Raw genomic sequence first — 576,716 nt, 5'->3', positions numbered from 1 at the left:
CAAATGCTAACCCACTGGAAGTGTCACAGTGCCAAGACAATCCACTGAAATTATGCCACTCTGTCAAAGGACAACACACTGGAAATGTATCAAAGAGGCAAAAGTCAATCGACTTAAAATGTGGCACTCTCAATGCACACACACACATTATTTGCCATATAAGTTTCACCTTCCTACCAAATACCTACCAAGTTTGAACTTACACAGTTTCATGTCGATTTCCAGGCTGTGTAACACCCCCTTCTGTAACCCAGTGCTTAATATAAGCATCGGTACTCAGCACTGCTGCAATCACCAAGTCATTAAGCCAACTGCTTAAGGAGCACACGCCACGGGAATTCACAATGAAAGCACCTAGCACTGACCTTCTATAAAAGAGCTCCAGTTCCCTCAAACGAACAGTCAACTTTGAGAACACACCAAACGTGCACATTAAACGTTGAAATGAACACAATACATCGCATATCAAACTGCTGTTTTTAATGAGCTATGTTCTGGTGAAGACATCGCTTCACCTGTATGTAACAACCCAATCTAACGGAAGATTCTGGCATGAAATTATTTAAAAACAACATTAGTTGCAGTGAGGTTTGCAGTTTACCAGTCCTCAGCTATTTGCCTCTTTCTTACATGTGCACAGAGGACTACACAATAAGCACTGTAGTGCTTGTAGGCATAACGCATCCCACTGTAATCTCTGTTTTAAGATGACTCTTCTTATTGACAGGGTCCACTGCACTCTTTATAATCACAAGTGATAACTTTGCACTAGGCTGAAGCAGGTGGTGGTCACAAACTTAATGCTAGAGGAATAATACTGCAGAATATTTCAATAAAATTATACCTTACCATTCCTGAAAACCTGCTCTCTTTACTTTCTAAACAAGAAAAGTCTTGTACTGGGGATGTAGTTAATTTGTAGTTCAAGCAGTTTTATTTGAATCACCACATAACATTACCTCATTGATTTGATTGTATACATTTTACACCAATGTGTGTCTTGACTACTGTTTGAGTAATCTTTTCCTTATGTTAATTTGAGCTGTTTATTCTTTGGTGGTACTTTTGAACACATGGGTGTATGCACAGTTTCCGTAAGGTCTGGACTTCACAGGAATGTCTTTACTTGAAATATTTGCAGTATGTACTTTGTTTTCCCTTTGTATGTGTTGGTGGTGTTTCTTAATGTATATTCTTGCCTTGCAAATGCAAAAAGCAGGACATGCACAATGGTTTAATAAATTGACAAACAAAATTATGTCCCTTATTGTATTTCTTTGCATTGACATATTACGGCTTCTCAAATAGCCATTATTGGAGGATGCATTAGTGTAACACCACTCTCTTTGGGGAGTGGTGTCCAAAAAAGTAGCAGATTAAGTGCTACCTGGTAATTAACCCTTCAAAGCTAGAAATCTATAATCAACTTCTGACACATGATTAATTTGCAATTGGGCAAGTCCTTCATTTCTGGATGGTTTGGGAAAATACAGGACACTTGATAAGTTTGAATATAGATTTCTGGGAAATAAGGTATTCATAGATTCATGTTTTACCACAAAATGACAATAAAATAAAAAACATTATTAGTGTACTGAAAATGTAAAAGCTATAAGAAGATTTTCTAGTCAGAAGTAGCAAAGTGTCATACAATGTTTATTTTTAATGAAAGAATAGAGTAAAAGGGTGTCAATATAATCTCAAAATGTGCTGTATAGTAATTTAACAATATCTCAGAATAACAAGCATTGTAGAAGTATATGAAACCAATATTCTAATTTTAAGAGGCTTCAGTACACGACTGGATGCACTGGACAACTGGACATGCCTTTACATTAAAAAAAAATCCCAAAAGCAAGATCACAACAGCTCAACCTTCAGTTATAATATGGTATAATGTATTTGTAAAGCAAGCAGATTTCCACAAGATAGAAAAAGATAATTTAGAGTTAAACAACTAGAACCTAGCTGATGAATTGCCTCAGCTATTAGAATATCTGCCCTTTTTCCCCCTGACTGGAAAAGAGAATGAATCAATAACAAGTTGCCCAAAATGATATAAAAATGTTGTAAAGAAGCATTTGAATTCAATGTACATTTAAGTTTGAACCATATTGTTGAACAGCAATTTGTAATGTCTACTGGTGGGCTGTGCGAAACCATCTCACACAGAAAGGCTGTGGTGAAATATGGGTCCCAATTTGCAAATTCAGACCTGTTACATATTTTCCACATGATGATGCTGTATGGGAGACATGTATCTTAGATCTTTAATTGGTTATGGGTTAGGACTACCCTTTTTGCAGCATGCTTATAAGAGGTGGGTGCAAGGCATGGGATAGGAGAAACAGAAAGGGCTATGTATTAACAGTTCCATCGGCACAAATTATGTTGCATATCGTTCTTTTCTTGACTGTTTTTGTTATCCAACGGTAAACTCTATAAAGATTTTTTGTTTTTTAAGTAAGTTGGAACGTCATTACATTCAAAATATACATGGAAAAAGGACTCTACATCTGTTGACAAGACTAGCAAAGATTTTGAATGATCATAGTTATACAAAAAAAGAAGTAATAAAGGTTCTTTTTACAATGAGAGTTTGTTTTGTTAACTGACCTAGAAGTACTCAAATACTTTGACCAACGTTTAGTCCACAGTTCCCGTAATCATGGAATGCATAAAGTATTCAATTTTAATCTTAGATTTTGTGAAATCATTGTAAGATAAAATCATAGAATTGTATACCTTTTATGCATTAAGGAATTTGATTGATTTTCTTAACGGTTAGATGTCATGTCAATAAGGCAATACAAACATATATACTTGCAGATCATAAGATTAGAAATACGACATACTATGTAAAAAAGAACTCCAATCATCCAAAAAACATATTAATTTTTGCACTAAAAATGATTACATCCAAGCACCATCCACTCCCTGTAAAATGATATTCTGAGATCCAAAAATACTAGGTTTTACCTAATGCATTTTAAAAGTGCGATGAATCACATATTTCAACAGACTTCAGTTTTCATCAAATAAAGTACAATTCCTTTTAAACAAAAACAACCCACAACAGTGATCCAATAAAAAGAGAATCTTATGATCTATCCAGCTCCCAATTTAGGCTGGAACACTCATCTGTAAAAACCAGTTTCACAAAGATATGTAATTGATCATATATTTAAACAAGATAAGAATTATCCGTGTGCAAAATGCAGTTCCTTTTGTAAAAATAGAGCCACAGTAGTGCAAAATACAATTATATTTTCAAAGAATGGAATTAGACAGGTAGGCATTAACATTGTGCAAAATACCATTCCCTATGTACAGAATGAAACAGTGGCAGTACAATATACAATTGTATTTGTGCAAAAATGCATTTATAGCTGGGGGAACCAAAGGATTACGTCGCATTACAGTATAGGCACAATTTTAGTATATAAACAGGCTACTATGTTCCTTTTCTATACCTCTAATACAATGGGCCACTCCACTCTGCTGACCGTTAATTAACAACAGACACAAATTTCCCAACCACATAGCACAATTATATATTGTTGCACCTTAAAATTAATGTCATTAGATCACTTGTACAGCGAACCTGTAACATTCTAAAAACAAGCATTTACAATGCTATGGTCTCGGCAATATTATGGGTAGAGCTATTGGTATTGCTCATTATTTTTTTATTATTTTTGTATCCCTAAATAAATGGCATTGTCATTTCTATTGGCATTAGCTTTTTTTTTGCATATGTGATACCTATTGCATTAGCAGAGAGAGAGTGAGGTAGTGAGATACAGAGAGAGAGTGAGGTATTGAAATAGAGAGTGAGGTAGTGAGACAGAGTGAGTTAGATAGAGAGTGAGGTAGTGAGATAGAGAGTGAGGTAGATAGAGAGTGAGGTAGTGAGATAGATAGTGAGGTAGATAGAGAGTGAGATAGAGAGAGTGAGGTAGTGAAAGAGTGAGGTAGTGAGGGAGAGGGATTGTGTGAGGTAGTGATATATAAGCATAGAGTGATGTTGTGATGTAGTGAGATAGAGAGAGAGGTAATGAAAGAGAGAGTGAAAGTGAGTTAGTGAGATAGAAAGAGTGAGGTAGTGAGATAGAGAGTGATTGAGGTAGTGAGTGAGAGAGAGTGAAGTTGTGAGGTTGTGAGCTAGAGAGTGAGGTAGTGATGTTTTGAGAGAGAGAAGTTGTGAGATAGTGAGGTAGTGAGATAGAGTGGAGTAGTGAGGTAGAGATAGTTATGTAGTGAGAGAGAGTGAGGTAGTGAAACAGTGATGTAGTGAGGGAGAGGGATGTTGTGAGGTAGTGAGATGTAAGCAGAGTATGTATAGTATGTATATGTTAAAAAAAAATTGTAACATTAGGCACCAATCACTCTCAAGTAAGACCTAAAGAGGCAGCAGCAGCCCTGTGCCGTCGTGTAGGCCATGGCTGTAAATCAGGGTCTATTTTGACATTCTATGTCAGGGCGGAGCGCGCGGCTCGGCCTGCACCGCCGCTGTTCACCCCACGCATGACCTGATCACCCCATAGTCTACTGGCACGCTTGGCTTTTCTGCGGTGTCAGCCATTAGACATGTTATGTTGAGATTTGGAAGTGTCAGAATATAAAAGAAAAAACTGAGACTGGATGAAATGCTCGAGTGGCGAAGTTGACAGTGCGCTCGTAAGTTTTCCGGGGGTTAGGATATTTTACAAAAGTGCCACTGTCCGCGGGAATAAAGGTGGGAACGCAAGTGGGACACAGCCGTCCTCGTATCCTCCCTGGGGCCCGGGTGACGCCGCCACACATACACACGCCATCCACACCCAAGCGCCACCGATCATGCCCACAGGTCACGTGCTCCACTCCCATAGGAGAGAGGCACCAGAGAAGCCCTCAACGGCAGGTGGGAAGGCTGTTAGCAGTGACTGGGGTCAACAAACTTCGAAAGGGGGGGGGAGAATCTTTTTTTCTATGTTGCCCCACGTCTCTGGAACTCGCTCCCCTGTGCCTTACGTAAGTGGCCTAACTTGCTTAAAATCAGAAAACTATTAAAAACAGAGCTTATTAAAGATTGAGCGCCCTCACAACTTCCTCGCTTCTATCCGCTGCTAGCACGTAGATACCCCTGCTGGGGTGATTCCAGCGCTTTATAAATTCCTCATTCATTTTTAGTAGAAGTACCAAGGAAGGAAACGCAGTCTGCTCTATACACCCACTTCAGCAGCAAATCGCTAAAGCTTAGTTATTAAGACGTTTTGCATTGGTTCAATGAATGGTGAGTGAACTGAAAACAATCATTGGTAAAGGCAATAGGTCTCGGTTTAATGATTTAGGAAGCAAGTAGGAGCAGAAAAAGGATGGTCGAAGAAAGCCAATGATTTAAAGGGGCGGATCACAAGCCTGTCCAAAATGCTTACTATACAAACTAACATCTCCTTAAGAAGTCCCAGCTAGTCACTGGTGCCTTTATGAGATTGAAATTATCACTCAAAACGAGCCGACGCTGTATGCCGACCTGGCGATAGTAAACAGAGTTAATGTATTTAAATAGAAGGGCCACTTAATGGTCACTTAAGGGGCCGACAACCTTTCGTCCTTTGTCCCAATGATGTCAAAACCTACATCACCGCGCAAGCGCATGTCACCAACATGGAGTCCCACCTCCTTCACCGTCACGAAGACAGAGCACGATTTACCGGGCCAATACATTATGGGGCATGATCGGGTCGGCTCGCGCGCTATGTACACGTTACACAACTCGATTCGGTGATAAGGGTAACACGCTCACCTCCTGCGCTACAGCCGCTGGCTCCTGCTCCCCGGCTGCCGCCGCTCGTCCTCCTCTTTGTCCTGGGCATGTCCGGCGTGCTGTGCCGTGCCCGGTGCCTGGCAGAGATCAGCCGATAGACGAACACTTTTTACTAAACCATCTTTCGGGTATAAGATTCAAGTCCCCTAACGGTAGAGGCGAGCAACGGCGGGCAGAACAGAAGCGGGACCAGGAGAAGCCGATGAGAGCCTATGAACGAAAACGATGCATCTTCCCTCTGAAAACCTAGGGCTGAAGGCGAGCTAAGCACGCGCGGGGATCTTTATAACCACCGGCTGTGGACGCCATAGGAGAGAGGCGCCAGAGAAGCACTCAACGGCAGACAAGCCCTGGGGTCATGGAGGGCGCGCACGCGACTCCTGCGAAAGTAAGGGGCCAAGCAGCCACCCACCCAGAGAAAGGGAAAGTCGCGGACAGAGATCTAAAATAATTAACAAATGCGTCCGGACGCCGGGACACCACCGCCTTTCTCCGAGGCGAAGCAGAAATGCCTCGGAGAAAGGCAGCGGCATTTCCGGATTCGGGGGCGTGTTTTTCTGTTCTCTCCTCTTGCCATTGGCTGGAGGAGATAATTAGAAAAGTTGCAAAAAACACGCCCCCGAATCCGAAAAGGACGGGGCCTGTTCGGAGTGACGGATCTCTTCTCCAATGGCTGGCCAGCATTCAAGAGGCCAGCCAATGGAGAAGAGGGGAGAAGAGGGGCGGGTTCAAGCCCCTCTTCTCCAAGTCATTATATCTCGCGAGCGAGACTGCGCAGCGCAGCCTTCGCTAGCCGAGGCTTAACCAGTAGCAGCAAAATTCTTCTACTATTGTCAAAGTAAGTGCAAACTAAAAGTAAATGCAAAAAGGTTAATGATGCATTTTGGCAAAAGGTTGCACAATTCTCTTTCTGACCCTGCCTGTCTAGCCAACTTCCATCTTATAAATGCTGGGACCTGCCTAACCATCAGAGCCCACCTCCTTATATAACCGCTTTTTATTTCCCGCAGGTAAGGCTGAATATGCCCCCACAGTGTGACCTCTTTAGATTATACAAATTATTTCTATTACTCAAGTCCTCTATATATGTCTTTCCGGAGCACTCTGACTAAGTGCATTAATGTTTGTTTCTGCCAAACTATAGGCATTTTTTGGAGTTCTACCCCTACTTGAGCATCCAGGGAGACCTTAATATCAAGGAGATTAGCAGCCCATTGCCCAGCATGCTTCTCCTAAGGGAAGGATTTTATCATTTGCTTTAAGGAACCCTCTTCAGCTTTAAGGAGACTAAACCAATAATTCAGGAGCTGCTGTTTGTATTTAAATAGTACTCCAGTAAGACCCAGTTCTAACCTCAGGTCACTATTTATGGCTTCTCTTGGCAGGCCAAGCCATTTTTTCTGAATATTCATTTCGATGGTCTGCACTCTCCTCAAGTATTTTACAGGAAAAACCTTGCAGTCATACAGTAGAAGATTAAAATGTCGAGCATTATAAGTCTCTCTCTGAGAACTTTAATGGACTTGAGGCCCAGTGCTAAGTCCAGCCGGTATAAAGCACCTGTAGTAGCCGTAGGACGCACCACCTGGAGCTCAAAATGAGGCGTAAAGTTGAGGTGATATCTAAAAAGAAGACCAAGATAATGATATTCCTTTACCACCGCTACTGAGAGGTCACTTAGCCACCACTTAAACCTTTTATTCTGAACCCATCTTTAGAAAAGACCATTACTTTAGTTTGATCCGTATTTATTTTCAGATCGTTGGACTTACAATATTCAGCAAAAACTTCTAATTGCCTCTGAAGGCCAACTGGTGTAAGATCCAACAAAACCGTATCATAGGTGTAAAACATTACTGAGATGGCCTAATTTTGGTGGAAAGGTTTGAGCCCGGTTTAATCCTACCATGGCATTCACAATATAAATAGAGAACAGGACATACACCCCTGCCTCAATCTATTAGGGTGGCAATTTTTCTTGACAGTGCTCCATTACCCCCTTTTTCAACCCTGGTCAATGAGCCTTCATGTAGTTAGATAATCAACTTTAATAAACCTGACGAGCACTTCCATTTCCTCATCTCTTTCCAAAGTGGAGGCCTATTTATAGTGTCAAAAGGTGTTGAAAAATCAATGTATGACACATACAGAGGTTGTTTCTTTTTAAAGGCATATTTTTCAGCCAAAAGATTTAATGTTGAAAAAACATCCGTTGTTGAATAGCCTTTACGAAAACATATTTGGACCTTAGGTCGGGTATTAGCATTGCTTACCCAATCTGCTAACAACCCCAAGAGATGTTTCGCATATACATTGCTAGGGATATCCAGCAGTGTAATCATACGGTAACTTAACGGGAGGTCCTGCTCCCCTTTTTATACAGCGGGACCCTAATACTACCTTTGTAGGTTCCCAGTATCTCCTAGCCGCTGATTATTGCCCCAAATACCGGGGCCAGGGCTTGAGCCCACAAACTTGGGTTGAGTTTAATTTTGTCAGAGGGAAGGCAGTCAGGGCCCTAGGCCCTATAGTTTTTTAGGCCTTTCGTGATGGATTTGATACTCCACACTGATGGAGACAGATTGCTCTCCACCGCTCCTGTGTCTGACGTCCCAACCTGCATACTCCTCAATCCTAAAACATTTACCTCTTTAAGTTTATACAGCTCCGATATATAGCTCACCCACGTTTCCTCCGGAACCGGTACTGCAATGTACCGGTGTACAATATTTTTGGCCACCCCCAGAACTCGATTCACTATTTTCCCAAAACCCTTAGTACTTCCCTATATCAGGGAGACGATTTCTATCGTCCATATGCTTTCCAGTCTTCCCAAGCTATTCTTCTAAGCTCTTTCCTATAACTTTTCCAGTGACATTTATAAAATGCCATTATGTTCCTGTTTGGTACAGCTTTGGCTTGTGTTTTAGCAAAACCAGAAGAGACCTTCCTGTCCGACCACACTTTCAGCCTGTTGACACCATATTACTTATGGACGAAAATAGATTCTCACACTCCCACACATGGTGCTCAGGTAGCAAAGTAGACTGATCTTTCAATAATGCCTTAATTCTATTTTTAGTATAAAGTTTTAGTTTACCAGTCCCTACCACTCTACGCTCATTTAGGCAGTGAATTGGTGCACTATTTTGCCAAAGATCTCCTAGATGTGCCTCTGTATGCAGTATAAGAATTCGGGGTTTGTGATCACTGCCTACTAAATCGCCTACTATTAGGTCAGTAACTATACCAAAGCTTTTTGACGAGATCATTACATAATCTATCAATCTAGACACACTTCCATTATCAAAGGTATATTGAGTAGGCTGATCTTCTTCACATCTACCGTTAACAATAGTCAGGTTCGAGCTATCAAGAAACAAACCCAGTTTCACTCACACATCGCCCCAATGGTGCTCAAGAAGCTGACATGGGATACCCAAAACATTATCTTTCACCCATTGGAACTCGTCCGTCGCTGGGTTTTGGGGAATCTTAGCATTAAAATCACCTGTCAACAGAATTAGTACCTTTGCGGAACTTGAGTTTACCTTAGCCATCTGGACTGCCAGCTCCTTTAACTGATTATCCACCCTTTTCTTCAATGGAAAATAGTTGATTAATATTAAATCTGAGCAGCCTTGTGTCCTCCTTTCACCCTGCTTTTCAGATGACAAGCCAAAAATTGAAATTGTCAAGAAATTTGTAAATTCCTGAAATAAGATGCGTCCCTCAATTTAAACTTTTACACCTGGCATTACTGCTAGGCCTCCCTTAAGCTGGCAGAACTTCCCCTTAATTGCTCTAATGGTAAATACCCTATAATCGCTCATCACCACATCATTTACTTCCCAGGTCTCTTGCAATGCAATAATCATAGCATTTCTCTCCTCATTAACAGCCAGCAGAGTCTGAATTCCATTTCAGGCCCACAATGTTCCAAGACAACACGTTAATCCCTATATCATCCGGATCTAGAAAATAGGGGTCTAGAAATCCTCTTTTTAGCATTTATTGTCCACACAATCCATTTCCATGAGTTGTCATACTGGTTTGATGATTTTTACAATTAGAAAAGATCTGCCTTGTTTTGGTCAGATTTCGCAATAAGGATGGTCTCAAACCCAACTAACTCATGGCCCCCAATAAGGGAACATAGTTGGACTGATTAATTGAGGCCTCCGTACTCTCCCCTGTGAATTGACCTGAGTTGAGGACACCTCTGAGGAGACAGGCCTATGGATAAATGAGTCGTAGGTGTCAAAACCTGACCTTCGAAGCTCATCCAATGACTTCATGACTTCATTTGCCACCATTATGGAACAAAAATAGACCCAGGCGACTGGTCATGATGTAGCCACTTCTCTGGCCTTGGGAAAACAACCAAAGAAATGTCTTGGGAAGAAATTTTGGACAACCTTGGAAGTGACTCAAACAGAGATAAAATACATGAATTTATTAAGGGCACATTCCATATCAGCAAACATATCTACCAATTGCAGAATCCACTCTGCTTCCTCATAAGGACTAAGTACAGATCACTTGCCCCGTTTTTGTTCGGCATCAGAACTAAAAGGCTCAGCTCCTACACTTAGGGGTAGTCTGACCTTGCCATTGACAGGCACCAATCTGTCCTCCTGGCCCAACTGCTCAGATTCATATCATGGGCCGTTAGATGCCCCCGCCCCTCATGAAAATTGGGATCAATGATGGAGGGGCTGCCCCCGCCAGGGCCTCAACAGAACCTTCTACTGCTAGTAGAGCCTCTCCTTGCAAAGTCATCATAGGAAATGTAAGCCTTATTTTTCTTTTCTTTTTTAACCTTCACATTTTTCTTTTTCTCTTTCTTATACCTGACTTAATGACAGGTTCCTCTATGTTAATTGACTTTTTACCCTTTTTAGCTTTTTTTAAAATTGGAAAAACAATTACTTTTCCCTGAATTCCTCCCTGAACCTGGCAAGAACAATCTTGTTCTTTAAAAAGGGATTCCAACTGGGATAAGACAACAGACATTTCGCAGTTGTTAAACTTTTTCTAAATTTTTTTTTATTGAGAGTTCATTACACAGTGAAACATATACAAAAGTGTTTATGATATCCATTTTTTTAGTTGACATATATTATCAAACATATAGTATTGATCAATACAGCACACTCCATATATAAAAAGAGGGTAGTGGGGGGCGTGGCTTGGCGCCAACAGCAATGGCCGCCTAAAGGGAAAGCTCCGCCGGAGCCGGGGCTCTAAACCCCCATAACGTCCGTTAAAACTCCGGCTGGGCGGGATCGGAGCGGCGAGCTGCACGTCGGAGGTCGGGCTGAACCCGAAAATCCCTTAAACAGCCGTTAGCCCCGGGCTGGGAGCCCGCGGGAGCCGAGAGGGCGCGGTGCCGGTGGCGTCTCTGAGTGAGCGCGACCAGGAGGATGCCGAGTGGGCGCGATAGTCGCGCGTTGCCCCTGCAGACGGAGAATAGAGGAGGCGGGGAGTACCGGAGCCGCCACACTCTGCCAGGCGTGAATTGCCGAGACTGCGGGCAAGGTGAGGGCTGAACGGCGCCGCGTCGGAGGACCCCAATGGCTGCCTAGGCTGCGGAGTAGGTGGGAGACTTGCGAGGCCCTACGGTGGCAGAGGACCTCGCACACGGTAAATAGCGGTGCCAGAGGCCTGCGTGGGGCGGCTGCTGCGGTCCATAAGCCGGAGTGAAGCACATCTGAGTGTTGCTGAGCGCAACCGGGGCAACGCGTTGCGCATAATACAGCAGGTGGCCTGTGGCGGGGTACTGGGAGGCCCGCGCTCACCCTATGCCGGTTTGAAGGTTCTGGAGGTTATGCACTATGAGAGCAGGGGAGGCACCTAGGCAAACCGTGGAACGGTGGGACTAGAGTGCAGGCTTTTGCGATCCTCCGCCTGTACAACCTGAGGCCCGGACGGCAAGCAACATCGGGGAGGGAGCGAGGCCCTGGTGTGACAGACGCGGCTCACTCAGCGAGCGGCGCGGGCGTAAGTGGCGCACTTCTTGAATCTGTGCTGCGGCGCCCGTGGCTGCTCCATCAGAAGGAAACCTATAAACCTATTGGCAGAGCTCGATGCGTGCACACTTCGGGTGCAGCCGCCTGGTGTCTGTACCGGCTGGAACATGTGTGCATGGGAAAGGAAGGATTGCACTACATCTGGTGGTCATTATTGAACACATCCTAATCTAGGGAGGAAGCCAAGCCTGCTAAAACACGCCTGTAGATGTGAGAGCGAAAGTGAAACCTGGTGGTCAGACTGCGGTAAAACACCTCTCAATCGGACTTGCACGCAGGGACGGGTGGGGTCGCGCCACTGGAGGCACGCAGGTGGCCGACACACCACAACTATGAGACCCAAAAATGGCTCCACGGTTCAATCCAACAAGCTGGACAAATACGCCATTCGCAAACCGACGTCGCAGTCTGACGATGCGCAGGAGGACCGACAAGGGGAGCCCGAGCCGTCTTTGCAATCCATAATGGTGGCCATTAAGGGGCTAGGAACCACCCTTGAAACGAAAATGGATAAAATGTCAATTGAAATGAACCTCATGAGGGTAGACATGAATAAAACAACAGAGCTCTTCACGTGGAAAGGGCACACAGGGCACCGGTCCCTAAACCAAAGCCAGGGGCGGCTCCCAGAACGATCATCGCCAAGATCCTGAATTATAGAGACCGGGATGCTATTCTACAGGCTGCAAGGCTCCATGGGGACGTTCGATACGAGAACGCAACTATCCGGTTTTTCCCGGACTTCACGCTTAAGGTTCAACAGGAGCGGCGGTCATTCGAAGGGGTGAAAGCAACCCTGCGGCAGCGTGGGTTCAAGTATATGATGTTCTTCCCTGCGAAGCTTAAAATTCTGGCCGATGGGAAATCACATTTTTTCACCGGCCCTCAGGAGGTACAGGACTGGCTGGAGGGGAAGTCAGACCAGAGGAAGACCTCAAGGGCCACCGCGAGACGGACGGAGCCCGACAATCGAGAGGAAGTGACACCAGGGGAACATGTCGACCCTGGACTACATACTGCGCGCACTTGGAGATCGCGGTCCAGTAGCCCGGGTCGGACACCACCGTAACAAGACTGGGAAACATAGGACTTCCATACTCCCCTTGGGAGAAGAAACCATAAAACCGTAATGTATAAGTATAGATGTGCTACCCTAAAGTGCAGTAGAAAGTGGGTCCACAGTTTTAAGTAGTGATCACATAATTTGGTATTACCTCTTGGCAGCGCTGGGGAGGTGCATATCTACGCTCCTGGCCTATTGCACATAGCGGTGGGTGGGGTGCGTTCCTTACTAATATGACCAGTGCTGTCGGGGTGTGGGGCCGCTGCTCTTGATCCCGTGTTTTGCAACTATTTCAGTAAAATAGGGGGGGACCTTGGGCGGCTGGGGTCGGCTACTGCCCACTTCCCCAGGACATAGTTGTTCATTCATTGGGGCGATAGGCACTCTGCTGGTTGGGGATGTGGGTAGTTTTGAACCTACGTAGCAGGGTAGCAGGGAAGGGGGGGGGGGGAGGAACATCGGAGTTGGTACAATTGTGGTTTATAATTTGTGGGCTGTTGGTTGTGGGGGGGCGGGAGGAGGGGGGAGTTATTGTTGGTCATGCAACCTTAGAGTGTTCGTAACAGGGTCGGTCGGCATCGTACATGAATGGTCCCTGAAGAGCTGTTTTCCCATCAGACATGCAGTGGGATAAAAGCCTTAAACTTATAAGCTGGAACGTTAATGGGTTGGGTGACAAAATTAAAAGAAGTATTGTGCTGCAACACCTCAAAAGGCACACCCCGGACGCTGCATTACTACAAGAAACACACTTAATCGGCAATACATGTAAAGCACTCAACAGGTGGGGCTACAAAATGGTGACACATGCACGGTTCACGACGGGGTCCAGGGGAGTGGGGATCCTTTTGCGACACACCTTCCCCTTCGATGCTCGGCGAACGTGGGCAGATCCGCTGGGGCGCTTCACGGCGGTCGCGGGGCGGTGGGAGGGACGCACACTCACACTAGTGGTGGCATACATTCCCCCTGGTTTACAAGCCCAATCCTATAAAGACCTCGGCGCCTTTCTACTCGGACTACCTGAGGGACACATCGTGATTGGGGGTGATTTTAACGCCGTTGTATCAGGGGCGCTGGATAGGCATCTGCCACGAGAGATAGGACCGGGGCAGCAGTGGCTACCTAATTTCCTTGAAGCCTTTGGCCTTGTCGACCTCTGGAGGAAGTGACATCCCACTTGCAGAGAGTACACGTTCTTGTCGGGAGCCCACCGTACCCTCGCTAGAATCGACTACATCCTATCTCCCATACAGACAGACATGACCACAGCAGACATTAGGCACTTACCGAGAGGTATCTCTGATCACTCGCCAATATGGGTCCACCTGACGATTGGGGACAAAAGAGTTGGAGGTATAGCACCAATAAATCCCTGGTATCTGAAAGGTCAAGAGACCAGAGACGCAATGGTGAAGGTAATTGAACAATACTTCCTCGACAACGAGGGCACGGTGGATTCCCCTACTACTTTGTGGGAGACATTTAAGATGGTGCTCAGGGGACAGGCCATCTCAGCAGTGGCAGGCAGATGTAAAGATAATGAAAAGCAGTTGACCGATGTCGAATGCGACATCGCTCGGCTGGAGGAGCGAGCTGGGCATGCCCCTGACGAGGACATCTCCCATCAATTGCAAATAAGAGCAGCTGAATATAAAGCAATTGCTACGGACGCTGCAAAAACCCTAGCACATGACAGGGATGGATGGATTTATGACCAAGGTGACAAGGCGGGCAAGCTGATAGCCTGGTTAGATAAAACAGAGAGGGCGCAAAGAGTGGTGCCGGAGCTAAAAAGCACTTCGGGTGTCGTCCTCACTGAACCCCACGACATAGCTAGAGAATTCGCTATACACTTTGAGAGGGTGTACCGGAGAGACTCTGAGTTCACAGAGAGCGACTCCTCAGATTTTTTGGCAGACATTAAGCTGCACACCCTCACTGATCAAGACCGTGAAAAGATGGAGGAGCATCTCACGACGGATGAACTAGCTAGGGCAATAGGGGATCTTAAGGTGGGCAAAGCGCTAGGGCCCAACGGCCTCCCAATAGAGCTGTACAAGCTCAAGCCAGATAAGATAGTGCCTCATTTGAAGGCCATGTACTATGACAGTAAGGATATAGGTAAACTGCCCAGGGATCAGCGCATAGCAACACTGGTCACCATTCCCAAACCAGGGAAGCCGAGAGATGAATGTACATCTTACAGACCAATATCCCTCCTCAATGCAGAACCTAAGATACTGGCCAAACTGTTAGCAAACAGACTCCGGCCTATCATAACTAAGCTAGTACACCCTGACCAATCGGGATTCATACCCCATCGAAATACGGCCCTCAATCTGCGGCGCCTCCATGGAGTTCTGGGGCGCTGCCCCGGAATCCAGGAGGATGCAATAGTGGTCTCGCTGGACGCCACCATGGCATTTGACACCCTTGAATGGGCCTACCTCTTTGCGGTGCTTACAAAGATGGGCTTCGGCCCCAAATTTATAGGGTGGGTACGCCTTCTATATGCTGAACCGTTAGCACAAGTGACGGTCAATAATAAAATGTCGGAAGTGTTCCCACTGGGCAGAGGCACCAGGCAGGGATGTCCTCTGTCGCCGCTATTGTTCGCCCTCTCCCTTGAACCACTCGCAGCATGGATACGAAGTGATATCTCTATCCGTGGACTTCGTTGGACCGAGGGTTGGGAGGATAGAATTTCGCTGTACGCTGACGATATCCTCCTCTATCTTTCATCCCCTGCGCGTTCATTGAGAGTGGTGCTAGATATTTTTGCCAGTTTCGGACGAAACTCAGGTTTCCGAATTAACTGGAGCAAGTCGACGCTCTATGTGCTCCACGGAAACGCTCCCTCCCTTCCTAGAGACTGCACGAAACAGGTAGCGGTAGACGGATTTAGATATCTTGGCATATTTATAACCACCGATGCCAGGACTAGATATGAGCGAAACCTGGCTCCTCCCTTGCAGAGGCTTCGAAGGGATGTGGATGTCTGGAGGAAGTTGCCTCTGTCCCTGCTCGGGAGAGCAGCGCTGTTTAAAATGATGGCATTGCCTAGATTCTTATATGCCCTCCAGAATTACCCTGACTTGGTGCCTCATGTGTTCTTTAAGGAGGTCGAGTCCTTGCAGAGAGAGCTACTGTGGGATGGGAGACCGCGCATAGCACTCGGTAGGCTTACGCTCGGATGGTACGATGGGGGTATTGCCCTACCAGACATCAGAAAATACTATTGGGCAGCGCAGCTGGCTGCAATTAATCAATGCCAATACGGCAGTGGGGATGACCCAGCATACGGAATGGATAGGTGGTTACTGCCTGGTGGCGACTTCACAAGAGCACTTTACTCTAGACCAGCCAGGTTCACGCTCACAGGCCCCACGAAACACGCGGTACAGGTATGGCACGTGAACAATAGAGCTCTGGGATGGGCCAATAAGCTCACGATGGCCACCCCCCTATGGGATACAGAAGGGCTGGGAACTTTGGGGCGAACTAAAGGGTTTGACAAATGGGACCTCATAGGTATTTCGCATATAAGGGACCTTTGGGGGCGGAATGGAGTGGAAACGTTCACTGCACTACAACAGACATACGATATGGCTGAATCAGAGCATTTTCGATATGCGCAGATTAAGCACTCTTTACAGGCCAACATCCCAACAGGTACGGAGCTGCCCGAGGCATCCCCACTCGAGGACAGATTGCTTGACGGGCATTTACCAGAAAAATGCATATCCCTCACATATAAAAAGCTCATTCACCACACCCCTGATCCCCTTACTGCACTTAGAGAGAAATGGGTAAGAGATGGTCTGGAAATTGATGATGAAGAATGGCAGGAAGCACTTTCCTCACCAAAAGAAGTGGCCATATCAGCAAAACTAAAACTGGTACAACTGAAGATTCTACACAGGGTTTACCTCTCAGGGAAGCAACTACTGCTCATGGGCAAAAGCGTTGATGGGCTGTGTAGAAGGAGATGTGGGATGGAGGGTGCGTTCCTACACGTTCTCTGGGAGTGCCCACTAATTCAAGACTACTGGCAGAAAATCCTGAAATGTATGAGCACGGTTTGGGGGGTGCCTTTGCTGCCCGAAGCCAAGAGATGCCTGTAGAACATTTGGGAGCCCACAGACTTAAATGTGAAAGGGAGGATATGGGCCACTCTTGGGCAGATGATCGCTAAGCGCAATATAGCACAGTCATGGGGAGCCACCGACATTGAAGAAATGGAAAGAGGACATGGATTGGTGTATGGTGAGAGAGAAAACAGTCTATGTAGCGCGGGGGTGTCCTAAGACATGGATAGCAATTTGGACTAAATGGAATGTTTATCGGGGGGGACTGTGTGCACCCCCATCTATCCTATCCCCTGATGACCACTGTATGGTGTAAACCTCACTGCATGTACTGTAAATGTAAAATCCATGACGAAAGTAATATACCGATGCCTATAAAGAACCGCTACTATGGTAATGTACGAAACACATATCTGTACAGCATGACCACTGTTTTAAGTTCAATAAACAGAATTATAAAAAAAAAAAGAGGGTATTACTTAAAACTAGATATTAAAAACACATATTGCACATTTCCCAATATGAACTACAGATAACAAAAATAAATAATGACCACTTTGTATTTGATCTTGATTATCTACTGGCTAACATCCTATAGACTTCCAGCGGGTCCTAGACTTTCCATTTGAGCCTGATCGTACGGCATACTGTTCCTCCTATTCTCTGACTTTCTGCAATTTGGACTGCCAGCAGTAAAATGTAGGTATGTTCTCGCTACGCCAATTCTGAAGTATTAGTGATCTCGGCACTAGGGCCATTATATATAGACCTTCCGCTTGTGGAGTACTAACAATTATATTTGGAGAACACCCAAGGGTTGTGATGTATTTATCAATAGCTATTCTAGGCCCTAGCTTATATTTACAATATATCTAAATTTCCTCCCAGAATTGTTTAATCTTTGGACAGCCCCAGACAATGTGAGTACATGTACCCCTCTCTTCTGCGGAACACCGAAAGCATTTATCCTCTATCTGGGGATATATAATATGGAGAAAGGTCGGGGTCCTGTATAGTTACCATTTGGTATAAAATTGCATTTTCCTAAAATTGGCGCCTCTCAGTTTATTTATTAATTCTATTCCTGACTGCCCTTGAGATCTGTAGGCCTTCATTTGCTTGCAATTTATCTTGAGCTTTTTCGTACACCTTCTTTACCTTATGCTCGTTGAGAATTTGTAGCCAACTACTTATTTATCTGCATCTAGATGTTCATAAAAGGGCCCAACTAATTTTGCCCAGAGTGTGACTGGCTCTATATTTTCTAAAAAGGGCTTGATTTGAAGGATAGGCCATTTAATTGTATCTTTAAAACGACTCAAGTCACACTCTATCTCTGCCCATTTTTTCCAAAAATCAATGATAACAAAGTATCCCACATATTTATACCCGTTCTCCTCCCATTCCCCTAAAATATTAGATTGTATCAGGCGCTGTTCTCCGACATAGAGGTGAGCCAGACGTGTGGATCCATTTATCAGAGGTATATCATAATACTTGAACAGTTGGACTTTTTGTTTTAAAAACCCCTGAAAGACCTTATAATATACTTTTGAGGATTTTTCACAAGCCTCATAGTGTTTCAAATTTTATATTCCTTCAAGATTCTTATTAAAAGGAAATTTTCTGTGCAAAGTGGATTGAGCTGGTTAAAAAATCTGTATGTGTTATGTGCAAAATTTGTGTGAGTGTTCTGCACCGAGTGTTGGGAAAGTAAGTTGGTGGTTGTCAACGCCGCAACTGCTTTGCCCGTGATGGCTCAGCTGTTATACCTAAATAAATAGCACTTACCTGATCCGGCCTTCTTGTGTCTTCCCTCGCTATGACACAAATTTGTTGGCGACGAGTGCTGGCCATCAACACGGACCTACGTGCCTCCAGGATTGTGATGAAACCTGCTGGTTTGAAGTGCGAGGACCAGAGTATCCTGGGCGGAGGAGAAAGACGTCTGCACAGTGAATACTATCATCGTACGGCAGAAAGAAGGGGCAAAGAGGTAATTAGAGTTGCTGTGAAGCACTGAAACGCATGAGACGATGTGCGTTTCACCAACGGTAGAGAGGATGACGGCGGCGTGGTGACGCATCGTGGCGTGATCATGGTGAGCGTCAAGGATCGTTGTTGAAACGCATTGGAAAATCCTTTGTTGGAAGGCTCACAGAGATGTGAACAGTCTCCATTGTGACGTAGAGTCTCCATGCGTAGGGAGGCACCGAGAGACGCATTCAGTCTCTATTGTGATGCGTGAAAGGCAGATTCTTTGCTTTTCCATCGTTCTTGTTGAGTGCACGTCACAAAAGCACATTGGAAAAAAACCCAGAAAGGAGGTGATTCTCAAAGGGATTCTTACAGACTCTCTCTTTACAGACATAATTAGTGGGAAGAACTGAACTTTTTGACAATTGTAGAGGAATATATATAAAAAAGGAAAAGACAACAGGAATATTCAACAAAGTATAATTTAAAGAAGATTTACTACGTTTTTGCATATCTAATTTGTCTCTAGTTTCACATTTTCTTATAAAAACATGCAGACTGTATCCCCACCTCCACCTTTTTTGGAAACTCTAGGTGAACCTCCAATTAAATGGAAACAGTGGTTTGACGGGTTTGAGACATATCTTGGTGCTATTGGTGCAATAAGATTTAGAACTGAGAGAACAAAATACCTTTTACTTCATTCTTTAGGGTTTGAGGGAAGGGAAATTTTGAAACATCTTCCTCCACCTGTTCTAGTGGGTGATGAGACTCTCTATGAGTACCAAGATACTGTTAAAAGACTACAAACTAGGTTTGATGTCCAGCCTAGTTTGGTGGTTTTGCGTCACAAGTTTTTTTTGAGAGTCCAAAACAGTGGTGAAGATGTTGACACTTATATGACAGCTTTGAGAAGGTTAGTTTCTGAGCGTCAATTTGAGAATTTTGCGGACCAGCTGGTACGCGACCAGTTCATTTTTCACTGCACGGACAACATGATCAAACAAAAGCTTCTCTCGATGGGTAACCCAATGTTGGAAGAAACTAATAAATTGGCGAAAAGTATTGAGACGTCTCAAATATCTGCTGAGGAGTTAGAGCCAAAACATAGTGAAGCAGTCTCTGCAGTCAAGATAAAAGTTTCAAAAGATATTAAACAAGGTGACAAGTCATGATTCAGTGCTGGTGAGAAACAGAGTTCGTTTTTCAACAAACAGAATATTTGCTTTAGATGTGGCTACAGGGCTCATTATAAATGTAACAAATGTCCGGCAAGGTTAGTCACTTGTAGGATTTGCAATAAACCAGGTCACTTTGCTAAGGTTTGTCAAACTAGTATGGGTAAACAAACCTCATCAGTGAAGTGTGTTCAGGATAAAAATGTGTACGAAGAGGGAGAAGAATCTGTTACAAAAGATCTTAGCGACATGATTTCAGTTGTGCAAGACGAAGTAGTCAAGGTGGGAATTCCTGAACTCTGTGTCGATCCCTACGTTGATATAATAGTTGGTGAAAAAGTCTTGAAGCTTTTAGTAGGCTCTGGAGTGAGAATTTCAATGATCACTCAAGAACTTTTTGACAGAACTTGGCCAACTAGATCTCTGTAGCCTCCTGATCGTAAAGCTATTTCTTATGAGGGAAGGGAAATCAATCTGTCTTGTTACATCGAGGATATCATGGAGTTCAACAGGAGGAAAATTTCCGGAAAAGTTTATGTCGCACACAAGGGATTAAACATGCTCGGCTGGTTTCACCAGGGTCTTTTCGGAATGGTACTTAGACCTGGGACCAGTGAACAAGTAGCTGTGGCAAGGGACAAATTGGATCTTGAAGAAATCATTAATAAATTACCCTAAGTTTTCTCTGGAGAATTAGGGAAAATTATTGATTACCAACATGAGATCATAGTGAAGGATGGTGCGAGACCTATTAAGCACAAACTCAGGAATGTCCCTTTTAGTATTAGGCAAGACTTAGAGAATGAACTGAAGTCCTTGTGTGCAAAGGGGATTATTGAACCAATTAACTCTTCTTTGTGATTGTCTCCCTTAGTTGTTGCCCATAAACAGAGTGGGGAATTGAGGGTGTGTGTTGATCTCCATTGTTTTAACAAGGAAATTAGGGTGGATTCCCATCCACTTCCGAACATTGATGAGCTCTTAGCAGGTCTGAAAAATGCAAAAATCTTTACAAAACTAGATTTAGCATCTGCCTACCACCAGGCTGAACTAGCTCCTGATTCCAGACATCTTACTGCTTTTATTTCACCATTTGGCACCTACCAATATGTCCGTATGCCTTTTGGCCTAGTGTCAGCTACGTCTGTTTTTCAGCGCTTAATGTATGACATGGTTAAGGGGATTGATGGATTATTTGTTTTCCAAGATGATATTTTAGTTTTCACATCTGATAGGTCTACCCATGATATTATACGACGAGAAGTGATGTCTAGATTTCAGTCGAAGGGGGTGGTATTACACAGGGACAAGTGTGTTTTACTCACAGAAGAGGTTGACTATATGGGACACAAGATCACGGGGCAAGGTATTCACCCTGAATCTAGTTTGGTAGATTCTATTGTTAAGGCAAAAGTCCTTTTTAGGGCTTTGTGAATTCTATTCCCATTTTATTCAGGATTTTACAACCAAATTGAACTACGGATTGTCAGTGTGTGTTTGAATGAGTCAAGAAACAGCTTATTTCACCCAAAGTTTTAAAACACTTCCCTGCACAGTGACTGTGGATGCGATTAATGTGGGTGTGGGGGCTATGTTGAGTCAAACTAAAAATGATGAAGTCAGAACAATTGGATTTGCTTCCAGAGTTCTCTCCCCTGCTGAATAGAAGTACTCTGTCATAGAGAAAGAATTGTTAGCTTGTTTGTGGGCAGTGATGAGGTTTCGTAATTTTATTTGGGGAAGAAAGTTTTGTCTCCAGACTGACCACAAGCCATTGGTTTTTATCTAGAGTGGGAGAAACGTCAGAGGTTTTACTCCTCGCTTAGCTATATTGTCGTCTAAATTGCTCCAGTTTGATTTTTCAACTGTGTACATTCCTGGAAAGAAGAATGGGTGTCTCGACTATCTTTCTTGCTCTTCAGACACTGTGGAAGATGAGTTTGTCATTGATGAGGAGGCCAAGGAAGAATTCATTGTTGCTTCTGTTGATATCCCTCAGATGTGTGCCATCACTGAGAATGAGTTGCGTTGTGCTCTTAGCAAAGATGTGTCTTGGATGTATGTCGTTACAACGCACACTTTTACAACGCATGCACTTACAACGCATTTTTTACAACGCAACATCCACTACAACGCATTCCATTACAACGCAGGACACTACAACACATTTTTAAAAACTACCTTTACAATGCATTCCATTACAACGCATACTACCTTTACAACGCATACCATTACAACACATAATATTACATTGGATTTAAGGTAAGTATTGGATAGTATAGGGGTAAAAATTACTATTCTTACTCCAGGGGGTGCAACAGTAGGGTAACAGTAGGGTAAGTGTTGGATAGTATAGGGGTAAAAATTACTATTCTAACTCCAGGGGGTGCAACAGTAGGGCAAGTGTTGGATAGTATAGGGGTAAAAATTACTATTCTAACTCCAGGGGGTGCAACAGTAGGGCAAGTGTTGGATAGTATAGGGGTAAAAATTACTATTCTAACTCCAGGGGGTGCAACAGTAGAGTAAGTGTTGGATAGTATAGGGGTAAAAATTACTATTCTAACTCCAGGGGGTGCAACAGTAGGGTAAGTGTTGGATAGTATAGGGGTAAAAATTACTATTCTAACTCCAGGGGGTGCAACAGTAGGGCAAGTGTTGGATAGTATAGGGGTAAAAATTACTATTCTAACTCCAGGGGGTGCAACAGTAGGGCAAGTGTTGGATAGTATAGGGGTAAAAATTACTATTCTAACTCCAGAGGGTGCAACAGTAGGGCAAGTGTTGGATAGTATATGGGTAAAAATTACTATTCTAACTCCAGGGGGTGCAACAGTAGGGCAAGTGTTGGATAGTATAGGGGTAAAAATTACTATTCTAACTCCAGGTGGTGCAACAGTAGGGTAAGTGTTGGATAGTATAGGGGTAAAAATTACTATTCTAACTCCAGGGGGTGCAACAGTAGGGCAAGTGTTGGATAGTGTAGGGGTTTTAATGTAATATTATGCGTTGTAATAGTATGCGTTGTAAAGGTAGTATGCGTTGTAATGGAATGCGTTGTAAAGGTAGTTTTTAAAAATGCGTTGTAGTGTCCTGCGTTGTAATGGAATGCGTTGTAGTGGATGTTGCGTTGTAAAAAATGCGTTGTAAGTGTAGTGCGTTGTAAAAGTTGCGTTGTAAAGGTTGTTCCCCATGTGTCTTTGATGACTGTTATGAAGTATGTGGAGTCAGGTTGGCCCTAGGAGAGGAACTTCAATTTTGAATTGAAAACATTTGTACAAGTTGCAGACGAATTGTCTATTGAGGACGGTTTGTTGCTTAGGTGTGATAAATTGGTTCCTCCTGTTTGTCTCAGATCTGGTATTATTGTGCGTGCTCATGAAGGACATCTGGGAGCTACTATAACGAAAAAAAGGGTCTGGCTTTCATTTTGGGGGCCTGCAATGGACAGGGAGGTAGATGAAGTGGCCATGTCTTGTGTACTTGATTCCAGCTGTGATAAAACTGCAAAGTTGCGCACTTCTCCTCTCTCTCCCATAGAACTGCCTTCAGCACCATGGGTTAAGTTGGGGCTTGATATTGTTGGTCCTTTTCATGCGCTTGATCCTTCCTCAAGGTTTACTTTAGTCATGATGGACTACTATTCTAAGTGGCCCGAAGTAAGATTTGTAAAGGTGGTGACATAGAAGGTTGTTGTTGAGTTTTTGAATGATGTCTTTTGGAGAGAAGGTTTTCCCAAGTTTCTTGTGACCGACAATGTCACTCAATTTGTTGCTAGTGAAGTTGAAGATTTTCTTCTTTCTAATGGTATTAAACATCTTAAGAGTGCACTTTATCACCCACAGACCTATCGTCTTGTAGAACGTATGAACAGGGTGTTGGGTGAATATATACAGTGGGCCTTGTCCAATAAGTGTGTTGTTGCTAATTCGGTCAGAAGTATGCTTTGGTTCTATCGTACCACTCCTCATTCTTGTACAGGTGTGTCAACTTTTGAGATGTTGCGTGGACGTAGAGCTACCACTACTTCCTCTCCCAGTTGGATGAATAAATGGATTAAAGGTGGAAAGTGGTCAGATGCGTGTATTCGTAAACGGGTTAGTCTTACTCAGGATAAGCAAAAGGAGTACTATGATTCCAGGAAGAATGTCAAGGTGATTGAGTTGTTGGTTGGTTATTGTGTTCAAGTGAAGAAGCCTGTTGATGTCAATCAATCAATCAATCATTTGTAGAGCGCGCTACTCACCTGTGAGGATCTCAAGGCACTAGGGGGGTGGGTAAGCAGCTGCTGGTCGAACAGCCAGGTCTTGAGAAGTCTCCTGAAATTCAGCAGGTCCTGGGTCTGATGCAGGTGGGCGGGGAGGGTGTTCCATGTCTTGGCGGTGAGGTAGGAGAATGATCTGCCGCCGGTGGTCGTTCGGCGGGTGCATGGGACTGTGGCGAGGGCGAGGTCGGCGGAGCGAAGCTGGGGGTTCGGGGTGTAGAAGGACAGTCGTTCATTGAGGTATGCTGGTCCGGCGTAGTGGAGTGCTTTGTGAGAGTGGGTGAGGAGCTTGAAGGTGATCCTCTTGTTGGTTGGGAGCGAATGAAGGTCTCTCAGGTGGGTGGTGATGTGGTGAGGGAGTCCGAGGATGAGGCGTGCGGAGGCGTTTTGTATGTGTTGGAGTCTCTTCTGAAGTGTAGCCGTGGTTCCTGCGTAGAGGGCGTTGCCGTAGTCCAGCCTGCTGCTGACGAGGGCTTAGGTGACCGCCCTTCTGGTTTCGGCGGGGATCCATCTGTAGATCTTGCGGAGCATGCGGAGGGTGTTGAAGTAGGAGGAGGAAACAGTGTTAACTTGCTGGGTCATAGAGAGCGTTGAGTCCAGAATGAACCCCAGGTTGCGTGCGTGGTTGGAGAGTGTCGGGGCAGCTCCCAGCGTGGCCGGCCACCAGGAGTCGTCCCATGCGGAATTGACGCTCCATGCTCATGACATTGATGCATCATCGACACAGCGTCACCTTCCGGAACCGAGGTCTCGCCCCTGCAACCGACGCACCACCTCCTCTGCACAACGCATCATCCCAGAGCATCAAAAGCTCCAATGAACCTACACCTCCTTAAGGAACCAACAGTTCACCTGCATTTGCAAAGGCTCAGCTCCTCGGCGTGACACATTGTCTTTGGTTTCCGACGCATCTAAGGAACTTTAAACGGGTCGGCATGATTTCTGTATCCGGCCTGGCTAGATTGCGGTCGGACTAGACTTTTGCATTTGTCCCCATCAAGCGCAACCAGATAGCCCCAGTTGGTGCTACAGACTTCTAAGCACTGCATTTTGATTTAATCTTTGAAAATTCATATCTTGACTTGTGTATGTTGGATTTGTGCAATTTTGGCCTTGTTTTACTCAGATAAATATTGGCTAGTTTTCTAAACTGGAGTGGAGATTCTTTTGTGGTGTTTTCACTGTGTTATAGTAGGTGTTTGCACAAATACTTTATACAGTGCCTCTTTAGTTTAGGCTGACTGCTCTGAGCCAAGTTACCAGATGGTGAGCACAGGTAAACTTAGTGTGTACTACACTTACCCTGACTAGAGTGTGGGTTCCTACTTGGACAGGATGCAAACCACTGCCAACTAGAGACCCCATTTCTAACATTGATGATCAGCAGTGAGGATAGGACTTGTACTTGTGCAACACGTACAGTGATTGGTGTACACTACTCCCATAGCTCGGACCATTACATACTACCATACTGTTTTGTTTTTTTCCTCTTTTAGCAACCTTTTGAGTTTTTGCAATCATGTCTTAGTCTGGAGAGCCAGCAGCTGTACCTGCAGATTTGGAGTTTGAGTAGGAGAGGTGGGAAATCTGTACGGTGTCGCAGCTCAAAAAGTTCTTCAGGAATTTCAAGTATTCTTTTAAAGGCTTCACTAAAAAGGAGGAGCTACAAAAGGCGGTGCCAAACTGGTTAGCAACCAGGGATGCAGCTGTGCACCCAGATGATGAGAATACTGTTGTGGAGGAGGAGGTACTAAGCTTGCATATGGAATAGCTGGAGGATTCAGCATTGCCTGTGTGGCGGGGGCCTGCCTGAATTGTGGAAGAGCTCAGCCGCGGCCCGTGGAGGGAGTTCCGTGGGGCGGTAAGGCAGGGCGGGGGAGGGGGGTTCTAAAAGCCGGAATATGGATAATTACAGGTAAGTAAACAATTAAATAAATAAAACGAATTTCGTAGCGCGCGCTGCATCGCAAAATGATGCAGCGCGCGCTACGAAATTCGTTTTATTTATTTAATTGTTTACTTACCTGAAATTATCCATATTCCGGTTTTTAGAACCCCCCACCCTGCCCCTCCCCCGCCCCGCCTTACCGCCCCACGGAACTCCCTCCACGGGCCGCGGCTGGAAGAGCTCCCTCCAGAGCTGGCAGCAGTGTTTCTTCTGAAGGTCTGTCCCAAGAGAAGTTGGAGGACAGATGGGGAGCCAGGAAGCTCAGGTTGGGGCTAGCAAAACTCACACTGGAGATTGATTAAAATAAGTTGAATATGGAGGAGAAGGAAATTATTTTAGCTCAAGAGCTGAAGTTGAGAGAGCTGGATTTGAAAGCCAGGAGAGCTAAGTCCAGCACAATTGGTGGCAGTAAAAGTACCATGTCCAGTGCTTAAGGAACGGTCCACATACCCTGAAACTTGCTGCCTAACTTTAAGGAGGGGGAAGACATACACCAGTGGTTCTAGGCATATGAGGTAGCTCCAGAGATGAGCAAGGTCCCTGAGGAGGATTGGGGAACTGGCATCAGAGGCATATTTCTGCTGGTGGAGGGACACTCTACTGGCCCCCGAGGGGAGTGACAGGGAGAGGTGTACCTCTTTGAAAGACGTCCTGGTAAGGAAGTTTCAGGGGCAGTCAGATACTGTCTCACCAGTCTTGGGGGGATGTTGTGGGGTACTCTTTCAAGGCACTGGATGATTGGGTGAAGGGTAGTTTGGTTAAGATATTTGAGGGGCTATACAATTTGATTGCTAGAGATCATATGTTCAGTCACTGTTTTCCAGAGCTACGCCAGCACCTGGTGGAGTGTAAGTTCTCTGACCCAGGGAACCTGCACAGGAGGCAGACCTCTGGACGAGTGCCAGAGGGTCTTGAAAGGTATTTGGGAGTCATCCAAAAAGGAGTGGCTCAGGTTTCCCCCCAATCAAGGGTGGGGGACGTTAAAAGTAGCTCAGACATGTCCCAGTGGAGTGGGATGGGTATAGGGTCTCATGGCCCTTATGAGAGAAGGAAGAGAGTTGGGGATGGACAGAGGCCCAACCCGCCCCATACCCAGTCCCAGAGACTGGATAGTGCCCAGAGTAAACACCAGGGAGGGAACCTGGTCTGTACCATGACACCATCCACTGATGTTTGTCCCATAGTGTCAGGTGAACTTGGAGGTGGCTGCCACAAGAACCCCACCAGTTCTGGTGTCTGGCAGTACCACTCCGCAGAGGATGGCGCAGAAGTACAGATGGAGGGAAAATTGGGGGAAAGACAGTCCCTAGTAGGAAGTCCAGTGGGTCACGGGTTGCCAGCTCTGAAGTCAGAGCACCACATGACTGACCTTGGTGACACCACTTCTGGCCTGGAAGGGCTCCATGCTCTGTCAGATGGACAGGGGTCAGGAGACCATTGCCAAGCAGACTCTTGCACAACACCTACAGTAAGTGTTTCACTTGAGGAGGTAGGTGTACTCTCCTAGAAGTACTGACTTGGCAGGCACATGTTCAGCCTAAGGGTACAGATGCTGGATTTACGGACCACTCTCAGGATACCACCCCTAAACTGGCTGGAGGGAGAGTGGACAAAGGGTGCCAGTCACCTGGGGCTACCACCCCCCAATCTGAGAAACCACAGAGGTCAGACAGCCCTGGATGGCCTGAGGCCTGGCCCTCGACACTGACAGCTGTCAGGGGTCTCTGTTGGTTATTGCCCTCGTGTTTAGAGTTTTCCCTAGGTTGGGGACAGAAGTCAGACCCAAGGAGAGGAATGGGACACATCACACTGTTGGCCATGGTGGTATTGTCTGCCTACTGGGATGCATCTGAGAGAAAAGTAAGGTTAGGTGCTGCACAGATGGGATCCACAGATAGGAAAGGGGTTAGTCCCGTGGGCTCTGAGAGTATAGACAGAGGGAACCCGATGGGTTCAGTGAGGAGTAGAACTGGCAAGAGCCCCAGCTGTTGTGGGCCATTGTCCAGATTCTAGCCAGGAAAGCCCACCAAGGTATTGATTAGTCTTCCATGGCTTTACGCTGGAAGGGGTTGTGTTGGAAAGGGTCTTTTTCGCAGGGTTATCCCCAGAATTTTTGTCTTCCTCCTCCTCTGTTTTTGCCTTAGTTTCTGCTGGTTTTAGGACTCTGGGCACTTTACCACTGCTGACCAGTGCTAAAGTGCACATGCTCTGTGTTTAAAGTGTAATGGCATTTGGTTTCTTCATGATTGGCATATTTGATTTACTAATATGTACTTAGTAAAGTGTACTACATGTGCCCAGGGCCTACAAATCAAACGTTACTAGTGGGCCTGCAGCCTTGATAGTGCCACCCACATGAGAAGCCGTTCAAACCTGTCTCAGGCCTGCCACTTCAGATCCTGTGTGGACAGTTTTAAACTGCCATGTCAACCTGGCAAGTTCACCTACTTGCCAGGCCCAAATCTTCACTTTTACTATATGGACGGAACCCCTAAGGAAGGCCCTAGGTAGCCCCATGGGCAGGGTGCGGTGTATTTAAAAGGTAGAACATGTACATTTGAGTTTTACATGTCCTGGTAGTGAAAAATGGCTAAATTTGTAGTTCACTATAGCAAGGCCTTTCCCTCCCATAGGTTAGCATTGGAGCTGCATTGTAACACTTTACAAGTGTATCTTCCAATTGGGAGCAGATAGAACAGTGGAGTTTGGTGTCTCTGGACTCACAATTTAAAAACACATCTTTTAGGGAAATTGTTTTTCAAATTGCAAGTCTAAAAATGCCGCTTTTAGAAACGTGGGCATATTCTCACTTTAACAATTCTGTGCCTCTGCCTGTCCCTAGAATACACGTCTGGGTTTGATGGCAGGTGGGCTTTGTGAATTCCCTCTAGACGGTCACACACAAAGGGAGTTGAGGTGTGTCCTGCGTAGCTTGATGGCCCATCACCAGGCTGAAGGGTCTTCCTCAGCTAGAGTGGTATGTGGAGTTGATATTTGCACCTGAAGTCAGCTCTGCCTGTCCCCAAACAAAGAGCTCCCTAGCCCCCTGTAGCGTGTCTGGAGTCAGGATCTTGAGCACTACAAAGACCTTTTGTGGTATCTTGACTTGTTGCCATGCATCCTCTCCTTGGTAACCAGTTCCCTGCCGCTCACAGTGTCATGTCATAGAATGTTTATGTATGCTTTGAGAGATCAGTTGGAGAGAGTGGGCTGAGCAGCAGGGCACTGCTCCTGTTGGGGCTTTACATTGACCATCTTACCAACCTGTAACCAAGACTTTTCCCTTACAATAAATCTTCCTAATATTTTCTACATTACCGGCTGCGTGACTTACTGCCCACGAGTGTATACCTTCAATTATTACACAGGCGACGATTTGGAGTAAAAATCTCCAAGTAAAGGGAAATTGAAATGAATCTTAGTCTGCTGAAGTAACTGAGTTAAAGAAATTTAATGCTGAAGGAATTGAAAAGCCCTGGAAGCCCCACCAGTGTCTCGTATCATCTGACAGCCTGCAGTCTGGGGCATTTGACCTTCTTTACATTAATTTATGCTGTTTCATGAACTGATACCAACGAGATTGATGCTGCCTAATACTGATTTATCCAGCACACACTAGATGGTGCCTACTGACAAGCAATGTAGCAGTCGGACAGCCCATATTTAGCCTTGAAAATGCTGTTCTATTTTGCCATTAACGATAATAATAATAATTAATAATTAAGGATACTGACAGTCATTTACAAGAAGCTTATTAACAATATGATCGACCCCTTAACACGGCTCAGAGTTAAATGGGACCACGATGTTGCCGGCTTGAAGGATGAGGAATGGCGAGCTGCGGTGGCTTCCCCCCGTGAGGTGGCCATCTCCTCCAGACTCCGACTGGTTCAGCTAAAAATCCTCCACAAGACGTATCTGTCTAGACCCTCATTGGTTCATATGGGATACGCCCCAGACGGTGGGTGTACGCGGCAGTGCGGCCAAGACGGCACCTTCATTCATACACTTTGGGAATGCGATACAATTCAGAAATTCTGGGAGGGGGTGGTATCAGTGACGGAGGAAGTGATGGGGCGGCAGATACAGTGCAACATAAAACTGATTTTGTTGAACATATGGGACCCCAATGATCTCACAGCCAGAGAGAGGACATGGGTCACATTGGGCTTTATGGTAGCAAAGCGGAATATTGCACGATTGTGGAGGGCTCCGACCTCACCGAACATTGCGGACTGGGTCAAGGACTTGGACTGGTGCATGGTGACTGAAATACCTATTTATGTCTCCTGGGGCTGCCCGAAAAAGTGGTTGCAAAATTGGTTGGCCTTGGAACACCTTCCGGGGAGGGATATGTGAACCACTGGAGGGTCGAGGGGAAGAGGCTATTAATGTTGATTAACGTGTTTTTCCTGATACCAATTATGCTGCAGAGGGGGGAAATGGTCATTGATATGCTATTACATTGGGTGCTAATGTCTACATGGGAACTGCGGTGTCTCTGATATATAATATGCCAATTTTTTCAATAAAAAGAATTTTAAAAAAATAAAAAGGATACTGACAACATTGAAGTTATGTGAACTGGTGTATTCATTTATGCCATGCGTAATTTATTGCCTTAGAGTACATTCTATGCTTGTTTGGGTTTGCTGCATTTGATATTTATGGTATCAGTATGTATTTGAGTGTTGTGATTTTGGTCTTAATTTTCTGTTAGTGTATGTGTTTTTAGTATATTTAAGGCCATGTTGAATTTGTCCTATACTATGCTTAATTGGCAGCTGTGTGCGATTGGGAGTACTCTTCTGTGTGCTGCATGTATCTTATGTAGTATAGGGTTTGAGAGTGCCACCTGGTGTTGCATTGTGATGGGGCATTTGGGTTGCACCCAAACGTTGCATTATGCTGGGGCATTTGTATTGCGCCCACATTTTGCTGATAGTTGCTTGTGATGAGGCATGTGAATTGCGCCTAAACATTTACTTAATGTTGTTTGTGATTGGCCATGTGAGTTGTGCCTAAACATTTGCTTTAAGTTGCTTGTGATGGGCTATGTGAGTTGCGCCTAAACATTTACTTAAAATTTCTTGTAATGGGTCATGTGAGTTGTGCCTAAACATTTGCTTAAAGTTGCTTGTGATGAGCAATGTGAGTAGCACCTAAACTTTTGCTTTTTGTTGCTTATGATGGGGCATATGTGTTGCGCCTGTATGGGCATTTGTGTGCGCAGAAGGGAGGGTGTGTAGGTTAGCATCCCGGTGATTAGTTCCCCTGCTTCTTAGTGTTTTCTTGCTTTGATTATAAATTTGTCTCTGGTTGTAGGACTCCTTGACCATTCATTATGTTCTTCCTTGGTCCTTTTATTTGATGAATTTGTAAATTGAATGTTTACTTCCATCTTATGTCCTCGTGTTTTGTATGATGTGAATTTCCATCATTCCTGTTTTGTTTATTTAATTATTTCCTTTAGAAGGTGAGATGTGTTATCTTGCCTTGTTGCCATGCACCCTCTCCTTGGTAACCAGTTCCCTGCTGCTCAGAGTGTGAGTGTGATGTCATAGAATGTTTATGTATGCTTTGTGCGCTCAGTTGGAGAGAGTGGGCTGAACAGTGGGGTGCTGTTCCTGGTGGGGCTATACATTGATCATCTTATCTACCTGTAACCAGGACTCATCATTTACAATAAATCTTCCTCATATTTTTCTACATTATCATCTACATGTCTCTCTGCCTATGAGTTCATATCTTCGATTGTTACACCTTTCTTTGAAGTCTCCCTACCTCAAAGGCTAAAGCACTGGACCTCTGACACTTTATACTCAGAACACTTCTGGACTGAGGACATTCTGCCAGGAAGAAGACTGGACTTTGCTCTCTGCATCCTGCTTTCTAAGGTTCTACAAGGGCTTGACTGAGCTTGCTTCCTGTTGCTGCAACATAGCTGTGGACACCGTTCGTTGAGTGCATGACACAACGACCTCAACTTCAACGCAGCCCCGACTTTGCCACACCGCCTCCAAAGAACTACTGTTATGTGAGTCTCTATGACCATTTATTGTCTATTAAGTGTAATCTTCCATTAGTTTCCTCGATATAGGACAAAAAGGGTTTTGAGTTATTCCAGTATAACCTTCACAGTTGGACTTGGATAAGTTCGGATAGAGGGAAGGTGGGTCTTTGTACTCTTCTCACTGATGATAAAGAGATTGCCTCTTTCTTACCACCCTTCATAGACAGTGGTGTTTCTAGAAGTGATTCTTAGGGAGGTGAGCAAACAAGGGGCCACAGATAAATCTGTTAGTGCCACCTAAAACAGGCAATCGTGATAATTGTGCACCTTTGCAATACATCATGCAAACTCTTTTAAATATTTGAGTAAACGCACACTCTGTATGATAAATTAATCTGAACAGATTCATAAACTACATGTCCTAATTAAAATTATAGGTTGTATTCCTTCGTACATTTTAGGGGTAAGCATAACTGGTCATGATAATTTACTTGATGATTAGCAATGACTCATTTGTACAGAAGTTCCAGGAGAGTTGGGCAGTGAAGCCGAGAGACAGTTTGTGAATTCTAACCGGTTTACCCTGGCTGGGGGATATTGAGACTCACAGGCAGCGCATCAATGAAGGATAACAGATCAGCTAGAGATTCATGCTTACCTTTACTTGTTGTCCTCCAGTGAAGAGCTAGCAGCACAAGCAGAAACTGCCCCTGGAATAATCCCATCTCTCCCTTCTCCTAGGCTCCGTATCTGCCATCTCTCCCTCCAGGAACTGAACCGCTTCAAGGGCACACCCCTTCAGCCTCTAGCACAACATTTTTCCAATAAGGCCACAGCTCACTCTAATTTCTTTAGGGGGAAGGATTCAGACATCAAATGTACTCCTTCCTTTATCTCTGGTGCCAACGCTACATGCAATCCAACCTTCTGCTTGTCCCAGCATTCTATCTTCTCTCTAGATCCAATGCCCCCAGGAACGTGGAGTGCCATGTCCCTCATACACAATCTGAAAACATGGCAGCCATGTAATAATTAAATTACCTTAAAGCTTCCTGTTTGCTGCTGCATGTAACATTCTTTATTTACTGCCTTTAATTTGACACTGCTGTTTTGTGGCTTGAAGCAGTCCAGTCAGTTTTTGCTCTGCTGCTTGCGGTCTTGAGCTCTGATGCTGGACTGCTCCTCTGATCACCTGAAGGTAGAGAATCAGCAGCAAACTGGAATGGGAGATAGAAATACTGCCAGTGATGGTCTCTCTTCGTGGCACTGGCAGTCTCAGCAGCACTATTGCTAATCCGAGCAGCAGGTAGGGCCACATAAAATGCCTGCCTGCAACTAGCCACTCATCATCACCAGATCTGGCCTATTGGCACTGAGATAGGGGTCTTTTTGCTGGGCAGGCTAGAGCAAAGGCATTTAGGAGCCAAAGTCGCCACATCAACTTCCCAGAATTGTGATCTGGCCTCTGTGCAGTGCACACCCATTTAGCTGCGGCAAGTGTGACAGGCCAGCAATGGCATTTGTTTAATTTCCACAGAGTGGGTGACACCAGTAGGTAGACTGTAACCTACACTGTGAAAGATGCACCGCTTCTGCAGCTTGCTGCCCTCCACCCTCCCCCTTGCCCAGGCAGAGCCAGTGTCTGTTTTAGTGCGCCCAAGTGCATTTAGCTGCTGCAAGCGTGGTTGTCTGGCATGGATGGAGTGGCAGTTTCTCTTTTGTATTTTCCACTTGCCTGTGGTAGGCCACAAGGTGGGGAAGGATATATACAACCGGAGCACCAAACTCATCTGACCCTCCCAGAGCCCTCCCCCAATGACGCCACTGTTCATGAAGCTACTGGGGGTTCAGTCTACTGCTGATGTTCGTCATGTGGAGAGCTCAGAAGAATGAGATGAGATGGCAAGCTTGGATTACTCCCACACACAACTTCTTTCCTCTGAGAGAAGCATAATAGCTTCTCATAGAGCATGTCCTTTTTCATTCCTTCCATGCACAGTAGGTGGTGACTGTGAAAAAGTGCCCTCTTTCTGCATGGTTGCTCCCACGTTTTGCTGAATTCCTTATGTGCTTTGACTGAGTGTGCCCCGGGCTCCTGCTAATCTGGTACCCAAGGCCTATGTTGTTTCCCTAAAAACTGCATTGAAACCTAAACCCAATTGGCATCTCTGGCCACAGGTCAGCCCCTGGTAAATGGTACCACAGGTACCCAGGGCACTGTGACCAGAGAAGGCCTCAAAGGGCTGCAGCACTTATTGTGCCACCCTTAGAGGTCCTGTACCCTTACACTCACACACTGCCTTTGCAGGCTGCATGTCTTGGTGCAGAACAAAGCGAAGATTCGACATGGCACAAATCTCTAGTGTGCCATGCCTACAACCCACTGCCCTGGCATAGACCAGTCACCCCTCTAGCTGGGTGCACTATACCAGTGGTGAGGGTACAGGTGCATGAGCCCTGTACCCCTACTGTGTCTAAGGCCATTCTTAGACGTAAGTGCAGTGCTGCCATTAAGAGTATATGGTGCTGGGAGTTTGTGATTATGAACTCCACAGCATCGTAATGGCTACACTGAAAAATGAGAAGTTTGGTATCAAACGTCTCAGCACATTAAACCCACACTGATGCCAGTGTGGGATTTAATGAAAACTGCACACAGAGGGCATCTTAGAGATGCCCCCTGAAAACTAACCTACCACTAGTGTCCAGGCTGAGTGGCTGCTTTTAGCTGCCACCACCAGACATATTTCTGGACCCCTGGGTCGAGAGCCTGCTGTTCTCTGGGGCCTGAAACAATGCACTTCCTGGGACGAGGTGCCAAGACTCCTCCACCAGGATGGGCAGGGCTCACGAAGGAGAAGCTTCAAAGGTTTGCCGCCTTCGTGAACTTCCCCAGGCCACTTGCTGCTTTCAGTAACTGGTCCCCACTGGTTCTGACCCCCACTTTGGGCGGGAGAACCGGCGGGAAAAACAAGTGAGGAAGAGAGGTGTGTCCACCTCTGCCAACTCCACCCCTCAGGTAGGGGAGGCGAAGTGAAGCACAACGGACTCAGCCAACCAGGGACAGGCTCATGCCTCCCTCCCACTGGAGGATGGCATAATAGGGGGTGTACCCACCCCAGGGAAGGTACCCATTGGTCCCTGCCTTTTACCTACCTGTAACGCCCCTAAATCTAGTATTTAGGGGCACTCCTAAACCTTGCTTCATCAGACGAGAAGAAACTACAAGGAGAAGAAGAAGGACCGAACAGTCGTGCAGCAGCTAACAGGAGGAAGACTCCCTCTGACTTGGCCCCAGCCCTACCGGCCTTTCTCCACCTCAAACCTGCTCCTGCGAAAAACCGGTGTGTCCTGCAGCCAGCAACCTCAACTACCCTGGAGGACCTGCCTGCCTTCAACCCCAAAGACTGTGTCTCCCGTGAAAACCGTATTTGTTCATCTGCAACCTCTGGCTCCGGCCGGACACCTCAAATCCGCCCCACTCTGCACCCGCCGTCCATGGCCCGAGCTCGAGTGGACAAACACCATGAGGAGGTCACCCCGGCAATCCTGACCCGAGATCCTGCGACCCCTGACCTGCCTCAAGCCTCCAGCCGACGCCTGCAGCCTAAATCCGGAAGGTCCCTCCAACCGCGACCCGGAGCTGGTAAGAAGATCCGACCCCAAAAGGCACCCCTGCACCCGACGCCCCACAGACTTGGGTTCCCTAACTAACAGTGCCCAATCAACCCCTAACTTCCCAACTCACCTCTCGAAGTGGTGGTCGCACCCAGAAGACCTTCGCCCCCAAGCCTGCAGTGCTTTTGCAAACCGGAGGTTCCCCATTGCATACAACAGGGCGCCTGAAGTCGAAACAGCACCCTGCACCCTGCAGTGCGGCTGAGGGTGCACCTTTAGCTTTACTTTGTTTCCCCATTTGCCCTGAGCTAAAGTCCAGGAGCTTTTCTCCCACAACCAAGTGGCCTGCTTGCCAGCAGCCACCAACTGGAGGCCCCCATTGGATAACATTGGGCCTCAGCACTCTGCACCTTGCCGCCCTAGTGCCTCTGAGGGTGTAACTAAAGTGCATCCTTGACCCTGGGGGAACCCTGAGTCTACCCCCATAACCTCAACTCCAACTACCAAATACTTACCTCAAAACCGATAACACTATTTTGCTCCTTAGAATAACATTGACTGTTTTTCTTGGAAAAGTTTCTGTGGAGTTTGAAAACCTAAAGAAATTCTTTAAAATTGCACTAACTAACCAAAACTATTTTACTTACCTGTTTACAGGAAATGTCCCAGAGCAGTATCCAGGTATACTACTCTGAGTAAGAAATGTAATCTCAAAAGTAACTTACCTGTAATTTTACTGAAAAGCCCATTCATGTCTATGTACTGTATTTACAAAGTATTGCATTTCTCTGAAGCCATACTGTAAGTCAAAACAAAGTGCATATACAATTTCAATTCAAACTGTTTACAAACTGCATTACTACTGTAAAGTATTTATTGCTTACCTGTGCCAGGCTTGCTTGGTTCTAGAAGTAAAATAACTAAAAGAATATTTTTATACAAAAACAATTGGTCTGAAGTTCAGTCTTTGAGTGTGTGAATTCATTTGCTGACTGACTGTGTACAATAAATGCTTAGCACTGCCCTCTGATACTGCCTTACTGCTCGACCACACTACCTCAAATAGAGAGTGAGGTATCATCTAACTTTACCTCTGCCTACCTTTGGGGATACACTGGACTCTGTGCACACTATACCTCGCTTTGTTATAGTATATACAGAGCCAGCTTCCTAGATTGGTGGATCAGCGGTGGGATATACAACTTTGCATTTGTTGAACTACTTGGTTACCACCTGATCACATGACAGAACTCTTAAATTGGCTTTCAAATTCTGATTTTTCAAATTGGAATTTTTTTTGCAAAATTACTAAAAGTCTTGTTAGGGCCTTGGTTAGGTCCCCTTAGAATGTTAGAGAACTAAAAGTCACTTTAGCTAGGGTTAGAGGGGTTAGAAGTTGTTTTTTTAACAATGTCTCAAAACTAGAACCCAGCTGTTAGTGAAAATAACCACAATGCCATAGAGGACTTGGTTGAGGAGCTTGACCTCACCCCTTACCTACACTTGTCTTTCAAGGAGGTAAGGTCCCTATGTAAAATTAAAAACATAGCCATAGGGTCATATCCCACCAAACGAAAGCCCCAGGAGCTGTTGGCTGGGTATGCTAAGGATCACCCATTTGAAAATTGTGAAGACCAGTCAGATGAGGAAGGAGGGGAAGGGGATGACCTGGTAGATCAGCCCCTTCCACTTCCTTGGGAGAAAAGGGTCCAAGTACCCTTGACTCCAAGAATCAACCTCTCAGTACCTAGATCACACACAGGTGGATCAGGTACAACTGAGGACATTGAGGACAGCCTCAATGAGGAGGACAGCCTTTTAGCAAGGCTGACCAAAAGACTGGATTTAGAGACCAGGTTGCTGGCTCTAGAAAGAGAGAGAGCATAGATGGGCCTAGCACCCGTCCATGGTGGCAGCAATTTACTTAATAAGGATAAAGAGCAATCTTATGATCCTAAACTCCCCAAAGGAATTGTCCCTAGATTTGAAGAGAGTGATGATATCACAAATAGTTCACAGCCTTAAAGAGGGCTTGTGAAATGAGAAAAGTGAAGAAGTCAAACTGGGGGAGCAATCCTTTGGGAAATGTTTTCTGGTAACTGCAGAGACAGACTCCTGACTCTTTCTGGGGCAGATGCTGGGTCTTATGACCTCATGAAGAGAACTCTGATTGAGGGATTTGGACTCACAACTGAGGAATATAGAATTAGATTCAGGGGGGCTCACAAAACCCAAAACCAATCTTGGATTGACTTTGTAGACTACTCAGTTAACGCACTAGATGGTTGGTTAACTGAACACAATGTGCATGATTTCAATGGACTTTAGAACCTGTTTATGAAAGAACATATTTTAAGTAATAAATGCACTAATGAAAAGGTACAACAGCATTTGGTAGACTGAGGTCTAATTTCTCCCCAGGTATTGGGAAAGAAGGCAGACCACTGGGTCAAGACAAGGGTAATACAAACAACCACTGGGGGTGACCAAAAGAAAGGGGTTACAAAACCTCCCCAGTGTAAAGGTGGTGAGAATCCCCAAGATAAAAAGCCTGAGTCTTCTAAAGAGCCAGAAAAACCTGCACAGGGGGAGTCTTCCCAGTCCAATAATAGGTACAGGGGAAAGAACTTTGATCCTTTAAAGGCCTGGAGTCACAACTGTAAGAAGTTGGGACACTTAACTGGAGATGCTGCTTGCCCAAACAAGAAGGCCTCTAGTCCTACTACAGCTACTCCTGGTGTAGCAAGCCTCCAGATGGGATCAACAGTGTGCCAAGAGCATATCGGGTTGCACACTGAAGCAGTTCTAGTTTCAAAAAGGGGAAGTTGAGTTTGCCACTGTAGCTGTGTGCACACCCAACTTACAAAAGTACTTACAATACCCTTGGATTAATGGAACTAGGATAGAAGCTCTGAGGGATACAGGTGCCAGTGTCACTATGGTTTGAGACACACTGGTTTTAGTCACCAATGCTGGCAGTGTTACCACTAACCATGGAATGGCTATGGTGACATTAGACTGGGTGGGGTTACTGGCCTGAAACAGGTAGTGGTCTCTCCAATGCTACCATCTGCATGTCTGCTTGGCATTGACCTGGAAACCTCAGCAGGTTGAACTAAAAACCCATGCAGCAGTGCTGGATATCCCTGAATTGGTGTGTGTAAAAAAAGAGCACAGAGCAGAAAACAGGGTGAAAAAGAAGTGTTGGAGCCTGAAAGCATGGTCCAACCTTCCAAGAGAACAGGTAAGAAGACTGGGTACCCAGCTTCTGTACAGCAAAAGGATCAGGACCCCACTCCTCAGGGAGAGGACTTGGACAACCCAGAGAGAACTGAGCCCATGGAGCTTGACCCTTACCAGGTTGAACTCTTGGACCGAGGGGGACCTGCTAGGGAAGAGCTATGCCTTGGACAGCAGGACTGTCCAAATCTTGGAAGCCTGAGGCAGCAAGCTGCTGCACAGGAAAGGGGAGATGTCAGTGGTACCCACAGAAAATATTAGGAAGAGGGACTGCTGTACACTGAGGCCAGAGAACCCAAACCTGGAGCCACTAGGAGAGTGGCAGTGCCTCAGAAGTACAGGGAGTTTCTCCTAATGTTAGCTCGTGACATCCTTCTAGCTGGACATCTGGGCCAAACCAAGACTTGGGAAAGGCTAGTTAGCCACTTTTACTGCCCCAGATGCTCCAAAAGGTAAAGGAGTTTGTCAGCTCCTGTGTCACCTGTCAAGCCAGTGGCAAGACAGGTGGCCCCTCAAAGCCCCCTCTGATACCACTACCTGTGGTGGGGGTTCCCTTAGAAAGGGTAGGTGTGGACATAGTCGGTCCACTTGAACTTCCCACAGCATCAGGGAACAAATTCATTCTAGTGGTTGTGGACCATGCCACTAGGTACCCTGAGGCAATTCCCCTTAGGACTACTACAGCTCCTACAGTAGCCAAGGCCTCATTGGTGTCTTCAACAAAGTAGGGTTTTCTTAGGAGGTGGTTTCAGACAGAGGTTCCAACTTCATGTCTGCTTACCTAAAACACATGTGGAAAAAGAGTGAAGTTCAGTACAAGTTTGCTACATCCTATCACCCACAAACCAATGGCCTTGTTGAGAGATTCAACAAGACATTGAAAGGCATGATTATGGGGCTACCTGAAAATCTCCAAAGGAGTTGGGATGTCCTCTTACCATGCCTGCTTTTCGCTTACAGAGAGGTGCCACTAAAGGGAGTAGGGTTTTCCCCCGTTGAACTTCTGTTTGGCTATCCTGTGAGCGGACCACTCTGTCTTGTAAAAGAGGGCTGGGAGAAGCCTCTACAAGAACCCAAACAAGATATTGTGGACCATGTGCTTGGCCTAAGGTCCAGAATTGCTGAGTACATGGAAAAGGCATCCTAAAATCTTGAGGCCAGCCAGGAGCTTCAGAAGCACTGGTATGACTAAAGAGCTGTACTGGTTGAATTTCAACCTGGGCAGGGGGTGTGGGATTTGGAGCCAGTGGCCCTTACCCTATCCTACAAAAGAAGAGTGAGGTCACCTACTTGGTTGACCTGGGCACAAGCAGGACACCTGTTAGACCTGGCACCTTGGTGTGTGTCTCTCTTCCATTTTTGCTGTTGCCTCATGTGTTTTTGCTGGTGTTAGATGCTCAAGGCACTGTGCCACTGCTGTCCAGTGCCACAGCGCAAGTGCTCCCCATTGTAAATTGATGTATGAATTAGTGATTCCCTGATTGGTTGGTGGTTTACCTGTGAGACCCTAGTACAGTGCACCAGGAGTGCCCAGGGCTGGTAATCCAAATACTGCTGGTGGGCTTGCAGCACTGGTTGTGTCACCCACAGAAGCAGCCTGTAAAAGTGTGTCTAAGGCCTTCCATTGCAGAGCCTGTGTGCAGTCTGGTACTGTCATACTGACTGGGCAAGTGCACCCACCTGCCAGTCCCCAAACCTTCCCTTTTTTCATGTCAGACACCCCTATGGTAAGCCCAAGGGCAGGGTGCATTGTAAGTACAAGGTAGGACATGCCCTGGTGTGTGTGGCGTGTTCTAATAGTGAATTACAACCATTTTTGTTTTTCACTATTGCAAGGCTACCTGTTCTCCATAGGACAGAATGGGCAGTTTGATTATTACATCTTATAATCCTAACTGACTCAGGGGACATGGTAGAAATTCAAATTTAGTATGCCTGAACTCAGAATGATAAAATACATCTTTTAGTGAAGTTGGTTTTAACATTCTGTGTTTGAAAATACCACTTTTAGAAAGTAGGTATTTTCTTGTCTAACCATTCAGACCTGCCTCTGTTAGGCTGTGTATTCCTTGTCTGGAGTTTGAGTGACAGGGCTGGGAAATTCCAGGAGACAGGGGGAGGTAGCCCAGTGGTGAATACAGAGATCTGCATCTAGATGGGAGGGAGGAGTTGCACCCGGAACCTGAATAGGGCTGTGCCTTCCCTCCACAATGCTGGCTCCACCTCCTGTGGTGCGCATGATGTCTCTGCCCTGCACTCTGAAAGGAAAGAAGGAGTCAGGTAAACAAAGTGCTCCAGGACTGACCAGAACTGGTTTGAACAAGGCAAAGGCCTCTCTGCCTTCAGAGAACAAAGGAAAACTTAGTATAAATATTGGGACCCCAACCCAAGAACTTTAGACCACTTTTGGAAACAAGAAGAAACCTCTGCTGAGGAGAGAAACCAGGAAGAAACTGAGGACAGACTATTCCTGAAACTGGGGGATTGGCCTGCAGGGGTTGCCTACTGCCAAAGAGAGGAGAAAGGAACTTTGTGTGTACCTTTGCTCATCTTGTGAAGGATCTCAAAGGGCTTGGAGAAGAGCTTGCCTCCTGCTGAAGTCTCAGGGACAACAGACTTCAACCACCAGCTCCCCAGAGTTCTTTGGAAGTGCTTGCTGCTGTTTTGGGCCTTCTGAGGGACTGCGTGTCACAAGGAGCTGGAAGCGCGACTCACGGAGAAGAAGCGTGTCGCCATTGCATCCTCTGCCGTCGCATCACTGAACAAGGGTGTCGCCGCTGTAGCTGTCGTATTGCACCGTGTCACGAGAAGCGCCCCGCAACACCAAAGAAGTGTGTCGCCGTCGCAGCCATCGTAGCTGACTCATTGCACCGCATCAAGAGAAGAGTCTCGCATCGAGAAAGAAGCGTGTCACCGTCGCAGCAGCTGCCGTCGCATCTTGGATGACGCCGCTGTAGCTGTCGCATTGCATCGCATCAAGAAAAGCACCTCGCATCCACGGAGAAGCGTGCCGTCGTCGGAACTGCTGCAGTTATCGCATCGAGCGGAAGCGTCTCGCAATGTCGGAGAAGAGTGTCACCGCCAAAGCCGCTGTCGTCACATCACTGAAGAAGGGTGCCGCCGCTGCAGCTGATGCATCGCGTCGAGTCTCCTCGCACCATCGAAGAAGAGAGCCACATCAGGAAGATCTTCACGTCTTTATTTCTTTGCACCAAACTTTCATCGCATCAACATCGTTGCAACACTTTTGTTGCCCTGCGTGTCGCATCTGAAGGTACATTGACTTAAAGTGTCGCATTTAAGAACTAAAGAGACTTAAGCTAACTACTACCATTTTTAAGTAACAGTATTGAGGATTTTTGTTGTTTATGGTCTTGTGGTAAATCTATGTAAAGAATATTTATTTTTGATATAAAACTTTTGTGGTGTCCCTCTGTAGTATTGTCACTTGATTACTGTACGTGTTCACAAATGCTTTACACACTGCCTCTGAAATAAGCCTGTCTGCTCGTGCCAAGCTACCAAGGGGGTGAGCAGGGGTTATTTTAGGAGTGTACCCCCGTACCCTGACTAGAGGCGTGGGTCCCTATTTGTCACAAGTGCATACATGTGCCAACTAGAAACCCCCAAGTCTAACAACACCCAAAAAGGTTATCCATGTAAACCGCCTTAAGCTCTTCCATGACAGGGCTGACATCACCATGCTGATGGTGACTGATGAGGATCAGGAGAAGGAGAGTGAACCTCTCCCTAACCTCCTCTCATAAAGCCCAAAAGATGGGTCAGTAGATGGAGTTGTCTTTTCAGACACCCTCTCTGCCCAACAGCAGACTGATTGCAAGCAAGTCTTGCAGCAGTGTGCAAAGCTCCTTTCCTTGACCCCTGGTCAGACAAACTGGTGTACCCATGATGTGGACACTGGTGACAATTCACCTGTCAAAAACAAAATCTATCGACAGTCTGATCAAGTCAAGGAAAGCATCAGGGCTGAAGTCAGCAAGATGCTGGAGTTAGGGGTTATTGAACCCACTGAGAGCCCCTGGGCCGGCTCAGTGGTTCTAGTCCCCAAATCGCAGCCACAGGGTGGAAAGAGAGAAATTAGGTTTTGTGTGGACTGTAGAGGGCTCAACTCTGTCACCAAGACAGATGCTCACCCTATCCCAAGACCAGACGAGTTGATAGACAAATTGGGTGCAGCAAAATTTCTAAGTACCTTTGACTTAACTGCAGGGTATTGGCAAATTGGCATGGCCCCAGTAGCAAAAGAAAATACAGCATCCACGCCTGATGGCCATTATCAGTTTACTGTTATGCCCTTTGGATTAAAGAATGCCCCTGCCACCTTCCAGAGGTTTGTGAATCAAGTTCTTGCTGGATTGGAGTCCTTTAGTGCAGCTTATCTAGATGATATTGCTGTATTTTGCTCTACCTGGCAGTATCACCTGATCCACCTTGGGAAGGTTTTAAATGCCCTGCAAACTGCAGGCCTAACTATCAAGGCATCCAAATGCCAGATAGGGCAGGGAACTGTGGTGTACTTGGGACACCTTGTTGGTGGATGCCAGGTTCAACCCTTACAGCCCAAGATCCAGACCATCCTGGACTAGACAGCTCCAACAACCCAAACCCAAGTCAGGGCATTCCTTGGCCTGACTGGGCACAACAGGAAGTTTGAGAAGGGATATGGGTCCATTGTGGCTCCCCTCATAGAACTCACCTCCGAGAAGATGCCCAAAAAGGTAAACTGGACAGTTAGTTGTCAAATTGCTTTTGACACCCTGAAAGAGGCTATGTGCTCAGCGCTAAATTCTCAAAGCTCCAGACTATGCCAATCAGTTTATTGTGCAGACTGATGCCTCTGAGCTAGGGAGAGGGGCGTTCCTATCCCAGACCAATGATGAAGGCCAAGACCAACCTGTTTCTTTTATAAGCAGAAGGCTTCTCCCCTGGGAGTAGCATTGGAGTGCCATTGAGAGGTAGGCCTTTGCTGTGGTTTGGTCCCTGAAGAAGCTGAGACCATACTTGTTTGGTACTCACTTCATAGTTCAAACTGATCACAGACCTCTCAGATGACTAATGCAAATGAAAGGTGAAAATCCTAAACTGTTGAGGTGGTCCATCTCCCTACAGGGAATGGTCTTTGTAGTGGAACACAGACCTGGGACTGCCCATGCCAGTGCAGATGGACTTTCCAGGTTCTTCTACTTAGAAAATGAAGACTCTCTAGGGAGAGGGAGTTGTGCGAGAAAGTGCTCTCTTTCTGCATGGTTGCCATCACTTTTTGCTGAATTGCTGATGTGCTTTGAATGAGTGTGCCCTGGGCTCCTGCTAATCAGGTACCCAGGGCCTATGTTCTTTCCCTAAAAACTGCATTGAAGCCTAAACCCAATTGGCATCTCTGGCCACAGGTCAGCCTCTGGTAAATGGTAACACAGGTACCCAGGGCACTGTGACCAGAGAAGGCCTCTAAGGGCTGTAGCAGTTATTGTGCCACTCTTAGAGGTCCAGTACATTTACACTCACACACTGCCTTTGCAGGCTGTGTGTCTTGGTGCAGAACAAAGTGAAGAGTCGACATGACACACAACTCTAGTGTGCCATGCCTACAACCCACTGCCCTGGCATAGATCAGCCACCCCTCTAGCTGGGTGCACTATACCAGTGGTGAGGGTACAGGTGCATGAGCCCTGTACCCCTACAGTGTCTAAGGCCATTCTTAGACGTAAGTGCAATGCTGCCATTAAGAGTATATGGTGCTGGGAGTTTGTCATTACGAACTCCACAGCATCGTAATGGCTACACTGAAAACTGAGAAGTTTGGTATCAAACTTCTCAGCACATTAAACTCACACTGATGCCAGTGTGGGATTTAATGAAAAATGCATACAGAGCGCATCGTAGAGATGCCCCCTGAAAACTAACCTACCACTAGTGTCCAGGCTGAGTGACTGATTTCAGCTGCCACCACCAGACGTGTTTCTGAACCCCTGGGTCAAGAGCCTCCAGCTCTCTGGGGCCTGAAACAATGCACAGCCTGGGACGAGGCTCCAAGCCTCCTTCCACAGGATGGACAGGGTTTGCGAAGGGGAAGGTTCAAAGCCTTGCCACCTTTGTGAGCTTCCCCTGGCCACTTTCTGCTTTCAGCAACTGGTCCCCACTGGTTCTGACCCCCACTTTGGGCAGGAGAACCGGCGGGAAAAACAAGTGAGGAAGAGAAGTGTGCCCACCTCTTCCAACTCCACCCCTCAGGTGGGGGAGGCAAAGTGAAGCACAACTCTCAGTCCCCGCCATCTTGCAGATGGGGGGACTCAGCCAACGAGGGACAGGTTCATGCCCCCCTCCCACTGGATGGTGACATAATAGGGAGTGTACCCACCCCAGGGAAGTGACCCATTGGTCCCTGCCTATTACCTACCTGTAACCCCCTAAATCTAGTATTTATTGGCACTCCTGAACCTTGCTTCCTCAGACGAGAAGAAACTACAAGGAGAAGACGAAGGCCCGAACAGTCGTGCAGCAGCTAACAAGAGGAAGATGCCCACTGACTTGGCCCCAGCCCTACCGGCCTGTCTCCACCTCGAACCTGCTCCTGCGAAATCCCGGTGTGTCCTGCAGCCAGCGACCTCGAAAACCCCGGAGGACCTGCCTGCCTTCAACCCCAAAGACTGTGTTTCCCGTGAACACCGGATTTGTTCATCTGCAACCTCTGGCTGTGGCCGGACACTGCAAATCCATCCCACTCTGCACCCGCTGTACACGGCCCGAGCTTGAGTGTACAAACACCACCAGGAGGTCACCCCGGCGATCCTGACCCGAGATCCGGCGACCCCTGACCTGTGCACACTATACCTCACTTTGGTATAGTATATACAGAGCCAGTTTCCTACAGGGACTGATATATCGCTTCAGTAATGCACTGACAAGAAATAAGTTATATGGGAAATACAAAATGGGTAACCAAAAAGTACCTTATATGAAACAAGATAATGTTTCCAGCAAACACATGTAACACAGAAAAACAGGCATCACAATCAGAATAAAAGGCAGTGAGATTGGAAAAAGTTGGTAGTATGATGAATAGCCATACCTTTAAACAAGCATTGGCAAAGCCAATAGGTCTAGAGTTGACGGCCAGCCTTTTGGCAATTCTTGTTTTGTTTTGGCATGGTTTTTGCAAAAACGTTATGATTCTTGAAGCTTCCGGGCCCTCATTCAATCTAAAAAAAAGCAATGGCCAAAGGAAAAATGTTTTTACTGGTCTCAAAAAAGTACACATTACCATGGTACACGCTGCACTAAAGGGAACTGTCTTGTGTGTGGATATTTTTGAAAGGGCAGCGTGCCATAACACATAATTAAGTTAGTTAATGGCTGAAGTGGGCTAACATTACAGAAACAAAGAAGGAAAGAAAAAGGAAAGAAGACAAAAAAGAACGAAAGGAAGAAAGAAGGAAGTCAAAAAGAAAGAAAGACATAAGGAAAGAAACAAAGGCATAAAAGAAATAAGGGAAGAAAAAGCAAAGAAGGAGAAAGAAAGAAAGAAACAAACAAACAAACAAACAAAAAAAGACAAAAAGAAAGAACAAAGAAAAGAAGGCAAAAAGAAACAAATGAAAGAAAAGGGAAAGAAGGCAAATAAAGAAGAAAGGCAAGGAGGTAAAAAGCAAGAAAGAATTAAAGAAAGAAAGCAAAAATAAAGTAAGAAAGCAAAAACGAAAGACAGAAAAGGGAAAAAAGTAAAGAAGGCAAGAAATAAAGATGAAGGAAGGAAAGGAAAGAAAAATTAAGGAAGGCGCCAAACGAAACGAAAGAAGGAAACAAAAAAGGAAAAGAAGGCAAAAACGAACAATGAAGGCAAGATAGAAAGAAGGAAAGAAAAAAGATAGAAAGGAGGCATAAAGAAAGAAGCAAAAGAAAAAGAAGAAAAAAATAAGGAAATAAAGTAGGAAAGAAGAATGAAGGAATTAAGGGAAACAAGGAAAAAGATCAAAAGAGAATGATTAAAAGAACAAAATAAGTTTAAAAGAATTTTAAAAAAGAAAAAAGGAAGAAAAGAAAAATGGAGGAAGGCAAAAAAAGGAGAAAAGAAAAAATTGAATGAAATGACAAAAAAGAAACAAGGCAAAAAAGAAAGATGGAAAAAAGAAGGCGAAAAGAAAAATAAAGGAAAGAAAAAGGGAAAGAAGATAAAGGAAGGAAGGAAGGAAAGAGGGTTTATAGTATAAAATACTAGATACTAAATCCCAAATTACCCCCACTTAAATTTAAATAAAACAGTTGCAAATGCGCTGCAAAGTAATTACCATAAAGTTTTTCTTTTTTCCTGGGCAAGGTTTATCAGAGAACCACTGGCGAAACTGAGTCCAGGGACACAATATGGCATACTTTGAGATAGCAGCAGTTGACTCTAATAGGAATTTACAACATCTTTAGACGGAGATAGGAACTGATAGAGCTGGAATGGGCCCTATGCTCGCTTCAAATGTGGCCTACAATCACATCAGGCAACAATGAATGACACCATAGGGAAATACTTGTGTGTCAATGTGCACCTAGTGAAGAAGCAAACTGCAGTCACTCAGTGACGTTAACCAGAGGCTTAAGTAAGCTGACCCATTTCTTCATGCTGTAGGGGGCGAAAGCAAAATGGGAATGACACAACAGACCAATGGGTAAAGAGAGGTGGCTGAAAGCCTCTTTAGTTAAGTAGATTATACATATTATTTTAGTAAACTCAAAAGGTCTTGGCTAACGCCATTCTTAAAAACACAACATTGAAAGTTTTCTAAGTTGAAAGAAATAAAAACAAAAATTACCACAACATCATAAATATTGCTTAAACTTTTGTTAATGACGAGGGGAGGGCTTGACAGCGTTGTTGCAAGTTTTTAAAGACGATCATCTTTGAGACGGAATGTAAAGTAGAAAATATATCAAGACCATCAAGCAAACGGATTGGAAGAAGCATAAAAGTTAAAAAATGTCCGGTGCAGCCATCACATTCTGTGAGGAGAAGGTTATTTGAAATATGCTTCTTCGAGAACACTCGGAGAACATTAGGTTCAACAATCTCCACAGACGTAAAGTTGTCTCCCTTTCAATCAGGCTTTAGAGCACCAGGAATAACCAGGTCTATTGGGATGAATGGGGAAGGTATGAAGCAGCAGCTGGGCCAGGGCTGGAATCACCGGGAGGGAGGGCTGGGGCAGAATGCACGAGAGAGTAGGAGCAGATATGCACTGAGGAAGCTTGGGCAGTCTGCTGTCATCTCCGGCATGTGATGTGAAGTCCTGGAGGATGCGTCCCAGCAGTTTGCTACGTGGTATTTGCTAGCCCTCTCTTTTCCTCTTGTCAGAGGTCTGTGCTCTCTGCTTGCACCCATCTAATAACCTCTATTGGCCAATACGAGAGCGAGGGTGAAGCAGCATAATTCCACTTCATTGCCACTGCAGCTTGCTTGGCCAGGAGTAGTGTAAGGTCTGCAGGGCTTTAAGTGGGCCGGGTCTCACCGGGTCTCAGCACCGGCAGTTTTTTCAAGGAGGCCTCGAAACAGATCTCTATCGGGCTCTGTTTTCTGCCCTGGCACAAGCGGTCCGTTTTTCCCCTGTACTACAGTGACAGCAGGCACATCGATGTGCGCTGCTCACACTGCTCACTTACTTCTCACTAGTGGAGAAGTTACGCATGACGTCATGCCAGGTGAGCGTTGTAGGGGAAGGGAAATCCTTTAAAGAGCAATTTCTCTCTGGATTTCCCTTCTCTTTTTGAAACTCAGGAGCAGCAACACTGTCGTGGTGTCACCAGGGCGTTAAGAGAAAGATTTCTCAATATTCTATATCACCAGCCATAGTCACAGATTATTTATTTTATGCAACTAACAACCATTGACAAAGCCAATAGTCCTGACTTGTTGTAGGTATGTAGTTACTTGTTGTATCATATATGTGGATGCAATGACAGAAACAGCAAAATACAAGTCGGGCGGCACACTATGCTAAGCACAGATTTTTTGCTTACCTGTTTTAAGCCACGCCCTTATTTACATTGGCCACGCCCCTTTGAGAGACTCCCCCAGTTTTTTCATCCCACTTAAAGCCCTGAAGGTCTGTGAAACGAGTCCTGGCCTTCCCAGTGTCGGAGCGGGGGTACTGGCCAAGCAGCCACTGACGTATAGTGTCAAGCCGCTCTAAGCCATGGCCTGGGAAATTTCCAGCAGAATTGAGTCCCAGTAGGGCTGCAGTGGCCCGCAGGCCTAGAACATATGGATCACATCTGCGACCAATTCATACAAGGTTTAGATGTCGGGGTGTCAAGTAGGCCCTGTGTAGGATTCAGAATTGTATGTACTTAAAGCAGGAGTTGCGGGGAATATTGTGGGGACCTGCTAGAGTCTTCAGTCACTCCAAGTTGTGGAATGGTTGACCCAAGGAATCTTCTCATCCCTACAGCAAGTGTGTCAACGCCACAAGGGGGGCTCTTGCGAAGGGCCAATACACCCATCTGCCATGAACTATTTAGTATAATGTGTAGAGTAGTGAGTGCAGGGTTGGTGACGGGCCCTGGACGTTCCAGTATGTTGTAGTGCCCCATAGGTCAGGAATTCCTCCCGTGTAATACGCAAAGGTCCTGAAGCTCCTGGATACACTTTAGCCTACCATCTGCAAGAAGGACCCTTGGCCCACCTGGTAGGTCGCTCCCCCTCCGTGCAGCACCGCCTGTGTGTCTGGCCAAGCTGTCGTAGGTAGGTTGGTCTCACTGCATTGCTTGTACTGCCTTTTGCCGACTTGTTGTGTCCGTAACTGCTGTTCTCGGTCCTCCCCCGCTGCCTGAAATTGCTCTGTGCCCGTTTTCTTCCCTCTGTTCCCCTCGCTGTCCCCGTGGTCCTCTGCCCGTTTTGCTTCTGTTCCCTCGCTGCCCCGGTAAAGCTGGGCCCGCCTTGCCTTCTGCTCCATTCGCTGCCCCCGCATTTCAGTAACATTTTTTTGCCTTCTGTAACCCTCGCTGCCCCTCCATTTTTGTGCCTTTTGCCTTTTGTGACCCTCGCCGCCCCTCCATTTTTGTGCCTTTTTGCCTTTTGTGACCCTCGCTGCCCCTCTGTTTTTTGTGCCTTTTGTCTCTGTGCCCTTCGTCTTCCCGCACCGCTCCCGCCGCTGCCTCCCCTGCGGCCCCGCCCCCCTGACTGCCCATTCGCTGCCCCCACCTCCCAGCTGCTCCTCCATCCCACCTCTCCATATATGCCGGCCGCTGCGCGGCCGCGCCGCTGGCACGCCAAAGGCGCGCCTAAGGCAAGCCCGTCTGTGCTGGTCCGCACCTGGACCGCGCCCAGCGCCAGGACCCCTGGCCCCCGCGAACACCACGACGGCCGCCTCCGCTACGACTCCAACACCCTCCACGCACTCAACAACGGACAATCACACACCTGCTGCCTGGCCACCCCGAGGACCCTTCTCCTGCTGAAACTGCAGCTTCACCAGCATCCAACCCTACACAGCTCACAAGAACGCCACCCGCAGGCACCACCACCTCATCAGATCCGCCAAAAGGACCTCCTTCAAAGACCGCCTAGACAACAACGCACACAACAGCAAAGAGCTCTTCAGCATCGTGAAGGAACTCTCCAACCCCAGCTCCAACACCAACGACATCCCACCGTCTCAAGACCTGTGCGACTCGCTGGCCACCTTCTTCCATCGCAAGAGCGCAGACATACACAACAGCTTCAACGCCATCACCACCCCAACAACCGCCAAGTCCCCAGCCCCCACGGCCACCACCCGTACCAACCGCCTGCTGACCTGGACCAACATCAACGACAACGACACCATCAAGCTCATGAACACCGTCCACTCCGTATCCCCGGAAGACCCCTGCCCACACCACATCTTCAACAAAGCCAGCAGCACCATCGCGCCCCACCTCCGGAAAACCATCAACATCTCCTTCGAGACAGCGACTTTCCCGGAGAGCTGGAAGCACGCAGAGATCAACGCCTTACTCAAGAAACCCAAGGCGGACCTCAAGGACCTTAAGAACTTCCGACCCATATCCATGCTCCCGTTCCCAGCGAAGGTCATCGAAAAGGCCGTCAACAAACAACTGACCAGCTTCCTCGAAGAAAACAACATCCTGTGTCCGTCCCAGTCCGGGTTCCGCAGCAACCACAGCACCGAAACTGCCCTGATCACCGCCACCGATGACAACAGAACCCTGCTTGACAACGGAGAAACCGTGGCCCTCATCCTCTTGCACCTGTCAGCCGCCTTTGACACGGTCTGCCGCCACACACTAAGAACACGCCTCCACGACGCCGGAATCCAAGAGAAGGCTTTGGACTGGACCACCTCCTTCCTCTCCGGCAGAACTCAGAGCGTCCGCCTCCCCCTTCCGCTCCGAAGCCACCGAGATCATCTGCGGCGTCCCCCAAGGCTCATCCCTCAGCCCAACGCTGTTCAACGTCTACATGGCACCACTCTCCCACATAGTACGACGACACAACCTCAACATCATCTCCTATGCTGACGACACCCAGCTGATCCTCTCCCTCACCAAAGACCCCAACACCACCAAAACCAACCTCCACGAAGGAATGCAGGCCATCGCCGACTGAATGAGAAACAGCCGATTGAAGCTGAACTCGGACAAGATGGAGGTCCTCATCCTCGGACCCACCCCCTCAGCCTGGGAAGACTCCTGGTGGCTGACTGCTCTAGGAGCACCCCCCACACCCACCGACCACGCACGCAACCTAGGGGTCATCCTCGACTCCACCCTCTCCATGACGAAACAGGTCAACGCCATCTCCTCCTCCTGCTTCAACACCCTCCGCATGCTTCGCGGAGGGTGTTTCCCCACACGAAACGAGAAGGACGGTCACCCAGGCCCTCGTCAGCATTTGACTGGACTACGGCAATGCACTCTACGCAGGAGCCCCGGCCAAACTCCTGAAACGGCTCCAACGCATCCAGAACGCCTCCGCCTGCCTGATCTTCGACATCCCCCGCCGCAGCCACATCACACCCCACCTGAGAGACCTGCACTGGCTTCCATCAAAAAGAGGATAACCTTCAAGCTCCTCACCCACGCACACAAGGCACTCCACAACACCGGACCAGCTTACCTCAACAGCCGACTCAGCCTCTACACCCCCACCCGCCAGCTCTGCTCCACAGACCGCGCCCTCGCCACCGTCCCCCGCATCCAAAGAGTGACCGCCGGCGGCAGATCATTCTCCCACCTCACCGCCAAGACATGGAACACCCTTCCCATCCACCTGCGGCCGACTGAAGACCTCCTAACCTTCAGGAGACTTCTCAAGACCTGGCTCTTCGAACAGTAGCAGCGTCCACCCCCCCTCCAGCGCCTTGAGACCCTCACGGGTATGTATTGCGCTTAATAAATACCATGATAGATTGATTTATTGATTGATAAATATCTTTGGGTCCCAGGTCAAGCTCAAAGTGATTAGCTGAATTTGTTGTGTGGCGAGGTGTATGGTAAATGGGAAGACAAGGGATTTGCCGTAGTTAACTTTAAGGCCTGAGATCTCACCAAAGGCGTTCAGGATTGAAGTGTGTTGAGTTAGGTCTCCATAGCTGTTGTGAAACTAGAGGATGATGTTATCTCTATATAGGGAGATGACGAGTGGCTCGGTTCCAAGAAGAATGCCCCAGGCTCGCAACTCTGCTGCCAGGGACTCCAGCACCAACACAAACAATAATGGGAATTTGGGAAAAAAGGAAAACCCTGTCTTGTGCCCAAATATATGTGATAGGCCACAGATATATGGCAACTCATCCTAGGCTGTGGGGTTGGAATATATGAGTCAGATCCAACCTATGATTTGAAGGCCAAAGAGGTATTCTTGCAGGGGCTCAAAACATTTAGTCCGAGTTAAGTGAGTCAACTGCTTGTTCCAGGTTGAGAGAGAAGTAGGCCACGTTGGGCCAAGCTTGGGGAGCGTGCTCCATAACTGCATATAAACGTTTTATGTTTAATGAGGTGTTACAGCGTGGGATAAAGCTGTTCTGATCATTATGGATCAGCTCAGGTAGAATAGGAAGTAGGCAGTCAACGATTAGTTTGCTGAGAATTTTATAGTCCAGCGCAAGAAGGAAGATCGGTCTGTAAGAAGAGGGAGCGGGGGAGGGGCAAGCCAATTTCAAGATTGGTACTACTAGGGCTTCGTGCAGGGAGTGTAGAATAGAGCCAAGTACCCTTACCGATTGGACCAATTGTAGGAGGCACGGTGGCAGGGAAGCTTTATAGGTCATGTATAACTCAAGGGGTATCATGTCAGGTCCGAGTAATCAGCCTCTTCGGAGAGTTTTGAACGTCTCCTTAATCTTGTGTTCTGTAATGGGGTCCTCTAATTTGGGCTTACAGTATCTTGGGGCCTGGTGGTAGGTGAATGTCTGCTAGGGTCTGGTATTGTGTATCATGCTTCCGTGGGGATCCCCATTGTATAGCTGGGTTAATATGAGCGGAAGGTAGCAATTATGCTGCCTTGTGTGTTGTGTGAGATGCCTTCATGGTCTTGTGTCATGTGTATGGGTGCCCCTTGGCAGTGGGGCGTAACCAGAGTGGCTAGAAACCTACCTGGCCTTTCTAGCTAGGCATAGGTATGGGCTACAAGTGCTGTCCAATTTAGGCAGCAAAGATAGTTAAATCATAGTAGCGTGGATTTATTTATCTCTCTCTAAGTCACCTCTCCACATGGGGTCTGTCATGGCCTTCACCTGCCATGCTCTCAGTGACCCCTCAACCACTTGAAGTTTGTTATTTATTGCTTGTTGGGCTCCTCCAATAGTACGGATACATGCCCCTTGCAAAACTGCTTTGAAAGTCTCCCATTCCACCAGGGTGGAGGTGGCAGAACCTGCTTTGTGTGTAAAGTAGGAAGTAATTGTGTCTTGGATAGTGGACTTGAATGCAGTGTAAGGGGCTGCAGTTTCCACGTCAAGACTGGATCAGGCACTTTCCCACAGTGCATGTCCGCATATAGCGGATTATGTTCGGAAAAGCTTTTACCTGGGTAAAACATGTACTTCGACTACGCTATCAAATCAGTGGAGCACACTATGCAGTCCAAATCAGTATGAAGCTCGTGGGATGGGGTGAAGAAAAGGTATTCCCTGTCACGGGGATGTTGGGCCCAACACATGTGTCAGGGACCAGTGTTGTAGCCATTCAGCTAGGGCTGTGGCATTGCGGGCCTGTCTAGGATGGGATCAATAACACAGTTATAGCCACTCACCACAAGCAACAGGTGTTTGGCCCAGTTGGCTAGTTGTGAAGAGAGGGAGCCTAGATACTAAGGCTGATCAAAATTGGGGGTATAAAGGCAACCCAGTTGCGGCCCATCCAGGGGACACCCCTCAAGAGTCCGTATCAGCCCTCTTTATCAATTTTGGAGTCTTCGACATGGAAGGGAATGCCGTCGCAAACCCAGATCACCTTCAGAGAAAGAGGAGTAAGAGGTATGGAAAATCAGACCAATAGCAGCGCATCCGTTGCCCTCTTTCTGGTCGAGGTAGGTCTCCTGCAGAAACATATAGTGTCCCCCAACGCACCTAAGCTGAAGTGAAGTTGGCTGTGGACCCCATACCCCTGACATAACAGGTTAGGAACCTGTACATTTCTGTCTGTGTTTGGGGCACAGCAGTACAGTGTGGCCAGCCCACACCCCCAGATGGGGGGATCGGGGTTGTGAGTATGTGAGTAGACCCTATGGCGCCTTTAGTAGACTTAAAAATGAAAGGTGATGGGAATTTCACAAATAGATACAACAAAATCCCACTCCTAAAAGGACAGTGGCCAACAGGTATATGGTTCAAATCACCGTGTGGTTGCATGTGCATAAACTCCAAGGTGGCTGATGCAATTTGTTTCTTTTTAGTGAAATCTCCTGAAATAAAAATTGGTCACTGTTAGACAGCATGTTGTTTAAAAAATATTAGATACAGACTTCAAAATAAATGCTCTCTTTGCCCACTTATGAATACAGTTTAAACAATCAAGTTTAAATTGAGGCAAGGACCAGTCAGGGAGATTTCCTTTGTGGTTAACATTAGTGTTTATGTCTCATAATTGATGCGAAACAGATCCCTGCCACTACATTTTCTACATTACATTGCATCATTCCCATTCTCTGTGTTTAAATAGGAACATATCTCAATCTTCAAGTCTTGTAATGGCGACCACAACATTTTTCTTCATGTTGTGGCTGTGAATCAGATAGCCGGGTCCTGCAGGAATCCTGTGAGTCTGATCAATCAGATTACATTTTTTGTTGTTTTCTTCCCCGGGGTAAGGTAGGGATACCTTGACCCCCTAGCTCTTGTGGGGGAGGAGGGGACCTAGAGGGAACCTCCAACGACCAAAAAAGGGGGAGAAATGTTGCCCCGTCGCGATCCCGATGGACCCTGTGCAGCCCCTGTGGTCCAGCAGGAGTCCCAGGACTCAAAAGAAAAAGTTACGGTGATAGGTTGGGCACATATCAGGCCCATGACCAAAGGTGATGGGTTGGTCGCAAACATATAATTAACCCCTTCAGCGCTGTGCTGAAGGGTTCGTGCGCGGGTGGGGCCATGACAGAGCGGTTCCGTCATCCGCACAGCGCAACCGATGCGCATGACGGAACTGCTCCATCATGCGCATCGAAGGGGTTAAATATCATTTAATATATAAAACCATAGAAATTCACTAACAAAATAAAGATTAAATAGGTGGTATACGTGAGGAAGGAAGTTAGATTTTAACTTACATTAAATAAAGCTTAGAAATTCGTTGAAAAACACACTACTATTTAAAAAACAAAATACGAGGGAAAATTTGCCAGTTATACATAAGTGACATAAGTATAACTTGCACTGCTGTGATACACCACTTATGACCTTACATATTACATCACTGATGACATGCAGCAAGCGGACTCCGGGCCCCATAATTGCAAGTGCCAGAGAGGCAGATTCGAGCATTTAATCTGGAGGGGGAGGAGGAGCTAGAACCCCCTGCAGCTCTATAAAGCCCCACTACTAGCCCTCCTGCATGGGAAACCATGGGGAAAGTGTAAGCCTCAATTTCCGTGGCAAACATATAAAAATCATCAATAGATTAGTTTGACCAGGAATCAAAACACAGTTTATTTAGTTCATGTTAAAAACATAAATTCAAAAGTGCGTGGCTTGCCAGCCAAGATGGCGGGCATACCCTGAAGTAGCTCCGTGCCTGAGGCCCACTAATCCGTCACAATCATCCATATTCCAGCTTCATCTCCCTTCACGAGTGCACCCACGGTACAGCAGACAGCAGCGTGCAGAGCCTGGACGGCCGACCATAAGAAACATCGCGGCTGGGGCCCTGCAGGCTGCCGGGACTGCAGCAACGGATAGCGTGACGTGAGGCCATTTTGGAGAGACAAGTGGAAAACTCAGCACAGGAAAGCAGGCTGCAGGCAACAGACGGAAGGTGTTTGCAGACGAGGCCAGGGAGGTGAAGAGTAGCGGGAGGAAGCATGAGATTCCGGCTTCCTTCGACATTTGGGACCCATCCCGCTGCCACACTACACCCTGGCTGCGACAACCTGGGCTGCCGCCACAAGTAGAGATTCTGTGTCTGGCTGTGACCTGATAGGGAGGTGGAGGCCCTCCCAATTGAAACTGCACTGAGTCCCCGGGCTGTATCGAGCCCAGGCCTGCCCCCCAACTATAATTCCCTGCTGCGAGGGCATAAGAGAGAGGGTGCACCCAGCAGGAGGCGACCACGTCCAAGGGCCCGAAGCTGAGTCGCTGCCCAACTCATGGGGCACTGAAGACCCACTAGAATGTGAGGTGACTAGCGTTCCAGAAAGGAGACGGGCAGCTGACGGTACCAGCAGCTAAGGCCCCTCGAGGAGCATAGCAGAGACGGGAGGGCTCCGGGAGCGGCCGGTGGGTGTGTGGTCCTACGCCTGCACTGTTCGGAATACATAGACACCCGACCGGGTACGAGGGCTGATGTCAGTTGGAGTACTGTGCTTAGTGCCTAAGGAGTGACAAAGAGACTGGTCGGGCTGCAATGTGCTGGTGGCTGCCCTTATGGGCGCGCCCATCAAACGCCACCACATGGTGCGACTTGACAGACGCAGCGACAGGAGTTTGCACCCCGATTAAGCACCCCCAGGGGTGCATTGTAGGGCAGGAGCACCCCGGCAGTGGCCTGTGAGGTGCAGTCCTGCATCCACATTGATTGCATAGTGCCGACACCTGGCTGTGTCCGGGGGTTAAGCAGAGCCCAGGGCTGGTTACAGGAGGTGAGAGGGCTACACCTCAAGAGCACAGAGCCTGCAGGAGGGACGCAGAGGCTGGTTGGTGGCTGGAACACGCGGGTACATGTACCTCCCACAGCCCCTGTTAGTTAATCCCGCAAAGTCCTGCCATGAGGAACAGCTCAGTAGGCGCTGATCATTGATTCTTGCAGACCCAGCTAACCTGCACGCCTCTGAACCCCCGCTGGAGTGGCAAGTGAAGCTGTGACTCCGATCCCCCGGCTACAAGGTACCTGGTTACTGTAGGGTTGGTGCCAGTGATCCCAACTGATTCAACAGGCCTCAGCTTACACTGAGCCGTGCTCAGCAGACAAGCAGCAAAATAGGCAGGCAGCCCGCTGGTGCGGGAGCGCCAGTCATGAAGCCATCTCTAGGTTGCCAAGCAACCTGGCCAGGACCAAATGAAAACAAATCACACCGGGCCCTCAACACTGGAATCCAAAATTGACAAAGTACTCAAGGCAGTGGAGCAGATTGGGACTCCGCTTTCCCACACTCGCTCATCCCTGGAGGGTCGTATCGATAAGATCATGTCTGACTTTACATTGCTGCATGCTGCATGCAGATCACCCTAAGCTGGCGGGGCAGGTCACCGAAATGGAGCCAGAACTGGAGGAAGCCCTCCCAGCCCTTAAAACCACATCAGCCAAGGTACGAGATCTCCAACCATCAGGTACGTGCACTGGAGTGCAGAATGGATGACTCAGAGGGCCACTCCCGCCGCAACAATATCCGTGTCGTTGGCCTGCCGGAGAGAGTGAAGGACCGCGACGCAGTGGTGTACACGGAGCAGTGGCTGAGAACCCTGATGCCGACGGATGCGCTCTCTCCCTGTTTCGCAGTGGAAAGGGCCCATAGGGTGCCCTCAGGCCACCCACCACCGGGCACTGGCCCGTGACCCTTCCTGTTCCGACTACTCAATTTCAAAGACCGGGACGCAGTGCTGCAGGAAGTGTGCAAGCTAGAGACAATCAAAGTAGACAATGCAACAGTACTCTTCTTCCCGGACTATGCCCTGGGTGTACAGAGATAATGAGGCACGTTCCCGGCGGTGAAGAGGCGAATGCGAGAACTCGATATCCGTTACTCCCTTCTCTTCTAGGCGCGTCTGTGGGTGATTGCAGAAGGATCCACTCACTTTTACCGCTGACGAGGCCTGGAACTGGATGGAAACAGTGGGACATTACACATCAGCAAGCGTAAAGGCGCGCACAAGTTCGCCCCGAACACCGGGGAGCTAATTGGAGACGGAACCGCAGGAGGGCTGGAAAATCACCCCCACGACGACATCCAATCCCGGCCATGGTGCAGGTGATGCAGGAGAGGCATGCGGCCCTACAGACAGCGGCCACGATGCGGAATCCTGAAGGTGCTGGAGATTCGGATGCCTCTTTGGTGCACTCCCTTAGCGAGGACAGCTCATCTGCGGTGTGGTTGTCTGGTGAAGACAAACAGATACTCCCTACAGTGACTGCTCAAACTGCTGATGACCTAATAAGATGTCTGATGGAAGCACATGTGCGATGCCTTGTCCGGTTAGGCAAATATACACACCGCTGACAGTCACACACAATGCACACACAGCATGGCGATACTTGCACCACTACCCCTCTCCGACCGCGGCCGTAGGCCTCGGCCACGATTGATATACATGCACCATATCAAAAGATGCTTGTCGTAGTGTGAGCACACACACGCGTGGAGACAGGGCCTAGGCACATGCAGGTACTGCCTTCTACACCACCTCAACCCACCACCTGTTCAGCAGCACGGCGCACACAGACGACACTTGTCATTTGGCACAGTACATAGTTTGGGCAGACACACGTTGTCCCTCTGCTCCTTTTAATTTACAAAGCAAAATGCTTATCCTACCGTTAGATGACTCACACGCTGTTGTTGTACTGCAGAAGCCACTTAAAGCACGCCTCCCGCCCGAAATGTATGCATGCTGCCCATGGCTTGATCCTTACATGCTGCGCTATTCGCGCTCACGTCCACTACACACTAACATATCATGCCGTCCACCACCTTGATTACTTGGAACGTTAGAGGAATGCATACGCCAGCGCGCAGGTACGAAACATATGCCTACATAAAACGTCACGCCGGCCACATAGCACTATTGCAGGAAACGCATCTGGCTCAGCCGGAGATCCGTAAACTTCAACATAGGTGGAGGGGCAAAGTATTGGCCACCGGCTATTCCTCATACAGCAGAGGCACCCTTATATGGATCCACCTGGGTACTCCATACATGCCCAAAGAGATTGAAATAGATGTGTATGGGTGCTATGTGCTAAAACGGGGCAAGCTAAATGGGAGGCAGATTGTTCTGGGGTCCATCTATGCCTCTAACACCGACCAAGCAACATTCTGGCAGGCACTTTATAACATATTATCCCGCTGGTGCGACATCTCCTGGCTGCTGGGGGGAGATTTCAACACGGTACTAGACACTGAATTAGACAGGTCCTTCCCACCACTACAGCTTACCACAGTCGCATCTAATGCCTAAGCTTTTGGGTAATGGTTGCGCAACTGGGGTCTCGCCGACGTGTGAAGGGCACTGCATCCACGGGAGCGACTATACTCACATTACTCTTATCCACACAAAATATATGTGCGCATCGACTGGTTTGTGGGAAGCTTGACCTTCATCACTGAGTGTGCTCGGGCAGAGTATTTAGGTCGCACGCACTTGTACCACAATCCTCACGCGGGTCACCCACATGTGGAGGCTACAACCAGCAGCGCTGGAGGACGCCTCCTTCAGGGCCTCTGTAGCCGCTACTATTGAAAATTATAATGAAACAAACGCGGACTTGGTTCTGGATGCTGGCATTGGGTGGGATGCATGCAAAGCAGTAGCCCGAGGTCAGTGCATGGGGCTTAGCTGGAGAATGTGCTGACAACTAGAATAAGAGACAACACTCATCGAGGTCACCAGTCATCCACTTAGAGATAGAGGTAGAAAATGCAACTGGTACCCAGCATGCGCTAGACGAACTGAAGCATGACCATACCAGAGTCATGGAAAGGCAGCGGTGCATAAATTATGCCGCTTATGCAGCACGTACTTATGCGGCGGCAAAATGAGCAGGTAATCTGCTTGCGAGATTCATTACAGAAGAGCATTCACAGTCTCCGGTTCCGGTGCCAAACTGTACAGATCAGCCCTCCGGGTGGCGCCTTTGGGTCTGTACTCTTACCTGCTCCCGCTGCCACATCGGCGGTATCGGCACAACAGACAGCAGAACTAGAGGAGCCGATCACACTCTTGGAGGTGCAGGCAGCCATACAGGCGCTTGCACCTAGGGGGGTGCCCGGCCCTGATGGCTTCCCCGCTGAATACTACAAAGCGCTTTAGCCAACCCTGGCTCTGCGTCTGCTGTCAATGTACCACAGCACGCAGGAGTCGTCTGTCCTCCCGGAGTCACTTCGCAGGTCGCTGCTAGTCTCGCTACCCAAGCCAGATAGGGATCTGGAGCTGCTAGGCTCTTACCAACCACTGGCGCTATTGAACACAGACTACACGGTATTGGCCAATATACTAACATGTAGACTTGGTACCGCAGTTGGTACATGCAGACCAAAATGGCTTTGTACCTGCCCACTGCATGTCACTGAATATAGTGCTTCCGCTGAGTGGCCCATTATTCCAGAGAGTGTTGGACACACTCGGGTTGCCTGGTCCTTCACGACCTGGAGAAGGCGTTTGACACCCTGGAGTGGTACTATTTATCCACTTCACTTAATAAGTACGAGCTGGGGGGAAATTTCCTGGGTCTGGTTAAGCTGCTATATACGCATCCCATCACCAAAATCCAGACGGGTCCCTATGTGTCTCAAGCGGTCCCAATCAAGTGTGGCATCCAGCAGGGGTGTCCGCTCTCCCTGCTGTTATTCTCACTCGCCATCGAGCCGCTGGCCGTGTCTCTCCGCCTAACCAGAGCAAAGTGGGGCAAACCCCTACCCGGCAACCTCACGACATCTATCCCGGCTGAGAGGCCAGATGGCGGGCGAACAGCAGTGACAGAGCCCCGAGATGAACCATGTCTGCGTTGGAGACTCACAGGGGCACAACCGGGAACAGCGAGCACTGGTAGGTGCCAAGGCACGATGGATTGACTCAGGTAAGGGCACCGTTTCGCAGAGAGACTGTCGACTGTGCTGCGGTCCGCACTCCCCTCCCCGCAACTGCCGAGCACAATTAATGGCTCGAGAGACTTGTGGCCCGCAAAGCAATCATAGTAGCCGTATGGATAAATCAACCTTACGGCTTGTAACGGCCCGGCTGTCACCTTTAGTAATTCAGCAACTTCCCGCACAACACACGCGCCGGCCTAGACACAAGATGGAAGCAGGGCAGTTTTGAAGCCAAGAGCTTCACGCAGCAGAAAATCAAACTAGCCCACCACTGCCACGACCACTGCCTGTGATGGCGTCGGACTCTTTAGACCCCCAAGTGCCGCGAGGGAAGAGAAAGCCAATTAGTCTTAAAGAGAGAGTGATAGGGATACAGGAGGTGCCACGCCTGATCCTAAAATGGCAGCAGTTTCTCCCCCTTGTTTCTTTAACATGGCAATACTCTCCTCCTCGGGAGACGAGTGGACACTGGCTATGGCCTCTCGCTGCGCCATTGCTCAACAAACACCCGCCTTCGAGCTAAAGATATTAATGGGTCCATCAGAATGTTACACCATGGTTAGTATTCCTTTGCCTGTCTCCAAGATGGCTGCCACAGTTGTCCCCTCCACGTTATGCACTACTCCAGAACAAAAACTGGACTAAGACCTGTCTTTGAACCTATCCCTCTTACCCACCAGGTCTCAGAACATGTTGATCTTACCTCCGACAATAGAGACCTACCTTTTTTTGCCTGATGCCCGGTGGAGCTATCTGTTAGCTATAGAGGAGATAGGCTGTGGACTTCCCCCTCTGCCGTCACCTACCCACCCGGACTTTGGACAGGCTTTTCCTTTGTCTCTCTTTCATATCTACCTCCTACCCCTTCACCCTACCCCTTACCCCTCTACGCTCCATTCTTCTTGTCTCTTATGCTCTTTATATGTTTTACGTTGAGACCTATCTATTTGGCCGATGCCCTGTGGAGCTATCAGATAGCTATAGAGGAGTTGGGCTGCGGACTTCCCCCTCAGCCCTCACCTACCCAGCCGGACCTTGGACAGACTTTCCCTTTGTCTCTCCATCGTATCTCCCTCCTACCCCTTTTCCCTACCCCTCTCCGCTCTACTCTTCTCCTCTTTCCAGCTACTGACCTTTGCCCTCACCTGTCCTTGCCCTTAGTCCCCACCCTGTTTATCTGTGAACTTTCCCTCGTCAATTGAGACCTAGCTATTTTGACTGATGCCCGATGGAGCTACCTTGTTTAGCTAAAGAGGAGACGGTCCGTGGAATCCCTCCTCGGACATCCCCTACCCAGTCGGTCTTTAGACAGACTTTCTTTAGTCTCTCCTGTCATCTCTTCCCTCATCCTCCCTCTTCACACCTCCCCTTTCCCCCCTCCACTATTTATGTCTCTCCTTTCTCTCCTCTCTCAATGTATTGCTTATTTTATTTTTGGACGTTATGTGTAATCGTTATCATTTTCTGTTACATTGTGGAACCTAATGTAAAGCGCTCTGATACCTTCGGGTCTATCCAGCACTTTATAAAATTCTTTAAATAAATAAAATAGATAAATAAATGAAATCCCTCTGGGCGTCAGCACACACGTGGTTTCTCTGCATGCCGATATGTCCGTGGGTCCTGCTCGCGGTGGAGAGGGCGTTGCTGGAGTTTGCCTCGATGTCTGGGCTGCAGGTAAACTGGGGGAAGTCCTGCCTGTACCCGTTCACCGAGACATCCCCTGATCCAGGTTTGGTACTGGGGGTACACCAGTGCTGTGGCAGAGTTCGGCGTTCCGCTACTTGGGAGTCCGAGTTTATCGCCAATCGGAAGACCTTCTCGAAGGCAAAATTGCACGCGCCTTGACGGCAGTAAGATTGCAGATGTCCTTCTGGCGCACCCTCCCACTCGCCATCATGAGCCCTATTGCACTCCTGTAAATGGTGGTGCTCCCGTGGATGCTCTATCACTTCACAGACCTGCTGATATACATCAGACCCTCGTTTTTTCGCGCTCGGGAGAAAGATCTACGGCAGTTCATTTGGCATGGCGCTGGTAGTAGAGTAGTGCTAGCAAAGCTTTATCTACCTGTTGATCGAGGTGGATTAGCCATCCCCAACATGGAGCACTATTATTTGGCACCGCAACTCGCAACTCCAATGGGTGGCTCGTTTGATCAGTGGCATGCAGCTGGCGGACACTGCGACACAACAATCCGGCCCCAAATTTCAGCCTTATTCCTCCCTGGCAGGAGGGGAGCAGCCCCAATCCAGCTCCTGGCATAGGTTGCATATAAATAATTTCGTCGGAGCCTCAAGCACCCTCCCTGCCCATACTTGGCACACCGAGCCACCATTGTGCAGTCTCAGCTACAGTGCTTGCCCACTGGTGAGTGGCGGGGCTGCAGATCCTGGGAGACCTGTATAAAGACCAGCAATTAGTGCCGTTCCACACGCTAGCTGAAGACAGTTGTCTAATGCAGGGTCAATGCCTGTTATATGCTACACTAATGCGGGCGTTGTGAGTCCTGTGAGGAGACATGGCTGTTGAGCCCACGACTCATCTCACTGTTCAATATCTTCACGAGCTGGGCACTGGCTGACACTTTACCAAATGGTTTGCTGAGTCCCTGCGGACACACTCGGCACAGTCACTGGCGCCACTCAGGCAGCGTTGGGACGCAGACCTGCAGAGGCAATGCACTGACCGCGAGTGGTCGGACATCTTAGAAGGACCTACACATAGCCCGAGGAATGCCCGATTCCGTTTAATACAATACTACATCCTTCAGAGGGCATACATGACACCAGCCAAGATCAACAGATACTTCAATCAAGTGGATGCCTGGTGCCCAAGATATAAATTGATAGATGCAGATCTACTGCACAAGCTGTGGGGCTGCGCAACCCTCACCCCCTATTGGAGTGCGGTCACAACGCACTTAGCCATCTGCACGGGTCACACGGTAGAGTATTCATGGGAAGTTTGCCTACTGGGTCTGTACCGAAGAGCCAAGAAGCATAAAGTAACATCCCGATTCATAGATCTCGGGCTCATTGTAGCCAAACGCCTAATCACTAGGCGCTGGAAATCTTCAGAGCTGCCGAATATAAAATCCTGGCAGCAATCACTAACGTGCTGGTCACAGGCGGAGAGCATGGATTTGCGCCAGGAGGATGCACTGGGTTTATGGACGCTTCCACTGGCAACAACACAATACTACTGGATCTCAGGAGCTCATGGCAAGACGAACTGGAGTTATCCGGGACCTCCGTGTGACACAGATGACTGGCAAGGCCCAGTGGTTCATGCATGCTATGTCAGACACTGATTGGTACCTCGCAAAATAAGGAGTCAGGCTGCCCCACTGACTGTGCTTCTCACGTACACAACCAGGTACATTATATCTATTCACTCAGTCGCGACCAGAATCTCGTACCCACAGCAAGTAGACGAGACGCGACTATAATCACAGCGCGCATTACAGGGGAAGCAAAGGAACACCGAGCCAGGTAGGTGCTATCGCATGAGCCCAAGTGGTACAACACAACTCTGTCCCAGTGCATGCATTCCCCGTTACTTAAAACATTATCATACACGATACATCCTATGCGATGCGCAAACAAGTAAAGCATACATGCTCTTAATATGTAGATTGCTTATGCTATTTGTGTTTTTGTAATATATGCGTAAGTATGCGACTCGAGCAGATGCTTGTTGAATAGCAGCAAAAATTCAATAAACAAATTTAAACAAAAAGAACCCATTAATTTAAAGATACCTTTTCTATGATATAGGAAATCAGTTTGAAACAAGGTACTTCAAGAAATAATAAGGCGCAGTGAAAGTGAAAAGAGTGAATTTGGAGTGCGCAAGTGCTATATAGAAAGCATATATACAAGTGACTAATATAGATACATTTCATATTACATGATACTCTTTATAAGAGTGTTATTATCCAAAATCAATTAAAATAAAGTCGACTATTACAGCTGTCGATGTTTTAAACCCACAAAGAAATTATTTATACAAGGGTCATCATCAGGATAGGAAAATATTACGGAAGCACCTGAAAGTGAAAGAATCTCGTTTCAATCATTTGCACATACATTAGGGAGCTTGTAAATCAATCATTATATTTAGGAACTCTTCAAACATACCCAGAAATTGTGGCAATCAGTAACACAACTGAATTGTGTGGTAAAATGGGGAATAACTCAAAACCATCATCTGTAGAGCATGCCTGTTTCCTGCTAGGCCAATTCTGAAGTGAAATTAACAATTTATTACAATCTCAAGTAAAGCTGGCACAAATATGTGTCCACCAATGCTCAAAAGGACTCATTGAAGTGCAGTAATTAAATGATTGGCAAAAATAAATCAGAGGATTGGTGTGAACATCTTGGCAATGGCTAACACAAAGGAATTGTTTGACAAATTGGGAATTACCACATGTCCACTGTCAGTGGTACATGCAATCTGGTGAAAATCAACAATGTATTACTACTAGGAATCAAAGAACTGGCTCTCATATGTGTCTAAGCCAGAAACAAAGAAACATACCAAATGTAAGCATTTAATTAAATCAGCCCATATATTGTCGTAAGATTGAGTTGCCCACATAATAACTAAGACTACGTGGAAAGGCTTAGACCAAAGCTTTCTAAGCAAAGCAAAAATTAACACAAATTCCTCAACAAAGAGCTTCCCAGACTACCAGTGAGCTATGCCCTCCCCACAGTCCACAATAGATTAGACAACCCATTGGGTGTCTAATTGTCAAGTTGTTGATATTTCAGTAATTTCGCCTTTGACTAAATCGATACACGCAGTTTGGACATATCGATATTTCTTGGAGCACCTTGTTTCCAAATGATTTGCAACATCAAAGAAAAGATATCTTTGAATTCATGTTTTTAAAATGAAATAACTAAACAGTGTTTCGATTCCAAGTCAAACCAACCTTATTTTTTAATTCTTTTTACTTAAAAAAAAAAAGAGCAAACAGACAAAATCCATCACAATAATATAATAATGGATTCTATACAATTAATTAAAGACATAGACATAGTGAAATTCATAAGTTTTCAAAAGCTTCTCATTAATATTATGCAACCCTTGATCATGATTAATGCAATCTGCATATCATTCTAGTCGTGACCATCACATTTCTGCAATTCAATTGGCAACTGTGACAAAAATTCAGCACTGACGTTTTTCTATCCTGGAACATATGTAACCTTATAGATAAAGTCTTGCAAACGCATCGACATTCTTGCAATCCTAGCAGATGCATTGAAAAGTCCTTCTGTAGTCAGAAGTTTAACCAATGGTTTGTGGTCGCTACGTACCTCGCAAGATTTTCCTCACACAAATGAGAGAAAATGCTCCAAAGCCCAAACGCATGATATGGTTTCTTTCTCAATAACAGAGAATTTCTCTTCAGTAGGAAATAAAGCACGAGAATGCTATTATGCTCTCGATACCATCAACATTTATTTGAGATAAGGCACTCCCAAGCCCCTTATTATTAGCATCTATGGTCGCAATGTTATCCAACTCATGATCGAATCCTTTAAGCGCAGGCACTTGAACAATCACTTTCTTAATATCTTCAAATTCCCGTAGGCACTTTTCACTCCATAAAAATCTTAACTCTACTCTTGAGCAATTGCCTAATGCAAAAAGCCTTGCTAGAAAAATCCTTTACAAATTTGGAATAAAATTCTACAAGTCCAAGGAAGGATCTCACTTCCTCTCTATTCTTCGGACTAGGTGCATTTTGAATTGCATCTATTAACGAAGGCTTAGGAGAAACACCATGACCGCTAAGTACATGACCTAAATACGTGATAGACTTCACAGCAAACTTGCACTTCGAATGTTCCACTGTCAAGCCCTTCACTTCCAAAATTCCTAAAACCTCTTCCAAAATCCTATTGTGTTCTTGCCTGTCTTCTCCATTTCCTGGATATCATCCTGGAAACACCTCACGTTCTTACTCTTACCAAATAATTGATACATTAGCCTTTGGAAATTGAGGTAGCAGAGGCTAAACCAAAAGGAAGCCTCTTGTACTGGAAACACCAAAAAGGTGTGATGAATGCCATATATGGTTTACTCACTTCACTTAATGAGATCTGGTGATGAGCAGCAGATAGATCAATGGACGAAAACCATTTGGCATTCTTGACAAGGGATAACATCTCTCAAATTTTAGGAAGGGGAAATTTGTCCACCACGATGTTGTTATTGAGTTGCCTTTAGTCAATGCACAAGCTCAACTTGCCATTACTACCTCTTGCCATGACAATCAGAGAAATCCATTCAGCAGATTCGATGGGTTCGATAATATCTGCTCCAACTAGCCTCTCTAACTGCCCCTCCACATCCTCTCTAAGTAAAACAGGAATATGTCTCACTTAATGTACATTATGGCATGCGTCAGGTTTTAAAACAATGCAATGCTCAAAGTCATAAAGATTGCCAATACTTTTCACTAAAAACTTTGGGAAATGTTCTCAAAATCCCATTGCAAAGCAACTTGCTCTCATTTAAAACTATGACAGGATCAGGGTTATTTGGATTTAGAATTATGTCCAAATTGCCTTGATCTTTCCAGCCTAGAACTGCAGGACCTCTTTTAGCGACAGACAATTTGCCTATTGGCTCTCTGCCTTTTAATCTGAAGGATAACGATCTGTAAGCCACCATGTCAATCTTCTCTCCAGAAAAACCTTCCAGAAGAATATCAGGTTTACCAGTCCGTCACCAAAATGTTTGACAAATAAGGACTTCCATGTTTCCTCATCAATAATGGTATATGAAGAACCAGAGTCCCCATACATTTGCATAGCAACCCCATAATGGACATGGCACATAGGGGCATTTTTCATGTGCATGTCACCATTGTCACTAATGTTTAAAATAAACAATTCTTTGGAATCAAAGTTCTGTGCTTCAATACTATGACCACTTAGACTACGTTTTTTACTTCTGGACTCCTCATGACTCAAACTACTTTCTGCATCATCCACACACTTCACTCTCCTACCCCCCTTCCTCCTTCAAACTTTGGCAAAGTGACCAACCATGCCGCAACTAGAACACTTCTGCTTGATAGCAGGGCAGGATTTACTGGAAGCTAAGTGTGACACACTATCACAGCGGAAACATCTCAAATTCCCTCTTCTGGTGAAGTCTTGGTTCTTTCTTGGACTTGGGCGAACCTTTAGCTTTAATTTTACTAACTACCTCATCCAAAATTTCTCTGGCTTCTTGCTTGAGTAATTTAGCACTGCAGCTACACATTTCAGCCTTCCTAACAATGTTTAAAATATCTTTTAAATCTTTGTCACCATTTATCTATAACCTCTCCTGCATAGCAGGATTTTTCGCATGCATCACTATCTGATCTCTAACAAATTGATCCTGTAAATGATCAAATTTACAATCAGCAGCTATCTTCCTCAGAGCTGACACATACTCATCCACAGTTTCATTCACCTCTTGTTTTCTATGAAAGAATTTGTACCTAACGATACCGATGCACACTTTAGGTGCAAAATAATTATCAAAATTGTTCATAATGGCATCACCACCCCCTAGAGCTTAAGTAATTTCCTCATATGCTTTCAATCCACCAGGACCAACAGAAGGTAATAAAATCATTTTTTCCTTTCTGGTGTCATATATCCGTCTTCATCAATGGTGTATATAAAATCCCAAAAATAAGCCTTCCACTCAGTCCATTTCATGCAAGGATTTCCTCCGGCTGGCCAGAATGTTTGAGGTAGTTGCAGTGAAAAGTTTTGACTAGCTATGTCAGAGCAGTGACAACTGTACCAGGAGAACAAAGATGAAAGAGAAAGGATAAAAAAACAACAACACAGTGTCCTTTCTTCACCTAAGGAAGGACCAGTTCACTGTAAGGATTAAAACAATATGCGCCGAGGAGAGTCTGCAGTGTCCTAACTTAAAGATTTAAACAACCATTTGCAATGCAATAGGTCTCACATTACTGATAGTTTGAGGTATTGGTGTTGCAAATTATAATGCAACGCCAATAGCTCATAGTTTCAATAATGAGACCTAGTGCATTGCAAATGCTTGCGTAGTGAGCCAGGAACCAGCATTGTATGTCTCAGTGCAGTACCGCAAGCTGCTCCTAGAGGTCTCTAGTGTGCAAGGCACCAGCACTGCATGTCTCAGTGCAGTACTGCAAGCTGCTCCTAGAGGTCCCTAGTGAGCAAGGCGCCAGCAGTGCATGTCTAGATGCAGTACCGCAAGCTGCTCCTAGAGGTCCCTAGTGAGCAAGGCACATTAGTGAGCAAGGCACCAGCACTGCATGTCTAGGTGCAGCACCGCAAGCTGCTCCTAGAAGTCCCTAGTGAGCAAGGCACCCGCACTGCATGTCTAAGTGCAGTACCGCAAGCTGCTCCTAGAGGTCCCTAGTGAGCAAGGCACCAGCACTGCATGTCTCGGTGCAGTACCGCAAGCTGGTCCTAGAGGTCCCTAGTGAGCAAGGCACCAGCACTGCATGTCTACAAAGTTGGAGTTATTGGCCTTATAAATGGCAATGTTTATTACCTGTTGCAGGGTGCAGTACCATATGTGGCCAAAAGGGCGCCTCTTTTGGTCTCATATGGTACTGCACCCTGCAGAAGATATGGTAAATCCACCCTACCCATAATGCATTGCATGCAAGACAGTACTACAAGTACATTCAAAGAACTATGTCCATATATACGACTAGTAGCTACGAAAAGTGAAAAAAAAAGATTACATTAATTTCTGATTAGGTTGTACTCTGTGTGGAGCTGATGAAAGGAAATTTATAGACGGTCTCATATAAATGTGAGATGTTCTTGTGAGTGAAGTAATCACTGCCAGCCTAGCTTAGAACCAGGTGTGTGTCCTCCCTGAAGCCTTTTAAGAAAATAGTGTCTTGAGGCTGTAATTACAAACTAGGGAGTAACAACACATGTAATAGGGGTTGTCCTCATGGGAGGTTACAAGAAGAGACAAGGCGGTACTAAGGAGGGACTAATAAGCCTAAGGACCAATGAAAAACCACTATTTACAAAGCACAGGGACAGGAGCCAATTAAAAAGATGGGCGGAAATTGGGCAGAGCTTTATGCCCATATTCTGAATGCAGCATGTGGGTCCCATGCTCACTTTGCCACTGGATTCATGCTAGCCTGGCTGATGAGGGGTGTTACCCCGAAACCGATCCCAGGATGCTTGTTTCCGGTCCAGGGAGGACCTGGCCTGGCAGTTAGGGCTAGACCGTTCCTGTAAGGCACAGGGTCAAGACTGATTTGCATATGACTGGGTCTGAGCTGGGGTGGCAAAATGAACTAAAGAACTATGATGGATTCAACCCAGATCTGTGACTGTAGTTGAGTACTTGAAAAGTTTTAGCGATTTGTTCTTTATCTCCTTGTGTTTGCTTTGTTCACCCCGAGTTGGCAGGGTGTGCCCAGGCGTGGGTCATTTGCTCACTTTGCCACTGGATTGAAGCTAGCCTGGCTGATGAGGGAGGTTACCTCGAAACGGGTCCCAGGGTGATTGTTTTCAGTCCAGGGATGAACTGGCCTGGCAGTTCGGGCTGGACTGGTCCCGTGGGGCACAGGGTCAAGACTGATTTGCATATGGCTGGGTCTGAGCTTGGGTGGCGAAGTAAGCTAAAGAATGATGATGGATTCAACCCAGGTCTGTGACTGGAGATGAGTGTCTGAAAAGTTTCAGCGCTCCATCCATTATCTCCTTCTGTTTGCTTTGTTCACCCTGAGTTGGCAGGGTATGCCCAGACATGGGGCACTTTCTCACTTTGCCCTGATTTTCAGCTAGCCTGGCAGATGAGGGGTTTACCCCCAAACTGGTCCCAGGATGCTAGTTTCCGGTCCAGGGAGGACCTAGCTGGCAGTTCGGGCTGAAATGTTCCCGTGAGGCACAGGGTCAAGACTGATTTGCATATGGCTGTGTCTAAGCTGGGGTGGCGAAATGAGAAAAAGAACGATGATGGATTCAACCCAGATCTGTGACTGGGAGTGAGTGTCTGAAAAGTTTCAGCACTCCATCCATCATTTCCTTGTGTTTGCTTTGTTTGCCCTGAGTTGGCAGGATATGCCCAGACGTGGGATCCTTGCTCACTTTACCACTGGATTCAAGCTAGCCTGGCTGATGAGGGTTATTACCCCGAAACCGGTCCCAGGATGCTTGTTTCCGGTCCAGGAAGGTCCTGGCCTGGCAGTTCGGGCTGGACTGTTCCCGTGAGGCAGAAGGGTCAAGACTGATTTGCATATGGCTGAGTCTGAGCTGGGGTGGCGAAGTGAGCTAAAGAAAAATGATGGATTCAACCCAGATTTGTGACTGGAGGTGAGTTTCTGAAAAATGTCAGCGCTCCATCTATCATCTCCTTGTGTTTGCTTTGTTTGCCCTGTGTTGCCAGGGTATGCTCAGGCGTGGGTCCCTTGCTCACTTTGCCACTGGATTCAAACTAGCCTGGCTGATGAGGGATGTTACCCAGAAAGCGGTCCCAAAATGCTTGTTTCCAGTCCGGGGAGGACCTGACCTGGCAGTTCGGGCTGGACTGTTCCTGTGAGGCACAGGGTCAAGACTGATTTGCATATGGCTGGGTCTGAGCTTGGGTGGCGAAGTAAGCTAAAGAATGATGATGGATTCAACCCAGGTCTGTGACTGGGGATGAGTGTCTGAAATGTTTCAGTGCTCCATCCATTATCTCCTTGTGTTTGCTTTGTTCGCACTGAGTTGGCAGGGTGTGCCCAGGCGTGGGTCATTTGCTCACTTTGCCACTGGATTGAAGCTAGCCTGGCTGATGAGGGGTGTTACCACGAAACGGGTCCCCGGGTACTTGTTTCCAGTACAGGGATGACCTGGCCTGGCAGTTCGGGCTTGACTGGTCCCGTGGGGCACAGGGTCAAGACTGATTTGCATATGGCTGGGTCTGAGCTTGGGTGGCGAAGTAAGCTAAAGAATGATGATGGATTCAACCCAGGTCTGTGACTGGAGATGAGTGTCTGAAAAGTTTCAGCGCTCCATCCATTATCTCCTTGTGCTTGCTTTGTTCACCCTGAGTTGGCAGGGTATGCCCAAACATGGGTCACTTGCTCACATTGCCCTGGTTTTCAGCTAGCTTGGCTGATGAGGGGTTTACCCCCAAACCGGTCCCAGGAGGCTAGTTTCCGGTCTAGGGAGGACCTAGCTGGCAGTTTGGGCTGAAATGATCCCGTGAGGCACAGGGTCAAGACTGATTTGCATATGGCTGGGTCTCAGCTGGGGTGGCGAAATCAGATAAAGAACGATGATGGATTCAACCCAGATCTGTGACTGGGGGTGAGTGTCTGAAACGTTTCAGCTCTCCATCCATCATTTCCTTATGTTTGCTTTGTTTGCCCTGAGTTGGCAGGATATGCCCAGACGTGGGTTCCTTTGCTCACTTTGCCACTGGGTTCAAGCTAGCCTGGCTGATGAGGGGTGTTACCCCGGAACCGGTCCCAGGATGCTTGTTTCCGGTCCGGGGAGGACCTGACATGGCAGTTCGGGCTGGACTGTTCCTGTGAGGCACAGGGTCAAGACTGATTTGCATATGGCTGGGTCTGAGCTTGGGTGGCGAAGTAACCTAAAGAATGATGATGGATTCAACCCAGGTCTGTGACTGGGGATGAGTGTCTGAAAAGTTTCAGCGCTCCATCCATTATCTCCTTGTGTTTGCTTTGTTCGCCCTGAGATGGCAGGGTGTGCCCAGGCGTGGGACATTTGCTCACTTTGCCACTGGATTGAAGCTAGCCTGGCTGATGAAGGGTGTTACCACGAAACCGGTCCCAGGGTGCTTGTTTCCAGTCCAGGGATGACCTGGCCTGGCAGTTCGCGCTGGACTGGTCCCGTAGGGCACAGGGTCAAGACTGATTTGCATATGGCTGGGTCTGAGCTTGGGTGGCGAAGTAAGCTAAAGAATGATGATGGATTTAACCCAGGTCTGTGACTGGAGATGAGTGTCTGAAAAGTTTCAGCGCTCCATCCATTATCTCCTTGTGTTTGCTTTGTTCGCCCTGAGTTGGCAGGGTATGCCCAGACATGGGTCACTTGCTCACTTTGCCCTAGTTTTCAGCTAGCTTGGCTGATGAGGAGTTTACCCCCAAACCGGTCCCAGGATGCTAGTTTCCGGTCCAGGGAGGACCTAGCTGGCAGTTCGGGCTGAAATGTTTCCGTGAGGCACAGGGTCAAGACTGATTTTCATATGGCTGGGTCTCAGCTGGGGTGGAGAAATGAGATAAAGAACGATGATGGATTCAACCCAGATCTGTGACTGGGGGTGAGTGTCTGAAAAGTTTCAGCACTCCATCCATCATTTCCTTGTGTTTGCTTTGTTTGCCCTGAGTTGGCAGGATATGCCCAGACGTGGGTTCCTTGCTCACTTTGCCACTGGATTCAAGCTAGCCTGGCTGATGAGGGGTGTTACCCCGAAACCGGTCCCAGGATGCTTGTTTCCGGTCCAGGAAGGTCCTGGCCTGGCAGTTCGGGCTGGACTGTTCCCGTGGGGCAGAAGGGTCAAGACTGATTTGCAAATGGCTGGGTCTGAGCTGGGGTGGCGAAGTGAGCTAAAGAACGATGATGGATTCAACCCAGATTTGTGACTGGAGGTGAGTTTTTGAAAAATGTCAGCGCTCCGTCTATCATCTCCTTGTGTTTGCTTTGTTTGCCCTGAGTTGGCAGGGTATGCTCAGGCGTGGGTCCCTTGCTCACTTTGCCACTGGATTCAAGCTAGCCTGGCTGATGAGGGATGTTACCCCAAAAGTGGTCCCAAAATGCTTGTTTCCAGTCCAGGGAGGACCTGACCTGGCAGTTCGGGCTGGACTGTTCCTGTGAGGCACAGGGTCAAGACTGATTTGCATATGGCTGGGTCTGAGCTTGGGTGGCGAAGTAAGCTAAAGAATGATGATGGATTCAACACAGGTCTGTGACTGGGGATGAGTGTCTGAAAAGTTTCAGCACTCCATCCATCATTTCCTTGTGTTTGCTTTGTTTGCCCTGAGTTGGCAGGGTAAGCCCGGATGTGGGTGCCTTGCTCACTTTGCCACTGGATTCAAGCTAGCCTGGCTGTTGAGGGGTGTTACCCCAAAACCGGTCCCAGGATGCTTGTATCCAGTCCACGGAGGACGTGGCTGGCAGTTCGGACTAGAATGTTCCCGTGAGGCACAGGGTCAAGACTGATTTGCATATGGCTGGGTCTGAGCTGGGGTGGCGAAGTGAGCTAAAGAACGATGATGGATACAACCTAGATCTGTGACTGGGGGTGAGTGTCTGAAACGTTTCAGCACTCCATCCAACATTTCCTTGTGTTTGCTTTGTTTGCCCTGAGTTGGCAGGGTAAGCCCGGATGTGGGTGCCTTGCTCACTTTGCCACTGGATTCAAGCTAGCCTGGCTGTTGAGGGCTGTTACCCCGAAACTGGTCCCAGGATGCTTGTTTCCGGTCTAGGGAGGACTTGACCTGGCAGTTCGGGCTGGACTGGGCCCGTGAGGCACAGGGTCAAAACTGAGTTGCATATGGCTGGGTGTGAGCTTGAGTGGCGAAGTAAGCTAAAGAATGATGACGGATTCAACCGAGGTCTGTGACTGGGGATAAGTGTCTGAAAAGTTTCAGCGCTCATCCATTATCTCCTTGTGTTTGCCTTGTTTACCCTGAGTTGGCAGGGTATGCCCAGACGTGGGTCCCTTGCTCACTTTTCCACTGGATTCAAGCTAGCCTGGCTGATGAGGGGTGTTACCCCGAAACCGATCCCAGGATGCTTGTTTCCGGTCCAGGGAGGACCTGGCCTGGCAGTTAGGGCTAGACCGTTCCTGTAAGGCACAGGGTCAAGACTGATTTGCATATGACTGGGTCTGAGCTGGGGTGGCAAAATGAACTAAAGAACTATGATGGATTCAACCCAGATCTGTGACTGTAGTTGAGTACTTGAAAAGTTTTAGCGATTTGTTCTTTATCTCCTTGTGTTTGCTTTGTTCACCCCGAGTTGGCAGGGTGTGCCCAGGCGTGGGTCATTTGCTCACTTTGCCACTGGATTGAAGCTAGCCTGGCTGTTGAGGGAGGTTACCTCGAAACGGGTCCCAGGGTGATTGTTTTCAGTCCAGGGATGACCTGGCCTGGCAGTTTGCGCTGGACTGGTCCCGTAGGGCACAGGGTCAAGACTGATTTGCATATGGCTGGGTCTGAGCTTGGGTGGCGAAGTAAGCTAAAGAATGATGATGGATTTAACCCAGGTCTGTGACTGGAGATGAGTGTCTGAAAAGTTTCAGCGCTCCATCCATTATCTCCTTGTGTTTGCTTTGTTCGTCCTGAGTTGGCAGGGTATGCCCAGACATGGGTCACTTGCTCACTTTGCCCTAGTTTTCAGCTAGCTTGGCTGATGAGGAGTTTACCCCCAAACCGGTCCCAGGATGCTAGTTTCCGGTCCAGGGAGGACCTAGCTGGCAGTTCGGGCTGAAATGTTTCCGTGAGGCACAGGGTCAAGACTGATTTTCATATGGCTGGGTCTCAGCTGGGGTGGAGAAATGAGATAAAGAACGATGATGGATTCAACCCAGATCTGTGACTGGGGGTGAGTGTCTGAAAAGTTTCAGCACTCCATCCATCATTTCCTTGTGTTTGCTTTGTTTGCCCTGAGTTGGCAGGATATGCCCAGACGTGGGTTCCTTGCTCACTTTGCCACTGGATTCAAGCTAGCCTGGCTGATGAGGGGTGCTACCCCGAAACCGGTCCCAGGATGCTTGTTTCCGGTCCAGGAAGGTCCTGGCCTGGCAGTTCGGGCTGGACTGTTCCCGTGGGGCAGAAGGGTCAAGACTGATTTGCAAATGGCTGGGTCTGAGCTGGGGTGGCGAAGTGAGCTAAAGAACGATGATGGATTCAACCCAGATTTGTGACTGGAGGTGAGTTTTTGAAAAATGTCAGCGCTCCGTCTATCATCTCCTTGTGTTTGCTTTGTTTGCCCTGAGTTGGCAGGGTATGCTCAGGCGTGGGTCCCTTGCTCACTTTGCCACTGGATTCAAGCTAGCCTGGCTGATGAGGGATGTTACCCCAAAAGTGGTCCCAAAATGCTTGTTTCCAGTCCAGGGAGGACCTGACCTGGCAGTTCGGGCTGGACTGTTCCTGTGAGGCACAGGGTCAAGACTGATTTGCATATGGCTGGGTCTGAGCTTGGGTGGCGAAGTAACCTAAAGAATGATGATGGATTCAACCCAGGTCTGTGACTGGGGATGAGTGTCTGAAAAGTTTCAGCGCTCCATCCATTATCTCCTTGTGTTTGCTTTGTTCGCCCTGAGATGGCAGGGTGTGCCCAGGCGTGGGACATTTGCTCACTTTGCCACTGGATTGAAGCTAGCCTGGCTGATGAAGGGTGTTACCACGAAACCGGTCCCAGGGTGCTTGTTTCCAGTCCAGGGATGACCTGGCCTGGCAGTTCGCGCTGGACTGGTCCCGTAGGGCACAGGGTCAAGACTGATTTGCATATGGCTGGGTCTGAGCTTGGGTGGCGAAGTAAGCTAAAGAATGATGATGGATTTAACCCAGGTCTGTGACTGGAGATGAGTGTCTGAAAAGTTTCAGCGCTCCATCCATTATCTCCTTGTGTTTGCTTTGTTCGCCCTGAGTTGGCAGGGTATGCCCAGACATGGGTCACTTGCTCACTTTGCCCTAGTTTTCAGCTAGCTTGGCTGATGAGGAGTTTACCCCCAAACCGGTCCCAGGATGCTAGTTTCCGGTCCAGGGAGGACCTAGCTGGCAGTTCGGGCTGAAATGTTTCCGTGAGGCACAGGGTCAAGACTGATTTTCATATGGCTGGGTCTCAGCTGGGGTGGAGAAATGAGATAAAGAACGATGATGGATTCAACCCAGATCTGTGACTGGGGGTGAGTGTCTGAAAAGTTTCAGCACTCCATCCATCATTTCCTTGTGTTTGCTTTGTTTGCCCTGAGTTGGCAGGATATGCCCAGACGTGGGTTCCTTGCTCACTTTGCCACTGGATTCAAGCTAGCCTGGCTGATGAGGGGTGTTACCCCGAAACCGGTCCCAGGATGCTTGTTTCCGGTCCAGGAAGGTCCTGGCCTGGCAGTTCGGGCTGGACTGTTCCCGTGGGGCAGAAGGGTCAAGACTGATTTGCAAATGGCTGGGTCTGAGCTGGGGTGGCGAAGTGAGCTAAAGAACGATGATGGATTCAACCCAGATTTGTGACTGGAGGTGAGTTTTTGAAAAATGTCAGCGCTCCGTCTATCATCTCCTTGTGTTTGCTTTGTTTGCCCTGAGTTGGCAGGGTATGCTCAGGCGTGGGTCCCTTGCTCACTTTGCCACTGGATTCAAGCTAGCCTGGCTGATGAGGGATGTTACCCCAAAAGTGGTCCCAAAATGCTTGTTTCCAGTCCAGGGAGGACCTGACCTGGCAGTTCGGGCTGGACTGTTCCTGTGAGGCACAGGGTCAAGACTGATTTGCATATGGCTGGGTCTGAGCTTGGGTGGCGAAGTAACCTAAAGAATGATGATGGATTCAACACAGGTCTGTGACTGGGGATGAGTGTCTGAAAAGTTTCAGCACTCCATCCATCATTTCCTTGTGTTTGCTTTGTTTGCCCTGAGTTGGCAGGGTAAGCCCGGATGTGGGTGCCTTGCTCACTTTGCCACTGGATTCAAGCTAGCCTGGCTGTTGAGGGGTGTTACCCCAAAACCGGTCCCAGGATGCTTGTATCCAGTCCACGGAGGACGTGGCTGGCAGTTCGGACTAGAATGTTCCCGTGAGGCACAGGGTCAAGACTGATTTGCATATGGCTGGGTCTGAGCTGGGGTGGCGAAGTGAGCTAAAGAACGATGATGGATTCAACCTAGATCTGTGACTGGGGGTGAGTGTCTGAAACGTTTCAGCACTCCATCCAACATTTCCTTGTGTTTGCTTTGTTTGCCCTGAGTTGGCAGGGTAAGCCCGGATGTGGGTGCCTTGCTCACTTTGCCACTGGATTCAAGCTAGCCTGGCTGTTGAGGGCTGTTACCCCGAAACTGGTCCCAGGATGCTTGTTTCCGGTCTAGGGAGGACTTGACCTGGCAGTTCGGGCTGGACTGGGCCCGTGAGGCACAGGGTCAAAACTGAGTTGCATATGGCTGGGTGTGAGCTTGAGTGGCGAAGTAAGCTAAAGAATGATGACGGATTCAACCGAGGTCTGTGACTGGGGATAAGTGTCTGAAAAGTTTCAGCGCTCATCCATTATCTCCTTGTGTTTGCCTTGTTTACCCTGAGTTGGCAGGGTATGCCCAGACGTGGGTCCCTTGCTCACTTTTCCACTGGATTCAAGCTAGCCTGGCTGATGAGGGGTGTTACCCCGAAACCGATCCCAGGATGCTTGTTTCCGGTCCAGGGAGGACCTGGCCTGGCAGTTAGGGCTAGACCGTTCCTGTAAGGCACAGGGTCAAGACTGATTTGCATATGACTGGGTCTGAGCTGGGGTGGCAAAATGAACTAAAGAACTATGATGGATTCAACCCAGATCTGTGACTGTAGTTGAGTACTTGAAAAGTTTTAGCGATTTGTTCTTTATCTCCTTGTGTTTGCTTTGTTCACCCCGAGTTGGCAGGGTGTGCCCAGGCGTGGGTCATTTGCTCACTTTGCCACTGGATTGAAGCTAGCCTGGCTGATGAGGGAGGTTACCTCGAAACGGGTCCCAGGGTGATTGTTTTCAGTCCAGGGATGACCTGGCCTGGCAGTTCGGGCTGGACTGGTCCCGTGGGGCACAGGGTCAAGACTGATTTGCATATGGCTGGGTCTGAGCTTGGGTGGCGAAGTAAGCTAAAGAATGATGATGGATTCAACCCAGGTCTGTGACTGGAGATGAGTGTCTGAAAAGTTTCAGCGCTCCATCCATTATCTCCTTGTGTTTGCTTTGTTCACCCTGAGTTGGCAGGGTATGCCCAGACATGGGTCACTTTCTCACTTTGCCCTGATTTTCAGCTAGCCTGGCAGATGAGGGGTTTACCCCCAAACTGGTCCCAGGATGCTAGTTTCCGGTCTAGGGAGGACCTAGCTGGCAGTTTGGGCTGAAATGTTCCCGTGAGGCACAGGGTCAAGACTGATTTGCATATGGCTGGGTCTCAGCTGGGGTGGCGAAATGAGATAAAGAACGATGATGGATTCAACCCAGATCTGTGACTGGGGGTGAGTGTCTGAAACGTTTCAGCACTCCATCCATCATTTCCTTATGTTTGCTTTGTTTGCCCTGAGTTGGCAGGATATGCCCAGACGTGGGTTCCTTTGCTCACTTTGCCACTGGATTCAAGCTAGCCTGGCTGATGAGGGGTGTTACCCCGAAACCGGTCCCAGGATGCTTGTTTCCGGTCCGGGGAGGACCTGACCTGGCAGTTCGGGCTGGACTGTTCCTGTGAGGCACAGGGTCAAGACTGATTTGCATATGGCTGGGTCTGAGCTTGGGTGGCGAAGTAACCTAAAGAATGATGATGGATTCAACCCAGGTCTGTGACTGGGGATGAGTGTCTGAAAAGTTTCAGCGCTCCATCCATTATCTCCTTGTGTTTGCTTTGTTCGCCCTGAGATGGCAGGGTGTGCCAAGGCGTGGGACATTTGCTCACTTTGCCACTGGATTGAAGCTAGCCTGGCTGATGAAGGGTGTTACCACGAAACCGGTCCCAGGGAGCTTGTTTCCAGTCCAGGGATGACCTGGCCTGGCAGTTTGCGCTGGACTGGTCCCGTAGGGCACAGGGTCAAGACTGATTTGCATATGGCTGGGTCTGAGCTTGGGTGGCGAAGTAAGCTAAAGAATGATGATGGATTTAACCCAGGTCTGTGACTGGAGATGAGTGTCTGAAAAGTTTCAGCGCTCCATCCATTATCTCCTTGTGTTTGCTTTGTTCGTCGTGAGTTGGCAGGGTATGCCCAGACATGGGTCACTTGCTCACTTTGCCCTAGTTTTCAGCTAGCTTGGCTGATGAGGAGTTTACCCCCAAACCGGTCCCAGGATGCTAGTTTCCGGTCCAGGGAGGACCTAGCTGGCAGTTCGGGCTGAAATGTTCCCGTGAGGCACAGGGTCAAGACTGATTTTCATATGGCTGGGTCTCAGCTGGGGTGGAGAAATGAGATAAAGAACGATGATGGATTCAACCCAGATCTGTGACTGGGGGTGAGCGTCTGAAAAGTTTCAGCACTCCATCCATCATTTCCTTGTGTTTGCTTTGTTTGCCCTGAGTTGGCAGGATATGCCCAGACGTGGGTTCCTTGCTCACTTTGCCACTGGATTCAAGCTAGCCTGGCTGATGAGGGGTGTTACCCCGAAACCGGTCCCAGGATGCTTGTTTCCGGTCCAGGAAGGTCCTGGCCTGGCAGTTCGGGCTGGACTGTTCCCGTGGGGCAGAAGGGTCAAGACTGATTTGCAAATGGCTGGGTCTGAGCTGGGGTGGCGAAGTGAGCTAAAGAACGATGATGGATTCAACCCAGATTTGTGACTGGAGGTGAGTTTTTGAAAAATGTCAGCGCTCCGTCTATCATCTCCTTGTGTTTGCTTTGTTTGCCCTGAGTTGGCAGGGTATGCTCAGGCGTGGGTCCCTTGCTCACTTTGCCACTGGATTCAAGCTAGCCTGGCTGATGAGGGATGTTACCCCAAAAGTGGTCCCAAAATGCTTGTTTCCAGTCCAGGGAGGACCTGACCTGGCAGTTCGGGGTGGACTGTTCCTGTGAGGCACAGGGTCAAGACTGATTTGCATATGGCTGGGTCTGAGCTTGGGTGGCGAAGTAAGCTAAAGAATGATGATGGATTCAACACAGGTCTGTGACTGGGGATGAGTGTCTGAAAAGTTTCAGCACTCCATCCATCATTTCCTTGTGTTTGCTTTGTTTGCCCTGAGTTGGCAGGGTAAGCCCGGATGTGGGTGCCTTGCTCACTTTGCCACTGGATTCAAGCTAGCCTGGCTGTTGAGGGGTGTTACCCCAAAACCGGTCCCAGGATGCTTGTATCCAGTCCACGGAGGACGTGGCTGGCAGTTCGGACTAGAATGTTCCCGTGAGGCACAGGGTCAAGACTGATTTGCATATGGCTGGGTCTGAGCTGGGGTGGCGAAGTGAGCTAAAGAACGATGATGGATTCAACCTAGATCTGTGACTGGGGGTGAGTGTCTGAAACGTTTCAGCACTCCATCCAACATTTCCTTGTGTTTGCTTTGTTTGCCCTGAGTTGGCAGGGTAAGCCCGGATGTGGGTGCCTTGCTCACTTTGCCACTGGATTCAAGCTAGCCTGGCTGTTGAGGGCTGTTACCCCGAAACTGGTCCCAGGATGCTTGTTTCCGGTCTAGGGAGGACTTGACCTGGCAGTTCGGGCTGGACTGGGCCCGTGAGGCACAGGGTCAAAACTGAGTTGCATATGGCTGGGTGTGAGCTTGAGTGGCGAAGTAAGCTAAAGAATGATGACGGATTCAACCGAGGTCTGTGACTGGGGATAAGTGTCTGAAAAGTTTCAGCGCTCATCCATTATCTCCTTGTGTTTGCCTTGTTTACCCTGAGTTGGCAGGGTATGCCCAGACGTGGGTCCCTTGCTCACTTTTCCACTGGATTCAAGCTAGCCTGGCTGATGAGGGGTGTTACCCTGAAACCGATCCCAGGATGCTTGTTTCCGGTCCAGGGAGGACCTGGCCTGGCAGTTAGGGCTAGACCGTTCCTGTAAGGCACAGGGTCAAGACTGATTTGCATATGACTGGGTCTGAGCTGGGGTGGCAAAATGAACTAAAGAACTATGATGGATTCAACCCAGATCTGTGACTGTAGTTGAGTACTTGAAAAGTTTTAGCGATTTGTTCTTTATCTCCTTGTGTTTGCTTTGTTCACCCCGAGTTGGCAGGGTGTGCCCAGGCGTGGGTCATTTGCTCACTTTGCCACTGGATTGAAGCTAGCCTGGCTGATGAGGGAGGTTACCTCGAAACGGGTCCCAGGGTGATTGTTTTCAGTCCAGGGATGACCTGGCCTGGCAGTTCGGGCTGGACTGGTCCCGTGGGGCACAGGGTCAAGACTGATTTGCATATGGCTGGGTCTGAGCTTGGGTGGCGAAGTAAGCTAAAGAATGATGATGGATTCAACCCAGGTCTGTGACTGGAGATGAGTGTCTGAAAAGTTTCAGCGCTCCATCCATTATCTCCTTCTGTTTGCTTTGTTCACCCTGAGTTGGCAGGGTATGCCGAGACATGGGTCACTTTCTCACTTTGCCCTGATTTTCAGCTAGCCTGGCAGATGAGGGGTTTACCCCCAAACTGGTCCCAGGATGCTAGTTTCCGGTCCAGGGAGGACCTAGCTGGCAGTTCGGGCTGAAATGTTCCCGTGAGGCACAGGGTCAAGACTGATTTGCATATGGCTGTGTCTAAGCTGGGGTGGCGAAATGAGATAAAGAACGATGATGGATTCAACCCAGATCTGTGACTGGGGGTGAGTGTCTGAAAAGTTTCAGCACTCCATCCATCATTTCCTTGTGTTTGCTTTGTTTGCCCTGAGTTGGCAGGATATGCCCAGACGTGGGATCCTTGCTCACTTTGCCACTGGATTCAAGCTAGCCTGGCTGATGAGGGTTATTACCCCGAAACCGGTCCCAGGATGCTTGTTTCCGGTCCAGGAAGGTCCTGGCCTGGCAGTTCGGGCTGGACTGTTCCCGTGAGGCAGAAGGGTCAAGACTGATTTGCATATGGCTGAGTCTGAGCTGGGGTGGCGAAGTGAGCTAAAGAAAAATGATGGATTCAACCCAGATTTGTGACTGGAGGTGAGTTTCTGAAAAATGTCAGCGCTCCGTCTATCATCTCCTTGTGTTTGCTTTGTTTGCCCTGTGTTGCCAGGGTATGCTCAGGCGTGGGTCCCTTGCTCACTTTGCCACTGGATTCAAACTAGCCTGGCTGATGAGGGATGTTACCCAGAAAGCGGTCCCAAAATGCTTGTTTCCAGTCCGGGGAGGACCTGACCTGGCAGTTCGGGCTGGACTGTTCCTGTGAGGCACAGGGTCAAGACTGATTTGCATATGGCTGGGTCTGAGCTTGGGTGGCGAAGTAAGCTAAAGAATGATGATGGATTCAACCCAGGTCTGTGACTGGGGATGAGTGTCTGAAATGTTTCAGCGCTCCATCCATTATCTCCTTGTGTTTGCTTTGTTCGCACTGAGTTGGCAGGGTGTGCCCAGGCGTGGGTCATTTGCTCACTTTGCCACTGGATTGAAGCTAGCCTGGTTGATGAGGGGTGTTACCACGAAACGGGTCCCTGGGTACTTGTTTCCAGTACAGGGATGACCTGGCCTGGCAGTTCGGGCTTGACTGGTCCCGTGGGGCACAGGGTCAAGACTGATTTGCATATGGCTGGGTCTGAGCTTGGGTGGCGAAGTAAGCTAAAGAATGATGATGGATTCAACCCAGGTCTGTGACTGGAGATGAGTGTCTGAAAAGTTTCAGCGCTCCATCCATTATCTCCTTGTGTTTGCTTTGTTCACCCTGAGTTGGCAGGGTATGCCCAAACATGGGTCACTTGCTCACTTTGCCCTGGTTTTCAGCTAGCTTGGCTGATGAGGGGTTTACCCCCAAACCGGTCCCAGGAGGCTAGTTTCCGGTCTAGGGAGGACCTAGCTGGCAGTTTGGGCTGAAATGTTCCCGTGAGGCACAGGGTCAAGACTGATTTGCATATGGCTGGGTCTCAGCTGGGGTGGCGAAATGAGATAAAGAACGATGATGGATTCAACCCAGATCTGTGACTGGGGGTGAGTGTCTGAAACGTTTCAGCACTCCATCCATCATTTCCTTATGTTTGCTTTGTTTGCCCTGAGTTGGCAGGATATGCCCAGACGTGGGTTCCTTTGCTCACTTTGCCACTGGATTCAAGCTAGCCTGGCTGATGAGGGGTGTTACCCCGAAACCGGTCCCAGGATGCTTGTTTCCGGTCCGGGGAGGACCTGACCTGGCAGTTCGGGCTGGACTGTTCCTGTGAGGCACAGGGTCAAGACTGATTTGCATATGGCTGGGTCTGAGCTTGGGTGGCGAAGTAACCTAAAGAATGATGATGGATTCAACCCAGGTCTGTGACTGGGGATGAGTGTCTGAAAAGTTTCAGCGCTCCATCCATTATCTCCTTGTGTTTGCTTTGTTCGCCCTGAGATGGCAGGGTGTGCCAAGGCGTGGGACATTTGCTCACTTTGCCACTGGATTGAAGCTAGCCTGGCTGATGAAGGGTGTTACCACGAAACCGGTCCCAGGGAGCTTGTTTCCAGTCCAGGGATGACCTGGCCTGGCAGTTTGCGCTGGACTGGTCCCGTAGGGCACAGGGTCAAGACTGATTTGCATATGGCTGGGTCTGAGCTTGGGTGGCGAAGTAAGCTAAAGAATGATGATGGATTTAACCCAGGTCTGTGACTGGAGATGAGTGTCTGAAAAGTTTCAGCGCTCCATCCATTATCTCCTTGTGTTTGCTTTGTTCGTCCTGAGTTGGCAGGGTATGCCCAGACATGGGTCACTTGCTCACTTTGCCCTAGTTTTCAGCTAGCTTGGCTGATGAGGAGTTTACCCCCAAACCGGTCCCAGGATGCTAGTTTCCGGTCCAGGGAGGACCTAGCTGGCAGTTCGGGCTGAAATGTTCCCGTGAGGCACAGGGTCAAGACTGATTTTCATATGGCTGGGTCTCAGCTGGGGTGGAGAAATGAGATAAAGAACGATGATGGATTCAACCCAGATCTGTGACTGGGGGTGAGCGTCTGAAAAGTTTCAGCACTCCATCCATCATTTCCTTGTGTTTGCTTTGTTTGCCCTCAGTTGGCAGGATATGCCCAGAAGTGGGTTCCTTGCTCACTTTGCCACTGGATTCAAGCTAGCCTGGCTGATGAGGGGTGTTACCCCGAAACCGGTCCCAGGATGCTTGTTTCCGGTCCAGGAAGGTCCTGGCCTGGCAGTTCGGGCTGGACTGTTCCCGTGGGGCAGAAGGGTCAAGACTGATTTGCAAATGGCTGGGTCTGAGCTGGGGTGGCGAAGTGAGCTAAAGAACGATGATGGATTCAACCCAGATTTGTGACTGGAGGTGAGTTTTTGAAAAATGTCAGCGCTCCGTCTATCATCTCCTTGTGTTTGCTTTGTTTGCCCTGAGTTGGCAGGGTATGCTCAGGCGTGGGTCCCTTGCTCACTTTGCCACTGGATTCAAGCTAGCCTGGCTGATGAGGGATGTTACCCCAAAAGTGGTCCCAAAATGCTTGTTTCCAGTCCAGGGAGGACCTGACCTGGCAGTTCGGGCTGGACTGTTCCTGTGAGGCACAGGGTCAAGACTGATTTGCATATGGCTGGGTCTGAGCTTGGGTGGCAAAGTAAGCTAAAGAATGATGATGGATTCAACACAGGTCTGTGACTGGGGATGAGTGTCTGAAAAGTTTCAGCACTCCATCCATCATTTCCTTGTGTTTGCTTTGTTTGCCCTGAGTTGGCAGGGTAAGCCCGGATGTGGGTGCCTTGCTCACTTTGCCACTGGATTCAAGCTAGCCTGGCTGTTGAGGGGTGTTACCCCAAAACCGGTCCCAGGATGCTTGTATCCAGTCCACGGAGGACGTGGCTGGCAGTTCGGACTAGAATGTTCCCGTGAGGCACAGGGTCAAGACTGATTTGCATATGGCTGGGTCTGAGCTGGGGTGGCGAAGTGAGCTAAAGAACGATGATGGATTCAACCTAGATCTGTGACTGGGGGTGAGTGTCTGAAACGTTTCAGCACTCCATCCATCATTTCCTTGTGTTTGCTTTGTTTGCCCTGAGTTGGCAGGGTAAGCCCGGATGTGGGTGCCTTGCTCACTTTGCCACTGGATTCAAGCTAGCCTGGCTGTTGAGGGCTGTTACCCCGAAACTGGTCCCAGGATGCTTGTTTCCGGTCTAGGGAGGACTTGACCTGGCAGTTCGGGCTGGACTGGGCCCGTGAGGCACAGGGTCAAAACTGAGTTGCATATGGCTGGGTCTGAGCTTGAGTGGCGAAGTAAGCTAAAGAATGATGACGGATTCAACCCAGGTCTGTGACTGGGGATAAGTGTCTGAAAAGTTTCAGCGCTCATCCATTATCTCCTTGTGTTTGCCTTGTTCACCCTGAGTGGGCAGGGTATGCCCAGACGTGGGTCCCTTGCTCACTTTTCCACTGGATTCAAGCTAGCCTGGCTGATGAGGGGTGTTACCCCGAAACCGATCCCAGGATGCTTGTTTCCGGTCCAGGGAGGACCTGGCCTGGCAGTTAGGGCTAGACCGTTCCTGTAAGGCACAGGGTCAAGACTGATTTGCATATGACTGGGTCTGAGCTGGGGTGGCAAAATGAACTAAAGAACTATGATGGATTCAACCCAGATCTGTGACTGTAGTTGAGTACTTGAAAAGTTTTAGCGATTTGTTCTTTATCTCCTTGTGTTTGCTTTGTTCACCCCGAGTTGGCAGGGTGTGCCCAGGCGTGGGTCATTTGCTCACTTTGCCACTGGATTGAAGCTAGCCTGGCTGATGAGGGAGGTTACCTCGAAACGGGTCCCAGGGTGATTGTTTTCAGTCCAGGGATGACCTGGCCTGGCAGTTCGGGCTGGACTGGTCCCGTGGGGCACAGGGTCAAGACTGATTTGCATATGGCTGGGTCTGAGCTTGGGTGGCGAAGTAAGCTAAAGAATGATGATGGATTCAACCCAGGTCTGTGACTGGAGATGAGTGTCTGAAAAGTTTCAGCACTCCATCCATCATTTCCTTGTGTTTGCTTTGTTTGCCCTGAGTTGGCAGGATATGCCCAGATGTGGGATCCTTGCTCACTTTGCCACTGGATTCAAGCTAGCCTGGCTGATGAGGGTTATTACCCCGAAACCGGTCCCAGGATGCTTGTTTCCGGTCCAGGAAGGTCCTGGCCTGGCAGTTCGGGCTGGACTGTTCCCGTGAGGCAGAAGGGTCAAGACTGATTTGCATATGGCTGAGTCTGAGCTGGGGTGGCGAAGTGAGCTAAAGAAAAATGATGGATTCAACCCAGATTTGTGACTGGAGGTGAGTTTCTGAAAAATGTCAGCGCTCCGTCTATCATCTCCTTGTGTTTGCTTTGTTTGCCCTGTGTTGCCAGGGTATGCTCAGGCGTGGGTCCCTTGCTCACTTTGCCACTGGATTCAAACTAGCCTGGCTGATGAGGGATGTTACCCAGAAAGCGGTCCCAAAATGCTTGTTTCCAGTCCGGGGAGGACCTGACCTGGCAGTTCGGGCTGGACTGTTCCTGTGAGGCACAGGGTCAAGACTGATTTGCATATGGCTGGGTCTGAGCTTGGGTGGCGAAGTAAGCTAAAGAATGATGATGGATTCAACCCAGGTCTGTGACTGGGGATGAGTGTCTGAAATGTTTCAGCGCTCCATCCATTATCTCCTTGTGTTTGCTTTGTTCGCACTGAGTTGGCAGGGTGTGCCCAGGCGTGGGTCATTTGCTCACTTTGCCACTGGATTGAAGCTAGCCTGGCTGATGAGGGGTGTTACCACGAAACGGGTCCCCGGGTACTTGTTTCCAGTACAGGGATGACCTGGCCTGGCAGTTCGGGCTTGACTGGTCCCGTGGGGCACAGGGTCAAGACTGATTTGCATATGGCTGGGTCTGAGCTTGGGTGGCGAAGTAAGCTAAAGAATGATGATGGATTCAACCCAGGTCTGTGACTGGAGATGAGTGTCTGAAAAGTTTCAGCGCTCCATCCATTATCTCCTTGTGTTTGCTTTGTTCACCCTGAGTTGGCAGGGTATGCCCAAACATGGGTCACTTGCTCACATTGCCCTGGTTTTCAGCTAGCTTGGCTGATGAGGGGTTTACCCCCAAACCGGTCCCAGGAGGCTAGTTTCCGGTCTAGGGAGGACCTAGTTGGCAGTTTGGGCTGAAATGTTCCCGTGAGGCACAGGGTCAAGACTGATTTGCATATGGCTGGGTCTCAGCTGGGGTGGCGAAATGAGATAAAGAACGATGATGGATTCAACCCAGATCTGTGACTGGGGGTGAGTGTCTGAAACGTTTCAGCACTCCATCCATCATTTCCTTATGTTTGCTTTGTTTGCCCTGAGTTGGCAGGATATGCCCAGACGTGGGTTCCTTTGCTTACTTTGCCACTGGATTCAAGCTAGCCTGGCTGATGAGGGGTGTTACCCCGAAACCGGTCCCAGGATGCTTGTTTCCGGTCCGGGGAGGACCTGACCTGGCAGTTTGGGCTGGACTGTTCCTGTGAGGCACAGGGTCAAGACTGATTTGCATATGGCTGGGTCTGAGCTTGGGTGGCGAAGTAACCTAAAGAATGATGATGGATTCAACCCAGGTCTGTGACTGGGGATGAGTGTCTGAAAAGTTTCAGCGCTCCATCCATTATCTCCTTGTGTTTGCTTTGTTCGCCCTGAGATGGCAGGGTGTGCCCAGGCGTGGGACATTTGCTCACTTTGCCACTGGATTGAAGCTAGCCTGGCTGATGAAGGGTGTTACCACGAAACCGGTCCCAGGGTGCTTGTTTCCAGTACAGGGATGACCTGGCCTGGCAGTTCGGGCTTGACTGGTCCCGTAGGGCACAGGGTCAAGACTGATTTGCATATGGCTGGGTCTGAGCTTGGGTGGCGAAGTAAGCTAAAGAATGATGATGGATTTAACCCAGGTCTGTGACTGGAGATGAGTGTCTGAAAAGTTTCAGCGCTCCATCCATTATCTCCTTGTGTTTGCTTTGTTCGCCCTGAGTTGGCAGGGTATGCCCAGACATGGGTCACTTGTTCACTTTGCCCTAGTTTTCAGCTAGCTTGGCTGATGGGGAGTTTACCCCCAAACCGGTCCCAGGATGCTAGTTTCCGGTCCAGGGAGGACCTAGCTGGCAGTTCGGGCTGAAATGTTCCCGTGAGGCACAGGGTCAAGACTGATTTTCATATGGCTGGGTCTCAGCTGGGGTGGAGAAATGAGATAAAGAACGATGATGGATTCAACCCAGATCTGTGACTGGGGGTGAGTGTCTGAAAAGTTTCAGCACTCCATCCATCATTTCCTTGTGTTTGCTTTGTTTGACCTGAGTTGGCAGGATATGCCCAGACGTGGGTTCCTTGCTCACTTTGCCACTGGATTCAAGCTAGCCTGGCTGATGAGGGGTGTTACCCCGAAACCGGTCCCAGGATGCTTGTTTCCGGTCCAGAAAGGTCCTGGCCTGGCAGTTCGGGCTGGACTGTTCCCGTGGGGCAGAAGGGTCAAGACTGATTTGCAAATGGCTGGGTCTGAGCTGGGGTGGCGAAGTGAGCTAAAGAACGATGATGGATTCAACCCAGATTTGTGACTGGAGGTGAGTTTTTGAAAAATGTCAGCGCTCCGTCTATCATCTCCTTGTGTTTGCTTTGTTTGCCCTGAGTTGGCAGGGTATGCTCAGGCGTGGGTCCCTTGCTCACTTTGCCACTGGATTCAAGCTAGCCTGGCTGATGAGGGATGTTACCCCAAAAGTGGTCCCAAAATGCTTGTTTCCAGTCCAGGGAGGACCTGACCTGGCAGTTCGGGCTGGACTGTTCCTGTGAGGCACAGGGTCAAGACTGATTTGCATATGGCTGGGTCTGAGCTTGGGTGGCGAAGTAACCTAAAGAATGATGATGGATTCAACACAGGTCTGTGACTGGGGATGAGTGTCTGAAAAGTTTCAGCACTCCATCCATCATTTCCTTGTGTTTGCTTTGTTTGCCCTGAGTTGGCAGGGTAAGCCCGGATGTGGGTGCCTTGCTCACTTTGCCACTGGATTCAAGCTAGCCTGGCTGTTGAGGGGTGTTACCCCAAAACCGGTCCCAGGATGCTTGTATCCGGTCCACGGAGGACGTGGCTGGCAGTTCGGACTAGAATGTTCCCGTGAGGCACAGGGTCAAGACTGATTTGCATATGGCTGGGTCTGAGCTGGGGTGGCGAAGTGAGCTAAAGAACGATGATGGATTCAACCTAGATCTGTGACTGGGGGTGAGTGTCTGAAACGTTTCAGCACTCCATCCATCATTTCCTTGTGTTTGCTTTGTTTGCCCTGAGTTGGCAGGGTAAGCCCGGATGTGGGTGCCTTGCTCACTTTGCCACTGGATTCAAGCTAGCCTGGCTGTTGAGGGCTGTTACCCCGAAACTGGTCCCAGGATGCTTGTTTCCGGTCTAGGGAGGACTTGGCCTGGCAGTTCGGGCTGGACTGGGCCCGTGAGGCACAGGGTCAAAACTGAGTTGCATATGGCTGGGTCTGAGCTTGAGTGGCGAAGTAAGCTAAAGAATGATGACGGATTCAACCCAGGTCTGTGACTGGGGATAAGTGTCTGAAAAGTTTCAGCGCTCATCCATTATCTCCTTGTGTTTGCCTTGTTCACCCTGAGTTGGCAGGGTATGCCCAGACGTGGGTCCCTTGCTCACTTTTCCACTGGATTCAAGCTAGCCTGGCTGATGAAGGGTGTTACCCCGAAACCGGTCCCAGGATGCTTGCTTCCGGTCCAGTGAGGACCTGGCTGGCAGTTCGGGCTGGAATGTTCCCGTGAGGCACAGGGTCAAAACTGAGTTGCATATGGCTGGGTCTGAGCTGTGGTGGCGAAGTGAGCTAAAGAACGATGATGGAGTCAACTAAGATCTGTGACTGGGGGTGAGTGACTGAAAAGTTCAGCGCTCCATCCATGATCTCCTTCTGTTTGCCATATCCTGAATACAGCATGTCTTGAAGAGACAACGCATGCACTGCCTAGGCGAGACCTAAAAAATAGGACTGCTTGTGAAGTCAGCCTGTCCCAATTCCATGCGTGCGCGATATCATGCTAAACAGTGATATTACATACTTTATCTGCGTATCACTGCACGTTACCACTGGAACATTAAGGACCCCTGCTGAGGTGTGGGCATCACTGCGTCTCGATTCCTTATATTCAAAATTGAGGTGTGCACATTACTGTGTGTTGTCTGTGAAGCACCCTAAACCACGGCAAGGTGTGCGCGTCACCGCACGTTGCTATTGGTTGTCGCACTGACGAGGGAAGCAACAGATGTAATATCTGTGAATGATGCTCGAAATTGACCACTCAAGATGGCGGCACATAAGGTCACGCTGTGTGACCTCAATCAGGATGAGCGTGCCCCACAATGCACTGCAGAGTACAGCAACCAGAATGAAGGCACCAGAGTTCGGTGGTTAAAAGGTTTCATGGGTCGCGGAGTCAAAAGGTCAGCATGCTAAAGAACTTTACGGTAAGCACGAGCACACGCGACATTTAAACTCCAACTGCTGCATGCACAACGGTGGGATATCACGTAAAGACAGTGCACTGTAATACGACCTGCAAATGGACTCTTGAAGTGTAGAACAGCACTGACGGATGTAGGAGTAGCTTTCAAACAATACTCAAGCATAAAGTCTCAAAGGAGTTATTTGCCCAGTTCTTCTGAATGATCCTCTGCGCAACCTCTTAAAAGGAGGCGCAAATCCGATCCAAATCACGCTTAGGTTAACCAGTGTTTCGCTTGTCACCACTTGTAAAGTCAAGCCGGACACAATTGAAGTAGGACAAGATCCTTTATTTAGCAAGAAACACTGGTATGCAGCGAGAAGGGGAAACCCTTCTACCTTCGTCCATCTCCTAACTTCCACTGTCAGAGATCTAGAATAGAATCTCTGATGTGGACCAGGATCTGGATACCGTGCAGAAAACATGGCACACACAGCAGGCGGGCACCACCCATTGGACTCAAAGGGCTTCAGCCCCCTCCGTCGTGTGTGGCAGCCCAGGGTGAGACAGATTCCCGGGCACACACACAGCCGCACCCGAGCACTTCACAGGTCTTTAAAAGACCATTTGCATGGTAATGAGGCCTCGCTGTTTCACCCCTTCTAAGAGCCCCTGCAACTCCACTCTGCCTATATTGCTTAAAGGTTCAGCCCCCCCGAAATTTTTTCGTAGCCCCCCCCGAAATGTGGCTCTAGTTGCGCCTCTGACACACAGTATAAACAAGAAGTAAACACAGGTGGTAGTGAGGGAATCCGTAGCAGAGGTGGTCATTGGGGGCGCCAACAAACACTGTTGCACTGGGAGCCACCAATGCTAAAGCCGGCCCTGGTTGTCATTGTGATTCTGCAGCCCATCAAGTTTTCCAGGTCCATGCATGATGTGCTGTTCCAGTCCAGGTTTTTCCTTTGAATTCTGGGTCTTGTTTATTCCATTATAGAACAGGACTACAACTCTCAGAATTCAAAGCAAAAAACGGAACAGGAGTAGCAAATCACAAGAGGCAAGGGAAACTTAACAGCTATGATTCTGTGCGAATGTATGTGAAGGGGGAGCACAGTTGTCAAATTACTGTCTATGCAAAAGTTTTTAAAAATGCAGCCCTTACAGGTGGAGGGTGCGTTGTGTGTAATGAAGTGAAGGAGATGCAAGGAAGTGTATCCAGGAGAGAGTAAAAAGAGTATTCTGAAAAGGAAAGAGATGAGGTTGAGATATGCAGAGATTCAGAGGAAAAAAGGCATGCATGTCTAACATAGACGGAACATACAGCAGTGATTGAGAGTCTGAAAACCACTATCCATTCCACATGCCTCACTCAGTATTTTCAATTCACATTCTCACACTTTCATTATTGAAGCATTCCCAATACTATTTACAACATTGATGTTACTTATTTATCTTAAACAGCTAACATTGACAAAGCCAATAGTCCTGGCTGGTTTTAGGTGGAAGTCAGCTGTGCATAGCTGGATGCAATAACAGATAGCTCTCCGAGGATCCACATAACCATTAGGAAGGCACACTATGGGAATCACAGCCATGGCTTTACGTGTTTAAAACCATACAGAAACGCTAACACGAAATCCTGTGCCCATTTACCATTTATAGGCAGCTCAGCTACTACGTAACGGCAACACGCACGTGCTGCAAGTGGGTTTCTCACTATGGCGCGTGCGCCGTAGTTATTGGAAAACACATCTGGCGCCTGCGCTTTACAATCAGAAGCCCAGACACCTACGTTCTCTGGTAACCTTTTAACCCAAGATGGCGGCGCCCGTGGGAGCGATGAGGTTTTGGAAACCAGGTACAGTTCGAAACGTTAAAAGGGGCGGTGCCTAGAAATGGAACGTTTGACGCGGGGAGCGGGTGTATATAGGGGAGGAGAGACAGATGGATATCGGACGCTGCTGTTTTTATTTTTTTTATCAGAAGCGTTGTTGGATTTTTTAGCGCTTTCACTTCTATCAGTTTACTCCGCTGCTTGCTGTTGTTCTTTTTCCTTTTTTTACTCGTTTCTTCTTTTATCTATCGGCCTAGCGCCCCTTTCTCTCTTTGCTTCGCAGCTTCTCTTTTTTTGCTTCTGACGCACGTTCAAATTCTACTTCTCTTTGCAAATGTTTTTCCTTTACACGCCATCTGCGTATCTCAACTCTCCCATTGTCACTTTGTCTGCATATCCTTTCCTCTCGTTTGCCTCCTTCCCCATGTCACCTATTTCCAGTCTCCACTTATCTCTTGTGTTCTCCATTTATATCCCCTCTCCCTTCCTCCTCTTCCCTATCGTCTTCCTCCCCGCTCCTTCCTCTACCTTTCTAAACTCTTTCTTCCATTGCTGCCTAGATTCCAGTTTGCTTATGTGTGACATTTCAATGGTTGAAATGTGCTTATATATTACATTTCTTTGCCTTATGTGTGCCACTGTGATTACAGTTTATCGCAAGCCCAGCTATGCCTGTGTTGCCAATTTCAGAATGACCTGGGCAACTTCAAAACAGTGGAGTGATGGGGAATGTAGCTGGGTACATTGTTGTTTCCGGCGCAAACGACATAACATGCTGGGTCCTGCATGCTTCCCAGGCTGACTTATGAAAATATAAGAAAACAGACAAAGACCAGTCTGACTACAGTGCCATTTTACCAGGGTACAGCTGTCTCTATCAAGCAATGGTGTCACCAGTTGCTGACTTCTGCCATACGTAGCCGCAGTAAAGAAAACCATTACAAGGCTGAGTCAAAAACAGCTATTGTACAGTACGACCAGGATGTTGCTGCCACCTTAGTACAGAGACTCGTTTCCACTTATTTATGGCGGTGCTCCAGACGCCCTGACAGGGTACAGGTTACTGGCAGCACTGTAATAATTGCACGTTGCTCTCTCTCTCTGTACTCCGGCTGCTTGGTGTGGTGCTGCTCATCACCACAACACAACACCCTCAGCTTGGAATCTGTCTGAGAAAGGGAGATTCACTTGTGAAGTGCATTATGCTTCAAGCCAGTGCTTTGTTTTAGGCCAATATCCACCAATGTATAAACACAAACTACCCCCTGAAGGTGGAAGATTCATACTTCGTTATTTCAAGAATACGGTTTAGGCAAAATCCAATCCCATTCCCAAGTTAATTGAAAGCAAACACAGTATTAAAACATATACATACATTATTCACTTTAAAAAAAAATTGTGTTGAGCGTGCTCTTTTTTCAAAGGCATAGTACCACGCTTATTGAACAAAAGTACATATGTTTATTAGGGCCAAGAAAATATTACTCTCCCACTGCCTAACTAGAGCATCAAGATTCCAAAAGTTGAGGGTAGTGTTCTGTGATAGACCAGGTGACCACCCAACTGTTCTTTTTTTATGTCCCTTACAGAGTCCTTTCTTTACATAGGATTTTCTTCAAGTCCATTTGTTCGTAATTGTGGTGGTCAATTCATCGACGTTTCAGTCTCCAGGCATCTCATAAGTACATGAGACCATCCGCAGGACAAGGTGTTGATTATAAAATGCATTAAAGACCCCTAGTATGCAGTATATTGGAGAGTAAATCCTCATGCAGCCAAAGGTAGGACCTAGAATGTCCATAACCTGATTAACCTCCTGCCTTGCACTGCCCTTTGAGTCATAAGGTTTCCCCTGTTACTGTGACAGTTTGTGGGAAGAGAAAGGGAACGAAGACCAAAGAAGGGGAACTGAATAGGCAACTATGCCTTTAATGCCATGTGTCTCCTACCAATCTATCGTGAGCTACCAGGAGCTTGCAGAAACCGTCAGAGTAGCTCTCAGCCTTGCGTTCCTTTTTAACTAAGAACTGCCATAAATAAGTGTTGCGTTTTTCTTTTAAATTTAAGGAAAGGCTATGTTTATTTTATATCATTATCAGGCTGCAGATAGCAGAGCCTGATAATGAGCAGTGCGCCGCTTAGATTTATGACCCATGAGGGTCACAGAGGTTCAGAACTGAAGCACTGAGGTATTTAACTCTTCAATAAAAGTCGTTCTAAACTCAGTATTGGCGCATGAGAACAAAATAATATTTCTGTATACTGTTAAATGAAAGAAAATTAAAATGAAGAGGGAACTTAATGATTAAGTTAACTCTTCAATTTTATTTGATTCCCTTTTCATAGTGTCACATTTACAAACAATAGGCCTCTTGCTCCCAGTGGCTGGTAGACCCAGCGCCATATTTAAAACAAAAAAATACAGTCATTTTCTTTTAAATGGGAGGCATTTTAAAGTGAAGAAAAATGTTGCTATGGAACATTGTCTTAATGTTTTTCCGTACTTTAAATTAAACCAATTTAGTCCTAAAGTTGTATGAAGTATGTTTTTCACTTTAAATTCCTCACATGTAAACAAATGGCTGTATCTTCCTGTTATAAAAATGGCATCCTGTCTACAGGCCACTGGGATTAAGTAATGTGCCTGCTGTTTGTAAAGACACCTTGATGTGGGCGAAAATTAAAATGATGAGTTTTAGGTAATGCATATAAACATACAGTTAACTCTTCAGTTTAAATTTCTCCCCTTTCAAAGTGTCACATTTACACAGAGCAGGCATCTTGTTCCCAGTTGCCGGTAGACACGCTGCATATTTATAACCAGCAAATACTGTCTTTTTAGGTCTCTCCTGGCGATAGCAGCGCCATACGAGTACCTTTTGCAATATATTCTCCCAAAGGCATACATGCACGCGTCGACATGGGCAAAGATGGCAGCTGCCATTTGTCCAAAGCAAACAGCATGCGCGTGTCCGTACGGACTGTGGACAGTCCGACGCCATCTTGTTGTCATAGCAATGAAAATGCCGCTTCGCGTATGCAGCTTGCCGTGGACAGTCCGCCGCTATCTTGCGAAGCTTTCATTGTTTTTTATAACGACTCCCCAAACACTGTACTAAAGAGGCCCTTACAATAAGTGCCTCTTTGTCCCAATATTTCCATCCCGTGTTTCGCTGTAACCAGTGTCATCTACTTCCTGTCCGAGTGTCATTCTATTCCCGTGTCACTGCCACCGATTCCCTGCCCCAGATTCACTTTCCTCGTGCCCATGTCAATATTTAGATACCGACCCAAGTGTCTGTGTTGTCCTTTCTCAGTTTCTATCCTAGAGTATCCATCCCTCCCCATTATCCATGTACCGTGGTGTCCATATGAGGCATATTTCCTAAGTTACGACAATTTTATACAGTGAATGCTACAAACTGGTCTGCCCTGATGTGCTTGAATAATAGATGGTATTGTACCTTACTCGTTTCACAGGCCTCTGAAGAATGAAAGGCTGAGCAGTTTCCGTTGGTATTTGAACTTGCAGTTTAATAGATACTGTTGGCGCGCGGTCTCTGGTACTCATTTATCCTCGTAAAATTAAATGAATGGTAGGTAGCTCTTGCCCATTTGACTTAATGACCTGTTGAGCACCGTGGAGGCCCGCAGTCAGCTGAGAAAACGAGCGCGGCGTGTTTCTGTTAAACTGCCACAGTGGGTATAAATATTGTATTTGTTTGTACATGGATTTTTTTTTACTTGGGATGCAATTTGACTTAGTGACTGTACATTAAAGCCTACATAGCCCGTAAATTTATCTTGGCTCCCAGGCTCTGACAATGAATGCCTCACAAGTTAATAATGCTCTTTATACAGCGCATTCTGCCGTTCCTGAGACCTTAAAGCACTTTACAAATATTTTACAAATAAATATGATGCCACAAATCTCTCCTTTCCCTCCACTGCTGGATAGAAAAATGGATCATAAGAAGGAAATCAAGCATTGGCATATCCAATAGGTCTCGCCTTTGGGACATTATACGTGTTTAGCCATGCAACAGTTGATGTTGCACCAAGGACATTGTACTGGATAACTAAACACTTATAAGGTCCCAAAGGCGAGTCCTATTGGCTATGCCAATGCTTGTATTTCTGTTGTAGGGACAATTCAGAAAGGTGTGGAAGAGTACATATAAGAGTACAACAAAAGTACTGCCCTATGTACTCCAAAGTGCCTTTCAGTCAGTTTTAGGAACACACATAAAATTATTTTAAGTTGAAATCATAGCATGCTTTCGATCTTTTTTCATAAGACACATGAACCAGTTTTTAGGTTTTGGCTCGAAGGCTGCGCTTGCGCAGTCTCGATCCGAGATTTAATGACTTGGAGAAGAGGGGCTTGAACCTGCCCCTCTTCTCCCCTGTTCTCCATTGGCTGGCCTCTTGAATGCTGGCCAGCCATTGGAGAAGAGGTCCGTCATTCCGATTAGGCCCCGTCCTTTTCGGATCGGGGGGCGTGTTTTTTTCAACAAATCTAATTATCACCTCCAGCCAATGGCAAGAGGAGATAAAAGCAAAATACGCCCCCGAATCCGAAAACGCCACTGCGTTTCTCCGAGGCATTTCTGCTCTGCCTCGGAGAAAGGCAGTGGTGTGCTTGCCTTTTGCTCTGCCTTGTTTCCTTTCTACTCTAGTCTTCACCGGTTCTTCTCCCCCCTCAGATCCCTCCTGTCCAGCTTCTCTCCCCTCAGCTCCGCGGCACTGGCACCTCAGTGTACCCCTCTCTCCTTTCCGTTCCTAGGGCTCGGATGCCGCCTGTTCTCCCCCACTACTTTTGGTGTCTTTGGCTTGTGCCCCTCAGGTCTCCCTTCCTTTCAGTCCCTCGGCTTGGCTCCCCTCGGTTAACTTCTCTCCCCTCGGTTCTCCCAGGGCCGGCCTCTCCCACCAGCTCTCCGCGTGCCCGGCCTTTCGCTCCTCTGAGGATCTTCGTGCGCCCGGTGTTTTGCTTTCTGTCCTTTTCCTAAGCCGCCTCCTCCGACCTCCCCGCGTCTTTCTCGGTCGCGCTTTGCCTCGCACTGGCTCCTTCCCTTAAGCTCCTCTCACTCCGGCTCTCTCCCTTAAGCTCCTCTCACTCCGGCTCTCCTCCGCACCCTCGGCCTGTTCTCTCAGCCCTTACTGGTCCCCTTCCTCTCCTCAGCTCCCTTCTGCCTATCCCGCCGCCACCATCTTGTCTGCAGCCATGGGCTAGGATAGTGCGCTAAGCACCGAGAGAGGACGGACCGTTGGCAGGCTCAGTCCCTAGCTACCCCCGCACTTTGAGTTGTTACAGAAGATTTACAGGTCGCGAGGGATATTATGCTTTGTCGCGATCATGGATTTATCCAGAGTGGAACACCACATGGGGTGTCAATGGGGCCAAATGCTCCTTCTGACATAACACATCAGTCTAAAACAAAGCTGCACTGATCAAACCGTGGTAAGCGGAGTCTCAACTCATGCCCAGCCACTGATCTCCCCGCTATCAGTGTGGGATCTCATTCGTTATTCCCTGCCTCTGCACCATGATGCCACCTCTTCACAAAATAATGCGTTACCTGCAACTCTCATATCCTAGGAAATGCTGCCATGCACCCACCGGGGCTCGCGCTAACGAGCTCAACTTGAAGGAACAAGGCCTTCAAAAGCAAGCGAGCAAATGACAGGAGTGCCAAGCGGCATAAATAAATGATATTGCACGAAATAGGCCTTGAAAACGGAGGCCCTTTTAGCGGGAAGCAGTGCGGGTGAGGTGCCAGGCTGCAGACATCAGCATCGGGCCCCCACCCTGGATCTCAGCGCCGCTAGTAAGGCTCAGATGTCGCGCGCAGCGTCACTGCCAACCTCCTCCACGGGCCGCCTTTGAGTTAGGCCGGCCGAGGCCAGGCCGCAGGCAGCCGGGAACAAAGGCTGCCGGGGAGAGATAACAAGCATTTACAATGCAACGGTCTCGGCATTGTTAAAGTTAGAGCTATTGGCATTGCCCATGACATTATTTTAGTTTATGTTTTTGTTTTTAAAACATGTAGAGAAACGGCATTGTTATTTACAATGTCAATAGCTTAATCAGTGTGTGTGTAGGTGGCTCTGTGTGTGGGTGCAAATGCAATAGGTCTCGCATTTGAGAGTGATTAAGCTATTGACATTGTAAATAACAATGCCGTTTCTTTAAATGTTTTAAAAACAAAAACATAAACAAAAATAATGTCATGAGCAATGCCAATAGCTCTAACTTTGCCAATGCCGAGACCATTGCATTGTAAATGCTTGTTAATAATCTTATCAAAAAGATTGTCAGAACAAATCTCTTGCAGCAACTCATCATCATTAGACTTTATTTTGGTTGTAAAAAAACATAAAACTACACATAGCAGCATAAGTTTAAAAACATTGTGAAATAAAAACATTTCACCAAGCAGCATTAAATGAGAAATTAATTTCCAACTAACAAGAAGCTTAGTGGGGCCTCCCGCCAAAACCCTATTATCTAGCAGCTCTTCATATACAAAAGCATAAAAGTCACTTAAAATCACTTAAAAGGAGCCATATGTCCAATTAAAATTAAAGGGTATGATGTGTTAGGCTATTGATAACTCTTTTTCTGAGATGCCATATAGAACGTAGGTAGCTGGCAACCCAGTAAACAGCACAGCTCCTAATATCTGCCCTATATATTCTCAGTGCATGGTGCCCATCGTCAAGCCCGAGGAGGCAGCACAGAGGGAAAATCCAGCGGGCACACTGTTTAGTGTATGCGCCATAGACGAAAAGTAGGTGCTCGTCGTTCTCAACTGACCGAGATCCCATAGGGCAAAGATTGGAGGAGTTAACATTGCTCCTATAAGAAGCGGTAAAAGAAGCAGTTGGTAAAATCCCCATTCTAAATTTAATAGAAAGAGTCCTAGTCAATGACCTATTCACATAGTCCATAAAATCTTCGAAATAGGAACCACATTTAAAAAGACAGGTACTGGTCGGTTAGACTGCCCAAGGGAACAGCAGAAATTTTAGACCCTAGGACAACATTCCAGGAGTGATCTTTAATGAGACTGCGGGGTCATTGTTGTTGGTTGGAGCCAGAATTCAGACAATCCTAGCTTAACCAGCCATAGCTTAACATGGGCTATCCACAGAATCCTAGCGGCCAAGTGGTGAGCTAAGATTTCCATAAGGTACTCTGGATATGACACAAGTTGCTCAGATGACCATAACCTAACCCAAAATAAACAAGCATTGGCATAGCCAATAGGTCTCGCCTTTGGGACCTTATAAGTATTTAGTTATGCAGCAGAATATCCTTGGTGCAACAACATTAACTGTTGCATGGCTAAACACTTATAAGTTCCTAAAGGCGAGACCTATTGGCTATGCCAATGCTTGTTTTTAAATGTGAGAAATTAAAAGTGCAGACATTTCTTCCGTCAAGTGCAGACATTTCTTTCTTATTATGAGCATTTTCGCAGAACATTTTTCTGCACTTTAAATTTCCCCCATTTGAAAAAGAAAATGGTTGTGTTTTTGTGTTGTACGTGTAACGGTGCCACATATGGTGAAAGATATGTCCTGTGCCACAAGTACATATGGCACAGGCTCTTAGTCGCCCATACACATATATTTCATTCATTCACACACGTGTATACATCCCCACAGTCCATGCATTCACTGACGCACATGGCAGACCTATCATAGTTCCCCTTGTCACAGTATTTTGTAAAAACCAAAGAATCGGGCTCCATGGACGTTAGGTTTAAAGTAAATGAAGCTGGGCGAGGGGGTGTCTGGTAACAATGTGCGAGTTACTTTGCCTTCAGTAACACTCACAACTGTTTTCATTGATTAGAAGTAGCTCTCATTACAGAAAAGGTTGGAGACCCCTGCTTTATACCGAGTCATTGGAATGAACCCCATTGAATGTTGCACATACCCATCACCACCAATCTACTGCAGCCCTGGCCTTTTAGCCTTCTCTGCATTATGTCTTTACACCTGTGGAGGGGTCTAGAATGGCTCCTGAAAAGAAAATTGAGACTGATTGTAGTGATTAATTTGCCTGGAGCCTACATCTGAAAGGGCTACAAAATTGTTGGTTCTGCTGAAAACATATGTTTTTCAGGTGGTTATTGGAGAGGTGAAGTGGCTCAAGAACATGTCACATGTTACAAAAACTCACAATAAAATAAGGACTTTTCAGAGGTATGTGGACAGTGAGGGCAGGTCCCAATACAATACCATTCTTTTTGTTGGTATTCTTGCAGAAGTCTGTACTGCCCATCTTAGAACTCGTCATGGACTAAATGCTGATAAAACTGAAGAAACACAGGGGTCTCTTCACTTTTCTTCACCTGGATTTTGCACATACCACCTCTTCTCACCTGGAGTCTAGTCCATGGCAATCATCCAAAGTTTGCTGGTTTACAGTGGCAGAGATGCCATACGCCAAGAGACCAGTCATCCCGATCACATCTCCAATGAAAACTCCAAAATAAAAATGTTTCATAATTTTGCCCGATCCTCACAGAAAAGAAGAAATCCCTTTGACAAGGGTAACACATTGTAATTTCCTGGAACAATAGGGACTACCTTGAGGATAGAAAATGATACAACTTGTAAACTCAATAGCCTGAGAAACTAGGTTAAGGAGGAGGTGCTTCACAGTCTCTGCAGAGACATAGACCAGGTACAGTGCTCCTCTAGGAAACCCACCTGTTAGGAAAGGAGTGTCAAGTTGTGGGACTGAATACATTTGAACTGTTTGACCATGCTGGTTTACCATGTGGCTCCCCAAGAAAAAAGAGTTTGCCTCTCACAGTGTTGTGCAAATGGGAGGATACTCATGGCTTTTATGTGCACATCAGTGGCCAGTTAGCATTGTTAGCATAAAATTACATGTATTTGTAAAGCTCATGTTCACTCCGTTGGGCATTGTGCTGCTGGCTACCTTTTTCATATTTTTAACCAACTCAGTGGTACTCATGTTGTCAGTCTCAGAAGCACTAAGGGCTGTATTGACATTTTGAGATTCTAACCTGAGACTAAGACCGGTTTTTGGAAATGTTGGTGGGTTTTGTATAGATATATGTGTTTGTACGACCCTTCTGAATTGTTAGATGTTGCTCTGGTAATTAGTAAGACTCTGAGATGCTGAATAACTCGATGGCCATGGACTGCTTTTGTAGTCCTGAACGTAACCCTACTAATTTTCTTATTTTTTTACCGGGGTCGAAACATCAACTTGATACTTTCATTTGCATTGTATTAAAGCATTAATGCTGCACTTTATACAAAAGCGCCTTCCTAAGCCAGTCAGGGGGGTGGTTGGAGGGGGGGGGGTTGAAGGTTCTTCGGGAGAGTGTTGTCCTTTGCTGTTTGTCTGTGTGGGAATAGTATTGATATCATCCGTTCTTTGGTTGCAGCCTTTAGCAGTGTGATGGGTGAAGTGAAGTGTGGGATAGACACATGGTTTTCTAGTTATAAAACACTGTTAGATATGGGTAGTTCTGAAGATCTATGTTTAGTAGTGGCTTCTGTTCTGGCAGCGCTGATTGTAGCAGAAAGGTGCCTACTTTTGGTCTTATGATGATGGGTACAGCCTCAGTGGTTGGGGGTGGGTTAGAATAGACATCTCGCTGGATACTTGTGTTATGGTCATCTTGTGTGTTATTGGTAGTAAGAAAGGATGAGAGAATTATTGGTTTGGCAGCTGTAGGGAGGAACTATGAACATGTCTTAGAATGGGGGATGTTCACTTCGATTGATATGTCTAAGGCGGGGGTCTCCAGCCTTTGCTAAAGTGAGAACTACTTCTGATCATTGCAAACCACCATGAGCTACTGCCTAATACAGGGATTTGATAAATGTACACAGAGGACAAATAACATGAACACTGCCCCTAAAGTACCCAGTTTCTACTACAAGGAGCATTCATTATTAATGGCAAAGGAGTTGTATCACAAATGGTTTACATTTGGGGTCCCTAGGGATCAGTTTTGTTCCTTTGCTGTTGAGACATACAAAGAGAGATAGAGAAAGTGAAAGTAAAAGGAGAGAAGAAAAGAGAGAAAGGGAAGAATGAGAGCATGAGGAAAAAGGCAAGAGAGCAAGAAAGGAAAATAAGAAAGAAACAGAGAAAACCAGACAAAGAAATCAAACAAAATAAAGAGGAAACAAATGAGGAAAAATTAAAAATAGGGAAAGGAGTTAAAGAGAGGCAATGAGGCAGAAACAATTAAGAAGAAAACAAAAGAGGAAGAATAAAGAGAAAGTGGAATGAATGAAGAGGGAGGAACAAAGAAAGAATGACCAAGGAAGAAGTAGAAAGAGAGATAAGACGAGCATGACAGAGAAAGAGAAAAGAAAGAAGGCAAGAGAAAAAACCACAATGAGAAAAGGATGCTAAGGAAGGAAAGGAAAAAAGTAGAGAAACAAAGAGAAAGAAAGTAGAACAATAAAGAAAATAAGAATGAAAGGGAAGGAGAGGCACAGTGGAAATGACAATAGTGGAGGAAGAAAGAAGAAAAAGTATAAGAAAGAAAAAGAGAGAGACAGAAGGAATAACAGAGGAGGAACAATGAAGACTGAGAAGGAAGATAAGACTGAAAGAAGAAAAGAAAGAACAAAGCAAAGGAAGAAAAAAGATAAAAGAAAGGAAGTAGAGAAGGAGAGAAATCAAGTAAAAAGGACAGTAAAATAAAGAGAACGAAAGAGGAAAAGAAAGTAAGAAAAACAAGAAGAGCAAAAGGAGAAAGGTAAAGTAGAATAAAGACACAAAGAAAAAAAGAAGATAAAGTAACTGAAAATAGAAAGGAGGGAAAGAAAGAAGTAGGTAAAGAGAGAAAAAGTGAAAAAGATAGGTAAAGAAAGACAGAAAGAAATTAAGGAAGAGAGGTAAAAGAAATTCAGAATGAAAAGGACAAAAGCAAAGAAGAAAGAAGGAAGGAGTAGCAAGAAAGAAAAATAAAGAATTTTTCAGAAAAGTGTATGCTGCATTTTCCTGCAATGTCAGGTTTTGGGAGTTCTCACAGAAACAGACACAGGGGCATATTAATCGACCTTTCACACAGCTCAACGCACCAAGCCACCTTGATGCGCTGTACTGCATGAAAGGGGAAGGGCAAGAATGCGCCAAATTTACCATTATACAGTATGTTCCTGTCCTTTTCTAGAGCTGGCGCACTTTCGGCTGCCTAGCACCAATGCAGGCCCCATTGCGCCATGTTGCAAAGGTGCCTGCGTTGTAGGCAGAATTGTTTTTGTGCCGGAAGGTATACCTTCCTGCTTAAAAACAATCCTGAGAGGCATTTTCCTCTTTCTATGTGTACATACTAAGTGCGAAAAACGAGTAGAAACAAATATATTTCTCCTCGTTACGCTTCACCTGGGGAGGCGTAGCATTTTGTTGGATTCTCAGGTCTACCACTAATGGTAAATCCGGAATGCACTAAAATCAATGGGTGGATGCGTGGGAACACCCACGCTCCACCCATTGAACTCCTCCCTGCCGCAGAGTAATTCAAGGCAGCAATTTGTGCTGCCATGCATTACTCTAGATTTATCAAGCTATGCAGGGCAACGTAAGGTGGATTTGCGTGACTTGGTAAATCTCACTTAGGTACTGTGTCGCCCTAGCGCTCTGTGACGCAAATCCTTGATAAATATGCCCCACAGTGTTTTAAATAGCTGTCTTATCAGGTGGGAAGCAGTATATTATCAAGCCAGCTATAGGGCAATTATTTGTGAGCTACTTAGTGGCAGCCTGCGAGCTACTAGTAACTTGCGATCAACGTGTTGGAGACCCCTAATTTAAGTCATTTAGGTATACGTTTTCTATGCCTGGGCACAGTCCGCACTGCTGCAGTAGACAAATTGACTCATTGCTGGTGACTTTCTGGGTCCAGTGGAGATGGCTATGTTGTTCTGTTTACTTTGGTGACTGGCTGTAAATCTGTTGGGGCATCTGAATGCTCTGTCGGCATACACTGATGGGGGTATGTCAGCAGTGTGCGGAATTATCTTGTAAACAACCACGTTTTTATATCTCACTGAATTTCGGGAGTTCTTGTTTACTACATTGGCTGGCAGGGAATTCCCGAGTCTAGCCATCTTGATTGTGAAGGCAGATTCGCCAGCCGTTTGTCTGTAGTGGGTTATGACAATGTGCGTTGCCTGTCTTGAACGTAGTTTCCTGGTTTGGAGGTATAGTTTGAACCTCCTTTGTATGTAGTAATAGTCTAACAATCAGTAACCTCTCCCATGTTATCTTTATGTTTTCTATCACACTATTTTACATTTCTACACTTGGCTGTGGCCCATTGTGTCATTATGTTTTTTGTCTGCTGTAAATAAATAATTACTTTTCTAGGCCTCTTTTGCCATATTGTTTTGCTACAAAAAACCTTTCAGCAAAAATGCACACACTTGACACCTTTCAGGCAAGTACCATATACTGGACGGAGTACAGCAGATTTCTTTTGAATCATATTATCAGAAAATTTGTGCAAGAATATATCTATAGAGATTTTGGCAACAATACTGACTATCACTTTACAGAAATGAATTAGTCCTTCCTACATAAAGACCAGTTGGGATTAATACTTAGGTGCCCAACAAAAATTAACCTCCGATGAGTACACAACTGGAAGGAGGAAATCCAGGCCAGGTGTGACCATAGGCGATAATTTATTTTGATGCAGAAAAGGCATTTGATGTGGTGCATTAGTCTTTTCTGGTCCTGTATTGCAGAGTTTTGGGCAGGGTTTTCATAGTTGGATTGCTCTCCTCTACCGGTATTTGAGAGCGGTGCTCAGTGTGCATAGGGTGACCTCACGTTTACCTTAAAGAGAGGCACGCAGTAAGGGTGTCTGTTGTTGCTGCTGCTATTTGCCCTTCGTGTGGAATCACCAGCGTATTGTGTCTAAACATTAGAGGTGATTAAGAGATTTTCCATAAACACCAGCCCACACGAGGTAAAAATCTCCCTCTATGCAGACGACATCCTGTGATATGTGGCTCCACTCGGGGGAGACAATACCACTTATTTACTGAATGTTTGGAGACTATAGTAAATACTCGGGGTAAAAAATAAATTGGGAAACATCCATTATATACAAAACTAAAAAGTAGGTCTTTGGGGGCGGGGGGGTGTTTACCCCTAGGTATAAGGTTTTCCGATCTGTGATTTAAGTACCTCCGAATATAAATGACTTTGCGTGCAGAGCTGTTCCTGAAGGATCACCTAGAATCGATATTAAGGGACTTATGGGTTGATGTTGATAGATGGCAGACTCTCCCATTCATGCTACTTAAATGGGCAATGATTTTTAAAATAATTATGCTGCCACACTTATTATATGTTATGCAAAACACATCCTTTCCAATACCGACGGGGACTTTCCTGGACCTGGACAGCGAACTGCGTTCCCTAATATGAGAAGGGGGCACTCCAAGAATTGCATTGAAAATGCGCAATGAAGGGATAGCCCTTCCAGACATCAGAGCGTATTATTGGGTGACTCCGGTCTCTCCAATAAACTTTTGGGTATATGCACCAAGGGATGAACAATCCAATAGGCTGGGGAGATAATATATTCGGGGAGGGGAATTGGTTAAACCTGCTCCCATCTATAAAAGCAACACTGAAGGTTTGAGATGGGGTTACATGATGTTTGTGGTGGGAAAGTAAAATAACCAAAGAAAGACTACTGTTGGTTGAGGTGAAGGTTTTCAAGTGTGCCTTTATACAGTGTGTGTTTACTGAAATTGTCTGCTGATTAGATGCCGGACAGAGATATTTGATTACCCATCTTCACCCTTGAATAGTTTTCAGGCTGCTCAGCCTTGGAGGCAAGTCTCTGGGAGTTAAAGAACCTAAGAACTGGAAGAATGTTTACCTCTTCCTGTGGGCAGATGACAACTAACCGTGTTTAAAAAAACAAAAAAAAAACGAATAACAGAATCCATTTGTGCATCTGGCTAAGAAAAAAGAGGGCGTTTTGTGAAAAAAATGAATGAATGAATGAAAAAAATATTATTAACCTAATTTATCCTCTAGTTCTGTAATCTTCTGAGACCAACAACTATTGGATGTATGAAACATCTGAGTCCTGTGTGCAAATGAGGGCGTAACCATAGGATAATATACTGAATTTTCTGCTGGACTGATTTAAGTTTAGCCATTCGTTATAGGGCGAACATATATCAACATAGACTCGTCAAAACTATGCTTCGAACAGTGAGAGACCTAGAATCTCCTACTATGTTAGAGGGGGTCCTGGCTACCATAAAAATACAGAAAACAGTAAGGCTGCTGCATCTGGTGGCCTACCCCCCGAACTGCAAAAATGACTTATATGTTATATTGCTCCAACAATGACTAAACTCTTTAATTATGTAATGGACTGAACAACACTGGAACCCTGCTCTTAATCAACCATAACTCTTGTATTAAACCCTGAGAATAATGCAGTAAACTGTGTGGGTTATAGGATGATATTATTACTAAAGTGTGACTGTAAGTGTTATGCTGATACAATAAATAAAGTTCTGTACTCCCTAGGACATGATGAAAATGGGTTTATACAAAATAGACAATTCATTATCTTTACATATAGATTAATTGACATAATTGATCTGACAGTAACCAACTCAAAGCCATTTGTTAAATACAACCTAGACAGCGCTAAAGTGTTTAAACAAATTAATTGGGAATTGCTTTTGGCATATTAAAAAATCTTTCAGCTTTCATGCTAAAATAATACAAGCAATATCGTTCTCACATAATTCTCCACCGGCTAGCATTTGCAAAATGGCAATTTGACTGATGTGATGAGATTTAGGATCGCAAGTGGTACAAAGCAAGAATACATCTGGTCTTCAGGCTGATCCAGTTGTTGCATACAACCCTTCACCCAAAGGAGGCAAGATAACTTTGTTACCCCATTCAGTGTTTGAACTACTAAAGTAAGTTAACTAGGCTGATGTTGATGACCTTATAATTTATACATCTGACCCCCTGAACACCGTTCAACAGGGAAATGTGTTGGTTGAGAAATATGGACAGATATCTGGATATGCCAAAAAAACAGCCTAGAGGATTATAGACTTTATCTCGAGTTCAACAGTAAATGAAGTGAGATATTTGGGTATAAAGAGATCTCTGTAGCATTCGCTCTGTTAATCTCAGTATAGCAACCAAGGAGGTTATAGTAAGCAATAAGGAGGCATATGGAAAGTATGAATCCGTCTCCCACAAATTTATGATCCTTCATTTATATAACTTCCTATTCAAGTGTCCCTCTCCAAATCAATTGGACATAAATTGGCAAAACTGATTTTTTTATATAAGGGATAAAGTACCCCATGCTGTCCATTATAAGGATTCTGCAAGTTCCAAAACCATATAGAGGAACAAGGCTGGATCCGGAGTTCCTTTATAAGATTATGGGTAGTCTGAGGTGACTTGCAATATCCTTATCATGTACCCCAGGGAATACTTTATCCCATTTTATACATCGTCACACCATCATCTTTCCACAAACCACATAAAACCTTGGTGTGTTGGTCTTTCATATGAAATAGCGAGCATGTTTGCAAAGATGAAGAATAAAAATAAAACCTCTAATACAAAATTAACCCTTTGGCTGCTAGGCCTTTTCACCCCAGTGCTAGGCCTGTTTTTTGGGTATTTGGGATAGTTCGCTCCTAGGCCTACATAACATTTTTCCACCCAGGCTATCCACGCCAATTTTTTAATTTAAAAATAGTCTTTATTTATCATTTTGTATGCGTACAAATAATATAGCACCCATGTGTATCCAATTACAGTATAAAACAAGCAAAGATACAACCATATGAAAAGGTTTCATAGCATTATAGATTGTTCACTAAAGTGGAAGCGAGCAGTTGGGTACCACACCATTAGTCTTAGAAATCAAAACATGGAGTGTTAGAAGTATACAATAACAGTACAAAATCACTGTCTTAATTCTCTCGCATGCAAGCTTCCACCCGAAACCTCCACAGCAGCATTTACATCCCAGATGTAGGCCATCACACCATATTGATCCTGACTCTCGCTTATTGTCATTATCTCCATTGTCCTTAGACATACAAGTCAATTATGCCTGGTATGTTCCCCATATGTCACGCGGCCGGTTGCATGTCGGTATGAGGGAATTATAAGCATCCGATTGCATGTTGCAGTTTGTCATATCAGTATGCCATTCCGGCACCGTCGGTAAAGGGCCTTTCATCCTTCGCATAGCAATTCTTCATCTTGCCAGGAAGGGATCCAGCGCTACTAGCAGCTGAAATGACTTCGGCACATCACAGTCATAACCTAACAGCACCACCAAAGTTGTTTCAGGCAATGTAATACCTGCAATACCTCGGAGAACTCTAAATACTGCAGTCCAAAAACTGCGGACCCCAGGACAATGCCAAGCTGGATGTGCAAAGCCAGCCTCCCCAATCCCACTTTGCTGACAGCAGGCGTCATCCCGCAATCCATATCTAAACAATCGTGCCCGTGTGCAGTATACCCGGTTAGGATATTTAAAATGCATGAATCTAAGCTGCCCGTTCACAGAGGGAGCCTGGATTACTGAACAGCAATATATACACTGTCTCTCAGTTCTATGCCCAAGTCATCCTACCCTTCCTGACTTGGTTTAGCGAGAACTGGGTCACTACCCCCCTGCCCAAAAGCATACAGTGTCGATATCGCCCGTCTGTGGGGACTGGGTCTGCAGTAGGTACGTGAGAGGGGCCATCTCGGTGGGTTCTGATGCCTCTTCATCTAACTGTGTGTAGTCATTTTCGTGCACAGTAATATTGGTATTTGATAAGTCAGGTTGCGCCAGGTGCTGTCGACTTTATCTGTTCTCATGTACTAGGAGCCCCATCTGTGAAAAAGCCCCACATGCAGTTTATCTCCAGTGCTTGCAACGCCACTATCACTGCCCTATCCCTTCTCAATGGAAACCACCTGCACCATTCTAAGGGTAGTCGTGGGGAGTAAGGCAGTTTAATCTATAGCGCATCTGTGGATTTCTTTAGAAGATATCTTGTGACGCCTATGGGGTCGATAGTATGAAATCTGCGCTGCGGTCTATTGAGTAGGTACTGACATAAAGTCAATAGACTTGCTCCATCTCGTTCCAGATATATGTGTGGCAGTTCTGATGGACCGTGCAGCCAGAAGTATGCAAACCTAGTCTGCGCTGCTCCATAATATGCCTAAAGATCCGGTTCATTAAGCCCTCTTGCCGAATAAGGTAATGTGAGTGTGGCTCACTGAACGCAGGGCTGCTTACCGGCACATGCCAATCGCACCAATAAGGTTCGTATTGAACAAAACAATACCTTTGGCAACAAAAGTGGTATATTGGCGAAAAAGAGTAAGAAGCATGGCAGTACAATCATTTTCATAAGTGCTTTTCGACCTAGAAACGAGACTGGCAGTCTAATCCATCTATTAACCACCTCAGAAAGTCATTGCACGACTCGTCCATAATTTTCTCATATTAATACTTCCGGGTCCAATTTATACGCAAACCCGAGTGCCCGCCAAATCTCACTACCTCCCGCAGAATAGGTGACCAGTTATGCTCCGGTTTGTGGATGGACAACAGTGTATCATCTGCGTAATCAGAAATTATAAGATTATAGTGTGGAAATCAATGCCTCAATGGGCCTGATATTCTCTTGAGGTGCAAGCTAATGTTTCCGCCACCAAAGCATATAGTAGCGGAGAGACATCCCTGACGTGTGCCTCTTTATATAGTAATCGGAGCTGACAGTAAGCCATTTACTCTCACCCGCACCACTGGTTCCTTGTAGGACCTGAACCAGTTTCAAGAAAGTATCCCGACCCCCACACGCCTCAGCACCACCAGTATAAAGTTCCATTCTATGGAATCTAACGCTTTCTCATCGTGCCGGTACGCATGCTTGCATCAATCCGAGACATAGTTCCAAACAGGGTATGAAGGTTGCATTTAAGTAATTGACCCGGGACAAACCCAGACTGTTCCGGACCAACAAGTCCAGGGAGTAAGGGAGTCAGTCTATTGGCCAACATTTTTGCAAAAAGCTTTGTGTCAGTACTAAGTAGTGACAATGGTCTATAGGAGGAGCAGTGATCCGCTGGCTGTCCCGGCTTTAGTAGCATGATCAGCAGTGCCTCACGCATAGTTGGAGGCACAATGCCCCCCCCCCCCCCCCATCTATCTCTTTGAAGAGATTCACTAAGTGTGGAATAAGTTTGTCCTGTTAGGCCTTGTAGAAAGTCACTATGAAGCCATCAGTCCCGGGCGCCTTGCCATTGGGCATAACTCTTAGTGCTGCTGCAATTTTGGTCTGGCGGAGAGGGTCATTAACTGTTCTCTACGAGTATCGGAGAGCCACTTCATCGCCATATGGGACAAATAGTCAGTCACGTGCTGTCCATCATGACCATGTTGCGAGGTGTATATCTCAGTGTGATTTCCATGAAGTCTCTCTGCAACCCATGTAGCACCACACCCTGGCTCCCTTCTTTCATCACGCACCATCAACACTTCATTGTCTTCACAGCAAGGCCGGACCAGGGTTGCCAGGGTAGCACTAGGTCTCTCGTCTTCCCCATATGTCCTGGCAGTAGCGTACTTTCCTAAGTGTGTCACCTCATTCTGGGCCAAGTCATTGTATTCTTCCAATTTTGCTCTGACTTGCGCTAAGGCCTGGGGCTCACCCTTCTCCTGAGATGTACTCTCTAATGCAGCCTACTGATTCTCCAATTACCGCAGCCGGTCTCTAATGGATTGAAGCATGCCCGCGTGCTTTGAAATAGTAATCTCCCCGTATGTAGGCTTTGAAGGCCTCCCAGATTGTGGCCATTTGTGTAACTGAACCTAAGTTAATGCAAAAATATTCACCTATCTCTTGCACTAGTTCTTCCTGAAATACTGCATCAAGTAGTGAATACTGTGTAAAGTGCCAGGTGAAAGTCCTCGGTTGTATATCCTGAATTTTAAGGATCAGACGTACTGGCAAATGATCTGAATACGTTTGAGGTAAATGTTCACATTGGTATATATGAGATAATAAACTGTGGGAAACTAACCAGTTGTCAATACGTGTATGAATGTCATATACAGAGGAGTAATGGATATACTCCCTACCCTGCAAAGAGCGAAAGCACCATGCGTCCACCAGGCCACAGGCCTCGGTGATTGCAGCTATAGTGCACTCTGTATCCAATAGCTGTCTCTGAGGGCCCCTGGAACGATCCAACTCAGGGAACTGAATGCAATTGAAATCACCCACTCCACAACTGTAGGTTATATCCATAGCTAGCTATCTTATTGTGTAGGGAGCTGTAAACCTCGGGTCATCGTAATTAGGACCATAAATCCCTATCAAGAGAACTACAAAATGCTCCTTACAACAGCGAACCACCCCAAATATCCCTCCCAGGTCAACACAAACATCTTGTAGTTTAATACCAGATCCCTGGCTAGCCCACACAAGGAACCCCCCATGCATGTGTGGTAAGCAGCCCAGTATTAGGTGTCAGATGTGTTTCTTGTGGTATAGCCACATCAATCTGGTGACGTTGTAAGTACAAGTCGACCGTACATATCTTTCGATTGTCATTCAGTCCTCCGACATTCCAAGTCAAAAAAACTCAAGTGTAGCCCCATGTTCAGATGGCACATTAGTGCTGAATCTCTCACCACCCTTCTCACAACCCTTTCATACATAGGAAAAGAATTTCACTCAATTTCCGCACATGACAGCATAATAAGGACAACTGGAAACGGTAAAGCCCCCCCATCCCCCTGCCACTCCATGTCTCCCAACTTGTGACACAGTCAAATGTAGCCCACCCATCTTCCCTCCCTGTTCACCAACAATGTACCCCACTTGAAGTTGTTAACAGGCCATCAACTTGATGCACATTCGCAACCATCAAGGAGGTGTTTAAAATCTCCTTTAGCAGTGCCCCCCTCCCAACCCTAATGTGCTATTCGCATACAGGAGGCAGCATCGGTGGCCACTCCTTCTCCTACATCGCCGCCAAGACCTGGAACAACTTTCCCCTCCAGCTCCATATAGCTACCTCACTATCGGACTTCAGAAAGAGACAGAAGACCCGGCTCTTCTGCGTAGCAACAGTGCTTAGATGCCCCTAGGGGTGACAGTGTTGCGCTTTACAAATGCTGTTGATTGATAGATTTTAACAATGCACTATTGTGTATTCTTATGGTTTCTGTATTGCATTGGTTTTTATTAACTATGCAAATAAAATACTTACTTACTCATATCACAAGATGTGTGTCGGGACAGCAGCACACAATGATTAGAAGTAGTAGGTTTTATATACATGCTGTCCATCTACCTGGCAAGGAAAGGTAATCTGCCATACAGGCCAGGACACTTAGGAACTCATTATGATGTCGGTCTGTAAGCCTCTAACTGTTCATCGGAGGCTTACCGACTGACACCGTAGGCTTAGTCTGACCGCCTAATTTCAATGTCGGTGGTCGGCGTGTAAACCAGCTGGTCAATCCAACGGGTTCAAGGAGCCCGTCAGCCAGTCGGATATCCATCATAATCCCTTATGGAAGGCGTTTCGGCCGTCTGGATTATGATGTCGGTTTTCGACAGCCTTTCCATTTTGGGCTTTCCGACATGGTAAGGCTGTCAGAAAGCAAATTTGGGGACCTCTAGCAGGGCCCCCATCCCTCTGCGGCCTACGGTTGTTGGGCTGGGGGCAGCCATAGGGAAACGGGAGTTATCAACCATACCATGTGTGGTTACATTGTAATAAGGTGTTCAGAACCGCCGTCCTACGGTCGGTCAGTTCCCACACCGAGCCGGTGTCAGTCGAAGGCAACTCCAACAAACATCGTAATAGGGCCCTTAGTCTTGTTTAGTGCTCCATACAATGTTTGTGTAACATTGAAGAGTACCTTGCTTCAAAGACTCAGCTGGTATTGTAACATCAACCTACAATGCCTTGCATAGAAATTGGAGACTAACAAAAGATAGCCAGAAGAAATGCAACTTCTTCCTCCTTATACTAAAAGATCAGAGGACTTTTAAACTAAAAACATAAAAGAATTGTTTACTTGCCGACTGGTTATCCAGGAAACATGAAAAATTGTGGCAGTTGTGTAGTTGCCTTGGATACCGCTTCTGAACATGTGGTTCACGTTTCGTGGTAAAAAGTGTAATTTGAGTCATCTTGTAGAAATTTTAAAGGGGGACTTAAAGAACCTGCTACCTTCTCAGACAAAAAAAGGTGGGGAGTGGCAGGAAAGGAAAATACAGATACTGAACAGTACTGGGGAAATCTGGAAGCTGGAAACCTTATGGTGTCTTTCTACCTGGTATTGCAGGTGATTTAGTTCACTAGGCCTGGCAGTACTTGACTGCCTTCAAAATCTTTGTTTCTAGGACAATGGTCCACTCTGGTAAAGACAGAATGATAACATTCTTGATCGGAGCAATCATTTAGATAGTTTGATCTGTACAAACTTTCAACCACTTATAACCATTTTTTCTCATGCAGGCACTGAGGGACCAGGAGTTAGTATCTCTGAAGAGCGACAAAGTGCTGCAGAAGTCTCTGGAACAGCGGTTATCTTTAATCCTCACGCATCCCTCTCTATAGAGCAACAGAGACAAAGGCTGCCAGTTTTCAAGGTATTTATTGTGTCACAGAACATTTATCGTTTATTTCTTACCTTTTTCTTCCAATATCTTTGCTCTACTCATATTCTTGAAAGTCATCCCAGTACTTTGAGAGATTGTTTTTGCTTGAAAGGTTTTTACTGACCTTGTATTCATTAGAATAACTATTATTCCAAGCAAAATGAGAGCCATGCTGTTAGCAGGGCTGTGAGGTTTGAGCAACAGCTTGATAATTTAGCCACAACTTGCACATCTGGAATTTATTTGAAAGGAGGGAGCGCATATTTCTCTTCTTGTTGGTACCTTGCCCTAAAGCCCTCGTGCAGTCGAGTATTTCCTATAATTGCTTAGGTATATGTCACATCACATGTCGCTGATGAAAGGGTACTGTATGCTCTTCTTTTAATGCTGGCTTTCTTCACAATTAAGTGGTTTATTGTTTGAGACCACTGTTATCTGCTTACCATCACATAAGATATATATATATATATATATATATATATATATATATATATATTCACTGAAAAAACCATAGGTTTCACACACGTTATAGTTAGGAATTAGCATTTAAAAAACCTTAGAAATTCAATGAAAAAACCAAAGGTTTCACACATGTTATAGTTAGCTGGACATTTCACTCGTAAAAAACCAATGAAATTCCCCCGTTATAGTTAGTGCAGGCAACTATAACTCACGTGACCGCAATCCTCTGCTGATGCTACTACTGTATTTAGACACTTATTTGCCCATGTCTTCTTCCATTAAATTTTAGCTATACATATATTACAAATATTTCTTTTTCATAAAGACACATATGTCATCAGCAGAGGATTGCGGTCACGTGAGTTATAGTTGCCTGCACTAACTATAACGGGGGAATTTCATTGGTTTTTTACGAGTGAAATGTCCAGCTAACTATAACATGTGTGAAACCTTTGGTTTTTTCATTGAATTTCTAAGGTTTTTTAAATGCTAATTCCTAACTATAACGTGTGTGAAACCTATGGTTTTTGCAGTGAATTTGTACGTTTTTTTAAATGCTAAGTTACTTTACGCAGTTAGTGCCGTGGATGGGCCATGTACGCACGATGCGCTTCGGCGATTTTTCGTAAAAAAAAAAAAATTACATTTTTGACCTTGGGGGAACTGTGGGGACCCAGTAATCAAGGCTAGGTGGTAAGGAGCTGTCTAAACAGTCCCTTTACATGTTTTTTGCCTTTGTTTTTCCTCTACGCTTAAGAGTGCGAGAGAGAAAATGGCGGCCGCCGCTTCCTGGTTTCGACCGATTCGAATGTTTACTAAGATCTAACAGCCAATCAGAATCGCGCTCGCGCACGTCACCGTACGCGTACGGTAAGCGCACCGTAAGCGCACCGTAAGCTGGCTCAGATATATATATTGATTTAAAGGCTATTTTCTCAGAATCTACTGAACAGATTTACACCAAACCTACAAAAGGCACTTCCTTGACCTGTAGACTACCTCTCTGCCAAATTTCAAGGAACTCTGTTCAGCCGTTCGGGCTGTAGCTGTGTCTAAAGGTCCTATCGAAAAATGCATGGGAAAAACGCGTTTTGGGACCCCCCTTTTATCTCAGCCCCCGCTTGACGAATCCCCCCGAGACTTTCAGGGTAGGAGCGGAGCGTAGCGCCCCACCTATTTTGAAAATTTCGCGAGGATTCGTCGACCGGCGCCAAAGTTATTCCAAATAGAATGTTGCGGTTTTCCTATGGAAACGTGGTCCTAACTATAACTACCTACTGGCGACCGCCAGTAGGTAATATATATATATATATATATATATTCACTGAAAAAACCATAGGTTTCACACATGTTATAGTTAGCGGAAATTTTACTGATAAAAAACCAATGAAATTCCCCCGTTATAGTTAGTGCAGGCAACTATAACTCACGCGACCGCAATCCTCTGCTGATGCTAATACTGTATTTAGACACTTATTTGCCCATGTCTTCTTCCATACATTTTTAGCTATACATATATTACAAATATTTTTTTTTCATAAAGACACATATGTCATCAGCAGAAGATTGCGGTCGCGTGAGTTATAGTTGCCTGCACTAACTATAACGGGGGAATTTCATTGGTTTTTTATCAGTAAAATTTCCGCTAACTATAACATGTGTGAAACCTATGGTTTTTTCAGTGAATTTGCAAGGTTTTTTAAATGCTAATTCCTAACTATAACGTGTGTGAAACCTATGGTTTTTTCAGTGAATTTGTACGGTTTTTTAAATGCTAAGTTACTTTACGCCATTCGTGGCGTGCACGCCCACTTAACGCAGTTAGTGCCGTACACGCAAGGTGGGCACGCGGAGGACATATTATGCGCTTCCTTGTGATAGGTAATCTGTTAAATTTAATTTGTAAGTGATGACAATAATACGCCATGCACAGAGGTTTTTTTTTAGCGTAAGCGCACCGTACGCGTACGGTAAGCGTAATCGGCGAAATTTTCAAAAAATAAAAATTTCCCGTTTTTGCCCTTAGGGGATCTTTGAGGACTCAACTAACATGGCTATGTGCATGGGCGCTGTCTAAACAGCCCCTTTATATGTTTTTTGCCTTTGTTTACAGCCCCCCCTCAGAGTGCGAGAGAGAAAATGGCGGCCGCCGCTTCCTGGTTTCGACCGATTCGAATGTTTACTTAGATGTAACAGCCAATCAGAATCGCGCTCGCGCACGCCACCGTACGCGTACGGTAAGCTTACGGTAAGCGTACCGTAAGCTGGCTCAGATATATATATTGATTTAAAGGCTATTTTCTCAGAATCTACTGAACAGATTTACACCAAACCTACAAAAGACACTTCCTTGACCTAGGGACTACCTCTCTGCCAAATTTCTAGTAATTCTGTTCAGCCGTTCGGGCTGTAGCCCTGTCTAAAGGTCCTATGGAAAAATGCATGGGAAAAACGCGTTTTGGGACCCCCCTTTTATCTCAGCCCCCGCTTGACGAATCCCCCCGAGACTTTCAGGGTAGGAGCGGAGCGTAGCGCCCCACCTATTTTGAGAAATTCGCGAGGATTCGTCAACCGGCGCCAAAGTTATTCAAAATAGAATGTTGCGGATTTCCTATGGAAAAGGGGTCCTAACTATAACTACCTACTGGCGACCGCCAGTAGGTAATATATATATATATATATATCTTTTCACTGCTAAGTGTTCTTGCAGAAGAGGAAATGTTGTAAACCTGCTTAATTATTGAGACAAATATTTGTGAATAATTTAGGAAAGCAGTATACCTGGAAGTCATGCTTTAATTTTAACATGGGATAAACATTAAGTCCCTTGACAGTTATAAAACAAATGCATTTTAAGTTGTCAACATCGTAAGCAATACATTTATTATACCTTAATCAACCCACCACTTAAATGTGCCTGCTCACTTACTTCCATTCATTCAACCATGTACCAACCAAGTTCCATCCACCCAAAAACATATCAATCTTTACAGCTACTTGTGTGTGCTTGTGCGCCTGTGTGAGTGTTCTCCTAATTTATGTTTGTTCTGTGTGTTAATGTTTGTCTTTATGTGTTGCTAGTGTACATGGGTATCTGTAATTTGGTCGCGTGTACACATTTACTTGTTATATGTGCATGGGTGCCTGTATCTTCGATAAACTTTGTTTCTTGTTGTCAGTCTGCTTTTGGTCTATGTTTGCATAGGTGTCTGTAGGAATTTTGCAGTGTCTCTATTCATGCTTGCCGGTGTTTACATTGTGTGTGAATGCACTGTACAAATGTCAAACTTTTTGGCTTTTTTAATTCTCATCTAAATTTGTGGTCCTTGATAATCGGTGTCCAACATTTTCATATTTCTCCATTGCTTTATGAGTGTATCATTTTCTAATTCCAGTAACTTATCCTGTTGATTATTTTATTATCCATGAGGCATCTCCCATGAACTCCCTTGCCTTGTGAATGTCACCCTTACTAGCCTTGTGTAAGTGGTGTGAGAACCCCTAGAGAAGTTGGAATTTCTAATTGCCAGACTATTGTCCCCATGTGCCATATACCGTGTTCTACCAGATCTCGGTGGCTGGAACCAGGTGAGGGGAAATACGTTACGTGGACCATCAGACAGAAAGAGCTGCCGCAAGAACAGGGGCAGGAGGGTAATCTCTCTTAATGTGTGGACTCACTATCAGTTTCCTCTGGAACACGCTGAAACTAAGGAAGGCACCATCCCTGTTGTGTTAGTGTCCCCAAACATCCAACCTTCAAATTCTGTGGGGATGTTTCTCCAACACCAAAGATGCATCACACATGAATATGTGACTATGCCACCTTCTTTGCCAGTCTCCATCCTGGAGGAGTAGGATTTGGCAAGAGTATCCCTTGATGTTCATCCTAGTGCTTGTGGTCCATCTCGTCGGGGCTTGATCACACACCGACTCCCTTAGAGATTGTAGAATCCATTGTGAACAGATTGGATTTGTGTCATCATTTGGATTTTGAAACTCTGGATTAGCAGATACTAATTTCCTCCCAGCTATCCTGCAGCTGTAACCTCTGTAGTGTCCTTAGTTCTCAAATCACATTCCTTTTTGGAAGCACTAAGTGCAAATTGAAGGCTAGGAAAGAGTAGGAAAACACCCACTGCCTTCCAGCCTCAGGCTCTGGTGCAGCGCACTCTCAATCATTTGCAACTCTTGGCATTTCAGTACAGCTGTCATTTGCAGAGGTCTAGCCCAAGGCTTTATTTCCATTTATACAAATGACATCTGTCTGTCAGTGGTGAAAGATTAAATGGGCAGTGCTCCACCAGTGACCACAGATATCGGTGACCATGAAGAATTGGATACATCCAGTTGCAGCCACTTACAAGATGTCTGAAGAGCTGGTCATAGAAGTCTCTACCTGAGAGTACACCTATTTAAACCTTGATGGATGCAACTGCTCCCCCAACAAAGCTAGACCTTACCATAAAGCCTTTGACCAAAGAAATTTGGAAAACGTCTGTCTGTGAAGAGGCCATTACAGAGTCATTGGACTACAGGTATTGGGCCCCAAAGGCTGTCATGTCTTTGTGTCTGAGTGGCTCTTTTGTGGTTGTGGATTTCCTCAAGGGAAAAGGGGTGTCCTCATAAATAGACAATGATGCCAAGTGACTGGAGACATGAAGCAAAAAGATGTACTGGTACAAGAGCCTATCCCTCAGCCAAGTGAATGACATTACCATCACAACCAACCACAGGTTCCATATCCGGCAAGTGATAAGCCTCTACATCTCCTTCCCCCCAGGCTTTGCCTAAAAGGAGATTACGTTGATTCTCAACTTCTGCAAAGAGGATGCAGAACAGGAACTACTCTTATCCAGGGACCTCATCTACACACCCATGTGGACCATGAACTTCAGTATGGCTGTACACCAGCAGCCTTGGCCTAAACCTTTGTATCTGGTGCTGTAGGCCCAGAAAAAAGTACTTGATCTTCCTTTTGAAAAGAAGAACTTGTTTAATTCCCATGGCAAATTAGATCCTCCAGCAGTACACCGCTGGCATGGTCACAGCCAAATCGGTAGGAGCCATCAAAATCAAGCTGCTGACACCTTTTTCATTCCAACTGGTAAAGGTCTTGCGCTCTTAAAGCTTGAAAGCGCTTTTATCCCAACAACCTAGCAAGAACCTCCTCTTCTTTTTGAGGAACGCAGCCAAAGAGGAGGATAAGAACCGGACTGCTCTTCAAACTCGATCAAGACCAGGAAGTGCCAGTGGTTTCCTGACTGTCCTGACACACTCATCTGCACTATCACAGCAGTCAAAGGCTGCTCTCCACCGCCACCACCGGCCCCAGATTTTCCACAGAAGCATGGACCACTAATTTGTGAAGAATGACTATGCTGTGCATCGGTCCCCTCAATCTAGGCTACGTCCTTGCCCCAGACTACTTCTCAGGACAGATCTCTTAGAACCAGTTCAAGATGCTGACAGCATAAAAAAGGGTGCTTTTCAGTGGATCTGCAGCATGCTTACGTCCGTGTACGCATCCTACAGGAATATAGGGACCACCTCTGTTTCAGCATGGGAAAGTAGCAAAGCCAGTAAAAAACACTGCTGTTTGGTCTCAGTTCCGCCCCTCATCGCAAATATCTTTACTAGGTTTTCAGCCTTTTTTGTGTGACAGCAAAAGACTCATTGCACCAAGCTGCTACCTTTTCAGGACAATGTCAAAAGAATAAACTGAGTCGGGTTTAGACTTGATATTTGGTTACTCATTCAAAGCTTATGCTCTCTGAGACGATTCAATACATGGGGCAATTCTGTAAGCCTGTCTGGAAGAGGCCTTCTCTCTTTCAGAGAAGAGTACAGTGATCTTCTAAGTAGTAGATCACTTCATGACCAAGCTTGGTTGTACAGGCTTCCTGACCAATAAGAAAGGGGGACCCCTGAAAACTAAAAAAGGCAGGTTGCGCAGGGGAAAGTAAATCGAGCAACCACTAGAAAGGAAGCACCTGCCTATATAGGTGCTTCCTTTCTAGTGGTTGCTCGATGTACAGGCTTCCTGCACAGAGTGGTGTTCAACAACATCCGTGTCAACGCCAGCTGATTCAACATTGGGGATAGCTATTGGACAGTGAGTCACAGTGCGTCTCATTCCACCCATCCTTAGGTCCACTCTTGAAATAGTGGGTGCACACTTCCACCTTCTTGTTGAGATGTCTCTTCTGCTTGCCCCTTCTGCAGTTACTAGTCACCATCAACACTTCAGTGTATGGGAAGAGGGGTCATTGTATGGCAAATGTTGGTTGATGCCTTGTGGGGCAATCCATATTCATCCTGCACAAAGTGTTTTGGAGCTGATGGCAGTCTTCTTAACACTGAAAGCCTTCCTGCCCATGCTAAGAACTAGGATGGTGATGGTCCATACAGACATCACAAAGCAGCAAGAGGGCTTCCTCTTCCTACATCTTTGCTCACTGTCAAGTGACTCTATTGGACTTGGTCTTGCAAAAGGTCTTGTTCTGGGTGTCTCACGCATCTTAGCAATCTACAATATTGGAGCAGGACTCTTGGGCAGGCATAGACTCTCAACACATAGTGGGACATTTTTGAGAAAGCCGTTAACACCATCTTTAAGACTGAGGCCATCTACCATAAATGCTATAGCAGCTTATTTCAACATCAAGTGCAGCCAGTTAGGTTCTTGGATCAGCAGAATGGCCAGGAACTCTAAGCTAAGTAATATTCCAATGTTCGTGTGGGTGTAGTAATTTCTCAGTACTCCTACTACCAGTCTACCCTCCTTAAAGCTGAGGATCCTATTGAAGATCACACCTAACTTGGCATACTTAATCATCCTGTTAGCTTCAGCTTGACTGCACCATGGTATTCCACTGGTATTCAGATCTTTTCCTTCTTTTTCAGAGGAATTACATCCACCTCTCCACAGCAGAGACCTCCTGTCCATAGGGCTTAGGAGAGTACTACCCCTCTCCCTACGTTACTCCGTTTAAGGGCCTTGTTCCTTGGTATCTGATCTTTCAATATCTTGGAGGTCTGTGATGTCCTGCATAAAAGCAAATGTTTGAGATTCTGTTATTAGGTGTTAGGGAAGAGTATTCACCTACTCATAAACTCAGTGGCCAATTTGACATATTTTTCCACCATCGGGTTGAGATACGAGTGCATGTTGACCCGTGCAGGACCTACCGTCTAGCTATTGGAGCCTGCTACTGATGTTCAAGCAATACTACAATAGGCCTGGGAAGATCTTGAGGACCCTGGCTGTCAAATTGCATTCAGCAATCTTAGGTTTTTGCGCAGGAATATTATTCACTTAGGTACCCATCATTCACTCAGAATCAGAGCTTGGCCATAAACACGCTGATGCATTAATCTTTCAAACCAATGACCTAGTTTGAGGTGAAACTTTTTTATGGAAGACTCGTTTCTCAGTGGCCATAACATCAGCTGGGAGGGTACGGAAGGTCACAGCACTTTACAGCATGCAGCCTTTCACAACGTTCAATAGGCATGTTTGTTCTCTGGGCTCATCATTGTTTCATATTGAAAGCACTGTTGGAACCTCATTTGAACTAAGTGATTGATCTGCCAATGTCTTTTCCACTTCCCCACATCTCCTCATCAGATGAGACGTTTCATAATTTGGACGTCAAGCACACTTTACACTTCTACAATGATAGGTAGAAAGATTTCCATTTGTCAGAACAGCTTTTTGTGATCTTTTGAGGGAATGATGCCTGCTGAGCAAATCGCCACAGACAGCTGGGCCACATAACATCATGGTTCACCCATTGCCATGTCCTAGGCAGTGTCAAAACCCCTCCACCAAATGGGCACTTTCCATACGTGTTACAGTGATGTTGGTGGCAATCTACAGGTATGTACCTATTAGGGACGAATGCCAGGCAGCTATGTAAACTACCCACAAATGCATTCCGCTGATGTTATCCTCTTTAGGCTTCTTCCTGTAGCAATGTCAGATTTGCCCAGGAAGTAAACTCTGTCCTGTTTGCCTAGACCTCATAAAACTGCCTCTCTCTATTACTCCTGCTCCAATGCAGTGAAATCAGTTAAGAATGGCAATGAGTAGGTTAAAGATTCCTTTAAGGTGATTGAATTATTTTAGCATCAACTCTCTTTCGCCTTATCAATTCCTATTGCTGAACCCTCAGCCATCTATCAAAAAAACGCACAACAACTGGCTCCTGTATTAAATGAAAGTCATTGTTATGCATGCACAGGGATATAGTGGGCTGTCTATAGTGTTTGCTTGCACATTCACAACTGGTAGCCAATGCTCGATGTTAACAATTACAGAACTGTTTCTGGTCATGCCTTAAGGAGGCAAGGTACCCATAGGTTGCTAATGGGAAAGCGCATAGAGTCTAGGACTAAAAGTCATGGTAATTGTATTCTTCTCCCACCCACTCCTATCCAAGTAGATTCTCAGTCGTAATATGTGACTGTAGATAGTCAAAGATGCGAGATTGGGAAATAAAGGAATGTGGTAGGTTGGTGAGGAAATATGATATATATATATATATATATGTTGAAAATGATAATATGTTAGGTACTCATGTCAGATTGCATATCTAGATTATTGGCTTTTCTCTGTAAATCCTCAAAACATTTGATTATAAAGAAGTTGAACTGAAAAAGCACATCATCATTTCTATCTACCTGTTTTTTCTCATATGTCAACCCCGAACCACCTCACTTCTTGGAGGATCTCCCTTCTTTGATACACCATGAAAGTACTGTAATATTGCATGAGGGTTTTGCATGGTGTGGTTTGAGTTGAAGTTTATGAGTGGTGTAGGTATCCGATGAGTCACTGTGATCTTCCAAAATTCAGGATGTTGACTCGTGCTTCTCAGTTATACTTCGTAAGATCCTTGTGCAGATTCTCTCTGCCTCGCGGTTTGTGGATGGGAAAGAAGGGGAGAGAAAATGCGCAGGAGATGGGGAAGAGGGCTGATGAAGGCGTACTAGAGAGACTTGAAACATTGGAAAGGAGGAATCAAGCAAATGAGGACAACAGAGTAAATTGGGGTTAAGTGGAAGACAGAGAGGACAGAAATGGAGAAAGTGATCTGCATGGATAGAGGAAGAGGAAGTGGGAATGGTGGTTGAAGAGGTGGGATGTGAATGATTGGGAGGTGGAGACAATGACAAAAGAAAAGAGAAGGTGGTTGCTGTAAGGAGAGGAAATGGGTGAGGTGTGTGAATCATGGCAAAAGATGGGAATGCTTAGGAGCAGAGAGGAGGGCATAGTATTAGTGCTAGAGTCTAGTGGCGATTGGGGCAGGGAGATGGGAGAGCTTTAGAAAGAGAGAAAGGAAAATAATGGGGAGAGAACATGGGAAAGATCTAGCAGATGGTCTGTGTGAGGGAGTGAGGAAGGAAAGCACAGGGATGAAGGTGGTGAGAGGTAAGGAAGAAGATAGAGAGGGAAAGATTGAAGACACCAAAGGCAACACATAGTAGGAATACAGGGAAAGGTGAAGTGGAATAGCTACAGCTTTAATGTAATGGGTTCACAGTGAATTACTTCCTTCTTATGTTAAACCCATTATGGCTTTATTTTGGCTTCAGATATAAAAGCATAAAATACTTTAAAATTACAATAATATATATACAATCTTAAAATGATTAAAATATATTACATATAGCAGCAACAAGTATTCATGTGCACCAACCCCTTTGTTAGTACGAGTAGTCTTCAGAAATCTTTACAGGTAAAGAATGTCACTTGCATAGCCCATATAATAATTCAGTGGGGCATTAGTTGACCTTTGGGCAGTGCCATTGCATGTTGCCGATGATGAACAGCAAAGGCAAAAATGAAAAAATGCTTTTTGCTCTTGTCATCATGAATAGTTGATTTTTATAACTCAGCGCATTGCTGACACCTGGTATAATCTTTAGCTCATGTATTAAAGTCCTGATACTTCCAAAGCAGTTGTTCAGCTTTCCAAGGTCAGTAACTGTATCATCATTAAATTTGGTACTAGGAACTCCTGTTACTACCTTGCCTAGAGAAAGCAAAAACATGATACTAAGCTCTGTATGTAACAAGCAAAGTCAATTGATCTTGCCTTTCAAATGATTTAGTCAGCCGTTCAGCTTTGCCAGTGTCTGTAGCTAATGCTAAACAGCCTCCTCAAAAGGAAATGAAGACTTGTTGCTGATGCCTTTCGATATCATGAAAAAAAAAATGTTTTAAATGCCGGCTGCAGCATGATGACGAATTCACCATTCGAGGACCATTTTCTTTTTAAAACTTACTGCTCTAAGATGGCTGACGATTGAAAAAAAATCAACAGGAAAGGAACAAATTGCAGCTCCTTGGTTTTAGAAATTGAGTTGTTGGTTGATTGGATATGAGCCCTAATCGGGCAGCAACCACAATCCTAGTCAGGGTAAGAAGCAGGCAAACCCTAAATCAACCTGTGCTCACCCTCTGGTAGCTTGGCACAGAGCCATCAGGCTTAACTTAGAGGCAATGTGTAAAGTATCTATGCAACACTTCAAACTGTAAAACAGTGAACACACCACACAAAAAGATTCCACTACAAGGTTAGAAAAATAGTACTTAATTTAATAAATAAAATGAGACCAAAATGACAAAAATCCATTTAGTCGAACTTGAGATATGAATTATTAAAGAATAAACTTTAGAATAGTTCTTAGAAGCAATCAGTGTTTACTTTTGATAGCTGGTCTTGCCGGACCAAGACAAAAGTTCAGACTGACCGCAATGGAGCGCGGGCCGGATACACGGACCCAGATAGGCCCGCCAAACAAAGTACATCAATCCTCGCAATGGTGGCGATGCGCGTGTCCTGGTCCGTACAGCAGTGGCGATGCGTTGGCTCCGTTAAGCACAGGCGCTGTGATGCAGATTTCTTGTTGAGGCTGTAGTCAACGGAGACAATGGAGATGCGAAGACATCGAGTAGAACATCGCATAGGGCTGGTTCTAAAGACGATGCATCGGGTCGATTCATGCAGCAAAGGCGACACGCCGATTCTGGTCATGCAATAGGGGGCAAAACGCCAGTGCCGCTCCATGCATTGTGCTGATGCGCTAGTTCTAGAGAGGATGCGTGGGTTTCACTGGAGCAAGCATCTTGGCTCTCACTTCCAAGGGTCTGGGACTGGGACCACTTAACAGGGCAGACTCACAGATGGCAGAGTCCAGGTGCAGCAGCAGAAGAGTTGGAAGTCCCTGAAACCTCAGATCAGGTGGCAAACCAGCTAGCCCTTGGAGGCAATCTGTGTTCAAGTGATGCAAGTCGAGTCCTTCTCACCCAGGCAGGGAAACAGCAGGCATCAGGGCAGCGCAGCAAAGCAGGAGTTTAGCAAAGCAGCAGTCCATCAGAGTGGCAGTCCTTCAGATGCACAGAAGTTCTTCTTCCTGTCAGAGTCTTCACTGGTCCAGACGTGTACTGAAATGGGGGTGTCAGTTCCAGTCTTTATACCCAGTTGTTACTTTGAAGTGGGGGAGACTTGAAAGAGAGAGATTTGAAGTGCACAGAGGTCCTTTCTTCCTGCCCTGTCCCCAGACTCACTACAGAAGGGTATGCAGCCATTTGTGTTGGGACAGAACACAGCCTATTCAGGTGTAAGTGTAAGGCTGTGCCCAGCTCCTTCTTCTCACCCTACCACCTACACCTAAGCTCCCATTGTGTGTGGCTTTCTAGGGCAGTACACCAAGCCCAGCTGTGAATCAGAAAAAGGCAGCAGGCATCAAATGACTAAAGCAAGTAAATGCCAACTGTCTAAAAGTGCTAACGTTTTTAAGTATAGGATTAGCACAGTGTGATCCACACCTAGCTAGATGGGGACAAAGTATTTTGCCACTTCTACAGCAAAGTCTTTAAGCATAGGATTAGCACATTTCCATCCATGCTGAGCTGTAAAATGACAAAAGCCTTTTACCACTGCAGGCACAGTAGTGCAGCGTTTGACTGGTGAAATTCCATCCACGCCAACCTGGAATCAATAAAAACAACCTCTGACATTTGTTTTGCTATCATTATAGCTCTTCAGAGACGGTTAGTTTTGTCCAGGCACAAGAGAGTACTCCGTATAAGTCAAAACCATACCCTTTTATGCAAAAAAGAAGTAGAGAACTCTTGGTAATTCCCAAGTTTAGGTATAGAGCAGCATCTGTATAGAGCACTCTACAAAACCAGTGACAGTATGAATATGCTCATCTCAGATATCTGTTATTTTAGCAAAGTTTTAAAGAATAGGATTAGCATAGTGCCATTCATGCCGAGCTAGAAAGGGGCAAAGCCTTTTCCCATTTATACGGCAAAGTCTTTAAGCATAGCATTAGCACATTGCAATGCATGCCCAGTTGTAACAATGGACTTAGCTAAATCTAAACTAATCAAAATCTAAAGCTAAATGATTAATTTGTGGAAGACAGAAGAAAATTGCTCTGTTCATTTGCATCTGTCTACAGTCCAATGGTTTTTCTCCCACTTTTTGTATACTTAATTAGCATTTTGTATGTAAATGAGAGAAACACACTTTGAGAGTGGCTGAGTTTTATTTCTTTGTTAACATATTTGTCCCTGCTATCACTATATCCCTTAATGTAGAGATTCCTTTTGCCAACCAGACCATAAACTGCATGACATTATTGGCCTTATGCAGGTCTGTCTTCACCATAGAAGGATTTCGATCATCAGACTGTGTCACAGTAAAGAGTTGCTGACTTGTGTCCAGATCTTTAATTATTAATTAATAAAGAAATTAGTTTATTTGTTAGTAGTAGTTATGAGGTGTGGACCTAGCCACTAGGGAAGCAGAATTCTTTACATAAACTAGAAGAATGCTTTTAACTTAGATTTGATTTGAGGGGAGGACTTCAGAGTAATGTTAGTTAGGTGGATACATTTAGACAAATTGGGCATTCAGTTCCTTACTGAAGAATAGGAGTCTCTGGTTCAGTCTAATATGCTCAAGGATATAGAGTTTCAAAACTTGGGGGCTAAGCAGAACAAAGCTTTTTTGGATGTTTTTGCTCTTTTGAATACTCAAATGTTCAGAATTAGTCAGCTTCTGTTGCTGGTGTTTCTGTGGCTTTCTGTGAGTTGTAGTTTGTCATTCAGATAAGAAGGTTTGCAGATTGTTGGGATGGAAAAGTCCTCTGCATTGTAATGGGTGTGTACCACTTTCCTGAGTGTCCAACTGTACTTTTCTAATCTTTGTTGTCCTAGGTAAACCGAGATCATGCGTGTGCGCTATTTCATAGGCCTGTCTCATGGATTGCATTTTTGTTGGAACATGAGGGGTACCCAAAGCGATAGACTTATAGTGGTGGAAGGTTAACAGCTTTGCCAGGAGATAAGCGGCATGAGTGCGGTGTTGGCAGCATACAGTGCAGTAGGTAGTAAACTGTTCCTTTTCTACACTGTATCACTGGAGTGAGGCCTACAGGCTCACTCAGTTTAAAGTTCTGCTGCTGTGTACTTGACTTGCCCTTGGCCTACATCTGTTAGATGTGAAGTGCTGTGCAGGTGCAGAAGTGGTGACTGATGTGGTTGTATGTATGCCTGGGAAGAGTACAATATAGGAATAGAACAGTGCTGTGCAGGGCGTGCATGGTGAGTGCATGCACTGGGTGTATCTGTACTTGTGAGGAGTGCAGTACAGGGAAGATGTAGTGCTATGCAGAGCACGCATAGTGAATGTGTGCCCTCAGTGCAGGTGTGCCTGCAAGTGGCACAATACAGGAAGGCTACATTACTGAGCAGTGCGTGCAGAGTGAATGTGGGTGCTGAGTGTATGTGTGCTTGTGGTGGCACAATATTTGAAGACAACAGTGCTGGACAGTGTGTGTGCTGTGCACATACCCTGAGTGCAAGTGTGGGCCCTGTCTTCCATTTTGGGATACCCAGGCATAAGTGTTGAAGACAGGAGGAGGTTGAGGAATCCCCCCAGACAGATATGTATATGTCTGCATTCTTGTGAGCTGGGTGGAAAACACTGGAAGACGGGGGAGCAATGCTCCCCCTGTACGCTTTAGAGGATGCTCTTTGATTTAGTGAGAGATCACAAGAAAGTGGCCTGAACACATCTCTAGAAGAAGATGGGGCTTATAAGGGAATCAATCAATCAAAATAAGCTTTGTTCTATTTGTTTTGTTAAAATTTTAAAAGCATACAAACACAATACATAATTTTATACAAAGACATTAAAAACAAATAAACTAAAATCACATTATAATCAACAAGTGCAAACAGCATAAAGAGTACAAGTTCGTCTAATCATAGTAAAGTCATTCTAGATAGTCAAGTGCTTCCTGCAATTTATCACCACCCATAAATAATTTGCCATGATACTGCAAATAGGTAAAGTAGGTAAAGATTGCAAAAACTATTATGCAGGATGATGTACAAAATGTTGTTCTCTCAACACAGGTGATATTAAACACTTCCTCAAACTTTATTTGGGTTTAATCCATCACTGTTCTTTAGCCCACTCTGCCACCCCAGTTCAGACATGGCCATATGCAAATCAGTCTGACCCTGTGCCTCATGGGAACAGTCCAGCCCGAACTGCCAAGCCATGTCTTCCCTGGACCGGAAACAAGCTTCCTGGGACCGGTTTCTGGCATTTCAGCCATCTTCAGCCAGGCTTGCTTGAATCCAGTGGCAAAGTGAACAAGGGACTCACGTCTGAGCATACCCTGCCAACTTATGGCGAACAAAGCGGTACAAAAGGGGTTGGTGATGGACGGAGCAAAGGAAAAAGGAAAAACGAGGAGAAGTAAAGTTATTTCTCCCAGTTGCGCCTCCCCAGGGAGGCGTAAGCTTTTGGCACTGCCTCAGATTTACGATTTCTCGTAAATCTGGGGGCAGTGTCAAAAGGCCATGGATGTTGCTGGGAATGCCCCCAGCAACACCCATTGCACGCCCCTTTAACGCAGAACACTGCGTTAAAGGGACTGATATTTATCAGGCAGCATTAAGTCAAAAAAAGTGACTTAGTGCTGCCTGATAAATATCACCCAGGCTTCTGTGCCACAGAACGTCACAAAGAGTGACGTTCCGGTAGCGCAAGGGGCCTCATAAATGAGGCCCTTTGTACTTGTAGTCCTTGCTTACGACAAGCAAGTCTGGCAGTAAATGAGGCACAGTTACTGCCAGCCTTGGTTCTCGTAAGCAACGACTATAAGTAGAAAAGCGCGTGTTTATGACCGCTTGCAAGTTTTTAAAACACATACATACAATGCATTGTCATTTTCAATGCCAATAGCTCAAACTCTCACAAATGCGAGACCTATTGCATTGCAAATGATTGTTTGATTAGTCAGATGGTTAAAATTAAGAGTTGCACTCTTTGGGTAGTTATCACTTAAGGCAATGCTGTGTGATGAAATGAGATACCACAAAGGAATATTTATTAGACAAAACTATACATTAAAAGTACATATGAATGGAACATAAGGATTGCAGAGTTCATTTCAAAAGGTCAGATCAAGTTTCAACAGCAATTCATTTAGTTTGTCACTATATCCATTGTGCATAAAGTTTGATAGATCACAATCATGAGTATCTGTCAAACCACAGATCTTTTTTTATAACAATGGACACAGATGAATATTTGAAATCACCACCCCAAAATATGATTATTTCCTTCCTACTGCCCTTACTAATGGACTGAAGGTCTTGGTCGAACAACTGCCCAAGGAAGGTCAGTACTTCAATCATCAATAAACTGCTGTAAAAACTCACCATCATAAGATGAAAAAAAGGATGACATTTCAATGACAGCATTTTGACACTATAATGTGGTCGCCACAATAGTTATGTAAGGGAAAGGCAAATAGTTAGAAATGTACATATATGGACCACCCTTGGCTCTGCCAGATCTAATAGGTACCACTGGTACATGACAGTTTCAATAGCCATTAACATTTATAGGCTTAAACGACCAAGACTCCTAGGGACATAAAATCTGGAAATTAGTCACAAAGTCCAACCATTCTGGGGTGTTAGCCTTTGCGCGTAGGCCTGCCACATTCCAGAATAAAACCTCAAAAGTCATTTGTGGAGAAATTCCCACAGCAGCTAGACCTGGTGTGAAGCAAGGATCTGAGTTGTTTAAAGATAAGGAAAAAGAAGGACTGGACATTTAGTGAAAGTCATCTGGTTTGGATGATATAACTAATAAGAATGCAGTTTAAAAATGGTAGAATGCACACCAATTTTCATCAACGTACTCAATCTTTTTTATTTTTTATTTCCTTTGTTTTGTCTTTTTTTCCCCACTTGCGTGCTGACTGGATCCGTGCCTCACCTCAAAGCACGTATAACATAGTTCAAAACACTTGCAACGTCGTGACGCTCCAATTCCAATCGCACAGCCGAAAGCAATAATAGCACAATTCCTCTTGTATTTGTATCCATGTTTATTCCAGTTTATCCTTAATTGACCAGATTTCACTTCACAGTACACGATTAGACTGATAAAAGTCCCAATTTTTCAAATGAAACAATTATGTCCATCTGGGCCTTTTACTGCTTCACGTAGGCACATACAATTCATGTTAGGCAGCTCTGATTTGAAAAAAATCCAATGCATTTCGGGCCTTTTTTTTGGCCCTTCGTCAGGGATAGCTGTCAAGTCAAAATAAAGAACCTCTGTTAATGTCTTTCATGGTAACAGCCGTAATGTATTCACAAAAAAACATATTTTCACTCAGTCATGTTCAAATGCTGTAAATCATATTAAAATAACACAATACTTTTTTGAAAATCACTGCATTAGGAAAAATCATTGTTATTACTTCACGCCAAAACTTAGTCATATCTCAACCCTATTGAGTATCCGCTGAACGCGGTAACCTCCCCCACTTTCATCCTCGTTCTCATACCTGCCAAATAAGACAGCGTAACTGATCGGATTCTCAATCGCCCAGTGTGCTCAATGAACTCTAACCACCCTACATCTATCAATCCTCCCACACGCTTTCATCTACAATACAACCTTCCGACATCACTACTTCTACCCCTTCCATCCTAGTTGTAAACCCCTTTACCCAAATCCGTTTTTTTCAGAAAACTCCATACCTTCTCTTCCTCTTTCCTTACTACTGTCTGTACCAACCTCTTCTCTCATCCAACGCGTGTTGCCGAACGGATGTTCAAACGACTGACTCCTCCCCCTCCTTTCTCCTTAAATACTTCCCCCAGCTGGACTACCATCAATCACCTAACCACATGCCTTTCAACTCCCTCCCCCTCCAACTACCTGTACCACAACCCCTTGCGTGTAACTCCCACTCCCTCCATCTTATTTTTAAGTTCCAACCTGTTTATAACTAATAAGAACCCATTGGACCCTGAACCATCATCTCCTTCAAGTACAGAAATCAGCATCAAGTCAATCTACCTCATCTAAGGTAGGTAATCTGGCAAAACGGTTATAGGTAAGGATGGCAAATTGGAATTTAGGGACATACACAGATGAAGGTCTAGCCGGCAATCTTAAACTGCTGGCCAATTTCAGTGGTTAATAGAAATAGCCAAGCCGAAGTACTGATATTTGATGGAAGGGTACAGTTGTGGAACTAGTCCTACACAGAATAGTGTCAAGTAGATGGGATGATTTAAAAGACAAAACAAAACTATCTCCTGGTAACACTTTGCTGCCTGTACCAACCCATTTTACCTGCCTAACCATTTTTATATCTTCAAAGAGAGCCTCTGCTAGGCCTGTTTTGTTGCCCACCCAATTCAGGGATGTATTTCTCAATGAGTCCTAAGATTCAGTTTCTGCTGCTGGCAAAGATAGAACATTGAGGGAGGGTACATGCTGGAAGAAAGAGGTGACCTTGGACACATCCATTCTGCTGGATATGGTGTGTGTTCTGTTGGGGTTCTTTTCAGGTGCATGCATTGGACAGTACCTTCTGAAGCGGGCTTTAAATGAGTCACAAACATAGAGTGGTTATAATAATGAATGCTGCAATGTACTTATCTATTGCCTTGTTAGATTATTTGTTGATGGTTATTTACTTAACATATGTTTTATATGGTATGTATAGTTTATGTATGTGCATAAACCGTAATCATTCTTTACAGTATTAAATATTCTACTGTAGTAGGTATATAATCAGGTGTCTCTGGGGTCTTCCCATTGTAATTACAGGTAACAGAATGTGCTTATTTGTTACACTGCTTGACAGTTAAGCGGTCTCAACAAGCACTGGGCTGACTTTTCACTGTTATCAATGTCACCTCTTAACCCACAAATTGCATGCGAAAATTCTCCACCTGCTATATTTCTTAAAACCTACATTTTAAAATGTACATTCTATCAAACCCTTGTTATTGTAACTTACTTCCATACTTTCTTTTTAAAATATGTTTATGTGCACTACTGTTTCCATTCTTACTGCCTCTTTGTATACAAGTTTCTCTAAATCTCATGCCTAACCATCTTAAGCTCTGTAGGAAACCATAACTATCTTATTGATTCCAGCAAGCAATTGCTTATCACATAGTCCCATTTAAATGATCACACCGGTGTCAATAATTTAACTCAAAGAAACTGGCATGAATGCATGGAATGAGTATGCAAAACTAACCCCAAAAATGAAAGGACTGACCACTAACTTTGGGTTCACGGGTAGCGTGCTTCTCGTTGCAAAACTCTTGACACCTCGTTAGGGATAGTCAGCGAAATATAAATGCAATTTAAACATTGGCCAAAATGATCACATATGGTGTTTCTTCGGGTGTAGATCTAAAACATCAGATTTCCTACCCACCTGTTCCAGGGCTATCTTGTTGCAAGATTGTATATCGGAAAGTGGTGATAAGGTTGTGTTGCAATTCGTATGGTAGACGTTCATGCCTTTTGCAAAAGTTTATGTATGTAGTTGTGATTGTTCCCCCAATTTACAGTTTATACACAGAACGTTAATTTTGCAAGCAGAAAATCAATGGTGGAGGATGGCCCTCCGGGGGGTAAGTAAAAGGTGCAGGAATGGCCTGAGGGGCATCTACTCTGACATTAGGCAGAGGGAGACTGATAGTTGGAATTGAATTAGCCTTCAATTGATCTAGGCAGCTGGCAGCCAAGACGAAATTAGGCTGCTCCCCTAAGAGTGATGAATCAGGCAGTGGCAGTGCCGATGTCCGGTGGGCGAATCAAGCCAAGACTGCACGATGGAGTCCAGGTGAACCGGATTAAGTCTGGCAGGGCCAAATTCCAATAAAACGGGTGGAGTCCGGCGGGGGGACGAGTGAAACGTTTCACGTTTAACTTCGGCTTGGCTGCCAGCATAGATGTGGACTTGATGCCACTAAATAGCACAGCCACCCTCGAGGCTGTGCTCACTTGAGTAACACCAACAGCAGGTCAATACCCATGGTTTCCTGCTTCCGGGTCCCTCATCTAGACTTGCTTCTTCTCTGCCTTAGTGACAACAGAGCACTTTCCATGAAGTTTGAAACCATCGTCCTGATGATGACCTTGATTTAAATAGGTCAAAATGCCGTTGACTTCACAACGTCATTCGCGGCGACCCAAGGGTCAATTGTAAATCATGAAATTGTACCTATAACCTGTAAATACTTTTGTTTGACCCCCGTATTTACTGTTTTTCATTGTTTTCTTCGCTGTCTCACGATGTTCCCTAGTCACTTGTGTCACTGCGTCGTTCACTCACTATTAGACTCTCAGTGCACATTTGGTTGTTATGGTCACTGCAATCTAGTTGTATTATAGTGCTTCTATATGCAAATAACAACCCTTCATCCTCCTTTGGTCTCCCTTGTATCTTTGTCCCGGTGCTATGTGATTGATGCATTTTTTATGAACAGTCCCTTTGTATGATTTACCAGTTGAGACATTGTTCTATTGTTAAAAATACTTTCCCGGTCTCAGCTGGGTTAACAGGTTTACTCCTGTTTCTGGTTACCCTGTGAGGAAGAGGGCAGCCTTAGAAAGAGTGCGGTCCAGTGGGGAGCCTTGCTGAGTGGACCTCTGGTTGCTCTTGTGCAGAACTGAGTCGGGGACCTCCGTATGCCAGGAGAGGGCTGCAGTGAAGAAAGCTATTTAAGAAGATTGCCACAAAGTAAGGGTGGAAGCCTGTGCAGCACCTTTGCGGCTACCCTCTGAGCCAGGAGGCGCCGCTGTGTAAAAGACTGCCTTGGGATGAGGGCCGAAGCCTGTGCTACACCGTAGCGGCTATCCCGTATGCCAGGAGGGGTCTCCGGGGTAAGGACTGCCATGTGGTAAGGGTTAAAGTCTTGTGTTGCTGCGGTGTGGCAAACACATATCCCATGAGGGGCTGCCAGGAATATTTGTGCTGTGTGAATCGGGCGGGAGCCCATGAACTGTGTGCAGCGGTGACCCGTAGGTCCCCAGGATCAATAAGTACTGTAACTGACCCCACACTGTGGACCGATTGAGGACTCCTTGGGACCATTGCCACTTAAGGAGCATCATAATTCCACCCCTCCATCCCCTCCCCCCAAGGGGGAGTATAGAATCTTACCCTGCAGGAGGAGTTTAGAAACACCTCTGATCGCCGCTGGAACACAACCGCATAGGCTGCGGAGAAAGCCTGCTCTTGCTGAGGGCTGCTGCAAAGCCCTTGTACAGCAGACTCACCTAAACAGCACAGGATCTGTGGAGTGCCCATGGACAGGGTACCCTCTTAAGACGCTGCACGCTTACTCCCTAAGACTTGTTACAGGCCAACCAGGCCCTAGGGGTCTCGCTGCTGAAAGCTAAGATACTTTTGACTGTATTCGAAGAGTCAGAGTGGACACTAGAGATAAGACCTATTAGTGAGTCTTCCCTGGATGCGGCCACCAGTGAATGGGGAATAGCCCTAATCATATTATTAGTAACGGGTGGGACAGGGGCTTGACAATGAAACACTAGAGCCCGGCCTCAAGAGGGAAGTGTATTGTTGTCTGTAAACCTTCATTTGAAAGAGAAGAGTTAGAAATAAAATGTAGTTTGGTTATTATAGTATTTGACTGGACATTGATTTATTGCTGTTGCTGTGTGCTTTTTGAGTTATGAGCCGTGTTCACTAATCTATATCCACACCTGCCCCCTGAGTAAGCCTTAGATTAGGTCCTTCACGTCTACCACTGAGAGAGTCAAGTGCAGAAGGGGTACGCGGCTCAGTTTATCCACGCAATCTGTTCCTGACAAGTAGATCTTTTGGAAACGTGTAAGAATTACTGGCATTCATTGTTCACATTTTTCCTAACCATTATGCCTTGTGTTGCATCCGTTTTCCAACCACATATTTGTGGGTTATATTAAATACCAGTCTAGCAAGTTTTCCCCTGTTTATAAAGATAGGAGTCTACTCTATTGGTTAATTTAGGTCACAAATTAGGAAGATTAGAACTTCAGCTACGCTCAGATATCTACGTAACTATGTAAAATACAAAAATCAGAAGTTTTCATGAAATGATATGGTACTGTACATTCTTGTCAGAAATTCTCTTGAAACAACCATGATACGTCTTAAAAGGATGAATTGAGTTTGGCGATAATATAAGTAAAAATTATATACCAGTGAAATTGAAGAAACCGTTCTGGATGTGAATATTTAAAATGCATAAGTTACAGTATCTTGTAAAGTTTCTGCTAAAAGAGTAAGTCTCTTCTGTATGTGACATTGAGACACCCATTTTCTGTGACATACAAAGGAAAGAAGGCTTGGTTTTCTAGTGACGCACATAGACCTTGAAACAAGATAAAAATAGAAACTATTCCACATCAACTTTCATTTGTGCGCTAATCACCCCTCTTTTCTGACATGACTGTCTACTTTGCAGCTCAGGAACCATATCTTGTACTTGGTGGAAAACTTTCAGACTGTTGTGATTGTTGGTGAAACAGGATGTGGAAAGAGCACCCAGATTCCACAGGTGAGCGTAACATTGGAGGAGAACCAATATTCTTGATTGCATTATGGAGTTTTAATATATTGTACATAGAATATGTATGGAGTGTTTAATCTTACAATGTAATTTGACCATGCTGCAAAATCCTTTGGTATATTCATGTGCGAAGATACCCCAGTGACGAAGGGAAGATTTTTGCAAAGGGCACCTCCCTCAGAATCAATTTTAAAAAATACAGCTGCAACAGCTACTCTTACTCCATCTTGTTTTGAGATTCTGCAGATGTGATAATTGCCTCTGAAATGAACATTGGATGTTACATACAATGTTGCGGCCCCCAGGACTATATGTTGGCTTAAAGGGACATACGAGTGATAAACTTCCCTGCCTCCCTGCATTTTTTAAGAAGGGTGGTTAGTTAGAGGGTGCCTAATGAGGGTCGGTTGATTGTAAAATGGAGTGTTGCTGGCGTTTTCTTTGTAAGGAATCTCCTTCTGGATTCAATCAAAGTTGGAAAGATTCAACTGTGTTTTATAGTGTACTCAAATGCAAACTAAGCTTCCTGGCGCAAGCAATGTAGTATATACAGAAATAAAAAATGACCAATTATGTTTTAAAAAAGTAGAAACAAATCGGTGTGCAAAAATGCATTAGTTTTCTCAGTCTCCAGCACACCTACTCCATATGCACATACAGGACACCATACATCCAACTTCTTTTCAATCATGCACTTCAAAAACCATATGCACATGTGAGCACTTTATGGCCTTCAAGGGTATGAAGATATATTTAAATACTACATTACAAAACAACAGTCACAATTCTAAGCCATAAATGAAGCAAATCGCCTGATACAGGTATCATGTATTCCATTCTTGTTTGTTTACATAGTATTGCATATTACATAGTTCTATGTACATAAAGAAATCTGTAACAGTGTGGGCTTCATTGTCTCAACCCTTCAAATGTTAGCAAACTAATTTCCAATCAGGTCACCTAATTTAGTTATTTCATCTGTGAGCCAACATGCCTTATTAATGACCAAACCAAGCTTGTGTAGTTTAGCTTGTATACATCTGAAGTTTTAGTTTTATGAATGCATATTTTCCAACCATACTGAGCTACCTCTAGCAATCTTGATTGATTCCAGGGTATAGGGCTAGGATCTAACACTTCGGATATTAGTGACTCCACACTATTGCGCCCGTTTATATATTTTACTTTATCTAGTCACTGGTCACTTAGTCAGCCTCACAACCTTTGAAGGTGTGTAGCAATGCAGTAGTTTTCAAAATCAGGCATTACCAGCCCTTCCACAGTCATAGACAATTGCAGTTTACACACAGCCACTTTCTACTTGCCCCCACCCCCAGCCAATTCCACTTTATTCCTGTCCCCACCACAAGCCAATTCTAGGAGCATCCTTTTCAAATTATTAAATATTAACAGTTTTACTGGTATGTTCACAAAAAATATAGAATTCTGAGTATGATAATGATTTTGAAAAGTGGCAGCCTGCCCATGGATGACAGGGCAACGTATTCCATAATTGAATGAGTTCCTTCATGCCTATCATTGTTGGCCCAGGTTACCCGCTATAGTGTCTGCATCTTCGTGAAAAACCTTGATTCTCATGTATTAAAAGTATGTAGTGCTCCATTTTATTGACATTGTGGGAAGGGTTTCCTCATCTAGGGTGGGCAGACGCTTTAGACATGATTTGTCGTTTCATTTTAATCCCAAGTGTAATCCAAAGCAATGAGGTTCGAGGTATGAAGTTAAATTGACATTGTTTTTTCTGATTTAAAGGATCTTAGAATCTGATTGCAGTGAGATAACTTGCATGTTGACGTGGAAAGAACCTTATCTTGCCAAATCTTCCCTTTTAATCATTACGGCCCTGGTTTCAATGTCTAGGGCAAACAAAAGAGGCAACAGGGCAACCCTATCTGGTACTCCTTTGTATTCGTCAAGCCTCTGAAATGATCTTGCTGTCCCAGACTTATGTTGCCTGGTCTGCCTATAGCAGCTTTATCTAAGTTCTAAATTTCTTTCCAAATTCCGTCTCTTCCATTAGTATGGACAAGAATTCCTATTCTAAGGCGTCAAACTCCTTTTCCAGGTTATTGATTATGTGATAGTCTTCGTATGTTTGGAAACATATTCCTTCCAAGGATAAAACCTGATTGGTCGGGGTGGATACATCCTGGCAAAATGCTGGATAATCTTTTAGGCAATATTTGTGCAAATATCTTATAATCTAAATTCAATAAAGATAACAGGCAGCATGATCCCATCTCCAAGGGGTCTTTTCTTGGTTTCAGGAGTGTTATTACTGTCACCTCTTTTATAGTCGGCTTCACAGTTCCTGCTTCTTTCATTGCTTGGCACATATCCTGCAGTCACGGACTAGCACACCTTGATAGTTGACATAAGACTCTTGCAGTAGGTCATCAATGCCCAGAGTGTTGCCACTGGCAACATCTTTTACAGCAGTACTCTCTTCTTCAACAGTAAAGGGCTTTTCCGTTTGCTCTTTTGCTCTGGGAATAATTTTACATTTCTTTAGGCATGCCTTAGGCTCATATTACCTTTGCTTTCTATTGAGTGCATTTAACATTGTCTTTACAGTGCTATGTAATGTTCTGGTAAGGGCTAGTTAATGTCGACCTGTGTTTTAGCTTTAGTATTCTCAGGTTTGTGTATTGCAATAAATGGTGTTTGTGTTCTTCCATTAATGGCCAGTCAGCAAGTAATCTCCCTGTTTTACCCCTTTCATTGTGTTTGTTTTGACTATGTGCACCCAGTTGCCATGCAGTCGAAGTCTCTCTAGGGGTTTTCTCTATTATTTTCTCATTTGTGTTGTTTAGGCCCACGTTTCTGCATTTGTTATGTGCAAGACCTTTTAGTGTGCCTTCTAATTTTATCACTTCCATTTCCAATATTTTCTTCACTCAATATGTCATAGCAGCACACATACCCGTTACTATCTCCTTGAATGCCTCTCATTTTGTTAGAGGGCTCCTGACTGTCCCTGCTTGTTCAGAAAAGAATTGTGTGATTACATTTGTAGGTGCGTCTCTATACGGTGCATCAATTAAGTGAGCCAACTATAACCACCACATTGGGATCCTCGCTATGTATCTACCCCATTGCATGGGGAACCTAATGTCCAAACAACTATGCCCATATCAAACTTAACCAAGTGTGTGTAGAATACATCTTGTATCAAAGATGCAAATGAGGTATTGAGTGAGAAGTGTTGCCTTTGATTCCTTTTCAACTGTGCCACTGATCACACCAACTCCAAATAATTGTGTGTGCCATCTCATTTTAGTCCTGCTGCCCCCTAATACTAACTGCCACCTCCATTCACATATTACCAACCCTACTTCTCTTGGGGAATTACCTGGGTAACTAAAACATTGTAGATATTAATCTTATTACCATGTACTGTTGAGAGGTGCACTCCCTGTACATCTGAATCACTACCATATCAGACTGTTGTGTCCATCCTCTTCATCCTCTGATCCTGAGTGTGCAGAATATGTATCTTATTCAAAGTTTTTAGCACAACTATTTGCAGTTATGTATGAGTTTGAAGCTCTAATCATATCTACTTTGGTTGCAGCTTTTTGCTCTGAATCTGATGTCAGTTTAGTTATTTGAGTTTGTTTGGTTCTAGTTCTGCTCTTTGATGTTTTTATGTGTTGTGGACTGGAGTCAGGCAGTGTTTTACAATTGTCATGAGCCCATTTGGTGGCCCATTCCCTTGCTTCTTGGCGCTCAGAAAAAAAATGTGTTTTGCCGCCCATTATGATCATGAAGATATACTTTATTTCAAATTTCTAAGCCTTTATTTTACGTCCAGAAAGGTGCTACGTTTAGCTTGCACAGCTGCCATCTAATTGGGCAAGGGAATTATTTAATGATTACCTATCCACTTTCAGCCCATTGCTCCTCATCATCTATGATAGCACGTCTCAGTGCCGATAATTAAATATATAGACCACTATGGAATGGGGAGGTGCCCCATGAGTGGGGCTGCTGGTACCTGTTGAGCTCTCTCACCAGTGAAGAATTGTGACAGACCGCCTGTTGCTGTCTTGTCCTTCAGCCGGGTCTCATTGAATGTTAACATGTTCAAGCCTTTGGTTCTCTTCAGAATTCCTACAATCCTGATATTATTGCTGAAGAACCTCACTTCCGCATTTTAGACTATGCTCTATGGCATACTTCGCAAAACCAAAGGAAATGATGGACGGAGTGTTGAACATTGCAAGCACTCACCCCCAGTCAACTGATCTGGGTTTAATCCACCACCGTTCTTTAGCCCACTCTGCCACCCCAGTTCAGACATGGCCATATGCAAATCAGTCTGACCCTGTGCCTCATGGGAACAGTCCAGCCCGCACTGCCAAGCCATGTCTTCCCTGGACCGGAAACAAGCTTCCTAGGACCGGTTTCTGGCATTTCAGCCGTCTTCAGCCAGGCTTGCTTGAATCCAGTGGCAAAGTGAACAAGGGACTCACGTCTGAGCATACCCTGCCAACTTATGGCGAACAAAGCAAAACCAAAGGAAATGATGGACGGAGTGTTGAACATTGCAAGCACTCACCCCCAGTCAACTGATCTGGGTTTAATCCACCACCGTTCTTTAGCCCACTCTGCCACCCCAGTTCAGACATGGCCATATGCAAATCACTCTGACCCTGTGCCTCATGGGAACAGTCCAGCCCGAACTGCCAAGCCATGCCTTCCCTGGACTGGAAACAAGCTTCCTAGGACCGGTTTCTGGCATTTCAGCCGTCTTCAGCCAGGCTTGCTTGAATCCAGTGGCAAAGTGAGCAAGGGACTCACGTCTGAGCATACCCTGCCAACTTATGGCGAACAAAGCAAAACCAAAGGAAATGATGGACGGAGTGTTGAACATTGCAAGCACTCACCCCCAGTCAACTGATCTGGGTTTAATCCACCACCGTGCTTTAGCCCACTCTTCCACCCCAGTTCAGACATGGCCATATGCAAATCAGTCTGACCCTGTGCCTCATGGGAACAGTCCAGCCCGAACTTCCAAGCCATGATGGATTAAACCCAGATCAGTTGACTGGGGGTGAGTGCTTGCAATGTTCAACACTCCGTCCATCATTTTCTTTGGTTTTTTGCTTTGTTCGCCATAAGTTGGCAGGGTATGCTCAGACGTGAGTCCCTTGCTCACTTTGCCACTGGATTCAAGCAAGCCTGGCTGAAGACGGCTGAAATGCCAGAAACCGGTCCTAGGAAGCTTGTTTCCGGTCCAGGGAAGACATGGCTTGGCAGTGCGGGCTGGACTGTTCCCATGAGGCACAGGGTCAGGCTGATTTGCATATGGCCATGTCTGAACTGGGGTGGCAGAGTGGGCTAAAGAACAGTGATGGATTAAACCCAGATCAGTTGACTGGGGGTGAGTGCTTGCAATGTTCAACACTCCGTCCATCATTTTCTTTGGTTTTTTGCTTTGTTCGCCATAAGTTGGCAGGGTATGCTCAGACGTGAGTCCCTTGTTCACTTTGCCACTGGATTCAAGCAAGCCTGGCTGAAGACGGCTGAAATGCCAGAAACCGGTCCTAGGAAGCTTGTTTCCGGTCCAGGGAAGACATGGCTTGGCAGGTCGGGCTGGACTGTTCCCATGAGGCACAGGGTCAGGCTGATTTGCATATGGCCATGTCTGAACTGGGTTGGCAGAGTGGGCTAAAGAACGGTGATGGATTAAACCCAGATCAGTTGACTGGGGGCTAGTGCTTGCAATGTTCAACACTCCGTCCATCATTTTCTTTGGTTTTTGCTTTGTTCACCATAAGTTGGCAGGGTATGCTCAGACGTGAGTCCCTTGCTCGCTTTGCCACTGGATTCAAGCAAGCCTGGCTGAAGACGGCTGAAATGCCAGAAACCGGTCCTAGGAAGCTTGTTTCCGGTCCAGGGAAGACATGGCTTGGCAGTTCGGGCTGGACTGTTCCCATGAGGCACAGGGTCAGACTGATTTGCATATGGCCATGTCTGAACTGGGGTGGCAGAGTGGGCTAAAGAACGGTGATGGATTAAACCCAGATCAGTTGACTGGGGGTGAGTGCTTGCAATGTTCAACACTCCGTCCATCATTTTCTTTGGTTTTTGCTATGGCATACTTCTTCATTTGCGTTGCAATCATTTGTTTTTGGATTTCCTTTGTCATAGGTTGTAGCTCTGCCAGAGTTTTTTCTAGTGTTTGAGACTCTCTCTGGCATTTCCTGTTGGTCTGCACCCACAGTAGGCTAAGATATGTGGCAACACCGTTAAGCTTTTGTTCTAACACATTCGTTTCTTGCCTATTCATTCTCTTTTGCCAGTAGATTTATGAAGATGTCATCTACCTTCGAGAGCCTTCTAGATTATGTTGCTCTGTACCTTCCCATTCTTGTGCTCTTGGTATTTCCAGCATTCAAAGTCTCTCGGTTAAGGCTCAGCACAGATTATTTTGTGCCAAGCCCACTAGAGTTCTGGCATGCCCCTTCTCCTATTGTAATCAAGAACTACTCACTGATATCCCTCTTCTATTTATGTCCTGATTTGGGTTTGTTTGTTGCTTCCTCATCTATGTGGTATGGGGCAGACCTCACTCCTCATGGAACAAATCTATGTGTAAATGTGCTCACACCCATATCACATGAATGAGGGCTCTCCGCTACTTTCTCGCTCCTCTGTCAGGGTGCACCCCGATACTGCTTCTGAGGCATAGCTCTTCGCTGCCCTGAGGGTACACCATGACAGTGGGCCTAGACCCGCCTCTTCACTTCTGGATGAACTTTGATACTTGCAGGAACTAGGAACTCTGAAGTGAAGGGTGAAAGAAAACGGATCTGGCTCCTTGTTTAAAGAAATTATTACAATCAGAAAAATACAGGTAGATGCAGCCAAAGTTCTGGCACGGTCGATGGTGTCAGATACAGCCTTGTAGAAAAAGCACCCCTGTTCTAGTCCATAATTCTGGTGTCATCTGAACACTGTTGCAAGAACCAGTTCTATGACTGAGTGGGAGAAAATCAACTTTAATGTCTGCAAGCACCCAGTAGATCCCAACAAATCATGCTGATTGATTATAACTTGGATCTTAATTCCTTTGGCTCTGATTGATCTTATAAAGATAGGTGAAAAATTTGCCAGAGTCTTTTTTTGTTACAGAACTATTGGACATTTTATGCATATTGATACTTCAGCCATAGAATTAAATTGCTGACCTGTTCCACTGTGTTCGTGGAGAGGATAAATGACTAAAGGAAATCAGGCAACTGTGCATGCTGCTGAAAGGGGCTGGGTTTAGAAAAGCATTAAGGTAAATGTTAAGCTATCCTTTTATTTTGGTCAAAGCTATTTGGATAAAATATTTCTAACGGCATGTTGGGCACTCACTATCATTACACCAACAAATAGACTGACTTGAGACAATTAGCAAAAAAACAAATTTAAAACTGTGCAAAAGTGAACTCCGAAAAGAAATTGATGACTTATGTTTCATAAATAAATCATTTCAAAGGAATGTTAATAATAATATGCTCTGCAACATTTTATGAAGAAGGATGTCGTATATATTTCTTAGTGTAGAACTCCTAGTGAAGCAATGCAAAACCTGCCCTGCCAGTCTAAAAGAAGAATAGAGAGGGTGGGACTGGATCAATCTTGGCAACATATTAGAGGTAATGAGAATGTTTGATATGTGTGCAAGAGTGAGCAGGGGTTACGACAGTAACACAGGACCAGAAGATCTTTACACATGAGAGCTTAGCATTTCATTAGAAGAGTGATTTGAAAGTTGGGGGTGAACAGAGAGCCTCATACACTATAGTTTACAAGACGATGCAAAGTACATGCAATGCGAGTATCACCAGATTTGTACAGTTGGTGACACGGATTAAGGCATGCTTACTATGTGTCGTGATCTACAATAGAGTATGTGTGAAGTCTGATCAGATTTGATATGCTTTGTAGTTACTCCCACAACCTTGTGTGCCTCTGCCGGAAAAGAGACCATTAATCTATGTAGGCAAGTCCTCAAAATAACTGAACGAGTTTGCCTTTCATGGTTGCAAAACATCTAAATATTACCTTGTAGTGCTGCTGGGAATTATTGTAGTAAATACTTATTTAACTAAAAGAGGAGAATGCTCAGTAAGGTGGAGTTCTGCCGTGCTTTAGTCCCAATTTTAATAATCAAAATTTGTTTTACAAATTGACTGCTTCATAACTCTGAATTGAACATTAACATATTTTAATAATTACGGATGATTTATTGCCCTTGCGCACCTATCTTCATGCTGATTGGGTATTGAGTGAAGCACTGTTTTGAATTGTATGCCACTCGCCCAGTCTGCCTTTGATGATATATCATAAATATATGGACGATGTCCACGCCTCCACCTAATTATTGACTTGGTGGCCCAGAGTGCAAATAATTGATGTTCTTTGACAGGTGCATGTTGGTAAGTCAGTGAAGCAATATGTAGGTAATTATACCCTTGTCAATAAGGGAACAGCATGCACTTATGTTTATTAACTTAATTTAGATTCTGAAGGAGACTGCAGACTTATGCTGGCCTGCAGGATGATTCTCCCCAAGCAGTAGATGGACACCCATAAAGTTCTTGGATAGCTTATTTCTTCATTTTCAAGCTATCAGGTGGTCGGTGCCCTATAGACCAACAAAATAAATTTTATTTGGTATAGTTGAGTTCGCACGTGTATCAGACAGTCAGTCAAACTCTCTTTATTTCGGTAAAATACCATAAAAGAAGCAAAGATATGAGATAGACATCGCTCATGTCAATAAAGAGACAGGGTAAAACATGGGGTAAGACTTGACATTACAGTTGGAAAATGACAGTCAATAATAAGTTAAAATGCAAGCAACAAAAAGTTAAAACAGGTATCATACAATTGAAACTTACATTAAAAAAAAATACTTTCCAACCACGGAGAGATTAATGTGCTAATCAGGCAAGATCCCCTGTCTAAAGTGCATGTGCATTATAAAAAGGAAAAGCAATCATTAACAGCGGACAATTATAAAAAATCAATTAAAAAAATCAATGATTCCTCACTCTCCATGAATCTTCAGGTCAACAGGACGGTGTCCACCTGTTGGGGAGTCATCAAGACCTTGAAAAGAATCCTTCATTATTTGTCCCCGCAGGCACGTAAACAGACAGTGACTGCCCTTGTAGGCTCTAGGTTAGATTATTGTAATGCACTATACGCAGAGTCCAATAAATATCTTATTCAGCGCCTCCAGCTGGTGCAGAACGCAGCTGCCAGATTTGTTTTGTCTCTTCCTAAGGATGCCTCTGCTACTCTGGCCAGGAAGAATCTACACTGGCTTCCGATTACTTTTAGAATCTCTTTTAAACTTCTCTGCCTTACTTATAGAGCCCTGCAGGCTGGCCCCACAGATGCTCTGGGATCCTTGCTGACCCGCTACATCCCGAGTAGGCATCTCCGGTCCTCAGATTCCAATCAGCTGGCAGTCCCTCGCTTTAAGAAGGTCAGATGGGGGAGTAGAGCTTTTTCTATCGTTGCACCTATACTCTGGAATGATCTCCCTTTGGAGATCAAGTCGCAACCCTCTCTGGCCCTTTTCAGGAAGGCTCTTAAAACTTGGTATTTTATAAAAGCCTACCAGTAAGCTCTTTTAGTTTTTTATTTTATTTTTTAAGTCAGTTTTATCTGGTTAGGCGCCTTGACGCCCTTTGGGCTAAGTTGCGCATTATAAATCCACATTCATTCATTCATTCATAAGATCAATCATCACAGTAGAAACAAGTGAACGGCAATCAAGCGTGTGCATTAGACAAAAAGAAAAAAGGATAGAGGCTGTTCACATCTTCAAGTTAGATGGCCAGAAAAGTGCTTAAATAGACAGGGCATCACTACTGCAGTTCTCAATGGTAGGCCAGGGGGCTGTCTGTGCCCTCCTTCTGATTGCCCATGGGGGACCTAAAACTTTCTCCATTGCGCACACAAAACGTTGTGATGAATCAGATTTCAGTATGCGCATGGCTTCTCTAAAATCTCTGGTGCCAAGTTGCCTGCAAACAGGAGTCAACCGTTTACTCCTAGGTTTAGTGTATACTGTACAGGCAAAGTGAAAATGGCCAAGGGTTTTGTGCAGGCATGGACAACAGGGGCAGCCCTTTTGCTGTGCTCTATTGGCCAACCATGAGTTTGTAAAAGCATTAACTGGTAAGCTGCCATGCCTAAACTGGTAATACAGCTTCCTATCAGCCAGCACTTTAAATATATCAAGGTAGCTTTCAAGAGTGCGGCTGATTTTAAAATCTCTGACTCTTTCAGTCAATCTGAGCTGGGAGCCATCTAGGTATGCTTTAGACTCAACCCAATCCCAATATAATAACTTAATCTGCCATCTATTCAGGGTTGGAGGGCAGGCAGTGCTATGGCTAGAGAGGCCTAAGCATGACATAAAGCTTTTGTCATATTTGATCCAGCCTATATTATTCGCACTGTCTAAAGCACAGACCTCCTCAAAGGCCACAGCATAAGTTTACAACTCTGGGGTGGAGACCATCTGCTGCCAGAACAACAGGGGGCGAAGCTTGCTAAATCACTAATGGGTTTGATGCCCATGTCGAGCAGGAGTGGGCATAGGGGTGTACTTTGCGGGAGAGAGGTCAGGTTACTGAGGAACTTGTTCTCCTTGGTTGTCAAGTCACTTGCTCTTTCAATACCCCAATGCTCAGCTCCATAAAGAGCACTGCTCACGGCCTTCCGGCTATAAATTTTCAAAGCTGGTGCAATAGGCTTAGTGTAAGAGAGGCAGTGCTTCTTACGTAGAGCTCCAGTTACCTGGGAAAACTTGAGATAGGTCGTGTTGAGATGGTTCTTCCAGGCCATATCCTCCGATAATTTAATTCCCAGGAAATCAAAGGAGCTCACTCTCTCTAGTGGAGTACAGCCTAGGAACAATTTTCCCTTAAAGGACTTATGGGGATTCAATAGCATGAGCTTAGTTTTAGATGTATTGATTTCCAGCCCCCTTCTGTTGCAGAAGAGCTTGATTTGATTTAGAAGTTTTTGCAAGCCCATTGGGGTCTTCGGGGCGAGAAGAGTATCGTCTGCGAACAGAAGGGTGGAAATTTTCTGCTTGGCTAAGGAGGGGGCGTACGCAAGGGTGGCTGATAGAAGTTCGACAACACCATTAATATAAAGTGTAAATAGGGTTGAGGCCAGAACTCAGCCTTGACGGACCCCACGCTGTACTCCACTGGGGTCAGTAACCTGTCCCTGGCTACCCCATCTGACCATGGCAAAGTTCTCTTCATGAAGCCTGACAAGAAGTGTGAGAATACTCAGCGGCATACACATATCCCTGAGCACCCGCCATAATTTGTCCCTGGGAACGAATTCAAAGGCAGATTTCAGATCTATGAATGCGATGTATAAGCTCCCTTTGCCCAACAAAACTACCTTCCAATAGATCATAAGGAGACGAAAGACCTGATCGACTGTGCCAGTTTTCCATCCAAAGCCGCTTGGAGGGAAGAGAGAATGTCATTTTCCTCCATCCAATCCGTAATTTTCTCTAATAGCGATCAACAGAGGACTTTCTGGACACAGTCAATCAGGCTGATTGGTCGATAATTGGAAGGGTTAGACCTGTCGCCCTTTTTAAAGATTGGAATCACTTCCGACCCCTTCCAAGATTCTGGGATCCTCCCTCCTCCCGCAATGTCATTGGCCAGGGTCAAGATGTATGTTGCCCAGTTTTCCCTATCAGAGCGGAAGAGACCTCCTGCGATGCCGTCCGGCCCAGGGGCTTTGGCGGGTACAATTGCATCCAGAGAGGTCAATATTTCATCTCTGGTGAATACAAGGTCATATTTATTTATTTATAAAGTTTTATACTACTGGTTCACTATCAAAGTTTTTAGGGATTGAGTACAAGGCTCCAAAGTGATTTTGCCACTCAATAGCTGGAATGTTATTGGCCAGGGGTGGGGACCTTTCATTATTGCCCTTACCCACAAGTGTCCAAAACAAGCAAGATGGATTCCCCAAGTTCTTCCCACCTCCTTTCTTCCTATTCCCTCTTGGCCTTATGTTGTGCCAGTTTGTATTGGTCCCTTAGTTCTCGGATAAGCGGGATATCCTTTCTCCTTAGGGCTAGGGACAGATGTTTTTTCAAGGATCTGCACTCTTTTGAAAACCACACAGTTTTTTTGGTCGATTTCACCTGGTTGGGGCAGGCCTTGAGTGGTGGAACAATGAAATTTGTCACCAGATGGTTAAAAAACGAGGAATGTAGAGCACTGCAGCCAGTTGGTGTGGTCGTATTGTTTGTCTGGGGAAATGACACACCTAGATGGTTTTCAGGATCCCTTTTTAGAGTACTGAGTTTGTGTTCATCCGCCACAATTATGGGCCATTTGAGCCGGCGTTTGTCGTTCGAGGGAGTCACCTCCCTTGCGGCAAAGAGAACGGGAGCAGGCCTATTCATTTCACCCAACTGGTGCTCCATTGTCAGACTCAGAGGGTTGTGGTCACTCTCACATGTCTGAGTTGTCGACATGTCTAATACAATGGGCCATAGCTTAAGGTCCACAAGTATATAGTCTATCCTGCTTGATCCATTTGGCCCAACAAAAGACATTCTCCCTTTTTTATTGGAAATGGTCCTTTTGTTTACAGCCCGAAGCCTGTGTGCCAAAGTTAGGGAAGTCAGCTGGAGGGCTGCTTGTGTCCACTTCTTTAATGGAGGTAACTCCAAAGGAGGAACCAGCCATTTGTTGTCCTCTTTGTTAACTTCGAGGATATCTTCCCTATCAAGGAGCTCGAAAGTTACATTGAAGTCACCTCCAACAATCAAGTTCTAGGCAGCCTGGTTTGTGTCCAGTACCTGTATTAGGGCCTGCAGGGTTGGTGAATTACCTGCTCTGGGCTCCTTGCATAGACATTAAAAATGCAATGCACTTGCCCAGTGTGCCTTTAAGTCTAAGTAGGGAGCTCCTCATGGGCACAGTTTAGTGTGGTATTAATCAAAATGAGGAGCCCTCCAGTAGGGTGGCCATGTTTAGAGGGGATTGCTGGTTTGTGGAAAGTTACAAAACCTTGGATACAAATGGGGCTCAAACTCCAGGTTTCCTGCAGGATGCAAATCTCGTGTGAATTAATAAGCTCGAGCCAGTGTGGGAGATCTGGTTTCCCCTAATGCCCGCCACATTCCATGAAACTATTTTTAGTTTCCTAACATCTATAAGAGTATCATAAATATGATCTCTAATTAGCACCTTAGACTTTAATCTCTAACATAGTGGGGAAGGGTGGAATATGTGTGGTATCTAAGATCTGCTCGTCCTTCTTCAGCCTGGCTTTCTCCAAGAGAGGGTTGAGGCAAATTAGCAGCAAAGCTTGTACTGTGTTTTCCCATTCAATTGCTCTGTCATTATAGGTACCAATTAAGGCATTGTTAATCAAGCAGAGGTTTCTACAATCGTACATTTTTAAGAAGATGAAGAATTCTGAAGTGACTTTGTTGCCCTTCCCTTTTAATACAATTTTGGAATTTACCACTTCCTTTGGTGAGGAATCTCACTTCTCTCCAAGAACCCCCTCCAATCCAGTCTCAAAGCGGCAGATAAAGAACATTTCACAGTTCTGCCATTTGCATTTGACCACATGACCTCCCTTCAGCAGTAGAGTTCTCAAGAAAGAAAAAACATATTATGGAGAACGTTTGGATTTCAGAAATGTGGACTGAAGAATGTAGTGTGACATAGAGTAAACATGTGATGCATGTATGGACTTTGACATGTTTGTGCTTTGTCCTAGCTCAATTGGTGAGCTGGGTAAAATTGGAGACTATTGAAGCGTCTGTACAACTAAGTGGATTAATTATCAAGCCAACTGGAATGAATTGTGAGACTTTCTCTGCCTTCATGTTCATTGTTCTGTGTAGACGATTTGCTAGCAGCTAATGTCTCCTCTCTTGGGGCTTTCACAAGCTTTTGAAGGTTTGGAGTGGTAAAAATTGTCAAATGTTTTTGCTCCCACCAAAGGTATTTTGTGGTGGCCCATCTTGGGGGGATATTTACCTCGGATAGAGACTGTTCTGGATTGGTCTTACGAGTCTGTAGAAACCCTAGGAAGAGCATTGTTGTGCGTTATTCTATATTACTGCGTGAAATACTCTTACTGAGAGACTGGAGGACATTGGCTGGATTACTTTATTGCAGCTGCCTGCCTCTTGCCATCCAGTCTTACCTGGCAACCCCGGACCATTCTCTATTGCAGACAGGTTTTCCAGACTCTTCCAGCAGTCAGGAAGAACTGCGTTTGCTCTCCCAGGTAGTGGCAACCCAGTATGAGATCTCAGCTTGCTTTGGAGTTTGCTATAGGACTATTTATCTCCAAGTTCAAGGCCCTCCTCTTAAAGAGAGGCCAAGACAAGTGAGATTTTTTGTCGGCTCCTTGCAATTCGTGATATCTCCGAGCCATGCTCTATTACTCTGCCATGGTTCTGTCGGGTATAACCACACAATTACTTTGCTTTGCAATAGGATTTGAAGAAAGCTGAATATATCAATCGACAAAAATGTTTAGGTCCTTTTGTCAGCGTCTTAGTAAATGACAGCCGGAATATATCACGGTAAACGTGATATATTCCGTTATAAATGCGCCAACGCCGCGCATTGACGAAAGGTGGCTGAACGGCAGGATTTATTACTGCTCCCACACGTTTACCGTGATATATTCCGGCTGTCATTTACTAAGACGCTGACAAAAGGACCTAAACAACATTCCTTTCAAATTAAGTCTGACGGTGGCTCCACATTCGGCTGAGCTTCATAACCAGCCTTTATCTACCGTTAAGAATCCCATTGGATGAGTGATTCTACTCTACACCGCGCCAATCAAAGGCCCGCCTAGACTGTTTGTTAGGTTGCCATTGTGTAATTTTAGTCCTGATGAAGACCCGCATGACGATCTAGGATCGCATATATAGGGTTGAAACGTCGACAACACTGAGGCCCAGTCCAAGACCTTGTTTCATAAAGAATTTAAGTCATCTCTGGAAACAGTGTCATTGCCTTTCTTTATACTGGTCTGTTTTACTGTGTATATATTTTTTCTATTCACTCTGTATATATTACGCACCAATTGTGTCACTTATGTCACTATGTCACTTGCTCACAAATTCACTCGAATGTTCACAACTTTGGCAGCCTTTTATTGCTAAAAAGAATTATATGGGTGTTAATATAAATGGTGCAATTTATATATAAAGAATATCTAATCACCCAGCAAATCTGACTCTACGCTGGTTTGTGCATTCTCTTTTGTTTTCATGTGTTCTTCTTAAATGTCATTTGTACTTAATTTTTTTTTTTTTTTTTTGTCGATTGATATATTCAGCTTTCTTCAAATCCTATTGCAAAGCAAAGTAATTGTGTGGTTATACCCGACAGAACCATTGTACTTTATATAATCTATACCCAGGTTCTGAGGGACACAGGGTCACCCCATTGTTTATGAAATCTATTACTCTGCCAGTCACGACACTTTCTTGCCTCCTCCTGAAAGTCCTGTTCAGTCATAGCAGTTTTCTCTTTAGTTCTCTGTCAGCTGTCTGCCTCTGGAACGCAAGATCGCTTTGCATTAAACACATTAAAACACAAAATACATTTCCACTGTTGCTGCCTGCTGACCCTCTACAGCTTTGTGTCTTCTTTCTCTCACTCTCCTCGCCTCTCCTGCCCTCCTGGGGATGTTGGTCTCCTCTTTCATTCTAGGGGATTTCTGTCCGCCACTAATCAAACCTTTCATATAATGTCTTGCTTTGAATTTAATTTGATTTATCTAAATCTTATCCTTTTTTCTTTCTGATTATCTGTAGAGCTCAACTGCCTTGTTTTTTTGTCGAACTGAATATATTGTGTCTTGCCTCTTGAACAATACCTCACTCTTTCTCGTTCATGATTTTAATTTTAAAGTTGTTGTTGACTCTTTTATGATTCCTCTCCACATTCATACCGAACCTCTCAATCATACTTGTCTAATCTTTTCACCTTCTTATAGCCCAGGTGACACCCAGGATATTATATTCTTCCTTCAGAACTTCCCTTTTTTCTCTTCTACACTGCCCTTCTTCTGATCACTTTTCCTTTCCACTACTTTATCTGCTTCCATTGTTTCTCCTCAATCTGTTTCTCCTACCCCCCAGTTTTTCTGGGGGCTGAAATTTGGAAAATATCTCTTCTGCCTCACTAGCTTCCGCCACTCTTAGTGCATTACTCTCCATTTCCGGATTCTCCTCCCTCTGTCTGAAGGTGCCTCTTCTTCACTTACTGTCCTAATGACTGTCCTCCCTCCTTGACTCTCTTGCGCCTCTTAAACTTTTTCAACCCACTCGATCTGCTCCTCAACCTTAGCTCACACTTGAACATCCGCCATTATGTACACCTGTTTGTCACTCCCAGCGGCTTTGACCCAAGCATGGCGATTCTGCTCTTTTATCTATGTTTTGTCAGGTCACAGCTAATATACACTTCACCTTAGAGCTGCCAAAGAATCCTTTTTCCAAAACCATATTTCAAAGCAGGCAGATGAGTCTTACAATGTTGCCTGCTCTCCAATGTTAATCAATTCTCTCTAACTTTTCTAACCTGACACATCTTTTCTCATATTCAGCTAATTATTTTGCTATATACTTTCCTTTTAAGATTTCTAATATTCATCCTTGCTTTTTTCCCTTCTTTGTTTCTCTACCTCTTTCTGCCATGATAAGTCCACCTTTAACTTTCCCACTGTCTCAAAATTTTTTTTCTTCCATGACTTGACTCCTCCTGCACCATTTCTGAAGCAGGAGTTCTCTCTATTCTCTCCATAGCTAGGCCTTCAATTTCTTCTTCTGGAATCTTTTTTTCTTCTTTTAAAACTACAGCCGTTGTGCCTCTTCTAAAAATAAAAATAAAAAAAATAAAGAAAGAAACTTCAGACACATTTCTTCACTTTTCTTTTCTTACCAAAAATCTTAAGCATCCTTTTCTCCTGCATCTGACGATTTTTTTCATGCTCTATCCCCCATGTTCTGTTCAGTATGATTACTGGCTTGGCCGCTTCTCAGAAACCGTGCTCTTCTCGGCCTAACACCACAGATTACCCTGCCCGTTTGTCTTGCTTCTGCTCTATATGACTGCTTTTTCTCTGTCTCCTGGAAGGGATCCATGCTTTCTCTTTAGTAACTGCACCTCAAGGTTCCTTGAGGTTCTATTTTTTTGTCCCCTTCTTCTGTTTCTGTACACCATTTTTCTGTCCTCTAACATTTTGTCCTAAGGCTTCGAGTCCCTCATTTATGCTGATGATTTCCAAATATTTTTTCATTTTTCTCTTTCGCAGCTCCTCTTCAGGAGCATGTCTCTCTGCTATCCAGAACTGCATGGCCACTCTTTTCTTTTTAAAGTGAACCTGAGAAAGACTGAGATTCTGCTTTTCCTACTCATTTCACTTCAACGGTGCCTCTAACACATTTCTTCTTTTTCTGATTCTCTTCTTGTAATCTGGATTTCTTTCGCCTTTGCCCTCAGATTGCCCCATTGTCATATCTTTCTGTTTTCAGTTGTTCAGTGTCTGCACTATTATTCTTTCTTCTTTTTTTGTAGCGTCTACTGTCACTCTTGTCCTGTCTCAATTATTACTCTTCTCTGTACGTAGACCTGCCTGTTCTCGTCAGTCTACACAGGACATTTAGATTTGCCTTTTGTTTTCTCTTGTAAATTTTGCCTGTTGTATTATTTTTAAATGCTATCACTTTTTCTGAACCAACATATGTTCTCCTCTGTCCCCTGCATTCTTCTCCGTGCCTATTGTCCACTCCTCGACCTCCTTGTGCTCTTTCATTTTTCCGCTGTTTTGAATTACTGGCTGCCACACTATGAAATCAACTTCCGTTAACCATCAGGGGCCATTTTGTACATAGTGCCCTGGGGGCGCAACAGGTGTTTGAACTCGCTTTGTTCTCCTTCAGAGCACTATGGTATTACAGAAGGAGTTGTAGAAACTTGTGCGTCCCCTTCTTAATACTGATACTTTTGGTGCATGTGTAGTGCAAGAACTATCTTCAGAAGACGTTCTCTCATTTGCATCAGGACACGGGCCCATGCAAAGGATGGACTCACTTTGCCTCTGCTCCGTAATATGAATGCAGGTGAAGAGGCAAATTGGCCTTTAGAAGGCGCTGTGACAAAATGTGGGGAACTGTTAGAGCGCCTCCTGAGGGCAATCCTCTTGAGAAGGCAAATGGGCATTTCATGGACTCTCCATAGTTCCCCTGCAGGCGGCTGCACCTACTCACTGCACCCACTTGCACGGGCATCTCTGTGCCCTTTTTAAAGTGCATGTGGGTTGTTGCCAGCACAGAGAAACGGTGAGTTGTTTTGAAACTGCTGTTCTGTATTACAGTGAATGTGCTGCCCCCAGGGCAGGGCGAGTTTGTGACTGCCCAGAGACCAGCACATTTATCAATTTATCATATTAGGGCACAATTCTCTGTTTGCGCCAAGGCGCGCCTGTTAAAAGGTGTGCCTTGGAGCTAACAGGGAATTATGCCCTGACTGTAATACTGCTCCAGATTAGCTTAAACTTTCTCATGCTCTTAAAGTTATAATTCTTAACACTGGCTGCAGCCTGCCTGATCTGCTTTGTGGTGCAATTCATTGTATTGTTAGATAAAAGCACTGTATTAAATCAATCGAAAAATTAAGTAAATTTGAATACTGATTTAAGAGTCTAACTGATAGAATGTGTTTCTCCTACGGTATCACCTCACCTTACATGTTGTTTATATTGCAGAGCCAGTCTGTACAAACATTGGTCAATAAGTTAAGCACTGTAAAGCCCAGTAACACCTCTTGGCGTACAGCACGCTCTGTAAACAATAAAATCTTTGTATGTTGCTGATAACTAATTTGAACCAAGTTATCTCTTGACACATTTTCTGTTTGTTTGTTGCTTTTGCAGTACCTAGCGGAAGCTGGATGGGCGGCAGAGGGACGAGTGGTGGGTGTCACTCAGCCACGAAGAGTCGCTGCAGTCTCTGTAAGTTCTTAAGACTTCACATAACCCCTTGGACATTATAAGAAGTACACACCACAGCTTTCACTTCTCATAAACCAGTGCTGTCCAACATAAGTCGAGAATAGCCAAATTCATACCTAATTTTTAAGATATTCAGATAGGGCAGATTTACATTAAATTAATTTAAATAGACTAATACAAAATTAACTAGTTTATGTGATGGAAAGTTTCAGTTCTATTAAGGACATGAAGGCGAGGATTATGCTGTCTTTCCCGCACAGTGTGAATGCCAGTTTCCTATCTTGAATATTAAGGAGCCTTTTTTTTTTAAAAGAGTTGACCTGCAAGTGAGTGTGTCTTCATCCTATGGGCAAATTTGGTTTATATATTGCGGCAATCCTGCCGTGAAGACTGCACCACCAACAAAATGGAATATGGGGCCACTGATTTGAACTGTTCTTATCTAGGAGTGGCACTTGCAGGAATACGTAATTAGAAAACTGGCGTCAAACTGCGAGGCCCACTGAAGGGCTAAGAATTATTGTATAATTAAATGGTAAAATGGTGCACACCTACTGAAAGGTAAAAAGTGATAGGGGCACTACATGTCTCAGCATGGTAGTTCATTTTACTTACTTGTGAGGCCCACCTGAGGACCGGACTTATATTCGGCATGCAGACATAAGGGTGCCTCTGAAGTGTTTGTGAAAGCTTTACTGGAGTTTGTGAACAAGGACTGTGAGGGTCTGAAATGCGCCAGGCATGAGAACAGAATCGCAGTGTGAATGCTGGTTTTCTGTCTTGGATATTAAAGAGCCATTTTTGAAAAAAAGTTTTTGGGTGAAAAATCAAGTAAGTTAAAGAACTTTTTAATAAGATTGTTTAATGGAGAGCACTCACCAGTATTTTTTACACTTTTTAAATTTTTCCTCCAATTTTTACATTTTATTGTGGGTGGCCTGGAGTTGCAGTAGGGGCCTATTTTGCATGAACTTTTTAATTTTTTTCTGCGGGAAAAAGTTAGCAAATTTTTGGAGGGATGTGGGTCTGGGTTTAAAGTACTTTTTCTCCCTTTTCCTGTGTGTTGTTCGGAGTGTGAGCAACGGGATATGCAATTTTCGCCTGTTCGGAGAACTCCACGGTATCTCAGAGTTTTTTATGTAACTCTGTGTGATTCTGAAGAGTGAAATTCCACAAGTTCCACCCAGTCCTACTCGTACCACGTTGATGTGGCAATCCTCTGGAGGGGAAGAAATCTCTGAATCGAGTTGTGCTTTTCAGTGACATCTTCTGGAGCCCTGATTTCTGATGGAGGGGGGCTAGGAAATGAGGCGCCCGGTCGAGCGCACCCTGCCACAGCGAGGTCCGATGAAAACCTTGGGATTACAGATCCATTTAATAGTGGCCTGAGCCTTGTCAAGGCAGTTGAATATTGCAACAAATTTTCCTAGCTCTTTCATCAACATGTCGCCCAGCAGGCCCCTTTGTGCCACTGCCCACGTCTCGAAGTTGCAAGATCCCTCAGCTTAGGGTCCACTTTAATAAGGAAGAATCTGCGATACTCAGTGGACAGAGCTCATTCAAAGTGTACGCAGCCTGGGTCACTGTCCCATGTGCACACTTCAGTGTGTATGCCAAAACTATTTGATAAATATACCATACAGACCCCAGAAGACTCCAAGCCAGGCAGGAATCAGCAAACTCCATGATTGGCATGCTGCTCCAATGAAGTTTGACTCAGTTGGAGCAAGCCTATCGCAGAGATAGAGATGCGTGCATTTCCCTGAGAATGCCCACAGCGCCCTCTGCAGGTTGGAGGACATGTCTGCATCCTGCGGCCCTGCGTAGTTGAATCATCGGCTATAGGCCCTGTTACGGAGCAGCTAGTTCTCTCACGGGATCGTAAACTTGTAGGGAGTAAAAGTATACATGCAATAACACCAACAATGTAATGCAGAGGATAAAAACTAGATCTCATGCTGAGACCAGGAGGAACTTACCTGAATGGCTGCAGAGCAGTTAAGAAAGAAGGAGAGTGACAGAGAGGAAGGACTGTGTAGTGTGCCCCTTGTCTTTGCCTGGACTTTCACTGTTTTTTCTTTCTTTCCCTAAGGTTAATGGGAAAGGTAGTTTTAAAGTGTTATAATCTTGGTTGCTTTAAAAAAGCAAAAGCAAAGACAGACCGGGTAATCTGTGTCTCCAGTCCTGACAGAGAATTGTGTTGTTGTGGTCCTTGTTTTCTTTAGTTGTTTACGTTATTGAATTGGTATCTGTATATCTTCACCCTTTGGGTCGAATTGTCTTCAGAAACTAGTAGGAATATTTTTCAAATGTTCAAATTGAAAGATAGTGAGGTTTATAATAAGAGCAGTGAAGAATCATTTTTATAGCTTGTGGGCTCAGTTGTGAGGCTTTGTTGCACTGTTAATTACACTTTATTACTCAGCTAAATGGTATTCTTTTCATTAATCTCCAAAGAAGGTCTAATAGGTATGCGTGTAGTAAAAAATAAAACAAAACATAGCTGTGGGTGGCTATTGTTGAATGATATTGTTCATACTGTTATAATTTTTTGTTAGTTCCAATGTGGTTGTCGCGGTTAGAAGCAACATGTTGGCCATCTTAGTACTATAAACAATGGTTCCCTATGTACAATACCATTCCAAGATGGCTGCCTGGTTTTGAAGCAGTGGCTGTTCAAGATGCAACACATACGCCTCGAATGAGCAGCAAGTGAGGGGCCCAGTAGCAAAGTCTGGGGAGCTGCAGTACGTTGTAAGAATTTATAATAACATTTTAAAAATTAGAAGGGGTGAAATGAATGGAGACCCATAAAATTGGAAATCCAAACGACTGGCCAACCAGCTGTGACACTGAATTGGAATCATTTTGAAGTAGAGGTGCATTTGGTTGGGCAGTTGAGCCAATGGCTAAAGTGGGCGGGCTCTTTATCCCATGCTCTATGGTTTTATGGATGGAAACAGAAGCTTTGATTATGATTTAGGTACTAAATGCAGCATGCTTGAGGTCCAAATACGCTATTTACCACATGCGTAAAATAAGACATGTGGTAAATAACCAGTAACCGGTATGAGAGGTCATTAAAAACCAGCAGAAAATACCACCTTCAAAAACAACCAGTCAAAAGAAGGTGCTAAAAATTCATGAAAGTTTACAGAATGAAAGAAAAGCTGTAAAACAAAATAAAAATGTAACGACCAACACAATAATAAAAAAAACACAGTATATGCATTGTTTGACCTGACAATAATAAAACCGCGCACACACACACACAGCTCCTCCCCCAAATACCCCCCCAGACCCAGATTAACAACCAGGGGCAGGTGAAGTTCTCACAGGTTGAATGCAACATGTCACACTATATCCTGCAGTGCAGCACTGTAAGGACTCTATATGATGTTATGCCAGATCATATTTTCCTGCAACAAACCATGAAGCCTGAGGATAGAATCCAGGCCACCAATCAATGACTTCAAATGGTGCACATGATAAGATCCTGGATTGACCGATAAGGCTGGAACTCATACACATGAGTTAGCTTGAGAAACCAAGGATATTCATGCTCGATATTGCACCATACAAAACATTTTATCTTTAATATTGATATCCTGGAGGCCAACATAGGGATCCACTGCCACTTCCCCTAGCTGGAAATGGTAGAAGTGCTAGGATTAGTTTGCAACAGGCACCACACAGGAGACAGTTGGTTTTGTGTGTGGCATTTCTCCTTCAACGTTCAGAAAAATACTCTGCTAAGTGATAGAGGCTTTGTAGTGAATGATTGAGCAGCATATACAGTTCCACTTGTATACCCACACAGCTAATGCCATCAAAGCAAACATCTGTGCTACAGCAGGATTTCTTGATATCCTACGGTCAATTGGCTGCACTCATGTACACATGGTGACCTCAGGTTGACAGGAACAAGTGTGCTGAAACGGTAAAGCGAATCACACTGTTTATGTTCAAATGCTGTGTGATGTGGACCTGTGTATACTGGTGTGTTGTGTGCGCTGGACGAAACCACAATGTTATGATCTTGACGTGAAGCAAAATTAGTCATACTCTGGTACCACATCACCCAAAAGGTACTGGGCAGACAAACTAATCCTTCCTCATAAAGATTACAGTGCATTATAATTGTTTTAGTCCAATTTCTAAACCTGTCAACAGTACCATTGGGAAGTTGCTAGCCCCTATGGCATGTATCTAGTTAAATGTGATTTTGAATTTGTGTAACAATGATGATTCTCAGGCAAGTCAACTTTTTGACAAAGTGCACTTCCATTACGAATCACATGACTGTTACCTTGGATTCCTCCGACCTCCAGACCTCCTTTCATGTCTTCCACTGCAGACATGTTGAGTATGGTCATAATTGTTTCTTCACACAGCTTGAGGTGAGCTGAGGTGGAGAACTACCACCAGTTGCCATGCCATGCCATTCTTTTGTGTTTGTGCTTGGCAATGTACCCAAGTACCCTGAAGTTCAACGTTTAGAACCTGTTTTTATTGTTCTCAACATCATGTCTATATTTGATTCAGTATTGATTTTGGCCATTATCTCTTACAAGCATGTTTGGTGGCATCTTCAGGATGAGGGCATATTAGACAGTCATGATATCTTACCACTTCTTTGGCGAGGACCACCAGTTTAGGATCCTTAAACTTGCACTTCCTTTTCCTGCCTTGGTCCATAATTGAAGAGTTTGGCAGGTTTCTACTGAGTGATGACTGAGAAATATCAGAGGATGGCAGTTTGGCTTGTTTCAAGGTGCTTTGTCCACACAAAATGAATGTCTGCACACATCCACACAGGAAGGAGTTGTTGGTGTACTTTCGGGGTGTCCTAACATCCTTTTATATGTTGCTCTGGCTGTTTCTGTTCTTTTTTTTTTTTTTTTTCTTTTCACTGAATAATAATCTTTATTGTATAGTAAGATGCAACGTAATATAATTTGGTAATTATTTGTAATTAAGCCATGTAAAGCTGAAATCTTGCAAAGAAACTGTAAGACACGAAACTGCACAAGTCTGTAATATTTCTATGTCTGTACAAAACTTTCCTAAATAAAAAAAAGTAGGTGCTGCAGTGTACTAGGGGCATTTAACAACCAATCCCGAGTACATTTTGTAACTCACACCAGGGACGTACAGGCAAGTTAAATATAGCAATTAAGAGTATGCCGATTCAACCATGTTTTTAGGATGAGCACAGGCACTTTACTACTGGTTAGCCAGGGTAAATATAGAATACAAACTTCTAAAGCCAGCAAAAAAGATAAGGCAAAAATCTGGGGGAACAACACACAAACATTTGTAGTTTCCTAAATTAACACAAGTCATATGTTAACATCACAGTAAAGTAGCTCATAGAGGTTAATATATTTATTATGACTGCTAGATCTACTTTACATTGCATATGACAATGACTCTAAGACAGTTTTGGGCTTAGGAGTGAATGGCTGTATACATGCATTAGTACTGAGCTGACCACAAGTTCAAATTAAAGTAAAATAGTTCAGCGATTTATTTTGCTAAGATTTGTGTTCGCCATGCAGATCACAATTTTGAATCCTGGCAGGACAAACTCAAACTTCAGCCTTGCAAGGTCAGTAAAATGAGTACATTTGGATGTGTAATTCTAAAAGCAGTTTCTTGAATTAAGAGGTAGAACTCAGGAACATGTTGGATTTACTCTGCTATATTCAGTATGAATGCAAACTACAAATGCACAGTGTCTGCTTCACCCCCATTAAAAACATACACAAACAAGGAGTTCTTATATACATTTGTGTTGTGCTCTCTCGTCTTCATATAAAGGAAGAGTTATGTGGTACTCTAAGTATTAGTAGTTCCTCCTGCTCTCACACTCCCTATTAAAATTGTAGTATAAATATATATATATATATTTTTTTTTTCAAAACCTTTATTTGAAACAGTGGTTATGTACAATCATGGGCCTACAACCACAGAGGCCGGCCGCTAATGTGCAGGAAGGAGAGGCAATACAGCGGACAAATGAGCAGCTTGCACCGATTGCGACTAAACTGCCCACACCAAGACTCAATGCTACAAAAAGGCTTTGAGTTAATATTTTACAAAACAAAACACACAAAAACAAAAACAAAACCAGGCATGAAAACTATATGTGCAGGAACTTGCTCTCCCATGGGGGGGGGGGGGGGGGGGGGGGGGACAGCCTCCTATCCGCAGCACTACATGCAGAAGCCAGTTTTGAGCTAGGCGGGAAGCGGGGCAGGGAAGCACACACGTGCCAATTCCAGGCGGGAACAGGAATGTCCGAGCTAGGGGGACAGGGCTTCGTCAGGGGCAATCACCAGGGGGGGCGTGCATATGTCACCACGGTAGGAATTCCACGGACCCCACATCTTATTCCATTTTTTGGGTTTGCCTCTAGCAACATACACGGATTTCTCCCGGAACATGCACCAGTCCATGTTTTCTCTCCACTTCGACACCGTAGGAGACCTACCCGAGCCCCACAGCTGCGCAATGTCTCTTTTAGCTATCATATTACCCAGAGTCACCCAACGCTCCTGGGCCGCGTCACAATCAGTCGGCTCCCACACATTCAACACAAAGCGCCGTGCCTCCGGGAGTAAGGCAACACCAGTGACCTCCTCCATCACTGCATGCACCCTAGCCCAGAACCGGGCAACCACTGGACATTCCCACAAAATATGCAGAAAAGTACCAAGCAGGCCACAGCCACGCCTACATAAACCATCGCTCGAATATCCCAGGCGAAGCAAGCGGGGACCGGTGACGTAGACCCTGTGTAGTATCTTTAACTGCACAAATCTGAGGCGGGCGGGAATGGCCACCTCTCTCGGCGAGGCTACAGCCGCAACCCAATCCTCGTCGTCCAACTCTAGGCCATCTGCGACCCATACTTCTCGCAGGCGGGTGAGGAGGTCAGCGCGAGCATTAATCATCTTTTTGTAAATCAGGGAAATGGTGCTATCGGGCAAGTAACCATCAAGGATACGGTCTTCCAGAGGGGAGGCCTCAGGGATAGCAGCCGGGTCCGGAAAGGCAGAGAGCAGGGCGTGGCGAATCTGCGCGTAGCGAAAAAATTCCCTGTCGCTCAGGCTATATTCGGCCCGAAGGGCATCGAATGTTTTGAAGGTGCCCTTCGCCCAAAGATCCCCGACTCGGCTAATACCAATCGTGTCCCACTTCTCGAACCCCTTTGTGCGCCACAGCCCGCCCAAATCCTCAGAGGCATACAGCGGAGTCGCCCGAGTCAGGCGACCCTTCCAGCCCATAGCGGCAGTGGCGCCGTGCCACGCACGGACAGCGTTGTTCGTGGGGCCCGTGAGTTGAGCACGTCCCTTTTTGGAGTAAAGCATTCGATTGAAATCCCCACCCGGCAACAGTAGCTTATCCATCTCATACGCGGGGTTCAAAGCCGGGCCATACGTCCCATGGTTCACTGCCACCAGCTGGGACGCCCAGTAATACCGTCTGATATCAGGAAGAGCTATGCCACCATCGTACCATGGAAGAGTTAGCTTAGGAAGGGCGATGCGTGGTCTCCCATCCCAGACCAGCTGTCGCTGCAGGCTTTCCACCTCCCGAAAATATCGTGCAGGCACCACGTCCATCGTATTCTGTAGAGCATACAAAAACCGTGGCAGAGACATCATTTTAAATAATGCCGCTCTGCCCAGCGGCGATAACGGAAGCCTCCGCCACCGGACTACGTCCGCCCGAAGCCGCTGAAGCGGCGGCAGCAGGTTCAGAGAATAACGATCCGCTGAACTCAGGGAGACGTGGATGCCCAAATATTTAAATCCAGCCTGAGAGATTTGAATCGGACAGCCGCGAGGGAGAAGAGGGGGATCGCCTACCAACACATACACACAGGACTTAGCCCAATTAATAACAAGCCCAGAATTGCGGCCGAAGGAGGTCAGGACATCGAACATCACCATCAGTGATTTCCGCGGCGAGGTGAGGTAGAGCAAAATGTCATCCGCGTAGAGTGATACGCGATCTTCGAACGTCGGGGTCCACCGGATACCCGACATAGAAGGCTCCCACCTCAGCCATGCCGCTAGGGGTTCTAGCGCAAGAGCGAAAAGAAGTGGGGACAAGGGACAACCCTGGCGGGTGCCCCTCCCGAGCACAAAGGGGGCAGACACCCTACCATTCACCACCACCTGCGCCAACGGCTCCACATACAATAATTTTACCCATTTAATGAATCCGGGTCCAAAACCAAACTTGGCCAGTGCTGCCCAAAGATACGACCACTTCAGCGTGTCGAACGCCATCGTGGCATCCAAGGACGCCAAGACGGTGGGCTCCTGGATACAGTCGACCCTTGCGAGGACTCCATGCAGGCGCCGCAGGTTCAACGCGGTGTTGCGATGCGGAATAAAGCCAGACTGATCCGTATGAACCAGGTCTCCAATGACAGTAATCAGGCGATTCGCCAGGACCTTCGCAAGAATTTTGGGTTCGGCATTCAGGAGTGAGATAGGCCTATACGATGCGCAGCTGTCCCGAGGCTTCCCCTCTTTGTGGAGAACCGCAATAGTTGCAAGCCGTTGGTCCAGTGACAGGGAGCCCTCCCTAAGCGATGCATTAAACATCGCCCGGAGATGAGGCGCCAGTGCCTCAGGGCGAAGCTTGTATAACTCGATCGGCAGACCATTCGGGCCCAGAGCCTTTCCGGAGCGGAGTGCGCGAATTGCCAAGGCTATCTCATCATTTGTCAACGCCGCGTCCATCAAGTCTCTGTCGGAGACGGAGAGGGTTGGCAGCGTGATATCTCGTAACAATAGGCGAGAGTCGTCCTCCGGCCGATCCGAAACCGACGTATAGACGTCACGCAGATGGTCTGCAAAGCAAGTGACTATCTCTCCGGGATCTGTGACCCGCTCACCGTCAGCACGCACAATCACCGGAACCACATGATTCACTCTTTCGCTCCTTTCCAGCCACGCAATCAATTTACCAGCCTTGTCACCCACATCATACAAGCGCCCCTGCTGTTCCCGACTAGCGAGCTGCGCAGCATTCGTGACCAGTGCTCTGTAGTCCGACTGCTTAAGGCTAAGGGCATGAAGTTTCTCCCTCGTGATTCCCCGCCCAAGGTCCCCTTCCATGTTAGTAATGTCTGACTCTAGGCGCGCTACCTCCTCGTTTTTTCGCTTTTTAGCAAGGGAGATCAGGGATAGCGCCTGCCCACGAATCACCACCTTAAAGGCCTCCCACAATGTCAGGGCTGACGCGACGGAACCCTGGTTTTCCGTGAAAAACCGGTCTAGGGACTTCACCAATTGGGCGCGAACTGTGGGGTCACGGAGATACCAGGGGTTAATCGGTGCCACCCTCCCCCCAGCCCCCGCGGCAATGTCCAAACGGAGCAGTACCGGGGAGTGATCTGAGATGCCACGAGCAAGATGTTTAACGTCTCCAATCAGTGGGGCTTGGGCGGCCGGCATCAGTACATAATCCAATCTAGACAGGGAGCCATGGGCCCCAGAGTGAAACGTAAACTGAGCCAACCCCGGGTGCATCGTTCGCCAACAGTCAACCAGTCCCATAGTGTCAATGAAGCCACTCAACCAAGAATGCGCCCCCGGGAGGTCTCTGGGCGGGTGACGATCCTCTCTACTGGACACAACAGAGTTAAAATCCCCACCAACCAGCAACAGGCCCTCAGGGAGCCCAAGCAGTAGGCCTCTCAAATCTGCGTAGGTGGTAGTCTGCAACCCAGGGGGGATGTAAACTGAAACCAAAACTAAAGTTCTACCCTCCCACCGGCCAACCAGCACGACGTAACGCCCCCGGTCATCGTGTTTCACCTCATCAATTTCCAGCTGGAGAGAGGCTCGGACCAGAATGCCTACCCCTCTGGACCCAGTAGTAAAGCCAGAATGGGCCACCAACCGATACCCCCGTCTATTCAAAGCCTGACAAGAGTTGCCCACCAAATGCGTCTCTTGCAAGAAGACGATATCAGGAGAGAGACGTTTCAAATATTGTAACACCACCCCTCGCTTGACACGATCCCCCAAACCATTGACATTCCACGTTAAGACTTGCAGCCCCCTACCCCCCATCCCAACCACAGCGATCCCCCCACCCCCCACGAGAGCAAAAAACAGAACATCGATCACCTGGTTTGAAACTAACCTGAAACAACAACAACCCCCCCGCCCCCACCCCCCCAACTCTCATAACACACCCCCCCACCCTGCACCCCTGCACTAGAACATATAGCCACCCCAACTCGCAGTGTGCCTGTCGCCCCGACATAACCCTAGTCTACGAAAAGAAAGAAAACTCCCCCGGAGGAGGAAGAGTCTCACCATGTACCCCGCAGCCCCCAAACACAGAAGGAAGGGCAATAAAGTCCCATGTATTAGGGCACCCCCGACCAGAGTTAGAGTTCAACACAGGATTGACCAGGGACAATAGTTCAGTAGTTCACGGGTGCTCCGCCGAGCCACCCCCGTCATCCTCAGTCCGCTCATCTCCCCCGCGCCGACGGGGCAATGTATCAATCCATTCCTCCACCGCATCAGGCCGGTCGAAAAAGTGGGTTCGGTCCTCCCATTCAACCCGAAGCTTGGCCGGAAAAAGCATGGCGTACTTCAGGCCCATGTCCCTTAAACACCGTTTCACAGTCAGAAACCCCATGCGCTGTTTTTGGACCATCTGAGTAAAGTCAGGATAAAAGCTAACGTCAACATTCTCATACTTCAGCGGGCCATTGACGCGGGAGGTCTGTAGGATGGAGTCACGGTCCCTAAAGTTGAAGATCCTGGCGATGATGGGACGTGGTGGGGCCCCCGGCTTCGGTCGACCCCCCGGAACTCTGTGGGCCCGCTCCCCCTTGAAATATTTACTGAGACCCTTCGGCGCGAGGTGGTTCAGGATCAAGTCCTCCACAAACAGATCCACCGACCCATCCTCCGACCTCTCCGGCACCCCTACAATGCGCACGTTGTTTCGTCGTGCCCGACCCTCAAAATCCTCCAACCGTTTGACCGAGAAGTCCGTGAGGGCCCGCAGACTGTGTAGCTCCGTCTGCATATCAGTAACATCTTTCGTGAGGCCCGAGGTCGTGAGAGCAAGTGAATTGACCCTGTCGCTGGTTTTCGAAAGGTCTGTTCTGAGTAGGTTGACATCTATTGCGACAGTGTCCAGCTTGTGGGCCAGAGAGTCAAACCGCTGGCCAACCAATTCCTTCATGGCGTCGATGGCACCCAGGACATCGTGAAGTGTCAGCTCCGCCGAGGATGGAGGTCCCTCTCGAGCCACCTCTGTGGGCCCACTCGGACCGGGAGACCCCTTCTGATGGGCATACCGATCCATGTTATTCGTTTGCACATAGCCACCTCTCCGGGTAGCCTTGGGCCTCAGCTTGTCCCCGTCTATTCGGGCCGCCATTCCACGTCAGGGGAAACCCGCCACCGGGTGCCCGTATATTGCAGTGGTTCTCTGGGGGGGGGCACTCCGCACTCAGTGGTAGACAGCTCCCACCACAGATCGCGCCCACCGGCCCCTGGGCTGCTCAGATGTGTAGCTTCCACCGGCACCCGCCCTCCGCGGCACTGAGGAGAGACAAAAGTGAAAGTGAAACCCGGGGTGCACGGGTCAGCACGAAGCTCCGGATCCGTTGTTGTTCAATTGGGGCACGGGGAAGATGCCAACCCGAGCCCGGGGCAGCGCCGCGGAGCAGGCCCCTCTCCCAAAAGTCGAAAAAGTAGACTTCCCAAAGTCCGATTTGGATTTTGAAAACCGGGGTGTCTTCAGCGTAGGTTCGCCCGAAGTATTCCTTCAAAAGGTCAGGATGAAATCCAGGATAATCGTGGGAGGCTGCGTGAGTCTCGGGAGCTCTGTGCCTACGCGTCCATCATGGTTGCGCGCTAGGCTCCTCCCCCCGCTGTTTCTGTTCTTGAGGGATTCCATGTCCACAGTCCAGGAGCTTCCAGTGACTGGAAATGACCTCTTTCTGATGTTTTATGCATGTTCTTTTCATCAGGTGAGGTAATCAACGCATGCGATAAAGAACACATTAGGTATTTACTGCATATGCTAAATAATACACATTGGCCCAGATTACACGGTGGTAGGTATGTATGTAACATAAGACCTATCTATGGGCTTTAACAAGGTATAATTACAAACATTGTTAAAGCCTACTGGGTTTAACTTCTACTTTTCGTAGTAAATATTTCAGGCCTACTGGCTTTGTCATAACATTTCGTACCAGGTCAGACCTGTGGCATCTGATATGACTTTTCCCAATGAACCGGTCAGGCCTTTATCCTTTAAATGTCACCACACAGGGCTACATTGAGCATCATTTCCCAAAAGGCCATGATCGGACATACAGTCATAACATTATAAATATGTAAAAAATAACAGTTGGCAACAATATTCAACTCCTCTTACCCAACATGAATTCTAATGGTCAGATCTTCTACTCCTACGGTCAATGGTGGTAGCCAACAACAGCATACTTGGTCTGTGACCTTCAGTGTAACAAAATACTGGTCTACAGTATTTACCATATTCTAATACCATTGTCCCTTAAAGGCTTTTGGCTTTAACAAATGCTTTTCACAATAAATTAGCCAGCCCTACAACCTTTGTCGCAACTTTTCATAATAAACAGATTTGAAATATGGTGTTGCCCATACTTTTTTTTTTAACCAGTGACGTAACTCAGGACTACAACTTTTGTAAATAGCTTGTCACCATAACTAACTCAGATCTACTGTATTGAGCAAAAGATTTCTCACAAGGCAGCCATTAGGCATACCATCATAATTAAAAATATATTCAAATTTAAATGTTGGCAAAACGTTATACAACCCGCCTAAAAGTCATTAACAAGCATTGTCAGAGTGCAAATCTTCTACTCAGAGGATTTTTCAGTGTGGGCAACTAAAACCAAAACACTTGCCTACTACAGTAATCTTCAGTGGCAACTGGCACAGATTGGGGGTGGGGGAATAGGGGGGGTTAGTAGAAAAAAAAAACGTACCTCCTTGCCGCGTCTCTTTTCTTCATCCCTCCTCGTCATTGCTCTGCTCCAGCCGGTAGCAGGAAGCATCACTGAGCGTTGCGGTTCCGTTCTCAGGCGGGGATTGGGGACCTGGGCCTGTTCTCCACCCAGCAGCCGCTGTGGAGAACATGCAAAGTGCGCATGATGGTTGGGCCTGCCTGATAACAGTGCATACCACTCCCTGTGGGTGGCTGTTATCCCATGGTTTATTATTATTTTATTTTTATTTTCTTTACGCTCCTGGAAGGGGGGGGGTGACGCTCCTCCGTCGTAGCGGAGGAGCCGTCGCTTGTAATCTGTGAGATTATGTGTAACAAATTACTAATCTTTAGTGAACAAACCGTCCATCCTCAATGGTCTGTCTTGGAACACTTTTTGTGTGGGCAGTGTACTGTGAGGCAGATCGCACAGGTATCACATCATCAACAGCTTCAAGCCTTTAAATTTGTGTTTACATGGGCCCGTCCATTCTATTGTCATGCTCAGATTGACAATGGGCCAGTCGGGGACAGGCACAGTTTGAAGTGTACAGTGTGTCTCTGTGGAGGAGAATTAGAGGGGGTGAAATTCTGCCGTAGCCTAGGTGCGCAGTTCAGTGTGTTTTCCTATACGTGCTTGTAAGGTGCAAATGTTGTGAGACCTCCCATACCTCTGCTTCTTAACCTGTGGTCTGGGAACTCCTGGGGATCCGCAAGCCCCACTCAGGGGGTCCACGACTGCTTAGCAAATTAAATTTTTTAAAAACATATTTTATCGGAATTTTCATTTCCTACCACACAACAGTATACATACATTTAATCATCAGTTGTACATGTCATGGTAGTTCCGCAGCGTGTTCGCTACTTAGGTTACAGTAGTTCAGGGTGCTTGTATCATTCACTGTTTATCGTTGGTCATTTCTAAGGATCTCATTCCTAAAAGTGTTGTCCTCCCGACTTCCGTTTAAGAACTGTCCCCCACCCAACTCCTCAACTAACCCCCCCTCCCACCCCCACGCTGCTGTCAACTAAGAAACCTATGGCTCTCTGATGTGTGTGCGTGATCTGGGTCTTCCTCTACTGTGGCCAGGGGTGTTGGGCTGTGTACACCTCTCCAGGGCTACTGGTTCGGCATGTCATTGCGCTCCATGCTACTCATGCTGTCCTCCCCCCCCGGGTCTACTTGGGCCGGACTTACAGGTCGGGACGGTCCCTGAGGTGTGCTAGGCACGGACTCCTGTCCCTCGTTCCTAATGTCATCGAGTAGTGTTCCCCACGCCTGTGCCCTCTCCAGCCTCCCTATTCCTCGTTCTGTATTTCTGAGCAATATTCTGTGTTCACAGCCTGCCCATTTTGCTAATTCGCACTTCCACCTGGTGACCCCAGGGCCCGCTGGAGCCTTCCACCTGCTGGTCAGTTCTCGCTCCGCCAGTATAAAGGCCAAGTCCTGGAACCTCGCAGTCACTTTAGTCTTCGCTGAGTGGGGGAACAGGTTGAGCAACAAGTGGCTTGGCGTGCATGGTACTACCCTTGCTGTGATTCGTGCTGTTCCCGAGTCACTTCCTGCCAATACATGTCTAAGTGTGGGCAACTCTACATCATGTGGATGTAGTTAGCATTTTCTTCTCCACAGCGTGGGCAGCCTACATCATCCCTATGGAAGTATTGGTTAATTCTATCTGGGGTGATGTATGCACGGTGTAAGGTATAGAAACTGATCTGCCGAAATCTCTTGTTACAGGATACTTTAGTGGCCCTCTGAAGTGCATTTTCCCATTCCTTATCTTCCAAAGGGTTTCCCAGGTCTATTTCGCATTTGGTTCTCAGCCCCTCCAGCGGCTTCGTAGAATCCCGCCTAATGGCTCGGTAGAGGCATGAAACCGCTTTGATCACACCACCCGCCAGGCTAATGTATTCGCATGTGGAGTGTGTGGGTGGTTCTGTTGTTCTCCTCCTCCAGTGTCTGCGCATGGCCCCCGTGACAGCCCCATAGAGTAAAAAGTGCCCCTGAGGGATGTTCCAATCCGCGCGAAATTCCTCGAATCTGAGAAGCTCTCCATCCCTATAAAGATCACCTATTTTGGTTACCATTCCTTGTAGCCATTCCTTGAGCACCCTCCATTGCCCCCCATGCGGGAGCGCCTCAAGTAGTGTCACCGGCATCTCTGGTGAATAAGGGTGCTTGGTCTTTGTTTTTTGTAAACATCTGCTCCAGCAGCGCCTCAGCACTTTGTGCTCAGAGGAGCATACCCTTCGCGGTTTAATAGTGCTCATGAGTGTGCTTAGTACGTCCGCTCTATCCGGGGTAAATTGCAGCTGTCTACGGCCCGGGTCGAGACTCCCTGCCACCCACTATGTAAACCTCTGAAGCTGTCCTGGTAGATAGTAATTCTCCATCTCCGGGACTGCCAGGCCACTTTCAGTTGTCGCCCTCGTCAGCTTGGTCAGTGCAACCCGTTGCCTACTAGTCCCCCAGATAAAGGCCGTGATAAGGGAATCAAGGGTTTGGAACCACGCACTGGGAATCCATACGGGCAGTGTGGTGAAGACGTACAGCAATCTGGGAGGGCTATCATTTTTAGTAAGGAGATCCGCCCCGCTACTGATAGGGGCAGGCTCCCCCAGAAGGCCATACTGCCCTTCAATGCGCGTAGGACCCCTCCCACATTTCCTTCTTGGACATCTGCCAGGGTGTGGTACTCTTTCACTCTAAATATCTAAAGCAGCGGGGTTCCCACTTCAGACCATGCAAATCCGCCGGAGGTGGGGTATCCCCTTTTACCGGGAATAGTTGGGGCTTCTGCCAGTTGACGTGCAATCCCGATAGGGCCCGAAACTCGTCCATCATGTCTCTGGCTCCTCTCAGGGCAGTTGTGTCGTTTAAAAATAGTAAGAGGTTGTCCGCGTATAGCGCTATATGATGTGGCTGATCGGCTAGGTGCAGACCCTCATAGTCCGTCCCCATGTGTGCCTTACAGCCCAGTGGCTCTACGGCCAAGGCAAATAAAAGAGGGGAGAGGGGCCATCCCTGCCGTGTGCCCCTCTCCACCCGATATTGTGACGAAATTGTGCGACCCGTGCGGCCTCTCGCCAGTGGGTCTTTGTAGAGAACTTTCACCCATCTGATGAACCCCTGTCCGATCCCCAGCTGTGTCATCACGGCGTACAGGAACTCCCACTCGAGGCTATCAAAAGCTTTTTCTATGTCGATAGCGAATATCGCTCCTCCCGGCACTGCCTCGCCCCCGTGTTCTAAACTGGCGAAAAGTCGCCTAATGTTGAATGTCGTATTTCTGCTGGGAATGAATCCCGCCTGATCTTGGTGGACCAGGGAGGTCATGTGCGGCAGCAGTCTTGTGGCCAATATCTTACTTAGTATTTTAAAATCAAAACTTAGCATCGATAAAGGCCTGTACGCCGTGCATTCCGTTGGGGGTTTATTGGGCTTAAGCAAGGGGACCACCACTGCTTCTCGAGCAGTGCGTGGTAGAATCCCTCTCTCCCAGACCTCAGCATATAAGTCTACTAATCAAGGGGCTAACTCCGGCCGATAGGTAGCGTAGAATTCCTGAGGGAGTCCGTCTGTGCCCCCGCGCCATGGTTTTAGCGGCCGCTCTAATTTCTTGTTCATTGATCTGGCCCCCAGGTCTGCCTCTTCGTCCTTAAGTGTGTGCAAAGGAAGCTCCGCCAAGTAGGCTGTGATCTCTCCTGCTGCTTGGGGTCCGGAGCTTTTGTACAGGTGTATGTGATAGTCTCGAAATCGGGTATTAATCTCTGCTTGGCTATGTAGGGGCTTCCACGTCTGATCGTGAATTGCCACAATATATTATTACCCTGCCTTGATGGATTGGGAAGCCACGCCAACAGTCGCCCCGCCTTATCCCGCTCTGCATGTGTCCTATCTGTGTATGCCTGATAGTCAAAGACACGCAGTCGCTCCTCCTGCACCGCTACAGCCTCTTTAGCGTCTAATAGTTCTTGCCTTAACTCCGGGTGATCTGGGTGTCGTATTTCTAGGTCCCTGAGTACCTTGTCTGCCTTATCTACGTCTGCCGTGAGCTTCTAGCAAATTAACTAATATGAACAGATTAATAAAGTGTAAAAGAAGCAAACTGTAAAACCAATTTATTTTAAATATTCCTTTAATATGAAGGAAATTGAAATTGAAGACTAAACAGTACGTTGATATCTTCAAGTTGAATCATGGGAGCAGTGAAAGTGCACCAAACAGAATATAGTTTGAAGGATGAGGTGCCTGTTGAATTCAGAACAACACATTGAAGTTTTGATTATATTTTATATGTGTTTAAGAATCAAATACAATATTTAATAATTTGTGTATTTGATGAATGCCTGTTTCTGTATTTTGTGTATTGTATTGTGTTCAGATCATTGATATTTCTTAGGTTGGGTCCCGGGCTTCCAGTAATGACTTGGTGGGATCCCCAGATTCCAATAATCATTCAATGGGGTTCCATGGATTTCAATAATGATTAAGTTGGGATCCATAGAAGTCAAAAGGTTGAGAACCAATCATCAAGGTAGTTGTCCAGGAGTGACCCGTGCAGGTAAGAGCGGTGCAGTGGGGTGGAGGGGAGTCGACAGACGACGACAAGAGAAAATGTAATATTTATTTAATTTTCCCTCGTCTGTCAAGTCCCCACCGTTCTTACCTGCACAGGCCGCTCCAACATCTTCATTGAGGTGTAAACTTATCCTGTAATAGTGCTATTTCCAAGGCAGGCCAGTGATATATTTATAAAGTAGTAAGGTGGTTCTAAACAAGGGATGTGTATATTTTCATGAGTTACACGAAATAATTGATTGTATTTACTGTGTGTACCTCTGCTTTCTTTCGTGTTTACTTGGAGCCTGTTCTTTTCTCTCTCTCAATCTGTTTGGTGTCAAATGCTCCCTTTCCTTCTTTACTTTCATCTCCTTTCTACCTCTTCCACGCGTCGTAGCTCCTCCCCTTCTCCTCAGGACTCTGACTATAAATGCATTAATCAAGTATAGAAAGCGATCAATAATGGTTTGTGTCCGTCCTTTTCTCCAGTGCTCCTTCTGCCTTTATTTGAAGTCCGCTCTTCACCCTCTCTCTGCCTGTCTCCATCTCTCTCTGTCAGGTCTCAATTGCCCCCTTGGCCTCTGTACTCCCATTTCCTTTCCAAGTCATCCACATTCACTAGCTAGACTTTGAAGCTGTTATGGTTCCTCTTTTTTGTGTCCCTATCTCATGCGACCCATTTACTGTCCTCTTCACCCACTCTTCATATTTTTATGTGCACACTCTTTTCCTGCTAATCTCTTCAGGCTGTAGAAGCGCCCTTAAGAGCCCATTCCCCCCTCCTCCCACTCCTGTATCTGTATTAGGAATCTCTTCTTTGTCGGACAATTCTCCTTCTCTTTCCCTGTTTTCACCTTCTGTGCCGCCATTTTTTCCAGGGTCGGCAAGTGCTGGGAAGTGGCTGAAATCTGCTCAGAGTGACAGTATACAGGCGATATAATGATAATGTAACTCATTCAGACCTAATAGCAAGAGACTGTAAGCAGAGTCTCACATGCACTGTCTGAACACAATTGATGCCCTCTTTAAACTTCCATTTCCATGAATTTTGCCTGCTGATAGAGCAAATATACAGTTTATGCAAAACAAATCCCTCTGTGGCCATCAATAATAAAATAAATATATATATATATATATATATATTACCTACTGGCGGTCGCCAGTAGGTAGTTATAGTTAGGATCACGTTTCCATAGGAAATCCGCAACATTCTATTTTGAATAACTTTTGCGCCGGTCGACGAATCCTCGCAAATTTTTCAAAATAGGTGGGGCGCTACGCTCCGCTCCTACCCTGAAAGTCTCGGGGGGATTCGTCAAGCGGGGGCTGAGATAAAAGGGGGGTCCCAAAACGCGTTTTTCCCATGCATTTTTCCATAGGACCTTTAGACACAGCTACAGCCCGAACGGCTGAACAGAATTACTTGAAATTTGGCAGAGAGGTAGTCCTCAGGTCAAGGAAGTGCCTTTTGTAGGTTTGGTGTAAATCTGTTCAGTAGATTCTGAGAAAATAGCCTTTAAATCAATATATATATCTGAGCCAGCTTACGGTGCGCTTACGGTGCACTTACCGTACGCGTACGGTGACGTGCGCGAGCGCGATTCTGATTGGCTCTTAGATCTTAGTAAACATTCGAATCGGCCGAAACCAGGAAGCGGCGGCCGCCATTTTCTCTCTCGCACTCTGAGTGGGGCAGCATAAATGAAGCCCAAAAATGTGTAAAGGGGCAGTATATTGAGATAATAATCACCCAGCAGTGATATACGGGCCCCCAAACAACCCCCAAGGCAAAAAAAAAAATTTTTTTTTTTTTTTGAAAAATCGCCGATTACGCTTACCGTACGCGTACGGTAAAAATTTGTTTTAAAAAAAAAATTTATCCACACTCTCCCCACCCCATGTGCAAATGGTGCCCGAAGGGCACTATTTGTGCATGGCATATCAAACAAATGAAAATAATAAACAAAACATTTCACAACGATGCGCATAATATGTCCCCCATGTGCGCACGGTGCGCGAAGCGCATCGTGCGTACATGGCCCATCCCGCATAATGTGGGCACGCGACCGCAATCCTCTGCTGATGACATATGTGTCTTTATGAAAAAAAAATATTTGTAATATATGTATAGCTAAAATTTAATGGAAGAAGACATGGGCAAATAAGTGTCTAAATACAGTATTAGCATCAGCAGAGGATTGCGGTCGCGTGAGTTATAGTTGCCTGCACTAACTATAACGGGGGAATTTCATTGGTTTTTTTATCAGTAAAATGTCCAGCTAACTATAACATGTGTGAAACCTATGGTTTTTTCACTGAATTTGCAAGGTTTTTTAAATTCTAATTCCTAACTATAACGTGTGTGAAACCTATGGTTTTTTCAGTGTATATATATATATATATATATATATACACATATATATATAAATATATATACACATATATATATATAAATATACAGTTTATGCAAAACAAATCCCTCTGTGGCCATCAATAATAAAATAAATATATATATTATCTACTGGCGGTCGCCAGTAGATAGTTATAGTTAGGACCGTGTTTCCATAAGAAATCCGCAACATTCTATTTGGAATAACTTTTGCGTCGATTGACGAATCCTCGCGAAATTTTCAAAATAGGTGGGGCGCTCCGCTCCGCTCCGCTCCGCTCCGCTCCTTCCCTGAAAGTCTCGGGTGATTTCGTCAAGCGGGAGCTGAGAAAAAGGGGGGGTCCCAAAACGCGTTTTCCCCATGCATTTTCCCATAGGACCTTTAGTCCGCGCTACAGCCCGAACGGCTGAACAGAAAACCTTGAAATTTGGCAGAGAGGTAGTCCTCAGGTCAGGGATGTGCCTTTTGCAGGTCTGGTGTAAATCTGTTCAGTATTTTCTGAGAAAATAGCATTTAAAAGCATATATAGATCTATAGGCGTGCACCGTACGCGTACGGTAAGCGCACCCTGCCGTGCGCGAGCGCAATTCTGATTGGTTGTTAGATCTTAGTAAACATTCGAATCGGTCGAAACCAGGAAGTGTCGGCCACCATTTTGTCTCTCGCAGTCCGAGGGAGGTGAAAAATAAAGGTGGAGAACATGAAAAGGGGGCAGGGTGGACAGTTCCTGACCCCTAGCCATTGTCAGGGGGTCCCCAAAGGACCCCCAAGGGCCATAAATGTTTTTAATAATTTTACGAAAAATCGCAGAGTGTGCTTACCGTCTGCGCACGGTAGAAATGGGAAAATTACGCGAACGGCGTAACATGGGCGCACGTTGCGCGAAGTGCACCGTGCGCGCACGGTACGCGCACGGTGAAAAACCTTAAAATAAATAAATAAATAAATAATAAATACATAACTTAGCATTTAAAAAACCGTACAAATTCACTGAAAAAACCATAGGTTTCACACATGTTATAGTTATTTATTTATTTATTTATTTATTTGTGTATTTTATAAAGCGCACAGCTGCCCCAACGGGGCGTCCCGGCGCTGAGAACTTCTGGAAAAAGAAAAGAGGGCAGGGGACCTATCTTAGGAAGAGAAGAGGAAGGTCTTCAGAGATTTGCGAAAGACTGATTCTGATTGGCAGGTGCGTAAAGCTAGCGGGAGCTTGTTCCAAAGCTGAGAGGCACAAAACTCAAAGGTTTTTCCACCTGCACGAACTCGTTTGAATCGCGGGGTGTCGAGAAAAAATAGAGAGTTGGAACGCAATGTCCTAGAGTGGGCATATGGTCGCAGGACGTTTTTCAGATGAGCCGATCCGGTGCCTTTTGAGGCTCGAAAAGCGAGCGTCATGGCTTTAAAGATACTTCTTTTAGCAATGGGTAGCCAGTGCAGTTTGCGGAGAAGTGGAGAGATATGGTGTCTAGCAGGGATTCTCTCCACAAGTCGAGCAGCGGCGTTTTGGACTGTCTGAAGTTTATGACATAAGCCTGCTGTGATACCAAGATAGAGGGCATTGGCATAATCAAGATGGGAGATTATCAATGCCTGGATCACAGTCTTACGGCAGTCCGCGGGTAGATAGTTGATAAGGCGTTTAATGGTCCTGATTTTGGCGAAACAGGAGGCTGCAACTGTTTGTACCTGGTTGCTGAAGCTAAGATGGTTATCCCATCGTACCCCTAGATTTTTCACCGAGTCTTTAGGGATGGGTGCTTGGCTCAGGTCGTCAGGCCACCACAGGCTGGAATCCAAAGGGGATGGTGAATTGAAGAACAGGACCTCCATTTTTCCTGCATTAAGTCGGAGGGAGTTGGCGTCCATCCAACTAGAGATGTCCCTAAGACATGATTTCAGCAGATCAAAGGCAGAGACAGAGGGGGTGTCAAAAGTAAAAAGAAGCTGGATATCGTCAGCATAGGAGGTGGATGTAATCCCGGTCTGAGCGATTAGCTTGGCCAGAGGGGTGAAATAGACATTAAAGAGGAGCGGACTCAGGGAGGAGCCCTGAGGGACTCCCCATTTGAGTGGTCTGGCAAGGGAGGTGTAGGGAGGGGTAAAAACCTGCTGTGTGCGGCCCGAAAGAAAAGATGAGAGCCATCTCAACACGGTACCTCCCACACCCAGGTCCTCAAGCCTTTTCAGCAAGATCTTGTGAGAGACGGTGTCAAATGCTGCTGATAAATCCAACAGCACTAACACCGCCCTCGACCCCTGGTCAAGCGTCCACCTCACCGAGTCCGCCATTTCAATAAGGGCCGACTCCGTGCTGTGACCCGACCTGAAGCCGTGCTGGGAGTCGTGGAGAAGTCCATTGGATTCAATGTAGTTCGCCAACTGAGAGTGCACCAGCTTTTCCAGAATCTTCGCTGGTGCAGGCAGGAGGGAAATGGGTCGGTAGTTGCTGGGTTGGTCTGGATCCAAGTTGGACTTCTTGAGGATAGGGACCAGAGAGGCATGTTTCCATTTAGCAGGAAAACAACCCAGTCTCAGGGAGCTATTCCAGATGTGGTTCAAGTAAGGGTTGAGTAGGGGTGCGAGTTTTTTGTATTGCTTGGCTGGCCAGGGGTCATTGGGTGAGCCTGATTTACATTTAAGTAGCTCTGCCATGGATTCAGCTTCAGAGATGGCTGCAAATTCGGTTAGAGTGGACGATAGAGGCGTAAGAGTAGTGGGTTTTTCTTCCCGTCCTGCTGTATTGAGGGTGGGGAAAAAGGAATAGATAATTTCTATTTTATCCTCAAAAAATTGGGAAAGTTTATCACATAAGGACTGTGAAGCAGGCTGGGTGCGGGTCAGCGCGTTGGGGTCTGTAAAGGATCTAACTATGTTGAAAATCTCCCTTGCACCATTACTGGCGAGCATAATTTTGGAGGCCAGAAAGTGTCGTTTGTGCTCTACAATCAATCTCCGGTATTCTTTAAGGGCCAGTTTGTACGAGATTTTGCTATCCATGGTATAGTTCTGTCTGCAGAGGCGTTCAAGGGATTTGCAGGAGGCCTTTTTCTGCCTGAGCTCGTCAGAATACCAGGGTGCGGAAGGTGCAGCCCTGTAAGTTTTAATGGGTTTAAGGGGGGCTAGAGCATCTAAGGCCTGCCTGACCCATGTGTCCAGGTGGTCGATTTGTAAGTTTGGATCAAGTGACGAGCAGGGTCGAGTATTTTTTAAATATTTCAGGAGCGTTTCCGGGGTAATGCGACTCCAGTTTCGACCAGATGATTTAGGAGTGATAACGGGTCGGATGTGACAAAAGATGTCGATCTCAAAAGGGATAAGGAAGTGGTCCGACCAGATGACCGGGATAGGGGGGGTCACCCGGATAGATGGTAGGTTGGAGCAGATCAGATCCAGAGTATGACCCGCTTTATGTGTGGGTAGGGATATTGATTGGACTAGGTTGCATGCTGCAAGCATAGAAATGAATAGATTACTGTGCGGGCAAGAGTCGTTATCAACATGGAGATTGAAGTCTCCTAAAGCAGTAAAATTAGCGTATCGTGTGCTAAGCTGAATAACATAGTCGGCTAAAGCCGGTAGGTGAGAGGAATTGGAATGTGGGGGGCGGTAGATGAGAATTCCAGAGCAAGAGGAGGAAGGGGAGAGTTGAACAATGAAAGGCATGCCTTCTATACAATCGATTTGATTAAATGGAGGGAGGGTAATCGTCCATTTGGAGTTGTGAATTAAAGCGATGCCACCTCCCGGTGTGCCGTTAGGTCTATTGGCACAGATAATGTTATAACCCTCAGGTAAGGCTAGGGTGATTGCAGGATTTGTAGTGTCGTTCAGCCATGTTTCGGTTAAAAAGAGCAGGTCCCAGTTGTTATCACGGAGGGACTGCCAGATGTCAATGGCATGTTTGCTCAATGATCGACAATTGATCAGCGCAGCTCTGAGGGTCAGGGAGGGCTGAGCTCCAAGGGTGGAAGGAGGGTTCGATGAGTGTATAGTGTTGATGGTATGGTCTAAAGCAGGAAGGGAAAAATTACAGACAGAGCAGGAACAAACCTCACTCCGAGCGTCTGAGGTAGGTAGCGGGCAGGTCCCACATAGGGGGGGTCTCGCAGACATCAGTTCAGTCCGGGAGTATGTTACGGTAGTATGGCTAGTGAATTGGAGAGGGAGACCGGCCCCGGTCGCGTCCTGATCGCGGACGAGCGCAGATGAGCTTGCCTTAAGCGCGCCTTCGCCGCGCCCGCTGCGCTCGTCCGCTGCGCTTCCGGCTCAGGCACATATTAATGGAAAAGAGACAGAGGGAGGGGGCGTGGCCTCGGGGTGGGTGTGTCCCAGTGAGGGCGTGGGGAATGGCGGTCAACGAAGATCGTCAATTTCGCCCTGAGCAGCGCTCGTTGTGCTGTGCGAAGAGGAACCTGCACACTGCAGCGAGATAGCAGAGAAAGTAAGTAAAGTTTTTTTTAAAGCGAAGTTTTCACCAATAGTAAAAATAATGATGTTTAGATCAGTCTGACTACTCCCGGCTGAGCCTCAGGAGGTTCCAGAAATTAACTGAACTCGAACCAAGCAGGCGCGTCGTTTATTAACGCTTTGCAGGGGGCGTGGCCTCGGGGTGGGTGTGTCCCAGTGAGGGCGTGGGGAATGGCGGTCAACGAAGATCGTCAATTTCGCCCTGAGCAGCGCTCGTTGTGCTGTGCGAAGAGGAACCTGCACACTGCAGCGAGATAGCAGAGAAAGTAAGTAAAAAATTTTAAAAGCGAAGTTTTCACCAATAGTAAAATTAATGATGTTTAGATCAGTCTGACTACTCCCGGCTGAGCCTCAGGAGGTTCCAGAAATTAATTAGGAATTAGCATTTAAAAAACCTTGCAAATTCACTTAAAAAACCATAGGTTTCACGCATGTTATAGTTAGCTGGACATTTCCCTCGTAAAAAACAAATGAAATTCCCCCGTTATAGTTAGTAAAGGGAACTATAACTCACGCGACCGCAATCCACTGCTGATGACGTCAGATATTACATCACTGATGACATATGTGTCTTTCTGTAAAATAAATATTTATGAAATATGTATAGCTAAAGGTTAAAGGAAAGAAAAATGGGTAAATAAGTGAATAAATACAGTGATGTAATATCTTACGTCATCAGCAGTGGATTGCGGTCGCGTGAGTTATAGTTCCCTTTACTAACTATAACGGGGGAATTTCATTGGTTTTTTATGAGGGAAATGTCCAGCTAACTATAACATGTGTGAAACCTATGGTTTTTTCACTGAATTTGCAAGGTTTTTTAAATGCTAATTCCTAACTATAACGTGTGTGAAACCTATTGTTTTTTCAGTGAATATATATATATATATATATATATATATATATATATATATTACCTACTGGCGGTCGCCAGTAGGTAGTTATAGTTAGGACCCTGTTTCCATAGGAAATCCGCAACATTCTATTTGGAATAACTTTGGCGCCGGTCGACGAATCCTCGCGAAATTTTCAAAATAGGTGGGGCGCTACGCTCCGCTCCTACCCTGAAAGTCTCGGGGGAATTCGTCAAGCAGGGGCCGAGAAAAAAGGGGGGTCCCAAAACGCGTTTTCCCCATGCATTTTTCCATAGGACCTTTAGACACAGCTACAGCCCGAACGGCTGAACAGAATTACTTGAAATTTGGCAGAGAGGTAGCCATAAGGTCAAGGAAGTGCCTTTTGCAGGTCTGGTGTAAATCTGTTCAGTATTTCCTGAGAAAATAGCATTTAAAAGCATATATATATGTGGGCGGAGCCTAACCACACATCTCATCCTGAGATCTGATTGGCTGTCAGCACTTCATCCAAGAAGTGTTGGCAGCCATCTTGGGACCAATATACATGATAGCACCTCATTAAAAAGCATTGCAGTTAATAGAAGGTTTTAAGACTTTAGTTACATTATAAATCATTTGTTGATGGTACCATACTCATTTTAGGAATTGTGGTATGTTCTAAGGTGATTTCACCATGTGAAAAAGCCTTCTGCTGGGATATCATGATTGAGAGAAAAATATTTTCTCATGCTTTTACCACAGAGGTTTGGAAGGTGATCTATAGGCTAAACTGAGAGCTTATTTTCTGTAAATTCACATTATCTTTCTCAGTCATGTGAGAATGAAGTCTGACATTCTCAGTAAAACATGTACATCCAACAAGGGCAGAGACTGTCAGTTGATTCATTTGTGTTCTACTGCAGCTTCCCAGAGTGTTCCAAAGAACTACTAGAGCGCTAACAGTCCTACTTATGATAAACGTATGGCACACCTGAAGCCATCTTGCTTGGATTAAAGTGGTAACTCTTAAAACATTTAATTTAAAAAGGAACAAAATGAGGGGGTTCATTTTTCCATAAAAAGTATGATTAGTGCTGCAGAAAGAAAAATTAGGGCACATTTTGAGTGACTTCTCAAATCCTCTTCTATTTCATTAAAAAATTCTGACATGCAGACTGAAACATGCACTTTCAATACCAGCAGCAGTTTTCCCTGGTGAGCAGTAGCTTTACTACAGTGATCTAATGAGCAAAAAGAGTGCTAACATTCTGAATTTATGGCAAATGTGTGACACATCTGAATGCCTTCTTGATGGAATCAAAGTAAAAAACTGAAAGTATTTCCTACTGAGGAGACTGCAGTAAATGAGGAAATTAGGAAACTTCATAACAAATAAGTCTCCCAAGATGGCCACCAGAGACAAAAGAGCCCAAATGTAGCCCAAATATCACCCAGATGTAGCCCAAGTATAGCCCAATGACAGAATGTCCCAGAATGTTCTTAAAAACAACTAGAGCGCTTACTGTCTTCATTATGACAAAAGTATGGCACACCTGAAGCCATCTTGATTGGAATAAACTGGTAACACTTAAAACATTTAATTTAAAAAGGAACACAATGAGGAGGTTCATTTTGCCATAGAAATTATGATTAATGCTGAAGAAAGAAAATGAGGGCACATTTTGAGTGACTTCTCAAATCCTCTTCTATTTCATTAAAAAATTCTGACATGCAGACTGAAACATGCACTTTTAATACCAGGAGCAGACTTCCATGGTGCAGTAGTTTTACTACAGTGATCTAATGAGCAACTAGAGTGCTAACATTCAGAATTTATGGCAAATGTGTGACATATCTGAATACCTTCATGATGGAATCAAAGTAAAAAACTGAAAGCATTTCCTACTGAGGAGACTGCAGTACATGAGGAAATTAGGAAACTTCATAACAAATAAATCTCCCAAGATGGCCACCGGAGACAAAAGAGCCCAAATGTAGCCCAAAATCACCCAGATGTAGCCCAAATATAGCCCAATGACAGAAGTGTGCAAAACACTTATTATTTTGTGTTTTTGCAGTGTTATATAGTGCAGACTTGTCAGGTATTGGAGTGTTTTACATGAGCATTGGTTACATCACACAAGAACAAATTCATTTTGGTTGTAGACATGGGGAGACTAAGTGATTTGACCAGAATCACAGAATGTCGAGCTGAAGCAGAAACTGCAACCTGGTTCCCCAGTTGCAAAGTCTGCAGTTCTGGAAGTAACACCACATCCTCTCCCCTAAGTGCAACATTTAATCAAGTGGTCAACTGGATAAAAAAACATAAAGATAACAAATAATTTAAAAGTGCTTTGTCGCTATTTGAAAACTCAGAAAATATGTCCTTATTTTAGTCTTTTAGAGCACTAACCATAATTTTGATGCCAATAAGACCCTCTCATATATGTAATTTCTAAAGGAAATGCTCTAGGTATTACAGTTTTGATTACATCAAGATGATGTCAGGCGTTCCACACTTTTGTAATAAATATAGAATGTTAGCAATCTAGTTGTTCATTAGGATACTGTTGAGAGGCAGAGGCCAGGGGCACGGACTCTGAAAATTGAAGGCAGGTAGGAGGGTGCAAAGGCAACAATTTAACCACACTGAGCAGGCAGGAAGGGCCGTGGAAGCACAACAGACTATGGAGGGCAGTGGAAAGGGGGGCAGGGGCAACAAACCAACAATACAGGACTTGCAAGAGAGGCTGTTGGAGGGAAGATCTATTACGGGTCAAGGAAGCTAGGGGCGGTCCCCAGATCCCCGGGAGCCACCACAGAACTGAGCAGGAGAGTGAGTCAGGGACAAAAGGGGCACCTTAATTTGAGCCGGGGTGCCTAGGAACGCTTGCTCCAAAAATGAAGAAAACAGACATATGAGACATGGAATTGGAGGCAGAATACAATGGCAGTTTAATGAGAAGATGCAACTTCAAAGAAACCGCAGAATAGAGACATAAAGTACAAAATACAGAATCCAGATAATCATACAGCTGTCATAATATTCTCTGTATCTCAATTAATGTACTGACAGAGAGAGAGAGAAAACACATCTATAAATGCATCATGAGAAACAAGTTACACCAAGGAAAATGTTACCTAGGAACACTCACGTTTACTCTTAGAGCAAGCATTCCTGCAATTACAATACAAAATCTTTTAAATGCAAAAGTAAAGAGAACAATGGTTAAACATAACATGACATTTCATATAGGTAAAATAGAATAAGATACTTCAAGCAAAGCAGAGCAAGACATTTTAAGCAAAGGAAGACAAGAGCTCCCAGCTCTTGGGGAAAACCTGCACTGCCTGTTAACCTACATACAGACGGCGAGGTAGTCCGTCGATATCTGTGGGTGCTCCTTTTTATATCATTTTGTGGGCTCCTTTGCACGCTACATCTACCTACGTATGCTACCCAAAAGCTTCGTCTGCAGATTTTACCAGACATTTCGTCATTTACCCACTTAATGCTGACAATGGACTGGGTGAAAAGGTCAGTCTCTCAGGCCAATCGCTTATCGTAAGTTCCATAGAGCAAGCAGAAAATAATGGGTATTGTACGGGAATTCAATATATTCATGTATAAAATCTCCTCAGTTCTCCTAACTTGACGCTCTGCGGTTGCCACTTCCTTAAAAGCGGGAAACCTGCCCAGGAAGCAAGTACCAGTCCAGGATGCAGCCTACTGTATGTCGACAGCTTCAGGGGGATGTTGAACTTTGATACCGAGCACGGAGCACTCGGGTAGGGTGGGGGCTACTAGTTTGGATCAGAAGGCCTCGCAGACCTGCCTTCAGACTGCTATACACTAAAATTGCAGAGCTATGGTCAATTTAACAAAGAGGCCTACATATTGAACAGAAGGGCCTACACAGGGGTTTTATGCTGGCTGAGTGGTAAGGATGTCTCAGGATAATTATATAGCAACACAGGACCCGCTGGTCAATTTAATACGGCCTACAAATGCAGCTGGCAGGGCAAGGACAAGGGTCTCATACTTCAGGTGTGGACAGAACGGGCCAGGGGCCCCCTGTGATACAAAATCTACCCTCCTTCAAGGCTGTGGCAATGTAATAGACCATTGTGGGCAGAAGGAAGAGGCAATGGTAGTACAACCATACATGCCAACAGACCCGATTCAGCCAGGAAACGTCCAATGTTTTTAAGCTCAAATGGGCTTTATTTGATCTGTCTCCTGTCTACAATATCCTCTTTTTCAATGTAACTCAAAGGGGAAAATCAATACCCCAGTTTTTTTTCAAAATCTCCCTCTTACCAAGTTCAAAATGTTCGCAAGTATGGTACATTGGATCATGGAAGGAAATGGGATAGGGACATGGACTTGGATAACAGAGGACAGGAGGGACATGGAGAGGTGCACCAAACTGACCCTGCAGGGCAGGCATCAGGGTTTGCAGCAGCACAATACACCACACAGGGCATGCAGGACGGGAGTGCAGCACAACAATCCATAGAAAGCAAGAGGGAGGGGACAGGACCATGCACATGGACAACAGAGAACAGAGGGGCAAGAGGCAATGGTAGCTAGCTGACCATAATGGACAGACAGGAGAGAAAGCTGCAGCATAACAGACCATAAAGGGCAGGAGGGACGGATCAGGGGCATTACAATGGAACAGACAAGCCAGGAGGGAGGGAGTAGGGCTGGGGGCAAGGGGGCAGGGCAGGAGCAGCAAGATAGCCATGGAGGTCAGGCAGGATGGGCACTAGAAGCAAGACACACCATGAAGAGCAACAGTGAGACTGTGATGGCATACACACAGACCATGGAGGGAAGGTGGGAGGGGGTCAGGGGCAGCTAACTGACCACACAGGGAAGGTGGGAGGGGCCATGGCAGCACAGAAGACCATGCATGGCAAGTGGGAGGGTTAGTGGCAGCACAATGGCTATGATGGGCAAGAAGGAGGGTGGAGGGGCATGCACAAAGGACGATGGAGGATAGAAGGGAGGGTCAGGACCTGTGCACAGACAAGAAAGTTCAGGGGAAGGGACCTCACAACAGACCACACGGGGCAGGCAGGAGGAGCAGTTGCAGCACAACAGACCAGGGAGGGCAGAAGGGTGTGGCAGTACAATGGACCATGTAGGACAGGAGGAAGAGGATAGGGGCATGGCATGTGGACAGGCAGGGTGGAGGTGGCAGGGACAGGTTACAGTCATCTGACAATGCTAGGCAGGTGGGAGGGGAGTGGCAGCTCAACAGAACACTCAGAGTAGATAGGAGTGGCAGGTCCATGGGACATGGTGGGCAAAAAGGATGGAGCAGGGGCATGCACAAAGACATCGGAGGGCAGGGGGAAGGAGAATAGGGGCAGCAAGCTAAGCACAGAGTTTAAGCAGGAGGTCAATGATGGGGCATAGAATTGGGCAATGGAGGGCAGGAGGAGTGGACTGGTACATCATACTAAATTGAGAGCAGTGGCAGCACATCCGACCATGCATGGCAGGAGGGAGGAGGCTAGTCCATGGATTCACACAACAGAGGATAGGGAGGAAGGGGATGGGGCAGCAAGCTAACTGTTCAGAGAAGGCGGGTATTAGGAACTTTATTGTTTTTAAAACATTGTGTCTGTGCGAACTACTTAAAATATGAACAAGTATGCAGCATATTCTCACTTTTATTCAGGAAGAAGAGGACGTTTGTGACTGTGACTCCGGGCTCACTTGGCAGAAACACCCCCTGACCCTCCACCCCCTATCGCAAAATGTAATGCCCGTGAAAAGGGTAGGTGAACACAGTGTTATATAGAACATAGTCCTGAGAGCACGATTGAAAATGAAAACTAGATATAGTGTATGGTATAAACTATGCACCAAAAAGTGTGATATAATATGAACCGGGCGTGAAATATAATATGCAATACATTGTGCGCAATGACAGATTCATTGGAGAGCGCGAGATAGCACAGGCACTAGCGCGTGCTATGCGATATGCGCCTTGGAGTGTAATATGCACAGGGCAGTGTTGTGTAACCTAACTAGTCTCTAAAGTTGTAATATAAAATATGTGCTGGGGAGTGTAACGTTGCATATGCACTGTGACAAAGATATGGATCCCAGATTGTAATATGTATGGCATAGCACTGTGCGTTATAACATAGGCATCGAGAAAGGCACGTTAGATGGGGCAATATAACCCGTGCGAAGACAAGTGTGGCATGACATATTCACGGGGTGGTGTTACAGTGCACATGGGCTAGAGAGTGTCATAGCATATGCACTAGCTAGTGGAATACAACACAGAGGTGTGTGGCACTCGGCAGGCAATGGTGGGTGTAACACAGCATTGGGCTCTGTCAGGAGCACGCTGTGACTCTCAAGTGATGTTCGTCCCCTTTCCAGAGAGTAAAATAAAAAGTATTACACATCCGGCAGTGGATGTGTGTTTTATTAACCGTGAGGGGGGTTTCTTGCATAGTTTTGGTCGAATTTTTGTCGAATCCCTTTTGAATGGCTTGGTGTGCATGTGTATTAAATGTGCCCGTCAATAGCTACCCATGTTTGTATAAATAAACGACAAGGGTGTCTACCAGGATTAGGCACGGTAGGGCATCAGACATGTCAGAGCTTCACTAGTGGTGTAAATACATTCCACGTGGATTCATTGCATGCATAGTCGCCTTTTAATGAATATCACGCAAATCGTCATGGTGATAGGTACGTACGGTTTGTCCAGCATGTCCTAGGTGTGTCTATGAATATATATTTTTTAAAAATAATAAAAAACAGTGGCCGGCCCTGGGGATTGGGGTCAAAAAAATATAATTAGGAGACTGGCCCTGGGGGATGGGGTCATCAGGGCAAACCAAACCAAACAGCCCCCCTTCTTAAAAAACTAAAATAAATAAAAGACTAGCATCGTGCCGGAGGCCATGCCCCCTCCGTGCAGCACTCTGCAAACGCGCCCCCAACAGGCATCTCCAGTATGCGCCAGGGAGCTGCGCTGCAGCCAGGTGTTCTGAGGCCAAGCCCCTTTTTACACCTCTCTGCAACGCAGCTCTGTGGCGCTTACTGGAGGTACCTAGTGGTCTAGTTTGACCCTAGGGACCCTTAGGATTCAAGGGGACTTAATCTCTCAACTTAGAACAGCCACAGGGCGCGTTTACACAGTGGTGAAGGGAGGGGACGGGGCCTGAGGTGACGTGTGCAAACACGCACTATGGCACGTTTTAAATTGGGGATATAATTTCCCTTCAATACTGAGGGCCCCTGGGGGCTAACTAGCCCACCAAGTGCTTCCAGTAAGCGCCACTGAGCTGCATTGCAGAGAGGTGGTCCAGGCCGTGACACTTTTTACACCTCTCTGCAACGCAGCTCTGTGGCACTTACTGGAGGTACCTAGTGGGCTAGTTGGACCCTAGGGACCCTCAGGATTCAAATGAACTTAATCTCCCAACTAAAAATGGACACAGGGCGTGTTTACACAGTGGTGAATGGAGGGGACGGGGCCTGAGTTAACGTGTGCAAAAACGCCCTGTGGCCTGTTTTAAGAGGTAGTTTTAATCCCCATGCCCTATTATATACTAGGGGCTTACAGAGGAGGTCATGCTAATCACAGGGGGACCCCAACGCATAATGTTCCCTAGTGTATGTAGGTGTTTTCACTGTATTCTAAGTGTCTTTTAACATAGCACTGGCTCTAGGACTGGTTAGTCAGACTCAGTTACCACCAGTATCCGTCTGAAAAAGTTGAGGGTACAGGATGATTTTGCAACAAGGCTTCTTTCTGCTCTTCTTTTTGTTCTTTCTGCACGTTATCCTTCTTCCTGCACTTATCTTCGTATTTGAGGACTTCTGTTGCTTCTTTCTGCACTTCTTTTGTTTCTTTCTGTGCATTTTTTCTTCTTTCTTCACATGTCCTATCTCTGTAGGCATAGTTAGAAATTAGCATTTAAAAAACCTTTGAAATTCACAGAAAAAACCATAGGTTTCAGGCACGTTATAGTTAGGAATTAGCATTTAAAAAACCTCAGAAATTCACTGAAAAAACCATAGGTTTCAGGGGTGTTATAGTTAGCTGGACTTTTCACTTGTACAAAACCATTGAAATTCCCCCGTTATAGTTAGTTCAGCTAACTATAACTCGCGCGCCCGCAATGCACTGCTGATGACGTCACATATTACATCACTCATGACATGGTCAGTGACATCACTCATGACATCACTGATGACATCTCAAATGACATCACTGATGACATCACTGATGACATCATCCTTGTGATAGAGTGGCAGACCTCCTCTCACCCTAATATAACCTTTGATACACACATTCAAAAATAGAGACTAAAATTTTCAAAACAATGGACATACCAATACCAGTTACAACAACCTCTTCAGTAATTCTAAGATCCACATACACATCCACTCATTCACCAACAGTCCTATACAGTCACTCATACATGTACTCACTCATCATATGTACTCATACACCTATACATCCTGTTACACAATGCCACTCATCTATAGAGTTACTCACACACATAGTCACTCATGCTAATAAAGAATCAAACATACATTTACTTGCATATACAGTTATACACACACCACCATACTTACTTCTACGGAAACTTACACATACTTAGTCTTTTAAACAATCACTTATAGAAACACATACTTATTCATACAGGAACTCTTTCAATCTCTCACTCTCACATATACTCACATATATACACCAATAGTCACATATACTAGTTTAAAACATATGTAGTTACTCATAAAGACACTATTGAGACAGTCATTCACTCACTAACACACCCATACACACACTCATCCACCCATACAGTCCAGCACACATGCTGTGTTCAACCCATACAAACAGTGAGTCACTCATTCATGCACCTATGCACTACGTAATACCCCCCACCGAACCATGCAGACACTCAGACTGATACTCAAAAAACCAACTAATAACCTATATAGACACCCATGTAGCTACTCACCAACCCATGCAGCCACTTATACACAAAGTGAGAGACTGATACAGATATTTACATATTTAAACATTACTCACTAAGCCATGTATTCACTATGATACACTTAATCAGTCAGTTACACAATCAATTTTTCAAAAACAAATCATCCATTTAGACACTTATATACCCATTTATTCTTCCATCGACCTTGAGATATACATATATAAAACATATTTAATTTTCAAAAAAACACACATTCACTGGATGATGTAATCAGTGATGTCATCAGTGATGTCATTTGAGATGTCATCAGTGATGTCATGAGTGATGTCACTGACCATGTCATGAGTGATGTAATATGTGACGTCATCAGCAGTGCATTGCGGGCGCGCGAGTTATAGTTAGCTGAACTAACTATAACGGGGGAATTTCAATGGTTTTGTACAAGTGAAAAGTCCAGCTAACTATAACACCCCTGAAACCTATGTTTTTTTCAGTGAATATATATATATATATATATATACACATATATATATAAATATATATACACATATATATATATAAATATACAGTTTATGCAAAACAAATCCCTCTGTGGCCATCAATAATAAAATAAATATATATATTATCTACTGGCGGTCGCCAGTAGATAGTTATAGTTAGGACCGTGTTTCCATAAGAAATCCGCAACATTCTATTTGGAATAACTTTTGCGTCGATTGACGAATCCTCGCGAAATTTTCAAAATAGGTGGGGCGCTCCGCTCCGCTCCGCTCCTTCCCTGAAAGTCTCGGGTGATTTCGTCAAGCGGGAGCTGAGAAAAAGGGGGGGTCCCAAAACGCGTTTTCCCCATGCATTTTCCCATAGGACCTTTAGTCCGCGCTACAGCCCGAACGGCTGAACAGAAAACCTTGAAATTTGGCAGAGAGGTAGTCCTCAGGTCAGGGATGTGCCTTTTGCAGGTCTGGTGTAAATCTGTTCAGTATTTTCTGAGAAAATAGCATTTAAAAGCATATATAGATCTATAGGCGTGCACCGTACGCGTACGGTAAGCGCACCCTGCCGTGCGCGAGCGCAATTCTGATTGGTTGTTAGATCTTAGTAAACATTCGAATCGGTCGAAACCAGGAAGTGTCGGCCACCATTTTGTCTCTCGCAGTCCGAGGGAGGTGAAAAATAAAGGTGGAGAACATGAAAAGGGGGCAGGGTGGACAGTTCCTGACCCCCTAGCCATTGTCAGGGGGTCCCCAAAGGACCCCCAAGGGCCATAAATGTTTTTAATAATTTTACGAAAAATCGCAGAGTGTGCTTACCGTCTGCGCACGGTAGAAATGGGAAAATTACGCGAACGGCGTAACATGGGCGCACGTTGCGCGAAGTGCACCGTGCGCGCACGGTACGCGCACGGTGAAAAACCTTAAAATAAATAAATAAATAAATAATAAATACATAACTTAGCATTTAAAAAACCGTACAAATTCACTGAAAAAACCATAGGTTTCACACATGTTATAGTTATTTATTTATTTATTTATTTGTGTATTTTATAAAGCGCACAGCTGCCCCAACGGGGCGTCCCGGCGCTGAGAACTTCTGGAAAAAGAAAAGAGGGCAGGGGACCTATCTTAGGAAGAGAAGAGGAAGGTCTTCAGAGATTTGCGAAAGACTGATTCTGATTGGCAGGTGCGTAAAGCTAGCGGGAGCTTGTTCCAAAGCTGAGAGGCACAAAACTCAAAGGTTTTTCCACCTGCACGAACTCGTTTGAATCGCGGGGTGTCGAGAAAAAATAGAGAGTTGGAACGCAATGTCCTAGAGTGGGCATATGGTCGCAGGACGTTTTTCAGATGAGCCGATCCGGTGCCTTTTGAGGCTCGAAAAGCGAGCGTCATGGCTTTAAAGATACTTCTTTTAGCAATGGGTAGCCAGTGCAGTTTGCGGAGAAGTGGAGAGATATGGTGTCTAGCAGAGATTCTCTCCACAAGTCGAGCAGCGGCGTTTTGGACTGTCTGAAGTTTATGACATAAGCCTGCTGTGATACCAAGATAGAGGGCATTGGCATAATCAAGATGGGAGATTATCAATGCCTGGATCACAGTCTTACGGCAGTCCGCTGGTAGATAGTTGATAAGGCGTTTAATGGTCCTGATTTTGGCGAAACAGGAGGCTGCAACTGTTTGTACCTGGTTGCTGAAGCTAAGATGGTTATCCCATCGTACCCCTAGATTTTTCAGCGAGTCTTTAGGGATGGGTGCTTGGCTCAGGTCGTCAGGCCACCACAGGCTGGAATCCAAAGGGGATGGTGAATTGAAGAACAGGACCTCCGTTTTTCCTGCATTAAGTCGGAGGGAGTTGGCGTCCATCCAACTAGAGCTGTCCCTAAGACATGATTTCAGCGGATCAAAGGCAGAGACAGAGGGGGTGTCAAAAGTAAAAAGAAGCTGGATATCGTCAGCATAGGAGGTGGATGTAATCCCGGTCTGAGCGATTAGCTTGGCCAGAGGGGTGAAATAGACATTAAAGAGGAGCGGACTCAGGGAGGAGCCCTGAGGGACTCCCCATTTGAGTGGTCTGGCAAGGGAGGTGTAGGGAGGGGTAAAAACCTGCTGTGTGCGGCCCGAAAGAAAAGATGAGAGCCATCTCAACACGGTACCTCCCTCACCCAGGTCCTCAAGCCTTTTCAGCAAGATCTTGTGAGAGACGGTGTCAAATGCTGCTGATAAATCCAACAGCACTAACACCGCCCTCGACCCCTGGTCAAGCGTCCACCTCACCGAGTCCGCCATTTCAATAAGGGCCGACTCCGTGCTGTGACCCGACCTGAAGCCGTGCTGGGAGTCGTGGAGAAGTCCATTGGATTCAATGTAGTTCGCCAACTGAGAGTGCACCAGCTTTTCCAGAATCTTCGCTGGTGCAGGCAGGAGGGAAATGGGTCGGTAGTTGCTGGGTTGGTCTGGATCCAAGTTGGACTTCTTGAGGATAGGGACCAGAGAGGCATGTTTCCATTTAGCAGGAAAACAACCCAGTCTCAGGGAGCTATTCCAGATGTGGTTCAAGTAAGGGTTGAGTAGGGGTGCGAGTTTTTTGTATTGCTTGGCTGGCCAGGGGTCATTGGGTGAGCCTGATTTACATTTAAGTAGCTCTGCCATGGATTCAGCTTCAGAGATGGCTGCAAATTCGGTTAGAGTGGACGATAGAGGCGTAAGAGTAGTGGGTTTTTCTTCCCGTCCTGCTGTATTGAGGGTGGGGAAAGAGGAATAGATAATTTCTATTTTATCCTCAAAAAATTGGGAAAGTTTATCACATAAGGACTGTGACGCAGGCTGGGTGCAGGTCAGCGCGTTGGGGTCTGTAAAGGATCTAACTATGTTGAAAATCTCCCTTGCACCATTACTGGCGAGCATAATTTTGGAGGCCAGAAAGTGTCGTTTGTGCTCTACAATCAATCTCCGGTATTCTTTAAGGGCCAGTTTGTACGAGATTTTGCTATCCATGGTATAGTTCTGTCTGCAGAGGCGTTCAAGGGATTTGCAGGAGGCCTTTTTCTGCCTGAGCTCGTCAGAATACCAGGGTGCGGAAGGTGCAGCCCTGTAAGTTTTAATGGGTTTAAGGGGGGCTAGAGCATCTAAGGCCTGCCTGACCCATGTGTCCAGGTGGTCGATTTGTAAGTTTGGATCAAGTGACGAGCAGGGTCGAGTATTTTTTAAATATTTCAGGAGCGTTTCCGGGGTAATGCGACTCCAGTTTCGACCAGATGATTTAGGAGTGATAACGGGTCGGATGTGACAAAAGATGTCGATCTCAAAAGGGATAAGGAAGTGGTCCGACCAGATGACCGGGATAGGGGGGGTCACCCGGATAGATGGTAGGTTGGAGCAGATCAGATCCAGAGTATGACCCACTTTATGTGTGGGTAGGGATATTGATTGGACTAGGTTGCATGCTGCAAGCATAGAAATGAAGAGATTACTGTGCGGGCAAGAGTCGTTATCAACATGGAGATTGAAGTCTCCTAAAGCAGTAAAATTAGCGTATCGTGTGCTAAGCTGAATAACATAGTCGGCTAAAGCCGGTAGGTGAGAGGAATTGGAATGTGGGGGGCGGTAGATGAGAATTCCAGAGCAAGAGGAGGAAGGGGAGAGTTGAACAATGAAAGGCATGCCTTCTATACAATCGATTTGATTAAATGGAGGGAGGGTAATCGTCCATTTGGAGTTGTGAATTAAAGCGATGCCACCTCCCGGTGTGCCGTTAGGTCTATTGGCACAGATAATGTTATAACCCTCAGGTAAGGCTAGGGTGATTGCAGGATTTGTAGTGTCGTTCAGCCATGTTTCGGTTAAAAAGAGCAGGTCCCAGTTGTTATCACGGAGGGACTGCCAGATGTCAATGGCATGTTTGCTCAATGATCGACAATTGATCAGCGCAGCTCTGAGGGTCAGGGAGGGCTGAGCTCCAAGGGTGGAAGGAGGGTTCGATGAGTGTATAGTGTTGATGGTATGGTCTAAAGCAGGAAGGGAAAAATTACAGACAGAGCAGGAACAAACCTCACTCCGAGCGTCTGAGGTAGGTAGCGGGCAGGTCCCACATAGGGGGGGTCTCGCAGACATCAGTTCAGTCCGGGAGTATGTTACGGTAGTATGGCTAGTGAATTGGAGAGGGAGACCGGCCCCGGTCGCGTCCTGATCGCGGACGAGCGCAGACGAGCTTGCCTTAAGCGCGCCTTCGGCGCGCCCGCTGCGCTCGTCCGCTGCGCTTCCGGCTCAGGCACATATTAATGGAAAAGAGACAGAGGGAGGGGGCGTGGCCTCGGGGTGGGTGTGTCCCAGTGAGGGCGTGGGGAATGGCGGTCAACGAAGATCGTCAATTTCGCCCTGAGCAGCGCTCGTTGTGCTGTGCGAAGAGGAACCTGCACACTGCAGCGAGATAGCAGAGAAAGTAAGTAAAGTTTTTTTAAAAGCGAAGTTTTCACCAATAGTAAAAATAATGATGTTTAGATCAGTCTGACTACTCCCGGCTGAGCCTCAGGAGGTTCCAGAAATTAACTGAACTCGAACCAAGCAGGCGCGTCGTTTATTAACGCTTTGCAGGGGGCGTGGCCTCGGGGTGGGTGTGTCCCAGTGAGGGCGTGGGGAATGGCGGTCAACGAAGATCGTCAATTTCGCCCTGAGCAGCGCTCGTTGTGCTGTGCGAAGAGGAACCTGCACACTGCAGCGAGATAGCAGAGAAAGTAAGTAAAAAATTTTAAAAGCGAAGTTTTCACCAATAGTAAAATTAATGATGTTTAGATCAGTCTGACTACTCCCGGCTGAGCCTCAGGAGGTTCCAGAAATTAATTAGGAATTAGCATTTAAAAAACCTTGCAAATTCACTTAAAAAACCATAGGTTTCACGCATGTTATAGTTAGCTGGACATTTCCCTCGTAAAAAACCAATGAAATTCCCCCGTTATAGTTAGTAAAGGGAACTATAACTCACGCGACCGCAATCCACTGTTGATGACGTCAGATATTACATCACTGATGACATATGTGTCTTTCTGTAAAATAAATATTTATGAAATATGTATAGCTAAAGGTTAAAGGAAAGAAAAATGGGTAAATAAGTGAATAAATACAGTGATGTAATATCTTACGTCATCAGCAGTGGATTGCGGTCGCGTGAGTTATAGTTCCCTTTACTAACTATAACGGGGGAATTTCATTGGTTTTTTACGAGGGAAATGTCCAGCTAACTATAACATGCGTGAAACCTATGGTTTTTTAAGTGAATTTGCAAGGTTTTTTAAATGCTAATTCTTAACTATAACATGTGTGAAACCTATGGTTTTTTCAGTGAATATATATATAGATATATATCTATTAAATCCCAATCCTGGCGGTAGCAAAACAGTCAGGCACAGGCACCGTGAAGTAATGGCAAAAAAGTAGAGTTTAATCCAAGCAAAAAGCAAGACGCGTTTCGACGGCAAGCTGCCTTGTTCACTACGTCTAAAACACACTGTTGTGACACATAAGTACGTTTCTGTGCAGTTGTCAGGACAACCTCAGCTATGTCATCATAGACATAAACAACCATAACATTGAATTTCGGCATGACATGGCAAAAACATAAAACAGCTTGACAATTATGCTGGAATTAAATACAAAAGAAAAATAGGAGATACAAGCAAAGGATGTATATATTAATGGCATACATATATCCGCAATAGAAGAAAAATATAGAATAGCGTGAAGGAGTAACAAATAACTGCTCGTATGTCTCAACGTCCAGACCACAGATGTAGACATAGAAGAAACATAGGAGTGCCTAAGGGAGCAAAGAGAGTTTAAAGCTGTCTATAGGTCTAATAGTGGGGTCGGTATAAATAATAGAGACTACCAAGAGACTGTGTGAATAACCCGAAAAAAGAGAGACGGGACTCTGAATGATAATTCCCCACCTAGGTGTCTGGATCACTGGTGTGTGGTTCAAGTGAACGTAGGGGTCAGAGACAGCCACGGGGTGGGAAGGACAAGTTATGCGCAAAACATGTGTAAACATAACGAAACAGAGAGAGTCTGTGAATGTTACTCTACTAATTAGCGGGTAGGTAGAATATAGAGAAGTACCGCCCAAGTGGGCTAAAGGGTAGAAGACCTATTGCGTAGACAGTCATAACCTAGATAACGGGTTGTGATAAAGAGCGCTCCCTAAGGCAAAGGTGAATGAGGTGGAAACAGGACGTAGATAAAGAGAGAAAGAAATATAAAGGAAACAGGAGCGCTGCAAGGAAATTCAAGAACAAAGAGAAACAAAAAGATAATATATAGTACATAATGAGAGGGAAGTGTGGATAGAACGTGACAGAATTACAGAGCGAGGACGGGAGATACAGCGAGAGACAGAATTAAAGGTGTACAGTCAGCGCTTCATCTGCATTCATTCCATTAGGGATTTTGGAATTATACAGAATGATGTAGCGGGATTCCAATCTCCTAAGTGCTAGTTGTCTATTGCCTCCCCTCGGGTTTTTGGGGATGCTATCTACCACATAGAAGGAGAGATCTTCTGCTTTGCCTTTGTGGAATGCATTAATGTGTCTAGCAACGGGATATGTAGGGTCATTGTGTGTAATCGCTCTAAGGTGTTGCAGAATACGCACATGCACCGGGTGGATAGTGCTACCCACATACTTTTTCTCACATGTGCAAGTTAAAACGTATACAGCAAAGTCCGTTTTGCATGTGAGATATATATATATATATAAATATATATATCAACATTTGGGATTTATTTTTGTGTTTAACTTCATTATTTTTACTACTTTAATTTCTTAATGTGCCAGCACACCTTCAGATATTGAAAATATTTCAAGGAGTGTAGAAATACTTAATCTAGTTTATTTCATGCAAAATAGCACATGCTCGTGATCACCATGCAATCAAAATAATTATTTTGGGGTTAAAAATTCAACAAATCAGCTTGCTCCTGGCTGTTACTAATAAGTGTCACATGTACATAGACTATCAAACCCAAGCACCAGATATCAAAGTGCAACACAATCGACACAATTAGCCTTAAACATTGGATTACTCTCAGGAAATGTCTCCATGTACAAGTCCATCAAAATCCATCATTATGTCCATATTCCTTGCTGTTGCTTCTCCTATTAAGTGGTAAAGTGTTTCCAATTCACGAGTGGAAGTGATATCCGTGGAGGTCTTTCTCCAGGCCAATGCAGCCCTGCCAGTTTACGTAACAATAACACTGTGGGAGGGGGCCTTGAAGGGGGTGTGGCATGGCACAGCCCGAAGCATTTTAAATGTATAACCTTCCCCTCCAACACCAAAAAACAAGGCTTCTGATGTTGCCGCCAATGCCCCGTGGAGGTACCACACCCCATAATGCACAGCGACTGCGCAGAACCTCCAGCAATTGTCTGGAAACCCGCTCTCTGCAGGGTTTCCACCTAATTGTGTGTGCACCAATTGATATTGGCTCTTCGCAGGGTGACCTTGTGATTAAAGCCGATATCGTGTGACACACGGTAGCACTGTGTGAGTTGGATGGTCTGCCACTGATGCTTGTCTGGGTATGGTTTAACAAAATCAGGGGTAATCTTTTATTACTGGGAGTTTAGGGAAATTATAGACAATAGATTAAAAATGTCAGTTGCCAGTCTCATGCCTGCCTTGCTGGAATGTGTGGCTTGCTAATCCTGCCTTCTGCATTTCACTTGTTACTGTTGTGCAGTGTGTGACCGGGTGGAGTTTCCTAATACATGCGCGTGCTGTGCTGTGGTGTCAGGTGCCGGAAGAGGAGAATGCCAGACTTCAAGACAAACATGGTTCGAGCATTGAAGTGTAAACACACGTATCATCGGTTCCAGCCTCACCTCTCTCTGAACAGCCTACAAAAATAGTTCTCTTTAAGCCTACAAAATAGCTCTGGCATAATGAAAAAGGCGTTAGGTGCTTCTACAGACGGGAGGTTGCCAAATAGATGGATTTATTCCACCTTCATTGTTGTGTAGAAATTATCACTTGAATAAGTAGAATGTGTTCCGGTGATCTGGTCATCAAAACCTTTTAGGGCTGACGAGGACAGCGCAAAGTATTTATTATGTTTCGGACAATTATAATTTTTTGCACCCAGTGTGTATGAAAAGTCAGATTGTTAAATATCCAACATTATACATTGAAAGCTGGACATAAACTAGCTAATATGAACGAGTGAATTGATTAACTTAAAATGTAATGTAACACAGTCTATTGCTAACACTCACATCCCTTGCACTACACATAAGCCTAATCATCATAACAACAGTGCTCCCACGTATTCGTAGGTAGTAGCACGCCCCGCCCCGTAGAGGGACGGGAAGACCCCGATGATGAAGCATGACACTATGGGATTCATAGTGTGTGAGGGTATTTTAAAAACACATAGTGCTTTCCGTGACATTTCATGGATCACTCCAATTCACCTTACTTACCATTACGTAAATTATAAATTAAAAATTAATACTTAAAAATCACTTTTTTGCACTTCTAGATAGGGTAGAATCACTTTTGTTTATTACATATCAGATAGGAGGTAGGTTCTATCCCAGTACCTCTTCACTCCCTCTCTTTGATTATTTCTTTATTGCTAAAGGACATCTGTCTTTTTACTTGGACCAAGTACCCCACTGTATGACTTGACCCTCTCAATTAAGTGAAGCAGAGCAGTCCAAGGCCTACTCAGGGGAGCTGGTTTCGGCTCGTAACCCCAGCTCACTGGTATGCAACAATAAAACACTCAATAAATCATTGGAGTCTGGAGTCTGTGCTTTTCCTTTAAAAAAGAAAGGTACCCATATTACACACACTATTAAATGCTATGGATTATGTTACAAATATGTACCTCAGATAGGTGGAAATAACTTTGGCACCACCATCATATCACATTACACCCCTAGTGAGTCCTGAATTCTGTAATCACAATACCTCCATCTATACTAAGTCCCACATTACAATATAAAGCCTACTGGCTTTGTCATGGAGCCATCACTTTAATAAAAAACGAACCCACGTTATATTAGACATTGCATTACCCTTTAAGTTAATAAGCAAAGTACCAGTGGTCAAAAGCAGTAATCGTAATTGCAAATGTATTGTCAACATCACCATTTTAAATAAAGCATTTAAAACCAAAACAAGTGTGTCAGAATCTTTGTTTTACCAATATTTAGAATTCGTCTTAATCATAGGACCAGTTGTGCTTAACACAAAGGAAAACCTTTCCCTGGGTCAGGGATTGAATTTCCTGGAAGAGATAGGGTTGGTTCCTTAAAAACATTCACATCACATCATGCAGCACCCTATGATACATGAGCAAATTGTTGGTGTTATCACTACCCCTCCGCGGGGCACTGCAAGAGAGAGGTAGGCAACTTTCAGCCTTAACGACTGGCATTTTGGGTTGGTCTAGACCGGAATCATAAATACTTAATGAGCAGTGTCCCCACTCTCTGTTTTGAAGCAGCCATGTGCCATAGTCTTTTTCTTTTTTTCTTTTTAAATCCTGGGTGTCCTTGCCCATTTCGAAAGAGCTGGAGCTGCATAGAGGCCCACTCCCTCTTGCCCCGCTAGCTCCCCGCCCACATGTGCACCTCTGGTGCAGTGCTTGGGAGCCAGCACATCTTGTGCTGCTCCCTCTGGAGGACTGCTGATTTTCCAGTCCTGCATTCAGCATTAGCGGCACTGTGATGCTGGGTCCGCCGACTCCCACAAGCATGAACATAGTAGGACGGCAACTCACTCAGCTGCTAGGTCCCTGTCCAAAGGGATGGAGCTATCTTTCTGCGCTAGACCCACAGAGAGTTGTGGGCCCTGCAGGCATAGAATAAATGCAGAAGGGGACACTCGCACAACCCCACCCCACGGGAAATGTATCAAAACATCAATGCACTGACCTGTGGGCCCTGACCTACCCTGGGGGTAAATTGAAGGACATCGATTTGAATACTATGTCCTCGATTTATTTCTATTACCATGGGTGAGCAAACTTTTCCCAACTGGTTTCCCGGACCCTGTTGGTCTGATTTTCATCATTTTTGGCTCTTTTTGCTCCTTGTAGCCAGCCCTACCCATTATCATTCTCTTGAGGCATCTTGGCCTCCAAAGGAGCTTTTTGCAGGGACCTGGGTTTTTAAATGCTCCCTCTGCTTAACATGTCCTCTGCTTGACTCCTGGTGCTCTTCTCTTGCAGATGGAGGCTTCTTGCATAACCCTTCCACAGTCAGCCAGAAATACACCCTTCCTACTGCTCTCTATTTGTCATGGACCCTCCTGGCTTTTTGAAGAACACTCATGGGTCATTGGAATTCAGGACCAGTTCACACAAGTCTTCAGGAAAACATCCAGGGTCCCCAGCAGGATCATTCCCTTACTGTTCCTCAGGGAGCATTAGGGGGCGAGCACTACTGGCCCTTGAGAGACCCATCCTAGTACTAGGGTTCAGCTAAGGTCAAGGTACAAAAGTGAAACCTTGCATGGCATCAGGAGTCTTATCCTTCTTTTGCTGTCGTCTCATCTGGTCCAGTGTCTTCTCATCTGTCTCTCACTTGTTATGGGGCATTTAAGTGGAGGTGGAAAGTTCTAGGAGCCAAGCACATCTGGCCAATACTAGAATGACATATCATCACTCCATCTCTGTCCCAAAACTCCTACACAGCATTTTCGGACAAGCCAATATGGAAATATCTGATAGAGACTTCTGTCTGCAGATTCCTTACCACAGAATTATCCCCAGGCATCAGACAAAATCCTGAAACTTTTTCAGCAGCACCTGTGGAAGCCAGTATGTGACTTCATCTAGCTCCACATTGGCATCATCTACGCTTGAAGTGACGTGATATGCCTATATATGCGCCATCCCAGCGTGCTGACATCAGTTCTTTTCTTTCTGCACCAGCCAGCGCATATCCAGAGAGAACTACCTCCAGTCACTTTTTGACTGACTTTTTCTCTACATTTTGTCGTACCCTTTTTTAAGACTTTGTCTTCTGGTGTGCTTCCATGAGAGCCTCAGCTTCACCCCTTGATGACACAGCTGCCTGATCCATTCCCACCAAGACTTCAAAGGCGAGGCCATCATGTGTTGGCTTCAGAGGTCTGGCCATCCTCCGTTGTTCCAGTGTGGCTGGGTCATCCCAGCCCATGTGCAGTGTTACAAGCTAATTAACAGATGCATATTTCCTTCCCGCCCTTTCCTATTCTAGGGTGTGATTCAAACAATCTTAATTGGTCTGTTGCGTGGTGAGGTATTTGTTCCCTCTGCTGGGGAACAGAGTAATTAAGTTGGCCCAGGTAAGAGCCATAAGGTGTTTATTTGGGCTGTTGGTGGCTATAAATACACTCTCTGGTTTATATTTAATGCCCAATTAGGACCTTGCTGAATCCTGTAGGCCAAAGTAGCCTGCAGCTGTAATTTAGAGCGGCTTTCGTCTGTAATGTGTACACAGTGTAAGCACCCTAGACCTTCATTAAGCATTACAGACCACACTGTGAATGCCTACTTACATTATAAAGACAACTCCACGTCAGGTCCAATCCCTAAAGCAGTGGTCTTCAAACTGTGGGGCGCGCCCCCTTGGGGAGGCGTGTAGTCATCTCAACGGGGGCGCCTGTCCACATCCCTCCAGTGACAAGCAGAAGCCCCAGAGCGCACTCACTAGTGGTTTTGATTAGAACATTTTGTAGCATGTTTACTCCATTGTGAATTTTTTGCCTTATTTTTAAAGGCAGATGGGCTTGTACTGAGAATGGCTTGGATTTGTGTAAGGAAGGGCAGTAGCAGCCTTGGAAACTCGTAAGTAGCGAAGGGTGGACAGGAGACTGAGCATTTCTTCTGTCTGGATGGGAGTCAGAGGATGGGGATTGGTTGTGGTTTTAATAAAGACACCCCAGTGGTAGTTTGCAGAAGTGTTTTGGATGGGTATTTGAAGAGGAGTTTTAGATTTGGGTTTGTAGCAGGTTTGGTGGTGCTATGAAAAGGGGTACTGAATGATGTCTTACAAAGTGGGATCTGCGTGGGGCTTGGTAAAGGATGTCTTAATTGTACTTTCTAGAAAGGGGCCAGAGTACTGCTTTTACAGGTGGGATTTGTGTGGTGCTTTTCAGAGAAAGTCAATGTATGGCTTTGCAGAGGGGGTTCATAGTGGACTTTCTAGAGGACGTCTTATTTCGAACTCTGGAGAATGAGTCTGGTTGCCCTGTCATGTACCATGCATGGGTGGTTAGACTAAAGTATTTAAAATGCATTAGTCACTCAATCTTTTGTTATGGTCGGATCATTAAGGGTGTAGTAGGTTAGTGACCTTCATTTGCAGATGTTTTTCAACAGTTCCTAGAACCTTGTAATGCTTCTAATTGCTTAAAAGGGTGTAATTTCTGAGATATAGCTCTTTCCATGCACTCCATTGCTTGTTTTTGTTCATGGGAAAGTAATGTGTTGCACATTTGGTCGTTAAATGTGACTCCTAAGTACACTGAAACCATGGAAATTCAGCATTCAGAAAACGTTGCAGCTGTGGTCTGGGTGTGAATTTCCAGGGCTTTCAGGATAGGGCGTTGTAAGTACAGATCAGAATGGTGCTTTGCAGAGAAAATCTGAATGGGGCTTTGGTAAGAAAACCTGGATGGGGCATTTGCCCAGTGGAAATCCCAATATACTGACGATTTAGTTAGCCTTCTTACCCTTGTCTCAATCTGCTCTGTCATAAATTTGAGGGGGGCCTGACCCCTAAACATTTTTCTCAGAGTCCCTGCTGCAACAGGCTACCTGTGCGCATACACCAACTTGTGCAAGAGGGTAGTTTCATAAGAGCAACCTTCACACTTTAGTGCACATGTGTTCACCTGTAACCAGTATAGAGCCTCTTACTCTAGCTGCACAGCAGTGTCCTCAGCCTAGAAGGCAGACACTGGTCGTCAGCACACACATTCTAATTAACATGAGTTTATTGTGACTGCGAATCAGGTAGTGAGACTTAATCACAGAAAAACTCCATAAACGGGGTACTCAAAAGCAAAAAATCCTCGTGGACTAAATTGGTGAAACCCATTTTCAGGGTGTAAACACCCTGAGAGCCAAAGACGGTCTGTAAGGGTCCATTGAATACTTTGGAAAGAGCCCGCTGAGGCCACTGAATTTGATTAACAGAATTTGATCAACAGTGAGGGAGCGAAAGGAATAAAAGGATCATCCTCCAGTTCCTAAGTAACAAAAGCCCTTATTTAGAGTTTGGCAGTTGAGATTTTCCTGTTACAAAAGTGGTGATTGTCCCATCCGCTGTACTACAAGTACATTTTTGCTTATGGGACGTGTAATATTGCCGTCTGGATTTCTGCCACTCTTTGGCCGAGTATCCTGTTCACCAAACCCGTTCGGAGCGGGGTACCGACGGATAGAGCGGTGCCTCAAAGTCCTGAGCGGATGCCAGGTGAGGCGAGGTGCGTACCCACATTAACTCGGAGGTTCACCACCAGACAATGCCTGTAACTGTTCCAATGTGACACACAGGACTCGATCAGGTTGTATTTGGGTACCAACCATTGAATCAGGTTCATTGTTTATTATCACAAATTTTGTTTTCTATCACGCTTTTTTGCAGTAGCGTTTACATGGTCCTGACGAGAGCTTGGACTTCTTTGTCCACAAGCCGAAACATGTAGACCTAAGATCTGACAGTTATTTGTTTAGGCTGTCAATACTGTTTTTAAAATTGGCACCAGGATAGCGCCAGAATAAATTACATAGTGTCCTGGTAGTCATTTTTAACTTCACTATTTTTGTTTCATCACATTTTTCGCACTGCAAACATCACCCTACCGTTGGTAACAATTTGGCACGGTTGCCTGGGATAACCAGGGTACCATCACAATCCTCATAGTGGTTGGTACTCCGGGGAATGTCCCTAGTTCCCAAATTATGATGAACCACCTCCAGTGGGTGATGGGAACTTAAACCTCAGTGGAGGTTTCCACACACCTGCCTTGGCTACCTCGGATTTTCTCTCTTTTTCTTGCTCTACTAGTATATGTTCTGATCTCTGTATTCTAGACCGACAGTATACCTTTTGAGTAATATATTGGTGGTTCCCTTGACCCTCATACTGCATCTGGGAACAGGTTCATCCTGGTGGTAGTGGACCATGGCACCTGGTACCTAGAGGCAGTTCTACTTAGGAAAGTCATCTCACCTGCAGTGGCAAAGGCCCTACTTGGAATCTTCACCAGGGTGGGTTTTTCTAAGGAGATGATTTCATGATTTCAGATAGTCAAACATAAAGTTAGTAACTCTATCTGAAAGCAGTGTGGGAATAGTGTGATTCTACTTACAAGTTCACCACTCGCCTACCATCCCAAAGGTGATGGTCTAGTTGAGGGATTCAACTAGATCATGAAGGGCATGATAATGTGTTTGCCAGAGAAGCTCTGAAGGAGATGGGATCTACTTCATGCCTACTGTTTTCCCAAAGGGAGGCACCCCAAAAAGTAATGGGCTTCAGCTCTTTGAACACTTGTTTGATCACCTTGTAAGAGGTCCACTGAGATGGAAGAGGCCCATCAAGGAGCCATTACAGGATATGGTGAACTAGGGACTGGGTCTTCGCTCCGGAATGATTGAGCACTGGAGAAAAGCAACCACAAATTTAGAGGCCAGCCAGGAGACTATTAAGCGCTGGCAGGACCAGAAGTCCTCCTTGGTAAAGTTGTCATCTGATCTTCCCTGTGCTTCTGCTTGTGCCTTCATGTCTATTGTCTTGTCTTTCCTGTGGTTCTGGTTCTGCTGCCTGGTCCTCTGATTCTGTGGTACTGTTTTGTTTTGCTCCGTTAACTCTGATCGCTTCATGCCTGCGCTTCTGCTTCTCGGCCATTCGTATATTTTGCACTTATTTTAGACTTCATTTGATCTACATTATGAAACAAAATTCCTATCTGTTTATTAATTACACTCATCGTATTACAAACACGTTTGCATTTGACACCATTTGTAATGATTATTTTTGATTCCAGACAAATGCAAGCGCTGAATATACCACTTAAATTCACGAGAGGGGTGTTTTTTGGCTGTACCACTGTAGTTTTTGGTTGTGGGCAGGTGGAGAGAATGAACTTGGACAAAGATTTAGCTTTTGTTCCCTTTTGGCAAATTAATACGTTTCTGGAGCAGGGCCTGCCATATCTTCGTTTCTGCTTTACTCCTCCCAATCTTCGAGTGGTTGCTGCTCCTAGACTTTTGCATGAATCAGTGTTTCATTAGTGAAAAACATAAGCCCATGCTTCGCTGTACTCCAGTGCTTGTTCTCCAGTGGCAGTCGCTGACTCTCTGTTGGTCCCAGCGTATCCCGAAATCCAGAACTTGTGTCCCCTTGAAAATCAATATTAATCATAAAAATATTCATAAATAAATGTAAGAGCCCATCGGCAGAGCAGTCGAAGGCCAGGTAGGTGGAATACCAAGGATTCCTAGCCTTGATTCTTCCTCATGCCTCTTTCTTCAACCACTCTAGTTTTTTTCATCTTGTTTTTCTACACTTGCCACCGTTTTGCTACATTTCGCTTCCTTCCTCCCTCCCGTTACTGCCTTTTTGTCTCTCTGTTTCTCTGAGAACAAATACTTATGTTGAAAAGCAGTTCCAACTCCCTAAAAATGTAGTGCAGGAACCGCCACGTGCAAGCACCGGCGCAAATTAAGCACTGGCTAAGGGCCACTTATTAAAGGGAGCGAACGCCTGCCATGGACCTTCCTAGAGGGCAAGGACGGACTTGTAGTAGCATTATTCACATTTCAGAGGCCTAGTGGAATCGTTATGGAAAATGTAGTAATTATACAACTATCACGGAATAAAATGAATGAAAAGAATGCTAGGTTAGGTATGTACGTGTTGGCATTTGAAGTTCATGCTCCATTTACTGTTCCGCGGGAACCTGCCCTAGAAGCGTCTTGCTTCAAGGCACGAGTTATGCAATGAGTTTCTGGATGGTTTAGAGTGTAAAGATGCCTATCTTTGATTCTGCGAAGCAAGAGCGAATGCACGACATGGCCGACTGAGAGATCCCTGAAATACGTCCTGAGGCGCATGACTCACTCTAATACTAGAATTCGTGTGGAGAACACCTGCTCCCTGGTCGGTATAAATAAAGTTCAGAAAGGCAGCTTGCCTGTTCCTAGTTTGTGCGCCATACGCCCTTACCCACGCAATTTACAGACAAAAAGAGGACAAACGAGCTTGTCAGACCCAGGTATCTGCTTTCTTTATTTTTGCTGCTAACGAGAATTGTCGTTTCACGCCTTAGGTCTATGGAATGGCAGATTGAGTCTGACACTTTAATGATCCATGAGATGTTTGTTTTCCACAAAACCCCCCTAGGATTTTTTCGTTGTCTCCTTTCTTAGTGTTGTTGCCTGAACCTGTTCCTCTCACATGTATTAAAATACAGGCTACCTGCGGTAGACTGCTGCAGGCGGTGGGGCTGGTGGGAAAGACGTTGAGTGGAGCTGGTGCTCACCACAAGAAAGCATCTGCTGTGAAACAACCCTGGGCTTCTTGCTCTGTAGTCCACCAGCTTCCTTCTGTTGGTGGGAAGACACAGGTAAACGCTGCACAAGAAACAGACCCATATAGTCTTACAAAGCTGGCCATTCAACCGGCCCATATAATCTTACACGACTGGCCATTCAGCAGGCTCATATAGTCTTACACGACTGGCCATTCAGCAGGCCCATATAGTCTTACACGACTGGCCATTCAGCAGGCCCATATAGTCTTACACGACTGGCCATTCAGCAGGCCCATATAGTCTTACACGACTGGCCATTCAGCAGGCCCATATAGTCTTACACGACTGTCCATTCAACAGGCCTATATAGTCTTACACGACTGGCCATTCAACAGGCCCATATAGTCTTACACGACTGGCCATCCAGCAGGCCCATATAGTCTTACACGACTGGCCATTCAACAGGCCTATATAGTCTTACATGACTGGCCATTCAACAGTCCCATATAGTCTCACACGACTGGCCATTCAACAGGCCTATATGGTCTTACATGACTGGCCATTCAACAGGCCTATATAGTCTTACATGACTGACCATTCAACAGGCCCATATAGTCTTAAACTATTGCTTGTCACAACCATCTGTAGGGCTGACCCCGCATACTTCAGATTACCAGAAAAACTCCATGTCATCAGCCTGATCATATTTTATCCAGGTTTGCTTTCTACAAACTATTGCCAGTGTGTAATATATAAGTTCAGAGCTCTAGTGCTTCCAAATGTACAGTGAAATGAGACTCTTCCTCATGCACGTGCCTTTAATGTAGTCCCTTAAACAACACAGAATCACCATTGGGGATGTTATTTAGTTGTTTACCTGCAAGCTCATGTGTGAGGTAATAAACTGGGTGTTTGTGAACGTATGGTGGTTAAGTCAGGTTTCCTCTCTCACACGGGTTTCAATGTACGTATTGTTACGATTCACAAAGTTTCCCAAGAGCACTTCTGAAACCTGTGTCAGTCGCAGGTTTCAGAAGTTCTCCTGAATCATATTGTGACTTTCGAATTCATTATGTAGGACTTATTTCCGCAAACATAATTGTACGTAGTTTACATTTGCGTAAGCCGAAATGCCCCACATTTGTGCAATTGCACCTTATGGCAAAGCCAAAAGGTCCGGCATCAATATGCTACGGTAAGCAAGCAAAGATATGCATTACTAGTAAAGCCAGCTAGCCTGTGTGCTAGGGAAGCTTGCATTGCAGTTTATTTTATAGTATGCCATCAAAAAACTTCTTCAAAGACTAAAAAATGCGCCTAAAACTGTTATTTTTACAAAGATTAGGAGGTATTCAAATTGAAATTTGCACTATTGTGCAGCACAAAATGAGATACTGCGGTATCCCAGCCGGAATGGATCACATATGTAAATATGCTACAGAATATTCAAGAGCCCCCATGGCACGACAGAGAGATCAATCCCTGGGGCAGAAGAGATAAAAAAGTCTAAAATGTAAGTGCGCTACAGTTTGTCCATAAGAGGCACTTGACAGGCACTGATAAGAATGAGATGGTGCAGTATGTTTACAGCATGGCTACCCATCGGTCTGGGAGGAAATATGCTGCCCAAAGGCACCAACGCTATGCTCTGTTGTGGAGAAAAATGGACCGTGGAAGCATAAATAATGTGTTCTTATAAATGCTAATGTCCTGTCGTGTGAAACCTTTCATGAGGTTTTCTTTATTCAAAATTCTTGAGGCTGCATACAATCATCAGTCAGCACTTTTTATTACTCCGCCTTAAACACAAAGTCTTCTATTCAGACCAAAAACATTAAAATAATTTCATACAAAGACTAGTACCATAAGTATATAGAAACAATTGGTGAGCAAAGTTTAAAACAAGAATTAATTAATGTAATTATTTAATGTATGTGTTAGGGTGCCTCTCCTAGCAGAGATGATTATTAATTGGTAACAATACATACTGCACAGTGCTGTGCTGTCAAGCGAGACCTAAAACAATGTCTCCTAGGGAACTATTTTCCATTGTTGAGAAACCCTCCACTAGGCCCCACCAGTTTTGTGGGTGTTCCTGTACTCCTGCCACCCTGCAAAGAGATGTCAGGACTGATGTACAAATTATTTTTGCACTCAGTAAGTCGGCCTTGTGAATAAATTGCATGCTTTGCAAGTGCAAATCACAATCACAAGTTACTAAAGAGATAATTTGACTCGTAAACGGGTCTTAGACTCGCAATGTTCACACTTCAAGTCCTTGTCCCTTGTAGGTAAACAGAGATATTAAAAGGGCATCCCCATCTTCTTTGCAACTCGCAATGATGTTTATCAGAGGTTTTCTACTGTTACTGTAGCATGAGGGACAGCTTCCAGTCTATGAAAGTCCACTGCTGACATCAGGTAAAGCAAGTATCTATGCATGGGAAGGGACCACTACCTGCTCTTAAAAAATGAAACTTAAACTTTTCATTTTCTTTTTTTTAAATCATTCCGTTTTCCCTTAAGAAAAACGTGCTGCATTTCACAAAAAAGATTGCTTTACTAAAAAACAATCACAGGCATGGTGGTCTGCTGACCTCAGCAAGCCATCATTGCTGTGATGGCGGCGATTCCTAATGGGTCACAAATTGAATTAACATTCATGAGGTAAGTCAATTTGCCACCTACTAGAAATTGCTGTTTGGGAATACAAAAATTCATACATTAGGAATATCAATTTCCTAATTGTGAGTCGTAGATAATCGCAATCAGGGAATCAGTATTCCTAATGTTTGTACATCTGGCCCTAGGTTTGCTGGGTGTCATGCACTCTATGTTGTTTAAGGAGGTGTGTTGTCTTGTGCATTCTTTTGTTTGGTAGATGGCAAGTGTGTTCTGTGAAGTATGCTTATGTTGACTTGTCTGGTGAGGTGCCTGCATATGTGGTTATGCTGTGGAGTGTTGATGCTGTAGAAGGTTGTGTGGATGCTTGTTCAGTATGTACTTCCATACATGGCAGTTGCAGCCAGAGGCTATTGGAAGAAAGTGCTTGCACTTGTTGGGGCACGTGACCACCAGCTTGTATCTCTTATAGAAAGAAGAAACCTCCGTATACATGGGTGTGGAGTCCACCTTATTAGATGCTTGTTAGTTATTTTCGTATTCAATACTGATTTAGTTAATGGGGCTATTTTAGATATTGATTTCTTTCATTTATAAATGCCCGGTAATACCTATGTGAACTGTCTTAATTTGTATTTTACAGTTTTTGTTAGTGTGTAACACTCCCTCCTCGGCAGTGCGCTGAACATAAGTGTCAAACGATTATGCTGTATGTGGAGTAGAGCGAATCCAGCATAAGCTACTTTTGATGTTGCAGTAGATAAAGTGTGCAAACATTTTGTATCTCTGTAACATCAGAACACTTTATAAATTGTGGAGAGGGATGTTTTAGGAAAGACAATTAAAACACGCAGGTTTGCAGACATATTCGAGAGTAAATATTATGCACATTTCTGAGACAGATGGTTGGTTTGGGCACGGAATTGGGATTTGGTGATGACGATTGATGGTTTATGGCAGGGTATAAGCCAGAGAAGGTGAGGGGGAGTGCCCAAGCAATTGCAACCTGAGCTAGCAAATAATTCACAATTCTGAGCAAGGTCTACCTTCAGAGTTGCCCTGTCAGGGTGTTGTTGCACCTTAGAAAATCATAAAAAAGGTAAAGAAAGGAATGTCTTGCTATCTGAGAGTAATTCAGAAGTAGAGTGTAAGTAGGAGAGAGTATGCCAAATTACACATGCTGGATAAACAAACCGCATTATTAGCACGGCAAATACCCACGGATGAGACCACTTTGCCTTTTCGTTTAGGCGTTTTACGAGGTTATGGCGAAGGGGGTGAGAGGAGCGATGTTTAGGTGGATACTTTTGGATCTTAAAGGTGGAAAGATAAGTGACATATGAAAACTCCTAAATTCAATCTCCAATGCACAATTGCATTTCTGTACAACGTGCAGTCAGAACTGATTTGTGTCAGCTTACCTTGTGTTGCTATAGTATTCTAGTAGTTCAGTACTCCATTGCAGGATTGAAATCTATGAGAAGACTGCGATGAAGGCTCAACCTCAGTAGATCAACACAATGTTCAGAATCTTTTCCGTACTCAAGATCTTGCCTGTTTTACCCTGAGCTGTGTCACCTCTGGTTCAGACATACCAATGGTCCAGCTGAGCTGGGTCTTTCAGACATTTGAGTAAAGAAGAGGATCTCGCTTCCTATCGTGGACATGCATCTTTGTAACTCTGTTTTGAAAATTGTTTCTTGTTTGTTTTTCTTTACTCTTTTTCTATCTTTGTTGAGTTGTGTTTTCCAGTCTAATGCACCTTTAAACGTCTTTATGTTTGGGTTGGTAACATGTTACATGTTACCTCATGCAAAGCAGGTCTGTTTTTAATATACAAGAGTGTTAATGTGAATCCTACATTTGTAATGTTGCCTTCAAAAGATCAGTTGGTGGCTCCCATTTTACTTCTGTGATACTGAAACAGCGTCACCTCCTTACTATTTTCATAAATACCTCACTAGGGGATAAAAAGCCTCTGCCATAAACTCTGTACAAGCTGGCCATCACAATGACACACATTACCACCCCCTCGGGCCATGATCTTGGCGCACTCCGTTGAAAGCGACGCCAATTGATCCACATTTAATAGCCAGTAAAGAACAGCCAATAGAGAATCACATGCAGTGGTGTCCATTGATGTCCTTGATTCCTCAGAACCTCAGTGTATTGAACTGCTACTACTCCAGTTTCCCTCTGCAATAACCTTGACCCGTTAGCACACAATGGCTGGTCAGACTCTTTTGTTTCTGTCCCTACGGCAACCCAGACATGCTGCGACTGAGGTCCTGTGCCTGTCAATATTTATGTTGCACCAGGTTGCATAGCGAGAAGGCCTTTGTGCACAAACAAAAACGTGCGTTTGTCTGAAAGAGAAACCTCAGCAGAGGTGTGGTGTAGGGGTGAACACACAGGTCTTTTAGAGTCAAGTGACTCAGGCTTTAATAGAGTCTGAAACCACAGTGTAGTCCCTTCTGTGTTGACGGGTTCAGATTTACATTTCTAAAATATAATCTAAAGAACATGAAAGCAAATCGGAAATTAAAAGAATCGGGAGAATCAGGACTGTGGTGCTCATCAGGGCTCTTTCCATTCAAGGCTTATTAACAATAGTCCTTATCTCTGATTTATTTAGGTCTGCCTTAGAGACAGCTTTAGCTGTCTTGCAGCATCATCGATTCAAACAAATTCATAGTAAAATACATATATATGTTTATGGGATTTGTAACGGGCCCAGATACTCAGAAGAGTGTCCCGGCGAGAGCCCAGTGGGGGAGGGTGCAGACTAGATAAAAAGGAAGGTGTTCAGCCTCTTCCTAAAGAGCATATGGATATACATACAGGGGCTTTCAGTCAGTCCCTTCCTGCCTCTGGTCTGCTCCAGCACTGTAGAATTAGTATTTTGCTTCGGCCCAGTATAGCATACTTCATGCGTCAGTGGGTTAGCCCCCTCCATTCACTGACTGTCATGCACAGTGAGTGAGGGCATTACATCAGATCAGTTGCACAGCTGACTAATACAGAGTACACATCAGTATCAGGACTGGTGTGCCGGGGCTGCCAGGCCTAAATAATTAATTTATGTTATTGCTGTTATTTTTCATATTGCAAAATAAAATGGACATTTGCCATTGCCAGGCCTGTTGGCTTTACCACGGGCTTGGTTTCCAGTGTCAGTGTGCCATGCTACCTATTTACTTTACTTGAACTATAGCCACAAATGATTTAGGCTACTTGCTAGTGCCAGGAAGTAGTTAAAATGCCAGCTGGGAAATCTCCTATAAGAAATAAATAAAGGACAGACTTGGCAATGTCACAAATCCCTGTGATTTTGCCCTACCAAAAAAGTACACGAAAATGTATATGACATTAGAGCTTGTGTCTTCGAAGTGGTTTGTTTTCAGGGCCATAAGATATGTTAAAGAGTGGTTGTAGCCATTTCCAACCACCAGATCTTTAAAATTCATGTCTAGTAATCGAATTAAAACACCTTTCATTAAGATACTATGGTTTGGAGGTCGAAAAGTTATAGAATGACCTTTCAACAATCATGTTTCTGGGTGAGAATAGCCTCTGCTACAGAGTATCTTTGAATGTGCTTTACCCTTGTTTTTCGGGTGTCTCTCATTCATCGTCTTGTTTCATTGCTTGGGTTACTTAGGGTGCTTATAGGTGTATAAACTCATTTTATTACTTACTTACAATGATAGCGATTGACTAACTGAAGTTTTGCAAAGCATAGTATTGAGTTGTCCAGTATGAATATAATAACTTTCCATATAGTTTTGATGGAGAAATTGTGAGTGCGATATTTTATATCCCCTGTGTATCTGTAGGCCTTATGGTCCGTTTACTTCATACATGTTTACTTGACTCCTGTTTCTCGTCCGAAAGAACTTTCACTTGAGCGATTGTACTTTTATTTTGGTGTATACTTCCATGTGCACAGTATAGATAACAAAGAGGATTTTGTACCAAACTCGTTATGTGATGCATATTTCATTCTAGCCAGGTAGTAACCATATATACAGAATTTGCTTTGTTAATAGCTTTGTGGGATTCTGTGGTTATTGTATATATGTAAAGTGCAGGAAACTGCCTTTACAACGCCGTCATTACCACGCAATACCTTTACAACGCATATGCCTTTACCACACAAATCCTTACTACACATATACCTTTACCACGCATGCCTTTACAACGAAAATGTAAGTATGTCACAGGTAAGTGTGTATGTATATGTATGTATGTATGTATTACCTACTGGCGGTCGCCAGTAGGTAGTTATAGTTAGGACCTATTATCCATAGGAAATCCGCAACATTCTATTTAGAATAACTTTGGCGCCGGTTGACTAATTTTCGCAAAGTTTTCAAAACTCGTGGCCCGCTCCGGTCCGATCCTAAAAGTCTTGGGGTGATTAGTCATGCGGGGGCCGAGAAAAAAGGGGGGTCCCAAAACGTGTTTTCCCCATGCAATTTTCCATATGGACCTTTAGTCGTAGATACAGCCCGAACTGCTGAATGGAATTACACCAAATTTGGCAGAAAGGTAGACCTTGGTTCAGAGTCGTGCCTTTTGCTTAAATGGTGTAAATCCGTTCAGTAGTTCCTGAGAAAATCAAAAATAAAATCACATATATATCTGGGCGGAGCCTAACCACACATCTCATTGTGAGATCTGATTGGCTGTCAGCATTTCATCCAAGAAGTGTTGGCAGCCATCTTGGGACCAATATACATGATAGCACCTCATTAAAAAGCATTGCAGTTAATAGAAGGTTTTAAGACTTTAGTTACATTATAAATCATTTGTTGATGGTACCATACTCATTTTAGGAATTGTGGTGTGTTCTAAGGTGATTTTACCATGTGAAAAAGCCTTCTGCTGGGATATCATGAATCATGTTTGAGAGAAAACTATTTCCTCATGTTTTTCCCACAGAGGTTTGGAAGGTGATCTATCCGCTAAACTGAGAGCATATTTTCTGTAAATTCACATTATCTTTCTCAGTCATGTGAGAATGAAGTCTGACATTCTCAGTAAAACATGTACATCCAACAAGGGCAAAGACTGTCAGTTGATTCCTCAGTGTTCTACTGCAGCTTCCCAGAGTGTTCCAAAGAACAACTAGAGTGCTAACAGTCCTACTTATGATAAACGTATGGCACACCTGAAGCCATCTTGATTGGAATAAAGTGGTAACTCTTAAAACATTTGATTTAAAAAGGAACAAAATGAGGGGGTTCATTTTGCCATAGAAAGTATGATTAGTGCTGCAGAAAGAAAAATTAGGGCACATTTTGAGTGACTTCTCAAATCCTCTTCTATTTCATTAAACAATTCTGACATGCAGACTGAAACATGCACTTTCAATACCAGCAGCAGACTTCCCTGGTGAGCAGTATCTTTACTACAGTGATCTAATAAGCAACTAGAGTGCTAACATTCAGAATTTATGGCAAATGTGTGACACATCTGAATGCCTTCTTGATGGAGCCAAAGTAAACAAGCATTGAAAATGCAATAGGTTTCACCCTGGTTTAAGTTAAAGCAATTCTGTTTGTAATTAGGTGGCTTTTTAGCTTTGCTTGTATTAGAGTTTTTCAAACTTTCATGTACATACCATGCATATGTATGCATATATGTATATGTATATGTTTGCATGCATTTATATTTATATAGATATGCAGATTATATTTATATGTTTATATATGTATAAATATATATACACATACATATATATAAATGCATATGCATATATACGCATATATATATGTGCATATGTGTGCATGTACAGAGAGGTAGAGAGGTAGAGGTGTAGAGGTAGAGGTGTAGAGGCAGAGGTGTAGAGGTAGAGAGGTAGACGTAGAGAGGTAGAGAGAGAGGTAGAGAGAGGTAGAGAGGTAGAGAGTAGAGAGCGAGTAATAGAGAGTAGAGAGTGAGTAGTAGAGAGTAGAAGAGAGTAGTAGAGAAAGTATCAGAGAGTGAGTAGTAGAGAGTAGTAGAGTGAGTAGTAGAGAGTGAGCAGTAGAGAGTGAGTAGTAGAGTGAGTAGTAGAGAGTAGTAGAGAGTGAGTAGTAGAGTGAGTAGTAGCAAGTAGTAGACAGTAGTAGAGAGTGAGTAGTAGAGAGTAGTAGAGAGTGAGTAGTAGAGTGAGTAACATAACATGCATATGTATGCATATATATATATAAGTATGCATGCATTCATATTTATATAGATACGCAGATTATATATATGTTTATTTATGTATATGTGTATATATATATACATATATATATAAATGCATATGCATATGTATGCATATATACATGTGCATATGTGTGCGTGTACAGAGAGGTAGAGGTGTAGAGGTAGAGGTGTAGAGGTAGAGAGGTAGAGAGCAGTAGAGAGAGAGGTAGAGAGTAGAGAGTGAGTAATAGAGAGTAGAGAGTGAGTAGTAGAGAGTAGTAGAGAGAGTAGCAGAGAGTGAATAGTAGAGAGTAGTAGAGGGAGTAATAGAGAGTGAGTAGTAGAGAGTGAGTAGTAGAGAGTGAGTAGTGGAGACTGAATAGTAGATATAGAGTAGTAGAGAGTGAGTAGTAGAGAGTTGTGGAGTAGTAGAGAGTGAGTAGTAGAGAGTAGTTGAGAGTGAGTAGTAGAGTGAGTAGTACGGTGAGTAGTAGAGAGTAGTAGAGAGCGAATAGTAGAGAGCAAGTAGTAGAGAGTGTGTAGTAGAAAGTGAGTAGTAGAGAGTGAGTAGTAGAGAGTGAATAGTAGAGATAGAGTAGTAGAGTAATATAGTAGTAGAGAGTGAGTTGTAGAGAGTTGTGGAGTAGTAGAGAGTGAGTAGTAGAGAGTGAGTAGTAGAGTGAGTAATACAGTGAGTACTAGAGAGTAGTAGAGAGCGAGTAGTAGAGAGCAAGTAGTAGAGAGTGTGTAGTAGAAAGTGAGTAGTAGAGAGTAGTAGAGAGTGAGTAGTAGATAGAGTAGTAGAGAGTGAGAAGTAGAGAGAGTAAGAGAGAGTAGTTGAGAGTGAGTAGTAGAGAGTGAGTAGTAGAGAGTGAGTAGTAGAGAGTAGAAGAGTGAGTAGTAGAGAGAGATTAGTAGAGAGTGAGTAGTAGAGTAGTAGAGAGTGAGTGGTAGAGAGTAGTAGAGTGAGTAGTAGAGAGTAGTAGAGAGTGAGTAGTAGAGAGTGAATAGTAGAGAGTAGTAGTAGAGAGTAGTAGAGAGAGAGTAGAGAGTAGCGAGTGAGTAGTAGCGAGTGAGTAGTAGAGAGAGAGTAGTAGAGAGTGAGTAGTAGAGAGTAGTAGAGTAGTAGAGAGTGAGTAGTAGAGAGAGAGTAGTAGAGAGTGAGTAGTAGAGAGTGAGTGGTAGAGAGTAGTAGAGTGAGTAGTAGAGAGTAGTAGAGAGTGAGTAGTAAAGAGTGAATAGTAGAGAGTAGTAGAGAGTGAGTAGTGGAGAGTAGTAGAGAGAGAGTAATAGAGAGTAGTAGAGTATGAGTAGTAGAGTAGTAGAGAGTAGTCAGTCAGTGTCAGTCAGTGTCAGTCAATCAGTGTCAGTCAATCAGTGTCAGTCAGTGCCAGTCAATCAGTGTCAGTCAGTGTCAATCAGTCAGTGTCAGTCCGTCAGTGTCAGTCAGTCAGTGTCAGCTAGAGCAGCTCTGCTGACCTGGTTCTCTGGCTCTAAAGCAGCTCTGCTGACCTGGTTCTCTCCCTCTAAAGCAGCTCTGCTGACCTGGTTTCTCTGGCTCTACAGCAGGTCTGCTGACCTGGTCCTCTGGCTCTAGAGCAGCTCTGCTGACCTAGTTCTTAGACTACAGAGCAGCTCTGCTGATCTGGTTCTCTGGCTCTACAACAGCTCTGCTAACCTGGTTCTCTGGCTCTAAAGCAGCTCTGCTGGCCCGGTTCTATGGCTCTAAAGCAGTTCTGCTGACATGGTTCTCTGGTTCTAGAGCAGCTCTGCTGACCTGGGTCTCCGGCTCTAGAGCAGCTCTGCCCACCTGGTTCTTAGGCTCTAGAGCAGCTCTGGTGGCCTGGTTGTCTGGCTCTAAAGCAGCTCTGCTGACCTGGTTTTCTCGCTCTAAAGCAGCTCTACTGACCTGGTTTCTCTGGCTCTACAGCAGCTCTGCTGGCCTGGTTCTCTGGCTCTAGAGCAGCTCTGCTGACCCAGTTCTTAGGCTCTAGAGCAGCTCTGCTGACCTGGTTCTATGGCTCTAAAGCCGCTCTGCTGACCTGGTTCTCTGGCTCTAGAGCAGGTCTGCTGACCTGGTTTTCTGGCTCTAAAGCAGCTCTGCTGACCTGGTTCTCTCCCTCTAAAGCCGCTCTGCTGACCTGGTTCACTGGCTCTAGAGCAGCTCTACTGACCTGGTTCTCTGGCTCTAGAGCAGCTCTGCTGGCCTGGTTCTCTGGCTCTAAAGCAGCTCTGCTGACCTGGTTCTCTCGCTCTAAAGCAGCTCTACTGACCTGGTTTCTCTGGCTCTAGAGCAGCTCTGCTGACCTGGTTCTTAGGCTCTAGAGCAGCTCTGCTGGCCTGGTTCTCTGGCTCTAAAGCAGCTCTGCTGACCTGGTTCTCTCGCTCTAAAGCAGCTCTACTGACCTGGTTTCTCTGGCTCTACAGCAGCTCTGCAGACCTGGTTCTCTGGCTCTAGAGCAGCTCTGCTGACCCAGTTCTTAGGCTCTAGAGCACATCTGCTGAGCTGGTTCTCTGGCTCTAAAGCAGCTCTGCTGACCTGGTTCTATGGCTCTAAAGCCGCTCTGCTGACCTGGTTCTCTGGCTCTAGAGCAGGTCTGCTGACCTGGTTTTCTGGCTCTAAAGCAGCTCTGCTGACCTGGTTCTCTCCCTCTAAAGCAGCTCTGCTGACCTGGTTCTCTGGCTCTAGAGCAGCTCTGCTGACCTGGTTCTCTGGCTCTAGAGCAGCTCTGCTGACCTGGTTCTCTGGCTCTAAAGCAGCTCTGCTGACCTGGTTCTCTGGCTCTAGAGCAGCTCTGCTGACCTGGCTCTCTCCCTCTAAAGTAGATCTGCTGAACTGGTTTCTCTGGCTCTAGAGCAGCTCTGCTGACCTGGTTCTCGGCCTCTAGAGCAGCTCTGCTGACCTGGGTCTCTAGCTCTAGAGCAGCTCTGCAGACCTGGTTCTCTGGCTCTAGCGCAGCTCTGCTGACCTGGTTCTCTGGCCCTAATGCAGCTCTACTGACCTGGTTCTCTCCCTCTAAAGCAGCTCTGCTGACCTGGTTTCTCTGGCTCTAGAGCAGCTCTGCTGACCTGGTTCTCTGGCTCTAAAGCAGCTCTGCTGACCTGGTTCTCTCCCTCTAAAGCAGCTCTGCTGACCTGGTTCTCTGCCTCTAGAGCAGCTCTGCTGACCTGGTTCTCTGGCTCTAAAGCAGCTCTGCTGACCTGGTTCTCTGGCTCTAAAGCAGCTCTGCTGACCTGGTTCTCTTGCTCTAGAGCAGATCTGCTAACCTGGTTATCTGGCTCTAAAGCAGCTCTGCTGACCTGGTTCTCTCCCTCTAAAGAGCTCTGCTGACCTTGGTCTCTATCTCTAAAGCAGTTCTGCTGACCTGGTTCTCTGCCTCTAGAGCAGCTCTGCTGACCTGGTTCTCTGCCTCTAGAGCAGCTCTGCTGACCTGGCTCTCTCCCTCTAAAGTAGATCTGCTGAACTGGTTTCTCTGGCTCTACAGCAGCTCTGCTGACCTGGTTCTCGGCCTCTAGAGCAGCTCTGCTGACCTGGGTCTCTGGCTCTAGAGCAGCTCTGCTGACCTGGGTCTCTGGTTCTAGAGCAGCTCTGCTGACCTGCTTCTTAGGCTCTAGAGCAGCTCTGCTGACCTGGTTCTCTGGCTCTACAATGGCTCTGCTGACCTGGTTTCTCTGGCTCTACAGCAGCTCTGCTGACCTGGTTCTCTTCACTCACGATGCATGCACCCCGACTTCGCGAAAATATATTAAAAAATAATATAAGTTTATTATAAGTACAAATATATTATTTTTATGAATATCTTAGATCATGTCTTACCCTAATATGTATATTAAAGACACATACATATCATTTTGGAACATACATTTTTTTTGCGAGAGTCACGCACCCAGCGCGCCCCAGCACATATATGACGTCACGCGGGACCCGCAACCTCGCAAGCATCTCGTACCTTAATGCGCAAATGTCGCGAATGTGCAGGAGCAGGAGTCGCGGACTGGTCGCACACCAATCGTGCACATCACGTAATATTCAATGTATATGATGTAACTGAAAAACACGCAGCCGTCGCACACCGTATGCGGATCCTTCACGACTTTTCTAAAATGGCGGCTAGGATGTGCGCACCCACCGTGATGTGTAGGCTTTGAGTGCGCGACTCCGAAAAAAAATTGGAATTTGGTTTAAAGAAAATAATATAAATACATTAAAATAAACAATGAAAACAAGAAAATGAATCAATATTTCAGTTTGAATTTAAAAAAAAAAATTGTGTGCAATTTTCAGAAAAATATATAATGTTATTTAATGAATAAAACATTTATAAATAAACAGTTAAAAAACTGTAGAAAATCAGTACAAAAAAATAGATATAACTACTATCATACTTAAAAATTAGCATTTAAAAAACCTTTGAAATTCACAGAAAAAAACATAGGTTTCAGAGACGTTATAGTTAGAAATTAGCATTTAAAACACCTTAGAGATTCACAGAAAAACCATAGGTTTCAGGGGTGTTATAGTTAGCTGGCCATTTCACTCGTACAAAACCATAGAAATTGCTCCGTTATAGTTAGTTCTGCTAACTATAACTCGCGCGCCTACAATGCACTGCTGATGATGTCACATATTGCATCATTCATGACATGGTCAGTGACATCACTGATGACATCACTGATGACATCTCAAATGACATCACTGATGACATCATCCACGCAACGATCTGATACACTTCATCATACACCAGTATAACCTTTCATCACTCAAAATACAGAGTACCATATTTGAAACCATTGACACACCAATACCAGTTACTACATACCCACTCACTGATTCCTAAGTCTACACACACAACTACCCATTCAACAACAGAATCATTTATATATGCAGTCACTAATTAATAGAACACTATCAAATGCACTTATACACATATATAGACATTGACACATCAGCAGTCATCTTAGTCAGTTATGCAGTCATCCTACTCACTCATGAAAAAATTAATCACACTTACATTTACTCACTTACACAATTATCCAACAACTTCTCATTTATTCAAACACATAGTAACTCATAGTTAATATGTTAAAAAATCACCATAACTATTATACACTCATTCATATAGTTACTCTCCCAATCACTGACTCTTACACATACTTATTTATATACACCAACTCTCACATACATTGCATTTTTTTTTTACTTTGTTGAAGATGTACAACTAAAACATATATTCGCTCACCAACACACAAATAAATATACTCAGTCACCTAAACAACTGTTTCCACATGCACTCTTAAACCTATACACCTAGTCAATCAACCATTCACACATCTATGCATAGAGTTACACACACCCCATCCAACCACACACAAACTCAGTGTCCCATACAAATACTCACCCAACTAATCAATAACTAATATACACACTCATGTAGTTAGTGACCAACTGATGCAGCATGTTATACAACAACAGAGACAGTGCTGCACACATTCACATAGTTTAGTTACTAATCCATGTATTAAGTGAGAGACTTTTAATTACTCACTTAAAAAGACAGTCAGACAGCTACTAAATCCTCCATCCAGACAGTTATATATCCACTGAATCTTCAATACAGATTGGTATATATATAATACATATTTAAATTTCAAACTAAACCACATTCACTGGATGATGTCATCAGTGATGTCATTTGAGATGTCATCAGTGATGTCACTGACCCTGTCATGAATGATGCAATATGTGACATCATCAGCAGTGCTTTGCGGGCGCACCAGTTATAGTTAGCAGAACTAACTATAACGGAGGAATTTCTATGGTTTTGTACGAGTGAAATGGCCAGCTAACTATAACACCCTGAAACCTATGGGTTTTTCTGTGACTATATATATATATATATATATATATATATCACACACACGACCACTTGTTGAAGTAATCCGAGGACACAATGGGGATATCTTCGGGAGTCCTTTATTTACAGAATTGCGGCATAATGCATTTCGGCGGGTTTGCCTTCGTCAGATGCCAATTACATCAGGGTTGTAACTGCTCCCTCTTTTGTACTGTTGCGGCGCTCCCATTGGCGGGAGATCAGCTGTTCACGCTCCACCCAGGACAGCTGTAGCCTAACTTTGACTGACTACAGGTCCCAACATTCACCTGTTCGTGTAGGTACTGCAGCGTGAAAATCCCAGTTAATACTAATGCTGTGTTTGCCTAGCAAAAGGGGGGGTCATAAATGTTTGCTGAAAAACCCAACGGATGATAAAGTCCAGGACGCCCTTGAGTCCCCTACGCCCAAAACCACAATTGCAGACACAAACCGGGCCGTGAAACGTAGCTGCAATCAGCTCACTTCCCCGTGCAATCACGGGCTGCTCCTGGCAGCGGCTTTTTGTCAGGTCCGATCTTGTGGTGGAAACGGAGTGATTCAATACCTCGAAAACAGTTCCTTTTTGCCAGTAAAACTCCGAACACTTTGATGGGCGGTTCCTCGTATCGCGCTGCTGGCAAGCGCGAAAAATCTCACACACACGACCACTTGTTGAAGTAATCCGAGGACACAATGGGGATATCTTCGGGAGTCCTTTATTTACAGAATTGCGGCATAATGCATTTCGGCGGGTTTGCCTTCGTCAGATGCCAATTACATCAGGGTTGTAACTGCTCCCTCTTTTGTACTGTTGCGGCGCTCCCATTGGCGGGAGATCAGCTGTTCACGCTCCACCCAGGACAGCTGTAGCCTAACTTTGACTGACTACAGGTCCCAACATTCACCTGTTCGTGTAGGTACTGCAGCGTGAAAATCCCAGTTAATACTAATGCTGTGTTTGCCTAGCAAAAGGGGGGGTCATAAATGTTTGCTGAAAAACCCAACGGATGATAAAGTCCAGGACGCCCTTGAGTCCCCTACGCCCAAAACCACAATTGCAGACACAAACCGGGCCGTGAAACGTAGCTGCAATCAGCTCACTTCCCCGTGCAATCACGGGCTGCTCCTGGCAGCGGCTTTTTGTCAGGTCCGATCTTGTGGTGGAAACGGAGTGATTCAATACCTCGAAAACAGTTCCTTTTTGCCAGTAAAACTCCGAACACTTTGATGGGCGGTTCCTCGTATCGCGCTGCTGGCAAGCGCGAAAAATCTCACACACACGACCACTTGTTGAAGTAATCCGAGGACACAATGGGGATATCTTCGGGAGTCCTTTATTTACAGAATTGCGGCATAATGCATTTCGGCGGGTTTGCCTTCGTCAGATGCCAATTACATCAGGGTTGTAACTGCTCCCTCTTTTGTACTGTTGCGGCGCTCCCATTGGCGGGAGATCAGCTGTTCACGCTCCACCCAGGACAGCTGTAGCCTAACTTAACTTAATGGTTGTTTATGTCTATGATGACATAGCTGAGGTTGCCCTGACAACTGCACAGAAACGTACTTATGTGTCACAACAGTGTGTTTTAGACGTAGTGAACAAGGCGGCTTGCTGTCGAAACGTGTCTTGCTTTTTGCTTGGATTAAACTCTACTTTTTTGCCATTACTTCACGGAGCCTGTGCCTGACTGTTTTGCTACCGCCAGGATTGGGATTTAATATATATATATATATATATATATATATATATATATATATATATATTACCTACTGGCGGTCGCCAGTAGGTAGTTATAGTTAGGACCCCTTTTCCATAGGAAATCCGCAACATTCTATTTTGAATAACTTTGGCGCCGGTCGATGAATCCTCGCGAATTTCTCAAAATAGGTGGGGCGCTACGCTCCGCTCCTACCCTGAAAGTCTCGGGGGGATTCGTCAAGCGGGGGCTGAGATAAAAGGGGGGTCCCAAAACGCGTTTTTCCCATGCATTTTTCCATAGGACCTTTAGACAGAGCTACAGCCCGAACGGCTGAACAGAATTACTAGAAATTTGGCAGAGAGGTAGTCCCTAGGTCAAGGAAGTGCCTTTTGTAGGTTTGGTGTAAATCTGTTCAGTAGATTCTGAGAAAATAGCCTTTAAATCAATATATATATCTGAGCCCGCTTACGGTACGCTTAGCGTACGCGTACGGTGGCGTGCGCGAGCGCGATTCTGATTGGCTCTTAGATCTTAGTAAACATTCGAATCGGCCGAAACCAGGAAGCGGCGTTCGCCATTTTGTCTCTCGCACTGAGTGTTATTTATCAAACATGATGCCCAAAAACATGTTACGGGGCTGTTTTGACAACTCCCTCCCACACAGTCATGTTGAGGGAGTCCCCAAACATCCCCCAAGAGCAAAAACGTTTTTTTTTTTTTCGGCAATTTCGGCGAGTACGCTTACCGTACGCTTACCGTACGCGTACGGTTAAAAAAAAAATAAAAAAAATAAACACTATCCACACTTACCCCACCCCCTGTGCTTTTGGTGGCCGCAGGCCACCAAATGTACAGGGCTTATTAGACCTGTGAAAAAAAACTAAATTTTGGCAACATGAAATTATAAAATCGAAATAAAAAAAACACTATCCACATTGACCCCACCCCCTGTGCTTTTGGTGGCCGAAGGCCACCAAATGTACAGGGCTTATTAAAGTTGCTAAAAACCGTGCACGGAACGAACTGCGTTAAGTGGGCGCGCACGCCTCGAATGGCGTAAAGTAACTTAGCATTTAAAAAACCGTACAAATTCACTAAAAAAAACCATAGGTTTCACACACGTTATAGTTAGGAATTAGCATTTAAAAAACCTTGCAAATTCACTGAAAAAACCATAGGTTTCACACATGTTATAGTTAGCGGAAATTTTACTGATAAAAAACCAATGAAATTGCCCCGTTATAGTTAGTGCTGGCAACTATAACTCACGCGACCGCAATCTTCTGCTGATGACATATGTGTCTTTATAAAAAAAAATATTTGTAATATATGTATAGCTAAAAATGTATGGAAGAAGACATGGGCAAATAAGTGTCTAAATACAGTATTAGCATCAGCAGAGGATTGCGGTCGCGTGAGTTATAGTTGCCAGCACTAACTATAACGGGGCAATTTCATTGGTTTTTTATCAGTAAAATTTCCGCTAACTATAACATGTGTGAAACCTATGGTTTTTTCAGTGAATATATATATATATATATATATATATATATATTACCTACTGGCGGTCGCCAGTAGGTAGTTATAGTTAGGACCCCTTTTCCATAGGAAATCCGCAACATTCTATTTTGAATAACTTTGGCGCCGGTCGATGAATCCTCGCAAATTTCTCAAAATAGGTGGGGCGCTACGCTCCGCTCCTACCCTGAAAGTCTCGGGGGGATTCGTCAAGCGGGGGCTGAGATAAAAGGGGGGTCCCAAAACGCGTTTTTCCCATGCATTTTTCCATAGGACCTTTAGACAGAGCTACAGCCCGAACGGCTGAACAGAATTACTAGAAATTTGGCAGAGAGGTAGTCCCTATGTCAAGGAAGTGCCTTTTGTAGGTTTGGTGTAAATCTGTTCAGTAGATTCTGAGAAAATAGCCTTTAAATCAATATATATATCTGAGCCCGCTTACGGTACGCTTACCGTACGCTTACCGTACGCGTACGATGACGTGCGCGAGCGCGATTCTGATTGGCTCTTAGATCTTAGTAAACATTCGAATCGGCCGAAACCAGGAAGCGGCGTCCGCCATTTTGTCTCTCGCACTGAGTGTTATTTATCAAACATGATGCCCAAAAACATGTTACGGGGCTGTTTTGACAACTCCCTCCCACATAGTCATGTTGAGGGAGTCCCCAAACATCCCCCAAGAGCAAAAACGGTTTTATTTTTTTTTCGGCAATTTCGCCGAGTACGCTTACCGTACGCTTACGGTAAGCGTACGGTTAAAAAAAAAATAAAAAAAATAAACACTAAATGTACAGGGCTTATTACATCAGTAAAAAAACTATATTTTGGCAACATGAAATTATAAAATCGAAATAAAAAAAACACTATCCACATTGACCCCACCCCCTGTGCTTTTGGTGGCCGAAGGCCACCAAATGTACAGGGCTTATTAAAGTTGATAAAAACCGTGCACGGAACGCACTGCGTTAAGTGGGCGCGCACGCCTCGAATGGCGTAAAGTAACTTAGCATTTAAAAAACCGTACAAATTCACTGAAAAAACCATAGGTTTCACACACGTTATAGTTAGGAATTAGCATTTAAAAAACCTTGCAAATTCACTGAAAAAACCATAGGTTTCACACATGTTATAGTTAGCGGAAATTTTACTGATAAAAAACCAATGAAATTGCCCCGTTATAGTTAGTGCTGGCAACTATAACTCACGCGACCGCAATCTTCTGCTGATGACATATGTGTCTTTATAAAAAAAAATATTTGTAATATATGTATAGCTAAAAATGTATGGAAGAAGACATGGGCAAATAAGTGTCTAAATACAGTATTAGCATCAGCAGAGGATTGCGGTCGCGTGAGTTATAGTTGCCAGCACTAACTATAACGGGGCAATTTCATTGGTTTTTTATCAGTAAAATTTCCGCTAACTATAACATGTGTGAAACCTATGGTTTTTTCAGTGAATTTGCAAGGTTTTTTAAATGCTAATTCCTAACTATAACGTGTGTGAAACCTATGGTTTTTTCAGTGAATATATATATATATATATATATATATATATATATATATATATATATATATATATATATATATATATATATATATATATATATATATATATATATATATATATATATATATAATGGTAAGGGCGTTTTTAGGGTTTAGGGGTGGGAGAGGGTATTGAGTGGCTAGGGTATTTTCAGACTGAGTGAGGGCATTTGGGTCGCAGGAGTAATTTAAGGGTTTAGGGTGGGTAGAAGGTATTTGGGTGGCAAGGGTATTTTTAGGTTTAGCTCTGTTTTTATTAATGTCAACAACATAAACATCCAGCCTATGGCAACATCACAACGCATACTACCCACCATTTTTCTATTACATTTCTTATTACAATCTAGTTCTACTTATTCCAAGAGCCTTCCGTTCTGATTCGCATAGTACCTGTGATGTGCCTATTATATTTAAGACATAAGTAACAAAAGGAAAGGAATAGGCAAGGGTATTTTTAGGATTTAATGTGGGTAGGGAAATTTGGGTGGCAAGGGTGTTTGCAGGGCTTAGGGAGGGTAAGGGTATTTTGGTGGCAAGGGTATTTTTAGTGTTTAGGGTGGGTAAGGGTATTTGGCTGGTAAGGGTGTTTTTAGAGTTTAGGGTAGGTAGGGGAATTGGGTGTTAAGGGTATATGAAGGGTTTAGGGGTGGTTGAGTTTAGGGGTTAAGTGTGTGTGTGTGTATATATATATATTCACTGAAAAAACATAGGTTTCAGGCACGTTATAGTTAGGAATTAGCATTTAAAAAACCTTAGAAATTCACTGAAGAAACCATAGGTTTCACGGGCGTTATAGTTAGCTGGACTTTTCACTCCTACAAAACCATTGAAATTCCCCCGTTATAGTTAGTTCAGCTAACTATAATTCGCGCGCCCGCAATGCACTGCTGATGACGTCACATATTACATCACTCATGAAATGCTCAGTGACATCACTGATGACATCACTGATGACATCTCAAATGACATCACTGATGACATCATTTGTGAATCAATATATAGGAAACTCATTCAACAACAGTGAACTCTAGTATACAAACAACATGTGATAAATAAAAGCAAACATATATCATAATGTCTCATTGACCAATTATGACCCCAGGGAAACTAGGTTGTTTCTATCCATGTATTAGTTATTCGTTGCTTTATACATTTGATTATAAACATATACACAGTCAATCATTTCATTTTTCTCAATATCTTTTTTGTATATAATCACAGCCTGTTGTGGGTACTGTGTCATTGCATATTTGGTCAAATGATTCTAATTTAATTCATATAGTCAAAAAAGAAAAATTGTTATTAAACATGGCTCTATTATGTCTACGCGCGTTTCGGCGTTCTGCCTTCCTCAGGTAGCCATGGTTTCTTATATCCTATAACATAATAAGAAAAAACAACAATAAACTATATTTGTTTGTATACACCAAGTCACTCGAGTGCACAATATATCAAAAAGAACTAAACAAATCTTATTCATATATACATTATTTACATATTATTTACATCTTAAAACAACCTTTGTCCAGTTGTGTTACTAAATACATGACGTTTCTAAGATCATAAGATATTCCATACAATGAACTTTTCATAAGTCCAGGGGTCATTCATTTGATATATTCACTTACATGAATTCAACGGCCTATGTCTCTCGTGGTTTGGAGCTTTATACGATTGAAGCCTGCAAAATTATAGTTTCATACATGATAACTAAATTGCTGAAACTATAGCTAAAAAATAACTAGGGAAAACTTGTATTCAGGGGCATATCCTAAACACAACCTAAGAAGTGAAACGATCTGGGAGCAGTCCCATTGAGTGGTGGGTATTACTAATGTGGCATAAAGGACAACAAGTCAAGAAATAAAAAATATATCAACATGATCTAATCACAACTAAGTGACCTAAGTTAGGCTGAATGTCATTAGTGGCAGAGGAGGACAACGCATTTGCCTACCTTCTTATTGCTGATCGTTTAACGCCGGTGAGAACTGGTTTAGTTGGACTAGAGATGTGTAGCTTGAATTATTCCGTGGGATGGCTACAGTCTCCCCCAATGTATCTATAAATGGAAGATCAGCCAACTATACTTAGTGTTTTTGTTACTCTGTGAGCTTATTTATTACATCTGCACCAAGCTGAAATTACTTAGTGTCAATCTAATACATTTGTAGCTAGAACTGGAATGAAGTGCTACATATGTTACCTTTGATTCTGAGTTGTTTGGAATTCACGCTTTCACTCATAACAGATGTCCATATCCTTAGTCCTTCGTATAGACGTCCTAGGTTTCCGTTTTATTGGCGGATGTATCTATACTCACGTGGGTTCAGACGCAATTAATGGACTGTGGCCAATGCAGTGTCAAGGACACAGGTGTCTTTAAACGCTGAAAGTGACAGAAAGCAAACGATAGTACTAATAACAAACGGTCGATAAAAGGAGATAACTCTGTTAGCAAGCGGCCCAAAAAAATGAAAAAATGAATAATGAAAAAGCCGACAAGAAAGACGACAAGGAGAAACCAACCTACTTATAATGGTTATGTGTGCCCCTTCAAAATTATGGGACCCATCAAGGAATATATAAACGAGCAGGCCGCATCTGAACTTACTGGTGTTTACTTCTAACATCCAATAATCAACCGTTTAACCGCCTCCGTACGTTTCAGGATGTAAATTGTCCGCTCGCTTTCAAAAATATAATGGCGCCATCTAGAGAGAAAACGCATACGATCAATGCTGCTCTCTAGCGGTATGGAATAGAAAGATTATCTGCATAAAGGTTGCTCTAATGTTAAGGGTGTCCCATAATCCGGTCTCATTGCTCAAGGATTACCCGCCTAACGATACTTCTGATGTTATAGGCCCAAGCCCGAGTCCAGTCCCACTGCGCTTACCTAGTTCCGTTAAACCTCCACCGCACTGGTGCCGGCTGCTTCGAAATGAAGGATCGAAACAAAGATGGGATTCAAACGCAAAGAATCTTATATATTCCCTAAACTCAAAGGTGATTGGTTGGTATCCATTGGCATTGACTTAATGTATCCAATGGCATGTAACCAACGGTAACAGCCATTCGTTCTCTTAAAGAGATACATACGCAAACCGTACATACTGATGTGATCCTTCTCATTGGACATAATATGAAGTGAAAACATGATATACATATGAGGACTAAATGTCTGTTAATGTGCTCATTGGTATGCGAATAATAGGACTAAAACGCGTGTTCTAAATATCCGTCCTAACCGAGTTGCAAAAATATAAATGATAAATGTGACAGGAGTCCTTAGTTATTAAAACGAATAGCTTGACTCCATGGGATCTCGTTATTGAGCCCTCTCTTATATGTGTCAAGAGAAAATATCCAATAGACCTCTCTCCTTTTGCGAATTTCTGTCCCTTGCGGTCCATTGGTATAAATCTTCTCAAGAATCAACCATCGAACATCTTCTGTGGTATGGTTGTAATCAATGAAGTGTTGTACCAATGGCGCTTGCAATTTTTTCGTCCTTATCGCTGACCTGTGCTCTGTAAGTCGTGTTGTCATTGACCTAGATGTCTCACCTACATAGGTTTTATTGCAGGGACACTGGACTGCATATATCATATTAGTTGTTTTGCAGTTGGTCATACTTTGTAGATCAATTTTAACTCCATTGATAGAGTATTGTTTCACTTCCAATGCAAATTTGCATGCAATACATGACATGCATTTGAAATTCCCTTTAAGGGCAGGCAGACCTCCAATGGTGGTCTGCCTCAGAATAGATGGTACTTGTTGCATCCGGGACCTTGTTATTAAGTCCTTAAGATTTTTATTCTTCCGGTACGCAAACATAGGTTTTGCTAGTTGGTTTGAATCGTTTCTTGTGGCATTCAAAATATGCCAGTTAGAATTAACGATCTGGCGTACGGTTTCATTAGTCGTGAAAGCCAAATTTCTAGCTAGAGGCTATCCCAGAAGATTGGTCCGTGACTCTTACAAGAGAGCACGATACTATGATCGCCAACACTTACTTGGTAAAAAAATTCCTAAACAACAGGATTGGCTTTGTTTTTATTACACGACATTCAATGATGAATGAAACCGTACGCCAGATCGTTAATTCTAACTGGCATATTTTGAATGCCACAAGAAACGATTCAAACCAACTAGCAAAACCTATGTTTGCGTACCGGAAGAATAAAAATCTTAAGGACTTAATAACAAGGTCCCGGAAGCAACAAGTACCATCTATTCTGAGGCAGACCACCATTGGAGGTCTGCCTGCCCTTAAAGGGAATTTGCATTGGAAGTGAAACAATACTCTATCAATGGAGTTAAAATTGATCTACAAAGTATGACCAACTGCAAAACAACTAATATGATATATGCAGTCCAGTGTCCCTGCAATAAAACCTATGTAGGTGGGACATCTAGGTCAATGACAACACGACTTACAGAGCACAGGTCAGCGATAAGGACGAAAAAATTGCAAGCGCCATTGGTACAACACTTCATTGATTACAACCATACCACAGAAGATGTTCGATGGTTGATTCTTGAGAAGATTTATACCAATGGACCGCAAGGGACAGAAATTCGCAAAAGGAGAGAGGTCTATTGGATATTTTCTCTTGACACATATAAGAGAGGGCTCAATAACGAGATCCCATGGAGTCAAGCTATTCGTTTTAATAACTAAGGACTCCTGTCACATTTATCATTTATATTTTTGCAACTCGGTTAGGACTGATATTTAGAACACGCGTTTTAGTCCTATTATTCGCATACCAATAAGCACATTAACAGACATTTATTCCTCATATGTATATCATGTTTTCACTTCATATTATGTCCAATGAGAAGGATCACATCAGTATGTACGGTTTGCGTATGTATCTCTTTAAGAGAACGAATGGCTGTTACCGTTGGTTACATGCCATTGGATACATTAAGTCAATGCCGATGGATACCAACCAATCACCTTTGAGTTTAGGGAATATATAAGATTCCTTGCGTTTGAATTCCGTCTTTGTTTCGATCCTTCATTTCGAAGCAGCCGGCACCAGTGCGGTGGAGGTTTAACGGAACTAGGTAAGCGCAGTGGGACTGCACTCGGGCTTGGCCCTATAACATCAGAAGTATCGTTAGCCGGGTAATCCTTGAGCAATGAGACCGGATTATGGGACACCCTTAACATTAGAGCAACCTATATGCAGATAATCTTTCTATTCCATACCGCTGGAGAGCAGCATTGATCGTATGCGTTTTCTCTCTAGATGGCGCCATTATATTTTTGAAAGCGAGCGGACAATTTACATCCTGAAACGTACGGAGGCGGTTAAACGGTTGATTATTGGATGTTAGAAGTAAACACCAGTAAGTTCAGATGCGGCCTGCTCGTTTATATATTCTTTGATGGGTCCCATAATTTTGAAGGGGCACACATAACCATTATAAGTAGGTTGGTTTCTCCTTGTCGTCTTTCTTGTCGGCTTTTTCATTATTCATTTTTTCATTTTTTTGGGCCGCTTGCTAACAGAGTTATCTCCTTTTATCGACCGTTTGTTATTAGTACTATCGATTGCTTTCTGTCACTTTCAGCGTTTAAAGACACCTGTGTCCTTGACACCGCATTGGCCACAGTCCATTAATTGCGTCTGAACCCACGTGACTATAGATACATCCGCCAATAAAACGGAAACCTAGGACGTCTATACGAAGGACTAAGGATATGGACATCTGTTATGAGTGAAAGCGTGAATTCCAAACAACTCAGAATCAAAGGTAACATATGTAGCACTTCATTCCAGTTCTAGCTACAAATGTATTAGATTGACACTAAGTAATTTCAGCTTGGTGCAGATGTAATAAATACGCTCACAGAGTAACAAAAACACTAAGTATAGTTGGCTGATCTTCCATTTATAGATACATTGGGGAGACTGTAGCCATCCCACGGAATAATTCAAGCTACACATCTCTAGTCCAACTAAACCAGTTCTCACCGGCGTTAAACGATCAGCAATAAGAAGGTAGGCAAATGCGTTGTCCTCCTCTGCCACTAATGACATTCAGCCTAACTTAGGTCACTTAGTTGTGATTAGATCATGTTGATATATTTTTTATTTCTTGACTTGTTGTCCTTTATGCCACATTAGTAATACCCACCACTCAATGGGACTGCTCCCAGATCGTTTCACTTCTTAGGTTGTGTTTAGGATATGCCCCTGAATACAAGTTTTCCCTAGTTATTTTTTAGCTATAGTTTCAGCAATTTAGTTATCATGTATGAAACTATAATTTTGCAGGCTTCAATCATATAAAGCTCCAAACCACTAGAGACATAGGCCGTTGAATTCATGTAAGTGAATATATCAAATGAATGACCCCTGGACTTATGAAAAGTTCATTGTATGGAATATCTTATGATCTTAGAAACGTCATGTATTTAGTAACACAACTGGACAAAGGTTGTTTTAAGATGTAAATAATATGTAAATAATGTATATATGAATAAGATTTGTTTAGTTCTTTTTGATATATTGTGCACTCGAGTGACTTGGTGAATACAAACAAATATAGTTTATTGTTGTTTTTTCTTATTATGTTATAGAATCTAAGAAACCATGGCTACCTGAGGAAGGCTGAACGCCGAAACGCGCATAGACATAATAGAGCCATGTTTAATAACAATTTTTCTTTTTTGACTATGTGAATTAAATTGGAATCATTTGACCAAATATGCAATGACACAGTACCCACAACAGGCTGTGTTTGTATACAAAAAAGATATTGAGAAAAATGAAATGATTGACTGTGTATATGTTTATAATCAAATGTATAAAGCAACGAATAACTAATAAATGGATAGAAACAACCTAGTTTCCCTGGGGTCATAATTGGTCAATGAGACATTATGATATATGTTTGCTTTTATTTATCACATGTTGTTTGTATACTAGTTCACTGTTGTTGAATGAGTTTCCTATATATTGATTCACAAATATTTGCTTTAAACCCTGAGATAGGAAACTAAATTAGGGGTACCCTTGTTATATTACATTATATCACTGATGACATCATCCAGCGAATGTGTGTTTTTCTGAAAATTACATATGTTTTATATATGTATATCTCAAGGTCGATGGAAGAATAAATGGGTATATAAGTGTCTAAATGGATGATTTGTTTTTGAAAAATTGATTGTATAACTGACTGATTAAGTGTCTCTTAGTGAATACATGGCTTAGTGAGTAATGTTCAAATACGTAAATATCTGTATCAGTCTCTCACTTTATGTATAAGTGGCTGCATGGGTTGGTGAGTAGCTACATGAGTGTCTATATAGGTTATTAGTTGGTTTTTTGAGTATCAGTCTGAGTGTCTGAGTGTCTGTATGGTTCGGTGGGGGGTATTACGTAGTGAATAGGTGCATGAATGAGTGACTCACTGTTTGTATGTGTTGAAGACAGCATGTGTGCAGGACTGTATGTGTGGATGAGTGTGTGCATGGGTGTGTTAGTGAGTGAATGACGGTCTCAATAGTGTCTTTATGAGTAACTACATATGTTTTAAACTAGTATCTGTGACTATTGGTGTATATAAGTGAGTATATGTGAGAGTTAGAGATTGGAAGAGTTCCTGTATGAATAAGTATGTGTTTCTATAAGTGATTGTTTAAAAGACTAAGTATGTGTAAGTTTCTGTAGAAGTAAGTGTGGTGGTGTGTGTATAACTGTATATGCAAGTAAATGGATATTTGATTCTTTATTAGCATGAGTGACTATCTGTGTGAGTAACTATGGATGAGTGGCGTTGTGTAACAGGATGTATAGGTGTATGAGTACATATGATGAGTGAGTACATGTATGAGTGACTGTATGGGACTGTTGGTGAATGAGTGGATGTGTATGTGGATCTTAGAATTACTGAATAGGTTGTTGTAACTGCTATTGGTATGTCCATTGTTTTGAAAATTTTAGGTTCTAATTTTGAATGTGTGTATCAAAGCTTATATTAGGGGGAGAGGAGGTCTGCCACTCTATCAAAAGAATTATGTCATCAGTGATGTCATTTGAGATGTCATCAGTGATGTCATGAGTGATATCACTGACCATGTCATGAGTGATGTAATATGTGACGTCATCAGCAGTGCATTGCGGGCGCACGAGTTATAGTTAGCTGAACTAACTATAACAGGGGAATTTCAATGGTTTGTATGAGTGAAAAGTCCAGCTAACTACAACGCACCTGAAACTTATGTTTTTTCAGTGAATATATATATATATATATATCACCTACTGACGGTCACCAGTAGGTAGTTATAGTTAGGACCTAGTTACCATAGGAAAATCGTACCATTCTTTTCCCAATAACTTTGGCGCCGGATGACCAATCTTCCCAACATTTTCAACACTGGTGGGGCGCTCCTGTCAGCTCCTATCCTGAAAGTTTGGGGGTGATTCGTCAAGCGGGGGCCGAGAAAAAAAGGGGGGTCCCAAAACGGGTTTTCTCCATGTTATTTCCCATAGGAAATTTTGGAACAGGCTACAGCCCGAATTGCTGAACGGAATTACACCAAATTTTGCAAAAAGGTAGCCCTTGGTTCAGAAAGAGACCTTTTTTTTAAATGGTGTAAATCCGTTCAGTAGCTCCTGAGAAATTCAAAAAATAGAGGTCAAAAAATCAATTTCCCATAGGAAAATTTAGACACAGTTATAGCGAAAACTGCTGAACGGAATTACACCAAATTTTAGCAAAAAGGTACTGTTTGGCTCAGAAAGCGACCTTTTAAAACATGGTGTAAATCCGTTCAGTAGTTTTTGAGAAATTAAGAAATAAAGATAGTGATATCTATGGCTGCGGTGGATCCGCGCACTCTCCCGATCACGAGCTTCATGCTAATTGGCTGTCAACACTCCAACCCAGGAAGTGTTGGCAGCCATCTTGTGCCTCGGGAGAACGAGGCACAAGAAAACAGAAAAAGAAACGCAAAAAACAGGAAAAGGGGGCAGGGTAGAAACACCCTGACCCCCTAGGCCTGCTCAGGTGGTCCCACAAGGACCCCCAGGGCCAAAAAAGCATTTTAAAAAAAACGTCGAGATTCGCGCACCCAATGCGAATTTGGGCCGAAAAAAAACAAAAAAAGAAGCGTGTTCTCCTGCGCTTCGTTTAATTAAGCCCCCGGGTGGGCGATTTCCGGCCCCGGGGACCCCATCCCTCGGGGCATGGCCAAATATTTTTTTGTTGTTATGGAGAGGGGCTGCGTGTCCCCCCTCCTAAGGCCTCTATTGGCCCCGGGGACCACATCCCCCGGTGCCGGCCTTTATTTATTAATTTTTTCTTTAGGAGGGGGGCCGCGTGGCCCCCCTCCCGGGCAACTTCTGGCCCCGGGGACACCATCCTCCGGGGTCTGGCCATTGCTTTTTTTGTATTTTTTTTTTCGGAGGGGGCCGCATGGCCCCCCTCCTCAGGCCTACTATGATAGGGTCCCCGGGGCCGGCCTGCCTTTTTTTTTTTAATTTGTAGGGGAGGGAGGCTGCGTGGCCACCCTCCCAGGCCACTTCTGGCCTCGGGGACCCCATCCCATGGGCTAGTTGGACCCCAGGGACCCTCAGGATTCAAGGGGACTTAATCCCCCAACTTAAAACATGCCATGGGGTGTGTTTACACCGTGGTGAAGGGAGGGGGCGTGACCTGAGGTGACGTGTGCAAACACGCCCTGTGGCGCGTTTTCAGTTGGGGAAATAATTCCTCTTCAATCCTGAGTGCCCCTGGGGGCCAACTACCCCACCAGGTACCTCCAGTAAGCGCCACAGACCTGCGTTGCAGAGAGGTGGTCCAGGCAAAGCCCCTTTTTACACCTCTCTGCAACGTAGCTCTGTGGTGCTTACTGGAGGTACCTGGTAGGCTAGTTGGACCCAAGGGACCCTCAGGATTCGAGGGGACTTAATCCCCCAACTTAAAACGTGCCATGGGGTGTGTTTACACAGTGGTGAAGGGAGGGGGCGGGCCCTGAGGTGACATGTGCAAACACGCCGTGTGGCGCGTTTTTAAAGTTGGGGAATTAATCCCCCTTCAATTCTGAGGGCCTTTGGGGGCCAACTAGCTCACCAGATGCTTCCAGTAAGCGCCACTGCGCTGCGTTGCAGAGAGGTGCTCTGGGCCATGCCCCTTTTTACACCTCTCTGCAACGCAGCATTGTGGTGCTTACTGCAGGTACCTGGTGGGCTAGTTGGACCCCAGGGACCCTCAGGATTCAAGTGGACTTAATCTCCCAACTTAAAACAAGCCACGGGGTGTATTTGCACAGTGGTGAAGGGAGGGGGCAGGGCTTGAGGTGACATGCGTGCAAACACACCCTGTGATGCGTCTTAAGTTGGGGAATTAATTCCTATTCGATTCTGAGGGTCCCTCGGGGCCAACAACCCCACCAGGTACCTCCAGTAAGCGCAACAGAGCTGCGTTGCAGAGAGGTGGGCCAGGCCACGTCCCTTTTTACACCTCTCTTCAACGCAGCTCTGTGGCGCTTACTGGCGGTACCTGGTTGGCTAGTTGGACCCCAGGGACCGTCAGGATTCAAGGGGACTTAATCTCCCAACTTAAAACGCCCACAGGGCGTGTTTGCACACTTGTCACCTCAGGCCCCCTCCTTTCACCACTGTGCCCCGTAGCGCGTTTTAAGAGATAGTTTTAATCCCCCTGCCCTATTATGTACTAGGGCCTTTCAGAGGAGTTCATGCTAATCACAGGGGTACCCCAACACATAGTGTTCCCTAGTGTATGTAGGTGTTTTAACTGTATTCTAAGTGTATTTTAGCATAGTACTGGCTCTAGGCCTGGTTAGAGTCAGTTACCACCAGTACCCGGCTGAAAAAGTTGTGGGCACAGGATGATTTTGGAACAAGGCCTCTTTCTGCTCCTCTGTTGGTTCGTTCTGCACCTGTCTTTCTTCTTCCTGCACTTTTCTTCGTCTTTCTGGACTTCTGTTGCTTCCTTCTGCATTTATTTTGCTTCTTTCTGTGCGTTTTTTCTTCTTTCTTCACATGTCCTACCTCTGTAGGCATAGTTAGAAACTAGCATTTGAAAAACCTTTGAAATTCACTGAAAAAACATAGGTTTCAGGCATGTTATAGTTAGAAATTAGCATTTAAAAAACCTTTGAAATTCACTGAAAAAACCATAGGTTTCAGGCACGTTATAGTTCAAAATTAGCATCTAAAAAACCTTAGAAATTCACTGAAAAAAACATAGGTTTCATGGGTGTTATAGTTAGTTGGACATTTCACTCATACTAAACCATAGAAATTCCTCCGTTATAGTTCTGCTAACTATAACTCGCGCCCCCGTAATGCACTGCTGATGATGTCACATATTACATCACTCATGACATGGTCAGTGACATCACTGATGACATCTCAAATGACATAGAAGAATAGAATGGTGGTGGTTGAGTCTATGAAAAGTGGCGTTACGATAGAGCTCAAAGACAAGGTAACAGCTGGTGCACTTAAAAGTTTTTGCCCGATATTTAGGGTTTGGCGAATGCATTAGATTGGTCGAAATTGGTGGATGTCTTGACCCCCCTATTTAGAGTACCTAGTATCCTATACACACGACGTAGTGCAGACTGAATATCTATCACTTTTGGGCTGATTCCCTGCAACTGGTAAACTCTAAATAATGCCCTTTGTTGTGATCTAATCTTCTGGTACTCATAGCTTGAAATGCTGTGGCATTTTATGTTCCTTTTCATTTTGATTTGTATTTTACATTTATATTGAAGGGAAGAAGATGCATTTTCGGGTGCCCAATAACTGGTGTCTTTATGAAATGGGGTTTATCTCCTGCTTGGGCCATGCATTGTTAAGGGCCTTGAAGAGTTATTGAGGGTTTCAGTAGTGGGAGATGGTGGCTGACTGGGCTAGGGAAAGATTGGCTTATCTACGTGTGAGCATCTTCAACTTTACTTCAGTGGAGATTTTTTTTTCTGCACCACAAGGGTGCGGATAGAGCCTTTTGTATCCTTGCACATAGCTCTACTCTTCTGCCTTTAGGCTGCCTGTGGAGCTATAGTTCCTGGGGTTTCTCATCGTGGTACATTCTATAACTTCATAATCTGCAGTTGTTTCACCATTAGTTCTTTTGTCTCTACTGGATCTTACTTTTGGGATTCCCTCCTCCTAGCTGGTTGTGAGGTTTTCCCCAGATAGTTGAGATAGCACTCTTGTGACAACTGTTTTCCTCAATGTCTCCCTTCCCCTGCCTCTTGCCCAGGTATTCCACCTCTGAGACCTATGTATTACAAGTTGCAGTTCTTGCCACTGTGCTATTCCATTTAGGATCAGTGTCCTCTATGCCTCTTCTGCTTGAGGTTGTGTCTGACTTTGACTAAGCTCTTTCTGGTACTCTGAAGCTTGTGGAAGAACGTCTTCTGGGAGAATGAGTAAGAGACGCACCCCCTTCCTTTCAAGGCTCCTGCCCCCCTTTATGACTCCTTGTCCATGAGTGCACTTCTTCAGCTGTGTAAATGGGGTACTAGTAGGTTCCTTAGGGTCAGGTATTGTGTGGCTACAGTACTGACGTGAGCAGGTGCAAATGAGATTTTGTCTCTGAAGGTCACTTTAGCCGTGCAGTGCCCCCTTAAGGCATTTATGCCTTGAGTAGCCTGTAGGTGGGTTGTCCTCTGTCAGCTATCTTTTCTAATGACTCTTTTGGACTTGTGGAACTTACCACTAACCCTACAACCTTTTACTTGACCCTTGGCACCTGTGGTGTTTCATTTCAAATTACAGTTGGATTTATATGATCTTCAGAGTTTCTCCTCTGGAGCTACTGTTAGGCTCCTGGACAGACACAGAAACCCTCTTTGGCATTTGGCAATCTACATCCCTCAGTGCTTTCCCAGCACTTTTCTTGATAATGTCACAACCCCATGCAGTGCCACTGTGCTTTTCATTACTAACTCCCTCACCCTTCTCTGGGCATTTGCCCTGAACCATAGTCAATCTGCACAGTTTACTTTAGTTGCTGGGTGCAGGTCCTGATTAGAGCTACAGGGTTCATTTTTCAGTTGGACACACTTCACACTGCTTGTTTTGAGCACATGCCTCTTTGGAATTTTGTAGCCTGGCTTGTATGGCCTGAGTCATGCACCTTCTTCTGTTAACACAGCTATTTATACAACACTTGTTAGGTATCAGCAAGAAAAGTTACATTCCCAGCAAGAAGTGACACTTGGTTCCAGCTTACCAAACTCCTCAACTATCTTCTTTATGAAGAAGAACAGTTTCACACTGTGAACACAAAAAACAAAGACACACAACACAATGATATGGGGGACTTTAGGCTAAAAAAGAGAACTCCACATATAAAGTTGTTTCCTGCATCCTTTACCAGGACACCATCATCTAAAATTACTTTTTCCTAATCACAAGTTGCTCTACCATGCCTCCATACTGACTTATGAACCAGTTTGACTCAATTTGTAATCTAGCAATGTCTTGCTTTGGAGTAAAAACATACTTTTCCCTATTTTTACTCTAGCAGTTTAACTCTTGACTAATCTCCAGCCTTTACTTTCAGCCTTCTCAATACTTTAAACTGAACATTTCCTTTCTGATGGATTTTTTAACTGAATATTCCTCACCTTTAGAACATTCCACCAGATGCCACACTGAATCCAGAAGTTTTTGCAGCAGTGCTCTTGCACATCACTATGTGGTGGTCCGTGGCTCCGCGTTGACCTTGTTTTGCCCCAGAAGTCACAGACTGTAGTTAAATTTCAAGAATCACCCCTACACATTGAAGTCAGTTCCTTTATTTTCAATGCATTTGAACACTGATCCTGAGCTCTGCTCTTTTTTTTCATAGGTTGGCAAATCACTTTTTCAGTGTGCAAGGAAATGAAGTCACAACTCTAAGTGGCATCTTAACGCAATCTGGGACCGTGAACTGAAGCTGTATTTCACTAAAACACAGGACGGATCATGGACCTCCCAGACGTATCGCTCCAAGATGGGGGAGGCCATTCCAGCAACAGTTCTTCTTGACAGTTGTAGTCATCTGGTAAATCAAAATCCAAGTCAGAGAAGAATCCTAAGATGTCGAAGCGGTACTGGAGCCCATCCCGCCACCACGCTCTGTTTAAAGAGATGTCGGGAGGGCATCAAGGTGCCAGTAGATCTCACTCTCTATTTCTGGTCGAGTAGCCAATTCCACAACGGTTCAACTGCACCCCGAATTTCGGTTGTTATCGGTGTTGCTGCAGCAGGTGGAGAGCTTTCTTTAAATCAACTTTATTGATTTTTTGGAGAAACAAAAACAAAAGGACAGCACATTTGATCATCAGCCCTTGGCACTTCAGAGTGTGCCGGTAGTGATTGTGCCCATACATGCATATCCGTCCAGAGCTACAATGCATAAACAGTACATTAAATGTATATAGATAGACATAAAACCCAATCACCCCAGTTGGTCTAACCATTTGGCCCCGATCCCTTTGTGTTTGGCTGGGCATCCCCGGGCCTCAAACAAGGGTTTCTCCTGAGCGGCACACCATTCCACACCACTGCACCATTTAGTTACTTTTGGGGGTTCAGGCTGTGCCCATGTCACGGGCGATGTCGCGCCTGGCCACCATGTTAGCCATCCCCAGGAACAGTTTATCTGCTCGGGACCCATCTATGCCGGCCATGACTCCCAAGATGAGGTGTAGGGGGTTATGGGGCACCTACCAGCCCAGGACGTGCATTCGCTCGAATTCTATTTTGTCCCAATATGGGGTAAGGCGGGGGCAGGACCAGACCATGTGATAAAAGTCTACCAGCTCTTGTCCGCAGCGCGGGCATTTCGGTGAAGGATACTGTCCTGCCCTATAAAGGCACTCCCAGGTGAGATAGGCAATATGGAGATAGTATAGTTGAATTAGACGGAGTCTGAAGTGGTGATGGTCTTGGGGGCCATAAGGGAATCGTGCCAGTCAATTTCCTCCAGGAGGCTTAGCCATCCCTCCCACTGGCGCCTGAGTACTGTCCAACTATATGGCTCTAAATCTAATCCTGGACCCCTCACAGAATGGCTTCAGGCCAGGATTCAGTACTGAGTCCGCCCTGCTGACTACCATTGAACACCTCCGGAACATTCTGGACGCCGGTCAAAGTGCTGCGCTGATTTTACTTGACCTCAGCGCGGCCTTTGATACGGTCTCCCACACTCTTTTACTAAAACGTCTCGAGGCAATAGGGATCAGTGATCTGGCCCTTGAGTGGTTTCGGTCTTTCCTGAAGGATAGATCCTTCCGGGTCTCAGCCCCCCCATTTGTCTCTCAGCCTCACTCCATAGAGCAAGGAGTCCCTCAGGGGTCGGCGCTTAGCCCTTCCCTTTTTAATCTCTATGTCCAGCCTCTCGCTGAAGTGGCAAAAGAGTGGGACCTCACGCTAGTGTCGTACGCTGACGACACGCAGCTGGTCATCTCTCTAACTGAAGGCCCCTCAATCTCAGCTGCGAAATTTAAGAATGGCTTAGCGGCAGTCGCGCAGTGGATGACACACAACTACCTACAGCTGAACACTGGAAAAACAGAGGTGCTGCTCCTGGGAAAAAATCCCTGTTACTGGAGTGAACACTGGTGGCCGTCCCTACTTGGCCCCATTCCTTCCCCCAAAAATGTGGTGAAAAATCTTGGTGTCTGGATGGACTCCTCCCTCAATTTCCAGTCCCACACCAAGAAACTGGCTGCTACCTGTGTGGGCCTGCTGCGGAGCCTTCATCCGATACTTGTTTTTTTTGACCCCAGTACGCGCCAACTGATAGTACAATCTATCATCTTGGCTCGACTGGATTATGTCAATGTCCTATTCTTAGGCATCAACAAAGCAGAGATGGCTCGGCTACAACGGGTACAAAATTCAGCAGCCAGGGCTGTGGTAGGCCTCCCTCGCAGATGCTCTGCCAGAAACACCATCAAGAAGCTACACTGGCTGCGTGTTGAAGCCCGAGTTCAATTCAAGGCTCTCACCACTGCCTTTAAAATTCTTAGATCTGACTGTCCGGGACTCCTACGCCCTCTCCTGGTACCTTACACCCCCCAGCGCGCCTTACGCTCCCTAGGACAACACCTGGTGGTTGTCCCTCGCACAAGGCTCAGCAGAATGGGTGGCCGCTCTTTCAAAGTTTTGGGGGCGAAGCTTTGGAATTCCTTACCACCCCACATTCGCTCTATGACCAACTTGTTGGCCTTTCGTAAGGCAATTAAAACTCTTCTGTTTTCCCTGACTTAATTTTTCTGCAGTCCCTTTCCCTCCCTCCCCTCCCCTCAGGTATCTGTTATGGTTTAGCGCCGGGACGCCTCGTTGCTGGGGCAGCTGTTTTGCGCTTAATAAAATATTAACATAACTTAACATAACAGTGGGTCGAGCGTTGTTGGGCCATTATTAGTAAGGGTGCAGTTTATTCGAGATACTCCCCCCTTCCCCAGGTTCCCCATCATGACCTGTCCCTCCAGTGGACTAAATTTGGTGAGCATGGTGCCTGTTGATATATCAGCACTGAGGGCGTGCCGTAGCTGGAGGTATTTGTAGAATTGCGAAGATTGGAGGGTATAGCACCCCTGCTGGTCTTGGAACGTCCTAATGTGATCGCCCACCCATACGTTACCCAGTTGTGAAATGCCGATGTAGTCCTATCATTTGAATCCCTCAAGTGCTGTCACCTCCCCCAGCCACATGCCCTGCCAGAGAGGCGTTTGTTGACTCAGTTTGCTGTCCCACTGTGTATGTCGTAGGGCCGAGCGCCAGGCCAGCAGGACCGCCCGGGTCACCGATATCATTGCTCTAGGTATTGGACTGTCATATAGGAATGCTTGAATTTGGGGAAATTCTATGTCTTTTAGCTCGGTTTTATAGGCTGGGTCGGACCAACCCCCGTTGAACTAGTCATGAAGGACGACCAGTCGGGTTGCTATGTAATACAGATGAGGATCAGTCATGCCCATGCCTCCATCGAAAGGCGGGATCCGGCATCGGGCGAGGGCTATACGTGGTCTCGCCCCTCCCCACAGACACGCTATCCATCTCCTTGAAGCAGCTTCGTGGGAAGTAGAAAGGGGTGTTCTGAATTATGTATAAGAAGCGGGGAAGGAACATCATTTTGAACAAGGCCACTTTCCAGAGTGGGTTAAGTGGTAGGGTTTTCCAGCGTGTGAGATCATTTTTGGCCTTCTTGACGAGTGGGGTAATGTTTAATGCCCATTCTAGTTCGGGGAGCAGGGCTATCCATATTCCCAGGTATTTAAGCAACTGCCGCCTGATGGGAATGGTTGATTGCCAATCAAAGCATTCCCTGGAGAGGGGTACCAAGGTCGATTTTGCCAGGTTGAGCCAGAGGCCTGAGACGTTCTCAAAGGCTTGAAGGGCCTGAAGACACCTAGGGCCGAGTGGGCCGGGTATGCCAAGAAGAGCAGGACATCTTCCCCTATAAGGTAATTTTGTCGGTGTGGTGGCTCCCCCCGGACCAGCCTTGGATTCGGTCATCAGTCCGAATAAGGCACGCCAAAGGCTCCATCGCCAGCGCATATCGAAGGGTTGAGAGGGTACAGCCCTGTCTTATACCTCTTTGAATCGGAAATGCCTCCGAGAGGGCCCCATTGGTGAGTACTCTGGCTCTTGGGTTGGTGGACAGGACTCGGACGAAGTGCCGGAAGTGTTGACCCAGACCCATCATTGTTAGCACGTCTTCCAGGTAGAGCCTGTCGACTGTGTCGAAGGCTTTTTCAAAGTCGACAAGGAGGAGCGCTAGATAAGGGGTAAGTAATTGGCAGTTTGCAAGAGCCAGGTTGAGGCGTCGTAGGCAATGTCTGGTGCTGCGTGCCGGCATGAAGCCCCATTGGTCTGGGTGGACCTGGTTATTAATGAATGGATGAAGGCGTTGGGCCAGGATCGTGGCAGATATCTTTACCTCGGTTTTAATGAATGAAATCGGGCGGTAGTCCGCACAGGCTGACGAGGGCGGTTGGGTTTTGGGAATAACCACAATGGTCACCACGTCTGTTTCAGGGTGAAATGTCCCAACCTCTGCGACATGCTGGAATAGTTCAGAGAGATGAGGGACCAGTAGGCGGCATAATATTCTTGCAGGAATCCGTCCAGGCCCGGAGTTTTCCCGGCGGTTAGCAAGGAGATTGCATTGTTTATTTCTTCTGGGGTGAAGGGGAGATCCAGGACCCCCCACCTCTGTGTCTGTTAGGCGGGGGAGATGGACCTTCGTCTGGTCAAGCATGCCTGGGAGGGAGGCCTAAGGCCTACGAGCAGAATATTGGTGGGCGTAGAAGTCAACGAACGCCTGTGCGATCGCAGGTGATGTGTGTTGGGTGGCCCCGGAGAGGTCGCAGACTTCGGGAATTATTCGGTTCGCCAGAGGGTACGAAGCCAGTCTATGCAATAGATTCCCGTTGTTGTCGCCCCAGCCATACACTCGGGCGACAGAGGAATGCCATAGCAACTTGGCCGAGTCTAGCGAGATTTGTTCAATCTCTTTGCATATGATCACGAATTACCTGTCTTGCAAGTCGTCTGGGGTCCTACTTGGACCAATCTCCAGACGGGTTGCCTGTGCCTCGAGAAGGGTCAGTCAGCTATTCTGGGATAGTTGCTGTGCCTGGACCTGGCCTATGGCTACTCCCCAGATAGTGGCTATACTTGCCTCCCAAAGGGTGCTCGGGAGGGGACTGAGTCTAGGTTGGTGAGGAAATATTGGCGCAGTTCTTCTCCTATTGCTTTTTTGATATCTCTGTTTTGTAGGAACCAAGCGTTTAGCCGCCACACCGGCCGAAGTGTGTCAGGGGCTGCGCCTAGGTGCAGGGCTGAGTGATCTGAGATTCCTCGGGGAAGGATGACAATATCGGTTACTGTTGGCATTCGGGGGCGGGCATTAAAAACATGTCAATTTGAGATTGTGTGTGATGTGCCGCTGAGGTGTGGGTGTAGTGGGAGCCTCGGGGGTTCCAGATTCTCCAGACATCACATAAGCCCAGGGTTGCTGCCCAGTCAACCTGTCTTTGTGCGTGCACTATCCTAGCAGGAGAGGGTGTGCCAGTAGTGTCAAACGTCGGTTGCATGACTGCATTAAAGTTGCCCCCTATTACCGTCTGTCCCAGGGGCAGGGCGAAGACGATGTCAGTAAGTTGTCTCAGCGATGTGAGGTGAGTGTGGCAAGTGGGACAAATATGGATGTCAAGTTGAGGGTGTTCCCTTCTAGCGTCCCAGATACAACTATGAACCGGCCATGCGGGTCTCTAGTAACGTGGGTGAGAGTGAAGGGGAGGCTTCATCGCAGCAGGATTGCAACCCCTTGCCGACCTAGTTCGAAACCAGAGGGCCACACCCTATTGAATCCGTACCGTGCGAGGAAGGAGCATTGGGTCCCCAGGAGGTGGGTTTCTTGGAGTAAGAGTATGTCAGGAGCATGCAGTTAGGCATACTTCAAGACCCCTGTACGCTTGATGCGATCAAGCTACCTGTTGATGTTCCATGATAGGACTCGGAGGGAATTGCCCATGTTAACTACATGTGACATGTTAAGTGTGTGGAGTAAGGGGGTCATGAGGCACTGGGTTCCTGGGGTGCTCTTGTGGAGCTGTGAGAGGATATGGTCCTCGTCTTTGTCTTGTGGTGTGTGAGGGCGAAATGCATGTATGATGGTCAGATGTTAGAGTGCTATGGACAATGAACGAAAATGATAAAGCAAAACACGAAGTTAAACAGTGGACAACGGTCCTGACCCTCCCTTCCCTGCCACCCCCCACCCTATACTTCTAGAACTGAAGCTTCTGTCGCCCTATGAACTAGCAATAACTGGCTAAACTAAAATGCTTAGCTTAGGAGTTCCGTGGTGGACCCCTCCTCAGATATCGGATTTGGTTGTAGCATCGGCAGATTTCTCTGAGTTCTGTAGTTTGTTGGGCTATGTATCCGGATCCTGGTGGATTGAGGTCTCTCGTCCCGTTGCCGGATCTGTGAGCCCGTCGGGCTGGTGGTGCTTTTAGGCCCACGAGTAGCTGAGCCGGGTGATCTAGATGCCTCTTTGTAGCCTCCACGGCCCTTAAGTGATTGTGTGTGCCTCCTGCGTTGTTTAGGAGACGGGTGTCCGGTAGCCTGCAATCTGGGTGGAGCAGGCAGAGAGGCGTGACGGACCCTGAGGGGTCGTTCTTCAGTCAAACACAATGAGATGATGGACGGAGTGCTGAAACTTTTCAGACACTCACCCCCAGTCACAGATCTGGGTTGAATCCATCATCATTCTTTAGTTCACTTCGCCACATCTGTTCAGACCCAGCTATATGCAAATCAGTATTGACCCTGTGACTCATGGGAACCGTCCAGCCCGAACAGCCAAGCCAGGTCTTCCCTGAACCGGAAACAAGCATCCTGGGACCGGTTTCTGGGTAACACCCTTCATCAGCCAGGCTAAATTTAATCCAGTCGTAAAGTGAGCAAAGGACCCACGTCTGGGCATACCCTGCCAACTTAGGGCGAACAAAGCAAACACAAGGGGATGATGGATAGAGCTCTGAAACTTTTCAGACACTCACCCCCAATCATAGATCTGGGTTGGGTCCATCATCATTCTTTAGCTCACTTCGCCACCTCAGTTGAGACTCAGCTATATGCAAATCAGTCTTGATCCTGTACCTCATGGGAACAGTCCAGCCCAAGCTGCCAAGCCATGTCTTCCCTGAACCGGAAACAAGCACCCTGGGACCAGTTTCTGGTTAACACCCATCATCAGCCAGGCTAGCTTGAATCCAGTGGCAAAGTGAGCAAGGAACCCACGTCTGGGCATACCCTGCCATATTAGGGTGCACAAAGCAAACGCAAGGAGATGATGGACGGACCTTCAGTCAGCCAGGTCCAAGCGGATTGTAGGGATTCAAAGAATTTCGTTTTCTCCTTAAAAACTTCTCGAAAATGAGCTGGGAAAAGCAGTCTACATTGGAGGCCAAGAGTTTCTGTTGACGTCTGTGTATGAGCGTCGTTGGGCCTGAACTTCCTTGGTGTAGTCCGCAAAAATCATTATGATATGGTTCTGAAAAGTCAGGGTGCCCTGAACTTGGGCCTCTCTCAGGAGAGCGTCTCTAGCTTTAGGTATTAGGTTTAGGATCCTGGGGATGATAGGACGGTGCAGGGCGCCAGGAGGTGGCCTAGGCGCAAGGGACCGGTGGGCCCGCTCGCCGGCGAACCAGGCCGACAGTGTGTCCCTGGGCATCCATGATTCCATCCATTTCTCGCTGACGGTTGCCATTTGGCCTTGCTCGACCCCTTCCGGTGGAGATTGTTATGCCGTGACCGATTTTCTGTGTCTTCAGCCCTTCTGTGCAGTTCCTTGGTGGGCTACCTGTTCTTTCAGCTGGCGGACGTCATCCTCGACTGTAGAGATACAGGATTCCGCCTCGGAGATGTGGGCTGTGGCATTATGCAGCTCCTGGCGAATGATGGCCATGTCCACCCAGACCTTGCGGACCTTACCCTCCACTAAGGCCTGTGACGTGCTGATTGCCTGCGGGATTGCAGTGAGGTCGCCCCCAGGGAGGGATGAACCCTCCGTGGCCCCCTCTGTCGGGCCAGGCTCACTCATGGTGAATTGGTCCATTTTAGCTTGCGTTTGTGTAGTGGATGATTTGGGGGCACGGTCCTTCCCCATAGTGAGTGGTGAAAGGGACTTTTACCAGGTCGAGTGACGGTGTTTCGCTGTTTGGGCTCAATTATCAAGGGGAGCTGGGGGATGATCTCTGCTCCACTCTCGGGTTGCTGCAGTAGAGAGGATTGGGCCTGGCTTTCTATAGTTGGAGCTACGATAACTGAGGCCTCCTGGGGGCAGGATCCTGCAAGCGGGTGCTTGCCTCTGGGCCTGTGAGCGTCGACGACAAGGCCAGATCCGCCGCTGCTCCTAGTTAGGTAACCTTGCTTGAGGACGCCCTCTTTTGGACCGGAGTAATCTAGCCTGGAGTCCAGGGTGAGGATGGAACGGGGGCCTCTAGGTCAAGCCCACGTCAGGCCGTAGAGTGGTGTCGGCAAGGGCCCACAGCGGGGCCCACGGAGATGGCAGTTGTCCCTCGTGATAGATCCAGGTCAGGGGGTGCCCAAGGTATCCAGGTCAGGCGACGGATTTGGCTTTTGGGAGACTGCTTCTCGGCTTCCCTCCAAGACTGTCCCAAGGACCCGGCTCATCCCTATGGTCGCTTGAGGGGCCGATGCCTCTCGTCCGGGTGTTGCCTGCGTCTTTCCCCGGCAGCTCCTCCGAGGGCTCAGTCACTATGGGCCTTGAATTGAGGAGGGATGGCTCCAGGCTGGAGGGGTTCGCAGGCACAGACTTCTTGGGCATTTTTTTTAAGGCAGGGCCCGGCGTGGTGGCTGTACCTCCGAGAGCAGCTGGTTCGGGGCCGCCTCCGGATCACCCTGGTCAGTCTGGGGCTCCGATTCGCCCCACGTGGAGTCAGAGGGTGGTGGGCCGAGCTGGATCGAGGGTGCCTTTCCCGGGTCCAGCCGGCCGGTGGAGCGTCATGTCCAAGAGAGCGTCAGTATCAAAGATGAGGCAGGCGAGGCTGGGGGGCAGCTGCACGGGGTTCCGCTTAGGTTCAGCTCGAAGCCGCCGGCGAGGGAAAATCTGAGGATTTTTGCTTATCTGAGGTTCACCCTGGGGTGCAGGCTCCGGAGGATAAGACGGCTGTCCACAATCCTCCCCTGGGCCGGGAGCCCCTGCCGGACTGTGTGTTCACAAGGAGCTCTTCACCATTGTGAAGGAACTCTCCAACCCCAGCTCCAGTGCCAATGACATCCCACCATCGCAAGCCCTGTGCAACTCCCTCGCCACCTTCTTTCACCGGAAAATCACCAACATCCATGTCAGTTTCAAACCCCGGACGACCCCTGCAGACCTCGCCGCACCGGACCAACCGCACCACACCGCCCACGACGCCCTGACAACCTGGGCCAATGTGAGCATCGATGACACAATCAAGACCATGGGCACAATCCACTCCGGATCCCCATCCGACCCTCTCCCACGCCACATCTTCAACAAAGCCAGCAATTCCATCACACCCCACCTGCACAAAATCATCAACCTCTCCTCCGAGACCGCCACCTTCCCTGAGCACTGGAAGCACGCAGAGATCAACGCCCTACTGAAGAAACCCAAGGCGGACCCGAGCGACCTCAAGAATATCCGACCCATCTCCCTGCTTCCGTTCCCAGCAAAGGTCATCGAGAAGATAGTTAACACCCAGCTCACCCTCCACCTCGAAGACAACAACATCCTGGACCCCTCCCAATCAAGATTCCGCAGCAACCACAGCACCGAGACCGCCCTCATCGCCGCCACAGACGACATCAGGATCCTTCTAGACGGCGGCCCTCATCCTCCTGGATCTCTCCGCCGCCTTCGACACCGTCTGTCGCCGCACACTACGCACGCGACTCCAAGACGAAGGCCTTGGACTGAACCACCTCCTTCCTCTCCGGCAGAACTCAGAGAGTCCGCCTCCCCCCGTTCCGGTCCGAGGCCTCCGAGATCATCTGCGGCGTCCCTCAAGGATCTTCCCTCAGCCCGACGCTGTTCACCGTCTACATGGCACCACTAGCACGCATCGCCCGACAGCACGACCTCAACATAATCTCCTACGCCGATGACACGAAGCTGATCCTCTCCCTCACCAAGGACCCCCTCACCGCCAAATCCAACCTCCACCTGGGAATGAAGGCCGTCGCAGACTGGATGGAGGATAGCCGCCTCAAACTGAACACAGACAAGACGGAGATCCTCATCCTCGGGTCCAACCCCTCCGCATGGGACGGCTCTTGGTGGCCCACGTCACTGGGGTCCCCCCCGGCCCCCACCGACCACGCACGCAACCTGGGAGTCATCCTCGACTCAAAACTCATCATGACCAAACAAGTCAACGCAGTCTCCTCCACCTGCTTCAACACCCTCCGCATGCTCCGCAAGATCTACAGATGGATCCCGACAGACACGAGGAAAACAGTCACACAGGCCCTAGTCAGCAGCAGACTCGACTACGGAACGGCCCTCTACGCCGGAGCCTCGTCCAAGCTCATCAACAGACTGCAGAGAATCCAGAACGCCTCTGCATGCCTGATCCTCGATGTCCCGCACCACGACCACATCACCCCCCCACCTGAGGAACCTGCACTGGCTCCCCGTCGACAGGAGAATCTCCTTCAAGCTCCTGATCCACGCATACAAGGCACTCCACAAGACCGGACCAGCCTATCTCAACAGTCGACTCTCCTTCTACGTACCCAACAGGAAACTCCGCTCTGCTGACCACGCCCTGGCCACGGTCCTGTGCATCCATAGAACAACTTCCGGAGGCAGGTCCTTCTCCCACGCGCCGCCAGGACCTGGAACACCCTCCCCCTCTACCTACGACAAACCGAAGACCTGCTGACTTTCAGGAGACAACTCAAGACCTCGACCAGTAGCTACAGCACCCCCCCAGCGCCTTGAAACCCTTACAGGTATGTAGTGCGCTTTACAAATTACATGATTGATTGATTGATTGATTCTGGAGTCGCCGGAGGTGGGAGGCACTCAACGCGGCCCCAGAGAGGTGATGTGGCACAGAGCGTAGTGCCCAGACTGGAGTGTTGCTTCACTTCCCAGTGGACCACTTCGGCATCGGCATCAGGGGGGTTCTCCCCAGGCTCCGCAGATGTGGCGTTGGGTCCTGTCGTCTCTCCGTTCCTACGGACGTGAGACTGCTCTCTTCTGGTGGTGCCCCCGCTCCCGGACGCTATAGTCAGAATCGCCACACCGCCGGGGTCGCTCCGTAGGCCAGAGGGGAGAGGCTGCAGCGTCCGGCCGTGGGAGTCTGGTCCGTTATGTTGTTAGGCCGCCCTGCAGGCCACGAGACGAGATATCGGTGGTTGATGGTAGGCGGGTGCCACAGGGGCTCCGTTTGTCCCAAAGTGATGGTGCCGCAAAGGTGGGTGGATAACTGGCACCAGGAGGAGAATTGGGCTTCTGAAGGCTGTGGATTTCGGAGCCGATGTCGGAGGGGTCCAGAGCACTCTTAGAGTGTGACCGCCATCTTGATGCTCCAAGCCATGCTCAGGTGGAGAGCTTTAAGTCGGTCAATCTGCGTATTTTTGGCACTCTTCTGGCGTCCTCTGGCCCAACCTCGAGCCCCAAGGATCATCAGTGGCCTCCAGTCAGGTTACCGCCTCAGATCCATTCTCTGCACCACCTAGGCCCCTGGAATCCAACTTAGGCTCCGCACCGACTCTAGTGTTTTCTCGCATTCTGACTTTAAGACCTGTATCGGTCCTGATGCCGTTGGCACTGGAGGTCCATCCACTTCCGACCCCGAATAGAATCCAGATAGAATTCTTCTCAACTTCGACTGAGCTGATTCATACAAAACACTCCCTTTACCAGAGAGCCGTCCTCAGAGGCTCCAACATGTTTTTTGGCTCTGATTCTGACCACAGTTTGCTACCAATAGATAATTACAATGGGGATGATTAACCCTGCATTACGATGATGACAGTTTCTATATGAACGTAGAGGAGGCCAGTAGAGTTGATACTTTCCCTAATACAGGGTTGATTTTGCCCCTTGGAACCCCAGTGGAGGAGAGTGCTTCATTTGCCATTGTGATTCGATGAGAAGCTGAGGTCCTGGACCTGCAACTGCCTTCTATTAAATTGAAGGCAAATGTCCTTAGTACGTTTTTGCACCCTGGGCCTCTTTGGAGCCCTTACTTCCATTTAATGAAACCCTGACTGACACCCTTATTCATACTCAGGATAAGCATTTTCCTTGCCCACTGGTGAACAGGCGGGTGGCCAAATGCCACAGACTGCACATAGCGACCCGAGTCTTCTTGCGTAGCATCTTACAGCTGGCAGAAAAAGATTGAGGCATTCAGGAAGCAAATTTTCTTTTTAGCTATTTTGGCATTGAGGTCAGTCAAGCGATACACAGGCTTTTCTGGAGACGTGCAGGCATCCCTCTTAGACATGCCTTGTGATGGGTCCTGCTTATATGACGTAAAGGCTGTTTCTGCACTTAAACGCTTTAATGGAAGCAGGGCCGGAGCATGTTCATTTGGGTCTCTTGACTCCTGCCAGACATTTTCCTTATCAGTTTCGACCATTCAGATGTTATGTCAGAGAATTTGCGTATAGACAATGAAAGGCTCCAACACACCTCATCAGGCACATCAGTCCTTTCATGGTCCCAGTCATCGTGCAGGTCACCAGGGACAACGTTCTTCTCATTCCTCCTCCCCTGCGACATCATCCCCCAAGTGACTTTAGTTTACTCTTGGCGGAACAAAACTTCCGTGTGGGAGGCAGGGTCAGACATTTTCCATTGCATCTCATAGATAGTTCATAATTATCATCCAGCAAGGCTATGGCTTCCCATTGTTTTCCGACCCACCACATCTTCCTCCCACATCAGAGTGTTTTTCAGATGATCACCTATCCATTTTGTTGCAAGATGAGTAAGCTCTTCTTGCTGAAGGAGCCATAAGGAGTGTGCCAACCTCAGAAGTAGGGGAGGGTTGTTAATCTCCTATTTTGTCATGCCAAAGAAGAACGGAAGACTTTGTCATATTTTAGATCTTCACCCTTGAATGCCTTCCTAGTGAAGGACAAGTTCGAAATGCTAACACTGGCCTAAGTTTTGTCTGCCCTGGATCTGAAGCAACGTGAAGGTAGCCTTTGACATGCAGGACGCATACTTTCATTTCCCTTTACTGCAGTCTCATAACATTACCAGCGGTTCAAGGTTGACCAGGAGCATTTTCAGTTGACCATGCTCACTTTGGTATTACCAGCACCCCTCATGTGTTCACGAAAGTGATGGTGGTGGTCCCTGTGCTTCTTTGGAGTTTGGGGGTACCAGTTTGCCACCACCTCGATGGCTAGCTGTTGAAGGCGGGCTCACCACAGTCCGTTGTAGAACCCCTCCAGATGATGGCCATCCTCCTGAAACGATTGGGGTTCCTGATCAATGCCTTAAAGACACATGTGATTCATTCGCATATATTGCCTTTTATAGGAACTTTCTTTGATACAGTGCAGTTCAGGACCTTTCCGCTCCCACAGCGAATCCAAGACATTCAGACTATAATCACGCTGTTTGAGCCTCGGTCCAGGATCTTAGTGAGAGCATCTCTGAGGCTTCTTGTCCTGTTGGCTTCATGCATCCCACTTGTCGACTTCAGCAGGTGGCATATGCGAGCTCCGCAGTGGGATCTGAAGTCTCGGTGGGCACAGCATCAAGGAAGAGTGGTGGATATTATCCAGATTTCAGAGGAGGGTGCATAGGATCTACAATGGTGGTCGCTTGACCACAACCTAACCAGCGATAGACCCTTCTCTCTTCCCCACCTAGAGCTCTTGGTGGTGACAGATGCATGACTGCTGGGTTGGGTAGGTCATCTGGGAGATGTGAAGATCAAGAGACTCTTGTCTCTGCCGGAAGCTGGCTCCATATTATCCTGTTGGAATTGTGGGCCATTTGCCTAGAATTGAAGCCCTTCCTGCCAACCATCAAAGGAAAGCTGGTGCTGGTTCATGGACAACAGCACAACACCACGTACTGCAACAAGCAGAGCAGAGTGAAGTCCTGTGCAAACAGGAGCTGTGCCTGTGGAGCTTGTTAGAGCCTCAGGGTAGCTCCTTGATTGTGAACAACCTGACGGGATCTTTACACCCCAGGGCAGATGAGTTCAGCTGATGACTCCTGGTGATCAAGAATGGTGATTGCACCCTGAGGTGGTGGAAGGCATCTAACGAGCATAGGGATAACAGCAATTGGATCTTTTTGCCACTGTCAAGAACACTCTTTCTTGAAGACACATTGAGGTTTGAGTGGGGCACAGGGCTCCTGTATACATTTCTATCTCTGCCTCTCCTGCCCCGAGTTCTGAAGAAGAGAAGGAACGATTAGGCCCAAGTCATCCTAATGGGTCCGGATTGGCTCAGGAGTGTGTGGGGTCCAAACTTCGTGGCTCAAACAGTTGTCCTCTGATCAGGCTACTGCTTCATGAGGATCTTGTGTCACAGCTGCAGGGCATGGTTCTGCACCAAAACTTGCCCAATCTAACACATCCATGCGTAGAGATTAATTGGCAATAGCTTCCAGCATTTGATCTGCCACTTAAGACGTAGATGTGATCCTCGCGGCAAGGTGTCCATTTACAAAGTCCATTCACATCAGGCACTGAGACAAATTTGTGGGCTTGTCTGGTGTCCCAACACAATCCCCTTACAAGTCACACATTTGGATATTTTCTGTTTGTTTTGTCTTTCTTTGGCCCAGAAACGTTGTTAAGTGGGCATTAGTAAGGCTACCTGTGGGCCCTTTCTGAATTTTTGCGTTGGCCGGATCTTGTGCAAATTACCTGTTGTGATGTGGTTTATTAATGGATTGACACACATGCTCCTTCCCAAACCATTTGTAATGCCACAGTGGGATCTTAATATGATCTTGATTTACGTCACATGCACCCCCATCAAGACAGTGCACAGCTGCTGGTTGCGTCTTCAGACACTCAAAGCAGTCTTACTCATGGCATTCACCTCAGCTTGACTTGTAAGTGAGTTACAAGCTGTCTCGGTGCAGCCACCCTACACCTCCTTTTTCCCAAAAAACTGGTGTAGAGGACCAAGGTAGCCCTTTTGCCAAACTTTGAGACTCCTTTTCATGTTGGGCATCTTCCCAGTGTTCTTTGCTCCAACTCACCCCTTAACAGTGGAGGAGAGACTCCATTAGATAGACCCCTAAAGACCCTTGAGCATTTAAATCGATCATACTAGAGAACATCGGTGGACAATCAGCTTTTTGTTGGGTTCTCCAGGTCAAAGAAAGGTAAGGCAGTGCAGAAAAGGACTTTTTCAAGGTGGAAAGTTCTCTGCATTAGGATCTGCTGTGCATTAGCCAAGAAGCAGCCTGCAGAGGGACTGAGTGCTCATTGCAACGGGGCCAAAGCTGCTACCTGTGTGTTGGAATATATGAGGAGTGCCTGTTCTTGAAAACTGCCAGGCTATGATCTGATTGTCAATGCACCTGTTCAAAAAGCACTACTGCTTTGACAGCCTGGTTTGATGGGAAGAGCATTTCGTCCCTTCGGCCTTGCAGGAGGTTTTTTCTAAGTCCACTCTACAGATGCTCCACCATTGGAGGTACTGCTTTGATATTTTTTCTAAAGGTGAGGAATCTGTGGTTGGAAGTATTCATCAGAAGAACAAGTTAGTTTTCTTCCATAACTCTCTTTCTGATGGATACTCTACCTAACCGCAGATTCCGTGTCGAGCTCCCACCTTCTTGTTCTGTGAAGGGGCCTCCCTTTTACTGGCTAAAAAAGTCCCAAATAAGGGATCTGCAACTGGTGCTGCCACTTGTTTGTGCTCTGCATCCAAGGGTGTGGAAAGGGTCAAGCAAAAAATTGACTTCGACAAGGAGGAGTGGCGCTTATATGCGGCTATGCTCTCTCTGGCAGAACGAGGCCAACCTGGAACCGTATTCACCACCTAGCGGTGTGCTGGAGTTATACTGTAAAAACCTTCGGATACAGTCTGGCACCACAGAGAATTTTCGAAGGGTGGGAAATCTGCAGTAACCACCAGAAAGTACGTAACCGCATGTAAGTAATTTGTTCTCATTGAGTGCTTGTTTATTTCCTGTCCTATGCTTCTTATCTTTTAATCCATTGTTGCACTCGCTGGCCATTGATCCAGCGTAGACAAACACATGTATTAGGTGTCTATTCTCTCAACAAGTCTTAAAAAGAAACACCTTGCTCCAGCTCACTAGGCTTCTAGTCCGCAACTCTTAAAATGGTTCAGAATCACCTGGAATAGAATGATTGAACTAACAATGCATTTAAAGACATACACAACCCAAGAAAAATGGGACCCATACAGAGCCCCACAGACTGGTCCTCTAGGATGAATTTGCCAATTGGGAATATCACCTTTCCCACCGAAACTTCTGGCTTGCAGAAGACCCATGCTCTTGAATAAGCACCATGCTGCTTTTTCCTTCTACTGGCAGCCATACTGACAAGTAATCCTGATATTAACTTTATGAATGAGTTTCTAAATAAATCCTATTCTGGTGGTGTCTGGATTTGTTTGTTTATTGTTATAGGATTCAGCTGGATGCTGTCCTTTTTCTACTATTGTGTGTTAAATTAAGTAAGGGGGCTTGTTCACCATATTGTCACGCAGTCTCTCCCCATACACTGAGTTACACCTTCAATGCATTTGGCACCATTTTCAAATGCTTTAACTTAGGGTTCCCTTTCTTCAGTTCTCTCAAGGTTCCCTTGGATAGTTTCCTGCTATCTCTTGTCTTTAATGGGCCTACTCAGTTTGCTCTTTACAGTAGTCCTATGGAATCAAGAGGGTTCTTGTTGCCTACCTGCCTTGGAGTGCTCTTACAATCTTTCATCTCTGATTTTGGCTTTCTCTCCATGCTCCATCATAAAGTTCTAATTCGAATTATAGGGATATATTTTTAGTAGTGTGTATTCTAATAGTGTCACTTTCAGTGGACCACAGTTCTCGTATTCCATCAAGGGGGCATCTACTGGTGTTGTGATTCTTATTCTGCCCAATGTTTGGTAATAATGCTATATAAGCTTCTCATGAGTCAGAAGGCAGTGGCCATGGTGCAAAAGTAAGTAAAAATTATTCCAAATGCTGTCTCTTCTTGTGGTCGACGTGCCCATTCTTCTAGCCAATTCATCATCAGTTGCTTCTCTAACCTAAAGAGCGACTATGCTCCTTGTGAAAATTAAGTACTGGGGATTTTGAAGCCAATGAGCATAGTCAGGACAGCTTGGGAATTATTTACAAGGTATGTGCCATGACTTCCATTGTAACCTATTTTTTGATTGTCAAAAATGCCCTATAAGCCTTTGATGAAGGTTACTAAGGGTGATCAGTTCAAATGTATGTACTTAAGTAACTTGCATTTCACTTCACCACCCATGCATCAAGAAGGGATAAAATAGCTGGCAGATAAACATTTCTGCTACAGTAAGGGTCAAGATGTAATATGATGATGAAATCCATATTTAGCCTTTCTGCAGTTTAAGGTTGCCCTTTGCATGTGTGTAACTTTTTTAGAATTCTTGAACTTTTTTGTGAATAGAGGAAAATCAACTTTTAATTGTAAAGTGTGTGCGTAAGAAGGGTGGTCATGCTGGAAGTAATGTTCTTTGATCTTATTGCAGATTGTACACTCTAGCTTGGATTATAAATAGGCTGTCCAGTTTTAGGTTCCCACCTATAATAACTAATAAAACCCCACCCGAAGAGAAATAGCCCTCACCAGTGTAAACATATAAACACTGAAAAAAAACCTGCACAACCACAGACTAAATGTTATTCAAAGAAAGGAGAAGGAGGGTGAAAGAGTCATTTTTATTTCTTCCTGAAGGGGCCAATACAATGTAACTTTGTTAAATAAGGTAGCAGTAAGACAGACTAGGCTAACATTATTATGTTTGAGTTTTGTTGTTTAGGGATATCACTAAACTATTGTTTCTTCTTCCTTTTTACAGTTTTGTGGTCTTTGGTCTAAAGATACAGGGATTAGAAGCATGTTTTAGGTGTTGTTTATTTATTTTAGAAAGTGTAGAGAATCAGGAAATATAAAAATCATATTTGATTTTTTGGCTATGCTTGAGTCTTTCACTGATAGGAAATATGTAGGTTTCTTAACAATCTTTCCCAATATGTACCATCACATTTACCCACAGAGAATGGGTAAACACCCTTGATACATCAGCATCCTTTTCTAGTGAGTCATTATTGATAGTAGGTGAATTGCCAAACACCCCAGGCGTTAAACATTCAATGCAAGGGATAGTGACAGGTATATGTGAAAAGAGCGCAGTCACAAAGCATCTGGGATACTGGTGAATACATGACACCAGACTTCTGGAAAGTATGGAACGCAATGTCACTTGGGATGCTGATGCAGAAAGTTCTTACCAAGTTCTTACCAAAGATTGGAGTGATTTTGTTTGTATTTGCAGTGATTCAGCTACGTATACGGCCGCTCGAGGGTTTGGACTTTGCTGCCTGCTGCCTGGATTCTCATCTATGACCCGATTCCACGCTGCCCAAATCGCCACGCTGTGCCTCTGATTGGCGAAAGGGTGTTACTGGACACTTGGATTGCTGCGAGTACCCGGCGCATTCGGGACTGCGAGGACCAGGGTGCTGTGCGTGACGCTGACCAGCTGCACCTGGTCCTCTTCCCGACTCCTCCCCCAACACCTTCATTGCGCCTCGCGGCCCCCGCTTCGCTGGAGCCGCTCGAGGGTTTGGACTTTGCTGCCTGCTGCCTGGATTCTCATCTATGACCCGATTCCACGCTGCCCAAATCGCCACGCTGTGCCTCTGATTGGCGAAAGGGTGTTACTGGACACTTGGATTGCTGCGAGTACCCGGCGCATTCGGGACTTCGAGGACCAGGGTGCTGTGCGTGACGCTGACCAGCTGCACCTGGTCCTCTTCCTGACTCCTCCCCCAACACCTTCATTGCGCCTCGCGGCCCCCGCTTCGCGGGAGCCGCTCGAGGGTTTGGACTTTGCTGCCTGCTGCCTGGATTCTCATCTATGACCCGATTCCTCGCTGCCCAAATCGCCACGCTGTGCCTCTGATTGGCGAAAGGGTGTTACTGGACACTTGGATTGCTGCGAGTACCCGGCGCAATCGGGACTGCGAGGACCAGGGTGCTGTGCGTGACGCTGACCAGCTGCACCTGGTCCTCTTCCCGACTCCTCCCCCAACACCTTCATTGCGCCTCGCGGCCCCCGCTTCGCGGGAGCCGCTCATGGGTTTGGACTTTGCTGCCTGCTGCCTGGATTCTCATCTATGACCCGATTCCACGCTGTCCAAATCGCCACGCTGTGCCTCTGATTGGCGAAAGGGTGTTACTGGACACTTGGATTGCTGCGAGTACCCGGCGCATTCGGGACTGCGAGGACCAGGGTGCTGTGCGTGACGCTGACCAGCTGCACCTGGTCCTCTTCCCGACTCCTCCCCCATCCCCGCTTCCCTTCCTCTTATCAACATAGCTCCGCCCACACGCGCTAGCGGGACGCGCGCGGGTCTAAGCGCGGGGCTAAGACCGGGCAAAGAGCGGGCCGTTCGAGACTGTTTGAGGCTGGGCTGGACATATCTCTTGGAAAGCTTGCTCCGTCACAGGTAACAAGCAATGGCTACCGGTCTATTGAGGTTGGCCCCTAAGGGCTGTAATGTTGTAGGGACTCTGGACAATTTTATTACACGCGCTAGTAATGTCCTCGCCTATGAGATCGCTGCCACAGAACGTAGGCTATCCCTAGATCCATCATTAGGGAAGCGATCATCCTTGGGAGCTATTATGACCATCCCTTCCCCGGATAACTCAGTACTATCCACACTAGGTGGCTCTTCAGCTGAGGTTCTGCTAGACGATCCTTCCCCTCTGGCTGTTCCCACTCAACTTAATCCAACTGTACTTGGGCATAATCAGCCCGATCACTCTTCCCCAGCTCCTATATTCAATTGTGCCACAACGAGATCCATGACGGATCGGTCCGTCAGAAGCAAACGTCCCGGGGTGAACCTCCCTGCTACTAAAGCCAAAAAACGCGAAGGGGCTCCTGTGAGATGTCCCACTAAAAAGAAACAAAAAAAGACGCCTGTCCCTAACCAAGATAACAATACACCCTTAATTGAAAACGACTTAGTTAACTTCCCGACCCAACACCTTGTCGTACCCCCTACACCCACTGTTCCATGTTTGGAAGCTCTTGAGGGAATGAGTCCTAGTGCTTTTTGGGATAGAATGGCTGCCCTAATCGATGGAAGGCTGTCTCCCTTAGTTGAGCGCCTTGCCGCTCTGGAAGGGAAATTAGCATTACTACCAATTCAAATACAGCCTAACACAGTGGCATTAGTACATCCAGCTCTGAATCCATCTTACCATCAATCGACCACTTTATCCTGTATTTCATCTACTGAACAGGTGGCCGCCCATCCTTCCGCTCTTAACCCAGCCCAAAGTGGAGGGGAACCAATCCGCAATAAGGACTTTAGGCATGCTTGCTCTGCCACAGTACGACAGGTTAGTGTACCTTCTGAACCAGGTAACTCAGTGGGTCCTTCAACCCAAATTCCTCCCCTTCCCTCGACCAACTCTGGTTCTAACTCCCCCCTACCACTAAGACTCTCCCAGGACTCGACCTACCACCAGAATGCAGTCCATATGTTGTGGTTTTAACAGGCGTACCTGAACTCCCACAAGATAGAGTTGAACCCTACTTGTCTTTGAAGTATAAGACAATACACTGGCTGAACGCAAATAGACCTTTGCCTCCAAATTTGAATGGGGAAATTTTGATGGTTCGAAGAGTATCTTGGGTTGGCCGGGGTGTGAAGAACATCAGGGGCGATTGTATAATTGTGAACTTTAGAGATCCAAGGGTGGTAAAACATGTCGGTGAGGGGGGTTGGAGTAATATGGCTGATGGAATCCACTCCCCCCTCCTTTCTTACTTTTATCTGTTAGGAGCACCCAAACATAGGAGGGACATACCCATTGCACAAACGACTACAGAGAGACCGCGTACAGCCCTCAGTGGAATCCAAGAGACTGATATACATCTTGCCTATCCTAACATACCCTGTCATAATAGGTTCAGTTCCTTGGATTGCATTGATTGACTGGAGTTAGACTCTGACTCCAGGTCCATAGCCACATTGCAGACGGAGCTAACTGAGAGCTCGGCACCATCATTACAGCCTCAGGCACTCACGGGCTCAGACAATTGGGCATCCCCGGATGTTGGCTGTGACCCTGGAATACGGAGAACACTTATAAGTCCCTCAGTAGCGCTGCTTGATTGTTTAAAACCCTTAGATGATAGGAATCCCTCTCCAACAGGTACCGACCCGGGTATTCCACCCGTCCTGATTCCGACCCCATATCTGGGTGGAAGCCCCAAAATAGGGTTAACATTTCAAATAGAGTCGAAGTCAATGGATACACCACCCCCAGAGAGAATAGTGTTTTGTCCTGACACCCTCTCTGACAATACCCCTTCTTTTGTTCGCCCTACACAATTAGGCCTCATATTTACCACTACTTGTGGCAACTTAAGTACACCCCCGGCCATAACATCTACTTCCTCTAGGCCACATCTATCCACCAATAAGGCTACGGGGTTGAAAGTTTTGTCCTGGAACGTGGCAGGCCTATCACGTTTGTTAGAATTCCCTGATTGGGGGTAATTCATAGATGGCTATGATATCTGCCTCTTCCAGGAGACTTGGGCATTGAAGCCCCAACATCGTGTAGGGTTTGCTACCTTCTGGGAACCCGCAGTAAGGCCAAATGGGGGAAGGCCCTCTGGAGGGATGACCATTTGGGTAACGGACTCACCTGGGATGTGCATCCAAGAGAATTAATACCGACTCACCGGATATTATGTGTTTAGTAATGTCCACACGGGAAAATCAGGTACTGACCCTCATAAACATATATTCCCGTCCTGTGAGTTATAGCCAGGAGTCCACTACCTTGACTAGTTTGGACGTTTTTCTGAGTACCACTATTAATACCGATTTTCTTATAATCGGTGGGGACTTTAACTGCCATTATGAACCTTTGAACGGGCTAATTTCACCTGTATCCCAGGAAGAGGACCAAGTGTGGGCCATACCGCCTTCCAATACTTATCCCACGAAGGCTTGGACGCCATTGGTTCTTCAACTTACCCAATTAACACTTACTTTCTCATTAAGGGCATGCAATGGCAGGTTCCCTGCAGATAACCCAGGTAATCCAACATTTGAAAGAAATGGCCAGACTTCCATTATCGATTACATTATGCTTAGTACGAGACTCTGGCCAAGGATCCTGGACTTCCAAGTCATTAAACGCTGCAAAAGTGACCACAATCCCACTGCTGTTACCTTGGAGGGGCTTACAAACCACCACCTTCCGCCTATAGATCCATCTAGTGTAGTTCCCCTGATTACAACTGATGGCTCCCGAAGAGTTAGATGGGAGAAGATCGCCCTATCTGATAGGAAACTCGGTGCAATGTACTCTGAGATCTATCCCCTTTTGGAGAAATTGATGGGAGCACCAACTACACTAGAGGCTCATTTTGATTTTGAGTTGATCGGAGTGACACATATAGAATTATGTGCCACCTTGAGATGCACTTTAGTCGGGCTATTAAGAGGAACTTACAATCTACAAGGGAGAACCCTATCTGGTTTAATAAATCGTGTAGGGAAGCAAAGCTATTCCTTTTGATAACTCTTAAAAATGGTATTAAGCCACAAATAAAGGAAGCAAGGGCTCTCTTTAAGAAAACAATCAACGATGCAAAAAAAGAGTGGGAAATCAGCAGATGGGAGGAAATCTCCCACGCACTAAAGAACACGGACCAAAAATCATTCTGGAACTTAGTTAAAACTGGGACGTCTGGTCCGACTCGAGCGCTCCAACCCAATCTAGGACAAGAAATATGGCGTACCTATTTTAAAGAACTCTACGCTTCTAAGACTCCACTATTGGTCATTCCCCTCCCCCATCCTAGTCCTTGCCCACCCCCAATCCAGGCCTTGACCCCGATGTGCACCCTCAGTGAGGTTAGAGTTGCCCTCAGTAAAGTCCAACCCAATAAAGCCCCAGGCTTAGATAGAATCCCAGGCGATCTTTTTAAAAGTGAACCTGACATTTGGGCCCCATATCTATTTGGTCTCTTTAATGCAATTCTAGCAGGAATGCCGCTACCACCCACCTGGGTCGGAGCGGAGATCATACCAATACATAAAAAGGGTTCTCCACTTGATCCGGCTAATTATAGGCCTATTAGCCTAATAGATGTCGCCCAGAAGATTTTTGCCCGCATTCTCCTAGGGAGACTACAAACCTGGATGGAGGAATCTAACATTTTGACCCCTCTGCAGGCGGGATTTAGAGCTAGAATGTCAACTGTGGACCAATTGTTCAGGCTGCAAATGATCCACTGGAAAAGTATAATCTTAGAAGGGGGCAGTCTTTACCTCACGTTTGTTGATCTAAAGTCTGCCTTCGACATGGTGGACCGCAGCCAACTCTGGGAGTTGCTAAAAGGGATGGGCGTACCTCTCTACCTCTGTGACCTATTTGAACGACTCCATAAAGACACCTTCGCTAGAGTCAGGTTCGGACTCCATGGAGAACTCACAGAACCATTTCAGGTAGAAAAGGGAGTTAGACAGGGCTGCGTTTTAGCCCCAACCCTCTTTGCCCTCTTCTTGAATGGACTGGTTGAAGACATTCTGGCCCTAAGCGATATAGATGCCCCCAAGCTGGCAGGCAGGAAAATTCCCGCACTTATGTTTGCGTACGATACTCTGCTTTTATCTAGATCACCCATGGGTATGGTTAGAGTCCTGGATGGCTTTGCCTCCTTTTGTAGGAAAAGGAACCTAATCATTAACGTGAATAAGACCAAATACATGGTGTTCCATGCAGATACCACTAATCATCCTATACCAAAACTGGACGGCCTGCCCCTAGAACGGGTGAACACTTTTGATTATCTGGGCTTGACCCTTAATAACAAAATGACCTGGGCTCCCCAGATCTCAAAAGTAAACTTAAAACTTGTCCTGATATCAGGGGGGATTCTAAAGATGCTTAAAAACAGCCACTTAAAATTAATCAGCCCTCTGGTAGAGATTTATAAAACCCAGGCTAGGGGGTGGCAGCCTACGGCGCTGAATTATGGGGCCATAACCCATCCTTGATTTTAACCAAGTCAGAAAATCAATTTTTTAGACAACTATTTGCACTTCCGACGAGCACCCCCATCCAGCCGCTCAGGATGGACCTGGGTATTCAACCAATTGCGGACATGGTCGCCTCCAGACCTGTAATGTACTGGCGACGACTATGGAGCACTCCCGAACTTGTTAACTTTCAGGAGGAACTGAAGTCCATCTTATTGCTACCCAAGGCAGGTGTCATCCCTTGGTTAGCCTATGTCAAAAAATCACTTAGGGATATAGGGAGAGAAGATCTTTGGCTCTCACCTGAGGATACTTGCTCCTCTCTACCAAAAAGATCATTGGCAAAAATTTTGGAGGAACATAAGCTGACTCAGATCATTCGATCAGCTAATAATGCAAATTTGACCTCGGCTTTTCTCAAGGCCAAAATTGACTATAGATTTGAGTCTGCAATAGATTTGATTCACCCGGTAATTGCCAAAAAATTATATTTACAATTTAGATATGGGTCCCTTCCCCTCCGTTCAAGAACAAATAAATGGGTTGGCTCAATTACGCAATCTTGTCCTGGGTGTGGTGCCACTGATGAAACCGAGGTTCATGCTATAATCTTCTGCCCGGCATATAAAATTCCCCGTAGAAAATGGATAATTCAACTTGCCAAGAATATAGGGGTCACGAATCATAGAGATCTCTTTAGGCTGTTGAAATACGATTCGTCCCCCGTATATGTTATTGTGATATCCAAATTTCTTTTTTCTATGTGGCTAATTAGAAGACAACTATTACCTCATTAAGGTAATTTTACCTGTATTATGTATTGTCACTATTCTGTTTTTATCTTATGTATTACTGAATGCCAGAACCATGTTTTTATCTTTGTCTATCTTTTCTGTCTTATTATACTATGCTATTTTATGAACTTTTATGGCTTGTAGCCGAAATAAAGTTTTTCTGACTGACTGACTGACTGATACCTGAGCTGAAGTGCTTCCCTGTAAGAGATCCCTGCCATTTGTTAGATGGCATGCTGAAAGCATCTTTACAATCTTCAGAGTTAATGAAGAATGTTGACTTTTTAGTCCATTCTGGTTCACTGTTTTGTTATGCACGGAAATTAAAATGCAAATATTTCTCATTTTGTGCTTTGTGTGGCATCAACAAAAGATTCACACCAACTGTGTCACTTAGCTGGTGGTTCCCAGTACTAGAGGCCATGAATGCTATATTATCCATGTGGCAACCATTTACAGAACTTTTGCTGAGTGATGTTGCCAAAGGCAAGAAATGTGAGGATGTTTGGTCACATATTGATAGTGATTTGAAAAAAGTACACTCTACTGCATTCTTACATTTTCACTGAAAAGCATGACTGCTGTAATGGAGATAATAAAAAAAATATAGTCTGAAAACACCCTTGTCTATCAAGTGTTCAGCATAATTGGTGTAGATGTGAAACATCTCCTTGAGAGTAGGCTGGGCGACACTTTTAGTGACTTTGGCACTGCAACAAATTCCATATTAGAGTGCTTGCCACTTGGAAAGCCAAGAAATGTTGAGGAGCAATTCAGAAACTTTTATTTTAGAGTGTATGAGAAATAGCCCTTCACCAACCATGGCATTTGAAGTCAATGAAGCCTCACTGTGGTACTCTGCACAAGTTATAGATCCCTTTCGTAAAGGGAAATTTTCTCTGGAGTTTCAAAAGTGCTGCCTCATTTTTGACGGCTTCAATAACACTGATGGCATATGTGCCCAGTTCAACGCACATGTTGCAGAACCTGTCGCAGAGAATCACAATCTTCAGGAGCACCAGTATTGGCATGGAAAGCTATATCAGTGGCCAGAGTTAGCAAATTGTATACTGGCTATTTTGGTGTTGCCTGTCTCAAGTGCCAATGTTGAGAGGGCCTTTTCACACATAAAAGTTTACATGGGAAGGAAAGAGTGAGCGTACAGGACCAAAGACTCACTGAAGAAGTATTGTATGGTGTACTACGATGAGTTTGATTTGTAAAAATGTATTTGGACCTCATTAACACTGTACGTACACAGTCTATATACCATGCACTATATGTGAAAATAGGAGTACCCCTGAACAGATTTCCTAAATCAGGGTCGAAATACTGTATGTGAATAAACCATTTAGGAAATGGATAAAAAGTGGACTTATAATAAAACTAATGCGTGACCAGGAAAAGAAAGATATCAAAAATATAATTTTTATTATTTTTAGAAACCAAGTATTTGTGAAGAATTTTTTTAAATATTTTATCTTAACAGAAAAAGGAGAATACAAAAAATTACATCAGTAGCAGTTTTGATAAATGCACGATAGCAGTTTTGATAAATGCACAATTTCATTCTTGGCCTATGTCTTAAGTGCAGGATAAGAATATATGATAGTTACTAATGATCTTCAGTCATACTCATCCATTCATACATGGCCTAATGGTACTGCATACTGCTGTATGTCAAACATGATATTGTAATAATAGACATAGGAACAAAAAATTCAATTATAAACAACCGAACACAATGATCATGGCTAACGTTATTCGAGTCTATGCGCGTTTCGGCGGTACGCCTTCATCAGGTGGCAATGTGGTCTAATGAAATCTAAAAGGAAAACATGAATATAAGTAATGGTTCTGGTCACACATTAAGAGTCCTACTAGAGTTTTCTACTATACTATAAGTCAGAAACAATTATTAAAAAGGAAGGTTAAAATGTCACAAGAAGTAGAAATTCAGTATTTACAGTATGATTTTTTGAATAAAAAAACTAATAGGTAAAGATGACAGACGAAATAAGAACAGATTCCAAGCTATAGCCAGGAAGGGTGCATAAAAAACCAATCACCGTGAGATTTTGAAAAGAAGATGGCGAAAGGAGGGGAAAAAAAGAGAAGAAGACACCATTAGAACAGGAAACCGTGTATATACAAGATTGTGCCTTGATCTTGCGGTAAAGCTAGAAGCGTCAGCCAATACATGGTGACAAAGGATCTAATTAAAATACAAAAGGGTGTTTCTGGATCTTAAAAATTATCTTGCTTAATCAAATATTACATCTGCCAATGGAGCTTTCTTTGGACAAAATGATGATGCCAAGTAAAGAGGGAACACCTATAGAAACGGAAGAGAGATACACAAATTGCTAAAATTGAACTTTATAGGCCATATATTTAGAATAGTTTCTAGTGATGTAGTTATTTACCTAGAGATCACTGGTTCATAAATATATTCATCACAGTGCAAAACTTGTGTGAAAATGTTGATTTGTAAAGAATAGTTGTAGCTCCAAAGGTAACGTCACAAAAACGTAAAAAAACACTTATCCACAGTATAGTTAAAAGATCACATGAAAAACTCCTAAATGGGAAAAATAGAAAGGGCAACTTATAAGCGTAGCTCATTAAGCAGTAAATAGCAACACAGCATAATCCGAATTCAAGACTTATGGAATTAAATGCCATAGTACCTTTAAACGATGTGATATTTTTGTTTGGAGAGCTTGTGGGTAGATAGGTGTTACCACTGCGGACCCGATGCGGTGTTAAGGGTGTATGTTACGATGATGAAGCAAACAATTTAGATCCTATGTGATGAAATGTATGAATTAATATGAGTGGACATATTAAACCAGTATGCATCGCAGGTAAATGAGCGTGGGTGAAGAGCACGCCAATAGTGCGCGTTTCTGTACCTTTTAGTGCTGTAATCCAATTGGATGCAGATGACCATCCAGGTAACGATAAAATCACGGGAAGGACTTCCGCATCGGAGTCCGGACGTCGACGACTGCTTGTACGTCTTCACGGTCCACAGTAGGGCTCTCCCACACTGTAGCCCCCTTAAAGGCACGCCAAATGTTTTACAGCTGTGTAATGGATTTTAAACTAAATATGGGCGTGTTCAAAGAATCATCCTGATTCCGGATATGATAACGGACATGCCGGATGGGTTGTAGGCAGTGGAGGGCGGGTTCAAAAGACTCCTATCGTGTAACTCAAATTCGAAGAATAACGAATCCGCCATTTTAAAATGGGGATAATAGGTATATTTATATCTTGAAAAACGCGCCGAGTATGTTTGCTAAAGGCACTTATATCCGAGTGCTATATAGAAGGAGACAGCAGGAAATGAAACCACAATTTTCTAGATAATTTATAAAATTAGAAATGAAAATGTGATGAGATGGTAACCACTCTATAAAGATATTGATGACAGTTAATGTATATAACTCAAATCTCATTAGAACTTGGCCATGCAAAAACTTTGATGTGCGGTCTTTTGTGAGATAAATTGCTTCAGCATTGGAGCTAAGTATTCTACAGATTGTCATATGTATACCTGTAGGCATACCATCCTTAAGGTGCCATATACTTAACTTTTGAGACCAAAAGATTGAACCATATCGCGAGCAAACATGATCATATACTTATGCTAATGTCTTATGATTACAGGAAACGAAGGGTGTGTATAAAAGAAAGGGAGAGGGGGGAAAAATATGTTGTAAGTCAGGTATTGTTATATCGAATCACTTGATCCCAAGGGATTTCATTATTCATCCCACGTTTATACATGTCAAGAGTGTAGATCCAAAATACTTCTCTCCTTTTGTGTATTTCCATACTTTGACTTCCACTGTTAATACGTATTTTTTCCAAGATGAGCCATCGTATTTCCTGGGCATTGTGTTGGGCTTCCATGTAGTGTTTGACCAACAGGGCAGTTATTTTGTTTGTTTGAATGGCCGACCTATGTTCAGTTAAACGGGTAGCTATAGAGCGGAAGTTTCCCCAACATATCCAAGGTTGCAAGGACATAAAATGATATATATAATATTAGTGGTCTTGCAATTGGTTAAAGAGTTCAATTCAATTTTAATTCCATTTAACGTATGTGTGGTAGTTTCAATGGTGAACTGGCATGCAACACAGGACATACATTTAAATTTCCGATGGGAAATTCATTGCCTAATAGTGATGTCTGTGTGAGATTTCTTTGTGGGTTTTTCATTCTGGAGTGTACTATCAGATCTTTAAAATGTTTGTTTTTTCTATGTGCAAAAAGAGGTTTGGCTATAGAATTCTCACGTTCTGTAGTTGCATTCAGAATGTGCCAGTTGCTGTTAACGATGTGACACATTTTTTCGTTCATCGTGGAGTGGCGTGTCACAAACACCAATCTGGGGTTAGATGTTTTAATATGTTGTGTCAACAGGTGTTGTACATTGTAAAAACGATCCCGTTTATATGAATCCCGCACTAAATTTCTAGGGTAACGCCGAACCATAAACTTGGCTTTCATCTCAATGGCTCTGTAGTCAAAATCCTCTAAATTGGTACAGTTCCTGCGGACTCGCAGGAACTGTCCAAAGGGAATACTGGTCTTTTGTGACTGTGGATGGTAGCTGTGAAAATGCAACAATGTGTTAGTATACAGGTCTTCCTCTAAATGTTCTCCGTTATTCTGAATGGTAATATCTAAAAACTCCACTTTGGTGTTTCTGAAGTTTGCTGTAAAGTTGATATTACTGTCGCATAGATTTATCCAAGACACAAATTCTGAGATCTCTTCTTGATTACTTGTCCACATGAAAAATACATTGTCTATGTATCTAGACCATATATTAACCGATTCACTGAAGGGAGCGATCTCATTGTCAATGTATCTTGATTTAAAGAGAGCCATATAGATGTTAGCCACTGTGGGGGCACAAGAGGCCCCCATACTGACTCCCTTAGTTTGTTTATATAGGACCCCATTGACCTCAAAAGTGTTCTCTTGGAGTACCAATGCTAGACAATCTAGTATATATGTTCATGGACAAGCTCTGTCAAATGTCTCCATGAACCATTTTACGGCCACAATAGCACCCCGTTGTGGTATATTACTATATAAGGCCTCAATGTCCATAATGACCATGATATCAGTTGAAGCATTAAAGTGAAGATGTTCCACTTTGTTTATGATGTCACGAGTATCTTGAATATAGGACGGTATCTTAGGGACATGAGGTCTCAACAAGGTTTCTATATATTTGGAGAGGGGCTCTGTAACTGAACCAATCGTGGTAACGATAGGTCTAAAAGGTGGATCTGTACTGTGCTTATGTATTTTGGGAATACCATAAATTGCAGCCATCTTTGGTTTTTTCAATATTAAGATACTCCCATTCTTTGTCACAAATATAGTTATGTCTCAGTGCTTGTGTGGTGATAGTGAGCACTAGCTTTTGAACTCTTTTGGTGGGGTCACTTTTGATGGGAACATAATGCTGTCTATTATTGAGCATTTCTTCCATCTTTTGTGTATATTGCTTAGTGTCCATAAGGACTATGCCTCCACCTTTGTCACAACTTTTTATTGTTAGATCCTTATTAAGAGCAAGCTCTTTCAGTGCTACATTTTCTTCTCGTGTGATGTTAAAAACTGGGGCCGGAATATGTTTCATTGCTGTAGTTAGTTTTTTTTAAACTACATGTTCGAAGATAGCTATCTTCTGGGCTACTTGTTCCAGGGATGATAAGAAGGTGGACTTAGGTGTTAGTCCAGATATATTTTGTGTTAATGGCATGGTATTGTCTTGTCCTTCAAAAAAAACGTGTAACCTGATCTTACGAAAGAAGATCATCAAATCTTGTAGAATTTCGAATTGATCTGCTTTCGTGTGAGGGACAAAGGATAGTCCTTTAGTAAGGGGAGATTCAGTAGGAAGATCCAATACTGGACTACTCAAGTTAAAAATAAGAATATCGTTTAGTCGTGCCAATACTGGCCGTGTCTCGTCACCAAGTATTGGTTCTCGTTCTGATATGAGTATTGGTTCTGTGCCTGCTGATAATGGCTTTGAGGTGGAGGGTATTGCTGATTTTGGGGTGATAGATATTGTTGATTCTGAATGTGTGATTGGTTCCCCCTGAATCTGGGCTGGTATCACGTTCGCCAGCGAGTGCGTTGGTTTCCTTGCCTGGCTAAAAAAGAGGGGCGTTCACCCCTGACACCTTTAGCCATATCCCTTCCTGGGCCTTGTTCTTGATAGTAATTATACCCCTCTCCATCTGAATCTGATGTATCTGAAAAAGTGGTTGTTTTTCTAAGGGGCCTGTTGTATGTAGGCTGATGTTGATCTTCACCACTCGGTTCTTGTTGGTAAAAATTGTCATCTAGATATGGATAGACTTTCTCCTCACTTGCAAATCTGATATTCTTTTTCAATTTGTCTGTCTTTCTTTTTAATAGGTAATCATTATACGAGTTCATGTCTTTTTCTACCTCTTCAAGGAGTTTAGTAGCGTCTTCTAAGGCCTGGCTATTTTTAATCTTTGCTTCAAGTGTTTGTTCTTCCTTTAAAAGGGTCTGAACTATTTCCTTAGCCGTCTCGATGATGAAAATCATTAAATCACGAGAACATCTGTTGGCTATACGAGACCAACGTTCTAATTTTTTTTAAATTTGTACAAAAAGGCCAGGTATGTTCTTGACTCTAAAGTCCTTGCGGAATCACACCTGCTTTGAGGTATTCAAGCATGCACTGACCATGCAGTTCTATTCTTTTTACCTTTTTCTTCAAGGCTGTTAGTTTATATATATTGTCATTACCTGACGTAGTGGTGTTAGTCAAGGTTCCGCCTCTGGCTGATTCTCCTACAAGTGAGGCAAAATCCTCATCGTAAAAGCCAAAAGTTTGTAGTTTGTCCGTGGCTGAAAAGGAAAAAGATGAAAAAAAAAGAAATGAACCATGAATTACAACTGATAAACCTAACTAAAAAGGTAGAAATCAATTCTGGACTGTATTTATGTTTTATCTACGCAAATGACCCAATGAAGTGCTTTACCTGGAAGCAAAATAAGGTGTAGACAGATTAGTCAGATATAGGTTAAAGGGAATTGAAAATGATTAGTTGTGACAAAGAAAAGATGGATAAAATAAAAACTACACTAACAACCCCGCACAGACAGGCTGTGGAGAAACTATATGTGAAAATAGGGGTACCCCTGAACAGATTTCCTAAATCAGGGTCAAGAGACTGTATGTGAATAAACCATTTAGGAAATGGATAAAAAGTGGACTTATAATAAACAAAACTAATGCATGACCAGAAAAAGAAAGATATCAAAAATATAATTTTTATTATTTTTAGAAACCAAGTATTTGTTAAGAATATTTTTAAATATTTTATCTGAACAGAAAAAGGAGAAAACAAAAAACTACATCAGTAGCAGTATTGATAAATGCACAATTTCATTCTTGGCCTATGTCTTAAGTGCAGGATAACAATATATGATAGTTACTAATGATCTTCAGTCATACTCATCCATTCATACATGGCCTAATGGTACTGCATATTGCTGTATGTCAAACATGATATTGTAATAATAGACATAGGAAAAAAAAATTCAGTTATAAACAACCTAACAAAGTGATCATGGCTAACGTTATTCGTGTCTACGCGCTTTTCGGCGGTACGCCTTCATCAGGTAGCCATGTGGTCTAATGAAATCTAAAAGAAAACAAGCATTGCCATAGCCAATAGGTCTCGCCTTTGGGATCTTCTAAGTGTTTAGCCATGCAACAGTTGCATAACTAAATACTTATAAGGTCCCAAAAGCGAGACCTATTGGCTATGCCAAGCGGCCCTGCGGCCACGAAAGTGATCCAGATCACGATCAAACATCAAAGCGGCCGCAAAAGTGAAAGTAATCGCGGTAAAAGCGGCGCGCGCGCCCGCGCACATGCACTGTAGCTCCAGGCTGGCCTGGTAGCACTTTTTGGAGCCCTCTCAATAAGTCTCGCCAGACCAGCGCATGCGCTGGGTCAGGCGAGACCTAAACATGAATATAAGTAATGGTTCTGGTCACACATTAAGAGTTCTACTAGAGTTTTCTGCTATAATATAAGTCAGAAACAATTGTTAACAAGCATTGAAAATGCAATAGGCCTCGCCTTTTATTAAGTTAAAGCCATTTGCTTTGCTAATGGTATTATATAGCAAAGCAAATGGCTTTAACTTTCAAAGGTGAGACCTATTGCATTTTTTATGCTTTTTTTATTTTTTTTACCGTGCTTGACTCTGTGGCTCAATGTCGTAGTTTTACAAGAATTTAAAGGCACCGGGTGTCCGGTCTATGACCTGGAAGCTAGAACCGACAATTCATGTTAGGAACTTACAATTATGTTTATGTGTGACAGTCCCCTTATACAGGAGGGCACACACAAATCATGACTAGGTACCCAAGGGTGACCAAACACAACCTAATGCCACTCAACCAGACAACTGAGGGCAGGAGGAAAGAGGCAGGGACCCACACACAGACAACTGAGGGCAGGTGGAAAGAGGCAGGGACACACACACAGACAACTGAGGGCAAGAGGAAAGAGGCAGGGACACACAAACGGACAACTGAGGGCAGGAGGAAAGAGGCAGGGACACACAAACAGACAACTGAGGGCAGGAGGAAAGAGGCAGGGACCCACACACAGACAACTGAGGGCAGGAGGAAAGAGGCAGGGACACACAGACAACTGAGGGCAGGAGGAAAGAGGCTGGGACACACACACAGATAACTGAGGGCAGGAGGAAAGAGAAAGGGACATGTATGTGTGTTTGAATGTATGTACTCATATTAGCTAATAACATGTATGTATATATGTATGTATGATATCATATATGTCTGCTAGAGAGCAGCGGAGCACAGAAAAGTACACATGGTCCCAAGTCATCGCTCCAGTTCATTGACAAGGCTTGTGCTTAAAAGGCGCTGCTGGAGAGGGTGGTGGGATGGGGACTGGGTGACACCATCCTGGGGGGGGGGGGGCGCAGAGGTAGATGGGTGGGGGATGAGCCCCTGTTGTTTTGTGGTGTAAGTATCTCATTACCGTCCTCTTTTACATCAACTCCCAAACTGAGTCAGTAGAACCAGAGACACTTTAAAATGCTGAGGAGAATAGTGTATGTAGGTGAATAGATTCTAATCCATCCTTAAACATGCATGAGGAGTAAAATAATGCCATACGCTCGTGCTCACACTGGCAAGTGGCTACAGATACTCCTTGCAGGATGCACGTGTTCCAGAGGCCCACGGAGCAATGCTCCCACAGACCGTGGAGACACAGTTCCCACGGCCGCTTCGAGCTACAGAAAGGTTCCCATGCAATGACCCGCCGGGGCCACAGTACTCATGTTTCAGGATGCCCAGCAGCCTCTTGCCCACTCTCCGCCCTAGGCCCTCTCGCTCCTTGCCATAGTAGCTGAAGTCCCCCTCCATCATCTCGCTCTCGGTCGTGCTCTCCGGGCGCGGGTCCCTGATCATCGGCTCCGCCGGGGCCATCTCCTGCTCTTTGGACTCCTCCTTACCGCGCCTGAAGTGCCCCATGGCAGCGCCGGAGTGGTGTGCAGCACAGGGGAGGGCGTGCAGCGCCGGGGAGGGCGTGCAGCGCCGGGGAGGGCATGCAGCGCCGGGAATGTTCTCAAGGGGTGCTCTGCCCAAGTGTGCAGCGCTGGGGACGGTGGACGGCGTTGTCTGCAGAGCGGGCCTGTCCCTTCAGCTTCCAGGGGGCAGCTCTGGGTGCAGCGCTGAGGCTTGTGTGCTGGCCAAGGCCTCGTCTGACTCGCTCTCACAGGAATGGTGGATACAGAGTGAAGGGTGCGTGAAGGAAGCAGAGGGGACACGGGGCCGGGTGGGCAGAGAAGAACGCCGAGGAAAGGAGCTTTTGAGGGCCAACAGGGTGCACGAGGGCAGCGCATGGGGCACTACGACCTCTTTATCATGCTCACAGTGTGGAGGATGCCCGGGGGAGGGGTCGCGGGATCCTCTTGAGCCTCCAGCCCCTGCTCATTCCAGAAATCTCCTGCTCAGACCGAGCTGACGAGCTCTAGCCCCTCAGCAGATGTTGGCGCTCAGGGTGTGCTCCGGGCCCACATCGCACCAAGTCCCCCTCGTGTGACGTGGTCAGTTAGGGCTGGGGTACTTGATGGTGTCAGGGCAGAAGGAGGGGGGGGTTAGTCAACAGCAAACCAGAAGGCGTACCAAGCCTTCCATTTAAAACCCGTGACGAGCGCATCTAAATGAAACAAGCTAGACCCAGGTAGCCCGCGCTCAGTGACAAAACAAGCAACGCTAACAAAGCCTCCCGCTTTTTTTTCTCTTTTAGAGCCATCCCAGTTGGACTGGCTCGCCTGACTAGTTTCTTATCTTTATGGGGCCATGTGTTTGGCCCCATAAAGATAAAAAAACTTTTACGCCAGCAGTAAGTCGGGGCAGCCATTCCAACTTGGACGGCTCTAAAAGAGAAAAGTGTACGTCACTAGACGCTCTTTTCCAACGGCTGGCCACCGTTTAGCATAAACGGTGACGCCAGCCAATGGAAAAGAGGGGCGGGGCTTAAAGTCCACTAGAGAAATCTCCTCAAACCATTAAATCTCGCCAGCGAGACTGTGCATGTCTGCGCAGTCTTACGCCAGGCGAGACCTAAAAAGGAAGGTTAAAATGTCACAAGAAGTAGAAATTCAGTATTTACAGTACGTTTTTTTGTTTAAAAAACTAATAGGTAAAGATGACAGACAAAATAAGAACAGATTCCTAGCTATAGCCAGGAAGGGTGCATAAAAAACCAATCACCGTGAGATTTTGGAAAGAAGATGGCGAAAGGAGGGGAAAAAAGAGAAGAAGACACCATTAGAACAGGAAATAATTGTTTCTGACTTATATTATAGCAGAAAACTCACCGCCGAAACGTGCGTAGGCATGAATAACGTTAGCCATGATCACTTTGTTAGGTTTTTTACAATTGAATTTTTTGTTCCTATGTCTATTATTAAAATATAATGTTTGACATACAGCAATATGCAGTACCATTAGGCCATGTATGAATGGATGAGTATGACTGAAGATCATTAGTAACTATCATATATTCTCATCCTGCACTTAAGACATAGGCCAAGAATGAAATTGTGCATTTATCAAAACTGCTACTGATGTAATTGTTTGTATTCTCCTTTTTCTGTTCAGATAAAATATTTAAAAATATTCTTCACAAATACTTGGTTTCTAAAAATAATAAAAATTATATTTTTGATATCTTTCTTTTCCTGGTCACGCATTAGTTTTGTTTATTATAAGTCCACTTTTTGTCCATTTCCTAAATGGTTTATTCACATACTATAAACCAAGCACTATCAGTGCAGAAAGCAAGCAATAATAAAAGCAAAAAGTTCGATAAACGCCGGAAAAACACTGTTTCTGTTGTTTTTTATAGCCCAAAAATGTGTAACCCCTGATAACCACTGTTTTTTTAAGGTATTGAAATCACTTGAAAACACTGAAAAAACCCCACCAGTATTTACCAAAAATAGAAACTGAAAACAGGAAAGCCTAATTATAAATTACTTGTAATATTTACCAGTAAAGTTAGATGTACATCATTGATTGATCATTGTTCACTGTGCCTCTTTTCTCCCCTCAGGTGGCTGGCCGTGTTGCGGAGGAGCGAGGTGCAGTGTTGGGCCATGAAGTTGGATACTGCATTCGATTCGATGACTGCACAGATCCTTATGCGACTCGAATTAAGGTGAAATGCTTAAGTAGGGGAATAGCAATACGTTAGTGTTTTAAAAATGGTCTAGCTGTCTTAACGGAGTCCTGAGAAGCGTGTGTGCGATTGGCTTAGTGAAGCAGTGTACCCTTGATGATTTAGGAGCCTTTTTAGGAAACCACGAGTTAGCAAAGTGTGGCTGTCTGAGGTAAGTAAATGTGTGTGTGCTTTTCATTTTTAAGGGATTAAAAGATCTCAAGGATTTATGTGATAGAATGTATTCCTGTTTGTTTGAGTAGATTTGATTCTAGAAAAATTATGAAGAGAAGCATTGGCACTCACCTACCTGATTATTGCATATCTTACAGCGCCACAGTTTTCATCCGAAGAGGAGAATTATTTATCATTGGTCTAAGGCATCTAAAGTGCTACCGTCCCCTAAAAGGTCTTACCAAATACATAGGTAGAGTTTTGTTGTAAAGACTGGTAATGCAGCACTAAACCAATGATATAATGCTTAACTTACCAGGATGATAATCAGCCCGGATGATAAAGAGAAAGTATTTGATAGGTTTTTTAGGATGTGATGCTTAGCGCCACAAAGATAACCTTAATTTGATGGTATTGTGTAGAAATTATGATTTAATGGTTTTTCAGCATAACATTTTTAATATTTGTGCTTAGTAACCAAAGCTGGAATTAATCAGTGAGTGGTAAACTATTTTCAAACAAGCGTTCACAAAGCCATAGGTTTGACATTTGTAGTGTTCTTTTGGCTTTGCCAGTGCTTCAATGTGAACTGTGGAACGAGCAAAGACTAAATCATCTGAAACATTGATGCTACAGAAAAAAGGGTGGTTTTCTTTTCTGCATCAGTTCTTTTTCAGATGCTTTTGCGAAAGTTAATTTCTTAGTGCTGCAATCACACAGAGAAATCTTGCAGTGGAAAAACAATAAAAGAGTATGCAGAATATTTTTCCAAGATAGCTGATGTATTTATAGTAATTTCTCGAGCTACACAGGAGCACTGGGGAGTGAGCACTGACAAAAGCATCTGAAAACTAGATGTTACAGAAAGAAAAACAACCCTTTTTTCCTGTGCAAGCCATTTGTCAGCACAGACTCCCTTTTGAACTGGGTTGTTCCCCGACTGTCGAACCCCCTCCTCTCCCCCGCCCACCCCCTCCCCCCCAAAAAACTACTGTATCATTACAGTAGAGGTGAAAGGACATACCCAAATAAGCAATAGAAAAACTTTATATCTGAAATGCTCCTGTAGGATGATCTAAGATTTGATTGACAATGTCACAAGGTTTGACTGAAGGTTTTGGAGTAAAGATGCCAGCGACTGAAGTAGGCAGACAAAAAGCCCCTTAAAGTAATTTTAAAATACTTAAACTATATATTCGCCATGAATGCTACATGATAATACATGTCAAACCTAAAAAGTGAGACATTACTGCATTGATCAGCTTATTTGAAGTATCTATATAAAAGATAAGCCTCAAATCAGTCAATTTAGTTCGCATATACACGAAGAAAATTGTCTTATTTTGTTTTTTGTGACAAATAATTTAAAAAAGGAAGGGTGTTTAACATTTGTGACTAAATTATTACGTTTCTTGAACGTAGCTGCTCATAATTTGGAAATACGTTTGAATAAATCGAATTTTAGCTTAGAAATATGTTTACATTCTCAGTGGTGAAAAGTGCTAAAAGGGAAACACATTTTTATCAAGCAATGAATTGGTGGTGGTGTTTACATAGAAAAAGACTGTGTGTTTTTGCAGGTGTTAACGCTGTATAAGGACTATATTAAAACCTACTGACTGTTGTAAGAAGTACCAGTGTTTCCAAACTAAATCAGCGTCTCTCATACAAAACAGCGAGGCCACAAAACAATCGTTGACTTATAACAAAAGCAGGCCACTTTTTTATATTGTTTAGTAATTCTGAGTATTAACATTTTGCAATGCTTGCACTTAGTTTAACTAGTACCTGCTCTTAGCTAAAATATCGGCGTGATCTAAAAATTCACTGTTCCTTATTTGTTGTGTGTTAGTATGTATTTTACAGTGTTTGCATTTTTGGAATAATAACTACCATTACATTCATTTTTCTAATTGAAAAGAAGAAGATTATTACAATGGCCTCTTAGGCATAGCATGTACTGCTGTTTTAAGTGCAGGAGTTACCAATAAAGCTGGTGCTGGCACTCTGTGAAGTGGACCTTTTAGACTGAATTTTTACATTTTCGCCTTCCTTTAACTATGGTTTACTTTTAGAGCTGCATGTTCTCACTTTCACTGATCTCTAAATAAGTATGATTGCCTTATCTTCAAGAATAAAATAAAGCGATTACTAACACCTGTCATAAAATTACATTGATGTACTCATAGCCCTTCTAGCATTTCTGACTCATAGATTTATTGTTAAGTGAAATTCACATGATAATAGTGGTTATAGGCGGAAGCCCTCCAGCATTATATGACTCATTAGATCAGGAGAGTTAGACCATCTGTTGGCGTAGTGTGTACAAGGGGCAACATGTTGTTGAAAATTCCCATTTTGCAAGCCAAAATACCAAGCATTACCTTTTGCTGAGTGTGTTTAAGAGGATGAACAGGACGAAACGTGACTGATATATAATTCTGTTTAGTTTTTGACAGATGGAATGCTGGTTCGTGAAATGATGTCAGATCCATTGCTAAAGAAATACAGGTACAGAGCTGCATTAGCCCTTCAAAAAAGGAATTCCTACACTTTGCATTTGAACTCAGATAAATCATTTAATTATCTTCCTATAGAAAAGCAGCCCACATGATTTTCATCTACCTTAAGGTGCTAAGAAGCTTTTTGAACTCTTTCAAGGCCCCATTATGAAAACGCCCTTCAATGCTAACATGCAAATTGAGAAATCTCCTCACACTGTAAATGGCGCAGAAGGTTATCAGTGAAAGCCTAGCTAGAATCTCTAATTAATTTCATTTGACAATATTAGAGAGATTGACATGTAACTAAGGAATTTATGACTAAATATTATGAACTTCTAATTTAGTATTTAAACAAGTTTCAACTATGTAAAGAAAACACATACTGCATCTGGTCCATGTAAGATTGCAAGAGGGATCAAGTTTTTTGCTTGTAACATTTATTTAACCTTCCTTCCAACTTAGTGACCTTGGTATGCTTACAAGCAGAGGAAACCAAAAGGATCTATAACTACCCTGATTAATATTTAACGGTGAGGTTGAAAGCAAGTTTGATGCTCAGTGTGAGTTAACGCTTTAGTGTGAGATAATCTAGCATGAACTGCAAGAAACAATGTCCAAGTATATAGACTTCATTTCTACAATGAACTATTTACCAAATCATATATACAAAAAGCATTTACTATTCATTTATTTGGTGTTTGAAGTAGAGCTCATGTGGAGCACAAACCGTCTCCTTCATGACGTAAATACAACACAAATGTAATAGGACAGACAGAAGGTTTCCGTAGCCTTTTTAAAAAATTAATCTGTTACAATAAAGATGAAGACTCCAGTACAGGTGAGATCTTCTTTTTTCCACCTCCACAGTACACATCCAGCAGCTGCTCTGCTAGAGAAGGTTCTTTCATCAACATTCTAAGGTAGCCTCCCGGCCAACAGTAGGGAAATACCAAAAGCGGAAAGGAGGAGGGGGGAAGAGAAGGGAAGAAGGTAGGAAGGTTCCAAAAGGAGAAAAGAGTAATAGAAGAAGGAGGGAAATAAACACGCAGTAAAAGATCGTAATTATAACACATCTTCCCCCTAAAAGAAGAAGGGAAAAATAAGTAAGCTTACAGTCAACTTAACAAGGGTTAGAATTATGGAAGTCTGAAGTAAACACAAACTAATAAGTCTTAGTATCTTTCCTGAAAAAGGTTACAGGGTGAATAAGCAAGTGGAACTTAAAGAGTTTCTAAACAGGTTTAGAGGATCTTGACAGCCTATCCATGCTCCAGCTTTGTCCATTTTCAAGAGTGACTGTAATCTGCTTTACCTCCACAATCTTCATTGGTTCAAAGAATTTAGATTAACTTTCCCCACTTCTAACTGACACCCAGTCTCCAATTGCCCATTTCTGTTCTTTTGTACCATGTTTGATGTCATAGTAACGTTTGTATTTATTCTGGTTAGCAACAACTCTTCTGCTTCTCTCTTCATCATCCTGCTCCACAATTTCCCCCCCACCAATCCAATTGGGGAAGAATTTAGTGCCAGGTTTCCTCCCTCTTAGGGACGAAAATGGAGAGGTGCCAGTTATATGATTTGGAGTGGTATGATATGCTCATAACATTTCTTGCAAAACTTTCTCAACTGGCAATTGGTTATAGCATGCAAGTTGGATGTCGTTCTTTGACCATTCTGCTGACCCTTTCAACCATGCCGTTGGCCCTGGGACTATAAAGAGCTGTCTTAAATTGTGTGATGCCTAAATTAGACAAGAACGACGACATGGCTGATGAAGTGTATTGCACCCCATTATCTGTCACAATAGTCGAAGGGATGCCTTCAGATGCGAATGTGTCTCTCAAGAAATTTATAAGTGTCTCTGTAGTAGATTGGTTAACCATCTTGATGACCACCCAGTGAGAATGGTAATCTGTTAAAACGAATGCAAATCATTTAGTAACTCCTTTTTTTGTTGATCGGACCTATGATATCAAGGGCTAGTTTGTCCCATGGTTTGCAAGGTATGGATACCGGAGATCTTCTTTATTCCACCTCCACAGTACACATCCAGCAGCTGCTCTGCTAGAGAAGGTTCTCTCATCAACATTCTAAGGTAGCCTCCCGGCCAACAGTAGGGAAATACCAAAAGCCGAAAGGAGGAGGGGGGGAAGAGGAGGGAAAAAGGTAGGAAGGTTCCAAAAGGAGAAAGGAGTAATAGAAGAAGGAGGGAAATAAACACGCAGTAAAAGATCGTAATTATAACAGAATCTATCAAAGATACATTGTTGTCAGCAATTACCTGGATAAAGTGCTGACAATCAAAATGATGAAATTGATCCAGCTTAATCCTTATTCAGTCATCTAAAGTGGTAAGTAGTTAAATGACTAAATGTTTTGAAGAAAACATAATCTATGCAATGTCATTGACCTTCTAGAATTTCTGCAAAGCAAATCTTAACGCTTGGTATTCAAGAATTAAAGCTGCCTCTTCCAGCAGTAGTCTCTCTTTTCTCCAAATCATTGTAGACGTGAATTTAAAGTACCAACTGATGTCCCTCAGCATGGCTTGGATAACCAATTACTCCATTTGTGACTCTGCTTCTCCAGTTGTAGCTTGGGAAAACAGTCTAAGCTTACTGAGGACAGAGGGGAGGGTGTGTAGTAGCTTTGTAACTCAGATCCAGTGTATGAATAATAGTCACATTCAAGAAATAAAATCAATGCCCTCTTAAAACTATTTACTCATAAACTAGAAATAAGCCACCAAAGTATATTCCATGATTTGCATTTCTCTGATATTTGTTTCCTAAGAAATATTTTCATTTTTAAATACTCTAGGGTAAAATGAAAGGTATGAAAATCCTGAATAAAATGTTCAATCTGCAAGGGCAGTTAGTAGCTAAAAATACTTTTACTTCCATGTTCTGTATAAACATTTGTAAACCTTTGCTTCTACTTGAGATCCGAATCTATTTAATCAAAGCTGATATTGTGGCATTTTTTCGTAGAAGCCATTTTTACTTTGAAGTAATTATTATCCGTTAAGGCTGGAAGAGCTCCTAGTTCAAACAGTATCACGCCAACTTGTACACACAATTTTAGCTACAACTGTTTCTTTTTTTCCATTTCAACTCACTGTTTCCTCATCGTCCAGAGTTTCGTTTGAAGGATCTTGATTTCTCATTCAATAGTCTTGGTCTTTTATAGCATTATGTTCTAGTGTTGGTCATGTGCGTCTGTCCTGGGAAAACATCAGGTTTTAACTGATGTGAAGATCACAGATTTCAGTTGATTTAAGAATCAGGTCATTGCAGGATTGTAGTCCTGGTGTAGTTCTTTTACAGTTGTTGAAATTGTAGTGTTGCAGTTTTAAATATGGTGTTAATGTTTTAAATATTATAGTTCTTTTTTAGGTCGTATGGAAACCCTTTCGCCCCCATGGTTCTGTCACTGCAGCAGGGGGTACTGCAGGGCTCCTTGTTGGGCTCTACCCTTTTTAATCTGTATCTGCGCCCTCTGGCTGATATCATCGAGCGTCACAGGTTTGACATCAGATCATACGCCGATGATACACAGTTGATTGTCACCTTAATACAGAACTCTTCTAGTGTGGTGGTTTCTTTGAGAGCCTTTTTGTCAGGGGTAGCCCAATGGATGGACCTCAACAGCCTAAAATTAAATGTGGGCAAGACCGAGGTCCTTATTTTGAGCAAGCAGTCGTCAATCTGGTCTCTCAATTGGTGGCCATCTATCTTTGGTCCCCTTCCATCATCAAAGCCTAGGGTTAAAAACCATGGCATTTGGTCGAAATGATGAAAACCTTGCCTTTGACTGTCAAATCACAACCTTGGCTAGCAAATGCTTTGGGATTCTAAAATCCCTGAAGAACATCATTCGTCTTCTGCCTGAGTCTGCACAAAAAATGGTGATTCAGGCACTTGTTATCTCCCAGTTGGATTATAGTAACATTCTTTACCCGGGAGTCTCTCAGTGTCAGCTGATGAAACTCCAGCATGTGCAGAATGCTGCTGCCCAGCTTTTGTTAAATTTCTAAGCGAGCCTTTATGAGCTTGCCTCTGAGCAAACTGCACTGGCTCCTGATTAAGAAATGTCTTTCCTTTAAGGCTCTCTTCTATTGCTACCGAGCCTTTAGGAAGGCAGGGGTCAGCTATTTGCACCTGCTTATCAGGTCTTACTCTCCTACCAGGTGTCTCAGGTCCTCTGGGACCTTGCTGGCTGAAATTTCCAGAGTTAAGAAGGTCTGCATTGGGATCAGCTCCTTTTGTTTTTTGGCACCCAAGTTATGGAACTCTCTTCCTCTCTGTCTTAGGCAATTGAAGACAGAGGCTCTGTTCCGTAAACATCTGAAAACATGGGTTTTAAGATAGGCTGTTAGTTCTGTCTAACCTTTCCGTAAACCTCCTTGGGAATTTCTGACTGTGCAGCCCTGAGGCACTTCTTTTGAAGTAACTGTTAACGCTTTAGAAGTTCTATTAATATTATTGTTATTATTATTATTATTAAAATTATTAATTATGATGTTGTAATTGTTTCGCTGTTGTGTTATTGTTGTAAGGTGTTGTGTGATGTAGCGTTGCTGTGTTAAAGTTGTAGTGTCATGGTGTTGTACTCTTGTGCTATTGATATGTTTGTAATGTTATAATGTCATTGTATTACTTACTTTCTTCATGGTGTAATATTGCCTTTGTGTTGGGTATGGTTTTCATTGCTTAGTGTTATAACTGTAATGTGGTAGGTGCAGTGTTTCAGATAATGTTAACTTTGTAATTGAGGTGTTACTGTTTTAGTATTATTGTTGGGTTTTGAGTAGTGTTTGTCTTTGTGTAGTGTAGTATTTATAGTGTTTTCAGTGTAATGCTACTGATACATACAAGTAATTGTCATAATAGAAGTAATGCTGCAGTTGTTTTGTGGGCTTGTGGTGTTTAAGAGACAGTACAAAGAAAATAGGAGCACCTGGGTATGAAGAAAAGCAATTGAATGCTACAAATGAAAGAATCACTCTGCACTCTATTATTGCCACTGCAGATGCTTAAAGTTACACACAGCAGTCATTCGGTTTTGGCCTGGTTTAACCTAAAGTAGCTGATAGAGCTCCCTTACACCTTATATACTCCATTAAAAAGGTTTGGTCTGAATATCATTAAAAAGTCAAGTTGAAATACTGTATTTGTGGTTCAAGTTATTTTAGTGTTAACAAGTTGGAGTGTTGCCCTATTTGTTATGCTTCTTTTTCCAGTGCCAGAGTTGCGGTTGTAGTATAGTGATTGCAGTTGTAATGTTGTCATTTGTGGGTTGTTGTGTTGTAGTTTCATTTCTTGTTTTGTAGTGTGGTGGTAGTGATGCTTTCTGCAGAGAAGAGAAAGTAAGACAGTTGGATCCCTTTTTCCACAGTCCCTTAATATTGCTCGACTTAGGCTAAGCTGTTCTTTAAGAATGTTCTTTAATTACCACTGAATAGCTGGGTCCTATAACTTGGGGCATGGTACTTATTCTGCCGCTGTCATGTTAGCACAATGTTTCTGACGGAAATTGAGGGAGGCGCACCTTCTGTAAAGATAAATGAGCATCGTTCTTATAAATAAATATTTTTATGAAATTGGCAATGGGAATGGACCTCGTTCACATGTTAAATACTGGCGAAAAGTCAACTGGACTTGAGAGCGCAGCAAAAAATACATTATGTGTTACTCAAAAACATGGGTTTGTTTAGAGATTGTTTTCCAGTCATTCCTGAAGTGCCCCTTTACTGCAGGTAGCGTTTGAAGCTGTGCTGACGTGATTTCAGTAGGTATTGTTCTTGTGTTACTTGTTGAGTTTCGTCCGATTTCAGTGTGCTTGGTCTGTCTTGATCTTGTCTTTGCTTGTTCCATTCACAGCGTCCTAATGTTAGATGAAGCGCATGAGAGAACCCTTTATACAGATATCGCCATCGGCCTATTGAAGAAGGTGAGAGGCCTGCGACATTTCCATTAATTGAACTTAAGCACTGACAGTGTCACTGGTTGCAGTCTCTTTGGTGCTGCTCACATGGCCAAGGGAGAGGTAGAATAGATCGGAGAGTCAAAGTGCCAGACACCGCTGTGAACTCTTATGGTGAAATTCTCCTTGACGGAAATCTTGCAAATCATGTGCAACTGTAACAACTATGACAGCAACACTAAACCAAATTCCATATATATGATGAACTTTGTGAGTTGATAGTAATGCTTAAGTAGTGGCACTCCAACTGTGTGTCACTGTTATCTTGTTTTGCTATGACAGTGAATCTCACACCATTCACATTGTACCTATGACATTGTGTCATACTACATCGGTGGAGCTTACTTCATGTAATGCTCTCTCAGTGACTAGTACCGTAGGATGATTTGAAAGAGAGACTTTCACAGTGCGCCGCTCTAACAGTGATTACAAACCTCATTCCAAGCAATCAAAAATACATTTTTTGCTACATGGTAGATTTTTTATATCTGTGAAATTTGCAGAAAATATACTGTTCAAAATCATTTGACTCACTTTACAGCCTGAATGTTGTGTTCTGATGGGGTTGCGTCTGTCTCTCCAGGTGGGAAGGATGCATGTCAGGTTTCTAGGATACCCACTTACTGTAGAGTTATGTAAATTAACTACATTTAGGTCAATCCTAAACTCATTTATCGTAAGAGGATCCTGAAAACCAAGCACAGATTAGGCATAACTGGGCTTTCGTTGGTCATCCCATATGAAGGATTATTCTTTTTTTTAAATTACATAGAGGCATGGTTAGTACAAAAGAATACATTTTCTTCATTTCTCTGTCTTGGTTTCATAGATTCAGAAAAAGCGAGGGGATCTCCGACTCATTGTCACATCTGCAACACTTGATGCAGAGGTAAGTGTAAAAGATTGGTGATTTGTGTCCTCTGCTTTGTGAGCATATATATTCAGTAGTGAAAACTGTCTGTATGGACTTATTTTCACAGAGCATGACTAATTTATTTTCATACACTAAAAACATAATAGTTGTTTGTGAGAGGGCTGGAATTAAAGGTAATCACTAATAAAAAGAAAAGTATTCATCCTCTAGCAGGGATCCCCACCAGACTGGCCCTAAAATTGGCTAGGTTAAGAAAAGCAGCCGATGTAAAGGCCAGGTTTCAGGTGATGATGGGCACTGAAGATGCCTACACTGCTTGCTTCCTGACTATGACATTTCAGCTTACTTTGAGACCAATGGCCATTAAGCGGAAGCAGTGTAAACTGTTCTTATCTGAACATTCCCAGACCTCAGATTTCAATACAAACTATGCCTTTTAATGCTGAAACTAGACTTACAACGGTTTCTCCCCCTAAAATGTGGTCAAGGAAGGGACCTGCTCCTTCATCTGCCACTTATGATGAGGCCTCATGGCCTCTGTACAAGGTGTCTCTTGCTCCATCTGTCTACTCTGGTAACTTTCTGGTGGTCCCCTTGAACATATTGTCAATGCCATCTAGTTTGGTAGCATGGGATGCCTCCGAGAGAAGTAATCCAATAGCGCTGAGGTAATCATTACAAGCCAGGAGAGGTGTGTAGCCTATAACTTTAGGATGCAAATATTTAAGGACCTTTCGAAGGTGGAACATCCCCAATTGTAGAACGGCGACCCATCGGATGACAGTAGTGATCATTATATTGATGCACTATCAACCGGGAATTCTGGGATTGTTGGTGATCGGCACAAAGGCGTGCCTTTGTGTGTTCCATCCTCACAAAAGAATACTCTCTTAATGTGCCCATTTCTTTTGCTGGCCTGATGAATACATTGACAAGGTAATTTGACATCCCAAACACTTTTGAGGGGAAGTGTAAGTACAAGGCTTCTGATCCAGGTCTGGTTTTCCTATCTGTTTGTCCACAGCTGTTTGTTTTTTCCAGTGGTATCAAAGAGATTATCTTTAACTTCGGAGATGGTGACTCACCATGATGGGGGGAAAGCTGACACCTGGTTGTACTGGTAACAAAGATTGTACTCCCAGAGGATTTTAAGTTTGAGCAGCCATAGCCACCTGCTTATATGTAGGTCGGATCAAAGCATGTGGGAAAGGAAAGAGAGTTTAATTAATTTCCTTCCTGAGGCTAAAGAAGGGGTAGCCTAAATAGCATCTAGTTAAGGGGGAAATATATGATCAGCGGAAGATATTGCATATCTCTCAGTCAGGTAGGTAGCTCAGCTCATTCAGTAGTACTCCTGAAGCATGCATAGTAAAAACTGTAGGGTTTCCGGCCAGAGGATCAGTTCAGTATTGAGAACCTTTAGTCCTCAGACAGATGAAAAAATTTAACAAATGATGATCCTCTTGTGTGTATTGTTTTCCTCCATCAGGTTTCCCTTTCTCCTTCTCTGTTTATATTTCCTCCTGGACTTTCCCTCTCCCCAGGCTCCACTGCGCCTATTACATCCTGCTCCTTCTCCCTATCATGGTCTTTCTTTCTCACCTTAAGTTGGCTTTCTTAACTCTTGACATTGCACTGAGAAAGCATGTAATTCCGTACTAATAATGAAAGTTGTCTAAGAGGAAATTCTAGAAGGGCAGGAGGATGCTGTCTCATGTAAGGCTAGAAGGAGGAAGGGTCTGTGAGAACCAAGTAAAAGTATTGGGCTCACATGGATGGATGAAGATAGAAGGATAAAACTGCACTGCCCTAATAATTCCTGTGCTACCATGGTAACAAACTACCAAGCATTTTACCTCTCACCCTAGGACGTGCAAGGTGCTAGTCTGGCTGGGTCTGTGCCATGTCATGTCTGTGGCCTGTCCGAATCGTGTTCATCCACTTATGGGGCCTTTTGGAGCATGAAAGGAGGGTGAGGCATAAAAACGCCTGCTCAGAAAATGTCTCCCCCTTTGGCCTAGGACGAATTTGTGGAATTGGGGTCTTTTAAAGTGAGCAGTATACCTGCCTTGAACATTACTCCCATTCCTGCAACTGTGGCATCATTTTACTAATTAGGCAACATCTCTGCCTATCTTATGATGCCTTATGGATTATTGTTTTCTTTCTCATTTTCCTTTTCTTTTGGTCCACATGCTGCCCCTCTGGCTTCGTTTATTCGATGCAGCCTCCTCTCTATTTTGTTTCCTCCTGCCCTCCCACTCCAACTGGGTTACCTATAACACAGATCATCAGGGCAAATCACTACCTCTTTCAGTTGCTTCTAGCATAATAGGTACTTTGAAACGTAATATTTGTTTTGCAGAATACATTTGAACCACTAGCTAGTTTTGAATATATTTTGTGAAATTATCTCTTAAACCACCTCCTACATCAAACCGCTAGGCCTTGTAGCCCAAGACAAGATAAACATCTCTCTTATCACTCACACACAACTCAAAAACACTTCCACAAAGGATCATAACAAAAACAACACTCTGCCAATCTCACACTCCCCCACATTGTAGGATGGTTCCCTCCTGGAAATGCTCTTGTCCATCCCTCAAAATGGTTTGAAGCACTGTGAGAAATTGGATTGTTGGTTGCGTGGGGTGTTGATCCTGCTCAAGCAACAGACACAATTCCTATCAGGGTGAACCACAAAAGTCAATAAATTAACCTGTGCTTAAACCACTGGTAGCTTGGCACATAAGCAGTCAAGCTTAACTTAGGGGCAATGTGTAAAGAATTTATGTAGTGCACAAGCAGTAATAAAGTGAAAATACAATGCAACAAAAATCCCACATCAATTTAGAAAGAATGGAGTACATTTAAAAAAAATTATTTGACACCAAAATGGCAAAAATCCAATCAGTAGAAGTGGAGTATCAAATTTGTAAAGTTTAAGTTAAAACTAGCGCCTGAAAGATCAAAGCACCAACCGACGACATCTATTGACGCGAGACCGGAATCAAAGTCGAAAAATCAGGCCAACTGCTATGGAGCGCGAATCGGATACAAGAAGTGGCTTGGGCTCAGTCGGCACCTACCTTTGGACTTAGAAAACAATTCTGAAAAAATGTTCTGTGAAGGTAGAAGTTCAGCAGGTAAAGGCTGCAGGTGGTGTCCGAGGAGGAGGAGGAGTCGTTGGGGAGCTGCTGGATGAAGTTGCAGTGAATATTTCCACGTCCAGACATAGGACCTGATTCAGATCTTGGCGGCGGATTACTCCATCACAACGGTGACGGATATCTCGTCTGCCAAAATATAAATCCCATTATATCCTTTGTGATGGAGTAACCCGTGACGGAGTAACCCATCCGCCAAGATCTAAATATGGCCCGAGTCTTTTTTTTGGAAAGTCAAAATCTCCAGTGGAATGAGGTTGGAGGCTGTAGACAACAAGTTCTCCACAAGGCAGGATATCCTTCCTGCGAAGGACTGCTGACCAGGATTTGCTGCCTCAGAAAAGAATGCAATGGGCGCTGCCGCAAAGTAAGGGCAACCGGCCATGCACCTTGGTTGGATAGACAAGCAGGTTGGTCCTAGTCTCTTCTCGGTTGTCAGAGCAGTTTTTAGCCAAAAAATGTCTACCTTTTGAATCATCGCTAATTGGCCACTATTAGTACCAACTTCCAAGGGTTCAGGACTGGGGAGGCACCATTTAGAGGATTGGTACCCACTCATGCTAATTTCAAGTGCAGGTTCCAGATGTTTAGAGCCTTACTGCACTGAGCATCTGTTTAGGAGTCCAGCCAACTAGTCCTTGGAGTCGTTCTGATAGTCCTAGTTTCAAGAGAAGAAACATGGCTTCAGAAGCAGGGCAAGCCTCTAAGGGTTTAAAGCATGCTTCAGTTGGCAGAGCAGTTCTTCCAGGTGCAGCAAAGCAGTCTTCTGCAGCACACAGCGCCACAGCAGCAGGCAGTCCTCTAGGGGTCCTTCCGCAGGTCTACAGTGTGGGTCTGAGGCTCCTATTTTTATACCTGGTGCCTTCTTTGAAGTAGGAGAAGTTTCTAGAGAATTCACTTTGAAGTGCTTGTAGTATCCTTCCTTTCATGCCGTGCTCCAGCCTGGCTGCCTGAACGACGAAGTGGTGTGAAGGCAGGACTCATCCTATTGATTTTCGAATGCGGCTGAGCCTAGCTTCAAAATCATCAAATATGGAAAATGAAAGAAAAATAATTGCTTTTTATTGAGAGTCCTTAGTCGTCCTCTATATTAGTGTAGTTTGAACATGAAATCCCAAAATTAATAGTCTATTCGTTTCAAACCGTATATATTATAGGTTCTATTCAGGACCAGCGCTGGATGATTTCTTAGATATTCAAATATCATGTAAGAGGAGGAGCCTCTTTCATTTGTGTTCGTGTTTTCTATCTGAATACAATACTGAGTGGCACAGAAATGCAGTCCTACATGGTGACTGTGTTTCATTCCTTCATAAGAAATTATTTTGAAGAATATAGACTTTTCACTCTTCATTGAAAAACAAGTGAACAAGGCGTCAGTTTTTCTTTTCTCCAGCTTCAGTGGGATTTGCAAATGGCGACCATTTGGACCGGATTGGGCTTACCTTAGGGCTGATTTATATGCAATAAAAGGGGAATTTAAGGCTTGGCAAGGGGGTTATTTTGCCAAGTTGAATTTGCAGTTGAAAACTGCATTCAGGCTGCAATGGCAAACTTGAGACATATTTTAAGGGACTATTTAAGTGGGTGGCACGATAAGTGCTGCTGGCCCACTAGTAGCATTTAATTTACAGGCACTGGGTATATGGTTTACTACTTAACTTGGAACGTATCAGTAAATTAGATATGCCAATCAGGCGTAAACTGGGAACATATAAGTAAATTAAATATGCCCATCAGGTGTAAGCCAATTTTACTTTGTTTTAGGGAGTGAGCACAAGCACTTTAGCACTGGTTGAAATTTCTCCCATATGTTTCTCCCATATGTACTTTCCAACATTTCAGGAAACCATCTGCGATCATTGTCTCATAGCGTGACATTGTATTTAATGGGAACCCCCTCAGATTGCTCTTATGTTCCATTTGCCATTGGAAGTACTATGGCAGATTGGTCAATATAATATCCTCGCATTCTAATGATCCAAAATCTCAGCCTACTGAAGCAGAACACACTCTAGCAGCAGATATATGTGTAGGCAGATGTGTTATTATCAGGAACATGAAGAAGGACATTAAATCATCAGATAGGCAACCATTCTAACTGGAGTACAAGGATCAGATATGTTTCACACAGTCTAATTTTGAAATTAGTTTCACCTATGGATCAAAGGAAATTGTATCTTTTTAACCACAAGTACTTGTTCATAGGAGTCAGAGGTGAATTCTGACAATTTCACAGAAATGCAGCAGATTTGAGGAGACTTGCAGTGCGTGGGTAGCTCCCACCAACCGAATGGGCCTTGAGCAGAAAGTTTTGCACATACAAAACTACAAGAAAGTTCTAGTGTCGAAGATGTGCTGCCTCTGCATCAAAGAACTTAAAAAACAAATCTAGTGCAGTTTGTAAGCTGAAGAATAGATACTTCATTTGATAATGGAAATACCTTTACATTAACAAAAGGTAACTGCAGTACACTATTCCAAAAGTAATGTGGAACAATGCCCCCTTGATTTCTATTGTGCAGAAGACATCCCCAACTCAGGAACGAAGCAGTGTTTTAAAATGTCACTATCTCTATCTTTCTCTCTCACTATAAATGTTTTGAGGCAGTCTTAAATCTAAAATCAAAAGTTCTTTCCATTTATTGTCAGCCAGAATGTATCTGGAGTGCACTTTGGTGCTGTTCACAACAAGCTACTCTTCCACGGCATTCTTGTCTGGAGTGGATTGCAACCTCTCAAATGGCATTTTTGCTGGAAAATAAATGAATTTGAGGTGGTGATCCAAAACCATGGAAAAACCTAAAGATAATTCCTCCCAGCTGGAAAGAAACTTTGGAACCTCGCAGTGGTGGTGCGTCCATTAGGGCTCTGGGGCGTTGCCCCACAACACGCGCTGCCCCACTACCCGCGCTGCGCGACTACATGCGCTGTCAGTGTCACTAAAGTAACAACTTAAACAACAGTTTAAGTTAATTTAACTTACTCCAGAGTCGTAGTCTACACGGGCGTGGCCCGCCGGTCACTGGGCCACGCCCGAGGCAGTCAGGCTTGCAGTGGCTCTGAAGGGGATGGGGCACGCACTGGCATCAGGCACAACAACATACAGCAAGGGTCAGTGGTGGTGATCTAATGCGCATGTTCGGTTTTTGGCTGACCATTTTCTGACCAGCCCGAACATGCGCACTAGGCTGCACATTAGGAGACCGAGGGCTGTTTCATGCTGCAGCCCCCGGTCTCCTAATGAGCGGGGAGTATCCCCTGTTCAAGCCAATCCTGGCGCTGCTGGAGCAGCGTCTGGATTGGCTGAGAGGCACGCGTTGTTTGCCAATGCCAGGCCTCTCTGGCGCTGGCGCGCAGTCCTGAGCATTGGGCGCCGAGCGTGGGTGTAACCAAGCATGACCAATCACTGTCATGGCTTATGAAGCCATGCAGACAGTGATTGCCCATTTCTACGTGGAAGGAAGCGTGACTATGACTGTGACGTCACGTGGGAGCAGACCGCGCCAGTCAGGCACCTCGTGTTCAGTGCTGCTTCTAGAGAGTGCCTACTGCTCGCTCCGTCGCTCGTGCTTGGGTCACCTCACCTCAGCCGCTTCATTTATTTAATTCAGCCAGATTCATCACTGACTGACTCATCGTGAGTAAAGGTAAGACTATTTCACACTTTTCATGAAAATGGGGCGCTTAGGGATTTCAGTTATGTGTTCAATGAGTTGCATGAAATTCGTCTGACAGATTGTCATGTTGGATCTGAGGTGGTGGGGGGTGGCATGATGCTAAGGGTCCATAGCAATCAGTTCTCCAACCATGGGAACCTAGGCAATGTGCCGTCAGGCAGACGTCCCACGAGCTGTTTATAGAGGCCAAGATACGCAAGTTGTTTCTATCAACCATCATGCTAATTAGCCAGTCGGTTGCTGCACGCGGGTGCCATGTAAGAGATTACCTGCCAGGTCATGTGGGGATGCTGTTGCTGGGAGAACGGGGTCACCGTAGTGATGCACTTGTGGAAACTGCACATCACTCTGTGTCGTCAGCCGGGTCTCGGAGTAGCAGGGTGAGCAGGCAAGAGATGAAGAGGATCTCTGCTACAAATGGCCTCTGTTTAATAACCCCCTGTTCCCCAGGAATTTCACAAAAGATCTGGATCAGCAGGGACACCCACAGTCCGGATTAAATGGGGACCTTGTTTATCCAATTTTACAATAAAGCATTGAGAATTCAGAGCGTGTGCACTGATGATACAGTACATTAAGGAAGCTCCCATAAGGATATTTGATCACCTCAAAGGACTCTTGTCACAACGAAGCATCGTGGCTGTATGATTTTCGATTTCATTTTTAACTCGATTTGAGTCACTTATAAAGCTGAAAGTATTTACACAGTGCACTTCAGAGATCGGCAGAATTAAGCAAAGTCCCTGGCCTCAATCGGCAGAATTAAGCAAAGTCCCTGGCCTCAGGGGTCTCACACACATATATCCCACCCCATTTGTGATGCACTCCGGCATCAGCCTTGTAGGTAGCCCAAGGCGCTTTAGGATTAAGCCCTGCGGTGCCCAGTCATAACTGTCAATCAGGCTTTCACCTGACCCACTTCCATCTTGTCTCAGGGTGGTGTGAGGTCAGGAACCTTACGGACCCCACCTCACTCTGACGAGACGGGAGAGGATGAGGTGAAAAAGCTTCAGGCTTAAAGCTGAACCCTGCACAGTAATGCAGATTGCAGGCTTCAACTATGATTCCTGCTTCAGTGCCTGAGGCAGAATCAGCTGTGTACCTGTTCTGAGGGCCCATGGACCAGTAGCCAAGTAGCTAAAATGCAGCAGCGCAGTCAGTTGAAAGTAAGTAAAAAAATACAAGAGTGTGTGTGAGTGCGTGTGAGTGTGTGTGTGTGTGTGAGTGCATGTGTGTGTTGTGTAAGCAAGTACTGGAGGAATTTATTGCATATGGGGCATCCATAGGAAAATTCTGTCTCTGGCATATTACAAGTAATTCTTGGCGTGTTGGAAACCCGTGGCAAAATGCCGGCAGTGGCTTATTGGTGGTAACTCTTAGCATATGTAGTATTCATGGAAAAATGCTAGAGCTAGTAAATTAGAGGTCATTTATGAGTCATAAATGACCTCTAATTTACTAGCTCATGTGGTGGATACTGCTAAGAGCTTCAGAAACTGGGTAAAAATCACGGTTGGCGAGTTTGAGGATGCGCTTGTAAAATTGAAAGAGAAGGACCTTGAGAGTAGTTTAATAAATTGTCAAGTTCAGCAGTCAAGGAAGTTGCCCCTCTAACGATAGCTTGCCCAAAGGGTAGGAAGCAACCCTCTGCTTGTTGGTTTTCTGAGGAGCTCAAGGAGCTTCAAAGGCAATGTAGGAGGCAGGAACAGAAATGAAGACTGACTCCTGAGTTGGAAGAGAAAATCAAACACAGAGAGCTTACTCTGAAATATAAAAGCGCGATCAAAATCGAAAAATCTGTGTATTTCTCCTAGAGGATTAGGTCAGCTATCAACATTCCGAAAGAACTCTTTTATACATTGAGCACCCTTATGTCACCTCCTATACCTCAGGCGGTAGAAAACTCGTAAGCTTTCTACAGTAAGGTGGCAGAATTCTTTAAGGATAAGATCATGAAGATCTTTGTAGACTTACCTGCCCTCACTGATAGTCCCTGTGATTCTGGGATGGCAAAAGGGAAGGATAGACATATGACTGCCAGCGGAGAAGGGGCGATTCCAGAACTGCCTAACCTCAGCTGCTTAGCTAGGTTCTTCCCGTTGCTGGCATCAAAAATCAAGACTTTGTAAGTGTACCACCTCGGGTTCACCAACTACCCTTGCCCGCCCAGGTACTGCAATTGGTCCCTGACCTTATGACGGAGGTCCTGGAGAAGGTCTACTTGCAGGTCCTTGAGAACGGGGTGTACCCGCAAGGCTGGTAGGAGGCAGTGGTCATCACTCTGAGGAAAAAGCCTGACTGGGGTTCTAGCAATTTGAAAAACTTGTACCCAACCGCATTGTTGCCTGCTCCAGCTATTATCCTTGAGAAGCATATCAACCAGGAATGAGCTCAGCATCTCCTAGATCTAGAACTCCTGGACCCTTCTCAAAATGGGTTCAGGAGGAATTGCAGCACCGAATTGGCGCTTATAGCAACTGCAAATTCCATTCGTAGGCAAGTCGACCATGGAGATGAGGCTATTCTGGTACTGCTAGACCTGTCTGGCGACCCCATGCGGATGACACATAAATCATCATCTCCATCTAAGATGAGTGGGAAGAAGTGGCTGATAAGTTTAGGGCTTATATGTTGGATATCAGCAGGTGGATGAGAGGAAACTGTTCATAAAGAACTGGGGGAAAACTGAGATAGTGGTGTTAGAAATGGATAGCTCAATTTGGACTAATCATTGGTGGTCTGAAATGTGTGGTGTTTTGCCTGTTCCGGCGGCTGTGACCAAAAACCTGTGTGTGATTTTTGATAGTGCCTTGACCTTCAACACCCAGGTTAATAGACCGGTGAGCTCCTGTTTCTGGATTATTAAGATACTGCAGAAAATACTGCCTTTTCTCCCAAAAGAGCTTAGGGTGTTAGTGGTTGTTGCGTTAACACCTCTAGCTTAGACTACTGCAATGCACTTTAGTTAAATGCCAACTAGTACTTACTAAACAGGCTCCAAATCATTAAATATGCGGCAGCACATTCAGTCCTGGAATAACCTAAACATTCCTCTGTCAGGGACAGATTGAGAGCCCTTTACTGGCTACCAGTAAAGAAGCGGGAGCCTTTTAAAGCCCTTTGCTTGGCTCACAAGGCTCTCCATTCTTAACTCAGGACGGCCTTCCGTTGAGGCCTCTGAGATCCGCTGGACAATGTAAGGTGATGGTTCCTAGGTGTAAGAAAGCCAGATGGCGAAACGACCTTTCACAGTGGCAGCTACCAGGCAGTGGAACTCCCTCCCGGAACACATCACAAGCTTAAACCTGTACCTGATTTTTCATAAGTAGGTGAAAACATCGTTATTTTAGTCCTCCCTCTAAGTTGTCGGATAGCTGAGGTTTTATCTGCTTTGGGCCTTCTCCTTTCACACAGTTTTTCGGTTTTAGTGATTTGATGACTGCAGATTGCAAACTTGCGTTGCTGGCTGTCTTGACTGAAGACCATTCAAAATGTGCCTGTGACTAAATGAGTATTTGCTTCTGTCTGACTAGTCGCCTTTTTCTTCCACTAATGTAATGTCTTTTGTTTGCATTCCATTTGCTGCTCTAGAAATTCAAGGATTTCTTTAATCAGAATGAAAGTTGTGATCCAAGCCTTGACACGTGTACGATCCTTACTGTGGAGGGAAGGACATTTCCAGTGGATGTATTTCACACACAAAGGTAAGTCTTTATTTTTGTGCTCTAGAGTTGTAGAGACCTGTGTACACTGCATAAACATCTTGCATAACCGTATCTTTAAGCTCAGGTTTGCTCATGCCTAAGAACATTGTTGTTTGGCACAAACTGTAGACCTGTTCCCCTTTTGTTTGCCAGTTAAATGCAGCAGATATCCTTGAAATTTCCATCACATATATATAAGAACTTTACCTTTCTGTTTCTCCACCAAAACTAATCCGTAGATAGTGAGGTTGGTTGTATGTCGGAGCAGTGCATGCCTTTCACATGCATGCCATTACTCCGCAGTCTTCTCAATGAATGTGTCTTTACCATACATTCCTTTACCAAGCATATCGTTACGACATGCCTTAAGGAAAGCATTGGCCTTTGGAGTGGTACAATTAACTATTCCAACTCCAGTCTGCGTAGCAGTAGTTAAAGCTTTGTACTTTAAAGTCCAATGCCGCTTTCTGTAAGGCATGTAGTTCTAATGAAATGCGTGATAAAGAAACTCGTGGTAAAGACGCATTCATTGTAACAGCCACATTGTAACTGCAGATCGTGGTTCGGCCTTTGTGGTAAGGGCTGTTTCCTGTGAGGTCAAAGGTTTAACAGGGCACAAGTCTACAAGTCTGAACTTTTTTGTTTCTCAAAGGTGAAGACTGTTAGATACAAGTGTAGAATTAAATTGATCTACAGATGTGTTCATGAATTAAAAAAATAATAGGGTCCACAAAGGGGGTCTTATTTTGCTTGTGCCTTGGATGCATAGTTTAATCCTCTAATGTGTCAGTTTGCTCCTCCTCTCTCACTCACTCTTTCTTGTTCATTCCACATTGGTAATCATTTAAACCCCTGTTTCTAGCAGACTTTGCTGACATCCTGAGATCCCTGAATATTGCCCCCGTCTTACCCTTGTCCTGCACCACAGTGCTCCCTGGAGAAACCTCATTGCTCTTACACCCCACTGTCAACACGTCCCTCAGAGTATCATATTCAGAAACTTTCAAGACTAGCCAAATACTCCAACTTTTCAAGAAACCCACACTAAACCTTGATGACCTCTGTAACTATCAGCCCAAATCCCACCCAACCCTCATTGGCAAGATATTCTTAAAAGTAGTCAAATGTGCAATTCCAAGCTCACATCAATGCCATTCAGTCATTCATTACTCACTTTATTTCGCCAATTTGATAGAACGGCATAAAAGTATTCTACATATAATAAGATCACAGTACCATGATATACATAAAAACAACAGTCATTAAAAAATGCAATAAAAAGCTATGATACAAATAAAATATTACACAGAATTGGAGCCCATTTTTTCACTTGCTTTATATATTCAGCGTACTTTTTTTAAAGCTCCTTGAAAAAATGAAGCCAAGCCGAAACAAATAAGGGTATCAGACAACTGTTTTAGATGGTAAAAGGCTGGACGACATTGTCTTACACTGTGAGCGCGCAAGATTGGCCGAATAAACCTCTTCCTCTCCTCACTATAAAATTTAAAGAAGAATAACAAATGAAGGTCGCATTGAGCTGATACAAAATCGCAAGGACAAACAGACAAAGCATTCATAGAGTGGGTGTTAGCGGGGTAACCAAGCATTAAGGGAATATAGTACAAACGGAACCTCGTTAGTAGAAATCTATGATAAGAGTTAGTCACAAAAGATAAATAATTAGGTTCAGATATGTTTGTTTTTGGTTCTAGGTAATATTGTTTAACCCTTGATTTGCAACAGATGGCTTCACATCTCATATTCCTAATTTTCCTCTGTTTTTCTGTTAGACACTTTTTCAATTCTGACCTAGAAATGGAGGTGCAGGTGGATGAGCCATCAAATAGGTTTGACATGCCGATGGAGTAGAAGCTCTGCTTGGCAAATTGCAACCATTTTATTTTACGAGACCCGTCAAGCTTTAGGTTAACATGCAGAATATCTTGTGTTAGCTTCAATGTTTCCCTCCTCTATACTGAATGCCACAAGAGGGGGGCGGGTGGGGGGGGGGGGGTCAATTGGATCTGATCTGTATTAAAAGGGAATTCCAATTTGATGGTGCAATTATAAGAAGAACATGATTGAGGAACGCCAATTAGGCGTTTTCCAAATCTATTCTCAATTTGTTGCAAACTGGGAACAGGTATAACACCCCACGCAGGTGCTCCATAGTTTGCTATGGACGTTGTTTTTGCTTCATATATCTTTTTTTTTAAATAGTTTCTAGGGGTTTAGACCCCAGTTTCTTAATGAAGCTCAAAATTGCCCCTATACTTCTCTCCATCAGAAGTCCTCTATTAGCCCCCATGATTTGCCTTGTATTTTGTGAGTCAAACAGAACCCGAGATAGGAGAATTACTCTACCACCTCCAATCTCCTCCCCTCAACATTCCAAATAGGTTGGATTCATAATCTTGCTCCTTCCACGAGCACACAAGATTTAATTTAATTTACTTTAAGATTCAAATTATTCATAAACCTTACATACTTGTCTATAAGCTTCTGCAGCGACTTGCCAGTCCGAGACAACAGTACTGCGTCATGCATACGACAGAAGGGGAACATGGGCAGAGTTGACAACAGGAACATCACTAGTGGACCCAACCAATGCTGCCTCCACACATCATCGCCAACAATCTCCTTAATCTCTACCTCTTTGGCGTCATATCATGCTGCAACACAGGGACAGCTACCTTACAAATTATAGAGTACACCCTCGCAACCACAGATAAAAATGTCAACTACCTCCTGATATTGGAGGACTTTTTAACCACCTCAGCACTGTGGATCATCTCATGCTCATCGACACTGAAGTTTAGAATGGGATTCACTGGCAATGTCCTTCACTGGTTCTCCTTCTACCTGTTTAACTAACATCAGTATGTTCATTTTGTCATCGCCAGGTACTAGTAGATCCATATTATCAGCAGACTCACATAGGGTTCCATCTTGCCCCCATCTTAGTTAGTCTTTATTTGCAACCTCTTAGAATACTATCCAATCAAACTGCATCAAAATTCACCAAATTACCAGTGATTCACAATTCTACATGAAAGTCTCCTCTGCTCCAGACTTTCAAAGCCTCAAACACTGTCTACATCTCATCCACACCTAATGTCTAGCACCTATATGAAGCTTCAAGGCACAAAAATAGAATTCCTACTGTTCACCAAGAACCACGGATATCAATATAAACCTGGCTCTTAATTATATGAACCTGGTTGGATTCAAAGCCTAACTATCACTCAGTGCTCAAATTTACCCTGGACACCGACCTCACCCTAAAGGAACACATCGCATACAATACCAAAACAGACTGGTATGAGCTCTCACTACTAATGGAAGTGGAACTGTTCCTACCAGAAAACAACTTCAGAACTGCCGTTCAAGCCTCGTATTCTTGTATCGCAGTGGTGGCAATACACTGATCCACAACCTTGCCGACTCCACCCTCATCCCTCATTAGGGCATCCTACAGATCACAGCAAGCCTCATTGAGGTCCTGAATTTCTTTATGATTTCATCCCATCCTGGTGGAGCTGCACTGTGAGAAAAAGTGGGAAAAAACAGACCTTCTTCATTTGTGAATCCAGGATCAGAATTGACGTCCCCCCTAACCATAAAGACCGCCCAACCTTTCTCCCATTTAGTATGTAGAAAGATATGGTAACCAGGTATAAAGCAAAAAGTGGGCACCCTGCAATCTTATTTAAGGGGAAGTAAGCAGCAAATGCAAAGTATAGGGGGTGCTCCTCTTTCTCCCATTTAGGAAAGAGCTGAAGACACACCTCTTTTAAGAGCACTACATCACTAAGATATATCCGTTCACAATAACTCTCAGAACCCAGCTACCCACTAACTCAAATGTTGAATGTATCTTTGTGCCTTTTGACCCTCTCTGCAGCCTTCCCCTAGGCCTGCATTTAAATACCTCACACATACATACAGGTATAGCTAAGGTTAATCAGACGGTTCAAATATAAACAAACTAATTGATGCTCTTGTGCCTTTCATTCCACTCCACCCTCTTGCTATCCCTCACTTTTTGGTCTCATCATGATAGAAAGGATACATTCAACTCTATTATCCCACCTGATTTTCATGCTAACTATGTCTGAAAAGAGGAATGTGACGGATGACTTTCTTTCATGAATGGAGTATAGGAAAGTTTGCAGATTGGAGGATGAGGACAGAGGATGTGCTACCAACCCTTCAGGATTTTGGGCAAAGTATGCAAATCAAATTCAAAGACTTTATTCAGATTTATACAGAAATCCATAAATACATAGCAAACAAAATAGACATTAAAAATGTTGCTCATTTCCAGGTTTTGAGGTATATACTTATTTGATGAAACATAGATTACTAAAATTAACCTCTCACATGCATGCTAAAACTAAAGCAATACTTTTGGTCCTAATAGTTAGACATTATTAAAATGACACATAAAGTTAAAAACGTTCAGCAAATGTCAAAAAATTCAAATATGCTAAGGATCATAAAAGCCTCATGTAAACCATTTAAAAATTTAGTGAAGACACGTAGTACATAGTTTGCAGTATAACATTTCATTCAATGGTACAGTTTAAATACAAGAGTTACAGCAATCCAGACCCTGATTCAATCTTCCTCATGAGACAACCTTTCTAAGTGACTCAGTGATTTACGCCTCCTTATTGCGCTCCTAATGTAGGTCAAATAGCGCAACAGGTATAAGATTATGTCAAATTTCGAAGAAATTTATAAGCCTCCTGATAGTAAATGAGGCCCTGTGTTAAGAATAAAGGTCTGAGTAAACGTATGCACTAATTACAATGTAATTGGTATGGGAACCGACCGTCTGTAGGTTGCTGGTTCTGAACACTGTATTATGATGCGACTGCACATGGTATGGGAGATTGTGTAAATCCCTGCACTGTGCCTGCAACATTGTGCAGGGATTTACAGGGGAGCACCATAGGTCCTCCACTGGCCCCCAACCAGAGGCTGCGCAGGCATGGGGGCATGCTAGGGCCCCCAAAGTCGCTTTCCGACAGGCTTTCCATGATGGAAAGCCCGACATGGAAAGCCTGCCGGAAACCGACATCATAATCCTTAAGGCAGAAATGCCGTTTGTAAGGGATTATGTAGCGGTTTCCGACTGGCCAACGGGCTCCTTGAGGCCGTTAGAAGCCAGCCATAATGACCGGCGGGTTTAAACTTCGACCGCCTACATTGTAATTAGGCGGTCGGACTTTAAACCATGGATGTCGGTCGGAAAGCCTCCAACCTCCGGAGGTCGGAGACTTTCCAACCGACATCCAAATAAGCCCCTTAGTCTAATATCTATATAAAATTAGCAAAACAACAGAAAATGATTTGTCATTTGTCTGGCTTTTGCATCACATGGGCACTTGGGTAAGTTTGCTGACAATGCCTTTGATTTAGGGAATGCAACTAAGTGATGGAGCAACTGCAAACGTAATCTGATTAGATAAAATCTATCCTGAATATTGTTCATGTTTATCAGATAGTCTTGTATCCTCCAATGAATCAGTCCTGTGCAGAATCTCTCCACTGTTGTCTTGGATCTTTCACACAATTAACTATGGCCTTCTCTTTCCCCATAAAGACAGTTCTTAATACTTTTTTGCTATATTTCAAAATACTGGTCCACGATAATAAGATTTTCCTCCAATTCCTGTAATAAACCATTTACATACCGCAACCATGGTATTTTATCTTAGTGGTCAAGTTCTAGGCAATCCTTTATGATATCTCTAGTGAACTTGAGGCCTTGTTTACTCTAAATACTATGCTACTTGGTCATGGTGTTAAGATGGATGGAATCTTCTATATACATAATATCAAGTTCATTATGAGTTATGTAACCTGAGGTCGAACATTGGGCTGCCAAAAGTCTACATTAAAAGGTATTCTCCTGTGTCTGAATTATTTTACAGTTTATCTTGCCCTATATTGATGCCCCATATAATGCAGCTGGAAGGTATTTGGTTTTAAATAAATTCACGTTTTTTATTTATAGGTTTTGTTCCAATTTTATTAGCAAATCTAAAAACTGCACCAGAGACCCTAATGTTTAAGTTTTCGGTTTTAAGGTGTGGTCCCCAATGTCCATCCTGTGAGAACAGTATGCTCAGGTAGCTGAAGGTCTTCACTTGTTCTAACTTCTGGCCTGCTGCAAGCTGTATTTTGCGCCTCATTTTCTCCCCTGCCACAGACCATGGTACATGTTTTGGTTAAATTAAGTTTTAAATCTCTGCCCTCCATTAAGGTTACAAAATTATCAATCAGAAGCTGGAGGCCATTTGCCGTCCTTGATAGCAGTACTGCATCATCTGTGTATAATAAAATTGGGGTAATGCGGGAACCCACTTTAGGTGTGTCTGCTTTTACTCTATGTAAGAGGGTGTCCTCCCCGTTAATTTACAATGAAAATAAAACCAGGCCAAGACACAGCCCTACCTAATTCCTCGTTACCCAAATTTATCTGTGCATTCCCAATTTTTAGGTTTCTCCTGCACAGTGCTTGCGCTGTGCTTGTGAAATCTATTGTATTTAATATACATCTTAAAAGGGGCTTACATCCTACCCCTTGCTTTTCATTGTTTTTTGTGCTTGCCACTTACTTTTCCTCTGTTTCGATTGACTGTTGCATAGTATTTCCTGTGTGTTCCTCGTATCAGTCTCCTGAGGCCCAAGTGCTGTTTTCATCTGCTTTGGAGACCTTGTGATCCCAAACGCTCTAGCTTGTTTTTTGGGGGCATTTTTATATAGTGTGATCTTGACCTGAAGGTATTGAAGAACTTAACATGCTCAACATGAGCACCAGTTATGTTACACATGGGCACATTCAGCAGGGACTTACTCGAGTACATCAGAGACCAGCACTTGTTTACATTGCAACACGTACTCAACAGTTCCCCCAGGGCCGAAGCAGAGCCCCTCTTAAGTGCATCAGAGGTCGACGCTTGTTTAGATTGCAATGCACTCAACAGACAATCCGGGGCCGAAGCAGGGATTCACTCTAGTGCATCAGAGCCCAGTGCTGGTTTTAGTGTTAACCTAGCACTCCATTAGAGTGCACATGTTTGCAGGCCTCTATACTCCTCACCATCCCTCTGCCCTTGTTGTTTGCTCTTGTTCCTTCCACCCGGTCCTCATTCAGAAACATGCACTCCGAGAAAAACACAACACCCACTGAGTTCCAGGGTATACGCATTTCGGAAGGTACAAATTTCAACACAAGATCGCTGATTAATGTTTTAGACCCCAATAGTAACATTTGTCACCGCAGCAGGTAAACTGACTTGTCATGTTTCAGAGAACATTACGGTGACTGAATAGCCGACAGTGATATCTTCTTCTGGGCATTTGTAAGTGATCTCACAGTGTTTAGAGCAAGTGCAAACCAGAAGAGGTCACATTTGCACATGGAAGGGGTGGGTGCTGCAGGGCAATTTCCATTCCAAAGCTGATGCAAGAGCAGCTCCAAATCATTGTTAGGGGAGACTTATGGCTGGTTACAGTGCACTACAGTTGCGACTTCCTAACTGTAAAAATTCCACTACTCTGGGCCGTTCTCAGGATCTGTTGTTAATGTCTAAAGATGTAACGCATTCCTTTTATTTAAATTAGTTTCCTGTTGGAAAAATATGGCACCAGAAATAGCCTGGCAATGTTATTCACCTTCACCATTGAGAGCTGTTGTGTGATCCTGGACAAACCATTTTTTCTTCCCATCTCTTAGTCTGTGGGAAGGGTTTTAAGACCCACTAAATTTCTGTTATTGTGTGCAGCGGGTTTGTTAGATACTTCTTGCTTGAAGTTAATTTTGCAAACAAAAGGGTCCATTACTTCTCACATTTGTTTCTCTAGGCAGTGTTAAATACCTCATCTGAGCAATGAATATTTGATAAATTGTGTCTGTAATATGCAATCTGGTACCCCTTTCAAAGGAAAAGACTGGAGCAAATGCTTTTAGCAAGTTGGTGTTTGCAAGGGGTCATGAGGTGCTATCTAAATACCAATAATATAGAAGTATAGCACATATTATAGTGCAGGTTGCAACTGCTCAATAGTGCATCTTGGGTTGGTGTATGTTCAGTGACCTTAGTGCATGTATTTAAGACACTGTTGGCATAGAAAAGCAGCTCCTTGATGACTGGTACGTTTTGTACAAATTACATCACTGAGTGAACGTGTCTGAAGTAAAATTATGTGGCGTCTGGCACCATTCACATCATATAATCAAAATTCACTTCTCAGGATTAGTTATCTAAAAAAAACTCACGCTGCTACTTTCATTCACATTTTCTTTGCATTGATAAGAGACGGAGACAGACGAAGATGCCAAATTGCAACTTCCATATCTCTGTCTATGGAATTGCCCACTTCTGATGTCCAACTTTGGAATGTAGGTATTTATCAGCCCACTTAAGTTGCTGCTTTGACTGTGATTTAAAAGCTGTGCAGCTGTAGGCTGGCAAAGGAGATCTGTTTATTTAAAGCACATCTGTATTTTATAAGCTGTGTCTATCTTTATTTTCTGAGCTTTCACCTTTTGTTTTTTCACCTGCTATTTTAATTGCACTCATTGTTTAACCCCCACCACTTAACACATGCAATACATTTTAAAATTAATATGTCCTCACTGGTATTTATTTGACTTGCCTAAGGATGTTGAAATACTATTGTGTCCCAGAATCCGCTCAGTGCGATGCGATGAAATTCACAACTTCGCATCGCTGTCCAATCCCCTTTATATTACAGACAGTGGATAAAGCTGGTTTTCACAGCATCACACAAAGGTACAGGACCTCTGAATATATCCAACAGATACTGCACAATACATTGCCTTTCTAAAAAAACAAGTCATAACAATTTTACGGAGATTCTCTAAGTTATATTGTACAACTGCTCACCAACTTAAAACTTACACAATTAAAAAAAAATATATATTAATCACATAGGCGAAACCCAATTCATTTACCCATGCTTGTTTCCAAAGCGTACGCAAGCTGTAAAAGATGCGTATCACTGTGAGAAGTGGCATATGATATCTGTAGGTGCACCTAGGCCAGCTATTGTCTGCCAAAATTATGCGTGGTTTACTAAGTCAAATGCACTACTCACACCTGCAAGCAGAGATTAATGGGCCCCTGATGTACCATAGTGTATTTGCTGATTATTAGATGTATATTGATGCCCTGCTCCACCGTGCCAATTTCCTTTCTGAACCCGTATTGAGAGTCAGCTGATATATGATTTTCTTGGTCCCAGGATTCTAATCTCCCTAGCATCACCCTACCCTTTATTTACATAAACGAATCTAATAAAGATATTGTGTGGTAACACCTTGCATCTCTCCTGTTCCCCTTTTTAGATCTCGCCATGCGAGGGCCTTTTGCAATCGATTCAGCCAAAGCTAAACATGCACACGTACGGATGGACAAAGATGGGTGCTCTCGCCATTCAGCCAAAGCTAAACATGCACGCGTACGTACGGACAGTGGACAGTCCGACGCCATCTTGTTTTGCTTGTGCCAATAGCTTTGCATTGTCACGGCAACCAAGCTGTGCTATTATTTGTTGACACACGTGGTATGCAGCTTGCCCAGACGTACGGTATTTTTTGTGCTGCTTGTTGGCATTCTTTCCCACACACCCCTCATACCTCTCAAGCTGTTGTTGCCCATCCCCTGCTCTTCATGGATGGCTGGTTCTTTTTGACGGTTTCCTTTTCTGTAGATCTTTCTCCGTCTCCCTTTTGCTTTCCCCAACGTCCCCTGTCTGGCTGGGCGTTCTTTTTGTATCTATCTCCTTAACATGCCTGTTTCTGACTTTAGATATGTCTCGCCCTCCGACTATATAAACCAAGCCTTTCCTCCGTGGAGTGCCTCATGAAATGTTTATGAGTGCAGAGTAAGAGAGATCTAAACAGAGCTGCGGCCGCCTGGGGGCACTGCCTCACTTGTCACCAGGGCCGGAGCGCTCAGGCCTCGGCGGTGAGCTCTTGCCACACACCAGGGCGGGCCTGGCCGGGCCTGGCCGCACCGGCTCGCTTATCACCAGGCCCAGAGCGTTCAGGCCTCAGTGGCGAGCTCTAGATTTCTATAGCGCGAACACTACCTGAAGGTATTGGAGCGCTTTACATGACCTCCGGTTACGTTACACAAGGGCACATTCAGGCACGGGGAGATTATGTGATCGGCAGGCAGGGCTGCTCGGGAGGAGCGCTTGAGGCAGGCTGGCACGGTGGTTTTTTTTAATGAAGATTTCTGTAGCGCAAACTCTACCTGAAGGTATTGAAGCGCTTTACATGAGCTCAGGGCACATTCAGACACGGGGAGATTATGTGATCGGCAGGCAGGGCTGCCCGGGGGGAGCGCTTTAGACAGGGTGGCACGGTGTTTTTTTAAATGCAGATTTCTATAGCGCGAACTCTACCGAAGGTATTGGGGCGCTTTACATGACCTCCGGTTACGTTACACAAGGGCACATTCAGGCACGGGGAGATTATATGATCGGCAGGCAGGGATGCTCAGGAGGAGCGCTTGAGGAAAGCTGGCACAGTGTTTTTTTTTTTATGTATGGCGCCGCTTCTAAATTTTTTCTTTGGAGACCTCATCTCCAGACCTTCTTCATGACAGTGAAATCCCCTCTAATTCTCAGACGTCAACAGCATGGGACATGCCTCAATTTGGGACCTTCATGCCACAGCTTTAGATCATCAGCGTGCAAATTAGCCTCTCCAAGTTGATGTGGTTAAACTTTTTTTATTCATTGCTTCTCTTTTCGACCTCGTTGTTTGCGTCTCACGTTCTCGACTTATATTTGAAAACTAAGTTGTGTGTCCCGTATATCGTGTAGAATCTGCGTTCAGGACCTGGACACTGTAACCGTGACCAATTGGAACAAGCATTAAAAGCCATTTGCTTTGCTATACAATACCATTAGCAAAGCAAATGGCTTTAACTTAATCAAAGGCGACACCTGTTGCATTTTGAATGCTTGTTAAATATGGGTACAATGGTGCTATCACTCCACGTTTCTGAAAAATATAGTTTTGCTGTCGCGTTTCATAACATAACATGTATTTGTAAAGTGCACGCTCACCCAGAAGGGTATCTTGTCGCTGAATAACAGATGTTTATTGTTACCCAACTCAATGGTACTCATTTTATCGACCTCAGATGGATGAAAGGCTGAATGGACCCACCGGGATTCAAACCTGTGACCATGAGTTCGAACACAAGCCCCTGAAGTGGATGCATTAGTCTATTGAGCCCCCAGACCAGGCATTATAGACTTGGGTTAATATGAGCACCCATAATGATGCATAGGATTGAAATGTATCGACAGGCACCCCATTTGGGGCTTTTCCGAGGACACTATTTTTTAGGGCTATGGTGACTTCTTCAATGCTGATTGGCTTCAAGAGTTCAAAGGGTGACACATCGAGAGGGTCCTGAAATGGCATGATATCTACATTGTTTGGATTGAAAATTCCTCCAAAATGGGTGATCCCGGCACCTGGGGCAACTGAAACTTCCAGGGTCGGCATAAATTTATCTTTAAGAAGAGGGAAATTAACAGTTTTCCAAAACAGGTTACAATAACCATTATCTGCTGCCCATTCCAAATTTGCTAATGCCTGTTCCTCGAATTCCATTTTTCTTATAGATGAAGCTAGTTTGTAATTACTTCTTAACTTTTGGATATTTCTCCTGTTTCTCGGAATTTCCTGTAATGCTTTTCTTAGGTTCTGGCTTGCTCTAGTGCAATGTCTATCGAACCACCTGTGGGCCTGTCTGTTTTTACTTAGGTCCTTTATTGGAGCTTTTAATTGTTTTAAGTTGCATATGCATTGCTTGCAGATGGCAAGTTATTACGAAAATAAGGAGGTCTCACTCAAAGGCATAAAGAAAGTTTTTATTATTTGCTGCTTTATGGGACAGAGAAGTACATTGTCCACTAAGAGATTGCAGAAGATAGTACTTTGAGTTGCCAGGAATGCACATTAAGTTGTTCAAGTTGATACCTTTGTATTGTCTATGAAATTCTGTTCATATATTATTCTCCACAAATATATCCATGAAACCAGTAATGCGGCAGGCAAAAACTTTCATGTTCCATTTTAGCCTGTTTGTAAGGTTTCTGGAAACTTGTTGATTTGTATTGGTAGTCTACTTTTTGAACTGGCATACAGTGGGTTTTGAACTTGGCTACCACTATGCGAGAGAATGGCATTTTCAGATATATCTTTTACAGTGAGACCTATCTGGAAGAATTTATCACTGATAACTGGGTCTGCTTTTCTTCAGCAGATAATGTTTTTTCTGGAGGCATGCAATTTGAGCCTTAGCAACTCATTTTGCATTCCATAGTGTTCTAACCCTGTAATTGTTGTTGACACTTTGTTTCTCTCTCTCTCTTGTGTTCCTCTTGTCTTCCCCTCTGTCGTCTTTTGTTTTCTGATTATCTCGCTTCGGCTTCTCCAGCTATCTAACCGATTGTATGTATTCGGTTTGTATCTTGGGCGTAATCTTCATGTCTTTCTTTACCTCTTCTCTACAGAGTCTCTTGCAGGTCTATCCTGGTCCAAATTCTTTTGCGTCAGTGTCGCTTTGCTACAGGGGCGTAACACAGGCCCCCGCGGTGCGGGGGGGCCCCAAGCTCCAGGGGGCCTCCTCAGAACAGCCCTCTGGCTGCAGGGCTCCTGATTGAGCCCGGAGGGGGCCACCCCCAGGTGCCTTGCAGGGAGGGCCCCTCAAGGTTCGTTACGCCAGTGCTTTGCTATCCAAGATCATTGTAACTTTCAAAGAAACCTTCCTGTCATCTTTAGGCTAATGACTATAATCTGTTCATCGTTTTCTTCTTTCACCTCCTAAAAGTTGGAATCCCTTTTATTTAGGTGTAATATTACCACTCAACAGTGTAATGTTACACTGGAGTAAATCCTACACGAGGAGGTGTGGTTTGCCTTCAAAGATTGTGAGCGACAAAAAACATGTGGATGTTTGGGTATTCAGAAACTTCTCTTTGATTTGCTTCCCCCTCTCCCTGAAACTCACATTCCGAGTTGGTAAGATGAATATAATAATATAATATAATAAGGTAATAAGGTAACCTGGATATAATACCAGTAGAAGAAGACATACAAGTAGTCTCTCGAAGCTGTGTGGGTCCGAAGTACTAGTAAAAATCAGTTCCCTCTTTAGTGCCTAACCTTGTTTGATTTATTGAAGATGAATATAATACCTCCAAAATTTGTGGTCACCATAAAGGTAAAATATAGTAAAAAATTCTGTGCCATTGCAAAGAGCACTGTTAAATTGTGTGTAATTGGACAGTGTGATCAGTTGTTTCAAATGCTATTGGAACTGTCAGGTTGTTTGTGAACGAACTTAGATGTCTTATATTTGCACTTTTAAATTGCAGGCTGTATTAGCACTTTAGGAGGTGGAGGACCGTCCTCTGTACTGTAGAGTGTCTCGGAAGGCAAGCCCAGGGCAATGAATGATGGGCTCCTGAACACTAATGCCATTTCAGCGCCAGTGGCTGATGCAAAGCATCAGCACATGAGCCACATAAAGTGTGTCACCGAGCCGTCACAGGCCAGAACTGCTGCTAGTTTGGCAATCGATTGGTTTTGACAAGATGTAAGGTATAATGCTCCCTTGTGATGAAAATGGTTAAAAAAAAACTAACCTTAGTTTTAATTGAACATCTATTTACATAGTCTATTAACCTACCAGTGGAGCAAGATTCTACTTTGTCTAGACTCCTCTCTGACATTCTGTTCAGAACTTTTGTGTGCAAAAATATATGACCAACAATTACATTTTTCTTGACTTTTATATAGTTTTTTATTATGGTCTGAAAATTAACATTCCCCGCAGTTGAAAGCTTTTCCAAGGCACAGTTTATCACTGCTTTGAAATAAGTGACTTTGTTTTCTTTCTGTATCAAAAGCCTCCCTCCTGCCCCCGACTTTCCCCTTCTCTTTGTTGGCTATGGTGCATGGTAGTATGCAGTTGGACGGTCAGTATAATGCAGGCTTACTCTAGTCTTCCAAAGTGAATGAGTTGAGTGGTCATTGCATTGACGGGTCACTGATGGAGGATGGAATTAACAGCTCAACTCTGCCCTGTTTTACAGGTGTTATTTCCTCCTCTGTTTCAATTATAGATGTTTTGTTACTACTGCAAAACACTTTACATGGCATTTAGAAGCATAATCAGGTCTCTCAGACCAATTTACTGAAGGAAATTAAAGCAATTATTGTTTAAATAAGTGGTAAAATAATAGTGCCACCAACTCATATCCCACATTTGTCAAATTTGGTAAAAGGGAGTGCTGGGAGTGTAAGATTGCAGGTTGAAGGACCAAAGCTCTATATCTTGCAGACCAGTGTTAGTTGTGTGAAAAAGGGGTCTTGGTGAGGGCAACGGCAACACTTGAAGTATCACAAATCACCATCCCTTAAATGTAAACAGTCCAGGCTAATGAAATCACTTTGCACTCACTGTGGCATTCGACCATTAAAAGATAGGGTAGGACTTCTCAACTGGAGGTAATTTGCACTTCAAAATTCCAGTTCTGTAGTTAAGGGTATGGGTTCTGTCTAAGGGCTTATAAGGCACCCTAATAAGCTGCAGAAAGTCTTGCCAAAGGCAGAAAAAATCTAATTATTCCATCTCACTCAGCTACTAAATGCTTCTCGGCAGGGTCTCCGTTCTCCAGAACCTTACAAGCGGAAATGGTTTGAGCTTAACTGGGATTGTCAAGTGTCCTAAGAGGTAAGGGCTTCCGGACATTAGTATGCCCTAACTCGCTTCCGTATGTGGTGAGCTAAATAATACACTCAGTATTGGTACTAAGTTGACAAATCTTGCACATTCTTTATTTTTACAAACACGTATGTTCCACCGGTTCATTCATATATACCATTGCAACTTGCCCTTTGCGATAATGATTTACCTACTCTATTAATTGGCAACACTTCCTTGGTAACAGTCTTAGCAGGAGATTTAAATAGGAATTTTTGTTCAGATCAATTCAACAGGATTGTGAAGGATCAGTTCCAAGAGCTAATTTTCTATCGATTCTAATGGAACTTAAGGCTGTGGCTACAGGTTTGTTGCTAACACAATAATGTTTGATTTGTTTGAATAGTAGGGTGTCAAATAATTCTCATGTTTGTCAAACCTTTTCAGTGGTAATGTGGCTCCGATACATTTAATCTTTGGGCAAATTGAATGTTAATATCTCTTCTAATTTTGAAGTAAAGGAGTCAGTAAATAATGACTATTGGAAACTGAGTGTTGAAATAATTAATATACCTACAGGGAGATCTTTGTATGCCCCCTTTAGGATTAAGTTATCCACGGGGGGGTTGAACTTCAGGAACAATTATCAGCAGACTCTGTGTCTGGCTCACAAAAGGATTGTAACCTCTAGTGTCTTTAAAGCCTCTAAACATTGGTTCTGTTCAGAGTGCCGGGCCCTGAAAACTGCTGTTCCTGCAAAACATTGTGCCTTTACAAAATCTCCTCAAATTGAAATTGAAACGGAGGTATGGGTTTTAAGTTAAAATGGAAAAGACTACTTAAAGATTAGGAAATTTGTTTTTTACCAGTGAATGGGATGAACTGATTGAGGTAATAAAGGGCTTTGGAAATATTCAACCCTTCTGGATACCAGTGAATGTGGATTTCAATTTTAATCAAAAACCAAAAGTCTGTAGAATGTGTGGCTCTGGAAACCACTTGGATGTGTTATTTCTCCTCCCTTTATTATAAAAAAAGGCAATGGGGGAGTAAATAAGAAGAGCTTATCTTCAGTATTTGTGCCTGATGGAGAGCTTTTGACCCATTTGAGCTCAACTCAATCTCGGAGGCAATTATGGAAGTGAAACTGGCGCATGCTATGGCGCTGGATAACGCCCCAGCAGTTTAACTGAGGCAGAATCCATAGTGATGCTCTTTAGTTGTTTTGCCATTTTCTTAGGAGGATTGTTTCTATTGGGAGAATCTCAATGTCAAGGAAAGGATCCACAACAAAGACGATTTTTAAAAAGCGAGATAGAGGAGCCCTAGAGAATTATCAAATTATTTATCTTCTAGATACATTCTATAAAATCTTCACTAGATTAGTTTTGAGTATGCCATTTACGTTGTTTGATGAAAGAGACATAGTACGATCTGAATGGCCAGGGTTTTACCCTAACCGTTCTACTGTTGACTACTGTTTTTCTCTCAGATCCACTGACTGTAAAGCAATACAGTCCACAGGGTATCTTTGACGCTACTTTGTCGATTTTCAGGCAGCTTTGACCAAGTAGTTAAGGTATCCTAGAGAGAAATGTTCTTATGTGTGATATTCCTATGGGTTTACACGCTCTGCTAAAATGGCTCCATTTTGAGGTTGTTCAGGAGAGCAGATTGACAGCATGCCTCCCTGTGTACAATAGTCTATGCTGTCTTCCAACCTTTTTAGTTTGTATCTCACCAGTCTTCTTCAAGCACTTCAGAATATGCATTTGTTTCCCCCCCAAAATAGCATCAAAGAGGGTTTTTGTCTCCTTTCCACTGATTACCTTATAATTATTAATTATGCCCACTTTGGTCTTCAGCGTAAACTAGATTCTCTAAGCAAATACTGTAAGGAACTTTCATTTCCTATAAATGTTGAAAAAACCCAAACTATAATATATTCTGCCTAGCAACACGCTTTTTTTGGTGGCTAGAAGGGGCAAAGTTGGAAAGGAGCCCCACTATAAGTATTTGGTATTCTTTTTCAGTTAAACGTATGGTAACCAATTGGGGGGATATGATCAAAACAATGTGTTGGTATCTGTTAATGTCCTCCTTCCTTTTCATAACCATTTTTGAGGATGTTCCCAGAAACCTTCTTCACAGCACTTAAGGGCAAAGTTGTACCACAGGCAGTATATCATTGATGTAATTAAACACCATTTTAACTGCAGTATTTTAGAGCTATTATGCCTTAAAAACTTTTAAGACTCCCCTCGAATGGTATGCTGAAATCTTTGAGAGTGGAACTGAGCCAATCTTCTTTGGAACTGTCAGTAACTTCCCATTGATCAACATATTTTCATTTGCTTCAAGCTACTGAATCTGGAAAAAATGTCTTATGTTTGCGGTAAGGGCCTGATGGTAGTTATTTCAAATGATGGCCTTCAATGTAATAATCAGTTGTACACAATGTTCAATACATTGATTCTCAGCTGCTCAAATAGTCGCATTACTCTAAGCTAAAGAAATAACTCTGAAATGCAATTCAACAGCTCAACAAATATGGGGACTGATTTATCGTTTGACGGATACTACACTATCCGTCAGGGTGGTGGAGGACATTACCTCCACCATCCTGATGGATTGCCATCCATCACATTGAGAAATGACCACCAGCCCACTGTCATCTCTGTACATGTGCCTTCACAGCAGTTCTTTTCAGTGTACAGAGTTTTTGGTGGATGGCCACCGTTGGTTTTGACGGCTGTTCACTAAATTTTTCAAAGGTTTTTAATTTTCTGATAAAACTCTCACAAAAACTGGTGACCTCCACCCCCTTAGTGTTTCCTCCAGGGAGTGGAGGTCATAATTTTTTTACCTGTCCCTCACCAGATGTTTGTGACAGTTATGGACAGAAAAAAAGACACTACCCCAGCCACCCTAAATAGAGTGGGTGGTGTAATATCCTTAACCCCAGTGACCAGTACGTACTGCTAGGCAGTTAAGAGAAGGTTTTCCACCACCAAGCCAACGGGGCTCTATCGACGGAAAACTTAAGGTCCAGCCGACTACAAGTGTGGCAGGCGGACCAAGGGTTTGGCAGACAGGGAACTCTTTCTGGTTTACAACACAGTACGCTGTCCAGGAAACTCCAATTCTGGCCCATAATGCTTTGGCTTATTCAAGGGTGAAATCCTCAATTACCTTTCTTAAGCATTCAGTAGAGAAACGAGAAACTTACCCTTCACATTAGGGGGGGTCGAAATCTGATGTGGCATCCTGTGGAATTGATAGCATCTTTTAAAGCAAATAATGGTTTGTGCCCCTGTGGTTGAATGTGAGAGCATACAAATGTCACCTATTATTTTTTCCTGTCTGTACATCAAAAATGTTTAAGTCCATTGCTTTTAAACTATAAAATTTGTAAACATTTCAAAGTAATGTTTTTTAGGGTCAAATGACCTCATTTTATATAGTTGTTAATCTTCGTCAGTTTTTAAGCATATTAAAGAAATTGTAATACTGTATTTGTGTAATTTATTTTTACAGTTCAGTTTTAAAAGGCTTCCTCAGTTTTAAAAGACTTAATAAACATATTTCAATACAAACTGTGCAGTGTCAAAACCCTCTACCAAAGAGAGAAAATGAATTAAAAAACCTTTCCGGGTTGCCTTTGGAAAGCTTTAATTGGAGCACCTTTCTAAGAATAACGTGGGAACGTTTTATGAGTACCAGAAAATTGTAAACATGCATCCATTCTAAGTCATAAACCTGTGGGTGTTGTTTTAAGACTTTCTTTTGTGTCATGGATCCAGAATAATGAAAGCATCTTAAAGTATCAAAAACTTGAGAAGTTCAGGGAAACCCTTTTAGCATTGGAAAGGTGGTAAATTTGTACTTGACAGGTGCTGAATTTAAGGGTAAGTCAAAATTCAGGCAGTATGTGTGTATGATAGCCATCAGTTGGAGATGGATTTGAAATTACTAGAATGTCAGTAAAGTTGGAAGGTATTATGTAAGTGTGCTGGAAGGTTTTATGTAGACGTGCCTGTAGTGTAGGATGAAAGTGTGTATGGAGAGCTTACCTAAGCATGTGAGAGAGACGTACTGCAGGTGCTCAGTTACATCTAAGAAGATACAGAATGTCAGGTTCATGTTAAAGTATGAAATAGTGTATTGCACCCAAGGCACAAGGTAGGGAGGAAAGTGTTGGAACAATGATGAACTAATTATAATGGTCTGCTACTGTGATAAGTAAATTAACTGTGGTAAGTTTTACCTTAGGATGCAATGGTAATTTATTTATAGAATTTTTATGTGCTTGCCTGTATCTTTGTGTTGAGGAGAGCGAGGGGATGTCTACTATCTGATATTTGTGTTGACCTATTTGTGCTGCATGTTCGCTGTGGCAGTCTAGAATGCACGTTCAAGAGAGATGTAGTAGAAAAAGGTGACATTACAGGGGTTCAAGGGTAATCGATTATGTTATAGCTCATTGAAGTGCCTGTAATGTTTAACTGTGTCTATTCTGAGTACTAAAAGAACTTTCACTTATCTTGACTAGTGTTTTACCAATGTGGCATTTGGAAAGCATGAACAGTTATTAAAAGGCCAGGTATATAAATCCCTCTGTGGAAGGGGCTTCCAGATGACTTCTGATGCTTTATTGCAAGATTAAAATTAAAGTCAGGGTGTTAGTGGCAAGAGAATGTTACATAGAACTTCATGAGTGTTGGGAATTTGGTTTCTCAATGGCAGAACAATTGAAAACATAAGCCAACGAGGATTGGGTTGGGGTGTGTGCGCACAAACAGAATTCATTGTAAATTGCATTGTATTTGTTACCCCAATTCGCCCTTCTGTGTCTTGGTTTGTCAAAGAACTCACCATAGCTCATCTAGATCGCCGTGTCCAAGATTCTGACTGAGTGAAAATTTCGAATTGTTGATTGGGCATCTGTACCTTGATATTTTACCCCTTCCTCTGAGGTAGGTGACAACGGATTCAACAAGCGTCACGGCACAAAGTGCTTTATCCTTTCATGTATTCACTTTTCCAAAGAAGCACCAAACTGTCAAATGATATAGACAGGCACCATACACAGGAGGGTATTGGGACTGTTTGAACTGCAAATTATCTGAATGCAAGCAAGCAAGCTGGAGTTCCGTCAACAAGTTTACAAGACCAAGTAAATTGAGATTAACAAGCGTAACCACCAGGCAAAAAAAGAGGATTGTGTGGTCATGTAGACTCCGAGTAGGCCTGTTGACAAATATGGCAACAAAGCAAAGCAAAAGAGATCGATGTTTTATCAAGTCATGGAATGCCACTGCTGATGTTGCAAATAATGTTATACAGGGTTAGTGCTCACTTTTGGTACAAAACAAAATGAAATGAATAGTTTATTAATATAATCCTGGCAGCTGAAGCAATTTTTTTATGGTGTCCAAGAGATTGAAACAGTTGCCCCTTCTTCAACTTCAGTTGTGCCTTTACGCTGGAACGTAGGCCTATTGACCGAGCTTTGTGCACTTTTGTCAAGGAGATTTGATAATAAGGACATCAGCTATGCCTGAAGAAGGGTAAAATGTTCTGTGAAGGATAAGAAGGATAACAAGCATTTGCAATGCAATAGGTCTCGCATTTACGCGAGTTTGAGCTATGGCTGTTACAGCTACAGCTGCTGTTTGATTTATAAAATACAGCAATAATCAGGGTTGAGTGGACCCCTCAGGCCTCTGGACTAGGGTGGCACTGCACTTGCTCCATCAATGGAAACTAGGATGTAGTGTAAGGGTCAGAGCTACCGACATTGGTACTGGGGAACCAGGCTCGATGCTCGGCATCGGCTCAACATCTTGTTATTCTGGGCCAATCACTTCATCTCACCATGCCTGCAAAAATGAATGTGTCCTTTTGTAATATAACTGGTGCTCATGTAAAGAGCTCCAATACATCCCTGTCCAGTTTACGCTATATAAAACTGCAAAAACAAACAGCCATGTCCCCTTGCTTGGAAAGCATTCGTCTCTCTATCTCATTTTCAGGGCTCCCTGTTTTTACTTTTGACTGATTTTTGCAGATAAATACAGACAGAAACCCATTTATTTTCCTTTTTTATGTTCACAATTTTTTATTGCCAATAAATTCACCATAGTACAGTACGAAGATGCATAGGCCTTGTGCCATACAGAATGCATAACATAATACAACATAATGCATTAAATTACAATACATAGAACATAATAGAAGTATAGAATATTACCAAAAATAGCATAGAACAAACAATATATATGACAGGCACAAGTAGCAGGCCCATATAGGATTAGATAATTGGTACTGATATCGAAGGGCATGGTATTGGGTGACTGTATTTCCTTTTTGTATTTATATTTAAATGTGGATAAAAAAGGAAATTGTTTGTTATTTGAGTGATTCTAAACGCTGTCAGTCATGGCTGCCAATCGAATAGCTATGCAGATTGACATACAAGGAGGTTAAAAAAAGAAAGAAATTTGGAAAAGAGGCCTAAACAGCAGTAGCTATGCACGAAGTTGATACTAAAATGTGTATATTTTCATATATGTTCTTTGATTTATCATATGTGGGTTTTTATATCATTGAAACCTCTCAGGCATCCAAGCATGAGTGCACTTTTATCAGTTAAATAAATGTGTAAATATGCTAGTTTCAGCTTCATTTTGTTCACGAAATCCAAAATAAATATGGATAAATACACGTAAAATTTGCAAAAAAGAAATATGGATAAATACAGACTGAAAAGTGAAAAAGAAAAAAACACCATAAAACCCGTAGCCCTACTTATTTTACCTGACTACAGCTGCTGTACAGATTTTAGAGGTTTAAACTGAACAGCAGAGGGGGCAAAGGAGCCAGACTGTAAAAACATCACATCCTTTCAGAATGTAGAAAGCAGAAAGTAGCGGTGCTGGACATGTGGGCCATGGAAAACATTGAGAGTAACTCAAAATTCAGAAACCAGTCACCCCTTCTCTTGCTAGGAGTACCAGTAGGTACCAGTAACCTAATGCATTAATTCCTCTTAAGAATGTTAAAAATCCATGTTGTGTGTAATGGGGCGGTGGAGCCACGAGGGCGTGTTAGAGGGGAGGGGCAGCTTTCCCCTGCTGCGCGAGCATGTCCTGAACTGCACAGCTCTGGGAGTTACCAAAATACAGGAGTTTCTTAAACTGGCTGCCAGCCAGAACGCCGTCCCTCTCCTCACGTAAACAGCTTTCCGTGCTTTCGCTGGTTTCATTGATTTTTAAATAAACACTGTCATTTATCAGCTGAGCAGCGACCTCTGGCTCATATTGGGACTTTTGTAAACCTCCTGGGGTGCAAGGCAGGGCTGCTCAGAGTATTCCCTTGGGAAGAAGTCCGTTTTGAAGGTAAGCGCCACCCTGTTAGTGTCTAGGAGCGATCGGTGAGTTCTCTGTGCACACACATTAAACTAGGCCCTGTCAGCAGGAACATTATCAGCAGCACGTTATTTGGCTTACCTGTGTGCCTCAGGATCTTACAACTCTGTCCTGCGGCAGCCTGCTGGCTTAAGTGCCCATGAGCCACACTGACTGCAGACAGTTGCTGTGGACATGACATTAAGTCTAAGGTGAGATGCTCGGAGTGGTGGCACCGCTGTCTTAATTTTAGAGCTCTGCTCACCATCACCAGACACCAATTGACCTCGGCTGCCACGCCCCGTACATACACACGACAGGGCAGCAGCATGTATGTTGAGGTCAGGGAGGACAACCAAACTACTGCGGGCGGCAGCAATTCCAGTGGGCCCCCAGGTCCGCTTTTGTTATATTGATAACTTCTAGTCTTCAGTCCCGGACGCTAACAAACCGGAAGTTAGGCGCCCTTGCCCGGGACGTGGGCGGGACCTGCTCCGGCAGGAAGAGAAACCGGCGTGCCGTGCTAACGTGGGGCTCCCATGCTGAAGGGAGAGCCCCGCGGTGGCGGCCGGAGTGGAGAAAAGCCCCGGGTCCCAGGAGGGGGCCCGGGTGAAGAGTGTGGGCGGCTGAGATTGCACACGGCAGCGCGGGGCTCCCAGGAGTGCATGGAAGCCCCTCAAGAGAAGTGCTGCCGCCGCGAGGAGGTGCCCCCACCAGAAGAGAGCAGCCCGGTGAGTGAAGAAGGGCTGGGGGGCTCCGTGTGGGCTATTGTTGGTGCCTGATCGAGGCACAGTGTCCTTTTGGCATTCTGAGCGGCCCCGTCTTGCAGCGGGCCGCTCCAACGGGGATGGCATGTGGTCGGAAGGGGGACAGGAGATGTGAACATCGCGTGTGTGGACGTGCGTGTTCACGTGCGCGTACACAGGCTCCAATCTGCCAAAAGCCCTGCGCGTGCCCATCTCCTGTCCCACTTCCAAGGCAAGTCAGCAACAATAGATCTCGCTGGCGACAGCGCTTTTGCACTGCGTTCGCCAGACGAGACCTAAAAATCAGTGCTTAATGCCACTCCTCCTAACCTTGGACATTTCTAAAAAAAACTTGGAACAATATATATTGATTCAAACTTGAGAGCAAAAGTAAAAGAATAACTGCTAAGATTTTGCTAGTTGTGTTCACCCATTCTCTAGTTTTCAGGTACTTGGTACGGCTTAACCCAGGAAGATCAATTATGCTGAATATGTGAAGGTAGACATAAAACAACAGACCATATACTGTGCATATGCCCAGAACTATTCAAAGAACCCGATTATTCTGCATGGTGTATAACAATTTAAAAACAAATCAGCATCTGTGGGGGTGTCCAAGAGCAACATAGAGTGGTCCGGCCCATGAGTCTGATATCAAAAGAACTACAAGAATGTAGTAATTAACCATTGTGTAAATATTTGTCTGTATAGTGTTTGTCTTCGAAATTTGTAGTAATTGGTTTAGGTTGAAAAAAAATACAAAGAGGACTAACATAATTCTGACATTCCAAGGTATGGCATCCTTATGATTGTATTTGTGTGTAATAGCAATGTCTTGCTGTATTTAAGAATACAAAAGATGCAGAAGGTGTGCCTCATGAATGTAACAGTGGTGTCTGCTTTGCTTTTCCAGCCCTGTTCCCGATTACATGAAATCCACTGTGGAGACTGTAATGAAGATTCACCAGACCGAGAAGGATGGGGACATATTGGCCTTTTTAACTGGACAGGTAGAGTACGGATGCAGACTTATTCGATGATTTGATTATTATTGAAAGCAATTAACTTGCCGATGAATAACACTCTTTTCATACAGCAGACAAGTAAGTCTATGTTATTGTGTTTCTGCCCTAAAATTGTAAACACTTGTAAAAAAAGACTGTAGTTCTACGCCACTCTAGTTACGATCTCTGCTTTTTAATTGTGTTGGGTGAAACTTTATTACACTGTACTCATTAACGCATTCCCCAAATTACAGATCCATTGAATGTCATCTGGGGGACAAAGCACTAATCGCACTTCTCTCACTGAACCTTCCTACAATTGTTTACTGCCCTGCATATTTTCAACTTAACAGCAAGTCCCACTTTTCCATGTCAATTTGTAATATAAATGTCATCCAGTTTGATGAAATGAAAGCTAGATATTTTTATTTTCCTGCAGGAAGAGGTAGAAACTGTGGTTTCCATGTTGATAGACCAAGCACGGATAGTCTCTCGCACAGGGATGAAGAAACACATGTGTGTTCTGCCCATGTATGCTGGGCTACCTTCCTTTGAACAAATGAAAGTGTTTGAACGAGTGTCACACAATGTCAGAAAGGTAAGCTTGATGTGGTTTGAAGTTTTGGTGCCCCAGTGATCAGTGACTTGTAATTTCAAAGCTCTGATCATTATTAAAAGAGTATTTAGTGCTCCCAATTGAAGAGCACTTCTGCATAGTCTCTTGCGTAAACTAAGACTTTGGCTTAGCTTTAAAAGGTTTGTTTTCACACACACAGGTGACACTACTGAACTTTGTTCTATGCACCAACGATTTAATGTGAAAGGCTAGTTATTGTAGCCCTGTAGAACCTCACCCAATACATAGTTGAAGTGGTGTCAATACTTTTAGGTTACTAACAGTACCTAAACAGCAATCCAGGGACGCCGTGGTAACATTGCTGTGTGTTCTTTGAGTTATGAGCCATATTCACTAGCATGTATCTACACTTCCCCAGACGGAGCCTTTGATTGCTCGTTTACAGCGAGTAAAGGGTAGATGGGGTACTTGGCCCAGTTGCTATGAACCCATAATAGGCCAAGCTCTGCAACATGAGAAGTAAGAGGCCAGTAACCCCTGTAATCCCTGGGTGCCCTGTGGCCCTCTGAAAAAATGTATGAAATCCAAGCTGTCAAATCAGTAAGAAACAAGACTCTTTCATAATATGGATCATATAAATATATAAAGCATAAAATGAGTTTACATAAATGTAACTTCTTAAAAGGCATGATACCGTAAAATAGTAGAATATTATGCAATAAGGTGTGCATGAATTCTTTTTTAAGCCTTGCAGTTTTCTAGCAATATAATATTCAAAACACTTTAATGTATAAAAGGAGTTTATAAAAGACATAATTCTAAAAGGATTATGTCAATTAAGAGGGATGCATGTTGGTGATTAAACAGATCAGGCATGATCATGAAAATGGCAATTAAAAATAATGAGGCTTTAAAAAGAAAAAAACTAAAAACTAAAATAGTTTGTTGAGATTTTCGGCTTCATGAGACAGTCTCTGTGGTAGATTTAGAATTATGTGCATTTTTGTGACCAAATCCCTAATTGTTTTCAATCCTCATCTGAGGACATGCCTAATTCATCAGGTTCACAAGCAAGCATGCGTGTGGTCGTGGAGAAAGCCAGTCAATGGGTATTTGTTGTCTTTAGTCATTAGACATTCCAAAGTGCTCACTGATGGTGAGAGTACTTCATTTGGAGTCTCAGATAACATCAGTGACTCAAGCCAATCTATGGGTAACTCATCTATAGTGTTGATGGTGAAATTTATACATCATAGTTAGCATCTTGCAGTAAGGACAGATGCATTTCTCGGCATTGTCTCTGATGTAATTGCAGTGGTTGCAGAACCATTTCTATGTCTAGGAAAGCCACCAGGGGCTGCTCTGAATGTAGGACCATGACGATATCAGCTGGACAATTTGCACACCAGAACACAGGTCTTACTCATATAGCATACATTTTGCGAAAAGACAGCATCCTGTTTTCTCTAAGTTCGGAAAGCCAATCATGTCCCGGATTGTTTGCTAGCGTTTCTCTACATTTCTGTACAGCTGGTTACATGTATTCTTTGCTATTGATTTGTTTGTCGGATCAGGAAAAAGATGACAAATCCGTTGCTGGTGAGCTGTAAAATGGTTGGAAACCCTCTAGCAAGACTGGAGAATAAAGAGTAAAGAGGGTATCAGTCTGAAAACTGCTTTAAATCCAGTCACCAGACCAGATCCAATGTTATTAAAAAGATGCACAATGTCAGTTGTTGAGGAATCAAAGAGAGTATGTATAATATCAGCAAATTGAATTTGGTATTGCTTCTGTAATAGCAACAGAATATCCGATGCAGTTCTGGCTGCCTGCAAGTTATACATTTCTAGGCAGAAGTCAAAGGGACTTCCTTTTGTAGTAACACCGAGCCAATTTGCTAATTTCTCCAAAACACATGCCTCTCATGTCAATACTAGGCCAAGGGACATTTTTGATTACATGTTGAAGCGGTTGAACACAAAGATATTGTTTTAGAAACTGTAATCACATAGTGTTGGCCAGCAAATAATATTGGTTAACTTTAAATAAGAACCATTGTACAATAGTTCATGGTGCGTGGCGATGGATGAAATAGGAGTATCTCAAATGCAACTTAACCCTGGTATCAAATGACTATATATTCTACGCAAGGAAATTGTGTCACACTTACGCGAGTGAGCTAGAGGATTTCTGTGGCTGGAGCTACTAATAAACACAGGGTATCTTCATTTAAACAGTTCCTCTTCTATTTGCTCGATACTCAACAAAGTGTTTCTAGATTCTTTTTTGTAGTCATTGTTTTTTGTGTTATTGCCAAAATATAGCTGTCTTATTCGGAAGTTGCCAAGGCACAAAACCTAATCTAAGTTTTTGTACGGCCCAAAAGTTGTAATATAGCTATTAACTATGCTTGGCCATGTTGTAATTGATCTACATCTCTTTTGAGAAGATCAAAGCCTGAAGACATGATGTTGTTTAGAGACTGCACTCTTTTAGAAAGCGTGGGCATGCCTTTGTTGATAACTTTGTTTACAGGTTTTCTTGCATCTATTTACCTAATTATTCTGCAGCTTCTTTTCTGAGTATTTGTTCCATTAATTATAAATGGCATATATTCCTGTGGCTATGACTTGTTTATTTCTAGTTGGGTGTGCCCCTAAAAGGTATTCAGAAAAATCCATGTTTTCTTTGATTGAGGATAAATGCTCTTTCATAGCCGAAAGACTGGAATGTGCTGGCCATCTTTGGCACCGCTTGCCAACTCTGTATGTGCTAACCGCTACAGGTGTGTGTGCTGTATTGTGGATTAGGGCTATTAGCTTAACAACTAGCGGTGTTGGAAAGAAAATGACGTATGCAGGTATTTGAATCAGTGGGCCATAAAGCTAAACCTCAGACGGGAACTGAGAATATTTATAGGTTCCATTCTGGATCATATATTTTAGTTCAGAATCTTGAATGTTCATTTGTGATTGGCAATTATTAAACAAGGATTAGTTCACTTTTGATAGTAAGTTTTTGTAAGGTTTATCATAGTACCAAATTCCAGACATGTACTCTGATGGATGGTTTTGTTAAAAAAATAATTTCTTTTCCATAGGTAAAATGCATGCTTGAAATAAATCCCATTTGAATTTGTCAAAATTTTGTTCCTCACGTGCTTTCCTCATCAATATTTTCTTTCCCACACTCTTATCCTTATATAGCCAAATTATGAGTGAATTTCTTTGAATAAATCAGTTTATTAGTCTTGAAGTCGTTGTGGACCTTTTGAAAAATAGAAAGCTGGGGGTTGTGACATTTCTTCAAAAAATCTGGGTCACTATTAAGAGGCTGAGCTTCACAATGTTTCCACTGTATGTAATTGTATGCTATTTTAGTTAACTAGTTCTATGTAACAGTGTGCATAGTGATGATAAAAATACATTTGTTTATAATTCACAGAATTTAAATAAGGGTCTTCATTGTTCTAGGTGGCATATGCCCGTAAATCAGATAGAATTTATTTTACAGTCCCTGTATCCCAGTCATCTGAAATAGAACCAGTTATAACCACAGCATTCATTGAAACTTTCAAAAACGTATGGTAAATGCAAAGTTTCAGAAGGTCCTGTGATATGATAAAGACACTTTTGCCAAGCTTTGCCCCGGGGCACAGGATAAGCTGTGATGTTTGCAGCATAGATATTTCTTCGAGCTCTGTGAGATGAAAGATGTGGTTGCAGTTCACGAACACCAGAATGTGCAATTGTTGTTTCCGGTCTGTACTGTCCATTCAGTAGCAACAGAATGACAATCTTCGTTGATAACCACATGATGAACAAACAATTTTAGATGATCCAACCATAGACCAAGTTGGTATGGAGTATCTGTTATGAAGCCATAAAGTGGCTTTGGAGCGTGATGAAAAGTCCTCCTTGAAAAGGTCATAGTCCTTCTCATAAATAGTTGTCTCTCGAAAAGGCATCATCTTAATTGATGTCGACTCAGGTGTAAGTACATAATAAATCATGAAGTTATTTTGAACATTTGCAACTGTTGTGAATGTAGCACCAGATTAATTTGTAAAACTAATTGCTCTGTGTAAAGTTGGAGAGTGTGCTCAAATACCCCCTGCTGGGAACTCCAGCTAGTGACGTTACTGCTCTCTTCATGGGGCAGTTCATTCAGAGTACGGCGAGACTTAAAGGTTCTACTCTGGATCCTTCTTGGTGTCTAGGATGTTCAGCTGTAAAGAACTAACCACATAGTGCTTGTTCATGTAGTTGATGGACCCTTGTCTTTTTGTCCTTGAACCAGACAAAGTAGACAGAAAAACTGTTTGTTTGCCTTTAACCTAAAGAACTTTAATGGATGGGCGGTAGGGTGGTTCAAAAGCTTGTTAGTTGTAGATCTTTTCACCGACTAGATCCCCTAATTTAGGTATCCACTCGCTGGTAGTAATAACATCCTTCTCCTTGCATGTGGCGGTTTCAGAATGCCACAGGCATCTCTGACCTCTTGGATACTGTGTAAGACATTCAAATGTTTTTCCAGGTCAAACTTTTCTTCATCCGTCACCTCCCCAAGATTATCTATGCCATGTACGTACATAGGAAATCCAAAGAGCACCTCGTATGAAGTGCACCTTCCCAATACTCATCTGGGCAAATTATTTAATGCTCTCTTGCTTCCATACAAATTCTGGTACCAACTAAGATCTGAACTGAATATCCTAGCTGTCAATGCTTATGTAATCATGTTGTTAGCTCACTCAACTAATCCATTGTAGTAAGCTGGAAGTGTATTACTAAATTGCAGGCAAACTCACAGAGTAGGCATAGCATCCTTGTAAGCTTTGGAGGCAAATGCAGGGCCATTATCTCAATGAAATGGATTAACTGCTCCCATTGGTACTACACACTTCAAAATATTTATGACTGCAGAGCAATTTAATTTCTTTTTAGCCACACCTATTAGAATGGGGAACATGAATCTATTTCTACCAAGATATACTTATGCCGGTTAGCAGAATTTATTGGACCAATATGGTCCAAATAAATCACCTTGAACGCTATGTTGGAGACTGTGAGAGGAGTTGGCAAGGGTCTCTTAACTGTAGATGGTTTGCTCTGTTGACAAATATCACATTGTCAATCATAATCACTAGTCTGTTTCTCCAGTATTGGATCTTTCATAGATTCACATGCTTGCATCTTCCCTGTCATCGAGGTGAGAGTACCACTGTAATTCTAACTAGTAGTATGAAAAAGTGTTTCTTCTAGGTCAATTATAATTATATTTCCCTATACGATTGAGTAGCAATCCACATCATTTTGCACATGTCAAAAGTCTGACCAATCAGAGTAGAGCTTGCACCCTTCCCTCCTTTACAGTGGTTTAACACCTCATATTTCTTAACACACATTGTGGAAAGGGAGTCTCCTTCAGCTCTACTCAGTTTTTTCCTCATAGATACTATCTTTGGACAGTAAATCTTAGGTGAACTCTTTTAATTTTGTTTTACATCTTATCTGCCACCAACATGTCATTAGAGTGGTCAAAGAAAGGGTTATATCGATCCTGTAAGACTTTTGGGGACATGAGGTTCCTGTCGACCCTCATGAAGAGTGCTTATACTTCCTGCACCCCACCATAAGCCCAAAGACTGTGAATATTGCAGAACCTTTTCAGCCAAGACCTTGAATGATCAAGAGGCCATGCCTTTATTATGGCTCCAAAAGAAAAAGGCTTCAAAAACTCCAGACTCTGGAGATGACAAACCCTGCCCAAGGCCAAAGGATCTCATAACCAAGATACATCACGGAAAGATACATCTGAACCACCAAAAAAGATCCAATAGAAGGTGGAAAAACAGAAGCCAGTCACAGAGAGATTTTCTCCAACAACTCAGGAGAAAAAGGGCCAAAAGGAGGCAGCCTCACTACAATTAAGAAAATTGATGACCAAATCGTTGCCGAAATTGAGGACGGCTCTGTCGAGGGCAAAAATGGCTTCGGCAACGTCATCCACGATAATGGTGTCTTCCGCCTTGTCAAAGTCACAGTGGTATCTACGACAAACTTATTGCCTTCAAGATTATTTACGATGAGACCCTCATAATCAAAGAGTCTGTCTCTACTGTCATTGACACCATCGACCGACACACCGATGACTAACCCGTCAAAGCCGCTTTATCTGACAACAAAGATGATGCCCATTAACCTCAAGGCTTCCTCTTCATCGATCGCACTGCCGACTGGCCCATAGACGGCATTGCAGAACCAGTCCTAAGATCAGAATTTATGCCACCCAGCAAGGTGTCACCATTACCACCAGTGCACCTGCTTGAAACGAGGAATGCAGGTGACGAAGAGGACAAGGATGGTCGGTTTAGGGATGCCGCAAGCCCATCCCAACTTCATGTAAAATGCCAAGAATCAGATGATGAGCAGGAGTCACAGTAAATGCAGGGTGATTTCTCTTTTAGGGACAGAATACAGGAAGACAAAAACTATGACAAATGCATGGAATTTGAGGATTATCAAGATACCTTTGAAGTACAACGCTCACAGGAACCCACAATGCAAATACCACTGGCACTAGTAATGGACCTTTTGTATGATGCTACAGGACTACCATAAACGGTTTCCCTCTCCGGCGGATACACCTGCTAAACCAGAAAGGTCAGGGGTGACTCAAAAAGACCCCTATTTCACCGTCGCACTCCGAGGGGACAACTGGACAATATATCTCATGCAAGGCAGTTAGAGTCAACAGTTATCCACTATGATTATGTGGATCAAGTGGATGATTACACTGAACCCAAAGAAGGGGAAATACCACAGGACCAAACAACTAATGCGGATGATGATTGAGATGATTATGTCACCACCCCCCATATCTGCTCCACCAACACCTCCAGGTGCTAGTTCGCCACCTGATGACATTGGAGGTTTCCATGTGCTTAAAGAAAGAGCTGCTAAATGTTTTGACATCCCAATGATAGTGCAACAAAAAGAGTGCTTCCTAATACGACTTTAAAGAACCCAACAAAAAGGCAATACGATCTATACCGATTGTGGACTACATTGGGAATGAGGGCCTCAAGGCCGTGAAAACGTCTGCTACAGTAGCCACAGTAATACTGCAACGGGGCAAAAATATAACGCCCCAGAAAATGCAACAGCCTTTGTGATAGGTCACCCTAAACCAGATCCTGTAGCAATGCAGGCAGCACAGAGGAGATCGTAAAATCCAGCAGCACCATGTTCAGCCCCTCCGACAAGGAGGGCAGGCGGCTGGACAGTATCGGAAAAAGATTTTCAGCCATGGCAGCAATCACGATAAGACCCTGCAACACTTTAACCATCCTGGGCAGTAATGATCGCCACATGTGGTTGGATCTGGCCCAGTTACTTGATTTCCTTCCAGAAGACAAGAAACAGAGGCAGGAAAAAGTTTGCTAGAATGCGAAAGAACGTCATCTGAAAACAAATCCAGAGGCAGCGGTCCTTTCCAGACTGAGGTGGCTCAGAGCAACCTCATTCTGGCCGGAAGTACAGTCTAAGATATCGGACATGCCTTAGGATGGTGAACCTTTGTTAGGGAAGCATATTGATGAAGTGCTACAATCCACTAAAGCTCACAAAAAAACTGCACTTTGGGAATACTACAGTAAAAAGGAATTTCATCATGTCGAGGTGGTAGAGGAAGGGGAAAATACTTCTCTCATGGCGGATTCCAACCATATAAATACAAACCATACTATCAACAAGCACATGATTGTCACCAACAGTACTCACAACAGAAGAGACCTTCCCAGGCCTCAATTTACTCCAGGCACACAAGTAGAAGACAGGCTGGTGCTGCTACAAAACTCAAGATTCCTATAGGAAATAGTGACAGCAAAGTATCATGGGTCACCTCAATGCCTCCACCTCCATCGCATTTCAGAAACACTCTTCTCAACTGCTTCACAAATTGGACGAACATCTCTTTGGACAGGTGGTCCCTGGACATGATAAAGTTTGGTCACACCCTGGAGTTCATCCAGCAACCCCCATATCATTCACCTGTCAAAAGATCTCATCAACATCTACGAGTGTTAATGTAGGAAATCTAGTCCCTCAGTCCCTGCTTGCCAAAGGGGCAAAAGAAAAAGTCCCACAACACTGCAGACACACAGGTTTCTACTGCAACTTTTTTCTCCTGAGGAAAAAGAATGGAAAATTGAGACAGGTGTCGATCTCAGAGTACTCAACTAATATATCAAGAAGCTATCCTTTCGAATGATCACAATGCAGGACATCATTCATATCCTGAACAAGGAAGATCAGAGGACCTCATTAGATCTCATGGGTGCATATTTCCACATCTCCATTCATGTGAGGCACAGAAAATATCTGAAGTTCAATGTGGTAAAATGGCATGGTGTCCTGCTTTCTCTTCAGAACACCTGAGCAAGACTTCAAAATACCAGGACACAATGTGAACACTCTTCAAAATAGGACTCTACACACTTTAGAATACCATAATACAACATAAACAAGGCTCAACACTCATTTGCGAAGTAAAGGGGAATATTTATTGCAGCAAGTTCCCATATATCAAATGGGAATTATGCGCATGTAAAATAAATGTTTATAGTGAATGTATATATGCAAGAATAAATGCATATAAAGATAACTGCATGTATACAAGAATGATTAATTAGAACTTGGAATACTTCACCGGCTGTCTGTTTAGCTTCATCATCCTTGCCAGCATGACTGGGGAACCCGTTGGCAGTCTCAGGCAGGGAGATTCTCAACCGGACACAATAGCCCTGGGTTGTGCGTACTCTCACTAGAGGGTTCCTGTCAAAGCGCCAAGAGGTCTTTGTCTTTATTCTCTTTACTAACACGGAGAGAATTCTAGATGCTCCCCCTCTCTTCATCTGCATCGTAGTTGCTGGCTACCCTCTTTGCGTCAAGGTCACTCGACTGAGCTGACCAGGCTCCAATGAGAGCTGAGGCAGAATTCTTCACTTTCGCATCCTTGGACACTGTATGCATCCCACACTGTCTGTTCTGCTGCTTAACTCTCTCGCTCGGTGAAGTGAAAAACATAAACAATTTTGTGTGTGTGTAAGTAACTTGGGCCTGCCTGCATTCACAGCTGAAAGGCAGGGTCAGACAGACACAAGATGAAGCGGTGCTCACAAAATGTAGTTATAGTAAAATAAAATCAATGGTCAATACACAATCTCACACTATATAATTTCCTGTAGCATTACACCTGGAAACCCTATCAATTCAGGGTACTACCATTCAGGCTAAAATCTGCCCCAAGTAGTAGCCTATGTCAGACAGACTGGACATCAAGTATTCCCGTACTTAGACGATTGGCTAATAAAAGCCCACTCCTCAAGGACTTCAAGAGATTGTACAAGGACTTGCATGTACCTTTTCCAAGACCTAGGCCTTCACATAAAGGAAGACAAATCCAGCGTAATCCTACAGAAGCGTTTATCATTTCTGGCAGCCATCATGGATACCACCATCTGCAAGGTATACCCAGCCAAAGGGAGAGTAACAAAGATGATCACACTGGCCTTGGCCCTGTCACGAAAAAGGTCAGTTTCAGTAAGAACCTGAAAATCACTCCTGGGAATGATGAACTAGTTACTTACCTTCGGTAACGATATATCTGTACGAGACATAGATTAGTTACAGATTCCTTACCTTAGAATTACCCCCAGGCGTCAGACTGGATCTGGAGAATTTTTCATCCGCAGTACCCCTGTGCATTGAAAGGTGGCGTCGGTCAGCTCCACTTTTGTTGTTGGCGTTGTGGTCGTCGGGATGACATCGCAGGAGCTACTTAGACACCGCCCTTGCGTGCTGACGTCAGTTCTTTCAACCAAAGAAATGCCAGTACTGCACTATAATTCACTCGTTTTTTATATATAATTGAGTAGCAATCCTCAATTCAAGACCAATCTTATAGTCTGACTTCTTTTGAAAAAATCCTTTTATTTTAATTATTAGTCATATAGTTATTTAGATTTTTAGATTTCTTTTAGACAAAATTGAGTTCACAACAAAAAATAGAGACTTGAAAGGTATATACAACAACATACAATATGTACAAGGACATGAGCAATGTCAAAACTTTCATATAATGTATATCACTTGACAATATATTCAGTGAACACATTCAACATTTAAAAGACAACATTAAGTGCACTTAGAGACATAAACATCAAGACCGAACACATTAACGATACATTGACAAATATTCCTGTTCATAGATAAGTGAAAACGCCCTGTGTTGATTAAAGTTTTTTGAAAACAGGTGCGGATTCTGGTGATTAGTAAAGAATGTATTTGTTCTTATTATCATATAATAGACCATCAAATAATCTGATTTTTAGTTTGTAATCCTGGGGAGATTGGTCTATTTGAAAGGACGGAGATAAAGGGAACAGGGGTCGACGCGTTTCGAATCCCCTAAGTGACAGGGATTCTCATCAGGACCGTGAAGATTCAATCTATAGAAAAAAAATAATAAAAAACATTCTGTCAGTCATCCTCAGAACACTCGACTTCCATCTATCAAGCAAACTCTCAGATCATACCTTTGTTGTATGATTCAGTTGTCGATCTCCCAATGTAGTTATTTAGTATATATCTGTAATATTAAGAATTCAAATGGACTTAATTAGTTTGGTAGACCAAAGAAAAGGAAAACAGATGACTTGCGTTAATCAGGGCACTCACATGGAGCTGCGGTGTGGCCGCGTGATCAGTTCCTTCTTGTCAATTAATTCAACCGATTCTAGAATGAAGAAAAGACGTCAGTTCTTTTACACAACATTCCACTCAAGAAGCGCAGAGCCTTGCAAGACACTGACCACTGGTGAACAAAACTAGGGCCCTGAAAGGGATTCCCTGACCCTAGAAGTCAGTTCGCAGAATGGGGACGATGGGTGGGGTGGTAAGGAATCTATAACTAATCTATGTCTCTTACAGATATATTGTTACCGAAGGTAAGGAACTTGTTCATCTGAAAGAGACAATTAGTTATAGATTCTTTACCTTAGAATTGATACCCCAGCAATATCAACCCCAGAGGTGGGTCTATGAACTAAGTTTACACCAGAAAGTCCTGGAGAACAGAATGGCCAAAGAAGCCGTCTCTCCGGACCTGGCTGTCCAGGCAGTAGTGTTTTGTGAACGTGTGCAGAGATGCCCACGTAGCTGCCTGACAGATGACATTGAGGGGAACTCCCTGTCCCAAAGCAGTGGTAGCTGCCATCACCCTGGTGGTATGGGTGTGCAGTCCCACTGGAGGCTCCTTCTTTGCCAAAGAAAAGCACGCTTTAATGCACAAAACGACCCATCTAGGGATGGTCCGTTTGTGCACGGCCCGAACTTTTTTGGCACCCACGTAGCCAACAAAGAGCTGGTCATCCACCCAGAATTGTTTGGTGCGATCCAAATAAAATGAAAGCGCACGTCTTGGATCTAGACAGTGGCACCTCTCTTCCTCCTTAGAAGGATGCAGAGGCAGAAAGAAGGTGGGCAAAGTGATGGTTTTACCAATGAGGAAAGAAGTAACCACCATGTGAAGAAAGGAAAGCCTGAAAAGGAGGTTTTTAAGAAAGGGCTTGCAGCTCACTCACCCTGCGAGCAGAGGTGATGGCAACCAGAAAAGCAGTTTTTAGAGTAAGAAGTCTGAGAGGACAGTTATGAAGCGGCTCAAAGGGAGCGCACAAAAGATCGGTAAGAACCAAGTTCAAGTCCCACTGAGGCATTACGAAGGGAACAGGAGGAAAAAGATGAGTAATGCCCTTAAGGAATCGATTTACAACGGGGGACTTGAAAAGTGAAGGCTGATCAGGAAGCCTAAGAAAGGCTGAAATGGCTGAGAGATAGCCTTTAAGTGTGCCCAGAGCAGAGCCCTGCTGGGCCAAAGAAAGGAGGAACGAGAGAACCTCAGAAAGGGGATGCACAGCCTTTGCTGCGCACCATGCCACAAATTTGTTCCATCTGCAAGCGTATACAGTCTTAGTGGAGGGACGCCTGGCTGCCAAGATAACATCACAGACGTCGGGAGGAAGGTCGAAGGCTGTCAACTGTCACCGCTCAATCTCCACGCAAAGAGGTGGAGGCGGGACAGGTTTGGGTGGAGGATCGTCCTCTGCTGCTGCAACAGAAGATCCTCTCGAAGAGGCAGTCTGATTGGAGGATTGATGGCCCTGTGTAACAGCTCAGGATACCAGAATCTTTGTGCCCAATCCATAGCCACAAGAATGACTTGGGCCCGGTCGAGCTTAATCTTCTTCAGCCCTCTGGGCAGAAGTGGTATAGGCGGAAAGGCATATAGAAGAACGCAACCCCACTTGCGACGAAAATCGTCGCCTAGCAAATGCCGCCTTGGAAATTCCAACATGCTGAATTGCTGACATTGCGCGTTCTCTTTGGTGGCAAATAGATCTAACCAAGGCTCTCCCCACTGGTGAAAGAGACCTTGCGCCACGTCCGAGTGAAGACGCCATTTGTGATCCATCATGCACCTGCGGCTGAGTTTGTCCGCCCTGGCGTTCAGTGAACCTGCCAGGTGTTGAACCACCAGGGATATGCCCTGATGTTCCAGCCATGTCCAGAGACGGAAAGCCTCTTGACATAGGGTCCACGACTCGACCCGGCCCTGGTGTTGTTCGTGAACACCTGCACCATTCTTCCCCGGACAGAGGGAAGGAATGCTTTTAGTGCAAGACGGATCGACCGAAGCTCCAGAAGGTTGATGTGGAGCCCGGACTCCGCCGGAGACCAAAGGCCTCTGATCTCAGCCTCTTCCATATGGTCGCCCCATCCCAGAAGTGATGCATCCGTCACCACCGTGTACTCCGGGTGGGGACAGTAGAGGGATCCACTGTTGACCCAATCCTGGTTCATTAGCCACCACTGCAATTGACGTGCAGTGCCCTCCGAGATCTGAAGGCAGAAAGATCGGAATCCTAGCCCGAATATCCCGGACTCGCTGCTCGGAAGAATAAACCCGAAACTATGCCGTGTCCAGAACCGCTTTGATGAAAAGGAGCTTCTGAGAGGGAGTCAGGTGTGACTTTGGCACGTTGACGGTGAACCCCAGCGAATGCAGGAGGTCAGCCATAGTCTGGAGGTGGGAGACGACAGTCTGGAGCGGGCCCGCATTCAACAGCCAGTCGTCGAGATGGGGGAAGACTGGAACCCCTGATCTGCGCTGATGAGTTGCAACCACCACCATCACTTTTGTGAATACCCGAGGGGTGCTGGTAAGGCCATGGGGGAGCACGACAAACTGAAAGTGCTTGTGGCCCACCGTGAACCGCAGGTAACGCCGGTGGGTCACCAGGACGGGTATGTGAAAATAAGCGTCCTCAAGTCCAATGCTACCATCCAGTCTCCAGGGTCGAGGGCAGACAGGACCTGAGCTAGCATCAACATTTTGAACTTCTCCTTCTGGAGGAAGTGGTTGACGTTCCTGAGATCCAAGGATAGGACGCAGGCCTTTGTCCTTCTTGGGCACCAGAAAGTAGTGGGAATAGCAACCACGATCTACTTCTGGGGCAAGAACTCGCTCGATGGCACCCTTGGCCAAGAGTTCCGAAACTTCCTGTTAGAGAACAGCCAGATGATTCTCTGGACTATCTGCAAAACCCACCTGTCCAACATGATAGCGCACCAAAGGGGGAGGTGATGGCGAATCCTACTGCCCACTGGCGATTGGTGGCCCTGAAAGGTTGAACTAGGAGGGTTTGGAGGCTGCTGCAAAGGGGACGGTGGTGGACTGGCCTGCTCGCTGGCCCCAGACCCACGGTAGTGGGTCCCTCGTCACCGGCCGCGCTGGGGCTGAACAATTTGCGCCGGCCTGCGCCTCTGAGCGGAACGTGGCGGGGTACCCCTTCCGTAGCCACGAAAGGGGTGAAAATCAGACTGCACACAGCTGGTGGTGGAGAGGCCCAAGGACTTGGCCGTAGCCCAAGAGTCCTTGAAGCGCTCTAGCACGTTGAGTGCCTTGTCGACGAACATACGATGGCCATCAAAGGACATGTCCATAAGGGTAGCTGAGACATGCCTTGAAAAACGAGTCGACCTCAGCCAGGCTTAGTGTCGGAGGGCTACCGATGTTGAAATCGTCCTGCCTAGCGAGTCAGCGGTGTCCAGTCCACAGCGAATGGTAAACTTGGCTGCGTCTCTCCCCTCGACTACTGCATGGAAGAGTACTGCCTGGGCCTCCTCTGGGCACTGGGGCAGCACCTGCTCCACCGTTCCCACACGGAGTGGGTGTAACGGCCCAACATACATGCAGTGTTTACTGACCGTGTCCCAAGCTGGAGGAAAAAAACATCTTCTTCCCAAGATGGTCCAGCTTTTTGGATTCCCTATCAGGTGGATCGATAGGGAAGGTGCCTTTGGATGTTGAGGCTTGGACCACCAAGCTCTCTGGGGAGGGATGTTGGGAGAGGAAATAGGGGTAGTCCGGAGCTGGGCGGTGGCGTCGGGCGATTATCCTATCCACAGGACCATGTGCCCAAAAGGATGTCAGTGAGGGCTTCATTAAACGGCAGCAGGGGCTCTGAAGAGCTTGCTGCTGGTTGATGCACCTCAGTCAGAAGGTTAGTCTTGACCGCTACCATATCCACGGTAGGAGGAGACAACATGCCTTGGTCTGGAGAAGTATCCAGTCCACTGCCATCCCTCAACTCCTCTCGCCAGTCCGGATCATACTCCAACTGGTCAGTTAAAGGGTCTCCAGACCCCTCCCACTCCTCCTCACCCTCCTCTGGTTGCGAATCTGGCCGAAAAGAACCAGGGTGGAACAGGGGCACAAAAGTACCTGTCGACGCCGCATCTAGCGTCGGTCGCCATCGGTCCGGCTCCATGTCGGCGTGGAGGTCGGGGTCAACGCCGGCTGGGTACACAACCGGCGTCGGCTGCTGACGTGGTGCCGATGGAATCGGCGCCGGGGGAGGTGTTATCAGGGTGACTGGCGCCAATTCGGATCCAGGCCTGGATCCAAGGGGACCCTGCAGTGCAGGGACTGAAGCCGCCGGCATCAAAGGCCCAGGGTCCCCAGCCGAATCCGCAGGGCCAGAAGGCGTGCCAGCGGAGTTGGGCTGCCCAAAGATGGCATCCATCGCTTCGTAAAAGCTGCGAAGCTGGGCCGGGGTCGCTCCGGGTGCCGGAAAGGGGGGGACATTTTGAGTCAACCCTTCGGGCTCTGCATGCCGAGCTGCGGGAGGGGCACCACCTATATTCCTTGTCACGTTGCCCGACGTACGGGGAGAAGTCGAAGAGCGACAATGCTTCTTCGACTTCTTCTTGTGCTTCGACTTACCTGAGGAGTGCGAAGACTTCGAGGACGAATGGTGGTGGTAGCTCCACGACCGGTCCCTCGACCTCCTGTACTACTGGGACCTCGAACAGTGCGGAGCGGTCTGCCAGGCCTCGAGAAGCTTCCGGTACTGCTCCCGTAAAGACTTCGGATTCATGGTTCGGCAGTCGGAACACAACTTGGGGTCGTGATCGGGTTACACACACTACAGGCACACGCTGTGCGGATCCGTCACTGACATCAGTTTTCAGTAGGAACCACTGGCTTTGAAACCCGGCCTCCCTAACGTGCACCAGGAGTCGAAGACTCAAAACGATGTCGGCAGAAAATCAGTCAAAAAGTGACTGGAGGTACCTCTCTCTCCGGATCTGTGCTGTCTGGCGCGGAAAAAGAAAGAACTGATGTCAGCGCACGATGGCGGCGTCTAAGTAGCTACCACAACATCATCCCGGGACCATGATGCCAACGACGAGCGCGGAGCCGACCGATGCCACCTTTCGACGCGCAGGGGTACTGCTGACGTAAATTCTCCGGATCCAGTCTGACTCCTGGGGGTAATTCTAAGGTAAGGAGTCTATAACGAATTGTCTTTTCAGATGTTGTCATGCATCCCTCTCATACCAAACTGCAGGTTGTACATGAGACTGCTACAGGAGCAGCTGGACCGAGGAAGAGTACTCCTTCGACAACACCGCACAGATAACACCGGAAATGGTGTCCGCGATGCAATGGTTGACGAAAATAGGGAATATCAAAATATTGTCCACATACATACTTAGGACCCTGAGTCTTATCATGACAATTGATGCCTCAATGGAGGGATGTGGAGCACACCTCCAAGACTTACAGGTCAGGGGAAAATTTTCATCGACAGAAAGACAGAGCCATATCAACTTTCTGGACCTGAAAGTGGTGGATTTAGTACTCAAAGCTTTCCTACCAAGGCTGCAGGGGTTAGAAGCCCTAATCCACACTGACAATACGAACACAATGTTTTACCTAAACAAACAGGATGGTACGAGATCACACCCCCTATCCAAGAAAACACAACAAAAATGGTCCTGGTGCCTGGAAAACAAAATTTCCCTGAAGGCGGAACACGTTCAGGGCACAAAGAACCAATGGGCGGACAAACTAAGCAGATCTTTACAAGAATGTCATGAATCGGAGTTGTTGACCAGCCAGCTCAACAAGATTTTCAGCAAAATGGAAATGCCTTCCCTAGACATCTTCGCAACTCCAATAAACAAGACATGCGTCACTAAGCAAGCAGGTTCCCACACAAGGGATCATGAGGAAACACACTTCAAATGTCTTAGGCGGGCATGTTCCCTTATGCTTTCCCTCTTATACCTGTCATCCCAAAGATACTGCACAAGATGAAACAAGAACCATGCACAGTCATTCTAATAGCCACAGCATGGCCAAGACAGTTCTGGTATACAGAACTTCTTAATGTCAGAACACAACCACGCTCAACTCAAACAAGCCCCGGGGTTAATATTCAGGTATGGCGGGCAGGTAATACATCTCGACCCAGAATCTCTAAATTTAGCAACTTTGATCCTGAATACTATGAATTCCATCCGTTAGATATCCCTCAGCAATGTAGGAGCATTTTAGCAAAAGCTAGAGTAGAATACACAAATGAGTGCTACAAAGCAAAATGGCTACGGTTTTGTAAATGAGGAGCAGCAACAATTGTCATCCTTTCACTTTAGAGCCTATACCGATCTTGCCTTACCTTCTCTCACTAGTTCAATCTGGTCTCTGCCACAGTTGAATTCGAGGCCATCTCGCAGCACTCTCAAGATACAGATGTTCTCTCAACAAAAAATCTCTTTGGTTGGATAGACTAATTAAAGAGTTTCTCAAGTTCCTATTCAGAGCCTTTCCACCAATCAAAAAACCTCAAATAGCATGACAGTTGAACACAGTCCTGGCACTGCTAATGAGACAACCTTTTGAGCCAATCCATAATGCCGACATAAAACACCTCACATGGAAAACTGCATTATTAATAGCTCTAACGTCTGCTAGGCATGTTAGTGAAATATACACATTTACAGTGCAGGAACCTTATATAAACTTTCTTTTAAAACAGTCATTTTGCGTACCAATCCAAGGTTCATACCAAAAGTACCTACTAATTTTACTCAGATGAACCAGTTGTCCTCAAAACCTTTTTCCAGAATCAATCAAGTGCAGTGGAAAAATCACTCCACACCCTTGATGTCAAAAGATGCCTGATATTTTATTTGCAACACACTAAGTCCTTCAGAAAATTGGTCCAACTTCTGGTTGCCTTTGCGCCCAGATCAAAAGGCCAACCCATTTCAAAAGCAACTATAGCGCGATCGCTATCAGCAGCTATCACTTTCTGCCACAAAAAGGCGGGGAGACTGCTTGCATCCAAAGTGCACGCACACTCGACCAGAAGCGTGGCAACATCAGCGGATTTGTTCGCAGGAGTACCACTATCAGACATATGCAGAGCGACCACAAGGTCAAACACGCATACGTTTAGCAAACATTATTGTCTGCATGCTGTTAACAACAAGAATGCTGCAGTGAGCCAAGCAGTGCTTCAAAACCATTTTTCAATGTAGTGAGCTCCTTCGCATTTATGCTAATGTTTGTTTTCTTCTTAACACTATGTATGAGTAAACACTTATTTATATTACTTGTCTCCACATACAACTTCATTGCTACTTTACTATTCTGTTGCATTTAATGGTATACTGCTGGCAATTCAGATGCAAGCATGTGAATCTATGAAATATCCAATACTTGGTAAAAAAAACAAGTCACTTCCCTGTAAACTGTATTGATATCTTTGATAGATTCACATGCGACCCACCCGCCTCCCCTTCAGTCGCTCACTTCATTGCTGTTTCTCTTATCTAATAGCATGGGTAGCTTTTCCACTCATGCTTTGAAATCTGAGGTGTGAGCCACTGCACAGAAGGGAAGCCTGTAATCTCTACTCTGAATGGTCAAACTTTGGCCATGTGCAAAATTATGTGGATTGCTAGTCAATTCTATCTGTAACTACAATTATAATAGACCTAGAAGAAATACTTTTTTACACTACTAATAATTACCGGGGGACTCCCACCTCGGCGACGGGGAAGATGCAAGTATGTGAATCTACGAAAGATGTCAACACTGGAGAACCGCAGTGTACAGGGAAGTAACTTGTTTTTTACATTAACAAGGTCATGAATTGCGTTGCTATAGTGTTGATCTGAAAAAAACACGTTAGTTAGATTCCTCACCTTAGAATATCCCCAGGCGTCAATCTGGATCCGGAAAGATTTTTCGTCAGCAATACCCCTTGCGCGTCGCTAGGCGTCGTCTGCGGCTCCGCGTCCGTCGTCGGCATCGTGCGCCAGAATGACGTCGTCGGAGTACTTAGACGCCGCCCTCGCGCGCTGACGTCAGGTCTTCTTTTTTCCGCACCAGACAGCGCCGATCCGGGAAGAGCTTACCCCTTAGTCACTTTTTGACTAAATTTTTTTGACTCTTTTTGGTCTTTTGTCGACTCTACTCTGGTGCCGGTAGGATGCCTGGTTTTAAGGCCAGTGACTCCTGTCATCGACTGATGTCGGTGACGGACCACCATCGCCGGTGCCTTTACTGCCTGGGGCCCGACCACGATGCAGAGTCGTGCCTCGACTGTCAGACCTTGACCTCGAAGGCTAGGCGGGAGGCGGATAGTGCGCTGGCTCGTTTCAAGGACTCCCAGGCTACGGCCAAGTCCTTGGGTCTCTCGGCCCACAGCCGCAAACTTCCGCCTTTTGTCCCTTTCATGGCCAAGGAAGGGGCGCCTCCTCACGTCCGCCTAGCCACCGGCCGCAGAACCATCCTGCACGCGGACGTGGATTCCGCCGAGGCGGTACTGGAGGACAACGTGCCGGTCAGTCCACATCCACCCCGGCAGCATCCGCCTCAAAGCCCTCCTAGTCCGAGCTTTCAGGCCCATTCCACGCCAGTGGGCGGCAGAGTTCGCCATCACCTGCTCCACTGGCGTTGCATCACGTCGGACAGGTGGGTGCTGCAAATCGTCCGAAGGGGCTACTCCCTCCCCTTCAAGACGACCCCTCCAGCCATGCCACCACAGTACCACTGCATGTCGGGGGATCACTTGAATCTTCTCTGGGAGGAAGTTACGGCCCTCTTGGCCAAAGAGGCCGTCGAGCGCGTTCCTGATCCAGAAGTAGGTCGTGGTTGCTATTCCCACTACTTTATGGTTCCCAAGAAGGGCAAAGGGAGCCTACGCCCTATCTTGGACCTCAGGAGCGTCAACGCCGTCCTCCGGAAGGAGCGGTTCAAGATGCTCACCTTAGCTCAAGTTCTGGCTGCCCTAGACCCTGGAGACTGGATGGTAGCGTTGGACTTGCAGGACGCTTATTTTCACATCCCCGTCCTGCCGGCCCACCGGCGTTACCTGCGGTTCATGGTAGGTCAGGAGCATTTTCAGTTCACCGTGCTCCCCTTCGGCCTCACCAGTGCCCCTCGGGTGTTCACGAAAGTTATGGCAGTGGTCGCAGCTCATCTGCGCAGATCGGGGGTTCCAGTCTTCCCCTATCTCGACGAATGGCTGTTGAAGGCGGGCTCGCCCCAGGCAGTCATCTCCCACCTCCAGACTACGGCCGACATCCTGCATTTGCTGGGGTTCTCCATCAATGTGCCAAAGTCACACCTGAGACCCTCCCAGAAGCTCATCTTCATCGGAGCGGTTCTAGATTTGGCGCAGTTCCGGGCCTATCCTCCGGAGCAGCGGGTCCGGGATATTCAGGCTCTGATTCCCATCTTTCGGCCTCTATCCTGGGTTTCGGTCAGGTTGGTGCTGCGGCTTCTGGGGCTGATGGCCTCCTGCATACTGTCGGTGCATTACTCCAGGTGGCGAATGCGGGCTCTGCAGTGGGACCTGAAGTTTCAGTGGGCCCAGCATCGTGGCAACCTGTCCGATCATGTCTTGATCTCGGATCCCAAGAAGGGCAAAGGGGGCCTACGCCCTATCTTGGACCTCAGGAGCGTCAACGCCGTCCTCCGGAAGGAGCGGTTCAAGATGCTCACCTTATCTCAAGTTCTGGCTGCCCTAGACCCTGGAGACTGGATGGTAGCGTTGGACTTGCAGGACGCTTATTTTCACATCCCCGGCCCACTGGCGTTACCTGCGGTTCATGGTGGGTCAGGAGCATTTTCAGTTCACCGTGCTCCCCTTCGGCCTCACCAGTGCCCCTCGGGTGTTCACGAAAGTTATGGCGGTGGTCGCAGCTCATCTGCGCAGATCGGGGGTTCCAGTCTTCCCCTATCTCGACGAATGGCTGTTGAAGGCGGGCTCGCCCCAGGCAGTCGTCTCCCACCTCCAGACTACGGCCGACTTCCTGCATTTGCTGGGGTTCTCCATCAATGTGCCAAAGTCACACCTGAGACCCTCCCAGAAGCTCCTCTTCATCGGAGCGGTTCTAGATTCGGCGCAGTTCCGGGCCTATCCTCCGGAGCAGCGGGTCCGGGATATTCAGGCTCTGATTCCCATCTTTCGGCCTCTATCCTGGGTTTCGGTCAGGTTGGTGCTGCGGCTTCTGGGGCTGATGGCCTCCTGCATCCTGTTGGTGCATTACGCCAAGTGGCGAATGCGGGCTCTGCAGTGGGACCTGAAGTTTCAGTGGGCCCAGCATCGTGGCAACCTGTCCGACCATGTCTTGATCTCGGAGGGCACTGCAAAGCAGTTGCAGTGGTGGCTCACGAACCGCGATTGGGTCAGCGGCAGATCCCTCTCCCTACCCCAACCGGAGCACGTAGTAGTGACGGATGCGTCCCTCCTGGGATGGGGGACCACATGGGGGAGGCGGAGATCAGAGGACTCTGGTCTCTGGCGGAGACTCGGCTCCATATCAACCTATTGGAGCTGAGAGCGATCCGACTTGCACTGAAGGCATTCCTTCCCGTTGTCCGGGGAAGTGTGGTGCAGGTGTTCACGGACAACACCACCGCCATGTGGTATTGCAACAAACAGGGCGGGGTGGGGTCGTGGACCCTTTGTCAGGAGGCTCTGCACCTCTGGACATGGCTGGAACACCAGGGCATCACCCTGGTGGTTCAACATCCGGCGTTCTCTCTGAACGCCAGAGCAGACGAACTCAGCCGCCGGTGCATGATGGATCACGAATGGCGTCTAAACTCGGACGTGGCGCAAGGCCTCTTTGGGCAGTGGGGAGAGCCTTGGTTAGATCTATTCGCCACCGAAGAGAACACGCAATGTCCGCAGTTCTGCGTGTTGGAGTTTCCAAGGCGGCACTTGCTCGGGACGCCTTTCGTCACGAGTAGAGTTGCGGTCTGTTGTTCGCCTTTCCGCCTATACCACTTCTGCCCAGAGTGCTGAAGAAGATCAGGCGCGACCGGGCCCAAGTCATCTTAGTGGCTCCGGATTGGGCACGAAGGTACTGGTATCCCGAGCTACTCAGTATGTCACTCGATCCTCCGACACGACTGCCTCTTCGGGAGGACCTTCTGTCGCAGCAGCAGGGGACGGTTCTCCACCCGAACCTGTCCAGTCTCCACCTCCATGCGTGGAGATTGAGCGGCGACAGTTGATGCCATTTGACTTGCCTCCTGAAGTCTGTGACGTTATTCTGGCAGCCAGGCGTCCACCCACTAAAACGGTATACGCCTGCAGGTGGAACAAATTTGTGGCATGGTGCACAGCAAAGGCTGTGGATCCCCTTCCCGCCCCTCTTTCCGAGGTTCTCCTCTTTCTTCTCTCTCTAGCCCAGCAGGGCTCTGCTCTGGGCACCTTGAAAGGCTATCTATCAGCTATCTCTGCTTTCTTACGACTTCCTGATCAGCCTTCTCTTTTCAAATCCCCTGTTGTTTCTCGTTTCCTTAAGGGCATTACTCACATGTTTCCTCCTGTCCCCTTCGTAATGCATCAGTGGGATTTGAAGTTAGTCTTGACCTTTCTGATGTGCTCTCCCTTGGAGCCTCTTCACAATTGTCCCATTCATCTTCTGACTCTTAAGACTGCTTTCCTGGTAGCTATCACCTCGGCTAGACGGGTGAGTGAGCTCCAGGTGTTATCGTCTAAGCCTCCTTTTCTTTCTGTTCATCCAGACAAGGTTGTCCTCCGGACTCGTCCTTCCTTTCTTCCAAAAGTGGTAACTCCCTTTCACATCGGGCAATCTGTCACCTTGCCCACCTTCTTTCCGCCTCCTTCGAAAGAGGAAGAGAGGCTCCACCGTCTGGACCCAAAACGGGCGCTGTCCTTTTATTTGGACCGCACCAAACAGTTCCGGGTGGACGACCAGCTTTTTGTTGGATACATGGGTGCTAAGAAGGGAAGGGCAGTACACAAGCGGACCATCTCACGGTGGGTTGTATTGTGTATAAAGGCTTGTTACTCCTTCGCTAAAAAGGACCCTCTGTAGGGCTGAGAGCCCATTCCACCCGGGCCACAGCGGCTACTACTGCCCTGGGACAGGGAGTCCCTTTGCAGGACATCTGTCAGGCAGCAACGTGGGCCTCGCTGCACACGTTTGCCAAGCATTATTGCCTGGACAGCCAAGTCCGGAGAGATGGCTTCTTTGGCCGTTCTGTTCTCCAGGACTTTCTGGTGTGATCTTGGTTCGCAGACCCACCACCGGGGTTGGTATTGCTGAGGTATCTATACTAAGGTGAGGAATCTAACTAACGTGTTTCTTTCAGATGAACAAGTTACTTACCTTCGGTAGCGATGTATCTGTAAGAAACATTAGTTAGTTAGATTCCTCACCGACCCACCCATCCTCCCCGTTCTGCGAACCGACATCTAGGGTTAAGGCTATCCTTTCTAGGGCCCTAGATTTTTTGGCACCAGTGTCGGTCTCTTGCATGGCTCTGCGTTACTGGCGCGGAAAGCTATGTACAAGAACTGACGTCAGCGCGCAAGGGCGGCGTCTAAGTACTCCGACGACGTCATTCTGGCGCATGACGCGGATGACGGACACGGAGCCGCAGACGACGCCTAGCGACGCGCAAGGGGTATTGCTGACGAAAAATCTTTCCGGATCCAGCCTGACGCCTGGGGATATTCTAAGTTGAGGAATCTAACTAACTAATGTTTCTTACAGATACATCGTTACCGAAGGTAAGTAACTTGTTCTTTCAGTTGCATTAACACCAGCATGGGCAGATTCTAATCCTCATGTGCTTCCTTTATTAAGTCTAATCTGGACAGCTTATTAGGAATTACCTTGTCTTCCACTTCTCGTAGAGTTGTCTGAATTAAGGGTTTAGGAAGCTTTTGGAGGAAAGTCCGTTGGACGCTTTCTACCTTGTTTGGTTGTATATATTGCTGTAGAAATATCTGGTGTTGCTCTTCTTCTGAGATCTGGCTAGGACTTCTACTCTGACATTTTGAATGGCAGCCTTGGCAGCTAAGTCGGCCACTCATTTCCCTTTGGCATGAAACCCATCACGCCGATGGCCCAAAGTGTGCCTCACATGGAGCACTTGATGCTTATACTTAATGTGTTCCAACTTTGAATCCTTGAATCCATTCAACCGCCAAAATTGCAAATCAACATTGTACTCTTGCCCACAGAAAGATGAATTGAACACTATTAGGGAACTGATGGGTCAGCCTTCTGTAATTCAAGTACCGTAGAATGCAGTTCTGCATGTTGCACAAGGCTGACTCCTAAGATTTTAATGTGGGTGCGCTACGGATGGAATTCACCATCTTTCACTACACCTTGCACTGCTGTGGAGGCTGTAGAGTCCTTATATTTTGTTCCTACCGCTGGCTGAGCAGAGCCATCTGTGTAAAGTGCTCTCTGATAAGACTCAATGTGTATGGTTTGGTGTTGTGGCAACATTCCATTCATATTGGAGAAAAGCTTGGAATCATACTGAAACTTTTCATCCACTGCACTTAAGGAGGAGGCCCACTGCACCCATTTCAGGTGTAAGGCTCAAGCATTAGGAATGCTTCCCTTAGTGGCTACCTCTAGTGCCTGTATGGGAGAAACCATAATTATGAGTTTTCACTTTACCAACAGGCCCTCTTTCAAGATAGATGTCTGCACAGCTGCAGGAACTTTTTCAATGGAAGCAAAACGTGCTTTGGCTGGAAAAATAATCTGAGACTTGTACGCTATAGTAACGGTCTGTCCCTCATTGTAGGTCACATACGTATAACCGCAATAGACTTGGTATGACTCTGAGCCCTGGGCTGGTCTTACAGTCTCTAGTTTCTAAATATTTTGTCTGTAGCATTCCTGCTTGTTTGTCCACCATTTTGCCTTAAACGTGGGAGAAATCAAGTCATACAAGGGATTCACTCGCCAGCATAGGCAAGTAAGTACGTCCAAAGTTTAAAAAAATCCCAACAGGGGTTGCAGCTTTTTCAGAAAGTACGTCCAAAGTTAAAAAAAATCCCAACAGGGGTTGCAGCTTTTTCAGTCTATCAGGAAGCCGCAAGGTAGCACACTTCTGAAGCAAATCGGAAACCAAACCTTTGCCCTCATTGGATAACTTGTATCTGAAGTAGGTCCCCGTAAGGCAGACAATCTTTGATTTTTTCAAGTTAATCTTGTAACTGTGTGATGTTAATATTATAACCGTTCTATCCACCCTATTTAGATATACATATAAATCAGCATCAGTGAAACTGATAAAATCAATAAATGATAATACCTTGGATCAGGTTGTAAGATCTCCATAATGTGCACAGAGAATAAGCCATGACTGGTTTTATAGCCCGTAGGCAATCATTGAAATGAGAACTGCACCACGTCAAACTAAATGCAGTTAGATACTCACTTTGAAGCGTTATGTTTTGACCAGAAAACCCATTGGAGATTTCCATGGTAGTTTTGTATTTTTTCCACACCAGATTTATCATTAAACCTTTGCTATGAGCTTTTTGCACCGCATATTTTCACATTTGATTGTTCAAATACCTATAGTCTAAAACTTTCCTATAGGATCCATCTGGTTTGGAAAAGGGAAAAAGGAATTATTCACCGGTGAAAGCCAACTCGCTATTATGCCTTGATATTGTAACTGATCTGGTATTGCTTTTATACTGCACTTTGCTACTGGCTTTACAGAGTATTGAGCTTGCACTTGAGGTTGTGTATCCCTCCTGCTTGATTTCTATTATGACCTGAGCCTGTTTAAAAGCCCATTCACTGGTTTAACTTTCCCTGATGTCGTCAGTTACTGTGGGAGAAAATGCTACCTTTATTACCTCCTTCCCCTGGGATGAGTCCATATTAAAAACTGTCATAATCCTCAGATAAATGTGGCCAGAAGACTGCCTTAACAATGCGTGGTATATCCCCTTCAATCTGTATCGCTAAATTATCTAATTTATCTAAGGAGAATTTAAAAGCTTATCTGGAGTTTCGACTCAAATGAACTCATCAGTTGGACTCTCTACCGGAAAATTCTGGGGAGTCTGATGCACTATTGTAACTTTTGCTGCGCTGTCTAGAAGCGCTCTCACCCAAGTCTTGCTTTGCAATGGAATCTGTATCTATATGTTTCTTAAAAAGTCCTGCTACTTACATCTTGGCTGTCTGCCCTCTTTATGTTGGCTTCGGCCTCTGGTCCTCTTTCACTTTTCCTGCTATACTCTCCCTTTCTTCGGTACTCGGATCAACTACCTCTCTCTGCTAATTTACCGTCAGTCTCCTAAAAAGAGTGTTTAATGCGGTTATCAAAATACTGATACCTTTCAGTTTTTTATTTTATTGCAGTCCCTTAAATTATACCCACCCCTACTAGATTCCTGAAATATAGGAGAGTGAGCCAGTCTTTGCTCTCCCTCCCTTTATTTTCTCCTACCTTCCGTTTCAGATTTCTCTTTAATAAAACTTTCAATGTCACCTTTAGGGTTTAAATGTGGCTTAACAGCTCGTGTACCCAAGGTATCACGACCCACAGAGGTGTAAACGTCTTCAATTATTTCTGCTAGTTCCTGTTCACGATTTGGAACTGGAACTGCTTTTGCCTCTGACGTATAGCAGAACCAAAGCTTTTTTCTTCATGTTGCTCAGGATGATTGAGGAGATTGGAGAAAGGTTCTCCATTAACTTCACTCCTAAGTCCAGAGCTGGTGCAGCCCTTGCTCGTTCTGTACTTGTTTCAGTACATCAGGGAAAACTGCAATTGAAAGCATTCCATGGGTGCTGGTGTAAATGCAAGCAAATATGCTTCCCCAGGTGTTACATTCTTCTTCGGGTGCACCGTCCCAAGAGGAACTCAGTTAGTCAGTATCCCACGTTTGCTTTGGCTGTCTTGTGCTGATAGACCGCTTCCAACTGGTTGGTCTTGCAAGCAATCCAGAAGGCAATGTCGGCAAGCTTTGTGGTAATTTTTTCCATCATAGCATTTATAGGCTGTGGATTAATAGATTGTACCTGTCCCTAAACTACTGGTCCATCCGTGAGAGCTAGTCTAGAATTTATGGTACGCAGTACAAATTGTACAGGTCTCCTGTATAAGGCGAATGTGTAATGCAAGAGCCCTACAACATCAGTGAGTACTCATGTGTCAGGACATAGAATGGGCGTGTAACCCGCTAGTACTGGCCATGTTGTCCCTTCATTGCTCAGGTGTCCCAGATGGACCTTACTGCGTGTATGTGGTAACTGACTAGCACGCACGTTTTGGTGTTACTGGTAAGTCGAAGGGATTTTCAGATCCTGGTAAGCCCTATAATGTGCAGACCATGCTGCAGCTTTGTAAGCCTGAATATGCCCTGAGACAGCGTCTGTACCCTCAAACTCCAGCCATGAGTATACCCTTTCAAATGCATACGTCACATAAGCAGCTATTGCAAAAATAACTGCTCCCGGCATCATTGACACCTCAAAGCTTGAAATGCTGAGTAACTGCTTCCCAGTAATTGGCTCCTATTGCAGTAGGGGGATCATGTAAAAAACTGGTTTAAGTGGAATTGATTCAAAGAATTAGAAAACCCACAGATAGTGAATAACTTTTTAAAAGTCAAGCTTGACAAACCTATGGCAATAGGTGCTCCCTTATTCCCAGTAGGATGTAACCATGATTACTACAGACTTCTCCGTAATGATGCATTACTGTGTAGATGCATATTAAAGAAACTAATCAAGGTTTCCAAAACATCCACGCCCTGCGTTGGGTGCCAATGTTGCGTAAACAGACTCCAGCTTAGCTCTACAAGGTTTATTTTCACACCAACGGGTAACGCATCTAAACTTAGTTCAATGCACCAATGATTGAATGTGAAAGACAGGTTATTGTAGCCCCTGAGAAATCCACCCAGTAGATAGTTGAATTGGCGTTAATGCTTTTGGGTTCCTAACAGTCCCTAAACAGGGGTCCAGGGCACAGTGGTAATCTGAAAAAACAGTTTCGGTCTCTACAATATCATACATACACAAACTACACTAAGAAAAATACACTTTAACTAAAAAGTGTTTGTGTCTACAGTCTCATCGCACATGAACATAAAATAACCACACAGAATATTCTTCAAATAGCAAAAATGCATATTGTAAAAATGAGAATAAAATGAACATTTCTACCATAGTTAAAATGTCATCAAACAACCTAACACCTATTTCTATGTGCTGCATTTGGAGAGCATGGAGTAGCATGTATAGCATCTAGAGTTTCTTATGGAGAATCAAAGCTCTGTATCCTTGTTTACAGCAAACCACTGTAGTCATCAGAAGTCAGGAAGGCGGGGTTCCGCATGAACGGAAACACAAGTTGCGTCAGCTCCTCTCCTCCCAGACTTGGCTTGGTGTTAGCATAAATTGTGACTCGACAGCCTTTCTGGCTCTTCATTGGCAGTATCTTGCATGATAATCTGGGGCAAAGGACCTCTCCTGACAAGTGGTCAAATGGCAGCCCTTTTACACTGTACATTATCTGAGTAGGAAGTTCTGGCATAACCATAGGAATGTCTGACATAACCTATGTGATCATTCCACATTCTTATAAACAAATAAGGTAAGAACATGTCAATTTAGACTACACTGTTTATGTTATTGTTTATGTCTGATCTTGAAATAGAGATAACAAGTCCCTTGTCCCAGGCTGATGTTGCATCAGATGTTCTTATCAATGTCATTGTCTGAGTGACGTGACAATTTCCAAGTTCTTGAAAAGATAAGGACAGACAACATCTGTGTCAAAGCAAATGATTCTGCAAAAACAGAGACAATTTAATCTTGGCCGCCCAGGATGGATTCGGGCCATATGGACTTTACATTAAGACTTTTTAAGTTTTGTGTGCAATTAAGCTTTAGAAGTCTGAAGTTTTTGACTTGGTTAGAGTGTATCCCGCACATAAGGTTTTGAGTAGGCCACAAGCAAAACAGAAGCATTGGCACAGCCAAGTAGATGTAGGCAGGTTTAAACGTATTTAATATGTTTTGTTGCGCTGCAGATTCAGATAGATTTTCTGCTTGTGTTGCTTTGGGAGGTGTGAGCATTTTGAAGGTGCCTACGATTGACAGGTGCTTACATCTCGCATGGCAAATTCAACTGGTCCTCCTTTTATCACTTTGTGGACATCTGTGCGAAAGGTCATTCCTGTGAGCTGCCTATCATTCACTTCTTACTGAATCTTAAAGTTGAAATAGCAGACTTTATCCTTTACCAAGATATTAATGTCATGATCTCATGGAAACCTACATTGTGGGCCCCACATATTTATCTCTTAGTCATATATATATATATATATATAATTCTTCATTTGGATTGCCTGCAAAAAAGTTGAGATTCTGTTGCTGGGGTTTTTAGAGCATGATTTAACTGTAGCCCACTGGAAAGTGGGCCTTTTACCTAAGCTGAGCTCCCTGCTCTCACCATATCTCCCTCGCAAGCTTCAACTCTGACATTGGCCTCTTGGTTCAGGCCACTGTTTCAGCCTTGCTTTAGCCTAGAGCATTCTCTTTCATCACTCGCTTTGCTTGCTTACAGGATGCCAAATCAGGGCAATTTGAATGTGTGTCTGAAGTTCCGTACTTTGCAGACGCCAGTGACCTCCTCCCGTCTTTCACTGAGATTGCAGTTTCCCAAGTGTCTCTAATGATTCCATGTTGTGGGGCGCACCCTGTACTGAATTGTTTACCTTGTTTGAAAACATAGCTCTTTTGCAAATGCTTCATGTGGCCTTAATCTGATTATTCAGCAGATATCTTCACAGTTCTGTAATCCATTAGCTGTACCAATGGGAAGCATGTCACTGACCTGACATCAAAAGTACCTTTTTTGTTCATAGTTGCCATTATTATTCTGCATTAAACAATGCCCTATTAAAATCTGAAATAATGCCATGTAGTCATACTCGTCGTCATTACTGCCCACTGTGCTGCCGGAGAAGCCTGTCCTAACTTACTCACCGTCCATTCCTTCTGTGAACTTTGGAAACCAGATTACTTGATAGCATTGCACCTATTGTAAACAAGTGGCATCATTATACCAGTCCTTTGACCACCAAGTGTTTTGATGGATGAGGTTGGAGCCTCCAAGAGTTACTTGTACAGCATTACAATGGAAGTGCCGGTCTGAAGTCCTGCTCAAAAAGCATTATCTTATAGCCAAGCTTATGTATATTTCAGATACATCTTCCATTACTATCACAAGTACTTCTACCAAAGAAATTTGTGATGTTGTAAGAATCTTCTTCACACCTGTCAGCTGTACTTCCACAGTTATTCCTTCAGCTGAGCTGTGCCAATCTCTCTATTTCATGCACAAAATGAAAAAGGCTAACAGTACCTCTCCAGTATTGTACCTTTTATATCACATGCATGAATCTTCCCGGTAGTCATGGTGAGAGTCCCACAGTAACAGTAATGAAAGCAGTGCTAAAGCATTAGTATTAAACTCCATTGAAAAAAAAAAACAATAGAAGTTAGTAACCAATTCAAATCCATTTAATACATCCAGACTTCAGCCAATCAGAGCACAGACCCGAATCACTAATCCCATGCAGAGACACCATACCTCAGATTTCTTACCACACGTTGTGTGTTAGGGAGTCTCACTAAGCTCTGCTCAGTCACAGTGTATCACTGTTATCTTTTTGACATGCAGTTTGCCACTTCATCTCTAAACCTCCTACTATCTGAGGGACAGTTTGGGAGTGTCTGAGTCTAAAGAAAAGCGATTTAGGCCTTACAAGTCTTGTGGAAAATCTAGTCTCTATTCTGAGGATCCACATAAAGAATGTGTGTACTGTCTATATGCTCAACATAAACCAATAGAATGCAAGTACTGCCATACTTTTTCTGCAAAAACACAGGAGGGCAGATTACTTCTTTATACAACAGTCTAAAAGTGACAGGGCCAACCCTGCCCTGAGTCAGTGCAATGTAGCACAATCAAAATTCCAAAGTTTGCTCCAAGGATAAGTGGAGCGGCCACCCAGTGTTCTAAGGTTTGGTGAAGGAATCCCAAAATAACAATACAAACAAAATCTTATCCTGAGCAAATATCTATTCCAAAGTAAATCCAGCAGTCTGTAGTTATGGTAATTTCTTTGTTTTATTCCAAACGTCAAAATTTCAAATGGGTAATATTCTGAACAGAATGCAGCCAACACGTGTTTCGTCTTGTGGATAATTTCCACCGACTTCATCCAGAGCTACAAAAAATATGTAATATATAAAATATATAAGCAACAACGACCACTATTTTATTTGCCTACTCCCACTAAAGTTAGTGAAGTTGTGAAAAAGTGAAGTAAAGTCACAAAGGATAGTGATTTGTGGTTAATCTCATGTGAAGAGAGTGTAGGGTTCCTTTTGTAAAGAATAGAAAGGTATAAATAATCTATAAAAAGAGGGTCTAAAATTATCTTTGGGTTTTCAGCCCCTAATACAACTTCAAGTTGTTGTACCAAGTCCGATTCACCAAAAGAGTGTGACCAGGTGGGAAATGAACACGTTCCAATAAACAACCACAGCCAGCAATTCATCCAGTTATAACTTATCGAATAAGTCATAATGAAGTTCAGTTCTCAGTAGTAAAACATACATTTTCGCAAGCACCTAAATAATAATAATAATTATCAATACAACCATTTTCAACCTTAGTGTACAAAACACACATAGTTAATCCATAACTATATCTCAGTACTTAATCCCTTAATTCCTTATTATCTTTCAATCCAACAGTCGGCAATTCATGTATCTGTAAAACATAATCCACACTGTATATTTCAGGAGGGCAAAATTAGGGTCCACTGTTTAGGAAAATCAAGCTATCGAGTATGATATGCGTTTAACTTTGGCTAAAATTAAATGGCGTAAGGATCATATCCAACAATCTATAGTCTTTCATGAGAGAACCTCTGACTTTCTATCACCGGAACCACGTTTCAAGTTTCACGATTGAATATCAATAACTGCCAAAAGTACATGCAGTGATCAAGCAGCGATCAACAACACTGTCCATAGACTAATATCAAGTAGGAAATGTAATTACACTAAAAAATACAGTGTTGCATATTCTCAATCCGCTATTAGGGTATTCCACCTTAGTACCCAGTATTCCAATAACATATTACAAATAAGTAAGGTCATACATGGTAAATACACATAATTGAACAACTTTTCAGTAATTAGTAATAAAAAACACTGTGCAGCACATGGTCATACCTGCAAGCAATGAGAAAGTGCTCCTCATGGTATCTCGTCTTCTAGCACAGGCGCCATTTTGAATTGCCATTTTATACACCAGTATGGTGTCATCAAAATCAAAAACAGACTAACACGGTCAAAGTGTAACATGTAAACACGAGCACCATATTGGAACAGCAGCTAGAGATCACAAACGGAGTCATATCCCTCAAAGCAAACTACGCTGTCTATCGACTAATATCAAGTAGGCAATGTGATTGCACTAAACAGTGCAGTGTTGCATCTTCTAAATCCGCTAGGAGAGTATTCCACATGACTTCCACCTTTTCACCCTCGGAATACCTGAATGCCGAGTACTCCAATAACATATTACAAATAAGTAAGCTCACACATGGTAAAAACACATAATTCAACAACTTTATCAGGTAATTAGTAATAATAAAACACTGTGTAGTACATGGTCATACCTGCAAACAATGGGGAGAGTGCTCCTCATGGTATCTCGGCGTCTAGCAAGGACGCCATTTTGAGTTGCTAATTTATACACCAGAATGATTTCATCAAAATCAAAAACAGACTATCACGGTCAAAGTGTAAAAATATCAACACAGGCGCCATATTGGAACGGCAACTAGAGGTCTCAACCGGTGGCGTGTCCCTCAAAGCCAACTTCAATAGTCATTTAAATTTCACAAGGAGAATATTGTATTCACTGAAATCAAATCGTTATCCTGGTATTCCTCTTTGTATCTCTTATGCGGGCGCCACATTGAATTACCGATCATAACTGAACCGGCATTGCTGGCAACTAACAGGCACAAAACTTCAATATATATATCAACGCCATATTGTAGCAAAATTTCAATAAACCAAAGTATGTTATTATATGTCAAAACCCGAATATTATGGGAAATCATTGTCAAACAGCCATAAGTCCTGGTTATTATTGGATTTGCTGATATCAGAATCATGCACAAAATGATTTGATAAAATTTAGCAGCCGCAAATCAAGTAGCCCCTCATATTACTCTTTGTCTCTTCATATATGGGTGCCATATTAGACTATCGCTCTTGACTACACCGGTATTACAGGCGATTCGCAAGCACAGAATCTCAATGTATATATGAGCGTTTTATTCAATCAAGGATACGTCTAGGGTATTGATTCCTAATTATATTGGGTTCTACATGTAAATCACCAATTTTATCCTCACGCTATAAAGCAAATTATGAAAATAAAATTTCTACTTCAGGCAAAAGCAATATAGTCAGATTCTCCCAGACTTTGGATCACCAATTGCAACTACATAGCCCCCAAACCAACCTCTTTTTATGCCATCTTTACCAGCCATTGTATTCCCATAGAGTGGAGAGGGTAAAGGAAAAGAAAATGTATTGGGTCAAGTAAGAAAAAGGATATGAGCAGGGTTCACCTCAAGTGCCCAGAAAGTATTGTAGCACATTATCTACATTGAGAGCCTTATCAACAGCATGTAACCTTATAATCCAGCGGGTCTCAATCTGTCGTAACTGATTCTCGATTCCCACACCTTACATCAGGTAATACATGTTCAATACCATGAAACATAATGCCTGACAGCATATTCTGAGTTAGACATTCCTGTGCATGGGCCCAAATGGGGTAACTTTCATCTCGATTCTTAACAGCTCTGAAGTGTTCCGCAATACGATCCTTCATTGATCATATGGTACTCCCCACATAAATCTTGCCACACTTGCAGATAATCACATAAACAACATATTTAGTCGTACAATCTATATGTGTCTTAATCCAAAACTTGTGTGATTTATTGTATAGAAATTCAGTAATTGCATCAATAGACATTCTACACATACTGCAATTTCCACAGGAGTAAGAACCCTGATTCAATTTATGTAGCCATGTTTTCTTGGGCTTAAGGTCCCTAGGGTAACTGAGGCTGATCATATTCCGTATGGTCACACCATTACGATAAGTGATACTTGGACATTCCAATAAGAAACGTTATAAAGATGTGCCCAACATAAGCACGTACCAATGTATTTTAAGTATATTATATACTTGGTGTGATCCAGGGTGATAACCTGTCACCAGTCTAACAGGGTCCTTAGTGTCTCTTTCTCCTCTTTTTATATTCGCAAGAGTATCTGTCCACATTTTAATTTCTACGACCTCTTCTCAGCCTTAAGGATAATGTCCCTGTTATATCCTCTGCCTAGAAATCTCTGTTCTATATCATTAATATTAAGCAGAAATTCTGAGTCTTTACTGCAATTTCTTCCTACCCCATACATCTCGCCATAGGGAACGGAATGGATCTGATGTTTAGGATGTAAACTATTAGCATGCAAGACGGAATTGCAGGAGGTGCTCTTTCTATACATTCTGCTGTAAATCTTTCATTGATCAACATATAACTCAGTGTCAAGAAAAACAATCTTTTCCTGACTGTGTGTCATAGTAAAGGACATATTGTAACCATTGTTGTTCAAATACTCAAAGAAATCCTGTAGTTCCTTTTCATTACCAGTCCAAATCAACAAGCAATCATAAATAAATCTTCCGAAGTATATTATAAGATCATGCCACTTAGCTCCTGATGGGCATCAGATGTGCGCTGTCTCAAACCAATCCATAAAGAGGCAGGCAAAGTAAGGCGCAAATTTGGAACCCATGGCAGTCCCACAAGTCTGTTGGGACTAGTCACCATTCAACGTGGAAACATTAGGTTCCAATATCACCCTTGACATGTTAAGCAGCATTTCAGAATGTTCCATATATTCAATCAGCCGTTTATACAAAAAGTGCCTGAGTGCATTTAATCCATGGCAATGGCAAATGTTTGTATATAAGGATACTACATCCAAGGGTCACCAAATATAATTTTTGAATCCCAATCAATATCATTCAGAATACACAATAGATTTTGGGTGTCCCTGATATAAGATGGTAAGTTACAGACAAAGATATGTTAGAAGGTGTCCACAAATTCAGACAGTCTCTCTGTAGGACCGCCTATTCCTGGAACAATAGGCCTCCCCAGAGGTGAACTTTTATGAATCTTTGGTAAATTAGACATACATGGATTTTTCCGCTAACAAGTGTAGATACTCATCATCGTTCAATAATCCTAGTTCCAACCACTGTTACAATTGTGCATTGATATTCCTGGTAATCTCAAGTACAGGGTTATAACTTATTTTCTTATACCATTGGGTATTATTGAGCTGTCCCAGAACCTCAGCATCATACAATTTCTTGTCCATGACAACAATACTCTCACCTTTGTCTGCTTCCTTAATGATGATGTTATCAGAGAAAAATTCTTTAAGTGCCTCAAGTTCTTTATATGTGAGATTGTTTCCATACGATACCTTGGCCCTAGATACTAAAGTTCTTTCCCAGTTATCATTCTCTTTACTAACTATCGTCTGAAACCACTGTCGTCGCTAAGATAGGAACATCGTACTAGATCATTCAATACATCATAAACTTTAACAGGATCTTGTTCATTTTCTGTAAGGGACAACAAAGTGGTTGTGTCATGAAGATCCTGAATAGATAAATCACTTATTACTGCATCTTGTGTATAATTTTTCAATTTGAGCTGTCTGATGAATTTATAGACATCGATCCTAACATCAGTACCCTCACATAATTTAGTTGGGCAAAAGTTCAACCCTTTTGTAAAACAGAAATCATATCATTTAGAACCTTTCTTACCTTACTAGAACCTTACTTGAAAGATTAATCACTTGTACTTCTCTATTGGGGTGTATCCCTACTCTTTGTTCCTGTTCCAAGATCGTGTGTGCATTCGCTTCCTTACTTTTGGATTTTCCTCCACCCCTCTTCCCTCTCTTTGTTTTTCTGTATTGCTCCCTCTCTGTCTGGTATCCGTTTCTTTGTTTCCCATTCTTATTCTTATTCTTCGGACCTCTCTTAAAAAGGATTATTAGTTACCACATTAGATGCTCCCTCCACCGGTCCTTCATCTCTACTGCTAGAAATATTGCTCAATGTACTAGCACTTCGGCCACTAATAGAGGGTGTCTTATTATCTCCCCTAGTTTGATCCTGTCTTACTACATTATCAAAACGTTTGGCAAACGTAAAGACCCTACCATTTGCATAGTCCAGCTCGTCCCCTCTCAATTTACGTGCTTTTCTCTGCTTTATATCATCCTCATATTTTGTCAGGACCTCTTCCAAAATGGTATCGTTTTTCTTTTACCAAGTTTAAATCTGAAACTTCGTTGGCTACAGAAAAAGAAGTCTATCGCAGATTTACAGTGTGAGGAGAAGGCCCATTCCTCCTCAAGAAAGTCTCACAGCAGAGAAACCAGTGTGGAAAAGAGATCAAGCAAGGAGCTGGCTGGCCTTTCATCATCTCACCACAGGTCTGATTTAACACCTGCATCTGCTCCTCAAACCCCATTTACGGAGCTCTCTTCTAAGAAAAATCAGCCTTCGACGACACAGTTGATGAAAACTTACCGTTTACGGTATCAATGTCGCCAGGAGTATCCGCACCAACGCCGGTGTTGATGGCGACTTCCACTACGCTACACTATATTGCCAATCCAGATGACGCCGGCTACTGCGTTGTTGTCAAAAACTGTGACGATGACACTGTCTTCGGCATTGACAAGACTGTCTCTGACGACGAAGATTTCCTCGTTGACCACATCACTGTCGACGAAGGTTACTGTCAGCACCGCGTCAATGGCGCTCCCGTCAACGGTAGAGACATACATTTTGTATATCTCCAGTAAGGGCACAAACCCTTCGCTGCCTAAGGGTTTTTTCCCGAAATTTCACCCCTGCCACCGGCAGCCTTCCTGCACTTTCAGGAATATGAAAAAGAGGGTCTCTGGCCGTGTGTACAGACCCTCACAGTTGAAGGTTAAGTGTCAGGAATCATAGGATGTGGAAGCGGACCATAATCAGTCAGCCTACTTTGAAGGTTATTACTCTTTCTCTGATAGGGGAGATCATTCTGCTCATGAATATGATACGTTCCAGGGGCATTATCCTGATGCAGAACAAGAGGATTAGCAGCATCAAGTTCAGGGACCCTCCATTAATATACCAATTGCATTGGTCACAGACTTGCGCATGATGCTAAATGACTAATGCAAAATGTTCCCTGATGCCAACTCCACTCAGCAGCCTCCACTGAGGTGGAAAGCCCCTGACACTACTCCTGTTTCCCAGAGCATGCCTAGGCCTCACAGAGACAGACCTATACCAGCTCCAATATCTATTCCCGATGCTATCCAGGACAGCGATGACCGGCAGCTAGAAGAAGGGGAGCTCCTGTCGGATCCTAATGTTCATGCTGAGTGGAATGATTATGTCACACCAATTTCAGCTTCTCCTACCTCTCCAGCAGCGGATTCTCCACTTGTGGATATTAGCAAATTCCACGACCTGCTGGAGAGATCAGCTAAGTGCTTCGAAGTTCCTATGCCAGCGAAACAGAGTGCTTCTTCTATGATTTTAAGGCAGGATCGCAGTGCAACACTCATGCTTTCCCTATTGTTCATTTCATATGGCAAGAAGGCTTACAATTAATGAAGACACCAGCATCTGTGGTGGCTTTTATTCCAAAGCTGGAAAAAAAGTACAAGACTCCTGAGGGCTCCCCTACATGTCTCATTGGTCACCCTATACTGGACTCTGTCATCATGCAAGCTGCTCAGAACATCTAGCAGAAACAGCAAAAGATCCTTCCTCGCAGTGCACTGCTCCTTCGGACAATAAAGGCCGCAGGCTTAATAATATAGGCAAGAGGTTGTTTGCGATGGCGGCTACCTCAATCAGAGCCTCCAATGCTCTTGCTATCCTTTGGAGACCTAACAATCAGATGTGGTTTAACATCTCATCTCTTTTGGAGTATCCCCCAGAGGACAAGAAAAAGAGGCGAGAGAGATTCTTGCGGAACGTGAACAGTCCTCTCCTGAAATTATACATGTGGTCATGGATGTTTCTTCCACAGCCTTCAGGCAGATGGCTGGGGCAGTAGTATTAGGATGCCAAAGTTGGCTTAAAGCGACTACATTTTGCCCAGAGGTACAGGCCAAGATACTGGACATACCCTTCGATGGAGAGAACCATTTTGGGAAACAAAAGCTGGAAGCTTTGCAGTCGATCAAGTCTGATACAGACACTGCTAAGTCGCTGGGTAACTTGCAGCAGAGGTGTTTCCGGCCCTTTCAGGGCAGGGGTAGAGGCCAGTTTACCATTCGACCGCAGTTCCAGCAGAGGTTTCAGCCCTACACCCAACAGGGTTTTCGGTCACAATATTATGCCTAGTCCTACAGACCAACCACAGTGTCTACAGCTGGGGCATCAACATCCATCAGCAGGAGGAAAGTCCAAGAATACCAGCAGAAGACAATGAAGTAATGCTGGCCCTTGTTACTACAGTCCCACTTCAGTTAGGTCACACGTTCACCAAATTCTCCAATCAACGAAAGCTCACCTCATCCGACAAATGTGTGTTAGATGTAATCCAACACGTCACACCCTTGAGTTTGTTTAAAAGCCTCCAAATCTTCTTCCTCAGAAGACATCACATAGTCATTTTCCCATTCTCAACAAAGAAATCCCATTGCTTCTCTCCACAAAAGCAATAGAGGAGGTGCTGTTCACTGAGCGCAACCAAGGCTTCTATTCCCACTTCTTTCTTATCAACAAGAAGTCAGGAAAGTGGAAGCAGGTAATGTATCTCAGGAGATTTTGCAATTGATGAACACAGGAGACTATCTCTCCTCCCTGGATCTATTGGGCGCATATTTTCATATTCCAATACATTTGAAACAACAAAGTTTTCTCAGGTTTGAGGTGGCCGAGTGCCATTATCAGTTCAGGGTGCTCCCCTTCGGGTTAAAATCAGCTCCCAGAATATTTATCAAGTGCATGGTGCAAGTGGCAGCTTTCCTCCAACTCCAGTCACCAGGTGTTCCTCTACCTGGACGATTGGTTAATCAAAGGTCCCTCTTACCAGTGGGCAAAGAAGTCCACAGAGACCTGTCTACAACTTTTCCAATCCCTAGGCCTCAAGCTCAACATGGAAAAATCATCTCTCGTTCCCTCCAGATCCCTGGTGTTCTTAGGAGCAATCCTGGATACAAAGCTGTCAAAATCCTTTCCTAAGAAAGAGAGGCTTTCTCGCTTAGCAGGCAATCACCCTATCCCTCTCTTCAAAAAGGTGCGCTTCTGTAAGGACATACAAATCCATGCTGGGGATGATGTCATCCTGCATTCCGTTAATTCCGAATTGCCGACTGCGCATTACCCCTTTTCAGGAACAGCTCGACGTGCAGTGGCCACAGTGTAGTTTTTTTTGAAGGACATGATTTCCATAACTCTTGAGATGAAGACAATGATGTCCTGGTGGATGGTCAGAGCAAATATATTGCATGGTCTCTCTTTCCTGCCTGCGGTTCCCCAAGTGGTGATGACAATGGATGCCGCTCTGGAAGGATGGGGAACCCACCTGCTGGATTTAGAGGTTCACTGAAAGTGGTCCAATCAGGTTGCATAAATCTCCTAGAGTTGAAGGCTTTCTTTTTTGGCCTTCAAGCCTTTCTTCCAAGGTTACGAGGCTCGTCGGTTCTTGTGAGGACAGACAACACTACCACCATGTTTTATTTGCTCAAACAGGGAGGGACGAGATCACAGGTTCTCTCAGCCCAAGCACAACACATATGGGAATGGGTGATAACTAACATCTCATTAAAAGTGGAGTAGTCCCAGGAGTACAAAACGAATGGGCCGATTACCTCAGCAGATGAAACAAGCTATGCCACCGAGTGGGAACTCAAGCAGACGCAATTGAAGAAGGTTTTTCAGTCTTTGGGGTACCCTACTCTAGTATTTGTATATTTTATAGATTCACATGCAACCCTCTCTCATCCCCGTTAAGGCTCACCAATTGTATACTTCTGTTACTTTATTTACACTCATGCTTGAAATCTGAATTATGGTGGATATGCAGGGGACGAGTGCTTCAGGTCTGTGCTCTGATTTGCTGAAGTTTGGATGTATTAAATCAATGTGAATTGGCTACTAACTATTATTGTTTTTTTAATGGAGTTTAATGCTAATGCTTTAGCATTGCTTTTATTACTGTTACCGTGGTTCTCCCACCATGTCGACCGGTAATATTCAAGCATGTGAATCCATAAATGATGTCAATATTGGAGAACTACAGTGTACAGGTAAGTACATTGTTTTTTTCCTCTTATGGAGTCGCTGCCTTCATTGCTCCTGAAGCCTTTTCCTCCCACGACAGGATGCCTCTGACTCTTTTTCACTCTTTCTGTGTGAGATATTAAGGCCCTTTTGCCTCCTATTTGATCTGACTTTGCCTTTGATTCCTACTTTTCCTGTATTTCCCATCTGGCTTGGCAAGCTCCTTCCCAGGCTGATCTTTGTAACCACTTTACGGCTGCCATCTCAGTTGCTGCTTATTAGAAACATGGTCTGGTATTGGTATTATGAAGAAAAAAACTTCTTAACCCTTAGTTGTTAGCAACTACCATTTTTTGCTGCGGTTTCCGTAAGGTAAGCCACCCATTGCTTTTATACTTTATTGACATTAATTGAATCTTTGAACAGGCAACATCAGTAATCACTATGCCATTTATAGCTCAAAACTGAGGTAGCTCTGATCTCATTATGGATCATCTGTGGATGATCGTGGGAAAGTGTGGTATTGCAGCCTTCATTCTGTTACACTGCTCTGCTGCCGTTTATTCTGTCGTCTATTCCTCTCTTCTCTCATGCAATTCAGCTATGAGAGCTTTTGTATTGATCTCAGTGACTATCTTCTTGTTGATTAGAGGATATCACTCACCTTCCTTATCAGTCCACTTATGAACCTATTACCTGTGAGGTCCCCCGGGGCTTGCCCTGAGGATCACTCACTTGACTTGACTGAGGATCCCTCTCTTGACTTCACTTGACTGAAATCAGTTGGTAACATGAGATTTCCATTTGAAGAGACACTTATTTTCTGGCATAAGTAAGGTTGCCGCTGTTCTTTTTTCTATTAAGATTTGAGAAAAGATCTGTCATGTTTATGATATTCATAAGCTTGAAGAGTACCAATTTTTCCTTGGCCCACGCGAGAGCGTTCACCTTTCACACAACTGTGGCACAACCCCTATTTCACTTTAGCAAACTCCTATTGATAACAACAGGTTGATTTTGCCCTTTCTCACTCAGCTACAATAGGAATACCCCTTACTATGTTCCAAAGCACAAGCTGAGCACAAATGTTCATTTATAGTGGTTCAAATATTTTGGTATTCTTAGGTCCAGTTCACCAGTTTTTTTGCGACTTCATAGTCAGTTTTGTTATTGATGTCACTATTTTCTCAACAACCTTCAAAATTTGTAATAATCCTATAAGCCAATGAGGTGATGCACTTGTGTTTAGGAATACTTCAAATCCACGATAGCTTAGATTTTGGGCTGGAGCAAGTTTTTAATGTACAATTGTATGTGATTCTGAAGAAAATCAATCCAGAGAAAACCTGTTCAGAACGGATTTTCCCCACTAAAATGATTCCTAGTTTATTTTTTCCCCAAAAGAACAGCTTTCTGAAGATGTCAAATCCATCCTAGTGAATGTAGTTTATGCAGACACTTTTCCAGGATCACTTGTTTCCCTTTACGGGGGGAATGCCCTCTTTTTGGGCATCACACCATCTGCTGTCTTCTTTTCTCCACTCTTCACATTTTCACCTATACCCTGGTCACCACCCTCTCTCCTTCAACTATTTTATTCTTTACTTGAGTTCTCCAAACTTGCCCTTGCCATAGTACTTCCATCACAAAAGGTGATGGGAGGAATACTTGCAAAATATCTATCCACTGGCAATCACTCGTGCTAGCATTTCAAATCTTTGTTCTTTTACACACCATGCCACCTCAGTTTGACCTACACATGTGCAAATAAATCTCCACCCTACACGAATAGGAACAGCCCAGTCCAAACTACTGGATAGGTCCTCCCTGAACCAGATGGAACACAAGCACCCCAAGAGATTGGTTTTGTCCTGATTGGGGCTCTTTAGTCAGGTGTTGCTTGGTTCCAGTGGCACTGTGAGCATTGAGCCCACGTCTGGACATATCTTAGGCCACTTACGGAGTTACATCAAACACAAAAAAGGTGATCCCTCCAATAAGTCTAATCACTGGCAATCGTGTGGTGTAGCATTCCAAACTATCATTCTTTCACCCACATGCCACCTCAGTTTGACATAGCAATATGCAAATCAGTTTTGCCCCTGTTCCAATAGAAGTATTCCAGCACAAACTGCCAAGCCACCCCATCGATTGCCAGTGGTTAGACAAATTGCAAGCATTCACCCATCACCTTTTTTGTGTTTGATGTACCACCTTAAGTGACCATGAGTATGTCCAAACGGCACTCTCTTGCTCAAAATGTGCCACTGGAACCAAGCCTCACCCAAATTAAAGCACCAACTAGGGCAAACCCAGTCTTGAAATGCTTGTGTTCTGGTCCATAGAGGAACTGCTGTGTCAGTTTGGGCTGAACTTTTCCTATAGGAGAAGGACCAGGACTTATTTGCATATGGCTGAGTCTAATCTGGGGTTGCATGGTGAGCAAAACAATGATGGGTTGAAATCCTACCCGATCAATTGCCAGTGTTTGGAGAAATTACAGGCGTGCCTTCCATCACATTTGGTGTGTTTAATGTGCCATTGTACCTCTACCCATCTTTCTCCAAGTATGTCTACACCATGTACACACCTCTACACTAACCTGTACAGTTGTACCTCTTCCTTTAGCATGCACCACTTCTGCTCCCTAAAGGTGCCACTTTTCTCCCCAACTGTATTCTTGAGCTGTTTTCGTGCCCTTTCGATTTTGTTGAACTGCTTCAGTGTTTCCTCACTGTAGAAATTAACCTTAATTATGTCTACTACCATGTGGTCATCTGGATATTTTTTATCTGACATGCGCTACAGTCGTAACCTGCACTGTCCCATTGATGGTCTAAGTAAATAAGACCACTATCCGATCGCCACTTTCTTGCATTGCGAATATGACTTCTAACAGGGCCAAAAGCAGTTGAGAGTAATGCCATCTAGTTAGGTGAAACATAAGTTCTGCACCTCCATCAGGACTTGGATAATCTGCCTCTGGAAGAAGGCAGGAACATTCCACAATCCAAAGGGTATAATCATAACTTGAAAGTGGCCTTCCGGGATCGAGAATGCCAACCTCTCTGTGGCACCATTAATTAGGATAATACCGATACTTTGATGTCAAGTCAGAAATTCTAGAAACAACTAATGGTTCCTAACAGCCTGTACAAGTACAATTTGATTGAAAAGCTATCAACAGTGTCAATATCCGGGATGAACCAGTTAGCCTAAACAGGGTTTAGTTTAATGGTAAGCCACTATAGTATCCCAAATTTGCTCACTTCACTCCCCTGGAAGAGCTTATTGATGTAGCCATAAAAATGCAGCAAAGGTGTACGGTGTAAGCAAATAGAAGAGTGGGAAATTTAATTTCTGCTTCAAGCCAAAATTAAAGGAATTCCTGGTTAATAGACAAACATGAACAGCATGATGATTTCAGCTGCCACTCACTCGGAGCCTCTCTTTGATTCCCCATTTATTGTACCTCTCAGTGTAGTTTGCTCATTAGAATCTGCTTATATTGTTGCCTGCCAACAATTGTACGCGCAGCCCACCAAATTATATTTAGAACTGAACTGTCTGCGACATCTGCTATTATTGACGTCTGTTTACCATTTCAGGTGTGCTTATCTTATTGTTTGCTGAGCCTACCGGATTTCCACCAGACATGTTTGTGTATTAAAAAACAGAAACAATACAACTATAGATAAAAGAGTGGTCAAATCTGGATTGTCATTTTTCCTTCAGAATCCACACCTCTTCTACCTCAAAAACCCATCCATCTAGGTTGACTTACAGCCATTTTGCTGATTAGGAGAAAGGAAGCTGCTTGAAACAAAATCTCTGCTTTTTCTGTGGGGATTGGTAGGCTATACGTTTCACATCCCGTGTGGAGCGGCAGTCGATCATTTTATCAGGGGGTGTGGGGGGGCAGGGGCAACACACTTTACTTTACCCTTAAAGGCTTGAAAGTCCTGGCATCCTTCACAACATTTATTTACCTATTTACGAGATTTGCTCACAATTGCATATTGTAATGTTCATAAGATCCCTCTTCGTTCACATGAAAATCTGATCCGTGAGCGGACTAGTGAAAAGGTTGTAGTTTGTGCAGCAACACAGGGAACCACCTGCCTTCAGGCGGCTTTTTCCTCTTTTGAGCAAACAAGCTACCCAGAGCTATTCTGGTATTCACCCAATGGCCAATCAAAATGGTATAGGCTTATTCTTATTGGTGAAAATTTTGAATGATTGAAATTACTGAAACATCACATTTCACTAATTCAATTTCCTCATGGAATCTCAGTCCACTTGTACCCTGAAGTTTTGATTACTGTGCATTCCTTAAATTATATTACTATTGAGTATATTTATAAAGCCTTCTTGGGGCCCATGATTATCTAAGAGTTACGATCCCACAGGACAGCCTCTTGAATATGAACAACATGGGGTGCATGTCAGCTTTTCTGGCCCTCAGTACTTTTTTCCTTTCTGGGTAAGTTAACAAGTGCTGATGCACTACAAAATAGCAATATTTTAAGTAAATATACAGCGTGCTAACATTCACACGATTCATACCTTCTAGCAGTGGAGATGTGATCATGGATTCTTGGCCAAAGATATTGCTTTCAGCATGACATCTTGCTAGTTACTCCAAAACTCAAGAGCACATTCTCATCCCACTGTCCTATGTCCCACTGCACGGTGCTGTGTCTGTGCTGTCTCTTTCAGAAAACAGGCACCTAAGTAAAGATCTTTTTGTCTTTGTTCAAAACATGATATTCTAATCATTTTGCTTCCTGGGTAGGATAAGATCCTAATTCTCTAGGACATATGGACCTCCTGATCTAGAAAGGTTTGTTTCTTTTTGTCTTTTCTGCCTTATCCCTAAGATCATCTCAAAACTGAGACATAAACAAGGAACTCGTTGTATTGGTTTGTTTAGAATCAACTTGAGTGCAAGGAAGCACATCCCAGGATACAATATAAGAACAGGGTCCTTATTTAGAGTTTGGTGGATGGGTTATTCTGTGACAGATATCTCCGTCTGCCCTATTACAAGTGCTATTCCATATATACTTCACTTGTAATGAGACAAACAGGATAGCCATCACCTTTGTAACGGAGAACTCATCCGCCAAACTCTAAATCAAGCCCTCTGTGTCTTTACATTTCCTGCTTGTCGATAGAATATAAAATAATCTCTTGGTCTGTTCTTGGATCTGTACCAGGTCCCTTCCTTTTCTAATTGTAGTACTGTTCCCACCTTTTTAATTATAATGTTCTCAGTGTGTGGTTTTCTCACTGCATCTGTTGTCTAACTGATTTCCGATTATACGTTGATGTTGCACTTCTTGTTTTTTTAAGTTCAGCCCTTGTATTACAGCATTCCCTCAAATAAATCTTGATGGTGTACAACAAAAGGTAATCTCTTTCATGTAATCCAAGCAGTCACCAGCTGTAGAACAGCCACCATGCAAAATGAATGCTAGTAGCCAAGCAAGCAACAATGAAGCTATTTAGGAATATATTCCAGGATATTTCTAAGTGCAGAGTACACGCCACTCCCATGGGTCGAATTTGTGTTTTATAATTAATAGGAATGATTATTCTTAACAGTAAAACAATGTTTGTCTTCATAAGAGAAGAGTTGATCAGAGTAGATCAGTATTGGTACAGAGTTTGTGAGGGACACAAGATATGAGTGCCAGATGGTTAGAAGTATTATTGAGAAAGGTATATTACTAGGGATTTTCTTGGAAGAATATGTTGGTAGGAGTAGGGTAGACAAAGATCTTCAACTTATGGTCAGTTCTCCATAGACGGATTGGGACATGTCTATGTTTGTTAAGATTTAGACATATCATGCATTCTGATAGAGCAGCTTTTCCGTTCTGTGCACCTCCGAGATATTTACAAGTTCAGAGAGGAATGGTGAGACATCATGGATATTATGAATTTAAACTTGGCTTCTACGAGGAATCCTGTGTAGGTTTGCTAAGATTCCGAAAAATATCTTACATTTTGTTGCCCCTTTAATTCGTTTTGTAATACTGTTTTATTGAGTATCACGAGAATTATGGGCTGCATACCAGAGCATGCGTTTACCTGGTCCAGGCAAAAGAGTACTAGAGCCCAAGTCACTGATCCTAAACCTGTGCATGGAATGAGTGGCATTTACTTTCTTAGATGGTTTATCTTTACAGTTTAGTTGATGTGTTGTTTTAGCCGCTCTCAAGGGTTAATTGGTCTTGAGTGCTTTAATATATTCTGGATAGTTGTTAATATGCTTTCTTTCTAAAGCTAAATTCCTTAACCTGACCAGCTGGCGTTTCTCTGGAAAGAGTAGAACGAGGACAGACTCCTGCCATAAAGTCTTCCCTGAAAGAATAAAATTGCACTGTGTATTGTAAATTATGTACCAGAACACAGTTCCCATCTATAGATGAGCCAGAAATAATTTTGATATTTGCCAGAGACCTAAGACTAATAAGGGTCAAAAAGTAAAAGCTCATGTATTCCTCACTGTGGGTTGAGGATGGAGATTTTCGTGTGTGCTGTTAGGGTGTACCCACCTGTTTTGAGGTGACAGACACCTCAGACCAGAACTTAAATTAGCACAGAGTCTAATGTTTTTCTTAAGAGCCTGTTGCCCAATGTGGGTTCGGCCGGACACCAAAGAAAGTGCTCGATTCCACTTCATCACTCTTTATTTCACCCTCCAACAATTCCTGTCTCTTTATCTCAGTGATGCAGTTTTTTTTCACCCTGGCATTCTCCCTTTTCCCCTGTTGTCCTACCTGTCTATGTCACATTTCTCTCTGCTTCCTTCCTCTCTCTTTTGCTCTGTTTCAAAATCTGATAACAAAATAATTAACCGTCCTAAAGAATGATTGCCGGTGCCCACCAACTACAAACACCAGCAACAATTAAGCACTATTTTGGACCGTTTTTGTTAGTGTCCGTTCATCTGCTTCCTTCAGTTGTGAGTTCAGAATTGGGATTTAGTGGAGATGAAGTGGGATTTTTTACATTACAGGCTACCCACAGCTACAACTTAGCTTTACTGGTTGTTCTTGTTGACTCCATTAATCAATGACATGTCCAACTCAATACATGTTTTTTCAAAAAGTTCAGTTTACTGCCCCTTTCGCAAGAGGGCATTTCAGAGTCTATAACTTTGGACTCCCTTTTCCTATTTTTCTGTAACAGTTGCTAAAGGTTTTGCTGGTGCATAGTTTTTGAATTGGTGAATCAGAGGTTACTGGTGAGTACATAGTGAGGCTCTGCTCCTGCTATATCCCTCATTCCTTGTTTCAGAATGTCTTGTCCATGGTGTACATGACTTTAAATTTGATACTGAACTTTACTTTGAATCAACTGTAAAATACAAATAAGTGATGGTGGTCCTTACCTCATTTCATGTTTTGGCTTCTCGTATGAGTTTACAACTAATAGGATTTTCTTTCTTTTTTCCACATGGTAATTCTAAAGACTAGATGAGGTTTTGGCTCAGACTTTACTTAATAATGCTGTTATGTGTAATATGTTTTCAAAAAGACTTCATTCAGTTAAATCATTCTTAAATCATTTTACCTACCCAGTAATTTCAATGACTAATAGCTTTGTTTGTCTTCTTTTGCTCTTTTCTTCAGGTGATAGTGGCTACTAATATAGCAGAAACATCCATCACCATCAATGGGATTGTGTTTGTTATCGACTGTGGCTTCGTGAAATTACGGGCATACAATCCTAAAACAGCCATTGAGTCCTTAGTGCTGGTGCCAGTGTCTCAGGCTTCAGCCTGTCAGAGGGCAGGACGTGGTGGTCGCAACCGATCTGGCAAGTGTTTTCGACTTTACACAGGTGAAAATCAATATATTGGTTTCCTAATAATGAGCTGCATGTAATGCTGCCCTTGCCACCTTTATCACCATGGAGTAGGTATGGTTCAAAGATCTCCATGGCTAAAGATATTGCCTTTGTGTTATCTCAGGCCGGACTGCTTGAGTAATCTGTTTAGAAACATTCAGAGAACCATTGCATCTGCCTATTGTGACCCTGCGCCCTACCCCACCTATATTTGGGATTAACATAGGTAAGAGGCTCCTGGTGGTGTCTCTTTATTACTGTTTCTGCTCAAATTACTCACACAGGAAATCCTGACCTGATGGAAAATGATTGTAAATAGAACTGTTTAAGAAGCTTTTTGAAACACAAGTATCCTATACACAAACCCCAAAGCAAAGGCTTCTAGAAATGTGAGGCAGGGGACAACCACAGTCTCAAATGAATTGCCTTCTGTTGGGTTTATTTCTTAATGTGAGTTTCCATGATCTTTTGAAGAAAGTTGACACTATTCCACACATTTTTGAACTATTGTAAAGTAGATGTGAAATATATTCTTGTGTGCTTGTGAGTTCATTATAATTCTTCACGGTAAAGGGTTGTAACAATGAAAAGAACATGATGATATTAAAGGAATTGGTAAGAGAAAGATTAGCTATATTTAAGAGCTGCAGAAGGGCCTGGTGAACAAACTGTATCTCAGAGAATATAGCCAGGGAGCTTGTTTCTGCTCTGAGATGATCCTGCTGTGGGCTGGGTTTTGCACGAGGTTGCCTTTGAGGTCAAGTGAGCTGTGGGCTCTTAAGTGGATCTTGAGATGCAAGGGCTTAGATTATGTAAATGGCATGTTCAAGAAACCTATATTTCAAGTGTAAATCATGTTCAATATCACTAATATTGGAGATGTAGTAAAGGTTTTGATGGATGTGTTTTATGCCTCCTGTTTGAAAGTTATCACTTTTTTAGAGAGTTTAATGTACAGTGTAAAATGCAGGGAAAGGAAGCAAGAGTAGATATGTGGGTTTTTAGCGTATTATAAAAAGATCCCCCTCTTTTGAAAAACTTGAACACATTGTGGACGATTTTATTTGACCTAAAAAGCGAATAGACAAAGTATCAGGTTATTATTTTGGAGCATGAATGGGTTTCTCCATCTGTTTGGATATTAGGTACTTAAGCAATAATGCTTTTGGAACGCTGTGTGATTATGTACAGTTTGTCTTCCTTTGCATCATCCTTTTTAGGCCTCGCGTCAGATAGCTTTAAACATTTTTTCGGACGAATTTGTGGCATCAATTCTACTTGGCAGTCCCATTAAATGTACATAGAGAGATTAAGCTTTGAGTGAGGCCACTTTCGAATTTGGGTTTCATGTGCTTTTCATGGTTTGCCATTTCTTGAAATGGCTGTTCATCAAGGTTACAGCAGTTCAATGATTACATTGCCTCATTTGTGTTCTATTTAGGTTTTGTAAATGGGGCTGAAGAAGATTTTTTCCCTCCAAGAGTAAAGATGTTTGCACATAAGTTTTCTTATAGATGTAACGAAAACACTAACCCTTTGCCCAATAATTTACTATGAAATATTTTGCTTTATATGCCTTTTAGTGTACCACTTGCAACACTAAGGGCCTTATTACGATGTTGACACCGTATCGGTATGGGAACTGTCCGACCCTTGGTCGGCGATTCCGCATACCTAATTACAATGTGACCACACATGATGTGGTCGCGTACTCCCATTTTCCTATGGAATGTTGTGCTGCGGCCGTAAACCGGCCGTAGCACAAGCTCCCATAGAGAAATGGGAGTTTGTGTGAATCCCGGTTCACAGGGCGGCACAATAGGTGCCCCCTCGCCTCGGTCCCCAGCTGGAGGCCGCATGATGAAGGGCCCTTGCTAGGGGCCCCCAGTGACGCTTTCCAACAGGCTTTCCATGTCGGAAAGCCCGACATAGAAAGACTGTCGGGAACTTACATCGTAATCCCAACTGTAGAATTGCCGTCCATTGGGATTACGTGCTGGTCTCCGACTGGCCGAAGTGCTCCTTGAGCCCGTCGGAATCCCGCAGGAATGACTGTCCGGTTTCAGATTCGACGCTTACATCATAATGTGGCGGTTGAAACTGAAACCACTTTCCGACACTCATCATAATCGAGCTCCAAGTGTCTTAGTCTTCTCACTCCATTTCATGATGTTATTTTTTGAGGGTCCAGCTTACATTTTCTATTGTAGTTTGTTCAGGGATGCGCTCTTCCAACTTCCAACTGGGGACATCACACTCAAAGTCACCAAAATATTGCAAAGCCCTTTCCCTAAAAAAGCCAGACCTGTTACATTTTCCAATGCTTTTTAGTATTTGCTTTCTGTGTCTGCATACTTAGAGGTTGATGGCAGAAGCTGCTATGCTTCTTAAAGATGGATGTATAGTGTAAGGTTCATTTAACTTGGATATCACTAGAACACAAAATAGCAAATGTGTGCAACTATCACTACAATCCACGCAGAAATTATGCCATAGGTATTGTTCTTCTTCTGAAAGCCAATGAGTCCTTTATGTCTGATACCTGACTATGAGACCGTCTTAACATTTTAAATCCTCAAGCGATCCCCGATGGATGTTCAGCAGTCAATATGAACACCACACTATGAAACAGAGATTGGTCTATATATATTGTGTGCTGGATGGGTATTCATTTCTTATACGCTCTACATCAGCTTCACAATGTGAAGCACTATGTAAGAATAGGGTTGAAGAGGGATGAAGAGCAGTAGAAAAGTGCAAGGAGTAGGAAAACTGATAAAAGCAGGGAGCCAGAGGATGGAAACCAAGATCCTTGCATACCTAAAGTTGAGTGTTCAGAAAACGAATGAGATTTTAGCTTACATTGGGACTGTTAATTAATCCTTCTCCAATCTTGGGAAGGAGATTATCTAAAAATACAGCAAGAGCCCAGCAGTACTTCGTTCTTGTAGGCATTACTTAGCATACTTAAATTAATAAAAAAAAATAAAAATTAAGAAGTAAACAAATCCACAAAAAGTGAACATTCCTTAACCCCTTCGATGCTGCGCAGATTCCGCCGCTGTGCTGGCGGAATCTTGCGCGGGCGTGGTCATGACGGAATGGTTCCGTCATGAGCACAGCTCAACCGTGGGTCATGACGGAACCATTCCGTCATGAGCACCGAAGGGGTTAATACTAGTCACACCCACAGGTACTCATTATTTCAAGGTACATAAAAATGAAGTGAATCCTGCATCCAAAAATAGAGGGAGTATTCCTGTATTAACAAGTAACCTCAACTCCCCTTTTAACTGAAAGAAAAAGCTAAACAAAAATGCAAGAAGGCACTCCCCTATACGCTATACCTTTAAAATAGACCTGTTTAAAAAAAAAATTCTCAAGACATCACAAAATGTATTTGGTATTCCAAGAGATATTTGACCAAACTTTGTTGACCGATAACAGCTGCCTATCCCAGTCATTGGTCCTCTTTCTCAAGAACAACAAAAAAATAAAGTGTTAAACAAACTGTACTTTCAGCGGTGAAGCAGGTCCTACCATGACCAACATACTGAGATAGTAGATGGAGTCATAGTAGAGGAGGTCTTAAAACAGATGTCTCTGATCCTTCTCTGCACTTTTGATTTACTATAGCCATAATTCCCAATTGCTAACACAACATCTCTACATCACAATAGTTGAACAAAATGCCAAACCCCACTACCCTGTCTGTGATTATATGGGTGAAGCTTGGGCAGAAGATTTTTTTTTTTACAGAAGTTCAATATGGGTTACGCCCAGGCTTGGGTACCACCGAGCAAGCCTTAAACTTGACCCTGACTCTGGATAAATACGTCAAGGCCAGGAGAGGAGCCATACATATGGCTTTTAAGGACCTCTCCTGTGCCTTTGACCTAGTGGGCAGAGATAAACTGTGGGACACCATGTTGGCTGCTGGGGTTGATCCCCCTTTATTGAATATTTTAAAAGGTCTTTATTGAGAAACCCACATGAGGGTGCAATACACTCTCTTCGGAGACCAGACTCCACCCATTCAAGTCACTCGCGGGGTTAGACAGGGCTGCATATTGGTCCCTCTTTTATTTGTATTTTATATTAATGCCCTCAACACCTTTTTAAGTTCTTTTCCCCAAAACTGGTTTGTGCCTGGTCCCGGTACTTTTGCACTCAGATGAAACAGTGCTCCTAGCTCGCACTGCAAATGGATTATGAGCACTTTTAGATGGGTTTTATCATTTTATGCAGGGGTTGAAGCTCAAGGCCAATTATAATAAATCTTAGATTTTAACCTGTGGTCCAAAGAATTCCCGTTCAAAGAAAAGTTTTATTAGGGAAAGCCCCATAATGAAAAAAACAAATTTTCGGTATCTGGGTATTTTATTTTTATGTTAATATGGGTTGCGAACGATTAACAACCCAGAGTTCCCAATCGATGGAGGCTGTATGCAAAACACTTTTTAGGTATGCTAAGAAATTGGGACATAAGCCGCCTAAAGAATTGAATATGCTTTATAAAAGTAAATGCCTTTCTGTGGGCACATACGAAGCTGGCGTGTGGGGCATACATCTGTGAAGACTCTGCAGTCGGTAGAGAATACATTTTTAGGTCTCGGCTGCGAAGGCTGCGCTTGCGCAGTCTCGCTCCGAGATTTAATGACTTTGAGAGGAGGGGCTTGCACCCGCCCCTCTTCTCTCCTGTTCTCCATTGGCTGGCCTCTTAAATGCTGGCCAGCCACTGGAGAAGAGGTCCAGTCACTCCGTTGAAGCCCCGTCCTTTTCGGATCGGGGCGTGTTTTTTGCGAGAAGTTCAGGGAGGAGACAACAGCAAAACACGCCCCCAAATCCGAAAAGGACGTGGCGTTTCTCCGAGGCATTTTCTGCTGTGCCTCGGAGAAAGGCGGTGGTGTGCTTGTCTTCACTGGCTGTCTCTCTCTCCTTTCTCTCATTTCACTGTAAAGGAGTCCCTTCTCTCCTTTTAACCTGCGACAACTCAACCATTCAAAGACGGTATTTTTTTTTATTTTTTATAAAACGTAAAGGAAATGTTTTGATCAAATTGACAAAGCTTGAGAACCACGTTCCCCCGCCCACTTGAACGTCGGGGTGTGAGGGCCATACCATACGTTTGATAACGAAAGGGTATGCTTGCGCAGATTTCCATCATTCCGAGATCTGTAAACCCTGCCCGACTGCCAGAGCCCTGCTCCAGGTGACTAACGTCGCCTTGGATAACCCGGCTAGAGCAGATGGGATTAGCGTCACTCTATTTACCGACCTCCGGAAGGCGCGCGGCCTGCCAGAGCTCTACTGAACCGGAAGCAAATGCGTAGCGTACGTTATATACGCGGGACCGCCATGATGGACAACCGTGTGTCGCATCTGCCTCCAATAAGGATGCGGCTTCCGCTTCAACATCTGCACCAGTCTTAAACATCTTCAGCGTTCGGTACAGACTCCACTGCATGCGCTGACCCTGATTTGTAAAACGTACATTTGTAACTTCACCTTGCTAGCACGATTTGAATAAATGCATACAACATGAACGCCTGCGTTCAGGCAGTGGGCGGGAGGGCCTTTTATGTAAGTACATTTTATACTATCAAAGTTCTAACACTGGGATTAGACGTGCTCAGGAGCAGTAATGTTGCGTTGTTTGCCATAAATGGAGAACTTTGCTTGGTTGCTACCCTTGAAGATCATTTCACACCGAACCCTAACAAGTGATTTTCGGTTGGGCAGGGTAAGGAGAACGGGAAGCAGGTAGAGGTCACCAACGCCTATAACTTGAATTGTACTCACATGGTGGCTGCTCCAAACTACTGATGGCACCCCTAGTCCCAAGTATGTATGTATATAAATATATATACATACATACACACAATGTCTCTCTCGCTCTTAATTCGTAGTTGCATCACGCACTGTTTCTATGGCACCCCCTGGTACTTTCCAGCCGGCCAGCGCCGGGTGCAGCCTCCACCGGCACATCTGCCAGGCCACTTATCACCTCTGCACACACCCCTGGCTGCACAGGAAGCTGGCGGGGGAGGGAGGCATTGTGAGAGGCCGATAGCATCTGGGTCCCAGTGCTCCCGGGCAGGAGGGGATGAGCCATTTCCTCCAAACATCATGGAGGTATACCCTCCCCCACACGCCGCTCCTTCCGAGCCCCTCCCGAGCTATTCCCAGGCGCTCCGAAGTAAAGAGCCTTCTGTCTGGACAATGCAGGCATGCAGCAGCAGAGCTTCGGCTCCTCCGAGCCAGCAGGGGCTAGAAAGGGGAGGAGGGGCGGTGGTGCTCTTCACCTTTCACCCTTTTCTTCCAGGAGCAATGGCCTAGGGCATGGGGCGGGCAGATCTTATGTCTTGGTATGTGTCACACACCGAGGCAACCGGGAAGGCTTAATCCGTCGTCAGAGCCCACGGGTACAAAGCACCTAGTGATACTGAAAAAAGCGCCTAGTGATATTGAAATTGAATTTATACAGCGCTAATTACCCATGAAGATATTTGGAAAGTTTCCTATGCGTGCAACGAATTATAAACTTCGATTCCAAACATTGAAACAACGCCACCGGTCGTTTCCATACTTGAAGAGAGGGTTCACAGCATTCCCGACCACTGTTTTTTATTATGCTGAGCTCGTGTTTTGTTGTAGTTTTTTTTAAGTAAGGCATCTATCTATATGAAGTTCGTGGAACATGCATTTCACAGATCGAATCAGCAAGTGATAAATGGGGCCCAGACGTGAAGAAGGCAGAGGTCTAAGCAAGTCCGTGGCAGGGGAGGTCATAAACCCAGTAGTAATGAAAAATTAGCATTGAAACAGCGGGCCCTATATCATGGTCCTTAACTCTACTGGTAAAAGCACTAACTGATTTTCGAACTATGAGTGCAAAAAGTTAAGTTAATCCACGTTTGCGATTTAGTGCCTGGTTTTAGGTCTCGGCTCGAAGGCTGCGCTTGCGCAGTCTCGATCCGAGATTTAACAAGCATTTACAATGCAATGGTCTCGGCATTGGTAAAGTTAGAGCTATTGGCATTGCTCATGACAATGCCGTTTCTTTAAATGTTTTAAAAACAAAAACATAAACAAAAATAATGTCATGAGCAATGCCAATAGCTCTAACTTTACCAATGCCGAGACCATTGCATTGTAAATGCTTGTTAAATAGGCTCTTAGGACTCTCTAGATCTACTATGAGTCTTATATCCCAAAATGAAGTGTGGCTAGGTTATTTAGAAGATCTTGTGGGTTTAGCGCCTATCCTGTTGTGGGTCAAAATTTGGTCCACACCTGAATTCAGTTTCTCGCGCATAATAGTGGAGGATTGTTTGAACCAAAGTAATATGCTAGCTATCCCTTGGATTAATTATGTCAAAACCACTCTTCAAGACTTAAGATTGAGTACTTTCTTTGAGAGTACAGATAATATCAGCCCATACTCTAAGGTGTTGATAAAGGAAAAGTACTCATCACATAAAGAAAAGTTGAGATTCATGACAGTTCTCATCATGGTTACAGTTCAATCGTATATATCACTTTCAACCAGCAATGTCTTGGAGCCCTATTTTAATGTGTATAAGGGCACCTCAACACAGGCTTTATTTAACATGGCTTAGAGTCAGTATGATTATTACTTAGGGGCCTTTCTAATCACAGGGTCCTGGTTAGATTCTCTACTGTGCTGTCCTCGAGATGGAGTTTCAGGCAAGTCAGCTAAGTACGTTGTACTATTTTGCACTCTGTACGTGTCCCCTAGATTGTGGTTCCTTCGCCCGATTTTAAATGGGAGATCTTTTAAAACACACCAAGAGGCTTTGCTTATCTTACAATGCATCCTGTATCCAACAATCTGTTTTGGGGTCTGGAATTGTATTACCCAGGTGCTGAAGTTATGGGAAAAATATGCATCATGAATTATTGTGGTGTTTGTTGGCCTATAGACATATTTGCCACTAATTGCATTATAATGATACTGACATGCTGTGATTTTTGTATGTGTTTTAAAAAAAAATGTTTTTATGGTCATATATCTGAGCAAATAAAGATTTTAAATTGAAAAAATTCATTTTGTGTCAGAACTTATTTTAGCAGATCTCAAGTTTCCAGCTAATTTCTGAACTTCCTTTTCTGTAAAAAAGCTTGAACGGCAATGTGTGTCTAATCAAGGCTGTGGTCAGTCCAAAAGCATTCCCATGCATGTTATAGACAGAGTTTTACCCAGACTGAGGGACAGGATCTGTTATTGCTTTGCTTGACTGTACTCTGTATTTGACATTGTTGGATGCTTGTCCGCAGCATTGGGACAGTTTTACCTATGGCATTTAAAAACAAGCATTTGCAATGCAATAGGTCTCGCATTTACGGGAGTTTGAGCTATTGGTATTGTAAATGACAATGCCTTTTATTTATGTTTTGGTTTTTAAAACATAAAATAAAGCTTCCCCAAACGGATTGCATGGCGGCACGATGCACGTGATTTTGCGCGCGTGCTCGCCATGCAATTCACTTTTGGGAGCACTTTGAAATGCCCCTCTTACTAGAGTCTCGCATAGCAATTGCGTAAACGCAATAGCTAGGCGAGACCTAAAAAACAAAGCCGATAAATAGAAAGCCAGAAAATGTGAATTACAATCCACAAATCCAACAAGCATTTGCAATGCAATAGGTCTCGCATTTACGGGAGTTTGAGCTATTGGCATTGTAAATGACAATGCCTTTTATTTATATTTTGGTTTTTAAAACATAAAAGGCATTGTCATTTACAATGCCAGTAGCTTCCTCGCGTAAGTGCGAGACCTGTTGCATTTTCAATGCTTGTTAGATGAGCTTCAAAGACTTTTGAATGGAAGCATTAAAAGAAAACCTCTCATAACTGTACCAACAAATAGGTCCGTTTTTTCACCAGGCACATGGCATGCATGATTAGAAGCTGGGTAGAAATAGCGCTTCGCGGTACTGTGGTAAACACTAATGTACTGGAATCTTTATTTGAATCCCTTTCGGAGCTGTCAGTAAAAGTGGCAAATATACTTGAAAAATTGAGCAGTTAACATGCACCTTTTGGTTTCACTTTTCCAAAATTATCCTACATAAAATCCTACTGAGCAATGTGCTGGGGGTTACTCACTTGGTGCACATGGGGTCTAAGTTTATACTTTTTGACAGGGCTGTTTTAAAGTACCAGTCCGGCCCTGGACGTGTTCCAGAGTCGAGTCAATGACAAAGAAGTGGTCCAAATGCTACGTTCAGAAGGGGGAGGGTGTGGCTTAACGGCCAGTGCAGCCGACTTGGGCGCTTAGAGATCCAGGTTTAAGTCTCGTCGTGTGCTCAACATCCTGTGATTCTGGGTAAATCACTTCCCCCTGCCTACGGACAGCGCCTACAGACCCTCACGGGTTATTAGCGGCTGTATACAAATCCAAGTATTATATTATAGTATAATTATTAAGAAGAGAAAGAGGCAGCCAAAAGACGAGGATCAAATGTCCAAGCAAAATGGAAAAAGTGGCCTAGAAGGAGACTAGATAAGAGGGGGGGGGGGGGGAGGAGTGGCCCGAACGCTACTCTTAACAGCTGATGAAACACAACTAGTAGAAATGGACAAAGTATTGAGGAACTATATGCAGCCATTCCAGGCGTTCTGAATTTCCGGTACCAACGGGAATCTCTGTACGCAATTACGAGTTTGCAGACCAAGAATTACTTGGCATAATTCTGCATGGAAAGCTGCATGTTTAAAGCTACAGATCAAATTTTTAATGAAACTGCACTACAGCAATAGCACCGGCCCTGATATAATATTAATGGCCGCTGAGCAGCACGGTAGCAGCAGAAAGCCTTTTAGGCTCTTACGCAACACGTAGCTAAATTAATTATTTGCAGGGATAGGATCCCATACCCCCGGCAGCCTCCGAGGGATCAGTGAGAGCCAGGCTAGGGAGGCGCTCATTAGCGACCCTCAAATGTCAGACACCGGGAGGAAAGAAGAGGCCTGACAGGGAAGGAGACACAGCGACACAGAGATCTGGAAGGGAGGGGGGGCGAGAAAGGCAGGGACAGCGAGGTACAATGATGGAAGAGGTGGCGACGGAGCGGGCACAAAGAGGGGAGAGGGCGCGAGGTAGACGGGGACTGCAGGTTAGACAGGGACAGCGAGGTACAATGATGGAAGAGGTGGCGACGCGAGAAAAGGAACGGGCACAAAGAGGGGAGAGGGCGCAAGGTAGACGGGGACCACAGGTTAGAGATAGGAAATGATGGAAGGCTCATGAGAGAGAGCAGGATAGAATGGGGAGAGCGGGAGAGACAAAGAGCAGTTAATTCAGACATAAGCGAAGAGAGAGAGCAGTAAATACAGACATAGGTGAAGAGAGAGAGAGAGCAGTAAATACAGACATAAGCGAAAGGGAATGGGGTCGTAAGAGAGACAGAGTCCTAGGAAAAGGAGGGGAGCCAGGTAGAGAACAAATGCGTATTACGAAGAAAACAAGACAAGCCCGGCTTCTAAAGTGGTCCGGACGCTAGCGAGCGCCCGCCGCGCGAAAGTGAAAGCAAATTTGTCACGGTGAGACGCGGTGGAGCGTGGCGCGCGCGCTTTGCGGGGGCGGGGGAGCGCATTCCAGGCGGGGGAGCGGACCCTTTGAAGTATGATGCCGAGGGCGCCAGTGGGCTGAAGCGCTTCCCCAAACGGATTTCATGGTGGCACGATGCATGTGATTGTGCGCGTGCTCGCCATGCAATCCACTTTTGGGAGCACTTTGAAATGCCCCTCTTACTAGAGTCTGGCATAGCAATTGCGTAAACGAAATAGCTAGGCGAGACCTAAAAAATGTCTTTATTATTTTCAGTAAATAAACAGCATTCTCTTATAGTCATACACAGGATATTCGATGCATTACCTCTCCAGTTACAGCTTGACTATCTTTTTGCTACATAATTAAGTCCACTCTTCATGCTGTACTCCGCAACTGTAGAGACCTTGAATTCAAACACCCAACTCCCCCCTCCGCCCATTACCAGTATTCTCTGTTCAATATTATGTTATGTACTTTAGGTGTCTTACTGATTATCACTAATTTGCACTTCCCGTCTTTGGGTATCCTCCCTTTCTTGTCGCTCCCTCTCGTTTAGATCTCGTCGTGTGGGTGGGGTCAGTCCTACTACCTCTTGGATCATCGTCCCCCAAGCTTGTAGCACCTCTGGTAGCTTCTTGACCCGCCTAGTTTTCCTCAAATGTTCCTCCTCTGCTGATAGTTGGGCTGTGTGGGCTTAACCAGTGTATTGCTATTTGCCTCTTGGCTATTATGAGTCCTAGTACCAGAAAGCGTCTGTTAGTCTTACGTTTTGGATTTCTAGGTCTCATTCCCAAAAGGCAACGTCATATTTCAAGTGCTAGCTTCCATCCTGTCACCCTGTTAAGGTGGTCTAGTATTTAGATCCAATATTCTTGTATTTTTGGGCACTGCCAGACCATATGTATAAAATCAGCCTGCGTATATTGACACTGGGGACATCTTGGGTCTCGCGTTGCATTTATAGTGTGCAGTTGCCTAGGGGAGAGGTACGTCATATGTACAATATTGTATTGAATCTGCTTGAACCTAGCACAGATCGATACTTTACGGACTTCCTCATGTATTTTCTTCCAATCTGTTGGCGTCAGCGGTTGGTCGCTGGCATCTTGCCATCTATCTTCTATCTTAAGTGGCTTGCCTCGTTTATCTTTCCTCAATGCTCTATATAAGTGGGTTATACATTTCTGCCCCCCTGCCATTGTGGTCATGATGGTTAAGGTTTGTGAGTGTTCCGGAGCTTCTGGGAATGTCTGCCAAAGTTGTCAGGCCGCAGCTGCTATCTTTGTGTACTGCAAGAAATGTCCGTTGCCTAACTCAAATGTTACCATGGCGTCTTGGTAGGTTATGAACCTGTTTTCCGGATATAGGTCTGCCAACAGCAGGCTGCACCCGTCTTTCCATTACTCAACCGTCATTGCCTGTGCTACCTGGGAGAACTGTGGCATGATCCAGATATCTGCTTCTGGTGCATAGGGCCCTCTCTTAATGACCATTTTTACCGTCCTATCCCATAACCTGGCCATTAGATGTATCAACGGGAGATATGCTTTCTGTATGCCCCTTCCCTTCATAAGCAGGGCTCCCAGTTGCTGTCTGCCATCGGTGCCTGTGAGTAGGGTTCTCTCTCAGGAGGGGTTTGTGTCTAGCCATGATATTGCATGCTGTAGCTGTGACGCCAGGTAATACAGCTTCAGGTCCGGGATTTCTAACCCCCCCTTTATCCCACTGCAGTTTCATTACCTCTAGCCCTACTCTGCAGCGCTTCCCATTCCACAACAGCACTGTTAGTAGAGCATCCAGTCCCTTACATTTTTTACGTGGAATTTCATAGAAGGACCCCTGCATAACATAGAGGCACCTAGGCAGGACCACCATTTTAATCAAGGCTACCTTGCCCATCATGGGACGATTTCAGTGTGTTCCAAAATTGTACACTACCGTGCAACTCCTTTACTATCCTTCCCATTTTCAGTTTGTAGAAATGATCTTCCTCTCTAGCGATATGTATACCTAGGTATCGGACAGTTTCTAGTACTAACTGTGTGAGCTGGGACGCTTCACTACTCTCGGCTCGCCCTATCGGGTACAGCTGAGATTTGAACTAGTTGATTCGCCGGCCTGAGGCGTCCCCAAATCTTTTCAGGACACTAATTAAAATTGAGGTAGAATGCGTCTGGTGTTTTAGGTACACTAAAGCGTCGTCTGCGTAGAGTGACACTACATGTTCCATCTGTCTGAGTTTTATGCCTTGACCCTTCAGTACTGATCACAAGTGGCATGCCAGTGGCTCCATTGCTATGGCAAATATTAGTGGTGAGAGAGGGCAAGCTTGCTGCGTCCCTCTGTGGTGCCTCATACTTTGAGACACATAACGTACTGTATGGTCCCCAGCCATTGGCTTAGTTTATAGTAGTCTTACCCATTTAATGAAGTGAGGGTCCAAGCCCATTTTGTGCAATACTAGCCAGATATATTCCCATCTAACTGAGTCGAACGCTTGTTCGATGTCTAGAAAGGCTAGAGCGATTTCCTTTGAATCCATGTCCAAAGTCTGCATAACATGTGTGAGTTAATGGATATTCCGTAGGGTATTTCTATGGGGTGTAAACCCCGACTGGTAGTCGTGGATGAGTTGGGGAAGATATGGGAGCAATCTATTAGCTAGTACATGACTTATAACTTTCGAATCCACGTTCAACATGGATATTGGTTTGTATGAGTTCAGAAGCGTCTGGTATTTTCCAGGCTTAGGAACTACCACACTATGAGCTCATCCAACATTGACCTCGGTAGTTCTTTCTTCTCCCATGCCTCTGCAAGTACATCAAGCATTCTATCTGCTACCAGTCCCGGATATTGCTTATAGAATTTAGCCGTAAGCCCATTTGTGCCCAGTGATTTAGCTGTTTTCATGCGTGCGATGGCATTCTTTAATTCTGTCTTGGTCATTGGTGCACCGAGGGCTTCCTGGGTTTCAGGGTCCAATCTAGGCGTTTCAATCCCTTCCAGGTATGTTTCTATATTCAGGGCTTGTGTGGCATTTTGGGGTTCTGTGTATACTTTATTTAGATATGCTGCAAATACTGCATTAATATTGTGTTGTGTATAGACCAGTTTGTCTGTCCCGAATAGCCAGTATTGGTTTGGGTTGTGTTTCCATTTTAATTAGGTGCACCAGTAGACAGCCAGATGTATCCCCCTCTGTGTACCATCGTCTTCTTCTTTTATATCTATTGTATTTGTCCAGCCTGTCCCACAACTCCCCAACCTTTTGTAGTTGCTCTGTCCATCTCTGGGGCCTCCGACATCTGTGGGGAATGCTGCTTCTAGTGTACCTCTAGACTCTGTAGGTCTCGTTCAATCACTTTCTTTAACCCCGCCTCTGTTGACATACATAATCCTCTAAGTACCACCGTCATCGCATTCCCATTCTACTGCCCTAGTGCCGGCTGTCTTCCAATTTGTATCAAAATAGCCTTTCAATTCAGTTTCTATTGTGGCCTTATAGACCAGATATGTAAGTCCTTCTGCAGATATCCTCCATCATAGTATTTTGGATCGGGGTCTGCACGGTGCGTCCTGTATTAGTAGTGGGGAGTGATCAGAAAGATATCAAGTCATGTATTGCGCTTCCACCACTCTATGTAAGGCCTCTGCCTGTATAAAGAAGTAGTCTAATCGACTATGTGTAATCGTCGCCGGGGTGTGGCAAGAATAGGCTTTTCGGCGTGGGTTACGGTGTCGCCAGATATCTATAAGGTCTTAATTAATTTGCATCTGGCGCATAGCTTCTCTCGCCCTCGGTTTGGCATCCAGCCCCAGTAGGAGCCTATCCAGTTTTCCACCAAAAGCACAGTTGTAGTCTCCTGACATTATGAGTTCCATGTCAGGTGTAAGCTGGGTCTGTCTAAGCGCGGATCCCAGGAAATCCCCGTCATCACTATTTGGAGCGTATACATTAAGCAGGCACATACTATGTCCATCTAAAGTACCTTCTACCATTCCATATCTCCCATTCGGGTCCAGGCTAGTCCAATCCTTTTTAAAGGGGACACCTGGAGCCACCCAGATCAGTGTACCCCTGGCATACCCTGAATAGGACGTCGCATAAATGTGACCCCTGCAGCGTCTTTGGACGTATTTAAGCAGGAATGTAATCGAGACCCCATATCTTTTCAAATAAGCTACTATTTGGTTGCATTTAACAAAATTGTTAAGCCTTCGGGCATTCCATGTTATAAACTTGTATTTATGTTGGTTATCCTTTCTCTGCTTAGCAGAACGCCTTTTTTGACTGCTGGTTTTTAACTTATCACAAATACTGTAACATCCCTAACTCCCCCTTACCTCCTCCCACAGGCAGTAGTTCCACATAGCTCACCAAAAAGCCTAAGGACCAGGGACTCCCCCCCTCCAACTTATCTTCCCCCACCCCCTCCCTATTACCTCACCCTTATCGTTTCAGAACGAAAGATCGATCTGAATCTAGTACAATTAAGTGATCTCTATTATGTGGCCAGACCGCCAGTCACTGTGTTAGCTCGCAGGACCGCTTGGGCTCAGCAAAGCCGCACATTTGCACAGCAGCTGGAGTGTCCTATTGTGTTCAAATGGCAGAACCCCTCACTACCACATCTTCCTGGGTCCCCTTTCCAGTCTACACACACCTCGCCCCCCATCCCTCTCATCCCCCACCACAAATGTTATCAGTTTGCCAAATCTCAGTTTATTATATTCTTTCCCCATTCTCGTCTACTCACAAGTCTTTGATGTACTCCCTCATCGTTCCCAAACCCCACGTGCAGCAGGTATATACTTCCGTGTCCCCCTTTATTCTTCTGGGGTTCTGTGATTGGGTCTCTTGTACCAAGCATAGCGGGAAATACTGATTCTGTAGCGGTATCGTTGTCATTTCAGTCCGTAATGTTCCATCCGCTCTGACCAGGATGCGCCCTATATCCGGTATTTCTTGCGGAGTGGGTCTTCACTCTTCTGCATCTTTGCGCTGACCTCACTGTCATCTGTGGTTTTTGCTCTGCTCTCGTCATCTCTGGTTTTGGTCTGGTCAAGCCAGGCCTATAGAGTCCATCCTGTCTATTGCATCTTGAGATGTTTAAAAAAAAGTGACCCTATTGTTGTGTTGCACTCTGAGTCTCGCAGGGAATATCAGGCTATATTTAACGTAATGTTCTCACAGGTGTCATTTGACTCCTAGGAATCCATTTCGGGGCTCCTGCACTTTTCTGGTGTAATCGTTTATTTGAATGGCGCGATCCTTGTTTTTCGGCACCCCATACCACGGATATGCTGCAATATTAAGTCTCAGTGTCTGTAATTAACCAGGCGTGCTATCAGGGTTCTGGGGGATGATCCCGTCTTGGCGGGAGTCCGAGGGCCCGGGGGGCGCCTTCTGTAGCAAAAAAGTTGGAGAGTCGAATATTGGCGAAAGCCGTGCTAATCCAGATTTCTAAGAATAAGTCTGCTGCCGGTCCTTCTGCTTTCTCTGGAAAACCTAAGGTTCTTCCTCCTCGATCGCCCTTCAGCATCTTTCACTCTATCTTCCATACGATTTGACTGAGTTTGTAATGAGGTGACCGTCGTGCAAAGTCTCTGGACCTCTTCCCGCAGTTTCACCACTTCCTCCTCAGTGTTTGTGACTCTTACCACCACCTTCCGTAGATCTAGGCGTAAGTGGTTTATGTCCATCGCCATTGAGTCCATCTTCTACTCCAGTGCCACCCGGGAGTCTCCGATGGCCTCCAGTATGTCCGCCATGTCTTGTGCCATAGTGCCTTGGTTGGCCGCATTTTACGAGTCTCTTCTGAACTGTTCTGTTGTTCCAGGGCCCGATACTGTATATTGCACAATTGTGTTGGTCTGCCCACCTCTCGATGGCTCATCCTTGACCATTGTCTGACCGTGGGTTAGTGTTCTTGTTTGGAATGTACATTCCTGCCCTCCTTTGTACTCTGCTTCATACTGCCCCGTTTCGTGGTCTGGGTTACTTTTTTGGCATCGGGGAAGCTGGGGGGGCGCCACCCCAGTCCTTTTCATTGGTTTGCTGCTTCTCTCATGTGACAGCCCTTTGCAATCTTCTTTGGGCACTACTATTCAGAGTTTCTCTGTCACCGCCACACACTCAGCAACTGATGGGGGGGGGGCTTCAGGACTGTTTGGCTGCTGGTCCCTGTATAGGGTACTTACACCCACTTGTTTTGTTTACTGTTTTGTTTGTAGGCTATTCAGACTGGTCTTAGTTTGGCCAGGGTAGGCCTAATAGTGGCCCTTTCTGTACTTTTCTCATTGCTTTGGGGGCGGGGGGCTCTGTCCTCCTTTGCAGGCTGCGGCACCCACCTCTTTCACAGTGCTGCTTATATTTTCTGTATATTCATCCGTCTCTGTGGCTGCCTGCATGCAGGTATCTCGTTCCTGTGACTTTCCTTTTTTATTTCTGCTCTGATTGGCATTTTTCCGTCCCCCTCTTTTATTGTATTTTTTGATCAGGGGCCCGCTTCTATTGCAGCGTTCTTCCCGTCGTCGTCTGCTCCTCAGAGTGTCTCTGGAGCGTCTCTAGGCACGATGAGTGGTGTGTCTGGGCGAGACGCGGGCTGCTCCCAAGCCTGCCCTCTCATTCTCAGGCCGCCTGCATCCCGCTTCAGAGCCGTGTCTCGTCCGGGGTCGCCAACCACTTCCCAGCAGTGTTCCTGGGGTCCAGACTCTCTTTCAGTGTTACGGAGCACTTCTGCTCGGGTGCCCCAGTTCTCGAAGGTACCATTGGAGCGGCTCCATTAGTAGTCAAGATAATCGGGGCCCAGGAGGGCCGCACCACTTGTCTTCTCCTTTTCACTCGGGCGTGATGCAGGCCACACCCAGTCAGGCCTACCTTTCCTCCAGCCGATCACGTTCTGCCAGTTTTTCCACCTGGAGCTGCCATCTGCCCAATGGCAGCGTCCCCGGGGGTCTGGTCTTCAGTGGGCGTAGGTCTTTTTCGGGCGTGGCACTGGCCTTCTCGTTCACCACGGCCTTCATCGGCATTGAGGTCAGGCACCACAATCGCCCGTCAGGCCCGCCGCTTGCCTGGTGACTCTTGAAGGGCTTCGTTGTTCGCCGTTTCTTAATGGAGGACCGCCATTTTACTTGTTGCTGGGGTCTGGGTGCATTTTGGTAACTTTTCTTGTGGCTTTGTTGCCGGTTCCGCCAGGATATGTGTAGGATTTGGTTTTCAAGGGCCGGAGCTCCGCTCAAGTGCGACTACACCCACATCTTGTCAAGCCACGCCTCGTTTTACCTGTGTCATGCAGCCTTACTGTGCAGCAGATTTCGAGGCATCTTCTCTGCCCATTTTACATTAACTACTTATTCAATGAATAAGGTCCCAATGGATTTTCATTCAAATCTTATGTTATGTAATGCCTTTGAACATGGACATGTCATGGCTAATGCCACTTATGGCCTGAATTATTTTTTACATAGCTACAACCAGGTTGTGTTCAGTCAAAACTAAGCAGTCCCTGAAGGTGGCGATAACTTGCCATATGAGACTCTGCTGGCTGAAATCACGTTCATTAAGATAATCCTCATAAATGAAGACTGATATGGCATCATTTTGCAGGGAAATGTTATACCTCATAATGTAAACTTCTAATCTAGAAATCACATGCAAGGATACCATATATATGGTTGCAGATATTAGGCTGGTGGTTAACTTGATCTGTTCTTGAAAAATTACTTTATGAATCGGGATACTTGACTAGGCAATATTACCTCTGGATTTTTAGCCTAGAGGGAGCGAGGGAATAGAGCCAATATTTGTACCTATTTAGAGAATTCCTTTTAGAAGTTTTGAAGCTGCAATTTAACAAACCTTTCAAGATCAAAAAAGCTCATTACGTCCCTTCTAAAATATAATAAGTTCAGACAAGTCCAAGCCAACTAACTTTCGAAGTATTGCAGCCTAAGTAGGTGACGGCAGTCAGGAAGGCTGTCCAATCAAACCGGGCTGTCATGGCCTTTGGATTTAAAACTCTTCCTTCATCAAGACTTTTTTTTATGGTACCTGTCATCTAGGAAAGGATTTAAAGCCTTAAAAATCTTCTTCACATCTTTTGGTACAATCAGGACCTCTCAGATTAAGACTCTTTGGCACTGCTGCGACCTTCATAAACCATCTGACACAATTGCTTATTTAGAGCAAAATTATGAAGTGTCTCTAGACTTGACCATCTCATATTTGATTTTGTCTATGTATGCGTGTGTTATTTGTATGTCCTAAACCTAGCCGAAAATCAGTAATGTATTAGGGGGTAACTTGATGTAGAGTTCTTTAAAGAGGTATGTCTTCACCTGTTTCCTAAAGTGGAGCAAGGTTGAGGTGCTCCTGAATGATACAGGGATTTCATACCAGATCTTGGGTAATAGTTGGAGAAGATTTGTTGCCAGTTAAGCAGGTTTGACTAGTTTGTATCTTCTTCAGACTGTCTAGGTTGGCTGAGTGGCATTTTGCGTGGTGAATGATGTCTCATTTGCGCTCAAGCTCCCAATGTTTATTCTGATGGTTGTTGAAGTGGTGTGCCTGGCCTGATTTTGTCTTATTATCCTCCCCTTCCGTTGCACTCTGTTTCCTCCACAGCCTTGTTGCAACTGTCTTGGCAAGATTTTGTCAAGTGACAATTGCTTCATCACTGTGTTCAACATGGGTTAAGTGGTAATCACTCTGACTGTGGCTGACGGTTAGTGTTCCTTTAAGTTGATTTATTGAATGTTAAACGTTGACAAAATGAGGCTGGCTGTTTCAGACTCTAAGATTGTGATACCATATTATTTCAAGAAATGCATATTGTTGATAAAAACCTCCTGTCCTTGTTCTGGAGCGAGTTGAGTAATGTTGCATGGGACTCTTAATATTTCTACCTTGATTTTGGGCAGTGATTTCAGTTCAGTTATTGGCTCTCTTGTAGACAATCCAAGACTTCCAAAGGCAAACCAAAGCCAACATGCTTTCTGCAAGACTTCAACATGTTGGCCTTGTTCACACTTAGAGCCTTGCCTTCCCCACCATGTATCTCTTATCTGCAACCCATTAGTCTCTTTCTAGATGTGGCTATCTCCTGATGCGAAGCATCTTGTCTGGACTCATAGCATCTGTAGGAAGGTGGAATCTGACTGCATGGTTGCCCCCACTTTTTAGGTCTGGCCTGAGCCAGCGCTTTAGCGCTGCACTGGCGAAAGTGTTAGTAAGCGGGTTTTGGAAGTGCGAACTAGTGGCTTTTTTCAGGCCTCCAGCTACAGTGCATGTGCGCCGGGCGCGCGCACCATTTGTCAGCCTGCGTGATCACTTTTGCGGCCGCTTTGATGTTCTCAGTGAGCCGCGCGGCCACTGAGAACATCAAAGCGGCCGCGAAAGTGCACACCATTTGCCAGCCTGCGTGCCTCTCTCCGCCTACCCCCCTCCCTTATCCCACTTCCTGCTTGTTTTCAGTCCCAACTGTAGAACTATTGCCACTTTATTAAAACGCTGCGTTCAGAGTTGACTGTAAGATGGCAGATGTGAATGACCCTGTTCATATATTTTCTGCCTGCTTCAAACTTAGTTTGACACCAAAGATTAAATAGTGCACCTAGTCTCCTCTCCCAAGCCCCCCCTTAACCCCTCATTGTTACCAATACCTCTCTACCCCTACAAGGCAAGCACAATGTACCTTGGGGTCAAATGACTTTACGACAGGAAAGTATGCTCCAATCCTGAGCTTTCCTCTCACAAACTACTCAAATCTGGTACTTTAATTTGATTGGTTTATTGTGAAACAATGTCACTTCCCCCAAAATGCCCTGAATTAGTGGTGACTTGAGCCCAGAGGCTGCCCAGAGATCTTCTAGCCTAGGAGGACAAGTTGTCTTAGAGTTAGTCTGGTTTCACTGCACTAGCTCTCCCACAATGTGCTGCAGGGTTGTCATTTACTATTCGACAGTCTTGTGTTTTTTTCTCGCATCAGTGCTACACATGCTAGGACGTTCCTTTTCACTTATCACATAGGTGATTAAGTTTGGTTGGCTGACAAACTAAGACTGGTTGCACGTCACCCTCGAGGCATGAGATGGGTTGACAGCGATGTATGAGCTACCTGAAGGCCACCTGTGCGAACTCTGGTGTGCTGGAGGAGCCTTTCCTTTTTCAGAGGTTGATAAAATGAGTGTAATTTCCCAACATAAATTGTCGGTTCTAGCTTCCGGGTCATAGACCGGACACCCTGTGCCTTTTAATGCTTGTAAAACTAAGACATTGCGCCACAGATATAACTGCAGCAAAAAAAAAAAAAAGCTGATCTTAATCAAACCCTGTCCGGGCACTGAAAAAACAACATCAGGTGGCTGCAAACCCCGCAGATAAACATATTCTTTGGCATCGGTCTTCACAACCGTGTTTTATCTTTAAAGCAGGTGCTACAAAATTAATACTTGCCTCGAAGGCAAAAAACGGTATGTAAGAAACCCGAGTTGATGTGCTATATTTAAAATGCCGATCATACGCCCCTCTTTTTGTTTGCCTATGCCTGGTTTATAGTGAGCCCTCCTCCTTTTTGCAGAAACACAAGCAGTGACACAGGGGGAGAAAGGCCCATAATAAAAACAAGCATTGGCATAGCCAATAGGTCTCGCCTTTGGGACCTTAGAAGTATTTAATTCTGAAGCACAATATCCTTGGTGCAACATCAACTGTTGCATTGTTAAACACTTATAATGTTCCAAAGGCGAGACCTATTGGCTATGCCAATGCTTGTTTCCTGGTGTTTCGCTGGTTTTCGACTTAGGCTGGGGTCCTCAATAGCAGGATCCCAGGAAAACTATCTGCTTTCTCCTTTAAATTGATTCTATGTACTTTAGGTACACTCCAGATTGGATTCTGGGATACCCTTATAAGTCCCTAGTATATGGTATACTATGTACCCAGGGCATAGGTACCCCAGAGGCCTACCAGGGGGTGCAGCATGTATTGTGCCACCCCTGGGAAGCCTTTCAAAATGACACCACAGGTCCGCTACTGCAGCCTGGGTAAGGTGGTGCATGCACCCCTTACTGACAAATAGGTTCACTATATCTCTCCATATCACCGCACATGTAAACCTATGAGTCACCCCTATGGCAGGCCTTCACAATCCTGAAGGCAGGGTGCTGGGTTTCATGTGAGAGGGTGCCCATGCATGAGCAGAGCCCCTCTGCAGCTTTAGGAACCTTCATTCCGGGGTTGTTTGTGATGTAGCCAAACCATATACTCTTAAGTGCATTATAACCAAACGGTAAATGCTAACTTTGGAATGGCTGCATGGAAACATGTTGTGTTTGGTGTCAAACACCTTGGAATCATACTCCCACACCAGTGACTGGTGTGAGAGTATGATCCCACCCTTCTAGAAGGAGAGACATGACAGCACCGGTATACCCGGTACCAGCTTAACAGAACCCTGGCATCACAAAATGGATGCTGCAGCCACAGACACGAGTCTGCCCTCCTGCTGCTGGACGAAACTCCAGCAGGGGAGGCCTGGACAATAGATTCCCTGTCACAGGGAGGTGTGACCACCTCTCAGACAGGCTTTAGTGTATTGGGGCTGGGTGGGTGCACTCCAAGAGTGCTTTGAAGTCTGCACTGGGAGCACATTTGTTGTCCCTGTGCATAGTCCAGCTCAAACCTGTTGCAGGGGCCACCAGCCCCTGCTCTGGCGCAAAACTGGACAAAGGAAATGGGTGTAGCTACCCCTCTTTCCTGACCCTCCCATAGGGGGGTCCCTAGAGTTTGTCCCACCCCTTCCTTGGGTATAAGATAGGAACCCCTGGCTACAGGACTTTAGATTACACCTGGACAAAATTCTGATACAGAATCCTGGAACTTCGACGATCTATCTTGAACTAGATGACTGAAGAATATCCCTTGGAATAAAGGAGTTACTTCCCTGCAAGGCAGGCACCAAAGACGCATCTGACCGGTTTGCATCTCCGAAGCTCCTGAGGACTCCGAAGAACTTTGCAACACAGGAGGTGGGTTTCCGTGGTCTTAGAGGTTGATCAGTGCCCACAGCAAGTCTGAGGCCCGTATCCCTCGTGCCATATGAGACTCTGCTGGCTGAAATCACGTTCATTAAGATAATCCTCATAAATGAAGACTGATATGGCATCATTTTGCAGGGAAATGTTATACCTCATAATGTAAACTTCTAATCTAGAAATCACATGCAAGGATACCATATATATGGTTGCAGATATTAGGCTGGTGGTTAACTTGATCTGTTCTTGAAAAATTACTTTATGAATCGGGATACTTGACTAGGCAATATTACCTCTGGATTTTTAGCCTAGAGGGAGCGAGGGAATAGAGCCAATATTTGTACCTATTTAGAGAATTCCTTTTAGAAGTTTTGAAGCTGCAATTTAACAAACCTTTCAAGATCAAAAAAGCTCATTACGTCCCTTCTAAAATATAATAAGTTCAGACAAGTCCAAGCCAACTAACTTTCGAAGTGTTGCAGCCTAAGTAGGTGACGGCAGTCAGGAAGGCTGTCCAATCAAACCGGGCTGTCATGGCCTTTGGATTTAAAACTCTTCCTTCATCAATACTTTTTTTATGGTACCTGTCATCTAGGAAAGGATTTAAAGCCTTAAAAATCTTCTTCACATCTTTTGGTACAATCAGGACCTCTCAGATTAAGACTCTTTGGCACTGCTGCGACCTTCATAAACCATCTGACATAATAGCTTATTTAGAGCAAAATTATGAAGTGTCTCTAGACTTGACCATCTCATATTTGATTTTGTCTATGTATGCGCGTGTTATTTGTATGTCCTAAACCTAGCCGAAAAGCAGTAATGTATTAGGGGGTAACTTGATGTAGAGTTCTTTAAAGAGGTATGTCTTCACCTGTTTCCTAAAGTGGAGCAAGGTTGAGGTGCTCCTGAATGATACAGGGATTTCATACCAGATCTTGGGTAATAGTTGGAGAAGATTTGTTGCCAGTTAAGCAGGTTTGACTAGTTTGTATTTTCTTCAGACTGTCTAGGTTGGCTGAGTGGCATTTTGCGTGGTGAATGATGTCTCATTTGCGCTCAAGCTCCCAATGTTTATTCTGATGGTTGTTGAAGTGGTGTGCCTGGCCTGATTTTGTCTTATTATCCTCCCCTTCCGTTGCACTCTCTTTCCTCCACAGCCTTGTTGCAACTGTCTTGGCAAGATTTTGCCAAGTGACAATTGCTTCATCACTGTGTTCAACATGGGTTAAGTGGTAATCACTCTGACTGTGGCTGACGGTTAGTGTTCCTTTAAGTTGCTTTATTGAATGTTAAACGTTGACAAAATGAGGCTGGCTGTTTCAGACTCTAAGATTGTGATACCATATTATTTCAAGAGATGCATATTGTTGATAAAAACCTCCTGTCCTTGTTCTGGAGCGAGTTGAGTAATGTTGCATGGGACTCTTAATATTTCTACCTTGATTTTGGGCAGTGATTTCAGTTCAGTTATTGGCTCTCTTGTAGACAATCCAAGACTTCCAAAGGCAAACCAAAGCCAACATGCTTTCTGCAAGACTTCAACATGTTGGCCTTGTTCACACTTAGAGCCTTGCCTTCCCCACCATGTATCTCTTATCTGCAACCCATTAGTCTCTTTCTAGATGTGGATATCTCCTGATGCGAAGCATCTTGTCTGGACTCATAGCATCTGTAGGAAGGTGAAATCTGACTGCATGGTTGCCCCCACTTTTTAGGTCTCGCCTGAGCTACCGCTTTAGCGCTGCTCTGGCGAAAGTGTTAGTAAGCGGGTTTTGGAAGTGCAAACTAGTGGCTTTTTTCAGGCCTCCAGCTACAGTGCATGTGCGCCGGGCGCGCTCACCATTTGTCAGCCTGCGTGATCACTTTTGCGGCCGCTTTGATGTTCTCAGTGAGCCGCGCGGCCACTGAGAACATCAAAGCGGCCGCGAAAGTGCACACCATTTGCCAGCCTGCGTGCCTCTCTCCGCCTACCCCCCTCCCTTATCCCACTTCCTGCTTGTTTTCAGTCCCAACTGTAGAACTATTGCCACTTTATTAAAACGCTGCGTTCAGAGTTGACTGTAAGATGGCAGATGTGAATGACCCTGTTCATATATTTTCTGCCTGCTTCAAACTTAGTTTGACACCTAAGATTAAATAGTGCACCTAGTCTCCTCTCCCAAGCCCCCCCTTAACCCCTCATTGTTACAAATACCTCTCTACCCCTACAAGGCAAGCACAATGTACCTTGGGGTCAAATGACTTTACGACAGGAAAGTATGCTCCAATCCTGAGCTTTCCTCTCACAAACTACTCAAATCTGGTACTTTAATTTGATTGGTTTATTGTGAAACAATGTCACTTCCCCCAAAATGTCCTGAATTCGTGGTGACTTGAGCCCAGAGGCTGCCCAGAGATCTTCTAGCCTAGGAGGACAAGTTGTCTTAGAGTTAGTCTGGTTTCACTGCACTAGCTCTCCCACAATGTGCTGCAGGGTTGTCATTTACTATTCGACAGTCTTGTGTTTTTTTCTCGCATCAGTGCTACACATGCTAGGACGTTCCTTTTCACTTATCACATAGGTGATTAGGTTCGGTTGGCTGACAAACTAAGACTGGCTGCACGTCACCCTCGAGGCATGAGATGGGTTGACAGCGATGTATGAGCTACCTGTAGGCCACCTGTGCGAACTCGGGTGTGCTGGAGGAGCCTTTCCTTTTTCAGAGGTTGATAAAATGAGTGTAATTTCCCAACATAAATTGTCGGTTCTAGCTTCCGGGTCATAGACCGGACACCCTGTGCCTTTTAATGCTTGTAAAACTAAGACATTGAGCCACAGATATAACTGCAGCAAAAAAAAAAAGAAGCTGATCTTAATCAAACCCTGTCCGGACACTGAAAAAACAACATCAGGTGGCTGCAAACCCTGCAGATAAACATATTCTTTGGCCTCGGTCTTCACAACCGTGTTTTATCTTTAAAGTAGGTGCTACAAAATTAATACTTGCCTCGAAGGCAAACGGTATGTAAGACACCCGAGTTGATGTGCTATATTTAAAATGCCGATCATACGCCCCTCTTTTTGTTTGTCTATGCCTGGTTTATAGTGAGCCCTCCTCCTTTTTGCAGAAACACAAGCAGTGACACAGGGGGAGAAAGGCCCATAATAAAAACAAGCATTGGCATAGTCAATAGGTCTCGCCTTTGGGACCTTAGAAGTATTTAATTCTGAAGCACAATATCCTTGGTGCAACATCAACTGTTGCATTGTTAAACACTTATAATGTTCCAAAGGCGAGACCTATTGGCTATGCCAATGCTTGTTTCCTGGTGTTTCGCTGGTTTTCGACTTAGTTTTCCTGGGATCCTGCTATTGAGGACCCCAGCCTGTCTGCTTTCCCCTTTAAATTGATTCTATGTACTTTAGGTACACTCCAGATTGGATTCTGGGGTACCCTTATAAGTCCCTAGTATATGGTATACTATGTACCCAGGGCATAGGTACCCCAGAGGCCTACCAGGGGGTGCAGCATGTATTGTGCCACCCCTGGGAAGCCTTTCAAAATGACACCACAGGTCTGCTACTGCAGCCTGGGTAAGGTGGTGCATGCACCCCTTACTGACAAATAGGTTCACTATATCTCTCCATATCACCGCACATGTAAACCTATGAGTCACCCCTATGGCAGGCCTTCACAATCCTGAAGGCAGGGTGCTGGGTTTCATGTGAGAGGGTGCCCATGCATGAGCAGAGCCCCTCTGCAGCTTTAGGAACCTTCATTCCGGGGTTGTTTGTGATGTAGCCAAACCATATACTCTTAAGTGCATTATAACCAAACGGTAAATGCTAACTTTGGAATGGCTGCATGGAAACATGTTGTGTTTGGTGTCAAACACCTTGGAATCATACTCCCACACCAGTGACTGGTGTGAGAGTATGATCCCACCCTTCTAGAAGGAGAGACATGACAGCACCGGTATACCCGGTACCAGCTTAACAGAACCCTGGCATCACAAAATGGATGCTGCAGCCACAGACACGAGTCTGCCCTCCTGCTGCTGGACGAAACTCCGGCAGGGGAGGCCTGGACAATAGATTCCCTGTCACAGGGAGGTGTGACCAACTCTCAGACAGGCTTTAGTGTATTGGGGCTGGGTGGGTGCACTCCAAGAGTGCTTTGAAGTCTGCACTGGGGGCACATTTGGTGTCCCTGTGCATAGTCCAGCTCAAACCGGTTGCAGGGGCCACCAGCCCCTGCTCTGGCGCGAAACTGGACAAAGGAAATGGGTGTAGCTACCCCTCTTTCCTGACCCTCCCATAGGGGGGTCCCTAGAGTTTGTCCCACCCCTTCCTTGGGTATAAGATAGGAACCCCTGGCTACAGGACTTTAGATTACACCTGGACAAAATTCTGATACAGAATCCTGGAACTTCTACGATCTATCTTGAACTAGATGACTGGAGAATATCCCTTGGAGTAAAGGAGTTACTTCCCTGCTAGGCAGGCACCAAAGACGCATCTGACCGGTTTGCATCTCCGAAGCTCCTGAGGACTCCGAAGAACTTTGCAACACAGGAGGTGGGTTTCCGTAGTCTTAGAGGTTGATCAGTGCCCACAGCAAGTCTGAGGCCCGTATCCCTCGTGGCGAACGTGCAACCCGAACCCCTGGACACCGCGTCATTTTGCAGAAGCATCAGCTTTCCAACGACTCCTGCAGCTGAGCTTTGGGTTACTTTTAGCCCTGACCAGCATTTGCACCGAAGATTGCCCACCTACACTCCACAAGTGTTCTGTGAGCTGTCCCTTTGTGTTTTCTCTCGAGGTCCATTCGCGATTCCTGATCCGTCGACTGGTGGATCCCTGTGAAGGCAACTTTAACTTTAATTGGGCTTCCCAGGTTGCTCCAGACGTGCCCTGTCTCTCGATCACTTGGGGAGTTCCCAGGACCTTGCTGGTCCGCACCGAAGATCTTTTCTCTTCCTGTGTGGGTTGCTGTTGCCAAGGCTTTTTGTGTTCAATCCGAGCACTGACACTGCAGCACTCGACATCCTTCGTGGGACAGCTCGAATCCAGCTCCTGGTCGTCGTTGACGCCTCCTGGTCCTCGCGGCTACAGAGTCAAACTTCACCTCTTCGCACCTGAATCACCCGACATCGGTGGGCATTCGTCAATCATGCTCCTGGTCACTGGCAAGTGATCCAAAGTCTGACTCCTCTGCTTTCAGGTTCTTCTGATCTTCGATCCAGGCTTGGATCACACCGGACATTTTTCTTCTTCCCGGCAGCAGCACTTGCAGCAGATCGCCATTGAAATCAACGACGATGCCTGACACCATTTGACACCTATGCACCCGGCTTCCCTGGGTGAGGTAAGTCGAGTACTCCGGTGCTCCCGTGGGTGTTGGCCCTAGAACCCCCTAAGTCTAAAGGGGTTTGCTCAAAGTTCTCTCCTAAGTGTCCTTAACTTCTAAAATTCCAACCGCGACTTTCCCATAGAATAGTACGGGGCTCGCGCCTGTGTTCTCACACTGCACGCGTCCCCCGTGGGTGTCCTGTGTCACTACCTTGGGTGGTTCCTTGGGGTCCCAGCGATTCCACGTGCTCTAGGCACTGTGTCTAGTCATGTCGTGGTTCTTATACCACTTTCTTAGTATATGGTTTGGTCCCCCCTGGGGCCCATTGTATATTGTGCTATTTATTGCTATTTTTGAACTGTATTATTGTGTAACTTGGACTCTAGATTAGTAGTGAGTGTTTAGAAATAAATACATATATTTTATATATACCTTGTGTGGTTCTCCTTTCATTTAGTGATTCAAGAGGTTATAATCTGGTAAACCAAGCTGCTTTACACTCTTTCAAGACTTAACCCTCAAGGCTGCTCTCCATAGCTACCACTAGGATAGCTTTCAATAAAGGTTGTCTTTAAACCTATTCATCAATAAGGGTTGTTTGGACTGGTACAAGGTGCCCATTATAACTAGTGGACAGCATATACCAGGCCAACTTCTCACAGCATCCCATGCTATTGAGCTGCTATGGATTTCTGACCTTTCTCTTATCTGTCTCTCTCTCTCTCTCTCTTGATGGTTTATTACAAGACCTCTAGTATCGGACGGAGGATGCACTGTGATTCTGTCTTTTCCAATGACTAGAGACAAAGAACACAGATCTCTTGAGGATATAGTGTCCTATTTGTATAAGAATGAGTTGGAAGACACATCACCCTTCCTCAAGTGGAAATCTTTAAAGGCCTATATGAGATCTGTTATTACCTCCATTCATTCAGATCAAAACACGGCGGCAAACACAGTGATGAATGGGGAAGGATAGGAAAACTTAGGGAAGGCAGTATGTTAGTTCTCACTCCTCGACCATCCTAACTAGTCTCAGAATGCTGTGTTTAGGTACTATAATGTTCTTAACTCTATAGCACAGTATCTTGTAAATAGTGAGAAAGCTCAACATTGTGTTAAAGTTATTAGAATGGATAGCATGCTTTCTAGATACTTGAAAGCAAAAATAAAAGAAGTTAATATTCCTGCAGTTTGGGATTCCCGTGGGAATTTAAAGTGATGTCTTCAGAAATTGTGGATAAGTTCCACACATTTTATGGTAGAATATACATTATCCCTAATTCACTGTGTAAGGAGAGAATATTTCAAATGTATTTTGTTTTCTTGATATACTCTCTTGGCAAGTTTGCCTTAGAGCTCAATTAGACTTGCCCATAAAATTAAATTGATTCGCAACGTTATGCCATTTAAGGCACAGTACAGTAGTTTTGTATGGTATATTGCCATCAAAGCCAAGCTCCGGGCACGTGTTGCACGCTCATTAGAGACAGCGCAAACTCAGGGGATCAGAGGCACCCAGAATAGGTCAAAACCAAAGGCACGACAGGAGACATCAAACACCTGAGTCTCAGTGGCCATTGTTCCCACATTTGGTTTTCTTGGGTGCTGGAAAACTGGACCTGGTTTTACTGGACAGTAATTCTGCCCGGAAACATTGGATGAGGTTTTGGCTGCAGCACCAGCCAAGCCTTTTTTTCGCATTTATTTTTCCCTCCTCCTCAGCTCTCCTCCCGCCACCCCACACACAGGCCGGATGCTTCATTTACCACCTTGTGGTAAATGAATGTGTTAAACCGCAGATTTCTGGAATACCGTGTGGTTTTGCAATTGGTAAACCATTCCCAAACAGGTATTCCACAGGTTTTAACTCGTAATTGCATCGCAAACGCTTAGTGTTACCGCATGGCAATGTGAATGCCACATGGCAATGTGAATGCCGCATGTCGTGTTTACATCCCACCAATACTGTGCACCTCGTGCCCACGGCCTCATTGGTTTGTCCTTTCTCCTCTGTCTGTACATCCTCTCTCTTCTGTCTTTACGCGTCTGCCGCCCTTCCCTGATTCCAGCTGCGGGCAGTTCGCGTTGCAGTGGGAGGTGTGGGTGTAAGAGGAGTTTTGTTCCTACATGTCACAACCTGCTCTCTTGTTTCGTGGAAACTCTCCATTCCTGCAGGCATAACTGGCATCTCGCGTTTCAGGCTCCCGTTTTGAATGTATACAGACATTCACAAGGTTTCTTTGTTCCTGTGAAAATGCTGAGTATTTGGCGCGCAACATTATGTGTGAACTAAATAGTGCTAAAAACGACCTTACTGTAAGCAAGTGCTTGCAGTGCTTGAGTAGTCTAGTGAATCATTCTTGACTGTGTCCCACTGCTCTCTCCAGAGAGCGTCGGCCCCCGTGCACACTAAATTCGCTGTGCTCCCTGGTGCAAGCTGTGGAAGGCTCTTATTTTCCTTTTAAGTAGGACCGGATGCAATATGCTTTCCTTCAGGACAATCTAATGCCATTTATGTTCGTATAAGTGCTGGCTTGGTTGGTAGCAACTGGAATAAACACAAGCAGATGATGGACGGAGCGCTGAATCTTTTCAGACGCTCACCCCCAGTCACAGATCTGGCTTGAATCCATCATCGTTCTTTAGCTCACTTCGCTACCCTAGTCCAGACCCAGCCATATGCAAATCAGTCTTGACCCTGTGCCTCATGGGAAGTGATTGCTCAGGCGGCAGCTCCACAGAGTGGTCCAAGATAAAGCCCGTGGAGCGCCACTTCACGTGTAGTTCAGCGAGAAACGCAGATTTTTGTGGATCTCAGGGTTTGAATCTCTGTAATATGTGTTAGTCTATTAATGCTCTGTAAAAATAATACGGACATCTATGTGTTAGTCCGATTATATAATTATTTATATACCTACATGGAAAACGTAATTATTGACAGTAACTCGTCTTGCTCATCTATCCCACTTGAATGCATACAAAAAGGACTGCTAGGCTATGGCACATACTAATACGATCTAAGCGTTCCACCGCGCCCAAGTGTTCTATGAAATTGTACTGGTTCCTTCAGAAACGCCCTTTATAATGTGATAATTAGCTCATTCAATGAACAGGTGACTCTAGTGAGCCCTAAGTTAATTCCTAAAAAATAGAAAGGATGCAATCCCTCACCCACTCAAGGTGGCATGCTTCATCATCAGGGTTGCTCCTGCGCCCTCTTAGTGCTAGGACTCATCAAGAACTCTTGGAGTCATTTGGATGTGGAAATTGTGGGGAAGTGAAATAAGGGTCTCACTATTCAATTCTAAAATTACATTAGGGTTCATCTTATCTTATTAGTGACACTTCGAAATTTACCCTCTGCAAAGTTAAGAAGTCAAGGAATGGGAGCGCTAGGTTGTGATTGGGAGTCCTTACAGTCGTGTAAGGGCCACATATTTCAGTCCTTATGTGGTGAGGGAATCATCCAGGGGCTTTCCTCTGGACCTTTAACAGTACGGCCCTCTTTATACTGTCATCTAGCCTAGATGCCCTATTTATGTGATAGTATATTACAATCCCACCTTAGTTTTCGTTTTTTGAAAGCTTTAGAATCCTATGGAAATATCACATAAAACACAAGTAATTTCATTTGCAAATAGCTTTGATATATGTTAATTTATTACTGTCACCAAAAGTGTATATATACCACCGCACTTGTGTAATCAAAGCAAAACACATATGGCTCTTCGTGGTAACTCTATTATTGCTCACCTAACCAGGTAGTCCTACGTGCTTCTGGAGACTGGTGAGTGAAACATAGCATCTACCCGGTGTAATATGTTACTGGGTGTATAAAACTTATTAGCTTATAAGGGAACACTTCGGTCATAAAATTTACTGTCGTTGTGGTGTTGCTCCAAGTAAAACACATTTGGAGAGAGGGCCTCTTTTTAGGTCTCACCTGAGCCAGCGCTTTAGCGCTGCTCTCGTGAGAGCTTTTGTAAAAGGGGGATTTGGAAGTGCAAACCAGTGCTTTCAGGCCGCCAACTACAGTGCATGTGCTCCGGGCGCGCGCACCATTTTGCAGCCTGCGTGATCATTTCGCGGCCGCTTTGATGTTCTCAGTGAGCCGCGCGGCCACTGAGAACATCAAAGCGGCCGCGAAAGTGCACACCATTTGCCACCCCCTCCCTTATCCCACTTCCTGCTTGTTATCACATCCTCTCAAACACAGCACCCTTCCTCCCTAGTGCACGCTATTAGCCCTATGCCACAGACATCGCCAATGAGCCGTGCTCTTTCTTTTCTTCTGTCATGTATGCAACAGCACAGGGGTTATTCACTATTTCCTCCCTTGTGCACGCTATTAGCCCTATGCCGCAGACATCGCAAATGAGCCGTGCTCTTTCTTTTCTTCTGTCATGTATGCAACAGCACAGGGGTTATTCGCTATTATTTTTTATGAGCACTGTAAGCAAACCAAAGTATTGTGCCGATTTACTTACCACTAAAAAGGGCTGAGGGCACAGTGTAATATTATGCAGTATCACATGAGCTCCGGCACAATCCTAATGCTTTTCGGCCATAATTTCTTGGTGCTTTGGCCAAAAGGATTCAATGGTGCAGCAGGGGACTACAAAGACCTGAATGCATTAGGTTGTGAAATGAAAACAGAGGACTGGAGACATGATATTCTGTCCAAGAGAGGGCTGAAGAGAAGTTTGCAGGGCAACTGGTGTTTGATATTATTACACATCTTGTAATATCCTGATGGCATTTCTACTCTCAATCGGGGTAATCGGCCACAATGTGTTTATTAGCTCACCACCTGATTGGGCAGTTCTGTAGGTACGTGCAAGTGCAGTCTCCGAAGTTCCCTTCAGTGTCTGTACGCCCTTGTGTCTGGTCCCCTTTAGCACTACCCATATATTCTTGGGTGTATGTGAAGTGGTGGTCTGCTTTCTTGCCCACACCTCAGTACCTTCTGCCACCCTAAAGCTGTTCAGGTATTTAATTTTGAGGGAAGCATAAGCAGTGAAAAGCAGCAGTTTTTCTGTGAAATCCCAGTTTTCCCCCTAAAATCAAAATGTATCCTTTCTAAAGGAGCGCTATCTTTGAGCAACAGAGACACGCTCAAGAGACAGGGGTGGCAAATGAAGGGTGTGTCCTTCCTTAAACTCCTCTTCATCCGACGAACAAGTCGAGTGCCTCCCACATACTTCGGCAGAATCACCAACCATTTAAAACCTTTGTCATCCTTTAAAACAAGCATTTGCAATGCAATAGGTCTCGCATTACGCGAGTATGCGCTATTGACATTGCAAATAACAATGCCTTTTAATTTTGTTTTCGTTTCTAAAACAAATAAAAGGCATTGTCATTTACAATGCCAATAGCTTAAACTCGCGTAAATGCGAGACCTATTGTATTGCAAATGCTTGTTATCATATTGAGGTGTAAACCATGTATTGTGTATACCGCATTTGTCTTGTTGCCAATTTATGTGAAGGCATATGTTTGGGGAAAAATTATAATATTAGTGCATAGACTGACAGACTATCATGGACTCTGACCTTCATGATGGAAACCCTTTAAACTCTACCACCTTTGATGCTGCTCCCCAACCCCAAAGTATGGTTCCCAGAATAACTTTTTTTCTGTTTCCAACACTTTTGACAGCATTAGGATACCAAAGACTTGTCTTATGTGCAGCTCAGGCACTCATTTTCTCTGCCACTTTGACTGATGCACAGTCATCAGTTAAGGAGTTATTTAGTTTTCTATCCTTTATATTCTTGTTTTGCATGTGAAGGTGTCATCATGGCTTCCGTTATTGTTGGCCTCCCCTAAATAGGGGTCGGTGCACACTGAAAAGACACCGGCACTAAATATCACGTGTTAAACAGCTACCATATGGGTCTGACTTTTTTCACTCCTGGTCTGACCTATCTTTGAACAACAGAAATAAACATATGAAAGCCTTCTGAGCCTGGTGTTTAAGCTAACCAGCCATTCAACAGTGCAGTGGATCATTGTGTCACATTAACTCCTCACTTCCTAATGTCATTTTGACAGTTCCAAAGACTGTGTTGCCTTCTGTCTCTTTTTGCTACCTCCAGGTCGTCATTGTGCTTATGGCTAGGTGCCCCCTTGCAAATAGTTGTGGGTCGGCATTAGTCGCTCCACGGGCAGGAGCCAAGGCAGGGGAGTCCTTTCTCTAGGTCGCCACAAAAGGTTAGTGATGTAATCGAGAGGTGCCCTGGACGGGGTCTTTAAAGCATTGAGATGTGAGGGTTCGGCCTCTTTTTCTCCTCACCACGCACCAGCATCCAGCTTACCAGAGCAGACACCGATCCACCCACTCCTGGAAGGCAGAATTGCTAGCAACAGAAAAAGGGAGCTGCCCAAAAAATTTGGAATTATTTACTGAGCTGAACCAGTGGAGGGGTGGTGATCTTTGTGGGCACTGGGCAAGCATGAGGAGGGACTGACCTGCTGGTGGTCCTAGACCTCTCTGCCCTTCCGTAGGGTGCCTGGAATTGAACATTTTGGGGGATTTGCCTAGTGACAGGTACCCCGTCAGGGACAGTGTGCTATGTGTTGACCTGGTGTATGTGTTGGCATGGAACTGCCGGTATTACCCATCCCTTTGAGAGATGGAGGGTAAGTTGCCACTTAGGTATTCTTGCCGATAATCCCCGGGATGCCCTTGGTTGAGGGCAAGAGAGATGGTGAAGGAATGGGGGCCTTGTGGCACTATGCATTCTAGAGTGCTGCACTGTAATGAAAGTAGAGACAATTGTTGTATGGCCTATTGTATTGCCTATACAATCTTTGAGCTGTTTTGCTGATCATATGCCCTGTATTCTCATAGCTATATGCTTATCTATGGTTCTCTTTTCTCACAGAACTGATGCAGTTTAAATAAAGATAAGGAGCTACACCTTGGCTAAACCATAATCGAAGTTGTCTCTCTGCTTGTTAGTCTGCTCAGTGGGGGAAGGTGGAAGGTAGTAGCAACTTGCATGTTGGGAGCACTCGTGTATAGTATTAGGAAGTAAGGGTAGGTGTAAGTCAGAGTCCGAAACGTCATCCTTTGTAACAAAAGGCTTTCCTTAGTGAAATAAACGTGCTCTGTTTTTCGACAGAGGAAGACTTTGAGAAGCTCCCCCTGTCTACTGTCCCGGAGATGCAGCGAAGTAACCTGGCTCCAGTCATCCTGCAGCTCAAAGCCTTGGGGATCGACAATGTGCTCCGCTTTAACTTTCTCTCTGTAAGCATGATTTTTTTGTTCCATTTGTTAATTTAATTTTGTATGTGATTTGGCAAGCGCTCATAAGTGTGAAGGGTTTCATGGCGCTAATCCACACTTACGGTCTATATTGTCAATGTTACATCCCATTTTCCGGTCTGCGATCACCTAACTTCCTCTTTGTCCTCTCGGTGAAACCTTGGTATCCAGTTTCTTTGTCTACCACTTCCTCTTGTCTCTCTCTCTTCTTGCCTGGATTGCACTTGTTTTTGTTTCATAGACTCAACATACAATGACAGTACAAGGCCATCAATGAAGTCTTTCACAGCCCCGTCCCCCCATTTCTGTGATCTAACGTTATGAAAACCAAGCACAGTCGAGTTCCTTTTGATCATCAAATCCGATTTACTGACCGAAATAAAAGAATCTTGCAACCTCTCCTTCCAACTTGACACACTTTGACACTCTCCTTTCCCCCCACTTGTTTCCTGCTACGAACAGACAACCACCCCTGTTCCACCCTGTCTTTGTGCCCCTTTTGACGAACGTGTCCGAATTTGCACCATGGACCTCCGGCCCCACCTCGCTACGCCCTTCTCAGCCATGCTGTACAAACACCCCTCCCTGCGACCTTGAAATACATGATCCCATCCAGCCCATGGCAAACGTTCCCCAGCGTGGATTCTTTTGTAACATGAGAGCCAAGAAAGGCTGCAACGCCCATTGGGCTGAAACAGTTTTACCCCCTCCCCCGTTGGGCCGTGTGCTGGTGGGATGCTGCAGGCCATATTTCCGAGTAAAGCATCTTCTTTGGACCTTCACTATTCTCAAGTCCGTTTATATTTATATGTGCCCGCTTGCACTCAGAATTTGGTCTATTTACTTTTTATGAAACAGCTGCAGCAGCATGTCCTTGCTAACCGTTCCCAATATGCCAAAGCTGAGTATCCGGGGTTAGGTGTAAAAGCTAACATCTTCACAGCCCATCCCAGTCACACAAAAACAGCGGGAGTATCACGAGACACACCAGCGACAACACAAGACAGGATGCAAACCCCATCATTATGGAAGCAAGAGACTGAGGCAGTAGCGTGGAAGAAACTATCCGGCAAGGGGTTTGCCTTTCGAAACTAAAATGAAGAAGGGTGGGTATGAAATTACAAACATCAATCTTAGTAGGGGTTGCTTTTGTTAGTGAGGCCTTTGGGATTTACAACAAATAATCTAAATAAGAAATATGTTACATTCTGACGTTGGGTTAAATGAACGATTCTTGTTGGCTTTTTTTGTATTTGGAGCTTCGTACTTCGCTTCCGTCTTTTCTTAAGTGCTGGACACCTCACATGTTAATATTACTCAATGAAATAGTGCCCAGTGTACCCTAGTCAGGAGGATGGAAGGCTGCTTTCCTGGGATTCAAACGTGTTGACGACAGCTCACTGCATGTTTCAGCAGGGAGCATTTATGTTATATTATATCAATGTCAATAATGCATGATAAGCATGTCTTTATGTGGGTATATGTATATACACACACTCAAGAATATATACACACCAGTGTATATCTTCTGCAGGGACCTATGTGCATTCTATTGAGGAGACCGTTTGAATCCCATCAAACGCATTTCAGCCTTTCATCCATCTGACATTGACAAAATGAGTACCACTGAGTTGAAATTAGAGCACTTGGTAATTGCAGTGCTCTGAAATCTACTTAAGCAACTGCGACATAAAATACAAGGTATTATATTTTTGTTAACTGAAAAAGCAAACGTGTTAATGAAAGTTAAGATTACAGTTGACACAGACTGCTACTTCGAAAGCAAGCAGTCGCAAAGCCAGCAGGGCTGGTGTTGGCTGCCAGTCTTTTAGCTTTGTCAGTGCTTGTTTGGTCATGTAGGTTTTGCAACATTTTACAGTTGGATGAGATGCTATATGTATGTATGTGTGTGTGTATATATATATATATATGGCAATATATTTTTGGCTTTCAAAGGACAAATACTGCCGTCTTAGTCCCTGGCACTAAAGAAAACTACTTTGTGTGTGAACGTGTTTCTTGCGAAAGAGTAGAAGGCCGTCACTCACAGTGAAGTTAGTCAGTGGCTGAATTGAGGTTCTTCGACTTCATGCGCGAAATCCTTGGGTGAGTCAAAGGTGCAAGCAAAAGATGGAGTAGAGGAACTTGGCACTATCCTGTCACGCTGATTCGAAGGAGGAGGCACAAGGTTGTCAAAATGTAAGTCGCGTTCCATTGATTTCTCCTGCCACAGAACACATTTCTCAGCTAGTCCTGATGCGCTGAAGTTCCCCATACTATCATCAATCACATAGCAGAAGGGGGTCTTAAAGTGGCCATGCATCAAATGTTATGCCTTTGTGCACCACAGGGGCCTTCTGTTGGGTTACCACTGGCATGTCCTTTCCCAGCACTGAATGTCCCTTTGGGACTTGTCTCCAGGCTCATACCTACTCCAGTACAGACTTCTGCTCTGCCCAGGATCCACGCCGGTCCCACCACCCTAACACCCATGGATGATCTAGTGCTGACACCCATATCGAATCCTGAAATGATACCTGCTCGAGCTTGATCAATGTCGTTCTACAGACTTACAAAGGAGCCACAAAGGCCCATGCAGCCTGACTCCAATCCAGGGCTTCTGACATTCTGCAGCTATGAGCATAGGCTCCATCATCTTTTTGGTTCTGACGCTGATCCTGTGCCAGTGCAGAGTGTGTCCCTAGATATTGATGGTGACAGTGAGTGTGCGGCTTGCCCTGTCCCAATTTTACTGATGATGACTTCTATTTACAAAACTCTAGTGGGGTTGATATCCTCCTCTGTTACTGAGCTTGACTCGCCGCATGGGTCACCAATGGAAGAAAGTGCCTCATTTGACATGGTGGTTAAGAGGTCACTCAAGGTACTAGAATTACAGTTGCCCTCCATTGAGATTAAAACAAATGTTTTGACTGAGAATCTGCAGCCTGGGCCAGGAACATTTCAATCAAGCATTTGTAAAGCGCACTACTCACCCGCGAGGGTCTCAATCAAGGCGCTAAGGGGGGGGGGGGGGTGCTGCTACTGCTCGAACAGCCAGGTCTTGAGAAGTCTCCTGAAGGTCAGCAGGTCCTGGGTCTGTAGCAGGTGGTTGGGGAGGGTGTTCCATGTCTTGGCGGCGAAGTAGGAGAAGGATCTGCCGCCGGTGGTCATTCGGTGTATGCGTGGGACGGTGGCGAGGGCAAGGTCAGTGGAGCGAAGCTGGCGGTTGGGAATGAAGAAGGCTTCTGGATGCGTAGTCAAAATACTTTGCCAGCTGTCTACTCATGGGCAACAGAAAGGAGTTTGATTCCATTCAACCAAACAGGGTTTGCTAAGGGCGTGGGATCAACATCAAATTTGCTGGTATTATCCTTGCTTTTTGAGCAACACAGAAAAATCAATCATCTCCTCTATCTCTGCTTTTTAGACTATAAGGCAGCGTTCGATTGTGTGGATAGAGGAAAGCTCTTGAGCAAACGTGCCAGCTAGAACATACCGCACCCACTGTTGCAAGCTCTGCAAACACTGATACTTGGGTCAGAATTAAGTTAAGTGAGGACCCTAATCTATCCAGAAAGATCCCAACCCATCAAGGGTTAAGGCAAGGGTGTTTACTAGCCCCCGAACTCTTAAACCTTTTTTAGCGGATCTCCGTATCAGCCTTGGCTAGGTAAATTCTCATGCCTCTAAATTGGGTAACATCTTTATGCCCTGCCTGGTGTACGAGGACAACTTAGTGCTGCTCACTTGCACCAAAGTAGGCCATCAGAGGCGTTTAAATGCTACAGCCTGATACTGTAGTGCATATGCTATGGGAATTAACTTCAAGAAGTCCAAAGTTATTATCCTGGGAAAACCATCATTAAGCCACCAGTGGCATCTGGTAAAAGATAAAGTAGAGGTGGTACCAGAATACAAATCTCTTTGTCTGATACTTGATAGGCAGGGCTCCTTCAAACACTAACTGGAGCTCATGCGCCTAAAATCCCTCACTCTCACCGCAGCCTTCAAATGTCTAAGGACAGCCATAGCGACATCAACATTTACACCTCTTTTGAAAATAATTCAGGCCAACCTAGTCCCATCCATTGCTTATGGCAGCAAAGCATTCAGGGGAAGAGATGCTATCCACCTGGATAAATCTTTCATTCAGCTCTTTGTCAGCTTTTTCACTGCCACAACACTCGTCCCCAGCACAGACACATTCCAACTGTAATGGAAAATGAGACTCCTTTACCCCGCCACTACCTCTCCTGCCCGGAGTTCAGAAGAAGATCAGGACCAACCAGGCCCAGGTCATCCTAATGGTCCTAGTGACTCCAGATTGGGCCAGGAGAGTGTGGTGCCTATAACACTTAAGCATGAGCACCTGTTGTCAGATCAAGACACCACTTAGGAAGGACCTCCTGTGTCAGAATAGGGCAGTGCACCAGAATCTTTGCAACTTTTACCTCCATGTGTTTACTGCCTGAAGTGGTGGATGTCATCTTCATTGCCAGGCACCCTTCCAAGAAATCTATTTATCCGCATGCTGGCACAAGTTTGTAACCTGGTGTGTTGCCCAGGGGATTGACCCCTTTCAGGCAAAGCTATCAGGTTTCCTTTTGTTTCTTTTGTCTTTAGCCCAGCAAGACCTTGCATTGGGCAATGTAAAAGGTCATTTGTCGGCCCTTTCCATTTTTCTCAGTTTGCCGGCTCAAAAGTCATTGCTTAAATCACCTGTTGTGATGAGCGTTATTAAAGGTCTTACATATGTTTTTCCTCCCAAACCAATTGCGATGCCACGGTCAGGCGTTACCGTGGACTAGACATTCTTCATGTGTACGTGTTTTGAGCCTATGCTTAGTTGTTCGCTGCTTCTCCTAACCTTGAAGACCGGCTTCCCCATTGTGATTATGTCAGCTCATAAGTTAAGAAAGGAAAGACTGAGAAGAAGAGGGCCCTATCTTGGTGGTTAGTCCTCTGCATGAAGATCTGATATGCATTGACTAAAAAGCAGCCCCAGAATGTCCAAGAGCCTATTTCTGCAGGTCTAAGGCAACTGCCACTGGCTTGGTGGAACGATTGCCTGTCCTTGATATCTGCCAGGGTGTAATGTGGGCCTTGGTGCATACATTCACAAACCACTACTGCCTTGACAGTCAGGTCTAGCAGGAAGAAATCTTTGCCATCTCGGTTCCGCGAGACTTTTTGGCCTGAGCCCTCTCCACAGACTCTGCTTTGGTATTTATTCTAAGGTGAGGGATCTGTGATTAGAAATATTAATAAGAGCAAGTTACATGCCTTAGTTAACACTCTATTACTGTTGATTACTGTATTTAACAACAGTTTCCTTACTGCCCTCCCACCTCCCCATTATGTAGAGGGGCCTATTGTTAACATCTAAAAAGGTTCCAAAGTTAGTACTGAGCATTCCGTTAGCAACAGTTGCTACGCTCCGCGCTTGAGAGCACAAAAAAGGAAAAAGACCAAAAACTGACATCAGTGTGCAGGGTTGGTGCTTATACAAGCCTCCGCTGCTTTAGTTCCGTTGTAATATGGAGTCAGGGTGCAGTCACACGGCGCCACCTGTCGGTGTGCGGGTGCACTGGTACTAAATTATCCTTAGGATCTTTTATGGATTCAAATATACTCTGTTGGCATGGATGAAGAATTTATTTCAGACTTGTGAGGAGTCAGGCACCGGCTCACTGAAGTACATTCATGTTGGCGTGGACGAGTGCGCAGTAAATAGTAGCACTCTAGGGTGGTGCCTAAGTGAAACACCTGATCCAAAGGAGGATGGGGAAGCTTCCTGACCTAATTATGGATGGGACCAAGGGTAGCCATCTCCACACCCTGTAGACCTGAGTCTCCTCAGTGTACCAGCCTGACTGGGTTCCTGCTTTCTTTTGACTGGTGTGGCAATGGAGAGTGCTATGTGCAGCTCTCAGGAGTAGAGGTTGGATATAACACCTGAAACAATGAAGAGAAGCAGATCCCGGGTCTTTTTGACTACTAATATATACTAAACAGTGGGGTCAATTGTGCTTCAGGTAGATAACTAGATGTCTGCTTGGACCAGAGTCAACCTATGGGGCCACTTGTGAAACTGTTGTTGTAAACAGCAGCAACACTTTATGCTCCCCAATGAACAAACATCTAGAAATGTGAGAAGCAAACATGATTTCTTTAAGCAGAAATTCTCTGCCACAAAGGCTTCACTTGGAATGGCTTACAATGGGGGTAGCACATGAACTGTCCATGTGACTGAAGGTGAGGCACTTATTAGCGGCAGTTTGAAAATCTTGAATGTGTCAGTGACTAGTAATAGCCAAAAGGACAGTGAAAATGGAAGCTCGCTTCGAGGACATGGCCTTAAAGATTGTAGGCACCAGAGTTGGTACCCTTGAAAAGAAATTGACAGTGGTGGAGTCCTTGGGTCATGCAAGCCTGGAAGAAACTCAACTGAATGTCACTTTCTGAGACAACATTGTGGTGGTCATGACAAATGCGGAACCTGAGATTGAGAGCCTAGACAAATGACTGAGAGCTACTGGGATCATAGTGCTCGGCATTCTATCTCTGAAGGAATAGAAAGATGTCAGAACCACTCTGTATAACTACATTTAATCGGAGGTCTTTGAAAATGCAGGGGGTGCTGAGTTGGTGGTACTTAAAGTCACGAGACTTCCTACAAGAGGTCCAAGTCAGCAGTTTCACAAAGAGAGACACTGACCCGTGCTGCGGCAAAACAAGGTGAACTTAATTCTCAAGTCAATTGAAAACTGCTTTTCCAAGATCTCTGTAGAATGACCAAGAGAAGGCAGCAGGGGTTGCAGAGTATCAAGAAAGCACTTCTGCATTTGAACGTTTCTGCTTCCATGTGGTATTCTGCTCAGCTACATACTGAGGAGGGTGAGAGTGTAGTTGTGTTTTTACACAAGTGAGTCCATACAGAACTTGCTACAGTGACTGAGGCACTGGGAATCTCACCACCTGATGGTACCACTTATTCTGACAATGAGGCTTGGTGTGATTTTCTCCCCTTAAACTGACGAGAGCGAAGAAGGTCTCACTGAGTCTTTTAAAGTAATTGCACAATTGTTGCTTTCTTTTGCCTCTCCCGCTTGCAGTCTCCTACCCTTACTTTTCTTTCTGACTGAGATTGGCTGGATTTTGTTACATCACAATATAGAGCTGTAACGTAAAAAAAGTCATTGTTCTTTAATTTAACCATTCTGAGTTTCTGCAACTCTGGGTGGGTTTTATGGCACTCAATAAAATATTCAAATCTTATATTAACCTGTCTGAATGTACATTCATTAGAGCAAATGTGCATTTGATTAACCTTAGTTTATATGCTCATGACAGCTAACTGGATAATGATATGTTCATTAGATGGTAAAAAAAACTTGCCCATGTGATTGCTTTTTGGAGTACTGCAGGTAACTTTGTCTATGCTTACTGAACATGATATAGTTCTTTCTATTCACACCCACACTATAGAGAAGACTTGAATATATTTTATGTTTTTCTTAAATAGATGAGGCGGTATTTACCATTTTACTGTACAAGTGGGCCATAAAATGTGCATATGATCATGTGAAATGTGGAGAACTTTTGTTTTTCTAAAAATGCTTCTTTAAAAGGGTTATCCAGTGTAGAGAAAAGCATTTCTTTTTATCCACAAGTGAGAATAGTACTAAAACACTGTCTTAAAGAAATAATCCTTAGATCTGTGGATACATCACATAAGTAAGCACATGTGCATCTCAGGACACTTCAAAATTTGGTGAACTTTAGTCAACATTTCAACACTTATAGCAATTAAGCAACTATTATATTTATGTGACTATATTGAGAGAATAAATGACTGATCATTGTATATGTTGGTCCCTATAATGCGTATGTGATATTCTAATTAGCTGAAAAAGAACCATGATTATGTAATTAAGAAATCTGGACTTAATTATTATGCGCAGTCACTTATTGAATCCCTAGTACCAAAAGGTGTATGCCATTATTCATAAAGAGAGACTACTGAAACAGGTGGTATCCCCTCATCTACAAAGACTCACCTATAACTGGAAGTTCCACTTTTGAGTGCCTATCAACCTCTCTTGGTTGATCACCAACCTACGCAGTGGACCTGCATTTAATCTCCCACCCACCCGAGCTTAAATCAAAATTCCCTGACCAGATCACAGATGCCTCTGCCTAATATGGTTGAAAATAGCATTTTAGAAAATAAGACAATTTCAACAGTGATAGGGGCTATCCTATATGCAAATCATTTTCTGCACAATGGACCATTGTAAACCACCACAGTCCTATTAGCACTCATCTCACCCCAGCCGAAAAAAAATAATGGCTCTGAATGGGATGGTGTAATACTCACCCATCCCTATATCAACCGGCGAGATTATTTTCCTTTCTCATTTTCTTTACCATTCTACTCCAGATAATCCTACCGTCTGCTGTAAATAAGCACGCTTTTGTCCTGGCCTATAAAATAATTGACACCTTTGGAACTTCATGTACTCATCCCTGACTCAATAAGATTGACCTATTCATGCAACCAAACCATCTAGCTAAGACACACTGGCTCAACAAAGTTATACAGAAGATTTAAAATAGAAATGACTGCATGTCAAGCCCCAAAAAAGAAATCCAGCAGCCAATTGACAAAACCTGACTCCAACAAGATATCACTACCCCAACTATATGCTTTTGGCCAAATGCACTTACGCAGAAACTTCATAGCAACCTCATGGAATTCTGCAACTCTGAGTGCACCATCACAAGAACTGTTTGGTCAAAGACAATGAAAACATGGTTTCAATTTCTCCTACGAACGACTCTATTTTTCCCCACCTTGTTGCTGTGCACATGCCAGTGTAAGGCAGATGAGAGTGAGGGTGAGAGACACCCAGGGAGACATTGTAAGAACAAGAGAGGGCACATAGATCACCTTACAGAAATTCCCAATAGTGCTTTAAAGAAAAAAACACGTTGCCCTAAGATGTTTTACTGCTTGTTTTTATAGCACTCTAAGGGAGGCAAGGTCACCTTAAAACGCTGAGGGCTGGAGAGATGGAAAAGATGGGCCACATGAGAATAAATGAGATATTAAAACAGCAAAAAGTAGGCAAGATCATTTTCCGTGGCATGGTCTTCCACAAGAGACTGATATCTCACTGGAGAGTACAACTAAGTGTGCTATATGAAAAGCTTCTCTTAACCATCTGGCCAAGTGAGTGAGGTAGAAGAGGAGAAATCCTGGGAAGTAGAAGAGGGCAGGAAGGACAGGGAAGGATTAAGAGTAGACAATTAGACAAACCAATAGGAATAGGGAGCTATAAATAAGGTTCTACCTATTCAGTACAAGTTGAAGAATACAAAATAGAGCCCCTCAGAGGCAGAAAACTACCCGTCCCTCCACAGTGACTACAGTCTGACCTCTAATGAGCCTGCTGGTGATATTAAAAGTTAACAGTGTACCAGTTGCTGAAGATGGTGCAAGAATTTCTACCATCAAGTTTACAAATAGCAGGTCTTTAACCACTAGCAGGGTTCAGTTAGCAGTAAGGACAGTGAATTGATGTGCAGGTTTTTACTCTCTTGGAGTATCTACTTTCTGTTCAGAAGACCATGCGCTCTGTTCTGAAAATCAAATATGGTTGGGAATAGGATTGCCAAGGCTATATATTGTGCCTTCCTCACTGCCTGCTACAACACAGTACACCATAGAAGGCCTGCAATAAACTCTTGACTCACATAGTTACTCCTGTTGTCCAAAGCATTTTCGCTGTATATTTTGCAGTATATTTCTGTTTAGCTCCACCACTCCTACTAGTAGTTAGATTCATGATTTCAGGAATTCTTTAAAATAGAACCCTGTTATGCTGCTACTTCGCCTCACATAAAAATTCACCTGAAATGTTCTTATTATGTCAATTACACAGACTTGAGTTGTGGTTGAGGTTTTCTTTATGCAGTATTGCCAACTATTTCAATAAAATGATATTTCTATTTGATACTCTGAACTTGTTTTCGTGGCTATGCTGCTGGCTTAGGTAGCTAATCTGTGTTTTATGGTGACAACACACTCTATACAAAACGTTTATGCACCGTTTCGGTTTCTACAGTCAGCTTCTTTCCAAATATTGGCTTCCCTTCCTGCAATGTTAGTGCCCAAGCAGATCACATCCAAGAACATGTCAAGACATGAGATGTAGTGTTACCATGTAGAACCAGGCAGTACATATTCACCATTCACCGTGTTTGTAGCCTGGGCATGATAACCCCTCCCACCTAACTTTAAGCGATGGCTGCTATACTAACATTCTATTCTGCAATCAACATGAAGGTGTGTTGTAAGCTGGCAGATTTAGGATGAATAGGATAGTAACTAATGAATTGTAGGTACACCACCGTTTTCTGCAATGTTTCTAAAATCTAATTACCTGCATACCTTCTAAGAGATGTATTATATTAGGATGAGACCAAAGCAACAGTCCCCAGTATGTTACAGAGTTCCCTATTAGTCACTGCCTCCCACAAATCCAAAGTTCACCTTCTACTAGGCCTACAGGCTCGACGTGTCTAATAATGCAACATTTGTAATTCTTTCTTTGAAACCTTCCTGATCTAGCACCCTAAGCCCATAGTACAAGTTGTTCATTCTTTTTATGTTGAGATCAATGCAACTGGTCCAGTGCACTTTAAAATTCAATTCACTACGTATTGTCTGGAAAAACACAGCTCATGTAATGCATTGTATGAGAGCATTGAAGGGAGTACCCACGAATAATTTTGACTCGGCCTCTGAAGATGGTTGCGCCCACTTCTTTCAAAGTGTTTTTTCCCTTCCGATCCCAGAAGTTAAGATCAAGTTGGTCCCGGGTGCCAAGTCACATTGATTTTCCACTGCCTAGTCTGCAACACATACAATAATCTTTGATTTCCCCTTTTAACCTGACTCTAGTTTTGGAGGTATTGAGTGCATTAGACGTCTTTCTTTCCTTCCATGACTGGTGAGCAGCCTTGCTGTGCTTTCTATAAGGTGTGCACTCCCATTGCTAAACTCGGTGTTGCATTCTTCTTTTATCTGGTGTGGTGTATAAATTCACTGTTTTCAAATTTATCCTATTTATGCTACTAAAATGAGCAGACTTTGACGCTTTAACCACTGTGTTCTCTTTTCTGTCTCTCGAGAACATTGATTGCACTTGATTTCATTGTAACTTTGAATCCGTTTGCTGGTCTTGTGAATGTTGTCTGTTTAATGTTGTCTGTTTACTTCGCAGCCTCCGCCGGCCCAGTCAATGATTCAAGCACTGGAACTCCTGTATGCACTAGGAGGTGAGAAAGCTGCATACCATTCTCATACTTATACTTGTGCATCTCTCAGAGTTTAGCAGTCATTACTAGGTTAAAGTGTATATTCAAAAGTGCTAAAGTGCACTGCTTCTACTGCTGGATGTTCAGAAAAATTTAACAAGCATTTGCAATGCAATCGGTCTCACATTTGCGAGAGTTTGAGCTATTGGCATCATAAATGACAATGCTTTTTAGTTATGTGTTTTGAAAATCTGCAAGTTGTGCGTAAATTCACACTTTGTACTTATAGTTGCTGCTTATGAGAAGCAAGGCTGGCCTTGCTATTTGTTAAAAAAAAATGTATATATCTCAGATCCATAGATTAACCTTATCAATGCTCCCGCTCAGCCGAGCCTGCAGATCTCCCCCTCCCCCACCTAAGTGCTCAAGAGGCAAGTCATGATTCCTGTCCCCTGCTACGTCACATTCTGACATCCCCCCCAAGCGACCCACAGCTCTTTGGGCTGTTTGGTAAGGGATTACAGAGAAGAGTTACTATGGCAAGAGGCATCCGGGCAGGCTCTTTGGGCTGGAAGGGATCAGCTCTCCATTGCAGGACCTGGTATGCGTCACTTTGCATTAGCAGCAACAACAACACAAAGACGATTTGAAAGCAGAAGTTACTGACAGGGTGGCTCATTTGCAGTGCATCGATTTTTCACTCCACGTAGTGATGTTCGTATTTTATTATAATGCGAACTTGATTCAAGTGATACAGTGTGTCTCGGAGGTCGGTGCTGTTTAGGGTGCCAACTGCAGAGACGCTACATAAGCCAGACCCTGCAGTGGAATAAACAAAACCACTCAAACTGTTAGCTTGACGTGCTACATTTTTGAAGCTCAGATGCCTAAACCGTCTTAGTATAGATAAATATAATTTTTGTAAGTTGTCTTTTCTACTTACACACACGCTTGAATACACACACAGACACACAAATACTAAAATTATTGTTCAGGTGAGCTTTTTGAAGGTGCCTTGCACTTGTAGTGGAGGTCGGCACACAGTAAATGACTTTACACCTATTAGAATCCCTTTGTGTATTCCTGGCATGAATAAACAAGCCCAATCCCCTTTAGAAGAAAGCCCGAAACAAAATGAATATCCTACCAAAAAGAAGCCCCACTGGTGGTGGATATGAAAAGTGCAAAAAGGCTAAATAAATACCATCAACAGAGCGGGAAGCACCACGAGGGAGGCAGCACTAACACAACTGTGGCATTAAGAGGAGGCGGGAGGGAGGAATGCTATATGTACATTTTAGCAGCTATGCCTCTGAAGCTGAAGACAGGCAAATAGTAACAGACCAGAAAACCAAGAAAAAATAGTCCCCCAAAGAACACATAAAGAAGCATGGCGAAATGAGACAGTACTTATTCCCTGATGCGTGGGAGGAACAGAAAGGAAAAAGGAGGGACTAAGAGGCAAGGTTGACCACTAGCAAGTAAAGATTTGTAAAGGACACTGAAACAAACAAATCAAAAGCAGGGATGTGGCGTTAAGCCCACTAGAGAAATTACAAAGGTCTTGAATGTGAGATCTAAAAATGGTGCTTATGCAGAATGACCCTCTGTAAATTGTACGCACTTCATGAAGTGGGACACCCTGTTACAGATTAGGCCTATTGATCTTGTTATATTTTTTAAACAGATAAGTTCCTTTCATCCTATGGTATGCCACATGTTGGACATTCGGCTTAGGTTTCGATTGTTCTAGAAAATGGCCCCACTTGGTTTTCTGTGTACCTCGCAGACCTGCCGCAAGCTCTGATGGAAGTGAAAACATTCCCTCTAAAATTTGGGGAAAACATATATCATGCCTTTTATATGGCGACGACTTGGAAATCATAAATTTGACCCAGGCGGGGCTCCACGAAATCTTGAGTCCTTTATTAAATATTGTGTGGTAGTTGATCTAACCATTAAAATGGATAAAACTAAAATTGTTACATTTGGCTAGAAATCTAAACCTTACACGTGAATACTGAGCGACAAACCTGTGGAGGTTGTCACCTCCTCTAAGTATCTGGGGATGACATTCAACAAGAAATTAAAGTGCAGGGAAGTAGGGAATGCCTGGGTTTATCGACAGTTATGGGGCTAGTAACATTTATAAAAGACTTTGAAGGGCCTTTCCTGCTTCCAGTACTTACAGTGTATAAGGCAATGGTGCCTCCACGATGTTTGTATGGGGCAGGACTTTATCTTAGTTCCTCTCCAAATTTGGATAAATATGAAGGTAAATCTTTGAAGAAACTCTTGAGATTACCCAAGGGCGCTATGTGTCCGGCCATAACAATCGAAGCAGAATTACAGTCCTGGAATGTCCTAGCTTGGAAACCCACGTTGTGCTTTTGCGATAAACTCTGGGGTGAGGAGGAATCAAAAATTTTACTTTTCTGTGCCAAAGAAATATCTAGTAGTTATTTAGTATGGACCGATGAGGTTAGAAATAGAATAGTAAAAATGGCAGAAAAGTTAAACATTGTGAATTATAAGGTTGCCGAACCACCCCACTCTCGAAGAAAGTTTGGAAGGAGGCATGTGAGAGGGAGCCAAGGATTACTGATTTACATTATTTTCTCTGAAAATATCAGCAAGTTCTATGTTTGAACCTTGACAGAAAATGTGTCCATACTTATATTTATACTGTTTAGCCAACCCCCTCCTGCACCTGATGTTGCTGAAATTTTGTGTGACTTTTAGCGTTTTGTTTTTAAATTCAGAAAAATATTGCAATCTTTTGGTCGGGTACGGTAAATCTACATGTGCATTTACTACTTAATTGTTTACATTTTTATAGAGGCAGAAGTCTGATTTTTAAACTGCTCTTTTAAAAGTGTAAGATTCAGCATTCAGCAACGTAGCGTGGCAATCTTGCTCCTTTTAAACAGAGAGTCCCTTGATGTAACTTGTTCTCTGGGAAGGTTTTTAAAGGCTATTCTCGTTTGGGCGGAGTAATTTCAGATGTTTATACCATTTTAATTATTGTGTACTGTTGTATTTATTTGGTTTTACAGACAGTGGTCTAAATAAACTGTCTTTTACTACTATTGTGTTGTGATTTAATATTTGTAAGAACTTCCTGGTAAATAGTTTCTCCTTTTTGAATAACACTGAGCACAAAATGTATGATTTTTCATTTATGCTTCTAGTCTGTTGATCTGTGCCTTGTGCTTAATTACAACGGTAATTACTACCAGCCTGACTTGATTAGAGCTGTTGTTTGTTCTCCGACTCATAGAGATTACAAAAGTGAGTGAAAGTGCTCCAACCAGGCTAAGTGCTCAGGCACAGCCCCCTTTCTAAGGCTGTGCAACTACCTTTATTTAGTTGGTCCCTAGGCCCTAAGTGGGATGGGTATGCCCAGACGTGGGCCCCTTGCTCACTGTGCCACTGGATTCAAGCTAGCTTGGCTGAAGAAGGGTGACATACCCTGAAACCGGTCCCAGGATGCTTGTTTCTGGTCCAGGGAGGACCTGGCCTGGCAGTTCGGTCTGGACTGTTCCTATGGGACACAAGGTCAAGACTGATTTGCATATGGCTGGGTCCAAACTGGGGTGGCGTAGTGGGCAAAAGAACGATGGATTTAACCCATATATTTTGACTGGGGGAGAATGTTTGCATTGTCAGCATGCCGTCCATCATTTGTTTGCTGTAACACTTTTCGCCCTAAGCGGGATGGGTATGCCCAGACGTGGGCCCCTTGCTCACTGTGCCACTGGATTCAAGCTAGCCTGGCTGAAGAAGGGGGACATACCCTGAAACCGGTCCCAGGATGCTTGTTTCCGGTCCAGGGAGGACCTGGCCTGGCAGTTAGGTCTGGACTGTTCCCATGAGGCACAGGGTCAAGACTGATTTGCATATGGCCATGTGTAAACTGGGGTGGCGTAGTGGGCAAAAGAACGATGGATTTAACCCAGATCTCTTGACTGGGGGAGAATGTCTGCATTGTCAGCATTCCGTCCATCATTTGTTTGTTGTAACGCTTTTCGCCCTAAGTGGGATGGGTATTCCCAGACGTGGGACCCGTGCTCACTACGCCACTGGAGTCAAGCTATCCTGGCTGATGACGGCTGATAGCCAGAAACCGGTCCTAGGATGCTTGATTCCGGTCCAGGGAAGACATGGCTTGGCAGTTCGGGCTGGACTGTTCCCATGAGGCACAGGGTCAAGACTGATTTGCATATGGCCATGTGTAAACTGGGGTGGCGTAGTGGGCTAAAGAACGATGGATTTAACCCAGATCTCTTGACTGGGGGAGAATGTCTGCATTGTCAGCATTCCGTCCATCATTTGTTTGTTGTAACGCTTTTCGCCCTAAGTGGGATGGGTATTCCCAGACGTGGGACCCGTGCTCACTACGCCACTGGAGTCAAGCTATCCTGGCTGATGACGGCTGATAGCCAGAAACCGGTCCTAGGATGCTTGATTCCGGTCCAGGGAAGACATGGCTTGGCAGTTCGGGCTGGACTGTTCCCATGAGGCACAGGGTCAAGACTGATTTGCATATGGCCATGTGTAAACTGGGGTGGCGTAGTGGGCAAAAGAACGATGGATTTAACCCAGATCTCTTGACTGGGGGAGAATGTCTGCATTGTCAGCATTCCGTCCATCATTTGTTTGTTGTAACGCTTTTCGCCCTAAGTGGGATGGGTATTCCCAGACGTGGGACCCGTGCTCACTACGCCACTGGAGTCAAGCTATCCTGGCTGATGACGGCTGATAGCCAGAAACCGGTCCTAGGATGCTTGATTCCGGTCCAGGGAAGACATGGCTTGGCAGTTCGGGCTGGACTGTTCCCATGAGGCACAGGGTCAAGACTGATTTGCATATGGCCATGTGTAAACTGGGGTGGCGTAGTGGGCAAAAGAACGATGGATTTAACCCAGATCTCTTGACTGGGGGAGAATGTCTGCATTGTCAGCATTCCGTCCATCATTTGTTTGTTGTAACGCTTAAAAATAGTTATTGACATCACATTAAGGTTAAAATACATTAATGATCAGCCCTTTCAATTTGTGGGATTAGCCACTATGTTTATTTAGATAAAAAGAAGGCTGATGATAAAGGCCCCCATTCTTGGATTAAAAAATATAAATGTCATTGTTGGAGCTCATTATTTCCCTTAAAAAATAGAGGGTGGATTAAAATGGGTGTAGGACTCTAGCCACATTGTTATTACTGTCCACCGATGTAACTCATATATAATTTCTCATTATTGCCTTAAAGCTGTGAATGTCCAGCTGCAGTTGTGAGTTTTTGTAGAAACACCACACCTTAATAATAACTTAGGGCCATATGTAGGAAGCCAAATTGTGATCGCAAATGCTGAAATTCGCAGAGTTTCAGCATTTGCGATCGCAATTTGGGCAGTGTGCTATGTAGCAAACAACAACCCACACGCAAAATAAGGAAAACGCAAAATTTGCGATTCCTGATTTTGCAAATGCATTTAAGGAATCCCAAATTGCAATTCCTTAAATGCAATGTAGGAAGCACCCAAGTTGTGCGATTTTGGCTTAAGGAATCGCAAATTACCACCGACTTCAGGTTGGTGGTAATTTGCGATTTCTTTGAAAAATGCACTTTTTTGCATTTTTCAAAGTGCCATGTGGGGCACATACATGCCCTTAGCGCATGTATGTGCGCCACATGTGCACACATGTTTATTTCAGGGGTGCAAAAGGGTGTCCTATTGACAACCTTGAAATTCCATTCTCAATTTGCGATTCTCTAATTGAAAATCGCAAATTGAGAATGTCTTCTCATTCATTCCTATGTGCATTCTAGCCCATGGGAATGAATGGCAAGGTATTCCTTATTTGCGAATCTCAATTTGCGATTCGCAAATAAGGAATATGTGGGATTCGCAAAATATTTTGCTATTCCTACCTACATTGCGTTTTGCCATTCTCTAATTGCGATTCCCTGAAAATCGTAATTTGAGAATCGCAAAACACATTTTACCTACATATGGCCCTTAGTATTTAAGCATATACAGTAAAATGAAAGTGAAGTTGTCAAAAACACACTAACCACAAAACCTAATAAAAATGGATCCCTGTTTGTAACCCAGTATACTGGCTGTAATCATTCTTTGGCCCCAAACGCCAGAAGACTTCTGTCAAACAAGAAATACAAAGGAGCACAATGCAGACCCTCTAAAATGGGATAATGGTTGTGCTGTGTGGAGAAACATGTATGGCTTAAGTGTGGTACCTGATACTGAAATGTGTACTCCAAAATGGAAATGATTGTAATCCTCCAGCCATAAACCGGTTGCAGGTTGAAAATCTAACAATTTTATTAAAATAAAAAAAAACATGCCAGGAAAGATACACTTATCTTCTACATTAGGGTTAGTGTTAGCACATAGAAATGGAGTATCTTGTGACCAGGACATATCCAGAATCTAACTCCACCAAGAGCACACACTGGACAACTCAGGCCCTTACTGATTTGACTAGTGATCGGTATAATAGGGTGCTGAAGCACTTCACGAAAAGCAGCATAGTTCAGCAAAAACAGTATTGGTGCTTGGAGGGAGTGTGCTTACCAGGCAGAGCCATCCCTCAGATCACCAAATGTTGTAACTGTAGCATCTTTAAGCAAACCCCTTCTGATCAATGGTACAGTGTAGAGAGACCTTCATCTCGTGGACTCCTTGGACTAGCCGAAGTTTGCACGCAGGCGAGTTCGGCACCCACATGACAGGCCAGCAGAACTTCAGCATCGCCTTCAGATTTGTTCTCAGTTAATCGGTAGCACTCAGCTCCACATTATAGGAGCACCAGCAATTGGGTCGATTCAGATCTGTGTTGAAGAAGTTCTTTACTAAGCTGGAGGGGAGCCACAACCCACTACCAGTCGGAGGTAGTGAATCCTTTGCATTTCAGACACCTAACTAATCAAGTTGAGGCATTTCTCTCCACAGAGGACATCTGGGATGGGAAGTCTTTGCCCTCTTCTCTGAATGCATTTTTATTGACACCGACCCGACTACGTGCATTTTGCCAAATACAGCTTCTCGGGGCGTGCCCTGGTAAAGAGCCAAATGTACTCCTCTATACAAGAGGCAAAGGATCAGGAGAGTTGGACAAAATGGAGAATGGGCTATCCTTGTTCCCAGTGAGCAGCATACATGCTCCACCTTGCAAATACCATTGTCACAAAAAAAGATGTTTGTGATCAGATAAGGTACCTTATGATAGTTGCATAGCTAGTGTTAAAAAAAAAAAATCCCTTATTCGCTTGTCTCTATGCTTGCGACCATCATTGCAAAGTTAATGCACATTATGTTGTGGAACAATTGCAATCATAAAAATAATGTTGAGGGACCCCCATCTTCTCCAGGCCACTAGACTTAATTTTGATGGGGAGGCAAGGAGTCATAACCCTTGGTGCTGCTACTGCATTCCAACCTATATGAAAGTGTACCATAATTACCCCTACAAGACTAGAGAGTGGTGAGAGCAATGTAGTATCTCCCCACATCGAGCACACCAAAGTGTGTCCGTGAAGAGCACCAGAGGTTGCAGTTTAAGATATTCCTCTGTATCAAGGTTCCACACAAACTGTTACCATAAGGAAACATATTGCAGAACTCTAGCATCAAAAGGAAAAATGTCATATTCCAGAGCTGGACAGGGTCAGTGTCTTTTGTCCTTACACCACCCATTTAAGAAATAACTTTCTTCGACGGGAAGCTTTGAACACTGATGTTTAACCACTATACACATGACCTTTTCAAATGTAACCCGATTAATATTCTAGAGTTCTGTTTCTACCACTTTCACTGCCAGAAGGCAACCCGGTCTCATGTATTTAATTATATTACCTCTGTTTTTTCACAACAGTGTATCACCCACTTTCATTATGTCAGACCTCTCTGCAGTGTTTAAGTCTGTTGGTTATCCAGCACTGCTCAAAGCACTTGCCTCGCTTGGCATCACTGGGCTAACCCTAGTAGACAGCTTGTCTCCCCTTTACATGCCTGACCAACCTTTTCTGTTATTGGATACTTGTCCTTCTCCCCACTCGCCTCACAACCTTTTGGTGTTCAGTTTTGGTGCCTCCAGTTTTCATCCCCATCATAAATACCTTAGCTGACAATATTCCCATGTTAACATACTCCTTCCACTCTTTGCACATTCCGGATCTTCTCCTTTCCTTAAAAGCTTCCCTTTGGTCTTGCATTCGGGGTTGTTTAACACCACTGGATGGCTATATTTCCATGATCCATAGCTCATGAGCTCATGAGCTTAGAAAGGGCAGAAGTGCTGGCTCTCACTTGACATCCACCCTTTTTGCAAGACATCTCCTTGTCCTATTAATCCCCAATATGAGGTTGGAAATTTTAATCACTATGCTGTAGCTATGAGAAACCAGTTTTTTTAAATACAAAAAAAATCTGGCCTTGTCTTCTATCCATACTAACAAGGCCATAATCGAGTGATCTTCAAACAACATTAATATGCGTGTGGATTACATTTTGTGGAATGCTGTTGATGTTTCGTTGTGGGTTATACTGGGGCATTAGTCTATAGGAACAGGCCATTCTTTTTGTTTTCCCACTGATAGCTTCTGCAGCATTTTCTCACTGCAGACCGCAGCATTGCTTCCTCCAGTCTTGCAAAGTCTTCCTATCTACTTCCTGATTTTTTTTATTATAGTGGCCCCATCCTATTTACTCCTGCTAACCAGTTCTCAAGTAATGAGCAAAATTGACTCCTCTAATAACCTATTAGATTGCTTACTTTAGTTTCCATTTACATAATTTGAGATGGTCACCAGTTGTTTTACCTTTAATCTATTGTATTTTCTTAGACAAACGTCCATCATCCATTTCCAACTCCATGCTCTGGCTCAAGCTCTAACAGAATTACGCCTCTTTTCACACTCTATCTTGTAACCAACCTCGTATATGGAAAAGCTCTAATATACCTCATCTGCACAGTCTCACAAAACACTTAAATGCAACTTATGCTCGGCCAACCACAACAAACTAACAGTGCCGTAATTAATCTGCTCCTCTTCCGGATTTCAGGCATTCACCCTCCAATCTATGTAGGTAAGTAATTATAGCAAGCATATGAATAAGAAATAGAACAAATACTAGGTTTACAGTAAAAAAGTAACCATTCTCAACAAACAAAAAGAGGAAAATAATTTTTTTCCTTCCACACACAAATATTAGATAAAATATTTATTTTTCATTTTTTATCTTACATTGATGACTATTGGATTATTGACTGTTCTTTTTTGCATATTGTTCATCATTAAGTATTTTTACAAACAGTTTAGGCATATAAGATTGATAGGGTCTATACGACAGATAAAAAAACATTAGACAATCATATTAACAAATTTTAAACATATAGTGTTGATAGAAGCAATGCGGTAGATGGAGAACTACGCGCGTTTCGGCTATGCAGCCTTCGTCAGGAAACCGTCTATTGCTTAAAGTTGCTCTATATAGGTATAGAAATCCTAAAGCCGGAGAAGTCACAGATGGAGTTTCAACTCTTAATTGCTCCAAGATGTAAGTTGTGCAAAACAGGTGTATGAGGGACCTCTAGTTGGTAGTTACATGTTAATGATTCGTATGAATCTGCCAGGGGCCCTGGGTCTGTCTTTATATTATCTATCTCATTTAGTTTGACGACCTTTCGGGATGAGATGCCAAACGTGGGTAATGATGGGTGACATGAAATTGCACCTAATAGGTCCCGGTATATGTAGAGAGTCCGTAATAGGTAGTGACGTGATAGTCCTTATTCTCTTATTGGCTAATTGTAAGGATGGCTCCGAAGGATGTGAAAAGGGTGCTTCACTCCTCCAATCTCCACAGTGCTGTATTCTTATCCTTGTGATCACCAGAGTATCACTTCCACCTTCTTTTGACATTGAAACCCAATAGCAATGACCACAGAGCATCTCTACACAGAGCATACCAAACCAACATTTAAAATGCACCCTTTATTTTAGATATTAAGCTAACTTTGTGCTTTGGTATTGACTATATTTTGGATTATGTATGGCTGTCATTATTCCCCCTCAAGTATCATCAGCACTCCCAACTTAGCCACATGCATTGGTTCTTGTCCACTTACTGTCTTTGGAATTAAGCATTTTATCTCTGGCAGAAATGCTTCTGCTTATTGTTTGTAATAAGTAGTTTTCCCTAATAAATGCCTTGTACTTTGTATAGTTTTTTGTATGCCATATTAGTGATGAATGGGTCAGTGCACCTTTCTGACATATCGAGGTTGGTTCAGATGTCAGGTGCCATATGTTAAGTTTCCTGGGGTTGATACATACGTTAATGACCAATGCATGAATACCATTAAGTTGGATGCTTTCTCATATTTTCCACCGAAAGACGATTTGTTTTGTAAATTAGCAGTATTGTTAAGAACCTTAAGAAAACATGTTCCTGATCAGATCTGCAGACATTCCAAAAGTGTCACTAGACTCCTCACTGCCTAACCAGAAGCAATTGTTTTCTACCAACCTACGTGAAGGCCATTTCTACCAACTTGTCCATGCAAATGCTTTAAAAGCCCTATAGACTTAAACATTACTTCCCAGGATGATGACAGATTCAATAGGGGACAATGCTAGAGTGTATGTTTATGAATTCCACCACATCTTACCATTATCTGAAGTGAGTGTCTTAAGCAAACTGGGAGAGCGAAGGTCATTCTGTGATCCCTGGGGTTAATTTTCCCCTGCTGATTTCCCAAATGTATACATCATAGTATTGCGGGGTGACAAAGACCTTCAAAAATAAAAGAAGACACAATATCCTCTTTGCAGTGCAAAGACGATTTTTTCTATCATGACAGGGAGAAAGACCTTCAACACGGACCGCATCTCAGTCTTTCTCAAATTGCTGCTCGCAGGCAGCTCTTATATACATGATTGTACAATGGTTTATTACAAATAGTAAATAATAGTTGGCTTGCAAGTTTCAGATTTAAGATGAACAAACACTCAAAGATGTGACCCATAACCCCCATTTGTGACCTAATCCATTACACATTCTTTATTGCACTCCCAACAATGCTTGATAAACAAAGCAGTCTTCTGCACATGAATGCATGTGTGTTCATTGTAAATGTAATTTAAGTGAAGTGAGCTTTCAGCATTGTGCAGCTAAGACTTTTGTGTGCTCTGGACTAGTTTGATTTCCTACACCCATTGTCTAATCTTGCTATATGATCTGTTTGGAGGCACGAAGTGTGTGCTGGTGTACTCGTGTGTCAAAATCATAAATGCTTTCAAGTTTACAAAACACGATTTGGCCTTTAAATGAACCATTTCAATGTTTCCTGTTCCATTGTGTCCTCAAGTGAACTTTTCACCTTACTAGTGTCAGTGCAAGATTCGGGCCTAAATTGTTTTTTGACTGCGAATAGCTGTGTATTTTCTGCTTGTGCTTGTTGTTGAGTCATATTCGTGTATTCTATTTTCTATCGTGTTTAATTTTTACATGTCCTACAACATTCCCCTCTCTAGTTGATATTTCAACTACTTCATCTAGACCTTGGTCTATACTTGGCACTAGGTGGCACAAGTTGCCCTAAGAATCCACTACTTGCATTGGTGTCATAACTGGAAACATCCCACCTGCTTTTGCACCTCTGTCCCTATGTTTCCTGGGGTGTCCAGCATGTCAGAAGGCAACACTTTCTTAACTACATTAGAAAATTATACAGCATTGCCTTCTGTCACTTCCCAGCCCTGACCTACTTCCTGGGTCCCCTTTTCTTTCACCCTATTGAGGAACTTGCTGGGATCCTCATTTGGCTGCATAAACTGAAGCATGAGAGGTACAGTCTCTGGCCTATCAGGGTACATTTTCCTCAGCTGATCCCACACTACAGTTCTAACCAAATTAAATGGAGACCCATTACATCTAGTCTCCGTGAGGATAACAATCCGTACTCCAGCCTTTTGAAATACTGTGTCTGTTTCATCCCATATGAGGGAGCTAAGCAGACTCTTTATGTCCTCTACTGCTAGGCTGATAGCTGCGGTTTGTTTTTCAAACACGCTAATCCATTTTCCTGCTCCATCTGTAAGCAGTGGCAATAATTTCCTGAGGTTTTCCTTGTCTATCTGTGGCCCAGGAACATAAAGGTTTCCTTGTGTATCAGGGGCATCTGATGCAAGGGTGTGGTAGAATGCTGAGGATTGTGCTGTCTGGCGTATTTCTGCCATACATGCAGACATTTTCTCATGCTGGGGTAATACCTGTCTGGATCTTCCTCACCATATAGAATGCAATCTTCAGCATATCACATGGGTCAAAGGACCCTTCTTGTGGCCATGTACTCATTCTGTGGAGCTTAAGCGCTCAGTCCAGTCTATTAGATTATCTCCATAAGGTACCTCACTGTACCAGCTGCTCTCTCTCTCCTTCAGTGACGATTTCACTAGGACTGAGATCTGCACTGCAATTGATTGAGCACTCATTTGTTGCATGGGTCTGTTGTGGAGTGTCAGCCTTCCCCTAGCCTCGCTGGATCCCATCCTGGGGTCTGGCTGGCCATGGGCACCTTGAAATTGCAATCACTCAAGCTCCGTCACTCAAGTTTTCCTAATTCTGGAAAACATTTTGTGCTCTCTTTCCCTCATGTCAGTAGGTTTAGACAGTCTCCTTGCTCCACTTGTGTAGTCCAAATCAATACATGGTCTCTTTTGGATATCAATATCACAAGTAGGGTGCCTCACCTCTGGGGTTTGAGCATTTCACCCATGCTCTCCACATGCTGGTGTATAGATTCTATTCTAGCTGTTAATCTCCCAAAACTTCCCTAAGTTTGTCCTGGAAAGTCATTGTGTTACCCCCCTCTCCTCACTTCACTTGCATGTCTCCTACTCTCACTACGTGATAGCCATTCTTGCACAATTTCTGGTGAGACTATTATGCTCCCTTTCTCATTTCTCCAAGGGGTAAACTGTCTTCAGATCTTCTATGCTCCTTCTCTCTTCCTTTAGATACTTGCCATCATGCCATACCTACAGCCCTAGCCACATCTTCATCCCATCTTGCATCCTCCGCATCACTTCACTGTGGGATAGACACTTGCTCTCTAATTACCCTTTCCGTTGTGTCCCTTTTCTGTAGCAAACGCGACGTTGCTGACGGTATATGTGACTGGTCATCCCTATCTCCTGGCTTTTGCTCTTCGCTTTTACCCTGCTGGGGAGGGGCAGGATCCAGATGTAGTATGAACTGCGCTTCTAGTTGTCCAGAAAATTGGGAGTCATCTACCCTTGTTTGCTGCCTCAGTGTACTCGCATGTTTTGGCTTTGGCATTCGTGGTGTGACATTGGAGGTAGCTTTTAGATAGAGTGGAGGGGTTTCAATTTAAGGGTTCTCAAATCCCACTTCACCTTCCTGTAGCTGCACCAGTTGGTAGATACTAGGTACCTTGGGAGAGGGTCTCATAGTATCATATGGGGGTGGGGGTATAGACGTTGTACTAGGGGAATGCTCTTTTGAGGAGTCCTTTGACTTTTCGCAAAAGACTTGACATAGAGCTACAGCAGCTTCCCTTTTCTGTAATTTGGCTCCTGCATATTTACTTCTGAGGTACCTTATAACATGCTCAACTATTTTATCGTTGAATGTTCCTTCTTTTGGCCAGGGATATGTTGTTTTTCGGTGGCTTCAAATCACTCTAGGCTATCATTTTATAATTTTATCCTATCATTCCACACTCCTGAGGCGGAAGCCGGGAGAGGTTCGAATTTGCTCGTTTTTAAAAACTGAAAATTATCACTTTGTTTATGTGTGCTAGCTTTTAAAAGCACCTTGCTGACTTCTCTGCCACTCACCAGCACTAGCAGCAGATCCTAACGCCGCCGGCTGGTCGAGCATTGAAACATTTCCTCGGACGCTCCCAGCGCGAGGACTTAGGCCACGCCCCTTTTAGGACACACCCCCCGCGTCAACTACAAAGCGCTGAAAACAAGCGCCTGACAGGCCAGCAGTCCACACTCCTGAGGCGGAAGCCGGGAGAGGTTCGAATTTGCTCGTTTTTAAAAACTGAAAATTATCACTTTGTTTATGTGTGCTAGCTTTTAAAAGCACCTTGCTGACTTCTCTGCCACTCACCAGCACTAGCAGCAGATCCTAACGCCGCCGGCTGGTCGAGCATTGAAACATTTCCTCGGACGCTCCCAGCGCGAGGACTTAGGCCACGCCCCTTTTAGGACACGCCCCCAGACCTCCCCCTTGGCAATTACCTACATAATGTGCCTTGGACGGAAGCGCAGCGGACGAGCGCAGCGGGAGCGCCGTTTGCGCGCCGAAGGCGCGCCTAAGGCAAGCCCGTCTGCGCCCGTCCGCGACCGGCCTGCGACCAGCGCCAGCCATGCTGCCCGCGCCCACAAACAAAGGATAGTCTGGTCCAGTGAGGAGCTCCGGGCTCTGAATGCTGCTACTATCTGTCAGACGCCTGAACTTAATCTGGCGACTCAGGCTCTCCCTCCCCACTGCCCACGCTGCCATATGTCTTTAGGCACAGTCTCCTCTCTAACAACCTCACTTCCCAAAAAAGCTTGCAAACCTTCTCGTAACACCCCTTCCATCCAACTTAGAATCGGATTACTTAACTGCAGATCTCTTCCCAAGCATGCTAATGACCTATGCTTGCTCATAACGGACTCACATTGGGACGCTCTATGCCTCACAGAGACATGGCTCAATGAAGACAACATGGCATCCATTTCGTTAGCAATCCCGCCAGGCTTTAAAATGAGCTTCTCCAATAGAAAGGAGGGCCGAAGAGGAGGTGGAGTGGCTTTCATTTACAACGAGAATTACACTCTGTTGTCCTCCACTCCTACCACACTCCCAAGCATTGAGGGGCTACGCTTTTGCCTCCAAATTACCCCCCAACTATCTCTTACAGGCCTAGTTATTTATAGACCCCCTGACTGTCCGACATCAGCCCTGTGTGAGCTTACGGACTTTATAATCCTAAACTCTCTAGACCACTCTTACTTTTTCATAGCCGGCGATTTCAATCTCCACGCCGACATTCCTGACTGTCCACAGGCTTCCCATCTTATCTCTACCCTGCAATCGGCCAATCTGACTCAAGCTATTACAGGCACCACGCATCGGGCAGGGCATATGCTCGATCTTTTCTTTTCCAACATACCAAACACAACAGCCTCCTCTCCGCTACCGCTGCTCTGGACGGACCACTACCTAACTACCATGACCATCTCAATCCCCACCCAATCTCAGAGCACTGGAAAGCGATCCTATGTGCGGAGAAAATGGGACAATCTAACAGCGGACAAATTATGCCCAGCACTTCGCGCGACCCCCATACCCCTTACCTCAGATGCTAATTCCGATGCGGCTTCTTTGAACTTGTGGATAAGCAAAACAGTGGATTCTATAGCGCCGGCCAGTATTGCCACATCACGAAGAGAATCTCCCTCTGCACCGTGGTTCACCCCTGAACTCAAGGCCGAAAAAAGTAAATGTAAAAGACTGGAACGCCTTTGGCGAGATAACTACTGCGACGCTGCCAAATCTAGCTATAAAAAAGCCCTTCATGCTCTACATTTATCTATTAAAAAAGCCAAGAAAAACTTCTTTGAGGCCTCCATCCTACAGGCGGAACAATCAAGCAAAGAAGTATTCAAGATTGTTCAATCCTTTTTCAAGCCCAGAGCTATCGAGACGGATATCATCCCTTCAGTAAATCTCTGCGAATCCATTTCAGACTTCTTTGATACCAAAATTTTAAAAGTCTATGACACTTTTACGGACCCTGAGCCGACATTAATGGATGAGCTAAGAGTCTCTGAGTGCCTTTTTACCCCTTTAAATCAATTTCAGCCTATTACCCTCTCCGAAGCAGTAAAAGAATTACAAAAATGTAAATCGGGAGGCCCGGACGATCCCTGCCCACCTAAACTGTGGAAACTAATGTCGGAAGCAATTGCAGTTCCCCTCCTACACATATGGAACACGTCCATTGCTACGGGCACGTTTCCGGACTGTTGGAAACAGGCCACACTTCTCCCGCTGAAAAAAAAACCCCAAGGCGCACCGGATGATCTGAACAATCTCCGACCCATCTCTCTCCTTGCAGCCCCCGGCAAAATGCTTGAAAAAATAATCCAGCGGCAGCTTAACAAATTTATTGAAGACAGCGACGCCCTACATGAAACTCAGTCGGGCTTTAGGGCCGGCTTCAGCACCGAGACGGCCCTCATTGAGGTTGCCGAGTCTATCAGGTGGTCCTTAGATTCAGGGGCATCAGCTATGCTGGTGCTCCTGGATCTATCAGCTGCTTTTGATACTGTAGATCACAGCAGATTGCTGACCCGACTTAAGGACATAGGTATTGGAGACAAAGCTCTCAATTGGCTACTCTCCTACCTCACTAATCGCTCCCAGAAAGTGGCCTTGGGCCCCTTCTCTTCTGGACCAAAAAATCTCTGGTGTGGCGTCCCACAAGGGTCGGCACTCAGCCCCCTGCTGTTTAATGTATACTTGGCCCCACTCTTCACCTTGATTGCCAAATGGGGGGTCAAGGCAATATCCTACGCGGACGACACGCAATTAGTCTTCCCATACACAGACACGTCCGAGGCAGCATTTAGCAAAATCAGGGGCTGTCTGCAAGACGTGGCCAAGTGGATGAACACAAACAAACTTAAAATGAACGCGAGCAAAACGGAGGTGCTATTTTTTGGTAACCCCAAACATCCCCCTCCGGATCTGTGGTGGCCAACGGAAATGGGCCCTGCCCCATCTCCCAGCCCCCATGCAAAAAATCTAGGAGTAAAATGGGATGAGAAGTTGTCTTTCTTGCCGCATATACAACAGCTCACCACGGGCTGCCTGCATAAACTCAAAAATTTGCGGAAATTTCTGCCTTTGCTACCACTCGAGTGCCGGAAAACGGTTGTTCACGCAACAATCACCTCTCGACTCGATTACTCTAATGGCCTCTATCTTGGTCTACCTAAATATGCAGTGCAACGCTTACAAATCGTGCAGAATGCGGCTGCGAGATTAATAAAATGGGTCCCTTTTAGGCAGCATATCTCTCCGCATCTGCACGAGCTGCACTGGCTACCAGTGGCAAGCAGAATTAAGTTCAAAGTGCTAACCCTGGCTTTCAGAGCGCTAAAAGGCACATGTCCAAATTATCTGAAACTCCGACTTCCTCGCTACCACCAAAAACGTGAGCTACGCTCAAACTCCCTACTCAAGCTAACTGTACCGCACATAAGGAAAGCGAGACTTGGAGGCAGATCCTTCTCGGCCGGCACGGCGAAACTTTGGAATACCCTGCCTCCTGCCATCCAATCCGCTACGTCAGAAGCAAGTTTTAGGAAACTCCTAAAAACCTGGCTTTTTACGCAATAATCCTGCCCCCCTTCCTGACTACTTACTCTTGTTGTGGGACTCGCTAGCGCCGGGACACCTCCCCAGAGGTAGCTGTTCGCGCTCAATAAATTTCTGTATTATTATTATTATTCATGTGGAAAAACCTTCAGTGAAGTGTGTGCCTTCAGCATTGTGCACCTAAGACCTTTGTGTGTTCTGAACTAATTTACTTCCCTAACCCATTGTCTAATCAGACACCTTAGATAATTGTGTGCTCCGGACTAGTTTGATTTCCTGCACTGTTAGACTTGGCATCTTTTGGCGTGTTTCCCCTGAGTTTTTGCTTCCTGACCTCCCGGTTTTTACTCTGTTTTTGCTGGTGTATTGTTTCTGAGCACCTTTCTCACTGCTGATCAGTGGTAAAGTGCAGGTGCTCCTGTGGTAAATTGTGTTTTGGATTGGTGTTTCCATGATTGGATATTTGATTTACTTGTTAGCCCCTAGTAAAGTGCACTGAGTGTGTCAGGGCCTGTGAATCAAATGCTACTAGTGGGCCTGCAGCACTGATTGTGCCACCCACGTGAGTAGCCCTAAAAAGGTAACTCAGACCCACCATTGCGGAGTCTGTGCGCAGTTTGTAACTGCCATGTCGACTTGGCCAGTGCACACACTGGCCAGTCCCTCACCTTCCCTTTTCTTACATGTTAGCCACCTCTAAGGTAGGACATGCCCTGGTGTGTGTGGCATGTCCTGATAGCGAATTACGACTAATTTCGTTTTTTGCTATTGCAAGTCTACCTGTTTCCCTTAGGACCGAATGGGGAGTTTGTTTATAACATCTTATAAAAATAACTGGCCCGGGGAATTAGGTAGGAAAATAACATTTGGTATGCCTGAACTCAGAATCTAAAGGTGCATCTTTTAGTGAAGGTGATTTTTACATTCTGTGTTTGAAAATACCACTTTTAGAAAGTAGGTATTTTCCTGCTCAGTCATCCTGTGTGCCTCTGCTGGAATGTGGATTGCCTGTCTAGGTTTTGGATGACAGAAGACTGGGGAGAAGGAGTGGCTCTAGATAGCCAAGGTGGGTCGGGAAAGAGCTGAATAGACCTGGTCTGCAATTGGGGAAGGGGGAGGAGATTTCCTTGCACCTGAAAGGGCCTGGTCTGCCTCTGACCATGCCGTCTCCACCTCCCGCCAGGAAGTCACACCAGAGAAGGCAGAACTGGTTCTGGCTGGGCACAGACACTCTCTGCCTAAGAGATCAAATGATTTTGGGATATAAATATTGGGTCCCAGACCCCTGAACTTTAGAACTCTTTTGACCAATAAGACTACCAAGAAGAAGAGCTGGAAAAGCTGTGAGGAGGAACTACCACTTTGCTGTGTGCTTTGCTGTGTTGGCCTGCAGTGGCTGCTTCTGTCTTGGGCAGTGAAAGGACTGGACTGAACTTTCTGCAATCTACTTTTGTGAGTTTCTCCAAGGGCTTGAGGTAGAGGTTGCCCCCTGTTCAAGAAGTCTCAAGAACAGCAAACTTCAAGTTCTTCTGCCCTCAGCACTGGGGACTGTGTGTTTTGTGCTGCAACAGAAGACAAGCAATCCGACGCCGTCTACGACGCCGGTGCCGACTCCATGTCCTGAAGGCACTGCAGAGGGAACCGCCGCAACGCTGCACCGCAACCCTGGTCTCACCGACGACGCCTGCTGAATCCGCCACTGAGCCGCTGCTCGCACCGCGACCTGTGAGACCCGCACTCCGCACCACCTCCCTTCACGACGATGCCTTGGTATCCCCAACGACGCTGCTCCATGCCAAAATCGACGTCGCTGCTTGCATCGTGGTTCCAGGGCACCGCTCATAAAGTTACACGACGCACCTCCCTCATCCCACACTGCAGTCTTGACCCACCGACACCGGCGCCATCAACTCCGGTTCGTCAGCCGACGACAGGGCTTCAGCAACGTCGACGACGCTGCTTTCACCGTGACCTGCCAGCACCGCGACGAGCACCGCATTCACTTTACACCATGACCCTGGTCTCGCCGGCGACGCCATCTGACGCCGCCACCGAGCTGCTGCTCGCACCGCAACCTGTGAGTACCACACGCCGCACCGCTGCACTTCGCACCGCAGCACCCAACGCCTGCTGATGCCAGCGCTGCTGACTTCAACAGAGAGGAGTTCGATCTGCAATGCGTGTGACTTCAAGGGCCCCGACGACTCCTGCAACGACCTCCGGAACCAACGCCTGCGGACACTGTGCTTTCGGAAGCTCAGCGAGAGGTCGCCGATGCCCTGCATTTCAAAAAGGTACTGTTGACGGGTCTTCCCGATACCGTAGCTGGCCCGCGCCGCCGCGGTCAGCCAGAACTGTTTGGATTTGTTTGCTCACGACGCCGTGATAGTTCCGGACGGAGCTATTGACATCAAGGAACTGCTTTTCAAGCATATTTTGATAACTGAAGAGTTTTTAAGTACTTTATTGTGGATTTGTATTGTTTTTGGGTCTTGTCTTAAGTATATAAAAATATTGGATATTTTTCTAAATTGGTGTGGTGTCCTTTTGTAGTGCTTACACTGTATTACTGTTGGTTATGTGCAAATGCTCTGCCTCTAAGATAAGCCTGACTGCTCGTGCCAAGCTACCAAGGGGGTGAGCAGGGGTTATTTTAGGAGTGTAACTCCCTTATCCTGACTAGAGTGGTGGTTTCTGCCTGGCTTTGGCACATGCCCTAGCCTACCAAAAATCCCATTTCTAACATGCACCCATTGTCTTATCAGGCCACGTTCTGTTTGGAGGCCATAAATGCTTTCAAGCTTACTAAACACGAGTTGGCCTTTAAATGAAACCTATTCAAGTTTCCCATTCCTTTGTGTCCTCAAGTGAACTTTTCACCTTAATCGAGTCGGTGCAAGATTTGGGCCTAAACTGTGTTTTAACCACAAACAATTGCGTATTTTCTGCTTGCGCTTGTTGCGTAATATTCTAGTATTTTTTTTTTTTCTTCGGAGTGTTTATTTTATAGATTTTCTACAACTGTAGATGGACGTGGACCCTTAAAATGGCTCTATTATGCAATAGCCACTAAACGTGATACACAAAATCATTTCACAATAGAAATAAGTAACTGTTGCTACAGTGATAACATAGAAAAAGAGAGAGATTTGTCTCCCAGACTGCTTAAATGCCTTCTTTGCTTTCTTTCAGTTGGCTTTAAAGACCTGGTTTCATAACTACACTCGAGGATCAGTACAGTGCAACTGCTGGAAGTAGATGTGTGAAGATTGTTGAACATTACTTACTTTTTCTAATCTTTCCTCTGAACCTACCCCAATAGCTTCCTGCAACTGCGTGACCATGCCCAAAACTCACAGAGTTCATACAATCCTTATGTTATTGCTGTATGAGAGACTTGCAGTGTTCATTGTTTAAAAGTTCAGACTGAGTACAGACCGCCAACTGGTTTATGTGTTTTTGATTAAACTTAAGTAAGCCATTAGAGTTGGTCTAGCATAATTCATTTAATTTTCTTGCCCGTTTCCTCGTACCTATACTTTCTTTCTTGTGTCATATGCACGTCAAAACTAATTCAGTTTATGACTTGAGCAAGTCCTGATGTTTGATACCTAATCTCCATACCTGTAAACTTTCTGGGTGTGACACCAGCAACAGGTCTTGCAGTGCTATCTCCAAACAGTGAATACAATTAGTCTCTCACCCACGTTCCAAAGTTTGCTGTGCAATGTTCATGTCACTTCACTATGATAAATAATTCGATCCTCCTGGCATGGGGTGCATACAAGACATGCACGGACAGACTGACTGATGACTTACAGCATTCTTATTTTTAGGTCCCTGTAAACCTCACAGGAGACCCACAGAAAATGATACAAGACATTTACCCAATGTTCCTTGGCACACTGGTGCATGCACAGCCAATGCCCCCAGCTGCACCACCAACTCAACAGCAGTTCTACTGCCTCATCAATTATCACTGTTGTCTGCAGGCCCATCCCCCACAAACAGAGGCCAATACCAGGCTAGGACAGTGAGGCTGAGTAAGAAGAGGAATAACGGAAATGGAGAGGCGCCGGAATGGAAAACTGTCCGTGAAGAAGTTGAATTGGAGGATATGTCACTTCAACAGTCTTAGCCACTATCTTACTGTTGTGTCACTCACTGCCTATTGATAACTACAACTTTCAGTCCCTAAAAAGCGTGTTTCTTCTTTGATGGCTACTTCTGAGGACATACTATTTCCAAATGGGAGGACAAACATGAGGAAACTAAGGCCATTTTTGATAAGACATTCTACCTCAGCTAAGATCGATGCAACAGTGAAAATGGTGAACAGCTGTCCTCTGGAGGTAGGTCTAGGTGTGAAGCATATCCTTTAGAACAGAGGTGCAAAACAGGATTCTTGGCATGCCCTTCAGGCGTAGGCTCTGTTTGCATGGCATGTGAGTGAGGTTCCTGGGGAACATGAAGCCTGATGCGGAGAAGGTTAGATCCTTCAGTGTCCTGCAAGTTCGCTGTGTGCAGCCCTGGTGCTGAGGTTTGAAGCCACATGTCCTACTCTTGAAGACGATTTGCACAGTCCAGATCCCAGGACACTACCTGATAACTTTGACTTTTCAGAAGCACCTATTGTATTCCCTTTCTCGTGGCTCCAGACGTACCTCAACAAATGGTGGTCTATCATGCCTGATAAGTGGTTCCTCAACCTTATTCAACATATTCACTCTCTGAAATTCCTTAAGCGATCCACTCAGGTAACGCCTTCAAGAGAAACCCATTATTGCCTTCCCCCACTTCATACTGAAATCCTTGCTGTGCACTGGAAAGGAGCCCTGGAGCTTCTCCCCAGATGTCTGCCAAATCGAGGTCAAAGTAAAGGCAGAGTAATTTTTCGCACTCATCTGAGGTTTATACTTAAGCTTCTAACAGACTGTCACCTAGACAAATTAGTGGTGTTGAGGTCTTTCTTTCAGAATCCTTCTTATGCAGCGAAAACATTATGCTTTTTTGCTTGTACTTCAAAATCTGCACAATGTTGGTTTTTAGGGGCTAATTCAGTTCAGAGCTCATTTGCCTAATTTGCTGAAGTGTGGATGCTTTAGAATGAGATGCATGTGTTACTATATGTACATCGTTTTATAGCTTTTTAGGCATGTTTGTTATTTACTACCAATTTAGTTCAACGTGGAACTCTCAATTTAACAACAGGCAATGACTCAAGGTTGTGAGTCTGAGATACCAATGCTGTAGAACTGTAGTTGCGGGTAAGTAACTTAAGCGATAACTCACATTGCCACTCTCCAGTGTACGATATTGGATCCAAGCAATGTAGAAGTATGTTGGTAAAAACACATAGGACTACAGAATAGATAGTACTTGCCAACTCTCATCAAGATGAAAACATAAACACAATTACTAATGAGTGTTGAGGTTTATTGATGTAATTTAACAAACACTGTGATGTCATATGACTATTAATAAGCTCTTAACTCATCCCTTTCTGTTCCTGCAGGTCTGGACAAGCATTGTCGGCTGACGGAACCCCTTGGCGTTAGGATGGCTGAATTTCCTTTGAACCCCATGTTTTCTAAGATGCTGCTGGAGTCAGGTGCTTAACAAGTATACGTAATAATCCTCAGTGGATTTTGGAGTTTTTAGTTGCACTTTTGATAAACAGCCATACTTTTAAAAGTCAGTCATGTTGGGGGCTGTTTCGTGTGCTGCACTGGGGCCCGAATATGGTGAATGTAATCCAGTTTAATTTGTGTAGTTTTCACAGGTTGTACTAATCCCACCATTCTGTTTAATATTTCGGCGTTGCCACCTTGTATGCTGGTATTGCCAAGAGTCTTGGAGCTAGCTGTGTTTGGGTGGGGCATGGTAGAGCCCCATTGGTTATGTACTGGCCAACCAAGATGCACGGGGTGTAATTTCACTGACATTGGATTCATATAAATATGAATATATATATATACATTTTGGTAAACTTAAGAAGTCAAAAAAGCATTACTCGTGTGCTGATTTATATTTTTCAATAACCTTTTTTGCACCTAGTTTAAACTACATATTAACATATTTTGTCCCTGGTTCCTTCTATAGGCAATTTTGGCTGTTCGGCAGAAATTCTGAGCATTGCTGCCATGATGCAGATACAAAGTGTCTTTATGTTACCCCCCAACCAGAAGGCAAAGGCAGTAAGTTTCTGAGCTACATGTCCTGTGTACTATATTTGAAAGTTAATATTGTGTATGCAACTACTTTTTTCAGTGTTTTAATTTCAAATAAAAACTCTATGTTGAAGACGAACCTTTAACTGAGATGTGTTTTATCTCTAAGCATAGGCAGTATTACTTGTACTAATTTAACTAGAGTGACTTATTTGTTCTTTGAATGTGCAAAACACAAGCTTCCCAAAAATTATTGGTGCAGTTTTTGGAGATGTCCTTATTTTTAGACTGACCTTTTTGTAGGATTCATATGTTGTTTGTAATTTCCAAGACACCTTCTACCATAATCAAACATATTGAATAAATATAGAATTCCTCCGAATAGTATTCCCTACAGTGGGCCTCATTGTTAATACCCCATGACTTTCAAAAACATCGAATCACAGTCTATTTAGTGGGAATTCAGGAACATTTACATAAGGAGATGTTATCTAACTGTACATATTTAACTCACTATGCTCAACTTCTGCTAAGTTCGCAACCCCCTAGAAGCTCAGTATATGGCGACCGTATGCAGTGAGTTTCTGTTTTATAAATTATGCATTGACAAAAACACATTACTGCAGAGCTCAAAGGGAAGCTTTTAAAGAGGTTCTCTAAATGTTACTTGTCATGTTACCTTTTCACTTCTCATTTTTCCTCGTATGGGTTTTTGTTCTTTCGGTAAACTGACATTTGACCCACACTGTCCTCTGTGACATCACAGTCACCTTAGTTATCTGAGGTGTATGTTAATTACTGAATTACGAACTTTTATTTAAGTGAAATCAACGTAAACATATACGTTTTCTATCTTGTATATTCGTAGACTATTTCCTCGTATATTGCTCAATGTTTCACACTGTTGCTAAACATTGCACTGTTTTCATTTGGTTCCTTGTCTCACTTTTTCAGCGTAGAGAGCACAGGAAGTTTGCTGTGGAAGAGGGCGACCATCTCACTATGCTTAATGTGTTTGAAGCCTTCATCAAAGTAAGTAAAAGAGAATATATTTTTTATCATTTGACTGCCAAATTGTATTCAATTTATAGCTCTTACTACCCCTGACGAGACATTGAAGCACTAATCTAGAATCCAAATAGGATTAGTGTTGGATTAGTATAGGGAAATATAGGTTGTTCATTATTTTTCATTAGTAAATAATATGAAATTCTGTTATCAAATAAGACTTGTAGTAATACCAAGACCATTGACAGTATTCAAAAATAATGGGATGCTTTGCAGGGGTTTATAAATATATTCTATGCTCTATCCTGGGCTCAATATCCTGTAGACCAACCCCATAGAAGCACACTTGTATTTTTATTTCATAATCCAAGATACTTGAGTGCATCTCAAACAGGTGATCTTTGTGAGTTAGAATTTAAATATTCACGATCAAACCTTTATATAGTATTTTAACCTCTTCTGTGCCCATGACGAGATAGTCTCGTCATGGAGCACGGTCGCGCTGTGCCCATGACGAGACTATCTCGTCATGAACCCCGCCCGCTAATGTAACGCCCGGCACAGGAGGGGGAAAGGGCGTGGCACAGAAGGGGTTAAGGTAGATTTTCATGTCAGTACATAATAAGCAGATGTTAGTATTTTAAATCTTACTTATGGCATGGAGATCATCACTGTGCACTCACACATACACCTTGTTTTATGTTTCACTGCCCAGTCAGGCATGTTATGTGTGGTAGAATCGTGGTATTTACCTCGTCCCTCTTTTTTATTTGCCAGCCAGCAAGGGCCTCTCATTGCTTGTGAGAAAATCCCTGTTCCCAATTCAAAAGTGTAGTATAAGCTGGCCTTCTGATCTCAAATGGAAATAAAGAGTTCATGCAAGACATAACATTCATTGTCACTCTGCCATATGAGGCTTGGATGTGGAGGTTTAATAAGAAAGCAGTCTGATTTGCAGCCATTGTGAATGCTTAAATTGTGGAATTTAATGGGAGCCTGTTCAGTATCCCACACAAGTTGAAACAGTCAGCATGAAGGTGTAATTACACAGCAAAAATGCAAGGCAACTGAAATATAAAGTGGGTGTGTTTGAATACTGTTGGCAGAGCCTCATGGAAGCACCATTCAAGGAGACAGATAGAAAGAGTTTTATCTGTATTTGCTTTGTCCCGCTACTTTGTTGAGAGAAATGTTATTTTTTTAAAGTTTTCGGGGCTTAATTCAATTAAATTATTAATTAATTGAGCTTGGGTTAAATTCATACATCCCATCATTCGTTTTTTCTAAAACTTGAATTTTGTGTTCTATTTTCTTATCTTAAACATGTCTTTCTGGATTGAAGCCCTGTGCTTGGCTTGCTGACCATATTCTGAACCATGATAACTCTGAGGACCTCTTTCTCTTTTATTATTTTGAGGCAACGTTTGATGCAACAAAAGGCTGACTAGTTCCTCTTGTTGACTGAATGCACGAAAAAAATCACCAAAGTTGAGAATTGCTTCCATGACTTCAGAAGGAGGAGCAAGGCGGCACTGAGCAGAGCGAGGCGGCACTGAGCAGAGCGAGGCATCAGTGAGCGAGTGCAGCAAGGTTGCAGTAAGTGGAGAAGAGCAGAGCAAGGAGCAAGGCAGTATTGGGGAGCTTGCAGACATGTTTCCGCTGCCTCCAGGTGGTACCATTGCAGTCCTGTTACCCATTATGGGGTCAGAAGGCCTCGGGAGTTTGAAGAGGCATGGCAGTAAGCAATAGGCTGCAGGCTTCTCGCGAAGCACAGAGGCTGTTGGCATTAGGCTGGTGCGGCTTGTGCCCATTTGAGGAGCCTGCACGCCCGCCGGCTTTGCAACACCCACTCACTCCTGATTTCAGTCTCCCAAAGTAGAGGGAAACTGGCTCTTCCGGCTTGACTAGCTGCCTGCCCGTTCCCCACTACTGACTTCTGCTCTACTCTCTCTGTTACCCGCCCAGGTGCTTGGTCTCCTGTTGTTTGAAGGATCTGTCATAGGTGATCTCATGCTGGGACATATTCCTAGATCCTTCTCTGGCTTTAGGCAGTTGCGATGAACCCAGCTCCACAGATCCCCTAGTCTAGGGCATCTCCTCAGTTTGTGGCTCCAAAGTTGTTAGGGGTCAGTAAGGTGCTCTTTCAGGGATTGGTGGGAGGCAGGGGAGGGCAAACCTAACCTTGCTATCAGGAAAGAGCATTTTACGTGGCCTGGCGGCACCATCGGCAAAAAATCTGTCGTTTTCAAGACCCCTTACTGGTTCAGTTGGCGCTAGTAAATAATTTTGGCCTCTTTCTTTTTGAAAATGACTGCAAAATATGTCAGATCTGGAAGGTTAATCTCCTCTAGAACTTGCCACAAAACTCAATCAAACCCTCTTGGAAATTAAACAAATTACATCAGAGTATTGAAGGGGCTCTCCTCTGTTCCTGCTTATTTTTATCCACCTTTTCTGAGTATAATACCAGGGTATAGTCCAAAAGGAATAGTGCTCCAGGAAATACGGTGCTCTTGGAACTAAACCCCTCCCCGCAAACATTAAAGGGAGATGATACAGCAAATAATTCATTGTACTTGTTTGTTATTCCTGCTCCCTTCGTTCTGGACTACACTCTACCAGATATTAGGACTCCAGGGTTGCCCTCCTTGGGCAACCATATGCTTATAGCCCCCATAACCCTGAATACCATGGTTTTCCCAGTTAATGAAATACCAATTTTGTTTGCAGCTCTCTTAGTACACTCCTACTAAAGTAGATGGTGGGTCTGCTGGGAATAATTCTAAAGCTCGCTCAAGTGACTTTAAGGAAATTGGCATTCAAGTAGGTTGCCCACTATCTAAGCTCCATAATAATGACTGCAAGTTCCAAGTGAATATTTTTTAAAGTGATGTGGATTCTCTTTTTTTAAGGGATTTATTTAAGATTCCTGATGAGCGCTATGGGATGGCCAGTGTTGCCTCATTAAATACCCACGAGCATCTTGTCCTATTTCTAATTAAAAAAGAAGAATACAAAAACTGGTTCTAATTTGACTATAAAGGAGAAGAAAATGAGTGTTAAGAGGAAACCTTGCAGGATCTGTAAAAAGCGACCAAGGAAAATAAAATTCGATCTTGACTCTTGAGCATTTCTCACACACTGTTCATTTATACAGTCCCCTAGATCCTGTAAGTCCTATTGGTCGATCTCATTCCCCTTCATCAACGGTGACAGCACTTTATACCCGTCCATTGGATAGAGGAGCTTGAGAGCCTGTGCAAAAACAGGTCACTAAGGCCTTGGAATGATCTTAATCTCCTTCATCAAAGGCGACATTGCTTTTTTTTTTTTGTCCTCATCTCACCATTCAACGTCTGCAATTTTGCCATGAAGCCTTCCCTCAGCCTGGGCACCCCAAGGCTTCTGCAACTGCACTGGCTTTAGACCTATCCAGGCCAGCTTCTTCGATTAAAGCTTGGTGTAATCATAGGACCCGAGAGCAATCAATCAATCTCAACTCTCTTACCCATGATATCAAATGTGACCATATATTAATGCTGTTATCATTCAAATCCCCCTGGTCTAAACGCGTCAAAGCAAAAGCAGCTTTTAACCACTCCTCATGTAATGGGGGCCGCGGATCTTTCCAGAGTTTGCATATTTTCCTTCGGGCTTTAAGAATAAGGTATAACATTAGGCCTCTTTGTATTGGTCGTAGAAGATTCATAGAGTCATTATCAGTACCAAAAATCACTATGGAGAGATTCACCTTAATCGTAACTTTAAAAATGCCACCCAAAGCATACTCCACATTCGCCCAGAAAGTACTTATTTTAGCACACCCGAAAAATATATGAATGTCCTCTGCTTTGAGGAAATCACATCTTGGACATTTGGGGGAAAACGATGGGGCAAATCTAGCTATTTTTACAGATGTATAATATAATCTGTTAATTACAAAAAAGTGATTCTTTTTTAAAGATCCTGGTATAACATACTTATATAGAATTTGCAATTATATATCAAATAGATCTACAGAATTAAAATCTAAGGGTTACTGGTTCCAGGCCGCATATTGACGAGGGTATTCCACATCCTCTGCCTCTAGAAATTTCTTATACCAATATGCGACCTCCTTCTTTTTAGGATTTGAGTTTTGAAGCATAAACTCAATTACCACTAATAGACTTTTTCTCTGCTGAATACCATGAGACCAACTGTAAATATTTAAATTTAGAAAAAGTACTTCCTATTTTAGATCTTAATAGTTCCCACGGGTAGACTCCTTCTGGTGATACAAGGTCTGACCAAATCATGATACCAGCCCTCTTAATTGGTATCGCAAGACTATCTTCCAGACAGGCCGGAGTCCCAGGGGAATCCCAAATGGGAGCAAAAACAGAACAATAACCGATCCCCCATCGGCGTCTTACCTATACCAAAAACTAAGAGCTGCTCTTAGATCTTTCAGGCATACCTTTTAAAAAAACATTGGTGCCCCAAACTTGTAAAGGAAACACTCCCCCACCCTCCACTGTGACCATCTCTCTCAATAGCCTTCTCTAATTTGTATCATTAGTTGTAGTCACGAGCATCCGTACATTTTTAAATTGAAAGGCAGTAGAGTACCAGGGTATCTCCGGAAGAGCAAGGCCCCCTTTCAGTAATCTACGTCTCAACTTCTTCCACAACAGTCTAGCGCTCTTATTAGCCCAAATAAAGCTACCTATTTTGCTCTGAATTTTGCCAATTTCTTTACTGGGAAAAATAAGGGGAATAGTGTTGAACAAATATGTCAGCTTAGGATGGATGACCATCTTCACTAAGTTAACCCTACCATAGATCATCAGGGGAAGGTTTTTCCATCGTGAAAAGAGGTGATCCACCTCTTTAGACACCTTTTTTAGATTGATCAGAGGTAATTCATCTAGATCATTGACTACGATGACTCCCAAATATCTAAACTCTTTGCTAAGTTTTCCCTCCCAATCATTGATGTTCCAACACATCACCTCTGTTTTAGAGGTATTGGCTAAATAACCGGAATAGGAGCTAAATTCCTCTAAAAGGGCTTCAACCCTTGGTATTACCTCCACTGGATTGTTGGTATACAGTAGCAAATCATCGGCATAAAGAGCCAATTTACTGCTATACTGGTGGCAGCTAAAGGGGGTGATCTGTTCATCTAATCTTAATGCTTGGACAAGAGGCTCTATATATAGGTCGAACAGTAAAGGCGAGATGGGGCAACCCTGCCTTGTTCCCCGATATATGTTAAAGCTTGTTGTTAGCTTACCATTTAGCAGAATTACTGTGGAGGCCCCCTGATAACAGCTAGTCAGGGTCTGAATAAAAATAGGCCCTAAGCCCATCACCTTAAGGACCTCCCAGAGGTACACCCAGCATACTCTGTCGAAAGCCTTGACTGCATCGAATGCCACTACAGTCAAGGGTCTCGACAGAGCCACCGCCAGATCTATATTGCCAATTAATTGGAGCGTCTGCTCTTGAATATACCTCCCTGGGATAAAGCCCTTTTGATCCGCGTTGATCAGCTGCGGGGCTAGCTTAACCAATCTCCCTGCAAGAACACTCATAAAGATCTTAGTCTGCGTTCAGCAGGGAGATTGGTCTATAGGAATCCACCTTAAGAGGATCTTTCCCTGGCTTCAAAATAAGTACAATCGTCGCCTCCTTCCAGGACATAGGAATTTTACCGTCCGGGCTGTAGATAAAATTAAAAAGTTCACACAGTCTCGGAACCAGCTCCTCCTGGAGGAGTTGGTATACCTCGCTGGGAAGCGCATCCGTTCCAGCAGCTTTATTTTTCTTACTTTTATTTAGATATAATCTAATCTCACTCTCAGTAATAGGAGCATCAAGACTGTCTCGACTGCCTTCTGTTAGTTCAGGTAGATCTTTATACCGCAACCATTTTTGAAGTTTTCCTGTACTAGGAGTGATCTCCTCTCTATATAACTCAGCAAATAGAGAAAGAAGGCAAGATTGCATATCCTCCAGTCGACATGAAGTAGCCCCACTGTCATCTATTATTAGTTCATTAATATTATTTTTAGCGCGATCAACTCTTGCCTTCCAGGCCAAGAGGGCGCCTGCCTTTTCGCCATACTCATAGTTTTGAATATTTTGAGATGCCCACTGGGCCTTCACCCTTTGATCAAGCTTGCCCCTATAATCCTGACATACACAATCCAAGTCACTAAGGACTTGTGTCAGCCTTCCAGAATTTTCCTGGGTACATCGTGTCCTCTCATCCTCTAACTTGAGGATTTCACCTTCCAGGTTACGCAAATCTTGTGCCTCCTCCCTATTTTTGGAACAGATCAGACTATGAAACTGGCCTCTCAAATGAGCATTAAAAGCACCCCAGACATAGTCCAAAGTAGTTGAGCCTATGTTACAGAAAAATAGTCTAAAGTAGACAATTTAATCGCCTTAATTATTTCATCATTTGACAGCATTGCCCTTTTCAGCGTCCATCTGGGCCTGGGGCTATACCTCCTCCCAAGATATAGAGAATAGTGGCATGATCTGATAAAACACTAGGTAAGATGGAGATATCCAGTAAGTTTTCCAGACTAAGACTATCAACTAATACATAGTCAATTCTGGATGAATGCCCATGTTTTTTGCTGTAAAAGGTATACCCTGATTTATCACCCATCTTTGCCCTCCAGACATCGGCTAGCCCTAGGTCATGAATCATATTTACCAGAGCTCGACGTGAACGTGGGGCACCAACATAGTAGCTCTGGTTTGATCTGTCTCTTAATGGGACAAAGAGGACATTAAAATCGCCGCTGATTATTATAGGAGAAGTAGCTTCTATTAAATTAGACTGCAGTTTACAAATATGTGTTCGATCATCAATATTTGGGCCGTAAAAGGAGGCGACGATTAACTCAAACCCGCTAATCTCCAACTGGGCAATGATCCATCTCCCTGTCTGATCTGGTGATGTTGATTTAATAGTACATCTAGCTCCTGATTTAATCAATATAGCCACCCCTTTATTATGCACTACCTGTTCAGAAGAACAAAAATATTCTACCCAGTTATACTTAGCAAAGATGACCCGGCATTCTGAGTGGCTTAGATGCATTTCCTGGAGCAAACAAATCTGAGCAGACGATTGCTCCATAAGTTTCATAACCAATCTTAGTCTACGTGGACATCTCAACCCGTTGACATTCCACGAGTTGAACTTTATTTCGCTACTCATCTAGAAGACTCCCTCCACCTGATGCCAAAATTTTACACAGACGTTTTAATAGTGAATTACAATTAAGATTAACGATGAGAATAAGGATATTTTTTTTTATTTTCTCCCACTGCAACCCCACCCGTGCCCCCCCTCCCAAATCCTCTCCCACCCAGCCCCCGTGACCCCTCGACCTCCTCACCCCCCCTGGGGAACCCCCCCATTCTAGGCAGACACCCTGATGGCCTCGGTCCTCGGCGTATAGAAAACAAAATTATTCTGTGATTCAAATCAGCCCCCCCCCCCCCCATGGAGCCTACATATAGTTGAATGTCCCCCCCATAACCCTACACCCCACTCTCATTCCTTATATTATCAATAAGAGCATCAACTTCCTCAATTGAGCGTATGTTGTGCATGTGGTTGCTCCACATAACGCGCAGAGACGCTGGAAATCTCAATTGGGTTTTGGCCCCCAATGAGTTTAAAATCACCATTCTTTTACCAAGCTCCCATTGTTTTGTTGCAGTGAAATGAGAAATATCCGACCGGATAGTAAATGAGAAGGGGTTGGAGAAAGACTTCGTGTTTATCGAACCTTCTTTCAAAGCCAAGGATAAAATCTTTTCTTTTGTAGTATACGTAAGAAAGTTTACTAAGATTTTCCTTGGTTTCTGTTTTGCAGTATTTCTTTTAAATGGATCCCGATGGACCCGTTGGATATCGTTCACCAGATCTAGCTCTGGAGAGTCCTTCAAAATCGTATCTTTTAAAATGGAAATCACAAAGCTTTTGACAGCTGCTCCTTCCAGGGCTTCGGGCACATTGAAACACACAAGATGATGGACGGAATGTTGCACATTGGCAAAACATTCCCCCCCAGTCGCAGATCTGGGTTTAATCCATCGTTATTTTGCTCACCACCTCCGACAGAATCAAAGTAGGAAAGAAATTTGGGCACCGGGGTCGGGGGGGGGGGAGGAGATTCTATTCGGGATTCATCTGGGAAGGCTCCCGGGAGGGAAACTGTACACACGCCCAGGGGAACTTCAGCCGCGACTCGACTGCTTTTTATACTTTACCATCGGACTAAGAAATTTGTGCGCCTGTGCAAACTCAGGGTACTAAACTCTTTGGCCCAACGTTGATGCTTTTATTCTGAATAAGCCCCTTTGGTGTTACTGTGATCAGATTTCTTCAAATCCCCCTTATGCGGTTTCTGAAAATTGATTGTGTTATTAAAGTGCTTGTCAATTAAACTCTGTAAATGAGAAGAGATCTAGGGTTACTTTTAACTCTAAGTCTGTTGTAAATTCGTTTTTAGAACATTGCAATTGCCTTTTCAGTATGGACATTGGCGTTTTTTCCCTTCTTTCCAGATAGGAGTCGAATTAGCCCCAACATAATTATGGCTAATGATGACAGTGCTCTGGAGAATTGTAGTGCCCCAAACAAAAGACGTATTAACTAATGCTACATCAAGGTATATTACAGTTGGGCCACAAGGAAGAATTGCTACTTTCAAGGATCTGGTATTGATGCCTCTGGCGACTGTTCTAAGGACAAGTGGAATTGGTTAGCCAGTGCTCTTAATCCCAACCTTATAAATAAGCACAAACATAATAAATTGTTTTAGCAAGGGTTTAAAGTCCTTTCAAGGGACCTAGAAGGAGGATCCAGCAGGTCTCAAAAGCTTAGCTCTTCGGCCCCTCTGGGTGCGGATATCATTTGGCCCCAAGAAACCTGGTGTGAGATCTTTTGACTGTGAAAATTATTTTGTAATTAGCTGCCCTGCTAAAAAAAGTAAGGAAACGCCACGCTAGTGGGGGAATTGCTACTCTCCTCAGCATGAATTATATCTGGTCTTATAAAACCTTTAGTCATGCTTCAAATGTCTTACAGTGTTTACTATTTACTTGCAGGGGTAGGAGGGTTCAAAGTTCAGTCAGTATTTACTTGTTAACCTTTGTCTCCATAACCGGTCCAACTTTTGACTCCCTTGTTAGTTCTTTCTTTCATTTTATATTTCAAGTTGTAGAAAGAGAGAATATTGTTGATTTAATTATCGTGGGGTATTTTAATGCACAAACCTCCAATTACGCCATTAGGCTAGGGAGATAAGGCTAAGGAGGAAGGTCTTAAATATACCAAGTCCTATCCTCTTGCCATCCTGTAGAGCAAATACGAGAGTTAAACTTCTGTTAGGTGCATGCAGGCATAATGGCTATTTAATTGTTAATGGAAGGTTGCCCAATGAAATTCCTGCCCATTTCACACTCAAGAGAAGGAATATGACTTCATTAATTTATTATATTCTTCTTTCCCATGTATGTTCAGTTTGTTAACTGATCTTGAGATATTGCACTCTTCCTAGAGGAACCATAAAATAATCTCTGTTAGTATGTAGTTATTTCTGGTAGAGTCCCCACTCTGGTATCTTAAGGGCAATATAATGCACTTTAATGCAGCTAATGAGAAAGTGCACTGGAATACGTAAAAAAAAGAATAGTTGAAAGACATGCTAAAAAAGTCTGTACATTTTAATGTTGACAGAGATATTGTCTATGCGTCTATGTTTGAGAAGGATATGCAGGCCATGTTGGTAAAGAACTCTCCTCCTCAAGGGGCCCTTCAGGCAAAGAACCAATCCTTAGTAGTCTCCTATAAGAAATGTAGCCCTAATAAATTAATCAATAAATGACAAAGTCAGCAACTTTTATTATTCTCAAGGGGAAGAAGGAAAATGATACATTTACTAAAAGGATGGCGTACAAGATTGAAAGCCACTTTTAAAAGAAATAGCAGACTGACAATATCTAGATAGATCTACGGGAAGTTGCCATCAATAAAGATTACAGGAGGTTTTACTACATAATTAACACATCATCCGGGAGTAGTATTATACCCCCAAATTTTCCAATTTGAAGTGGTGAGTGTTTTTTATATATTTTGAACCTCTGCTCTGCTAACCATCCAGTTGATGAGGATATACCTTCCCTGGTAATCACTTCCTCTGAAGTAGGAGATATAGAGGGCCCCTCGATGGCTCAGATGAAGGAGATTATTCTGCATGTGTGAGCTTCGGGAGCCAGGGGCCAGGACCAAATCCCGATTACTATTATAAAATCGCAAGTAGGCCATTGGTCGGGTTATTTGGCTGCTCCTTCTAATTATTGTTATCGGTATAGATCAATTCCATCTTCATGGAGGGGTAGCATTATTTTACCGTTACATAAGAGGGGCTCTAGTGCCCTTCCTGATAAGTTTAGGCAAATAACGCTCCTTGATTATATAGGGAAAATGTTTGCTCATAGCCTTTTAGATCATTTGCAAGATAGGGTGGATGTTAATAATTTCATACTGTTGGAGTAGGCTGCTTTTAAATGTAACAGGTCAACCTTAGATAATATCACAGTCCTCCAATTGATCTTGGAGAATTATATGTGGTGTCACGTAATGTGCAGTTTTACACCACTTATATTGTTTTTTCCATGACGTTTGATCGCGTAGATCTACCTACTTTTTGGCGAAAGCTCAGACATCTAAAAGTCCCTTATCATCTGCTTAGTCTTGTAATTGCACTTTATTCCTTTACCTGGTGCCACGTACTACTGGAGGGGGACTGTGGGTTATCTCCTAAAATATTGACGAATACCGGTCTTAACCCCTTCCATGCTGCGCAGATTCCGCCGCTGTGCTGACGGAATCTTGCGCGGGCGTGGTCATGACGGAACGGTTCCGTCATGAGCACAGCTCAACCGTGGCTCATGACGGAACCGTTCCGTCATGAGCACCGAAGGGGTTAAACAAGGTTGCCTGTTAGCTCCTTTATTATTTTCCCCATATATCTATGATTTACCAAAGGCATTGACTGAATTGAGAGGGGACACCAAAGCTAGGTCACTGCAATATAGCTTCATTGCTTTATGCGAATGATATTATGATTTTTGACCTACCTCTTGGGGGGGGATACAGAGTTGATTGGATTGTCTGCAGAGGTTCGCTGATAGCCATCATTTAAAGATTAACATCAGTAAGAGTAAAGTGCTAAAGGAAGTAGAAAATCGAGACATTTTAAGTGGCGATTTGGTTCCCAGGAGTTGTAATGTGCTAATTCATATCTTTATTTTGGTAAAATATTCTCCACCAATCTTTCCGTGAAAGAACACATTTCACATTTATCAGGTAAAGTGGTGGCACATACCAACGCACTCTTATCATTTTATCAAGCTGTAGGCTGGAGACACTTTGCCCACTTGCTATCTGTGTATAATGTAAAAATCCTCTCGCCTCGACTTTATGCCATTGAAATCATGGACTTGAAATATTGGAATTGTTTGCGTAAAATGGAGTGAGAAATACTTGGTTTAATTTACAATGAAGATACCCTTGCTCCGGTTGAAGTCTTGCACTTAGAAATGGGGCTCCGAAGCATTTATATTAAGGGGCTGGCCGCTGTCCTTTAATGGGGCCACAGGCATTTGTTCCTTATTTAAGAATTTTAACAATGCGCTACAGTACTTTAGTTTGAACAAGGCTGAGCCTATCGCAATGTCCCGCTTTGCACTTGCTCTTAAAACATGGCATCAGAATTTCTTCAAGGGATCAAGATATGCTCTCATGTAAAGAAAAAAGAAGGATTCAGGTAATAGTTTCCACATGTTCCGGGGTTTACCTGCAGCCATATTTAAAGAGGAACTTGGAACATGGTATTCATTGATTTTTCTTACTTTTTCCATTGCATATTATACCACTAAATATTATTAGAGGCACATGGTTAGGCTTGGCTCCAGATCTTAGATTGTGTAATCTTGGAAAGGTTTCCTTACAAACCTTAGATCATGTTGTTTTTGTGTGTCCAGCTTTGTATAATAATCTCCGTTATTATTTGAAACCATTGTTTCTGAAATATGGCTTGCTCTCAATTGAAAAGCCATGCAATTTTTATTTAATCCAGTAAATGAAATGATGTGTTTTAAAATGTTTGCCTTTTTTTTAATGCTTTTTAGGTATGTATTGATTATGCAATTTGTATTCTATGTAAAAGTGAATCTCATTGTACATCTGTATCTTATAAAAAAATTGAATTGAAATTTAATAGTTTGAATAATTGAGAATTGCTATCTCCATGTCACACCTTCCATTTCAGTCTGTGTAAGGTTGTATACTCTCTCAACACTCAGTGACCGTCTTGTTTTTGTTTGGAGACAGCCTTCCCCGTCTCCTGTACTGTGTATTCTGCACATGACCATCTTCAATGAAGGCATCACCTTGAAAGGTCTCTGGCTGGCCCTCACTCTCCTGCGTCATCATGTTGGGGAGATTCCGACTTTGTGTGCACACAAGTATCGGTGCATCGCAAGATATTGACTAAAAACCTGCTGGTTGTTAGCCAGATCGATGACTTTCAGTCAACCAAGTCTTTCATTGCCAGCGATAAAAATCTCCATATGGGGCCAGCTATTGGCACCGATTTGACCTTAAGTTATTCAGTTTGTATCTTTAACCAGTGCCCCCTAACCTCCTGTTATCATGCACAGTTGCAAATCTGGTGCGATGGGAGGAGTGGGATCCAGAAATCAACTCTAAGGAAGGGGTTTCTGAGAAGAATACGGTGTAATTTGTAATCATGGAAGTTGAAAAGTGGTTTACTCCAACATAGTGTCCATTGGAGTTGCATAATATTCAACTCTCAGCTACACATCACTTACTTAACATTGATGAATGCGTGCACATGGCATTGACTGCCTGCTCAACTAGGTGTGAGGTACACCGTCCTGTTCTTGGTACCTTCCTGCTCTTTGCTGATCAAAAAACGTATTTTTCATCAACTCCGACCCAATTCTGATAGTCTTTTTCCTGACTGTGTCTCATGTCTAATCAGTAGTAGCGCATTTACCGTCCAGGCTTCTGAATCACTCGGCTTCATAGGACGCGATCCTTACCAACTCCGAAACACCATACTTATGCAGTGATTCACAAATCGCCATTCAGTGCCATGTTAACTGGCCCTGTGTTTAATGAAAGCAACAGACGGAGTACTATGTATCAGAGAGTTGTAAAATTATTGTTCTTTTATTGTTGCAGTGTCGCAACTCGCTATCAGTTTCAGTGATGTCAAAATGGAAACTTTTACATCTATGAATTGAGGTCTCGAATTTGTTGGCTGGTAGTCGTGGACCTCTGAGGCAAAAAAATAATCTGGCCATATTATTTCTGTTTGCTTACAATAGGAGAGATGTACAGTGAAAGCGATAGCAGTGAGGACACTAGATATTCATACAGCCATCCTATTGAAACAGGCATTCGTAAATGCATTAAGTTTCGCTTATGTGATTATTAATACAGATTTTTTTGTTGTAAGTTGTAGCTTGCTGAGTAGTTGTACAGTATAAGTTACAGCAAGTCTGTTAAAGTGTTATGACTTGGTATAGTGCAGGTAAGTAATAGCAAATGTTTGAAAAATAAAATGGAAGAGGGAAATATTAAAACAAATTGTTGTAATAGCAATAGTATGTGTTTAGAGGAGTTCTGACAACGTTTGGGCCCGGTGTTACCACACCTGCTGCACCATTCAAAACATGACCCTATTGCCTGCAAGTTAACTGCACTTGCGACTGCCTGCTTAGTTGTAAAATATTGCAATATTTGGTGTTTAGAGAGGTTCCTAGAGTTTTGGGCGCCGGTGGTACTGCACCTGTTGCACCATTGAAATCATGCCCCTATTGTCCTGAGGGTAACTACACTTGTGACTGCTTATTTAGTAGTTAAATATAGCAATATTTTCTGTTTAGAGTAGTTCTGACAACTTTAGGCCCCGGTGCCACTGCACCTGAAGCACCATTAAAATCATGGTCCCAGTGCCTGCTAGATAACTGCACTTGGGACTGCCTGTTTAGTTCTAAAGTTTAGCAATATTCTGCGTTTAGTCAGGTCCCTAGGGCTTTTGACCCCGGTGCCACTGCACCTGGTGCCCCATTCAAGTCTAGTCCCTTTTAACTGCAAGGTAACTTCAATTGTGACTGCTGTTTAATAGTCAAATATAGCAATATTATGTGTTTAGAGGACGTCTGACAACTTTTGACCCGTGTGCTGCTGCACCTGCTGCACCATTTAAATCTTGACCCTGTTGTCTGCAAGGTAACTGCACTTATGGCTGCCTATTTAGTTGTAAAATATAGCATAGCTCTTGCATATTAACTTTATTTTTAACGTGCAATGTTTATTGAAACATTTAGAATTTGATCATATTGACCAAATAGATTAACCCCTTCCATGCGCATGACGGAACCAAGCCGTCATGAGCCACGGGCGGCGTGTGCTCATGACGGCATGGTTCCGTCATGCTGTGGCCGCTCCGCTCACGCGGCACTGATTCCCCGCCTGTGCGTGCGAAATAATGAGTGGGCGGAGTTGTGACGGAACCACGCCGTCATGAGCACAGCTCGCCCGTGACTCATGACGGCGTGGTTCCGTCACGAGCATGGAGGCCCCACGCTCACCCCACACCCCACCAGCGCCGCAACGGAATTCGCGCCGCGGCGAAGGAGTTAAGTTGAAAAAATCAATCCGATAATGCCAACAAAGTGCAAAGAAAGGTATTGAGGCATGAACAGGAAATGCCACAAGCGCTCTAAGGCTAAAGCCTCTGCTTTACACAATTAAGTATTAAAAAGCAACCATTCCAACATACTATTAGAAGCTGTCTACCTTTTTGTGGAAAGAGATCTTATCTTGATAATGAATAGGCCTTAAACAGTTTTAGTGGAAGTATCGTAAATGTGTGCAGCCAGGGGAAGTTAACCCAAAAAATTAATTCCACACAAAAGCAAGTGAACACAGTAATTCGACAATGGGAACTGAAAAGACCCTCCTTTTAAGATATATTAAATACAAGAGATTTCTCTTTGCAGGGAAACCTAGAAACAGCTCTGTGACGTTGCAGATGAAGTGCAATGTTGCCACCTTGTGGCGGCAAGGAATGAAACAACTACACAAGTGCAGCCTAGAACAGTGTCAGCTTTCATTAGATTTGCTAGTAACAACGCATCACCTTACATAAGTAGATCACTATTAGCAGCCCACAGTAGAGCACGGACACCTGAAATCAGAAAAGCAGCTGTCCGAATCCTAATGTACATTTTTATTGCCACTAAGTGCCTGATTCAGAACTTGGCGACGGGTTACTAAGATATAATGGGAACGTCATAGGATAGAATGGGATTTATTTTTTGGCGGATGGGATGTCCATCACCACTGTGACAGAGTAACCTGTACACTGCTCTCATCCTCCACGTACTTAAAAAAAAACCAAGATCTTTTACTGTTAAAAAGACACTTAAACAGAAGAATAAGGGCAGTGTATAAGGATACAACAACCTTATCCCGGAAAGATGAACTCAAAATCATATCGGCGTCACATGTATGAAGGTAAACAGCAGCTTCCCGATGTGCAATCGAAGGCCAGTTTCATGGTAATAAAACCTAAAGATTCTAAAAAATCTTGGCTCATGGTTCACAATCTGTCAGAGGGCCAGGAAAGAAGAGAATTATCTAACATCTCAGCGTCTGGATGGGTAGCATTTATTTTCTTCGTTGGACGTTGACCCTCTTATTTCGCTGCCTGTGCCAACTATTAACCCAGAAATAACTAGAGTTTGTGCCCCATGCCTAAACTTGGATTTAATCACGGAGGATATCGTTCATCCTACCTAGACTACGATGCGATCTGCAGGTGCTCCTGGCCCAAATGTTCTGGCAGCTGGCATTTTTAAGGCAGCAAAATCAAGCTTGGTGAAGTTGGGTGGCCCCTCTGTTTAATGATTGTCTAACTAGGAACCAGGTGCTGGAAAGTTAGCTAGGCTCTCTCCTAGCTCCTATTCATAAACAGGGTTCTTATGATAAGGTAGAAAATATCCGCCTCATTTCCCTATTTGATGTGGACGGAAAGTGGTTTGCGAAAATCTTCAACATAGAACTAAGGAATGGATGAACGACAAGAAAATCATCCTTGCCACACAAACAGGCTTTCAAAAGGGCAATGGGACGGAGATGAATTTGTTATGTGTAATAGCACTTATCAATTGTTTGACAAAAAAGGGTGCAGGTTTTCTTTTCATTGCATTTATTGATTCCACAACTGCATTTGATAAACTGGACAGAGGTCTGCTCTGGGCTAATTTATGAGCTTGCGGCATTCCGCCTCATCTCCTGACTGTCATCATAAGTCTTCATGCAAATACGAGTGAAAGTGAGAGTGTCTATCGAATGGTCCACATCAGCAAAGATCTACACAAACAGGGTTCTGAAGCAGGGCTGCATTCTGGCTCCCTTAATTTTTAATCTGTATTTAGCAGTCTTGAATGACCACCTAAGCTCAGCCAAACTTTTCCTCCCAAAATTGCTGACACAAATCTGGACCTAACAGCAATTGGGCTACAAAGATTCTTGATCAGCCTTGCAAAGTCAATAAGCTCAGTATTATTACAGCAAAAACTAAGATTCTAGCTTTTGGAAAAAGGAAGATCAAGTGTGGGCATGGTTAATCAATGGTCAGAAAGTTGAAAGAGTTTTGAATGTCAAATTTCGTGGAGTATGGCTATTTGACTGAGCACTTGCATCTGCCCAAATTAAGACATTGGCAATTACAGCAAATGCTTTAATTTTTGTCTTACAGTGCCTTCTTAAAAACCTATCGGGTCCAGACCTTTCCCCAATTGGGAAAGTTACTGACTTCAAACTGATGCCCACTCTCACATACGACTCTTATGTCTATAAAAATCGGCTATCAAGTTCTTTGGATCTTGTGCAATGCCAATGCCATAGACTTTTATTATAGCTACCTGTTTGTATGGTGCAGTCCCATATTTGCATGTAGTTTAATCTGGCACACCAAGATTACGATCTTTATCCATTTTCTTTCCCTTCGTAATAAGCTAGCACTAGCGGAGCCAGGGTCCATCAAGCAGCTTCTGTGGGGCATTATTCAAGATAAAGCCTCAGAAATGCTCAACTGCTACCGCACTGCTATCGACCGGCTTCCAGCCAAAGAGCTTATCCACACTGCCTTACCACCAAAACAGCTATCAAAAATACTGCTGCCAAGCTATTGCCACCTTATGATGACCTACAAGACATTCATACTAAAGTGCATGCTCATCTAACTGTGGATATGTATCTACCATTAACCCTGCCATCATACTTGTTGTCAAGACACAATTACTTTGGTTGCGGTTTGGCCTGATCCTAATGAAAGCGTATAAGTATGGGCAATTAACTGGGCATCAGGAGGTTTTATGCAGGGAATGTAGATATATCAATCAATAAATCAATCACATTTGTAGAGCTTGACTGCATCACCTGTGCTAGTCTTGCGGCGCTGGGAGAGCGATCTGGCAGCTCTCCAATTTGTTGAACATCCAGGTCTTGAGGTCCTTGCTGAACAGCTGGATCGATTGAGATCCTCTGAGGTGCAGGGGAGGTTGCTCCAGGTCTTAGCAGGCAAGTGGGAGAAAAAGGGGCCTCCGCTGTTGGTCCGGCAGATGTGACGTGTGACTGCTAGGAGGAGGGATGTTATGTTATGTTATGTTAAAACTTTATTTCTATAGCGCACGGCTACTCCAGAGGAGTGTCCCGGCGCTTTATCGGGGCAGCTCGATAAGACATAACATCATAAAACAGACAACGAACAAAAGAAAAGAAACGTCCTAAAGGTTAAAAAGCCAAGTCTTAAGGCTCTTCCTAAACAGAAGGAGAGTAGAGGAGGACCGTAGGTCCAAAGGCAAGGAGTTCCACAACTGAGGGGCCCTCAAACTAAAAGAGCGTCCCCCAGTGCGAGCCTTCCTCGCTCGGGGAACCACAGTCAGGAACAAAGATTCCGACCGCAGAGATCTAGCTGGGCGGTAGAAAGCCAGTCTCCGTTGTAGGTACTTTGCTCCGGCGCCAAATAGCGCTTTATGCGCCAAGGTCAGTGCTTTAAACATAATCCGCTTCCGGATGGGCAACCAATGAAGCGATCGCACCAGACCCGAAGCTCTTGCTCGCCTATGGAGACCAAAAATAGCACGGGCCGCGGAGTTCTGCACAACCTGCAGCCGCTGAACAAGATACTCCGGAAGACCTACATAGAGGACGTTCGCATAGTCCAGTCTGGAGCCTATTAAGGCTTGCACAGTGATCTTTCTATGCTCTTCTGTAAGCAGAGGCAGGAACTTCCGGAGCATCTTGAGTATGCCAAAGCAGGTGCCCACCAGGCCAAGAATATGTGATCTCAGCGACAGATTATTGTCAACCTTCACTCCCATATTTTTTGCCACAAGCGATGCCTGGGCAGGGGGACACATACCTAATGGCCACCAGGCCTGCCAATCGGGGTCCAGAGAGCAGCCGAAGATCAGCACCTCCGATTTATTGGAGTTTGCTTTAAGGCTGTTACGCTGGAACCAGCTAAAGACCATCTCCAGGCAACCCCGGATGTTCTCTCCATCAAAGTCCTGATCTTTCCCACACGTGAAGAGCAGTTGAGTATCATCCGCGTAGGATACGATCTGGGCCCCAAAGGACTCCACCAGTGCCGCCAGAGGTGTCATAAAGATGTTAAACAGAGTCGGGCTCAACACAGAACCCTGTGGAACACCGACTCCCAATGGCGGCATCTCGGCGGAGCTCGGAGAGGCCCAGACCGTTTGTCGGCGGCCCTCGAGAAAAGATGTAAACCACTTGAACACCGACCCCCTCAGACCGATGTCGTAGAGTCTGGAGAGGAGCACCTCATGGGGGACGGTGTCAAAGGCCGCCGACAGATCCAGCATGACAAGCATGGCCCTTACTCCAGAATCCAGTGTCTCCCTGATGATCTCAGACACTTCCAGAAGTGCCGTCTCCGTGCTTAAGTTAGGGCGAAAGCCGGACTGCGATGGGTGAAACAAGTCATTGGATTCGAGAAAGCTAGAGAGAACGCCATGTACATGCTTCTCCGTGATCTTGGCCAAGGCCGGCAGAAGGGAAATCGGCCTATAGTTGGCCAAAACCTCAGAGTCCAACCCAGGCTTTTTGAGGAGGGGGATCACCATAGCCCTTTTCCAGGGCAACGGGACCCTCCACTCCCTCAAGGACAGATTCACCAAAGAATTGACCAATGGGTTAACCACGGACGCCATCTTGGCCAAAAATTTGGCTGGACAAGAATCCAATGGCGAGCCCGATTTAAGATTAGCCAGAAGAGCTAGGGAAACATCGGCCGAGACAGATGGAAACTCAGCAAGAACCGCACCCTGTATGGACGGGGAAGATAATCCGGCCTTCGGACTAGCACTCACTTTCGCGGACCTCACTGGAAAAGAGTCCTGGATAGACTTTATCTTATCCGTGAAAAATTTAGCAAGATCACAAACCCAAAGCTCCGATGGAACACTGTGGGACACGTTGGATCTGGGCGCCGTGAACTCCCTCACCACAGTAAAGATCTCTTTACAAGAGTTAGAGGCAGCCTCAATCCTCCTAGCCAGATATTCCTTTTTCTCCCGGAGAATATCCTGATGATAGGATTCGATCATTGTCCTATAAGCCAATCTGGCCTCCGGATCATAGTGGAGGTGCCATGCCCTCTCAGCCACCTTGCACTGGGCACGGGTGGCACACAATGCCTCAGTGAACCACGGAGCTGAAACCTTCTTAGCCCTTTCCCGAGGGGCCATTACGGGGGCCAGATCATTCAACCTCTCCAACAGCCACCCCTGCAAGGACTCCACATCCTGCTCTAAATCCCCTGAAAGAGGGCAAGGATGGTCCATAGCAGCCTGGGCCAGCAACTCAGGCGTGACTCTATGCAGAGCCCTTCGCACAGCGCCATGCTGTCTAGGGGCACTGTTGGGTAGCTTTTCACTACCCAATACACAGAATCTGACCAGCCTGTGGTCAGTCCAAAGCACCGGAAGGAGCTCAATGTCGACGAGAGGAACCGAGGAAAAAACCTGATCTAAGGTATGTCCCTTGTCGTGTGTGGAACCAACCAAAAAAGGGACAAGACCAAGAGGGGCCGTAACGTCAAGCAGTTTTTTCACATCCGGATCATCGCCAGCATCCATATGAAAATTAAAATCTCCCGCCAGAAGACAGTGCTGCGCACTCAAAGCCATGCCAGATATGGCCCCCTGAAGATCGTCAAAAAATGAGCCCACTGGTCCGGGAGATCTATATACCAACAGCCCTTTCAAGGCTTGATGCGGGGTCAATCTGATAGTGAAGGCAAGGGATTTGGCTCCTGCAATGGTATCCAAAGAAGAAATAGAGCAGGTAGCTGACTTTTTCACTACTACCGCCACCCCTCCTCCCCTGCCTTTCACTCTATCTTGACGAAAGATTTTATAATCTGAAGGAAATGCCGCCATGATGTCCGGATTAGATGTCTCCCCCAACCAAGTTTCTGTCAGCAGGAGACAAAGTGGATTTTCTCTGACAAGGAGATCAAAGATCTCCAAGGCGTGCTTACCTACCGATCTCGTATTAAGCATCAAGCAGAGGTGTTTAACACAAACCTCGTCTCTCCGAAATGGAGCGGCCGGGGCATAACCAGGCGACCAACCGCAGCCAGGGCACAACCGTTTACCCCTGTAACGGCCCGGGAACACGGAGCGGCAAGCACAAGAAGTGCTTTGCAAAGCACGTAGTTCCCTAGCAGTGTAGCAAACCATTTTACCCAAAGAGGAGTATTACAGAATTACAGCCAGGCACTGTCGCCGCTCCGCCGCCTCCGAGACGCTGACGGACGCAGACGGGCAGGACTCTGGCAAGACTCAGGCAAAGCGAAGGCAACCCCGCTGCGCGATCCCGCTGCGCTAAGAGGAGTGGTTTAAATAGGTCCTCCAGATGAGGTCCTACCTGCCCCACAAGGACGCTAAAGATGGCGCTGCCAGAGCGCCACTGCCCATCCCAAAATGGCTACTATGCCAAACCACCCAGGAGCCCTGACCCGCTAAAAGAGCGGTGATTCACCAGTTTTATATAGAGTAAGGGGGAACTCCTGTCTAACAGCAGAGATAGAGAGACATCGAAAAACACACTTAATAAAAACAGTAAGTAGAAAATAAAACGCGCTAGCAAACTGCGCGAGCGTGCCTTGAAAAGCCGCCCCTCCGGGCAAATGTAACCAAAGATGGTTGCAGAGCGGAGTTTCCTTGTGGGTAGGTAGAAGTTCATTTGAGTGTTGAGGTACACTGTTCCTTCATTGTGTAGTGTGTGGGTGAGCAGCTTGAACTGGTATCTCTGCGCAACCAGTAGCTAGTGGAGTTTCCTGAAGTGATTGGTGATGTGAGTCTGCCCCGGGAGGTCGAGGATGAGTCTGACCGCAGTGTTCTGGATAGTCTGGAGTTTCGTCATGAGTTGGGTGGTAGTTCCAGCATAGTCTAGTCTACTGGTGACGAGAGCTTGTGTGACAGTTCGCCTGGTCTTCAGTGGAAGCCATCTGAAGACCTAACTGAAAATTTGAAGGGTGAGGAAGCATGCGGAGGAGACGGTGCTGACCTGCTTCTTCATGGAGAGCTGGCTGTCGAGGATGATGCCTAGGTTGACTCTCTAGCTTGTCCTCTGCCTATTTCTTTCCCGCCCTAGGCGCGATTGGCATGTACACATTTTTAGACATCTGAACTTTAAATCCTGCAAAGTTGCAGTTGAAGAATGCTTGAAGAGGGAGTCGTATCAGCTAACTGCAAGATTTGTAGACATTTCTGAAGTTCGCTTCAACGATGCTGAGTGCTGCTGCTTCATGCAGCTAGTAGTTTGCTCAAATTAGTTTGCTCTTATTCAATCAACATTTAGGTAGTATTTTAATGGACCTCAGTGAATGGACCTATTTTAATTTTGGTCATTCATTTGCCTTCTTTTGCTCTGGCATCTAAAATTACTGTTTGTATTTGCAGACTTTGATGTGAATAACACATGGACTTTAATTATTTTTTAGGCGAAATTTTCGTTGCTAAATTGACCTTGACACAATCAGTTACTGTCTCCGTAAGGCCACATTTTTTTCTGCTATTTTGCACTGTGGCCTTTACACATGTATTAGAATGAGTCTCTCAATCCCGGAATTTGATTTATTGGTATTTGCAGACTTTCATGTGAATTGCATTTGCATTCTAATTGCTCTTGAGGGAAGATGTTTGTATTTAACATGATCCTCACTATTCCTTATAACTTCATGATCTTTCTAGTTATTTTGCACCGCAGTCTTTGCATATGTATTAGTGTTGTAGTTGTCATTTGCAACTAGCAAATTCTTAGTCAACCATGATTTGCATTTCTTTTTGTTTGCACTGTAGCTGCCAACAGAGGTAGAGTTTGACCGCAGTAACACTTTAATAAAGTTTATCTGGGTTGGTTGCAATTCTTTTTATTCGATTATATTTTAATTATGTTCTCAGTGGTTTGTTAATTATAGGCTATATTATATGGATTCCTTTATATTTGTATCAGTTACCCGCCAGCACTAACATTTTTTGTCCTAAAAATCCTGTGACCAATGTTATATCTTACTAATGGGTTCTCTTTACCCGAATCAGTTATTTGATAGGACTATACAGTTACGGGTGTTGTGATTATTTCTATTTTGTCGTTTTTTAATGGATGATTTGCAATGATTTTGATGATTAATCGTGCAAAGAAATAATAAAAAACTGAATCTGAACTCTGACTCAAAGTGGCGTTTAAAAAATAAAGTCACAGTATATCAAATGTGTTTGGTGTATCTTTCAACAGTTGTTTGGTGTTAATGCTGCAGTCTTTTTAAACTGCATCAATCCCAAAGCATCACATTTCCAGTCAATGATTGGTAGTTTCCCCCCTGGGTTAACAGTCCCAAAAATAACCTCTCCTAGGCCATTCTTAAGGAAAACAAAGCTGTTGTCTGGGGACGGGGAAGGGGATAAAAACAAGCTGTGAGACCAAGTGTATGCAATGACAAACATTTTATCATGTAGATCTTGGGTAGTGATGAGAAACCAGCTAGGAGCGATCAGCAGATTTCAATTTACAACCAAGGCACACTTCAGAGCCTCTCTCGGCCTCAATCAAAGGGGTGTGGCAGTTCCTTTCTAAACTTAGTTGGCAGAATTATGGTCTGTTTACACTGTTTCCATTGCATTACTGAATAAGTATCAAATACATCAGCATGACTCAAAGAATCAACAAGGAGCTGATGTGAATATTACATTTGAAGCCTTGCCCCTGACCTGACTGCCTGCTTCCTCCCTTTCTAGCCCATTCTCCTACGTTTTCTGACTCAGAGAATGTGAATATTTAGTAAACAGTTGATTTATTTAATTACATGTACTGTTTTCAGCTATGCAGTAAATCTGAATATATAGTGTATTACCACTGATCCTGGTCTGGGGTTGATTTGTGCGCCTTTCCAGAGGGCTCATGTCCTAGACTGGACTGTACCTTTATGGCAGACCAAAACTAATTTGTATGTGGTTGGTCCATGTCTGTAGTGACACAAATGAGTTAAAAAGTGATGATATGGGATGTGGTCCAGCATGATTGATTAACATAGGATATGATTAACACAGGCATTACATCTATTACTATTAGTGCTGCCTCAACACTCCTACATTCGCACTGCAGTCCTCATTTGTGCATAATTGGGCATTTTCCCCAAAATGGCATTATACCTCATGCAATAATTGCACACCCCGCCTGATTAAAAGGTAAAATGTGGTACAAATTGTCTGGGCAAACTGTACATATTCTAAGGGTATGCACTCTCGAATGGGTGAAACAATTGACAGGAGAGAGTAAGAGTGAAAGTGAGCACACCGATCTCCTGTCTAGTGACTGCTCATCATACATATAGCAGGTCTGAATGGCGACCAAGCTTTGTTGTTTATACTTTATTGCTAGGTAGTTTTAATTATACCTTGCTCACTGATGCTTTACTGGAGGCACTTTTTAGCCAGTCGAAATAACTACTTTGTTGGAGTGAAGGAAACAGAAGGGGCAACAAAAAGGTCCATGCTTTTGCACCTTGCCAGCGACTTGGTTGGAGACCAGACTCAGGACCCTCAAACTTGCATTCCACTAATCTGGTGAGTCATAGAAAATACTTCTAGCCCCTCGTAAACACAGATCAAGACCTTTTTCCAGCTACAACAGACCAAACAGGACTTCTGTGAGTCTGTTGATATAATCAAAGCCGCGTTGCTCTAACTTGTTTCCCCTTTCAGCAACTGAAGAAAATGTTCCCTCCCAACTTATTCATGTTTGTCAATTAGCAAACCCGCGATGGGGCATCTTGTGAGATCCAAAGATATCGCTCTAGGATATCCTGCCTGTAGAGCACTCCCACAAATTGTATGAGCAATGCACTTAGAATCCACATCTGCTGACACGATTTTCAAATCCGAACCCAGAGTGACTTTTGCACAGCTGGCAGCCTGCTGTCAAGAGGCAAGGAGTGCATCCAGATATTTTTGTTGTCACTGCCCTTATAATATTACCAAGTGATTCCTTTTGCAGATTATCTCGCAAAAGGGAAAATATGTGATTAGTAATATTTGATATTGCTTACTACACACAGTGTAACAACCTTGTCTAAATATCTACTTTGAACACTTGAAGTCCAATAGGTCACAGAATGACTCTATAAGGATACATCACCCAATCTGCAGTTCTCAGTAGTGGAGCTTGCAGGATCTTTTAGATCCATGCCACTAGAAGACCTACTGTTTAAGCTAGTACCTGAAGGCGAGACATTACGTTTGTAGATTTCAATGGATATCCTATGAATTTCTTGAACTATCGCTAAAAAGACAGTGATTGTAGCTACCTCGCTGGTTAATCTCAGTCCCAGAAAGTCCATTCTTTTGTAACATGTAACTTGTTCCTGTTGAAGACAAACTCTACTTGTTCCAGAGGTTTTGTGTTCATATGCACATGATCAACGATGACTTCCTATCTTCTGCCAAAAAAGCATGTTGACCAATTTAAGTCTTGCCCAAATTCTTCACACGCTGAGGTTCAAAATCATTGGTTTAAACATTATTACTGGCTAAGCCAAAGCCTGACGTCAATGTACAAAGAGCTTTAAATGTAAAATAGAGAATTCCCATTCAGATTCTTCAGTATATCAGCAGCATATCTACTCTCTCAGTCATAGCTAAGGCTTAATGGACTAAAGGAATGAGCCTAGTTTTTGTAGTTGTTAAAAAAAAATTATACTTGGATTTCCCAGGTTAAGACATCCTATTATAATGCCATATTGTCTCATTGCTAGATAAATTCAACCTCAGCTATGGCATTCTACAGTCTACAGCATTCAGAGTTTTTCTAATTTCAATTAACTGTGGTTAAACGGTCACAGCAAGTAGATCTCTTTGTTTTTGTTTTGGCTGTGTGAAATCAAAAAGAGTTCAAGAAAAATGAATATAATGCATTAGGTGGTAGAATGATCATTTAGTAATTTGGTATCTAATATAACAATTTTCTCCTAAACTCCTCCATTAATGATTTTTGGAAATAGTCCCACTTCACTTCTGGCTAAGTACTTTGAGAAAATGTAAATAAATTGTAATGCAGGAAGTGTGACTAATAATTGTGCTTGAAGTGATTTTGAAAACAGAGAGTTCACAATATAGCTCAGTATTATCCAATTTAATGTGTTAAACTTGCACACTTATACCGCTTGTGGTTGAGCTAAAATTATGCTTTTCCTTGTGTCCGCCACCCCACTTGTGGAACATGCATGTAACTCACACAAATAGCTGATAATTCATTAGTGTATTATTATTTTACTCTGCAGTACAACAAAAGCTCCCAGTGGTGTCAAGAGCACTTCCTAAATTATAAAGGTCTGGTCCGAGCCACAGTGGTGAGAGAGCAGTTGAAAAAACTTCTTAACAAATTTAAAGTCCCGAAGAAGTCAAGTGAAGGTATGTGTTTTAAGGTATACTCAACATCTACTATCAAGTGTAAAAGAAGTATATTGCATAGGGTTTTCTTTTTGCTTTTGGCCTTACCAGTTTTCTCTTCTTTGAACTAATAAAGCCTTATTCCCATACATCCGTCCTACCAGATGTAATTACTTGAGGAATATGATTAAGCTTGTGATTTGTTAGGTTGAGTTAGAAAGAGGTCTTATGTAGCTCTAGAGACTGATTCAGCCACTATCCGGTGATATTTTCTAAGCAGTGAAGCACTGACTCAGTTTAGAGAAAGGAGGATGAGAATGATTTGGCATCTTCTTCTCCAAGGACTTACACTCACGAAATGGCCCAATTGGTGTGAATGAGAAATGCTGGTATTTATCATCCTCTGAGACTATCCATGCAAACTGAAAAGACATTTGTCCATGGGGATAGGTCTAGTTATCATTATAAGGAATAATATGACCCTTTCCAAAACTAAAAGTCAAATGCATGCCCATTCATCACGACCTGCTTGTTTGACCCTCCATCCTGGGGCTGGAGGGCTTGTGATTCAGGCAGCTGTCTCTACCTCTCCTGTTCCATGACATCCTCCCACTCGGGAGTCACGGTGGTTGGAGTCATGTGGCCGCGATGTGTTTGCATCCGCCAGCTCAGGACTCTGGTCCCTAAGCACGTTGTGAGTGTTTGCTCGGGCTACATTTGCCCTTTGGGACTCTGTCCAGCAGCTCCTCCCCTCCTTGCCGGAGAGCTCTTGTGCCGATCTGGCCTGTCTAATCCATGATGGCCATGATATGGTGCAATTTTCAATTCGGTCTGCCATGGACACCACTGACTCCATGGGTCGGGCTATGGCCAAGTTGGATGTCATGCGCCCGACATGCATGGTTGCGCGATGGCGTTTTCCCAGAGCATGTTCAGGAGCGGCTTAGAGATTTACCATTTGATGGGGTCACTCTTTTTTACGCCCATGCTGATTCGGCGGTCAGGCGCCTCCTGTCTATGTTTAATTGTCTTCCCAGGTTTTGATCCTCGTGGAGGATTTTTGGTTTCGTGACAGTGCCGTCGCTTTCTTTTCTGTCACCCGTTACGGGTTACAAATGTGCTGGGTTGTGTGGCTGTTCAGCCGTGTTATTTCCTTAATCTGGTACAGCTGGTTAAGCTGTGTTTACCTTTCTTTTAAGCCTCTGCCTATGAGCTTTTCTCATGTGGGCTATTTGTTGGCTATTATATTGCTACTCTTCCTTACCCAGGAAGTTTTGTCGCACGTTGACTCTTACTACCGTTGTAGGATGTCTCCTCTGGTGAGATCCATGGGGTTACAATTGGTTGTCTACGGTTGATCCATAGTACATCCCCGCTTCAGTAGGGGCATCCTTCCTGCTGTTTCATTGGGGTTTTGTCACATTTGTTTTTTCCTGGCGTGTTCTTGCAGCCTCACTGTGCCGGTCTTGCCTGTCTACAGGTGACCATGTGCACCTGGGGGGCAAGTCCCTGTGTTCCGTTCCAAAACAGTCTCTTCTATATTCTGTGAATACTTGCCTTATTGGTGCACACAGGTTGTGCTCTACATCTTTTCTTGTGGCTCAAGCATTGTCGGGGTTCTTGCCTAGGGCAAGGAGAGTTCCCACCGGCTCTCTCGGCTGTGTGTGTTGCCTCCTACCCCACTTCCCTAGCAGGGTCTCCAGTCCCTTGCTTCTTGCAGGACAGGAGGTCCGGTTTGTCTGTTCCTGACCTGTGCATATTTCTTAGTTCTTCAAGGAGTCGCTCTTAAATGTGGCTTCTGCCACCGGATCTGTGCTCCACCCTGGCTGTTTCTCGGGGTCTGGGTTCTTACTCACATTTGATGACGGGCTCCCCACCAGCTGATTTTCTGGGTGTGAGTTCCTACTCCCGTTCTGGCGCAGTTACTTCTTTAGGTAGCATTACTGTGCATATATTCTTCTCGGCATTCTCCCTGTCAGTAGATGGTGTCTGTCTATGACTGTGTCTGCTTTTTGGCGACAGGCTTCTGTCTGTGCCTTTTGTCAATCCTTTACCGGCAATATCGTGGTCTATGTTTCCGTCTGCCTCACGGGAGACCAGGTTTCTTTCCCCTCGGGGTACTGTTGTTTTTTATAATGCGTTCTGTGACTGTTATGCCGCACACCGGTACAGTGGTACCGTTTGAGTGACTCCCCTGTTAAGGGTTTTGTGACTTCACGTATGTGTGACAACATTCATCCCTCTTTGTGTATATGTCGAAGGTTGTAGACGCCTCGGGGGTGCTCGCATGCTAGGTTCTTTTTTGCCCTAGTATCAGGCCTTCTTGCTCACTCTCTCCTTCGGGATGGAGTCCTCTTTGTGTTCCTGGCTTTGCAGGTTATCCTCTCACAGTGGTACCTTTGGTACGTTTGGTTGCATGCCTACCTACTGAGATTTTGCTCCATGGTGACTCTTCTGCCTCTGTTGGCACTAGACTCTGGATTCGGTCCTGCCACTGTTGTCACATGTCCTAAGTGGAACACATTTGATGTGTGTTTTCTCTTACACACATGGGCATCCTTTTGCGCCTACTGTTCTTAACCGGACAGTCTTCGGACTGCCCCTGTTTTCATTTTGGCATCCACTGTGGTGTATGTTCAGGCGGTATGCTCTACCGTTGTCATGTTGTTTTGTCCCTTTGGGGCTTCGTTCCTTATGGATCATAGGGACCGGTGCTGGACTCCCTCTTGGACGGAGTAACTGCATTGTTTCTTACATTGGCACTGACCTTTCAAGTTCTGTATTTCTTTTTGTTTGTGTCTGGACGGGAGAGGGCTCACACCATCGACGGATTTGATGTCTTTGCCGTTCCTTGTTCAGGTTCCTTACGGAGTTTCCTGGGTCTCATGTCAGTTGCCATGGCACTGCTTTTCCCACCGTGTTTCGCCAGCCTCTTGACGTATATGTTCTCCTGGAACTTGGTGGTTGTTTCGCAGACCCTCCTCCTATAGGGTATGGCTTTGGTATCTATTCTACGTTAAGGAATCTGCGGCTAGATGTCTCTATCAGATGGAAGAGTTACATACCTTCGGTAACAATATTTCTGGTAAAGACACAGTCGAGCTGCAGATTCCTTAACGCCCGCCCATCCTCCCAGCTCTGCAAAGACCTTTTCATATGCTGTTTTTCCACCTAGCCCCATTTTCTGGTGGCCTTGGTCTTCCGGAGGTGTGCTCTTGCACCTCACTCTGGGGTAGGGTGTGTTGTTCTACGTGGGGCCCTTCGGTCTCCCCTAGCCTAGTGGTTGGTTGGTGGCGTGTTCTCACACCGTCCTTTGGTGCAGGGGGTGTGGTTCGGCTTTCGAGCCCTTTGGCTCTCCACTCCGTCCAAGTTTTTAGGTAGTTAAGGTCTATACTTTTCACTACCTTCTCATGTTGCTCCATCTGTGATCTTCACGCATGGAGTTATTCTGTTTTTTATTCCCTCCCACCGCCCACACCTGTGCCTCCTTCTTTCTATGGCAGTCGGTTGGGTTGGGTTCTCTTTGGTTCTACAGTCATTCAATATCTGGAGGGTGTGTGTAGTGAACTTTCTGGTGGTCGTTCACTTCTAGTGTGTATACACAAGAGGCTTATTGAAAAAAGTTTTTCAATTGTGCCAACAAAGGGGTGGAGAGGACTCTAGGTCGGAGTAATACCTCCCTATATAAATAGTTTAACAACAATTTAATTCCAACTGACCTTAAAAACCGGTCAGACATCCAAATGTATAGACGGAATACTATGATGAAGTTACTGTGGGGGAGTGTTCTCTTCACCGATAGGTGAGCAAGGAAAAAATTCCTTTTGATTTAGGTACCCTCACACACCCTAGTGGTGTCATGCTTCATCATCGGGTCACCCCGACGCCAAAAAGTCGGGGTGGGCTCAACCACAGTGTTGGGAGCTCTTTGAAGATGTTATAGACCAGGGGGGCTAGAAAATTCTTTTAAAAAACCTCAGACAGATCCCCAGTATCCCTTTATTTGCGGGTCTGTCTCGGATACTAAAATACTTCAAATAGGGTCTTTGTAGGATAATTATGGTCCTAAGACCCTAGTGCCAACATGTTTCAGTCCTTGAAATGGCCTTAAAGGTCCAGGACTTTCATCAGGGCAAAACAAAAGCCACCCAGGAAAACAGTGCAGGGGATTCCCTAGCCTGTTTATAGATGCAAGGGCAGAGTAGCAGCTCCTTGAGAAAATGACTGATTTATTAATCCGTCATCTTTCGTATTCCATCTGAAAAGAGAATAAAAGAAAAAGAAAACAAAACAGCAATCAACTTGTATTTCTGCGTTTTCTTAGTGGCCATTCCCATTATTTGCCACGAGTAGTACCTACATGTGTTTAGGTGATCATTAGGCCAGGTGGTGTACAACTCAATCCATCCATGTGCCACTCATACCTGTATCTGTACACTTAGTCAGTGTGCCAGGTATATTGTGCGGTGGCGAAATCGCTCGCATCCTAACTGTAACTCCATGCCAGTTAGTGTACACTATCAATATAAAAAACTCTCTCATGTACCAATCACACTCATCACTCCTGTGGCATCCGTGATCGAACATGCTATTGTCTTGACCATGCGTGATTCATAAAAAACAGTGTGGTATCTTGTGACATCTCACACACATGCATTCTCTCTTACCCGATTTTCGGACGGGCTCCGTTTCTCAGGGGATCGTAGGACTGTATAGGGGTAGCTCTGTAGTCACACTCTTTTGTATGGACTCCCGAGTATGAGGGAGAGAGGAGATATATGGAAGTGGTATAAGGACACTCTAAATGATGAACATCTATCACGATGGGGACGGTAATCTCTCCATGCGAAAAAATACTCTCCCGCTCTGTCACCCCACTTACTTCATCAAGAGTCCTGCCCCGTTTGTCCACCTACTTGGTCTCGATCCCCGGCGTTTTGCGCCGTGTATCGTTTGGATGGTGAGTTTATACTTCCGCATATGACGTAGCTTGACTGGGTTGGTCAGAACACTCACGTGATGTTTCACGTCAGCATATCATCCCGACTACGCTGGTAAAAAGATTGTGGCAGATTTTTTTAAAATATTTGGCTAAAAACAAGGTTAGGCGTTTACTTATCCAAGCTCAGATTTTACTCCGAATCATACTCTGAGGGAGGAACAGTATTTTCATTCTCTTCCGTGTACGTGAAAACACGTGACCGGATATTTATCCAATCAGGTTTGACACGGATTTTGTAGTCCCCAATTAGTAAACGAAGGGAAATGTAGTTTCCAATATTTCAGGCTTGGCTTTTAGCGGGAGCTGGATTACCTGTTCACATTAATACTAGTTCTTCAAGGGTTTATTAATTATAAATAGGGACTTTAAATACTCGCAAGAGGTCATGCGTGCATTAGCACTGTTCTAAGGAGTACGCAGTATATTTTGAGGATGTATAGTATTTCACGAAGTTAGGGTATGGTCTAAAGGAGTTGTAAAAGCTTGCTGGGGTTCTTTATGTGTGTTTCACCACTACCCGATTTTTCTTATAGCAATTTCATATGTCCTGACTCCTAGGGTACTCAGATTGATATGTATTGGATCTAATTCATAACAATTTAAAGTGTGCCACTTAATGTTACTGATACTACACAACGTTTGGGGGGTAAATGCAAGATCTCTTATTTGTTTAATTGATTCCAAGGTATGGAATCGTTGAGACCCGTTTCGTGAGTTTTCAAACAATAAACCCATTGTTGCTGTCTTTCTAAGAGTTTTTTTTGGGGGTTGCCAGTGTTCTTTACCTTTTCAAGTACAGTCCATTTTAATTCAGTATCCTTATGATTTTTCTCATTATAGTGTGCTGTCAGTTTAGTGGCTGTGATTGCTCTCCTTATTGTGCTCCTGTGTTCGCTAATGCGGACCTTGACTTTCCGAGTGGTCATCCCAATATATTTTAATCCACATGGGCAATTTATCATATAGATGACTAAATCGGAATTACAATTTGTATGTGACCTTTGCTCCCATGGTGAATGTAAACCCAGGTCTAAGGTCTTGGTATGTTCTGTGAAAGGGCAAGCGACACATGAGCCACACGGGTAATGTCCCATGACAGGTGATGTATCCCAGAGTGTTGTCTGATTTGCACTACTAGATGCCGAGGTGTTGGTGTGTACTAGGGCATCTTTTAAACTGCTGTTTCTTTTAAAAGAAAACATTGGTTTCTCAAAGGCCAATCTGTTGGATGTCAATATGGGCCATTTTTTGTTTACTATTTTCTTCAATTCATTTGATGATGAATTGTACGTAGTTACGCAAATCAGCTGATCCAGTTCATTTTTCACATTTGTTTCTAAAAGAGCCTCTCTTGGGGTGTTTCGTGCTCTTTTGTTCGCCCTGTCCACGATCTTGGTTGGATATTTCTTCTGTTTCAGCTTGTTTTTCAAAATTGCTGCTTCTTTTTTGTAAGTCTGGATGTTGGAACAATTCCTGCGGATTCTAAGAAATTGTCCTACTGGGAGATTTTCTCTGAGGGAGCGAGGGTGAGCACTGTCGAATCTTAGTAGACTGTTCCTATCGGTTGGTTTGGTATACAGGGAACTTTCAAGAGTCCCGTCTTTCGCTGTGAATGTGACATCCAGGAAGGAAATTTTCTCCCTGTCCCTGTTCATTGTGAATTGAAGGTGGGGGTTCAGGGAATTTATCCATGTCTTAAAATTGTCAAGGCTCGTTGTATCACCCTTCCAGATCATGAAGACATCGTCTATATATCTGTACCATTTGTGGATGTTCTCACTAAATGGGTTGTGTGTCCATATATGTTGGTCTTCAAAAACACTGACATACAGACAGGCCAGACTTGGGGCGCATGTGCTTCCCATTGAAGTACCGTGTACTTGTAAATACATCTGGTCCTCAAAAATAAAGAAGTTTTCAGTAAGGGCTAGATGTATAAGGGTAACCACCCATTAGACGGGAGCTGCCCATTTCCAGTCTTCTTGTGTTAAAATCTCTTGTGCTGCTCTAATACTCTCCGTCTGTGGTATATTAGTATAAAGAGCTTCCACATCCAGGCATACCAGGAAATTCTCCATAGGGTTATATTCAACCTGTGTGAGGAGGTTAAAAATGTGCTTTGTGTCCTGGACGTACGATTTGATTTTCTTTACCAAGGGACGTAAAAACCAGTCAGTGTATTTAGACAATGGCTCCAAAATGGACCCAATCCCGGACACGATGGGTCTGCCTGGGGGAGGAATCTTCCCCTTATGTATCTTGGGGATAGTGTAAAATAGTGGGGTTCTAGGATCTTCCTGATTCAAAAAGGCATGTTCCTTTTTAGTGATCCACTCCTGGGTGAGCGCATCTGTTGTAAGTGCCAGGATGGATTTTTTGAGACGCTGTGTTGGATCCCTGTTAATCTTCTTATAATACCTGGTATCTGCCAGTAGATTTAAACATGCCGTTCTGTATGCGTTCGTGCTCTGAATCACGGTAGCTCCTCCCTTGTCAGCCGGTTTTATTACTATATCCGATCTGGTTTGAAGGGATGTAAGTGCCTTGCGTTCTCTGTTGCTTAGGTTGTTGAATCCGTCTCTTTTAGGTTTTAGGGACTCCACTTCCTTGGTGACAGACTCTTCAAACGCCAGGACTTCTGGAGGCATCATGTTTGTAGGTGGCATAAAGGTGGACTTCAGTCTTAGATCGGTATAGTTATCCTTTTCCAAGGGTTTCTCTTTATTCAGAAAGAAGGTTTTCAATCGTATCTTTCTGAAAAATTCACCCAGCTCACAGTGGAGGCGAACTTTGTCCAGGTAATTGGTAGGGACAAATCCCAACCCCTTGTTCAGGACGCTTAGTTCGTCTGAGGTCAGGACAACATCAGTGAGGTTAACTACTAGTCCTTCGTCTTGCTCGTGCTGGGCTGCTGGTCCCTGGAGTTGCTCCTGGTGTTCATCGTACTCCTGTCTTCTTCCCATTGGATTCTTTTGTTGCCTCTTCTTCCACGTCTCCCTCGTCTTCCGCCCTGACCTAAAAAATGTTGGTTAAAGTCAGGCTGGAAGTATGGGCCTGTTGGAAACTGGGGAGGTCCATGATACTGAACAGGGCCAAAGGGTCCTGGCCAGGGATACATCTGCTGATGTGCATATCTCTGGTTATAGTTTCCTCTTCGTGGTCTCCTTGCCTTCCCTCTCCAGCTTTTGTTTGATCCGTCACTCGACCAGTCATCATATTCAGAGTCAGACGATCCTGTCTGATCACTTCTTCCTGATCCAGAGTCTGAAGGTTCCTGACCTTTATAATCGTCTTTGATGTTAGGGTAAACTTTCTCGTGGCTGAATTTTTTCAGGTCTTTTTGTAATTTGTTGATCTTATTCTGCATAAGGTAATCTTTATGCTTGTTGATTTCCTTATTGACCTCTTCAAGTTTCTTTTTATACAGGGTTAATTTAATTTCCGTAAGCAGCGAGTCCTCGCTGATTTTAATTTTTATCAGTAATGCTTCTGAGAGACGTTTAGCCGTATTTATTATTAAAATCAGCCAGTCTCGTGAGCATCTCCAAGCGATCAATGACCATTCCTTCTTGAATTGTGGATCATCAAGAAATATCCTTGGTGCGTTCGTCACTAATAGCCCTGATGGTGCAACGTTGCCACGGAGATATTCAGTCATGATAGCCCCATGTAGGAGAATTTTCATTTGATTCCGTTTTAATTCCTTAAGTTCATCCCAATTTTGGGCCTGCGTGAGAGACTGGTTGATGTTCATATCGGTTAGGAGGGATGGACCTGCTAATATTGCACTTGCCTCCTCGTCAGAATAGCCAATACCATATTGTTCCGCCATAGTTCTCGTTATTTTAGAGAGGTACAAATAAATGTTCTGTAAATAGTGAGAGGGTGTCACTGGAAGGTGATGGGAAAAGGGTGTGATAGAGAGTTAAAATACATTAATGTGTGTTATTCAGGTATTTCCTGTGAATTAATCCTACAGCTGTGCGCTGCGCTAATTATGTATACACAAGAGGCTTATTGAAAAAACGTTTTTCAATTGTGCCAACAAAGGGGTGGAGAGGACTCTAGGTCGGAGTAATACCTCCCTATATAAATAGTTTCACAACAATTTTACTCCAACTGACCTTAAAATCCGGTCAGACATCCAAATGTATAGACGGAATACTATGATGAAGTTACTGTGGGGGAGTGTTCTCTTCACCGATAGGTGAGCAAAGAAAAAATTCCTTTTGATTTAGGTACCCTCACACACCCTAGTGGTGTCATGCTTCATCATCGGGTCACCCCGACGCCTAAAAGTCGGGGTGGGCTCAACCACAGTGTTGGGAGCTCTTTGAAGATGTTATAGACCAGGGGGGCTAGAAAATTCTTTAAAAAAACCTCAGACAGATCCCCAGTATCCCCTTATTTGCGGGTCTGTCTGGGATACTAAAATACTTCAAATAGGGTCTTTGTAGGATAATTATGATCCTAAGACCCTAGTGCCAACATGTTTCAGTCCTTGAAATGGCCTTAAAGGTCCAGGACTTTCATCAGGGCAAAACAAAAGCCACCCAGGAAAACAGTGCAGGGGATTCCCTAGCCTGTTTATAGATGCAAGGGCAGAGTAGCTGCTCCTTGAGAAAATGACTGATTTATTAATCCGTCATCCTTCGTATTCCATCTGAAAAGAGAATAAAAGAAAAAGAAAACAAAACAGCAACCAACTTGTATTTCTGCGTTTTCTTAGTGGCCATTCCCATTATTTGCCACGCGTAGTACCTACATGTGTTTAGGTGATCATTAGGCCAGGTGGTGTACAACTCAATCCATCCATGTGCCACTCATACCTGTATCTGTACACTTAGTCAGTGTGCCAGGTATATTGTGCGGTGGCGAAATCGCTCGCATCCTAACTGTAACTCCATGCCAGTTAGTGTACACTATCAATATAAAAAACTCTCTCATGTACCAATCACACTCATCACTCCTGTGGTATCCGTGATCGAACATGGTATTGTCTTGACCATGCGTGATTCATAAAAAACAGTGTGGTATCTTGTGACATCTCACACACATGCATTCTCTCTTACCCGATTTTCGGACGGGCTCCGTTTCTCAGGGGATCGTAGGACTGTATAGGGGTAGCTCTGTAGTCACACTCTTTTGTATGGACCCCCGAGTATGAGGGAGAGAGGAGATATATGGAAGTGGTATAAGGACACTCTAATGATGAACATCTATCACGATGGGGACGGTAATCTCTCCATGCGAAAAAATACTCTCCCGCTCTGTCACCCCACTTACTTCATCAAGAGTCCTGCCCCGTTTGTCCACCTACTTGGTCTCGATCCCCGGCGTTTTGCGCCGTGTATCGTTTGGATGGTGAGTTTATACTTCCGCATATGACGTAGCTTGACTGGGTTGGTCAGAACACTCACGTGATGTTTCACGTCAGCATATCATCCCGACTACGCTGGTAAAAAGATTGTGGCAGATTTTTTTAAAATGTTTGGCTAAAAACAAGGTTAGGCGTTTACTTATCCAAGCTCAGATTTTACTCCGAATCATACTCTGAGGGAGGAACAGTATTTTCATTCTCTTCCGTGTACGTGAAAACACGTGACCGGATATTTATCCAATCAGGTTTGACACGGATTTTGTAGTCCCCAATTAGTAAACGAAGGGAAATGTAGTTTCCAATATTTCAGGCTTGGCTTTTAGCAGGAGCTGGATTACCTGTTCACATTAATACTAGTTCTTCAAGGGTTTATTAATTATAAATAGGGACTTTAAATACTCGCAAGAGGTCATGCGTGCATTAGCACTGTTCTAAGGAGTACGCAGTATATTTTGAGGATGTATAGTATTTCACAAAGTTGGGGTATGGTCTAAAGGAGTTGTAAAAGCTTGCTGGGGTTCTTTATGTGTGTTTCACCACTACCCGATTTTTCTTATAGCAATTTCATATGTCCTGACTCCTAGGGTACTCAGATTGATATGTATTGGATCTAATTCATAACAATTTAAAGTGTGCCACTTAATGTTACTGATACTACACAACTTTTGGGGGGTAAATGCAAGATCTCTTATTTGTTTTATTGATTCCAAGGTATGGAATCATTGAGACCCGTTTCGTGAGTTTTCAAACGATAAACCCATCGTTGCTCTCTTTCTAAGAGTTTTTTTTGGGGGTTGCCAGTGTTCTTTACCTTTTCAAGTACAGTCCATTTTAATTCAGTATCCTTATGATTTTTCTCATTATAGTGTGCTGTCAGTTTAGTGGCTGTGATTGCTCTCCTTATTGTGCTCCTGTGTTCGCTAATGCGGACCTTGACTTTCCGAGTGGTCATCCCAATATATTTTAATCCACATGGGCAATTTATCATTTTGATGACTGAATCGGAATTACAATTTGTATGTGACCTTTGCTCCCATGGTGAATGTAAACCCAGGTCTAAGGTCTTGGTATGTTCTGTGAAAGGGCAAGCGACACATGAGCCACACGGGTAATGTCCCATGACAGGTGATGTATCCCAGAGTGTTGTCTGATTTGCACTACTAGATGCCAAGGTGTTGGTGTGTACTAGGGCATCTTTTAAACTGCTGTTTCTTTTAAAAGAAAACATTGGTTTCTCAAAGGCCAATCTGTTGGATGTCAATATGGGCCATTTTTTGTTTACTATTTTCTTCAATTCATTTGATGATGAATTGTACGTAGTTACGCAAATCAGCTGATCCAGTTCATTTTTCACATTTGTTTCTAAAAGAGCCTCTCTTGGGGTGTTTCGTGCTCTTTTGTTCGCCCTGTCCACGATCTTGGTTGGATATTTCTTCTGTTTCAGCTTGTTTTTCAAATATTGCTGCTTCTTTTTTGTAAGTCTGGATGTTGGAACAATTCCTGCGGATTCTAAATTGTCCTACTGGGAGATTTTCTCTGAGGGAGCGAGGGTGAGCACTGTCGAATCTTAGTAGACTGTTCCTATCGGTTGGTTTGGTATACAGGGAACTTTCAAGAGTCCCGTCTTTCGCTGTGAATGTGACATCCAGGAAGGAAATTTTCTCCCTGTCCCTGTTCATTGTGAATTGAAGGTGGGGGTTCAGGGAATTTATCCATGTCTTAAAATTGTCAAGGCTCGTTGTATCACCCTTCCAGATCATGAAGACATCGTCTATATATCTGTACCATTTGTGGATGTTCTCACTAAATGGGTTGTGTGTCCATATATGTTGGTCTTCAAAAACACTGACATACAGACAGGCCAGACTTGGGGCGAATGTGCTTCCCATTGAAGTACCATGTACTTGTAAATACATCTGGTCCTCAAAAATAAAGAAGTTTTCAGTAAGGGCTAGATGTATAAGGGTAACCACCCATTCGACGGGAGCTGCCCATTTCCAGTCTTCTTGTGTTAAAATCTCTTGTGCTGCTCTAATACTCTCCGTCTGTGGTATATTAGTATAAAGAGGTTCCACATCCAGGCATACCAGGAAATTCTCCATAGGGTTATATTCAACCTGTGTGAGGAGGTTAAAAATGTGCTTTGTGTCCTGGACGTACGATTTGATTTTCTTTACCAAGGGACGTAAAAACCAGTCAGTGTATTTAGACAATGGCTCCAAAATGGACCCAATCCCGGACACGATGGGTCTGCCTGGGGGAGGAATCTTCCCCTTATGTATCTTGGGGATAGTGTAAAATAGTGGGGTTCTAGGATCTTCCTGATTCAAAAAGGCATGTTCCTTTTTAGTGATCCACTCCTGGGTGAGCGCATCTGTTGTAAGTGCCAGGATGGATTTTTTGAGACGCTGTGTTGGATCCCTGTTAATCTTCTTATAATACCTGGTATCTGCCAGTAGATTTAAACATGCCGTTCTGTATGCGTTCGTGCTCTGAATCACGGTAGCTCCTCCCTTGTCAGCCAGTTTTATTACTATATCCGATCTGGTTTGAAGGGATGTAAGTGCCTTGCGTTCTCTGTTGCTTAGGTTGTTGAATCCGTCTCTTTTAGGTTTTAGTGACTCCACTTCCTTGGTGACAGACTCTTCAAACGCCAGGACTTCTGGAGGCATCATGTTTGTAGGTGGCATAAAGGTGGACTTCAGTCTTAGATCGGTATAGTTATCCTTTTCCAAGGGTTTCTCTTTATTCAGAAAGAAGGTTTTCAATCGTATCTTTCTGAAAAATTCACCCAGCTCACAGTGGAGGCGAAATTTGTCCAGGTAATTGGTAGGGACAAATCCCAACCCCTTGTTCAGGACGCTTAGTTCGTCTGAGGTCAGGACAACATCAGTGAGGTTAACTACTAGTCCTTCGTCTTGCTCGTGCTGGGCTGCTGGTCCCTGGAGTTGCTCCTGGTGTTCATCGTACTCCTGTCTTCTTCCCATTGGATTCTTTTGTTGCCTCTTCTTCCACGTCTCCCTCGTCTTCCGCCCTGACCTAAAAAATGTTGGTTAAAGTCAGGCTGGAAGTATGGGCCTGTTGGAAACTGGGGAGGTCCATGATACTGAACAGGGCCAAAGGGTCCTGGCCAGGGATACATCTGCTGATGTGCATATCTCTGGTTATAGTTTCCTCTTCGTGGTCTCCTTGCCTTCCCTCTCCAGCTTTTGTTTGATCCGTCACTCGACCAGTCATCATATTCAGAGTCAGACGATCCTGTCTGATCACTTCTTCCTGATCCAGAGTCTGAAGGTTCCTGACCTTTATAATCGTCTTTGATGTAAGGGTAAACTTTCTCGTGGCTGAATTTTTTCAGGTCTTTTTGTAATTTGTTGATCTTATTCTGCATAAGGTAATCTTTATGCTCGTTGATTTCCTTATTGACCTCTTCAAGTTTCTTTTTATACAGGGTTAATTTAATTTCCGTAAGCAGCGAGTCCTCGCTGATTTTAATTTTTATCAGTAATGCTTCTGAGAGACGTTTAGCCGTATTTACTTCTAGTCCCTTGTCTTGCCACATGTTGCTTCGATGTAGTGATTCTTTTAATTTCCCTCCTGTGGTTACAAGCTGTGCCTGGCTTGTCATATCTTTTGTGCCGCAGCCGTTATCCCCTCGAGGTGGGGCACGACATGGCAATTTGTTGGGCCCTTGCTTGCAGCAAGTGCTCTGTGAGCTCCCTTCAGTCCCTCCGAGTATTGGGTGCTTTTTGAACTTCCTATTGTTTGTCATTCCAAATAATTTGACTCTCATTTTCATGTTACTTATCGTTGTTGTTTCAATGATTTTGCTCTTTTTTGTCACACACTGTACCTATGCTATCGCAGTTTTTTGCATGGCTCATTCCACGGAGCAGCCGGGAGGTGTTATTCAAGCGAGGCAGTGTCCTGATAACTAATTTGGTTCAGACACCCTTCCCTCCCGTTTTGAAGCTCATGGAGCAGTGCCTCCAAACAAACTAAATTAACATATAGTGGAGAAGTGTAGCTCACTGGTTAGAGGAGGCATACCCTGAAGCAGAGGTCAGACCCGGGACCAGGGCTCAATTCCCGACGCGGCAGGGTCCAGAGCCCAATTGTCCACGGACTCGATAATTCTCGCTTCGGTGCCCACTCTAAGCACGAGTTCACACTATGCAGCTCTGGGCAACAAGCTTGCTTAATCTCCACAACGGCCCCCCCGCGGCGGGATGCCTGGCTTTCACCTTGGGGATGCCCAGTACGGGTTATCTCACAGGGAAAAACCAGGACGCGTTCCCAATGCAAGCGCCAAGATGCCCAAGGGTAAGTTGAGCGCTATATAAGAACACATAATAATAATATAGAATACCAAAAGAGTATTGTATCCTGTGCATGATTCCTTGCATCCTAACTTACCTTTGTATAGATCACCATAGTTTCACTCTACCGACATTATTTTCGTTAGTATAGTGAGAACAGAAGGGATCTGTTATAATCCTGATGAAGAAGCCCCAGAGCTTCGAAATATGTTGACTTACACAGGAGGGTCTGTAAATTGACGCAGGACATCTCCGACTCACCTCTTTTAATAGGACCAGCTCCACAGAATATTAAAGTTATTAGTCCACAAGGGCCAGGTCCTTTTTAATTCACTTTTTCACTCACCCGTAACCCTTCCTCTCACGAACTCCTACACCACACATAGTACTGAAGATCAGTGCTCCCGCGTATTCATAGGTCGTAGCACTCCCCGTCCCGCAACAGGACGGTAAGACCCCATGATGAAGCATGACACCAAGGCCCCTTTTGGTGTGTGAGGGGTATTTAAACATACGCTGTGTGCTTTCAACCATTGTAGGAAACACACTTTAACCTGTGAGAGCTCAACCACTTAAAGAAACCCATCTACAGGTGGATCCATGTGTTTTGGATAGATTTCTAGAGGAGGACGTATCCACCTCCAGTGCCTTTGTCAGACACTGCCTCTCCACTCCCTCCTTTGCTTTTTGGGGCTTGTATGGCTCCATTGACGTCACTTCCGTGGACATCAGGAAGGAGCCGGGTGACGCCACCTCCCGGCGTGCAGAGGTATTGCTGGGAAAAAAAGATTTTCCGGATCCAGTTTGACGCCTGGGGAGATATTCTAAGTTAAGGAATCTGCGGCTAGACTGTGTCTCTACCAGATATATCGGTACCGAAGGTAAGTAACTCTTCCTTCTAGGCAGACAATGATTCTACTTCAAGAGGATTGCTATAGAATAATGGAAGTTCTTGGACCAGGAGTCATTCTTCAATTTACTGCTCTTGCACTCCAGAGTTTTCCATACCCAAAGTCAATTCAGTACCCCTTTGCATTTGCATGCTCCAAGAACCCAGAAGATAAATAATGCTGGCAATGCACCTTGGCTAGATCTCATTGAGATATGCTCTCCTCTACATCTGGAATAGATTTACAGTAAAGAACCATACATTTTGGCAAAGGCGCAGCAAAATGCAATGCACCTTTGCTTAAGGAAAAAGGTCTGTTAGCATCACTTTGTGAAAAATCACAAAATATCATGAGAAAAAAAGCAAATTTCACAGGACCCTTCATAAGCCCTTGGATAAGTGTTACCAACCGAAATCGTTTAATCTAGAAGACAGGCATAATAAAGAGAAGTAGTCATCACTCTTCTGCAGAAGCACAATACTACCTCCGCTCATCCCAATCTTAGGGAATACACTACTAATACAGACCGTTTTCCATCATTTGAAAGAGTTGGGAAAAATAATGATATGTACATAAATGGTGAATATTGTTCTTAATGGATATACCTTGAAGATGAAATTTCCCCTTTGTAGTTCTGTCAAATAATACTCTTTCATTACACATGGCGGCAGGCAGAAATTTAGACCATGCTATGTGAGCAAGTGGCGGAACCCCTTTCTTCTCTATAGAAAGGCACATCTTTATACTCCTACTAATTTCTAATGCAGAAAAACAGGAGATTTGCAGACCCATTCTATACTTATAAACTGAAACCAAGCAGGTGAAAAAATAATGGTTCAAGATGCTGGCCTTGAAGTATCATTTCCTCCAACTCCACCAGCGCAATGGAACACATCACAGTAGACATCCAAGATTCAATCTTCTGTAGCTCTATTGCAACAAAACTTTGGAAGATTTGTTGTTTATTGGCTATAGACAATACATTTCTTTCAGAAGATGTTGATGGGCTTCTTTACTTCTTTTTAGTGTGGGTCTCTCTCTCTCTCTCTCTCTCTCTCTCTCTCTCTTTGCAACCTTCATACCAGTTGGCCATTGATTTCTCCTTCGCATAAGAAACCATGTTTGAATGCTGAACTAGTTCTCTTCCTTCTAATGAATACTTCTTACCCCACATCCTTTATCTAGTATTATTGCAGTGCATCAGGTAAGAGCTGGACATTAGGACCCTGATTCCAAGTTTATTGGAATCCAGGTGCTTTGTATCCCACCAGATAAATAACAATAACATAGGGTATGGTATTTACTAGTGCAATTAATATCACTTGTTGTGAGTTTCTGGGGAATAACAAGCAGATTTTGATGCTTAATGCTGCAAAATCTGCATCATATGTTATCAAATGTGCACTTTTCCTCTGTTGAATTCCAGAAAGTTTGACCTGCTGAAATTTAACAAAGGGTGAAATATTTAACACACCCAGTAATTACTAGCTGCGCTAAATACCACCCAACTCGTAATTATGACCTCTGCACAAACCCGGGTTTACGCAGGGGTTGAAAAACACCAACCCACTCTGAATCAGGGTTCTAGTAGGTTTTGCTGATATAGAGCCAGAGTCAGGTTTATTCTGTTTGCCAATTGATGCATCATCTACAAAGGTGTGCCATAATGTATTCCCATATATTTTTTTCTCATTTGCTGCAGCAGATCAATTCTAAATAGATAAATAAACTGGATAGGATAGTACATGCATATGGAAGCCTGGCTTTTAGGACTGCCAGTATATCCTTTTTGTTGGCAGAGCTACCAATATATTATGGAAAATGGCTAATGTAGGAACCTCAGTTTTTCCTGACCATATTCAGATTCCCGTTGCTCAGTTGATAAAGATATCAGGCAGATATCTTCAAACACATTTTATGTACAGGCTTAGATGTAGTGAGTGAATGCTGTTACCAGGTGCCTCAGAACAAATGTGGTTGTAATCTCATGCCTGGCAGACATCAATATGATATATTGTTTTGAGATGTGTAATCAAATTTGATATATATGCCCTTTGACAGGGATTAATTCATTCCCGATCTCAACTCTCTTCCACACAAGCATTTTGATGAATCAGGTCATAAATCTGGGAGCCAAGGCAGCTGTGGCGAAGACACAGCAATCAGAAAAAGACAAAGTTTCTCAGTCCAAATATTTTCTGATGTCAGAAAACAATGCCAGACATTGCCCAACTTTTGATCTGTGCGTTCTCAACAAATTCCCAAAAGGAAGTGATATTGTATTTGATTGTAGAGTAATTAAAATGCTGATGGATCATTGTGAGAAAGTGCCATCTTTCTTGCATGGTATGCCCCCACTTTTTGCTGAATTGCTGAATGTACTTTGACTGAGTGTGCCCTGGATTCCTGCCAATCAGGTGCCCAGGGCCTATGTTCCTTCCCTAAAACAAACCAAACCCAAATTGGCGAACCCTGGCCACATGTCAGCCCCTGGTGAATGGTACCCTAGGTACCCAGGGCCTTGTGACCAGGGAAGGCCTCTAAGGGCTGCAGCACTCCTTGTGCCACCCTTAGAGGCCCTGTACCCTTACACACACACACTGCCTTTGCAGGCTGAGTGTTTGGGTGCAAGACAAAAACAAAGTCGACATGACACACATCCCTGTGTGCCATGCCCATCACCTGCACTGCCATGGCATACATCAGCCACCCCTCTAGCTGGGTGCCTTATGCCAATGGTGTGGGCACAGGGGCAGGAGCCCTGTGCCCCTACAGTGCCCAGGTCCATTCCTGAGCACTGTAAGTGCAGTGCTGCCATTTAAGAGTACATGGTGCTGAGAGCTCGTCAAACACAAGCTCTACAGCACCATAATTGCAACACTAAAGACTGAGAAGATTGGTATCAAACTTCTCAGCACATTAAACCCACACTGATGCCAGTGTGGGATTTAATGTACCAAGCACCCCAGAGGGTATCTTAGAGGTGCCCCCTTAAACCTAACCTACAATCCACGTCTGCTCTGAGGCTGCCTAGGCTGCCACCCAGCAGACATGTTGCTGGACCCCTGGGTAGGAGAGCCCCTGCTCTCTTGGGCCTGCAACAATGCACATCCTGGGCGAGGTACTAAATCTCCTCCCCCAGGATGGGCAGGGGGAAGCTTCAAAGGCATGCCGCCTCTGTGAGCTTCCCCAGGCCACTGCAACCCCCCACTCTGGCGGGAAGCTTTGGCCGGAAACCCCCAATAAGGACAGGGGATGTGCCAGCCTGCCAACCCCACCCCTCAGGTGGGGGAGGCGAGGTGAAGCACATCTCCGGGCTCTCGCCATCTTGAAGATGGGGAGCCCTACCCTATCAGGCCTAGGCTACTGCCCCCCTCCCACAGGAGAGAGGCAGGATAGGGGGTGTACCCACCCCAGGACAGGGACCCATTGGTCCCTGCCCTTCACCTACCTGTAACGCTCCTAAATCTAGTATTTAGGGGCACCCTGAACCTTCCTTCCCCAGATTCCTGATTCAAACTACAAAATAGAGCAAGAAGAAAGAAGACCTGCCCTGCAGCTGCTAAAAAGAGGAAGACACCAACTGCTTTGGCCCCAGCCCTACCGGCCTGTCGACCCTCGAACCCGCTCCTGCTCCAACCCGGCATCTCTTGTGGCCAGCAACCTCACAAACCCCGGAGGACCTGGCTACCTTTTGGCTCTAAGCCCCTGGGACTCCCATGAGTAGAGGCTCTACTCAAAACCTACCTCTAATCCCTGGCAGCAGCCCGGAACCGCAAACCCAGCACACTCTGCACCAGCCAAGCCTGGCCAGTGCCGGAGTGAACAAAGACCACGGGGACGACCCCACGGCGACTGTGACCCCGGGTCCGGCACCCAAGGACCTCCCTCGACACTCCTGAAGAAGCCTGCAGCCTCAGAACAAGGTGCCCCCCCCTACCACGATCAACAGAGGGTAAGATTTCCCGACACCCCATGTGCCCAATCCCGGGGTACCTACCTATCCTCCAACAACCCAACTTACCTATCAAAGTGGTGGTGGCACCTGAAGAATCCTCGTCCCCGAGCTTGCAGTCTTTTTCTAAACCGGAGATTTCCCATTGAAATCAATTGAGCACCCGAAGGCTCAAAAGCACCCTGCACCCAGCCGCCCGAGTGGCCCTGGCAGTGAAAGCTCTACACCTACCTACTTCCCCACTTGCCCTGAGTAAGTGACCAGGAGCCCAGCTCCCACAGCCGCGTGGCTTGCCAGTCAGCAGCCACCAACCAAGGCCCCCCTATCCCTCATAGGATAACATTGGGCCTAACTCTCTCTGCACCCGGCCGCCCTAGAGTCGCTGAGGGTGAACCAACTGTACCTACCTGACCCTGGGGGACCCCTGAGTCTATGCCCAGAACCTCAACTCTGCCAGTCGAGTACTTACCTTTAAACCGATAACTCTATTTTCCTCATAGGGTAACATTGACTGGCTTTTTCCTGAAATTTCTTCTAATTGTGGACTTTTCAAATCTTAAAATATTCACCAAAAATCAGCTGAGTAACGAAAACGAAATTACTCACCTGCTCTTAGGTGAGCTCCCAGTGCTGGATCTTGGTGCCCAGCACTGACTCTGAAAAATACTTACAACTGTACTTACCCGTAACCCAATTTTCTTCCATAGGAAATCATTGACTGTTTTTCTGTGAAATTTCTTGTGTGTCAATTTCTGCAATCTTTAAATATACTTCAAAAATCGTATAATATCTGAAAACGTAATTACTTACCTGTTTTGGATAAAGGTCCCAGTACTGGGTCTAGGCACCCAGTACTGGATTACAAAAGTAACGAGAACATACTGTACCTGCAACTTGAATTTTCTTCCATAGGGAATCATTGACTGTTTTCTTTGAAATATTTTCTAAGTGTCAACTTTTAAAATAGCTAAATATTGTTTAAAAATCATTACAGTAATTAAGTTGACTTTCTTCACTTGATTCTGAGTACTGACCCAGGACTGAATCTAGGATCCAGTCCTGGAATTCCAAAAGTAATCTAAAAAGTAATCTGTTGCAAATAACTTGAATTTTCCATTGAGCTCAATGCATTGTTGTGTTTAAAATAGAGTTGCCTATTGCAACCACTTGTAACTGTTTACAAAAGTCAACTGCATATTGCAAAAGTATTTATATGAAACATCTCATTCTGAGAAAGTATATTTTAAATCCAAGTGTTGGTCCTAAAATAAAACAAGCATATATTTTTTAATATATAAACCATTGGCCTAGAGTTCAGTTATTGAGTGTGTGAGACCATTTGCTGACTGAGTGTGTACAACAAATGCTTTACACTGTCCTCTGATACTGCCTTACTGCTCGACCAAGCTACCACTTTAGAGAGTAAGGTTATATCTAACTTTAGCCTCTGTCAAACCCTGGGGGACTGTGGACTCTGTACACCCTGTACCTATTAAGGAACAGTATATACAGAGCCACTTTCTCACAATCATAACGCATGTGGTTATGTTGTATGAATAGGTGCATGATATGAACTATGATTTGCTTATAGCAGGGTATTTTCCTGTTTTTTAAGTAATTAAGATTTCTTTTTAAGGGCAAACACTTACTTTAGATAGCAACCACAACCCAAAACTGGACTTGCAGAGATGGGGTTAGCTTTGGACAATTCCAAGGTGCTCACCCTGATGGGATCACGAGGCAGGCCAGTGTATATCTGACTGAAAGGGGCAGTTTGTGCTTTAGCATGATCACTCTGGCCATCAGCTCAACTGCAGAGGATGTTACATTAATATGATGCTACAGATTTTTCAGATAAAAACACAGCATCATCATAGATTGCTCTGTGATTTGTCTGCAAGTTCCCTTTTCATAGTTCCGAGATGCAAATCATTTACAGTTGAAATGAGGAAGGGACGGCTATTTTATCATTGCCTTTGGATTGCTGATCAAATACATTAGTTCCCAGCAGTCTCTAATTTACATTTTACTTAAACCTTTTAAAATGTGTGCATATCCGTTTTTTCCATTAAACTGAGTTTCATATAGTACCTTTCTGTTGGTACCTAGTGTAGTAAAATCAGTCAAATTGAGTTGAATTTTATTTATTTTATTGTTTTATGTAGCTGGATCCGACTCCAAAAGAATGGAAGTTTAAGGATGGATTTATTTTGATTTGTCTATGTTGGGTGTACCAAATAAGGCACACAGCATAAAAATGTGCAGCTCAGCCACTTGCTAAGCAGAAAGGGCCCATCAATAGGTTGAAACCCTGGCCTGGTGCTAATCTTAGAATTCATACTGCACCGACACTGGGAAGTCTTTCTCTCATATTTAAGCACAACTACATACCTCTCGGGTGAAATTCGTAAACAACATCGAATCATCAAACCTGTGTAAATAAAACACGGATATCCACTTTTATTAGGAGAGCGATCTTTTCTCAGTTTGGTTTCTGCAGGGGCACATAGACAGCATTACTAGCCATCTAGCATGATCTGCAACTAACAGTGGCAAAGATGGAGTGGTTGTGCCACTACTTCTGGACCTATCCTCATATTTTGACTTCATCATCAGATACTTCACAGACACTTTAAGAGGTAAGCATACAAGTAAACATTTAAGAATAAATCTCTTATCTCAAAGATTAGCAAAGCTTCGTAACATTGCCACTTTTCTTCTCTGCCCCTCCCACTCCTCATTAGGGCATTCCACATGGCTCATTTGTTGTTTTAAAATAATTTTGTTCAGTTTTTACCCTGCTCCCTGCCCCCCTTTACTGGACCTTTATCAGAGCTTTCTATATCATAAGTTACAAGTACAGAGAATGCAAGCAAATCATTCTAAAACTGGAAAGCCTTTGGACATTAGTACATCTGGACCTGATGAGTGCCTTTGCAACTTATATATGGATGATAATCAAATATCTAACATGCTTAACTCTGCGAAAAATGAGATCATGAATTGTGCTCAATGGAACGGATGTTCGATAACTAAAATATTTCCCAAAGAGCTGTAGGCTCAAACAGCAAAGTCTCGGGAAGTAAGAAACGTTGAAGTGTTTTGAGACTCAAACTACTCATACCTTCACAAACTAAAGGTGTACCTTCTGCACGATGAGGAGGAAATGCATCTTCTCTCCTCCTGCAGGCTTTTCTCACCCTTGCAATTTTGGTGGTCGACTACCCAAACAACTGGTATTTAAGTGCTCTCCAAGCACTACATTGACTGCAGAGATCCAGCGACACTCTTTCTATGTACACCTTGTAAGAAACGTGGTTACTGGTTGACTAGTGTGTGAGCCCTGGTCAAGCAGCAACTACAATCATTGTCAGGATAAGGTACAAATAAAGCCCAAATTAACCTGTGCTTAACCCTCTGATAACTTGGCTTAAATTAGAGGCAATGTGCAAAATATTTGCTCAACACTTCAAACAGTAACACAGTGAAAACACACCGCAAAAGTATCCCACACTAGATTAGAAAAATAGAGCAAATTGAATAAATAAAACAAGACCAAAATGACAAAAATCTATTCAGTAGAATTTAAGATATGAATTTTTTAAGAATAAAGTGTAAAGTGGCGCCTAAGGTTCACAAAGCGCCAACCACTGTTATCTGGTCACGCTGGACCAGGTCAAAGCCAAAGGTTCAGCTGACCGCGATGGAGTGCAGATCCTATTCAGTTCCAGGTTGGTCCCACTGAAATTTTACCTTCTCAAGTTCATGCCAAGATTCTCGTTCGGGTTGCAGAGGGCTGCGAGGAGCAGAGCGAGCATTCCGGGAGACTGTCAGCGAAACACAAGCAGCTGTCTGGTTTCGTGGGTGGGTGTTGCTTGAGCTTTGCGGTGGCAGTACCAGTGAGAGGTCAATGCTTCAGTACAAAGAGTCGGGCTGACGGACCTTCACGCTGATTTGTGGTAGAAGCAACAAGGTTTCTGTGTGAACAGACCTGCTTGTGGTTGCAAAGTGCCCAAAAGCTTTATTTCAGCACCCCTGAGCCACAACAAGGGCCCAGGACCTAAGAGGCAGCACTTGGAGGTAAGGAGCTCACTGCAGCAGGGTTCGGGCCTGTGCAGGATGTTAGGTGAGTCTTATATGTCCCTGAGGCTCAGATCAAGAGGCCAGCAGACTAGCCCATGGAGTCACTCGGGGGTCCTGGGTTTAAGATGAAGCTGTAGGTCCAGTTCTTCTTCCCCAGGCAGAAGGGCAGCAGGTCAGCATAGCAGGGCAGCAGTTCCTTCAGAGAAGCAGTCAAACAGAGTGGCAATTCTTGTGGCAGCACAGCAGTCCTTCCAGGTAGAGTGTCCACAGGTCCAGAAGTGTACTGAAGAGTTGGTGTCTGAAGTCCAGTATGTATACCCAGTTGTGTCTTTGAAGTGGCGGAGAAGCCTCTAGAGGTTTCCCTTTGAATTCCCCAGATGTTTTTCCTCCTTGTCATGGCTCCAGGCTAACTACAATGGGTATGCAGCACTTTGTGTTAAGGCAGGACACAGCCTATTCAAGTGGACGTGGGGCTGTGCCCAGCTCCTCCCTTCCATCCTGCCAGTGATGGCCCATCCAGGCAAACCTAAGCGCTCCCTATTGTGTGTGGCTGTTTTGAAGCAATACACAAAGCTCAACTGTCAGCTACACCCAGTCATGTGACCAAGGTACAGGCTGCAGGCACTAAACGGCTAAGTCAGGAAAATGCCAACTTTCAAATTTGTCATTTTAGTGTAATTTTCAGAATTACAATTTAAGATCAGACTTCGCCATAAGTTAGGATTTTACATTGTGATTACAGAGACACCAAACATGAACTGGTTAAATATTCCCATTTGAAAATTTAGAGAATGTAAGAAGGTAATTCCAATGTCATCCTTTGGGAGAGGTAGGCCTTGTAGTAGTGAAAAACAAATGTATTTATTCACTAGCAGGACATATGAAACTTAAAAGTGCATGTCTAACTTTATAAATACATTGCACCCTACCCTGTGTGCTGTCCAGGGCCTACCCTAGGGATGACTTATAAGTACTTAAAGAAAGGTTTTGGCTTGGCAAAAGGTTTATTTTGCTAAGGTCAAAATGGCAGTTTGAAACTGCACACACAGGCTGCAATGGCAGATCTGAGATTTGTTTAAAGGGCTACTTCAAGGGGTGGCACAATCAATGATACAGACCCACTAGTTGTAATTTACAGGCCCTGGGCACTGGTAGTGCCACTTTACTAGGGACTTATAAGTAATTTAAATATGCCAATTGGTTATAAGCCAATGTTACCATGTTTAAAGGAGAGAGTACATGCACTTTAACACTGGTTAGCAGTGGTAAAGTCCATAGTTGTAAGGCCAGTACAAAGGAGGTCAGTAAAAAAGGAGGAGGAAGGCAAAAGGTTGGGGGGAAGTCCACCTTAAGGCTGACAGATCTAACACTCCCAATCATCCTCACTGATATTCAAGGAGAAGGCATGATGTACTCACATATTGACTTGAACGATACTCCCAAAATAAAACACTGTTCATTATTAGTACGGCAAGTTATTTTAAGTCCTTTATCTGTTGGTGAAACATCTTCCTCAGTGCAAGAAATGTCCAGGGTCATCTTAAATTCAGCAAGGATGTATCTTAGACCCATTTTGGGTTTTTCACAGGGCAGACGGGATACTGAGCCCCAACCATGGTGGCTGAGGTCAGTTGGTAATGGTATCCTGGGGCCTGTCTTAGTATGACTCTGCCAGTTGGGCCAAATGCCCCCTTTTCTCACGTGTCTCGCACGGTAGCGTGGGTGAGCAGTTCAAGGCATCTCAGGGAGATGGAGAGCAGAGATTCTGAACTTACACAATACCACAATACATGCAATAATGTTCAGCCAATGCTTTAGTTTTTAGAAAAATATACATATTTTAGTTAAAGCAGAATTCAATATGTTAATATGCAGAGTAATTGAATCTATTGGGGTACACTGCAGGATATGCAGTATTCTTTACAGAATTATAACATAGAATTAATCACAATTAAAGATCAGGTGCAGATTCACTATGTTGTAACAGTGCAGCTTCCTAGCATTCTGTGACCTTTGGGTCAGTCTGTACCAAATAGGTATTCAGTTGTTTTGAGGAAATAGTAATGTTCGATAATCCATCCCATGAAACTCTGTTAGCCTAAAGTTCACAGTTATTGCCTTTCAGGTGTATTGAATTACATAGTATGTGGCACACTCAGGATTACAGAGCGTGAGTGTGTTGGTGTACCGGGCACTGGGCAAGCTGTTGTGCTCACTGGTGCTCATTGAGGCAACCTGACCTCTTTCTATACTCGGTCAGCCAACAAGCATGGCAACAGCTCCACAAAGACACCTCCATCAGTCTGCTCCAGCGGATGTAGCAGAAGGATCTACCTCCTTCGGTCCTTGGCATTGGTGAAATCGCTGAAGTGCAATGAAAGTAGAGTCAGCTCAGGACATCTGCTCCTATCTCTGTTGTGGTGCCTGGAAAAAGGCAATCTTTACTTTGTTGTTGACACTGGCAAATCTGATATGATCATCTCATTCAAACCTGACTCACAGTTGGGCAGGTAGACTGGAGTACCCCGGGTACTTCATAGGCCTTATGCCACTCTCCCATGTTTCCCACGCTCCCTCTGGACCACTTCTCACTGTGGGCTCAGCAGCTGGGTTCTCCATCACAAGCAGACCGACTCCTGCAGGACTAGACTCTCTTCCATCCACTTTCAGCTGGCTGGCACTTCTCAGGGCCACTGATAGACTCATATCTTCTAGCATGGTTTGCAAAAACCGGGCGATGTTTCTTCACCTTCGGGACACTGGCCATCAGTTATAACAGTCATGGAACATGGCAGCTCTTCTCCTCGGGAAGTGAAGCAGTTAGAAATGGAATAAAGTTGGGATGTTTAGGACCCACTTTCATACAGCATTTTCAGACAGATAATGTGGATCCACTGTATGGGTTTAGAAAATGGTTTGACCTAATTTATTTCCATGGTTAATCTTTACTCTGTTGCGCAGATAAGTTCTTTGTGCGAGCTGATATGTCCTCACAGCAGGTAGTGATGATGCTAGCTCCAAGCAGGATTACACACAACATGAGCACAATAAGTGCGAAGTTCTTCAATTGGCTCTCAGATTGGCCAATCAAAGCACACCATTAGCTGTCCTTGGAAAATCTCGTTCACTAGCTACTGTATCTTCTGAAAGCACTGACCAAGAAATCTTTGCTAAGATGTCATATACAATTTTCAAAAAGCAATCCTGACACTCCATTCCTGCACACTTCTATGTCTAGAGTTGCAGCCTCCTCCTCAACAATGCAGCAATACACTTACACTGTATGGGGGCTGTTTCATAAACTTCATCTTCTGCCATGTAGGACTAGGAACAATGCAAAATTGATCCTAATGCAAACAGCATACATACACACTTGCAAACAATATGGAGTCTTGCTATCATACGTGTGAATGGAATTTTACTTGAACAGGCATGTAGCCATAGCACCTATATCCCTGACCAGGTAAAAGTACCAAAGGCGATTAATAGCTAAGTAGAGAAGCAACCTTCCACATAGAGTGGGCTTAAGTGGGCTTTAACATAATCCATCCCAACCAAGAAAAGAAAATTTGTGCTGCATATAGAGGATTGAAGGACTGTAATACAGTCCAGTTATGTAAGACCAGCCATTCACTAATATAAGTTACAATCAGACATCCAAAACTAATGCAAAGAAAGGGATGCCTTTATAGTTCACTTAACCTTTAAATATAATGGGGATGCCCTGTGACCCTCAGAACCTGGGTATAGAGTTATAAGCTACAATGTGTTCTGTTGGGTAGCACAATTCTACGACAGAAGAACTGTATGTGATGTTGAACTTTAAACATCTGTAACAAAAAAGGGTCGAAGTACAATCCCTTTGAACATGGGAATTTTTTTTTTTTTTCTTCAAATTATCATATGAAAAAAAACCTATGTAACACCTTTCTTTAGAAAAACAAATGAAAACACGAATTTGAAAAAGCAATTTGGTAAATACACCTACACAACATAAACATTTGTTATAATTTAGTATATTTAACGTCATTTATCAAATATTAAGTACAATCAAAAACATTTGTACTTTTTACGCTTCCCACAATACAATCAAAACATATCATGAATAAAACAACATGGCTCAGTGACATTGTGATACATGGTGAGAACAAAATAATCACAATATAGACGCAGCAATAATTACCATAATTTATAGTTTGCTGAGGCAGAGCTCTATCTCCTAATCCTCTTTTACCTGTCTCCTCTTCATCCTGTACTGACAATCCTTAAAGAGGACATAGCCAGAACTGCAGGTGGATTTCGAAAAATAGAAGAAAGAAAGCCTTATAAATTCAGTGCAGACTTACTGTAGGACCTGCACAATGATCTTGTATATAAAAGAGAAATATAATCATAGCATGAGTGTGCCTATCCCTCACATTCCCCGCCTTCATCGCATGGGTGAGCACTTCACCATGAGTCAGGGTAGTAGAGAACACCTCTGTAATCACTCATGCACAACACCAAAACCTTCCTACACAGGCTTAGAGCAAATACAACATGGCCACCGCAAATGTACACCACTGTGAAGTGTGCTGCCTGTATCAGTAATATACTTTGATGCAGCACAATGAATATGAAGCGCTATATAAATGTTACCACAGCTCCTCCCTCAAGGGTATATCATAAACATACACCAGTTTACAGTGACCTTTAAGAGTGTACAATGTTTATTCATTTCAACAATTCTGTAGGAATGGGTGAAGCAAGCCCCCTTCTCTCTACTGCTTTTGTAGCATGAAATGTTTGATTTATTTGAAAACTTACATAGGTATTTTCATTCGGTCTCCACATGAAAGCTAAGGCTAGCCCCATGCATATTTTGACATACGAAAAGTGATGCTGTTTTGAAATAAATCCCTTGATTTAGATTCCACATCAGATTCACATGGTATACTCTCAAATCTTTTTTCTATTTTTATTTTTTCAGGTGATCCAGATCCAATTCTCAGGTGTATAGTGTTGGGGTTCTTTGCTAATGCAGCCAAGTTGCACTCTACAGGAGTATACAGGTACTGAATACTGTCAGCTCTTCCTGAGTAGTAGATTCAGACTGTTGTTCTATATAGAGTTAAATAGAGTGTATTGGACAGAATCCTCAAATATTCAGTTTTTGGGTCCCCTGTCTCTCTTTTTGCCCTCCTGGTTCATGCAAACTGAAATCGTTTTTTACTCAGCAAAGACTGCATCAAACTCTTTAATTTTCAACCACCAGGGTGCATATCGCCAGCTGAGCTGCCCTTTCATTTGGTTGCAGATGACATGGAGAGTTAGTTTAAGCCACTTCCTCTAACAGTACGGTATTTTTATTAAGTTCTTGTTGAGTACATACAAAACTTTCCCACCGTATATCTCTGTACCTCTAATTTCTACGTTCAGTCCCATCAGTTCCAAGGAATACTCTGCCCACCAACACCCAACAATTAGACATGCTGTGCCCTAGCTTCTACTCACTGTTCTCCTCTCCCCTCAGGCCAAGCATCTACATTACCCTTCAGCCGTACCCCAATGTATTGAGTCTTTCACCTCGTTTTGTCATTCTGTTCCCGTAGCTCCAGTATCAAAATACAAAAGAAGAGCCCCTATTAGAAGGATAACATCTCTAAAGCCACAGAAAAGAATCAGTATTTTATAACATTTTTTTCGTTTTTTTATTATAAAAATATAAAGTTATTGATCAAATTTTCTTTTTTCAAATACATCGTTCAATTTTTTGTTCAAAGATATTCGTGTATAGCCTGCTATTCGTCAGGCTACGATCAACGAGGCAGTACAAATTGCAAAAAGACAGAAAAACATATAAACAGTGACAATCAGTGCAATGTATCAAACAAAATATCATACAAATATATAGACAATACAGTGGATAAACATGAAAAACAAACAAGCAGATTCGCCAATCAACAGGTATGCCGACGCGCGTTTCGGAGCCTTCCTTCCTCAGGGCGTTGATGGCATTTCAAAAGGCAAAGATAAATTCAACTTATTGTAACAAATCGAAAAATAATTCGATGGTGGCTAGAAAGAATAAACTTTTTGTGCCTCGTGAGTCTTATTTGTTAACATCAGTAGAGGTCTCACGATCAAAAAGACCAGGAAGTGGGGTAGGCGGAGAATATCCCAAAGTCACAGTACACTCCAGTGCAAAATGGGAAGCTTATAAATCCCAGAGTAAATTCCAGTTCGACAATATATATCCAAGGGATAGAATAATAAAGTGGTTCACAAGATGATAGCGGCTCCTGCTCACAAAGTCCAGATCCTAATGGCATAGATAGATGCCGTCTTGCTATGATTGTGATCCAAGGTCAGGATCCGGCGGTGGGGATACCGATAGGCCATTGCTCTGGAACCCATTATACATGATCGAATTTTAAGCTGCCAAATTACTTCGAATAAAGACTGACCTTGGATCACAATCATAGCAAGACGGCATCTATCTATGCCATTAGGATCTGGACTTTGTGAGCAGGAGCCGCTATCATCTTGTGAACCACTCTATTATTCTATCCCTTGGATATATATTGTCGAACTGGAATTTACTCTGGGATTTATAAGCTTCCCATTTTGCACCGGAGTGTACTGTGACTTTGGGATATTCTCCGCCTACCCTACTTCCTGGTCTTTTTGATCGTGAGACCTCTACTGATTTTAACAAATAAGACTCACGAGGCACAAAAAGTTTATTCTTTCTAGCCACCATCGAATTATTTTTCGATTTGTTACAATAAGTTGAATTTATCTTTGCCTTTTGAAATGCCATCAATGCCCTGCGGAAGGAAGGCTCCGAAACGTGCGTCAGCATACCTGTTGATTGGCGAATCTGCTTGTTTGTTTTTCATGTTTATCCACTGTATTGTCTATATATTTGTATGATATTTTGTTTGATACATTGCACTGATTGTCACTGTTTATATGTTTTTCTGTCTTTTTGTAATTTGTACTGCCTCGTTGATCGTAGCCTGACGAATAGCAGGCTATAAATGAATATCTTTGAACAAAAAATTGAATGATGTATTTGAAAATAGAAAAATTGATCAATAACTTTATATTTTTATAATAAAAAAACGATTTTTTTTTATAAAATACTGATTCTTTTCTGTGGCTTTTGAGATGTTATCCTTCTAATAGGGGCTCTTCTTTTGTATTTTGAACTGTGTATTCCCTGCTATCTTACCCCGCTATTGTTGAGTACAGGGACCCTCTGAAGTTTTTATTGTCGTAGCTCCAGTATCTCCAGGCATTGAGCTTTAGCTTTTACCCTGTCCATCCCATCCTCATCTCTTCGACATTCTTCTTCAATATGCCTCAGCTAATAATCCTCCCCTTCTGCCTCAGCTCCTACTTTGTCTCACTCAACGGCTACCCTCCAAAGTCCTTTGCCCAAGTTCGCACCACATCTCCTACACTATTGCCATCATCCATATCTCATAATGTCTATGCCTGTCAATCTGTGCTCATACTTTCCACCCCTAGGCCACTATTCTTTATTTCCCTTGAAGTTCTACCCTGGCCCCTTCAGCCTTGCCTAAGTTTATGACCATCTCACTATCTCACAAATAATAGTATTTAACTTTTTTGATGAGGAGCTTCAGAATTGAACACTATCTCAAGAACTTCGCCTCTTTAACTTGGAAAATGTTTTTGCTTGATGAAGTATGGTTGCTTTTCCTTAGCAAAAGTTGAGTATGATATTGTGTAAGAGGGCCTGATAATTAATATATCTGTGTTTCAGAATGAACTTCATGAACTAAAGGATGCTCTTTTTTGTCATCAGTACACAGGGGCTAATGTGATTTCTCCACAAAGGGCCAGCATCACAAAGGGACTTGTAACTTGTAAAGTTACGAGTGCAGAGTCCCCGCTCTTGGGGTAGAATCTCCGGATTTAAGGTGAAGATTTCGCCTCGAGGGGGGGGATTCCGCACCCGTAGATTTATGAGTCATAAGTAACTTTGTTAATCTGGCCCAAAGTATTTAGAGAAGTTGTTATGTTGTAAAAAAACAAAACATTGACAACACTTTTATGAATGAAAAGTACAAAACCTTCAAGTAAATCAGTGAATCCATTAACAATGTATTTCAGACTCAAAAAATACATTAAACTATATAGAATAGATTATACAGCCAATCATTATAAAATACATAGTTAATAATCAGAATTTTGAAGTTCCATAAAATCATACTCCTTTAGATAGAAACCTAGGTAAAGGTGAGAGAAAAGGGGAATGCTGTTTTTGTATAGTTCACACGTGGAAGGAAATTGACAGTGGTAATGTAGTCTGGGTATTATTTGGAACAAAATAGAAGAAGATAGTATTACAGATGTATTTATTCACACTGGCAAGGTCTTTATAATAGGTACTGACATGTTGGCTTCGTTTGTTGGGTCTTTAACGCCTGTCTCTTAAGGAGTGAAGTTTGTGTTTGAAATATTGCCCTTTCTTTTCCTAAGGACTCTTCGAGATGACCATGAGTTGTACATTCATCCGACTTCAGTGCTGTATGGAGAGAAACCTCCTCAATGGTAAAGTCTTTTTATGTTCTTGTCCATTCCTGACATTGCTAAAAAAATGTCCTCTTCTCCATTGTGCTTTCTCAGGCAACATACTTTGTCTGTGTCCCTGCTTGTTATTTCCGTATTGAAAGAAAAAGTGTGCTCAAGTCCTTTACGGATGATGTAAATTTTTTGACACAATTATTCTTTGGGGCAATAAAGGTCACTTGATTTTATATGGTCTGTCATACCGCAGTTCTTGTTATTTCTAAGCAAGGTAAGTAGCAAGGGTCAATATTACCAGATTTAATACTATCCAGTTTAGAGATCTGGAAAGGATTAAAGGCTGAGTTGGCTTTACTCAGATTCGAATTTGCGACCTGCTCAAAGCAGATTGCAATGGTGAGTGCTTCTTTCACTCCGCAATCTTGCAAGCTTATGAGAGTCAACTATCGCATTGGTGAGAGTGGAATAGGGGCTGGAGGAATAAAGTTGAATTAGAACATTGATATGTTAGTGAATCCAATTCAAATAGTGGAATGGCAACAATTAATGAACTCCACTATGGGCCCAATACAACAAACAATCCAAAACCACGCATGTCGAAAGTTAGGCTGTGTGAACGCTGCAATTATTGCAGAAATATTGTCTGATATACAGTAGTGAAAGCAGAAGAGAGGTTCCCTAACATCATGGTTCTAATTCAGCCTGTGTCCAAGATCCTCCATGAGTCACAGAATTGTTGATTCTGTCCCTACTGAGTTAGAAAGGCAGTCTTCTACCTTTTGGTGGATGTTTTTTTTTAGTTAAACAAATGCCTGAAGCTGTTGCACCACTGTTCTGTCCAACAGGTTAGCTCACCATGGAATGTTAGAGACAGATCAGTTTTTGACTTCTTAAGAAATTTTGCTTTAGTGGCTTTTTTTAACCAGAGGGAGGGTAGAGTGGAATCGCTTTATCCTCTGTGTTTCTGTTTGTTGATTGTAGATTTTCCACTAATGGCCCTGTATCCAAGAAAACGCATTCCAGCAGTTTATGTACAATTGCCTCCTAAGCGGCCATATGTGTAACTAGTAATGAAACCGCTCTGTGATCTTTTGTGCACTACTTTGATACTACAAAGGAGGTAATTTTCATCTATGTTAACTGGTTTACATTGTTTAATTCATAATGAACAGCATGCCACCACTGCAGATTCAGTTTATCACGATGGCTGGGTGACAGGTGCCTTATGCCATGCCGTGAAATATTTCTGATAGGAAGATTATAATGAGCCTCTCCCCACAAGGTCTGAGCTAAAGTTCTTATGTGATTATGTAGCCCTGAAATCCCCGTAAAGGTGTGTATAGCAGTCAGCCTGGGCACTCCTTATAAAATAGGCCTATTGAATGCATCTAAGTTGTCCAATGACTCTGTGCTAGAAGGACCATAGTGTATGACCTATGTCGGTGTGCTCTTACTCACCTCACCAGCGTGTTGAATAGTCTTTTAATCGTACTTTGAAAAGTCTTCACTGCTCAGTAGAAATGGTACAGGAATTTATAATATCCACACTTTCTTATTTCTTTTCTCAGGCCTTTGTTATGGCCATTAATTATCCATTGCCATTACTTATTGGTAAATTGCGTATTTTTCAGTATTTTGAATTTTCAATATGTCCAAGATGAATAATGTGTGTTATCTAAATACATTTATGAGTTTATATGCCCACTAAAGAGAAACACAATATCTACGAAACAAAGCCAGTACTGAGCAGAAAAAGCATATTACACAGAAGGCTCAAAATAGGCTATGTAGTCTTTGCAGAATTTATTGAAGGTTGACATTTTATGCCTGGTCTGAATTGCGAATCATTCCATTGAGATTGGCTGTGAAATCTTTCTGTTTAGTGCTCTGCATTTATTTTTTGTTGGATATCCAATTGCCTTATTATTCTTTTTCATCCAATATTAACATTTTCGAATTCTGTTTGTATATTTTTTGCCATTAATCATCATCAGCAAACTTTATTACGGTCACACAGATCCTAAAAAGTATACAGCACAGGTAGGTTTTCCTTTAAAGAACATACTCCAGCAATGCCATTAAAAAGATAAGAGTTAAGAAAAAATCAATAGAACATTTATACAAATTCAAAATAGGAGGGCCCCAAGAACAATTGAAAAGTGCAACGTGCAAAAGCAGCCAAATGTATAATAGAAGTTAAAGTGCTTAGTGCTCATGCTTACACAGCCAGTAGTAAAACGTTTCATAAAATTCAAGTCAAGCAGCACTTTTTAAGATAAGGTATCTCCCATACAAATATTCCTACGTCTAGTACAAAGGGCACGCCAAAATCTAGCAAGACCAAATACAGTGGATTGGCGAATGTCAGTGCACAAGAATCTAAGGACATCTAAGTAATGCCCCCGTCCCGCTAGAAGACATAGCGGGGCAATCCATTTTTTCTCAGGGACTGGTAGCTCGGGCAAAAAAAGAGTAAATGGACTATGGATTCTGAACTTCCTTGACATGCAGGGCACAGATCATCCAAACCATTACAGCTGGACCATTTTGAGCAAAACAGTTTAGTGGGAAGGGATTTATAACGAAACTGCAGAAAAAGTTTCTGTGCCATCGGCGGAACAATTTTGTCGATGGTTGGATCAAAAAGCGGAGAACATTTAAATTTGATAAAGTCTTTGGTTAGAGTGGATCCTGCGACTGTAAGATCTTCTATTAAAATAGATTCCCAAAGCTGTTCTTACATTCTCACTCTTGGCATTTGCCCCATACTTTCCGGGGGAATCTTAGGAGGTCTAACAAGGTCTCACGGTAAGACTCAAGCTCTTCTACAGTCCACAACCTAAACCAAAACATTATCAATCTGTAAGTTACCTTGGGTTTCAGTTGTCTGTGTGCCAGATCCATGTACAAAGGTTTGAGGGTGGTGCTAGGGGGAGGTATCTGTCGTGACACTGTTTTTTGTGTATCTTACTAATATGGTTGTATTGAAAGATTTGATGTAGCTTGGCCTTTTCCTTATGAACGTCCCACTTTACTGATGGGGTTACACGAATTCCTAAGTATTCAAAAACATCTACTTGTTCAAGTAAGGTGCTACCTGCCCTGATGGATCTGCTAGAGTGTTTTGTCCCTCTCTTGTTAAAAATAATACACTTAGTTTTTCCCTCATTTAAAAACAGCCCCCGTCATTACAAAACTGAATAAAATCATTTAAAAGTTGTTGGAGGCCCTGGGGAGATTTAGAAATTAAAAGAGTATCATCCACAAATAACAGGGCGGGAACTCTTCTATTGTTTATTTTCGGGGCATCGCAACCATCCCTATCCAGAAAATCAATAACCCGATTAATAAAAAGAGTAAAAAGAGTGGGCACCAACACACAACCCTGCCTCACTCCACGATTTATGGGGAAGGTGTCTGTAACTTCATTGTTGGGGCCCCACCTAACCTGAGCTGTATTGGAGGCGTGGAGTCTAATTAAAATGTCTAAAAGATTTGGCGGCAGGCCCAATTCTTTCAGTACTGTCCACAGCTTGGCCCGGGGCACTGAAACAAAAGCTGTACACCAGTCAGCAAAGGCCACATATAGTTTTCCCCCTTTGACATCCACTTCCTTCCAATAGATACAAATAAAACGAAAAACCTGGTCTAAGGTGCTAACTTTAGAACGAAAGCCCACTTGAAAATCACTTAAACTCTGTCATCCAATTTTGAGCCTCCCCAAAACTTGTTTACAAAAGATCTTTTGGAGAGAGTCAATTAAACTTATTGGCCTGTAGCTCGATGGCTTAGTTTTGTCACCTTTCTTGTATATGGGTACAATTTCCGCAACCTGCCACGATAACAGTACAGGTGCTCCGGACAGGATCAAATTTGATAACATATTAATGAACGAGCCCCATAGAAATGTATCGTCTTTATACAAGTCATTGGGGATTCTGTCCGGACCAGGGGCACGCGCTAGGGAACAAGATGAAATTACCAAATCTGTTTCTGCCATTGAAAGCTCAGGTGCTGGAAGTCCCCGCTCACCCCCCAAACCCCCCCCCCCTGGTTAGAGAAACACCCACCTCACCACTAATGTGACTATCGTTTGCATAGAGAGACCCAAAATAAGCCATCCTTTCATCAGGATGTATGTTAAATCCCAACAATGGTTTCTCTCCCTCAAGCCAGTAAATTGCCTCTCTCCAAAAAGACCGTTGATCTTTGTCATTTAATGCTATATGTAAAGTTAGCCATAGCGAACTCTCACACTCGTTTTTGGCACTGGTAATGGTCCGCCTATACTTGTCTCTACAAGTCACAATCTCAGGGTGCACCTTGCGCTTTAGAGCACTAATAAGCTTGAACTTGATGAATTTTGCTTTGTGCCAGTACAGTGACTACCACTTCTCCGTGCTTTTACAGGCCGACTAAGCAATTCCCTAACCTCGTCAAAGAGATGCTCGTGGCATAAACATAAATTCTTTACAGCATCTTTACTAGGGATTTTGGCTAGATACTCTGTTAGATCCAATATTTTTTTCTTGACTAAGTCTAGCACTTCCGGATGCTTTTCTACCCAGCCCCACTTTACCGATCACTGGTTATTTGTGATTGATAGCACTCCCAGGTCACGATGGCCATTTGGGCTGATCTGTGTATTACCTAACACAGATAGAGAAAGTACAAGTGCATTATGATCGCTTTCAAGTCTATTTTCTACTATCATGTCATCAAGTACAGACCAAAAGTTAGGAGTTATTTAACAATAGTCTATTCTACTAGTATGATTTGGTCTGTTATACGTATGGGCCTCATTTGGATCTGATCTGGCTTTCCCATTTGTTGCTCGTATGTCATGCTGGGGCGTTAAATCTAGCAGCTGACCACCTCTCTTCGTCCATTTAACGTTGGGTGGGTTAGGTGGCGGGATTGACCATTCCCTATCCCACTCTTCTGTCAAATCTGGGGCAGTTAGAGCAAGGCGCTCAAAGGTACAATTAAAGTCACCAGCCACTATAGTGGGGATGTTATCCAAGTACTTGACTAGAGCATTGTCCAATATACAGAGAGTCTCAGCTTCCTCCCCAGATGGGTCCACCCTGTTATAAACATTAAAATATTTCCCCTTCCAACCACTGGATAGGGACAGCTCAAAAGCCAAAATGTCCTGCGAGTCTACATAAAGGCGCTTAATTTTACTCCCTACTGCATTCTTTAAGCAAACCAACAGACCTCCCTTGGGACGTCCCCGCATCTTCCTGGGAGCAGCGATGTCAATGGCAGAGTAGCCACTTCTGTGGGTGGTGGATATGCTCCAGGTTTCCTGCATCAGGATTATGTCAAAAGTGTCTATAAAAGTACACCATTCTAGGTCTGATAGTAGTTTGGAAATCCCAGCCACATTCCATACCAACATCCTGAGAAGAGTTGGTGGGGAAGACCCTACTTCAATGGAACGAGTATTCTGAGTGATGGCATACATTTCAGTTGGGGATTCAGGCACAGCGAAGGATTCAGTAGTACATATTAGGTTATTTTGTAGCTGGGAGTTCGGAGGATGGGACAAAAAATCCTGTCTAGGTTCGGGTAACAAGACACCATCCGGCTTCAGTCAGTGTTGTCTACTATTTTTCCAACCTGGGCCAGAGCATAGTTCTTCCCTCTGTGATCTTTGTGGGGCAGCTCAAATGTTAGATGGAAATTGGTACCGGATCTGGATAGTGATGTTTGGGGGGGGGGGGGGGGGGAGGTACGAGAGTCAATCGACAAAAGCCCAGATACAATGGCTTTGTCAAAAAATCTGACTAAAATTGTATCATTTACTGCCCCCGGGTTGTTCAGTCTACTGGCACATCTAATGTCATCCCTTATAATGGAATAGCATTGACGGTGTGACCTAAACCAATGAGTAACCTTATTTATTAGGGAATCCTTGTCCTCATAAACCCTATCTCGGAATTTTGGGACATCATGGCTAATCTTGCCCTCTGGCCTTCTATACACTCCATCCCTTACTACCCCCAAACCATGTGGGTCTTCACGAGTAGACCTGAGTTTATATCCTTCGTCCAGAGTCACCTCCCCTCTGTCCGGGTATCTAGATCCTAACACCCCATGGTTTGTTCTCTATAATTGTTACTCTTGCATCCCTAATCAAGCAATCCTTCTGAGGCTTCTTCTGAATACCTCGTGAATAGCATTGATCAACACAGCCCATAAATCATAATTCTGTTATTCCAGCAATTTTGTAAATGTTCCCTTAGTAAAGAGTTTAACTTTTTTTGTTTCACTTTATTTTAATTTCCTCAACTGTTTTCTAACACAATGCTGTAGGTGTAAAAAAATAAAAGTCTTCATTTTTGGACCGTCTTGTCTGATGTATTCTTGCAGTACTTATTTTTCCCTTGTCTTTCTGCATTATGGTGCTTATCCTTTCTATTCCTTCCTCTTCCAAGCCTTTCTGGCATGCAGGGTCCTACCTATCGTTAGTCCAATCGTATTCGGTTTTGGGGTTGTTATGCATACTTGAGTATGTTTTAATTTACAAAGCAATTTCTTTCAGGCATTACTCATCATTCTCAGTAATCAATGTTTTAACTATTTTTTCACCTCTGTAAATACAATAATGGCGATTCTTCCCTGGATCCTAACATACCCGTCTTGCTTTTATCCTGTTTGATCACTTTTGTTGTGCTTGAAACTCATATCGGTATATCTGAAAGAGACACGTTAGTGATAGATTCCTTACCTTAGAATATCCCCAGGCGTCAGACTGGATCCGGGGGGGTTTTCGTCAGCAGTACCCCTGCGCGTCGGTAGGTGGTGTCGTGCGGCTCCGCGTCCGTCGCTGGCATCGTAAGTGCCGAGATGACGTCACGGAGACTACTAAGGCGCCACCCATGCGCGCTGATGTCAATTCTTTCTTTTCTGCGCCAGAAAGCGCAGATCCGGTTAGAGCGCATACCCTAGTCACTTTTTGACTAACTTTTTTGAGACTTTTGTCTCTACTTCTTTGAGTCTTTGACTCCTGGTGCCGCGTAGGGATGCCTGGGTTTAAATCCTGCGGGGCCTGTCGCCGTACGATGTCAGTGGCCGACCCCCATGGCGTCTCTCCGTACTGCAGAAAATACTGGGACCCCCTTTATACGAGATAATTTTCCAATAGGTCAGGGAGAAAAGGGGAAAATGAAGCCAATCTATCTAATAATACTCCCTCTTGACCTAAACAACAGTTATTTATATATAAACGTCTTACAGTACAAACAGCAGGCTTTGTAGGGTGATATTGTCCCCCTAAATAATACCCCAGGTTTGAGAACTTGCGCTAAGAGAAGTAGCTGGTCCTGAAGAAGGTGGTTTCCACGTTTGCTTATACCACCGAAACGCGTTGACCAAATCTTCTTGTAGATCCTACAAAAAATTCTTGTAGCAGCTCCCTTTTTGGGGGCTATTAGGACTACCTTACCACTCATTATGTGTTAAGTGGTAAAGCTACTGAGATATATGTGTACGGAATGTCTGATATGTGTCTGCATGAATGAAGAGTTTGTATGTGCAGTGTTCTTTCTCCCTGGGTTTTGTTTTCCTTTTTTTGTCATGAATCAAAAGAATATCTTTGTCTTATCGAATTGACATGAACAATGTGTAAAGTATAAGTGAAAACGTTCATTTATGAAAAATTGATTTATCTGTTCAAAATTGATTATATTTTTATACAGGAAAAATGAAAATATAAAAATACGAAAAATAAAAAAAATATTAAGAATAGACTTTTGTGCTATGTGTGCTAGTTTATATATAAATAACTGTTGTTTAGGTCAAGAGGGAGTATTATTAGATAGAGTCTCTCCTTACTGTCCATGACTCCCGGTCATGTTCCGATTGTCTGGCCATGGCTCCGAAGGCTTTGCGGGAGCAGTCCCGAAAGCTGCTGGAGGCCCGGCAGTCGTCTCCGTGCCGTTCGAGGTCCAGGGGTCGCTCGACCATCATCATCGCTCCTCGGGGTCGAAATCTTCACACTCGGAATCGGGTAAGAGCCATCAAAAAGTCAAAGAAGCGTTTGCGCTTTCCGACGTCCCCCCGTCGGTCTCCGGACCCGGACGAGGGGACCAGGGGTACTTCCCCCACGGCTCCATTGGAGCCTGAGAGTCCTGCGGCCTACCCACCTTATCCGGGTCCGTTGGCGACTCCGGCCCAGGTGCAAGAATTTCTTGCTGCCATGGACTGCCTTTTCAGGCCTCGGGCTCCCGCCGGTGCACCTTCGGGCCCCATGGTCCCAGTTGAGGGCCCTTGCTTGCCGCCGGCTCCACCACCTGCGCCGCCAGTGGCTCTGGACCTGGCGCTGCAAGGTCCTCTGCCGGCGGCTCCGGCCCCGCAGGGTCCTCCGCCGGCGGCTCCAGCCCCGTTGCCTCCCGCGGCTCCGTTCCCGGCGCCGCAATGAATCCCATCCGTCCCACATCCGCCCTTGCCCGGGATTCCAGACAATTTTGCTCCGGGTTGGGACCCTATTTGGGACATGGAGCCGGATTGGCGCCGTTCCCGGCGCCGTTGGACCCTTTGTATTCCCCTGTCCCTCCCCCACTGCAGCAGCCTGTGCCTCAGCGGTGGAGGAGGGGGACGACTGGGAAGAGTCTGAGGACCCTCTTGCACGGCAGTGCGAGTCTGAACAGGAGTGGGCGGAGGAATCGGAGGATGCAGGTGACCTTAACCTCTCCTCAGAGCCTGGTTTTCAGTCTCCTCCTACTGTTATGGAGGAGGGCGCCACGTATACTGTGGTGCTCCGTAGAGCAGCTGAGGCCCTTGACCTTGATCTGCCTACTGTCACTCTCAAAACCAACCTCCTCACTGAAGTTCTTCAGCCGGCGGCCAATTCTATGGAGCCTCTGCTTCCGTTCAATGAGGTCTTAACGGATGTTTTGATGTGCACCTGGTCTAGACCAGCCACAGGGGTTCCTGTGGATAAGAACGTGGCCAGGTGTCATCGCCCGGCACCGGGTGACCCTACCTTTTTAACAAACCATCCAACTCCGGAGAGCCTGGTCATCCAGGCCTCCACTTCCCAAAGCGCATTCCCTACCGCCTCGCCGGATAAGGAATCAAAGAAGCTGGAGCAGTTTGGCAAGAAGTTGTTTTCCTCTGCCAGCTTGGGACTGCGATCAGTCAACACCGCATGCCTCTTGGCCGCTACTCTCACGCTGTGTGGGACACGGGGGCGCAGACACCGCCCCAGTGTCCGGAGGAGGTTCGGGCTGTACTTTCCCACGCTGTTACGGAGGGGAAAGACGCGATCTCCACAACAGTGACCCTGCGTCGCCATGCCTGGCTGCGGTCCACCGGGTTTTATGGGGATTTTCAGAGTTCTCTCATGGACATGCCTTTTGGTGGTACTCGCCTGTTTGGCGATAAGGCAGACGGTGTGCTGGAGCTTTTTTAGGACGCTCGGGCTCCGGCCAAGTCCTTGGGTCTCTCCACCACGTGCCCGGCCACGTCTGCCTTTCGTTTCTCTCGTGGCCACGGAAGGGGCGCCCCTACATGTTCGTTCAGCCAGAAGCCTGCACAGAACCAACCTCAGCGCGACCGCGGTGGTGGTGGCCGCCGTGGCGGCACAGGGGGCGGGTCAGTCCACCTCCGCTCCCGCAGCATCCGCCTCAAAGCCTTCCTTGTCCGAGCTTTGGGGTGCACCCTACGCCGGTGGGTAGCAGGATTCAACATCACCATCCCCACTGGCGTTCTGTCACTTCGGACAGGTGGGAGCTGCAAATCGTCCGAAGGGGCTACTCTCTCCCCTTCGAGTCTGCCCCCCCAGCCATGCCACCTCAGTTCCACCACATGTCGGGGGATCACTTTGCGCTTCTCCAACAGGACGTCATGGCCCTCTTGGCCAAGGGGGCCATTGAGCGCGTTCCTGGGCCAGAAGTAGGACGTGGTTGTTATTCCCACTACTTTCTGGTCCCCAAGAAGGAGAAAGGGGACCTGCGCCCCATCTTAGACCTCAGGAATGTCAATCGCTTCCTCCGGAAGGAGAAGTTCAAGATGTTGACTCTGGCTCAGGTTTTGACTGACCTCGACCCTGGAGACTGGATGGTAGCGTTGGACTTGCGGGATGCATATTTTCATATTCCCGTCCTGCCGGCCCACCGGCGTTACCTGCGGTTCACAGTAGGCCAGGAGCATTTTCAGTGCTCCCCTTCGGCCTTACCAGTGCCCCTAGGGTGTTCACAAAAGTGATGGCGGTGGTCGCAGCTTATCTGCGCAGATCAGGGGTTTCAGTCTTCCCCTATCTCGACGACTGGTTGTTCAAGGCGGGCTCGCCCCAGGCAGTCGTCTCCCACCTCCAGACTACGACCGACCTCCTTCATTTGCTGGCTTTCTCCATTAACGTGCCGAAGTCGCACCTGAGTCCCTCTCAGAAGCTCCCCTTCATCGGAGCGGTTCTGGATTCAACGCAGTTTCGGGTTTATCCTCCCGAGCAGTGAGTCCGAAATATTCAGTCTATGAATCCGATCTTTCAGCCTCTATCCTGGGTTTCAGTCAGGATGACCCTCCGGCTACTGGGCCTAATGTCCTCCTGCATCCTGCTAGTGCAACATGCCAGATGGCACGTGCAGGCTCTGCAGTGGGACCTGACGTTTCAGTAGGCACGGCGTCAGGGCAACCTGTCCGATCACGTCCAGATCTCGGAGGAAACTGCACGGCAGTTGCAGTGGTGGCTCACGACTCGCTATTGGGTCAATGGCAGATCCCTCTCCCTTCCCCAACCTGAGCACACAGTGGTGACGGATGCGTCCCTCCTGGGATGGGGCGGCCACTTGGGAGCGGGGGAGATCAGAGGCCTCTGGTCTCCGGCGGAGTCCCGACTCCATATCAATCTTTTGGAGCTTCGGGTGATCCGACTTGCACTGAAGGCTTCCTTCCCTCTGTCCGGGGAAGTGTGTTGCAGGTGTTCAGAGACAACACCACCGCCATGTGGTATTGCAACAAACAGGACGGGGTGGGGTCGTGGACCCTATGTCAGGAGGCTCTGCGCCTCTGGACATTGCTGGAACATCAAGGCATTACCTTGGTGGTTCAACACCTAGTAGGTTCTCTGAACGCCAGGGCGGACAAACTCAGCCGGCGATGCATGATGGATCACGAATGGGTCTGAACTCTGACGTGGCGCAAGGTCTCTTTCTGCAGTGGGGAGAGCCTTGGTTAGATATATTCGCCACCAAAGAGAACGCGCAATGTCATCAGTTCTGCGCGTTGGAATTTCCAAGGCGGTGCTCGCTCGGCAACGCTTTTCGTCGGAGTGGAGCTGCGGAATGTTGTACGCTTTCCGCCTATATCACTTATGCCCAGGGTGCTGAAGAAGATTCGTCGCAACCGGGCCCAAGTCATCCTTGTGGCTCCAGATTGGCCACGAAGATACTGGTATCCCGAGCTACTCAGCATGGCGATCGATCCCCCGATCCGACTGCCTTCGGGAGGATCTTCTGTCGCAGCAGCAGGGGACGGTCCTCCACCCGAACCTGTCCTGCCTCCACCTCCATGCGTGGAGATTGAGCGGCGACAGTTGACAGCTTTCGATCTTCCTCCCGAAGTCTGTGATGTCATTCTGGCTGCCAGGCGTCCTTCCACTAAAACGGTATACTCCTGCATGTGGAACAAATTTGTGGCATGGTGCACAGCAAAGGCTGTGGATCCCCTTTCTGCCCCTCTTTCCGAGGTTCTTCTGTTCCTTCTCTCTTTGGCCCAGCAGGGCTCTGCTCTAGGCTCTATCAAAGGTTATCTTTCGGCAATCTCCACTTTTCTACGGCTTCCAGATCAGCCTTCTCTTTTCAAGACCCCGGTCGTTAATTGCTTCCTCAAAGGCATTACACACACGTTTCCTCCTGTGCCTTTCATAATGCCTCAATGGGACTTAAATCTTGTCTTGACCTATCTGATGTGCGCTCCCTTTGAGCCCCTTCATAACTCTCCCTCACGTCTTCTCACTCTCAAGACGGCTTTCCTGATAGCTATCACCTCTGCCAGAAGAGTGAGTGAGCTCCAGGCTCTGTCTTCTAAACCTCCTTTCTTTCTGTTCATCCAGACAAGGTGGTTCTAAGGACCCGTCCTTCTTTCCTGCCAAAGGTTGTCATGCCCTTCCACATCAGGCAGACCATCACTTTGCCCACCTTCTTTGCGCCTCCGCATCCTTCTAAGGAGGAAGAGAGGCTCCACCGTCTGGACCCAAAACGTGCACACTCGTTCTATCTGAAGCGTACACAACAGTTCCGGGTGGATGACCAGCTCTTTGATGGCTACGTGGACACCAAAAAAGGTTGGGCCGTGCACAAACGCACCATCTCTCAGTGGGTCGTTCTGTGCATCAAAGCATGTTACTCGTTGGCAAAGAAGGAGCCTTCTGTGGGGCTGCGTGCCCATTCTACCAGGGCAACGGCAGCCACTCCTGCCTTGGGACACGGTTTTCCCTTGCAGGACATTTGTCAGGCAGCTACGTGGGCCTTGCTGCACATGTTTACCAAGCATTACTACCTTGACTGTCAAGTCCGGAGAGACGGCTTCTATGGCCGTTCTGTTCTCCATGACTTTCTGGTGTAATCCTGTTCGCAGACCCACCACTGGGGTTGGTATTGCTGGGGTATCTATTCTAAGGTAAGGAATCTATCACTAACATGTCTCTTTCAGATGCACAAGTTACTACTTGTGTAACGATATATCTGTAAGAGACATTAGTTAGTGATAGAATCCTTACTGCCCCACCCATCCTCCCCGTTCTGTTGACTGATTCTAGGGTTAAGGTCATCCCTTTTAGGTCCCTAGTTTCATGGCACCAGTGGTCAGTTTCTTGCATAGCTCTGCGTTCCTGGCGCGGAAAGTCATGTACAGAACTGACGTCAGCGTGCATGGGTGGTGCCTACGTAGTCTCTGTGACGTCATCTCAGAGCTTACGATGCCAGCGACGGACGCGGAGCCGCATGATGCCACCTACCGACGCGCAGGGGTACTGCTGACGAAAAACTTTCCGGATCCAGTCTGACCGCTGGGGATATTCTAAGGTAAGGAATCTATCACTAACTAATGTCTCTTACAGATATATTGTTACACAAGTAGTAACTTGTGCATCCGGGACATTAATAACACATATTGCTCTATCTGTATTAATTTCTTATCTTGTTGCCTTTCTTCCTCCCCATAAGCCTTTTTAGGTTTTGTCTGTGACGGCACATGCGCTGCATACGCGTTTGCTTGCAGAAGATATGGTATATAACAAGGGGCTTGCAGCCCACCCATTGCTTAATTTTTGCTGCGTTCATTGTCACTCTTTATTTGCTGCCTTCATATTGGCCAACGCATGCAGACTTCACTTACTCTTTCGGTTGGAGCATGGACCAAGCACTGATTGCTTCAACTTGATTGCTGAACTTCCTCTGATCGCCCTTTGATTACGGCACTACTTTTAATGTTTCTTCTTCCCTATTGTTCTTATGGAACCTCTTGCCGTTTGTAGCTATGTTTTACTATACAACATATACTTCAAAGAAGCCCTTTTCTTATTTGAAATTGATGTATATTGTGACAGCAGATGTTATCTGCTTTTATTGTGACAACAGATGTTGTCTACTCTCAAGTGTATTTTCACTAAGACAGACATGGGTGCAGCACTTTGATTTCTTTATGTGGTAGGATTGTTCTGTCAAATGTCATATTTTTTTCCAGGCATGAGTAGAGTAACTTATTTGTTCAGAATCATGGTTATTGTGCTGCCAGCTAACAAGCATTGGCAAAGCCACTAGGTTTCGCATTTGAGATGGTTGGCTCGGCCTTTGTCTTTTGTTTGTGCTGTACAGCATAGGTATTGCTGGCTTTGGTAATGATTTGTAGCTATGCTGTAAAGCAGTATAGCTGCTATGCAACATAAGTAAAAATAATAATAAAAAGGATTATGATGCATTCAGCGCTAAAGCAATGTAAAAAAAACAACACATTAGCCCAGGCATCATCGTAGTGCTTTTTAAAATTAGTTTTAGCCACACTGCAAAGCATCCGTGCTGCTGTACAGCATGAAGACACATTTCTATAGCCAGTAGCTCTCAGAGGCCAGACCTATTGTCTTTGCTAGTGCTTGTTGTCTTTAGCTGTCTTATCTTAGTAAACTTTGCAGTATCAGCAGGGCTGGCATCTCAAGCCTATAGTTGAGTTTAGATTCAGGCATTGTCCCTCAACAGTTTCAGCAGTGGTCCCATTATATCTGCTTTGTTCTTAGTATGTTTAAAGAATCATGGTAAATTTGAACCGTATTGCCAAATCATATATTTGTTCCAACACTCTGGTATTTTACGTTCTTTTGAGCAAATGCCCTTTTTAAATTACATGTTTTAATACAGTGTCTAATACTTACACAATTAATTTTGTAATTTCAAAGGGTTTCGAAAACATAGTATTATTTTTTTGTTTGTCAAGACTTCCAACCAATCTTTTATAACGTTTTTCGTAATGTTATGCTTCATTGATTGTTTGAACCTCTTCCCCATTCTCTTTTTATGAATCTTGAATCGCATAACACTTCACACCTTTCAAAGACCAAACACTATGCTCACATGCCAGCTGAATCTGTCATTCATTGTTTGCTCTTTTCATTAGATTCTCTCATAGTTCCATCATTCTTTCTTCCCCTCCTTGTAGTTATCCACATCCCTATCTCACCCTTGAGTTGTATTAGTTAATTAATTCAGAATAATGCGGTGGGGAAATTGCTTAGTTTACAGTTAGTGGCATGAGAGTGGTACGCAAGAGTCATGCCTCCGCACATGAAGTCAGCTTATTCACAATCAAATTGACTATGTAGTGTTATCATCAGTGGCCCACTGTTGTTCGTGGAAACGTATTGCAATTTCTACAGAGAGCAATTTAGCGCAGGCATGTCCTGTGATAGCTTTGTTGTCCATATCAATGTCCACTTGTGGTCTCTCATTTTGAATGCAGGGCTCTGTCTTTTGTATATCTCAGTACTTTACTTTTTTTTTTTTTTTTTTTTTTAAATTTTTATACCAGATATAACAATACAGCACAGCATAGGGTTCAACTATTAATAATCAAAGAAAATATACAGTTCAATTATTATAAACAATATATATAGCTTCAATAAAGCCATTATCACAATTTCCTTTTGATAATATAGTCCAAGCAGTGAAATCATAACAAGCCAACATATTTACACCATTTGATCTTTCCATCTCCGTATTGGATCCCAGATTCTCAGACCCAGTTGCTTCCCCCTTCGGCCTTTCCGTTCGTAAATCCCTTTTTCTAAGTTATAGGCAAACAAAAGATTGGCCAGCCATTGATTCCTAGTGGGAGCAACTTTGTCACGCCAGGCTCTTGCTATTACCAACCGAAATACTGCCATAGCAACAAAAACAAACTCTTGACGAATAGCCTCACCCTCTGTTATTATTCCCAAAAGAACCACCGTGGGTGTAATTTTAATTTGAATACCTAGATGTCTTACTAGAAATCCCTCTACCTCCCTAATCAGTGTAGCAAGTTGAGAACAAGTAGCAAAAATGTGGATTATATCCGCCTGTGAGTGATTACACCGTGGGCAGGCTGTCCCTAGGGTGCCGCCCCATTGTGCAATTCTGGCTGGTGTATAATACAAACAATAAATAGTTTTATAATGCTGTGATTGTAATGGTGCCGAACATAAAACCGTATGACCCAGGGCCAGTGATTCCTGAAACCAAGCAGCTTCAATGCCCAACTTCGTAGCCCACTTAATACCATATTTAACAAGATCATCTTTCTTAGCAGTGAGAAGGCATGCATAGAAACTACGTATATTACAGTCTCCCCCCTTCTCGATCATATCCAGTATTTCATTGTTTTTAAACCCTATAAACCCTCCTCGCTTGGTATTCAAAAAACTTCTGACCTGTAGATATTTGAAAAAACTCCTACTGTCTATTTGAAATTTGGTTACTAAATCCGCAAATTGCACAATTCCCTCCAGCCCAACTATATCCCCTATCCTTCTGATCCCATTGTGTTCCCAAGATGCAAAGATCGAATCTGCAAATATATCTCCTGGCCAGGATTTATTCTTAAACAAACGAGTATATCTATTATATCTACCCATCCCAGATCTTTTCAAAAAAGCTGTCCAGATATTAACAGCAGCAATGACTGTCTTGAACCTTGTTCTTTTAAAGTATGCGAAATCCGTGCAATTTAAAAAACAGTTCTCCGCCTCCGCCCCCAAAACTATAGAATAAACCTCAGTTGACGTTTTGGAGATTCTAGGATGCTCCCCGCCACCAATTAATCCCTGCATATATTGCAGTGCAGTAGCTAGATAGTATAGCCTAAAGTCGGGGGCACCCCACCCACCTCTAGCCCTTGGAAGAGTCATAAATCTGTACGCTCTCCTAGTCTTTCCATGGGCCCAAATAAATCTATTTAATACCAGTTCCAAAGCCTGAAACCATTTTGCACCAAAAAACAGGGGTATTGCACGAAATAGGTATAAAAATTTGGGCAGTACAATCATTTTGATAACATTTGTGCGTCCTAATAAAGAAAGATGCAGATTATTCATTCTACCAAGATCTAGTTTTACTCTCGCCATTAAAGGAGTTATATTCTGCTCAACTACATTCTCCAGATCTGCCGATACTTCAATACCTAGGTAAACTGCCGATCTAATTACCCTGTTATCATTACATATGACATATGAGTTTTTTACTATCTGTGTTTTTGTTTTATTGAGGCTATACCCTGACACCTGGCCAAAATCCCTGGCTTCTAATTCTACTGCACTCATAGCAAGAGTAGGGTTAGCTGTAATGATTGCAACGTCGTCCGCATATGCCTGTGCCTTGATATGCAAATTATTAACTGTTACCGGTGGGATATTAACATTGGCAACAAGTCTACGCAGAAGGGGATCCATATACAACGCAAATAAGAGGGGGGAAGAAGGGCACCCTTGTCTAGTCCCCCTTTCTATTTGCACTATAGCTGAATGGCCGCTGTTAACTCTAATTCTGGCCGAGGGTTTATTATATAAGGTCTGGATGGCTCTAATGTATTTCTCACCAAACCCAAACCACCTCAAGACAGACCATAAGAACTCCCAAGAGACCCTATCAAATGCCTTTTCGGCGTCCAAAAACAACACTGCCATAGGGTCTCCTGGGATCTCCACGGCGTCAAAGAGCGTAAGTACCTGCCTAATATGCTGAGTCGTACCCTTTCCCGGAATAAAGCCATGCTGTATAGGGCTAACGAGGGACTCGATTATGGTTGCCAATCTCTTTGCCAGCACTTTAGAATAGATTTTAACGTCTGAGTTCATTAGAGTAATGGGTCTATATGATGCAGCTGCCGAAGGGTTTTTGCCTTTTTTCAAAATAACAATAATATCGGCTGCTCCCCATGAATTAGGAATAGAGGCCCCTTTCTGCGCCTGAAGCATAGTAGATAGAAGTATATCGCCTAATATGTCCTTAAATACTCTATACAATTCGACTGGGATCATATCCGGGCCCGTGGCTTTACCAGGAGGAAGATCATTGAGTGCACCCACCATTTCTTCCAAATTGATTGGTCCTTCTAGCTGCTCCCTATCTTCCTCAGATAGGAGCGTTGGCTGAATATTATCAAGATAATTTGAAATCTGGCCTGAATCTAAATCCTTATCTAATCTGTATAGATCTACGTAAAACTGCCTAAACACTTCTCTTACCCCATCTGGGTCCGTAATCGTATTACACTGAGCATCTGTAATCTTTTTGATCTCAGCCGCTGAAGCTTTTTGTCTAGAGCGAATAGCCAAAAGGTGCCCCACTCTTTCGGTCATCTCGTAGGCGTCCTCTCTCTTTATTAAATATCTAGCAGCTGCCTTGCTAGCAATACTCTCACTGACCCTCGCCTTTAAACTAATTAATTTTAAACTCTGCTGCTCGACAGACCTTTGAGCCTGTATTGCTAAATGTAATTCTTCTTCCGCTTTGGTTATTTCCATTATTAATTCATTATACCTTGCCCTCTCCTTTTTCTGTTTGTGCAATGAGTAGCTCAACGTCTCTCCCCGTATGCCCGCCTTAAAGGTGTCCCATTCAATCCCAGAGTCTACCGTCCCCCTATTAAATTCCCAGAAATTCTTAATCCAGGAATTCATATGAAGAATGTAGGCTTCCTCCCTTAGAAGAGTCCTTTCGAAAGTCCAAGCGGAGAACTTCCCCCGCTGACAACCCATTTTAATAATTAGGATTAGGGGGTTATGGTCGGATACGATCCGAGGATACTTCTCTATTTGTGACCTATTAAGCAATGAGTTAGATATAAAAAAATAGTCTAATCTAACCAAAACTCTATGAGGAGCAGAAAAAAAAGTACTGCCATCTATAAAGGGATAAGCAGCGGCCCACAGGTCAATCAATGAGTTGTGCTCTAAAAGATCCTCTAATGCCCTATAAGATTTTTTCTTTCTGCCAGTGTATCTCGTAGCCCCAACCTGAGAGTGAATATTAAAATCCCCACAGCAAATGATCGGTTCAGGCCACAGAGCCAATTCTGTATCCAAGAACTGGAGCATTTCAGGATCATCTTCATTGGAACCATAAACTGAAGCCAACGTGAACTTCTCCCCTCTAAATACAATTTCCAATAACACCCACCTACCCCACTGATCTTCTTTTTTTCTGACTAATATCGTGTCCCTAATTCTGCCCAGAACCGCTACTCCCCTCGTTTGAGTCCCCTGTTTAGTATTAGCCAGTAGGGAGAACGCCAGTTGTTCAAGGAGAAATCCCCTAGCCCCCTCTATATACGTCTCCTGGAGACATACTAGGTCCAAGTTCATTGCTTTCAATAAAGACGATACTCGTAGTCTTTTTTGAGCATCATTGAGGCCACATATATTAATTGAAGCTATTTGTGTTTTACATGTCCCCCCCCTCCCCCTGAGCCCCTGCCCCCGCCCTCCAACCTGTGCCCCCCCTCTCCCCCCCTACAGGCAAATAGGTCAACCATGACCTATGTGTGATCGCTTAGGTGTGCAGTTGTCGCCTCCTCCTCCCATTATGACAATCCTGACTTTCCCAATCCATCTTTCTCCCCTCCTTTAGTGATCCCCCCTGTCTTTGTACCCCAGTACCTCAACCATGTACTCTTTTGCTTTTATTTCCGAAAAAAACATTTTGATCTGGCTTTTGGTGATTATTTTTAATTTAGCTGGATACAGCAGGAAGGCTTGTGAGCCTAAGGCTTGTATTGGTGTTATCAATTGCCTCAGCCTCCATCTTCTTTCTACGGTGACATGACAAAAATCAGGCCTTGCGAAAAAAGTAATCCCATTAAAGGTACGCTTAGAATCCGGTTTAGCTCTGTCCAATATCTGTTGTCTTAGTAGGAAGTTACCCACAAATAACAGATTAGCTCTAGGTCTCGTGTCCTGTAGCGAATTACGCCTGGGAGCCAAAGGAAATCGATGGGCTCTCTGGATTTCTGTTTCCCATTGCCATGCAGAGAGCTCTGGAAATGCGCCCTTAAACAGATTGACAACAAACATCCTTGCATCTTGGCCTTCAATCCCCTCTTCAACCCCCAGAAGTCTTATATTATTACGGCGCTGCCTATTTTCGTAGTCCTCCAGCTTCCACTGCATGTCTTCGGATACCTTACTTTGCTCTTCCTTCATTTTCCGTAAACTGCTTAGCTCGTCTTCAAGCCTCCCCGTTCTTTCTTCCACCTGCGTAATTCTCTCAGATGCCTCCTCATACAACTTATTCATTTTCCTTAGTGAATTATGAATTTTGTTGAGCCCTTGCCTCGATCTCCGAGCTTCGGTCCTTGCCTCATTCTGCATACTTTTGAGGGTACTAAGAAGTAGATCCATTGAGGTTTCTTGAGTTTTAGATTGAGGTAGTTCCACCCCTCCAGAGGGAGAAGCCATATTATTAACCTCCTGGTATGGCTGTGAGGTAGCTGAGTAGTCCCATGATAGTCTCTTCGTAGGGTTAGGTGGGCTTTCTAGGGAGTTCGGCTTCCTACGAGATCTATGTTTCTTTAGAGTACATTTTTGAGGGGCAGAACTAGCTTCTGAGGCAGAAGACTCATCAAAGCTGTCGTCACTATGAGTTAAGGGCTCTGAATCCTCATTAAGCGAAAAAAAATAGTCAGGTGAAGCACACCCACCGGCAGGCTCCAAAATCAGCGAGGATGCTGAAGTATTCCCTTCCAGGGAGTTCTCAGATTCGGTGCCTGCCTCCTGCCTATTGACTTGTTTAACCCCCGACTCACCGTGACTTTTTCCGCGAGCCTCATCATTCTCCGAAGGCTGCCTCCCTTTAGGATTATCCTCTGCCACTGGCGCATCTGAGCCCGAGTTGAAAGTTTCCAAACATTGAGGCTGCCTCTCTTTAGGATTATCCTCCGCCGCTAGTGCTTCTGAGCCCGAGTTGAAAGTTTCCGAGCATTGAGGCTCTGCCGGCTCAACCCCGACTAGGCTACACACAGCCGAGGGCGCCTGTTCCAATGCCGGCGCTTGGTCTAGTTGCCTAGCAACCCCCGTTTCGCGGGGATTCTGCGCCTCAGCACTGCTCGCTTTGGCTTGCTTACCGGCGTTTCCTCTTTCCAGGCGGCCTGTACTCATCACCGGGAAGCTCTTGGATACTGAAGGCTGCCTCAGTTGCATTTCTCTTCCACCTGCATTATCGGATCGCAGATTTCTTGACTCTCGTGGATCGAACTGGACAGTCGTCCCATTGGGATTCCCTTGGAGCCCGCCAGCGCCTTGGACCCCACCAGCTTTCTTTCCAGTAGATTTTTTCGTGGTAAGTGCGTTGCTGGGTCGTGAAGATGCAGTCTTTGGCTCCTGTTTATCCCGGTTAGGCCGTTCTTTCAAATTATTATCTTTAGTGTCTTTAATATCTTTAGCTGCCTCGCCCCCTTTAATGATGCGTGGAGGCATATTATACCGCCCCAAGGTAAAAGCTGCCGCTTTCGAAGATCCCGCCAACAAAAATCGAATTATCCTCCACGGAAGTTCGGCAAACCTTTTATAGAAAGCCCAAGTGGTTTTGAGGTCAGTTCCTACTAAGCGATGCTCAGTTTTCATCCTGTAGTCTGAGAGGAATCACCACATCTTCTGCTGTAATCAGGAGGAGGAGTGGGATGCGACTGCTCACTGCATACCACCAGCGGCCATCTTGCCTCTCAGTACTTTACAATGATTTATGATTGCTGCCCTACAAGAAAAAATTAGGCACACTGATAGTCAATCACATTAAAAGAAATGCATATGATTTGTATATGAAACTCAACAATGAGACATCTTAAACACCAAATGTATGAGTAGCATAGTAAAAGAATTAAGAACAATGTGTGTAGTATTTACTTTTTCATCATGTTGCCACACATTAAGACACATTTTAGGCTCAGATACGGTGCTTCGTGAAATGGAGTAATCTGGAAAACTTAACTATGTAAATCATTTGTATTATTTAAAGGATTAAATCTTTGTCGTACAAGGTTAGCAACTTAGCAACAAGAACACCAATCCGCCTCTGTATAATTTTGTGTTTTTATCCATTTTTTGTATTTCTGTGTCTTGTTACTCTTGTTTAATTGGAATATGGCTGGTCGATTGCAGTCTACTGTTACTCTACAAATAGAAAACATTTTATTTAGAAAAAAAAGTGCAATCTCAGTTTTTCTTTTTCCTACCTTGGTAACACCATTCTGGTGTTTGACACACACCTGATCATTCTCTTATGTCTTCTTACCCCATTTCTCCAGCCTCTTTTTCCCGTTTGCTGTCTAGTTGCTATTGAAGAAATGAGACATTGTCTCCCGTTATTTTCTTGTGGTACTGAGCAATCTATTGTCTTTGTTAACTGATGTGTTTCATGCTTATTAAGTTTGAATTTTTTTTTAATCTCAATATGTTTTATCTTTTATTATTAATTCCGGGTCTCTTACCAAAAAAGGCATATAATGTTTTCTCACCAGTGTATCTCAGGTGCAAGAATCTCCTCCCTTGTGTTTGTGTTGTGTGATTAGTGTGACATGTATATTTGTCGCCCTCCATATTTTATCAATGCATTTTTGCAACTTCTGTTCTCAGATTTTATTGTCAGTGTCTGAGATCCCAAGTATGGTTTGGTGCATCTTTACTATAAGATTGCTGACGTGTATACTATGTATTCTTCAGATCTTTAAGTAAGTCCAAAAGTCAAAATTGAGAAATGTTTACATCCTAAACATCTACGGATGTTTCTGGGTCCTGCTCTCAATGTGTTTGGGATTCTAAATTTTGCTTATTTATTTTGCTTCTTTCTTCCTGTCCATTTAGGGCTCTCCTTAAGCTGCCGTTTGCCACTCCTTCGGCAGCTCTTCTTGGTAGTGGTTTAATCATAATGACAGTCACACAGCCATAGATAGCAGCAATGTTTACCTTAAACAAAAAGACCCAGACCTATAAAACCCTAGCAGAGAGTGTACCAACAAAAGGGGCCAATTTGGTATCACTATTCATTAGAGTTCAATCACAGGTAGTTGAAGAAAGACCTGCTGTAACCCCAAAGAGGCAGAAATAACGTCAGACCTGTGAGCCTTACAGCTCCTGGCGTTCAGGTCACGCTCTTGAATTCATGCTAGAATATTCTTCACAGCTACAGAATAACTCCTAGAACATCAATGAAACAGCTACTGCTTCTGCTTTACAAAATGCTAAAGGTTGAAACAGAGTGAGGTTCAAAATCTAAACCACAAGTTCAAAGCTACTTTTCACACTATTTACTAAATGCGAAGGAGTTGTTTGTCATAGGGTGCATCACATCAAGACATCACGTATAGTGTACACTTTCATGGTAACCAGCACACATAAGATCTTGTCAGGCAGCTAACGAGTTATATGACTGTAAGCAAGAACGAGGATGATGGCTGATGGCATTTATAAATGTGTGGAACGCCAAGGTCACATGCAATATCCATTTAAGTGTACAGCTGGGTGTATGACGTTCTGTCTAATAACTGGGTCCACATCTGATCATTTGCTTTGTTTTTTCTTGTGGGTCTTGTGCAGTGCAACATATGGAATTTGTAAATAACAGGTGATTTCTAATTTAATCATGCACAATTTACTGACTTCGGAAGGGTGCCGGGCTGTGTAGGCTTCATAGGAGTTCAAATGTGTGGAATGCAGGTAACCCTCTGTTTCTGTATTGATCATTCAACTGTGCCGGCTTGTGTCAGGAAGAAGAGCGGCTCAGCTTTTTGCCTTGAGTGTAGTGAGGCTGCTGCACTCTTTACTGGGCTGTCATTGGCATAGTCTCTTACATCATGGCATCTCATGTCAGTTGGAGGTTGTGTGAGACAACTAGTTGAGCCAATATGTCCTCTCCTGTCACATCCTCTCCTTTCACTGATACACCACGAGATGTAACGGTGTCAGTACCAGTGTGTATGACTGGTGTATGCATAGACAATGGGCCTTAGAGGGCTTCTAAGAATAAGGTTGCGAAGGGGGCTGTAGGGTATATGTCCAATAGGCAGCAGGAGAAGCGATAATGCCAGGATATCACTTCTTGCTTGTAATATTTTATTACAAGATAGTAGTGATGTAATTTTCTTATTACAGTGTGTTCTGACAACAGAAGATATCTGTATGAAGAAACTAATGTCGGCTGTTTATAGCATGCCCACCTATTGTGTATCTTAATGTAAACCTCTTCTGAATATCTACATGCGGGCAAGAAAAGTAATCCTATACCTTGATACCAAAGATTTTTGGGTTAAGGATAATGGGCAAGTTGAATTTGAGGGCCCCTGGCATTCCTCTATGTGCTGTCATCTTCATTGAGTGGTAAAACACGCTTCCTGGAATATTCTTTTGAACCGTTCTTTACAAATGTGTCACATTTTTCATAGTACTGCATGAGTTCTTTAAGAAGTAGTCATAATTCTTTTAAACATGCACATAATGCTGCATAGCAGAATACCTAAGAAAAATGTCTGCACAGATCAATCAGAAAATTGGAGCACATTTTTTAATTAAAGCTAAAGTTGAAGAACCAGGCTTCTTACGCCTGGCGGCGCAGGGTATGCCTGAAATCTTCTGAGTTCGCCTTCCAAATTATAGAGACACGGAACACTCTGTCTGGCATAGGAACTTCAATTTATTAGCTGCAGCTAGGTACAGTTGTCCTAGAAGTACATCAGTGGTAGGTTCTCAGGAGACTGCCACTTCAATTCGTGGCTCACAGTCTTTTGTAGCGCTTGAATCCCCTAAAGCAACAACCCCCACAAGGTGCAATAAAAATACAAATCATCCACAAGAAAACATTCTTTGTACAAGATACAGGATAATGGGTAATAGAAATTCCTTCCCTAAGGTCGTGCTCTCTCCCCGACCCTATAGGTCAGGTGGCATAGCCATTCCTAGGTTGGATTAATTTACGACAGGACGTGTTTGCGTGTTGAAGATGGTGATTCGTAAAACAACTGCAGGGGCCAAGAACGGTCACCAAGGGTCAATAGATGGTTATCTGGGGAATTAGTTGCTTCGAGCCGGGTCTTAGAATGTACTTAGCTCGGGGAAAAGGAAAGGTCGTGTAATGTGTGCAACAGTATAGAACGTGAAAGAAACGCTATGAATGTTGAAGGGGCCTGAGTGAGGGCAACAACGTAGTGGTGTTTATAAGCAAAGATGGGGCCATATTTTGAATTTCCTCAGACCCTCCTTTTGCCATTACTCAGGCAAAGAAACCAGAGGCTGGTGTTAATCTGAATCGACTTCAATAGCCATGAAATCTACAAGCTGTTGTTGCAGCATTATCTTTGTGTTTGCTGCTTTCTGTGATACCGGATTTGGAACACACAGGGTGGCGCAGAGTCCGCATATAGCTGGACCACATTGTAGGCAAAGGCAACATGAGAAGAGAATAGCCAAAGTCGCTCCGACAAAGGTAAGAATCTTCCATCCCCATGTAAACAGTAGTCCCCCAAACCATCCCATCAGAGACCAATTCCCTTCATCCTGGTGAACGGACTCAGCGATCTTATGTAGCTTAGAGATGGCTTGGTATACTGTAGGGGCATTGTCTGGAATAAAAAATGCAGCAGCTAGATCCGATCAATCTGCATACGCCCCCACGGTCAGCAAGGATGATATCTAATACCATCCTGTTCTGAAGCGTGACAAGGCGGTCAGCAGCGAGTTCTGCAGTGATGTTACTCAAAGCTCCAGCTGTTTCATTGACAGTGGCTTCTACAACTCGAATTAGTTGTCTTATTTCTCTACTGTTGGCTATTGAGCCCCAGAATGGAATCAGTCCTTTCAGGACATCCCCGACTTCTTGTCCTGACGTATCCTGGCCAGACGCCACCCCTCTTTTCTGTAAATGGTGTTTGGCATCTGCTATATATGTAGGGGGCAACAACCAAGCGATGTAACAAGTGCCTCTCCAATTACCTGGTAGAGAAGTGTAAGCCTTATTTCCACACACGAAGTATGTATTACGTGAGGGAACCATGCGAGGCCAATCTGTCCCATTCAATGTCACAATATGCTGGCAATTGCTTGTACCTTTATATTCTAACCCTCCTTTCCTAATACAGAATGGTGCTTGTCCAGGTACCACTAGAAAAGTTTGTCCTTTTCGAGAGGTTCTATTAGAGGGCAGAAAATACAAATCCGTAGATTTAGTTTGGCGATCAGCATATTCTGACTTCTCACTATCCGTCCCATATATTCTTTTTCTGTCTCGCCAACATAAATGGTACTCCCAAGCTCCTTACTTCTCGTGTATCCCCATCTCCAGAAAAGACCCAACTGGCGCTCAATTCCCACCATGCACTACACCGAACTTGGCAGAAGACCACAAACCCAACAGTTTGTTGCATTAGTGGCCAATTGATGTTGGTGTAGCATGGAAACAAATGTGTTGTTGCGGAATTCACTCCTTCTTGACTCAACATGAGGTGGTAGAGTGCCATGTGTATGCATTTCAACCGTAACTTTGGGGGTAGGCTGTGTAAAAATTACATGTAGTCCCCATCCTATACAAGACAATATAATACATATCAAAATCAATATTATTAAAACCATTATAAAACGATTATGCAATAATTTACAATGCTTTGTGCCCCTTGTTCGTATTTTGTCCATTCCCTTGTTAACAGTCATTTCCAGCTCTGAATATTGCCCGTGACGGGAGGTTGCTTCACTCACCTGTGATTGTCTGTAGTTCTTTATATTTTCCTACAAGTCCCACAGGCCTAGAGCCACATCTTGGGTCACAATTCTGAGACTTACGATCACGGCCCTGCAATCATGTGGAAATCGGGATAAAGACAAAGTCAATGAAGCACTATTGAGGTATTTTGTTCAGTCTGGGCCTCAAATCGTACCTCTGGGAACCAGGCACAGTTTGTTCTTGAAAAAGGAGATGTGGTTTAGTAGTGTCCAATTTCACTGCCGGTGGTATAGCTGTCTGGAGGACCTCGTCGTCGTCTTGTCCTGCTTCGGCAATGTCTAGGCGTGCATTGCTGAATAGTCCAAATCTTGGTGTTCTTCCGGTTTCAGAGTCACTAATTCGTTTATGAACCCATTGATCATAAGGCAATGGTAGGGGCACTTTCTTGCAATGTACCCCATGTACCCAGTTCTTTTTGCCGACCACCTTTACTGCAGTACGCGTCGTCAGTAGCACCTGACGAGGTTCCCTCCAGCGAGGTTCCAAGTTCTTTGACCTCTGGAAGTTTTTGACACAGACCCAGTCTCCCGGCCGTATGGTGTGACCAGGATCCGTTGAAGCCTGGGGCAAAGTATCTTGTACCTGTTGGTGAAGGACACGTAACTTAGTGGTTAGATCATGTAAATAGTCAATCAACAATGGATGCTCTATCTCTGAATATTTCTTTGGCCTTGGGACTCCCCAAACATTTGCAGGGCGTCCAAATACAACCTCATAAGGACCATACGGGAATGGGTGGTTGTTCTGGTGGATAAGAGAGCCAAGGGCAAGGCATCAGGCCAGGCAAGACCCGTGCTGGCTTGTATTTTTGCCAGCTTAAGGGTGCCTGTTGGACTTGGCCCTTCTGGCAGGTTCACCCCTAAATTTTTTGCTTTTACTGGTGACCTGGTGGTAGTGATTTTTGGTTTCTGCGCACTTTCCCTGTGTCCCAGAGTAAAGTGCGTGCGCACTCTGAGTGCATGTGGTGAGGTTGGCCTGCCCTCCCATAGGAATGTATGGGGGAATGTATGTGTCCCTGGTAGTTCCTGATGCGTGGGGAGTGCAGGTACGAGTTTGGTATGTGCGGACTCGTGTGATTAAATGCTGCGCGATGTGTGCGGTGTCTATGTAGCTAGTGGGGAAGTGCCACTTCTAGACGCTGGCATAAATGTGCAGTGACTGCCTGTCGCGTGATTGGCTGGCTGAGGTCATGTGATGGGTTAGGGAATCTCCAGAGTCAGGATGAGTCACCCAGTGGTGAATAGGGAGATCAGCAGCCAGATGGGTGGGAGGAGTACACCTAGGACCTGAATAGGGCTGGGCTTTCCCCACACAATGCTGGCTCCGCCCCCTGTGGTGCGATTGATGACCCTGGCCTGCTCTCTGAATAGGGAGAGGGGCTGAGCAAAACAAAGTGCTCAGGAACCAGTTGTAACTGGTTCGCCCCTCCCCTGCACCTTGAAACAAAGGTAAACCTGTGTATAAGAAGGGGCTGTGACCCCATGTAAAATGTCTTCTGATCCTAACTAGGGGGGCCTGTTGCTGGGCGCCAGGAGAGACCGCCACTGGGTACTGCCTCCCTGCCTGGAGGGCCCTGTGAGCTGGCCCCTGGGCCCAACCCTTGCCCCCCCTGCCTTCCTAGAGACTTCCCCTGGACTTTGCCTTGCGGAGGAGAAGCTCTCCACCTGTTGCTCCTGGACCCTGCCTTCAAGCGCCTGGGAAGCGCTATATCTTTGTTGGTTGCTGAGGAGCACCTTCGTTGTGGCCAGCAGCGCTGAGCTGCAATAATTAGCGAGGGAACGCCGACGTAGGGATTCCCCCGCTTTTTGCCGTGTTTTGTAGCGGGTGCCCACCCCGCATTGTGGTGCTCGTTGGCGGGTGCCCCCGTGGCATTGTTACTTAACCGAAGGCGGGAGCCCACCCCGCGCTTCAGTATAGAGGGAAGGAAAAGCTCCTTGCCGCTGCCGCAGCGAGAAGCCGGAGGGTTGCCTGGCAACCGGGACTCCTACCGCCGCGTCATTGAAAAGCAGAGCGGGCAGGAAGTCCCGGCGTCAGGAAAGACCGGGAGAGAGAAGGAAGCCGGTGCCTCCCCACGGGGCTCCCGAGAGCGAGGGAGAGCCCTGTGGTAACCGGGAGGAAGTTGCGAAGTGGCTGCAGGTACTGGCTGGGCTCCTGTGTCGGAAGTAGGAGCCCTGCGTACGGCCTACATCACCCGGAGCCTCCACTGGAGAAGCTGCATCCACCTGGGAGTACGGCGGAGGGGGCCCGAGGCACATTATCGGTGCCTGCCCCCACCGCATGTCAGCCCCGCGCAGTCCGCCCCAACGAGAAGAGACTGGAAGGCAGACGGAGAAGTCCCGGTAAGTTGGGCGGATCACGGGCGGGAGGCTGCATTGGTATCACGAAGCCCCGTAGGGCCTAGGGGAACATTTCCTGGCGCCCCCAGCCTGTTCAGTGCCAGTGAAAGCACAGCGCAGTTCTGCCTCGCTGTTCCTACGGCGTGCGCAGACGAACGACAGGGACAATATTTGCTTTAGAGCGCTAGTACGCTCCAACAACGGGGGCACATTGTTTTAAGAGCCTAGAGGGCTCCAACGTATGCAGCGTTGTTTGTTAAGAGCCTAGGGGGCTCCAGCACCGCATAGTGTGTCCCAGAGCTGGCATGCTCCAACGTGTGGCATAAGTCAGTTCCCCAGCTGCCCAGCACTTAGTGGGCAGCTGCAACGTGTAGGCTGTGCTCAGTTGCTCCTACCTTGACTGCGTGCGCAGTCTTTCCCTGACTCTGCTGGACAGGGCGTCCTAGCCCCAACAAGGCCAGTTGGCCTATGGACAGTCACAGGTGGTGACTTATGTGAGTTGGGCGCCATTGTGTTTTCCTGCACCTCTGAATGTGTTTTTAAGCGTCATGTCCCTTGTTTTACACCGCTGAACGTATGTTATGCATCATGTGTTTTCCTTCCCTACACCTCTGAATGTGTTGTGATGCATCATGTGTAATGTGCTTATACCCCTACAGGTATTGTGATACTTAGGTGGTTGTTTTTCTCCTAGTACAGGTGGTGCTAGTGAGGTCCTGGTTCCCTGCGCAATTTTCTCCTAAGGTGGTTAGGGTTGCGTAGGTGGTACTTACCTGTTACCAGTGGTTACTGGTTGTGCGCTACATTTTCTAGTTGGTGCTACAGTGATTATATGTGCTATGTTCTAAAGTGATATTTCTACAACGCGCTAGTTCCAAAAGTGCTTATTCCTGATAGTGGTCCAGGTGGCCCTGTCTTGTACATATCCCCTGTAAATTCTGCCCGTGCCTGTTGGCACATTGTAAAGTGTGTGTTTTTATCTAATGTGTTTTGGTATAATACAAAGGCTATTTTTATATAATACCTTGTGTGGAGTTTCTTTTGAGGTGGGCCTTGGGTGTTGTTGCTGGGTGCGTGCGCAAACGCTTTACACATTGCCTCCGGGATAAGCCTGACTGCTCGTGCCAAGCTACCAAGGGGGTGAGCAGGGGTTATATTTGGCGTGTAACTCCCCAGCCCTGACTAGAGTGGTGGTTTCTGCCTGGCTTTGGCGCAAGCCCTAGCCAACCAGAAATCCCATTTCTAACAGTGCCATTATAGCATTCCACCAAACCTGCTGACTGAGGATGGTTTGCTGCGTGGAATTTTTGCTGAATGCCAAGGCCTGCACATACTTTCTGCATGATCTGACCCACAAACTCACTTCCGTTGTCACTCCAAATAATTCTTGGTAACCCAAATCTTGGCAGAAACTCCTTTAAAAGGATTTTTGCCGTGGATAGAGCAGTATTATCTTTCAGGGGATAGGCCTCTACCCATCGGGAGAAGGCACATACCACAACAAGAACGTACTTCAGATTGTTACATCATTCCATGTGGATGTAATGTATTTGTAAAACCTCAAAAGGGTAAGTTGGGGGAGCAAAGTGTCCTGCTGGTGTTGGTGTTCCCTTCCCCGGGTTATGCATCAAGCATACAATACAATGCTTAATCAGATTGTCTGCACATTTAGGGATCCCCACATTCTTCCATACCGGAGCCAGAAGTTTGCATATACCTTTAGTGCTAATATGGGCTGGACCATGTGCCATGGTAACTACTGGGAGTACATAACCATCTGGTAACTACCAGCGTTGATGTTCTGACAAGTCTGTTCATCACCCTGTCATATCCAATCTTCCTATACTTTCTTTCCACGTACTCAATTCTTTCTCTGTGGCCTCTGCCTGGATCATTTTCACACTGTCCACAGTATTCTCACACATCCCTCCTTGTGCAACCCATCTAGCAGAGCCCACAACATACATGCAGCTTGTAGTGTCTCTAGCTGTCTCTTTCGCTATCTGGTCTGCGAAAGCATTTCCTTGACCTACATCATCAGTGATCTTCTTATGTGCACTACACTTCACAATCGCTATCTGGGTGGGCAAGGTGAGCGATTCAAGGAGGTCATTTACCAATTGGCCATGCTGTATCTTAGTGCCATGGGATGTGAGAAACCCTCTTTCCTTCCACAGGCGGCCATAACTATAGGCCACTCCAAACGCATACTGACTATCAGTATACACATTCACCCTTTTTCCTTCAGCCAACACGCAAGCGTTAGTCAGTGCTATCAATTGAGCTGCCTGGGCTGAGTTATGTATAATATGCGCTGTTTCTACGATAGTGTATAAGGAGGTGACTGCATAGGCTGAGGTCGTTTCACCATTGGGAAGCTTAAAACAAGAACCGTCCACCCATAAGGTCCCATCCGGGTCCGGGAGTGGAGTATCCTTTAAATCAACTCTGCCTTTCGTCTCTTCCTCCGTGCGGAGGAAGCAGTCGTGTTGCTCCTGAGTGTCATTTTCTACTAGAATTGGCAGCAATGTTGCCGGGTTCAAGGTATTACATCGCTTAATGTGTATGTGGCTAGCCAAGAGCGTCAATTCGTACCCCGAAAGGCGGGCACTCGTGAGATGTTGAGTCTTTGTTCTATTTAGGAGGGTGTCTACAGCATGCGGTACCATGACCATAAGGGTATTGTCTAATACCAATCCAGCAGACTGGCGAATGGAAACTGCCGCTGCTGCTGTAGCCCTCAAACAGCTAGGTAATGCCTTGGCCACTGGATCTAACGTGGCCGAAAAATAGGCACAGGGGCGTTGCTTGTCCCCAAATCATTGTGTTAAAACTGATAACGCGCAACCTTCATTCTCATGAACATAGAGTGTGAAAGGCTTACTGTAATCAGGAGTACCTAACACAGGGGCAGAGCACAAGGCAGTGCGCAAATCAGTGAAAATTTTCTGACATTCCGCAGTCCATGGAAGCGGGTGTGGTGTATCTTTAAGAGTTAGTGCCAACAAGGGTTTTGCCAGGAGGGAAAAATTGGGGATCCATTGTCTACAATAAGAGGTAATACCCAAAAAGGCACGCACCTCTTTTTGCGTACAGGGAATAGGCATTTTGGCAATTGCTTGGATACGTTCTGGGGTCAATCGCCGTCCCTCCTTTGACAAGAGATGACCTAGGTAGGTAACCTCTTGGCAGCAATATTGCAATTTTGATGGTGAAACCTTGTGGTTGGGGTCAGATAAGTGGCGTAGCAGTGACATGGTAGCCTTTTTACAAGTGTCTTCAGAATCTGCTGCCACCAACAGGTCATCCACATATTGAATGAGAGTGGCCCCTTGTGGTAAACACAAAGTATCGAGCTGTGATTTCAATGCTTGACTATAAATGGAGGGGCTCTCGCAATAGCCTTGAGGAGCTCGCTTGAACCGGAAGCTTCGGCCTGATAAGGAGAAGCCAAAAATATCCCTACCTTCCTCAGCAATGGGAATGCTCAAGAAAGCATTTTTGAGGTCAATGACGGAAAACCAGGAAGCTGAGGCTGGTATCATTGTCAGCAGGGCATTAATATCGGGGACAACAGGGAATTGAGGTATCACAATCTTGTTGACCTCTCTGAGATCAATCACAAAACGGTAGACAGGTGGCTGAGAAGCGTTAGTTCGTTTAAAAACAGGCAGAATAGGGCTATTACATACATTTCCCCTAGTCTCTTCAACCACATCGTTTTGTACTAAATCATGAACTATAGTCAAGAGAGCTTTCTCGCCGTCACTGGAAATTTTATACTGTGGAATGCGAGGAAATTTAGTATTAGGCTTGAGTGTTACACTGTATGGAGGAATCCGCAGTAGGCCCACATCATTGGGGCCGGTGGCCCAGAGGGTGGCTGGAAGAGATTGTAATTCAGGGGGAAGCTGATCTTTAGACAAGTATATCGTGAGGCCAATTTCTTACCTAAGGTAAGACGTACACCAGAAGGGGAACAGTGTAATGTCGCATACAATCTCTTCAATAAATCTAAGCCCAACACATTTTCACCACAACCAGTTGTTAAAAGGAGCGGGGCCTCCAATTTATAAGGACCGATTGAAATGGGCAAAGGGCATGAAACTAGGTTTAGAACTGGGGCGCTAGAAAAACCTACTGAAACATTTGTACAGCCAGACCAAGGTGCCCCAGGGAGTTTAGAGTGAATCATAGAGCTCTTTGTTGCACCAGTGTCTAATAGGAATGGCTCTGTAACGCCTAGTGCTTCCACATCAACATAAGGTCCACTTTGGTCCACTGGAACTGATACTACTCCCTTACTTTGTCCATGGCTGTCCTAGCTATGTTGGGAATTCTGACTCTCATCCTCAGTATAGTAATCACTGTTGTAATAGTTGGTAGACTGAACATTTTGCTGATCAAAATAATTAGTGGAGTTTCCAGGGGGCATGGAACGTTGGTTATTAGGTGGCGTACCTCGTCCTCTACCTCTTGGTGCTGACTGATAACCACTCTGGCCTCGTGACGCGGGAATACCGCTCGTGCGTTGTAACAAAACCGGGCAGTTATACTTTAAATGGCCTTCTTCTTTACAATAAGCGCATTGATTTTGGCCCAGTGGTGGTCGGGGAACGAAAGGCCCAGACCTCTGCAACTTTCTCTGGAATTGTGGAGACGGCTGATATTCACGTTGGGCGGGGCGAGGAGGATAAGCTTGCTGCAAAAGAACTTTTGTTTTCAACTCTTTGGTCTTTTTATCAAGTTTCTCTCTTTCCTCTTTATCCCTATTTTCATAATACTGGGCAGTAGCCAATATCTGGGCCGAAGAGGAGACCGCCCACACGCTTTTGGAATTCTTCAACTTATTAGATATTTCCGGAACCAAATTAGACATAAATTTGTCTACAAACAATCGTTGACCACCTTCCGTGCTCATATCCTGACCACTATGATCGATGAATGTCTCCTCGAAACGAGTGAAGAAATCAGAGACGTTTTCATCCGCTTTCTGCTTACAAGCTGCTAACTTATCCCAATTAACTCGCAGAGGAGGCATCATAGTCTTTAGTAAGGTAATGATCCTAGCTGGGAGTTCTGTAATTAGAGGCTCAGGTTTGGCACCACCCACTTGGAGTCTGTCCGCGGCGAGTATAGCAGCCCAATCACCCCCCAGTTCCCCGGGATGGTCCTCCTTTCGAATCCTAGCCCATAACGGTTGTGGGACCACATTACCCATTTGCATGTCTATATCGGCCAAATTCATGATACATGCATTGACAGTTTGAGACAACTCTTTGTAGTACCCTGCAGGATTTTCACGGGGGTCCGGTAACGACTGTTTAAGGGCCAATACCTCGGATCGCTTCCACGGAACGTGTACCCACACGCGTTGAAAGTGAGCAGGTATAAGAGGATTAGCACCCTGGGCTGCAACCTCCTCTCTCCGCACTGGGGGAACCTCTCTCATGGGATAGTGCTTCAATTTTCGCCTGACGAATGAATCGCGTTTCGGCAAGTACCGGCAGGCAAGCATCGTTCTGAAAGTGACAAGCGTTCCTACCGCGTCCTCGACCTCTGCGCCCACAATCAGCCCTCTATCAAACTCGGCCTGTACATCGAGCAGGCCCTGAGAGGCTCGTCCCAAACCCATATCCTCCCACTCTTGACTTAAAATGTTACTCATAGTATCAAAAACATATCTCTGCGTTGGCGCCTCCCACTGCTGAAAGGTGACCATAATATCTTGCACACTATACTGGGGGCCATGCGTGATCCACCTTCGGGCTTGAAGGTCTAGCACTTCCCGTTCCTCCGGACCTGGTAGCTGACTACGAGTTTGTCTACGAGGAGGAACAGGGGTCATTTGAAATGTCCCATAGAGAGGGGACAAAAGGCCAGAAACGGTATCGATCCTTCGCCTCCGAGCGGAGGGAGAATTCGTCATCAGAACAGGGGACAGAATATTAGGCGGGGCAGAAGAGGAAGTTACATTTACGGAGGGAGCCGAAGGTAAGGGAGAGCTCGGCAATGCCTGAGAAAACTGTCTTTGCGGTTCAGGAACCGGTTGAGGAGCGACAGGTGGGACAACAGGCGGAACAGGCGGGGCAGGTGCTAATAATAAAGGTGCATTCGCTCCGGGGGCAGGCGGTAATCCAAAAGGTACATTAGCTCCCTGCGCATAGGGCGGGGGTAATCTCAACAGATGGGACATTAAAGGATCCTTCTCATTGTCCACATTTTTCTCCGTAGGGGAAGTTGGCAACACTGGATAACATTTATCTACCGCCATACGATGTTGCCTATCTGAGACCTCAATCGCATGATCGGTTTCATTATTTTTAAACTGTTGCGCAGCTTGCAAAATAGACATATCCCTCCTATCCCTTTTAGCTTGTTTTATTTCTTTCTGTTTGGCCTCCTTACGCCATAGCCCAAAAGAGTCAAACATAGCCGGCCGGGCTTTTTGTTTAAACAAAGTGTTCTCCAAATTATCTAAAATATTGAGCTCATAACTGCCGTTCTGCAGCCATTTTAAAACACCATCTTTTCTAGTATAGCGAACCCACGCCTCATTAAAAGCTATGGGGCCAATACCATGTTTAGAATATACTTCATAAGTGGGAGTTCCGGCCGGAGGAATTGGACAAGAATCCTCCAGTCGGGAAGCCCTATCGCGATTACAACCAAACCAATTTCCAAATTTACTGAAACCAGGCATCCCTGCAACACTAGTTTCTGTACAAACTTTAAATAGTCACTTTGTCGTACACAAACTGCACTCACCCCTCGGTTTCGGCTTTTGCAAAAGTCGAACAAAACAAAACAAAGACAAAGGAGTGGCCACTATACTTAACTTATCCAGATGTGTCCGTACGCCAACAGAGGTCCGTCTGAGGTCTCGCGATACAAATTACCGAAGGGAGCCAAAGCGTGGCCGCAGTCAGGGCAGCAGGTCTTTTCAGCCGTTGGGAGGGAGAAGCCACACGGTAAAAAAACTTCGGTCCACTTACGAGATGCAGGGGTCGATCACGTGGTGCGCGTCCTCCGGAATTTCCTTGCGGGGCTCCTCACGATCCTCGGGCTGGACCCACGACCTCTGAAGCGGCCTCACAGAGGGCACCAAATTGAAGAACCAGGCTTCTTAAGCCTGGCGGCGTAGGGTACGCCTGAAATCTTCTGAGTTCGCCTTCCAAATTACAGAGATACGGAACACTCTGTCTGGCATAGGAACTTCAATTTATTAGCTGCAGCTAGGTACAGTTGTCCTAGAAGTACATCAGTGGTAGGTTCTCAGGAGACTGCCACTTCAATTCGTGGCTCACAGTCTTTTGTAGCGCTTGAATCCCCTAAAGCAACAACCCCCACAAGGTGCAATAAAAATACAAATCATCCACAAGAAAACATTCTTTGTACAAGATACAGGATAATGGGTAATAGAAATTCCTTCCCTAAGGTCGTGCTCTCTCCCCGACCCTATAGGTCAGGTGGCATAGCCATTCCTAGGTTGGATTAATTTACGACAGGACGTGTTTGCGTGTTGAAGATGGTGATTCGTAAAACAACTGCAGGGGCCAAGAACGGTCACCAAGGGTCAATAGATGGTTATCTGGGGAATTAGTTGCTTCGAGCCGGGTCTTAGAATGTACTTAGCTCGGGGAAAAGGAAAGGTCGTGTAATGTGTGCAACAGTATAGAACGTGAAAGAAACGCTATGAATGTTGAAGGGGCCTGAGTGAGGGCAACAACGTAGTGGTGTTTATAAGCTAAGATGGTGCCATATTTTGAATTTCCTCAAAGTTACTTTTACAATGAATGTAGTCTAATTCTGAAAAGCATGCAGATTTTCTCACGGATATAATTCATTTTATATTTTCACATTTTCTCAAAATTGAAAAATATGCTGTATGTTTTATAAAGGGTGTGTGTTAAAAAGTAGATTCGATTTTTAGAGATGTTCCTGGAATGCTTTTTAAAAACTGCAGAATTTCGTGTTTGGAGATCTGTCTAGTTCTTCAGAAGTTGCTTACAATAAAATCTGACCAGATTACTTTTTATACAGCGGTCTGTGCTGTTTTTAAAGTGCTATGCATCATTTTCTTCTAGAGAGCACACAGTTATGTTATCCTGTGCACAGAATTATTGTAAGTAGTGTAGCTCTAACACATTTTAAATTGTTTGCATAATTATTTGATTCTGAACATAAACCTTGTGTCTCAAATTTCTATCTCTGTCTGTTCAACTCATCTAATCCTATCCTTCAACTCTAGATCATCCAAGATCCATATGAGACTCCCAGTTCATGGAATAATGTCTGTGCTCTCTCTCTGGCAGGGTGGTGTACAATGAAGTTGTTCAGACATCCAGGTACTACATGAGGGATGTGACAGCTGTGGAATCCTCCTGGCTGCTGGAGCTGGCACCACACTTCTACCAGCAAGGAACGGTATAAGTTTAACAAACTCTCTAAGTTGGCACTGTACTTTGTAGCACCTATCAAACCGATATTTACTTCACAATCTCTAATGCAGAGACAATGCACTTGAGGGGTGACTGTAAAGAGGAAATGGGAAAATGCATTTAAATGTATATTTAAGAATGTATAGAATTCATGCTGGGATCTCAAAGCTTTCACAATCCAAACGAAAGAAAATATTGTTTTCCCTGACCAGGTGAAACTAGAGTACTGCTAGGACAAGAGATCTGACTCAAGATCAATTTCATAAAATCCCCTCTGTTATGTAAGAATCTTACCTCATAGATAATGCTTAAGCAATAAGTCCACTCAGTGACATCTAAGAGTATATTCCATTAGCATTTAAGAATCTCGTATGGCTCTCCTATGCTTACCGTTGAGTTTGAAAATTGTTCTGGATGTGCATGAAGTTCTTTGGTATCCACACATGAAATGAGGGTTAGCCATTTGTTCTCCTCCTCAATCATGTGAAATTATGTTCCAGGAAAACTGGAAGGGACCAGAAATCTGATGAATTTCTCTATCCGTCTGATGAGGAGTCCTGGTTTTCTTTTTCAAAAAGAAAAACAAAGCCCTATATTGGAGTTTGTCTATTAACATTCCAGAGATTTGTTGTTCTCACACACGTACTGGAAGGTACAATTCAGTTTAATTTGACCTCCTCTTCCCTGTGTGCAAAGCACAAAGACTTTTCCTAAAAAAAAACAAGCTGTTCAGTGCTATACATACTTTCTATGCAGTACATCCTTCAGTAAACATTTTGGCACAGAACCTCAGGAGAGAAGGTAAAGTCAGATTTCTCAGAATAAAAGGCAGCTGGAACAGACCTCTTCTTGGTTTACAAGAAAAGCAAAAAAACACAATTGAGAGGAAAAAGTCACCTAATAAAATCATTGAATAAAAGGTCGCCTGTGGTCAAGTCAGCAGCCAATTTTGTAATTGTTTAAGGGCTTCTTTGTCTATAGTATTCTCTGATATCACCATCGAAGGCCTAAAGCAGCATCCATTATGTACCTTGTGCTGCTGGGCAGCTCCAGCTTCGGTCTCTGCCCGAATATCAGTCCAGGCAATTTCTGCTTAGTGCCAACACTGACAATAGTGCAGAGCAACAGTGCCTTTTAATTTTTTGCTTTTTCCTAGTAAAGGAAAATTTCTACTCAAGAAAATAATACATCTATATATGAATAGCGTTTTGTTTTTAAAAGATAAATAAGTGTTCCTGAGGCTGGAAACCTATACCTGCATTGACTCATGCATGCGGCATTGCCATAATCTAAATTTTCATTTGTGCATAATGTATTCCAAGTTCCAAAAAATGTTGCTAATATCCTTCGGGCACGCCCATTGCTGCAAATTGAAAAAAAAAGTTCCCATAATGAGTGGTTAGTGTAATCTTCAAGAAGGTAGGAATTTGAACATCACAAATTGTGAAAGTATCATAACAAATCTTGAAGTTACGCGATATTGGTTTGAGTATAGATTAGTGTTCTCATTAGTATTTTCCAGTGCCTTGAGTGATTTGTTGTGTGTTAGCACTTTTAATGGGTACGTATCACTGAAAAAGGCAGCACATATGGAATAGATATTTAATTGTGTGTGATGTGTGTGTATGTGCTCAATAATTGGACAGTTTCTAACTTGTACCATGCTGAACCAAATCTATTTTCCTTTATTATACAGCATCTGTCGCGCAATTCGAAAAGAGCCAAAGTAGATGACATCCTATGAAGCAACTCTGCCCTGGAGGCATGTGGTATCTGCTTCCCTGAGTACCTCTCTTGTACAGTGGTGTTTATCAGTGTCTGAGGTCTGCAGAAAGTACAAGTCAGCTGCGACCCATTGTGCTGTCTGTTCACCACCTGTCTGGTTCACCTACACAGTTCTTTGTAGCTGACCCTGGGCTTTTGAGTGATGTGTGCTGCATGCATGAGCAGCGTATACAGAGACTACACTGTACAGTGCTGCTATCAAGAGCATTTCATCTCTAATCTTTCACCCAGTTACTGGATATGGCTCTAGTCTGGGGTCTTGCTGTTGCTTTCATTGGGAGAATGGCGAGGCTACAGCAGCACCAAAGCACCAGGAGACCGCTGGACTAATCGCAACACTGTGCTCCTTCTGTTCATGATGGCAGATCGAAATCTATTCCATTCCTGAGGCTGGATTTGTGAAGTGTAGGTATTTGACCAGGCTTTCTTAAACCATTCTGTTTTACAATGATCGGCAGTGTGGGTCCAGTTCTTATCGGCAGGATTATCGGAATGACTCTCCGACACGGAACGAGTAGGTCTGATCAAGCAAAGTGGACCAAGACTTTTCTAGAACAGAAATGGATAGAGTGAAGACAGACTGTGAAGAAAATTATGTTCTATTCATGGCTAAGCACTTGGGCAAGCTGCTGCTAGTTATCCCTTCTCCTGGTATTCAGTCTGTCATCGGTGAATATTTATATTAATTTCCTCAGTACTTGCAGGAAATAGATTAATGACAAACATTAGCATCAGATTTCGCATATGTCTAATTGTCAACACACAAATTGCTCTACAAGCAACAAAGGTGAAGGCCACGTTAACACTTTAGTTAAGGAGGAAGGACTTGTGTAGAACAGCTTATGCGTTTGCTAACACCAAGGTTCTGTGATGTCTATTGCTGCGAGAAACAAGTAGGCAGTTTAAAGTATATTGGTCTTTCCCATAGCTGTGAAAGTACAGGCTATTTCTGAATGTTGCAGTTTTATAACAAAAGAAGTCCAATTTTGTTAAAATGCTTGATACTTCTCTCACAGACATAGATTTAATCTTTGACCTCCACGCTACACTGCTGACATAAGTATTATCTGCATCTCTAGGCTCCAGCTATGTCTATCTTAGTAAAGTAGGTAAACTTATTGAAAATTCTGCAGCTTTGAAACTTTAACTGCTGACTATATCAAGGAACACAAGCTGAACACAAGCTGAACAAACTTGTTTATTGCTCCTAGCCTTATGTCACCTTTACCTATTAATAAAACTGAATGTCTGTCTATCTTTTATATTACTCATGCTACCAGGGTGGTTGTTCCTACATCATGCACTTACTCTACAAACAGATACTCAGATCTCTTTCTCTTGAAAAATCAGTTTCCACTTTCTGTATACCTTGACCTAAGTGCTCTCTCACTGCCTACTCTCTATTTCCTGTGATACTAGTGTTCACTTTACATTTCTGTGAGGACGGCAGTATTCTTTTCCAGTTGCGATCATGATAGTATTTTGTAATAGTTCCCTTGTCCAGTTGCTTTTGAGACATTTGTTTTACCTTCATATTTGGCTCGTGAGACTACTGTCTCTCTCCCTCTTCATTCCCTAATATATTGCCCACTGCATTTTTTTCTTGTAACATTAGTGCGCAAACCTGTGCTGCTTCTGTGACATTAGTTATCATTCCTTCTTTCCCTTGTGAGATCAATTCCCTTTCTTTGTGCGTATTTTTTGTTGTTGAAGCCAAACCCGGTCTACCTCCATACAATGAGGCAAAAGAGCTATTCTTCTATAGAGGTGCCAACTGGATGAGTGTGAGCAATGTTCTTATTCATAACATGTCAGGACCTTTAAGGTGATGTTAGCACTGCTTGACTTTAATTTTTAGGACATTTATATAAGCACTGCAATAAGAGTCTGCTGAGAAGTCGGAATATGGGCAGTAAAGGCAACTGTTCCAAGTCAATTTATTGTCTCAAGCCGGAGAATAATGGCTACCTGCTGAACTGAATTATAGGTAAACCACTGAGATCTTAGATCAAAGGAATACAAATGCCCATTAGATGTCCTGTTCATATTGCTAATCGTAATTAATCGGAGATGGATGAACCTTGTATGATTAAGAAAAGAAAATAGCTGTTTGTTGGTCCACCACATCTGTTTGGGAAGGATTCTGTAGCTTGTTGTCCTTTTGCCCATATGGTATGCTTTCTTCGCTCAGCTATACATTGCCATTTAGGTGATTTTACACTTGGAATTTTTAATGAACAAAAAAGCACATTGACATATTTGTCTCATTGGTGTAAAGAGTGCAATGATGGATCCAACGCCTATTTTGTAGGTTCCCGAGTCTGACTGTGATGATTGAAAAAGCTATGTTGTCTAACGGGTATACTTTTTTCATTCTGTATATATATATATATGTATATATATATATACATGTATATATATATATATATTCCACTCCAACTCACTCCATGCGTCTCTTCCGACTCACATAAAGAGAAACGGGCTGTGGCTCAATTTCATTTCAGGATGTTTAAACACAAAAGTAACAAACAAAATCTGCCCAATGTGTTTTGGAGAAATTGGCTCCTTGGTCACGGGTCCAGTTACGTTTGCTATAAATACACCATGTGATACATTTAATTAACAAAATAAAAGATAGGACTCTCCTATGATGCCCACTTTCAGTGTAATATATCAGCCATGTTATATACTTTGCATACAGATACAAACATATCTAAACTGAATTTCAAGCCCCTCAGTATATCGGCATCTTTTGTGTGGTTCTGGAGGGACATAATTCTTAATACATCGTGGTTACTCAATATGAATTCTAATGCCATCATGCGAAAATTGTCAGCAACTGAAATCTGCATCTTTGAAACTGAAGCAAACAAAACCGATCTCGGGTGAATGTACATGCCCTCATTATTTCCGTCAGGTTGTCATATATTGGGCAAGTATATACATTGTATAAGTATAATACATCTGTGCAATGCACTATTGCTCAAAGATTTCTTCGAAACCCCGCCACTCCATTCAGTAGTTCAGCCCAAGTGGGCAAAGACACAGGTCATCTCTGGTTTGTTTTCCACACGTTCCACAAATGTTCACATCAGCCAATCACAATTATAAAGCAATGTCAGTAAACCTACCATTTTGGAATACTATTCTGCCCAAGTGGGCAAATGTCTCAGGCCCTCATGATAGTCCCAATAAAAGGCGAAAACTTGTTCCGTGCAAAGTCCCTTCCAAAAGAGACAAAGAAAACCCTGCTAAGCTCTCTTGCACTCCCTCTCCACATTTCAGCATTAGGAGACTACAGACTAAAATACAAAAGTACAATGAGAACCTCACATTAGGAGTTCTCTCTAAAAACAAGCAAACCTAACAAATATACAATTAAGAGAAGAGAAGGGAAGGGCGGGGACAAAAAGGCACAGTTTATTTAAAATGTCAACAAACCCATCAGTTACTGAAAAAGTGGTGTAAAGGGGGCCTAATCTGAATCAACCTTGGTGGGCTGCCAGTTCTTCGTCCATATTTAGTCCACCCTGATGCTAGGTCCCATATCTAATAATCAGTGTCAACTCGAGTCTCCTCAACTCTTGTGTTCTGTTGCCCTCTCTCTCTCTCTCGAATTGGGCTTCTGTCCAACACACATAATTTTAAAAGACTGGTGTTTTTGTCATGTTCTTGTTTGAAGTGCCATGCAATGGGTTATTGCTCATCTTTATTGATGACCACTCTTATAGGCTCCTGCACTTTGCGTAAAAACAAAATTCTGAGTTACATGTGAGGTGTTTTATTACTGTGTATGGCCGATAATCTCTTGACAGTTAAACTGTCTCACAGTTGGTACTGTATTTACTTGTTTTACATGTTCTGGATGTAAAGTAGCCTTGATTTAACTAGGCTGTGGCTGAGAGTGTCTATAACCTTCTGAAAGTGACTTGCAGATTATCTCCAATGTGCTTAACCAAAACCTCATCAGTTTTGAGTACCTGCCCAAATATCATCAGGCTGCGTCCAACGTCCCACACCTGGCTGTGGAAGGAAGTGATAAACCTTATGGGTTGGGAATCTTGTGAGTTCCTCACTCTTGAGGCTAGTAACCCTGCTCTTTTCACATGTTCAACCTTCTCACATGCCTGCTCAATTGTTTTAGATGAATACCCTCGTTTGTGAAATCTCTGTTTCATTATATTCGTCTCCTGCTGAAAGGCCATTTCGGAGCTACAGTTTCTTTTAGCTCTAAGAAATTCCGCAATGGTATACTCTCTTTTAGATTCCTGGGACGGCAACTTCCTGCATGTAGCAGTCTATTGCCTGCTGTCTTTTTCCGAAAAAGACGGCTTTCAAGTCTGTTACTACGTACTTCAAATTGTAAATCTAGGAATTCTATTTTTGTCTGGTGTATGTGGCTAGTGAACATGAGATTTAAGGAATTCTCATTCAATATATTGGCAAATTCGTAGGCTTCTTCCATACTGCCTTTCCAGATACAAAAAATGGTGTTTAGATAGCGTACCCAGAGGATGATGTGCTCTTCAAAATCAAGGATGTTACTAACTGCCTGCTCCTCCCACCAGCCTAGGTAGTGACCTGCATAGATGGGGGCAAAGCAGGTCCCCATCGCCTTCCTCTAGGTTTGCCTATAGATGTTTTTTTCGAAGATGAAAAAGTTTTTGGTCAGACATGCATACATCATATCAAGAAGCGTCTCAGTATAAAGAAGATAGGACAAAGACTGAGCTCTCAGAAAGTTCTTGCTCCCCTTGATCCCCAAATCATGGGGTAAACATATTTATAGGCTTTTCACATCAAGACACATTAGCATGTAGTTTTCTTCCCACATGATACCATTATTCAACCATAAAAATCACCTGTATCCCCTATATATGAAGGGAGAGATTGTACAAGGGGTGTTAGAAAAAAGTCGACATATTTTGAAGTATTTTCTATCATACTGCTCCTAGAGGAGACGGTCTACCTGGAGGGTTGACAAGATCCTTGTGTAATTTTGGTAAGAGATAGTGCTGGTAATTTAGAAAAACTGCAGTTAAGAAATTGATATTCTTCCAACTCAATCAAATTTAGATCTCTCCAGACTGTTAATCTTTCTTGATACTCCCTATTTGCGTTCTCAAATTTCGGTCTGTTTGATACCTCATAACTATTCGTATCCTTAAGTTTTCTATGTCCTTCACTTAGATACATATCTGATGGGCAAATCATCTTATTGCCTCCTTTCTCAGATTTTTTTTATAACAATTCTTTTGTTCTCCTGTAATTCCTTGATAACATCTAGATGTTTCTTTTCCAAATTACCCTGGATATACTCTCTCTTCTTTTCAATTGTCTGGAATTATTTTATCACACCTCGCTCGTATACATCAATGGCCTCATTTGCCATCTGTGGAATAAAAATGTACTTAGATTTAAACTCACTTGCACCACCACATTAAAAATCAGTATCCTCATGAATCAAATTTAAGACAGGATCATCTACTCAATGTTCATTACCTTCCTATTCCCCCATGTTGTTCAGAATATCAATATCGCCTAATCTAGATTAGAAGGTCCTTCCCTTCTGATCAAGGTTATGGGGGGAGGGGGGAGCTTGGTGGCATGCCCGAGTTTTATTTTCAGTTAACAGGTGAAATTAAATAAATCTATTCGGCTATTGGTATAATTAAAAGGTGTTGTTGGACAAAAAGAAATGCCTAATGATAAAACTTCAATTTGGGAGTCTGTAAGGACAAGATTGGGTAAGTTTACCAGAGTTTATTTTATTCATTATTTTGTAGCAGTTTGCTCTCTTTTCTGGATTCCAATGGAGCTTTCTGTACTCCTTGTTTCTTTGCTATCTTTTCTGTTGCCTCCTTTGCCGTCTTTTCCTGGACCTCTGGACCCTTGTGCACCTTTGCTTCCTTGCTTTGATAGTCTTCCTTGTGCCATGAGGTTGAACTCCTTTAAAAATGTTTATTTTACTCCTGCCGCTTCCGACTGGACCGATACATCACTCTAACTGTTGTCACTTTCTGCTTGCTGTGCCTGGGCACTGCTTAAAACCATTGACTGTTTTAAAGACTCTGCCAGGGGATTTTTGGAGGTTGATGGTTGCTTCGCTTGAAGTCTCTCTTGCTCATTGTTCCTGTCCGCCCGAAAGTTAGGATCTGACCTCTGTCGTAGTCCACTTGGTCCCTATAGAATTTTCATGGTGTTTTTTAGCCTTTTCCAATCATGTATTCATTTGTCCATTTCATTTTTAAATTCCTCATTAGTACATTTCTCCTTTAACATGCCGGATTAGTACATTTCTCCTTTAACATGTCGGTGTATTTGTCAGTTTCTATTGACAGCTGATCACTATCTTTTTTAGCTTATTTGATTAATATTTTTAACATGATTGTTGAACATTCTTCAATCATCAATCATTTTTGGATCAGGGTGTTTGAAAGTGGGGGTTATAAAAATCCTTAATCTTCTTGGGACTCTACCACAATCAACATATTTCTGCAGTGTAGTCATCATCATCATCATTGTAGTGGCCTCCCACCATTTGGCTTTTTCCTGATTTGATACTTTCCTTAAGTTATACAATAACTGTCTCTTAGTGTGTGTGTCACTGTGCCCCACGTCACCACCATTTTCATTAGTTTACATCATAATCAATATATATATATATATATATATATATATATATATATATATATATATATATATATATATATATATATATATATATATATATATATGTACAGACTTAAGCTATATAGGTCCCAAAGCATCCACTTGTTGGGTAGTGCCTACAATCTAGACAGCTCTTCTATCTAGAAAATCAGCCAATTATCCTTGGATTGCTTAGCCTGCCTAAAGTTATATTATCACGGGATTCCATATCTGCTTCAGGGAGAATGCAGAGATGAAAATTTGAAAAAGCACTCTTTGTTTATATTAACCCTTCTCTCTGCATCACAGTACATTTCTTGCAAGAGTTTCAAGAGTGCTGTGCTGGTTTCTTCACCAACTTTCCATTAGACCTTGTCCACCTCTGTTGTTTATTTAGGCAGCTAGCACCCATGTTCAATAAGTAATGTGCGTTGTTGGTGGAACCTTGAGCCACACTACCATAAGCTCCATTTCACAAACTAATTCATGTTGCAATTTAATTCTGTTCTGAATTATTTTCTTGACATAATTGGATCATGTTGGAGAAAAATCAGTTTCTGCATAGACTTTTTTTATTCTTACTAAAACCTTCACAAGCCTTGCATTTTAAGCCTCCAGTGCGAGTGAATCTCCTTCTTTTTCTTAGTTCCCAGTTTTGTCCCTTACGCTGTTACCTTTCCTATAAAGATTGTGGACCTTGGCAAAAAGTGCAGGAGTGTGGTGGGAAAGATATTCAGTGTAGTCTTTATTTATGGCAGGTGCATCTCTTTGGCTAAACTCATTGATTCTCCCTATCTGCATTATGTACCTAGGAACATGCTCTACCCTCATGATGGCTGCCTGAACCGTTTCAAGTCTTTACACACTTGGCATCCTTTGGGTGCCTCACCGCTTCATTCCTTCCTTCAATCAATTGTAAATGGCAGAAACTATCTACGCTACTTTTCTTTACTACATCAGTGCAGATAAGATTTTACCCTGCCTGTTTTTACCCTGTAATGTTGCTCTAGGGTTTAGCATTGTTTGTCCTCAACTGTTCACCTCCTCCCCGGATAGTTATTGGTGTACTCACCAAATATCATGCCTAATGGGAAATTTTGTTTATACAAAATAACTAAAACTGCCAGACACTAAGGGTGCCTTATTTTGCTGCTGATAAACATTTAGATGATCTGCTTCTCCATACTATGGATTGGATATCTTGAATATTTACTCTAGATGCAAAACGAATAGAGGTGCTTGATTATCATACTTCACTGATCACATTTAGGTGAGAGGTTTTTGTTGGGCTTATTTCCAGTGATAGTTATACTAACAGTACAGATAATGCCTGCACTTCAGATTCTCTTTCCAGCCACAGAACAGATCCATGTCCTAGACTAAGGACCCCTGCTTGCCTCTGAGAGAATAGACCACTTTGGAACAAAAGCATAGCTTCAGTTATATGGAAGGGTTACAGATAACAAAGGGTAGTAAATATACCTCAGATTTAATAGGTCACACAAGATCACAAAGAATGAGGTGGCAAGAGTTATATATCATAGTTTTAGTTACTTTAGGTATCTGGGTTCTTCTAGTCTACAAATTTCTCAGGTGGACCCTTACAGGTATGATACTATCTACTGCTACATTGACCTTACCCTCAGTTCCAAACCCAAATGTTTCTACCCATATGAGTATTCTTATTACATATTATCTGAATGAACCGTGATTGTGATTATGAACAGAATTACAAATTCAGAATTTTGGGCCTTTCTCCTTTTCTGCTGAATCTTTCTAGTTTACACCCGCAATTTTATTCTCTCTTTTTTCATAAACTTTTGGTTTGATTTTAAAAGAACAAGACTTTTCTCTAAAAAAAGTAGGTGACATTAGAACTTGAATTTTGTTTTCTTCTAAGCTAACCTAGGCTAATATTTATGTTTCCATCTACTTTTTTATTGAAGTATGCAAACTCTTTAGAGCTTTAAAAGTGCAGGCATTGTGCTTTTCCATTAATGTGGCTTACCCTATGTTTCCTGAATTCAAAGTCAGATTTTATGTGTAAAGCAGTTTCTGACTAACTTTCTCCTTTATTGTTAAGCACTGTTCCAAACAATATGTTGCTATAGACATTGGATTACTTTAACCCGCACGTAATGTGCCTTTTCTGTTGCATGGGCCTAGATACCTGTCAGTTACGGAGCAATATAATTGTACTTTCTCAAACTGTATTTACTAAATGGCTGTCTTAGTTTTGGCCGTTAAATATCTAATGCAGGTCTGTTGTAATAAGTCTGTGCCCTGGACTCAAGCAGCAAAGTGCGACACAAAAAAAGTCTCTCTTAGATGACCTTTCATAGATATGTCATATTTTGAGTATGGATACTGCAAGATAGGATTTCGAAAAACAGACGAGTGGTGCTTCTTTGCTAAAGTAATATGGAAAATAGAGACCGAGCATGCAACATGGAAGATAATTGATACTGATTCATTTCTTTTTCAGTTATTGTTTCATAGCTTTACTGGCGAGTTTTGGATCAATGCCCTGCTACACAGTCCACTTTAGGCTAAGCATTAGCTGTTGGGCAGATGGTACCATTTTGTCATCTAGTTATAGGGAGGGAGTCATTGTGAATTCAGTGATTGTAAGATATCCTGGTCTTAAAGCTGCAAATCACTCCCAAATCATCACCCCTCCACCGCCATGCTTGACAGTTCGTATGACATTTATATGATGAGGTGCAGTATTTTTTTTTTTCTCAATTATTTTTGTGCATTGTAGCCATACAACTCCACTTTAGTGTCATGTGTTCAAAGGGCATGTTTCCAAAAATATTCTGGTGCTTTCATATGCTGTTTTGTAAGCCTTAGCTGTGGGATTTTCTTCTTGCTTCCATTCCATGAAAGCTGTACTTGTTCAGTTATGTCCTAATGGTAGAGTGATGAACTCCAAACTTTACTGTATTGCACAGGGCTGTACAACTCTGTTTCTTTGTGATCTCTAGGAGCATTATACAGTCTGATCTTTGCTGAATTTGATGAGATGCCCACTCCTTGGCATGTTTGCAACTGTGTTAAACTCTTTCCTTTTGCAAATAATCCATGTTATTTTGGAATGATGGACTTCATATTGTTTGAAAATGGTTTTATTAACTACGGCAGACTAATGAGCGTCAACAATTCTTTTTCTTGTGAACCTCATAGATTTATTTTGACCTAGGTATGGTGAATTACCTTACTTGAGTGCTCTAGTGCAAAATTGTAATGTGTCAGATGGTATACACAAGTGGTAGCTTTTCTAGATGATCATGTAGTAGCCCTCTAACTGCCCTTTTACGTGATGTGGACGCAGAAGGGAAAACTTCTGATTGATAGCTAATGTTTTAATCAATATTAAAACATTGGAATGTTGGGAGTTCTATTGAAAATAATGGAGTGCTGCGGGCTTCTAATGGCTGATAGAAACCCGGAGCATCAAGCTGTTGCCGTGAACAAAAGCCTCACAGAGCCCAAGGAGATTTCAGTCCCCTCAGGCTCCGTGAGGACATTGTTTTATATGTTAGAAAATTCTGCCCTCTAGTGGTGGAATATTCTAATAGCCTTATAGCCGTCCGTAGCTAGGCTATACCAACTATAAATTCCTGCTCCCTTGTTAAAAGCCCTTGCCTTCGGCTCTGGACTTTAACATTGGAGCAGGCCTTTAATGGCCGGTATAGCCTGCTAAGGCTATATTAGAACATTCGAATGTTGAGAGGTCCATTGAAAACCATGGAGCAGCAGCGGCCTATATGAACTGGTATAGCCTGCTGCACTCAACATTTCAAAGTTTTAATAAGCAGCCTCTGCCATTCCCTGTCTGCAGGGTGCACCAGAGCCTTCCCCCTCTCTCCTTTCTAGTTCAGAGTCACTTGAGCTTCGTAAGGAGGGAGGGGGACTGCTGATCAGCTACTGGGTCTGGCTGACTTGGCTGAATGAAAAAAAAGCAGTTCTCCCAAGCTGGGGAAAACCAAGGGCTGAGCTCAGCCCCTTTTCACAGCTCTTGCTGAGAGTTTTCCAAATCTAACAGCCGTGGTCCTGCACTTGGCTGTCAGCTGTAGAACATTCACAGCAACAGCTGTGAACAAAGGCCTCTTGGATCCTGAGTGGATTTCAATGCCCTCAGACTCTGCGACTCCTTTGTTTTACTAATTAGAACATTCTGCCCTGATGAGGTGAAATCTTCTAATAGCTTTATAGGCTGCCTTAGCTGGGCTATACCGACCATTAATGGCCAGCTCCATTGTTAAATGCTGGAGCGGGCCTTTAATGGCCAGTATAGCCCATTACAGCGGGCTATAAAGCTTTAATAAAAAAGTGAAATATGTTTCTGTAATTTGTCACATGAGATTTGATTTATCTAGTGTTAGGTTTTAGTGGGGACTAACTTAAATTTCTTTTTTGCATTACTATAGCTCTTGGAGATGCTGACTCCTAAAAACCAGAGAGGTTCTTGGGAATGATATCAGGAAGTAGAGAATTTGAAATGGAGATGGGAATGGCTCTTTTTCGAGGATAATGAAATCTGAGCAAAACAATGCATACTCATATCTTTTAACAAAGATGCCCCTACAGCGTCAAAAATTTTCTGATGTTTAACAAATGTCAGATCTCTGATTAAATTAACAGAGGAAAAACATTTAGGGCCTGAATGTGAGTTTGGTGGTCCTCCAGTGGGGTACCACAGCAGTGCTCCGCGGGAGGACCGCCAAACCTGGCCACACACTGCCCACCAGATTAGGAGTTTAATCCTGGTCTGGAGGGTGATGCTGTGGTGGTCCCACGGAAGGGGCCTTTCGAAGGCTCAATGGTGAGCCTTAGAAAGGCACCGCTGTGGGATGTCCGCAACAAGTTCCTGCACAAGAAGAAATGCACCATGAAGTGCATTTCTTCCCGTGCAGGAACAGGAGGTGCAGAAATACAGAGGGGCACACCATGTGCCCCCTTGCATGGACTCCTATGCACAGAGGGTACAGGGGTCCTTGTAAGGACCCCCTGAGCTCCCTCACTTCCACCCTTTGTCATGGAAAGATTGCAGTAAGGCAACTCGCAATATGCTCAGTGGTGCCGCAGCGGCACAGTCAGCATATTACTGCTTCTGACCGCTGCACTACCCCCGCGGGATCATGGATCCACAGCGGACGCATCGGTCCAGTGGCGGTCCAACTGCCAAAGTCGTAATACGGCAGGTAGACAGCCACCGTGACTACAGAGGTGCAATGGACCGCCATAATCATTATCAGGCCCTGATTATTTTGTACTTTCTTCCTAAGCCTGACTGTTCTTTTGGCCGACGAAGTTAGATGCTGTTGGCAAATCAAAATCCGATTCCAAGTTCAGGATGAATAGAAATCCAAGTTTTGCTTGTTTGAAAGCCAAGAAGATGGTATCACCTTTTCTTAGTGTTGGCATACTTTTCCTTTGCAGGATCTTTGCAGTGTTGATCTCCTTTAGTGGGTCATGTACCCGTCACATGCCTTCTAAATATTACTTAAGCCAGCCATCTGTTGATCAATTTAAAGTAGGCATTTGGCCTGAAAATTCACAGCAAACTATTATGACATTATTGCCTCCATTTCTGCATCCTGATGTGGACCTATGGGAATATCAATATATCAAAGATGCTGATTATTTTTTTCAGCTAGTGATTTAATCATCCTAACAGCCTTACAAATGTATCACCTCCGAACCCACTAGACTAGTTTTCTCTAGAAATTTGGCCAATGTATGTTGTTAACCAATCTTTAGTGTAGCTAGTTAATGAAGTTCTGCCTTTCTCCATCCTCGAGTGTCAGAAAGGTTGCCTTAGCAACATTCCAAGGAACGCTTACCAGCATCTGCATCACAGAATACCTTTTACTGTTCTACCATAGAGTATGTTAGAAGACTTCTGTGAATTGTCTTCTTTTTTATTTGATTTTATTATTTATTACCCTATACTCTGGGTTCTTTGAGTATATCCAGACACACATTAATGCTTTCAAAGTTTGATATAAATGACTTTATTTTTACCAAAAAGAAAGCAACACAATTTTTTTGTTTCATGTTCGTTTTAAAAAATCTCTGCAATTTATTTTTTGGAAAGTAGTGAAAGAAATGTGAACTTTCCCTATGTCACCTGAGAAGTGCATCCCATTTCACTCACATACTGGTGTATTGTGCACCATTGTCTCGTTTTCATATACCATTTGTGCCCAGTGATCTTTTGATGCTGTTCTGTAATGTAAATGAAATGGTTATAAGAACATACTGTATATGCACAAATCTGTTGTGTTGGGCATAGTACATGCGTGTTAGTTTTGTTACGTGTAAATAATTGTGCAACTTTGTATGTTGAGTAAATAAAAGTTCTGATTTATCGCACTTCTTCAAGGTTTCATTTATATGTAATAGAATTCCTAATAGAGATGCTGCGTTCCAAAATTAAATGGGCTCTGTATAATTTTTGCTACAATGATGCAAAGGTAAGTAATGAGAATCAAAAAGCAAGTGGCCTCGGTCTGAATACCCTGCCCTGTATGTGCTTGTAGTACTAGGATTTATGTCTGTTATCATCTTCCAATGCACTGAAGTATGTTGTTTGCTTGTAGGTTTCCAGTGCGTCTAGTTTTGATTAGTATCATATAGTGAATCACATCACCACCTTTTTTCCTATTCACATGTGACCAAAACCTCAATATATACGGTGTTGAAGTGCTTTATACTCATTGCTAAAGATGGTATTTCAGAACTCTGCCTCTAATCTATCCCACCTCCATAAGTCCCAGCACACCTCCCTCTGTATGGCTGATTTGGGCACAGCATTATTCTGTCTGAGAATGAAATGTGAGGAAGAGAGTGTGTCAGAAACATTGGAAAAGAATATAAGCTGATAACTAAAAGAGGGGACAGTTATGCTTGTTATTTCTTCATAGTCGCTACATTGGCCCCCTTTTTTCCCCAAAAATAGAATAGCATGATTCATCATATTTTATATCCTATACACGGAGCCGATTGGAGAACTTTTGTGCCTCAGGCAGCTAAGCATACTCATACTCCGCACACTAGATCAAGGAATTCTTCCCCTTGTCTGCCCTCAATGTTGCATACCTGATCAATGCCCCTACTAACCGGAGTAGGTACGAGCCCAGCTGAAGCAGGTTATTCCACTGTCTTGCAGTCTAAGCAATCCATGGACCATTATCCATTCTAAGTTTCATTAGCAAAATCTTGGACAGGGAATTAATTAAGCAATTTCAAGTGTATATAGACAACATCAACCTTTTCACAATCCGCAGTCAGATTTCAGGTGTTAGGATCCGACCTGGAAAAGTTGGTGATTTTGCATCAATAAACATCGAACAACCACCTTTCGGCGGTAGATGAGAATTAGTCGGTGCCTTGATTCTGCTTGATGTGTCTCTAACTGTTTGGACACAGTACATCACCAAATGAAACAAAGTCGGCCAAAAGGGTGGGTTGGAGGTACCACTTTAGACAGATTGGTTCCTTCCCTTTCAACAAACCCAACAGATCGGAAATGTTCATCTGAATTTAACCGGGGAACAACCATGTAGGACACACCGGAACTTATCAGTATTCCAGCTCCTATTCAATGTATTCAGCTCATCAATCTGTATTAACTATTGTTGCATATGTACGCTGATGACACTCAGATCTACCTTCCACTTGGGTGATGTGATCAGATTAACATGACTAAATGTTGGGAACTCATATTTGCAGCGATGAAGAAAAGCTTCCCCATGTTCAACAGGAATAAGCAAAAACAGATACGTATAATTGGATGTGAAGCTTACCCCAACCTCCATCCTTCATATGGACTTCCACATCTGGATAAGAATCAATGCTGATAGCAAAAAATCTTGAAATATTATTTTAAACTGATATGCACTTTGTTCCTCATAAAAACTCTTAAAACCACAAATTTTAAACTATTGATACTGAGAGAAGTGTTCTCACGTTTACAGATCAACCATTTCATGGAGTTTACAAGATCTGTAATATTTCCAAGACTAGGCTACTGCAACACTGCACTGACCTAAGACCTTACAAATGGAAAAAACTATGAATAAAACATCCAGATTTGGGAGGCCAGAGTGTGCCTAAATAAAAAATAAACATGAGCACATCACCCTGGCTCTGATATCCCCTAATAGCTTCCAGTACAGCAAAGGATCCTGTTCAATGTACTGTGTATCATTCCAAATGCTTTTGATGGCAGAAACTCTTTGTTTGCAAATCTGGCCTCATGCTACTTATATAAGAGGAGTAAATCCAAGAATGCTTTGAGATTTGTCAAAACAACCCGAGATGAAGAAACCATATCCTCGAGTTAAGTAAAAACCTAAATCCCAACCTTTTTTTAAAATGCTGACAGCAAAGTAGTGACAGAATAGGACCACACACCCCTTATCTCACCGACCTTGGAACCTGGCCCTAAAATCCAGGAGGATCTTTCAAAGACATTTTATCTCTTAATACCATGCCAGGAATTTCTTATTGGCATGGAGTTTTTTGACTGAACCGATATTCTTAATCTAACGCTGAGTATGGATAGAAAGTGAAAGTATTAGGTGTAGGAAATTACCATAATTTGTGTGGTGTACCCTCAGACTTTAGCTTCAACTGTTTTTGCTGTCTGTAGAACTATGTGGACATTACCTGTGTTAACGAGTGGCCTGTACACCTGCTTTAAACATAATGAAATTGGTTTACACTTGTTAGCATATTTAACTTACTTGTGTGTCCCTAGTACATGGTAGAGAGGTACCCAGGGCCTGAAAGTTACTTTTCACTAGTGGACTGCAGCACCCCTTGTGCCATTCACTACAGTCACAGTGCAAATGTGACTGCAAGACTGCCATTTGTAGCCCTAGCATTTGCAGATTTAAACTGCACATTCTATTTGTAAAAGTATCCTATTTTGACAGGTCAAAACCTCTCTTCCAAATATTTTGAAGTCACCCTGTTATTGCCATAAGGCAGGGTGCATGGTATTAAACAGTAGGACATGTAGGAATTTACTGTTAAACTTGTCTTTATAGTGAAAAAACCCTAAAAGCTGTTTTCACTGTAGAAAGGCTTACTGTTCCATAAAACAACACTGGGTTACATTATTAAACTTAATAAAGCAAATTTTGGTTAGGAAACAGCAAGGGAACATAAATAAACAACTATTTTTAATAGGTATTAAAATCCAATTCAATGGTGAAGTCAGATGTTTGATAAATATTAAGGAAAAGATTAGTAATTTTACCTTTCACCCTGCCTAAAGTCTTGGGAGCCCGATTTGCATTTGTTCTCCCACTTCTGCCAGCTAGTAATTAGCATTTGAATAGGTGCAAATGATGGGTGTAAAATGCCTCCAAGGAGCAAAAAATAGGTTGACCTGAATGAGCAACCAATCTGAACATAACAGAATATGCATGATGGGGTTGTGAGCATCCTTTGTGACATTACAGTGTCAAATCATGCTTCAATGCCAACTCCTATTTGACAGGTCGCTTGGATTTTACATATAACACTTGGGGTGCACTTCAAAGAGACCTCCCCTGTCACAAGCAAATACTGACACCTGCTCTTCCTTTGCCTCCCTGCCAAGCAGGCTTCAATCACAATGGGCCTCTTTTTGACATTACAGTGTCAAATCGTGTTTAACAGATCTGCTGGTCCCAGGATGCTGGTTTCCGATTCAGGGAGGACCTGGCTTGGCAGTTCAGGCTGGACTGTTCCCATGAGGAGCAGGGTCAAGACTGATTTGCATATGGCTGGGTCCAAACTGGGGTGGTGAGCAAAAGAACAATGGATTAAACCCAGAGCTTTGTGACAGAGGGTGAATGTTTGTATAGTTCATTATTCCGTGCATCAATTGTTCCTTTTGCTTTTGTCGCCCTAAGTGGGAAGGGTATGCCCAGATGTGGTCCCATGCTCACTGTGCCATTGGATTCAAGCTAGCCTGGCTGATGAGGGGTGATGACCTGTAACCGGTCCCAGGAACCTTGTTTCCCATCCAGGGAGGACCTGGCTTGGCAGTTCAGGCTGGACTGTTCCCATGAGGAACAGGGCCACGACTGATTTGCATATGGCTGCGTCCAAACTGCGGTGGTGTGGTGAGCAAAAGAACGATGGATTAAACCCAGATCTTTGTGACTGGAGGTGAATGTTTGCATAGTTCATTAATCCGTCCATCAATTGTTCCATTTGCTTTTGTCGCCCTAAGTGGGAAGGGTATGCCCAGATGTGGTCCCGTGCTCACTGTGCCACTGGATTCAAGCTAGCCTGGTTGATGAGGGGTGATGCCCCGAAACAGTCCCAGGATGCTTGTTTCCAGTCCAGGGAGGACCTGGCTTGGCAGTTCGGGCTGTACGGTTCCCATGAGGAACAGGGTCAAGACTGATTTGCATATGGCCAGGTCTAAACTGGGGTGGCATGGTGAGCAAAAGAATGATAGATTTAACCCAGATCTTTGTGACTGGGGGCGAATGTTTGCATTGTTCAGCATTTCGTCCATCAGTTGTTCCTTTTGCCAGGGTTTTACTTATAACAGCTGGGGCGCACTTCAAGGGGCGAGAACAGAATGGCAAAAAATGTCTTGTACCTCCACTGTGGTTGCTGGAAAACCCTGCTTTGTTTTACCAGATGTCTGTCTCTGGGTTTATTGGGTGCTACAGTGACTGCTTCAAACTGGATTTTAGTATTGGTTTGGGTAGGAAACTAGGATTACAATAGTACTCTCTCCAAACACACACCCCGCCCTCAAAGCCAATCTTTAGTGTGGCTGAACACTTTTTCCACCTTGTAAATGGCCAAATTGAATGGGGTTAGCCCCAAGAGCCTTTTCCCAATTGGTTAGAGCATGCCCAAGGGTCATTCCCACCCACTAGCTTGTGCCAGTCATAAATGTTGCACCTCTATTTACCAACTTCAGAACTCCTGGACCTGAGATAGATTAGAAGAGGACTAAATCTGCTGTCTCTCCACTCTCTGTTGTTTCTAGGACATAGAACTGGACTCCAATTTATATAAGGCCCACCTCCTGTTGTTGTGTTTAAAAAATATATATAATTTATTGGGGGTTTACATTTTATAGGTACAAGAACAAATAGCATGTCAACAACAGCCATCAAGAACCATGTCACAGAGAGAACAAGCATGTATGAAACAAGCATATCCATAATGGAGTCATTTATGTAAGATGACATGAAGCAAACAACTGGTACCTGAGCCCATTCGACTCAAGTACTCCAAACACAGCAGGCTTATTTCCTATAAAACATTCAAGCAGCAGCGGAGTCGGAGGTGTCCTCCTCCTCATCTGAGGAGGGCTGCTGGGAACCAATGGGGGTCTAAAAAATCGGTAAGGAGTGCCCACCAGATTTCAAGGTTGTATCCCACCTGCCCACCCCACATTTTTACAGAGATTGGGCACTCTATCCCTCACGGGATCCTCTCTCTGCTTAACGACTCACTTAACCAGGGAAAGGTACCGGCAGGATTTAAGCATGCTCTATTGATTCCCCTGATCAAAAAACCCAGTCTTGATCCTCACGATCCATCTAATTACCGCCCGATATCCCTGCTGCCATTCCTATCAAAAATCCTGGAGGCACACGTTGCTAGCTGTCTTTCTAGCTTCGTTGAAACCACTGGATATCTGGAGCATAACCAAGCTGGGTTTCGACCAGGGCATTCAACCGAGATGGTGACACTGGCGGTCCAGAATGTACTAAGAAGCAATGCAGATAGGGACATTCACCAAGCATTGGTACTTCTCGACCTATCGGCCGCATTCGACACGGTCGACCACACCATCTTGGTCGACCGTGTCGAACAGGCTGGCCTGAGAGGCTCGGCACTTAGATGGCTGAAGTCATTTATCTCGGAGCGTACCCAGGCAGTGAGATTGGGAACTTTTACAGCGCCCAAAATCAAAAATGAATGTGGAGTCCCCCAAGGCTCGTCCCTGTCCCCACTTTTGTTTAATTTGTACTTACGACCCTTGTTATTTTCATTAAAAAAGTTTAGCGCCTTAATTTTTAACTATGCAGATGATCTGCAACTGATCTTCTGTCTGGACTCCCCTGGCGCTGCCACCGAATTTCGGGAGGTCATGGTTCACATTCAGAGATGGATGGGCCTAAATCATCTGAAACTCAACCCAGGCAAAACTGAACTGATTTTGCCCGGGAAGAGTGAACTGCATTGGGGACCACACTTCTGGCCTCCAGAAATGGGAGATCCTCCAGCTAAATCCCAAACAGTTAAGAGCTTAGGTATCACTTTTAATGAAGATCTTTCGCTCAAAAGCCAGGTAGGGACTGTGGTATCTGCAAGTTTCTTCCAACTTTGCAAGATTAAGAAGATCGCCCACCTTTTAACCCACCCTGCTCTGATTCAGGTCATCATTGCTCTTGTGCTGTCCCGTTTGGATTATTCCAATAGTTTATATCTGGGCCTACCGGCGGGGCAGCTCAAGAGACTCCAACTGGTTCAGAAACAAGCGGCCAGGTTGATCTGTAAAATTCCTAAGTGGCAGTCTATTAGACCTGGACTGGCCAGTCTCCACTGGCTGCCTGTAGCGCAGAGAGCAGCATTTAAAGCGGGATGCATTATCTTCAGGGCTCTACAAGGTAAGGGCCCTGGATTCATTAGCTGCCTGCTGGTCAGTTACACTCCCTCCCGTGCTCTCCGTTCTGGCCAAAAGAATTTGTTAGTCGTGCCCCGGATCAGGAAACAACGCCAGGGAGGAGGATCTTTCCACTTCCTGGCTTCCTCCCTGTGGAACTCCTTGCCACTGCCACTAAGACTCCACGAAGATCTGTTAGCCTTTAGACAGGCTTTTAAGACTTGGCTCTTTAAGCAAGCTTATCCTTAGTTAAATTTTCTTTCTTTCTGTCACATGTTATGTTTGCTAGTCTTCCACAGCGCCATGAAGCCTACGGGCGTACGTGCGCTTAATAAATTTAATTTAACATAACATAACATAACATAACCTTGTTGTTATGCCTAAATTTTTTCAGTCTCACCTCCTCTGCAATTGCCCACCCAGCCCATCTCCCACCAAACGCTCCAGACTGAGACCCGCCTGACCCATCCAGGTGATTGCCACACAACACATATCCAGAAACAGCAGCAAATGTAAAAACTTAAATTCCATTTTCTGACCTTTTTTCTTATGGATGTCACCCAACAGGCAAACGATGGGCTCCGCAGAACCTTGGGTTTGCACTATCGCCCGCACCGTAGCCACCACACTCACCCAAAATGCCTGCACTAGTGGACAGGCCCATGCCAAATGTAACAAATAAGCTACAGGATATTGGCATCCAGATCATTTGAGTCTATTTTATGCAAGATCACAGCGGTTATGTATGTATGGTGTAAAAAATTAAACTGAGTAAGTTTTAATTTGGCATTACACAAAATGGATTTCACCAATGCGAACATTCTCTCCCACTGTGTATCTTGGATTTGCATCCCCAGATCACGTGTGCAGAGAGGGTGTGTGTGTTTGTTCAGTTGTCATGGTTTTATAGAATAGAGAGACCAAATGACGCCCCACCCAACAAGCCCCGGAAGGTGGGCAACGTGCTTGGGGCAGCGGGAAATGAGATCCATATATCCTTAACTATAGCCGTGAGGATAGCATGCTTTAGGAACTGCTCCGCTCTCAAGTTGAAACTACTCTGGGCAACTTCAAATGAGATCAATTCCTCATTGGAATAGTGATCCCCAGGGTCTCACAACCACCCTCCCGCCATGTGGACACATCCATGGAGTCCGCAAACACCCTAAAGTTTTGGTAAATCCCAGAATACAAAATCTACAGCAAAGGGGGCCTTTTCAAGACCAACTTCACAATCTTCTCCCAAAATGAAGCAGTGTGTTTAATGAGATACAATACCCAGCCAACATTCCCCTCCCCGCCATCGGAATCTGTGGTAGGGTCAAGACACTAGCCTTGCCTTGCAATGGCTTTTTCTCCCAGTTGCTCTCCTCTGTAAGCCAATGTGCAGCATGTTATATCTGGGAGGCCAGGTAGTAGTAGTAGTAAATATCTTTATTCGATTTTGCATTAAAATCATAAAAGCACATCATGTACAATTCATTGAAAGAAGAAAAAAAACATTTTGAGAAGAATAATTGGTTAAGGAAACCGAAACTGTCTGTCTCAGATGTCTGGGGTAAGTTGCTATGAAATTTTAGTAAGGTGCATAATGCTAATACCATTTAAAATCAAAGATACAATTTATACTAAAATTAAAGATATTTACAAGTATAAAAACAAATTCATCTATAGCATATTGCAATAACAGTTGACCTATACATGCCGTACACCTATAAACGGATTGTGATACCCCTCTAATACATTTAAGTTAATGATAATATTTGCATGAAAAAATTCCATCAAGTATGAAACATGCAAAATGCCTTCTACATATTATCACGGTCTTTCTTTCACTATAGATCCTTCAGCCTGGCCTATTTAGTTTTATTCATGATTTTTACTGTCCGGCTTCTTATGGTCCATGTGTGGAGTAGGTATCTAGATAGAGCAAAGACCAGGTATTCTGTAGTGTCACTTTTCAGGATTCTAGTGATCTCGTTTAAACGGGTTGCTGCTAAAATCCAGCAAATGGGGTTTAGCCATGTTCTTCTTGTTTCTTGATACATCGGACAGAAGTACAAGAAATGTGTTTCTGACTCGAGTACTGGATCACACACAGGGCAACAGGGCGAAATATCAACCCCGTTCCAATTGCTAACAAACTATTAATTGGTAAAATGCCATACCTAAATATCTGAAAGAAACACGTTAGTTAGATTCCTCACCTTAGAATATCCCCAGGCGTCAGACTGGATCCGGAAGATTTTTCGTCAGCAATACCCCTTGCACGTCGCTAGGCGTCGTCTGCGGCTCCGCGTCCGTCGTCGGCGTCGTGCGCCGGGATGACTTCGTCGGAGTACTTAGACGCCGCCCTCGCGCGCTGACGTCAGTTCTTCTTTTTTCCGCGCCAGTAAGCGCAGATCCGGGAGAGCTACCCCTTTTAGTCTTTTTTGACTAAATCTTTTTGATCATTGTCTGTCGACATCTGGTGCCGGTAGGATGCCTGGGTTCAAGGCTTGCGAGGATTGCCATCGACTGATGTCGGTGACCGATCACCACCGCCGGTGCCTCTACTGTTTAGGCCCCGACCACGACGCGGAGTCGTGCACCGACTGCCAGGCCCTGACTTCGAAGGCTAGGCGGGAGCGGTCCCGCAAGCTTCTCGAGCTTCGCCACTCGGCTCCGCGTCGTGCGCGATCCCGGTCCAGGAGGAGGTCCAAGGATCGCTCGCGGAGCCATCGATCGTCCGGCTCCAAGTCGTCGGGTAAGTCCAAACGCTCAAAGAAGTCCAAGAGGCGACACCGCTCTTCGGACTCCCCTCGCCGGTCGCGCGACTCGGTCGAGGGTCAGGGTGGTTCCACCCCCGCGGCTCCGGCGGAGCCGCAGGCGCCGCGTCCGCCCCCACACCTTCCGGTCCCTGGGACTGACGCGGCGCCGGCGGAGATCAGTGCCTTCCTCTCGGCCATGAGGAGCCTGGCCCCGCCGTCGACGCCCGCTGGCGCGCCTTCGGGCCCCGCGGACTCGACTGGGCGACCTTGCCTGCCGGCGGCTCCGGCCCCGGCGCTGTCGACGACTCCGGTCTCGACGCCGCAGGTCCCCGCGGGGCCCATGCCTGGGCCCCCGTCAACGCCGGTTGACCTAGTCACTCCTCCACCGGCGCCGGCGAATGAACCACCGACGCCGCCACCGGCGCCGCCGGCGCACACGCCTACACCTCCGCCGACGCCTTTGGCGCCGACACCGCCCCAGTTTAGCCCTCCTCCGGACCCGGCGCCGCAACGGCGTCGACCGACGCCGCATCCGGCGCCGCTTGAGTCCTACCATCTCTACAGTCCGGTTCCGATCGTTTCTCCTGTTTATCAGGAATCGGAGGAAGGGGGCGACTGGGAGGGGTTCGAGGACCCTATGGCTGTTCAGTCACAGCTTTCTCAGGACTGGGCAGATGAACTGGGGGAGGCCAGTGGGCTGGACACCTCGCCAGACACTGGATTCACTTCTCCTCCGACCGTGGCTTCGGAGGAGGGTGCAGCATTTTCTGTGGTGCTGCGCAAGGCGGCCGAGGCCCTTGGGCTCGAGTTGCCTGCCGTGGCTGTGAGGACTAACATCCTCACTGAGGTGCTTCAAACCTCAGCAAGCTCCACTGAGCCTCTGCTGCCGTTCAATGAGGCCCTCACTGACGTTCTGCAGGGCACCTGGTCCAAGCCCTCCACAGTTCCTCCTGTGGATAGGAACGTTGCCAGGCGCCACCGCCCTGCTCCGGGCGACCCCAGTTTCCTGTCCCAACACCCCACCCCCGAGAGTCTGGTTATCCAGGCCTCTACCTCCCAATCCTCCTTCCCGACCGCTCCGCCGGACCGGGATTCCAAGAGACTCGAGCAGTTTGGCCTGTGGGATACGGTGGAGGACGTGCTGCCCCTGTGTCCGGAGGAGGTCCGGACGCGTCTTAACCAGGCTTTGGCCGATGGGAGGGATGCAGCACGGCACGCCATACGATGTGGGCTTGACACCACGGACTCGCTGGGTCGGGCGATTTCCACCATGGTGGCGCTCCGCCGCCACGCCTGGATGCGGTCCACGTCATTTTCCGGGAATGTCCTGAACACCCTCATGGACATGCCCTTTGATGGCACTCGCCTGTTTGGTGAGAAGGCGGACAGTGCGCTGAACCGCTTTAAGGACTCCCGGGCTACGGCCAAGTCCTTGGGCCTCTCGGCTCCGCGGGCGCACACCTCCGCTTTTCGCCCCTTTCGTGGCCAAGGAAGGGGCGCCTCCTCACGTCCGCAAAGCCACCAGCCGCAGAACCAACCTGCGCGCGGTAGCGGACGTGGTTTCCGCCGTAGCGGTAATGGAGGCCGACGTGGTCAGCCCACTTCCACCCCGGCAGCATCCGCCTCAAAGCCCTCCTAGTCCGAGCTTTCAGGCCCATACCACGCCGGTGGGCGGCAGAGTTCGCCATCACCTGCTCCACTGGCGGTCCATAACATCGGACAGGTGGGTGCTGCAAATCGTCCGAAGGGGCTACTCCCTCCCCTTCGAGACGACCCCTCCAGCCATGCCACCGCAGCACCGCCGTATCTCGGGGGATCATTTGAATCTTCTCCGCGAGGAAGTTTCGGCTCTCTTGGCCAAGGGGGCCGTCGAGCGCGTTCCGAGTCCAGAAGTAGGTCGTGGTTGTTATTCCCACTACTTTCTGGTTCCCAAGAAGGGCAAGGGGGGCCTACGCCCTATCTTGGACCTCCGGAACGTCAATGCCTTCCTCCGAAAGGACAGGTTCAAGATGCTAACGTTGGCTCAGGTTCTAGCTGCCCTAGACCCCGGAGACTGGATGGTAGCGTTGGACTTGCAGGACGCATATTTCCATATCCCCGTCCTGCCGGCCCACCGGCGTTACCTGCGGTTCACGGTGGGCCAAGAGCACTTTCAGTTTACCGTGCTCCCCTTCGGCCTCACCAGTGCCCCTCGGGTGTTCACGAAAGTGATGGCGGTGGTCGCAGCTCATCTGCGCAGATCAGGGGTTCCAGTCTTCCCCTATCTCGACGACTGGTTGTTGAAGGCGGGCTCGCCCCAGGCAGTCGTCTCCCACCTCCAGACTACGGCGGATCTCCTGCATTTGCTGGGGTTTTCCATCAACGTGCCGAAGTCACACCTGAGTCCCTCTCAGAAGCTCCTCTTCATCGGAGCGGTTCTCGATTCGGCGCAGTTCCGGGTCCATCCACCGGAACAGCGGGTCCGGGATATACAGGCCCTGATTCCCATCTTTCGGCCTCTATCCCGGGTTTCGGTCAGGCTAGTGTTGCGGCTTCTGGGGCTGATGGCCTCCTGCATCCTACTAGTGCATCACGCCAGGCGGCGCATGCGGGCTCTGCAGTGGGACTTGAAGTTTCAGTGGGCCCAGCATCACGGCAACCTGTCCGACCATGTCTTGATCTCGGAGGGCACTGCACAGCAGTTGCAGTGGTGGCTCACGGACCGCGAGTGGGTCAAGGGCAAGAGCCTCTCCCTTCCCCAACCGGAGCATGTCGTAGTGACGGATGCGTCCCTCCTGGGATGGGGGGGCCATATGGGAGAGGCGGAGATCAGAGGCCTCTGGTCTCCGGCGGAGTCTCGTCTCCACATCAACCTGTTGGAGTTGAGAGCGATCCGGCTTGCACTGAAAGCCTTCCTTCCCTCTGTCAGGGGAAGTGTCGTGCAGGTGTTCACGGACAACACCACCGCCATGTGGTATTGCAACAAACAGGGCGGGGTGGGGTCGTGGACCCTTTGTCAGGAGGCTCTGCGCCCCTGGACATGGCTGGAACACCAGGGCGTCACCCTAGTGGTTCAACATCTGGCGGGCTCTCTGAACGCCAGAGCAGACGAACTCCGCTGCCGGTGCATGATGGATCACGAATGGCGTCTGAACTCCGAAGTGGCGCAAGGTCTCTTTCAGCAGTGGGGAGAGCCTTGCTTAGATCTATTCGCCACCGAAGAGAACGCGCAATGTCAGCAGTTCTGCGCGTTGGAATTTCCAAGGCGGCACTCGCTCGGCGACGCTTTTCGTCACGAGTGGAGTTGCGGTCTGTTGTACGCCTTTCCGCCTATACCACTTCTGCCCAGAGTGCTGAAGAAGATCAGGCACGACCGGGCCCAAGTCATCTTGGTGGCTCCGGATTGGGCACGAAGATACTGGTATCCCGAGCTACTCAGTATGTTGACCGATCCCCCGATACGTCTGCCCCTTCGGGAGGATCTTCTGTCGCAGCAGCAGGGGACGGTCCTCCACCCGAACCTGTCCAGCCTCCACCTCCATGCGTGGAGATTGAGCGGCGGCAGTTGATGCCATTTGACTTGCCTCCTGAAGTCTGTGATATCATTCTGGCAGCCAGGCGTCCCTCCACAAAGTCGGTATACGCCTGCCGGTGGAACAAATTTGTGGCATGGTGCACAGCAAAGGCTGTGGATCCCCTTTCCGCCCCTCTTTCTGAGGTTCTCCTCTTTCTTCTTTCTCTGGCCCGGCAGGGCTCTGCCCTGGGCACCCTGAAAGGTTATCTTGCTGCCATCTCCGCCTTCTTGCGGCTTCCTGATCAGCCTTCTCTTTTCAAGTCCCCTGTGGTTACACGCTTTCTCAAGGGCATTACACACACGTTCCCTCCTGTCCCTTTTGTAATGCCTCAGTGGGACTTGAATCTGGTCTTGACATTCTTGATGTGCGCTCCCTTCGAGCCTCTTCACAATTGTCCCCTTCGTCTTCTGACTCTTAAGACTGCTTTTCTGGTAGCCATCACCTCGGCTAGACGGGTGAGTGAGCTCCAGGCTTTATCTTCGAAGCCTCCTTTTCTGTCTGTTCATCCGGACAAGGTTGTCCTTCGGCCTCGTCCTTCCTTTCTTCCTAAAGTGGTGACTCCATTTCACCTTGGGCAGTCTGTCACCTTGCCCACCTTCTTTCCGCCTCTGCATCCTTCCAAAGAGGAAGAGAGGCTCCACCGTCTGGACCCAAAACGTGCGCTCTCCTTTTATCTGGACCGCACAAAACAGTTCCGGGTGGACGACCAGCTTTTTGTTGGGTACGTGGGCGCTAAGAAGGGGAAAGCAGTGCACAAACGGACCATCTCTCGGTGGGTCGTTTTGTGTATAAAAATTTGCTATTCCTTGGCTAAAAAGGACCCTCCTGTTGGGCTGCGCGCCCATTCTACTCGGGCCACGGCGGCTACTACTGCCTTGGGACGGGGAGTTCCTTTGCAGGACATCTGTCAGGCGGCGACGTGGGCTTCGCTACACACGTTTGCCAGGCATTATTGCCTTGACAGCCAAGTCCGGAGGGATGGCTTCTTTGGCCGTTCTGTCCTCCAGGACTTTCTGGTGTGATCTTGGTTCGCAGACCCACCACCGGGGATGGTATTGCTTGGGTATCTATTCTAAGGTGAGGAATCTAACTAACGTGTTTCTTTCAGATGAACAAGTTACTTACCTTCGGTAACGATGTATCTGTAAGAAACATTAGTTACTTAGATTCCTCACCGACCCACCCATCCTCCCCGTTCTGCGAACTGATATCTAGGGTTAAGGTTATCCTTTTCAGGCCCCTAGATTTTATTTTTGGCACCAGTGTCGGTCTTTGCATGGCTCTGCGTTCCTGGCGCGGAAGGCTATGTACAAGAACTGACGTCAGCGCGCGAGGGCGGCGTCTAAGTACTCCGACGACGTCATCCCGGCGCACGACGCCGACGACGGACGCGGAGCCGCAGACGACGCCTAGCGACGCACAAGGGGTATTGCTGACGAAAAATCTTCCGGATCCAGTCTGACGCCTGGGGATATTCTAAGGTGAGGAATCTAACTAACTAATGTTTCTTACAGATACATCGTTACCGAAGGTAAGTAACTTGTTCTTTAGGTAGAATATTTTAGGAAGGAGCGTCTCTATTCGATTTAAAAATTCCTCTTGTAGCATATTATCTTTAAAATTGAGGAACCTGCTTGTCAGTTCACCCGCAGGACTCTTATTGAGCCAGCTCACCATGACATGATTCTAATAATTCTTTTTAAGGTGATTTACTGTTCTTTTTTCAATTCTGCTGGGGGTAAGCCACAGATCAAACATGCCAAGTTTGTTCAACCATGTCTTGATGTGGGTAAACCACTCAATGCGTCCTTTGGTATCTAATAGTAGTATGTCTTGAATTGACCCTTTTAAGGGTAGTGGTGAATCATTCGCCCATATGCGCATACAATAGACTAATGGTCGGAGAGCGATTACGTGAGAAATACTCCTCATTCCTAAATCTAGTCGCATGGGTATGAGTGGTGCGTTTTGGGGAAGTTCCATTATTGATCTGATGAAATTATTTTTAGCCTTCTCAATGGCTGCTACATTTACGTGCCCCCATAACTCTGCGCCATACAGCGCTGCCCCTAGTCCCTTTGCCTGATGCACTTGAGTGACTGGGATCATTGGTCTGAAGCTTGACTTTTTTAGCTTTTTGCATAAGACCGATCCCACATGTTGTAGTGAGAATTGGCTTTTTTGTATTTGGGGTGCGCACGATAGTGTATTAACAAATCTCACTCCAAAGTAATCAAATTGAATAACTTCATCCAGCACAGTTGAGCCCAGTTTTAAATTTCGATTAAAAGACTTGTGACAATTAAAAACCGTGAATTTCGTTTTTAAGTGATTGATATCCAGCCCCTGTTCTTCACAACCCCTCTCAAATTGGTCCACTAAATTTTGGAGCCCCATCGGTGACCTCAAAACAAGCAGGGTGTCGTCAGCAAAGAGTAGTGCAGGCACCTCACATCCTGCAAGCTTGAGGGGATCACCCCTACAGTCCCTTAGCTGATCAATCAGGCCATTTATATAAAGCGTAAATAGTGTTGGTGCAATAACGCATCCCTGCCTTACTCCGCGGTTCACCCCTATCCGGTTAGTTATTCCTCTGTTGTTGCCCCATTTATTTGGGCATAATTTTTTTAATGCAGTCTAATAAGGATCTGCAAAAGGTTTGGTGGTAACCCAAGGTTAGTCAAAGCTGTCCAAAGATTTCCCCGTGGAACCAAATCAAACGTGGCCCTTAGATCTACAAACATCACGTATAGAGAGCCTTTACCTATTTTTACATATTTCCACAGGATCAAGAGGAAGCGAAGCAACTGATCAACAGTGCTTGTCTTCTCTCGAAACCCTGCCTGTAGGGGTGATAATAAATCCCCCTCGCTAATCCATTTGTTCACTCTCTTCAGCAATTGCCGACAGAATATTTTCTGTGCTATGTCGATAAGGCTTATCGGCCTGTAATTTGTTGGGTCGCTTTTATCTCCTTTCTTGTGGATGGGCACCACTTCCACGCCCAGCCATGTATCTGGTATCTCTGCTCCACCCAATATGGCATTAAAAGCGTACTTTAAGATCACACTCCATAATTTGGTTTCAGAGAGATAAAGTTCGCCCGGTATTAGATCTAGGCCTGGGGCTTTTCCCCACTTCATGGTCATAATTGCCTCGTGGGTTTCCTTTACTGAAAATGAAAGACCGACAGTGTCAGCTCCCTGGTAAGAAAATTCCCTGGGTGTTGCCTCACTTCCCTCTGGTCCTGAATATGATCTAGAAAAGTGATCCTCCCAAACCTGTGGGAGGATGTGAAAGCTGTCTTCCACAACTAAACTTTTTGTCCCTTTTGCAATTAGGTGCCAGAAGTCTGAATGATTTCTAGTCTGAGCCGCAGCAAGTAGGTCTTGCCATTGCCCTTGATGCCAGCTCCTATGTGCCTTGTGTTGGGCCTTTTTGTAGTTAATAAAGGATTCTCTTTGGGCAGACTTTATTGCACCCATCAAGGACTGGCGCGCTAATTTACAATCACCATTGAACCACACATTTGATTTGGACCTTGTGGTTATATTCTTACTAGAGGTTTTGTAAAAAAATATGTTGTTATTTAATAAAATCCTGAAAGCGTCTACAATCGTTTGCAAGTCCTTGTTATTAGGCGCTAAGGACACCAAAAAATTGGCAACAATGGTATAGATTTTTGACAGGGACTCTGCATTGTTCATTATTTGTGGCCATTTAATTCTTCTTTTGTTATTGCTTGTAACAATGTGATTCTGGGGATTTGATTCCCCAGATGGACAACGGGAGCCAAATACCTCTTTTAATTCTTGAGAGAGGGCATTATGGTCACTATCATTCCTCTCTAAAACCTGCATATCAACAAGGCTTGGCCATAGTTGTATGTCCATCAGGAAATAATCTATTCTTGTTTTAGAATTTTCCCGCTTGTAGGTATGGTGAATCCCGAGATCTGAGATCGAGCGGCCATTCACAGCTCGTAACCCATATTTGTAGGTAAGGAAAGCCACTTGAAGAGCCACTTTAACGTTCTTAGCTAACTTCTCGTGGCCCAGGGATGGAATACCTAGTTCCATGTCTTCTTCATCGGTGATGTTTTTAGTAACTTCTAAGGGCTTGAATGTTACATTAAAATCCCCTCCTATTACTATATGATGGAATGCCCTTTCCTTTTAAATTATCTTAACTAAGTACGCAATAATTGGAGAATCTTGATGTTGTGAGGCCAACCTATTGTAGATATTCACCAGTAGAACAGACCTCTTCGAGCTGGTGTCTTTCAGAATCAGGGTCATTAAGTTAGAATTATCAGAATCAAGCTTACTGATATGAATCCGCAAATCAATTTTAATCCAGATTATTAGACCACCCGCTGGACGACCCTTTTTCGATGGAATGGCTCCTACGCTGAGATTGGTGAATCCTTCTCTATGAAATTAGTCGACTGCCCATGTCTCCTGGAAGAGGCAGATATCATAGCTATCTATCAGCTTCCCCCAGTCGTCACAGGCAATCTTCGACCTTAATCCTGCTAGGTTCCAGGACAACAACCTGAGTTCCCCACCATTCTCTGTGGTTGATTGCTGAACCCTTACCTCATTAGATGCCAGTGAGTGTGTCAAATGGGGTTGTATAGTTACCACCTTCTGGGACTGTCTCCCCTCAACGCTAGCCGTATTGACCCCTGATTATTCAATCGGGATAGAGTGGAAGTTATGATGCGTAGTTGAAATAGTGCTTTGTGGAAACAATCCCTCAACCCGTCAGATGGGCCTATTTGCATAGGCTACGTTGGTAATGACTTGGACATTGCTGTTGATGGTGTTAGTTAATGAGTGCGTCTGACTTTGGTCAATGCTGGGAACCTTTCTTGGTGATGAAAACCTGATCTGAATTTGCGATTTGGTTAAAGGCGGGAAGCGTTCCTTTAAATTAACCAATCCCATGACCAGATTGTTAGATATCCGGTCCAGTTCAATGTGGTCAAAATCTTGGTTTGTGGGATAACGCTTAGCATTCTGAATGTCAGATCTTATGATAGAACGACAATTCCTCACCTGCCTAAATCAGTGGATCGCTTTGTTCAACAAGGCGTCCCTTGACTCACTTTGGTCATTGGTCAATTTTGGTACATTTGTTAGGTACACTCTATTACTAGCCTCCTTAGTGGCACTTTTAAGAAATTCACCTCCCGTGACCCCTGCCTCACCTTCTCTGTGTGAATAGTTAGGTGCAGGATCCCTCGGCCCAATATTACCAAATAGAGCAGCTCTTGAGTTAGTCAATTCTCCAGGAGTGCCTACTTGGGAGCCCTTTTTGCCTCTAATCCCTCCCAGTCCATAGTGGCAACCTGCCTTGACTGAGTTGTAATACATTTTTGAATTATCTAACGTATGTCCTTGAATGGACAACAAGGACATGGGTGCTTGGTGGTGGGTTTGGAGATTGGGTTTGATATACATGTGCCGCTCATAGTTCGGGGCTCTAGAATGCGAAATGTGGCCCCTACTCCTGCTCCTACTTCTTGCATGACGAGTCTTCCCGTTATTGCTATAATGAGGCAAAGCGGTTAGAGCACATAATATTTACAGTCACTAATTCCACCGCCATATTCTTGGGAGGGGCAGCAGATAACATAACATAAAGCGCACGTTCGCCCCAATAACAGGGCATCTTGGCGCTGAATAACAGATGTATATTGTTACCCAACTCAATGGTACTCATATGGAGACTGTGCCACTCTACTAGCTTCCTGGTGCTCTTGGTTGTTTGTGTCGCTGGTCAATGCTTTACAAAAGGGGGTGGTGATGGACAGAGCATCAGAACCAATCAAACACTCACACCCAGTCAACAGATCTGGGTTTGATCCATCACCGTTCTTTAGCCCACTCTGCCACCCCAGTTCAGACATGGCCATATGCAAATCAGTCTGACCCTGTGCCTCATGGGAACAGTCCAGCCCGAACTGCCAAGCCATGCCTTCCCTGGACCGGAAACAAGCTTCCTAGGACCGGTTTCTGGCATTTTAGCCGTCTTCAGCCAGGCTTGCTTGAATCCAGTGGCAAAGTGAGCAAGGGACTCAATGTCTGAGCATACCCTGCCAACTTATGGCGAACAAAGCGGTACAAAAGGGGGTGGTGATGGACGGAGCATCAGAACCAATCAAACACTCACACCCAGTTAACAGATCTGGGTTTGATCCATCACCGTTCTTTAGCCCACTCTGCCACCCCAGTTCAGACATGGCCATATGCAAATCAGTCTGACCCTGTGCCTCATCGGAACAGTCCAGCCCGAACTGCCAAGCCATGCCTTCCCTGGACCGGAAACAAGCTTCCTAGGACCGGTTTCTGGCATTTCAGCCGTCTTCAGCCAGGCTTGCTTGAATCCAGTGGCAAAGTGAGCAAGGGACTCAACGTCTGAGCATACCCTGCCAACTTATGGCGAACAAAGCGGTACAAAAGGGGGTGGTGATGGACGGAGCATCAGAACCAATCAAACACTCACACCCAGTCAACAGATCTGGGTTTGATCCATCACCGTTCTTTAGCCCACTCTGCCACCCCAGTTCAGACATGGCCATATGCAAATCAGTCTGACCCTGTGCCTCATGGGAACAGTCCAGCCCGAACTGCCAAGCCATGCCTTCCCTGGACCGGAAACAAGCTTCCTAGGACCGGTTTCTGGCATTTCAGCCGTCTTTAGCCAGGCTTGCTTGAATCCATTGGCAAAGTGAGCAAGGGACTCAACGTCTGAGCATACCCTGCCAACTTATGGCGAACAAAGCGCTACAAAAGGGGGGGGGGGTGATGGACGGAGCATCAGAACCAAACAAACACTCACACCCGGTCAACAGATCTGGGTTTGATCCATCACCGTTCTTTAGCCCACTCTGCCACCCCAGTTCAGACATGGCCATATGCAAATCAGTCTGACCCTGTGCCTCATGGGAACAGTCCTGTCCGAACTGCCAAGCCATGCCTTCCCTGGACCGGAAACAAGCTTCCTAGGACCGGTTTCTGGCATCTCAGCCGTCTTCAGCCAGGCTTGCTTGAATCCAGTGGCAAAGTGAGCAAGGGACTCAACGTCTGAGCATACCCTGCCAACTTATGGCATCCATCACCACCCCCTTTTGTACCGCTGGTCAATGCTTGGCATATTACAATATCCTTTGGTAGTGGACCAGCATGTGTGACTCTCCTCTTGGAATTCTTGCATGTTCTTGTTTTGGCCACTTAACAAGCTCTCAACTACCTCAATTAACGAGTCTATATTGTCTACTACACAGTTAGCAGCAGCGCTTACTGATGGTCTCTTAGCCTGCTTTATTGCTCCATTTGGGCTTCCTTTGGCCTTACGTTTGTTTCCCCATCCTCCCGTGCTCTCCCTACTTATCAGTGCATACACTCCCAGTTCATTAACATAAAAAATTGTGAGATAAGGTACCTGGATAACGTCTCAGTACTCCTTCTCCTTGGTCCATCTTGTGGACAACCGCTTAGAGGGGTTGCCCAGCCCTGCCTCTTCCTGGCTTTGACAGGTGCAGACGGACCTGCCCTTGACCTGGGCGTGGCCCGGGCGTGGCCCATGCGCGCGGCCCATGCTGCGGGGCTCTTGGCGATTATTTATGTGCCTCCTGGTGCGCTGTGTCACTGGGTGGCGGCGCGACTGCTGCGATGGACTCGGGGTTTTGGTCCCCCCTGCAGCAGACTCGGTCGGTTTCTCCCATTATGCGGGGCTCCTGGCAAATTTTTATGCGCCTCCTGGTGCTCTGTGTCACTGGGTGGCGGCGCGACTGCCGCGATAGACCCTGGGGGTTGTGGTCCCCCCTGCAGCAGACTCGGTTGGTTTCTCGGAGGCCAGGTAATATTGTTCTAGATTCAAGACCGCCAACCCCCTCATCCAGTGGCAGGAATAGAGAGTCCCTTGCCACCCCTCTACACACCCAGCCCAGATCAATGAAGTGGATATAGGATGCAATTGCTTGAACACAGGTTGATAAATAATAATAATACCGACATTGTAAAGCGCGAACAGCTACCTCAAACAGAGGTGTCCCGACGCTCTCTAGCGATAGGGGGCAAGCAGAGGAGGCCCGCACAGAAAGAGCCCCAGAACACTAACTTAGGCCAAAAAGCCATGTTTTCACTGCCTTCCTAAATAGTGGCTCTGATCCCAATCTACCATATATAGTTTGGCAAAGAGTTCCAAAGTTTGGTGGCCCCGACCGTAAAGGATCTGCCACCAAGAAGGGCTCTTCTAAATCGTGAAGTGCAGAGCAAATTTTGAGAACTGGATCTCAACAGACGGTTCTGCCTATATCCACATAGCCGTTGTTTCAGGTAGCTAGGGCAGTTTCCCTTGATTGACCGGAATGCCAGCGTCAAAGCCTTAAACTCAATTCTTCTAGCTACTGGCAGCCAGTGGAGTTCTTTAATATGCGGAGAGCTATGATGTTGGAATGGTACACATCTGATAAAGGCTGTCAAATCAGTGTTGAATGGATTAGAGACATCTCGGTAAAAACGCCACCTTCGAGATGGCCATACACTCTGTGAGCCTGCCAATATTGGATTGTAGCCATTACAAAAATGGGGTAACCCATGGTTAAAGGACCTGGGTATAATCTCGATACCAAAAACAATGGTCCTTGACCACTTATTGATACATATGAGCCGTATGCTTCGCTTAGTTAAATAATTTTCTGATCCTGAGCTCGAAAACAGCAATCCTTTATAGAACGGAGCTCACAATATTCAATATGCAATTCAATCTAACAAAGAACAACATCCAATTCATTGTAAATTACTATACATACGTTTATTATTTTGCCAAATTGAAATATTGATAAGGCAGTACTAGGTTGCTCCAAAGGGAACGTGCATCAAAAGAAAGTGATTAAAGGGTGAGTGAGTGAGACAAGGAATGGAAATTACATAGTTATAAGGACATTCAATCGAGTTACACAATGGGGATCGGTTATATTTCACCGTCAAATTCCAAAGAGCCTGGTCACATTTGTCAATTTCAGAGTTATATTGTTATGCTTCAAAAAACGACCCAGTCAGTGGTCTAGCACGAAGAACTGTTATGTGTCCCAGGTGTAATAGAGAGTGGGCGTCGACGTTTCGACCCGTCTTGGTGGCCTTAGGAATTTTTAAGCCTTGGCCTTGCGGGTCTTCATCAGGACCAAAGAGGGGCAACCTGACTGGAAGGTGGTCTTAATCAAACACCTGAAACATTAAAACAAAGGGGTGTAAGGATGTTGTCCTAATTAAAACAAGGATTAAAAACGGAGGTCCGTTTTATGAATCATATACCTGATCAGATTCAAGGGACTTAAATCAAAGGAGGTATCCCAACTTCCAATGGATGCAGGGCTGGGTTTCACAGATTATTCATTTAGGCTGTTATAGGAGAACAATAATAAAATAATATAATTCAAGGTATCGGCGATACAATCTCAAGGTACTTAACTAAAGTCAGAGAATAAGTTTAGAGGAGTCATATCGCCGGGTACACCACGAAGGGTGTCACGCGATGCAAGGGGTTGTAGGGGTCTAGATCGAACTGAACATTAATTCGGGCTTTGTCGAACTGAGTTCGTGGCGTTACATTAATGCGGGCTGTGAGGGCAGATTAACTAAGGCAATGAGTAAAATTAATGTGGCCGAGCAGCTTACCGCGTCATCCGCCAGTGTGTGATCCGTCTGCGTTGGATCGGCCGCCAAATGGATGAGTTCACCAAGATATATGATTCAGTCGGGGCTAAAAACTAGAAGGGACATAGTGAATTCCGGATGAGACTGGGAACCGGAATCAAGTGTACGATTTATGAACTAAGGGCGGGGGATATCTTACCAAAAGGCACAATGTATGTGCTCAGTCACGGCGTGTCCGTCTCCATTGAGGCTCCAGCTATGTGTGAGCTCAACCGCGTATACGTGCGATTACCGGGGCAACCGTCTACGTATTAATGACGGTTGCCGGAGTATAAACAGAGTTGACAGACTAACGTGGACCGAAGAGTGCGTTCCATTGACAGATTCAATCATGATGTCAAACAATAATAAACAATTTAACAGGACAATACAACAAATGTGACATACCAAAAAGGGTTACATACCAAAATTACGTACAAACAATAAAATAATTTAACAAAACCATGTTGCCATGTACATCGACATAATGCAAAAACACAATTTTACATTAATGAAATTCACATTTTACAGGAGCAGTCCAAGTATGAGGAGGCTGAGCTCTGAGCCAATATATAGTACTAAATCGAGACGAGACCGTCTAACTGCGCACTACTATAGTATGTGAGTAAGGGCTGCCACGGGTGATATTATGGCTCAATCAGCACCTTATGATGGAAACTTGTTTGCTAATCTCCTCCAGTTCGTTCAGGCCTCTCGTGACAGTGTCTAAAGAATGGATCCATTTACATTCTCGCTTGTTCAATATATCAGTAAAGTCACCTCCTCTAGGATTAGGTTTTACCTTTTCCACAACCCACCACCTCAAGCTATCTGCTTTGTGTTCGAAACTGGTGAAATGTTCCACCAAAGGGGCACCGGGTGTCTTGCAGTGGATACGGCTGCAATGTTGCAGTATCCGGCACTTCACTTTCTGGATGGTTTGACCCACATATAGGAATTCACATGGGCAGGCGATCACATATTACAGTTACTGTGTTCCTTTAGTGTGTAGGTATGGTTGTTGTGTGTGAATTTGTTGATAGTTCTAGTCAGAGCACACGCTTTACAAGAGCCACATTTGTGGTGCCCCATAATGGGGGTACCCCACAGGGTTGTCTGTCCTGACGTCTGACTAATAGGTAGTAGAGATTTGATCAAATGATCTCTAATGTTTTTACCTTTTCTAAAGGCATGTAATGGAGTTGGTATATTACCTAGTTCGTCAGCCACTAGGTGCCAGTGCTGGTTAATGGCCTTCCTGATGACATTACTCTTAGTGTTGAACGTGGTCACACATACCAACCGTTCCTCGTTGTTCTTTTCTTTAGATTTGGGGGTTAACAGGAATTCCCTGTGATTATGCCAAGCACGTTTTCATGCTTTCTTCAGAAGCCTGATAGGGTAACTTCGATCTAACAGTCTAGACAGTAAACCTGCTGATTCATCAAAAAAATCGTCTTTTTTTTAACAGTTCCTCCGGATCCGCAGAAACTGTCCAAAGGGCAAGTTATCCCTTAGGTTCCGGGGGTGGTGGCTTAAGTAACGTAGTAATGTGTTTCTTTCGCTACATTTCCTGAACAGTGTGGTGTATAATTTGCCTGATTCAGAGTCTGAATTGCGGAACAAACTTCCACTTACTTAAGAGATACCATGCAAACCATACAACTGATGGATGTATATCCCTATGATCCTAATATCCATCTACTAGTGACCATGGACATAACTGCCCTTTATACAAACATTCCACAACTGGCAGCCCTCCAGTGTATTGAATCAGTACTCAATGTCAGACCTGCACCACATCTAGTTCCCACGGAATTCATTGTGGCTTTACTCAAAATTGCAATGACTCAAAATTATTTCACCTTTTTGGGTCAATTTTTCGTACAAATGAAAGGCGTGGCGATGGGGGCCAGCTTTGCTCCAAACTTGGCTATCATCTACATGAGTGAATTTGAACATCAATATGTCCTTAATCAATTGAATCCATATGGTGAGTGTATAGAACTGTGGCGTCAATATATCGACGATGTTGTGTTTGTTTGGCGAGGTGAAGAAGAGGATCTCAAAAAATTCCATCTTTGGTTGAACACATGCTCAACAGACATACAATTCACTATGAACTACAGTAGAGAAAGCATTGATTTCCTGGACATCACGATTAAATCAGACTCTGAATCAGGCAAATTATACACCACACTGTTCAGGAAAAGTAGCGAAAGAAACACATTACTACGTTACTATCCAAATGAGGACACCCCTAGAAAAAGTCAAATAGTTAGCACAGTAGATTTCTCCTCTCCATTTTTTGGCTAACTTACAAGTCTCTGCATCTGAGAGGTGCATCTCCTGCAACTAAGCATTGTCAACACTTAAGAAAGGCGAGAACCCTATGACGTTTCTTGTAAGTGCCCAGACCCCACACATTCCAAGAGATGAGCTTGCGTGTTCCTAATGTACCCATC

The 576,716-nt window shown here is 44.6% G+C and overlaps 1 protein-coding gene across 1 annotated transcript; it reads left to right on the top strand.

Annotated features, from left to right (window-relative positions):
* Positions 1-93,665: 93,665 nt before the first annotated feature.
* On the top strand, positions 93,666-540,216 carry DHX35 (DEAH-box helicase 35). The gene is made up of 22 exons (XM_085619115.1): positions 93,666-93,746; positions 115,297-115,430; positions 137,743-137,835; positions 156,853-156,930; positions 277,967-278,071; positions 280,695-280,756; positions 286,635-286,704; positions 287,567-287,626; positions 298,050-298,162; positions 322,008-322,104; positions 322,538-322,696; positions 370,499-370,709; positions 405,801-405,925; positions 417,238-417,292; positions 440,218-440,313; positions 440,805-440,899; positions 441,827-441,904; positions 467,875-468,004; positions 496,582-496,663; positions 500,106-500,177; positions 537,039-537,150; positions 538,861-540,216. Exons 1-22 carry the CDS (start codon positions 93,707-93,709, stop codon positions 538,906-538,908), a joined length of 2,115 nt encoding a protein of 704 aa, XP_085475241.1. The 5' UTR covers positions 93,666-93,706; the 3' UTR covers positions 538,909-540,216.
* The last annotated feature ends 36,500 nt before the right edge of the window (positions 540,217-576,716 follow it).

The sequence above is a fragment of the Triturus cristatus genome, chromosome 7 (genome assembly GCF_964204655.1).
Source record: "Triturus cristatus chromosome 7, aTriCri1.1, whole genome shotgun sequence".
Taxonomy (NCBI): Eukaryota; Metazoa; Chordata; class Amphibia; order Caudata; family Salamandridae; genus Triturus; species Triturus cristatus.
The sequence above is the reverse complement of the archived record's forward strand: the minus strand, read 5'-3'. Positions and strand labels throughout refer to the sequence as shown.

What these genes read in the sequence shown, in the direction of transcription:
- DHX35 (XM_085619115.1), top strand. Translation starts at nt 93,707, where the DNA reads ATGGCGGCGCCCGTGGGAGCGATGAGGTTTTGGAAACCAG. An exon ending in AGAGCACCCAGATTCCACAG is followed by an intron (nt 137,836 to 156,852) that starts GTGAGCGTAACA and finishes TTGCTTTTGCAG; the next exon opens with TACCTAGCGGAAGCTGGATG. An exon ending in GAAGAGTCGCTGCAGTCTCT is followed by an intron (nt 156,931 to 277,966) that starts GTAAGTTCTTAA and finishes TTCTCCCCTCAG; the next exon opens with GTGGCTGGCCGTGTTGCGGA.